This window comes from Ursus americanus, chromosome 26 (genome assembly GCF_024610735.1).
Source record: "Ursus americanus isolate L20-20 chromosome 26, mUrsAme1.1.p, whole genome shotgun sequence".
Lineage (NCBI taxonomy): Eukaryota > Metazoa > Chordata > Mammalia > Carnivora > Ursidae > Ursus > Ursus americanus.
In genome coordinates, this window is record NC_142152.1 from 547,794 (window position 1) to 1,120,438 (window position 572,645).

General features: G+C 39.8%; 8 protein-coding genes, 2 long non-coding RNA genes, 1 other non-coding gene and 2 pseudogenes across 36 annotated transcripts; 5 read left to right on the top strand and 8 right to left on the bottom strand.

Annotated features, from left to right (window-relative positions):
* Positions 1–18,875: 18,875 nt before the first annotated feature.
* Positions 18,876–135,350, bottom strand: KIAA0586 (KIAA0586 ortholog). 5 transcript variants are annotated; one of them, XM_045810360.2, is made up of 31 exons: positions 135,214–135,350; positions 134,479–134,771; positions 133,548–133,618; positions 131,660–131,729; positions 130,502–130,571; positions 125,040–125,214; positions 124,073–124,294; positions 121,457–121,610; positions 119,216–119,383; positions 117,648–117,771; positions 109,923–110,031; positions 108,963–109,180; positions 108,251–108,323; positions 106,742–106,969; positions 105,616–105,790; positions 100,581–100,778; positions 98,948–99,135; positions 96,706–96,813; positions 95,658–95,738; positions 94,918–95,111; positions 93,220–93,338; positions 89,564–89,763; positions 86,466–86,625; positions 85,272–85,491; positions 84,489–84,745; positions 83,455–83,531; positions 78,622–78,756; positions 76,170–76,347; positions 67,284–67,438; positions 65,049–65,157; positions 18,876–21,470 (listed from the first exon to the last, which is right to left on the bottom strand). In XM_045810360.2, exons 2-31 carry the CDS (start codon positions 134,675–134,677, stop codon positions 21,319–21,321), a joined length of 4,587 nt encoding a protein of 1,528 aa, XP_045666316.2. In that variant the 5' UTR covers positions 134,678–134,771; positions 135,214–135,350; the 3' UTR covers positions 18,876–21,318. The 5 variants fall into 5 exon arrangements, with proteins under 5 accessions (XP_045666316.2, XP_045666317.2, XP_045666314.2 ...); XM_045810361.2 differs by having other exon boundaries at positions 18,877–21,470; positions 109,923–110,055; positions 134,587–134,771; XM_045810358.2 differs by having other exon boundaries at positions 18,877–21,470; positions 109,923–110,055.
* Positions 135,351–135,868: 518 nt separating this feature from the next.
* TIMM9 (translocase of inner mitochondrial membrane 9) lies at positions 135,869–149,900 on the top strand. The gene is made up of 5 exons (XM_045810469.2): positions 135,869–135,996; positions 138,309–138,393; positions 147,452–147,516; positions 147,897–147,992; positions 148,952–149,900. The coding sequence occupies exons 3-5, from the start codon at positions 147,478–147,480 to the stop codon at positions 149,084–149,086; spliced, it is 270 nt and encodes an 89-aa protein (XP_045666425.1). The 5' UTR covers positions 135,869–135,996; positions 138,309–138,393; positions 147,452–147,477; the 3' UTR covers positions 149,087–149,900.
* Positions 149,542–156,696, bottom strand: TOMM20L (translocase of outer mitochondrial membrane 20 like). The gene is made up of 5 exons (XM_045810468.1): positions 156,561–156,696; positions 156,387–156,430; positions 155,450–155,531; positions 150,528–150,670; positions 149,542–149,595 (listed from the first exon to the last, which is right to left on the bottom strand). The coding sequence occupies exons 1-5, from the start codon at positions 156,694–156,696 to the stop codon at positions 149,542–149,544; spliced, it is 459 nt and encodes a 152-aa protein (XP_045666424.1).
* A 4,325-nt stretch (positions 156,697–161,021) lies between these two features.
* On the bottom strand, positions 161,022–161,726 carry LOC148107665 (elongation factor 1-alpha 1 pseudogene; annotated as a pseudogene).
* An 8,712-nt stretch (positions 161,727–170,438) lies between these two features.
* On the bottom strand, positions 170,439–233,441 carry ARID4A (AT-rich interaction domain 4A). Of its 3 annotated transcripts, none has more exons than XM_045810348.2 (24): positions 233,285–233,441; positions 232,146–232,202; positions 230,060–230,170; positions 228,045–228,110; positions 226,969–227,059; positions 219,741–219,820; positions 219,557–219,651; positions 217,694–217,826; positions 213,534–213,613; positions 212,553–212,629; positions 212,002–212,168; positions 199,172–199,244; positions 197,943–198,037; positions 197,692–197,789; positions 196,934–197,165; positions 192,889–193,139; positions 190,238–190,435; positions 186,428–186,512; positions 185,474–185,615; positions 182,389–183,516; positions 181,358–181,462; positions 176,933–177,139; positions 176,180–176,326; positions 170,439–172,299 (listed from the first exon to the last, which is right to left on the bottom strand). In XM_045810348.2, exons 2-24 carry the CDS (start codon positions 232,149–232,151, stop codon positions 172,196–172,198), a joined length of 3,771 nt encoding a protein of 1,256 aa, XP_045666304.2. In that variant the 5' UTR covers positions 232,152–232,202; positions 233,285–233,441; the 3' UTR covers positions 170,439–172,195. The 3 variants fall into 3 exon arrangements, with proteins under 3 accessions (XP_045666304.2, XP_045666302.2, XP_045666303.2); XM_045810346.2 differs by having other exon boundaries at positions 185,414–185,615; XM_045810347.2 differs by lacking the exon at positions 233,285–233,441 and adding an exon at positions 232,310–232,539 and having other exon boundaries at positions 185,414–185,615.
* Positions 181,469–182,381, bottom strand: LOC148107666 (10 kDa heat shock protein, mitochondrial pseudogene; annotated as a pseudogene).
* Positions 233,442–233,852: 411 nt separating the features above from the next.
* On the top strand, positions 233,853–254,484 carry LOC148107667 (uncharacterized). Of its 16 annotated transcripts, none has more exons than XR_015721740.1 (7): positions 233,853–234,127; positions 235,010–235,060; positions 237,368–237,450; positions 239,956–240,004; positions 246,154–246,316; positions 247,525–249,895; positions 250,413–254,484. XR_015721740.1 is itself a non-coding variant. In XM_087855953.1 (5 exons), the coding sequence occupies exons 1-5, from the start codon at positions 234,120–234,122 to the stop codon at positions 247,567–247,569; spliced, it is 348 nt and encodes a 115-aa protein (XP_087712079.1). In that variant the 5' UTR covers positions 233,853–234,119; the 3' UTR covers positions 247,570–250,411. The 16 variants fall into 16 exon arrangements, 2 of the variants coding, with proteins under 2 accessions (XP_087712079.1, XP_087712078.1); XR_015721735.1 differs by lacking the exon at positions 235,010–235,060 and having other exon boundaries at positions 247,525–247,632; positions 249,723–249,895; XR_015721736.1 differs by lacking the exon at positions 235,010–235,060 and having other exon boundaries at positions 247,525–247,632; positions 249,864–249,895.
* PSMA3 (proteasome 20S subunit alpha 3) lies at positions 251,451–271,222 on the bottom strand. Its single transcript, XM_045810305.2, has 11 exons — positions 271,067–271,222; positions 266,944–267,026; positions 263,105–263,228; positions 260,317–260,418; positions 260,162–260,235; positions 257,779–257,851; positions 256,927–256,992; positions 255,568–255,614; positions 253,241–253,308; positions 252,035–252,099; positions 251,451–251,615 (listed from the first exon to the last, which is right to left on the bottom strand). The coding sequence occupies exons 1-11, from the start codon at positions 271,085–271,087 to the stop codon at positions 251,571–251,573; spliced, it is 768 nt and encodes a 255-aa protein (XP_045666261.1). The 5' UTR covers positions 271,088–271,222; the 3' UTR covers positions 251,451–251,570.
* A 3,683-nt stretch (positions 271,223–274,905) lies between these two features.
* On the top strand, positions 274,906–274,978 carry TRNAK-CUU (transfer RNA lysine (anticodon CUU)). Its single transcript has one exon. It is a non-coding gene; the product is annotated as a tRNA-Lys (tRNA).
* Positions 274,979–279,618: 4,640 nt separating this feature from the next.
* Positions 279,619–301,681, bottom strand: ACTR10 (actin related protein 10). The gene is made up of 13 exons (XM_045810458.2): positions 301,512–301,681; positions 299,098–299,170; positions 298,184–298,266; positions 297,257–297,365; positions 295,409–295,516; positions 293,318–293,385; positions 292,956–293,035; positions 289,460–289,495; positions 287,344–287,423; positions 287,192–287,265; positions 283,070–283,151; positions 281,391–281,592; positions 279,619–280,216 (listed from the first exon to the last, which is right to left on the bottom strand). Exons 1-13 carry the CDS (start codon positions 301,586–301,588, stop codon positions 280,035–280,037), a joined length of 1,254 nt encoding a protein of 417 aa, XP_045666414.1. The 5' UTR covers positions 301,589–301,681; the 3' UTR covers positions 279,619–280,034.
* A 244-nt stretch (positions 301,682–301,925) lies between these two features.
* Positions 301,926–459,503, top strand: ARMH4 (armadillo like helical domain containing 4). 2 transcript variants are annotated; one of them, XM_045810473.2, is made up of 8 exons: positions 301,926–302,015; positions 345,333–346,764; positions 350,051–350,305; positions 352,214–352,426; positions 373,815–374,072; positions 441,366–441,397; positions 448,184–448,318; positions 448,568–459,503. In XM_045810473.2, the coding sequence occupies exons 2-8, from the start codon at positions 345,390–345,392 to the stop codon at positions 448,634–448,636; spliced, it is 2,337 nt and encodes a 778-aa protein (XP_045666429.2). In that variant the 5' UTR covers positions 301,926–302,015; positions 345,333–345,389; the 3' UTR covers positions 448,637–459,503. The 2 variants fall into 2 exon arrangements, with proteins under 2 accessions (XP_045666429.2, XP_045666428.2); XM_045810472.2 differs by lacking the exon at positions 301,926–302,015 and adding an exon at positions 337,271–337,414.
* A 23,853-nt stretch (positions 459,504–483,356) lies between these two features.
* Positions 483,357–489,532, bottom strand: LOC123800617 (uncharacterized). 2 transcript variants are annotated; one of them, XR_006781957.2, is made up of 3 exons: positions 489,468–489,532; positions 484,985–485,500; positions 483,357–483,986 (listed from the first exon to the last, which is right to left on the bottom strand). It is a non-coding gene; the product is annotated as an uncharacterized LOC123800617 (long non-coding RNA). The 2 variants fall into 2 exon arrangements; XR_015721748.1 differs by having other exon boundaries at positions 483,357–485,500.
* LOC123800618 (uncharacterized) lies at positions 487,868–526,035 on the top strand. Of its 3 annotated transcripts, XR_006781959.2 has the most exons (4): positions 487,868–488,040; positions 489,516–489,649; positions 490,019–490,381; positions 499,286–503,087. It is a non-coding gene; the product is annotated as an uncharacterized LOC123800618 (long non-coding RNA). The 3 variants fall into 3 exon arrangements; XR_015721749.1 differs by lacking the exons at positions 487,868–488,040; positions 489,516–489,649 and adding an exon at positions 524,660–526,035 and having other exon boundaries at positions 489,656–490,381; positions 499,286–499,366; XR_015721750.1 differs by lacking the exons at positions 487,868–488,040; positions 489,516–489,649 and having other exon boundaries at positions 489,656–490,381; positions 499,286–499,366; positions 501,270–503,087.
* Positions 526,036–572,645: the final 46,610 nt, after the last annotated feature.

Genomic DNA, 572,645 nt, shown 5'->3' on the forward strand with positions numbered 1-572,645 from the left:
ATTCCTGGCCTCACCAAAGATGCCCACATTCCAAGCACGGCCCAGAAGTAGAGACCCTGGACATAAAGCATAGAGGGCGTCCTGCTGGTGATCAAACAGAAGTCTTGTCTCCCAATCCCTGACTGTTCCACTCACTGGTAACTCAAACCCCACAAAAACTACAGTGAAAAAAAAATCCCCTTCACGTCTCAGGTTACAAGTGTAGGAAGAATTTATTCATATCACCCTTGAGAGTGAACCAGTTAACATTTGCAGAGCAGGCCAAAGATGAAAGATATATTAATAGCAGTACCAGGCATGCACCGAGCGCTGCTCCTTCCTCTGGGCACTTAGTAATCACAAACCAGTGTTTGCCAAGTATTATCTGTCCACTTCCAGTGCAAACAACGTCCATGTTATAAGGGAATTCTAATCCCAAACTATCTAGTCATTGAAAACATTGCTTCTCAAGACATGGCATTATGCTGAGTTGTCCTTCTGAAGGATTAATGAGACGCTCAGAATTTGAGAAAACTGAATGCAAGGACCACTTATAATATGTATTATGTACAGGATTTTTTTCTTCTTAGAAAAAATATCTTAATTGTAAAAGTAACACAGTAGTGTAGACTCAACGTAAAGAAAAATGCAAATAATACATTTAAAGTAAAAGTCTTCCTGGCCCTCTGCTCACCTAAATTCCCTCCTCAGAGGTGATGAGGATATCAATTTGTGGTGCATCCTTCCTTCCCTTTCACTCTACATTAATCATGGTTTGAAGTACTTCTTTTAGCTCTCAGTAAAATCATTACCGTGTATGTTTTAGTTAGTTTGGGCAGCTATAACACAAGGCCATAGACAAGGTGTCTTAAATAACGGAAATACAGTTCTCACAGTTCTGGAGGCCGGAAGTTCAAGATCAGGATGCCACCACGGTTGGGTTGGGCGAGGGCCCTCTTCCAGGTTATGTCCTCACATGGCCTTCCATGGAGTGAGCACAGAGAAAGAGAGCACAAGAGACAGGTCTCTTGTCACCTCCTCTTTCTATGAGGGCTCTAATCCCATCATAAGGGCCCCACTCTCATGGCGTAATCTAACCCTAATTACCTCCCAAAGACCCTACCTTTTCCTAATACCTTCCTCTTGGGGTTAGGATTTCAACATATGAATTCTGGGGGACACACACATGCAGTCCAAAATGATGTGCATTCCATATTTCTTTAGAAACCATTAGATATACAGAGAACCCTCTAGAAAGTTTATCATCCCCCTTCTGCCATAGTAGGACACAAGGAGAAGTCTGCAACCAGGAGAGGGCCTTCCACTGCCAGTGCTGGCACCCTGATCTTGGGTTCCCAGCCTCCAGAATTAAGAAGTAAATTTCTGCTGTTTATTAAAAAAAAGAAAAGAAAAGAGAAAAAAAAGAAAGGAAAAGAAAAAAAAAAAGAAAGCTATCATCAGGAAATGTTACTAGCTTCAAAATTAGCTACACACGTTAGAGGAACTTAACAGGAGATGTCCACGGTATAGGCAAGGAACAGGATCCAGTAGCTTCGCTCTATAAACATTCTCCGCATCCCTGAGCAGTCCCAGCAGCCCCAGGAACCTCCTGTCACAAGTCTGAAGAGAGCTGGCATTTCCAAGCCAAGCCGGTCAAGCTCCCGAGTGTGGAGAAAAATGTATTCGGCTGAGTAGACGCTGCTGCACCATGCCTCGTGCCTCAGACAGGACCGCCCTCACCCCGCTCCCGCCCCGAAGTTTCCATTACCCACCAGGCTTTGATCTGGTAAACAAATCTGATTCCAATCCCGTGGCAGAGGTTGCTGTTCTTTCACTCTCCTCTCTGTGTGCAGGAGAATTGAACAATTAGCAAATAGAAAGTGTTCTGTGACAGTCCATTATTTTGTACCTGATTTGGGGAGACTGAAAAATGGCCCTTTCAAACAATCTTCTTTGGCCAATTTCCTTCCTTCCCTTCCCCCAGAACCTAAACCCTGGGATTCCCTCAGGGATTTTATAGAAACCAGTCCATCTGGAATATTCTGCTGACAGAAAGTCAGTAATTGATGCCAGCCGGAGAAAGCACAACTTCTGCAACTGCTTTAATTCCAGAAAGGTCTTGCTTCTCTTGCAGCACTCACCACAGCCAGGCCTCGCCTCCTACGGCCGGCACTGTGGCCTCAGCACCTCAACTAAATCTCCAGAATCTGGTGCCCCGTAGATGTTTGTCAAACTGAATTAATTGCATTGAAGTCACTTGATCTCTCTGAATCTCCCCTGCCAATGGGAGTAATCATACATACTTCACAGTGTGGTTGGAAAGATTGTTATTTGATCATATTGCTTGGCTCCGCCCCCCCCCCCCAAATTCACTGGGTTCCTGTTCCCTAAAAGATAAACGGAGTGCAGCTTTTTGAAGTGAAGCATCCAAGAGGCTTTGCGCTTTACCGGATAGGGGGTATTGAGTGGGTTACTTCATCTCCTTGAGTTTCAGGTCCTTCATCTGTAAAGGTAAGAAAATAATGTCTACTTTCGAGGGTTATTGTGAAAGGAAATGAGAAGACGAGGAAAGCTCATGGCATCGGTGCTGTACACAGTCAGCATTCCATAAATGTGAACTGCTACTATTGTGTGCGTAGTCTGTACGTTGCAGGCACATGATTAAAACTCAATGTTTGGTGAGTGAATAAACAAATGAGTGAACATAGCTGTATCAGGTAGGAGTATGTTTGCTTGCAAGCGGTAGAAACCCTACTTCTGTAGTGACTAAACCAAACAGATCGTTATTCCTCTCAGAGGCAGGCAACCCAGGGCTGAAACAATTGTTCAAGGAAGTCACTGGGGACGCAGGCCCCTTCTTAGCATGGGGTCCTCATCCTCAGACTTGCAAGATGCCCTACATCTCCTGTTCCACTCAGGAAGAGGTAGGGAAGGGCTTCAGTCGCCCGTCTGTAAAATGGGAATGGGCTGGCTCTCTTTCCATCGAACTGTTCTATGATTCACCAGCCAACTGAGGGTCAGATGAGCACTGCCCATCTGAGATAATATGCCTTTTGTAGGTAGCTGGTTTTGTGTCCCAGAAATAAGCCATGTGGGGTCTCAATTCCACTCACGACCTATTGTGCAAAATGATAATTCTGAAGATAACTGGAAACACGAAGAAACATTTGTAAAAACATTAAGTGAAAAATGGGAGGCTATACCAGTTGGTGTACCTATTGGCATGCAGTTTTCCCTAAAATATATAAGTGAATAAAAAGAAGCCACAGACAACACTTGCAGATGATTTCATTAAAAAATTATGATAAAACAACAAACTGGTTGGAGTGAGGTAATGGAGACTTTCACTATTAGCACTACAGACTTCTGTTTTTATATAGCATGTATATATTCATATACTATTTATCTAATAAAATTATCTAAATTATTATATCTATGAAATAATATCATTATATAAAATTATGTATGCACAGAGTAAAGCTTGGAAAGGATTCTAAAAAAATGAAAACAGTAGATGTTTCAGGCTGGTAAGATTGTAGAAAAATTCCTTATTTGTGTTGTTATTATTACATTCCATATGTGATAAATATTATTTCTTCCCACAAGTTGTTCACAGGAGGCACAGGTAGATTTCTATAAAACCCAAGTGGGGAAATGTTTAAAAGGTAACCATAGCTTTTGCTGATGAAGAGATTAGACCGGTACAGAGCCTCAGCTGGGACCAGTTTGGCCGATATTATCTGGAATGGTGAAATGAAATTATTTTAGCTAACCTCGGTGATACAATCTCTCTCTAGTTTTATTTTTTTTCTTTCACCTCCAGCACCAAGCACCAAAAAACAAAGGACAGGAACTAGGATGGTCAGTACTTTCTCTGTCCCTGAGATCCTGGCCACATGCAGTTCAGGGTGTTTTGTGCTCAAATAGCATAACTAAGCTGATCATTACTTGACAGGTGAGGAGGCCCGCCTAAGGAGGACAGAGCCTCCTGGACCAGCTACTTAGCACTGCCCTGCAACGCTCCCACATGATTTCCAAATGGGCTGACATTACCTGGATCATTAATCTCGACTCCCATATAAACCCAGCCACTCAAAGCAGCTCAAAACACAGCAATTGTTACGGGAAGATTCCAAGTTGGACACAGAAATGCTGGTCAAGAGGTCCCTGCTAGAACATTCATAATTAGGAACCACTTCTTGACTCATGAGGTGCCAAGCACTGGGCTATCCACTTTACATGCATGATCTCAGCTCATTCTATGACCCTACAAGATAGATTTACACACACACACACACACACACACACTCCCAATTTTACAGGAAGTCTAAATGACTTACTTGTTCAAGACCACATAGCCCATCAAATGAGAGAGCTGAAATTCAAACCCACCAATTTTGATGATTCCAAAATCCATACTTTTAACCTGTGTCCAACATTTTTCACATGCATTTCCATTTGAACAGAGTTTTGGTCCTTTGGAGCAGAGGAATCATGTAGATTTGGGGAGTATTTCTTTGGTGTTGGGGAAAGAACCAAAAGTTCTCTGAACACTCTCAATGCTGCAAACAGATTCCATGGAAAAGTAACCAGGCTTAATTCTACCCAAGCGTGCACAACACGGCCTTTGGTTGTTTTTCCCCCAAGCGATATATCACCTGAGCCACAGTAGCCTGTAATGTATGGCTTTAATATATTACCAAGGGAGAATGTTCTAATGATTTAGTGCAGTACACATCATTGGTATTATGAGGCAGCATTAATCAAAGTATGGAGTTGGATTCTGAAAACCATTAGGTAAATCCCAAGCTCTATGCTTAATGTATTCACCTTGGACCACAGTCTGGAAGGAATGAAAAGTTCTCGTTGCCTTGCTTTTAAGCTGCCTTCCCATTAGTAAAATTAATGTGCGTGTGTGTGCATGTGTGTGTGTGTGTGCACACGCATATTACTTGAAATTTTTAAAGTGCATTTTAAGATGAACGATTGTTAAAAGGTCTCTTTGCCTTCCTTCTCTAAAAGAAGAAAGGCCAGTCCCCTAGTTATACCTTCTGAGGAGGAAGGCTTGCCCTGGATTTCTAGTTTAGTTGCCAACCACAAGAACTAAAATATAAAATCAGAAATAATTCACTTAAAAAAAAAAGATTTTAGGGGCTCCTGGGTGGCTCAGTCGTTAAGCGTCTGCCTTCGGCTCAGGGTGTGATCCCGGCGTTCTGGGATCGAGCCCCACATCAGGCTCCTCCGCTATGAGCCTGCTTCTTCCTCTCCCACTCCCCCTGCTTGTGTTCCCTCTCTCGCTGGCTGTCTCTGTCAAATAAATAAATAAAATCTTAAAAAATAAAAAAGATTTTATTTATTTATTTTTAGAGCGAGAGAAAGCGAGCAGGAGGAGGGTTTGAGGGAGAGGGAGAGGGAGAGAGAGAGAAGCAGACTCCCCGCTGAGCATAGAGCATGATGCAGGGCTTGATCTCACAACCCTGAGAGCATGACCTGAGCTGAAGTCAAAAGTTGGGCACTTAACTGACTGAGCCACCCAGGTGCCCTGAAATCATTCACTTTTTAAAAGCAGTTTGCGACCCCTTGTTGGAGGGATAGTTGATGAATACAAGGATGCCAAGAATCAAAGTGATGAAGGCAGTTTTAGAATCAGAACCCACGGACACAAGATTAGGAACGGGAGCGAGGGTGCGTGCTCTGTCTCTTCCCTGCGATACTGTCTCCTTATTGACTATCCCCTACAACACACACACACACACACACACACACACACACGCACGCATGCACAGTCTGGTTTTCTTGTTTTTGTTTTTAAATGGAGAGTAGCCTGGCGGAGTTGGCAATGCTGAAAAGAAAGAGCAGAGGCCCCAGTATAAAGACAGGCTGGCACTCATTTTCTGCGTTTTATTTTCTCAGACGTACCAGTCAGCTGTGGTCCAATGTAAGAAGACATTTCTTTGCAATTTGAAATACACTCTTACCAGCACAAATTGATCAACCAAAATGAAAAAGACATCCCATAGAGCAGAGCTCCCACTTCTAGATTTGCTCAGGGGCCTTCGGGTTCCATGTGCTTGAGGAGACAAGAGGCCGGACCTTCAAAGCTCAAGGGGCCAATATTTCCCAATGTTGTTCATGCTGCTGCATGCCTGTCATCACCCCCTATGCCCTGGGGCAGAGAAGGCAATGTGGGGAGTGGGTGACCAAGTCAGGGGAGCTGTTGATGAGAGAGACAGTAGATGATATCCTTTCCATATGAAGGATAACCTTTCCAAATGAAGAAAAAAGCAAGAAAAGAGGTCAAATGTGATCGTGGGCCTGGGCTGCATTTAAATCTGATAGATAGATAAATTTATCTGATCTGATAAATAGATAGATAAACCTGCTCTCATGAAACTAAGTGGATGAGCAGACATTAATCAAAGAAAAACATAAATAAAATGGTAATTGTCAGATAGCCTGCAGCCTTTGTACTAATCACCATTTCCTTCAAAGGCCTCCCTCGACCGCGTGGGGAAATGACACTTTTCAGGAGCTTTGCAGAGTTTGCTAGTCTCCTTCCTCCTCTTGCACAAACAACCTTATCTTTATTTACAACTTATTTTACCAGTTTACATTCTTCAAGCGCAGATGTTCCACCTGACCTCAGATAGCTCCCTCGCCGGGAGAGTGTGGCTATTCTGAACCCACTACCTTGTCGTGCGCTCAGGGGACCTACTTCAGAAACAGGGTAGCAACTGACTATTTTAGAATTTAACACATCGTTAAAAAAAAAAGAAAACTCCAAGTGATCTCAGAAAGTGTTGGTGGATGTTCACCATGAGACTTTAATAAAGTGGCAGGGTGCCTACCATCAATGGCTCTACACGTCATGTCTTTCCCACCGTATAAAAATAGTCCCATTAATTTTTACTCCTAGACTCCTACCCCCTGGTAGGATGACCACTAAGAAACATATCTGCATCCTGGACAAAGTAACATTTGACATACAGTCTGTGAAACTTGAATAGTCTGCATAGTTTCCCTTCGTTTTCCTGTATACCACATTCTCTAATGACATTTTCAGCTGCTCCAGAAATCATTGATTTGATTGTTTATTTACCCAAATGCACTTCAGGAGCAGAAAACACCTCTGTCTGGTGGGGGAAGAAGGGTGTTTAACATCTTCTTTTACAAAGCAATTTCCCAGCAGAACTGACTTGTAGGCGGTAAATCAGAAAAAAACCCCTATGTTCTTATTGAAGCACCATTCAAGCCCATTGTCTGAAGCTAATAGTTTCTTGACCCCTGGATAAAATCTCATGCTTCTTTTTTTTTTTTTCTAAATATTTTATTTATTTCTTTGACAGAGAGACAGCCAGCGACGGAACACAGTGGGAGGAGTGGGAGAGGAAGGAGCAGGCTCTCCCAGCAGAGCAGGGAGCAGGGAGCCTGATGTGGGGCTTGATCCCAGGACCCTGGGATCATGCCCTGAGCCAAAGGCAGACGCTTAATGACTGAGCCACCCAAGTGCCCCACTTTTTTTTTTTTAAATCATAGTTTATCCACTCTTTGATGGTAACTAATATGATCACATTGTTAATTAATGTATTATTATTAATGCTTAGATGATAAGTAAAATCATGAGTCATATAGGCAGGCCCCACAGCTATGCACTCATTCCTAGTTAACAAAAAGTCCTCTGATCACTTACAATCACAAAGAAATCACAAAAATGGAAATGCTCGGTCTTACCTTGAGAATTCTGAGCTGCACTGAAAGTTGAAACTTCTCCCTTCTCACAGATCAGAGCTCTGCAGCAGGAAGACTGGGGAGAGTGGGGAGAGTCTTCTGTTTCTTTCCTTCTCCTTCTTCTGCTCTCCACACTAGGCTTCCCTTCCGCAAAGGTTGGAAGGTGGGAAGGTTAAGAGGAAAGAAGCATAAAAGATCTCAGTCGACTGACACCAGTCTCACCCAGGGTCGGTTTCCTCTGGCTAGATTACAGCTATCTTAAGCTGATGCTCCTGAAATTGGATGATTGGTTAAAGCTGAACCCCCTTCTTGTGGTGCATTTCTGGGTTCTTCAGAGCTCATAGAGGCAATATTAGACTGTAACTCTCTTAACATATCTAATGCATTTCCCTCTGGCTGGCAGCCCCAGGGAATTTAGTGGTCCAACCCCTGCTGGAGGTCATCACCCCTTTAGGTAAACCCCTCTGGAGGATGTAAAAAGTCTTCAGTATGGCTCTCTCCCACACTGCCCAAATCAGGTCCAAGAAAAAACACCTTCCCCTCCACCCCAGTGGGCTGCATAGTGAGTTCCCACCTTCCCATTGCAGGACAGGTGTTCTTGTCCTCTCTTCCCTGCTGCCTCAGGGTAAATGCCACGGCTTCTCACCTCGAGATCCCTGAGACAACCGTTCAATGGGTTTCTCAAATTCCCCAGACACAACAAGTTCTCCAAGTGACCTCCTTGCAGCTTTTTGCACCAGGACCCACCAAACTGCCACCATCCCCAAACAGTCCTCTCCTAAGGAATTCTAATATCCAACATCAGCCTTTTATATCAATGAGGTAGGTGTTGGGCTCCAGGTTATCACTACCCTCTTGGCAGGTGCTCTGTTAGTGGGCTAGCACCTCACTTTAGAATGGAGGCATGCATAGCACTTATTATCTAGCCATAGACTCTGAAAGAGTTCCTTCTATCTACTTGTTACAGAAGGATTCTTTTCTTCCACATAAGCAACTCAGCCCTCCTAGACATTGTCAGTGTAGCTGCCGGACCAAACCTGAGTCCCAGAGTGCCTTGCTACGCTGTCTGCACCCTACGGGTTGAGTGTTGGGAACCACATAAACCAAAGGAAACATGGTAAAATCATAGCATCACCCATTTTCTTTGGGAACAAGATCCACTTTCTTGGCCTGTCTCAAACAGACGTCAAAACCAACATTCGCACCAGCAGACCCCTATGCGTAGGGCTCACCCCTGAAATAGACACAGAACGAGGCTACTCCTGCAGCTCTTCTCCTAGGCTTCCTCCCGACGGTTTCATGCCTCTGCTTTTGGCAGAACAGCTCCGTACCAGTTTAAAGTACCAGCCAATATCCTGGGCCAATTTTGGTCACTGAGCACCAGTCATTAGAGTTTAACTTTTATGGAAAGAAGACCTCTGAGGCCAGGTGAGCTTTAATTGCACCTCTTTTGTGAGTTCAGAGCTTCATGTTATGCCAAGAAAGCATTAGCCTCATACCTTGTTTATACTAGAGAAGAATGAATGGAACAAAATTGCTCCTTTCCCCCTATTGCTAAATCACCCTTTTCTTAATAGGTTAGAGCTAACTTCTTATAAAGCCTTAACAATGAAACATCATGCTTGAAAGAAAGTCTCAGGTTCTTGGCACCAAGCACCACCAACACTTCACGGGTAGATTTTCCCTCTCAGCTAGCTGTTCTTCTCCTTCCAGCAGGAATGCTTTCTGGTTTTTATAGCCAAACGGGATGAGAAAAGCAAAACAGCGAGAGGTATTCATGTAGTCATGTTACATTAAATTTCTCTAACATGCAGTTCCATTAGAGTTTCCCTTCTTCCTTAAAGAATACCATTGTGTATACATTAGGATTTCAGTCCTCTCAAGCAGGCCTGCTCGCAAGAAATAGCAGATTAAAGAACCAATGTCTCTATAGAAAGAGAAATAACATGTCAATTGTGTTTATTTGTTGGGTTACATGATTTATGCTTTCTCATGTGAAGACGGAACAGAAGGAAGAGGGCACGTGACATTGTTTAGATAATCCCAAAGAAAGTTGGAGTTCCTCCTTCAGGAAAAGGGTTGCCTTTCATTGAACATGTAAATGGTACTGACAGCTCATGGGGAAGAGAAAGATTTCTTATGTTCTAAGAAATGAATTCAAGATGCACCTAATTTAGTCTCCAGAGAAGGAGGATATTTAGTATTCTAAGGAAGAGAGAAAAATAAGTTGGGGGGGAGGAATTAAGGAAGAAGCCCATAAAAACAGGGAATATAAGGACCCTTTCACGAAACTTTATATTTACATAGATGTGAGAAGAATCAATGCAATTTGAGTTTCAAGTACATATTTAAAATTCTTTAGTTGCCCCAAACACATTTCAACCTCACTTCGCTTCTCTTCCTAATTAATTCTCCATTTTATCTGGATGACTCAGTCAAATAAAGCAATAATGCTGTGTGAAAACTTCAGAAAACTCTAAGAAGAAAAAGAAAATATGTTGATAAAGTTTCTAAGTAGATATTCTTTTTTTACCTAGTTGTCCTTCTATTGGAAAAATAGGTGGCAGAGAAGTGCCAGTTTGAGCTCTGCTCGTATAATCCACAATTTCACAAGGTTCCAACCTGGTGCATATGATTATCATTAATAAGTATCAGAAAACTTGCGTGTATTGAAAGACTATGGTCTTGTGCTAGACGTTACATTCATTTCTTCCCGACGATCATGACCGCTGCTTTCGAGGAAGTTCCACTCTAAAAGAGAAAATCCAGATGTGAATGTGTAGCAAAAAAAGGAGACCCAGCTAAAAACAAAACTACGGTGTACTGATCGCACACGTTCAGAGGAGAGAAGTCACAACACATATGCATACGCTTCTCGTCACTGTTAGTGTCACCGTGGTAATACATGCAGTGAAAGAGAAGGTACAGTGATGCACCTTCCAGAAACCTATTAGGGGACAAGGAACGCCATCTTCAGCACTTGAAGAATGGTCTCCCTGTTCTAAACCAAAGTCCTCGAAAGCAGTCATGGGCTGAGGCTATCGATTCACTGTGAAGCACACGTACCTTTTCGTATTGGGAAGTTTAAAGTCCCCGAACCTTGACGTATGCTCATCTTACAAGCAAGAGTTTTGTTTACCACACTGAATAGCAAAGGGGTCTTAGGTGAATGCCAAGAACCTGATTATTACCTCTTAAAAAATTGTCCTCCCAAAGGAAAAAGATTCTTATTAAAAGTGGAGGATTTCAAAGCTGCTTTAGAACTGTACCTCTAGGTGTCATCTTTCAGGCATCAGAAAGCATTTGTATTCAGCTGCTCCCTGATCCAAGTAAAACACTTCTAAAGATAAGTGAAGTTTATTTCCTCGGTTAAGGATATCTTTCAGTGACAGATGCAGGACAATAAAAGGCCTTTTTCAGGAGCATATAAACTGGAACAAGGACAAACAAATTTCAAGGCTGTTGAGAGACTGAGAAACCTAACAGGACAACTCACATTTAACACATTCTCAATGGACTTCAGACTTCCTGGCTGTTCCTGAACTATTTCCCATGAAGCAAGGCATCATATATCAGTGTCAAAACACACTCCGGCTGATACTTTCCATAGCACTCGGACAAGTCCTCAACAATTTGGGATACATGAGAGCCAGCCTGTGGAACAGGAGGCAATTTTAACTTGTGTGAATGATCTCACCATGGCCAGTTGTGCATATGCATTCATTCACTTGTTCCTTCAAGAAACATTTGAGGTCTCTGTCCCGGAGTAATGGCTCCCAATCTTGGCTAACCATCGGAATCACCTGGGCTCTTCCCCAGCTACTGATTGGATGAGTGTGGAGGGGGCCGGTGCATTTTAGTCTTTTAATGGTCCAAAGCCAGATTTTGAAGGATTCCTTTAGTATTTTAGGATATCATTGATGAGAGGAGGCTTAACTGCAGTGGGAGATCATCTTTCTTCTCCAAATTCTTGAGCCACCCTTTCATCCCAACCTCCTACTCTGTTCCTTTCTCCTCACTGAGTTCTAGGGCATTTCTGCACTACAGCCAGGGGTGGAAAGCTTGAGGGCAGAGGAGAGAGAAGGAAGGAGAAGGCTCAACGAGGAGGGTGTGGCTACCTTTCCCTCAGCACTTTACTGCTGCTCCTATTCTAACTTCCAGTGATGTTAAAGTGTCTTACAACTGACTAACCCTCTGGCCAGTGACAGTTATAAAATCTGGACAAAATATAAAACCAATCATTGGAAGGCACTGAAGAGTGATCAAAAGCAGGCAGGAGCTGGAGAACATTCATACCTTGAAAGAAAGAAAACACACTTGTTGAGATCCACATTTATAGGACCACTTCCCTGTGCCCATGACCATGGAGGATACACTCAAGCAAAGGGGGCAGTCATGCTGGGCTTGAAAGTCAGAGTCAGAGTTCAGGGCTCTCAGAAAAGCTGAAAACAGACCAGGGAAAATTCCATAAGAGGGGAGTAGATGTGGAGGAGATATGGAGAAGCCCCCATATTTGCATACAAACTCTGAAATCCTTGGCTGACTCCTGAAGTGCACATGTGCTGGGTGAAAATCCAAGGAACACAGTGGAAAGCAACGGCTGGAAACCTGAAAGAGCTGAGTAGAGATGTCAACAGTTGCCTGATACTCGAAAGAAGGAGTTTAGGATTCAACTTAGAGGGGCTTGGTAAACAATTTGAGCATTCCACTGAAACCCTAGAAGGGTCATAGTTTAAGAATAAGAACCCCATCCAAAGGTTAAGGGCTATGCTTATTAATGCTGACCCTATAAAGATTCAAATAGATCCTTATGAACTCCTGCCTAAATTGCCCAAGACTCACTTAAACCTGAAGAGATCTCTGGTTTAATCCCTTTTTGCTTTTGTTATGTTTTAGAACATGGGCTACTTCCACTTGTACCAGTCCTTTCATGCTCACATTGCTAAGAGATAAACCTAATAGGAAATGATATTGATTTATTTGAGACCTCAGATTCTTGGATTCATTATATTCCTACAAATACTATCTTGTCCTCCATTCCCTCCGTGAGTAAATATTTGATAGCTGTGGATATATACGTAGCCTTCTTTAGTAACCAGGAGTTAAGGAGAACTGGTACTTGCTTGCTTCATGTGCAAAAATCATGGGACTTGAAGACTTAGAGAATTACCCTCATAGTTTTCTCAATGTCCAAATAAATCATCTTAATGATTAGAGTTTTCCATGAGGACCCATTCTATACAACTGGGAGATATGAATTGCTGTGTTCTCCTGATCTAAGGTGTTCACAGGATGACTTCAAATATCTCTTAATAAAACCAGCAGAAAAGGGACATAAAGTATCTAAAGAAAAGTTATCGCTAGACATCATTTTGGTCTACATAACTGGAAATTTGTAACTACATAATTATGCAATAACTACAAAATTTGAAACGAAATAATTTTGGTCATGATCTGTTCATAGGTAGACATTCTCTGTCTTCCAAAATAAAAACTATTTTGTTATATTCAAAGCCCCAACTCAAAGACAACCGAGAGACTTTTCAGGATCGCCCTTACAAGAGCTTACGAAGACATGAGTCCTTACGAAGACATGAGCACTCCCAAGGAATGTTAAAGTAGACCTCTATACTTTGCATATCCCTAACCGTGCCCCTTCCTCTCCAGTGCTCAGGAAAGACAAGACTGCCGATATGGAGTGTTAATTGAGCAGAGAGGTCCACACCAGAAGTTTATTACCCATCTGAACAAATATCTTGATTTGGTAGCTACGACATACCCACCCTGCCTGCGTATGGGCGCAGCAGTGGCTAACTGATCAAAACTTCTAGGGGCGCCTGGCGGGCTCAGTCAGCTGGGCGTCTGAGTCTGGGTTTGGGCTCAGGTCATGATCTCAGGGTGTGGAACTGAGCCCCGCATCCAGCTCTGGCTTGAGAGTCTCTCTCTCCCTCTCCCTCTGCCTCCACCCTTCCCCCTGCTCGCACGTGCTCTCTCTCTCTCTCAAAAGGATAAATAAGTCTATAAAACAAACAAACTTCTGCACTTGGCTGATTACTGTCTACTTCTGCACTAATTTCGCATTTCACATGTCAAACAATCCCTGATACTTCCAGGCAACACTCAGCTTTTCTCTGTCAGCTGATCAGGTCATATTGATTTTGAAATCCTTCTACTGTTCATTTTGCACACTTCAATTTGACATCGTTCACATTTTAATCCCACCATTACCACCCCTTCTAGATGAGTACAAATTCATCACTTTTAGTGGTACCTGTGGCATAAAGAGTGCCTAGGTCCTTCTAAAGCTAAACATATACCTACCCTATTACCCAGAAATATAGCCCAAAGAAATTAGTACATCTGCCCACCAGAATAAATATACAATAATATTCAAAGCAGCTTTATTCATAGCAAAGAGTGGCAACAACCCAAATGTCCATCAACAGTAGAATGAATAGATTTGGAATATTTATACGATAGAATGTCACATGGCGATAAAATTTTGAACAAACTATTGATACATGCAAAAATGTGCCTGAATCTCCGAGACATTATACTGCACAAAAGAAGCCGATAAGAAATGAAAATATATCCTGTATGATTCCACTTATATTCAAGAACAAGCAAAGCTAACTGATGGTGATGAAAGTCAGAATGGTGGTTATGTCTGGATGTGGAGGGGTGTGTTTTGACTGGGAAGGGGGCAGAAAGGAATCTTCTGAGGTTCTGGGAAATGTTCTGTCTCTATGCAGAGGTAGTTGCGTAGGGATATACACAGACATGAAAATTAACTGAGCTCTCACAACTAGCTCTCCCTTGCTTACTGCTCAATCTGCCCAAGGAGATGAACTGATGACTCGGACTGATTGTGCGCTCTGGCAAAAGAAGAAATGGTAAACATTACAGATTAGTAAATATGAATTTTGAATTACTGATAACTTCGAGATGTTATGGAAACGAAGTGTATTTTTTACTTCTTAAGCTACCCTGATCAAAAATGGTAAAGATATTAAAGATTCATTAAAATCTACTCAATATTAAAAAATGCACTGTTAAGGTAGACACTCATAGACAACCTATTACCCCAGGAACTAACAAATGCCCTTGTTAATTCTCATGCTAAAGAAGCAGCTTTTATTACCCCAACTATAAGTTCCACCAAACTGGTATCTACCCCCACCAAACTTGGAAAGAAAACTGGCTCATTTTAGACTGGGTCTAACTAGCTCATAACAATCAACCCAACCTTCTGAAAAGCAATGTTGGCAATTACGAAGACATATTCTCCATAAGGCCAGGTTCTGACACTCTGCAGACAGCTGCTCAGGAGTACCACAATCCATCCCATGGATGCTAATTAAATTGCCCCCATGACTGTTTGCATAATGAAAGAATCTAATGAAGTTCCATAGTAAATAACTAACAAAATGTATTTTTCAAAATTTAACCAGGGAATTGGTAAAATCATGTCTTACCTGTAACTAATATAACCCAGGTGAGCCTGAAAAGACAAAACAAAATACAGAAACTCCTTCTCAAGACCTGTGAGCATTTATAAATGGATTTTATACAACTACCCTGGTCTTTAGGCTATAAATAGAGATCATCGATAGTCTGTACGTTTTCAGGGTGGATAAAACCCATTCCTTGAAAAGCTACTGATGTGACAGAAGGAAAACATTGCTAGACTTTGTGTTCCCAACCCAGGGAATTCCCACTTTCCTATCCAGTGAGTGAGGAACTCATTTCACTGTAACAGTTATATAAGAACTCTGCAGGATTTCTCTCCTAACACAAAAACTTCACTCTCCATTCAGGAATGATAGAAAGAACAAAGGAGATATTGAAGCTAAGACTTGTCCCAATATAGGATTGGCAAACTACAAACCATGGGATAAATCTGGCCTGCGTACTATTTTCATATGGTCCACGAGGGGGAAAAAAAAGTTCTTGCATATTTTAAAAGTTTATTAAAAAAACAAAGAAGAAACTGGAACACGGACTATTTGAGAGAGACCACATGTGGCCCGTAAAGCCTATATAACGCTCACTGTCTGGCCCATTACCGAGTCACTTTGCTAATGCCAGTTCTAAACTATCCAAAATCCTTAACCTGCCTTACACTGCTGTTTTGTCACTAGTGTTAATGGCCACACAATCACCTCCACAGAACTCAAATTTTCTCCCTAGGACAAGATGCCCTCAGTCATCGAGAAGAACTCTACCAGTTACTGTACTTGGTTGTATGCAGACCTAGCTAAATATTGTCAGAAGCTTATCTAGAATATTATCGTCAACATATTCAAGTCACTTTTTTGAAAGGGACATCACCCAAATCTTTATATGACTTCTAGCATAGTGGCCAGGTCTGCTAGAAAAGATACAGGTGTGTGTTAAGTTACAAAAATGGCCACAAATTCTTCCATCCCATATACATGTTCCTTTACATGTGACTGTGCTGATTTTCCTATTGAGAGAGAGACAGTCCATTTCTCTACCCTCTGAATCTGGGCTCGGACACATGATTTGCTTTGGCCAACGAGGCATTAACAACCTGATACAAACAGAGGCTTGAAAACTGCTGGTACAGCAGAGCTTGCCCTCTCTTGCTGCTCTTCGGAACCCTCACACCAGCATCATGTGAATGAGCTCAGGCTGGCCTGCTATACGCTGAGACACATGGCCCAGATCCCTGTGTGGCCCTGCCAACAGCTGGCAACTACCAGACGCGAGAGTGAGGCCCTCTGCTCCTAACCGACTGGAAAAGCATGTGGAAGGCCGGACAGCATCAAGACAAGCAGGACCAATCTGTCCCAGCTGGGCTCAACCAAATCCTCACCCACAGAATTGTGAATAAATACACAGTTGTTTTAAGCCACCTAGTTTTGCGGCGGTTTGTTGGGCAAACACAGTGATACGGATGCAAAACTGCTTTAGAACGTTATCAGAAGGAAGCTCTTCAGGTCCTGCAGTTACAACAGTCCACCCAGGGTTTAATATGTCATAATGAAAATGAACTTCCAAGTCAGATCGATGGATTTCCACCACTCCCATGAGTGACTGCGAGTTGAGGCTAACCAAAAACCTTGCCAAAGCAGATGGCTTCAGGCACCAACAGCTTACCTGGGAACTTCAGCTCCAGCAGGCAACTTTGGAAGTGCCAACTCCACCCAAGACAATGAAACCTAAGAGACCTTTTCGTTCTGTCCACTCAAACTGACTTCATTGTAAGATTGTTAATGTGTAACTATAGGCTACTGCTTTCCTTTTCTGTGTTCTCCAGGACTCTACTTTCCTTCATTTGCCCCCTCCCTTTTCTGAAACATTTCCTTTTCCTTGTTTGGAAGAATGATCAGACCATGACCTCCTCTGCTAAACTGATCTCTTGCTGAAACTGTTACCCATATGGAACTCCAAAGGTCACTCAAATCATGGGAATACCTCTGCTTAGTGCTAGCAAACAACCCCATCGAAGATATGATCTGAACATGTCCTCTATACTTTAGAACATATAGCAAATATTTCTAGACCCAGACACTCAGATGGTTGTTACATAGAATTACACACAGCCAGTATTTTATCCAAAGTGCAGAATCAACCCAATCACCTCTTAAAATAATCCTGGGTGTCTATGGTACTTTCAGAACCCATGCAACTATTTGGAGAAAACGGCCAAAGGAAATAAAAATACACAGCAAGCTTACTGAGAAATCCCCCACAACTATCCCAACAGTAGAAATAAATACCTCCTACATTACGACTTACACACTTACTCCTAAGGTAACACCTTGTGAAAAATAGAAAAGAAAAACATCCTTGTTCAGGAAAAGTGCGCCACAACATGTCAACTGAAATAGTTACCACCACTGTCTTAATAATTCAGGGAAAAAGACATACGCTTTCAATTCTATGTATAGATCTTATCAATTATGTAGCACCAGGCCTGTTCTCTATGTGGGACTTCCGTGTATACCAAGACTGTTCTTGGGATTTCTTACTAGCTACCAGTGAAGATTTTAAATCCTGTTTAGTCCCCACCATCTGGGTCTCTTCAGAGGTCTCAGAGGAGTGACCTCCCAGAAGTTAGAGGAGTCTATTGATTTCTTGAGGGGCTTTTAGCTTGGTTAGGTGTCCCTGAATTCAAGAGATGTATCAGGAACTCATCCCTCACTATGACTGAAATTATAAATGAGACCATTCATATCATAGAGATGCAGCAAAAGAGCTTTGATTTGCTTGCTCCCTTGGCAATTAATGGACCATCACATAATTTTACAATATTGGCCTCACAAGCGGGCATGTGTACTCTGGCTAATATCTCCTATTGTTTCTAGGTAAACACTTCAGGACAAGGAGAAAAAAATGTCTTAAAAAAATACAGACAAAGGCTGATTATTCTCAAAGGTTTGACAATCTGAGACTTGGAATCTATTCTCCGAGCATGGGCTAGGTCAAATAAAAACTGGTGTTCTGAACTTTTCTAAACTATAATGATGGGATTTCTCATGACAATAATCCTGTTTTTCTCCAAAGCATTTTTAAGACAGTCTTTAAAACTACTGTGCAACTGATGTTTGATGACCAAATGATGATTCTATAGTAGGAAGAGACAGAATTCCTTGTGTTTACCCTTCATACCCCAGGAGAGGCAGATGACCAAAGGGAGGGATGCGGGATGACATATCCTGACATGGCTACCCAGCCTGGCCCATAAGTATCTTCACCACACCGCATGCGCAATGTCCTTCACAGTTAATTTTTGCTAAACAGGTACACATACGGACATATGGTAAAAAGGGTACCTCAGTGGGATTTCTCAGCAACATTACAGAAATACTAAGGATTCGGCTATCCACTATTGTTCGTTACTCACCTATAAGGAAATGCCATAGCATCAGGGCATTTTTTAAAAGATAAAAATGGTTCAACTACAGAATTATTCTTGGATTAGAGGTGGTAATCCACCATGAACTATTTTATTTATTTTACAGAAAAATGTTTTGAGTTTTTAAATAGAAAAGCAATAAAACTGATCTAAATATATGTTTAGCATTTCAAAAGCAAAATCAAGAGCCCAGGAATAGGCAAGGGATAAGAAATACACTGACCCAATCATCTTTTGAAAATGAAAACATTCATGAAAGATTCTATTAATGTGCATAAAAAGCAAATTTACTTTAGGATTTATACCAAGGGAACATTTTGAATGCCTGCTATCCTGGTGTTAAGGCATTGTAAGCCTAGCAATATTCACAGCCTTGATCTTGACAGAGCCTGCCTCTTAGTAGCATGTTTCCTAAATAGTTCATTCTAGAAGTTGGAAATTATAAAATGAAATTTTTTAAAGCCTGTAACATCAACAATGCCATTTAATTTACTTTACACATACAGTTTATTCCAAAAGGATTTAAGGTGGTTGGCAGGGGAATATATATAGGAGAAACCCCTGGCCAGAAATCACATAAAACAAAATACTGATGAGCAGACACAAAACACTTTTTTTTCCTCCAGAAAAGTTCAAGTAAATGAGAAGTGAAATAAATCAAAGATTATACTTCTACCCTAAAATTAGCAAAAGTGAGTTTCTACAGTTGGGGAGAAACTACCAACACCTTTAAAAAATGCCTTTGCTAAAATTAAGAAACATCCTTCTCAGAAAGAAGCAGCTGTGAAAATCAGAAACCAAGGGGTCATGTTTCAAATGAAGCCGCATTCACCCTATCTAGAGATTTATAGATGGACAGCAAATACCAAGTATGATACAGAGAATAGCATTTTTCTTGTACTTGTTTAATGGGAACTATTACAAGCAGAATTGTCCAAAAGGCAATACCAAAGAAAAACAGGTTCTAAAGTGAAACCTATAGCATTTCAGCAACGGAATATCTGAGAAGCTGGAGGAGCTGACATAGACAAAATGTGTGTGGAAGCCTGACACATTTCCATAGGTTTTTGCAGCTTCTGTCTTCAGTGAGAAGAAATCCTCAGACTCTTCCTAAATTCCCCAGGCAGAGGGCCCTGCTAGAAGCTAAAAGAATTCTACATTGCTCTTGAGTAATTCTTAACTTCAAATGTACATTTTAACCACCTGGGAAGGTCTTTTTTCTTTTTTAATACCAATGCCCAGACGCTACCCCATATTGATGAGGTCAGCATCTCTGAGAATGGAACATAGGCATTTGTTGTTTCTTTTCTTTTCTTTCTTTTTTTTTTTTTTTTTTTTAAGATTTTATTTATTCATTCGACAGAGACAGCCAGCGAGAGAGGGAACACAGGCAGGGGCATTTTTAAAGCTCCCAGAGGCTTTAATGTGCAGCCAGGATTGAGACCCACAAAGTAACCCAGGCAACCCAGGAAAATGCTGAGAAAAGTCCAGGATGACTGTAGTGACTGTGTATTTGAACTTCAGTTGTGACAGGAAAATATGTTCACGGAGATGAGGCGTTTTTGTTTGTATTTTTTGTTTTTTGCTAATACTAGGCTATCCTGCGTCTCACGGTGCTTACCCTCTAGTGCAAGATGCTTCAATGCCTCAGGATAATGACACCCACCATTTACTGAGCTCTTATCTGGTGCCAGGCATTGTGCTGAGCGTCACCCCCAACATTATTGATAATCCCCATTATCCTGCAAAACAAGTATTAAACCCATTTGCCCAGGCAGCCCTGAAGAAGGGGCTTATCTGCCCCCATCACAGAGCAAGGAGGTGAAGAAAATGGAACTAGAATTTCAAAGCTACACTTCTGTTTTCTTTCAATTTTATGTGTTTATGCTTTGAAAGGTAATCTAGTCACATTTCACAGGTTTGTAAAGTATAAAGGTTTATAAGGCATATATGTAAGGTATAAAAAAAATTAACCTCACTCATAATTCTTTCCTGTTACAACTGAAGTTCAAACACACAGTGGCTCCAGTCATCCTTCACTCCTATCACCTAGCCACTCGGTCCCCCTCCCTGGAGACAAGTTAGCAGTTTCGGGTTTATCCTTCCAAAGATAGTTAATGTGTCCATAAGCACATACGTGCATGTAAGTGTGTGTGTGCACACCACATATCTGGATTCCTCCCGCTACTGTAAACGATGGCAGCTATTTTGCACATGGTTTTTTCACTTTAACGACATTTCTGAGGCAATTCCACACCGACACATAAACATTTTACAATTCTTTTTTGTACTACATAGTACTCCACTGTACAGATATACCACCACTTTTTTAGTCGGTCCCTATTCACAGGCGGTGGATTGCTGCCAATTATTTGCTGTTACAAAAAAAATTGGAATCAATAGCCTTGAGCAACATCATTTCACAACTACAGACAATTAGATCCATAGAATACATTCTTAGATGTCACAAGTCATGCCCTTTCCACTACTTCATGCTGCCTCAGGATTCTAAGAAATAATTCAGACTCACGATGATCCGTATTAAATTATTTTATTTAAAAGTTTTACCTAAATACCCAAATTACGCTTTTTACTATAATAAAAAATTAGAAATTGGTTTTCAGAATGTGCTCAAAACCCCAAATAGTTTGAGATATGGTTTTATGCTTGAGAAAAATGACTTCAAAACCAATGGCACAAATGTTCAGCTGGCTCCTACTTCCCTTTCAGAAGGTATCTGGTCCTGAGGACTCCGTGTCCCCCAGGACAGTGCTAATGCTCAGAGACTGAGAACAGTCCTCCAGGTTCACTGAGGGCAGCGTCACAGACATCCTGGTGGGCGATGTCTGAGAAGGGAAGAGTGGTACCGCTGTACTACCTGCAAAAAAGGAGAAACGCATTCAGCTAAACAAGCATATTCTGAGTATTTGTATGCTTTAAACTTCCTTGAATAACATGGGGGGAGGAATTGAAACAAGGATTGCATAGGAGACCATTTCTTTTCTCAATGAGCTCGGAGCTCAGAACTTGTCGGAGATAAAATACACCTTTCTTCTTTCCACTCCCACCCCCAGACAACTATGCACAACATTTTAAAAGTATGTTATGATCTGAACATTTACGTTGCCCTCCCCAAGATTCATATGTTGAAATCTTAATGCCTGATGTAATAGTATTAGGAAGTGGCGCCTTCGGGAGATGCTTAGGTCGTCAGAGCAGAGCCCTCACGAACGGGATTTATCAAGGAGGCCCCTTGGAGAGCTTGCTGGCCCCTTCCACCATTTGAAGACACAGTGAGAAGGCGATGGCTGTGAACCAGGAAGAGGCGGTTTGATTTGATTTCTCCGGAACTGTGAGAAATAAAATTTCTGTTGTTTATAAGCCACCCCGTCGGCAGTATTTTGTTAGGGTAGCCCGAATGGACTAAGAGGATAAACAAATGCCAGCAGGGGTGGTACAAATCCAAATGCCGGGTAAGGGCATGTGGGGGTCAGAGCCTAGTCTGCAACCCAGACTTACCCTCTTACTGACTGTGCGACCTCGGGAAATTGTCTCACCACTCAAAATTTCAGTCCTTCCATGTTCAATGGGTTACTAGTACCTACCTTGCAGAATGTAATGAGGATACAATAGTACTGGTAAAGAGTTTGACAAGAGAGCTTAGCAGTTAGTAAGTGCTTGAAAACTCAGAGTTACCAGAACCACTAAATGGTACTATTTAATGCAGTACTAGCACTACTATCATTACCATTACCATCAAGTAAATAGCTAAGTCCGATTAAAAAACACACTGGAACAGCCCTAAAATAAGGGTTTGCTATTAAGTTACAAAAAGAACATGATTTTTTTTTTCTTTTTTTCAAAGATTTTATTTATTTATTTGACAGAGATAGAGACAGCCAGCGAGAGAGGGAACACAGGCAGGGGGAGTGGGAGAGGAAGAAGCAGGCTCATAGCGGAGGAGCCCGATGTGGGGCTCGATCCCATAACGCCGGGATCACGCCCTGAGCCGAAGGCAGACGCTTAACCGCTGTGCCACCCAGGCGCCCCGTGATTTTTTTTTTTTAAAGTGATATGAACCATGTGAAAACCATCTGAGGTCAAAGGTTGCCAAGGCACTTTGCCCTTTTTCCTACTTCTACAAAATGGACACTCAACTCAGGATCATGTCATTAATGCTCATTTCTGAGTGCCTAAGAGTGCTGTGCTATTAGTTAACAGAACTGATAGAAGGGAAGCAATATTAAAAGAAAAAAAAATACAGTGATCATTCAAATATCATTGACAATTGACTTTGGAAAGTATTTTTCTCTGTAAAACAGACTTTTCTTCATGATTGCTACATTTAACCAAATACAGAAAAAAATCTCCACTCCATGATTGAGAGTAGTGGGAGGCAATAAAGAAGCCAGCCTGTGGCAGAGGAGACACAGGACAAAGTCTGGGATGAAGAATTCATTAATATGTTAAAAAGAAAAAGTTGACCATAACTGCAATCTATCTGCCTATACCCTAATTCACTTCTTTAGAAAGTTTAAAGCACACCACCTAAGAATACGAAGAATGCCAACTCGGTATTATTTAAGACTACACAAATTCCTGTTTCGGTTTTTATGGCTTTACTCTAAATACATAAGAATAATAGGCATCTTAAAAACAAATTATCTTTAACAATCTTTAAGAGATCTCTGAGTCAAGAGCCATAGTAATTTTTCTAAAACTCCTTTATACTTTTCAAGTAGTTTTCACAGTAGTAAAGTGGAAGTCTCCACTGCATTTTTACAGGGACTTCAGGAAAAGTAGATACTTTCGGAGATTTCAATGATGACTCAATCACAGCTGTCCAAGATGATTGGATATTTGTAAAAGCCAAATTCCTTTCATATTAGGAAGTCTTATGAAGACTTAATATTATACCATTCATTTCATTACTTGTATCAATTTCATTTTCTTAATAAAAGAGGGACAGCTAATAAGATTTGGCAACATTATAGCAACATCACAAACTATAATACCACAGTATAATCTTAAGAAGAAAACAAGTCTTAGGATAATTTGAGAATAAACATCTTAAATAAGAAAAGACTTTTTGAAATTTAGCCCTGTCAGGGTATGATAAAAATTAAAATTAAGACACAGTAAGAACAGCTTTAAAAAAAGATCTTTATAGGACGTAAGCATTACTTAAATATCCTGTCACTTTGCAAAGTCATGATGCAGAGTGCACACAAAATAACCAAGAAAAGTATCCAAGATCAGAGCTTACTTCATCAACACTAACATAGGGTATAACTAAGGCCAAGATCAAAATTAATTTTCAACCCATAAAAGTTCAATGTTACCTCCCCCTAATTATTAAGAAAAATTCCATTCCTTTAGTTAGTTGCCTGTCAAAAACCACACTGACACCAGATATTCTTCTTTTCTCTGTTATCTCATGTCACAAAACTGCTTTACATGTACCTTCATTTTCTATGATGTGCACTAAATTACTGATTAAATTACTCAATGATGTAAAACAAGAGCTCTAACTTTTTTTTTTTGGATTTCAAAGAAATTTACAAGTCTCAGAGAACATATTAAATTCAATCACTGCAAAGTTATGCTAGTTCTCATAGTTAACGCCTTATATTTATATAGCAATTCATAATTTTGCAAAAATCTTTTCCCCATCATCTTACCTCATCCTGACAGTAATTCTGGGAGACAGACAAGGCGACTGAGGTTCAGAGACATTAAAGTGGGCTTTTCCAAAGCATACTCTCACTAGCTAAACATCCCTACAAGCCTACTGTAAGTTTGGAGCTAAGATGGTGCTAAGAGATTCACAGATGAAGAAACAGTCCTCATCCTCAAGCAGCTCATAACCTAGGAGTGGAGATAGATGTGTATAGCAATACTTAGTTGAAATGACATGGAAGTAGCAGTTGAAGTAGGATTTCAAAGGTATGGAAGGTGATAAAGGAAAAGAACAACAAAATAAAGTCAATGTAAAGTCAGTATCTTTGGGTTGTTTTTTTCTAAGTCAGTATGTTAAGGGAACTCTATTCTGATATCAAAGTACTGATTGGATTGAAGGAATGGTGAGAGAGAAGGCTGTAAAGGAAGGTCAGGGTCAAGTTCTGTAAATGATGATGAGTCACAAGAGATTCTGAACAGAGGAGTAGGATGACCAAATACATTTAAGAAGAGAGAATTCCAATAGCTGTGTACAAAATAAGGAGAGAGGAGAGAGACCTATGGAAATTGTCTGTGTAAGAACTGATGATCCTTGCCAGTGGAAACAGATTCATGGTATTCTGGGGGGAGACTCAAAACTTATAAAGAATTGAGTATGGCTCAAAATAACTGGGTTAGCTGACTGATTAGGCAGTAATAAGAATACAAACAAGCCTGAGGCTACGAGGGTATGAAGAGGTATGGAGATACTGGGATCAGTTATATACCTGATGAACGTGAAAGCCTACAAGATGTATGAATGGACTTTTCCAGCAGGTAACTGGAATCAGCTGTCAGAGACCACCAGGCAGTTTTAGAGACAAAATCAGCAGTCATCTATATAGATACAATAATTAGAGTAATGCGAACAGTGATCACCTAGGGAGAGAAAATAGGCTGAGAAGAGAAATGATGACAAAAATATGAGGAAGGACAAAGAAAGGTGAATGAAGAGAAAATAAAGAAAAACCAAAGGGAAATGTCAGAGAGATAAGTAGGAAGAGCCCCAAGAGTAAAGAGTCACACAAGGTAACAGACGGTTTTCAAAAAAAAAAAAAAAAGACTAGTGTAATTCATCTAATTAATTCAAAACTGGTAGTTCTGAGACAACTCACTGCTTTCTGCACTATAGCAAGTACCTCCGTCACTCAAAATAAAAAAAAAACATTGCTTTTAAAGGTGGGTAAGATAAAATCCATTCATGTAATATGCAGTGGTAGGGGCACGTAAGGAGAGGGGCAGTAATGACATTTCGAGCTCAAGTCCCTTTATGATAGGTCAAGTCTAGGGTCCAAATGAGATCTGCTGTCCAGTCACTTGGGAACAGTCCCCCCCCCCAAATTGTCAAAGTAAGACTTCTGGAGTTGGGCAGAGCTGGCCTCATCCATCTATCCACTCAGCAAATATCAACTGAGCACCTACTATGTGCCAGGCACTATTCCAGACTCTGGAGATATCAGCAGTAACGAAAACAAAGGCTCTGATCCCACAGCCATATATTCCAGCTGAGTGAAGGGCAAATGACAAGTAAGGAAACAAACATATAATACGTCAGGAGGCAATAACTGCTATAAAGAAAAATAGATAAGGGGTAAAAAGGATAAGAGTGATAAGAGACTTTAGGAAAGTTATGTAACTTCTGCAAACCCTAGTTTCCTCATCCTTAAAATAAAGATAAGAGTACCTTCCTCGGGGGGTTTTTTGAGGATTAATGGCATAATGCAAATGCAGCGTTCCGTCTAATGCCAGCACACAGAAAGCACTCACAACAGATGAGCGCTTCCTTTTAGGTAACTGGAAAGGAACTATCCCAAGAGGCAATGACCCTCAGGATGGGCTGCAAAAGGTAGTCTGTGTTAGAGAGGGAAAGAATGTTTCACTGAAATATACTAAGAAAAAAAAAACCCACAGCTCTAGAAGGCCTCCAAATAGTTATGCTATTTTAACTCAAGTAATTATGTTTTAGTCAACAAGTTAAGCCAATAAAACGCACCATTTTATCTAAAGATGTTTGTAAATGTGCATCTGGGGAAGGCTTTTTGAAGTGCTCATGTACTTTATTTTGAACAGTCATTTTGAACTTTAAACGAGGACTTTTTAGACTGGGAACATTTTTAAAAAATCTGGCAAATGAGTGTTACCAGGCAAAAAGAGTCACCTTCATATCCAGTTATGGTCCTCACAGAGTTTAATTTTTTTTTTAAAGGAAAAAGACATATCTTAATAAATCATCATCAAAGCAAATATAAATTTTCTGCCTATATTAAATGTAGTTTGATGCTTTTAAAGTTTGACTTTTTAAATTTCCACAGTCATGTCATTACTCTATGATGTAATTGTTTCAACAGCTGTTTTCAGAGTTGTTTTTTAAAAAAAGAGACCACTCCTTGATTCCATGGGTTTGCGGTACGTCATTTAACTTGGCTATGTTTAAGCCAGGATGCCACTGAGTCAGACCATGTATTTCAAACATCCTAAGACATATTTTAATATCTTTTTGGGTGTTTGAAATTCAGGTTTTTTTTTTTTTGCTTCAAAGATATTTAAAATTCATAAAGAAATTTTACATTTGATGTTAGATTTATATTACGTTTGACGTTGGATTTATGAGGTTAAGGAACAGAAAAGTTAAACTAATTTATTCTAGGGAACACAAGTAATAATATAGGATTTTTAATGTCCATTTAGATTTTGCCCGTACATTGCATGTATGTTTCTAAAAATACACATAACTTTGTAAAAGTTTTTTGGGTTTAGATCATGCATTTCATCAGCAGGTTTCAGATTGTGACTCTAACCCTCAAACACTTGGTAACTCATTATTCTATCTCTGTTATTTGTAAACTGAGAGGAATCCAAACAAAGCATTCTCTCCTCAAACAACATGAGACAAGCAGAGAAAAGAAGAAAAAGTTTCCTCAATAGCTTCGTAAAAGAGTACATTATCTCAAACTCTTCATTCAGATTAAGTAAAACGTGAGGCACACGTGATACTTACGAATTTATGGCATTCTTCTATGAGTGGATGAAAAGATAGCTGAATGACTTGAAATTGCCTGGATTTGGCATGAAATAAAAGATTGGTTTCTTATAAACTACAAATTTAAAAATGAAATCGAAAAGGAAACAAATGTAATCATCTTGAATTCACGTACATGAAGGATCTTAACCCAGGGCACATGGATGAATGGTCAGGGACCTGTGAATGCCCTGGAAAAGTATGCACATTATTTTCATGCGAGTACAGTTCGGGAGGGAGACAGATGGTCACAGCTTTCAGTGCTCTGAAGGGATCTGCGGCCCCTAAATACTTCAGAATCACTGACTTAAAAGGATAGCCCAGCCCCACGTGCAAGTGAGTCACATTCTCTGAGCTGTGCTTCCAGCAGCAGTGGTGAAACAGGAATTCCTGTCCTGTCAAGTGCGGATGCCTTGTTCTCGAAGATGATTTGGTCATTTGCACTTACCAAACTGCATTGTAATTATTTGTTTATGTGTCTGTCACTTGCTCTAACCAAGATACTCTGTAAGAGCATGGACTGGGACTTAGAGTCTTTGCTGTCTGACCAGGACAGTAGGTACACAGGAAGCCACTGTGACCTTATCATCTCAATCGTTATTTGCTTGTGGGTCTGTTCCTATTAACTACGTGCTGCAGGAGGACAGTGACTTTGTCTTATTTACCTCTGCATTCTGCAAGGTTTTAGCACAATGGTAAGCACACAGTGGGCCTTGAAATGGCTGCTGAACCGAACTGATCTGCTTGCACCTCCAGGGTCTGTGGTTTTTCACAGCTAACAGCCTGCTTAGAGTCTCGTTGACCAGATCCTGTCTTTAAAATCAGCCCTGAGTTCCAGCCACGCAGTTGTTTCCCAGCTGTCTGTGAAACTGTTACAGTACTTCAGCTGTATTTTATTGAGTTCTTGAAGCATTTTTCCTGTCCACCCTGGGCTCATCTACTCTTGCTTTAATTCCTTGTTTAAGCAGCTGCTAAACTATCCTGCTGTAGTCAATTCTCCTCACATACTTAACCCAGCCCTGCAGATTTTGCAACATCAGAGCTTCAGTGTTTGAGGACAAATACAAGTCTTGATGAAGAAGATGCCTAGTCATTTGATGTCAAGTACAGTATGCAATACTTTATTTACCTCTGCTTTCCAGATTAGTCACTACTAAATGTTTCTTTCCTTACTTTCATGTTTAAGAGGGTGATTTAAAATGTTACTATAGTCTCATTCCAAAATATGTTTTAGACCTACAAATCCTATTGCATTTTTTAAGTTTACTATTGCTTCTGTTTTTAAAATGAGTTGACAAGTGCTTATTTTGAAATGTGTAATTTAGGATAAAAATAAAGCAGTTCCTATAGGAAGAATAAATGTATTGGCACCTGTAAAAACAACTCCAATTCTTTCTCCTCTAAAAGGCAATAGTTAATGTGAAAGGTTTGTTTCTTCTTATGCCAGGTTCCAGCTGCTTCACTTTGTTTAAAACTGACTTCAAAGTTTAAACACTGTCCTGTCCCAACAAATAACCTCCCCAGATGGAATTATCTTGAGTACTATCCTCATTGCTCTGAATACCACACCTGCAGCCTTTTAATTCAACATTTTATAAACTTTCCAAAAGGAAATGAAACATTTTTTTCTGTCCCCTAACTTATGCTTTATGGAGAGCTGGAGTTTACTGTATGGAGTTCCATTACTTGGGTGAGTTTATAGATATTTTAGAAGAACTTAAAAAGTATAATTAGTATCTCTACTGTGCTGATCATTATCAGAGAAATTACAAGAAAATGAAAAATCTGAATAGTTGCAAGTTCAACAACTTTTTTTTTTTTATTTTAAGTAGGCTCCATGCCCAGTGTGGGGCTTGAATTCATGACCCTGAGATCAAGAGCCGCATGCTCTACCGGATGAGCCAGCCAGGCACCCCTCAACAACTTTAAAAGTAAAAATCTTACCTATAAATACAGACTCGAGCTACAGCTTGGGCTCGGTTTGTGTTCGATCCATATCACCTGATGAAGCTACGTTGAGATTTTTTTTTCCATGAGAAAATCAGTTAAGCCTAGAAATACCCATGATTCATTCCTATTCACTAAAAAGAACACAAACTACATGCACTCCCACAGTTACTCTCATAAAACCAAGTAAACAGAAGCCTGATCTAATGGCCTTAATAAAAAGGAAGTCAAACAGCTGAATTTTAATGACTACCCATAGGAAAATACTTTACTCAATGGATTATTATCTTTAGGCATCAAAAATTAAGGAAAGGGGGAAACAAAGAATCATCAGATAATTTGCAATTTGTGTTAAATAAAAGAAACTCACGGACCATTTCTTTCAAGGTTAAAAGTTTTCACAGATTCCCTTACTTAAGGATTTAATCATTACAAGAAGTGTAGAATCTCCCTTCACCCTGGGTCAGACGGGGGCATATTACCCAACACCATCTACATGAAGCAACCAATAAAGTTGTCAGAGAACCACAAAAAAGCACTATACTGTCAAACCAAAGCCCATCTTAATATTAAGATGAAACAGACTGGGGAAAACCTCTCTGGCTAGGGAATGACGAAGTAGAGAAAAGTTAACTGAAGAGAGAAACTTATAGCACATGTGGTTCTCCAGCCAACAGGACACCCCACGGAGCAGAGGCGTGTGCCCACGTTAATGGTGCACTCTTACTCTGTGCTCCGAAATGCAGTCAGTCACTGACTGTCAATATCTGTCGTTTTAAACAAATTCTTCGGGCAGAACAATTTGGAAAAAAATGTAAAGGATGGTAGAATCGGTATTTTCTGATGTTCTCTAAGATAAAAATCAGGCTTCTCTCAAGTTTCCCTTATTTCACAAAAATTTCAGGTGGCTGTGGAAGAAGATATGTAAATGAACATAATTTGAAGCATTACATCATTCACTTAACTGAGCAATGGGTTCTCACTGGTGACAAAGGCTCATGTTAAGCTATTATCATTATACTGTTGGAAACCTAAAAATGAAATATGTTAAAGAATTAAATGCAATCTAAATTAAGAAAAAAGCTTAAAAAGAATAGTTTTAGAAGAAAATACAGTTTTCTAAAGGTAAGCTTGGAGGCAAATATAAGTTACTTATTATATACTGAGTCTGCAAATAGACCAAAATTAAACATCTAACCTTGATACTGTTTTTAAAAAGCCTTTAAATGCATTCAAAGTGCTTACTATCATGTTACTATATGAGACACTATCTATGTTCACTTCCTACTCTGCCTCTAAGTTTCTTAGAGTTAGAGAGGAAAAGGGTACCGCTTGCCTCTCTACAGCCACCTTTCCAGTTCTACACAGCACCTATAGTACAAAGGTGGACACGACAGTATCAGTCAGTCCCACCACAGAGGCCCCTTCCAATGAAGAACCTTTTCTACGGGGGGCGGGGGCGGCTAGGGAAGCAATTAAAATTAAGTGGCAGCCCAGTCTGAAGTGATTGCTTCAAAGCCCAGAATTTAAACGTATCTACTGTGTTACAGTAAGAAATAAGCAACGTCATCCCCTTTCATATTAAACAAAACTGGGTGGAAACTAAGAAAAGAAAAAGAAAACCTACCTTAGGTCTAGCTAGGATTCAGTTAAAATTTTTCATGTGTCCATCATTACTAGATGAGGTGTTGTGAAGACCACAAAGAATAAGACACTGTCTTAATCCTCTGTGAAGATAAAGCTAACCCAGAGCAGACTGACAGCAGTGAGCAAATCTTCCAATTAATGCGCCTGTTCCGCCTCAAACATAAGAGAGTTTGAAGACTAACAATTCATTGAGCTCTCTGCCTTTTAGCATCATACCACTTCTAGATGTTAATGTTTCCTTCCTGGAACTCACATTCTTCTTCTATTCTTGGTAACTTCTCTTTGCCTCTTCTTGTTCTATTGCCTTCTTTTTTTTATCCTCTTTAGAAGGTGCTGTATATTATACCTGGCTGGCTTCGGAGAAAGGAGCTGTGAAACCTTTTCTAAACCAGTGATTTTCAACAGAAGGTTGGAGTAGGGAGAGGGGAGAGTCTGAATCACTTCTGGGGTTTTTTTCAAACTAACAAGGGCTCCCCCTTCCATTCTGATAGGCCCACATTCTAAAGGGGGTGTATCCCCCAGTGGGACCTGCTGCTATAATGAAACACTCTTCTAAATTCATAACAACCTAAACGTGAATTTTAAACACTGCATTTTCTTTGGAATAAAAAAGGAGCATGTTTTCTCTAATATTCAGATTTTTTGCTTAATAAAGGTATTTTCTTAAAACTTTCAAAAATGATGGCTTTAAAAAAACACAACGGCTTATTTCTGCTTTATTAAAACAATGAATTTTAACTCAAAAAATGACAACGATTTTATTACTCCAAAGCATACTTTAGTCATCTCTTTATATCTAACAAAGCTGCATTATCAGTAAAAACATCTAAATTGAAATAATGTGCTAAATCTGTTATTATTTTAAGATGTGCCTTCGATAAGCCATTTTCATAGGCTGAAGTGATTTACTGCAATGCTGGATTTTCACAAAGGACAAGAAAATGGGGGCACCCGGCTAGCTTAGTTGGTAGAACATATGACTCTTAATCTCAGGGTTGTGAGTTCGAGCCCCATGTTGGGTGTAGAGATTACTCAAAAATAAAATCTAAAAACAAAAGGTTTCCCTCCACCATCCTTCCTTATTTTCCCTAAGATGCCTAATTCAGTTCTTTATGTATGCTTGCTCAAGAAATATCCAGCTGACCAATGTTTCTGAACCTTTATATCAAACGGATATACTACTCTGTGATCTTTTACAGGTCCTTTTCTGGAAAAAACACCCACTTTTTTCTATTCCATTCTACACTGTAGTATGTAAGATTAAAAAAAAGTTGCAAGTAACTGACAACCAGACACTCCTTTAGAATCATCTGGAAGCTCACAGTTAAGAGCACAGACTTGGAAGCTAAACTGCCTAATGCAAATCACAGTGCCGACAGAAATGAGCTGTGAGACCTAGGAGAAACACCACCACTTTGTGGAATGTCACCATTTTGTGCTCCAATTTCCTCTTCTACCTCATAGTTTCTTATGATCACTAACAGAGACAATATATGTAAATAACTCTAAGTTATTTACATATACATTTATTACTCAATATATGGTAGTTTTATTCTTTTGTAGCTTGTGATTATTTTCTAACTTTTCCCAACTTACAAAAAATTCTTCTTGTTAGGCAAAATTTTCAAAATATTTTTGTACAGGGAGACCTTTTGTTGAGGAGAAAAATACTGCTCACATGTTACCAAAGGAGAGCTACAAGGGATCTCAGAGATCATCTTTTCCTTACTAATAAGGAAGTCAAGATTCAGAAAGGTTCACTGACAAATCAATGTGACATATTAATAATATTAATAGTAGGGACTAAAGCCCATAGCAAACAGTTCTTTCCCCACCTCCTAACTTTTTCAGACTCTTCTACTCTAGGATATGTCTTCAGATACAGAGACCTGTAGGAACAATCAGAAATTATCTGTTCTACTTTTTAAAAAATTATCAAGGAAGGAAATACAGTATAATGTTTAAGAGTACAGCCTCTGCTTTCAGAGTTGGGCTACATTTGATTCCCAGCTCTGTCAAGAACTAGCTCCATATCCTTGGGCAAAGTACATAACCTCACCAAGCCTCATGTTTCTCAAATGGAAAATGAGAATATTGTCATCTACCTAGTTGGGTTAATTATGGATCTTAGCGAAGTATATCACATACAGGAAATATACAGAGACGGCAGCTATTACGTGTTGATGTTATTATAAACATAAACAAAACTCTACCAAAACTGGGAGAGAGTCTAGATTTCTGTAATAATTTCTCCCAACAGTAAAAAAAAAAAAAAAAAAAGCCACTATCTCAATATTAGAGTTGTCTATTGTCATTTATTCCTGTAACTAGTGGCTGGCTCATAATCACACTTGCTGGGTGAGGGGGTTTACTGAAAGGGTGAGTACTATACTCTGCAGGTGAGGATTAAAGCAGCAAACACAACCTATACCCTGGCCAACAGGATTTGAAAACTGCTTATCAAGCTTGTTGACTCGTATTTCCTCATCCTACTGCTCAAAATGAAGAGAAACAATACTTACTGGATTTAAGTCAAAGGATGAGAAGAAAAAATTTCCAAACATTTGATCCATGAATTTCTATGGAAATTAGGAATGGGTAACAATGGCTAAAAATTCATTCATTCATTCATTCATTCATTTATAATTTATTTATTGAGTCATAAATTACCTACAACTATAACCTATCCTTTTACCTTTACCACAAAAGACAAAAGTGTTATCTTTTATTTAAATGTTTAAAGATATCACAAAATCAAAACAAGTGATCTGAGATTTGGAAATGGAATCCAAGGCTGGGAAAGCAGGGATACTGCTGAAAAAGCATTAAATGAGGGCACACGAGGTTGCTGGGATTGTACTATTTGTACACCATGCTTCTTCCAAACACTTACCTTATTTTAATACTTCAGCTTTTTATTTTAAATGGTCATTCAAAATCTTGTAGCTATATGGTGCCAATATGAAAGGAGGCTATGTTGTAGGATCTCAAAAAGTGGTATTTAAAAGGATAGCAACCTGGGCTTTACAATGTTTGTCCTCTTGTTTAAAAAATTTTTTGTATCAGCTTCAAAGTTTATCTTTTGGTTTTTAATACTATCCTTGGTAAGAATCACCAGAATAGCAATACTAAAATCTATAAATTGTTATATTATTATTTTAAACCAATTCTCTACGGATTATTTAAGAAAACTGCACAGTACTATAGGGCTGTTAACTGTAAAACAAGGATATAAAGATGAAGGCTCCTAATAATACATTTTTTTAGCCCACAAAATAAGAGTTTTTAAATGGTTTCCATTCAGAATATGAAACAAAAGTTAATAAGGAGAAATAAAAAACTAGTAACACTTAGAATACCTGGATCTTTTATACCAATTTGAGTTCGCTGGGGAAAAAAGGAACATTATTAGAGTAGTTAAAAATATATAAAAATAAATTAACACCTTTGAAATAAATAATCTGGCCAGATTAAGAAATTACTCTTCGGCTGCATATCTAATAGGTATACAAGTTTCTCCAATAATAGCATTTTAGAAATAGTATCTTGGCAGGATAAAAGCTTACACTCAACTGCCAAGAAGCTGATTGGTAATTCAGAAAATGGATGACCCACCTACCCTGAATGCAGACCAAGCTTTAATTGACTAACGTACATTTAATTACTGAAGCTCATTACAAACCATTTAAGTACTTGAATGTATTGCTGTGTGGTGTTATGACAAAGAGTCCCTGCCTTTTCGGGGCAGGAATGTCTAGAGGAACATTCCAGTATTACAGTTTGTTTGAGAACTGAGAGAGTTGATGTTTTAGTAGACAACTTTATCTACAACGCACTTCCTGTTGGTTGACTAGCCTGTGATACAGCTACTAAAACAGATTCCTCTCAGACAATTCTTTATAAAAGCATGTCATAACGGTTTGAAAACTAAAGGAATCTTAAAAATCACACCAGGTTTGCCTCGTGAAAGAAGCCATACATTCTGTATGATTTCACTTATTTACAGTAAAAACAAAAACAAAAACAAGAGAACTAATCACAGAGCAGTGGTGATGGCTGCAGGGTGGAGGCTGTAACAAAGGCAGCACAAGGGGGCTTGGGGCGCTGGCTCTTTCTCGAGCTGGCCATGGGATAGACCAGTGAGCTCAGTTTGCGAAAATTCTTTCAGCTGTACACCCATGATATGTGTACTCATCTATATGTATATTATTACACTTCCGTAGAAAGTTGAAATTGAAAAAAAACAACAGATGAGTTTCAGCAATTGCAAGGTGCTTCCTTTACAGTTTTGAACTGTTTTCCGATGACTGAAACAGCCAAATAACTAACTTTACTAGCCTTTAACATCAAGTGAATAGTTGCTAGGTCACAGGCCATACTGCTAACGACAAAGACAAATTCCTTTCTATTTCTTTCCTTAAAATCTTCAAATACCAGAGAGCTGAAATTATTCAAAAGCAGAAAGTGAGTTGTTGTTGTTGTTGTTGTTGCTTTACTTTGACTCTACAGGACTTCTTACTTAGAGGATACTTGATGCTCTGTGACAAGCAGCCACTCAATTTCTTTGAAATCACAAACTAATATCATTTTACCTAACCTTGAAAGCATTTCTAAAATATTAATACATTCTACAAAAGTCACTTAATTCTTTTTGGTGCCAAAAAGTTTTGCTGTTTCACGTTACGAAGCAATGACATCAGAGCTATATTTAAACTCCACTCTCCTTCAACAGTAACTCGTACAACTTTAATTACATAAGGCCACAGCACAGACTGCTGCAGAAGGTCACCACTATCACATTCTCACAAGTGACGCTTGGCGGCTAACAAAGCGGAAGGCAAAGGAACTCCCTAATAGTTACTAAGCAGTTTGAACCCAGGCGCTTCTATAGTTCACGTACAGAAGATCCATCTTCCCAGATGGAAATCATTCCTAAATATGAAAACTCTCAAATTACACCCTGTGACTACCACTACAATCACACTGTATTATTTGTGTGGCTTTCATAGTGGATTTTGCCATATCTAGCCATTCCTAACTAAATTTGGAAACAAAAATTAAATGTGACATTGGGACCAGTTTACTTCCCCAAGGCCTGGTAACTTTTGAAAGAGAGTGAAAGAATGAAAAATGAGCTTTCAAATCCAGGAAGCCACTAGAAAACAAGAACACCACCATTCCATATCCTAAAATTAGAGCTCTAAAGATTTTCTGTTGACTAGTAAGTTTTGGGTGTGAGGGGGTTGGGGGTAGACTTCTGCTCACTGTACACACGACACCAATGGGAATAAGGGCCAGTCCAAGTTCTCTGTTACCATTACTCTGGGTAATAGTTCCAAGCTGTGAGACACAGCTGTATAGGCCTGCCAGCAAGGCCATCGCAGCCGTGTGCTTTGATAGCGTGGGGCCCTGAAGTGTCAGGATATAGAGAAGGCAGCAGTTGTTGGCTGTGAAAACAGTCTGATACAAACCAGATGGGAACTTACTAGATGGGCAACACAAAGGAAAACAATTGGCTCATTCAACAAAGTCAGATCCCTGCCCAGAGAATTCAGGGAAGACAATAACAGTCACCCAGAGTTGATGCAAACAAGAAACAGCCATGTGGTTACAGTTTCAAGAATTGTTTTTCCTCAGACTAAACAAAGTTTTGATTTCTAATTCTTGCATTCATTAATTGTAGTTTGGTGGACGAGCCCTTCTGTCAAATATTTCATTTATATAACATATACTTTTGTGACACCTGGAGAAATATAGTGGGACCTAGAAACTAATTTTGTGCTGTTTCCCATAAAGTGTTATGAACATAGGCTATGCTCTTCCAAGAAACTGGAAAACTTAGAAAATGATCGATCATGCTGACGCAGTAATTAGAAAACACCCCACATAATATTTCCAGGACTTCCTAAGTCTGATCTGTTGCAATGTAGGCAGAATGACACAAAAGGCAAGAATCACAAGGCTCTCGGAACTACATTTCTACTTAAATTATGTTTTCTGACTTCACTACATGGGAAGTATTATGGCAATTATATTCATCGGAAAAAAGTGCCAGCATTTTCCCTAACTAAAAAACTCTCACACGCTAAAAAGTTCCCGTCCATTTGGAGTTGACAAGTACAACCAAGATTAACAATTAGGTTTTAGGATACTTTTTGGCAATAATTCCTTATCAAGGAAACTGAAAATAATAGCATTTTCATGTATACATTTGAACATATTTTATGATTAAGTAATCCTATTTTGTTTTGTGCATTTATCATAATAAAAATAATAATGAGGTTTCTTAAAAGAGAAGAGATGTAGCTGCAGAATTGTGAAGATTATTGTGGCACTTGAGACACAGCTCAGGTTTCGCAGTTTGCACTGCTGCGTTGGCCAGATGATCTTCATGACTCCTCCCCCCTAAAACTGAGGTCCAACACTTAGAGACAGCTTTCCTGTTGCATTAGACCTTTCATCCCTTGCAAGGTAATTCTGAAATAACCCAGAGAATCAAAAGTAGAGTAACAACTCTGGTGTGTGGATTGATTCAGTCATAAGCATTTCCAGCCCTAAGCGGTTCCCTCTGCACTCTGCGGCACATCCGCACACACTCAGACACCCTTTTTTTTTTTCCAAAGTCTAAATTAGTGTGCAGCAACAGTGCTGGATAATTGACTGTTTTGACTAAATTTAATCATCAAATCCAAGAAATCAGTCTGTGCTTATATTATAAGCTACACTTCCCTGTAAAAAGTAGGAAGGGAAAAACTTAAAAAGTGTTATTTATTGAAATTAAGAATAAATGTGTCACTCATCAAGGAATCAATTCTGTTAAGTCTGTTAAAAGTTTTTCTCAGCACATGGAATCAACTCTTACAAAACAATTAACAAAGGCAGTTTGTCTTGGATTTATCAGTAAGTGTATTTGTTAGACTTTGGGTTAACTTATGAAAAAAAGAGTTGGTATCATTTCTATTATTAGGCATACTGATAATTATTTACATACTTCTTCAGAAACTGCCCATTTCTACCTTGGTGGGATATATATATACATATATATATATATATGTATATATATATCATCTCTATCTATCTATCTATCTATCTAAATATCAATCTAATGAACTGGAATAAATTTTATAAGAAAAAAACAACTAAATGCATATAATAAGTTTTATCTCATAAACAGATCTTGATATGATTTCAGAGAATAAGACAAAGGACAAATCACACAGAACCTTTTAGGTCACAGTGAGCAGTCTGGACCTTATTCTGATGCAAAAAGAAGTCTTAGAGGTGTTTTGAGCAGGGAGTCATGTGATCTGATTCATAGTTTTAAAAGATCACTCTTGCTCTGGCTAGATAGTATACAAGAGGGGGAGCAAAAATGTATATAGGAGAGACCAGTTGAGAAACTTCTCAAGATAATATTAAGTTTGAAAAATATTATGCTTAAAAAATCAACTGCACACCTACAGAAGGTAGGAAACTTAGCTTGATATCAAGTCACTGAAAAATACTTTGGTCAGTTTCATTAGAACACTGAAAACCACAGTATCGAGCGATAGTGTTTAATAACTTCTATAAACATCGGGATAATCTAAGAGTAGTGAGACTACTTAACCTCTCTGAGCCTCTGTTTTCCCATCTGTATAATAAAACCAACAACAACAGCAATAAAAACATCTGTACATACTCACAAGTTTGCTGTGAAAATGAAAGTTACACTACATGAGAGTTCTTTGTAAGCTGTAAAGCATTTGGCAAGTGTTGGTTTCATTGTTTTATGTTTGGGGAGAAACGGATCTACCATACTCGGTAACAACTCTGTTCTGTCCTAGAGTACCTAACTCTATGCAAGATATACTGACTGGGGTATGGACAAACTAGTAAAGAGCTTGGAAACAATATAATATAAGGAAGAGTAAAAGGAACATAACATGCAGACTTTGGGTTATGATTGCTGCCATCAAATATTTGAAACACTGTCCCATTGAGAGACCTGTTTCTAACACCCAGCAGGGAAGAACTAGAACCAACAATGAGAAGTTATGCAGAGGCAGATGTTAACATAGAAAGAATGATTAGTGCTTTCCAGCCATAAGATGTATAGCCAACTAGCATGTTCCTTAAACTGTGGGGTGATCATCTATTGGGTCTAATTTCCCTTTTGCTGGCTCCCTCTCCTTTCTCTAGCCTTAAATCTTGACAGTGTCCGGGATCTTAAACCTGGGATGTTTCTCTTCCCTTTCTATACTCAGTCCTAAGGTGATCTCATCCATACCCACAGCTTAAAATAGCATCCACACTGTCAACTCTCAGATTTATATCCCTGGTCCCATCCTCTTCCCTGAGCTTTGAATAACAGACTGTCTGATTCTTCGCTTGAAAATCTATTAGGCTTCTCAAACTTCACGTGCCCTACACAGAATGACTGATTTCCCCTTCCGTCTTTCCAGTAAATGGCACCATCCTTCACCCAGTAACTTTCAGAAACTTAGGAGTAATTAATCCTTGCCTGTGCTTTCTATTACATGCCACATCTAATTCACTTTAATAATTTTTGAAGTGAACTCATTCTTTAGCAACTCTATCAGGTATACCATCAACATATAGCCTGAACCTGACCACTGTGACACCTCCACCAGGGCCCACGCCACTATCATCTCTCATCTGGAATACTGCAACAGTGTTCCAGTTGATCTCCCTGCTCCCAGTATTGTCTCCCTATAGTCTGTTTTCCGGCCAGCTGCCAGGAGGATGTTTTTAAAAATGTAAATTAGAATTTGCCATTCCCTTGTTCAAACCTTCCACAGGAATCTCATCATACTCAGAAAAAAATCCAAATTCCTTCCCAGAGATACAGGGCTCTACGTGATCTGCTGTCTACATCTCATTTCTCAGTTCCTACCACTGCCCCCCTGGCACACGCCCCTCCAACCATACTGGCCTTCTTTGCTGGTCTTGGGTACAACAAGCTCATTCCCACCTCAAAACCTTCATTCTTCCTACTCCTTCTAGATGGAAGAACTTCACCCCAGATGTTTGCAAGATTTCCTCCTTCCCTTCATTCTCTGCAAATGCCACTCCTTCAGAAAAAACTTCCCCAACCAAATGATTTAAAGTAGCAAACCACTCACCTTGCTTCCTTCATTATTCATGACCCTGCTTTATGATTTTTTAAATGATACTAGTAGAACTGCAAATTGATATCGACATAATTTTTGAAATGAAGCAATACCTTTTTGAAATGTTTTGCTTTTTATTTGGAAATAATTTCAAACTTGGAGAAAAATTGCAAGAATAGTATAAAGAACACCCATATATCACTTACCCAGATTCACAATTGTTACCCTCTTCCCTTGTGTTTTAGGTTGGTGCGATTCTTCCCAATGGCTACATGCACTCTTGGGTAGAATATTACATAGGAAATGTTGTACCCTGTTCAAATATCCTATCTGGAAGCACACAGTGTTTATCTGCCCCCTATGGTGATATTAATTTTGATTGCCCAATCAACACACTATCTTTGGTTTTCCCTTTCAATCTGTGAGGAGATACTTTAAGACCATGCAAATATCCTTCTCCTCATTAAAATTTCCCTCTAGCAGAAGAGAGAATTAGTGATATAGAAGACAAAATGATGGAGAATAAAGAAGCTGAGAAAAAGAGAGATAAACAAGGGGAGAATTTGAGAGATAAGTAATACCATAAAGCAAAACAATATTAGAATATTTGGGATCCCAGAAGAAGGGGAAAGGCAGACAGCGGTGGGGCAGAAGGTATATTGGAGCAAACTGTAGCAGAGAACTTCTCTATCTGGGGAAGGGAACAGGCATCAAAGTCCAGGAGGCACAGAGAACCCCCCTCAAAATCAATAAAAATAGGTCAATACCCCAGCACATAATAGTGAAACCTGCAAATCTCAGAGACAAAGAGAAAATCCTGGAAGCAGCTTGGGACAAGAGGTCTGTAACCTACAAGGGTGGAAACATTAGACTGACAGAAGACCTATCCACAGAGACCTGGCAGGCCAGAAAGGACTGGCATGATATATTCAGGGTGCTAAATGAGAAAGACATGCAGTCAAGAATACTTTATCCAGCTAGGATGTCATTCAAAATAGAAGGAGAGATAAAAAGCTTCCAGTACAAAGAGAAACTAAAAGAATTTGTGATCACTAAACCAGTCCTGCAAGAACTTTTAAAAGGGATCCTTTAAGCTAAGAGAGAGCCCAAAAGTACCACGGACCAGAAAGAAACAGAGACAATATACAGAAACAGTGACTTAACAGGTAATACAATGGCACTAAATTCATATCTTTCAATAGTTATTCTGAATGTAAATGGGCTAAATGCCCCAATCAAAAGACACAGGGTATCAAAGCAAGACCCATAGACATGCAGTCTGCAAAAGACTCATTTTAGACCCAAAGACACCTCCAGATTTAAAGTGAGGGGGTGGAAAACCATTTATCATGCTAATGGACATCAAAAGAAAGCTGGGGTGGCAATCCTTATATCCGACAAATTAGATTAAACGAAAGACTATAATAAGAGATGAGGAAGGACACTATATCATACTTAAAGGGTCTAACCAACAAGAAGATCTAACAATTGTAAATATTCATGCCCCTAACATGAGAGCAGCCAATTATATAAACCAAGTAATAACAAAATTAAAGAAACACATCAATAATAAAACAGTAATAGTAGGGGACTTTAACACCCCACTCACTGCAATGGACAGATCTTCTAAGCAGAAGATAAACAAGGAAACAAGGGCTTTGAATGACATACTGAACCAGATGGATTTCACAAATATATTCGGAGCATTCCATCCTAAAGCAACAGAATACACGTTCTTCTTAAGTGCACATGGAACATTCTCCAGAATAGATCACATACTCGGTCACAAATCAGGTCTCAACTGGTACCAAAAGATAGGGATCATTCCCTGCATATTTTTGGACCACAATGCTTTGAAACTGGAACTCAATCACAAGAGGAAATTTGGAAAGAACTCTAATACATGGAGGCTAATGAGCATTCCACTACAGAAGGAATGGGTCAACCAGGAAATTAAAGAAGAATTAAAAAAAAAATTCATGAAAACGAAAAAACAACCATTCAAAACCTTTGGGATGCAGCAAAGGTAGTCCTAAGAGGGAAGTATATAGCAATACAAGACTTTCTCAAGAAACAAGAAAGGTCTTAAATACACACCCTAATCTTACACATAAAGGAGCTGGAGAAAGAACAGCAAATAAAGCCTAAACCCAGCAGGAGAAGAGAATTAATAAAGATTAGACCAGAAATCAATGAAATAGAAACCGAAAGAACAGTAGAACAGATCAATGAAACTAAGAGCTGGTTCTTTGAAAGAATTAATAAGACTGATAAACCCCTGGCCAGATTTATCAAAAAGAAAAGAAAAAGGACCCAAATAAATAAAATCATGAATGAAAGAGGAGAGATTACAACCAATACCGAAGAAATACAAGTAATTATAAGAACATATTATGAGGAATTATACACCAACAAATTAGGCATCTGGAAGAAATGGATGCATTCCTAGAGACATACACACTACCAAGACTGAAATAGGAAGAAATAGAAAACCTGAACAGACCAATAACCAACAAGGACATTGACGCAGTAATCAAAAATCTCCCAACAAACAAGAGTCTGGGGCCAGATGGCTTCCCAGGGGAATTCTACCAAGCATTTAAGAAGAATTAATACCCATTTTCTTCTGAAGCTGTTCCAAAAAATAGAAATGGAAGGAAAACTTCCGAACTCATTCTATGAGGCCAGCATTACCTTGATCCCAAAACCAGAAAAAGACCCCACCATATGATCCTCTCAATAGATGCAGAAAAGCATTTGACAAAGTACAGCATCCTTTCTTGATTAAAACTCTTCACAGTATAGGGATAGAGGGTACATACCTCAATATCATAAAAGCCATATATGAAAAGCCCACGGTGAATATCATTCTCAATGTGGAAAAACTGAGAGCTTTTCCCCTAAGGTCAGGAACATGACAGGGATGCCCACTAACACCACTGCTATTCAACATAGTACTAGAAGTCCTACCCTTAGCAATCAGACAACAAAAAGAAGTAAAAGGCATCCAAATCAGCAAAGAAGTCAAACTCTTACTCTTTGCAAATGACATGATACTCTATGTGGAAAATCCAAAAGACTTCAGCCCAAAATTGTTAGAACTCATACAGGAATTCAGCAAAGTGGGAGGATATAAAATCAATCCAAAGAAATCAGTTGCAATTCTATACACTAACAATGAGACAGAACAGAAATTAAGGAGTCGATCCCAATTGCACCAAAAAACCATAAGATACCTAGGAATAAACCTAACACAAGAGGTAAAGGATCTGTACTCCAAAAACTACCAGAACACTTATGAAAGAAATTGAGGAAGACACAAAGAAACGGACAAACATTCCATGCTCATGGATTGGAAAAATAAACATTGTTAAAATGCCTATGCTACCTAGAATAATCTATACATTAAATGCAATCCCTATAAAATGCCATCAATATTTTTCACAGAGCTGGAACAAATAATCCTAAAATTTATGTGGAAACAGAAAAGACCCTGAATTGACAGAGGAATGTTGAAAAAGAAAAGCAAAGCTGGTGGCATCACAATGCCAGACTTCAAGCTCTACTGCAAAGCTGTAATCATCAAGACAGCATGGTACTGGCACAAAAACAGACACATAGATCAAGGGACAGAACAGTGAACTTAGAAATGGACCCTCAACTCTAGGGTCAACAATCTTTGACAAAGCAGGAAAGAATATCCAATGGAAAGAAGACAGTCTCTTCAACAAATGGTGTTGGGAAAATTGGACAGCCACATGCAGAAGAATGAAACGGGACCATTTCCTTGCACCATACATAAAAATAGACTCAAAATGGATGAAAGACCTAAATGTGAGACAGGAATCCATCAAAATCCTTGAGGAGAACACAGGCAGCAACCTCTTTGACCTCAACTGGAATAACTTCTTGCTGGACACATCTCCAAAGACAAGGGAAACAAAGGCAAAAATGAACTACTGGAACTTCATCAAGATAAAAAGCTTTTGCACAACAAAGGAAACAGTCGACAAAACCAAAAGACGACCAAAAGTGTGGGAGAAGATATTTGCAAATGACATATCAGATAAAGGGCTAGTATCCTAAATCTATAAAGCATTTATCAAACTTAACACCAACAAATAATCCAATCAAGAAATGGGCAGAAGAATAGCACCAAAAACCATACGTTACCTTGGAATTAACTTAACCAGAGACGCAAAGGACCTATATTCTAGAAACTATAAATCACTCTTGAAAGACATTGAGGAAGACATAAAAAGATGGAAAAATATTCCATGCTCATGGACTGGAAGAATTAACATAGTTAAAATGTCCATGCTACCCAGAGCAATCTACACTTTCAATGCTATCCCGATCAAAATACCGAGGACATTTTTCAAAGAACTGGAACAAATAGTCCTTAAATTTGTATGGAACCAGAAAAGGCCTCGAATCGCCAAGGAATTGTTGAAAAGGAAAAACAAAGCTGGGGGCATCACAATGCCGGATTTCGAGCATGGTCCTGGCACAAAAACAGACACACAGACCAATGGAACAGAATAGAGAACCCAGAAATGGACCCTCGGCTCTTTGGGCAACTAATCTTTGATAAAGCAGGAAAAAACATCCGGTGGAAAAAAGACAGTCTCTTCAATAAATGGTGCTGGGAAAATTAGACAGCTACATACAAAAGAATGAAACTTGACCAATCTCTCACACCATACACAAAAATAAACTCCAAATGGATGAAAGACCTCGATGTGAGACAGGAATCCATCAAAATTCTAGAGAAGAACATAGGCAGCAACCTCTATGACATCGGCCAAAGCAACCTTTTTCATGACACATATCCAAAGGCAAGAGAAACAAAAGAAAAAATGAACTTATGGAACTTCATCAAGATAAAAAGCTTCTGCACAGCCAAGGAAACAATCAAAAAAACTAAGAGGCAGCGCACGGAATGGGAGAATATATTTGCAAATGACACTATAGATAAAAGACTGGTATCCAAGATCTACAAAGAACTTCTCAAACTCAATACACGAGAAACAAATAAACAAATCAAAAAATGGGCAGAAGATATGAACAGACACTTTTCCAATGAAGACATACAAATGGCTAACAGACACATGAAAAAATGTTCAAAATCATTAGCCATCAGGGAAATTCAAATCAAAACCACACTGAGATACTACCTTACGCCAGTTAGAATGGCAAAAATAGACAAGGCAAGAAACAATTGTTGGAGAGGATGTGGAGAAAGGGGATCCCTCCTACATTGTTGGTGGGAATGCAAGTTGGTACAGCCACTCTGGAAAACAGTGTGGAGGTCCCTTAAAAAGTTAAAAATTGAGCTACCCTATGACCCAGACATTGCACTACTGGGTGTTTACCCCAAAGATACAGACGTAGTGAAGAGAAGGGCCATATGCACCCCAATGTGCATGGCAGCATTGTCCACAATAGCTAAATCGTGGAAGGAGCAAAGATGCCCTTCAACAGATGACTGGATTAAGAAGATGTGGTCCATATATACAATGGAATATTACTCAGCTATCAGAAAGAATGAATTCTCAACATTTGCTGCAACATGGACGGCACTGGAGGAGATAATGCTAAGTGAAATAAGTCAAGCAGAGAAAGACAAATATCATATGATTTCTCTCATCTATGGAACATAAGAAATAGGATGATCGGTAGGGGAAGAAAGGGATAAAGAAAGGGGAGATAATCAGAAGGGGGAATGAAACATGAGAGACTATGGACTATGAGAAACAAACTGAGGGCCTCATAGGGGAGGGGGGTGAGGGAATGGGATAGACCGGTGATGGGTAGTAAGGAGGGCATGTATTGCATGGTGCACTGGGTGTTATACGCAACTAATGAGTCATCGAACTTTATATCGGAAACCGGGGATGTACTGTATGGTGACTAACATAATAAAAAAATCATTAAAAAAAAAAAAGAAATGGGCAGAAGACATGAACAGACATTTCTGCAAAGACGACATCCAAATGGCCAACAGACACATGAAAAGTGCTCAACATCACTTGGCATCAAGGAAATACAAATCAAAACCACAATGAGATACCACCTCACACGAGTCAGAATGGCTAAAATTAACAAGTCAGGAAATGACAGATGTTGGCAAGGATGCGGAGAAAGGGGAACCCTCCTATACTGTTGGTGGGAATGTAAGCTTGTGCAGCCACTCTGGGTAACAGTATGGATGTTCCTCAGAAAGTTGAAAATAGAGCTACCCTATGACCCAGCAATTGCACTACTGGGTATTTATCCCAAAGATACAGAGAGAGTGATACAAAAGGGCACCTGCACCCCAATGTTTATAAAGCAATGTCCACAATAGCCAAACTATGGAAAGAGCCCAGATGTCCATCCACAGATGAATGGATAAAGAAGATATAGTACAGATATATACAATGGAATACTACGCAGCCATCAAAAAATGAAATCTTTCCATTCGCATGGAAATTTACTTCCAACAGAAGGAGAAAGGCTGTAAGAAAATACTCCTACAAAGTATGATACTAATGAGGGCTAAAAGTGAAGTATATGGCAAATGGTATGGACCTTCAAGGACACAGAGTGGATCAAGAACGTCTGTGGGGGACAGGGAAGTTGTGTCAGAGTGCAGGGTAGGGGATAGTTCTAAGTTAAGACATTGAAAAAGGCATGGAGGTGGGGGTGAGGGTGGGGCGGGAGTCCTTAATAGGGTGTTGAGTTTGATAAGTTCTTTATAGGAAGTATATGTAATAGGAGGATGAGAGAAAGAATAGAATTATGAAGTGTGTATGGCTACAAGTGACTTGTAGGATTGTCAAGCCATCCCTCATTCCGTAGATGAATATAAGTGATCCTGCTAATTCTATACACATTCCCTATCCTCTTATTTGTCTTTCTCCCCTTTTCTCACTTGAATGCCATCCTTAACTTTCTGTTCTTTCCTCTCCTCCCCTTTCCCTCTCCACTATCTCATTTAACACCCTTTCCCTTCTTTCTTTTCCCTCCCTTCCTTTATCCAAACTCTTTTCTTCTCTCAGGACTGTATCTTTCTCCCACTCCCTTTGTCAAGAGTAGAATGAGATGGGATTAAGGCTGACGGTGGAAAAGTTACCTTTATAGAGGCAAAAAAAAGCACAGCTCCTTCTTCAACCCAAAAGGAAAAAATAAAAAATAAAAGGACTAAAGTAGAGCTGTAAGAAGCTGGGGCTAGAGTTGTTATAAATGTTCACATTTGAAAGAGGCGGCCTTCGAAAAGCCAAAGCATGTATCAAAAGAGAATTGAGGCATAAATGTGAGATTAAGGATTTGAGAAGAAGGGAGGGCTGGAATAGGTGCCATCTGGGGCTAAGGTCAATATGAAATTAATAAAAGAATTACCGGGGAATGGCAAAAGTCCAGTTCAAGCCCCACAGCACAATTTGCTAACAGGCTGTAATTGCACAAATAGCATCATCATCCAGCAGGACCTCGTGACCAGCGAACAGAATCAGACACCCTTGAAAAGTAGGAGGAATGCAGAGTGGGGATTAGCACAGATCAAAGAGACATGGAAGTCTGGGACGGTGATAAGACAGAACCGAAATGGGTCAACCATATAGGTCAGGCAAGATACAGGGCCCCAGGAATAGTCAGCCAAGAGAAATAAGACCGAGTAATTGGAGGTCCCATTACAGGTGGGAGAAAGAATACATGAGTGAAGCGGCTCTGTTTAATTGATGCACTAGCTACTTCACAATATCCGCTTCCTTGTCCCATTACCCAAACCAGCCAGGTTAGTTAGGGGAGGAAGGAGCAAAGAAGCATTAAGCTATATAATGAATAAGACAATTATCCCTACACAGTTCATGGAGCACAGCTGCTCATTATTCCAAACATACAGGTTCTTCTAAAAATTGAAGTTTCAAGGAGAAAAGAAAAGCTAGAGAGGATGAAAGGCAGAAAAAAAATCTATCTTAGAAAACTTAGTTCCAGCTAATTAGTACCCTATTGCTTCTGAACAACATCATGTAAGTCTAGTTCCTTCTCTCTTCTATACCTTAAAGGGGATGATACTATGTAGGAAAGGAAATAGAAGAGAAAGTAATTTGAATTCTCCCTAGACCAGATACTGTTGGCAATAAGAACTGTGTTTAAAGACAGGCCTCTTCAGCCCACGGAATGGGAGAATATATTTGCAAATGACACTACAGATAAAGGACTGGTATCCAAGATCTACAAAGAACTTCTCAAACTCAATACACGAGAAACAAATAAACAAATCAAAAAATGGGCAGAAGATATGAACAGACACTTTTCCAATGAAGACATACAAATGGCTAACAGACACATGAAAAAATGTTCAAAATCATTAGCCATCAAGGAAATTCAAATCAAAACCACACTGAGATACCACCTTACGCCAGTTAGAATGGCAAAAATAGACAAGGCAAGAAACAACAATTGTTGGAGAGGATGTGGAGAAAGGGGATCCCTCCTACATTGTTGGTGGGAATGCAAGTTGGTACAGCCACTCTGGAAAACAGTGTGGAGGTCCCTTAAAATGTTAAAAATTGAGCTACCCTATGATCCAGCCATTGCACTACTGGGTGTTTACCCCAAAGATACAGACGTAGTGAAGAGAAGGGCCATATGCACCCCAATGTTCATAGCAGCAATGTCCACAATAGCTAAATTGTGGAAGGAGCCGAGATGCCCTTCAACAGATGACTGGATTAAGAAATTGTGGTCCATATATACAATGGAATATTACTCAGCTATCAGAAAGAATGAGTTCTCAACATTTGCTACAACATGGACAGCACTGGAGGAGATAATGCTAAGTGAAATAAGTCAAGCAGAGAAAGACAAATATCATATGATTTCTCTCATCTATGGAACATAAGAACTAGGATGATCGGTAGGGGAAGAAAGGGATAAAGAAAGGGGGGGTAATCAGAAGGGGGAATGAAACATGAGAGACTATGGACTATGAGAAACAAACTGAGGACTTCAGAGGGGAGGGGGGTGGGGGAATGGGATAGACTGGTGATGGGTAGTAAGGAGGGCACGTATTGCATGGTGCACTGGGTGTTATACACAACTAATGAATCATCGAGCCTTACATCGGAAACCGGGGATGTACTGTATGGTGACTAACATAATATAATAAAAAATCATTAAAAAATAAAAATAAAAAAATAAAGACAGGCCTCTTAGAATTTCTTCTTTTTAAACAGATGTCATAAATACTGTTAAAAAGTCAATAAAATCTGGGGGGCGCCTGGGTGGCACAGTGGTTAAGCGTCTGCCTTCGGCTCAGGGCGTGATCCCGGCGTTATGGGATCGAGCCCCACATCAGGCTCCTCCGCTGTGAGCCTGCTTCTTCCTCTCCCACTCCCCCTGCTTGTGTTCCCTCTCTCGCTGGCTGTCTCTATCTCTGTCACATAAATAAATAAAATCTTAAAAAAAAAAAAGTCAATAAAATCTGTCTTGAAGACTCCATGTTCCCAAGCTCCTTATTTTTAATTTGTCCCTCTCACCCTCAGTGTCTATCACTCTCATTACTTTTTATTCCATCACAGGTTTGCTGTGGTGAGATGTGTCTTCTAAGAGCTGCCATTAGGCCTGAGTTACATGTTTATACATGAATTATACACAGCATTTACTTCATCGGTGTTATTTTCTGTAGCAAAAAACAGTCTTGGGAGATTTTTCCCACTTCAAAAATGTTTAATGATATTTTATAAGGCTAGCTGTGTTAAGCCTACCTAGATGATATCAGACCTTTGTTTGGAGTGAGATGGGGAAAAAGCTAGGGCAAAGGTAAAAACTTGGGAGCATTTTACATAAATAAAATCTTATTCTATGTAACATCAATAGTAATAGTAGTAAAAAGCAAAATTATGGATAAGAAACTTTATTAACTTTTCTACATAATAAGATAAAATATGTCAGCATAATAAAAAGGACAAATGTGTTTGCAAGAGTAAAGAAAGTTTACTAGGGGTGGCAAATTATGTTGCCTTTTGCCATTAGAGATGTATGGGGGGGAGGATTTCCTAAGAAATTTAATTATTTTTAATACTTCAATACTGCCCCTAATCTTAAGCCTTACTTTTAATCAGGATACCACAGTTCACATGTAATTGTTGGGCTCTTGAGTTATTAGTTTCACTCTTGGATTTAAAGATGTGAGAACTGCTCATGGAATGAATTTACTAAAACACTCACTCGCCAATAGATAGGATTACAGATTGGAAATCACCCTGGTTTAGTAAGTTTCATTATATTTAGTTGCCCAACATGCAAATCAATGGAAAATTCTGTAAAATAATCCAAGGTTTTATAGATATCTTCAATATATTCACTGAAGAGTAAAAAACTTTCGTTGAAAGTCAATTCATCTCCCTAACACTATACAGAACATGTACCATCCACAGCGTTTGCTCGCAAACATCCTTAAAGCCCAGGACCGATATAGGTTCCATTCCTAGCTGTTAAAGGACAGCTGATTACAAGATGAGTATTCAAAAAGGAGAAGTGTCCTAGAGACAATCATGCTAACCACAGCTAATATTTTCCTGGCTGCTAATACATGTCAGGTCCCGTTCTAAGTGCATTACATGTCTTTATGGTATCAATACATACACAGAGGTTAAGGTCACCAGCTAATGAATAGTGGAGCTAGGATTTGAACACAAGGAAGTCTGACTCCAGAGTACAAGCACTATGCTGTCGTGCTGCTAATTCTACAGAAGTCACAAGAACATATGGAGTCATTAAGCAATATTTCACGAACGGTGGTCCTCCTCCTCCTGCATCAATCACCAGGGGTCCCAGTTAACATTCTGATTCCCAGGCCCCATCTTAGGAAAACAACCAGATTCTCAGGGTGAGGCAGGGATTTATATTTTAAAGTAGTAGTGCCAAAGACTCTTACGTCTGTTAAAGTTCAAGAAACAACTGTATTAGAGACTAACACAGAAGCAATCGAATAGTAGTTCATCCTATGAGTATAGAAAGTCTAAATTACTTCTCTGTTCTAATTCATTCTGAATTGAAATAACCACGCTTCTTCTTTTATTTAGGGTAGGTCTGGGTTAGTAGAATAATCTACTGTTATTCTAGCTGAAAGTCTATCCAATTTTTGTTTTATTTATATAAAACTAAAATTGCTAAAAAATTAAATGATTATTATGTTGATCAGAAGAATAGCATTTGTAATACATTAACTTATAATTGCAATTAGTTTCCTTTGAACAATGACAGTGCAGTATAATGGAAATATTACTGAATGAGGAGTAAGAAGATCAGATGCTATCACTAATCAGAATTATGACCTTTGGTTCTATTGAACTAGGATGGTCCCTCTGCTTTCAAGACTTAGGAACCCACCTCTTTGATCATCTACACTTACCTCTACAATTATTATTTTGGAAGGTTAAATAATTCTTTAGTGGCTGTTGAATAAAAAGGGTACTAAGTTTATCTATTAGTTTAAATTATATTTTACATCAATTTGATTTCTATTAAAAATCATGAAACCTTTAAAGTCAGGTTTCAGGAAGTCTGGCTAAGAACAATGAAAGGGTTACAGAGGTTTTTGGAATGTTGGCGAGTCTTCAAAACAGCGCTGGTGTATGCTTTTGGTGAGACGTGTTTAACGTCAAACACAAGAAAAATTGAAGGTCTCCATACACAGTGTACGATTAATTCTACAATAAGAAAATTAAATAATTTCTACAATTAAAATACTTCAATATAGAAAAGGAAATTACTTTTAGCATCAACAAGTGAAAATAGTTATGGAAATCCTTGAACAGTTTTCTGTGTCTTATTTAACAGATTTTCCATATCAATCCTTTGTGCATTTTGCTCATTCTGAGGGAATATCCTTAGTTATGCACGTTTATCTCCATGGTGATATATATATATATATATATATATATATATATATATATATATATATATATATATAAAGAACTATATATGTAATATATATATTCTTTAAATCAAAGGTATAAATCGTTTCTTGTAGGAATAAAGTTGAAACTATCATCCATGTTAAAACCCGTTAATATGAGCCTGGGAGGCTCAGTTGTTAAGCATCTGCCTTTGGCTCAGGTCGTGTTCCCAGGGTCCTGGGATCGAGCCCCCAGTCAGGCTCCCTGCCTTGCAAGGAGCCTGCTTCTCCCTCTCCCACTCCCCCTGCTTGTGTTCCCTCTCTCGCTGTCTCTCTCCCTGTCAAATAAATAAATGAAATAAAATTAAAAACCCATTAATGTGCCATGGGGCACCTGGGTGGCGCAGTCAGTTAAGCATCGAACTCTTGGATTCAGCTCAGGTCGTGATCTCAGGGTTGTGGGATCCAGCCCGCTGTCGGCCTCCGAGCTCAGGATAGAAACTGCTTGGGAGACTCTCTCCCTCTCCCTCTGCCCCTGCCCACTCTCTTTCTGTCTCTCAAATAAATAAATCTTCTTAAAGAATGCATTAATGTGCCAGGAGAGTCTTTTCTCATACAGATTATGCCCTCACCTCCCTCCAAACATCCTCACATAAAATGTAAGGAATGTGTGTATATATATATAAAGACAATCAGCGGTGGACCTAACACACTTGCTGCCACGTGTTTTGTTCAGGACTGTGAGAAAAAAATGACAATTTGACAGAATGATTACATAAAGATGCTTGTATTTTGTATTTAATAACATTCTAACAAATTATTTCTGAGATGCAGTGTTTTCAAAAATTATTCTTCTTAACCGCCCCTTTCTTCTCATTATTTCCTAAGAGCAGTTACTTTGTCATATTCCTCTCTCTAGATCCAAGGCATCTTCTACAGTCCTTTACACAAAAAGCATGCTAGAAAAGGTTGACTGAAGAATGAATATAGGCTGGAATATTATTCAGACATAAAGAGGAGTGAAGTAATGACATCTGCTACAATATGAATGAACCTGGAAAACATGTTAAGTGAAAGACGCCAGACACAAAAGCCATATATTGTATGATTCCATTTATATAAAATGGACAGAGTAGGTCAATCCACAGAGACAGAAAGTAGGTTGGTAGTTTCCTGGGACTGGGGGAGAGGAGAAAAGAGAAGGAATGCCAATGGGTATGGGGTTTCTTTTTAGGACAAAGGAGAGAGACTGGAATTAGATAATGGTCATGGTCCCATAACTTTTAAAAAATACTAAAAACCACTAAATTGTACATTTTTAAAAGGAGAATTTTACAGCATGAATTACATCTCAATTAAAAAAAAAAAGAATAAGTGAATGAATGCCATATTATTCTCCCCTCCTCTAGAATTCAAAAAGACTGCCTACCGACTAACATGTAACCTGATTTAACTTTTCCTATCCTTGGGCAAATTCTTGGCTGTCCCTACCCACTGCTCAACTAATATACCCTCAAAGAATTAAAACAACGTTAATACTACAAAGAAATCACACAGTGTTTTAGAAGAGCAAGTAAAAATGACTTTAGATTATTTCACTGTGGCTATTTGCATCACGGTCTACATTAAAAAGTGTCAGTAATTAATAAACAACTGGAATGAAATACTCTCTTTTCTTCTTCCTTCCGCCTCTTTACTAAATAACAGAATTAAATGTTTGTGGCAAATAGCAAATGATATTCAAATTCAATTCAGTGAATACTTACTGATCACTGCATATTAAGCACAGCACTATATTGGGAAACATGGTCTCTTACACAACAAACAAGACAACCTACCTTAGCAAACAAACCACAAAACTATCCCATATGCCAGTTTCTCTGACATTTGGAATAATCCGTGTAAGCAATGTAGAGATGATTAAGGCAGCTTTTGCCAACAAGCTGTTAAGTCACATGATAATTATTTATTAAATGCTTAATCAATAAAATCGCATAAAATAAGGAAAAGAGCATCAGCTTTGCACTGGGTAGATATGAGCTGGAATTCTAGATCTTCATTTTCTAAAACCATGTGCTTTGGGAAAATTAGTTATCCTTCATGAACTTTATCCTTTCATTTTTTTAAAAAGATTTTATTTATTTATTTGAGAGAAAGACTGTGAGACAGAGATCACGGATGGGGGCGGTGGTAAGGGCAGAGGGAGAGGGAGAAGCAGACTCCCTGCTGAGCAGGGAGCCTGATGCGGGATTCAGTCCCAGGATCCTGGTATCACAACCTGAGCCAAAGGCAGATGCTTAACCCACTGAGCCACTGAGATGCCCCTATCCTTTTCTTTTATAAAACAAGAATGAAACTACCTGCAGGGCATGGTATTGTGAGGAATAAATGAGACAAAACATAGAGCACCCCGCAGGACTTAAATGACGGTAACTATGGTAAGATTATGATTGTCTTCAGGGCACAAAAGGGAGGGGGTGAAGGTGGAGTTAAAGATGAATAAGCCACTTTAACTAAACTCCATTTTCAACTGGTGGTACAGTAAGGACTCAGAAAAATGGGGCTAAATGTTGAAAAAGAAGTTTGTAAACATGCAAAAGTGGGGAAAGAAGAAAACTCCAGGTAGAAGGAAGATAAACGTATAAAGGCATCAAACCTTAGAAGTGCAGTGTGTGGAGAAAACTCCGTATTTATTGAAATGAACTGGGTTAGTGATACATTTCATTGGATGTGCCAGTAAAAAATTTTGAGCTGACAGTTCTTTCTTTTCTGAAATCTAAAAATCTATTTGTTTGCTTTTATTTCATTTATTTGAGAGAGAATGAGAGACAGAAAGCACAAGGAGGAGCAAGGGGCAGAGGGAGAAGGAGAAGCAGAAGCAGACCCCCTGCTGAGCAGGGTCACCCCTCCCCCCACACCACCCCCCCACCCACCCCGGCCCCAAGACGGCCCCAAGACGTGGAGCTCCATCCCAGGACCCTGGGATCATGATCTGGGCTGAAAGCAGACACTTAACCAACTTAGCCACCCAGGTGCCCTTAAAATTTTATTTTTAAAACGAGTATTTCCACTGAGCACTTTCGATTAGCACACACAATATTTTCTCTTCTGTTTCTAGTTAGCTGCCATCAATTACAAAAAGCATAAATGTTCTGGACTTCTAGCTTGAATGAAATGCATCCTCAAATAAACACCTAGAAATCCAATTTATACTATATTGAAGTCAACGATCTCCTCCTGAAGTATTAAATACAGAAAAAAGATATGAGTAAGCGGGGGGGGGGGGGCTGAGTAGCTCAGTTGGTTAAGCATCTGACTTGATCTCAGCTCAGGTCATGATCTCAGGGTCCTGGGATAGAGCCCCACATTGGGCTCTATGCTCTGTGGGGAGTCTGCTTGGGATTCTCTCTCCCTCTCTCTCTGCCCCCCATCTACCCCACTTACTCACTTGCACGCAAACTCTGTCAAATAAATAAATAAATCTTTAAAAAAAAGATGTGAGTAAATATATGTAATATACTCAGTGTCACATTTAAATACTTTTTAACAATAAAATTTTTTTTTAAAGATTTTATTTATTTATTTTGGGGGAAAGAGAGAGTGAGTCAGTGTGAGCACACACATCAGCAGGGGAGGGGCAGAGGCAGAGGGAGAGAGAGAATCCTAAGCAGACTCCATGCTGAGCACAGAGCCTGACGCAGGGCCCCAAGGCCCAATCCTATGACCCCGAGATCATGACCCCAATGGAAATCAAGAGTCAGACGCTTAACTAACTGAACCACCCAGGCACCCCAACAACAAAACCTTTTTTAAATACATTCACAAACTCTTAATACAATTAAGGACATTCATAATGAGAAAAAGTGTCATAAAATCAGTAAGATTTAAGTTAGCTTTATTGAAGTGTAATTTATACCCAGTAAGATTCACCCTTGACAAACACATATGGTTACATAACTGCCACCACAATCAAGATCTAGAACATCTACATCATGACCAAAGTTCCTCCTGCCACTTGTAGTCAAACCCTCCTCTTGCTCCTTGGAAGCCATTGATCTGTTCTCCATATAAACACTTTTGCTTTTTCCAAAATGTCGTATAGCTGTATTTGTCACATAAATACAGTATGTGGTCTTCTGAAGTTGGCTTCTTTCACTTTATATAAAGCAGTGAGATTCATCCATGCAGTTATGTCTATCAGTATTCCATTCCTTTTCATTGCTGAGTGGTATTCCTTTGTATGGATGCATCATACCTTGCTTACCCATTTACCTATTGGAGCACATCTTGGTTGATTTCAGTTTTTGATAATCATAAATGAAACTGCTAAAAAATATTCAAGTACAGGGGCACCTGGGTGGCTCAGTTGGTTAAGCATCTACCTTCTGCTCGGGTCGTGATCCCAGGATCCTGGGATCCAACCTCGCATGGACTCCCTTCTCAGCAGGGTGCCTGCTTCTTCCTCTGCCCCTTCCCCCTTACTCATGCTTGCTCTCTCTCTCTCTCTGAAATAAAATCTTTAAAAAAATACTCAAGTACAGGTTTCATGTGACCATAAATTTTCAGTTCTCCTGCATAAATACCTAGGAAATAGACTGCTGGTTGTATGGTAAATTTATTTTTAATTTTATAAGAAACTGCCAAACTGTTTTCCAAGGTGGCTGTAGCATTTTGCATTCCCGCCAGCAATGTACAAGAATTAGAATTGTTCTGCAGTCTCATCAATGCACGGTATTACCAGTTTCTTTGATTTCAGCCAACCTAATGGGTATTTATTTGGTGGCATCTAATTTTTAATTTGCATCTCCCCAGTAACTAATGATGTTTAACATCTTTCTGTGTGCTTATTTGCTGTCCATATAACTTTTGTGGTGAGATACAATTCTTATATCTCATTTTTCATGCTATCATTATTATTTTATTTTTATAGTCACTAAAAATAAACAATATTTTTGCATTTGACAGTTAATGATCTTTCATAGTGACCAAAAAAATAAGAAACCTTGTATTTATACTTCACTTTAACCAACTCAGAAGCTCTTCATTTCTTTGTATAAATTCAAGTTTCTGTCTGATACCATTTAATTTCTAAAAATTTCCTTTAAGGTTTTTTGTTTATTTGTTTGTTTTAGTACATGCCTGTCTCTCAGGTTTTGTTTACCCGGAAAAAAAGTATTTATTTTGCCTTCATTTTTGGAAAGTATTTTTGCTGGATATAGAATTCTGGGTCGACTGGGTTTTGTTTTGTTTTGTTTTTTCCCTATCAGCACTTTAAAATGTCACTGTATTGTCTTCCGGACTGCATGTCTTGTAATAAGAAAAGTTAATGTATTTCTTATATTTGTTCTTCTGTTAGTAGTCTACCTTTTTTCTCTGGCTTCGTTCAATATTTTCTTTCATCTCTGGTTTTTAGCAGTTTGAATACAATGTGTATAAGTATCTTTTCTTTTAATCTTGCTTGAAGATCCCCCTGAGATTCCTAGATTTGTAGTTTAATGTTCTTTGTTTTTCTTATAAAATTACTGATCATTATCTTGTCAAATGTTCTTCCTGTTCTGTTTGCTTTCTCTTTTCTTACTGGTATTCCAATTACATGTGTTCTTGGATATTTGACACTGCTCTTGAATGCTCAGATTTTTTTCACACTTCTTTCTTTTTCTGTTTCAATTTCTACTGACTATTGCCAAGTTACTGATTCCTTGGCCATGTTGAATCTACTGATAAGCCTACTTAACTCATTCTTCATCTTTATTACTGTTTTACTACAACATTTCTATTTGAACCTTATAATTTCCATCTCTCTGCTCAAATTCCCATCTGTTCATACATGTTTTTTTTTTAATCTTTTCTACTAGGGCCTTTAACACATTGATTATGGTTAATTTTAAGTTCCAACATCTGAGTCTTCTATGAGTCTTATTGTATTGACTGCTTTGTCTCTTAAGAGTGAATTATATTCTTACTTTTTTTTTTTTAATTTTTATTTATTTAAGTAATCTCCACACCCAACATGGGGCTCAAACTCACAACTCTGAGATCAAGAGTCACACACTCCTCTGCCTGGGCCAGCCAGACACTCCTTTTCTTGCTGTTTTTATGCTTGTGCTTTTGACTGAATGCCAGACATTTTGTTTAAGACAAGAGACTGAGGTATGTAGTATTTAAAATGGAAATGGGAACACGTTTTCTTCAGTTAGGCTATTAGTATGAGAAGTTGAGTAAATCAAGTCAGGAGTTAAGTTGGCTTTGAGTTGTGTTGCTGCTGTTAACTTTGGTTTACCACCAGCTTCAAAATGCTGTAGTGTCACTTTGTGTTTAGCATGGGCCTATGATGCCAGACTGTTTTTCTTAATGTTCCTGTTCCACCTTCACCTTTCAGCCTTCACTGTGCATCTGCTCCAGAGAGAGAGTGTCTCTCTACACTCTTGTGCCTTAACTATAACACACTGCTGCTGCTTGTTACTCCTACTTGTTGCTCACATGGTGAAAGATATAGAAGAGATAGTTCTCTGTTGTCCTGGTCCAGCCTCAGTCCTAGCCAGATCCCACATACTGGGTCTTGTGGTGGGGCTTTCTCAGTGATCCTGTCTCTCCCCACTGTGGCAGCCAAATTCTGCCTTGTCCCTTTAGCAAGTTTTATGTAGGGGAGTTTCCTAGCCCTCTGCCAGCAATAAGAGACTTTTAATGGTACTGATAAAGATTTTGGGCCCAAGACTATTTCCTTCCTCTTCACCAAGAGTAGATGGTTTTTTCTTTACCCTTCTGGCAGCCACAGTGAGTTTTCACCTGTGCTCCAGAGGTGACGGATATGCTGCACTCTCACAGTGACTTAAGAATTTTGTTCTTACAGGAAAAGGGTCCAAATGGGGCATCTGGTCTTTCTGTAAGTCATAGTCACTCTCTTCTTCCAGGCCTGTACCAGTGAAGAATAATCTCTCTAGTCTTCTACGCTGCCTCCCAAACTCTCTTTTTCTGGAGGCCTGTAGAGAAGAGACCATGAGTGAGAGTGAACGCCCCTTGCACCTGTAGCTATGATGGTTCTACACTTGCCCTTTAGCAACCCATTAAAAAAATCTGGCCAGATACATGGTATCCACTTGCACGGTGCCTGGTGTGTCTTCCTGTGACTATGCTCTGGCACAGTGAGATAGTGCTTGTGTCCCATCTCTTTGGAGGAGTCTGTATTTCTTGGACTTTATGCTACTTAGCTACTCTGCATCACAAGTTCTTTGATAGGTTCAAGAAATGTTGGAGTTTGTAGTTTATCTGACATTTTATGATAGTTGGGGTGGAAGTGACACTCTTTCTACTTCCCTCATCCGAAATAGAAACATAACTCCCCAATTCAGCAACATTTTAAAGTGAAATCTGTTTTATTAATCAATAATAGCATGAATTTGTAGAAGACACATTTACTCAGACAATGCTTATTACACATTTGGATTTGTGGATTTTGGCAAATGTCTGTGTCCCAACCCCTCCCTAACAGAGATCCACACACACATGATTTTGATATCACTGTCATACCTGAAGAGAAAAAAATGAACTCAAACTTTTAATTGTGATTTTGAAATAACTGAGATCAATTGTAATTTTGATAGCTATCTTAATTTAGCTATATTTCAAATACAAAGAGAAAAACTTACCACTTTACTAAAGAACAAAAATGATTTTATTAGCACATGTGGACAGAAATAGCTTCTAAATATACATAAGCTTTGACTTTCCTAATTCTTACATGTTTAAATCATCATCACTGTATGTGAGATATAAAGGGTGCTAAAATGGCAGGATTAAACTCAGGACATAATGTCAAAAATATCTGTGATACTTTAAGTATATTTCCCACAAAAATGTAACCTGCTTCTGATAAATTATTATAATTACATTTATTATTTTTAGCACTTTGATACATATTTACTGATCAATATATATAACCTACAAATATAAAACCTGAAGAATGCTGTGATTTTCTTTTTTCCTTTGAACTATCAGTTGACCTTTAATATGAGTCTTAACTCTGACTAGAGTTTAAAGTCTCTGTATCAGCACAGTATATTTTCTAATGCCTCTTTGCTCCCTTCCCCCCTTTTTTTATATTTTAATCAGAAAATAAAGATTGTTAAATACTAAGATATTAGATTCTTTCCTCTTCTTTGCACAAAATGCAAAGGAGCCTGTCTCTACAAGAGTGGAAGCCCCATTAACTGCACAACCACAAGGAAGACCGAGGACCCACAGGGAGCCTCACAGCAGCCATTGGCAAGGTTTGGGGCAGAACTCTGTTAAGGCACATTCTTCCCTTGTCAATGCTGATAATAACAGGGAATACTGTGCAGTACACGTTTTAAGTCCTCCGATAAACTCTCTTTATTTTAGAGAAAGAGTACATGGTGGGGAAGGGCAGAAGGAGAGAGAGTCTTAAGCAGACTGCGCAGAGTACAACTTGGGGCTCAATCTCATGACCCTGAGATCACGACCTGAGCCAAAACCAAGAGTTAGATGCTTAACCAACCGCACCACCCAGGTGCCCCAAGAATGCTGTGATTTTCAAGCAAATTGACAACTAATCTGCTTAACATTTAAGCACAAAACATACATCTAATTTTCCCCTTTGATTAGAGTATGTAAAGCATGTTTGACTTTCTAATTATTATTTATTAGGATGGTCTTAAAATTTTAAGAAAAAAACTAAAGAAGAAAATATTTTTTAAGATTATTTATTTGAGAAAAAGAGAGAGAGAGAAAGACAGAGTACACGAGCAGGAGGAAGGAGCAGAGGAAGAGGGAGAAGAAGACTCCCTGCTAAGCAGGGAGCGTGATGTGGGCTCGATCCTAGGATCCCGAGATTATGACCTGCACTGAAGGCAGATGCTTAACTAACTGAGCCATCCAGGTGCCCCAGGAAGAAAATATTTTTTTAAAGTGAACTATTTTGTGTTGGGAAAACTTAATAGCTACATGTAAAAGAACGAAACTGGCCCACTTTCTAATGCTGTACTCAAAATTAATTCAAAATGGGTTAAAGACCTAAGTGTGAGGCTGAAACCATAAAAATCCTAGAACACAGGCAGTAATTTCTCTGACATCAGCCATAGCAACATTTCTCTAGACATGTTTCCTAAGGTAAGAGAAACAAAAGCAAAAGTAAATTATTGGGACCACATCAAAATAAAAAGTTTTACACAGTGAAGGAAACTACCAACAAAACAAAAAGGTGACCTACTAAATGGGAGAAGGTATTTGCAAATGTCATATCCAATTAAGGGGTTAATATCTAAAATATATAGAGAACTTCTATAATTCAACATAAGAAACAATCAGATTAAAAAATGAGCAGATGGGGCGCCTGGGTAGCATAGCGGTTAAGCGTCTGCCTCCGGCTCAGGGCGTGATCCCGGCGTTATGGGATCGAGCCCCACATCAGGCTCCTCCGCTATGAGCCTGCTTCTTCCTCTCCCACTCCCCCTGCTTGTGTTCCCTCTCTCGCTGGCTGTCTCTATCTCTGTCAAATAAATAAATAAAATCTTTAAAAAAAAAAAAAATAAAAAAAATAAAAAAAAAATAAAAAATGAGCAGAGGACCTAAATAGACATTTTTCAAAAAAAGACATACAAGTGCTCTACAGAGACATGAAAAGATGCTCAACATCACTAATCGTCAGGGAAATGCAAATCAAAACCACAGTGAGATATGACTTCACATCTGTCAGAATGACTAAAATTAAAAAGACAAGAAATAACAAGTGTTGGCAAGGATGTGGAGAAAAAGGGACCCTTGTACACTGTTGGTGGGAATGTATATTGGTATAGCCACTATGGAAAATACAGAGGTCCTCAAAAAATTAAAAACAAAAATACTGTATGATCCAACAATTCTACTACTGGGTACTTTACCCAAAGAAAATAAAAATACTAATTCAAAAAGATACATACACCTCTATGTTTATTGCAGCATTATTTACAATAGCCGAGACGTAGAAGCAACTTAAGTGTCCCTCGATAGATAAATGGATAAGAAAGATATGATACGCAGGTGCACACACACAGATACACACCCAACAGGAATACACAGTCATAAAAAGGGATAAGATTGTGCTATCTGAAACAACATGGATGGCCACAGAAGGTATTATGTGCTAAGTGAAGTAAGTCAGACTAAGAAAGACAAGTAAGATTTCACTCTTACATGTAATCTAAAAAATAAAGCAAATTAAGAAACAAACAAAAACAGAATCAGACCTATAAATACAGAGAATAAATGGGATGGTTGCCAGAGGAAGGGTTGGGGGGCTATAGGCAAAACAGATTAAGGGAAGTAGAAGATACAGGCTTCCAGTTATGGAGTGAATAAGTCACAGGAATAAAAAGCACAACATAAGGAATATAGTCAGTGATACTGTAATGTTGACAGATAGTAGCTACCCTTGTGATGAGCACAGCATAATGTATAAACTTGTTAAATCACTATGTTGTACCCAGAAAACTAATGTAACACTGTGTGTCAACTATACCGATAGAAAATAAAAAGATACTGACAGAATGTAAAAAATAAAAAAATAAAGTGAACTATTTTAATACATTAAAGAATTAAATCGTTCCTGGGTTTGTAACAAATAAGTGGATTTAAAACTAGTCTCTCATTAAATGGAGGAAAGTTAACTTGCACAGTAAAAGATGCAGTAAAAGTTAACTTACATAGTAAAAAGGAAAAAAAATTAAATGACTCATTAAAATCACTTAAATGGTTGCTTTCACTATAAAACCATTAATCAGGACATAGAATCAGATAAGTGGTATTATGTGGCTGAAAATATACCAAATGAATTCAATACCAAATGAAAAAGTTTCACTCTTATATTTCAAAGATAGTCAGTCATCTGTCAGATCAATGTAATTTCTCTCTTTTATATCAAAAGCTGAAAGTCACAATCGAAGGGGGAGAAAAAACAAGGATGTTACAGATTTCTTAGAAGCACAGTGCTAGAACCCATGTTCTACCAAATCTTTGGTCAGTTTTTAATGATCTTTGAAAGAGCTGCTACTGCTAGTAAGCTTCTTGATTCTTTATATACACATATTAAACTGCTACATATTTCAAAGTGAAATACATGATACTTGCCCCTGAAACAGTCATAATTTGGGGTTCAAGTATTCTTAAAAGCATTTACCTGTCAGAAAAGACATGGTTTTGATGCCCTTGTGATAAGGCGAATTTCCTTCATTATCTTCAAGGCCTCTGTATGAGAGAGAGGATTGAATTCCTTCAAGGTCACCCAAAGTCCTGAGAGCCCTAGGGGATGATTTTGGCACTCTGACTCTCCTATTCTCTGAAACATTTGGCAATGTCTTAGAGTTTCATCAGAGAAAAAAAATAAAGCCCACAAAATTTATGGGAAAAAAGTCATAACTGACCAAATTTGCCAAGGCAATCATATTCATTCAAAAGATACTCAGTATGGAGATATGTATCAATTATAGAGTGAAACACTTGGCTTCCATTTTAAAATGTTCTATTTATAGCTCACTGGGTATTTATTCGTCTCAGTCAAAGCTGATACAGGTCTGCTCTCCTAACTTCTGTATTACATATAAAATTAAATGAAAAAAAATTACATATATTAAGTCCAACTGTTCTAAATTCTTTCTAAATAAAACCTCCTTTAAAGGCTAACATCTTGGTTTCTTTTATTCTCCTCATGATTTTTATTGACTTATTAAATGTGAATTAGACATTATTTAATGGCATTGTACTTAATGAGTTTGTTATTAGTCCATAAGAATTTAACTATTGCCATCTTGTGGTCAGGCGTTCATAAATGTGACACAGAAAACAATGTCACTTTCCTAGAGAGAAACTTTAAAATCTTACCAAACAAATTTTCCTATCAATTGAGAAAAAAAAGATCATTTTATTACATACAATATCTCCCAAGGAGACAAAATATATTAATAATTTTAAGAAATTATAATTTTAAAAAACCTAACTTAAATGTATAGTATTTGACCACGAATGGTAACAGTACTCAGTAGAAGACATCAAGTCAGTCCTGATACTATCTTAGAAGCATTCGTTTGCTCATATCTATATACTGTCACAATTAAGTTTTAAATACTCTAGGAGTTTTACAGGCAAGTTTTCATGGGATTCTAAAATACAATATTAACACTACTGTACCATGGTGAGGTTGAAAGGTGGTCAGGAAGTCAAAGTTCTGAGAAGTTGGAGCAAGAGAGGAACAGAAAACAGAAAAGTAAAAACCTAAAACCTATATAGCATAATTTCAATAATTACGTTGAGTACTTCCTGATTTAAGTCTTCCCTATAACACTAACTGCTGAGTTACATTTGCAATTATATTGGCATTCAATAAATGAGACAAAAACACAATCATAAAAGCAAAGAAACACATTCTACAGCTCAAAATATTCCTAATACTTCTTCCTAGATTGTGGAAATAAAGTTTTAAAACAGAAGATATCTTAATTTCTACTGCCAAATTTCCGAATTTAGGTTAGACTAAATTTAAATGACGAAGAAGCAAGAAAGTAAATAAAGCACAAAGCCAACAGTCTTTCAGAAACATAAAGGCAACATCAGACTGCTGTGATGCTGATTTTAGAGATGAAGTTCAACCATACAACTTAGAGCAGTACCAAAAAGGTCATTCATATTAATAGCATTTAACGTGAGACTCCTTCATTTTCTTTCATTGTAGTTATTGGTCAACATCACCCACAACACTAACTAGCCTTTACAAAGCACCTTTACAGCCATAGCCCCTGCCTTTATCATATTGTAATTTAAAATAGACAACTATGACACAGACGTAGGACTATATATATAGATAAAAAAGCGTTCAATTGTATAAGAACCAAAGGGTAAGATTAAAGGAAAAACACTACCTAAGAGTTTTAAAAATCCATTAGAAATAGTGTTTATTGGTAAAAAGAATACACATACAGTCAAATATGATACCAGATTCTTTATCCCAATGGACCAAGAGAAAACAAAAAACCTACAGACAAGAATGAGATGTCTATAAAAATAAATAATTCTCATTATACACTTATTCAATATCAGGACAAGTATCAAATTATTATATTACAAGAAAATGAATTTTACCTTGTTGCTGTGACAGTGAAGTATCAGATTTATTTCTTACATGTATTAAACGACTTTGTGCTGGCTTATGTTCAACTTGCTTAATATCTTGGTCATGCTTTTGTTGGTACTAAAGAATTTAAGACATGAAGTCATAATATTGTTTTTAAAAGTTAAAAATTTTTGAGCAATAAAATTATTTAGATGTTTCTTATATAAAATTTGAATATTATGCAAGCTTTCTAATTGCTAAATGGGTGACAGAGTACATATCACGAACAAAAAGATATTGGAAATAAAATCTTTAAAAATTTTTGGATAATATACACAGATTTCAAATATTCAAATCATTTCTATTTTTACTAGAGAATTCAGAGCTCCTTAAAAATCAGACTATTCTAGATATATATATACACATGACGGATTTAGACAGGATAAAAACTTAATTTGCTTATAAGCTCTACCATATAACCACTTTTACATAAAATGAAAATCTGCATAATGCACTGCAATTTTCAAAGATCTTTTATATATAGTAACATCATTTAATTCTCACAAGCATAAGTAGGTATTGTTACCCTCCTTCACCATTCAAGAAATGTATATTCCACCATAAGCCCCATTGTCTCTCTTCCTTACTTATAACCTAACCGAATTTGAAACTGACAGTAGTCACACATCCTTTCACAATCACACATCATGAATTGTGAAGCCATTTTCTTTCTTCCTTTTCTTGCTTTTGGGCCTAATTATGAATGAGTTCCTGAAAACAGCTAGCAGATACACTTTGACAAGAATTTAAAAAGCTATCTCTGGATTCTTATCAATGACCAGTTGACCCACAAGCTGAACCCAGGCAATCAGAGGCTCCTTACTCCTTGCCTGTCTTTGGAATATACATCCTACCTACCATTTCCATACTAGCAGTTGTTTCAAGGACATAGCCTTGAGAGAGTAAGGCGTTATGAGACCATCTGGACTGAACACCTGACTGAACCAAATTAAGGCTCCATATAAACTTTTCAGATTCTGGTGGGTGGGTGCAGAGATCTACTTGTCTTACAGCTGCCCAAGACAAGCCTCATAAGTAAGTTCCCTTACTTACTGAACCTGCCACCTACCAATCTGAAGTGGTCTGCGTCTTTATTTGGTCTCTCCTTGCTTTCCATGCATAGGATGCTCTCCATGCATAGGAAGCCAGTTTCAAATTTCACCCAGGAAACTCCTGAGGTTGCAACCAGTAATACCAATACCATGCAATGCTATACAACACCATGCAATAAATACTTAGTGAATAAACTAATCTACAGTGAGAAATGCATTGCTATTACACAGATACAAAACTGTTTTTTTTTTTTAAGATTTTATTTATTTATTTGACAGAGATAGAGACAGCCAGAGAGAGAGGGAACACAAGCAGGGGGAGTGGGAGAGGAAGAAGCAGGCTCATAGCAGAGGAGCCTGATGTGGGGCTCAATCCCATAACGCCGGGATCACGCCCTGAGCCGAAGGCAGACGCTTAACCGCTGTGCCACCCAGGCGCCCCCAAAACTGTTTTTAATAACGTGAACATTTCTTTACATGTTGAAGAGTAATTAATCTATTTTTTCAGTACTTAAGATTATACGGGCCATTGGCCTAACTCAATACGAAATTTCTTACGCTTTCATGTTAACAACTTTTGCAAATTTTAATACAATAAATAATTCTTGAGTACCTACTACAGCAAATTACTGAGTTCGATATTGCATGGGGATACAAAGTATAAATGATAATAGCTACCTAATAGGTGACAGGCACTTTATATATATTACTTTTAATCTTTAACATATAGATGAGGAAACTGAGGCTTAGAAAAAGGCTATGTGGGACGCCTGGGTGACTCAGTCGGTTAAGCATCTGCCTTCAGCTCAGGTCATGATCCCAGAGTGGTGGGATCGAGTCCCACCTTCGGCTCCTTGCTCAGCAGGAAGCCTGCTTCTTCCTCTGCCTGCCACTCCCCCTGCTTGTGCTCTCTCTCTCTCTCTGACAAATCAATAAAATCTTAAAAAAAAAAAAAAAGAGAGAAAGAAAGAAAAAGGCTATGTATTCAAGGTCACAGCTAGAATCCTAAGAGCTAAGATTTGCATCCAGGCGTGAATTAGTAAATAAAGGAAGCATGACTCCAAAGACTATGCTCCTGACATTATACCATACTAAGACAATATTGTTACCATTCTCATTTTAAGTAAAGTACAAGGGTTATTAATTGGGTACCTGATGAATATCTTCAGCAGCTCCTGATAATTTAACATCATTTTCTTGTGCTGTCAGAAGTGTTGTGGGAAGGGCAGGGTTAGAATTTGGCTGCAACTCCAATTCTCCCAAACTCATTGGACCATGACTAGCACATGAATCTTCATAACCACCACCTGTTATCAAATATATAAACAAAAAGTTAAAATTAATTGTTTCATTTATCTTAGAAAAAGAACAAGTAATTGACTCAAATTACCAATATTTCTCATTGCTGAATAAGTAGTAGTAGTGTACTTTAACCAAAATAATCTGGTACCAAGTCTTCATTGCAATTAAAATCAAAGCTTGCAGAGAATGCAAAAAGTACCTATGTTCAGACAAGTCTATGGACTATTCTAAGGTTCCAATCAACAAGTTGCTCATGCAGTCTACACCCAACCCCACCCCTCACATCAACTCCTAACATTCCAGCTTACCTTTTCTATCAGTAGACTAGAATACTTTCTTTCTAAAATGTAGTATGAAAGCAAGGGTAATTTCCTAGCTAGAAAATGTTAATATTGCTTAACTCTGTTCTGTAGACATTTTTCTTCAAATGATCAAGTTCTTTTCCTCATCCAAATGGCATCTCAATCAAATCAATAAAAAGAAGGCAATAGGAGCAGAGCTATCAATTTATCTAATAATATCATGGTACATTTATATTGCACCTTATACTCCAAGCACTTTCACATACATTATCATTTAATTTGAATATTACAATCATTCTGTAAGGTAGGCAGGTCTGATAGTTTTATAACTATCATTTACTGACAAAGCTAAGGCTCAGAGAAGTTAACGGACTATCCAAAAAAGCAGAGAGCTAGTAAGAGGAATTAAAATCCTCATTTTCCAACTCCCAGTCATTGTTCTTTATTTGACATTCTTGCTGAAGTATTTCTAAGAAAATTCTGTTTTTGCTAATTAATGGCCACCTTTTAAATTTTTAGCACAGTATAGTATATCTCATTGTAGTCAACAGAAATAGATCTATATCTGAAGCATTATACACAAATTGTTTTAAATGAAATAATATTTTAAAGACATCATAAATATTTTCCATTTAAAGTCAGTGTATTAAAAGAGAAGTCAGTGTAGCGGGTGCCTGGGTGGCTGAGTTGGTTAAGCATATGCCTTTTGATCTCAACTCAAGTCATAATCTCAGGGTTGTGAGATGGAGCCCTGTGTTGGGCTCCATGCTGGGTGTGGAGCCTGCTTAAGAGTCTCTCTCTGATCCTCCCCCCCCCCCCGGCCCGAACTCTCCCTCTCTAAAAAAAAAATGTCAGTGTATTGACAATTTCTTAGGTATAGCAAATAAATTACCCTCTGATCTTTTATGTTAATCTCCATTTTTAGGTGAGTTTTACATAAAGCAAAATATATACCTTGAGCTTTAATTTTTACCTTTCCAGATTCAATCTATACAAAGCAATTTCTCACAATTATCACTTATTTTATTGTCATTTAATTATCTAGCATGATATGATTAATTTAGTAATGGTAATAATATCCATCTTTCAGATTAACTATTGTTCCAGGCCTTATATATTGGCTTCCTTATATTCTGATATGTCTTATTCTATTCATGTCACTTTTCTAAGATTTTCCTAAGACTGGCAAATGAATTATGATAAAAGAATTAGCACATATAATGTTAAAAGAGAAGATATTAAAAACTCTGTGCTGAAATATGGTTATATATCTAGAAAAACGAAAGACTCTAGTGAGGAAAAAGAACTCTATTAGAATTAAGAAGAGAATTCAGTGATGTGACTGAATACTAGATAAATATACAAAAATCACTGGTTTTTCTCTATATTATACCAGTATGCACCTAAAAATGGAAAAATGATCCTTTACTATAGTGACCAAAACTTTAAAATAATTAAAAATAAGATTATTAAGAAAAGCATATAATCCATATGATGAAAATTATTACATCTTATTGATGAGAACAAAACAAGATCTGAATAGTAAGATATACCATAAAATATTAATTCTTCCAATATTAATACATAACTTAGTACAATTCCAATTAGGGTGATTTTTACCAGAAAAAAAAAAGTTTTAGAGTTTATATGGAATAAATGCCTGAGACCTGCGAACAAAAGTATGAAAAAATTTTTGAAGTGGAAACCTGCCCTATCAGATAACAGAATGTGCCATAAAGACACAATAGTCTAATATGTTTTAGATTATAAAGAATCCAGAATAGTTATAATAAAGAATCCAGAAAAATATTCCTACATCTAGGAGAATACTATACAAACTGGTTGATATTTTAATTCAGTAGAAAGGAAAACAGTTTATATATTAGTTGATACCGGCCCAACTAGCTATTTATGTGGAAGAAAATCATATTAGACTTCTACCTTACACCATTTCCAAAGTAAATTCCAGACAGACTTAAATACAAATTACTAAATAATGAAAACTTTGCAAGACAATCTAGGAGACTACAGGTATAAACTTGTGTTAGGAGAAACCTAATCAAGCCATAAAACACATAAAGCATAAAAGAAATAACTATATAAAAAATTATGTTAGCTATATGACAAAGAAAGACCATAAATAACGTCAACGAATTCAGTATAAGTTTGGAAAAAGATATTTGCAATACAGATGATAGAAAACATCTAAAATATAGAAATAGTTCTTACAAAGTTGTAAGAAAAATTTAGAACCTAACAGATGGGGAAAGAACTTAAGTAGGTAATTGACAAAAAAGCAAATCCGAATGTCCAACAAACATGAAAAGACATAGAAACTCATAGGCAATCAGAGACTTGTGAATAATTTCCATAGGATTTACTGTGTAAAAACAAATGCAGGCAAGTGGGCATGATATGATCTCAACTTGTAAAATAACAGCACACACACACATCATATGTATCTATCATGTATATTATACACGTGAGTGTGTCTATGGACAAAAACAGGAAGATTACGTGCCAGAATCTTAACATGAGTTAGCGGGGGAAAGGCAAAATATGGAATAGGAGAAAATGTGAGGCTGCGGAATGGATGAAAGGCACTCCCAAAAAATAGTCTATACTTTAATGTATGATACAATCACATTTTGTTTTATATAAAATTTATATGGTTATGTATCGTATAAAGAAAAAATTCATTAAAAAGACACAAGGTAAATTTTGATAAAAGACCTAAATGTACAAATATATAATCAAATATCTCCCCAAAGCATTCAAAGTGTGTAATAGCTTTCAACTCATAGAACACCCTACCTTTTAACATATATTTACTGACTATGTCCTGGGTGCTAGAGACTCTGCTAGATGACAGGGATAGGACAGTAAACAAGATAAAGTCCCTACCCTCAAGTGAGATTACAGATCGGTGTGACAAAAGCCACATTAGGCAGGCAACAGTACAGGACTATACAGAGAGCACATATGACAGGTATCTAACCCAGGGATAAAGGGTCAGGAAAGAATTCCATGACAGCCATCATAACAATGCTAAATTTGCTCAACAACACAACGGTGTCACCTCTAAAAAGTATGCTCATTGAATGTGGGTGTCTTGTCTGTACAATGTAACTTAGCTCTTTGTAACTATTATATCATTCACGTAAAATTTATCATAACTTAAAATCCCTGATTTTATTCTTCTAGAATCTTACTGCAATGAAAAAGCAACCTTAGATTAAGAAACTTAGACTTTTATGGGGCGCCTGGGTGGCGCAGTCGTTAAGCGTCTGCCTTCGGCTCAGGGTGTGATCCCGGCGTTATGGGATCGAGCCCCACATCAGGCTCCTCCGCTATGAGCCTGCTTCTTCCTCTCCCACTCCCCCTGCTTGTGTTCCCTCTCTCGCTGGCTGTCTCTATCTCTGTTGAATAAATAAATAAAAATCTTAAAAAAAAAAAAAAAAAAAGAAACTTAGACTTTCAGAGAAGACTAAGTCCACCCAAAATTGCCAGTGCCAGCAGCAGCTTTGGGTTTGTCACATCTAATATATTTTTCCATTTGTATGAAACCCAAAGGTGCCTCAAATTCCACATGCTTAAAACCCCATTCATTCTTATTTCCTCCTAATTCTATCCTTTCTCAATATTCCCTCTCTCTTAGTGAATGGAAATTCCGTCTATCCAACCACATGGACAGATTTTCCTTCTTTTGCTCCTCTCATATTTGAACTAAGTCTTGTCCATTCTCCTTCTTGTCTCTCAAATCTCCCTTTTTACAATTCCTCACTGTTGAATAATGTTTTCACCAGCTTTACTGTAACAGCTGTCCAGTCAGGCTCCTTGCCTCCAGTCTTAATCCTTTCCAGTCTCTTTATCACACTGTACCTTAGATGATCATGCTAAATAAAAGACAAAGATCATCATCTCAGTAGTTTACTTATAATCCTTAATGGATCTGTCAATAACACAAAACATCAGAATTGATAGAAATTCAAGACTGAATTTTCCATGGGCATAAATATAAAATAAGATCGGCATTATTTTCTATTTGGAACAGCTTATTTTCTGAATAAGTAAATGAACCACCTGGAACATGCTTATTATACTCCACATTAAGATTCAATTTCATATCGACTTGTGGAAAACCTTCTCTGAGCCTGCATGTGTGGGTAGAGTCCTCCCCTGCACCCCCAGAGTGGTCTGTGTTGTTGTACTAATCACATGGTACTATATAATCTTTCTTGTATTTCTTCTACAGTAAGACTTTGTAAACCTCCTTGAGGGCAGATTGCCTATCACCTCTGTATCTCAAGTGCTTAACACCATACTGATGTAATATGGTACAAGTAGGTATTCAATATAAGTTTTCTGAATAAATGAGGGCTATAACTGGTAGCATATTCCAGAGTTCTCACAATTCATTCAAAAATACCAGTTTAGATATTAGGGTTCTTAAGGCAATTCTTCAAAACTAATTTTGTATCTTTTTGTTACTCAACCCAAACTGAGAGCCTCAGGATTAGGAAGAGTGGTAAGGGAAAAAAGGTTGCAAATAGGATACTTTCTGAAAATGAACAGAGCTGGAGAGATGCGGGGTAAGAATTAATGACCCTCCATAGGTAAAGGTATTTTAAAAATCAATATAGGAGCACCTGGTTGGCTCGGTTGGTTAAGCATCCAACTCTTGATTTTGGCTCAGGTCATGATCAGGTCAGGGTTGTGGGATCGAGCCCTGAGTCGGGCTCTGTACTGGGAATGAAGCCTGCTTAAGATTCTCTCTCTCCCTCTGCCCCTCCCCACCTCTCTCTCTCTCTAATAAAAAAAAAAATATATATATATATAAAAGGCATGAGATTAGCCACCAGCAGAAATACGACACATGGTATTCATTCTTCTATAGTAACTATTATATAACAAAATACTTAAAACAAGAGGAACAAATCAGTTCTCTAAGGGCATAGTCCTTTTAGGCAACTGCAGATAGTTTCTGTTTCTACTGAATACATGTAAGAAGGTATTTTTACATACTCCAAGTATTATTAAAGAGAACACCACTTACCACATGCTAACCACTGTGCTGACTACTTAATATGCATTGTCATTCACCATTCCTAATAAACTTAAAGGGTGGACACCGTTTGTGGTAACCAGCCTCCAAGATGGCTCCCTGAATCCTGTCTCCTGGTATTCACACCTTTCTGTAGTCCCATACTATATTATTCCAGGATTGCTCTGTGTTATTGATAGAATGTGGCAGAAACGATGGCGTGTCACTTCTGAGATGAGGTTATAAAAGACTTCATGGTTTCCATCTTGATTGCTTACTTTCTCTCAGATTATCTTGGTGGGAAGCCAGCTGCTATACCATCAGTGGTTCTAAAAAAGGTTCTTGTAGTGAGGAACTGAGGCCTCCTGCCAGCAGCCATGTGAGTGAGCTTGGAAAAAAGATCCTCCAACCCTAGTAGAAGCCTTCAGATAACCTCAGCCCCAGGAAACAGCTTGCGTGCAACCCCATGGGAGATCCTGAGAACTACCTAGCTAAGCCACAACCAGATTCAAGACTTTCAGAATTGTGTGAGATAATAAATGTTTGCTGTCTTCGGCTGCTAAATTCTGGGGTAATTTGTTAAATGGCGATAGATAATTAAGACACTAATATCCGTACTTGATAGATGAAGGAACTTGGGCTCAGAGATTTTTTTTTTTAATTATACTTTTTTATTATTTGGAAACTTCTAAAGCAGACATTCTTCCTCATACTAATTTTAAAAAGAGAGATTCTCAGTTAACAAATGGGATACACAACCCATAGATAAAATAAATGAGAAGGGCTTTTTTTATGAAATAAGAATTATAGCTTCAACATCTAAACCACTATCAACACTTTTTTAATCTGCAAAATGCACATTTTCAATAGCTTCCAACTGCAGCTAACAGTGCAGTATAACTGAAACACACTCTGGGTGGCCCATAATAAATTCTGAACATTTCCTTATTTGGTTTTTGTAAATTAAGCAGATAAATTCTATTCCCAACCATACAGGAAGCAGACAAATGAATTAACTCAAAAGGTCATTGATAGATTGCTTCATAAAACATTGCTGTTTTGAAAAGAATTATTGTGATCCATTCATTTGTTTACTCCATTATAGATTCCTAAAACAAATAATACTGTAATTTACTAATATATTCTACTTGTATAAATCTAATAGAAATACAGTCCCAACAAAATTATTGGGCTCAGAGATATTAAGTTACTTGCCTCAAAGACACAGAGCAGGAACTCAAATTGATATCTGAAACTCCAAAAGCCCAAATGCTTAGCCACATTCTGGTATATTGCCTCATCTATATGCTTGATCTTAACGTTATGCCATATAATTTACTGTTTTTTCCTATTAAGCAAATACCTACAGCGTACCTACTGTTATAAATACACTTGACGGTAGATAATATGCTAGGTGCTACCAGAGGGATAAGCAGGGACTAAACAGGATATATCCTCATGTATTTATTCCATAATAATTTAACAAGTACCTAGTTTTTCTCAAGTACCTAGCAGCTCTCAAGTGATCTGTGAGAGCCACCTGGTGTCAACTCTGTTTAACTGCAATCTGCAGTTAGCTGGCTACAAATAACAACGAGCAAAGGGAGGGAAAAGGAGCAAACCAAGAAACAGATTCTTAACTGCAGAGAACAAACTGATAGCTACCAGAAGGAAGGTGAAGTTGGGGGTAGGGGGGCGGGTGAAACAGGTGATGGGGATTAAGGAGAACACTTGTGATGAGCATCCTGGTGATGTATGAAAGTGCTGAATCACTATATTGTACACCTGAAACTAATATTACATTATATGTTAACTGGAATTTAAAAACTTGAAAAAGTCACATTTTATGCCATTTTAAAATCCCACTCATTTAAAAGAATGCAAAACATTTAATGCTCTCACTATGTGCACAAAATGAGAAATAACTCCAATCTTTACATTAATTCTCCTGGAAAATGTAGTCGTGAATTTCTCTCAGTTCTGAATGACATAAGGTGCTCACTCAATATAAAATGGAGATTTTAAATACTCTATACCAATGTTTTTCTAATTTCATGCACTTCCTTTTCTGATTTTTGGAAAATCTGCATACCTCCAGAAGTTCTTTTCACTTAAGATAATACAGCAATGGGCATGGAAAAATCAGCAAATGAGAATATATTTGCTCCTCTTTAATTGGCTGCAAATTCACCTACTCAATAAAATTTATTTCTAACCCCAAAATCAACAGTAGCAGGGATTTTGTGGTCATTCACAGACACATGTAGACCAGTAAAAAAACTTCTGCATCACCTTACATACACTTTACCAGCTGAGGCTGAACCAAGGTGATGCTCTGTTTTCTTATTTCAGCTCTTATACTGTAAACAAAGGTCCTTTTTGCTGTTTATTTACTGTCTGTTCACATTTTTGTGCTTTTTGTTGGTGATCTGTGGTTTCAAGTGGCCCCCACGCATAGTGCTGAAGTCTATCTGGTATCCTAAGTGCACAAAGGAATGCCGGGCCTCAGGGAGAAAATACATGGATTCCATAAGCTTTGTTCAGGCCTGAGCTACAGTGTTGTGGACACTGAGCTCAATGTTAATGCACCAACAATATATATTACAATAAATTTCTTTAAATAGAAACACACATAACACAGGATATATATTGATCAGCTGACAGAGATGTTATGATCAGAGGCTTGCAGGAATCCAGGCCTGTATTTTCCCCAAGGAGCAATGGGTCAGTATATACTAATTCAGTGTTCCTGGTGACTCCATTGAATATAACTAGCACAGATAATGAGAATCAACTGTATATGCTAGTGATCGATATTCTCTCTTCTATTCTTATTTCCAAAGTGTTATAGCAGAAAGTCTGGCTAATGAGGTTCCAAAATAGTCATGAGTGCACTGAGCACTGTGTCAGAAATTTATACAATGTAAAGAGTGAATTTCTACAATATTATCTAATTTAACCTTGTCCTAAATAAGAGATGTTCTGTCATAGTTTGGTGTTCTAAATTATATTTTTCTAGTATACAGTAAAATAAATATATCACTATTAAAAAATTTTAAGTATATGTATGCATATTACCAAAATTATTCCATGCACCACCCAGTGGCTCACATACTCACACTGATACCTGAATCACATTTGGGAAAATATTGGTATATAGACCACAAAAAGTCATTACTAAACTTTTCAATAATGAAGACCCTTTTTAATAAAGAAATTTTGCCCCCACCTAAAAATAGCTATTTTCTTAATTCAGATTAGGATCACTACTGTAATTATAACAAAAAACAGAATATAGCATTCAGCATGGAAACAGTACAAAGAAAGTGTGATGGGATTCAAGTACAGTCTAATAAATGATACGTCAAGAAGCAATATTTTGGTGTATACCTGTAACTGTGTCAAATTGCTGAGATAATGGCTTAGGACCACATTTTTGATCCAAAGCCTCTGCATTAGTGGCAGGTGGCTGCATAGAGACAGAATGTCCCAGTAAGATGTTCTCTGCTGCTGCTGTCAGCCTGGGTCTTTGTCCTTCACTAAGTTCACCTGCACTGTTTTCCAAGTCCTATAAAAGGTAGAAACAATTGTTAAAAACACTATATTAAAATCAAGTCAAAACAGGAAAAATTTATCAAATACCATGAACCAATGCACTTGACTGCTTGAAAGGTATTTTAGAAAGTGCTTATTATCACACACACACACACACACACACACACACACACACACACACATACACACACACACACACAAACACACTACTGAAAGCCAGGCTTAAAAAGTTAGTTCAATCAGGCATCTAGCAATAGGCCTTGTTGCTAATATCTCCTTTATTATGAAGTTAAATAACCATTATCTGCTTTTCAAAATCCAAATAAGATAGCAAAACACATAAGAAAAATTTTATGATTTAAACTAAATAATGGCACACATTACATATTGTTCACACAGCTTCAAATTAAAATAATAGAAAACTTATCTTTTATTCTTCATTAATGAAAAGTGCCTGTTAGGGTGAACCTTACAGTTAAGTGACATAAACATTACCCCCACCCAAATAATTACATTTTTTATAAGTACCTAAGTTGAAGAAGACTACTTTCATCATATTTAATAAAATTCTTCCCCCCTCAGAAAGTATACAAGTACAAATTCATTTCTTTATCAAATCTATAAAATAAATTTAAAAACTAAAAAAAATTACGACTTCTATTTTCTGATCACTATCACATTTTGTGACTTCGAAATATTCTAACTATGAGTTTACTAATCAAGAACTGAATAAAAACTCCAATATCTGAAAGCTTTCCTGTTTCTCATATAAATGGGGTTTAACTTCAACCAAGTGTTTTTCTAGAATATATGAAGAAATCACTGCTGAAACATCTTCGATGGCTCTGTTGACTATAAAGTAAAATCTAACTTCTTAGCTCAACACTCAAGATTTTCTACATTTTCCCAAATTCCTGTGTATTTCTATCTCCTCTAAGTCCCTAATCTGACTTTTCTTTAGGAACATCAATTACCTCAACAACATCTAAATAGAAAAGGATTGTTTTGCAATTAATATAAAACCTTTGGAGACTCTTAGGCAAAGTTTAGAACCACAGCAGATACACTTTCCCTAGAAATTCATTAAGAATGTTTCTCAGTATCTCTATTAGTCTGCCACTACCATATAAAATGTTGTGCAATAAATCGTACCTTCTCTACTGTGAATCAACTTTCTAGGGTACTTGTATTGCTGAGCTATTTAACACCTTAATACTCTATGACTCTACTGAAGCTTTAGCTTGCCTACTCACCAAGTGCTCTCATACTCATAAGTATCATTGATCTTGGCAACAACCCAGACTGCAGACACTGGCGCCCCAGAGTAAGAGTAACATTAGGGAGCTTTCATCTGGGATGAAAAGTTGCAGGTGAAACCGGATCAGGATTCATTCCTTCGCCTTCCCCTCCAAACACCTGGACTGGATTATAAAACCTCCATATTCCTTCCTAAGTATCTTACCTTGTGACCTCCTCGCCCAAAATAGCTTAATAGCCTCGACAGTGCCTAATCCTTTCCATGGCTTAAAAGGTTCCTTATGATCATCTAGTTCCACCGACTTCTCCAGACTTTTCTTTTTATTTAAAGTGCTATTCACACTGAGATAATATCCAACACTTTCTAAATATTTTGATCAGTTATCAACTACAGAGTAATTGTTAAGCCCTTTTTTCCCTACAGAACTGTAAGCTTCCTAAGGGTAGCGTCCTGTCTCCTTCATCTTTTTACCTTTTCTAAGACTCTGTCTGGCATGTAGTATTCAGTAATGGAGAAAGACAAAGAAAAGAAAAGAAAAGGAAAGGAAAGGAAAGAAAAGAAAAGAAAAGAAAAGAAAAGAAAAGAAAAGAAAAGAAAAGAAAAGAAAAGAAAAGAAAAAGAAAGAAAGAAAGAAAGAAAGAAAGAAAGAAAGAAAGGAAGGAAGAAAGAAGGGAGGAAGAAAGAAGGGAGGTAGGGAGGGAAGGAGGGAGGGAGGGAGGGAGGGAGGGAGGGAGGGAGGGAAGGAAGGAAGGAAGGAAGGAAGGAAGGAAGGAAGGGAGAGCCTCACAAATCATTTAAAAGGGCTTCAGTTTTTTCAGCTGTAGAACAAGAAGACTGAACAGATGGCCTAAATTCCTTTCAGCTGTAAAACTCTAGCACTCTGATTTCAGGTTAAAATTACTATAAGGTTGACCCCTGAATAAGTTGAAGAATTAGCATGCTTTCACTAAAAGTAGGAATATTTTTGTTATTTTTCCTGTATTTAGACCAAACCAAAAGAAAACAAAAATCATTAAGGTTAATAAGTACCTCTGAATAATAGACTGCTTGCTGTGAAACCAAGGAGTCCTGGTTTTGTTTAGCAAGAAGAGAAAGAATTGCATCTGCATGAATTTTTTTATGGGGCATCCTAATCACTTGTCCTTCGCTGGGAGGATCATCTTCCTGAATGAAATATAAAGACAATTAACATAACAAAAAGTTCTATGAAACACTTGCATTTTTCTTGATTTATGATTAATGAAGCATACTGGCCATCATGAAAATGGTCATATTAGTGCTTTATGGAAAGAAGGTGGACTCTTATTTTCATCTAGTTCTCATTTCCATTTGACTACACTAACAACTCTTTAGTTTGCCTCAAATAGAAACAATAGTATAAAATAATTTGGTTACAATGAAACTGGACATTTATTATAATACACGTGAAAACTGGACCCTCTCTCCCAAGTGACTGAGCTATAATGATTCATAAATGTTTTGTGGAGGGCCATCAAGTTTGTGGCTCACACAGTTTCCTGCCTCATATTTATGCAGCACCCAAAGCAACACCACAGTGTGGTGATGGGGGCAGAGCACTGCAGGGATGCTGAAACCTGGACCACAGGGAAAAATGAAAAACTGCAGAAATCTGTTAAGGCACCTATAGACCTTTGATTGTCCCTTTGCCTCTGGGCTGACCTTTGGTCCTTGGCTAGGGAGCAGGTACTGCAGCCCTCCTTGGAGGACCCAGACTAGGCTTCCTGGTACTTCAACTAAGACCTACCCCAAAGACGAAGGACAGTGTGGGCCTCAGAGTCAGAGAAACTGGATTCCCTTGTAAATACAACTATTAACAAGATTATTAATTCCATCAGTAGTATGTTTTACTTAGTATTTTACTAGTAATGAAACCAAGTTTATTAACTCTAGATTACTGTACGTCTTTATCTTCCAACTGTATAGAGATAAATGCCTATTGGTGACAGGACTTCAAGTTGTTCTTGGATTTTCAAGACTGTACTACCATACTTGACTTCATTATGAATTTGTAGCATATCTGGGGCACCTGGGTGGTGCAGTCGGTTAGGCCTCTGCCTTCAGCTCAGGTCATGAGCCCAGGACATCGGTCTCCATGCTCAGTGGGGAGTCTGCTTCTCCCTCTCCCCACCCCCCACCCCTGCTCTTGGTCTCTCCTTTCTCTCTCTCTCTCTCAAATGAATAAATTTTTTTTAAAAAATGAACTTGTAGAATATTCGATTTAGGCTTAGCAAAAACATTAAATTAGAGTTCAATTTCAAATGAAGAAAAAAAAAGATGTTATCATTTAGTCCCATTTTGGTTTAGCTATTACTTTAAACAAACTTACAAAAAACTTACCATAAACTTAAACACCATGATAAAGTTCTAAGAATGGGTATAAATGCCATAATGACATATTAAGCCAAATGTTAGTTTAATGCTTCTCTGAAAATAAAGACATCTCATTTATGCGTTCCCCACATATTATTTCATAAAAGTGACTTCCACTCTCTTCATAATGGACTCAATTACTTTCAATAAACAATTATTGTTACAGAAGTAATTGTTCCATTAAAACCTTACAAAAAATCTCCTTAATGCATTATTTTATACCCCTGTATACAGTAAAGCAAATTGTTTTTAACAGTTTTTGTTACTTGGCTATATTAATTTCCAGACTCAGCATCTTTATACGATTAACAATATTAAGTATCCTTAATAATATAAAGATGCTACCTAGCCTTCAAAGGGGCTCGTGGACATATACCCAACCCCTTGTAACTTAAGCTTTAGGATTCAGATAGCCCCAATAAGAACTCAAAATTTACAGTTATTAGCTTAAAATGAAAAGAAAAGGTATCGTGTATCTATGAAAAGAGTTGTGTATCTGTCACTGAATAGCTATGTGACATGGACAATCTTGTAACCTCACTCAACTTCATCTGTAAAATGAGATGTCACATATAACAAAGGACACACATGAGAACACTGGGAACTTTTTCAAAATACACAGGTCTAGGCTTCTCACTGCCTACACAGTACACACCATACGACTGTATGGACACCATACAGTTCTCAGGACCTACTGAATCTGCGTATCAGAGGATGGACCCAGCATGCATACTTTTTAAAACCTCCCCCAGTGAATTTAATATACAGTCCAGTTTACATCCCTGTAAGTGGTCACTCTACAGGAACTTCTAGTGTTATGATTATAAAGGGACAGAAGGACATGACTTTTCAAAAATACACCACTCTCTCTGTTTTCATCATGATCATGTATAATGATACAAGTGGAAAGATAATAATGCCACCAGACTTTACTTTCAGATTTACCTAACCCCTTGAAACTACTAAAACATGGACAAAGTATATGAAAAAATTGCATTTCAAGACATGGGACATTAGGTAACAAAAGATGGTGATCCCTGAGAGATGGAAACGAATCAGGAGAGCCCCGTGACTGCCCCACCTCACTGCCTGTGGGAGTTTCCAGGCTGCGGCATAGGAGGGAGAAGGCAGGCAGAGCTCAGTGGCCCCTTGAGCTGAGAAGATGGGACTGAAACTCCAAGGAAGTCAAGACAGCTAGAGTGTAAGACAGGCTCCTGGAAAAGTGAAAGCTGCACAGGGAGAGAACTCTGGAGATCTGCAGAGGGTCCCCTTTGAGCACTGAATACTGATCAGCACACGCATGTGAGGTAACCACATAAGGCTCGACAAAGCACTGGCTCCAACAGTGCCCAAGGCGTGTAAACGGGCTGGAGCAATAGCTCTTCCTACCAGGTGGGCTGGAAAACCACGTTTAATGAGGCATTGGCTAGAGTGCCTAGAAGGGTCTTGCCTCCACAGTAGGAAACAAATAGCCCTAGAGTGAGTACTGCTCTGGTGTTGCCTCACGAATCTTTAAAGCAAGACTCAAAATGGTAAAACTGTCTTTAGGTAATTTAACCACATGCCTGAGCAAAGCCCAAAACTCTTTGCAGATTCCTGTAATTCCTGTAAAATGTAATTCATATAAAACATAGATGCAAAGGCCAACATGAAATTTTAGCAGATCAAATTAAACAGCTTTTCTTAAAAAGTTTACCATATACCTATCACATACCTATCCATTCCACTCCTAGGTATTTGCCCAAGAGAAATGAAAGCATATGTCCATATAAAACTTATACACAAATTTTCATAGTTGCTTTATTTGTGATAGCCAAAACTGGAAAAAACCCTAAATGTCCAGGTGAATAGACAAACTGTGGTACAACACATTACTACTCAGCAATAAAAAGGAACAAACTATGATACACACTACAACACAGATGAATCTTAAAATAATTATGCTGAGTTAAAGCAACCTGGAAAAAAAAGAATATACACCAGGTGATTCCATTTCTGTTATTTTAGAAAATGCAAACTAATTATAGCTACAGAAAGTAGGCCAGCAGTTGTGGCAGACGTGTGGGGGATGTGAAGACTGGTAAGAAATGAGGAGGAGAGATTACAAAAAGGGCACAAGGAAACCCTGAGGAGTGATGGATGGTGATATGTTCATTATCTTGATTGTGGTAATGGCTTTACAGATATATACATATGTCAAAAATTATCAAACTTTTTAAAAAAGAGCAACAATAATAGCAATGCTTAGTAAAGGCTATAGATAAATGTAGATAAAAGTTGAGTACAACTACATTCCCTTGCTTAGGTGGTTAAAAATATATATAAAAAGTAAAGATCTCTATTCCTCCATAGTATTTCAAAAGAAAATTCCTATCATCATTTCTGTATGATACTTCTATGTGGATATGTAATAATTGATATTACATATATTATAATACTAATTGATATTACACATATTGCAATAATTATATATAATTTAAATATAATCTCATATATATGTGTGTGTATGTATATATATATTTTTTTCTTTTTTTTAAGTTGGTTCCATGCCTAGCATGGACTCAATGTGGGGCTTGAACTTATGACCCAGAGATCAAGACCTGAGCTGAGATCAAGAGTTGGCCGCTTAACCAACTGAGCCACCCAGGCACCCTTGTAATAATATATATATATATATATATATATATATATATATATTCTTAGAGATTTATTTATTTATTTGAGAGAGCAAGCGAGAGAGAGAGAGTGAGGGGAGGGGCACAGGGGGAGAAAGGGAGAGGGGGAGAGAGAGAGAGAGAGAGAGAGAGAGAGAGAGAGAACATCTTCAAGCAGACTCCCCGCTGAGTGCAGAGCCCAATACAGGGCTCTATCCCAGGACCCTGAGATCATGACCTGAGCCAAAGTCAAGAGTCAGGAGCTTAACCAATGGAGCCACCCAGGAGACCCTGTAATAATGTTTTTAAATGCCAACTTTTTCTTCCATAGAGCTAGGTAATAACTAGGAAGTGCTGGTACTACTGTGTCCTATTTCAGTTTCTTTTTCTTATGCCAATGAATTCAATTATTTTTAGCGCAAAGAATTATAATCCTGATAAGGGAAAAATAACAAATGCATCATAAGAGAGCAGGTTTAAACAGATAAAGCCCTGTTTGAAATATTATAAAGGCACTCTACCCATATGACAATTTGCACTGAGCTAGATTTTCATTATATAATTACATTAACTGTGTATTTTTCAACTACTGGAGCCATAGAAGTTAATAATTTTCTTTTCATTCTCACAATTATGATAATGAAATGTGCAAATATGATAATGAAATGTGCAAGAAGCCTTAAATTCCTTCATGGATATTTTATTAAATTTTATACCTATAACTCAAATATCTGAGGAAAAAACCCTGATCAATAGCAACAAATTCATCAAAATATTCTTTGTGTCAGAATTCAATACAGAGCCAATAATTTCTTACCATTTCAAGGGCATCATGCAGAGTACTGGATAAGCTATCATTTAGGTTCATCAGATACAGTCCCTCATCTCCTAAAACTAGAAGTTACATTGTAAAAATTTAGAAAACAGAACATAAACCTAGTAAATAATCTGACCATAAAGCCATAGAACATTACATTCAAATGAATACAATAAAAACACTGTTCATAAATAATAATTCACAAGCTACTCAATCTCATCAGTTTTTTTTTAAGTACATTTTATAACAAAGATGAGATTTTCGTTTTACCTACTAGCTTGTCGGAAATTAAAAAGAACTATAGATATTAATGGTAACTATGAAATTGAGAAAGAGGCACTCCTAAATACTACTGATGTAATTAAAAACTGATTAAAATTAAAAACCGGTTAACCTTTCTAAAGAGTATGTTGGCAACGTATCACTATTTTAAAGGTGCATATTCTGATCCAGCAATTCCACTTCTAGACATGTATTCTAATGAATTTAACAGATAGGTGCACAAAGTGTGTGTGTAAGAATGGTTGCCGGAGAGTTATGTATAGTATGGAAATACAGAAAGCAATTTACATGCTGACCATTATGGCATGTTTTAATAGACTACACACAACTAAAAAAATGAGGTACAGCTATATGTATTGATATAGAAAGATGTCCACAATATATTATTAGGTAAAAAATTCAGGCTTCAAACAATATATATAGTATGATCCTATATTTAAAGGTAAAAATACACACACACACAAATACACAAGTATGCGTATTTAGGTATCTACATCTGTATAGAAAACACCAGACTGGAAGAGTATACCCCAAACTATTAAAAGTGATATTATTTCTGGAAGGTGAGATTTATGAGCAAGATTTTACTTTCTGAAATTAAGGCACAGAAAAGTTAACTTGCAGAGTCCATATTCTTTCTATTATACCATGTTTAATCCTGAAAATTAAGTAAAAACACTTGACATAGGAAAGTATTACTTAGGAATTATAATAATCTAACCAGTGAAATCAATTGATACAAGGTAACTTACTCTTGGGAGCCACTCTTCGACCACAGTTGAATAAAATCTCTCCTTCAGAGATAGGTCTATCTAAAGTCTCAGTGTCAGTGACGGTAACACTCAAGGTGCTCTCCATTGCTGATGAATCGGAACCCGGCATCTGTGTGGGGGAAGGGGCCTTGGTGCCAGTAGGAAGTGGTGTAAACGGAATTGGAAGTTCTGGAGGTGCCGGCTGAGCAGGGAAATCCACACTCTCAGGTTCTTCTTCCTTGGCCACAGACATTACACTAAGAAGAAAAAGACATATTTTGAACTTAATACGTCACTGAAGGCCTATATTAATTTTTATATTAAAAAAAAACAGATTCAAAGGCCTCCTTTAGAAAGTATTTCTATAATCTGCACTACTATAATTACCAAGATTCATTTTTCCAAAATTGTTTTCATACTTTAATCATAGACCATCTTGAAAGTTCTACCATCTCTAAAATAAATCTGTACGGTAATATAAAAGTTAACTGATCAGCGTAAATGAAGATTCACTCTGGGGAGAAATAGCTTTCTATTTTACTCACAATATTATAACAATATATATTTTAATCAGTTTCACAAAAAATGTTTTAAAAAAGAACTGAAGGCATAAATAAATCTGGTGAAAATTTTAAAAACTTGAAGTTTATGAAACTTCTTTCTACTAAAGGATAAAGTAGCTTGTGGTTTATAAAGCTTCATCATTTCTGATGTTTTCAATGGATCATCTACGCCAACTTAAGATGAAATGCAGTTACTGAAAGTGAATATATTATCATTTACATAGCTCTCGGGTGAAGTTCTTCTTGAAGAGAGTTAGGATTCTCTTCTTCCAGTGGCAGGTCTCCATCGCTCCACGGCTTAGGAAGCTCTGGGCTGGAGAGCTTCAATTTCTCCATGGAAATCTCTGACAAAGTTGGGGAAAAAGCTGCTGCAGGAGGAGGGGTAGTAGCAGGGGTAACCGCTGGGGTATTAACAAGGGTGATGGCAGGTGTATCATTTCCTAAAGATTTTTTGTTTAAAAAGAAATTAAAAGATAAAAGTCAGTAAACAACTCCATAGGAAGGCGAAATATGTTGTTTCAGGAATTTCTTAACATTTTGGTGTACAAATAATAGCAATAATTAATAATAATAATAATGGCCATTAATGGGAAAATTCCGAAATTTAGTAAAGTCTAAAAATAATCTTTAAAAGACCTATCACTTTTACACTGCCATGAACTTAAAAGTAGTCTTTTTAAAAAAAGATTTTATTTATTTATTTGAGAGAGAGAGAGAGCACGAGTGGGGTGAGGGGCAGAGGGAGAATCAGATTCCCCGCTGAGCAGGGAGCCCGATGCAGGATTCCGGGATCATGACCTTAGCTGAAGGCAGATGTTTAACCGACTGAGCTACCCAGGCGCTCCTGAACTTAAAAGTAGTCTAGGTGTGTATTAGATCCTATACATTTTTTTAACAGTTTTTTTTTTTTTTAAGACGCTTTATTTTTTTAAGTAATCTCTAAGCCCAGTGTGGGGCTTGAACTTATAACCTTAAGATCAAGAGTCGCATGCTCTCCTGACTAAGGCAGCCAGGTGCCCCTAGATCATATACTTTAAAAAGTGGCAACCAATTTCTCAGTTTCCTTACAAGAAAAAATGATTTACTAAAACCTAATAAGCAGGGGCGCCTGGGTGGCACAGCGGTTAGGCGTCTGCCTTCGGCTCAGGGCGTGATCCCGGCGTTATGGGATCGAGCCCCACATCAGGCTCCTCTGCTATGAGCCTGCTTCTTCCTCTCCCACTCCCCCTGCTTGTGTTCCTTCTCTCGCTGGCTGTCTCTATATCTGTCGAATAAATAAATAAAATCTTAAAAAAAAAAAAAACCTAATAAGCAAAAGGTATGTGGATACTAATCTATAAAACATAAAATAAATCATGTAATCCTAGGTAATAGTTATTAGATGAAAACTGACGTACAGAAATAAGGTTTCTACCTTTCTCAGCAAATATTTCTTTCGCAGGAATAGCTAAATCATGATCTGAACCACAGGGAGAAGAATCTGGAGTTTTTACTAACACACGCTCCTTAGGAAGTGATGAAGGTGAGAGAGGAGGAGTTGGCTGTGGGGTAGCCACTGGGGTACATACTCTTGCCTAAAATAAATAAAATAAGATATCAATATCACCCAAATAAAGATAATGTAAAACAATGAAATGAGCTCATTCAGAGATTACAGAGAATTTAAATGAATGGGGAAGAAATGGAGCCCTACCTTGAACTTCTAGCTGTTAGTTTCAAGACTAGCCTGCAGAGAGCCTCAGGCTATTGAAATAGCTCTGCCTCTGAAGTAGGCCCCAAAGAAATCTAAGGCTCCCTCTTCTAATACAGAGAGGAAAATACAGTGAATATGCAGCTGAAGATCAAATGCAAACACAAGCTGGGTAGGCCATGTAATAGAAAGGAAGTATTTTAACTGACAAGGTATCAAAGAACAGCCTTTAAGCACAAAAGCACAGAGCTTGTAAAAAGCAATGGAAGGATAAGAAAAAGCAGGGGGGTGGCTAAAATGAAGATAATATGGAGATGGAAAATACTGAGAAAGGTAAAAGTAAACACTTTAAAATGGATTTGTTAAATAGGTAATTATTCAATTTAAAAAGCTACAAAAGAAAGTGCGAATTAAGTCTCCGTTCCTAGCCGTATCCTGTCTACCTAATTCCCTTCCCCAGAGTCATCAAATGTAATTTTGACTGAAGACATTTCATATGTGTATAGATTATCTGTGGGATAACTTCCTAAAACTGGGACTGCTTGGTTAAAGGGTTAATTGCATTTATAATTTAAATACATATTGCCAAATTTCCCTCTGCAGGGTTATACTATTGTACACTAACCACAAGAAGGTGTGAGAACTCCCATTTCTCCAAAGTTTTCTACACAATGTCATTATCAAACTTCTAGCATTTTACCAATCTAATAAGTAAAAATGAGGTTTCAGTGATTTTTTTCTTATTATCAGTGATATTGACCATTTTTTATATATGTATATGGGCCATTTGTATTTCTTTTGTGTGCATGAACTGTCTAGACATGTCTTTTACCTATTTTCAAATACATTGTCTTTTTTCTCCTCATTCTAAAACATGGGTACACAGGAGGATAATTAGTCTTTACTCTGATTCTACGTTGAAAATTGATATGTACTTTTATTTAATCTTTTTTAAAAGATTTTAATTTATTTATTTGTCAGAGAGAGAGACAGCAAGCGAGCACAAGCCAGGGGAGCGGCAGGCAGAGGGAGAAGCAGGATCCCCACTGAGCAAGGAGCCTGATGCGGGACTCAATCCCAGAACCTTGGGATCATGACCTGAGCCGAAGACAGATGCTTAACCAACTGGGCCACTCAGGCGCTTGATACGCAATTTTAAAATCGTGAAGCATATTAGAAATTCTACGGCACTGCTTAATAATTAGCATATTCTCAGCCTTTCTTTCTTTCCTCTTGACTACACAAACTACAGAATTAGAGCACTGTTTTCAAATATAATGCTACTGACCATCACCATGAGAGAATTTGAAGGTATTCTAATTAGTATTGGTAATGGATAATGATGATAGACAATTAGTTATTGAGTACTAAATTCCAGACACTAGATTAAGCTCTTTTCATTCATCATCTCACTATATCTTCCACAAAATCTTGGCTAAGATGGTAACAGTATCATAAAGGTGTCAATTCTCTCCAAATTAAACCAATCAAAATCAGATCAATTCCCATAAAAACCCCAAAAAAATCTTTCATGGCACCTGAAAACTAAATTTTAATGTATATTTGGAAGATCAAAGGGCCCAGAAAAGTCATGACAATTCTGAAGATAATGAACAATATGGCAGTGGGGGAAGGGAGCTTGCCTTCCTAGCTACTCCGTAAGCAGATTTTGGTAAAGTCTTGGTTATTTAAACTCTATGTATTTTCTCTATTATATATATCAAACTAAAGCAACAGAGCTGAGGGTTCAAATTCAGATCTCCCCAACTCCTAAGTCCATGCTCTTAACAATTGTATATACTGCCTATTCAAACTGATTTTTCTACATTTTCTCATTCAATCACCCTCATGACAGTATATGCAGTATACAGGCAGAAAATATACCAACGTAAAGCCATAACCCTGACAACATTGCACTGAATACATGACCAATGAGCTAAAAAAGACCAAAACCATGTACCAAATCACATCACGCTGATTACATTATACCAATCTCTATAAAATTCAAATATGTAACTTTATGTTTATACCTCAAATGAGGTAGTTTAAATATTTCACCTACATAAACTGATGTCCTCGTGATCTACAGAATCAGAAGTGACTACAAAGTTTTAAACAGCTGGCAGTAGTAGAGAGTCTATTTTGGTTTTGTATAATTCCATGCTCCTATAATAGATCAGAAACTATTTAGCATAGTAAGGCTGATGAAACAAACAACAAAAGTCCCTAAAAATATATTTACTTTTAAAGATTAAAAAGAGCAGTTGATATAATAACCAAAAGTAATGTGTGAACATTAGCTATATTTTGAATTTTTAAAAAATCCATAAAGGATATTTGTTGAACAACAGGGAAATTTGAATACAGACTCTGTATAACATAATATTAATGTTTCAATGTTAAATTTCTTCAGGAGTATGATGATGGCATTTTGATTATGTAATAAAGTACCTCGTTCTTAGGAGATACTACTGACGCTTTCAGAAGTGAAATGTCATGATATCTGCAACTTTCAAATGATTTTTAAATATACAACATACAAAGACAGATAAAATATGTCAAAAAGTTATCAATTGGTAAATATTAGATAAAGGGTACATAAACATTCATTGTATTATACTTTCAACTTTTCTATAGATTTAAAATTTTTTAAAGTAAAATGCTGGGGAAAATATTACTATATCATAGCAACAAAAAATCGATGTCCACCACAAACTATGATATTATGATACCTAATTTAAAATTTGTCCATCTTACTGTTTTTTAATAAATGTATCAAAAATTCCCAGGACTCCAAGTCATGAAAGGAGAGTCACTCCTACCGGCAAGTATGTGTTGCTTGCTGAAACATCCCCAGAAACACTTGTAGCCACAGGACCTTGCTTCTTGGCTTCTCTGTCACCCAGCATGATAGCAATGGTCTCACCAAGAGCCTCATTCACAAAATGGCTAATCATGTCTGAATTCACAGGAACCCCAGCATCAACAAAAAGCTGGAGGGCACCACTGCTTGTTCCTTCCACTAAAAAAAAAAAAAAGAAAGAATTTCAGTATAAGTGTGCAAGAAACATGCCTGCAATCCAAATCTTAATTCTTAAAATTTTAGAGATACAAACATATTTGTATAAAGGGGAAGGAGGAAGAATAAAAATACAAAATTACTTATTATAAAAGAGAATAAGATGATAACTCACATAATGAACACCCTCTTTAACAAACCAAAAAGGGGAGGAAAACACCCAGCTGAAAACTTTACTTACATGGCCTCTTCCTTACCACTTCAGAATTTAGTGATAAAAAGGACTTGCATACACATTAAATGTTCTCATCTGAAAACAACCCACATTTCCAAGAACAGGGCAATAGGAAACCCTACGACAAATCTTGGTCAAAACACAAAGACACAGGGGCACCTGGGTGGCTCAGTCAGTTGAGTGTCTACCTTTGGCTCAGGTCATGGCCCCAGGGTCCCGGGATCGAGCCCAGAGATGTGCTCCCTGCCCAGTGGAGAGCTTGTTTCTCCCTCTCCCTCTGCCCCTCCCCTCCACTCCTGCTCTCTCTCTCGCACTCTCTCTCTCAAATAAATCTTTAAAATAAATAAATAAATAAATACATGAATAAATAAAAAATAAGACACAAAGATCCAATGACTGTGGGGGATTTTAGAGAAATAGTAGCTGCTTCATAAATATGAAGACAAACCTTCCTTCCTTCTAGTTTCAGGTACATCAGCAAGTGTCTGATTTTGGCTCAGGTCATGATCTCAGGGTCCTGAGATAGAACCCCTCATCGAGCCCTGTGTCAGGCCCCAGGGTGGGCTCTGCACTTAGTGGGAAGTCTGCCCCTCCCCCCGGTCATGCTCATGAGCATGCTCTTTCTTTCTCTCTCAAATAAATAACATCTTTAAAAAAAGAACAAATTCGAAGAACTCACACAATCCAATTTCAAGACTTATTTTTAAATTACAATAATGTGTGGTATTGACATAAAAATAGACTTATAGATCAAGGGACAGAACAGAAAGCCCAGAAACAGATCCATACATAGTCAACTGATTTTCAACAATAGTGTCAAGGCAATTCATTGGTAGAAAGGATAACCTTTTCAACAAATAATGCTAAAACAATTGGATATCCTTATACTGAAAAAAAATTTTCGTGTATGGTCTAAAGTAGGGATCAAAATTAACTCAAGATGTACCATAAACCTAAATGCATAGTCTGAAGCTATACATCTTCTAGAAGAAAACATAGGAGAAAAGATTAATGATCTTTAGAAAAATTCATAAATAATATGTCAAAAACCACAAACTATAAAAGGAAAATTGATAAATTAAAATTCATCAAAATTAACCTTTTGGTTTTCTTTTTCTTTCCTTTTTTTTTTTTTTTAAGATTTTATTTATTTATTTGAGAGAGACCAAGAGTGAGAGAGCACAAGCAGGGGGAGCCACAGAGGGAGAGGCTGAGGGAGAGGGAGAAGCAGGCTCCTCACCCAGCAGAGAGCCCAATGCAGGGTTCAATCCCAGGACCCCAGGATCATGACCTGAGCTGAAGGCAGATGCTTAACTGGCTGAGCCACCCAGGTGCCCCAACCTTTTGTTTTTCAAAAGATAATGCTGAGGGGGCACCTGGGTGGCTCAGATGGTTAAGCGTCTGCCTTCAGCTCAGGTCACCATCTCCGGGTCCCCCCCACATTAGGCTCCCAGCTCAGTGGGGAGTCTGCTTCTCCTTCTCCCTCTGCCTCTCGCCCTGCTTGTGCTCTGTCTCTCTCAAATGAATAAAATAAAACCTTTAAAAATAAAAAAAGATAATGCTGAGAAAACAAAAAGGCACGATACAAATTAGGAAAACATATTTGCAGAACGTATCCAATAAAGGACTTGCATCCAGAATAAATAAAGAACTCTTACAACTAAGTAATAGGAAGACATAAACCTCAACTTAAAAATGGGCAAAAGATTTAAAAGGACATTTTGCCAAAGTAAGTGTACAGGTGGCAAACAAGCACATTAAAAAAACGCACATCATTAGTCATTAGGAAAATGCAAATAAATGAGGTATCTCTACATGCTTACAGAATGTCTACAATCAAAACACTGACAACACCGAGTGCTGGTGAGAATGTAGAGCAACTGGAGTGCTCATGCACTGCTGGCTGGGAATACAAAATAGAGCAGCAGCTCTAAAAACATTGAGCAGTTTCTTATAAAGTGAAACATCTATTTACCATATGACCAAGAGAAATTAAAAGATGTGTCTAAAAGATTTGCTTGGAAATATCCATCTCATAGCTTTATTTATAATAGCCCCAAACTAAAAGACTACAAATTTCCACCAACTGGTAAATGGGTTAACAAATGATAGATCCATACAATGTAATAATACTACAGGCATAAAACATGATTGTCAAAGCCTTATGCTAAATAAAGGCAGGCACAAAGGCTACATATTATACGACTACATATATATAAAATTCTAGTAAAGGCAAAAATCTGCTAGAAAGCAGATCAGTGGCTGTTATGGCCCAGTAGGTGTGGGAGGGGTGAGGAACTGACTACAAAGTGGCATGAATGAACTTTTTGGAATGATGGAAGTGTTTTTCTCTATCATGATTGTGTGGCTAATACACAGTCGTGTTTATTTATCAAAACTCATCAAACTACACACTTAGAATTGGTGAATGTTATGGCAAGTCAACTATACCTCAAAAAAGCTGATGAAAAAGGAAGGGGGTAAAGAGGAAAGAAGGGGGAAGAAAAGGAAGAAGAAGGAAGGAAAGAAGACAGAAGAAGAACAGGAGGAAGGATAAAAAGAAGAGAATGATTGGGTTCCGTAAAGAGGCTCAATCGTCCATTCAGCGGATACCTAAAGTCTTACTAGGTGTCAAAGGCTAGACGCTAAAGGAGAAACATCCGTAATCCTGAGTAATTTATAGTCTAGTGAAACAGATATGTAAGCCAATCGTAATCCAATCTGATAGTTCCCATACCAAAGATATATACAAAATGCTATGGGAAGTAATAGATTTGGGGCGGGAGGGATGGAAGGATAGAATAATCTGAATGCTGCAGTATGAAATGCGGTATGAAATACGGAGGTGAGAGAAAACTTACCTCCACTATAGAGAACAGGGAAACGATATTGGAAGTAAGACCCTATCTTTTGTCAGCCAAGGAATACCTGACCCCTAAAATATATAAACCCATGACTTGAAGGTTTTATCTTTTTTTTTAAAGATTTATTTATTTATTTGTGAGAGAGAGCACACGTGTGCAGGGAGGGGCAGAGGGAAAGAGAATCTCAAGCAGACTCCCCACTGAGCACAAAGCCCAATGTGGGGCTCTATCCTACAACTCATGAGATCATGACCTGAGCCGAAATCAAGAGCTCAGTTGCTCAACCAACTGAGCCATGCAAGTGCCCCAAGGTTTTATCTTTCAATACCAAAAAAAAGTAAAAGTTTCCATTTCACTTACCGATGCCAGAAGTCAATGGTTCACTTGCCTCACTGACTGAAGCGCTGACATTGGGTATGGCTTGTTGTTGGATTGGAAAGAGCCCAGAGATAATTCTTGACATTATTTCTTGTTCTACCCTGGGGAATAAAAGTTGAGAATTCCTAAATTTGATTGAATGTATAAGGTGTTAGAAATAACACCCTTAAAAATAAACTTTACCCATGGACACAAACATTTACATGTGGAAGTAGTAATTCTGAAAGTTGACTCTGGAAAGAAAAAATAAATGTAACTCCCAGTGAAATAAGCCACATGAAACAGAATCTCCCTTTGGGAGACAAATTTAAATTTGATTCAATAAACTTGCTGATTAGTCTAATGAAAAGTTTAACAGACCTCTTAAATTCATAATAAAGTTTAGGTCTAGGATTATCTGACATATCATGCACCTAAAATGTTGGGTTCCCTGCTCTGAAAGCACCCACACAAAAGCACACAAGAGCAGAGTTAGAAAAAAAGTCCAACTGCCCTCTCTTCAAAGAAATAAATATATAGACTGCAATACAGGTAGTTTCCCTCTTAAAAAGGAAAGACAATTTATTTCCAAGGTCATTTTTAGGAAATTAAAGAGGAAGGAGAGGTGGAAGGAAAAGGGGAACACAATCGGAGACCACTTCTGTACATTTCTTTAGAGCATCTAAGAGGCTGATGAAAAATTATTATACACGTAATAGATACTACTTGTAGAGAAATTAGAAAATATATGTTAAAAAAATAGATAAGGCTCATACGTAATCCCAGATTCAGAGATAAACACAACTAACAATTTGGTATATGTTTTTCAAATTTCTTCCTATGCACATTTATTTCTGTTGTTATTGTTGTTGTTGTGTTTGTTTCGGTTTTTTTTTTGAGAGAGAGAGTGCACAAGCGAGCGGGGGTGGGCAGTCAGGGGTGGAAAGGGGCAGAGGGAGAGGGGGAGAGAGAATCTTAAGCTGACTTCACACCCAGCACAGAGCCCAAAGTGGGGCTCGATCTCACGACCCTGAGATCATGACCTGAGCTGAAATCCAGAGTTGGACACTTAACCAACTGAGCCACCCAGGTGCCCCTGCACATTTATTTTTGAGTAAGTTCTTGTAATTATTATTTTTCAACATCATTAATTATTATTAATATCGTTCAACATCATTAAATATTCTTCTAAGTTTAATCTTGATAACTATTACTATTCAGTTTAGTTTATTCCATAACTTAAAGTTTCTCACAGGTAAAAACAGGGATAAAAACAGAGTTCATAAGTTTATAGAAGTAACAAGCAGAACGCCTTGTTATGGTAAGTACTGCATGTGCTAAGTAGTCTGTGGCTGAGTAGCAGAACCATAATTATTTCCTTAGGAATTTCTGGAAGTGAATCACTGGATTAAAGAAAATGTACATTAAAAAAAAAAAGAACATGTACATTTTTAAAGCTTTTGTTACTTAACAACAGCCTCTTTTGCTATAATAGCCTACATACAAATATGCAAGAAAAGAAACAATGCCTTCAACAACGAGTTAAACCCTCACATTACATCAAATAGTTCCCAGTAACTGTAGCAAAGGAAAAGTTTAATAAACAAAAAGAGAGAAGGAAGATTTTCAACTAAAACTTAGTATTTTCTATTTATATCTGCTACTATGATTCTGTTCACACCAACATCACTATAAACTCACCACTGAATTAAGCCATTTTCCAATGTTTCTTTTCTCTGAATTACTTTATCCAGAACATCAGTAGTGGGCTGAAGTGTAGAAGCAACTGGCGGAAATGGTGGACCATTGTATTCTGTAGAAACAACTTTAACACTTCTGTTAAACTCCAGAATTGGTTCAGAGTGTTCTGGAATTTCATCACGAGTTTCCTCTTGCTGGTAATATAAAAACAAACCTATCATGTTCCTGTATCTGTTTAGCATTTACTGAGTGACCAGTGTAGACAGAAACTCAGGTCGGTAAATTAACCAACACATCTCTATTAATCAAGAGCCTTTCTAATTAGGTGGCATCGTGTTATTTATAATATACACATTTGTCATACAAATTGCCTTGAAGAAACCTTAATTATACAATTATTTTGTCTGTTTAAAACCCAATGTTGATTTTAAGCAGTCATAAAACAAACTAGATAACTTAGTTTTCCTGCATAAAACATTAACATTTCCCTCTAGAAGTTTATTATCTTAATTTATTATCATAATAAAACTGATGCTTCCAAATATCACTGCTTCCGCTTTCTGCACTTATAAGAAGGTATATGGGAAATCTCTGTACTTTCATCTCATTTTTGTTCATTTTAGAACCTGAAACTGCTCTAAAAATATTATTATATATACATATAATAAAGTCTTTAAAGATAATCACATGGAAGAATATTGCTAGAAAAGTAATTTCTCATGATTTCTAAGCTTTGTTACCTGTATGATATCGATTACTTCATCAAAGTTCGTTCCTGGAAACTTCACCTCTTCTTCATCTACGTTTTTAAGTTCTGGGGTCTAAAAAAGCATTTTCAAAAAGATTTTGTTGTGCTTAATATCTTCTTAATTTATACATAATTTATCATAACACCCATAACATAAGCTTGTAATTACATGGCCTTACTTTTTTATTTTAATATCCTGTTTAGAACTGATTTCATTAAATAAATGAAATCCAAGATAGTACCCAAGCCATCACATTTCATTTCGATAGCTATCAAAAATTAAATATAAGTTTTTGTTAATGACTCCATCAGCAATGCAACTTAAGTCAATTGATCAGGTTGATCAGAAACAGGCTCCTCACTGAGCAGGGAGCCCAACGTGGGGCTCGATCCCAGGACCCCAAGATCATGACCTGAGCCAAAGGCAGATGCTTAACCGACTGATTCACCCAGGTGCTCCTTTTTTACTATTTCTGATCATGAAAAATTGTTGGTGTTCTCCCTCTCCTTAAAACTGTGTCCTCGAGGACCATGTTTGCTTATAACAGATGAAAACTGAGGAAAGCTGCAGTGTTATTTGAGTGTGTAGTAAAGTCAGAGCTTCGTTATTTAATAGCATATAAATACTAGAGAGAAATGCCTATTTCTGCATCATGTCAATACTATATTGACAAAGTAACATCCCAAAACATGAACTCCAAACATAACTATGAAGTTCATATTCAAGAAAACTATAATTTGATTCCTGTTTAAATCAGGTTTCTTCTCCAAAGAGATAGAAATCCTCTCTTCACATATAAGACAATTTAAATTACCAAAAAGCTACACTAGGGATTATCACTTTCACAATGTTTATAAATGTAAGGATCTTAAACAAACTTTCTTTTTCAAGTTCATCAGCAATACTAGATTTATTCTGAATCTTTTCCTTAAAACTTAAATTATAATAGATTATATAATGGAAGACTTTAGATGGAATAATATTAGTTAAACTTCATATTCAAACATTACTCAAAACTATCTGATAAATTTCTGAATACCTGTATCCAGGTTTTCAGAGGAGGACAAGCTTCTTTGGGACTAGGCAGAGAGAGATCGACTTCAGCACTACCATTCGAAATGCTATCAATATCCACATTTGGTAATACCTAAAACAAAACACAACATCCAGCTTTCTGTTCATCATTTTGACTCAAATATTTGTCAGTCTACACATCAATAACATATATTTAACTTTTTATTGAGAAGTCAATGGATAACAATTTGTTTAAGGTATGAAAGCATATTCTACAAAATTTAGAAAATAAAGGGGAACACATAAAATTCTATTAAGATAACTTTATTTTGAATCCTCCCTTTTCTTTTTACTATCCACTTTTTACTATTTATTTCTGATTTTTCATTTTAATCAGGTTATAAGCACCTTTCATGCTCCCATAGAAACTTAATAATTATATTTTAAATAACTACATAATATTTCAACAATATTCATGCCTTAATTATTTAACTATTTTCCTGTTGGTAAACATTTATGATATTGCTAATATTTCCGCTGTTATACATATCACCACAAAAAACTTTTTCATATATATAGGGGGTTTTTTTCCTCTAAAATTCGAATTATTTCATTATGCTAGATAACCAGATATTAGGTTAACTTCCTGAGTCACAGAGCATGAATACTTAAAATTCTTGATAATTAATGCCAAAATGCAGTCCAAATGAGTTCTATTTATGTCATCAAAAAACATAATTAACTCAGCAATAAGTTTTTAAATGGAGTATATTATTATTTTAATTTGCATTATCTAAGTAACTTGAAAGATTTTAATTATTCATTTTCTTGCTCATAAACTGTATTTCCTCTTCTGTAGGGTCCTATTCAGGGTCTTTGAATATTCCTGGATTTGCATCTGCTTTCTTATTAATTTATGGAAGTTTTCAGATTTAAAAATTAATCCTTTCGTATATTCTAATTGTATGTTTTCATTTTTATATAGGAATTTTTTACATTAGCTTCAGTATTAGATTTTATAGATTCAAATCTATTCTTTTATTATATGTAGGTTTTCTTCTCTCATATCCAGACTTAGCTTCAGCTTTGATAAATTATCTTCTAATTCTGCTATTTTTACATTTTACAGCTGTACTTTTTACCTGTTGACTATTTAGAATTCATGTGCCATACAGTGGGAGGTTAGAGTCTAAAACTGATCTATGTTTCATATTATTAAGCAATTACAACATATATTACTTCACTTACAAGACTCCTATTTTCTACTGATACATGAAGTAACTACTAAACATTACATTCTTTTTTTTTTTTTTTTTTAGAGAGAGCACTCAAGTCGGGAGGGGGCAGAGGGAGACAGAAATTTTTTTTTTTTTTAAGATTTTATTTATTTGACAGAGAGAGAGACAGCCAGCGAGAGAGGGAACACAAGCAGGGGGAGTGGGAGAGGAAGAAGCAGGCTCCCAGCGGAGGAGCCTGATGCAGAGCTCGATCCCATAACGCTGGGATCACGCCCTGAGCTGAGGCAGACGCTTAACGACTGAGCCACCCAGGAGCCCCCTGAGCCACCCAGGAGCCCCGGAGAGAGAAAATCCTAAGCAGACTCCATGCCCAGCTCAGAACCCAATGTGTGGCTCAATCTCACAACGCTGAGATCATGACATGAGCTGAAATTAAGAGCTGGACGCTTAACTGACTGAGCCACCCAGGTGCCCCATATTACATTCTTTTTTTAAATAACCAAGGCTATTTCTGAAATACTTCATTGTACAGGTCCAGTACCAAAAAACCTTTTGCTCTTTCAAATATCAAAATGATCCTTAAGTTAAAGAAAACAAACAAAAAATTAAACACATGGTTTGTGTGGGTGGGGGGCTTAAATTACAATTTGACTTAAATTATATATTAACTTAGAAGAATTGACAACTTGAATATTTAATCTTCACATATAAGTTCTCTTTCCATTCATTCAAATCACAGATATATTTTAAGTCACAGTCTTTCTTTTAAAATTAATTATAATATACTGTTCAATTGTTCCCTTTGGAATATCATCATGTCACCTGGATATGAGCCACTGGTTTAGAAAAAGTAGCTTAAATCATACAGAACAAGGATGGAGACATCACGTTAATATCACAGTTTTAAAGAACAGAAGACCCATGATGAAAGCAAAGTTCTCATGAAGCAACATAATAAATTTTAAGTGCTAAAGTTAAGGCAAAGATTTTTTTTTCCTTAAAATTTTCTACTCATGCACCCTGACATACCTGTACAGTAAGCTGAGGAGGATCCTTTTTTCCTGACTTCATTTCTATAACTGCGATGTTAGGTTTCTTTATTTCAGTTTCCATTTTTCGAGATGATGGAGGAATAGAAGTAGTCACTGTTATAGGGTGTGGCTTGTTCACAATTACTCCAGCAGGTGGCATGGAATCACTATTACTTTGGGTTTGTCCTAAAAAGTTTGGGGAAGAGATGAGTCATCTATTTCAGAAATAAAGGGAAAAATCAAATACACAGTTTAGATCTTTATGGCTGAATTCTCTCTCGTCTGGAAAGGAAGTGCCATCCGCAATCACCTTTCCTTCTATTAACACTGCTGTCAACATACTCACCACGTTATCCTTTCAGCAGCGACTCACACTTATCAGGCACTCATATGTGGCAGACACTTCACATACACTATCTAATTTAACCCTCAAAATAAGCCTATGAGGTATTAAGATTATCCACATTTCACAGTTGAGAAAACAGGCTTAGAAACAACATAATTTGCCAAAGGTCATAACTGTAAGTGGCAAAGCCAAGAATAAAGTGTAGTGTGTTATACTGGGTTATTTTTATTCTCAACTCTTATAGAGCAAAAATGGACAGAAATAAAACCAATAACAAAATACTAGTGATTGACTACCAATAAATAGCATGTACTCCCACTATTTGGTAATTATCATAGCTGTCAGCAACTTAGCTTTCACTTCAAAAGTTCCAATTATCTCCTATATTTCAAAATAATGAGGGACAGAACAGTGCACTCTTTAAAAGCATAGACTCTAAAGCCAAACTGACTGGGTTTGGCTCGAATTACACGGCCTTTGACAAATTACTTCATTCCTCTGTGCCTCGGTTTCTTCATCTATAAAACTGGTACATTACCATATGTTTTACAGGGTAGATTAAATAAATTCATATATGTAAAGTGCTTAGATCTGTACCTGGCACACAGCAGGGACTTTATAAGTATTACCTACCACATTAACGGGAGGCATGTTTGAGCAGACACAGCTACCAAGGTGACATGCCATTAAGCCATAAAATAAAAAATGAAAAATTTCCTCTTCTGTTGGAAAATATTCATATTTAAGTCATTCATTAAAATTAAGAAAGAATAGCAAAGACACTAAAAGAAAAAAAAAGCTAACTAGATTTGAAGAACTAGCGTGGAAGCAAAAATAATTTGTTAAATTTTTACATTAATGAGTCTAAGAGACCTCAAATAAGTAAATAACCAACTACTGCTTTAGAATACACAACCTAGCACAGCCTAGTTCCAAAGTACACAAAACAACTTCAAAGTACTTCGCCTAAGACATGATATTAAACCACTTAAAATTTTTGAATTCTTTAATTAGTATGCATATCTATAACATATCTAAACTTTTTTTACTTTGTTTCATCTACAGCAACATATTATAAAATACCAAAGGAATGTTTCCTGTGAGTGAAACTATAGCAGGAACCCGTTATTTCAGAGACTACTCCACGGAGGAAGCCACATTCTGAGGCCCTACCCACAAACACAACACACAGAGGAAAAGGAAGGAGATGATCACGTCATTTGGAAAGTTCTGCCACTGCCAGTAAGAACTGACAATTTACCCTGTGTATTTTGTTGGGACTTACCTAAAAGAATGGCCATAGGAATCAGATGACCTTCCAGTGTACCTGAGAGGGTAGGCATTTCTCTGCTTGGGCTGAACAAGTACTGCTGATCACCGGGCGGCAGCACAGCAGTCACAGAATGTGGTGGTTTGGAATCCCTTTTCACAGCTTTTGTGGCGTAAAAGTCAGTTTGTGTCCTTATTGACTTGACTTTAGTGCCTGTAATAATTACCAGTGGCAGCGATTTTAAAATCTTGTTTGAACATCTATCCAGCTGGAAATACAGTAACTCTTCTTCACAGAAAGATCTCGTTCTATCTAATAAGGTGTAATCACAAGGCCTCAAAATAGAAGTGACACATAAACCAGGGGCTGGCAAAAACTTTCCCTTAAAAGGTCAGAGAGTGAACATATTGGTCTCATGGGCCATGTGGTCCCAGTGACAACATCCCAATTCTGCCACTTACACATGAAAGTAGTCACGCTACAGTCACAGAAAAATGAGAGCTGCTAGGTTCCAATAGTACTTCTAAGAACAGGCAGCTGACTTGTAGGCCATGGTTTCTGAACCCCTGAACAGATGTAGCAACTTGCACAACTACTATGACAAGACCGATTCAATGATTTAATGATAAGGGAAAAAATGTTGAATAAAAGATTGAGAAGAATATTCAGACTGTATTGTTTATTTAACTGCTTACACTTCTTTCCCTGTGGGTACAAAAAGTTAATGATCATATTTGGAATTGGATTTCTTTTCATCCTCTCATTACACCTTTACTCATGACATAATTCTTTTTTTTTTTTTTTAAGATTTTATTTATTTGACAGAGAGAGAGAGACAGTGAGAGAGGGAACACAAGCAGGGGGAGAGGGGGAGGAAGAAGCAGGCTCCTAGAGGAGGAGGACTCCGGGATCACGCCCTGAGCAGAAGGCAGACGCTTAATGACTGAGCCACCCAGGCGCCCCTACTCATGACATAATTCTGAATAACTAGCCTTTATCCTTTGAAATTATGTACAGATGGTCAAATTCTACACCTATTAAAACCTTACAGGAGTTAGTATCATTGTATTTTTTTCTATTCCTATGAATAGAATTACATTACATCCTGAATTCTTTTTTTTTTTTAAGTTCATTTATTTATTTATTTATTTTAGTAATCTCTGCACTTAATGTGGGGCTCAAACTCACAACCATGAGATCAAGAGTCGGGTGCTCTTCCAACTGAGCCAGGCAGGTACCCCTGAATCCTGAATTCTTAAAAACTCAGAAATTTGTCTGATTTCTATGGAACCTGAGGAAAGTGAACAAAAGTATAAAGGAGAAGAAACTATTTTGTAAATAAATTCCTGACATTACTACATTTTTACTTTTAATATGGGAGTAATTTTATGAATCTAGACTTTTATTTTTTTTTATTATTTTTTTTTAAAGATTTTATTTATTTATTCGACAGAGATAGAGACAGCCAGTGAGAGAGAGAACACAAGCAGGGGGAGTGGGAGAGGAAGAAGCAGGCTCATGTGGGGCTCGATCCCATAATGCCAGGATCACGCCCTGAGCCGAAGGCAGACGCTTAACCGCTGTGCCACCCAGGTGCCCCTGAATCTAGACTTCGTGATTCCAGGAAGAAACATTTTAGTACCACATCTATATTTTTTCATTCTGTTGTCTTGTATTCATTCATTCAGTTAAATGAATTTTTTTCCTTGAATGTTCATTTAAAATATATGTTTTCAGCATTTCATAGGCATTGCTCCAGACACAGGAAATACAGTACTGAATAAACCAACTGTGCTCATAGAGTTTACAGTCTAGTAAGGAAAACAATCAATAAACAAAAATATAACATCAGACCTTTTTCCAAAGAAGGCATACATGGCCAATAGACATATGAAAAGTTGCTAATATCACCCATCATCAGGGAAATGCAAGTCAAAACTACAGTGAGATTACCACCTTACTCCTGTTAGAATGGCTAAAATAAAAAACACAAGAAATAAGTGAATGTGGAGAAAAAGAAATCCTCATGCACTGTTAGCAGGAATGTAAATTGGTATAGCCACTGTGGAAAACAGTATGAAGTTTCCTCAAAAATTAAAAATAGAAATACCATATGATCCAATAATTCTATTATTTACCAAAGAAAATGAAAACACTAATTTGAAAAGATATATGTATCCTATGTTTACTGTAGCATTATTTAGAATAGCCAAGATATGGAAGCAACTTAAATGTCCATCGATAAACAAGTGGATAAAGATGTGGTGTATACATGCAGTGGAATATTATGCAGCCATAGAAAAGGAGATTGTGCTATTTGAGAAAACATGGATGGACCTACGGGGTATTGTTCTAAGTGAAATAACTCAGACTGAGAAAGAGAAATACCATATGATTCCACTTAAAAGAGGAATCTAAAAGCAAACAAAGGGGCGCCTGGGTGGCACAGCGGTTAAAGCGTCTGCCTTCGGCTCAGGGCGTGATCCCGGCGTTATGGGATCGAGCCCCACATCAGGCTCCTCCACTATGAGCCTGCTTCTTCCTCTCCCACTCCCCCTGCTTGTGTTCCCTCTCTCGCTGGCTGTCTCTATATCTGTCAAATAAATAAATAAAATCTTAAAAAAAATAAATAAATAAATAAATAAAATAAAAGCAAACAAAAAGCAGAATCAAGTCAGTCAGAGAAAGACAAATACCCATATAACTTCATATGTGGAATTTATTTTTTGTATGTGGAATTTAAGAATCAAAACAGATGAACACGGGGAAAGGGAAGGGAAAATAAAATAAGATGAAAACAGAGAGGGAGACAACCGTAAGACACTCTTAACTCTAGGAAACAAACCGAGGGTTGCTGGAGGGGCGGTGGGTGGGGGGCTGGGAAAACTGGGTAATGGGTGTTAAGGAAGGCACTTGATGTAATGAGCACTGAGTGTTATATAAGACTGATGAATCACTGACCTCTACCTCTGAAATTAATAATGCGGTATAGGTTAACTAAACTGACTTAAAAAACAAACAAGTAAACACAGAAGAAAATACCAGAAATTTACCAAATTTGGTAGACAGATTACAGAGGATATATTTTCTTATAAAGTTTTCTGTATTTTCTATATTTTTGAAATTTAAAATAATAAATAAAATATAAAATTATTAATCTTCTGTTACAAGAGGAAATGTCTATAGCAAGGATAGACAATTATTCTACTGAGGCCTCAATCCCATAGAAAAATTTTTATTTTTGCTTTGAATGCTCAATAAAGTTTTCTTTATTAAAAAAACCCACAGAATCAGACCTATACATACAGATAATAAACATAGTTGCCAGAGGGGAAGTGGGTAGGGGGTGAATAAAATAGGTGAAGGGGAGTGAGAGATCCAGTCTTCTAGTAATGGAATGAATAACTTATGGGAATAAAAGGCAGAGCATAAGGAATATAATATGTACAGGACAGATGGTTGCTACACTTCTGGTAAATGAAGCATAACGTAAAACCTTGTCAAATCACTAAGTTGTACACCTGAAACTAACATAATGTTGTGTGTCAACTATACTCAATATTTTTTAAAAAGAAAAGCATATAAAAAATTTAAAAACATATATATAACATCAGATTGTGAAAAGCGCTATGAAGAACAATAAGGCAGGGCAAGAGAATAAGAGAGGTGTAGGAGATCATTTTTTGGATAGGATGGTCAGGGTAGACCTCTTTGAGGAGCTAACATTTAAGAGCAGGGATCCAAAGAGCTGAGAGAGGAAGCCATGCAAAAGTCTGAGGGAAAAGCTCTCCAGGAACAGAAAACAACAGGCACCAAGGGCCAAGAATAAGCACGTTTCCACAGGTCTCAGTCACTTCCACCATTAAAAGGGTCACTTAAAATCATTTTTGGATTTTTAAGTATCTTAAGGCCTCAAGTTATTTTTTGCAAAGGCTTTCAAAAGCCCAAATATAAGTTAATAGCAAAGCACCAGAAAAAGTGGAAAAGGCAAATATCATCTGAAAGCTATATACTTAATAATACCAGCAGGATTTCTAGATAAACTGACACTCTATATGATTACCTAACTTTTAGAAATGAAAGGAACAGGAAACTAAAGCAATGCCACAGCTCCAACTTCCAGAAAGGATAAGAAACAAAAATGAGTTGGTATCCACTAGTTACTGCATACTGTTGAAGCTTACTGGCTGCTAGAGTGCAAGCAGAGTAATTTCAAAATGTAACCACATTCAACAGACTCCATATTTAATGAAGAGTTACATTTACACATACTAGAGAGGAGCGCCTGGATGGCTCAGTCGGTTAAGTGTCTGACTCTTGAATTCAGCTCTGATCATGATCTCCGGTCGTGGGATCAAGCCCCACAGCGGGCTCTGTACTCAGCCGGGAGCCTGCTTGAGGATTCTCTCTCTTTCTTGCTCTCTCTCTCTCTCCCTCCACCCCTCCCCCCCACTCACGCAGGCACATGCACGTGTGCTCTCTCTCTCCATCTAGAATAAATAAATCTTTAATAAATAAATACACTATACTAGCGAAATGGTAGATGTGAGTCAAAACATATAGTAATAAATGAAGTTTTTAGTGGTGTACGAGAGTGCCAAAAAATTTTTTTCACCTTTACTACATAAGCCCTTTTATGATAATATACAGCATAAGGCTGATCTTCATTCTTTCATAAACAACATGATAGAGCAATGTCTTCAAGGAAATGTCCACTTTCTCTAGATTATAATTTAAATCGTTCAAGATATCATCTCATAAATGCAAATTTTATCATGCTTTATGTGAAGATACCACCTAATCCTATCTTTCCCCCCACTTATTCCTATTTTGTGCCTTGAATCTGGTCTATATTTTTTCCCCACTTATTCCCATTTTATGCCTTGAAATAGTCTATTTCTTCCTACTCTTAGAAGGATTCTTTCCCATGCCTAAGCATTATATAATTTGAACAGTATTTATGAGTCATAAAAAAAGAAAAAATTAAACATTACATATTACACTGATAGCATAAAAATGAGGTTTACCACAGAAAAATGAGGTTCCTTACCTTTAACTCGTTCTATTACTTTTGGTCTCTGTGGTTTAGACTTCGGAGATGGAGAATTAAATCGGAGATATGGTCCTTTTTTAAGAGTGCTGCGATGGCCTTGATAAATTGGTTTTCCATAAATTTGTAACAAATAATCCTCATCTTGTACCACTGTGGTTGCTTTTAAAAATCCCTAGGTACACAAAGTTATTCAACTCACCAAAGAAATAGTCATCGAACACACCTCAATTTTCTAAAGCCTTCTTTTGCCAGCTTAAGTAATATAATAAGAATTATCAGGTCAGAAAAGTCCTCTATTTTAAATGACTCTTAAATTCTAGATATAATTTTCAAACCGTAGCTTTAATGTTTTATGGTTTTCAAAAACATGAAAGATAAATGCAAAAATCATCCACTCAAAAAACATAAAGGTTCTTATACTACTAAGCATATTTTCAGCACCAAAAAGTAAGGCTTAAACACATTTTATATACCTATTATATTCAATCACAGTAATATAACATAAATCAAGTCTTTAAATGATTTTCTACATTCCTGATCTCACCTTCAATCATAGTCTAAATGCTACAATAAGGTAGCGTTTATTGACAATTACTAAGTGCTCAGCACTGAATTAGATACTTTATTAATGTGCCCAACAATCCATGCTTGTTATTAAGAAAGTTACAGCCTAATTATGGCACCCAAAAACATACCCTCCACAGCATCTAGTACCAAACCTCACAATCACTAGGCACTAGATGTATTTGTTAAACAGAAAAATAAACAAAAAATATGTATATTCACATATATACATACAAAGATGAAATACAATTTGAGTAGCACAAACTAGAGAATCTAATTTTTGGACTAGACGATCTCTAGATATACCTACTATAACTAAAATATTATAATTCTAAGTGTAGAGATCTCAGAAGAAAGAAATTATGTATTTTGTGCACTGCTTTCCACATTATGAATTCCCAAAACTCTAAATATCAATAGTTTAAAGATAGTTTACATTTATATAGTCCTTCATATTTTAAAACATTTTCATATTCACTTCATTATTTATAGCTTAAAGGAAATGAAATAATTAATTATAATGCAACCTTCATGTCACAAAACCACAGTAGGCTCTTACTTCTTTTCTCTCTTTCTGTAGGTTTGAAGTAGGCATGCTCCTCATGGGTGGATTTCTAAAATGCTCCTCTTTTTGTTTTTGAGAATGTTTTCTTTGAATTACTGAATTATTGACTGTTTTGTCTTGCATGTTAGTTTTAATATCTTTACTCATATTCTGAGCTTTCTTGGTCCTTTGATTCTTTTGATCAAATCTCTTTTGTTCGTAATCTTTTCTTGCCAGTTCATCCTTAACATAATCAAAATTTAAATTACTTAAAACATATCCAAGTAATGCTTTCATATCTAAAGTATTAGAATTTATTTTCTGCTATTATAGAAATATACTTTAGCAGTCTTAAATGCTTTGTAAATAAATTATATTGGCTTACATATGAATAAAAACTCCCTGGAAGAATAAACCATAACTAAAAAGATTAGTGCCTTATGGAACAGGGTGAATAAGAAATAGTTGACGAGGTACAAGAGTAGGGGGGCAATTTTTCATTATAAATCCTACATTTTTTGAATGTTTGAATCATAGGACTAGAGTAAATATTCAAAAAGTTAAATTAAAAAAATAAATTTCAAAAAGTAAACAATTTTGTAATAAAACTCTGTAATAAATATTTATAAATTAAAACAGCTTGAAGATTTAAACAAACATACTTTGTAATGAATTCACAGTAATAGAGTAACACAGAGTGCCAGTTGTCTGCAGAGGCAAAACTAATCTCCAAGTCTTCTGACTATTTAATTTTTTTTTTTTTTTGGTGCATCACATTGTAGATAATAACATTTCTTCATAACATTAGAGCTATATATTCTTAAACAACAAAGTTTAAAAATACATTTTAGTGTTTATTGCTGTGGAAAGCGAACTGACACACTGTCTTGCTACCATTGTGAGGAAGCACATACACACAACTTATAGTCAGAAAAAATTGGTTTTCATCTTTGCACCCAAAGATGAAAATACCAGGCTTACTTTGTCAAGTTCTACTCCCACAAATGTATACATTTTAAGAATTTCTTTAAACTACTGACCCTCGAATAACAACTCTCCTAGATTTTTGCAATGCTAATTTCTGAAGATCCACCATGAGCTTTGGGATGTGAGAAAGTGGTACTTTTTCCATCTGGATCTATAAACTTAGTAACCTTAGAAATCCTGTGGGGTATTTTCCCCTTTAAATAACTTTGGTGTTTTTACTTTGGCAAGCCAATGCTTCTAAAGCTGCAGTCTTGAAATGTTTTTTAGGTATATTTTTTTCTTCTCTAAATGCTTTGGCTAAATTTTCTTTCAAATTACTCATATTTTAGTTATTGTCCAACAATTTGCCACATAAGACCATGATTATGAGAAGAAGCACTTGCTACGTAGAATGAAACCCATTACTAAGTAAAGAGTAACAAAATAAAATGAAAAATTCTAAGTAGACTTATACATAAGGGATATTTTAAGAGTAAGTATGACACTTAGAAATTATCTCTTGAGAATTCTCTTAATTCTGTTTTTTCCAACACCTACCTGAATTTCTGCAGAAATAGTTTTAATCCACTCATCCACTGTCTTTCTGATCCGGATCTTCTCTGACATCTCTCTACAAAAGAGAGAAAAAGAATTGTCTTGAATTAGTATTTAATGTTCTGAGAATAGGACCTAGATCAGGACTCTTATCTAGTTTTGAACCTACTGTGTAACCCAACGGCCTTCATCTGAAAAGGAAAAACCAATATTACTAGTTTTCATCAAATGCTTGAAGGATGTTTGAATAGATCCCAGAAGATATATACCAAAGAGAGAAAAAAAATTTTTTTAAATTTAAACCCGTAAAAAGTAACAGCAACATATATATATTTAAATTCTAACTTTATAGTGAGTTCACATTGTCATAGGAAATAAACTTTTCAAAACACTGAAGCACATTAAGCAAAATGAAGCATACAGAAAAACAATTAAGAAAGCGTATCCTGTGGCACCTGGGTGGCACAGTTGTTAAGCGTCTGCCTTCGGCTCAGGGCATGATCCCAGTGTTCTGGGATCGAGCCCCGCATCAGGCTCCCCTGCTGGGAGCCTGCTTCTTCCTCTCCCACTCCCCCTGCTTGTGTTCCCTCTCTCATTGGCTGTCTCTCTCTGTGTCAAATAAACAAATAAAATCTTTTAAAAAAAAAAAAAGAAAGAAAGCCTATCCAACTGGCAGTTTCATAAATAACCGTGGGATGCCAACATCCTCTCTTACCTGTTAGTAGACAGAGCATTGATAAACGAATACATGGCAGCTCCATCTTTTGCACGAATAATAGCTTCCAAGTTTTCTTCAAGGACTTTTTTATTGTTTTGTACTCCTCTCAAAATCTTCTCAGCATCTTTTAAGATGGATCTTTTATTAGTTGTTTGAAGCTTAATGGAATTCTGTGGAAGATCAGCAAGCCTTGACATAATCAGAGATTCTTTTGGCTTAAAAGAAAAAAAGGCAAGAACGTTACCATGTACAGTTCATACTAATTATTTTAATGCAAACAAGAGCTATTACTATAGTTGGGGCCATATACTATGCCAGTATGTTCTAAAGACTCAATTTGTCAAATTGAAGAGCTATAAAACAGTACTTGGCTGATGGTAACTACACTTATTATGGTCAGCATTTCATAATGTGTATTTGTTGAACCTATGTTGTACACCTGAAACTAATATAATATTGTATGTCAACTATACTTCAATTAAAAATTAAAATTAAAAAATAAAGTTGGCAATTAAGGTTTCTTCCCATTTAGAAGTACTAATGTGAATGTTAAGTGAAATAGGGCTGGGAAGTCCATAGAAGTGCTGGGCAGTCCAGTGGCCAATAAAAGTTATTATCTGGGAAAGAAAGCTAAAACAATATAAGAGCAAGTTGGCTCTAGGTAGGCATGACAGACATTTTGGACAGATAAACAGGGTCATTCATAGTTCTCTTTCCCCTTTTTCTCCTCTCCAATAGAAACTGGAGAGCTAACAGTGACCAAGGAGCCATGAGTAGAGATCACTTAGTGAGGGCTTCTGGAAAAGTTTTGTAAAGAGAACAGACTAGGTTGACATGTCTTTTTTAGTATTTTGTCTTCATCCTTCTGCTTGCTTTCTGTCCTGATAACTCCATATTTCTTCATAATTTTTACCTTTACTAATCATCATCAATTTTAATATCCTATTTCCACTTTACCTGGAGTATGCCATTTGTTTCTTTCCTCTTTTGGCCAGGGTCATGAAGAAAATCATCAGATCTCTGTACAGTAAGTTTAGCTGCTCCTAGTTCTTCACAGGAAGGAAATCTTTGAGAGGATAAAGTGTCAATGCTATGAAAGATTTAAAAATAAAGTTTCTTAAATTGTCATAAATTCAGTAAACATTTCAATACATAAATCTGATACCTTCTTAGTTATACAGTACTAAATGGTGTATTATTAAACTGTACAATGAAATTAATCAGTTAACATAGTACTAGAAGTACTAGCCTCAGCAATCAGACAACAAAAAGAAACATGCGAATTGGCAAAGAAGAAGTCAAATTCTCACTCTTTGCAGATGCTATGATACTTTATGTGGAAAATCCAAAAGACTCCACCCCAAAACTGCTAGAACTCCTACATGAATTGAGCAAAGTGGCAGGATATAAAATCAATGCACAGAAATCAGTTGCATTTCTATACACAAACAACAAGACAGAAAAAAGAGAAATTAAGGAGTCAATCCCATTTACAATTGCCCCCAAACCATAAGATACCTAGGAATAAACCAACCAAAGAGGCAAATGATCTGTACTCAGAAAACTATAGAATGCTCATGAAAGAAATTGAGGAAGACACAAAGAAATGGAAAAACGTTCCATGTTCACAGACTGGAAGAACAAATACTGTTAAAATGCCTATGCTACCTAGAGCAACCTACACATTTAATGCAATCCCTACCAAAATACCATCAACTTTTTTCACAGAAATGGAACAAAAAATCCTAAAATTTGTATGGAACCAAAAAAGACCCCGAATAGCCAAAGGAATGTTAGAAACGAAAACCAAAGCTGGTGGCATCACAGTGCTGGACTTCAAGCTCTATTACAAAGCTGTAATCATTAAGACAGTATGGTACTGGCATAAAAACAGACACATAGATAAATGGAACAGAACAGAGAACCCAGAAATGGACCCTCAACTGTATGGTCAACTAATCTTCGACAAAGCAGGAAAGAATATCTAATGGAAAAAAGACAGTCTCTTCAACAAATGGTGCTGGGAAAATTGGACAGACACATGCAGAAGAATGAAACTGAACCATTTCCTTACACCATACACCTGAAAGACCTAAATGTTAGACAGAAATCCATCAAAATCCTGGAGGAGAACACATGCAGCAATCTTTTTGACCTCGGCCACAGCAACTTTTTCCTAGACACATTGCCAAAGTCAAGGGAAGCTAGGACAAAAATGAACTATTGGGACTTCATCAAGATAAAAAGCTTTTGCACAGCAAAGGAAACAGTGAACAAAACCAAAAGACAATCAACAGAATGGGAGAAGATATTTGCAAATGACATATCAGATAAAGGGCTAGTATTCAAAATCTATAAAGAACGTATTAAACTCAACACCCAAGGAACAAATAATCCAATCAAGAAATGGGCAGAAGATGTGAACAGACATTTCGGCAAAGAAGACATCCAAATGGCCAAGAGACACATGAAAGAGTGCTCAACAACACTTGGCATCAGGGAAATACAAATCAAAACCACAATGAGATACCACCTCACACCAGTCAGAATGGCTAAAATTAACAAATCAGGAAATGAAAGCTGTTGGTGAGGATGCAGAGAGGGGGAACCCTCCTACACTGCTGGTGGGATTGCAAGTTGGTGCAGCCACTCTGGAAAGCAGTATGGAGGTTCTTCAAAAAGTTGAAAATAGAGCTACCCCATGGCCCAGCAATTGCACTACTGGGTATTTACCCCAAAGATACAAACAGAGTGATCCGAAGGGGCAACTGCACCCTAATGTTTATAGCAGCAATGTCCACAATAGCCAAACTATGGAAATAGCCCAGCTGTCCATTGACAGATTAATGGACAAAGAAGATGTGGTACATATATACAATGGAATATTATGCAGCCATCAAAAAATTGAAATCTTGCCATTTGCAACGACGTGGATGGAACTAGAGGGTATTATGCTAAGCGAAATAAGTCAATCAGAGAAAGACAACTATCATATGACCTCACTGATATGTGGAATTTGAGAAACAGGGCAGAGGATGATAGAGAGAGGAAAAATGAAGCAAGATGAAACCAGAGAGGGAGACAAACCATAAGAAACTCTTAATCTCAGGAAACAAACTGAGGGTTGCTGGAGTGGAGGGGCGGTGTGAGGGATGGGGTGACTGGGTGATGGACATTGGGGAGGGTATGTGTTGTCGTGAGCACTGTGTATTGTTTAAGACTGAAGAATCACAGATCTGTACCCCTGAAACAATACATTTACATGTTAATTTAAAAAATAAAAAATAAAAAAATTAAATAAACAATGGAAGAAAAAATTGAGTGTAGGAAAAAAAAGAAATTAATCAGGTAAGTGATTAAATACATCTAACACAGAAAATTACAAGATACAAAATTATTCTAACCAGACTAGGTTAGGCATAGTAGGAAAAGAGCAGAAAAAGGTTTTGTTTTCAAGAAGAGAACACCCAGAAGCTCTTCTAGAAGAGTGGAGTAAGAACCTCTAAAAATCCACTCCTCCATAAAAGCAAAGAGAACACTAGCAAAAATGGTCAAAATCAGCTTTTTCAGAACTCTGGAAATGAAAGGCTTCCAACAACTCAAGGGATATCAAATCAAGAAAATGACTGACTTTCAGTAAGAACAGCATGCTTTATGGCATTTTTAATTTGCCTCACTCCAAGAACCCTTTTCCCAACTCCGTGGCAACCTTGAAAATTACCACCTTCACAACCCTTGTAGCTATGAAAACCAAGAGCCTGACAACTGCTCGAAAGGGCAGAACAGGTTTGGAGCTCCTCAAAAAGTCCCATTCACAGGGTCTCTCTTCATTTGACCTGACTCAGAGCTAGCTCAGTGAGAAACCCTAACCACTGGTCAATTTTTGTAAATAGCAGCAAGTGTTTAACATCGCAGTTGCCTATAGCAGTTGAGGCAAACAAGAGGGATGCCAATAAACTAAAACTCGGGGGAATGAGATGTCCATGGTGGAGCTTTGAAAAGCCCTAACACATTAGTGGGGATCTAGAATGCCATGTGCATGTACAGGGTTCTGTGAATGCCCAAGCAAGATCTGAGAAAAGCCTAATCTCTCATGTCTGGCTGACATTGAGGCTCTGTGCAAGTTGGAAGTTAAGATTAAGACAGACGTATAGGGGCACCTGGGTGGCTCAGTCGTTAAGCGTCTGCCTTCGGCTCAGGGCGTGATCCCGGCATTCTGGGATCGAGCCCCACATCAGGCTCCTCCGCTGGAAGCCTGCTTCTTCCTCTCCCACTCCCCCTGCTTGTGTTCCCTCTCTCGCTGGCTGTCTCTACCTCTGTCAAATAAATAAAAACTCTTTAAAAAAAAAAAAAAGAGAGACTTATAAAGTGCCAGAGCACTGAAGGTGTGCCCCAATACCATACATCCATTCATGCACACGCGTGTGCTCACACACACGAGCACACACACACACACAGCCCCTTGACACTCAGAGAGAGACTTACAGGTTCAAGGTAGTTAAGCTCTTTCTAATCATTAGCAGACTTAGCTCACCAAATAGAGACCTACCACACATGACAAAGAACACACACTTTACAGAACTCGTCCAGGGAAGTCACTAAACAAACAGCAACAACACATCCTAGGGGATAGAAGAATCTGATTTCCAGAGTTGCTCAGCAGGGAGTCTGCTTCTCCCTCTTTCTCTGCCCTTCCCCCTGCTCATGTTCTCTCTCTTGCTCACCCTCTTTCTCTCTGAATAAATAAAATCTTTAAAAAAAAAAAGAATGACAAGCAAAAAAAAAAATTATATATTTGAGAGAGAGAAGCAGAGGAAGAGGAATCTCCAACAGTCCATACTGAGTGCAGAGCCTGACATGAGGCTTGATCTCACAACCCTGAGATCATGACATGAGCAGAAACCAAGAGCCAGATGCTCAACAAACTAAGCCACCCAGATGCCCCTCAAAAATTCTATATCCAGCAAAACTACCCTTTAAAAGTAGAAATAGACACATAGATCAATAAAATAGAGAGTCCAGAAATAAGCCCACACTTATATAGTCAATTAATCTATGATAAAAGAGGGCACTTGGGTGGCTCAGTTGGTTAAAGGTCTTCCTTCAGCTCAGGTTGTGATCTCAGGGTCCTGGGATCAAGCCCTACATCCAGCTCCCTGCTCAGCAGGGAGCCTGCTTCTCCTTCTGCCCCTCCCCCTGCTCATGCTTTCCCTCTCTCTCTCTCAACTAAATAAACAAATTTTTTTTAAAAAGCATAAGAATATTCAATGGGGAAAAGACAGTCTTCAACAAATAGTGCTGGGAAAATTGGACAGCTACATGCAAAAAAACTAAACTGCACCACTTCTTATACCATACACAAAAATAAACTCAAGATGGATTAAAGACCTAAATATGAGACCTAAAACCATAAAGCCCCTAAAAGAAAACATAGGCAGTAATCTGTCTGATATTGGCTTTAGCAACGTCTTTCTAGATATGTCTCCTGAAGCGAGGGAAACAACAGCAAAAAAATACTACTGGGACTATACTAAAATAAAAAGCTTTTGCACAGTGAAGGAAACCATCAACAAAATGAAAAGGCAACCTACTGAACGGGAGAAGATATTTGCAAATGATATATAAGTGGTTAATAGCCAAAATGTAAGAATTTATACAACTGTCAAAAGAAAAAGAAAAAAAGAACTTATGCAACTCAACACTTTAAAAAATGGGCAGAGGACCTAAACAGACATTTTTCCAAGGAAGACATACAGATGGCCAACAGACACATGAAAAGATGCTCAACATGACTAATCATTAGGGAAATGCAAACTAAAACCACAATGAGATTATCATGTTACACCAGTCAAAATGGCTTGTATCAAAAAGAGAGGAAATAACAAAAGTTGGTGAGGACATGGAGAAAAAGGGACTCTTATACACCGTTGCTAGCAAAGTAAACTGGTGCAGTCACTGTGGAAAACAGTATGAAAGTTCTTCAAAAACTTAAAAGTAGAAATACCATACAATCCAAATTTACTCAAAGGGGAAAAAACCTCTAATTTGAAGATATGTGCACCCCTATGTTTACTGCAGCATTATTTACAATAGCCAAGATGTGGAAGCAACCTAAGAGTCCATCAATAGATGAATGGATAAAGAAGATGTGAGATACATACACACACACACACACACAATGGAATACTGCTGAGCCATAAAAGAGAATGAAATCTTGCCATTTGCAACAACATGGATGGACCTACAGGGTACTCTGCTAAGTGAAATGAGTCAGACAGAGAAAAACAAATACCATACGATTTCACTTATATGTGGAATCTAAAAAACAAAACAAATCAGCAAATCAACAAAGCAGAAACAGACCCATCAATACAGGGAACAAACTGGTGATTGCCAGAGGGGAGGGAAGCAGGGGGATGGGCAAAAAGGGGTGAATGGGAGAGAAAGGTACAGGTTTCCAATTACGGAATGAATAAATCATGGGGATGAAAGGTATAGCTCAAGGATGGAGTCAATAGTATTGTAGCAGCATAGTATGGTGACAGACTATAGTTACACTTGTGCTTAGGAGAATATAACACATAGAACTGCTGAATCACTACGCTGTACACCTAAAACTCATATAACACTGTGTTTCCACATTACTTAAAAATTTAAAAAAAAAGTAAAGGATGAATTAAAACAGTCCTCGGTAAACAAAATAGAGAATTCATCACTAGCAGAAATACCCTGAAGGAAATACCAAAGGGAATCCCTGGGTGGGGGGGGTTGATGGAGGAAGGTGGCTGGGGGATGGGCTAAATCGGTGATGGGGATTAAGGAGGCCACTTGTTATGATGAGCACTGGGTGTTATATGTAAGGGATGAATTCTGAATTCTACTCCTGAAACCAATATTACACTGTATGTTAACAGCTAGAATTTAAATAAAAATTTGGGGGGGGAGGGAGGAGTCCTTCAAGGTTAAATAAAAGGATACTAGAAGTTAACTTGAATACATATGAAAAAATAAAGAGTACTGGTAAAGGTTAACTATATATAGGTCAATATAAAAACAGTCTAAAATGTATTTTTGTTTATAACTCTTTTCTTCTCCTATCTGATTTAAAAGACAACTGCATATAGCGATAATTACCAAGCTGTATAGATGGGCTTATAATATATAACAATAGAATATGTATTATAATAACAGAAAGAAAGGGGAAGGGAAGAAGCTATATCGGAACAAAGTTTGTGAATCTTATTGAAATTAAATTGGTATCAATCCAAACTAGATTATTTTAAATTAAGATATTAATTATAATCCCTAGGGAATCACTCAGAAAACAACTCAAAAAGTATAGTAAAAGAAACAAGAAGATTAATGTCTATTTAATATAAAAGAAAACAAAATGGAGAAATAGTGGAATAAAAAAATACCTAAGACATATAGAAAACATATAGCAACAAGGCAGACATAAATCTTTTATCAGTAATTAAAGTCAAATGGCCTGAAACTGTAGTCTTCACATGAAAATACTAAAAATGTGGCTTACTTTTAGTTTTTATTGTCAAACTTTCCATGCCATTCAAGACAGATAAAAGTATTATGACCTAGATGTACTTGATTTTTTAAAAACTATGAATGTAAAATTTCAGGCATACACAAAAGTAGAAAGAATCGTATGATGAGCTCCATATACTCCTATTTACATTAATCATTAACTTGTGGCTATCCTCATTCCATCCCTACTCTCAACACAGTTTCCTCTATCCTGCATTGGATTATTTTTGAAGCAAATCTCAAATATCATTTCAGCAGAAATAAATAATCCGGGAGCGCCTGGATGGCTCAGTTGGTTAAGCGTCCAACTCTTAATTTTGGCTCAGGTCAGGATCTCAGGGGCATGAGATGGAGCCCCTCTGTGGGATCCATGCGGGGGTGGAGCCTGCTTAAGATTTTCTCTCTCCCTCTGTCCATCCCCTCCCCCCACCTCACACACACCTTCTCTCTCTCTAAAAAAATAAATAAAAATAAAAATAATCTGCATTCATGAGAAATAATCTGCATTTTGAAAAATTAAGATACAGTCATTCTATAATTACAGTAAAGGGGTAGATATATTAGCAGCAGAAAATAGTAAATCTAGGATAACTTTTTTTTTTAAAGATTTTATTTATTTATTTGAGAGTGACAGAGAGCAAGAGAGAGAGAGAGTGTGTGTGCACACAAGTGGCGGTGAGGGGCAGAGGGAGAGGGAGAAGCAAACTCCCTCTGAGCAGGCAGCTGGATGCGGGGCTTGATCCCAGGACTCTGAGATCATGACCTGAGCAGAAGATGCCTAACCGACTAAGCCACGCAGGCGCCCTCTAAGATAACTTTTAAAAGCAATGCTATACATTTATCAAAATTCCTAAAGATATTTTAGAAATGTAAAACAAAGCTCTTTCTTTTTTTTTTTTTTTTTTTTAAGATTTATTTGAGAGAGAGAGAGAGAGGGAGTGAGAGAGACAGCATGAGTTCGGGGGGAGGCAGGGAGAAAAAGGCTCCTGGCTGAGCAGGGAGCCAGAAACAGAACTCCATCCCAGGACCCCGGGATCATGACCTGAGCAGAAGGCAGACGCTTAACTGACTGAGGCACTCAGGCGGCCCTAAACAAAGCTCTTTTCAATATAGCTTTTATTCCAATCTCTTGTTTTTTACCTGTCTCTCTCCTCAGGATTCCATCCTACTTTTGACCAACTTAGTAAGGTTTTATCTGAAGATTCACTTTTTCTTGTCAAAGATTCATGGTTATTCAAAATCTGTTCCAATAGTCTTACATTTCCTGCAATAAAAGAAATATAGTACCATTTTTCAAGCACTAATTCATTTCTTTTTTATATAATAGCTCACATATATTAGTCGATTAGCTTCCTGGGATAATTATCTATCTACTCAATTCAATCTGTAATGTAAGTTTTAAATACACTCACCAAATAAAACCAGATATTTATAACTCATGAAAACTATACTAGTAAAATTTTAGGCCTGAATTTATTTCCATCACGTAAAAAAGGAATTTGATGAGACATGTCATCATCACAAAGCCCAGTAAATTGCATGATTTTTATCAATAGTTAAAGGGAAGTTTGTTTCTTTACAGCAACTGTTAGTTAAATCTCCCCTTTAACGTCGTCTTTAACGAGGTTACATAATAACCTTTATCTTTAGGTGAGGTTGGTTTGTTTATTAAAGATTTTAGTATCCTTAAAACTCTTTAAATGCATACAAAATAAGACTCAAATGCATTTAAGTGATTCCAAGAATAAAAGCTTATATTAGGGGCGCCTGGGTAGTGCAGTCGTTAAGCATCTGCCTTCGGCTCAGGGCGTGATCCTGGTGATCTGGGATCGAGTCCCACATCAGGCTCCTCCGCTGGGAGCCTGTTTCTTCCTCTCCCACTCCCCCTGCTGTGTTCCCTCTCTCGCTGGCTGTCTCTCTGTCACATAAATAAATAAAAAAAATCTTTAAAAAAAAGAAAGCTTATATTTAACACTTTCACTTACTTTTACTAGAAGGGCTTTAAGGGTCTGTAACAAATTATTACTTCAGGTCACTTATAAAAATTCTTGTTCCCTATTAAACAGCTAATACTGTAACACTTTTTTCCAACTGAACACAATAATAAATGTTAAATTTCTCTGAGTTTTACTACTGAAATTCATACCTAAAAACAATATAAGGAAACATGCTCTAAAATGATCAGTCTTGGGGCGCCTGGGTGGCACAGCGGTTAAGCGTCTGCCTTAGGCTCAGGGCGTGATCCTGGCGTTATGGGATCGAGCCCCACATCAGGCTCCTCCGCTAGGAGCCTGCTTCTTCCTCTCCCACTCCCCCTGCTTGTGTTCCCTCTCTCGCTGGCTGTCTCTATCTCTGTCGAATAAATAAATAAAATCTTTAAAAAAAAATAAATAAAATGATCAGTCTTACCTTTAGCAAAGCATTATTTTTTATTAATAACAAAACTTGTTCATTAAAGGCTTAAGTAATAACCTATAGAAAATAATCAGAATAATTATATCTATACCTCCACCTCTTTCTGCAAAGAACCTAAACAAGCTTGATTTGCCCAGTAAGTATCATTTAAAGAAAAATACTAAAAACAGAGATCCTACGTTAGTTACTACTAGGCACAGAAGAGAATAATAAATCAGGAGTATGGAAATCTGTTCCTAATTTGAGGTAGTCCTAATAAAAGTAGTAGATGCTAGTTATGATTGCTCTATTACCTGTATGACCTGACATCTCCATATTTTCTTTTTCTTCTTTAGGATTTTCCCTCTTTGATATTTTATCATCCTTTGAAACAGGTATAGGAGCAAACCTGCGAGGTGCTGGTGTCTCCAACGGAGATTTCTGTTTATCAAAACCCGTATCTTCAACCTCTCTAGAAGGTGCTTTAACAGAAAACAAAAAAAAAAATAAATTCAATTTATTTAAAAAAAAAAAAACTAATTTGTAGAGTGTTACTCTTCCCTATATTTTAGAAATAAAACTAAAATTATATAGGATATACAAATTAACAAGTACATAGAAATAACTCTACCCTCACCAGAAATCAAAATATAGGCTATAAAAATTTTACACTTACAGCTAATAAACAAGAAAGAAAATCAACATGACAATATTCAGTGCTATTTAAGCTGTGGTGAAAATGGTATAGCCAGACACTACTCATGGCAATGAAAACCAATAAAACCATTTGGCACTAAGTATAGGAAGTCTTAAAATCTTTATATATTTTGATCTAGTAATCTTACTCTTGGGAATTTATCCTAAGGAAATAACCTAGAAGAAAGAAAACATTAACTATATGATGATTTTATCACAGTATTATTTATAAAGAAAAAACCCTAAAATCTGCCTAAATGCCCAACACTAGGATAAATGCCTAACAAGTAAATTGTGACTATCCTTTCATCATTAAAAATTAATATTATGGGGGCACCTGGGTGGCTCAGTCAGTTAAGCGTCTGCCTTCAGCTCAGGTCATGATCCCAGAGTCCTGGGATCAAGCACTGCATCTGCTTGGAGGGGAGTCTGCTTGTCTGCCTCTCCCCTCTCCCCTCACTTATGCTTTCTTGCTCACTCTCTCTCAAATAAATAAATAAAATCTTTTAAAAATTGATATTATGAAGATAATTATGTAGAACATGGGAAATACTTTTGATATGCTAGTAAATAAGCAGTACAAAATTATATTTATGCTAAATTGCAGTACATAAAAATAATATATGCCCAAGAAAAAGTATTCAAAAATAAAAAGTTTAACTGGTGGAAGTTTAAATTTACTCATTTTTCCCTTTTATTTCTTTTACTGTCACTAAGACATACAAGGAAACCAATTCAGTATACAACCAATAAAACATACATTTTTTTCCCTTAAAATTCAAATCTAAAAAACAAAATTATGAGCAAATAAGTCTTCGGAACTGAGTATGAAATAAGTGTCCACTTCTATTGAAAGCATATGGCTGGGTCATACTGAACCCTGAGTTGTGGCTGCAGCTCTGACAAACTCATCCTCAAGTCAGGTAACCCAGAGCAGACAAGTCATAACTTTCCTGTGCTTCATCTTCCTCCCTTTTCAACTTAAAAATTGATTCATGCCACTTTCACAGCAGTTTTGTAAGTACCACTCATTTGTGGAAAGACATAAAGCAACTTACAAGTATAAGGACGCTTCAATATGTCTATAATACAACAATGGTCTAACAAATCAAACGTTGGAGATATTGTACCACATGGATCTGGATATCATTAAAGGGATAGCCCTTGATTTTCATTAATTCATTCAATAATTTGGAAACACATTTATTCATTTGGGTTTTTTGCTTTTTTTTTTTTTTAAGTAGGCTCCACACCCAGCGTGGAGCCCAGTGTGGGGCTTGAACTTACAACCCTGAGATCAAGACCTGAGCTGAGGTCAAGAGTTGGACACTCAACTGACTGAGTCACCAGGTGCTCCATTTATTCATTCATTTTAAATTCCGGAGGTTTAATACAAATACATTACGCATTCCTTTGTTACTATAAACAAAGATTTTAAGAATTCTATTAAAATAGGTAAACTTACATTACTAACTAAAAATAATTAAGAAGTTTATTACTGTACTCAGGCCATTTCTCTCCTCACAGAATCAAGAAGAGTGGAAAATACACAGTTTGTCAGAGAATTGGAAAATTGATTACAAGCATTGATACTAAGATGAGTAAAATTTTTCTAAACTTGTAAGTGCTTCTGACAATTTATGAAGGTTATTTATTAAAACCATAAAGTGGGACATGATCCCTAACTAGACTTCACAAGTCTTGAAACGACCTAAAAATTACTTAACCCAAAAGAAGAACTAATTTTATAAAAACAAAGACTTAGTCTTCTACTACCTAGTAAATAACTTTTGGCTGACATACTGTAAAGACAATTCATAGCTAACATTTTTCATTCACAGAGAACTACATATTTTTACCTTGTTTGGAAGCAAATGTGTTCTGTGAAGATAGATTACTGCTACCAAGATTAGAGAAGTCTGGTTTTACAGAATACTTTTCCATCGCTCTAGAAGGGGGTGGAGGAACAGGCTGAAAACCACTGGTCTTGAGCGCAGCACTAATGAAATGAGTCTGGAAGACATACAATTATTTTATTAATTTCAAATAACATTTAAAAGAGTTAGATGACAAACTACATTGAAATTTATTAGAAGACTTGAAAACAACGTATTAGATTTAATACATACATACATTACATGTAATTATCCACTGTACCAGTGATGCCACTGGGTTAAGCCTGGCTTAGTGGTGTGCCCTTGATCATTTTATTTAGCCATTCTAAACCTTGGTTTTTTCCTTTCTACTTCAGAGATGGCTTGGGGACTAGTGAGGCATGCTAGGAGATGACCAAAAAGAAGGGGTCCTACTCCTAGACCTCTACTTCAACCAGAGAACTTCAAACCAAAACTTCTCCTCTTTTACATCCTGGATGATTTTGTTTGAAGGAAAGCATTAAAAAACATTGCTAAGAGGCACTCAACTTTGTAGCAGCAATAATATATATGCATTTAGATACAAATGAGAGCTAAAATGACAACAATTTTCAGCACCATTTATTAAAGTATCTGGAATGTATATGTATCTTACCTAATAAAACTGATTTCAAAAGAGAATCTTATACGAGGTTAAAGGAAAACCTAAAAATATTCACAGTTTTACAGAAGTTTTAAAAATGTGTAGAGATCTCTCTACATAAAACAGATGGGACAGACTCAAACAAATTTCATTTCATTAATCATTTATTGAACTTTTTTTTTTGTTTTGTTTTGTTTTTGTTTTTTTTTTGTTTTTTTTTTTTTAAAGATTTTATTTATTTATGTGACAGAGAGACAGCCAGCGAGAGAGGGAACACAGCAGTGGAGAGGGAGAGGAAGAAGCAGGCTCCCAGCCCAGGAGCCTGATGTGGGACTCGATCCCGGAACGCCAGGATCACGCCCTGAGCCGAAGGCAGACGCTTAACGACTGTGCTACCCAGGCGCCCCCATTTATTGAACTTCTAATATACCTAATATGTCACTAAAATTTCAACTTTCCCTGTAATCATAAGCTTTATAAGATGTCTACATTAGAAAAGATTCCGTTCTTCCAAACTCAGAAAGACAATGAATAATGGGTTTATTTATGAAAAAAAATGGATAAATGGCAGGCAGGCATATAGGACAAATAGGATCCTCTCCTGAAGAAATCAATGTGCTTTTCAAATGTGTCATCTCCTTTTACCCTGAAGAAAAAATAAATAAAATGTTTTCTAGATAAAGAAATCAAGGCTTAGGGGCGCCTGGGTGGCACAGCGGTTAAGCGTCTGCCTTCGGCTCAGGGCGTGATACCGGCGTTGTGGGAGCGAGCCCCACATCAGGATCTTCCGCTGTGGGCCTGCTTCTTCCTCTCCCACTCCCCCTGCTTGTGTTCCCTCTCTCGCTGGCTGTCTCTATCTCTGTCGAATAAATAAATAAAATCTTTAAAAAAAAAAAAAAAATCAAGGCTCAGAAAAGCGTAGTTATTTGTAGACTGGGGACCGGCACTCTGACAGACCCACTTCTAGCTTCTCACGAGATACCATTCTGCACGCTGTATTTCAGTTGTGCATGGAGTACCTACTAAAACCTTACTTTGTGTGGCCATAACCATTCCAATAAAAATACTAACTTCAACCACATGGAAAGCTCAAGCCAAGCTCTATTAAGAGAGTTTTGAGAATTACAGAATATTAGTGTTCGCTCTGTGATAACATACTGAGCTATAATAAGCTCATTTTTATGTATTCTTCTGAACGTTATATTTTAATTTTTTAAAGTTTTAAAGTTGCACATTAATTAGAAAAAAAATAAAAGCAAATTAAAATCTATGCATTTATAATGCTGGTCACTCACTCATTCCAAAAAAAGAAAAAAAAAAAGTATATGGAGTACCTGAGTGCTGGCTACTCTCCCAGGACTTGGAAATTCCAAAATAAGTAAGAAACTGTACTACCAGTTCCTTCTAAAGGTAACTTTTCTTTTTATAATAGCCCAGTGCCTCATATTCAAAAGGCAATTAAAAGTGTTTATGCTTCTAATTAACTAAATGCAGAAGCACTATGTATGCCAAATGGTTCTCATCTCATCAGAATCATTAGAGCTTTCTATTCCCAGGCCGCATCTCAGACCTGCTGTCTGAATCTCTGAGAGGTACAAGCGTGTGTATTTTTATAAGGCTCTTCATGTGATTGTGATGCACGTTCTCAGGCTAACAACCACTGATATAAACAAGTCACTACAATGCAATATTAGCCCTTTCAAAATGGTATGAACAGAAATACCACAAAGAAGGAAAAGCTAACTCCATGGAAATGGCTTATAGAACTAATGGTATGTGAACTAGAATGTGCAGGGAGCGGTCTCCACATGCAGAGGAAGAATAATGAACTCAAAAATCATTATTTAAGGACAAAAACTGTTACAATGTAATGAGCTACTGCAATTGTCAACGAATATTAGCTTAGGGATTCAAGTGATAAAAGACCATGGGATGTGTCCTGGCTTTATTATAGATACCTGAATATCTATTTGTTGCTGTTGTAATTTTTCAAGATGCCTAATGTGCTGCTCCATAAACACATTCATTTGCTTTTCATGATCATGACAGTGTAGTTTCTCATGTTTATTCTGAATGCTTGTTTGCTGCTCTGTAACACGTTGTAACTGTTTATCAGCCTCCTGTAACTTATTGAGTAATTCTGTAACAGAATTAACTTTTGCTTCCAAATCACTCTGCACCTAAAACAATAAAATACCAAAAGACATAAAAAATATGCTTAATTACTACAAAGGTTGTTTAAAATGAATGATGATAAAAATGATCAAATTAGATTTTTATCCTCTAAATCTCTGATGATTTTATACTTTTTAGAATCACAGAAATAAAAAGCAGAAGATAGTTATCCTTAGATTTGCTTCTCTCATTAATAACACATTTGCAACAAAGAATTGTTATAATGCAGAAACATAAGACTTCATTGGTAATTAAAAAGAAGTAAATAACAAAACAAATTAGCTTTTGATACTCCATTAATCTCAGACTGAATTAGATCAGCAGCCTGGAGTCCCAGTCTTAGGTTGGCCACTTATTAGCTCTGGGACCTGTGCCTACTTTGAACCTGTTTCTCAGTTTTCCAACTGCAAACTGAGGGGTGGCACAGACGATCTCTGAGTTCCTTTCTAGTTCTAAAATAAAGACGACCCGTTGTCCCAGGTTGCCCAGGACTCAGGGTTCCCTGGATGCAATATTTTCAGGGCTGAAACCAGGCAGTCCTAGGTTCTCTAGCATTATCACAGCAAGAAGGGGGTACATCTCAACTCCTGAGAGGTAATATACAAGCACGAACAGGAAAACTCTTTCAAATTGAGAGCAACTAGAATGACCCTAGTCTACAGTTGGATACAACCATTTATAGACTCAGTTCCTAATAAGTATTTTTACATTTTACAAAGAAACTGCAAATCTCTGGGGAGAAAATTGTACTTTTATCAGCGGGGCTGCCGTAGCGATGGCAGCTGCAGTTGCTGCAGCCACAGTTGTAGCTGAATCAACTCCACTGGGTGAAATTCTCGTCTCCTCCGTAGCAGCGTCCTTTTCTGGGCCTGCATCTTCTAAAAGCTGTACCTTTACTTCCTTAAAAACAGGCATGTTTTGAGCTCTGTAAATAAAAAAGGAACACAAATACATTCAGTAAGCCACACTGAGCCATTTCAAGAAGCACCTGCAGTGATAATCTGCTGATGGTGGGTTTTCTTGATTTTTTAAAATATTAAATCACTTGGTTTTCCATATCAGGATCTAATCAGTCATTTGGTTAATGAAATCTATGAAAGGTCACTAGCCACTACAGAAATAAGAAGATAATTCCTGGAAGGCTGTGACATTTCAGAAAGTAAGACTCGCACATATGAAAAAGACGTGGGCACAATTACAAAGACATATAATCAAGAAGTACAAATGTAAAACTTGCAGAAAATGTTCTAAGAACGCAAGTACCAAGTTTCACTTCCAAAGGAAGACAACCTAAGAGAAATTGTTAAAACTGCTAAAACATTATGTGTTTTTAAATTCTAGCTCATTTAGATTTAATAAATGTCACAGAGTTTGTTAAAACAGGGCATAAAACACAGGTTGAAGCAGCCTGGATTAAAAATGAGAGCAAATGCATACATACTTACAATGAGGAGTTTAAGTAAATACTAAGAAAAAAGGGGAAAATAGATTCAGTTTTGTTATATATTTGCCCTAAAACAAAACAGAACAACAACAACAAAAAAAAACCACCACTAACAAAAACAATGAAAGGAAGCAGATAAAACTGCAGAGTCCCTAGGTAAGTCTAAGTAAGATCTGATGGAATACCCTCCATGTCTAGCTGCTGGATTTCTAAGACCCAGAGCAGCTCTTAAACTTACTCCTCTTTGATATTTCCTCATTTCTACTAAGAGCATCATTTTTCTCTGTCTCAAAATTTTGAAGTTATCTTGAATGACTTTTCCATTCTCCACTTCTCACACCTAACTGAGTCACCAGGTTTTGTCAATTATTTCATCACAATTGCAGGAATGGTGTCACAGAACTACAGAGGCAAGGGGAACCCAAGAGGCCACCTATCCTAACTTCCTAATTTGATGGATGAAGACACTGAGGTCCACAGAGATAACAGGATTTTTACTTGACCAAAGTCACAGACCCAGTAAGGCACAGTTGGCTTATGATTCCTAGAGATCGTCCCACAACACCTAGCTCTCTCAGAATAGTACTTTTCCCTTCATGCTTCTGCCTCGAAAGGAAAGGAAAGGAAAGGAAAGGAAAGGAAAGGAAAGGAAAGGAAAGGAAAGGAAAGGAAGAAGGAAGGAAGGAAGGAAAGAAAGAAAAAGAAAGAAAAGAAGGAAAAGAAAGAAAGAAAATTTCACCATCTCTCTCTTTTTTTTTAAGATTTTATTTATTTATTTGATAGAGACACAGTGAAAGAGGGAACACAAGCAGGGGTAGTGGGAGAGGAAGAAGCAAGCTCGACACAGCGAGAGAGGGAACACAAGCAGGGGTAGTGGGAGAGGAAGAAGCAACCTCCCAGCAGAGGAGCCTGATGCGGGACTCGATCCCAGGGATCCAGGATCACACCCTGAGCCGAAGGCAGACGCTTAACGACTGAGCCACCCAGGCACCCCAAACTTCACCATCACTTGCCAACTATTTCATTCTTGCAGATTTTACTCGTTCAGAAACTTTCCAAACACATTTCTCCACCATTCAAAAATCTAAAATTGTTCCTTCGAGACAACTGAGTAAGCTAAGTTCTTGTTTGACCGTGCACACACACCGTCCTCTGTCCTTGCCCTAGCTTCCTATGTACACCGATTACTTCACAGACAGGTTCTCAGGAGTCACACTCCTACTCACTGGCTACACCACACCCTTCCAACAGCTGACTCCAGGCTTTTTCTCATTGTTCTCTCAACCTTCTTCCACTCAACTTACTATATATCCTTCTTCTTTAAGATCCAACACAAGCCTTTTTCAATAAATCTATCTTTAAACACTTCCAATTGATCTCTCCCTTCAATGACTCCTTTTGCTTTTACTGCCTATAATACACAACTGAGGTTTAGAAGCAGCCCCCTCCCATGGTTTAAATGTCTGTACAGAACAGCTTCATAATATACTAAATGCAATGTTGCTTCCTATCACAGTTCTAATCACTCATTCTTCCATATATGTCCATATTCTCTCCCCAACTAAGCTCTAAGCAACCTGGGTTGGTGGGTAAGGGGCAGGGAAGGGGGATTTCTTTTATGCCAAACAGCAACTAAGGAAGAATTAAGCACAGCAGGCACTCATTATATATCTAACTGATTAAGTGGCATATTAAGAAAATATAATTCAGATATTCCTATCTTGCAGTATTCCTCTCCAAAGTCTGAATGTGAGTTACCCTCTAAGATCGATCATTCTACATTAATACACTAAGTTGACCAACAAGAGAAATAACATTGTAAGACTAGACATCAACTTAATAGGCTTTAAAATTTTTTTTTCCAATTATCAAATTAAATGCTCAATGTAACAAATATTATATATATAAATGCTCAATATAACAAATATACACTTAGAAGTGTAAAGAACTGGGAAAATATGCAACTCTCTCATTCAGAAAAATTATTTCTTCTATTTTTTTTTTTTTAGAATTGTTTCTTATTCTTAAATCCTCTGAAACTGGCAATTAGACCAACACTATGCAGAAACTGCCCTCACCAAGGCCAGTAATAATTTTTGCTTAATTCAATGGATATTTTTCAGTCCTTATCTTTCTTTACCTCTGAGCAGCCTATCAAACTTAGAACTTCATTCCCCTTGGCTTTGTTAACACGAAACCTCTCCATCTCCGGATAAACTGAGTAGCATTTAGAAGCTTGCTTGCTTTTCTGCATAGTTCTTAAAGGTTTGGTTTTCTTAATGTCCTACTCTATGCCATCTTTCTTTTCACTCTCACTGAGTCACTTCAACTGTTCCCAGAGGTCAGACTACCATTTATATACTACTTCTAAACATCTAGATTCCTAGCTTAGACTTTTTGTGAATTTGACCTTTACATTCAATTTCCTACTGGACATTTTTTACCTTGATATCTCATAGATACCTCAAACCCCTGTATATGTCCAAAATGAAATTTATTCCAAGAATTCTTTCCCAAGGATTTCCTTTCTCAGCGAATACTACAACTGACCATGCATTTATACAAGCCAAAAATCTGGGATTCATCTTTAGCTCCTTCTTCTCTCAGACCAAATCACCAGTTCTGTCAATTCTATCTCTATCTTCCAAAACCGTCTACTCCTCTCCAAACCAGCATGTTTCCCACCCTCATTCCACCACCCTCCAATGTACTGAGGACCAACTGAATTCCTCTCAAAGAGATCACCCCCAAACTTGTAGCCAGTTGGTTTCCTGGACTACAGGCCAGTCCTCTTCCAATTCGTCTTTTGAGATTGCTATCTGAATGAGCCCTTTAAGAAATATATATCATACTTTAACATTTTAAGATGATTTGCCCTTTCTCTCCTTTAAAGAAGTTTGTAACCTAGCCCCTTGCTTCCTCTCCATCCACATGTAAGGATATCCTACCCTCTTTTAGACACTCTGGCCAGATTCTTCATTACTCAGACTCTGGTCTATTACTTTTTATTACTATAGCTTTAGAGCATATTATATCAAATAGGACAAATTCTCCATCATTCTAGTTTTTCCCCAAAAATTAGCTATTCTGTGTGTATTCTCTAAGTATGTATTCTTAACATTATATATATATATCCCCCCCCCCCAACTGTATGTCCTTCCAGGTGAATTTTAGAATCACTTTGCCAAATTCCATCTACCATTCTCTAAAACCAATAAATTCAAGTGACACTGACTACAGCAAAATCTCTTGAGACATAGACTGTCTTTTAACCCAACATGAGAGTCATTTTCACGTTTCTGATTCAATTATTCTCTACACTGCAATCACCTTCTCAAGACCCTTCCTAGTTTGTTTTTAATTCTGTTCATTCATGCTGAAATGGGGAAAGAGGGGTAGTTTCACAGTTACCTCTCACTGTCCATTTGTTTATGAACAACTTCTCCCTCCCTGATCTGAGAGTTCTGAGAGGTCTTGAAGGCAAGTTGGTAAGCAGGTCACCTGCATGGAAGTGGTACTCATTTTCGGTCCAAATGAGTCAGATGTAATCTGCAATTTTTGGTTCAACTGCAGAATTTGAGAGACTGCGCCACTCCTCATGTCATTACTTTTGCTTTCTTTTATATATTTATAAAACCCAGCATACAATTTACCATCCAAATTCCTCTCCTAACTGCCATATCACATATTGGGAATTGTAGGCTGAACAAAGGTAAAAAAGAAAAATATGATGAGGCCAAACAACCAGCTCTTAAACTCTAGCTGGCTCAGATCACACCCTTGTGATTTAGAGACAGTATTTATTTTTGTTAGTCCAATGCTTCCCAGAGTGTAATATGTTTGTCACAGACAATTGTACGTGGAAAAATAATTTTTGTATTTTAATAGCTGTATATTATTTTAATTGTTTTATTTACAAAATGATTTTCCATTTACTGAAGTAATATAAAATTTCCTTTTTGAATATAATGAGAGTTCAAGATTAAGTAAAAATTTTACTTATTTTCTAAGGGGCCTTCCAGACTGCTCAAGTTTGGGAGCAGAATACATTTAGTCTAAGAATGATCTCATCCCATCTCTGCTAATGATAAAAATAATAAAAATTGCCTCCAGAGTAGTGGAGACACATGCTTATCATAGTGCTGTTGTTAGGGTTTTGTATTTCATTGGTACTTAAGATAAACTTGGGAGGGACAATTTAGATAGAGCAGTAGCCATGGTCTCCCTTCATTACACCCAGATGCTAATCTTGTCCCTTTCTTAAATCTCGACCAGGAAAAGTCAAAATGTCCTTAGATAGTAAATAATAAGTATTATGTATTTGGAACTACTTGACCATTGTTACAGGTAGCATAGTGAAGTGATTAAGAGAGGAAACTCTAAAGGCAAACTGCCTAGGTCTGAATCCCAGCCCAGTGAATACTTGCTAAATGACCTTGGGAAAATCAATCTCTGTGTGCCTCAATTTCCTCATCTATAAAATGGGGATTCTATAAAATTGGGATGTGATGGAATCTACTTCATTGGATTTTATGAGTATTAAATGAGTTAATACATATGAAATCCTGAGAACAGTACCTCTTCTATAATAATTGTTCACAGCTATTGAGTATTTTATACATATCCAGCACTATGAAAAATGCTTTACACATATTTCACACATTGAAAAGAAGGTTTTTCCTATGTCCAAAGTGTAAGTGAAGCTAATTTTAGAGAACCATATAAAAACATAAGCAATGGCCCCCTATTTTCTGTAAATGAAACTTACTTTTGCTTTAAAACTGCTCTTAGAGCATCCTTCTGTCCCATGGTGTACCGAGAAATAAAGATGTCATTTGCTGCAAAATTAAGACACAAAATATGTATCAGATTCCTAAAAATTTTGTTAAATTTTAATAAGCTATCCCAAAACAGCTTTTTAAACTAAGAGAATGTTTAGGAATTCAGCAATAAGATTTCTCAATTTAAAAAAAAATGCAAGGAACTGGGGCACTAGGGTGGCTCAGTGAGTTAAGCATCCAACTCTTGATTTCAGCTCAGGTCATGATCTCAGGGTTGTGAGATCGAGTCTTGTGACACGCTCTGCACTGGGCATAGAGCCTGCTTTAAGTTCTCTCTCTCCCTCTCCCTCTGCCCTTCCCCCTCCTCCCTCTCTTTAAAAAAAAAGTGCAAGGAACAAATTAAATGATCAAATAATTGTCATAACCCTAGACCCTAGGGGGAAAAATGTATCAAAAACACCTGGGGCTAAATTGGAGACATTCTGCTCAAACTCAAAAGAGAAAATTGCTTAGATAAAAATAAAACTACATTAAAAAGTCACTAAGTAAATTTCCTCAAAGCATATTTTTAATCTATTATCTTACCAAAGACCACTCAAAACTTGAATTCAGAGTTTATGAATTTTTTTATAAATATTTAACACCAAACTTATGGAACAGGTTAGTAATAATAAAATTACATTTATGATTGCAAATCTTTTTCTGGATTTTAAAGATTCCATTAATAGCTTAATTTGGAAGGAAAAACTAATTAAAATAAAATAATCAAAATAATAAGAAAAAAACTATGTCTGTTTAATAAATGTCTTTTAAAAAAATCAGTGAATGTCTTAAAATGTAAAAATCTAAAATCCTATCCTTACAAAGAAAACCGTGACACATAAAACATAAATGAACCACGAAGACATGTTAAGTGAAATAAGTCAATCATAAAACTAGACTTGGGGGGAAATGGAGAGTTAGTATTTAATGAGTATAGAGTTCCGACTGGGGAAGATAAAAAAGGTCTGGAAATGGATGGTGGTGATACCTGCATAATGTGAATATACTAATACCACAGAACTATGCACTTAAAGTGGTAAATTTCCTTATGTATATTTTACCACAGTAAAAAAAAACAAAAAAAAACAAAACTATTCTTTTACCTTTTTTTCTGTTGCTATCTTCCAGTTTATCCAAAGGCAATCCTTGCACTGCAACATCTTTAGAAAAATCCTTTGGGATATGAAAGGAAAAATGAAAGGCTAAAAAACCTTTATGATTTATTACTTACCAAGTACCATTTACTACCTATGTGACTGTTGTGTTCCACGAGGGCAGTACTGTGTGCTTTTACATCCTTAATTCCCAGAACCACTACAATGCTTAGGTATCTTGAAGGTACTCAAAGATTTGTTGAATGAGTGAGTAAATGAACAAGCAAACAATTGTGGCCCTAAATTCAAACTCAAATCTCAATTTGCCACTTCTAGCACAACAAGTCATATAACAGAGTCATGTAACAATACAGTTGCTACAGTTTAGTGTGAAAATGTGATTCATTTTGAATCAAGTGGAGTGCATAAGGATGGTCAACACATGGCACAACAACACAAACAGAGCATTCTTTATTCCTGAGCTCAAAATATAGTCTCAGATGGCTTCTCTATAGGCAAACAGCTTTCTGCTCACATGTGTAACCCTAGATTTCATTTCTAAGATTCTATTCAGTGCTAAGACACTATGATGTTTTAAGTACTAGGTTCATTCAACACTGCTCTTCACCTTCCTTAGACACATCTCTTTTTTTTTTCCCCTAAATCAGAAAAGGGTAAAGAGAAAATCATAAAAGGAAGGTGATCAGGCTATCCCCTGACAAACAAGTGTTAACTTCCTAAAAACAGTCCATGAGACTAACAATACAATAAAATGCATTTGGGACATTAATACAAAGACTTCCTACAAATGAGTAAGAAAAAATACAGCATATAAATATGTAACTCACAAAAGAATAAAGATGGCAATATACATGGAAAAAATGTTCCCCTCAGTAATAATACAATACAAAATAAAACAAGATGCTTTCTTTACCTATCAAAATGGCAAAGTGGTTTTTTTGTTGTTGTTGTTGTTGTTTTGTCTAATTCTAATGTCTTGTATTGGTAAAGTTAGGAGAAAATAATACCACTAATTCTGCTCATGATCTTGCTGAAGAATGTATACTGAAATAGTCTTTCCAGAAGTAATCATATAATAGCATAACCATCTGGGAAATTATTTAGATAGTGGAATCCAAATACCATTAATTATTAAATAAGGCATACCCAAAAAAGAAACAAAAACACCAACCCAAAGGCTAAGCATTTACGCAAGGACCAAGTACAGCATGTAATTACAAATTTTTATTGTGAATTTTTTGCAAAGTTGGTAAGTGAACAGTTTTCATTCTTAGTTTACCAGCTTCAATTTTCAAGATATTATATTATGAAACTCTCTTAAGACTTGTTAAGTTGACAATCTATAGTCAACATTACGATTAGTGGTCAAAATCTAATTAGACTGCATGAACGAAATGTATTTTTTCATCAAATATTTTCAGCATTATAAAGATCTAGATGAGAATTTCATGTTACTATTTCTTAAAGACCCCTCAAAAAAACCACACAAAAGACCTTACAATAGCTTGAATGACATATAATCACACCTCACTTTTTAAAAATGATGTTGTTACTGTTTCTTTACCTTTCCCTAACAGTATGTTAAGTCTCTGGTCTAGAACACCATTTCCTTAGGCAACAGCAGAGTTTCTTTTCCATAACAATATTTCTCTCAGTGTTCAACATCTTAGTAATAAGTATTTTTGATTCTACAGAAGACTTTTTATTTAGTGTCTCAAATACTGTTCACGTCACAATTGTATGTAAAATATTTCTCTTGAAAAGTGAAATTTAAGCAAAAATAAGGCCTGTCGTTCATCAAACATAATTTAAGAACATATTACTCAACAATACTGAAAAGTTTAACATGAACATAATTAAGAATTCTTTTGCTTACACTTTCTGACACAACAGAATTTTCCAGTGGAGGCTGCCGATAGTTTCTAGCAGAAGTCAAGTCTGATGAACCTAACAAAACAAAGGCATCAATTTTAGTGATTTTAAAATCAGAACCGTATTTTTGGAAACTGTACAGGCATGACTCAAGAACTATAAACTCCATATTAATGCAAAACCTAACCTAAACTAGAAGCCACTTTTCATGCAAAAAACTTAAACTGTAATTAAAATTTATCCTGATGAAGGTTTTACAGCTGGTATTTTGGAAAATAAGGATCAACACTGACAAGCGAGATAAATGTTTTAAAGTAAATCATTAAAATGTTGGATTTGGACAAACTACGGACAGAATCATTTGCCAGGAATAAAATATGTACATGATATAAAAGCAGGCCTTTACTATGCCGCACCCCCCCCCAAAAGCAGTGTTATATACTCATTTTTTTGCTTTTGCACATATATTCATTAATTTGATGCTTCTGATCATTAACGAAATGGGCAAAGCATATGTTTTCTTCATTTTTACTGGAGAGACAGGTTAAGTGAATTGGAACATACTATGCCAAACTGAATAACACTATCCGAACAGAAGGTAGAGCGTTTGGTAAAAAGCCCTACTGATGTACTATAAACACATCATACTAGTTAAGTGCATCCATCACAGATGTGAACAAGAACAATGTGCAAAAACCACACAAAGAAAAAGCACAGAAGTGTTTCATTCATTCCACCTATTCGATATGATTCGATTAGACTGTGCTAGCCATTTTCCCAGGGAAAAGTGTCAGCTTTCAAACATCTATACAAACTAGATGTATCTTATGTTTGAGAATTTAAACATTAAAAATCCTCTAAATTTTGAAACGCAAAAACCGAAATGAAAATAAAGACTAAAGATTTACAAGTGAAAGCTATTCAGAGTCACATACCACGTAACTTTCCATTCAAGCTAGCCTCGGTTCTAACAGGAAGACGTTTATTTGCAGACAACGCTGAAGGAACACAGGGCAACTCATCTTTCAGCAAAGTCAAATTACCTCCCTGATTTGGAGAAACTACCTCACGAAGTCTCCTCGCTGGTATTTTAACCCTTTTTTTCTTCTCCGGGCTAAACTCAGAGCCTTTCATATTATTGGTAACAAAATTAGTCCCACAGTTCTGAATAGAAGAATTTCTTCTGGGTCCATTAAACTTCAGAACAAAATTTTCACCGCTTTGAGGACTTGAGGGAGAAAGAACGAGGGAGTACAATAAAGAAAATGTGAATTTCAAGTGATTTTAAAACATACAGTCATCAACCTTTAAATAAAACAATGTCTAAACAGACTATCCACAAAGCTAGAAATTTCAATTTGGTATTTAATCCAAAACTAGAGACAACTTGAACATCATATTTACCCATTAATCCCACTCAGTCCATTAACGCACACGCCAATGAATCTGAGAATGGGGATGACAAAAGAATGGCCGCATGAGCAATAATAACCTTAACACAGGGCACCCCCAAAGCCAAGAGCTGGCAGTGCAAAACCAAACAGATGTGGAGGCGGGGTTAAGATCTGTTGAGAAGCAGGAGTCAAGCACGTAAAACTGAAATGCTTTTTTTTTTAAATCACCCATATAAGAAGCTTAATAGCTTTCTTCAGCCAAAGAGTCTTACACACCCCTCCAGACGCAACCATCGGACACCTAAATTCACCCCTCTGCGTCTCCCGAACGCTCGGCAACCCCGCAATCACAGGTATAACCTGACAACAGCTTCGGTTGCCCGCGGGTCAACACCCACTTCTCTTTAAGTCGGCCCTTGAGACACAACACGCATGCGCGCCGAGAAAATCATCCAAAACAACCAACCACACAGCTGAACGCCCTCTGGTGTTCTTCCATTCCTCTCCGGGTGGAAACAAACTCCCAATGTAAAACGTTTAAAACGTGCGAATCTGGTTTTATTTTTTTTAAGTAGTACATTGCCCCACAAGACCTCAACATTGAATGAAACTGGAAATTCTCATCGGAGGCCCGCATAGGTCCCGACCTAACTGGCAATACCACTCCTGTTGACTAGGGACTGTTTACAGTGTAGCTCCTGAAGACCGTTAGGGACCTGGGATTAAGTAAATTAGTTTTAGAAAAACTCTCGACAGATTCGGGTGGATGGTAGTGTAGAAGTCAAGAATAGAGACGACTAAGCATGCAATTACAAAACTTAATCCTTAGAGAATTTTAGAATTCACTGAAGATAGCGGTTTTTCCCCCAGAGTTCCTTGCGTTGTAACGAATCCGCGTCTTAAAGTCTAAGGGCTATGTGACATAGCCTCTCCCACGTGTTCTCTCCCATCCAGCGGCTGCGGCGCCCGCCCTGACCCAGACCCTCCGCCCCTAGGCTCGACTGGCAGCGCAGCCCCCCCAGCCTCGCACTGGTGTCGGATGCGAGAGCCTGTGTTTAAGTATGGTTTCTTTTCTCTGCCCTTAGAATCCCGGGTTCCCAGGCGGGGGGCAACAGGTTACGCTCCGGGAAGGTGGCGGGATCTCTGGAGGAGGCCGCCGCGTGTACGTGGGACCGGGGGGGGGGGGGGGGTTGCGGAGACCGGCAGCGCGTCCCAGAGAGGGTTTGGGAGCTGCCCAGGGACCGCATCACTGGGGCGAGGGTCGGAATTTGAACCTCTGAGCCATCCCCAATCCGGGTTTGGGGAGTCGGGGTCTTGTTTTGGGAAACTGAGTTAAATGTAAAGCATCCACGCGGTGACCTTGAGCTGACAGGAGACCCGCCTTTAACTGAAAAATCTTTAGACAATACCATGACCCCACACCCCTTATCTGATTTGCTGATTTTTGAGGACGCACTATTTAAACGTTTCCCTTCACGCATTACTAACGGTTTTTTTTTTAATTAATCAAAACAAAAAAATGTAATCTGCTGTTAAAGTTAAATAACAGTTTATTTCTGCATCTCATCTGTCTACTTTCATAGAAAAATTTTAAAAGGGACCTTAGGGGCTTAGCTTTGGAGAACCTTTTAATTATTCTTGATAACATTTCTGTCATTATTTCTTATGTCAGTTACATTTCTCTCTTCATTATTGGGCTCCTAGGTACCTGTTTGTTCACAATTTGTTTTATAATGTAGGTGAATTAAAAGATAAAACAATGTCAGAGACTTTGAAGATAGCTTAACTCCCTTATTTTCTAGCTGAAACTTAAATATGAAAGAAAAGTGACCTTCCGTCTGTAGTCTGTAAGGTGTGAGGGTAGGCATAGAAACTTATTAAAATGACTTAAATAAATGATTTGATTTGGATCTTACAAACCCCTTTCATATCAGACCTGGGGTTAAAACCCAAGTAGTCTTGCCCCCATCTAGTCCAGTGCTCAGAGGCTCACTCTTCAGGCCTGGAAGCCATGCTTTAAAACCAAAAGCAGTAATCTTTCACAAATATTTTTTGCCCTGATTAGTAGTAAGCTGAGTTGGGGTTGCCAGTTAATCAGACATAATTCATTAAACCTGCTGCAGATAATCTAAAGCAAAGGGACATGTGCCAGAGCCCTATTTTGTATCAGACAAGTTCAGATCAATTTAGACATCTGACCTATCAAAGACAATGATAGCCCTGAAACAAAAAATATGGCTCACAAAATTTTCTTACATTTCTTTTGTGTTGCTGTTAACATCTTATTTACTTCCTCTTTCCCACTCTCATATCTCCATATATACATATATAAATAGATACTTTTTTTGCTGACTGGTTTGCAAGTAAGTTTCAGACATGACCTTTAACCCTAATTTCTTCAGCATGTATCTTCTTAAGAACAATCTATTACATAGCCACAGTAAGATTATCATACCTAATAAGGTAACATTCAGATTTCTCCAATTATCCCAAAAATGTCTTTATTTTTAACTCAGAAAAATTTTTTTTGATTCAAGGTCCAGAGTTCACACATTGTTTAGTTGTCATGACTCTTAGTCACTTAATCCAGAACAGCCTTTCTATCCCTTTTCTTTATGACTAACTTTTTAAAAAGACTAGTCTAGTTGTCTTACCAATTGTTCCACATTGTGGATTTTCCTAGTTATTCCTCATGATCAGAATCAGATCAGACACTTTTGGCAAGAATACTACATAGTTGATACTGTGTCTCTATTGGTTATGGTGATGATTGCCTATCTTTTCAATGTAAAGGGACTGTTTTCCTTTGGTGGTAACCTATGGAGATACTTTAAGACCATGGATATATCCTAATCCCCAACTACCTTTCACCCCGTAGTTTTATCATTCATTCATGATCCTTGCCTGAATCACAAGATTACCAATTACCAGTACCAGTCATGCAGAGACTAGGGTCGATTACTGTGATAATGGCCAAGGACATCAGAAAAATCACTTATTGTAAACTAAGTTTGAACAGTATTAGAAATTTGGCTCCAGACCTGGTACAAATCTGCATGTGATTCCAAAAAAGAAATGGAGGGCATCTCCCTTGTCACATCCTAGTCCTTTGGTTGTTTTGTTTTCAGAAATTTCTGGGAATTGTTTGTCCTTGTGTGTTTACCTAAACATACTACCTGGAAAGATTAGGATGTTAAGTACTTCTTAATACATATAACACATATGCTAAGGAATTGTAACCTCAGAATAGATTGAGGAAACTAATTTCATTTATTGAAAACAATTTAGCCAACAAGTTTAGATTTCATCAAATAGACTTAGAGCTTGAAGAGGCCTCTCAGTAGTTATATTGTAATCCCCTCATTTTTCAGGTAAGAAATCAGTCATTGGAGACATTGAAGCAAAGGTCGGACAACTAATTTTCCAGAACAAAAGGAAACTCATGCATCAGAAAAGGTTTGAATTGATGACTGATAAGATTTCTCTTTACTCTTAAGTTCACTAGTTTTATTATATATTTTGTTTGACACAAAAATAACTTAGCATTGTTATGATCATTCCCAAGACCTAAGCCAAAGATTCTAGAACTTTCTTACCCTTTCCTTCCCTCTGCAGGTTTCAGGGATATAACCATAAGATAACCTCTGATAGGATATTTGCTTCTACAATAACAAACATTTGCTGTAATAGCTGAAAACTAGGACTAAATCAAAGGGCAGCCACATTGCTTCTACCTGTTTTCACCATCAGGTGGTTTGTGTGGCTATTGGACTTTGTCAGTCAGCACAATTTAGTATTAAATAACTGTAAAATACAATGCCCCAAGACTTAAAAGACCCCAAACTAGCAACTAAATATGAAAATCATTCACTCAGTTATCTCCAATATTTTCTAGAAACAAGTGCTTATAATTAAGTATACCATAATCTTGATATTGGTGACTACAGAGAAGAGCTTTGGAGACTTAGACGGACTTGAGAAAACGAATCAGTTGTAGGTCTGGGAAGATATTTGAAAAAAAAAAAACATATATATATATATATATATATATATAATTGAATGACTAGAGAAAATCATAATGTTAACATAGGGGTATGGAATAGAACTATTTTTTTTCCAATTCTTAAATAGATTAGTCATAATATGATAAACTTTAAAGGAAGAGATATATACTATTAATGACTGTATATTAAAAATACCAAGAAAATATATATATATATTTTTTAGAGATTTTATTTATCCATTTATTTGAGAGAGAGAGAGAGAGCATGCACACAAGTGGGGGTAGGGGCAGAGGGAGGGAGAATCTGAAGCAGACTCCACACTCAGCACAGAGCCAGATACGGGGCTTGATCTCACAACCCTGAGATCATGACCTGAGCCAAAACCAAGAGTCTTAACACTCAACTGACTGAGCCACCCAGGCGCCCCCCCCCAAGAAAATAATTTTTAAATAGAATTCATACCAAGAACATTTGGGGCACTTCTCATTTATTTGTTGTCAAAGACTTCCCAATAACAACCGTCATTTGTCACCATGAGTTGTATACTAAGGGGCAGGTGGGGTAGAGTCAGTACAGCGTTACCAGTCTCTGAAACTTAACATTTAAAGATTTCATACCTTCTGCCTTTCTGAACTCTAGTTAAAAAGTGATTATATATGAATTTTAACCTGAAGAAATAAAAGGATAGGAATAGGAAAAAGAACAGGATTTTGACACCACAATCAGTGAACATGCAAATTTCTAAGGTTTTTATAAGTAAGAAAATCAGATCTGTTTTCGTTTTTGGTGTAAGGTGTACAAACACCAGTATCCTGAAGTACAGTGAATGTACTATACAATTCAATAATTCAGAAGGCTCATGATCTTATGGATGAACTTTTGTCATTTCAGCTAGAGGCCTATTGTTCCGTAATATAGGTTTTATTGCCCTTGTATTTTTTTAATTTTACTTATTGTTACTTACTTAAATTCAGTTAATTAACATATAATAGTATTATTTGTTTCAGGGGTAGGGACTGTGATTCATCAATCTTACATAATACCCAATGCTCATTACAACACATACCCTCCCCAATGTCTATTACACAGTTACCCTATCCCTGGGCCCCCCCTCCTCTCCAGTAACCCTCAGTTTGTTTCCTATGATAAGAGTCTCCTATGGTTTGTCTCCCTCTCTGGTTTCTTTTTTTTTTTTAATGTTTCTGGAGGACATCCTGAAATTTATTTTTATTAACATATAATGTATTGTTTCAGGGGTACAGGTCTGTAATTCATCAGTCTTTCACAATACACAGCACTCACCACAACACATACCCTCCCCACTGTCCATCACCTAGCCACCCCATCCCTCCAAACCCCCCTCCACTCCAGCAACCCTCAGTTTGTTTCCTGAGGTTAAGAGTCTCCTTATGGTTTGTCTCTCTCTCTGGTTTCTTCTTGTTTCCTTTTTTTCCTGTGTTCCCCTATGATCCTTTGCCTTGTTTATTAAATTCCACATACCAGTGAGATCATATGATAATTCTTTCTCTAATTGACTTATTTCACTTAGCATAATACCCTTTACTTCCATCTACATCATTGCAGATGGCAGTATTTCATTTTTTGATGGCTGCATAATATTCCATTGTATATATATATACACCACATCTAATTTATCCATTAATCTGTCTTTGGACATCTGGGCTCTTTCCATAGTTTGGCTATTGTCAACATTGCTGCTATAAACATTGGGGTGTGGGTGCCCCTTCAGATCGCTACATTTGTATCTTCAGGGTAACTGCCCTTGTATTTTTTAAGTTCCCACAAAACAGTGTTTCATTTAACACCTATTTTCACAAGTATTTGACCAGTTCTTGGATCTTTTCAGGCTGTTTTTTGAATGAGAAGCCAAAAGAACTCTAGTTCTGAGCGTTTGCTAACACTTAACTATACTGCCCACTGCATCTTGTTATTCAGCAGGGATTAGACAGCTGGACAACTTCATTTTTTTTATATTAAACTTTTTATTTTGAAATTGTTATAGATTCACATTCAGTTGTAGGAAAAAATGTAGACATACCTTGTGCCTTTACCGAGTTTTCCACAGTGGTAACGTATTACAAAACATCATACTATCACAATCCGGATATTAATGATACAGTCAAGATACAGAACATTTCCATTACAGAAGTCTTTCATTTTGCCTTTTTATAGCAATACTCACTTCCCTCCTACCTATATCCCCTCCTTAACCCCTGACAATCACTAATATTCTCCATTTCTTTAATTTTGTCATTTCATGAATGTAATATAAATTATATAGTGTATAACATTTTGGAATTGCCTTTTTTTCACTCAGCATAATTCTCTAGAGATTTATCCAATTTTCATGCATCAATAACTCCTTCCTTTTTTATGGCTGAGTAGTATTCCATGGTACTGGTGTACCAGTTTCCATTCACCTACTGAAGAACATTTGGGTGGTTTCCAGTTTTTGACTGTTACAAAGAAAGCTTCCACATACATTCACGTACAGGTTTTTGTGTGACTATAAGTTTTCATTTCTCTGATAAATGCCAAGGAATACAATTACCGGGTCATATGGTAGTTACATATTTAACTTTCTAAGACACTGCCCAACTGTTTACTGGAGTAGCTATACGATTTTACATTACTACTAGGAATATCTGAGTGATCCAGTTTTTCCACATACTCACCAGCATTTGGTGTTGTCACTATAAATTGTAGTATTTTATGTTTACATTTAAGTTCCTGATCCATTTTGAGTTAATTTTTATATAAGTCATACATAAATGAGAGACTCAGTTTGAGGTTAAATTTTTTCTTTTGGATATACAATTGTTCTAGTACCATTTGATGAAAAGGCTATCCTTCATTTCATTGCTTTTGTCCCTTTACTAAAAATCAGTTGGGCATATTTGAATTCTGGGTTCTCTGTTCTTTTCCATTGATCTATGTGTCTGCTACTCCACCCATAGCACACAATACTGATTACTGTAGCTCTGTAATAAGTCTTTAAATCAGGTAGACTGATTTCCCTCATTTTATTATTCTTTTTTTAAAATTTGTTTTAGCTATTTTAGTCCCTTTGCTTTCTAATATAAATTTTAAAATAATCTCATCTATATTTACAAGAAGTCTTCCTGGGACCTTGATAGGAATTGCATTAAGCAATTAATTTTTTGTTAATTTTGAGAAACTGGACATCCTTTCTATGTTGAATTTTTCTGTCCATGAACACAGTAAGTCTCTCCGTTTATTTAGGTCTTTGATTTTTTTCATCAGCATTTTGTAGTTTTCAGCAGATAAGTCTTGTACATGCTTTGTTTGATTTATCCCTAAATTTTTTTTGAGTGATTAATGGTACTGTACTTTTCAGTGTCTTCAGTGTTCACTGCAAGTATATAGAGATAGAATTGATTTTTTGCATGCTTATCTTGTATCCTGTGACTTTCCTGAACTTACTAGTTCTAAGAGTTTCTTTGTAGATCCCTTGGGATTTTCTATGTTCACAATTATGTCATCTGCAAAGAGATACAATTTTATTTTCTTCCTTTACAGTCTGTATGTCTTATTTCCTTTTCTTGCTTTACTGCACTGGGTAGAACTTCCAGCAGTATATTAAGAGTGGTAAGAGCAGATACCCTGCCTTGCTCATAATCTTAGGGGAAAATAGTGTTTCACCATTAACTACAGTTTTTTGTAGATGCTCATTATCAAGTTGAAGTTCTCTTTTCCTTATTTTCAGAGAGTTTTTATCATGAATGGGTGTTGAATTTGTCAAATGCTGTTTCCGTATCAATTGACATGATCTCATGATTTTTCTCCAAATACTTCACCAGTCCTCCATCTCTGGAGTAAACTCCACTTATTCAAGGTGTATAATTATTTTTATATATTGCTGAATTACATTTGCTATTATTTTGTCCAGGATTTTTATGTCTAATTTATGAGGATATTTTCTATAATTTTCTTCTGTGTACTGTGGTTTTGAGATTTAGATAATACTAAATTCATAAATAAGTTGTTATATTTCTATATATTGGAGTTGTTGTGCTATTATCCTTTTGATGTCTGCAGGGTCTATGGTGATATGTCGTGTTTCATTCCTTTAAATGATAATGTGATTTTTTTTTATTACTCTTGCTAGAGGTTTGTCTGTTATAATCTTTTCAAAGAACCAGCTCGTTGTTTTATTGACTTTTGTTGCACTTGTTTTCATTTTCATTAACTTCTGCTCTTTATAATTTCCTTCCTTCTACATGCTTTGGGTTTATTCTGTTCTTTTTCTAGGTGCTTGAAGTGAAAGTTTAGATTGTGAATTTGAGACCTTTATTTTTCTCTATTATATGCATTTAGTTGTCAGTTTTCCTCTTCACTCTGATTTAGCTGTGTCCCACCAATTTTGATGTGTTGTATTTGCAGTTTCATTCAGTTCAATAATTTTTTTTTCTTTGAGACTTCCTCTTTGACCCATGGATTACTTAGAAGTAGTTTATTTCCCAAATATTTGGAGATTTTCCTGTTATCTTTCTGTTAGGAGTTCCAGTTTGATTTTATTGTGGCCAGAGAACACATTCTGTATAATTTCAGTTCTTTTAAATTTGTTGAGGCTAGTTTTATGGCCCAGGATATATGGTTTATCCTGGTCTGTGTTCCATGGGCACTTGATAAAAATGTGTAATCTGTGCTGTTGGGTTAAATGTGGATTGTGGGTTGATAGTGGTTTTTTTTCTGTATCCTTGTAAATTTTCTTTCTAGTTCTATTGATTGTTGAGAGAAGAATGTTGAAGTCCTCAACTATATCTGTCTCTTTCTGCTTTCAGTTCTGCTCTGTGTATTTTGCAACTCTCTTGTGTTTGGTGCATATCCATTTAGGATTGCTATGTTTTCTTGGTAGATTAATCCTTAAAGTCCCTTTCTGTCTTGTAATTTCCTTTGCTCTGACATCTACTTTGTCTGGTATTAATATATCCACTATTTTCTTTTGATTGTTTGCATGATAGATCTTTTTCTCTCATTTTCAACCTGTCTGTATCATTATATTTGAAGTAAATTTCCTAGAGACATCATATAGTTGGTAATGTTTTTTAACCCATTCCACCAGTCTTTTTTAATTGATTATTGAGACCACTTATATTTAATGTAATTATTTATTAGGTCTTAAATTTGATATTTTTTATTTTCTGTTCTGTTTTTCTCTTTTTCTTGCCTCTCCATGGATTTCATGAATATATTTTGGAATTTCGATTTATCTATAGTATTTTTGAGTATGTTTCCTTATGTATCCTTTTTAGTGATTGTTCTAGGTACTATATGATACTTAAATACCTTATCACAGTCTAAAGGTGTCAACACCAGTTTCAGTGAAGTGTAGAAACCTTACCTCCTTGTACCTTCACCATATTTATTAATATACATTTAAAACAACATTAGACAGTTTTATTTTATAATTTTTGCTTCAACTGTCAAACAGGACACTTAAGAAGAGAAGGAAAGTGTATTGTACTTACTCATATTTGTTATTACTCTGTTTTTCCTCCTTCTTGATGTTCCAAGTCTCGTATTATCATTTCCTTTCTGTTTAGAACTTGAATTCTTCTTTTAGGGTAGGTCAGCTGGCAGCAAATTCTAGTTTCCTTCATTTGAGAATGTCTTGATTTCCCCTTCATTCCTGAAGTGTATTTTTTCTAGATACAGGTACTGGCTTGACTGACGTCATCCTAATTGTCTTCCCCCTGTAGGTAAGATGTCACTTTTTCACTTGCTACTTTCAAAACTTTTTGTCTTTAGTTTTTAGATGCTTGGCTGTGCTTTATCTTGATGTAGATTTCTTTGTGTTTATGCTCTTTGGCATTCATTCAGCTTCTCTTGGATCTATAAATTTATCTCTTTTGCCAAATTTGGGGAGTTTTCAGCCATTATTTCTTCAGTACTTTTACAGCCCTGCTCTTTTCTCCTCTTCTTCCAGGACTCTGTTGGAACAAATATTTGATCTTTTGTTACATTCATATAGGTTCCTGGTACTCTGTTCATTTTTTTCATTATATTTTTCTGTTACTCAATTCTATTTTCTATCTTCTGGTTTGTGGATTGCTTCCTCTGTCCCCCATTCTGCTATTGATGCTATCTGTTCAGTTTATTTTGGTTATTTAATTTTTCAGTTCTTAAGCTTTCCATTTGGTTCTTCTAATATCTTGTTTGTTTCAGGCATATTCGTAACTGCTCCTTGGGGTATTTTTTATAATAGCCGTTTTAAAATCTTTGTCAGATAATTCTGAATCTGTCATCTCAGTATTGGGTATATATTGTCTTTTTTCATTCAGTTTAAGATTTTCTTAGTCTTTGGTATGATGATTGATTTTTTTATTGGAACTTGGACATTTTGTGTATTGTGTTATGAGGCTCTAGATCTTGTTTAAATCTTCTTTTCTAGCTGACGCCTTTTGCCACTGCTTCATTAGCAGAAGTAGCGGAGGGGGCATGCTACCTCATTACTACTAGGTGTAGGATAGAAGTCCAGGTGCCTCACCCTGTCACTTAAGGTGTATGGGAGGTGGTGTGCTCCTCATACTGCTGGGCAGGAGTAGGAATTACGGCTCTCTAGCAGGCCTCCATTAGTATCACCCTGGCTGAGAGGGACTGGAGTGCCTCATTACTGCTCCCCACGTGGTCTCCATTGACACCAGAAGAAGGTAGGTGAACTAATTACCATGGAACAGTAATGCAAGCCTTGAATCTCAAAGAGGCCTCTTTTGATACCACCCAGAGGGGAGAAAGAAAGGTACCTCATTACTGCCAATTGAGGTAGAAGTCCAGGCTCCTCATGCTGTTCCCACTGATGGTTGTTGGGGTGGGGGAGCCCTCATGAATGCCCACTAAGGATGAAAAGTCCCTGCTTCCTAATCTCCCTTCTCTGAATTGTGGGGGACTGAAAGTCTAGGCTCCTAACTTGGCTTATGTTGATGTGGGTGGATGGGGGGTGCAGGTCGCAGTGTTTTTGTTTGCCTGAAGTACACAGTCACTGTTTGAAAGTTTTCTATCTTATAGGCTTCCCTTTCCTGGCCCTTTGGCTAAAGAGGGCCAGCTTTGGGGAGATGGGGGGTTTTGACTGTGCCCATTGGCAACTGCAGATTGCTGGCTTCCTCAGCTCCAACTCTGTGATATAGAAGACAAAAAAGAGAGAAAAAGAGAAATTCCCCACTGTTTTGTTTCTCAGGTCCCAAGGGCCCTGGCCAATACACTTCCTTCTCTCCACCTTTTAGAGTCTTACAGGTATTTTATGTGTCATGTCCAGGGTTTTTAGTTGTACTTAGTTTGAAGAACAGGGAAAAACACATCTCTTGTTCCATCTTTCCAGAAGCACAAGTCCTAAAGTGCACTGTATAATATAGAATCTTCTGTCTCTTTGGTTAGTGGTATTTTTTTTTAAAGATTTTATTTATTCATTTGACAGAGAGAGAAACAGCCAGTGAGAGAGGGAACACAAGCAGGGGGAGTGGGAGCGGAAGAAGCAGGCTCCCAGCAAGGAGCCTGATGTGGGGCTCGATCCCAGAATGCCGGGATCACGCCCTGAGCCGAAGGCAGACGCTTAAGGACTGCGCCACCCAGGTACCCCTGGTTAGTGGTATTTTATAACAGCACAGCAATACTTGAAAAATTGAGAGCTTCAGTTAATTGTTGGTATTTTTCAGGTAGTTTGTATGGTAAAAACATATGCAGTTGACCCTTAAACAACAACACAGGTTTGAACTATACCGGTCTACTTAAATGCAGATTTTTTACAGTACTGTACTAATGTCTTTTTCTTATGTGTATTTTTTTGTTTTTTTTGAGAGAGAGCGCATTATGGGGGGGGCAGAGGGAGGGAGAATCTTAAGGAGACTCCCCACTGAGCATGGAGCTCCATGTGGGGCTCGATCCCACAGCCCATGAGATCATGACCTGAGCCGAAATCACAAGTCTGAGCTTAACCGACTGAGCCACCCAGGCGCCCCACATCAATGGTGTTTATTAACAATTAATAGAAACTTTGTATTTATGTAGAGATAGTAAAAGAATCATTATTATCACAGGTCAAAGTTACATTAGCAACCAGTGGAATAGTTAAACTTAAGTACTTGCAGGAAGACACCAGAGATCTCTTGGTTTCCCTTAGAACTCCACTAGGAATGAGGCTTTAGCAAGTAACCTTACAAGATAACAGAGCAAGCTGTCTTAAAACTGGAGACTTAGAGGGGGCCTTTGGGGCCCATAGCCAGCATTAAAAAATCTAATTCTGTAAACTGTAGGGTTCTTCGATGCCATTAATGACCCTGGGGGATTGTGAGGGGAGGGGGGAATATAATTACATACTCTGTTAGAAATTTATAAAAGAAGAACAGTAATTTCAGGTAAACTTTGTTTCATTTCTTTTCATGAACTATTCTTGTTTTAATTACCTAACTCTTTACCTAGCCTAAAAATATTTGTTCATGGACTGACAAACTTTTTCTTAATTTTTAAATCAGGTGACTAATAAACATACCAATAGAATATGGCTGCACAAATACCAGAATCTGATCAGATAAAACAGGTAAGGTATTACAATTAACAAAAAAGAATTTTGCAAAAAATTTAAGGCATAACTGGGTGCAACCATGTCAGTCATTGATCTCACAAAATAACTTCATATTTCATTTCTAAAAATGAGCTTTAAATGATATGAAACATATTTATTTTTCAGATAATTTGACAGATACCCAGGAACGAATAAATATTCAGCTAGAAAACTGGACTATATTTTGTAGATCATACCATACAGGTCATATTATGCCCAACTGAGTCAGTGAAAGAACTGTTGATTTCAAGTATTACAGGGTATTTTCCCCAAATATAAAACATCAGTAATTAAAGTCTCAAAACATCTTTGTTTTAAAAAACCAAATATTAAAGTATGTTCTGATTTGTTCATAGTTTAAGGAATTTCTTGGAACCTACAATAAACTTACAGAAACCTGCTTTTTGGATTGCGTTAAAGACTTCACAACAAGAGAAGTGAAACCTGAAGAGGTATGAAAAGCGTTGCCCACTAAAAATTCTCTAAGCTTGTGGTAAACAATAGAAATGGGATGCCTCTAACCATTTTCCTTGTTCCTAGTTATTACAGGAGTTTGGGTTACTTAGTATGTTCCATTGCTCAGAGGAACTGAAGCAGTCAGGGACCCATGGGATTGAATTTAATGATCCCAAATTTAATAAGACAGTCATTTTTACTGTAACATGGCAGATTTTATTTTTATTTTATTTTTATTTTTTTGATCAGATGCCTAGGGCTTGCTGAATTACCATTCCGTAGCAAGGATTCTTGCTAAGTAGCTTTCAGTCAAGATGGCCTGGCTAGAGAAACTTGATATGGCTCTTCTATCTGATGCTGACAACTCAAGTTAATTTTGGAAAAAGCAGAGCTTGAATATAGGTGGACTCTGAAAACTCAATCCTATGAGAAATCTTAACTTTCAGTAGCCTCATCAAAACATCTATATATTGGCTAAAAGTGACATAAACTTCCTCCATTGTAAGATGTTGATCAACATTCATGCCAAGAACATATAACCAGCAATCAACAAGTCCTTGTTAAATAAATGACAAAGCTTGAAAAATGCTAAGTATAATATTGTTAAAAAGAAATGTTGAAAGTTAAGAATGTGTGGAATGGAGTTTCTCATAAAAAGGAACAAACTTACTCCTGGGCCTCTGTTTTAACAATCAGAATGAGGGCTGGAAAAGGCAGGGACATACCATTGTTTTTAGTGCTTACAAACTGGTAGGCATTCAGTATATATTAATTCTTATAAGTGGATAAAACTAAGAATTGAAAGCTATGGTCACTTGCTACTCATTCATACCATTTAGTTCTCATGTATGCAAAGAAAAGAAAAATACCCGTTGGTTGTTCATTTAGAATACGTGCACTTTTTAAAAATTAATAGTTCTTTGTTGCCTCTTGGATCTTCTCTTTTTATTTCTAGACCACCTGTTCCGAACATTGCTTACAGAAGTATTTAAAAATGACACAAAGAATATCCATGAGATTTCAGGAATATCATATTCAGCAGAATGAAGCCCTGGCAGCCAAAGCAGGACTTCTTGGACAACCACGATAGAGAAGTCCTGATGGATGGACTTTTGATGAAAGATTGCCAGCAGCTGTTGTGATGGAAATGAGGATTCGTCTGATAGAATCCCCTGAAAGCAGTAGCCACCACATTAAACTGTCTGTCATGATTTTGGCAAATGGAAACAACTGGAGAAACAAAATTGCTATTTACCGAGAATAATCAAAATAGGAGGTCTTATTGTTCAATGAAAATAATAAGATGCAACATTTGTTGAGGCCTTAAGATTCAGCAGCTTGGTAATTTCATTAGAAAAATAAACCATTGTTTCTTCAATTGTGACTGTTAATTTTAAAGCAAAATATGTGTCAATCATGTATGAGATAGAAACAATTTTTTATTACTAAAAGTTAAATAAATGGAAATACCACTGAGCAGTTGTTTATATTATATATAAAGTACCATAGTGTTCTGACTGGACTGTGGATACGTTGAAATGTTTTTCAATCACGATCATCCTCCAAGTATTCCTGTTCATTCATGTCTGCCTCAAATTGCTGGTAAATACATAAAATAGTTACTTGCTAATCATTTCAACGCACGATAGTTTCTTGCCTCCCTTCTTGTGTCAGGGTGGGCATTATACATTTGTGTCCTAGCCATATTTTTCATATGTCTACAGGAAACATCCCATCTGAGACTACCTGGGGAATGTGTAAGAGTTGACTATTATGCTCTAGTGGAGACTGTTTTGTTCAAAAGCTGAGTCCAATATGAATGACTCTGAGCCAGTCCAACATTATACAGTGTATTCTCAGCCGTGACATGTGATCAGTGCAATAAAAAGTGAACCGAAGTTAAAGTAGTGTCTTATGGCTAAATGAATCCTAAACAAATCCAAGCATCTGCAGGAAATTCTAGTTGATATAAAAATATACCAAGAAATTGGTAAATGTTAAGTAGACTAACACCCACTAGTAAATTGGCTTATGAGTGGATTTCATTTGGTATCAATCTAAACTTGCACTTAAGAGAACACTAATTTAAATTAGCCTATGTTTCCATTACCAAAGTGATTTCTATGTTTTGTCATATTTGAAGCCAAAAGAATTATTCTGCTTTGATAAATTATAGTTTTCTGTATTACATCTAATTTTTAAGGTATTACATCATTTAACTAACAATATCATTTAACTTACAGGCCTCTGTTTACATTGCAGTCAGTAATCATTATGTCTTAGAAGGTACAAAAACAAAATATTAACAATTAACAACTTTAAAGTTGAAATGTTGAAACATCTATAAGACTCAACAAAATATACAATTCACTGTACTTGTTTCATCACAAGGCAAGAAAAGCAACCAAAAATTCAGAAATTGTACTCCTTTAACTCCCAACCGTACACAAACTTGGCTATTTTTATGTAATCAAGCCTAACATCGCTATTTACTGTGTTCAGTTAGCAAAGACAATTAAGTATGTGCTCACCTGGCAAATAAGGGGAATTTTGTGCAACAGCATCTCAAATACCTGTGGAGGGAGTGTGTGTTTGAAAACCTTCAGAAGTTCCTGTGGTTGTCCACACACTAAAAGGGCATTGCTGAGGTGTTCAACCCCCAGCTGATGCTCTCCTGAAACAGATTGATAAGGTTTAAAGCAAAATGTTAATGTCCTTCCAAATAAACATTCCACAAATTACCAAGAAAGCACCAAGTATTAAAATGAAAAAAAAGCATATCAAACTAGAGACTCCGTAAACAAGTCTTAACAAGAGTAAAGACTATAAAATGTTGAACTGCCCATTAGATTCACTGTGATCAACCTGCAAGATGAATAATTTTATGACCCAAATTACTATTAAAAAGTGCACTCTTGCTTTAGAAATGTTTGTGTTCTACAATGTGGGTTCACAAGAGGGGGTTATTAAGTGTTTTTTAAAGGTTGTCTTCTGCTGTTACCGATAGGAGATAAGTTATCTGTAACTCTACATGTGTAATTGAAGAAATATAAAGGAAACACCTGATGTTCTGGCTAAATGAGACTTAAGAAATAGATTGTATTATCAAAGTTTGAAACGGTTTAGTGTAACAAATTACATACGTAGGGGAAGAAAAGATTTATGAACTTTGATTTCTAAGTAGTTTTAAGATGAATTTTAGGATGATGGGCTATGAAGAATGAAAATTTATGTAGTATGGAACTTAATCACAGAATTTCTGTTTATAACATGGAATCACTTAGTCTCACTACTTCATTCCAGGCAAAGGTCAGTGAAATGATTTAAATATTCAGAACTAATTAATGCCAAAATTAGTAATTGAACCTAATTTTCTGAACCTTGAGACCACAGTGTGCTGCCTCTCTTCAGCTGTTACATAATTTCCCATTTATTGGTTGAAATACATGGTCATCTGAAAAGTGCATGGTGGACAGAAAATATTGCTTCCCAGATCTGTATTAAGTTTAAACTGAAAAACCATGAGAAGGACATTTCTTAGATGAAATGCTGTGCTAGCGTTTCACTAAAAGTTTTATTTTATTAAAGATTATTTTAGGGGCGCCTGGGTGGCTCAGTTGGTTCAGCATCTGCCTTCGGCTTGGGTCATGATCTCAGGGTCCTGGGACCGGGCCCTGCATTGGGCTCCCTGCTCAGTGGGGAGCCCGCTTCTCCCTCTCCCCTCTGCCCCTCCCCTGCTTGTGTTCTTTCTCCGTCAAATAAATAAATAAAATCTTAAAAAAAAAATATTTATTTTAGAGCACGCAAGCCGGGGGATAGGGGGCAGAGGGAGAGAGAGTCTCAAGCAGACTCCCTGCTGAGCACAGAGTCTGATGCAGGGCTCCAACTCACTACCCTGAGATCATGACCTGAGCTGAAACCAAGAGTCAGACACAACCGACTGAGCCACCCGGGTGGCCCTAAAAGGTTTATTTTAAATTATAAAATTACAGCTTTGTGGAGATGACACAGGTCAAAATACTCGGTTGTATTAAACCTTTTAAAGAAAGATAAGATAGTGCCTCCTGTTGGGGCACCTGGGTGGCTCAGTCAGTTAAGTGTCTGCCCTCGGCTCAGGTCATGATCTCAGGGTCCTGGTCCCGAGCCCTCCATCGGGCTCCCTGCTCAGTGGCAGGGGGTCTCCTTCTCCTTCTTCTGACCCTCCCCACTGCTCATGCTCTCCCGTTCTCTCTCAAATTTTTTTTAAAAATTAAAAAAAAATAGTGCCTCCTCTCAAGTTGATAGAGCTAATGTGACACAAAAACAATATTCAATTTGATCAAGTAAGTCAAACAACTAATAAATTCAATCAAATCAGCTAATCAGAAATTTCAATCAAAATTATTGGCTCTATGGTCCTATGTAGACATAACGACATGAGATGGCTATAGGACTAAACTACTTGACAGCAAAGTAATGAAAATTGGGGGTGTGCAGAGAGGAGTGGAGAAAATTGAAGGGATTACAGAAAACTAGATGAAAAATTACTGCATTAGAACACTAGTTCTCAAACAGTGTATTTTAATAACCTAGAGAGTTTTAAAAAATACTAACACCTGGGTTCCATCCCCAAGATTCTGATTTAACTGGTTTGGGGTTTGGTGGGGATTTAAACAAGCAACCAAGATGAGAACTCCATTAGAAGTAAAATATGGACATACATAACCCTTAAAGAGCTAATTCATCGATTTAGGGTTCCACAGAAATAGTGTTATCACCGTTAAGAGGTAAAAGTTCTATTTTTTTGAAAGATTTTATTTATTTGAGAGACAGAACACAAGCAGGGAGGAGGGGCAGAGAGACAGGGAGAAGAAGACACACACACACACACACCCACCCACCAGGGAGCCGGATTCAGGCCTCGATCCCAGGACCCTGGGATCATGACCTGAGCCGAAGACAGACCCTTAACCAACTGGGCCACCCAGGCGCTCCAGAGAGAAAAATTTTAAAAACCAATTTTTGTTTTAATTGTCTCAATATTTGTAACATCTTCACCTCTAAGTCTAACCGAACTATTACATGAAAGCTTTTAAACATAAAGTGAATAAGAATATATCATATAAGTTTTTTTATTTATAATTCCTACTCTTTCTCTCCAAATATTTTACTATCCCAATTCAAAAAATGTTAAAGGCGAAAGGGTTTAACTATTTTAATTGCCTGTATGTCCAAGCAGTATTCACAGTTAGGAATTAATCCAGAGGAATTAATTCTGTGAGGCCCCCAGTTTTTTTTTTTCAAGATTTGATTGATTGATTGATTGCGAGAGAGAGAGAGAGAGAGAGAGAGAGAGAGCACACACACAAGCAGGAGAGAGAGAATCTGAAGCTGACTCTGTGCTGAGAGATGCTGAGATCATGACCTGAGGGGAAACCAACAGTCAGACCTCAATCAATGAGCTACCCAGGTGCCCTGTGAGGTGTCTAGTTTATATAATTGGGGAGGGCACTTTTTTTTTTTTAAGATTTTATTTTTTTTCAGTAATCTCTACCCCCAATGTGGGTTCAAATTTACAACCCCGAGATCAAGAGTCACATGCTCTACTGACTGAGACAGTCATTCTGTCTCATTCAAAAAAAAAAAGACATTTCTTTTTTTAAGAAAAAGAATATAAAATTATGAATACAAAATTGCTAGGACTCTTCCCAGAAACTTCAAGAAGCTTGTGCAAATGAAGGTCCTTGAAGTTTATGCTTTACTATCTTGTATAAAATCACTGTTTATATCATTTAAGTCATTTCTAACTATTCATTTGTCATTTTTAAGATATTTTTAGCCTTGGGGCGCCTGGGTGGCTCAGTTGTTAAGCATCGGCCTTCGGCTCAGGGCGTGATCCTGGAGTTCTGGGATCGAGCCCCACGTCGGGCTCTTCTGCTGGGAGCCTGCTTCTTCCTCTCCCACTCCCCCTGCTTCTGTTCCCTCTCTCACTGGCTGTCTCTCTCTGTCAAATGAATAAATAAAATCTTTAAAAAAAAAAAAAAGATATTTTTAGCCTGTTTATAAAACTTCCCAGAAGAAAAGATTAGTACTGAATAAAATACTAAAACATCCAATTATAATGATTAATGTGCAAGGACTTATTTTTTTCATTTCTCAAAACCTTTATTATGGTATTAAGTCACTGAATTAAAGTAAAAATCTTGGGTATTGCTATGAGTTGTCCAGGATTTTGACTTTGTTTTCATAAATTCTGGAGGACGCTACCTCTTAAATGCAGGGCGAAAAAATCTTTTCAAAAAAGACAAAAGAGCAAAAACAGCTAAGGCACTGTGATGAGAGGAGATTTGCAACACTTGAAAAAAAGATACAAAAATGAGTGTCATGCTGATTTATCCAGCAACATCATTCATCCCTTACAAAAGAAGCCTGAAAACAAATTATTGTTCTTTCCAGGATTTATTTATTTTTTTTTTTAAAGATTTTATTTATTTATTCGACAGAGATAGAGACAGCCAGCGAGAGAGGGAACACAAGCAGGGGGAGTGGGAGAGGAAGAAGCAGGCTCATAGCGGAAGAGCCCGATGTGGGGCTCGATCCCGGATCACCAGGATCACGCCCTGAGCCGAAGGCAGACGCCCAACCGCTGTGCCACCCAGGCGCCCCTCTTTCCAGGATTTAACACCAGAACAAAGGTATGATTATTACATACAGCATTTACAAAATATTTATATTATCTACCATCATTTTACCTAACAATATTGGGAAGCCTTCTCAAAACTGTGTGGAATTAGGTGGCAATAAATTATAACCCGAAATACAGTTTATGGCCATTTAAGTCCAAGGTAGCCCCTACATACATCACTACATTAAACGCAGTACAAGAATGGTCATCTATAATGATTTCATCATCAAAAATAAGTAATCGTGTTAAGTATACTCTAAGAATGCAGGAAAATTTTTATAAAACAGTTCAAAATTTTTTAAGTTTTAATTCATAAAACATTTGGTCATTTGTAAAAGTCATTTACTTAGAATTTTACCTGACAATAAATGTAGTGTTACTGTATTTGGCTTTTGCTTCTCCATCTGCCCATTTCCAAGACTGCCACATAAACCTGAATGTTATGTATAATATAGTGAGATGAACAATGTGACCAAGTGAAAATCTCCCTACCTAAAGCAAGTTGGTTAACACATCTAGTTTTTTTTTTTTTCCTTTGAGAGAGAGAGAGAGAGCAGGGGTGAGTAGGGGCAGAGGGAGAGAATTTTAAGCAGGCTCCACACTCAGCTCGGAGCCTGACATGAGGCTCAATCTCACAACTCTGAGATCATATCTGAGCCGAAATCAAGAGTGGGCTTAACTGACTGAGCCACCCAGGTGCCCCAAGTTTTTTGACATACAAATATCAAATATTTTTTCAACATATATTATCGTAAGTAACCGCTTACAAAAGAATATTTACATTCTCACCTCTGGATAACCAAAGTTGTCCCATTTGTACCTCTTGCAGAAAAAGTTCTTGCAATTTTTCATTCTTTGCTGGATCCCACAACTAAAAGATTCACAAAATTTTTAACAATGAATAAAGAATGTAAGGTATAGGGGGTTACTGATCAAAATTATTTAATTTTTATTTAAAAAGCATATCTTGAACCTAATCTCTTAAGTCCGAGGTATGATAAACACAGTTGTTCTTTATAATATTTAAAACAACTACTTAAGATGGAATTACAATTTTAGGCAATTAAAAAAAATCCGTGGCATACTGAAATTAGGTCGAGATGCTTGTAATAACTCTCATGTGCATTTTACCCAGCTTCCTAAGTACACATAGCAGAAATCCTTCTGTAATTAACTACAACACACCTAGTTCTGTAGGTTGCAAAACTGTTTTCTTGCCTAGGGTTGTAACAGTGTGTATCGATTTGGCAAAGGGCATGGCGAGGGGTTGGCAGGGCGGTTGGTGGTGTTCAGAAGCACGCTGTGGTTTGCTTCAGCCTGGCCCAGGACGGTGACCGGAGTCACAGGATGGTGTCACCACTGGTACCCTGCCCAGGGCTGGTCTTTAAACGTAGGTAAAGTGGACAACCCTTGACCCAAAATATCAACTCCCCTGCCAGTCACTTAAGCTTGTTTTGTGTTTGCTGTCCCCAAGAATTCTCTTTTTAAAATGGGATGAGCCATTTCATAAACTCAAAGGGTTCTTCCTTCCTCCTCTTTTGTAAGCACACAATCAAAAGGACACCTAAGCCGAATGTAAGCGGGGCGGGGTGGGGCGCGGGTGGGCAGAGAGGCGGCGGGAAATGCCTGCTCCCAGGCCAGCCCGGGACCCTGAGGCCCGGCCACAATCTGCACGGGCGGGAGCTTACTCTCTGTAACGCCACCTCGGCGTCGCTAAGCACTTCACCTGGGCGCCCCGTCTCTCAGCCTTCTGCTGCTGGGCTCTTCTTTCTGCAAACACAACGTGGCACGTGCTGCTCTGGAGCCATCCCGACGCCCGCGTGCGCTCCGCGGAGCCCTCGCCCCGTGGGCCGGCCCGCCGCCCGCCCGGCCACGCCGCCGCCGCCGCGGTCGCACTCACTGTCCCGCAGGCGGCGCCTGAACGCGGGATCCCCACGCCGCTTCCGGTCGAAGTAAACACAGTAGCCGAGGAAGGCGACGGCGCCGCAGGCCGCCAGAGCCGCCAGGAGGCCGAGGACGGTGCGGACGCAGGGCATCCGGCCGCGGGCGTCTAGGAGCCGAGCGTTGGGCGCGGGCGGGCGAGCGCGCGGAGCCAGCCGGCCGGCCGGCAGGGGGCGTCGGCGCGGCGCCCATGCGGGCCTCGGGGCTTCCCGTGCGCCCGGCCGCAGGCGTGCGGAGCGGCGCGTCGACGCCTAGTCCCGCGGCCGGCGGAGCTAGGAGGAAACCGCGGGTCCGAGAGGACGTGTGGACGAGGTCTCACGGCCACCGAGTAGCAGAGCTCTGTTCGAATCAGGTCTGTCGCACTCCAAGTTCTGAACCCTTTTCCCAAACGCGCTCCTCTCCCTGTGTCGGCGACACCCATTCTGGCAAATCACAGTGTGTCAGGAATCTGGTTAGCTGGAACCGGATCCTCCGTAAGCCCCTGTTCCCTCCTGCAAACTGAAGTCGACTCATAACTTCGGTCTTCTCCTAGCTCGCAGCACTGCCCACTGAGCACCCGAACACTGCTAGCCAGTGCTCCCCAACCTGGTCTGCCTTGTCACCTGAAAAGAACCCAGTCATCCAAAGTCCCCAACCACCTTAGCTCAATAGCGAGAGAAAACGGGAATTGGGAAGCAATAACATTAGCCCGGGGGGCGGGCGGGGTGTGAATTTGTTGGCCTGGGCCTGACAGCCAAAGGTCCCAGCGCAAAATCAACTCTGACAGACCCATGACGCTCACTAGTCTAGATGCGTTTCTTTCTAATATTTGCTTTATTCAGACACAGCAGGAAGAATGGGGGTAAGACTGACCCCAAATACAGAGTTTTGATTTTTCTACTAAGCCGTAGAGAAGGCATAAGCTGGGCAAGGACCTAAAGAACTAAATAATTTCTCTTTTATTGGGCTATTCAACTGGTCTTTACAATTTACCGATATTAGTGTGTGCTAGCAAGGTGCTCATTACTGCTTGATTGCCATCAGGGCCCAGAAGCAGCCCAGGCCCTCACAAGAGCTAACAGGTGTAAGTTACATATCATTGTTTTCTTGAGTACTGTATGTTCCTTCCCCAGTCTTCTATATGGCAACTGGGTCTAGGTCAAAACCCAGTTGTAATCATGAACAGAAGAGAGAACAGCATCAGCATCCAGTGTTACTGTGATCTGGGAATGGTTTTTGGTTCAGAATCTTAGTAATGGGTTTAGTCCAGCTCCAAATGATCTTTTTTAGGCTGGTTGCTCTTATTTTCTGATGAAACCTCTCTGCCAGCCCCCCTTCCCATCCTTCACTTCCACTGAACTCATAGTTAGTCCCTGAGGTACATGGGAAAGGTTGGGGCCAGGGAAACTGTGGAGATTGGCTGGGTGTTCAAGGACACAGTAAACAGCGACATATAAAGGTAGGAGAATTATTATAGCAGTTAGAAATAAACAGATTACTGTAGTTGAAATTATCACAGAAACCATATGGGAAAAAATTTAAAAATTTTCAAGCAAATTTCTGTGGTAAATGTAGATTTTTCTTAAATGTAGACACCATTCTTGCTATGGGGATCAGAATTCCTACAATGCTTTGGTCATTTTCCAAATTGAGATAGCATTAATAATTGTCCCCAAACCATGGTTCTATGCTAGGTGTTAGCTCTCTCTTCCAGACAGCTTTATTGAGGTATAATTGGGATACAATAAGTTGCATATATTTAAAGTGTACCATTTGATACATTTTGACACGTATACATCCATAAAACCATCGCCAAAAATCAAGATAGTAATAATATACATCATCCCCAAATTTCCTTGGGTCATATAGTAGGAGTATGTTTAATTTTTTAAGAAACAGCCAAACATTTTTCCAAAATGGTTATACATTTTGCATTCCCACCAATAGTATATGAGACTTCCAATTACTTCATATAGTCACCCACCCACATTTGGTTGGCCAGCCTTGTTACTTTTAGCATTCTAGTAGACATGTAGTAGATTTTCGCTGTAGTTTTATCTTGTATTTCCCTAATGTCTCATGATATCCAACACCTTTTAAAAAACAGTTTTTTAGAGAAGTTTTAGATTCGCAGCAAAATTGAGTGGAAAGTACCGAGGGTTCCTGTATACTCCCTGATCCAACATGTGCACAACCTCCCCCAGTATCAACCAGAGTGCCACATTTGTTACAATTGATGAACCTACATTCACACATCATTATCACTCCAAGTTTCTAGTTTACACGAGGGTATGGCTTGATGTACAAATGTATAGTGTTTTGACAAATGTATAATACCCATCATTAAAGTAACACGCAGAATAATTTCACACCCTAAAAATCCTGTGTTTTACCTATCCATCCTTCCCCTTACATCTCCAACCGGTGGCAACTACTGGATCTTTTTATGGTCTCTATGGTGTTACCTTTTCCAGAATGTCATATACTTGGAATCATACAATATGCAGCCTTTGACAGATTGATTTCTTTCACTTAGTAATACGCATTTAAAGTTCCTTCATGTCTCTTCGTGGCTTGATAGCTAATTTCAATTAGCGCTAAATAATTTCCCACTATCTGGATATACCACATTTACCCATTCACCCACTGAAGGGCATCTTGGTGGCTTCCAAGTTTTGGCAATTATGAATAAAGCTGCTATTAACATTTGTGTGCAGATTTCTGTGAAGACATAAGTTTTCAACTCATTTCAATGTATATACTAAGGAGCATGATTGCTGGATTATATGGTAAGACTATGTGTAGTTTTGTAAGAAACTAAAGGCAGCCAAACTGTCTTCCAAGGTGGCTGTACCATTTTGGCATTCCCACCAGCAACAAATGAGAGTTTTTGTTGTTTCGCATTCTTGCCAGCATTTGGTGGTGTTGGGGTTTTGAATTTTTGTATTCTAATAGAGCTGATTGTTGTTTTAATTTGTATTTCCCTGGTGACATGATGTGGAGCATCTTTTCATATGCTTATTAGCCACCTGTACATCTTTTTTGAAGTGTCTGTTAAGGTCTTTGTCCCACTTTTAAATCTGGTCGTTTGTTGTCTCATTGTTGAGTTTTAAAGAGTAGTTGTTTATTTTGGAAAATAGTCTGCTTTGATCTGAATGTGTACCACCAAAATTCATATTGCTGAAACCCTAATCTCTAATGATGGTATTGGGAGGTGAGGGTTTGGGGAGGTGACTAGTCATGAGAGAGAACCCTCACGATTGAGATTACTGCCCTTACAAAAGCGGCCCCCAGAGCTCCTTAGCCATGCTGGCACCTTTCTTGGACTCCCCAGCCTCCAGAACTGTGAGAAATTAATGTTTGTTTATAAGCCACCGAATTTATGGTGTTTTTATAATAGCCTGAATGTTCTAAAGCAGTCCTTTATCAGATACATCTTTTATAAGTATTTTCTAGCTTGTGGCTTGTCTCCTCATTCTCTTGATGAACACTATTTACATCTGCTTATTGGCCAGTCATGTATCTTCTCTGATGAAGTGTGTGTTCAAATCTTTAGTCTATTTCTTTGCATTGCATCTTTTGTAATTGTTGAGTTTGAGAGTTCTTTATATGTGCTCTGGATACCAGTCCTTTATCTGATATATGCTTTGCAAATATTTTCTCCCAGGTTGTTTCTTGTCTTTATTCTTTTAATAATAAGTTTTTTGTTTTGATGAAGTACAGTTTATCAATTTGTTCCTTTATGTACTGTGCTTTTGATATTGTATCTAAGAAATCTTTGCGGGGTCACCTGCCTGCCTAAGTCGGGTAAGCGTCTGCTTTCAGCTCAGGTCATGATCTCAGGGTCCTGGGATGGAGCCTCACATTGGGCTCCCTGCTCAGCGGAGGGTCTGCTTCTCCCTCACTCTTTGCCCCTTCTCCTGCTCGTGCTCGCTCTCTGTCTCTCAAATAAATAAAATCTTTTTTTTAAAAAAAAATCTTTGCCTCACCCAATTAGGCATAAGGTGACAAACATCTCCTATTTTCTTTTAAAAGTTTATGGTTTTAGGTTTTGTGATTGTTTTTAATTTTTGATGTGGTGTAAGGTATGGTTCCAAGTTCTTTTTTGTTGTTGTTTTGCATATGGTTGTCCAATTGTTCCAGCATCGTTTTTTTAGAAGGCTATCCTCTTTTCATTATATTGTCTTTGTGCCTTTATCAAAAACCAATTATCCACATATGTGGAGGCTTATTGCTGGACTCTGTTCTGTTTTATTGCTCTATTTGTACAAAATGCTGTATTTTTTCCCTCTCATTAAACTTTTGTTTTAATGGGTCTCAAAATTCTGTGACAGATTTTTGGTCAAGTTGTTTCCATTAAAAAGTACTGATTTTAAAAACTAATAACTTAAAACTGCGACACACAAAAAAGCAAATGGTCCACAAAACATTCTCCTTTCCTTCTGAAGTTTTTATGCCTTATTATCATTAACCAGTCTTTTACTATTAAACTTAATTGGCCAATTGACACAAACAGTTCTGAGACCGTTCTTCCACCACTGATTAAGACTGGGGCGGCAGGTATTGGGGATAATATTCATTTAGCCTTCTGAGCTTTCTGCGCAGACTTGGTGACCTCGGCAGCTCCAGCTGCCTTCTCGTCCACTGCTTTGATGACACCCACAGCAAGCGTCTGTCTCATGTCACAGCAGAACGGAGGAGGGTAGTCAGAAAAGCTCTCAACATACATAGGCTTGCCCAGATCCATATCAACAATGGCAGCATGAGCAGATTTCAAGAACTTGGGACCATCTTCCAGCTTTTTTCCAGAACGACAATCTGTCCTCTCCTTCAGCTCAGCTAACTTGCAAACAGTGTGAGCTGTGTGACAGTCCGGCACAAGGGTATATCCAGCACTGATCTGGCCTGGATGGTTCATGATAATCACCTGAGCTGTGAAGCCAGCTGCTTCCATTGGTGGGTCATTTTTGCCCTCATCAGCCACATTGCCACGACAAACATCTTTGACAGATACATTCTTGACATCGAAGACCACATTGTCCCCAGGCAGAGCCTCACTCAAAGCTTCATGGTGCATTTCAGCAGACTTTACTTCAGTTGTAACATTGGCTGGAGCAAAGGTGACCACCATGCCAGGCTTAAGAACACCGGTCTCCTCTCGGCCCGCAGGGACAGTACCAACACCACCAATTTTGTAGACGTCCCAGAGAGGCAGACGCAAGGGCTTGTCAGTTGGATGAGCTGGTGGCAGAATGCAATCCGGAGCTTCAGGCAGTGTGGTTCCACTGGCGTTCCCATCTTTACAGGTGACTCCATCCCTTGAACTGAGGCACGTTAGCACTTGACTCCAGCATGTTGTCACTTTCCCAGCCAGAAACTGGTACAAAATGCTACTGTGTCGGGGTTATAGTCAATTTTGTTGATGTAGGTGCTGACTTCCTTAATGATTTCCTCGTGTCTCTTCGTGCTGTATGGTGGCTCAGTGGAATCCATTTTGTTAATACCAACAATTAGTTGTTTTACACCCAGTGTGTAAGCAGAAGGGCATGCTCACGGGTCTGCCCTTTCCTGGAGACACCTGCTTCAAATTCACCAACACAGCAGCAACAATCAGGACAGCACAGTCAGCCAGAGACGTGCCTGGAATCATGTTTTTGATAAAGTCTCTGCGTCCTGGGGCATCAATGATGGTCATGTAACACTTGGGGGTCTCAAATTTCCACAGGGAGATATCAGTGGTGATACCACGTTCATGCTCAGCTTTCAGTCGATCCAAGACCCAGGTGCACTTGAAGTAGCCCTTTTCCCATCTCAGCAGCCTCCTTCTGAAATTTTTCAGTAGTTCTTTTGTCGATCCCACCACATTTATAGATCAGATCGGGTAGATTTGCCCGAATCAATGTGTCCAATGACAATGATGTTGACGGGAGTCTTTTCCTTTCCCATTTTGGTTTAGGTTGAGTGGTGGTTTTCGTGACAACTGTGTTCTGGCAGCAAACCTGTTGCGAAAAAGCCAAAATGCTGTTTTTATTGCTGTTAGCTTCATAATAATTCTTGAAACGAGGTAGAGTTAGGCCTCCAGCTTTGTTCTTATTCAGAGTTATTTGGGATATTCTGCATCCTTTACCTTTCCATTGGAATTTTATAATTAGTTTCTCAATTTCTACGAAAAATAAAACCACCTGGGATTTTATGATTGCATGAAATTTGAGATGCAAAGAAAATCTTAACAATGTTGAGTTTTATGATGCATGAACGAGGTGTATCTCCTTATTTGCTTAGACTGTCTTTATTTGGTCTTAGCAATATTTTGTAGTTTCTAGTGTTAGTGGTCTTTCCCATCCTTTGTTAGATTTATCCCAACATATTTCATATTTTTGATGCAATTGTAAATGGCATTTTTAAAATTTCAATTTCTCATTATGTATTGCTAGTACATAGAAATAGGATTGATTTTTGTATAATGATATGGAATCCTGCATTCTCTTTTTAAGATTTTATTTTTAAGCAATCTCTGTACCCAACATGGGACTTGAACTTACAACCCTGAGATCTAGAGTTGCCTGCTCTACAGACTGAGCCAACCAGGTATCCTTGAATCCTGCATTCTTGCTAAACTCACCAGTTTAGATGTCCATGATCTTTTGCTTTTTTTTTTTTTCTTTTGCCTGAATGCTATGGCTAGAACCTTCAAAAAAATGTTGAATAGAAGCAGTAAGAGTGGATATCCCTGTCTTAATCTTAGGGAATTCAGTTTTTCCTCTCTAAATATGATGTTAACTGATGCTTTTCCCGCATCAGGTTGAGGAACTGTCCTTCTGAAACACTGATGCTATTAAGTTGAAATTTTTACTGAAATGACATGTCCTTCTCTTTGCTGAGAGTGTTTTTCAGGAATGCACGTTTAATTTTGTCAGATGCTTTTTCTTTTTCAATCTGTTAATATGATTAATTACATTGATTTTTTAATATTAAACCAACCCAGCTTTCCTGGGATAAACCCCACGAGACCCATGTTGTGTTTCCCCTTTAATATGTTGTTGGATTTCAGTTGCTAAAATTTTGAGAATTTTTGGATATATCTTCATGAAGGATACTGGTCTGGTGTCAGAGTCCTGCTGGCTTCATTGCGTGGGTTGGAAGATTACCTCCTCTTCAATTTTTTGAGGAGTTTAAGTAGAATTAGTATTATTTCTTCCTTAAACATTTAGTAGTACTATGTCTTTCCTTAAACTTAAAAGTGAAGGTAGCTGGACCTGGAGTTTTCTTTGGGGGAAGTTCTATAACTACAATTCCATTTCTTTAATAGATACAGGGTTATTTGAGTTATATATTTTTTTCTTTAGTGAGCTTTGTTACTGTGTCTTTTAGTGCATTTTCCCATTTCACCTAAGTTGTTGAATTCACTGGCATAAAGATGTTTGTGATAGTCCCTTTATTATCCCTTTAATAGGTATAGATACAATCTGTAGTGACGTCACCTCTCTCATCCTGATATTGGTAATTTGTGTCTTTTCTATTTCTTAATCAGTCTGGCTAGAGGCTTGTCAATTTTATTGATCTTCTCAAAGAACTAGAGAGTTCTTTATTTTTGAAGACTCTTACTGTCAAATTGAATCTATTGTGCTAAAATCCTACTGCACTAGAGCCGTACATACCCTGGAAGCACTCTATTGATATCTGTTGAATGAACCAATGAATGAAAAAAAAAAGCAGCATTGATTTCAGCATGTAAGGTTATTGTAATATTACCACTATTTTAGATACCAGCCATTTCCTTATCTCTTATGTCAGTACTTTAGTACTGGTAAGATATAACTGAGCAGAATCTCCAGCAGCCAGATTAAATGCTTTGACCCAAGTGAAGGCTAATAAAGGGAGGTGAGGCAGGCAGCTAGCATCGAGAAGGGAGAGAATCTTGAGACAATAAGGAAAATAGATAGAGGCTGAAGACACAGTGGAAGTATAATAAAACTGTAAGTCAGGAATTTTGGGATACTAAACTAGCGATTTGGGATGAAAGAGTATAAATTCTGACAATAGGAAGTGAAGGTCAGATAAAGTGTAATCCAAGAATGATTACCCATGTCATTTCAGTAAAAATTTCAACTTAATAGCATCAGTGTTTCAGAAGGATATTTGAGAAATACTCAGATGTTAGAGGAAAAAAGACATATAAATCAACTTAGGTAAATTATGAAAAACAGTATTTCTATTTATACTCCCCACTTAAAAAATAATACATTGGACTTATTATATCTACATTAGCAGGAAGATCTTAAGATATCTGGTCAAAAGAACCACAGAAAGGTCATGACATACCTCAGTGGGAAAAAGCAGAAGTCTCTCATTGCTTTTACCAGGCTGCAAAAGCAACACTGACCTCACTAAACTTGAGTTCGTCTCTGTACTAGCTGGCCACCGTGACCTTGGGCTTGCATGATCCCTGTGCTTTTTTTGTTTTAGACGTTTTGGGGTTTTTTAATGTTCAAACTGCACACATTTAAAGTGCACACTTATATTTATATTTAATACACACATAAAACCATCACCACAACCAAATTAATGAACACGTCCATAACTGCCAAAAGTTTACTTGGGCTCCTTTGTAATCTCTCAGTCCCACCCTATCCCCTACATACTCCTCACCAAGTTTCCAGGGAACCGATTTGCTTTCTGTCACTATACATCGTATTTCCTAGAACTTTATATAAATGGAATCATAAAGTGTTTGTACTTTGCCTTGCTTCTTTCACTCAGCATAATTATTTTGAAATTCATCCGTTTTGTTGTCCGTATCATCACATGTTCTTCTTCTTGTTGGGCTGTCTTCCTTTCTGGGGATATGGGACAGTTTATCCATTCACCAGTTGATAGACATTTGTGTTGTTTGAAGTTTTTGCTGCTGCCATGTGTGGAACATTCTTTCACTTCTCTTGGCTAAGAATCAATGGGTGGAATGGCTGGGTCATATAAGTTTAACTTTTTAAGAAATTGCCAAAATTTGTCCAAAGTAGTTGTACCATTTTGTACTCTTACCAGTACGGTGTGAAAGTTCTAGTTCCACCACATTCTCTCCAACACTTTCATGGTGGACAATTTTGCAGTATCTATTGAGATTAAAAATGCACATATACTTTGATCCAGTAATTCCACTTCTAGGAATTTATCGTACAGGTATTCTCACACATGTGTGAAAGGACATATATGTATAAGGCTATTAGTTGCAGCATTGTTTGTAATAAAAATTAGAACTAACCAAAATGTCCCATCATTATGGGGCTAGATAAACAAATTGTGGTATATTGGTATAACAGAATACTATGTAGCTGCAAAAATAATCAGGAAGCAAAGATGTTTTTGGAAGGATAACCCTAACCCTAACACTGCTTTTCTCTGGGAAGGGGAAAGTAAGGCACAGAGGTGGGAGATTGTCATATAGTCTTGCGTCTTTTCTGTTTTGAACCATATGGATGTATTACCCACCGAAAAAATAGATTTAAAACTTTTTAAATGTCTCTGAAATTAAACCAGTCATTAAAAGCAGAATTTTAGAATCGGAAACCTTTCACTTTATAGGTAATAATAACTGACACTTAGGAAGGTCAAGTGCTTTGCCATGTTCAAATAGTTAGCTGGTATACAATGAGTGCTTATAAGTCTTATTAGGGAGAATCCCAGACCCGTAAGTTCTCCTTGTAGTCATTTAAAATGATGTCTTTGTTAAAAATGCAACCATTATTCTCAGGGAGCAGAAGCTTCATAAGACAGCACTAATGTAATGAAACAAATACTGGACTTGGAAGCCAGGAGAAATGGGCTGGTGTCCTAATTCTAATTCTGCTATTTATTATTACCTTGACCATTTGGAACTGGTTTCCTTATGTGTCAAAACAAAATAGCAATGCTTTTCTCATAGGGCTGAGATAATATGCATGGACCTTGACTCACTGATAACGGTACTGAGTTCCATCAGTTATCTTCACCTTACTGGGCAGTAGTTCATTAGCTGTTTTTTTCCAAATTATAAAATATGTCAAATATAGTAAAGGATTGAGAATAATATGATAAACACTGAGGTTATCAAATCTTAGCATTTTGTCATATTTGCTTTACATCTTTTTGGAGGAGGGAATAAACGCCCCTGTATACCCTCCCCTGTTCCTTTCCCTATTCTCCAGAGAAAACCATTCCTGAATTTGGGTATTCATCATTCACGTTCATGTTTTTATACTTACGGCTACATAAACAAAATCAATGTATTGTTTTGCATCCTTAAATTTTGTAAAGATGTATGTATTATTTGGCAACTTGCTTTTTTCACTCGTTTTTGAGATTTATTCATGTTGATATATTTAACTCAGTCCATCTATTTTAACCGCTCTGTAGTACTGCAGTTAATTAGTTAGCCGTAATTTATTTATCCATTGTTCTATTCATGGGCATTTAAGATGTTTGGTCAACACAAATCATGCTCCAAAGAATAGTCTAATACAGATCTCCTCGAGCATATGCAGATTTTCTCTAGGATATACGAACTGTTGGGTCAAAGGGGGTGTTCCCCTACATCTTTACTAGGTAATGTCAAATCCAAATAGACATATTAATTTACACTTGCATGCAGTACATGGGTGTTCCCATTTCTTTACATACTTTCTAATGCTTGGGATTGCTAGACAATAAAAAATCTGTGTGACATCATTAATCATTAAGGAAATGCAAATTAAAAGCACAATGAAATACCACTACGCACCTGTTAGAATGGTTAAAAAAAAAAAAAAAGGCCCAATATATCTAGTGCTGACAAGGATGTAGTACAACTTAATTCTTGTGTATCACTGCTGGGAATGCAAAAATCATACAGCATACAATTCCACAACCTTACTCCTAGGTGTTTACCCAAGGGAAATGAAAACATATGTCTACACAAAAGCCTTTATGTGTATATTTATAGTGGCTTTATTAATAATTATTAAATGCCTTAGAAAGCTTTTAATTTCAAGAGAGATTTAGTTTAGGTTTTGAGAGCAGGTCTGGATAGGGATCCAAGACCAAGAAAATTTCAGAGAGCAGTTACCACTTGGTGGGCAAAGTGCCCCATCAAAGGAAAACCACCAGTGAAGTCTGAGTGCATTCAAAACTGTTTTGTCAAAGCTTAGTTATTACAGGGCCGGTCTTGGAGATAATGACTACATCAAGGAAATGGTTAATTCTAAAAATCACTTATGGACAGCCAAGGCACATTCATCCTTGGAAACCAGGAGAAACTTCAGCAGTTTCTTATCCTCCATAAAAACATTTGGGGACCGAAAAAATCTTCTCTGGAGGGTAATAAATTCGTCTCGGAATATAGTGGAAGAGAAACTAGTTGTAAGATTTGCAGGCAAAGTACAGGATGCCTAGTTAAATTTCAATTTCAGGTAAATCATTTTTATATAGGACATACTTATACTAAAAAATTATCGGTCTGAAATTCAAATTTAGCTGGGTGTCCTGCATTTTTATTTGCTAAATCTGGCAACTTGAAGTGGTGAGACTCTTGAATCAGACTGTCTTGTTTAATATAACTTAGCCTTGAGAAGAAATCCAATTAACTGTGCAGAATAATCATTTATTATATTTACATGGAAGTTTTAAGTTTTTCACAATAGAACTTTTCAAAATGAATTTTAGTGATACAGGTTACAAAATGAAGATAGTTTCATAATTATGTTCACTGTAAATTCCAAAATTATAAACACTGCCCCTGTAATTGTTTAAAAAGATAAAATGGGTCTAACATGAATATATGAAAAGGATTTTTTGTGCTTAACAAGAAAAACATCATTTGGTTTTGTAATAAAATGTAAATAACTAAAAAAAAATTTCTGCGTGAAAACACTAAGCATATATTAGAAATTCTCCCATTAGCGCAGACCTCATCTGAAGAGTCCTTCAACCTTCACTAATGATGAATGCCATCACATTCTGTAGTCTTCCTGGAACAGGATAAAAAAATCTGTGTGTAACTACATGGAGTAATGGAAGAGTGAAGAAGAAATGAGGAGGGGAAAAAAACTCATCAGTTTAAGAATACTCTGAGTTAGGGATTAGACAGTTTAACAGGTCTACTTTACACTTTTTAAATGATATTTTACCGTTATCACCTTGTGAAAAGAACCACAAAGGTAATTTATAAAGTCTGGCTTATACATAAGAATCACTGGTAAAAAACAGAAACAATAGCATTTCAAAAGTAACTTAAACATAGTTTTGACCATCTTACTGTGTATTACTAGAGGCTGGATCAGGCACTTTGTGGGCTACAAGTATGACTAAGTACTTAAAGAGCTAACATCTAGTAAAGTAGAAAGACAATGCGTAAGTAAACATGATACAGGGTAAGTTGTCAAGTAAAATAATAGATTGAAAATGCTATGAGAGCATAAAAGGAGGAGGTGGTGGTGGTAAGTCTGCAAAAGCTTCATGGAAAGTGGCTCCGGAGATAGCTCTGGACAAGTAGAGATAGAGTGGTGGGGGAAACAGAGGAACAAGAGGCAGAGGTGGGCAGGTGCAGTGTTTGGGTTTAAGGAAGCGAAACTGCTTTGAATACATGATTTGGGAAGAATTATTTACAAAATGAATGGCTCTGCATGACCTGGCTCCTGCCTTTCCTACCTCAAGTCTATTCCTGCCCTGGCTCATTACCTCTTAGCCCCATGTGCCTGGAGCGCTTTACTCTCCCATCTCTCTTCTCCCATTTGCTTAGCCAATTCATTATGTTCACTGGGGCTCGGTTTTACTGCTGCTTTCTCTGCCAAGCCTTCATTGACCACCCTTGCCTTCCAAGTTCCTCGCTGGGCTCCTAGATCGTATGTCATGGCCCCTGTGCGTAATCTACCACATTAGATTATACATTGCTTAGAGACAGGGACCTTTTTCTGTCTTGTTCACTGTTGTAACTTCTGGGCCTTATTAGCACAGTGCCTGGCACTTAGCAGATAACCGATAAATTGCTGATGAATAAATTCTGGTAATAGTTTTTATATGTGTTTGAATATAGCTTCAAATGCTTTCACAGTGTTGACAGGTCAAATTACAGGGCTTATAAGAAAGGTATATTTTAGGACTTATAAGAAAGATATATAAACAAATTAATAGTTTAACCCATATGGATTTCCGTAATTTAAAGCAATTTTATGGAAGACATAATATGTATATGCTAAGTACAAACATGTTTCTTAGTGAAGGACAGGAAAACTAGAAACACAATAAACAATGAAAGCACACAGTGGAATAGTGAAACAAATCTCCATAATCTTCAAGAACTTAACTTTATAGATAGCACCTTCTACTTTAGATATTAAAGACTGTCTTTATACTTTCACTTTTTTAGTCACATGCAAGCACTATCCAAAATTTTAGCTAAACTCAAAATATGCCTAGTTTTGAATTTAATACTTAATATTCACTTACTTTCATAATCCTCTCCAGCTCCAAAATAAAAGGATTTTAACAGTGTCCATATACCCATTGAATGAATACATAATTTTGTTCTCTGGAGCAAGGTCCCAATACTTCATTACCAGATTTATACTGATTAGAAGGGATGGTATTCAAGCTGATAACTAGTTCTCTCACTTACTGAATTGCTACTCGAAGGAAATCATTAAAATATCTAACACATGAATCTAAGGTTGCCTCCTAGTTCCAACTGAAATGATTTGAATGACATTTTTCACTTTTATAATTAAGTACTAGAAATATTTTATTGTAAAGACTGACAAATATATCAAATATGCTCTGTTTTGCAAAGTCTGATTTTCCAACTGTTAAGTTACTGGCACTTGGGGAAAAAAACAATCACTTAAATGAAAACTAAAAATATAAAGCCTATGTTTAAAACATGGCGTTTATTAATACTGCCCACTGAGCTCCATTTTTATTTTACATTGAAATACTTCTGCTTTGCAAAGAAAAGACAGAAAAGTGCATTTTACAAGAGTACTTTTTTCTTTTTAATTCTCTGCGAAAATGGAAGGAATCTGAATCACAAGTTCACAATGTGGTAAAATGAAATAAAGAAACAATGATTTCGGTAATGCTATGCCATCACTAGTGTTTGGCTCTGGCTTGGTTCTCGTAAATCAGATCCTGATATACAGTCTAGAGCATCTAGGTTTTTACTCTACAGCATATTAAACACAGAAAAGGAGGTTTAAAAAAAACCCCTTTCAATGTACAAACATGAATTTAAAAACTGATTTTAAAAAATCACCTTTTTACATAATGTATATGGCAAAAATGCTTTAAATACATGATTTTGGAATTATTTACAAAATGTATCAGTCTGTGGAACAATTCACAGACAAAGCATACATAGTTGCTTTACTTAGTTGTTGCATCTCAACTTTGGGAGATAGAAATTTATTCGGCAGTATAGCAAACATAAAAACTATGACAAAGTATCTTAAGGGCAACCAAACATTTGATCCTCAAAACAGTTTAAATACTAGGACTGCCAAAGTTCCTAAACGAGGACATGCTTTAATGATCCAGATGCCCATGTATTGTTCTATACTGTTTGAAGGACTGAGACAGACGCCCTTCAATACAGGCAAAGCTACTGGATGCAACCTCCTGTAAAAGGGACAGCTGAGAGCTATTGTCATCCAAAGAGTGAATTAACCTAGAATTTTCTTTTTTTCAATTTTATTAATATTTTAAAAAATACATAAAAATACAACATCCAATGTCTGAATAAATATATTTAACAAGTTGCAAGATAATACCTTATTTTACACAAAATTTTCAGCTTTAGAAATCTTGTTAAATAACTTCATTGTTGTTATATATTTCATTTTTGTCTTTTTGTAACAAAATAAAAACTCTGAAATTACATAGAAAAAAGACAAAATATTTTTGTCAAGGGATAAGATAGTCCACTGAAAACTTATTCACAATTCCACTGTAAACATTAATAAACATTAAAATATTTGCATAATTGTGTGCTCAAAAATCCTATAAAAAGTGGAAGACTTATTACAACTGTAGTTTTCAGTCAACTACACTTCCTTTCACAATTTATTTTGTCCCATTTACACCTTTAAACCTGGGCACACTGCTGAACATATACTTTGGCAGTTCTAAATAGCAAGTGCTTCCACAAAAATAAAAAAACAACAATAAAAAAAAAAAACACAACATAAACCCCCTACTCACCAAGTGTTCAAATACATCTTAGTGAAAGTGCAGCAGTCACTATTCAGCTGGATAATATTTTGATGTTTATCATGTGCACTTGCTTGTCTATGATTTCTATAACATTTGAAAGCTTTATTATACAAATTGAATTTGCTAAGTGCCCTTTTTTTATCTTCACAAAAAATGAAAAAAATTAAAGAGGAAAAATTATGACAAATATGGCAGGCTGCCTAACCTTCAATTATTAATCAGCTTATTTTTTTGCAACAGAAAAAAAGAAAAGAGAGGGAATAGATACAATCCAGCCTGGAAAAGTATACAGGATATACTTAGCAATGTCAAACCAGTTGAGTGCTTTCTGTGGTTGTATTTCAGGATTTTGGGATTTATGTCCATGGCAGCAAACTGCTGGGAAGGCAGAGAAAACGTGTATCACCTGCATTCTACAGCGAGTACATTTTGTGGGGGAGATGAGGATGAGGGGCTCATTCCAGTGTCTGACGAAGCAGATGACATGGAGGCTCCTGCATGAGACACTGTGGAATCAAAATAACCACATTAGACCTAAAACCTATCACTCAAAGATACCTAGCCACTGGCAAGTTAGAAATACATTTCTTAGCATTCATTTCAATTACAGTCCTCTTAAATGGTCCCTGAATTTAGGAATAACAAACTGTCAGCAAAAATTGTTTGGCTCAATTGAGTGGAATCAGTCTCTGGTCAGTTAAATAACTCAGTTCCAAAAAGGCATCTTAAAATGTAAAGATTAAAGAGATAATAAACTCTTAAACCCTAACTTGAAAGATAGCTGGAAGGAACTCATCTTGCCCCAAAACCAAAAACAAGGTCAACCTGGGTTAAATTTTCAGTATAGAAAATTCTTCCTTAGTCTCCAGGTTCTAGGACCGTAAGAGAATTCACTCAACCAAGAATTTCCTACAGGCAGATAACCACTGGCATCGTACCTTTATCCTGCCCTGGTACACCTAATGGACACAGCACCCTATAAGCAACAGCAGTTATCTAGGTCAGGTATCAGAATCATGATGGAATCAGGATCAGGATGGAAGTGTGGGGGTATGATTAGAAAAATGTCCTCACGGGGTGCTCGCATGGCTCAGAGGGCAGATGTGCAACTCTTGATTTCGGGGTTTGTGAGTTCGAGCCCCACATTGGGTGTAGAGATTACTTAAAAAAAAAAAAAAACCCAGAATCTTAAAAAAAAAAAAAAAAAGAAAGAGTCCTTATATGACTTTAACAGAACTCTCTAGGAAGATATAACACAGATTAAGGATCTATGCATTTGGTACTTTGCCATTTTTTTGGGGGGGGGGTGTTTTTTTTTTTCTTTGCAAAGCTCCCTTGTCTCCTGCCAAACTTTGCCTAATTGTTCCTATTTAAATTTTTAATTTTTAAGTATATCTCTCTGAGTGTGTACGAGTGCTGTCAATGTGACATGTAACTCGTTACTACAAATTCTAATATTCCAGAAATCACTCAGGGTCTCACTTTAATAACTCCATGCTACAAAAAATTAAGAAAACAAAAAAGGGAAGACTGTAATAAAAGAATCTTTTTAGTTGTCTGAAACTCCCATCACCCTCAGGAAACTTAAAGCAGTTTAGGGTGCTCTGAAGAAATTTCAACTTGTTAATTTCCTCCTCTTTTCGTGTTTAAAAGTTCTGTAAAGACTTCTTATTCTTGCTATTTACAGTTGTTAAAGAAAAGGACAAACATGGAAAGCCTGATCTTCCATTTGCTCCATCTTCTGGGAATTAACACTGCTGGACTTGGACTAGAATGATTCAAGATCACATATGATACAGGTCATTTTATCAGAAATTAGTCCCCTAACTGCCACAGACAGAAAACTCCTCTCAATATAGGCAAGCCTATCATGTAATTTACCCGTTTTTTTAAGAGACAGACCTCCTGGAGCCCTCCCCTCCCACCCATCCTATTCCTGGAATAGTTGGCTCTCTAGGCCTGCTGTGCAGTGGTCAAATCCTATCGCTTTCATTCATCACCTTGACATTTTCTTTACTGTTTTCCTAAGTGGGATTCCTTGTTTGCTGAATCCTATGTTGTCTTAGCTTTCTAGTTCTGCTTCTGGTTTCTAGTGCACTGAGAAATCTGACATGAGAAATCTGATGCTATTCTGAGACCCATTTTTTAGATATACCTTTATGTGGTAAACCAAAGGGTTCTGAAATGTCACGGTGTGCTTTAGGTGTGATTTTTTCTCTTTTACAGATGTTACGGTGAGTCATTTCAATCTTCTAATTCATATCCTTTGGTTCTGGAAATTTTTCTTGTAATACTTCTTTGATGACAGCTTCCTCCTGTGTTTTATTCAGTGCTCTTTTTCTAGAAATTCTGTGATTCAGAAGTTGGATCTCTTGGCCAGAACCTTTACTTCTCTTAGTTCTTTTCTCCTATTGTCTGACCATCTACTAGGATTTCTTTAGCTTTGCTATCTATCTCTTCTATTACATTTTTTAAAGTCCTATCGTATTTTTAATTTTTGAGAGATCCGTCTTGGTCTCTGCATTGTATTAATACTATCATATTTTGGGGGTGCACTGGTGGCTTAGTCAGTTAAGTGTCTGCCTTCGGCTCAGGTCTTGATCCCAAAATCCTGGGATCAAGCCCTGTGTCAGGCTCTCTGCTTGGCAGGGAGCCTGCTTCTCCCTCTCTCATCTGCCGCTCCGCCTGCTTGTGCTCGCTCGCTCTCTGTCAAGTAAATAAATAAAATCTTAAAAAGAAAAATACTATCATATTCTTGTTTCAAGACTACAGTATCTATCCTGTATTTCTGTATAGGTTATAGTTTGGTGTTTTCTATGGTACATTGTTTTTTACAACTTCCTTTTATTCTCATTTTCTACTTTGGTTTCTACCTTTATGTAGAAGCTTTCCTATCTGGTCTTGTGGCTCCCATATTTAAGAGGGGGGCATTAAAAAACTAACTGGAAGCTGTGTGCGAGCAGGCGGAGCTTTTCAATGATGGGCAGTGCACATATAGTGATTGGCAAGGATCTTGCTTTTTGGTTCAGGAACCTCTAAATGTTGGTATCTGAGTTAGTTTGTTCCTCTTGGGTTGACCAGCTTCTCCAGAAGAATCCTTCAGTCTCCTCCCAAGATTGAGCATAAGCTTAGTTGCCAGCTTTCAGGAAGCCAAGAGGGAAAGAGTTTCAGTCGGAAAAGGGATGGGGTCTCATCATTCAGTATTGTAAACTTTTGCTCAGGCTCACTATTTCTGGTTTTGCACTTACCCCTCACCTTCAGCTATGGCTGGTGTCCCTGAGTCTACAGGCCATTTACCCTCCATACAATAAGTTAATTTCCTATTTTCTGCTACAGCTGCAGAAGAAGGTAGTTTGTATCACAGGATGGGACAAAAGGATCCAATTTCTCCTTCTATTTTCAACCAATCTCCATTTTTAGTCTCACCTATATCCCTGCTTTCAGACCTGGGGTGATGTGGTATGGACTGGCTTGTATCTTGTTTTGCCTCACCGCAAGGATAACAAGCTTTAGGTTTTGGCATTCTGCTAAAGCAGTCCATGTGCTTCACAGCTTCCAAGAGAGAAGTTGTTAACATTCCTTATCTACTGTGGTCTGCTATCCTATTATCTTGTTCTTGTGGGTACAGAGCTTTTCATTTTCTTTACTGTTATTTTAGTCGGGTTTGGGGATGGACAGATGTGAACCTATCAATATTTAGAAGTCAGTCCCACACAGTTTTACGGTCTAAGTCAGATAGTACTCTCTCTCCATGATTAATCCAAAGTAATCTCTCGTTCCACCAACTCCTATACTTGGTGATATCTCTCTTGGGGCCCTCATCACACACCCTTCCTGCCAGAAGTTAAGATCTCTGAGATCAAAGTCTGTATCTCATTCATCTCTGCACTTCCACCACCTGGAAGAGGGCCTGGCACACAGCGTGAACACATTAACATTGAGCTGAACGATTTCAACTAATGTTGTTGAGCTCCTCAGGAAATAACTTAGGATCGCAAAAAGATAATTTCTTTGAGGATCAGCCCTATGCCCACTACTTTTGGTGAACCTCATAATAACAAATATAGTGCCTATTTATAGGTAGCCAGTAAATATTTGTTGAGCAAAGTGTGAATTTCAGAATAACTACCTCTTCTTGAGAACCCACCACATTTAATAAAATCACACATTTTGTAAAATAGTTCATAGTCCTTTTCAAGAGTCTCGTCCTGATTAATTCAGTTGTTGACCCACTCATTTCAATAATATCACAAAGAAGATAAAACTAGGAGTCTAAAAACAACAATTAATAAATGTGTACTATATTCAAAGAGTAACTTATGTAAATCTTCTAAAATGACAGGATATATTTGAAAAACACAGGAAGAAAAATTATAATCAAATTACCTTCTCTGTCTTTCTTTTTTAATCTTTTCCTCCTCCTGTCTATGGTTGCAACTTCAGACTTCAAAGACATGTAGTATTTTCTGATTTCCTGTAATTTTTCTTGGAGAAAAGAGATTCGCTCTGTACTGTTCATATTATCTAATTCATCTAAAGGGGAAAAAAAGTTTAATTTGGTTTTTAAAATAATTATCTGAGAAAAGAAGATGGCAGTTCTATCAAAACTCAACTTCTAAATCATCAAAAGCTTTAGTTTATTAAAACTTTCCATAATAATAGCTAAATAAGGCTCTATAAACAGGGATGACAATTAAATTTATGAATAAGATTTCTGTATATATCCCAAATTTTTTATACCAAATATGTATTACTTGGTGATATATTACTTAAACGATCAGATAAACACAAGAAAACATAAACACGCAGCAACCCTGATGTATAATTGTTGTTATTCATCCAGTTTCTTTGTATTGATATTTTCATTCACTGCTTATTTCCAGTTGTCAGTACTAGAAAGGGTATTTCAGTTTCATCGATAAATACAAATCACACATCTTATTACTGGAGATCTTTCTCTAATATTTATCAGATTATTATTATGAAAAGGCATGGATTTGTATTTAAGATACATGGTGATTACTGATAAGACAATATTTGGAAACCTACATAAATGAATTTGGTAACCACTATTTCTTATTTTGACATTTTAAGATAAATACTTTACAAAATACATTCAGGTTTTCTAAAGCTTCTTACTGAGTTGAAAGCTCCATTTATATGTTCTAGGGGATGAATTCGGATGTTTTTCCCTGTGTTTATCTTTTTCTCCATCTTTGATGTGAGGGGAAATTCTTGCAGGAGATCGTGCAAGCTTCTGTGGCTTAGACACACTAAGATGCTTTACTGGTGTACATTTATTTGAATTGTCCAGGACAGGAAGATCTTCACTATCACTGCTTTGTCCTATAATAAGAAAAAATTGATTCAGAGATTATAAATGATGAAAATATCAAATCTCAAAATGCAGCAGACCCAGCAATCATAGTTTTTGGTGTCCTACAGAAATAAGTGTACAAATGCACAAATTCTTAACAGTAAAGAAATGGAAATCTACATGCCCACCGATAGGAAAAATGTTAAAAATTACATATACTTGATTCTTGAACAACTGGTTGGGGTTAGGGGGACTGACCCCCATGCAGTCAAAAATCTGCATTTACTTTTGATTCCCCAGAAACTTAATTAATAATAGCCTACTGTTGACCGGAAGCCTTACTGATACCATAAAGTTGATTAACACATATTGTGTACGTTATATGCAACATTATATAGTGTATTCTTACAAAAGTAAGCTACAGAAAATGTTAGAAAATCGTGAGGAGAAAATACATTTACAGTACTCTAAAAAATCTGTAGATCTGCACAATTAAAACCCATGTTGTTCAAGGGTCAAATATACTATTGAATACTTAAAGTTGTTAAAAAGAATGAGCTAAAGTTTATAAAAACAAAAATGGCAAAATATCCCATATATACTGTTAAATAAAAAAGCAAAGTTATAAAACAATATGTATAGTATTGCCCCATTTATGTTTAAAACAAGATATAAAACCACCGAAACTGCATAAATGAAAAAGCACAAAAAAATACTTGACGTATGCACATCCTTTAACATATGTATAATAAAATGTGAGCAGATACTTGTTTGCAAATCTGTCCCTCCTCACCAGACATGCTTTTGCTTTTCACTTCATAACAAATTAGAATACTCTCAGTTTTACCCTTTTCCCCCCCAATCTTATACCCTACTACTTCCACGCTACTCTCAAAAGCCAACTTTGCCTTCTACCAAAAAGGCAAAGTTGAATGTTACACACTCAATTTCCCAGCCCCTCCTCTACCTGTATCTGTCTTTATTAACTTTTGAGGGGAGCTCAGAAAGAGAAGAATGTTTTTGAAGACTAATCTCTTCAGCTATAATCTTAAAACCATCCACTCACAGCTCCTCTGGCATATCCCAACAGCAATTATCCATCTTCTTTTATCTTCAGCTTCTTTTCCCAGTCTACCAACATGCTTAAATCTTTCCCACCCTGCAAGAGGGAGGGAAAAGAAAACTTCCCCTTTTAGCTGGCACCTCTTTCCTTCTCCTTAAAGTCAAATTTCTTGAAAGAAATTCTTTGTTACCCTGATTTCCACACCTTCTAATCACATTCCCATGTTCTTGTTAGGGTCCCAACATTTACAATTCACCAAATTCAATGAATGTATTTTAATCCTATTGCATATCCTATAGCATTCAAAACGTCTTTCTTATTCAAACCCACTAGTGTTTAGTGATTTGCATTTGTCTCTGATCAGTGCCCATATAAAGAGATAGCCCACTGAATTCTATTCTTGGTTCTTTTTCTTTTCATTTTACAACTCTCCCGTAGCAATCTCATGATCTTGCAATCCTTCACACAACCATCTTCTAAAAACAGACTCTTTTTTTTTTTTTTAAAGATTTTATTTATTTATTTGACAGAGAGAGAGAGACAGCCAGCGAGAGAGGGAACACAAGCAGGGGGAGTGGGAGAGGAAGAAGCAGGCTCACAGCAGAGGAGCCTGACATGGGGCTCGATCCCAGAACGCCAGGATCATGCCCTGAGCCGAAGGCAGACGCTTAACAACTAAGCCACCCAGGCGCCCCTAAAAACAGACTCTTCTAAGCTCCAGACTCCTACACTTCCCGAATACTGGGTACCTCTAACTCAACATTCCCTAAATTACTCTTCCAAAAACCTGCTGCAACTTCTGTATTCCATATGTTCGTTAACCAGTCCCTCATATGTAACTAATAATAACTGAATCCTAATGATTTCACTTCCCATCTCTTTAATTCATTTCTTCCTGCCAAATATTAAGCTCCAAAAGTAAAACTGATGATCTCCTTTTTTTTAAATCTTTTTAACTTTTTAGACAATCTTCAAACTTACAACAAAATTATAAGAACAGTTACCAAAAAATGTTTTCCTGACCCATTTGAAGGTTAAGTTGCCCAGCCATACTTGAGTACTTCAGTGTTTTTTTTCTTACAAACAAGGACATTCTCCTTGTGTTAGTTATCTGCAAACTGGCCCTAAACTTAGCAGTTTAAAACTACAAATGGTTAATATCTCACAGTGTCTGAGAGCTGGAATCTGGAAGCAGCTTGGCTGTGTGGTATGGCTCAGGGAATCTTGTGATGTTGCAGTGAAGCTTTTAGCTGAAGCTGTGGTCTCTGAAGACTTGACTGGAGCTGAAGAGTATGTTTCCAAGATGGTTCACCCACGTGGCTTTTGGCAGGAGGCCTCAGTTCCTTACTTGATGTTGGCAGGATGTGCTCAGTTCACCATGTGGACCTCCCCATAGGCTGCTGTGTCCTCAGGACATGGCAACTAACTTTTCCCAGACCAAGTGATCCAAGGGAGAGCGAGGAGGAATCTGCAGTGCCTTTTATGACTTATTCTCTGAAGTCATACTCTATCACTTCATTCAGCCCACATTCAAGGGAAGGGAATTAGGCTTTGTCTCTTGAAGGGGAGAGTATCAACAGATTTGTAGATATGTTTTTAAAACCACCATACACTTAGAGAACCATAAAACAACAATCGAAATCAGGAAATGAACACAAACATATTATCACCTAATCCTCAGATCCCATACAAGTTTCTCTACTTGACCCAATAATGTCTTTTGTAGCAATAGGATCCAGGTGAGAATCATCCGCTGCTTTTAATTGTCATGTCTCATAAGAGTCCTTTAAATCTGCAACAGTTCCTCTTTCTTTGACTTTCATGACCTTTGCAATTTCTTAAATTACAGACCAGTTATTTTACAGAAGATCCTTCAGTTGGAATTTGGTGATGGTTCCTCATGATTATACTCAGGTTATGCATCTTTGACAGGAGTGTCACAGATGTGCTGCTGTGTTCCTGTCACATCCTGCCAGGTACTATGTGATTCCCATTTGTCCCGTTACTGGTGATGTTCACTTTGATCATTTGACAAGCGTATCTGCCAGGCACTAGGACATTATTCAGTTACCCTCTGTAATTCCTGCTGCCACTCTCTTCTCATTTCCCGTCACTCCTCCTCTCTACATCTGTATTGTCCAGCCACACGTGGCTCTGAGAACTTCAAATATGGTTCAAAAGTTTTCCTTTGAAATGCCTTTTATCTTGTATAAATTATATGCTCCCTCCATGGGATATGTATCTACTGTAACCTAGAATTTTCCTTTGAGACTTGTATGAAGGCATGTTTTGGACATAAAACTTTAATTTGTCAAAATCAACCATGTTTATTTCTACTATATTCTACAACTTAGTTTTATTCCATATTGTACAGAAGTCTTTCTCAAGTATTCTATTTATACTGATTTACTAATTTCCTTGTTTGTTTCCATAAGAATCTTATTATCTTCTTGTTTTAAAAATACCATGCTACTATTTAGAAATCAGCTTTTCTAGATTAAAGTAAACCATTCCATTCAGAAATGTAAACTTAATCTGCTTTTACCACTAGAGCAAATATTACTTTCCTATTATTTAAGATCCTCAAATACATTCAATATTAAACCACTTTACATAAGAAATACAAATGAAATAAGCATAAAAAATAATCACAGCTATCCCAGCTCTAAATAAAATTGTAAGCCCCTTCAGCTTAAAAATTAGTGGAGGGGCGCCTGGGTGGCACAGCGGTTAAGCGTCTGCCTTCGGCTCAGGGCGTGATCCCGGCGTTGTGGGATCGAGCCCCACATCGGGCTCCTCTGCTATGAGCCTGCTTCTTCCTCTCCCACTCCCCCTGCTTGTGTTCCCTCTCGCTGGCTGTCTCTATCTCTGTCAAATAAATAAATAAAATCTTTTAAAAAAAAAAAATAAATAAAAAAAATAAATAAATAAAAATTAGTGGAAAAATTGCTATTTCCAGAACATAATAAACCAAACATTAAAAACATTTTTTTTATTAAGTAAATTCTACCCCCAACATGGGGCTTGAACTCACAACTCTGAGATCAAGAGTCACGTCCTCTACCAAGTGAGCCAGCTAGCCACGCCTAAACCAAATTTATTTTTAAATTGACACAAATGATCAAACCAACAAAATGCTGGAAATATGAACACTGTGCTAAGGCCAGCACTGGAAAGCACCAACCTGTTCCATTCTTTTCACTTTTGGCTACAGCACTTGTTCGCTTTGGGGTACGCTTTTGCTTTTTTGCCAGTAATCCACTATTTCCATCACTTGGCCTTTTCTGACCTGAAATAAGGGGAAAGAGACAATTGAAAAAAATATGTATCTACTTGGGATACCATTAGTTTATTATAAAAGAGAGACGTGGAAATTATTTACATGATGAAAGATTTCACAACTTCAGTGGAATGGGCAGCTTCACATGATGCCATTTTCAATAATGATTTATTCAGTCTACAAGCTTTCCAAGAATGTCACCCTCTCTAAATAAAAAACAATCCTTGTCATCTAGAATGACTTTGGCGCCTCCATATTCTGGGAGAAGAACTTTATCTCCAACTTTCATGCTAACTGGTTGGATCTCTCCACCCTTTCCTTTAGAGCCCGATCCAACAGCTACTACTATTGCTTGCAGTACATCTCCATGAGATTTTTCTGGAAGCATAATGCCTCCTTTGGTTACAGTTTCAGCTGCACTCCTTTCAACTAAAAGTCAGAGAGGGGAAGAAACTTTCTAAATGCCTGTCCTGTCCTGCCGTGACTCTGGCTACCACAGTTCATGCCCCACTCTCTAGCCGCTGCCATGGCAAGAGCCGCTATAATTATTCACTTGTCTACTCCATGTAAATTTCTACATAAACTTTTTTTTTTTTTTAGGGGTGCCTGGGTGGCTCAGTCGTTAAGCGTCTGCCTTTGGTTGACCGCGTGATCCCAGGGTCCTGGGATCGAGCCCCGCACTGGGCTCCCTGCTCTGCTGGGAGCCTGCTTCTTCCTCTCCCACTCCCCCCTGCTCTTGTTCCCTCTCTCGCTGGCTGTCTGTCAAAAAACACATTTTTTTTTTAAAGGCAGGGGAAGGGAGAGGAGGAGGTAGGAGGGAGAGAATGAATAGGAGGGAGGAAGGGAACTTTACCGCTCAAGAGTTCCTAAAACTCTTAACTTACTAATGTGGGGGTTGAACATAAAGGCTGATATTCTCCCTAGAAATTCCTTACCTTTCTCTCTGTTTTCTCTTTCTTGAACAATTATACTACAGGTACCAGAGGCAACACTGGCTTCAAATCCATTTGCTGATTCCCTCTCACAGATACCTTCTTGAGATTCTTCAGCAATGCTATCAACTTCAATGGTTATGTCACTCTCGCTTTTTATACTTCGAGACTCATCCTGACTGAGAGTAAGTGGTGAAGCTACTGAAAAGTTATGCTGTACTACCGGAGGTAGGGCAGGTGGGATAGAAACAAGAGAGTTAGACTCAGAGCTTTCAACCACCACATCTTCAATACTGGTCTTATCTTTCTCATCCAAATCATCCAAATCGACTTCATGGCAAACCAAAGTCTCAGGCCCAATCAGAGGCATTGCATCCTCTTCTTCCTTCAGTGGAGTACTTACAGTTTCTTCAGCTGGACTGTCAAATTTTTCACTAGTTAACTCTTGAATGCGTTGGTTTGACTCTGCAATTAATGATGGCATTCCTTCATTTTCTATTTCAAAATGTTGTTCAAAATTTAAGTTTTTCATTCCCTCAGATGCAACACAGTCACTGGTCTTTTCTTGAGATACGCTATTTGTCATTTCCATTCCATTCTCAATTCTTATTTTTTTCTCTGGTGATGACTGTCCCAGTATTTTCCGTTTCAACTTTTTTTCTTTTGCACATTGGTCAGTTTCATCTTCGGTAGAAGAAAAGTTTTTACTGTCTAATGAAGAAAATTCCAGACTCTGAGCTTCTATATGAGGTTCACTTCCTGCTTCGTCCTGGCTAAATGATGAAATCTTTATAATTTCTAAAGAAAGATCTTTTGTCTTGCTTCGTCTTCCCTTTCCCTTAGGAGATTTTTCGGCCTCTTTCTTAACTTCTTCTACGTGTTCCACTTTATTTCCAAAAATCTGTACTATTTGTTCATTTTCTCCAACTTCTAACTTCAGTGTTTCTAAAGGCTGCATTTGAGTCCTTTCGTTTTCTTTTAATATATGTGCAGCAATCTTTGGATTTTCTTCATCTAGTTTATCATTTAAATTTTCATTTTTTTCTAGTTCTTTAATATCAGGAGAAAGTTCTTCATTCATCAAATTCTTTTCTAAAAGGTCTTCTGTTTCACTATCAGATGAACAAGAGTCTGTAAAAGGAAATATTATATTACAAAGGTTTCTATCTTAATTACCAATGTAACTTTAGAATAAAAATTCTACCAAAAAAACTCTTAATCATGTATCTCTGAATACCTCCCTGTAGAAATTTCTGATAAACCATACATTTGTGCCAAAAATGAGGGTATTTCCAGTTAAACTCCATGTAAAAAACACAATACATTGAAAATATTACTATCTCAATTCTATAAAAGAAATATTTTGCATTTTTCACTAGTATCATGTTTAGGCTGTGTTAATCCTTAGAAAAATCAAAGGACTAGGGGGTCCTGAATGGCTTAGTCGGTTGAGCATTCCAACCGATTGGATCATGATTTTGGGGTCGTAAGATTGAGCCCCACATCAGGCTCCACACTCAGCAGGGAGTCTGCTTGGGATTCTCTCTCTCCCTCTGCCCTTCCCCCCTGCACGCACTCTCTAAAATAAATAAATCTTAAAAAAAAAAAAATCAAAGGACTAGTACTGAGATTATATTAATACATTAAGTGGTTTGATCTGAAATCTAGTAGTGATTAATAATTATCTGATTAATAAATGTGACAGGGCATTTTGTATCCCTAGAATTATTTAAAATAACTCTGGAAAGAAGAGATGTACAAAATGAGCAATATGAATTCCCAAAACGTTAAATGTTCTTCTGATTAAGACATAAAAGTACAGGCAAACTACCTTTTTTTTTTTTAAAGATTTTATTTATTTATTTGACATAGAGAAGGAGAGAGAGAGCACAAGCAGGGGGATCGGCAGGCAGAGGAAGAAGCAGGCTCCCTGCTGAGCAGAGAGACCAACACAGGGCTGGATCCCAGGACTCTGGGATCATGACCTGAGCCAAAGACTCAGGTTAAGTGTCTACTTAACCAACTGAGCCACCCAGGTGCCTCTAGTCTAAGCGAACTTCTTGCAAAATAAATCATTCTCTTTAAGTTTAAAGAATTTTTAAAATAATAAAGTAGGGCTGTAAGATTGTACAGCAGCTATAAAATATAAAAATTCTTCCCTCGCGGCGATCATAATGTAAACAAGTTCAAAAAGGCAAACTTAAATGTATTTTTTTAAGCGAAAAGGTATATGGTTTTGTGGTTTTATCATATTCAAAATTTAGAATCCAGTTGTTCTCATGTTAAAAAAAGAACTTTTATCTGGAAGTTGAGTGAGACTAAGACTACTATGTATAGTTTTGTAGGCTGTACACTGCACAAGAACATGCTATCTAAGGACACCTTTCACTTTGTGGGCATCTTCCATTTGTGTATTATGACAACTTTCCAGCAGATGGCAGTAATGAGGTAGGAGCGTGCCCTTTTCTAATTTACACACAAAACACCATATGGACAAATGGCAGTCTTGTAGTTCAGAATAGGTTTTTTCTTGAAGTGAGGGAAAATTTTATATAAGACCACTATTTAACATTTAAAGGTAAAAAAAGTGGGGGGAAAGTTAAAAGCAACACAGTATATGTTAACCTATACTCATCACAAAATGCCTCTACCACATTAGTTTATGCTTTTGAACACTTTGGTCTCAGCTTTGTTGAAATATCCTAGGTGAACAGCACTGAATTACAAGAAACACTGGTGCATGCTTTGAAAGACAGGTGCAGCACACAGTAGGATGCATGACTTGCCAACCCATCTTCTTTTAAAATAGACTATTCCTACAATACTGACAAGAAAAGTATTCCCAAATTAAAGTAAAACATCACTAAATTTTAAGTAACATGTACTAAAATATTTTCTTCAAATCAAATTTTGTAGTTTATATGAGATTAAAAACTTAGATGACTTTCTATGACTATCTCACACAAGTGAAGTTTTATTATTTATATTATTGATTTTTAAAAAATCAACGATCCTCAAAATTGAGCACCTTCCAATCCATTTGACAGAGGTGAGCTGTCTGGCATATTGCTGCGAGCACTTCTGGTACCTGATTTTCCTTCACTGTTTGGAGTCTTAGACAAACCATATGGCATGTTTGATGAAAGTGTAGATTTTAAAGGAGGTCGTCCTCGTTTTGACTTTTGCCTCTCCTCATCCTTCTTTTCATCCTTTTCACTGTCTTCTTTATTCTGGGCAACAACAAGAAAATGTATGAGAAGGGCCAGTGCCTTAGAAAAAATAAACATTCTACTTCTCCAAGGAGAACCGTAACTCAAAAAGATATATATTTTATATGTCAACTCTTAATTTGTGCTTATAGAAACATTAAAAGCAAGTAGTTTTCTAACACAGTTTGTATGTATATGCATATGATAGTCTACAGTTTGCAACACTGCAATTACATTGTGAAAGCCAGAGTCCATGCATTAGAGAGATGTACAGCTACTCAGCACTCTCCCCTCATTCCTTATTACTCCCTGAGCACCAGAAAGATATCTACCATTAAACAGACAAAACACTAGGAGAATCTCTACAGCAAAAGCTGAAAATCAAGGGTGTGGATGTGAGTACAACTCGTCAGTAGGTATGTGTTTTAAAATCTAGTATTAGCTTTCAAGACAGTGGACTTAAAAAAAGCCTAAAATCTGGCAACGCTGAGTCTGCGTCCCACAGGAGACTGGTGAGTTCCACCCTCTCTTGATGAGGAATGTGTCCTCTTTTAGGTCACTATCAATCCCGCTTTACCCTTTTTCTGTATAGCCCCTATAGACATTTGAGTTTGAAGCCTATATCCTAAGGGGTCCCTGGATTTTATCTTTCCTGAAACAGTGTGATAATGTGTTTACATTTTTTACTTTTTTAGCTTCTGGTTTATAAGAGAAAATCACAACTACCTTTTTAATCAAGATGATTATTACAAAGAGAAAACGAGATTTATAAAAAACAGTACAATATAAATAATACCTATACTTATCATAAGGATATGACTCTATATACATACTTTTGCTTTTTTCTTCTGTTTTTTCTTTGGTCCACCTTTGTCCAAAGGCCAGATTATCCTGTCAGCCTTCACCCATTCATCATACCTTAAAACAAAGAAAAAAGTTTAAACTTCAGAATACCTTATTTGAATGTATGCACCAAATAAAACAACAGTGAGAAAACTAAAGAGTTTGGTTCTAGTGTTGGCAGAAACGTGAAGAGCACGGGGCTGGCTTGCTGATAACACGTGCCAGCTTGTACTAGGTGCTTTGTAGACCTGCCACCAACAGGAGAAGGCAAGAGAATTTCTTAGGTTAAACAAGGTTAGAGAAAGAGCTAGGTGGGAAAACTCTATGCAGACTCATGACTGAACTGCTTTTGTTTTCTACAACTGCACTTTTGTTTCCCCCAGATCTGAGCTTAATGAAATACGCTTATGCTACACCGCCGTTAACTCTATTGACCAAATAATACAAAGAGAAGTTAGGTGAATTCATATTTGTAATATAATCAGCTCCAGGTTTATTTACAAAGTCCTTGTCAACTCTCTTTTCCTCCCAGAACTCTGTAGCTTCCAGTATTTCTAGTAAAATTTTATTCTGAACTGTGTCACCTCTAAAACTCTGAAATTTTTTAGAGATATTTCATTTCCTTTATCCAAATTTATTCTGTTTAGCTCAAATTGAAAACTCATTTCCCCTATACCTTCTTCCAAAATATTAACATCACTTTAAAATTTCAACGCAGTCCAAGTTACTAATCAGGGGCAAATAAGAAATTAAACTTTCTAGAACTAAATACCAGTTCTTACATTATGTAAACATATAGGTATTTATAGAGCTCAATCAAAATCTAAAATCTGAACATTTAAGCAAAAAGCACTACAGGCAGTTCTTGTTTTGAACTGTACCATGTTAATGAAAAACACCCTCACACTTTGTACCCCAGTTACCATGGTGCTGTGCACGGTAAGGACATAGTTCCAATATCCACATTTTGGTTGACAAAGGACCATCACCATACTACGGTTTGAAAACCGTCTCTTCCTGGACTAACCCAATATTTTCATTTTGCCAGGCTTTTAAGTATCTGTACATTCTTATCTCATTTAGAAATATTCACTCATTTGGACATTTACTGAGGGCCTACTAGCATGCCAGGCACTATATGAGGAAGTATGTAGAGAATAATAGAGAAGAAGAGGAAGGTCCTTGCTCTCTGCAACTTGCAACGTGGTGTGAAAGACACAGTAAAATCAAGTATAGTCTGATAAACGCAATGAGAGGGTTACTTATGTATCTGGTCCAGGGCTAACAAAGGAGTACCTGCCCAATTCCAAAATTCCACAGGACATATCAAACAACCAGGAAGCACAGATCTAATCTAGAGTACACTCGGTCCAGGCCACACTGGCCTGGTCACCACAGCATGTCATGTAGGTATTACATTAATACTGCCAACCAAGGGTGGTACCAGAATTTCTCAACTCTAGACCAGAACTCCCCTCACAGTTGCACATGCTACCCTGTTGTACAAATCCAACTGGATTCTCTAGGAACTACAGTGATTGCTTCCATAAGCAGACCAGAATTACACTATCTTTTAAGAGTATGGAAAGACAATGAAAAACCACAAACCATGTGAGTAACTAGTTGGGAAGATAACCAACTAGGAAGAACATGAGCATATAATAAAATGACTGTTGAGAAAAGTCATTTGGTAAAACATTAAAAAGATGAGCACAAAGGATGATAGGAAGGGGACATTCTAGAAAGCAGAACAGAAGAATAGACTCACACAGAGGGTAACTAAGAGTGGACGGCAAGGAACTGAACAAAGCAGAGGAAAAATGAAGGTTATCATGTGCTACAACTGCAAAGGCAGTGACTGAGGGCTGACAAAATAGCCGCCCACCCACCCAATTCAACAATATGTGCATACAAAACAACAGAGCTCGGAGATGGACTGAAGAGTTTGCATAGAATTGTCAAATATGTTGTGTGCCTGAAACTAGTATGTCACTGTATGTCAACTATAAACATTCAATAATAAACACTGTTTTTTATTACAAAAGTTTCAGGGCGCCTGGGGGCTCAGTCGACTATGTCCAACTCTTGCTTTCGGCTCAGGTCGTGATCTCAGGGTCATGAGATCAAGGCCTCCTCCCCAGCCCCCACCAGACTCCAGGCTCAGTGGGAGTCTGCCTGAGATTCTCTCTTACCTCTGCCCTCCCCTCGCTCTTGTTCCCAACCTCTCTCTAAAATAAGTAAATAAACTCTTTTAAAAAATTTGAAAAGTTTGTTTCTAGTGTTGGCAGAACTATGAACGGCATAGGGACTGGTTTGAGAAATTTTAAAGTTTTATATGCTATTCATTAAACCCATACTCTTAAAATGATGCAAAATGAAAGAAACCTAACTCTCCCTCACTAACGAAAACAGTCAATGGGCGCCTGGGCGGCTCAGTTAGTTGAGCATCTATCTGCCTTCGGCTCAGGTCATGATCCCAGGGTCCTGGGATCAAGCCCCACGTTGGGCTCCCTGCTCAGCAGAGAGTCTGCTTCTCCTTCTCCCTCTGCTGCTCCCCCTGCTTGTGCTATCTCACGCTTTCTTTGTCAAATAAATAAATAAAATCTTTAAAAAAAAAAAAAAAAGGTCAACATTTATTGAGCACTTACTACGTGCCAGGCACTGTTCTAAACACTTTGTATATTAATACTGGTGTTAAGCACTATTTCTCACAACATCTCTATAAAGTAGGTACTTTATCTTCCCCAATTTGAAGGTGAAGGAATTGACACATAACAGAGCACACTTCCAGTATGTAGGGAAACCTCGAAGCACTTTGGCTCCAAGCAAATACAGGGCAAGCAGAGATAGTAAACACACAAGATTTTCCAAAAGAGAAAGAAGCAGTCCCTGACATTCAGGAACTGGCCTACTACTCTCAGCTACAGAGCTGATTCGGCTCTCATAGCTAGGTCCTGTTGTTCTCCTGTTGAACAACAACAACGTCACGGAACATCAACATCAGACAAGTCTGCTCCATGACCATGATGGATCAAGACAAAAACAAGACCACTTTGTAATAGTGTCTAAATACAGGGGAAAAAAGGAACATTAGCCAAACCACAAAAAGACCTACATCCTTTTTATCTTGAATGATTGCTGCTTCTTTACCAATTACAGCACTAATCTTGGTCTAGTCTTCTCTTCTTCTAGATAAGATTTATTAAGATAACCAAATCACAGAATTATCATCACTTCATGACCATGTCCAATCCAGAGCAAAGCCCACTTCCTTAAACCCCCAAATCACCTAACAAGCTCAAATCTGAGTCTTTTCTAATCTTTTTTAAATTAACCAATTCAGAATTATTACAATGCTTGATACAAGCTTGATTTTGAATAAATGTAATAAACAAACCACTTGCACTGCTGGGAGCTGCAGGCCTGCCTCCCTGCCCATGTCCTGCAGGATGTTTCCACAAAATCCTGGGCTATTGCTGTTCCCAAAGGAAGTGCCCTAGACTTTCATTAATTCATCTAATACCCTCTTAATGAGATGCCCCATTGTATCCCATACTGTGTGTTCTCCCTCCTGCAAATGAGTAATAAATCCAACCTATTCAACTATAGATAGGATCTTGGTGGGGTGGAAGTACTGACCTAGCTAGTAAAGCAGTGGGGATGTTGAAAGTTTTGGACAATTCAGATAAAAGGCATGCTTTGTAAATACCTATATATCATTTGCTTTAGTCGACATTAAACTGATCTTTTTGAACTATGTTAAGAAATTGCAATAGTAAGAAAATAAATTTCTTGCTTACCTGACATTCCATCCATAGTAATGTACCAAGTATAAAACTTCTCCATCATCAATTTCAGTGCTTTTAATACTAGCTTCATAGATTTTCTGCGTTTTCCCTCGACCATATTTTACTTTCACTTTGGTTCCTGTTAGGCAGGGTTCCATGTCTTCCTCATCTTCCTCCCCTTCAGAGTCACATTTGCTTTCAGTTTCTTCCCTGCGGCAAGTTATAACATTGATAATGCTACTAATAAGTTAATGGAGAACCAACTAATATATGCTAAAAGAATCCAACATGTAGAACAGTCAAAACCTAAGTATTACCTTAATAACATGTCAGTGGAGGAGGAGAAGAAGGAGGAGAAGGAGAAGATTTTTATGGACTACCTATTAAAGGAATTTATTATGTAAAGGTGCACTGTACCACAAGTAAATCTGTATTTCTTAAAGGCCAATCAATAATCACAGTTAATGATGATGTAGATTCCGATTAATCACTTTTGATAAAACAAAGTAAGATCCATATGCTTTGAAAAAGTCTTTAGGAGTCATACTAAAGTGCCACCTTATTATGTGAAAATTATCTAGCTTGTAACTTCTGCAACTAAACTGTCTTAAAATCTACGCTGCTCAATTTGGAATGGTTCTTCAAAACTGTATTGTGGGCAGAATAATGAAGAAGGCCTATCTACCTGAGTAACTATCTTTTAAACTAGTTTGTATTTTAAAGGTTACTCTACCCTAGCAAAGAAACAATAGATATTTGAATATTAGGTCACTTGCTGAAACTGTGAGATAGCACTAGAGCAAAGCTTTGTGTATCTTGTATTGATTTCTACGTGTTTTTACTTCTCTCCCATCAGCTTTCCTTTGTTTCAAATAATCAGGTACAAAAAAGATTGGCATAGGGAGGGCCAACAGTATTTTAAACATTTTCACAGACAAAACATTCTGTATTAACCCTGGCAAGGATTCAGAAGAGATTTGCACCAAAGATCATCCTAGTGTCATCAGAGTTTTAAATGCTTCAGAGGAGGCATTGTGCTCTAAAAAACATAGGGCATTAATTTGGGGACCACTAGGGGAACCAACATGAAGAAGCTTTTTCAACCCCATTTGCCCTGGGAATGTTTTACCTCGAAGTACACCTTCCAAATTATATCCTGATAAGGTAATTTCAAAATACTAAGAAACTACTTCAAACAGAAATCTCTACAGATTAAGAAAAATCTCGTTTCCATGATTCCTGTTATATAATGAGAATACAGACTATGTTTGTCTAAATATTCAATCTTTAATAAAAGGGAATAGTGTTCTTCATATTTAAGTCTATGAAACTTTCTCTAAAATAAGTATCTGTTCCATTTACATATCAACTATGAAGGCTTTTAAAACCACATATGTTACATATATAAATGTGTTATGTGTTTTATGTATTATGTACATATAACATATACTTCGATGTTTATTTTTAACAAAACTTCAAACTATGATTAAGCCCTACTTTAAGTGGTTCACCTTTGCTTAAATTTATTGTCCAAATGTTTGAAATACTACATTCACATCATTATATTCAACTCCAATGATCTCCTCCCAGGTTTCCTAATACTAATCCTACTTCACTACAGAACTTTCTTTATTCACTAATCTAATTCACATGTAATTATGATAGCTCTTGTACCTATTTGTACTGATTCATAAAATTACATCTTCCACTCACCAGTCATTCCTAATTTTCCAAATATTTTCTCAATGGTTAATTTTCAGATGGGTGTCAGCCACTAGTTGGATGCAGTAGGCTACTTTTCCCCAATTTTGCTTAACAACTCAAATTTCTAGAAAATTTATCATCATATAATGTAATAACTGAAAAGTAACTATGGAGAAGAGCTTATGTTACAAGAATGTGTTATGCTGTTGTTGCTGAATTAAAATTCATTTTTTAGTAGCATATAAAAATTAGTAAATCCATTTGACAACACAGAAATGGCCAACTAAACACAGTCGGACATTACTTTCATCTAGCTGGACTGCCTCATCTTTGGTTATTTTTAAGTCAGTTCAGTCCATAAATGTATAATACATGGAAAAAAAAAAATACCAACACTCAACAGCAAACAGGATGGACATTAAAAAAACTGAAATTTATTGGTGTGATGTGGGGCAAGAATGTATTGTCCAAACTAGAATCAGGGGTGCATGCCACTTATTCCAATACGATAACTTGAAAAAGAAAAATGTCTTAGATCAAGCTAACACACAGAAACATCTGCTAGTACTGTGCACCCATGTGTTTGTTAGCTTTCCCACATTGTACCTTTTTTAAAATGGAATTTTTGCTGTCGCTGTTTCCTCTTGTCCACTTCCTCCATTTTTCTCCAGCTCCCTTCCCTGCTGTCAACTGCAGGACCTTTCTTTTGACTGGGTGGCGCAGCCTTCTTTGAGGCCACTGTTTAGGGCACAAGTGCTATTAAAATGGTGCGACCAGTATATTCTCCAATTCCGAAAGGCGATACACATCATCTTCACAATGTGTCTCACCTTCACTAGACAAGAGGAACGGAAGTCCCAATAAGAAAACATTCCCTCAAACCTGAATCTCTAGGCAGGAACAGAGCACTGCTGTACCCCAGACAGGTGCTTCTGGAGAACAAATATAAGATAATGTACCTCTCTTGGCTTTTCTCTTCCTCTTCATCTGAGTCTTTATCAGAATCCTCCTGCTTTTTAATTTTCTTCTCCTTTTGCTTTGGTGTGTTTTTTCTCCCTAGTAGTAGCTCATTTTCTTTTTTCTCTGCAGTTTCATAGTCATCAACGACATCCTTATTTTCTGTATCATTGTCTTTTAATTTGTCTTCTGTTTTCTCTTCTTCAATTTCCTTTTTAATAGAATGTGCATCTCGAGCTATTCTCCTTCGTCCCTGGTAGAAGGGATAAAAGCTTTAAAATAGCTATCACTACAAACAAACGGGGAAAAAGGCAGAAAATGCTTCTTTTTCTTAAACCTTCACAGCAATGACTAGTTTGGCTTGAGACAGGACAATGACAGTCCATCGACCCTTGTGTACTTTTCTTTTCAACCCATGTAAATTACTTAATTATGTCCATGTCTACTATGATCCTTGGCTACAAACTACAGAAAAAATAAAAATTTCCTCCTTTGTTCACTATGTTATTTTATCTCACTTTTTTCTTGACTACAATAATTTTTTTTAATTGAAGTGTAGTTGACATGCAATCTTGATTTCAGGTGTACAAAACAGTGATTTGACAATTATATACATTATGCAGTGCTCACCATGGTAAAGTGTGGTTACCATGTGTCACCAGTCATCACAGTATTATTGACTATACTCCCTATGCTGTACTTGTCAACCCTGTGATTTATAACTGTTAGTTTGTGCCTCTTAATCCCCTTTACTTATTTTGCCTATCCCCACACTCCTTCCCCTCTGGCAACTACCAATTTGCTCTTTGTATTCATGAGTCTGTTTCTATTTGTTCATTTGTTTTTAGATTTCACATATATGTGAAATCATACAGTATTTATCTTTGTAGACTTATTTCACCTGGCATTATTTTATCCCACCTTTAATATTTCTTGACTATACTGAAAGTTCTAAAATAATTCACTAAATATCAATGACACAAGTTAGTAATTATTTAAAAAATAATAAATCAGCCCCCTAAATTATAGACTCTTTAATAGCTCTGTGATCTCTAATTCTATCATTTTTAAGATAAAATTTACACTATCATTTCCTGTGTGACTACATCTTAAAAGGACTGAACTGGGGCACCTGGATGGCTCAGTCAGTTGGGTGTCCAGCTCTTGATTTTGGCTCGGGTCATGATCTCAGGGTTGTGAGATTGAGCCCCTGCATCAGACTCTGCACTGGGTGTGCAGCCTGCTTGAGAGTCTCTCTCCCTTTCCCTCTGCCCACCCCCCAACCCCCGCACTCTTGCTCTCTAAAGAAAATAAAAATAAAATAAATTTTAAAAATAAAAAATGAAAGGACTAAATTGCATCAGTGGCCAACAAGTGAGCTGATTTCTTTGAATGAGTATCTGGAGAGCTCACTGGGCCGGCAGTAACTTGTTCTTCCCCCAGAAGCTTTCATCTAGCCTCCTGCATGCTCAACTGACCATGAAACTGGTGAGCCATTTCATTCTCTCCTAAAGTCTCCCTCAAGTCCACCTCCTCACACTGGCAGAGTTCCCCTGTACTTGGAATAAAGTGAGGATAGAAAAGGAACCAACAACTTAGGGAGCACTAGAACGCATTACAATTAATATCTCAGTATAACAAATGTTTTCCCTTGTTCCTGACTATGTGCTATTTAAACTTCAAAGTTAGAAAAAAACATGTATTTTTCTTTTTTTTTTTTTTTTAAATTTTATTTATTTATGTGACAGAGACAGCGAGAGAGGGAACACAGCACAGAGAGTGGGAGAGGAAGAAGCAGGCTCCCAGCAGAGGAGCCCGATGTGGGACTCGATCCCGGAACGCCGGGATCACGCCCTGAGCCGAAGGCAGACGCTTTAACGACTGCGCCACCCAGGAGCCCCTGAAAAAAACATGTATTTTTCTTATCATGAAGAACTAGAATGTAAGTTCCATAAGGGTAGAGACTCTCTTTCTTCTGTATCCCATGCGCAGAGCAGCTGTTCTTTAAATATTTGTAGATAAATGAATGAAAACAACTGCTATCTATCAGACTTTAGGCCTATATACCTTTGTCCCAGAAATCCCACTTTTACTTTATTTTTTTAAGTTTATTTATTTAAGTAATCTCAAAACGTGGGGACTGAACTCACAACCCCGAGATCAAGAGTTGTATTCTCTTCCGACTGAGACAGCCAGGCACCCTAGAAATTCCATTCTTAGAAGTCTGCCTTCTATATTCAGACAAATGAAGAGGAATTTTTACAAGGATATTTACCGCAGCACTTTTGTAATCGTAAAAAATTGGAGAAAATCTAAGGTAATAAATTTATGGCACATCCATACTATGCAGTATTCTGCAGATATTTTCCATAAGATGAGGAACATCTTTAATAACAAGAATGTATGTCCAAAATACACATAATGGGGGATATTATTCAGTCTTAAAAAGGAAGGAAATTGTGACACAGACATGGATTGAACCTGGAACACATTATACTAAGTGAAATAAGCCAGTCAAAAAAGGACGAAATTGTAAGATTCCACTTATCTGAGATACCTAGAGTAGTCAAATTCATAGAGACAGAAAGTAGAATGGTGGTTGTCACAAGCTGGGGTAGAGAGGAATGGGAAGTTACTGTTTAATGCCTAGTTGCAGTTTTGTAAGACGAGAAAGGTACTGGAGATGGACAGTGGTGATGAGAGCACAACACGTGAATGTAGTTAATGCCACTGAATTGAACATTTAAAAATGGTCAAGATGATACATAATATATTATGTGTATTTACAATTTTTTAAATTAAAAATAAAAATTAAAGACATGAAACAAACCAATTTGAATGTTTCATGAAATTCACTAAAAGATTCTACTTACTGGATATGGTTAAAATGGACAGTTTTAGAAAATAGTTTCTGAACAGCTAAAAGAGGTAATTTCATCTCCTCTTTCACTCAAAAATAAATGTAACAGTAACTGAACTCCTTTGGTAGTGTGATAATATTTTTCCTCCTAAAATTTGACAAATCCTACCATGTAGACACCATTCGACAATGATCAAAATAGTGGGTAACAATCTCTACAAAGGACTTATATACTAATGGAGAAGAAAAGCAGAGTTAGAAGATAAAAGCACGTGTGCACGTGACTAGAAAATAAGATGAAGCATAAAAAACTGCCACAAGAGGGGCGCCTGGGTGGCGCAGTCGTTAAGCGTCTGCTTTCGGCTCAGGGCGTGATCCCGGAGTTAAGGGATCGAGCCCCACATCAGGCTCCTCCGCTATGGGCCTGCTTCTTCCTCTCCCACTCCCCCTGCTTGTGTTCCCTCTCTCGCTGGCTGTCTCTGTCAAATAAATAAATAAATAAATAAAATCTTTAAAAAAAAAAAAAAAAAAAACTGCCACAAGAAATGTATGTGGAGTGTGCTGTAGGGTAACAGAGAGAAAAGATCCCACCCAGCTGGAGGCACAAGTATTACAAGAAGGAGATTCATTCACTCAACAACTATTTAGTAAGTCCTTACTTGTAGAAAAAGCACTGTACTCAATGCCTGGGATCTGTCAATGAACAGAATAAACATAAGCTCCTGCCCTTGTGGAGTGTGAGTCTAGTGCAGACCAGGGTAAAAGAAACAAATATAATAAAAAAATATAAAGTAAAATTACAGATAAAAAGAGCATCATTAGAGGGATTGCAAATAACAAAGAGAGGAGGTAGGTTACAATTTTAGATAAGGTGACCAGGATAAGCTTCAGTGAGGTGACTTTTTAGCAAGACTTGAAGGAAGTAAATACGTGGGAATGACCCCGGATGAGAATGACTTGAACAGACATAAATAGAAAACAATAGGAGGAATGGTTTTTCGGCTAGAAGAAATAATATGTGCTATATTTAGAAAAAAAAAGCCAGACTAGTCTGCCTAAAGCACAACTCAATACTGGAAAATAACCTAGGTTCACTGGACTATTTTTGTGTATATCTGAAAATGTCCGTAATAAAAAATTATAAGTAATGTTTAAAATAAAACAGATAACTACTATTAACCACTTACTCTTGGAGATTTTAATTCTATTTCTTCTCTTTCACTTTCACTGTTTGAATCAATATTTTCCTCAGGTTCACTCTTCACTTCTACTAAAGGCATTTCTTGATCTACTTTTAGAGCCTCTTCCATTGATTCTTCTAAGTCTTTTTTTTCCTCTTTTACTTTTGGTTCATGGTGGTGAACAGTTCTGAACTGAATATTTGCAGAACGGCAGTATTCCTCAAAACCATAGAGATACCTAAACAAACAATATTTCATTTTAGAAAATCTCAGTCTTTATATTTAACTTGAATACTATATTATTAAACACACAGATTTTTTAAAAGTAAAACTTTTTTTTTCCAAGTACTTTTTCTATGTTACTAATTTCTCAGTGTTTTATACAGGATTATCAACAGAAATATTCTAAAAGTTCTTCCTGAAAAATCTGCACCTGCGATAACTGAACATAGCTATCAGAGTTTTGATATGAAGGATATTCACCATAAGCGATATAGCTCTGTAACATGTATCATCATTTCAGACTATTAACACTGCTGCATCCCTGACTTTGAAAAGGAAATCAGGGCAACATGAAAAATGGAGTAAAGCAGACTTGGTGCAATGAAATAACGTTCAATCACACGTATCTATTAACCTAAACCTTTTTATACACTTTCTCTAACTTCAGTGTTCTTTGAGGTGTTCTTGTTAAATTGTTAACAAATTAAATGGAAAATATTCCTGTAATATGTGTTCTTTGATGAATAAACTATACTACTTACTTTCTATAAGCAGTTTTTACATTGTAGGAAGCAGCTGAATTCAAAATAGGAATGCCAAGGTCCATATAAACTTGCTTCCATACAGCACCACTATCAATCTGGAAAATTAAGTTGTTATTTGTTAACATTTACAAAGGGAAATAATCTTTACACTAATATTCTAGGTTCATTAAGAAAATGTGTTTATTACCTACAGTGCATATAACAGTGCAACATTAGATAATTTAACTTTTCATTACGTCCTTACTTACATTGTCACATCCGCCTTGATGATAAACCAGTCTAAACAGTTTGAAGAGATTGAGATCTTTATAGCCCAAAACAGGTGGTTTGTTGATTGGAGTACCTTTTTAACATGAAGGGAGAAATAAAATTTTTATTCAAATGGAAAATGCTGTTACAAGGCTATCAATACAAACCTTTCCAATTTCTAATTTCCCAAGTTTTATTAATTAGAAGCATATATTTAAACAACCTTAAATTTTGTAAGAGAACATAAAATATTCTCTATATTCTTTATACAGCATTGTGATGGTCTTTAGATTTATATCTATGACTAATAAAATCACGTCTCTCACAACTAAAAAAATCACCAGTCACTGAATTGGGCAGAACTAAAACCTACAACTGCAAGGCGTAGCCAACAATGTTGCTGGTTCAAGAAGCTTGGGCAAGAACACACACAATGGAAACAGTACAGTTTAGGGCACGGATTCATTTTCACTGCTTGAACACAAAGGTTAAGACTGTTAGCAGTAATCTGAAGGATGATTTCTCAAAGTCACAGAATTCCTGGGACCAATTTACTAGAGGATTTTCCAGGACTTATCTAAAGTCAAAATGTAGAATAATTTATAAAGGCTGTATTTCTTTTAACTCTATTGAAATCCTATTTTAGAAGCACCTGGGTGGCTCAGTTGGTTCAGCCTCTGCCTTCAGCTCAGGTCATGATCTGGGGTCCTGGGATGGAGCCCTGAGTTGGGCTCCCTGATCAGCAGGGAGTCTGCTCCTTCTCCCTGCTCCCTCTCCCTGCTCATTCTCTCTCTCAAATAAATAATCTTCAAAAAAAAAAAAAAGAAATCCTATTCTATTTAGATAGGAATTGATCTATTTTTTTTCATTTGTTGAGACCAAAGATCACGCTAGTTTACTTGCTGCTAAAATAGCATTAGTAACTAATGGGTATGTAGATTAATATTACAACTGTTCCCTTTCCATTACGGAAATATTATTATAACAGTTTTTGGTTTTGTAAGTCCCAAGTATAATTATACCCATACAATTTTCCTATATATTTCTGTTCAAAATAAATATTAATATTTGTTTTTATTCCAAATACTTATTTTCAACTGTCACTGATTCTTAGCCTTTCCTTAAAATCCAAATCCATATACCCATGATTCTAATAAAAATAATGCATAAACCTAGAATGTAAAATTGTAAAAGAAATGACTATTTTTAAACAATGAGCATGAAATACCTCTGTCTTCCATAAACTTATAAAGCTGTTGGAGGAAGTTGTCCCTCTCTTCAGGATCAAGTTCTTCCTCAGGCTGTAAAGGTAAAGTATATAAATACATAGAACAATGAATAGGGTGAGATATAGTCTTCTTTTTTAATTTGTCATTGTTGTTGTTTTATGAACCCAACACAGAGGAATTTTAATAAAGCCGAAAATATGAATTTCCTCCAAATTCTACAATGCTAGACTTTAAGTCATATTTTTACAGAGTTGATTTGATACAACTGTCAAAATACACAATCTCTACCCTTCACTCATCTATCACTCCAACCTACCCTTGAATATCAATATAGGGATTAGGACTAGCCATGAGGAAAAGGTTCAGGAATCAGGTAAGAATATTTTCACCTCATTTGGTTTAGTTTTTTTAAAAATCCATCAAAATAGCATGTGGCCACACAAATGTATTGACAGATAAGCACAATAATTACAAACATATTTATTATTTAAAAATAACCCACATACAAATGTTAAAAATTGTTATTGTTGAATGAATATAAACTAGAGGTTGCAAAGTCACATGGCAAAGATTTATTCATTTTGATAGCACAGTGGTTTAAAGAAATTTATATATATTTAAGTGATTCACAGAATTTCACTTTGTCTCAGGCCCCACCATCCCTTTTGTATTACATTAGCCTCCTTTCCTCAGTTGCTCTTCTTGCAGAGCCTCTGTAAATAAGACTTTGCAACCCCTGAAAAGAAAATGAAAACTATTTCTTAAGGAAGGAAACTAAATACATAACTACAAATTAGTTCCTGGGGGTGGGGAATCAATGGAAACATTCATTTAAAAAAAAAAAAAAAAAAACTCCTACAAGTACCTATTTAAGTGTTAATTTTACTAATTACATAAATCTCATAAATCTAACAATTTCTTCTTATAATGTCCAAGTCTTGGCTCTAGTCAAACAAATAATTATGGGTTTTAATAAAATATTCCCTTCCCTGATAGACTACTTATAAGCTAATACTTGGGAAAATTCTTATTTAAAATATAACAATACTATGGAGAAACAAAAAAACACTAGTATCTTTCGTCCACATAAATTATTACAATTTAATTTCAGAGTACTGTTTTTCTGCATTCTAAAAGAAGAATTTAGATTTTTGTGTTTCAAAGCCATAATCAAAGCAAAAGCAGCTATCAGCCAATAGAGTATTTACGGCCCAGAGGGCAAGAGGTCCTTTAAAACTATGTATTCATTAAGAATTTTAATCGCTAAAATGTAGCAGCCAGAATCAATGAACATGCAACTGATTAAAATATATAATAAAAAACCATGAGGCAATCAAGGGAAAGAGAATAAAATCTTTTAGTACATTCATGCAGAATGATTTACAGCACTGAAGTACTTCGAGTTTTAACAAATACGAAGAAACTAAGTCAAAGTTCTAAGCCTCATAAATTAGCAATACAGAGTTAACAATCAGTACAGAGTTAATAGGGGTCATTACTAAATGTTCCAATCAAAAGATGGCAGTTTTTTTCCCCATGTGAATTTAAAAACTCTTGCTTTTGCAAGGTAATTAGAACAACTACCAATGAGTTAACTCAAAAAAGAAAAAAAAAGTAATCCATTAGCCCAACAACCATTTCAAGTATTATTTTTAAAGACTTCTGGGTATGGGTGAAAAGAAAAAAACACCTTATGCCTAGACTGCCCCTATGCTTTGCTTCTCCCTCATAATCACAATATTTTCCCCTCAGACCAATACCTCATTTCCAGTAGTTACGATCTTGCAGAATTCAAATAAGACCACTGTATCCAATATACATAAAAAGTATTTTTTCAAAAGGCACTGACTCGAAATCAAAATTTTTTCCAAAAACAAGTAAAAAAAAAAAATGAACCCATCAACTGCAAATTAGGTATTTATTAAGGTTGTACCAAACATTTTATAAATTCTTACTAAGTTTTATAGATTAAAAATTTGTGTTTTAAATACATTTGATTTAAAAGTTAGTGCATGTCCAGGGCACCTGGGTGGCTCAGTTAGCTAAGCATCCAACTCCTGATTTCGGCTCAGGTTATGAACTCAGTGGAGAGTCTGCCTAAGATCCCCCGCCCCCCGCCGCCACTGCACACTTGTGCGCTCGTGGTCTCTAATAAATAATCTTTAAAAATAAAATAAAAGTTAGTGGATGTCCAAGACTGTATTAAGTTCCCTAAGAAATTATGGCTATAAAATTCTAAGTTCAGTTGCAGTTATCAGGTGTAAAAGCAAAACATAAATGAAGAATTCTGCCTATAAATAAATATCTGCTTAAAAAGAAATTTATTTTCCACAAGAAAAAAGATGAGGCTAGAAACACAGTTTAAAATTTACCTGATGGTCTTTGCAAAAATTAAAAATGTTTAATTTCTTACAATAAGTAATTCTTCACAATCTTTTTTTTTGGCAAACAGCTGTATTAGTCACCTTGGACTAAAACTGCGTATGCTAGAAAACACCTCCAACTAGAAGAATCTGCCTTTTTGGCTTTTGTATGGGGGCTAATATTTGCTCTCATGGTGTGCTTTCTCTGTTCATGGTATTTTTTAATGTGAAGTTCTTTTTTTTTTTAGCTTTATTTATTTAAGTAATCTCTATCCCCAATATGGGGCTCAAACTCACAATCCAAGATCAAGAGTTGCATGCTCTGCTGACTGAGCCAGCCAGGTGCCCCCCTGTTCATGGCACCTTCATATCTATAGTATCTCTCTCCTGGTCAATAACCAGAAGGTGTTGCATTCTTAAAGGGTTTTAGAGTAGAAGCTTGTAATAATGGGAGGTAAAGTCCACTAGACTGCTGATATGCCTTCTTCCCTTCATTCAGTCAAGCATGTGAAGAGGAATTATGTACCCAGTAAAATGTCAGAATGGAGAAAAGGGTTAAGGATATGGAAGAAGGATGAACATGATCATAATTTCAAGAAATGTATAATTTTATTTAGCATCAATATATACTACCTAGTATTATATATGTAGTTGTGCATCTATCTACATACACTAGTAAATCATGAATTTTCTCATTTTGGAAACTGTATCTTCAAATTCAGTTCAGACATTTATTGATGGCTACCATGAGTCAGAGAGGGATATGCAAAAGTACTGTGATTAAAATGAGAAGACATGGTACTTTCTACTTTTGACCCTGAGTCTAGCAGAGGGTGTAGCAATGAAAAACAAGCCAATGTACGTAATACAACATTAAAAATGTTGCAAAATACATAAAAGAATACAGAAGTGGGTCAGTGGTCCTGCTGGGGATGGAGTGATAGTGATTATACCAGGGAAAGCATCAAAATGTGAAGAGTGGAGAGCCCAGGAGCTAGAGCAAACAGCATAAACATGAGGCCGGCAAAGGCAGGCTGTGATTACGAAAGCACTTTTTAATGATATGCTAGAGAATAAGAACTGGAATCTGACAGAGCTGAAGAGGAATTATATCAGATTTGTGTTTTTAAAAGCTCTCTGCCAAGAATGAGTTTGATGGGGGCACCTGGGTGGCACAGCGGTTAAGCATCTGCCTTCGGCTCAGGGCGTGATCCCGGCATTATGGGATCGAGCCCCACATCAGGCTCCTCTGCTAGGAGCCTGCTTCTTCCTCTCCCACTCCCCCTGCTGTGTTCCCTCTCTCACTGGCTGTCTCTATCTCTGTCAAATAAATAAATAAAATCTTTAAAAAAAAAAAAAAGAATGAGTTTGATGGATTGGAAGGGAAAGGGAAGCTATTACAACAGTCCACAAGGAGGAGAATCAATGCTTGAATTAGTCTTGCTCTCTGATGATGGAAAGATGATCCCCTACTCCAGAAGGAGAAAGAGAGAGGGGTAAATGCCGAGATTCTTTTTAGTTTAAGTCTTAAGTTATTCATGTTTACAATCCTGAAGGTTCCCACACATTGTAAGGGCTCCAAAGGTTAAAGACATGCCTATTTTACCCACAATTTTATCACCAGGGATTGGCATTTAGCTAAGACACTCTGTTATTATGCGATTGAAAATAAACTGGGGAGATTTTCTTCGATTATTTCCCATTCGCTGAGCTTCAGAGCTAGCATTAATGATAATATAAATGCAACAGGAGTCAGATAAAAGAAAAAATAAGAATGGCTGAGGATGGGGGCACCTGGGTGGCTCAGCTGGTTAAGCGCCTGCCTTGGGCTCAGGTCATGATCTCAGGGTCCTGGGATGGAGCCCAGCAATGGGCTGCCTGCTCAGCGGGGAGCCTGTTGCTCCCTCTACTTCTGCCCCTCCCTCACTCATGCTCAGTCTCTCAAATAAGTAAAATAAAATCTTAAAAAAAAAAAAAAAGAATGGCTGAGGATGTTCTAAAGTCACAGGTCACTGTGGCACAATCACTTGTTAGCATTCACTTCATTCTTATCCTAAATACATGAATCAGAAAATGATTATTCATTCAGAAATGGTGTGAATTCTAGTAAAAGATGGACTTTCTGCATTTTCCTGGGATAAGAGATAAATAAAGGCCTGTTTTTGCTGAGCTATTAACTTACCTAGCTAGCAACTCTATTCCCCAGAACACAAATTAGGAAAATACACAGCAAGCATCCAAATTGTGAAAACATGTCAGTCAAAGATGATGCACTTTACACAAAGCCCCTCACACCCATGTAACTTATACACAGTTCTAAGGAGTTTCTTAGCACATAACAGATTAAAGCCACAAACACCGACATTTTGAGAGTGCGAAAGGGTGGAACTAAACTTGATTTTTGTGGTTTCACTGTACTGTACTGCATTGTATGGGAAGTACACCTCTTCATTTGATGGGTATCTCATTGCTCACGAAACCCTACCGGTATCCTTAATAAATTATTGATTATATAGCACCTTCTTCCTTTCTTAAAAAATATATTCCAGTATGCTGTGCTTATTATTCCATACCAAGATCTTGTTTTTGTGAGTTAATGTTATTTTGGACAGAAGCAGCTTCATTCAGCCTGCACGCTGCTGCTACAGCCCGTCCTCTGGCCCTCTTCACTGGCTCCCCTTCTCACCCCATCCCACCAGTACATGTCTTCTCAGCTCTTCAGTTCTTACAATCCCTTGACCTTCCATCCCCCACCCCACCTACTCCAAAACAAAGAGGCTGAACTTGAAAGTCCTCTGCAGCAGGCAGATTCTGTTGGAAAACGAGGTAATAAGACAGTGCCCTGGAAAGCTCCACTCTGGAGAACTAAGCACTGCAAGAAACACAACGGAAGTAGCAGCTCTGCAGCTGCCCCTGGGCTGGAGGACGGACATGAAAGAGCAGTGATACCAGTAGCCGCTTGTGCTTTTATTGTAGAAAATTTGAAGTTTGAAACATATCAAATAGCCACGCTGATTTTTAAAAACTGTGCAAAAAATGCCAGAACAATCTATTACTGGGGTGAATGCACAGAACATTTATAGGTCATACTCAACCTTAACTCAAGTAGAGCTGCTAGTTGTTCCTACACAGAAGTCTTGGATTCTATGTAGATTCTTGTTGGATTCTTTAAATCTCAGCTATTGTTTATCATTGTCTGAGTTTTTTCAACTTTCCTTTTATTTTCCCTACTATATTTAGTACTGATTAAAGCAAGGGGCAACAGAAAAAGTGATACTCCACGTAATATACCTGAAAACTCAACAAGCAGCTTCTGAGCAAAATTTAAATGTATGTATATGGAGACGCAGGGTATTAAAAAAAAGTTACGTATTGCTAGAGAATGGTGGCAGGGAGAATAGAAAAGTGGGCACAGGTCAAATTATGAAGGGCCAAACTTGTAAAGGGCTATGATAAAAGACCTAATCTTCATCCCACTGGTGCTGAGACCATTAAAGGGTTTCTAGCAGGAACCCTTTATATGTTAGAAAGAGGTCTATGAAGAATGGATTGGAGGGGAAAAGACCTATCAGAAGACACCTGAAATAAGTGGGACAAGATACAAAGGAAGAGGAGTATCAGTAGAACCTTTACTGCAAGTGGGAGAAAAGTATCCCGAACTAGCTTAAGCCAAAAAGAATTAATTTATAAACGCACAAAATTATGTAAGGAAATGAGATTGCCTACAGAGTGCACTGCCTAAAAAAAACAAAGCATATATTATGAAGGGAAGGTAGATACCTTTATCCCATGGTTTCTTCCAAAGTGAACTTTCTGGAACCTTACAACAAATCTTCCAACACTTTGTTTCAAATAGCGGTATGTTAGGATAATTGCATGGCCCACACTTGTTCATTTATTCAGAAACTATTTAATGAAGGTTTAATATTAGCCAAGTTCTGTGGTAGTTGATGGATACGCATATTGGTGGGAAAAGGAAAAAACTACAACAAAAAAACCTGACATCCACCACTGTTTCCATAGACCTTACGATGGAGAGAAGAGAAAAATTTTTTAAAAGTCTGTGAAAACTTCTGTAATGTCTCTACACCTCTGTTTCCTCACTCATATAAAATCCTGTTGTGAAGATTCAATAAACAATCTTTAAAAGTCACTAAGTCTCCAAAACTAAACTAAGAACATTATTCGGTGTGGGCATCTTTACCTGATTCTATCTCCTACAAAAGCTAAATATTTTAATTGTGGTATAAGGAAAGCTACATCTTACTGATGATGTATGCTGTGGTATAACAGATATATTTTGTTGTCATAACACCTCAGTGAAATATAACAAATGAAAACCTAAGTTTAAAAAGAAAACTTAGGGGTGCCTGGGTGGCCCAGTCAGTTAAGCGTCTGCCTTCAGCTGAGGTCATGATCCCAGGGTCCTGGGACTGAGCCCCATGTGGGGTTCCCTGTTCAGTGGGGAGTCTGCTTCTCCCTCCCTCTCCCCGTACTTCTTCTGCTCTCTCTCCACCTCTGTCAAATAAATTTTTAAAATTTTTAAAAAAAGAAAAAGAAAACTGAAAATTCAAATTAAAAAAAAAAAAAAAGAAAGAAAAAAACCCCCATAACATTAAGTCTGGTAACTCTGGTGATCCATTAGTCAAAATGACTTCCCCTAGGCTACCAGTAAAGCCCTGCGCCACAAGTAGAATTCTGAACTGTCCAGAAAGTTATCATATGTAAAAACTATCAGTTGACAATACAGATTTTATAGGAAAGGAAACAGAGAAAATTCACAATTTTAACAGGCATTGATCATTTAGGATAAGGGCTAAAAGCCATGATAGGACTGTATTAAAAGAATACAATAATTAAATCTTGAGTAAATATGAAGGTAAGTAATGTCCAGTATACTACTTTTAGAAAGAGGTGACATTATGTAATGTTTTAGAAGTATTTCAATGTAAAAGAATAAATACAACTATTTCTGTGCCCTAAAATCAATTTATACCAAGAGGAATCACACCGAGATTTCTCATTTTAAAAAATCTGCTTAAATTCAGTGCAGAGAATAGACTGGAGAAGGCCAGCAGGACATGGAAAGGTTACTACTGCATTCGTGTCGGTAAAGGAGAATACTGGCTTGGACTAGGGTGGCAGAGAGTAGAAACAGGGAAGTGGGCAAACCTGAAAGCCATCAAGTAGGCAGAAGAAAGAAGATTTGGTTCTCATTGGTTAGAGGGGCAAGAGTGGAAGGATTAAGGTGACTGCCATGTATCTGGTTTGCATAATTGGTGGGTCATGCTTGTATTCAAATAAATCAGGGACAACCATGAGAATGGCCAGTTTGGGGGGAAAAATGAAAACAGTTCTTGTACATATTGAGTTTGAGTACTTACAAAATAAGCCTCGATGGCAGTTTAATATAAATGTCTGGGGCTAAGAAGAGACATCTTTGATGTACATACAGATTTGGAGTCATTATATCATTTAGTTAGGAAGTAAACTAGAAAAAAAATGTAATGTCATGGATGTCAGGTGACTGAAAAAGGTAGGCATGTCAAAATGCTGAATGCTGCTAAGGAGTCAAATGAGATCATGACAAAAATTTTTTGGATTTAGTACAGAAAATTTGTTGAAGGTCACTGGTTGTTCTGGCTGTGGTGGGAGTACAAGACACACTACAACGAATTAAGAGTGAACAGGAGGTCAGGAAATAGAACACTGGATGTAACTGAGTAATCTGGTCATAAGGGTGAGGAGAGAGGACAGTATCTGGAGGGGGTGTCAGAAGGCTGGGAGAGATGGAAGCATGTTTTTAAAAACTGATGAGAAGGAAGCAACAGAACAGGTTATAAAGATCCTGGAAAGAAGTGATAGTTCATAATTTAAGATAAGAAAAAGGGGAATGAGATCCAGAGCATAAACTGAGGGACTCATCATATAGAAAGAGCAACATATTATCAATTGTACTTAAGGGAAAGAGAGCAGGCAAGTGAAGTGTAGTGTATGCTCCCAATCTGATATTCCTAGTTTCTTTCTGAAGTTGGAGTGGAGTGGGGCAGGGGTGGAAGACACAGTGATTTGATTATAAAACTGGGAATTGACTAATGGTATTGAAGGCCCAGCAAAAGTTGGTAGCCATAAAATTCAGAGTGGTATCATTCTTCCCTGTTGTGTACACTGAAACAGAAAATTTCAGGGAACACATAAGATGTCATGATATGTTCATTATGTGGTAAGACACTTTGATAATTTCAGAAAACAGTTCAACAACAATCTGCTTAAAACAAATTATTATAGGACTCTTGTATTATATCAGGCTTGACTGAGACTAATCATTTCTTCCCCCTACTTGAAAAGGTACACACTTTCTACTTTTAATCATCAAGCTGCGGTTTGGATACTATCACATCTAAGGCTTTATATTCCGTCAACCCTCTTTCATGCTACCACACTATGAAATAATTTGAGAAGTGACTTTTTGTAAATACATAAAAATGCAGTTATTTGTGTGTACAAATGTGCAATCCTCATTAATCTGATTAGGTGAACCTAATTTGGTTAGTCTTACACTAATTCTATGAGGAAAGGTCTTGCTAAACACATTAGGACATTTTGTTTGCTTGTTCAATAGGCTAAACTTCAAGACTTTTGCAAATAAGTTATTATATTTGAGTGCAATAAAGTCTCAATTATTCATTGAAAATTAATTTTATAGAATCTGCTTAGAAACACTTGATTGACACCTGGAGTTACTAGATATACCTAAAATGCTAATATTACCTGTAAATTTTTCTTTAAATTCTATTGACTTAGCATAATTTCCCTGTGTTATCAAGCATTTACTGTAGGTTTATACCCAAGTGATCCTGAAAGATTACTAACAAATGCCTTTACAAGACAACATAAATACAAATAACACTTAATTTACACATAAGAAAAAAATTCCACTTTCCATAAATAAAAAAACACAAGCACTTTGATTTTTATAATAGTGGAATATAATCCTAGGCAATAGATATAATAGTGATCCCTAGAAAATTCAAAGGCTGGAAAAATGGAGGTCAGTACTTGTAAACAAAAAAAGAGCATCTTTTAAAAATTCACTAAATTCTTATTTTCATTCCTAAATTTGAAATTAGAAGAGATTTTTGTAAGGGCCCAACACAAAGGCTACATATAGCAAACTAAAGGATAAAAGAGCTGCAACTAGTCAAATCCCCCTTGATGTCTTCACCTATTCACTTTATCCTTAGACAACTCTCCTACATTCATGCAAAGTGAATATATGGAATAAATGAATAACTTATGAATAAACACCATTACTTATGTTTACATGGACTTTTCAATCAATTTCAAAGCTCTAAAGGAAATCAGTGTATCTTTTCTAATATAAAATTTTCTTAACAAAAGACATTTAGGTAATACCTACAAAAATATTCTCCAGGACTTTTTTCAATATAATTACCAATAGGTTAAAATTTACAGTCATTAACATAGATTGGACCTACTTCCTGTCAGACTCTCAAGTCTTTTCCTACCCAGTAACAGTATGAAACATATTTCCTGTATTCCAATCCTGAACTACAAATGCTTAGGAATTCGAAATAATATTAAGTAAAAAAGATGCTCCTCCATGGTAAAGTCATGAATCTCAAATCTTATTTAGGCCACTTTAGGGTACTCAAAGCATCAAATATGAAAACAACGTCCACTGTCCATTAACACTGCAGGAGTATCTAACACTTGTATGATTCTACTGCATAAAATTTACAAACACCAAATGACAAGCTAAAGTACTGTTACAGTGGTTTATAGAATACTAAAGATCTTTTTTATCATTATAAAGCAACGTTAAATTTTCATGAAAAGCATAGCATTACTACGTTTCAGGAAGTATATGATTTACAATGTATTACAACAGCTTAGCCTCACCTATGTAGTAAAGGCCTGTAATGACTAAGCCAGGTAGGCCCTGGCTTATCAGACTTTAATTAATTTTATACCATACCCACTTTTTTTCCTTTGTTATATATAGACTAAACTGCTTTTCAGTTTATCAATACATTAAAATTTTAAAAATTACTATTCAAGACAAATTAGAATGATTCAGCAACTAAATCTTAAATCCAAGACAAGAAAAGCAGCTGATTTTTTTTTTCTAAAGCAACCAAAATCTCACTCAAGAAATCTACCTCTATGGCCAGAAAAAAAGAGGAATCAGTTCCTGTCAAGTAATTCCATAAAGTATATGCTATGAAATTGACCATCTGGAAAATAATTTAAATTAACAGACAACTCAGTGCCTAAATGTTGTAATTTTGCTTTTATTTTTCAGTAGATGAAAAGCATTCTTTTTCACTTAATTTTAATAGGTTCGTAATTTAAGTAACACATTTTAAGAAGATACTATCCCTTACAAAGGTCCTTACATTTTTAAATTTCTTTACTTATTACCTGCAAACAATAGGTAACAGAGCTTGCCTCTGCTCTTCATTCCTTTTTACTAACATTTACTAACAGCTTGAATAAAATGCTGTGATTTTTATGAAATTAACAGCTGTAATAAGAACACTATTTACTATTTACGATTTTATAGCCATCTTTTCCAACCTTACTACAAAGCTCTTTTTACTCTCTTTGTTTAAAATTTCAGGATTTGCTTTTTGGGGGGTGGGGAGTAAAGAAAATGCATTCTAAAAAGGACACCGATTAAAAGTATTAGCAAAAATAAACTAATCTTTTTTCAACATTTGGCAATATCAGATCCTAACTAATGCTAATTCTTAAAAAAAAAAAAAAGCAAAACCAGACTGCAACAGTTCACACCCTGAAAATGTGGCCTATTTACCCTGAAAACATATAATCTATAAATAAATACAGATAAAATACAAAAATCACATTTAATATTTAGACTTTAAATCCTGAATTTTGCCAAACTGTCTCATTATCATTTCCACTTCAAAATCTATCTTATGTTTCAGAAAAATAGCCTTCATCCTCTGATATTCTAAAAATAGACTCCTACTGTCTCTTTTACAAGAAACAATTACGCTTGGTTATGAGCCCTACCATTATTAGCCACATCATCAACACCTAAAATTCTTATTTAACCCCGTTTTTGGCAATCAAAATGGTAACTAAATACGTTTTAGAAAAAAAATCTTACCTATATGCTGCATTTTCTTTCAAATGCAAAATGGTTAGATTCCCCTTCTACTTAATCAGTACAGTGTCTGAACATTTTTCAGTCTGACTTGCAAATATTTGCTTTCCCTCTTAGGGCACAGCATCCGCAGGGTTATACAGCACTACTTACATTCTCTTCCACATAAAAATCAGACATTACATGAAAGGAAAAGAAAGACAGCCCATTTCAAAGCATCTGGCAAACCTCCATTGGCAACCTGCCAAGCCTCTGCTAAACCTTCCTGTCTTTCCGAGCATGCTCACTTAAAACCAACAGCACGTTACTATGGCAACTCTGTAGGCAGCCTGTAAGTATGAACCGCCATTCTGATTTCAGAGTGCAAAAAACCAAATACTGCAGGGGAAGTAAAAGGAAAGAAATATCACATGCCCTTCATCACATACAAGTATACTCATTTTATTTCATAAATTCATATTTGTATATGTAAAATAGAAACAAGCATTCCACGTTTTCCAAGGAAATATTTTTCATGCTCAAATAGATCTTCTTTTTGGTAAACTCATTCTCTTTGTCTGCCCCTAGGTCTCTTTACCTCATATCAACCAAAAATATACTACCAGTTTATCCCACTTGACAAAACATTGCTGAATAAGTAGACAACAACATTCGTATAAGCTATTATGTGGTAGTCCATGAGTAATTTCCTACATTTATAGATATATATCCTAAATGACATAATATTACCAAAAAAACCCATTAGCACTTATAAAAACAATCTCTTTTCTACGATTTATCAAACTGCCAAATGAAATATTCTTTTAGTTTGGATAGGTTTTTTAATTCCCACTATTCTTGAGACACTGAAATATCTGAAAGAGGTAAAGTTTCTAAATTCAGACAGATCAGATCTGGGTTCAAATCCCTAATCTCCACATTCAAACTGTGTAACCTTGGGAAAGTTACTTAACCTTTGTGACCCTCACTTTCCCCACCTTTAAAGTAGGATAATACTAGTTATTCCACATGGTAACAATTTAAATGAGTTAACACATGTAATATACCTAAAAGTTACATTTCTCTTCTCCATGGTTGTTTGGAAAGTTTGTACTTGATTATTTCACCTGAAAAGTTCTCTGTATGCTAGAAAAAATTAGTTCTGATTTACCCACTGTGTTAGAATCCAAAAAATCACCAAACTGATTTAACCTAGAAAAAGGCAGAAACAAATAATATAGCACATCTAAATGAGGGAAAGTATAGAAAGGCAGCAATTTTTACTTTAAAGTATTAAAATGTCTTTAAGTTACAAACATAAAATTTCACCTACCACCTCTTCTTCTTCCTTTTTGGCCTCCTTTTCCTTCTCTTCATCATTTTCTTCGGCTGGACCATCTTCATCATCACTACTGGATGATTCAAGGATTTCACTTATATCCATTTTCCAATTATCAGGAACAATTCTAGTTTTTAAGAAGATGCTTGCTTTCTGTAGCCCTAAGAATAAACAGTTGTTATGGAATTAGCAACATAGAATAATAGAATAAAATTCAGAGTCAGAAGATTTGGACTCTTATTTAGCTGTCCCTTATAAAATGATACAGCAGACTTCAATATATCTAAGTCATAATGTTATATTAATGTTTATTATTACTCTAAAAAATACTGTTAAATATATTAATGGCAAAACATGAAAAGTTAAATTTACTTAAAAATTACAAATAAAATATTTTATCTAGCCATTAAAAAAATAGCCATCAAATAAGAGTAGATATTAACCCTAAACAATCAAAATGGCACCAGAGAATATTCAGTCTTGGTTTAGTCACTATTTGCCATTTAGAGACACATGATGAAATGATGGATTCATTCGTATTTTACCTGGTTTAGCAGAGAGCTCAGATTCAGGTAGACTGAGAATATCTACTTCCTTGATATCCTTTCTTGCTATAGAATAACTAATTATAGAGAAGAATAAAGGGAAGGGAAACCATTATTAAATAAAAATTATCACTTAAATAATATTAACACAAAGAAAAATATAAACCTCAAAATCAAAATTATTTTGCCTATGTTTTAAAAAGACCATGTATGTCCTAATCCTTAATAAAGGGCAAGAGGTAATATAGGCAGAGCTAGTACCTTAATTTTTAAGATTCACACACTCAAAATACACTAATCTGAAAGCCTCACGTTTGTAACAGTTTAATCTATGCAATCTTTCCTACACACGGTATGGGGTAGTTTATATCAGCATGATATTTTCCTTATAGAAGACACAATGTCTATTTTGATCTTTATTATTTCTTAAATTTACTATTCAGTTTAGTAAAAAAAAAAATAAGGTAATATTAAAATATTTTTATCACTGTAAGATATACTAAACTTTCCACAGAGAATTCCATCTCTACACACACACACACACACACACACACATGCATATAATTTTTTTACATCCTTTTTTGAAAACAAAGCAAAGCTGAGATTAAAGTTTCTAAAAATGTGACTTAATCAGAAAAAAAAGTCAAAATAATTACTTTAGTAATATTCTAAGAAAATTCTATGAAAAGTAAATTTCATAGTTCATAATATGAAATAGTACACATAATAAAAATACCAAATGTTTACGATTGAAGAGAAAACCAATACCATGCTTTATAAAACTTTTTATTATTCTCACATACTGTTCAGTTTTTATATAAACTTCTTAGAAAAAATACATTACAAAAAGTAAAGCATATTATGTAATGACTTCTCAGTTCATGAAATGATAAGACTTTTAAAAATAAAGCCCGGACTGTGGAAGAGTATCACTGTTATTTCATTTTCTTTCTCCCAATGTAACACTATTAAGTGACTCACAATTTAGAATCGAGAAATGATCGAACTAAACACTGGTCTTTTTTCACCGTGATGTCATCATTACAGCTGGGAGATATTACCTGAAATATAAAAAAAGAACAGATTGGTTCCTAATTCCCTTGCTCAAAAAACATACAATTTTTTGTAAAGAATAATTCTGGAAAAAAAAAAAAAAAAGAATAATTCTGGATCCCCCTCACTTCTCAAATGGATTATATTTTGTAAGAAATAGTTTCAGGGTCAGTAATTTCCATTATTAATTCATTTATAATATAAATATAAATATATAATATAAAAAAGAAGGCTGCCTTGTAATTTTTATTTAGCACATCGATTTTCTAGGTGTTAAATTTATTTAGTCATTAGATTATACAATGAGTAGTTAATACAATATAAATTACAATGTGACCACCACTTCAAAAAATTAGGATATATTCTAAGCTACAAATTTACTGTCCAAAAAGTAAAACATATGATCCGTGATGAAAATTTGGCGTATTATAATTTTTTTAAAGATTTTATTTATTTATTTAGAGAGAGTGTGTGTGTGAATTGGGGCAGGGCCACAGGGAGAGAGGGAGACAGAATCTCAGGCAGACTCCACACTGAGCACAAAGCCCAACTCGAGGCTCGATCTCAGGACCCTGAGATCATGACCTGAGCCAAAACCAAGAGTCTGACTGAGCCACCCAGGCACTCCAACATATTAAAATTTTTTAAAAATACACTTCAATCAAGATCTATTTTGAAATCCGCTGTTTGTTCAGAATAAACACCTAGGTTCTAAAATAAACACCTAAGTTCCCTTTCTTACCAGACATTTCAAGTTTTAGTAATGAAAACAAATCAAAGAAAATATGAGTAAGAACTTTTTAATTTAACTTCTAAAAATAACAAATGTCTTAACATTAGTAAATAATCTCTATACATTCTTTATAGCACTTAATATTTAAAAAAAATTAAAGTCTACTAATAAACTGCTGAAATCTATCTGCTCATTATCATCCCTAACACCAGCCCCTCTGCTACAACCTAGCACCACCCCCAGTACTTTATGCCATGATGGAAATGTTCTGTAGCTGCACTGCTAAGCACTTGAAATGTGGCTAGTGCAACTGAGAGACTGAATTTTTAATTCTATTCAATTTTAATTAAGTTACACTTAAATGTAAACAGTCACTGAGGACTCTGGCTATCGTATTAAACAGTATATATCCAGATAATTAAAAATTCTTGGCAGTCATATCAGCTGTCTTAACATCAGATGGCAGTAATGTTTGTCTGTTTGTTAGGTGCTGGTCATTATTAGACTACTAATAGAGTTTTGTCTGTCCTCAAGGAGCTAACAGCATAATGGAGAGGTAAACACAAAAAGAACACCAGGGAGGGTAAGGATGGAGATATGAAAACACCTAGGAGGAAGACTTAACCGAACTGGGGGAAGGAAAAGGTATGGCAGCAAAGGCTTAAGGTTAAGTCTTAAAAGATGAGTAGGCACAGCCCAGGGCTTAATTACCTCACCTGTGAACCACTAAATTGGCCTCCAAATTGATTCCTGCCATTTCTAGTCTTTCCAACAATCTACTCACCATACTACTGCCTCATTAATATTCCAAAATATGCAGCTCAAATAATGTTACTCTTCGGCAAAATTCTACGCAGAATTATGGCCACCCTTCTGCCCTAGATCCAAATTATCTTCCCAGTCTTACTTCCTATGATTCCCTTGTGTCTAATATTTAGCCAAAATGGATTCCCAGAGCAAACAGTACCGTGAACAAACCCCTTGCTTCTCTGCTTTTACTTGTTTCCCTAAGAAAGTCCTCTAGAGAAGCTTTGTTTAACTAACTTTAAATCCATCAAGGCTCGGTTCAAAAGCAACAGCCTCATGAAGGCTTTCTGGATCTCCTTTATATAAATGTAATCTCAGAACAAGAAGTCCTAATGTTGAACATATACTATTGTATATATACTTACTTGAATTATTCTCTGCATTAAATTATAAAATTATCAAACGTGAGATTGGTGTCTTACTTATCTTTTACTTTATACATCACCTGGCAAACAATAAGTCTGTTAAGTAAATGAAGGAATTAAAAAATCTCTTGACACATTATGACCTAAATATTCTGAATCCAAACCCACTTACCTTCCTGTACAACTGAAAGGCTCAAAGGATGTTCAGACTTTTCTGATGTAAAGTAAATCTATTATATATAGCAATTAAATAATGTATTTACATGCACATAAAAACCTTGGCACAAAAAAAAATGGCCTTGGTTCTTTAAAGGATCTAATTTGGGACATGTTTTGTGCCAACATTGTTGTTGGAGATATGTGTGATATCAAAATCCAAAATTCAAAAAATAAAATTCAGAGAAGGGGCAGAGTTATGTTAGAGTGGTTAGGGGAGACTCTATAAAAAAGGTAGGACTTGAGCTAAACCTTAAGACATTTCAGAAGAGAGGAGTAGAAAAAGGAGAAAATGGAGACAGGTGTTACCAAGTATTATTGATTCCTCTCATGAAATAATGCTCTTGCGCATCCTTTCTTCTCATTCCTTTCCCAAGTAAGCAAAGATTAGATTTCCCTGCCAACCCATCAAGACTCGCCATTTCCAAAGCCTCAGTGTACCCTTCCTTTCCCCAATACTTCCTGTCCTACTCCAGTGTCTGTACCAAGTTTTAAAAATGATGATAGAGTGGGATGCCTGGGTGGCTCAGTCGGTTAAGCATCTGCGTCCAGCTCAGGTCATGATCCCAGGTTCCTGGGATGGAGTCCTGCATCGGGCTCCTTGCTCAGCTGGGAGCCTGCTTCTCCTTCTGCCTGCCACTCCCCCTGCTTGTGCTCTTTCTCTCTCTCCCTCTCTCTCTCTGGCAAATAAATAAATAAAATCTTAAAAAAAAAAACAAACTGATGATGATAGAGGGGCTCCTGGGTGGCTCAGTCTGTTAAGTGTCCAACTCTTAAGCCCAGGTCAGGTCTTGATCTTAGGATCGTGAGTTCAAGCCCTGCATTAGGCTACATGCTCATCATGGAGCCTACTTAAAAAAAAAAAAAAAAAAAAAAAAAAAAAAAAAAAAAAAAAGGACTATTTAGTCTTTAATTGCTATGTAATCTTCTTAGATGTATATAAGATTCTTGAGAGCAATGTGTTACAAGATTCATATCTCTCTCTTTTCTAAGGAATTTAGAGCTGAACTCACTGCATATCCTCAGTAAATACTCATTAATTTAAGGCAAGGGTAAAGTTTTAGAAGAGTGAAGTTAAGAAGAGGGAGCAGTTAAGAAAGAACCCAAGTACAGAGCTTACGCTGAAAATGGGAAACAAACTAAGAGCTGGATGGCCTCAGATATCCATCTAAAGAATGCAGAATTGATCCATTAGGCAGTCAGTGAAAGTTCTGTGGGGTTTTTTGGAGAATGGGACTATCATGATTAAATCAGTATTTTAAAACTATTTCTCTATAAAAATTGCTTCTAGAAAAATAGTCTGAATTTAGCAAAAAGCTCAGGAATCAAGTTAAGGGAACTTGGAGGTAAATACCACAAATTGAGTGTAAAATGGTAATAGGAATAAAAAGAGACCACTGGACATATTTTGAAAGAAGAGCTGAAAAATCCCAAAAAATGACTGATTATAGAAAATTAAAGAAAGAAAATAACAAGAGAAGACACTGAAATATGTGGGACCTAAGTAGGATTGCTCAACTCTGCAATAAAGTCCAAATTAAATTTGTGCAATACTTTCAAAATATTGTAAATGCTTTTTAAAAATCCATGTTAAACATTTGTTTACTTATTTAAATTTTCATCATCTCCACACCCAACGTGGGGCTTGAACTCACAACCCTGAGATCAAGAAGTGCATACTCTACCTACTGAGCCAGCCACGCACACCCTTAAACAAATTTTTTTTTTTTTAAAGATTTTATTTATTTATGTGACAGAGAGACAGCCAGCGAGAGAGGGAACACAGCAGGGGGAGTGGGAGAGGAAGAAGCAGGCTCACAGCGGAGGAGCCTGATGTGGGACTCGATCCAGGAACGCCAGGATCACGCCCTGAGCCGAAGGCAGACGCTTTAACGACTGCGCCACCCAGGCGCCCCTAAACAAATATTTTAAATGGCTGATTAATTCTGCAAATAAATCTGACTTACCAACGCAGGATACCAATCAGTCTTCTCAGATGTAGATGCCACAGTTACAACTTTTCCTAATAATTCATCATTGAGACGTCGCTTATCTTCATCTTCTTCCTCACTACTTTCTTCTTCCTTTTCATCTTCATTACTAAAAGTCAGAATAACTTCATCAGGATCTTCACATAAGCCATTGTTGAGACAGTCAGAGTGGTGTGAATTTAACATGTACAATTCAATTTCTAATGTGGATTACTCCAGAGTAGTAGTTTCTTCACTCTTATTGAAATTGAAGAGATAGATACTTCCCTAGTCCCAAAGCAGTCCTGAGCTATCCATGGTAACTCTGAGTCCATGTCACTAGATGAATGAGGATTTGGATTTAGCTCTTATGCCAACCACCAGCTGGGACAGAAAAGCCTAATTATGTCACCACGAAGTATTTACTGTGCCAGTTACATTTTTTTAAAAAAGGCTGTCCTTCTACTTTTTATGTATGCCAGATGCCAGATAATGTAACTCTAATTTCCTAACAGGTTATGAAAAGATCTCATTAAGAAACATGTGAAGGTTTAAGTTAACTTACCTAGAGAATAAAATAATCAGACAAACCCATAGTGAGGAAAAGTCTACAAAATTGGCCTGTACTCTTCAAAAATGTCAAGGTCATGAAAAGACCAAAAAAAAAAAAAAAAAAAAGCTGAAGAATTTTTCCAGATTAAAGGAGATTTAAGAACCATATAAACTAGGGATGCCGGGGTGGCTCAGTCGGTTAAGCATCTGCCTTTGGCTCAGGTCATGATCTCAGGGTCCTGGGATCAAGCCCCATGTCAGGCTCCCTGCTCAGCAAGGAGTCTGCTTTTCCCTCTCCCTCTGCCTCTCACCCCTGCTTATGCTCACTCACTCTTACTCTGCCTCTCTCTCTCAAATAAATAAATAAAATCTTAAAAAAAAAATAAAAAGAAGAACCATATAAACTAAATGTAATGCATGGTTTTGGATTAGATCCTGGATTCAGGGGATGCTTATAAAAGCTTTTATTGGCCAAGTGGCAAAATCTGAAATATGGATTATATATTATTAGACAATAGCATTCTACTAATGTTAAATTTTCTGAATTTGATAATCATACTTTGACTATGTTGGAGAATTTCCTTATTCTTGAAGTGTTTAAAGGTGGGTCTGATGCTTGCAATATTCTCTCAGATGGTCTGACCAAGTAAACTTATCATTAAATAAAAAATAATTACAATATTCACCTACAGAGTGAATGATAAAGCAAATGTGCCAACAAATTTTAATTTAGTGAATCTAGATGATGAGTATATGAAAGTTTACTGTAGCTTTTTTGTAAAGATTTATTTATTTTTAGACAGTGAAAGGGAGAGAGAGAGAGAGTGAACAAATGGGGGGAGGGGAAGAGGAGAGGAAGAGAATCTCAAGGAGACACCCTGCTGAGTGCAGAGCTCAATCTCATGGAGCTAATCTCACAACCCTGAGATCCTGACATGAGCTGAAACCAAGAGTCACTCAACTGACTGAGCTGCCCAGGAGCCCTGAAAGTTTATGTGTAATTTTTAAGTTTGAAATGTTTTTGATATAAAAAGACTAAAAAACACATATACTCACTTAAAATAGAAAAAAAATTATATCAATTAAGGAATTTGGCAAAGTAACTCAAGACAAAATTAGCCTTTTTAAAAAAGGTGTTGTGATAAATCTTGGACAAAATAATGAGAATAATTAAGAACAAGATCTGCTCAAGGTAAAATGTAAGGATATGAGATACTATGGGAAAGTTACCTGAACAATTTTAGCCATCCTAGAAAATCATTTGTTTAATGTAATAATTCTAACGTTACTGTACATAAAAACACTCACACAGGAAGAGAGGACCTCCTTCCTCTGTTTGTCTTTTTCGCAATTACTGGAGTTCCAAAATGCTCTGGATTTGTTAAGGGCAGCTGGTCAAGTGTCTAGGTAAGAAACAACAGACAAATTAAATCATATTTTGCCTTGATGTTAGAAGTTATAGAACCCAAAAAGCCCATCCATAGCACCCTACCTCACTCTCAGCAAAATGCCTCTCTCCTTTTAGGCAAAGTGAAGTACGTCTCAGTGTTCTCTCATCACCATCATCAAACACTACAGTAAGCAAGAGATATCGGAGAATTTATGCACACTAAATAAAAATTTCACTGCAGAGAATGCTATTATTGCTATTTATCTAAGGCTTAATATTTGTAAAAACCATTATTTGTTATTTATTTTTCAGAACCTTTAAAAATATACATTATACATTTTTCATTCTGTAGCTGCCAAACAGACATAGGTTAAATGGTTGCCCCCAACTGCTTAGGTGTCTCCATTCACTTGTTCAATTTCTATCACTACAGAACCACCTTCTTGAAACCATTAGCAACCCAGTCAAAGCACAGATTATTAAATTATCTTTAATCCTAGAAGAAATGAGCAAAAACCTGGTTTAAAAAAAAAGTATTATGGGTTTGCTCCCAACAGTTATCCATGAAGTATCTCTAACTTCCAGAAACTGTTTGCCTTGTGGTAATGCTCTTGGATTACTGGACTCTTCTTCTTATTTGCATGATAACTTAGTATAGTAGAAGTACTGGCTGCCAAATTCTAAAGTCATAAGATCCAACATTTTTCTTTTGCTAGAGGAGGATGTAAGAAGTTTGGAAATAGGGTGCCCAGGTGGTTCAGTGGGTTAAGCATCTGCCTTCAGCTCAGGTCATGATCCCAGGGTCCTGGGATAGAGCCCTACATCGGGCTCCCTCTCTCAAGTAAATAAATAAAACCTTTAAAAAAAAAAAGTTTAGAAATAAAAGTTGAAAGAAGGAAATATCAGAAAGATGGAAAGTTTTTTTTTAATTCAAAAAAGTCAGTCATAATCGCACAGAAGCTTCCTTAAAAGCTTTTACTACATTTTTAAAAAATCATACTACATGGAAACTATGTTTAAATATTTTAGGGAAATGAGGGTAAGGAATTTAACACTTTATCACTTTTATTCTCCATATAACTAGCTATATTATTTTTATAGGTTTAATTTTTCAGAAATGCACTCTTATTTTAACATCTAACATTTACAAAGTTTATTAAAAAGAAAATGCTCTCAGAAAACACCTGGACTGCCCAGCATTATGAAGAAATAAAATATAAAAGGATGGAATCCTCATCTCAGATACTTATAATGCAAACATCAATAAATGTTTGTATATCTTATGAAAATAACATACACAGAAGAAGGCATATATACACAAAAATAATTACTTTTAAGATTTAATCCTAATATAATTCTAGAGGTTTTTCCATTCTAACAGAATAAATTAGTGTTAATAAAGGAAAATTCTACATTACTTTGCTTTAATAATATTTAATCATAAACTTATTTTTTTCATGCTAAGAACTTATGTAAGAGCACTCAACTTCTTCAGTATTTATTTACCTCAGTCAGTTCTTCTCTTAGACTAAAGACATCTAGTTTAAATTCTCTTACATGCAGGAGACAATGCAGAGAAAATGAAAAGTTCCTGAAGCACATACTCAAAGAACCATAATGTTTCCACAAAAGGAGCTGTGTTATACACTGTCAACGATGCAGAAATTAATGACCACCTGCAGACACAATGACAGGATAAAACACAACATCCTCCAACAATCACATTACTAATCTACACCTGATTAACAGTGCTCTAAACACTTGTAACAAAACTATGATTCATATGGTGTCAAGTCTAATAAATAAACCACTATTCCTTTAAAAATTCAAGATCATAAAATTATTGTACCAAACTTAAAATAATTCATGTTAGTATTAATATCCCTAAATATATTAAAGAATAAAACCTTAAAAGTTCCAACTTTCCTTAATGCCTACGATGCGAAAGATGGTGACAATGGAAACACACATACATACTCATATGCACTCACGTTTAAGTGGAGGTACGAGGAAGAAAAATGAGACTATAAGACTAATCAATAATATCAAATTTATGCAACAGAATGTTTTCCACAGTGTTTCATCATTAATCAATGGCAGCCCCAAATCAAATGTTCTGATGAAAAATTTCCAAATTTTTTTAAAGATTTTATTTATTTGAGAGTGAGAGAGAGCAGGAGCAGAGGGAGAGGGAGAAGCAGACTCCTCACTGAGCAGGGAGCCCAACATGGGACTTGAGCCCAGGGTCCTGGGATCATGACCTGAGCCAAAGGCAGACGCTTAACCAACTGAGCCACCCAGGCGCCCCTCTGATGAAAAATTTCAATAATATCTTTCGTTCTTGCTTTTTTAAAATAACCACTTCGAAATAAATCAGATTTTGAAGGAACACATGCATTTCACTTCAACATACTTTATCATGGGTAGAAATAATGTAAGAACAAAAAGAACTTCTCTAAAGGGAACTGTGGTACCAATAACAATTCTACAGTTTTACGCAGGAACACTTACAGCTTTGAATGAACAAAGAGAAACAGTTTAAATTTATTTTTAACTCCTAAAACTATACAAAGGCATGTACTTAAGTACTCATCAAAGTTTGAAAAGCTACATAACCATTCAAGATTTTCTGAAAGACAGAAAAACCAAACAACGCGGTGAACCTATTAGTCATGGCATCCCTGATTATCAAAATCATGAGGAAGTTCCATCTATAAAAAGCTTCCTCTATAACTTTCATGTTAGAAGTATCCTCTAAAGAACACCAAATTTGTAGGCATTAAAGAGTGACTCTGGCATTTTGGTTAAGAGTGAAATAATTAACTGGCATAGATAGTAAATTTAGCTCTTTTTAGTTCAAGATGTATACTACAGTATGCCAAGAGGAAAAAGTCAGACTATAAGGACTTAGTAATTCTGTTAAATGTTTTATACTTGCCCAAACTGGCATCTGAATAGACTGCTGAGCACAGAAGAGTATAAAAGCGGTATCTCTGGGGGCACCTGGGTGGCCCAGTCAGTTAGGTGTCTGCCTTCAGCTCAGGTCATGATCTCGGGGTCCTGGGATTGTCCCAAGTCAGGCCTCCTGCTCAGCAGGGAATCTCCTTCTCCCTCTTCCTCTGCCCCTCCCTACCACTCATGCTAATTTTTTTTAAGGTGATAGCTCTATTACTATATTACATATAAATACTAAAACATAATTTGAGGAAAATGACAAAGCTAAGTCTCTCTCAATAATGTTGATCATACTAGACAAAACAATGCCTATGCAAACAAATATACAAAGCCTAACTCTAAACTGTTAAAATTAAAAGAAACAAAAGCAACAGGGATCTATCTACTAACTACGAAAGCTCTACCTGTGATCATAGCACTGTTAGATGCTGGAGGATAGTAAGATAACAATAGTAAATTAACTTTCTCTCCCCAAAGATATAATTAGCTATCACTTATTAAGCTTCTATCATGTACTAATGCTCACAACAGCCTCTGCAAGGTAGAAATCACTATTCTCCTTTCATAAAGAAATTGAGAATCACAAAGCTAGTTTTGTTAAGGGGGGTCAAAATGAGTAATAAATAGGTATGAAGCAGAGGCATAAAATGAACACAGGAGAGAAAGTCAAGAATTCTGACTTTACAAAAATAAAATATTATTCTTATATTGTGTATAGCAGTTACAATTAATAAAATATATATATATACATTTATATATTAAAATATTTCACATAATGGAATAAAAACTTTAAAATTATATACCTTAGGTATAACCAATAGTTCTGTTACAAAAACTCATCTGTGATACAGAAGTCCCTCTGCCAGCCAAGGTCAAAAACTTCAGAAATCAAGAAACTTAAGAAATTAGCACTCAAATGTATAATGAAATTGACAAAACATCATGGGAATGTTAATTCTTGTGGAAGACCATTTAAATAATAGGTTAAAGCGTATCACAAGAATGCACAGATTTCTTTTGGCTTAGTACTTTTTTTCTTAATGATTTTCTAGTCAGTGGAATAACCACCTGGTTTTGAAAACATCTGTGGTCGATTTTGGTTATAGAAAAACGTGTCCTAAGAGGTTTTAACTAAATTAAAAACCCTTATAACCTGCAGCACATTCTACAACAGTCCATTCACCAGCTTAATCTAAACCTCCTCTCCTCCATCAACTAGAACGTCCATGAGATCTGACCCAACTGCTGCGCAAAATAGTAATTATAAGGCATGAAAAAATCCTGAGTCTTAAAAACCATTTGTCACAAAAATATATAAATAAGCAAATAGATTTCGGGGTTTTTTTTTTAAAGATTTTATTTATTTTAGAGAGCGCGCGCACGCAAGAGCATGAAGGGGGAGGAAGGGAGAGAATCTCAAGCAGGCTCCATGCTGAGTGCAGAGCCTGATATGGAACTCGATCTCAGGACCCTGAGAGCATGACCTGAGCTGAAACCAAGAGTGAGATGCTTAACCGAGTGACCCACCCAGGCGCCCAATAATCAAATAGATTTTAGTGTAAAATTTGATAGATTATGTAATGTGTGTATATGCATTTTATATGTAAATTACTAAAATTAATAACAATTCTGTCCATTACATTTTCCTATTTTTCAAGTACAATATGTTATTTTTACATTCCAAAAAGGTGAAAGAATAGTTTTAGAATGTCTTATTGCCAGCTGCATTTACCAGGAGTTAATGGCAACATTCAAGTGAAGATACAAATTCCAATCCTAATTTTGATACCTTTTCAGTGACGAGACGGATAACAATATATTTCCATATATTACACACTCCTTACCTTCCATGCAAAGATAAGAACTGCCAAATGAATAAATTATGCTAGGAAGCATTATTTTATGATAGGAGGAAGGAACTATTTCTGAAGCTCAAAGAAACAAAAAAATCCATAAACTGGACCTACTTATTATTCAAGATCAGAGGGCAAGGTATTATTAGATTTGTAAAAATTAGGTTATATTAGATCTGTAATCTTTCAAAATTGGTTATTCAGCTATCACAGAAAAAAATACCTATATTATATAAGTTATTATCAGATTCATTAAATAATTTTTGATCACCGATGATCATAACTTTTATTTGATCCAAATCAGTAGTATGGTATCCTCTTTTCTTTCGTTTTTAATAATCAAATTTTGAGACCACTTGAAATAAAGAAATGATATGGAGATCATTAATACTTTCTGTAACTTTCTGATTCTACTTATAGAATACTTCACTAAGAATTAGAAATCAAGAAAAACTCAGAAAAAAAGGAATTAAACCCAACAGGTAATAGTCACTCAATTAAAGAAAAATATAGAACATGCATGACCTGTGAGAGAGGACACATTTTATTTTGCCATCTTTTAGGCTCATTATACTCTAATCATTCTTTATATGGGCTACATCCTTCAATACCTAAATATTCTTTATAGCAGAGTGCTATATTAAACATACTTAAGTCAATAGTGCTTTTTAACATCTTAAATTTTTTAGGTCACTTGCTGTCATTACACGGATACAAAAAACTTAAATATTTTGAATTTTTCTCCTGAATAAGTCTCTTGTGTCTCCAAGTATTCACTATTTTACTAAATGTATACTACCTGCATTAAGTTCACCCAATGTAATTATAAAAAGAAAGATTCTTGGGTTGCCATCCCCAGACCTAGTAAATTGAAGAGATTTGAAGTCCTCAAATCCTCATTTTTTTAAAACAAGCACCAAGTGATTCTTATGTACACTAACGCTTGATACACGAATTACATGCAATTAAGATTCGAAGCTTTTTCAGAACAAGAATTATACAATTTCTTCTGTAATTACCCATCACAGAAAATCACCATAGAGAATGCTCAGTAGCAAATAGCTTTTAGAAATGCTAAAATGCCATTCATATAGAGGATAAAGATCTGCTATTCTGGAGGGCAGAAGCCCAAAATGTGAAAACCTGAAAAGTATCGCTTCTGCAGAAGCGTAAGAATCATATCAGTAAAACTTCACAAGTACTGTCAATGCAACCTTGATATTAAGTACCAAATAGGATGCAATATTGGTATTTGAATATGCATCATATAATCTTGCATAATTTTGCATATATGAATGCCTATAATTTTTACCACTGGTTTAAAATAGCAAAATTGTATTAATTTGACCTCTAAGAGTTAACATTAAACTTAGTTTTTAAATCCCTAACAACTATCAACAGCCACAACCAAGCTTCCTAAAAATATGTAGTTCAGAATAACACCACTATTGTGAACCAACACCAATTTCTAGAAGGTCCAAGAAGAATAAAAATGGTTAGAAAACAGTTACATAGAACAATCTGGTATTACTAATAGAAGCCTCAGAGTTAAGACACAGGAAGTACAATTTTTAACCAAAGCATACTCTTCATAGCTTTGAGCATCACCTGAAGATGAATATTTTTACCTAAAGCAATAAACCAAGTAAACTAAAAGTAAACCTATAAGATCATTTCTTTTTCTTCTTTAAGGAAACCACACCATAATTACATCACTTAAACCAAGACATAAATGTAAAAACCAAACAGTATAGATGTTCAGTGTAAAACAAAAGATTGGATGTTATCCACAGGACTGTGTAGTGTGAATGTACTGAGAAAAGATTTGGAAATGTTAATCATTGCTATTCTCATCAACATAATGACAGCAACTACGTAACTACTACATTTAGGTTTTAGTTTACATGTACTGAGACACTTGTTGCTACTCAGGACAATAAAGTTTTTTAAAGCCAGTACAAGCTTATGCATGGAACGTTAGTATGCATTCACATCAGTAGCACATGTATCTTTACTGAAAAGTGTTACGGAGATCAAAAAATCAAAAATTAAGCTATGATCATCTAGACTTGAATCTACTCTGGTCAAAATTTTTTTAGCCTTTAAATTCTGTGGTAACATCTGTATTACCCTTATGTAAAACAGGCAGCAATATAATAAAAGATTGCAACTGCACAATCTTAATTGTAATTACAGGAAAAGTAAAAAAAGTCTGATTACTTACAATACTAACTTGTATCAACTTTCTAATGGAAGAAAATAACCATATAATTTAACTTTCTTGAAAAGAAATAATCTAGGTGGCTTAAAAAAGAAGTACATTCTTGGATGAAATAGCCACAAGTGACCAAAAAGGTAATTATTTTTGTTACCAGCAGGTGTCATTAAAATTTTAGCCAATTATATCAAGTAAATTGACAGTACAGTATACATATTTCCCTGCCAACACAATTCAGTGTATTTACAAAATAGAGGTATATGCAACCCCAAATTAAATCCTATGTATTAAATTAACTACTCACCCACAGTATACCAACTAGCATCTGTCAACTTGCTGATAATAGCCTCCTGAAAGGATCCATCAGATGTCCTTGTTTCAACAATAGCTCCAACCTAAAACCCAGTATCAAAATTTCATTACCAAATTTAAACAAACCAAATCACTCCCACCAACTATATGACCTGGGTTAAAAAGAAAAAATACCTATGATAATGCTACTTTACACTGACTTAGATCTTTATCATTTATAGTGCTCACATATTTATCATGCAATTTGAACCCCAAAATGCTCTGGCACAAGTAAGGTTATTATTACCCTTATTTTACACATTGAATATTATGGCTCAGATGAGACGATGAGAACCCAGTCTCTTAAGTCTTACTTCAGAGCTTTTGTACTACATCACACTGCCTTCAAGGAAACTGTGGAATCTAAGAACCAGAAAACCATAAGATAGCAAAAGTAGCTTCAATTTTCTTTCATAGAAATATTGAATATTGGATTCAGCATTCATATTTAAGGGACCTTTTAGATAAAGGTTCACCTGGAGAGAGAGGGATGGACCAGTTGACCTTCTTTCAGCTTCCAGACCTTTGTATATCAGATATTAACTGAAGTGGTACTCTGACATAACAAAGATTCATTACATAAACAAATGGCCAGAAACGGATGGAAAACACAATATAGGTACCCACTAAATTGAATTATGAAGTCAACATACTTTACTTGGTAAGTTAGAACAACAACAGATTCAAATTTATGATAGTAATATACTACTTAGCAGGTTAAATATCTCTGACAACAATGTAAAAAAAAAAAAAATGAGGTATTCAATCCAAGAGTTGAAAACAAAAAGTGTCTGAAAACTCATGTTTATATATACTAAATTACCTCTGTAAGATGATTTATCTTTCTAAACTAAGGATACAGCCAGTGTAATATAATTTATACTAACTCGGTAACACTTCATTTGTATTTTTGTTTTCTGATTAACATTCTTATAAATTTTAAAACTATCTACAAACGTAAAATGCAATAATTTACCATATGTATTTGTGATTTATCATTACAGATTTTAAACTGCAGAACATACGTACTCTTAAAGGACCCTTTACTTGGTCATCTTGCACCAACTGTGTAGTATTATCCTGTTTCAGGAGTACCTGGAAAATATTTTTTGCACAATAATTTGCACATTACTTTTAAAACAACATGTTTATGAAGTCTTTAATCTATGTGTTCTTAGCATCCTGTGCTTACTTCTGTTTTAATACTTATTACATTGTCTTATATTTATGTTTATTGTCTCTCTTTTTAACTGTGAACTCCTTGAGGGCTAGAATCCTCCTTCATCATTATATCCCCAGCAGTTAGCAAATGTCAAGGCATATTACAGCCACTTCATAAATGTTTGCTGAATTAATGAACTATACAAGATTTATAATTTGTAGTGATTATTGTAAAAGTTTAAAACTGCCTTGTTTTTTATCAACAAGTTATAAAAGGTTCTGTCACAAAGTATATAAAAAAGTATCAAATTTTTATTGCCCACATATAAGGTAAACAAATTAAAACCAGAACACTGTTGGTCCTTTATAAAGTAAACCTAAATATTCAGGATATGGAGTTCAGTTACAAATAAGTACTCCTTTTTGCTACAAATCCTCTCAAATATACAGTGTAATCATTCACACAGAACAAGTACCCAAATATGAAAATTGAAATTCTATATAATTTATAAGACCTCCCCAATCACTGTACTGATTTTAAATAAATATATCAAGAGCCACAATATTAACAAGAAGTTTAAGTTCTCAAAGAAATCCAGGTAAATATTTAATAATCAAATCCCATATAGCTGATATGGTAAAAAGGGCAAATGAAACAAAGAAATAAATGTCAAATGATATTGTAACAATACCTGAAGAAAAATTTCATCAGCAGATCAAAATTTAAATAGAAATCTTATAATTATCACAGACAAATCTATTTATCTACCACACAAATCATACTCTTCTAGTTCAGTGATTCTCAAACTTCAACATGCAGCAGAAACGCTTGAAGGGCTTGTTAAATTATAATCACTGGACCCTACTCACAGAGTCTCTGACTCAGTAGGTCTGCGGTCTGGGCCTGAAAATTTGCACTTCCAATAAGTTCCCAGATAAGGCTGATGCTGTGGTCCAGGGCCACACTTTGAGAAAAACTACTCCAAGTCATTTACTCATTCAACATATTTGGAGTGCCTACTATGTATCGAGTACCACTCTAGGTGCTGGGGATAGAACAATTCTAACATTTCCTCCTTTTATGGTGCTTAATTCTTGGAGGAAAAGATCAGATATGGAAGTGAAAAGCAAACTGCAAAACTGAAAGTCCAACATGATCCAATAACAACAACAACAACAATACTGTTATGGCAGGCACTGCACAGTATCAGACAGACCATATCAAATCTCTCTGGTGTAGTATCAAAGAGGACATTCATGAACTTTATTATATAGCTCTGTAATGTTACAGATGTTTATAACAAACATGGATTACACTTATAATTTAAGATTATTAAAAACATTTACATAGGAAAACTACCAGACAGAAACACAAAAAACTTAATAGTAGTTTCTAAGAGGTAAGCTATGGGTATTATGCCTTTGGTACTTTTCTGTATTTCTACATATTGTACAGGAATAATGTGGTGGCTTTTTTTCTGGTCATAAAAGCATCTTAAAAATAAAATCATTTTTTAACACTGTCTTGAAGAAGACAATTTCCACTATATTATTTTTCCTAATCACTTGAAATCATCTCCACCTAATTTGTGAAAGGGAAGAAAACAGATCACAGCCTAAGTAAGCATGGCACAACAGCAGAAAGCCATATAAAAGGAAGTCTCATAAATGCGGTATTTTCAGAGAAGCACTTTGGAATAACTTCTCATTCTAAGTTATTTCTTAACTCTTAATGTGCTTTTCCTACAGTTTTGTATATAACAGTGCTTTCACGTAATAACAATTCAGTAAGTCAAGTAATGATTCAATAAAATGTTGATTTGCAGTGTCCCTCTCCCCAATTCTTTTCAATCCAGGTTGCATTAAAAAAAAAAAAAAATTACCTTAACTTTTACCAGCCTTTTCACAGTCTTAATTTTTGCCTCACAGAAGGCACCTCGGTACTTGGCACTGACATCAGTTCCCACTGTCAGATAGGCAGGCTCATCCGCCGCCTGATGAAAGAACATAAAATGTGAATGTCACTACTATTCTCCCTATTCCAACCTCAAGCCTCATTAAAAGGTTCTATAGTTAAAGTAGTAAGAACATTAATATTGTTTACTAATGTCATTAATAATTTGGAAAATACCCCTAAAGCAAGCAATTACATTCCTTTACTACATAAACTATATCTTGACAACAGAAAACATTTTAAGTTTTAACTGAGAAGTATCAGTAAGGACATAGGATAATGTTTTTTCCTCCAGACACAAAACGTTTCAACAATTCAATAATTTGTTTAAAAGTGAACACATTAAAAAAATAAAAAAGAAAGAAAGAAAGAAAGGAAGAAAGAAACAAAAAGCAGGGGCGCCTGGATAGCTCAGTCGGTAGAGCATGAGACTCTTGATTTCTGGGTGGTGAGTTCAAGCCCCATGGTGGGCCTAGAGCCTACTTTAATAAATACAATAATAATAAAATACAAAAACAAAAAACAAAACAAAAAAACAAAAACCCTCCAAAACCAGAAAAGGTATATTCATGGTAGGTGTCTCATAACACTTTAAGTTATTTAATTATGGCCTGAAAATTTTGTTTTCAAATTAGAAGAAATATTGCTATTAAGATTAATGCTAACAATATGTAGTTAAATGTTTATTAATGTAACTACAGTAAAGCAATATCTTTTTTGGATACAGTATAACTGCAATAGACAAAAAATGAAGCCAATCCTTTCGATAAGGAGACCATTATTTGGGGGAAACACTGCCTAAAAGCTACATTTAGGAAAAAATCTAAGTCTAAATTCAGCTGATGAATGCAGATATGAACTAATGGCTCAAAACTTGGTGCTGTACCTAGTTTATCACACTAATCTTCCTGGTATATTAAAAAAATAAGCTTTACTTTAAAAAGTCTACTTTTAGCAAATAGCCATGATCAGAATGATACACTGAAAGATGTGGGAAATTTCATTCTATCATTCATTTTAATCTCGATAGGAACAGAATGCTTGTTATTCTAAGTCTGTCATTTTACCTATTTCTTTTCAAAAGTTAAATGTATTCATAGAGGCTCGATTTAACATTGCTAAGTGCAAAGGTAACAGTGTACACTTCAGAAATAACACTTTTAAGTAGAAAATGGTTTTTCCTTTTCCAGTAAGTTTTCCCAAGTAACATTAAAGAAGTTAATGTGTCATTTCTAGGAGATAGGAAGAGAAAGTTTGGGGAAATGCTATATTTCAGATTTTAATACACTGAAACAGTATATGAGTGAGGAATCAAATACATTTTAAAGTTAGTGCATTTACAAATAATGCAAATTGAAAAGGAACACTTTGGCAAATAAATATCTGACCTCAAGTATTCAATGCCACTGCACTACACAATGCTATAACTTCCTCTCCCTTTAAATATCACATACGCTGTGTGCACTATTAGCTATCTTAAGAAGAATATGTTTTTTTAGGTTGTATGTATGTTTTAAAATATTTACTACAATGCCTGAACTGAAACAAAACATTAGTTTCAGTTCACCTTCGAGTATTTTAGCTACAGAATTTTTCGAAGAAATGATCTCTCCCTTACACAATGCACATATCCCTTCCTTAGAAAATCATACTGGCACTGAGGAAGAAAAAACATTTCAAAAAATCCCCCAAAGAACCAAAACAGGACAAAAGCTTTACTTCTGCAAAGGTTGCTGCCAACACAGGAAGTGTTTAAAAATACTAGCCCAATGGACAACAATGGAAAGGCTGCAGCAGCCTTTCCAAAGTGCTAACTGCTTCAGAGAGGGGCCGGACTGACTGCATTAGACACAATGATCATTTCTCACCCTTTCAACACGTCCTCATTTTCAGAAAGCGCTGCTTAGCAGAGGAATCAATTTTGAGTAGGAAAAAAAAATGACATTCCACAGCACCAGCCTCACGACAAGCAGTGTCCAGGGCACGAGGCTCAGAGCAGCGCTGACTCCACTTACCTTCATTTTTACTGGTGATCTGTGGGGTTCCAGCTCAACGAGCTATCTTCTCCTTCGCTAAAACCATGGGGAGGGGAAAGACAGGCACAGAATCAGTCAACAGAGGGGAGCGACCCAAGGAAAGAAAGTAAACAAACGCCAGCGGGGAGGGGCAGAACCCTCACCAGCGAAGGGATAAGATCCCCCGGAGGGCAGCCAGGACGCAGGAGCTGAGGAAGCAGCGAGAACCCCTCGGGCGCCAAAGGGCAGCCTTTTTCTCCCCGGAGTTCGCCAGCGGCCCACCGCGCCCCCGCCTCGCTCGTCACTTTGACCCGAAATGCTCAACTCGGAGCCCCAGGACCGAGGGCTCCGGAAAAGGGCAGGGCGCAGTTTGGGCTCCCCCAGGTCCCCCCCGAGGCGGGGTCGCCGAGCTTTCGCTCAGCCGCCCCCCAGATACCCCGACTTCGGCCCGCGCCCCGCCTCCACCGCTCGGCCCCCTCGGCCCGCCCCGGGCCCGCGGTGGCGGCAGCGGAGTGTCACGGCGCCATTGCTCTCCTTCCTCCGCTCTGCACCATGTCAGAAAGGAGAAGCGCTTCTTCACCGATGGGGCAGGGGCCGCGGCCTTCAGCCCGGAGCCGCGAGAGTGAGGGGAGACCCGCGCGAGGGAGGGGGCTGAGGGGGGGCGGAGAGGAGGAGGGGAGGTGGCCGGGAGAGGGTGTGGGAGGGGAGGGGAGCCGCACAGCGGCAGCCGCCGCCTCCTCCCCGCGCCCGCCTCAACTTTTTGTACAGCCCAGAGAGGTACCTGCCCCCGGCCCCTCGGTCCTGCCACGGACTCCACAGGGGAGGACGCGCCGCGGAGTTAGGGACCGGCTCCCCCAAGCAGCCCGCTCCTCACCGCGCGGAAGCAAACTTAGCGGCGCGGCCAGCCCCACAGCCATTTTCCCGGGGAAGCTGCCGAGGAGGCGGCTGCGGCGGCGGTTCCTGCAGTTGCTGCCGCTGCTCCACGACTTGTCCCTTAGCCTGCGCTCGCCGCACCGCCTGCCCAGCACCCCCTCCCCACCCCCGAAGCTTCCAACTGCACCGGGACCCCGGGCAGCAGCATGAGCTGCTACTGCCGCTTCGTCCACTCAGTATCCCCCACTCCACTTCTCCCCACCTACCAACTGCGGGTGAAGTGCGCGCTGTCAGCTCCCGAGTCCTCCGCCCCACTGACCCCCGTGGGCCCCCGTCCGGGCAGCACCACTCCCGGCCGCGGCGGCAGTTCCTGCGCCCGGTTCCCCACTCGCCCGATTTACTGCCACAATCCACCAAATAACAAGCTGTTGAGCAGACTCGCTTCTACACGAACTCCTATTGGCTGCTCATGACGCCGAAGAGCTTCGGATTGGAGCTCGCTACCTGCCGTCCTCATTGGATGTAGCTATGAAACTTCACGGATTGGTGCGAAAAACAGCAGGTAGGACATCTTCTACTTATGATTGGCTGTCTCCGAAGGCTAACGTTACTGGAGAATCGGGTATTGAGTAAGCAGGTCCTGAAAAATGATTGGTCGAAGAGACTCCGGATGTGCTTGACTGAGCACTGATTGGTAAATTGAGGGGTCAGGAAGAGCAGTTCGGCACGAGGATTGGCGGCGAAGTGTCCCATGGAAACCGAACCCGGAGCTGCGGCCAGGATTTGCACGGGGGCGGGGCAGGGTCTTTCCAAAGCGCCTGCGCTAAACCGGCTTCTCGGCGCCATTTTGTCTGAGCGGTGGTGGTCGCAGCTCTATCGCATTTTATGTTTCTGTCGAGAGGAGAGCCGAGGCTTTATCTCGTAGATTCATTTTAGTGCGGCACCTGTCTGCTGTTCACTCTAGGACAGCACGTAGTGAAGGTCGGAGGAGTCGCGGACCTGTCAAAAAGGTCGGTTAGAAGCTGTGGTTGTCCTAGTGACTGGGGGATGGCGCAGCTTTAGCGGCACCGGCACCGGAAGTGGACGGGCCGCGCGGCGGCCATGGCAAAGTAAGGTTTCCCTGCGGCGGGGGGGGGGGGGGGTGGCGGGTTGAAAGGGGGTGAGGCTTTCTCTCCCGCCGCGAGAGAGAAAGGGGCGGAGGAGAGGTGCAGGTCTCTTTCTCCGGGCGGGTCCTTTGCATGCCTCTCCAGAGATTCTGGCGTCTCCTCTCTGATTAGTTCTTCCTCCCTTTGGAAGTGCGTTTCGGGAACTTGTCATATCTTCCAGCCAAGTGCCACCTGCTGTGGGCGTCTCCTTAATTAATACGGGGAAAGGCAAAGTGCTTAGACCCATCTGCGTGGGGAGAGAGTTTTCCGCGTGTTCCTCACACGATTAAGCGTTGAGGAAGCTGCAGAAAGCTGTGGGGTGTGGAATTCACTAGCTAGCCCAGACTCTGCTACTCTAACTTTAGATAGGTGGCTGTGCCATTCGGCACGAGGCTGATACTACTCTTAAAGGAAATAGTGGTGGTTTTGTAGGGACTGAACACAGCTTAAAGAAGAGGACCTCCCCGATAGGAATTTTGTTCAGGGCAGCCGGCGATTTTGTTCTTTTAGCAGACACATTTGAAATGGTGGAAATGGAGTTTGAATTGGCAAGTTGTTTTAAAGAATGAATTTTAATAATGTGAAATATCGTCGAAAATCCACGTTGACTAAATTTACTCAAAAAGAATAACCACCTAATTAAAGTTTTCATTCATAGCAGTGATTTTTCTCAAAATTACTTAAGAAATTGGAATGTAGGTATTTTTGAGAGACCTAGGCACACTGGTCCGGATTGCTGTTTATTCTCCTAATACCTCTCTTTTGAATCCTATTGCTGTATTGATGGGTCTCCAGACTAGAAACGGTTGTGTGATTTAATAATTTATTGGGGGGTTTTTTTGGCAGTTGGTCTGAAGAAAACAAGACCTTCAGTGACATATCCTAAGTACTACTGAGGTGAGTTATAATTTCTGTAAAAATCTTTAGAATTGGGCAGACTGTGGAAAAGTTATGGACCAGTGCTGTGTACCGATAGAGTCATAAATAGCAAAAATGGAAGAACAGTGGTTGAAAGGACCTAGGTTTGGCTAGTGGTTCCATTGGGTCTGTGTAAGTAGCTTCCTGATGTGATCATGTAGATTAAAATCTCAAATTTCATACATATTTATGAATTTTTTCATTCATGTAGTTCCCATTTCTGAGTTTTTAAAATATTTAATATTTTTATCACAGAATAACATGAACATTTTCAGGATTTCTTCCTAATTAAAAAGTTTGGCATGTAGAAAAGATACGGCAGTAAAAGTTTAAAGGAGAAATGATATATTTTTCTTAATAAAATAGTAAAACAGTATAATAATGCTGAACTGCCCAGGGGGTAATCACCTATAATTCCACTGCCCAACTTAAAACTTACTATTTGATCCAAATAATGCATGTCAGTGGGCATTGGGAAATTACTGAAAAGCCCAAAGAATAAAACAAAAATCTCTTGTATTCCTTACACCAAAAGGTAATTATAGTTTATACTGTGGTTATATATAATGCAGAGGGGCTTCTCTTTTTCATCAGCTTTGTTTTATAAAATAAAGGTCATTCTAGTCATGCTTATTTTGTCACTCATTTTTTTTCTTTATGGAAAATACTGGGAACATGGGAAACATTTTGCCCATAAAGCATTTTTCATGGTTGCATAGTGTGGATAGATGTACCATGCTTTATATAATCTGATACCTTAATTTTTCTATAATGGCAATGTAATGTTGGTATCCTTGTGCATTTTTACAAAAGATTTTGCCTGAGAACTATCGTCTGTGGCTAAAATATCTAGGCATCTAGATCTTCCTGTACATTCCTGATTATTTGGAGTAAATTCCTAGAAATAGAAATATAAGGCCAAAAGGATTACACATTTAAGGCATTTGTCTTTGTACAACTTCCATCAGAAAGCTTTGTTCTATTGCACTTAAATTTTTTGTTTTTTTTCCTCTTTCCTCCTATTTTTTGTTTTTTTTCTTTACCTTTATTTTTTAATTCTGTCTCCTGGGTCTCTTTTTTTCAAGTAGAATTACAATTTTTAAGTCACACATACAGTAAAATAATTCTGAGAATTTTTATTGGGCCTTTCAAGTGATTTCTTAAATATAATGTATTTTTCATTCTAGTTCGGCATTTGTCCAATGGAATATTTTGTTACACAGAAGTGACATTAGAGGATACTAAAAACAAATATTGTTTTTATGGTATAGTTAGTGAGTTTATTTTATGTTTCCTTGTAGTCTTCCTTAAAGTCTTCCATCTTTATGTGCATTCTCTTGGTGCTTTTGTACCCTCACAGGACGCTTTATGTTGTCTCTCATCACGTTTGCTTTGCAGTTGTTAGGCTCTTCCCCAGTTTGAGACTCCACTCCCAGAGGTTTTAATCAACTGAGGTTTTAATCACTGTTGTTTCCCTACCTGATACATGATAAGTGCTTTGTCAGTGTTTGTTATGAACCTGTATGCGCTTTTGTAAAACATGTGAAAGAAACCAACTTAATGTTTTCTTTAACAGTAATACTTTTTTAAGAACTTGTAATGTTCCACAGATGATGCTATTTTAGCCTTCAAAATTTTTTTAATGATTCAAATACTCGTTTTAATATTGAATTGATTTGTAATTGCTAATGTAATACAGATTTAGAGCACCCATTGAGAATTCTTAAGGATTTTATGATATATTAATGGAAGGTGACTGTAGATGAATATTAACCGAACAGTCACTAGACCATCTCTTAGGTATTAATGAGAGAAAATTCATCATAATAGATTTGTTTTTTGTAACCTATTTCAATGAGCCCAAGCTAATAGAATAATGTTCCTTACAAAATCAAAATCACCAAAATTTCTAATGGTGTTTCAATGATGAAAAGCTGTTTTGAAAGCAGAATGCTTTATTTATTTGGTCAAGGCTTCAAATGAAGCTATGTAATTAGCTTCTTAAGGTAGTTATTTTACACTGAAATCTCAAAATTAGAACATTCCTGTGGATTTGTTATCCATTCATGTGGTTCCCATTTCTGGATTTTTATAATCACAGAACGCTGAACATTTTCCTGATTTATTTTGAGCCCATGTTAAAATAGTTGACATATAGGGATCTCATTAGCGATAGTATTTAGAAGTGACATTTTTGTTTCTTTGTTTTTTAAAGGAGATTATAAAATAGTCTGTGTTCTGAGGACTGTGGCATACTCAAAACTAAAGGAAGTCTTTGTTTTTTAGAATAAACCTCGTTTTACGGGAAAATGAAGGAACGTGTTCCAGTTTTAGAAGACCTGGATCTGCTGTTGAAAATTCTGTTTCTGGTATGCAGTTTTACTTACCTTTTATTTAGTAATTAAGATTGGTTATTGCTATTTTATATATGTATGTCACGTATATATGTATCTTGAAGAACGATGGAATTTGTTCCACCATACAGTTTCTGTAAATGTTTATGGTCAGAACTTGACAGATTGCTGTGTTGAATATACCTTCTTTTCTAATGGTTTTGTTATGTTTTGGAAAGTTACATAACTTGCGTATTTGTTAACAAAGCAATCTTTGCAATCCCTGATAGTCTTTTTGCCCTGTTAGGTGTCACTGATGATTTTTATGGTCATATGTTGGCATAGATGACTGAGGTTTTTCCACATATAATTCAAACTAGAGTGACATCGTATGTTAGGATTTAGATTCAAGCAGATCTAGATACCTGGTGATGTTTCTACATGGCAAGGATCTATGCTCAAAGGGCTTACTGTTAATTAAAGAAAACATAATTAAGCATGGAAAGCTAATATAGTTGTTTCAAAAGATTTAGTCTGTTCAGGTAAGTTTTTAAAGATTTAAATCATGGCTTATGAGAATAACAGATTTATCAAAGTTCAGTATACAATCAGACCTAATTGTTTTTTAAAAGCCAAATTGTGCTTTTAGTGTATTTTTGTTTGTTTGGGGTTTTTTTAGAGGGAGGGGCAGAGGGAGAGGAAGAGAGAATCTTAAGCAGGCAAGCAGGCGCCATGCCCAGTGCAGAGCCCAACATAGGTCTGTATCTCACAACCCTGAGATGTTGACCTGAACCGAAATAAGAGTCAGACAATTAACTGAGCCACCCAGGCGCCCCAAGCCAAATTGTTTTATAATGCAGAACAAAAAGAAATTTACTTAGTGATTGTTGAAGGCTTTTCAAGGTTAGTGAGATATAATTTGTAAAATTAGAAGGGAAGATCTTACACTTTCTTAGTGGATGGAAAGTTGTGATCAAGACTTCAGTTATATAAAGAAAGCTATGTTCGGGGTAGTGAGTGACTAAAGATTACTTTGGGAAAATTGTGTGAGGCCAACTTGTCAATATTTCTAGAATTAGCTGCACATCAGAATTATATGGGGTGCTTGTCCTCTATATAGGTTTGGGAACCTCGAGAGGGCCTTGAAAGCTGGGATTGAGAAGGAAATGAAAATTATTTTTTATTCTCAAATTTTACAGATCAAAATGGAACTAAACAATCCACTGTAACTTGAGATTTTTTAAATTTCTTTCTTCCTTGTCCATATGCATATTTTTTCTTTATTATTAGATTAACTTTTATTTTTCTTTGTTCCTTTAACTTTGTAATAAGCATTCAGTGTGACCGCACAGTCCCTGTTATAATTTTAATGTCTGAAGATACTCCATCAAACTGTTTGACTTTCAACTTCATTCTTTTATTGCTTGACCTTTTGGGTTTCTGGTTTTTCAGTATTTTGTTATAATTATCATCTTTGTGCATACAGTATTTTCTGTCTTTTGGAACATTCTTTGTCTCCCTCAAGTTTAGCTATCAGCATTGGGTAGCCTATAATTATAATCATTTGTGCTAATTTAATAGGTGCAAAATATGTTGAGCTCTTCTTTTCCTTGCAAGATTTTTGTTGTTAACTAGTGTAGGACTTTTTAATTTCACTTACTGATTCATAGTAATAGACATATTCTGTCTTCAAGATCTCTGTCCATTTATGTAGGAGTCTTGATATTTTATTTCTTAATTCTTTGAGCTTATTATATATTTAGTATCATTTGCTACAGATATGTTTCCATACAGACGTCCTTTTTAATTTTAGTTATTTTTGTTGAGGATTTTTGAATAGACACAGAGGGGTACAATGTACCCAAGATGTACTATTGGAAAATCATTTGGAAACAGTGTCCAGTATGACTGAAGAAATGACAGTGGAATTGGAGGTAGGGAGACAGTTAAGATACTGTTGCAGTGGGAGCACCGCAGTTGATTAAGTGCAGTTAAGTGTTCTGTGTGGAGTCCTCTTGGGTTTCTCTCTTTCTCTCTCCCTCTCACCCTCCTGCTAGTGAGCTCTCTCTAAATCTTAAAAAAAAAAAAAAAAAAAAAAGATACTGTTGCAGTGCATCAGCATGCTTGAAACTAAAGTAGGACCTGGAGAGAGAGGAAGGAATAGGTGAGCAAGAGTTGGGGGGGGGGGGGCGGGGAGAAAAAGAGTTCGCAGCATTTGATCTCTACTTGATTACAGAGGTAAAGAAGAAAACAAAACATTCTAGATTTTAAAGAGGAAGGAGTAGCTCATACCATTAACAAATTTGGAAGGTCAGGAAAGGCCACAGATTTAGAAAGGAAAATGAAATCAGTTTTAAACATGCTAGTTAGAACTTGAAATGTCTGGTAAGCATTTATTCTTTGTCAAGTGCCTATGAGGTCCCTAATTGGGACAAAAGCAAATGCTCTGCCTTACAGTGTTTTCTGTTTTTTGAATTCTGATTCTTCTTCCATTAGATTTTAGTGTTTTTATCAAGGCTTTCTTATTTCTGATTTTTAAAGTGCAAACCTGGCTGGCTCAGAAGAGCGTGCGGCTTTTGATCTCAGTATGGTGAGTTTGAGCCCCACGTTGGGTTTAGAGATTACTTAAATTAATAAATGAACTTAAAAAAAAATAAAGTACAACTTGAATTGAAAAGAAAAGTTAAAGTGGATTAGTAAGTAAAATAAGTGCAGAGAAGCCAGATGATTCTCAAACTAAAGGAGAGGTCAGTTCTTCATTATGAAAAAAAATAGTTTTAAAATAACATCTTAGAAAATACATGTAAGCTTTTAAATTGTTCAGATATATGGGGTGAAATATCTTTCCCTCTTTCTCAGTGGATTAAATTTTATGTGTTTTCTTTTAATTTTCTTTTAACAAAATAGAGGTAACAGATGTGTGTGGAACATGAATGTTTAGCTAAGAGTCTTTATCTAAAATGTAAGTAAAGATGTTAATTGTCTTGTTTTTGGAAACCACTTTTATTCTATCACTTATACTGATGAGGAAGGGCTTTAACAATTAGAAGTATTTTTAAAAAACAATAGAAATAACAAAACATGGATTAGGCTAATTTTTGAGTGTTTTTAAAGAGGAAGAGCTTACTTTTTTACCTATTACTCTCTTGGTCCCTTTTTTCTTAGGGCTTTAGAAGATCTTATGTTTTTTGCTGTTAAGGGAAGAGTTATGATTTTGTCTTAGAAAAACAGCTTTTTAAATATCAGTTTATCAATCACAATATTAATTTTTCCCCTTTTTCTTTTTGATTTGCCTTTTTAATCCATTTTTATAAAACCTAACCCATTTGGGATATGAGCTTATGAAATTTGAGCCACTTTGTTACATATATCAAAATTGTCTTTGATCTCATTTAAATAATTAAGTATTTAAACTTTTTCCCGTCACAGTACTGGCTCTGGGTTACAAAACAATCTATTTACAGATTGAGGAAAAATTAATTAGTACATTCGGAAACATTTATGCATTATGACATTTTCAGCATTTTTAGCTTGCAGTGAGTATGTGGTTATGTGTATGTTTTCATTGCTTTCGTTTTATTAATCCCTTAACTTTGGTATGTTTTATTTTTCAAAGATTAAGTGAGTGGAGCTACTTACAGGATTTAGGTCTTCTCCATGCCCCCATTTGAATGATAGCTTTTAAAAATAGTTCAGGGATAGCAAAGAAGATACTTCCAGCTTTAGAATATGTAGGTGTGGCCAGGCTTTTTCTGAGAAGGGTGGTTTACAGCAAATTTCTTAACTTCTCTGCTCCGTCTGTAAAATGGGAATAATATATGTAGAACTGGCAATGTTGGGATTAGTATTAAATGAGTTAATACATGTAAAGTGCTTAGAATGATGCCAAGTGTTTAGGAAGCAATCATACTAGGTGGTGTTAGTGTGTCTGCTGTTACATACTGTCTGTCCCTCCACCAGCTTTTAACAAAATACGTTATATTTATATACAGAAATAAAGCTTCTAGACTCTGCCTCCCATTCTAGACCTCAGTCTAGACCTTCCATTCTGGACCTCTCTCTCCAAACTAATTTGCAGTCACACTAAAACTGTCATGGCTCCCCTATACAAACTCTCTGTTTTTCCTGGTCTTTGTTTTTATTAATACTTTTCCCACAATCAAGAATGTTCCTCTGTCACCACATATTCAAACACTGCTTTTTAAGTGAAACTTTTGTTGATAACCCCTACAGCTATAGGTAATCTGTCCATATGAATTTCATATATTTCCTCTTAATGTGATTCCTGTCACTTTCTATCTTACATTGTAGCTTTTTATTCACTTAGATATCCTTCACTAAGTTAGGCCATCCTTATGGACAGAGAACTGTACCTTATCCAGCTTTGTAAGTTTAGAACCTGTCACAGACCTTGGCACTTAGTAGGCACTCACTTGTGGAGTGAAAGCTTATAAAATGTATAGCAATCTAAAAGGTGATATTTAATAGACAAATACATGCCAGTAAAAATATGCTTTGTCAGTATTTATACACTAGGAACATCTTGCCTGATCAGTTACTTTAGATGAGATCAGTTACTTAAAGTGAGATCACTTGAAGTTTTAGAATTAAGTCAGATTCAAGAACATTTAGGGAGTAGAGCACTAGGGGGACTATCACAGGTCTGGAGTTTTCATTTGAGTGTTTTCATGCTGTTTTTTAAAAGATAGTATATCTGATTAACCACCAGAGGGATTGGGGGTTTGGTTTGGTTTGGTTTTTTTAAGTAACTGATGTTTCACAGATCTGCCCACCCACCAATCTTCCTTATCACCAGTGGTCCAAATTTGTGAAAAGTTTGGCCAGGACTTAGAGTACATCTGCTGCCAGTGACAGAACATATAAGCCACCTAGCTCAATCAGTAATCTCACTTTACAAGTAACATTTTTCTTATCACTGTAATGCCTCTAGACTTGGAAAGTAGCGGTAATCAGAAGAGGAACTGGGTGGGATATTTCATGAGGACAGTTACTTGATCCTCCATTACTGAAATGTTGAGAGGGTCTTGGCCTCTAGATTTAGAAGAAATGGGAACAGTGGGAAATGAGGTAAGTTAAAATATCAGGCTCATATTAGGCATTCATAAAGCTAAAGTGGGAAGTATGTACTGTTTGCTCAAAAATTCTCAGAATTTCTACAATAGTTCAATGTGATGTTGAACTGAATAAGCATCTTAATATAGGAGCACTGGATTTGAAAACCGTATGTTCAGTGTTCTAATCCTAAGCCTGTTCTCCTTTGTGGTGAGCTGGGATATATTACTCAGCTTGAGTGCTTGTAGAGATAAAGGACATGGGGCTAGATACATAGCGCTTTTAATATACTGGATAGTTCCAGTCCAGCACCATATTTCAAATAAGAATTACTGAACATGCTTCTAATATCTCTGTGTCCCTGAAAGGTTAACTGATATTTAACAACCTGTGAGAATCTGAATCAGATGTATCAGGCATTGACCCAGTAATTTTATCACTTAAGGAAGTTGCTGCTATTCCTATCCCAGGGAATTCCTATCACATAGGATCAAATTCTGACAGAAGCTTTAATGTCCTACCTATCTCACTGTTTTAGTTAATAGGCATTCTGATTGCTTTCATTGTTTGGTAAAACAGCTGAAATAATAGCTAAGGAAGATCACTAATTTCATTATAGTGAAGTTTCTATTTTGTGTGTGTGTGTGTGTGTGTACTGCCCACACACAACAAATGAAAGTACAGTGTTTTCCAATATTTTCTGTGGTAGTTCACTTTTTTTAAAGCCTATTATGACTGACAGAATTGATTTCATGACTTATTGTGGATCTCAACCTGCTCTTTGGTGGGAAAATGGACTAGATAATAATGCCTTTCATTATTTGTTCGTCTAACATTTATGAGGCACTTTGATATATACTGTTATACTCATAAGTGTGATAGCTGAAAAGTTAAGATACTATGTAAGATAGACATTGTTACCTGGAAATAATTCTAGTTTCAGTAGCAGTGGAATTGAGCCATGGGGGTTGGGGGAGGATGAAGGGAGCAGCCGAAAGACATCGTGGAGGGGGGATTCATTTTCTTTTTTTCTTTTCATTGGCTTATGGTATGTTTTGTAGTGTGTTACTGAGTCTGCTCATCCTAATGGCCCACTTAGGGATTTATATTTATCTGTATTTAGGGCTACCCAATCCTGTAGAAGCACAAACAAAAATCTTTTCTCCCAAGTTGATTCCCTCAAACCAAACCAAAAATCTTATTTTTTTCTTTTTAATATTTGAGTTACTTAGTTTTATGTGCAGTCCTAAAACTGCCTCCAGTGTTTGTATAATTTTGGTGGCTTAGATCTTGGTCAGACAGGATGGGGGGGTGGATTTGAAAGAATATAACAAAAATAAAAGCCGTCTTCCCATTTCTTATTCCTCGTTGTACTGTGTAATGTCCTAAAGACCTTTAAATTGCCAAGGGAACCTTGGTAACCAAGGCAGATTTTTTTGTTTTCCTCTTATATGTGAAGTTCTGCATTTTATTACACAGTCACGAAAAACTAGTCTGTTACCAGTAAATACATAAGCTACAGAACTTGCTCCTATATGCTGCCAAGTACTTCTTCCTGTTTTGTCAGATTTCCATTTAGGGGAAAGAATGGATTTAGAGTAGACGAGCCTGAGTTTAATGTTTAAAGCATCTCTCCTGAATTTCAGTTTGGAAGCTGTCCAGCTATTTGGATGGGGTGGGGATGAGGGGATGGCACATCGTGTTTACAAGTGAAGTCATTTGTCAGAAAGCTTCATTTGGCTTTACATCCTGGAAGAAAGGGTTGCCAGGAAGGAAAAGAAACTTTTTGTTGTCAGAAATAATTAGTGCATGACTTGCCAACTTTGTGGCTTGCCTTTAGGCTTTCCATGTCAAATGTATTTCGGTTAGTGAATGAATCATTATATTGCCTGTGAAGGAAGGATCTATGTTCATTTCTAGGAGACTTTTCCTCTAGAAATACGGAAAAACTTCCATTCAGCCACACATTTACTCCTTTTTCAGTAGGGACAGGTGAAAGGTCAAATGGTGACTCAAATAGAAATTGGCTACATTGTGAGTATTGAATATCTTTGGAGGAAGAGTTTGCAGTAAAATGATTTTAAGAATTCTCTTGCAACTGAAGTAGTGAGTAAATAGAACATTTAGTTATACAGGATGAATTATCTGTTAAATTTAGTTATTTAAGTAATCCCTACACCCAATATGGGGCTGGAACTCACGATCCTGAGATCAAAAGTCACGTGCTCCTCCAGCCAAGCCAGCCAGGGGCCTCTGTTACTTTTTTCTTCTGTGAAATGAACTTCTAATTAGGTGTTACTAGAATGTGTCAGTGGAACATACTTTCAGTGTAAACCGGAATCCCCTCATACTGCTGGTTAGGGAATCCTGTATTAAGGTTCTTTTGCAGTGTGGAACCAAGTCCTATAAAAATTTTTTTGGCCAAATTGACCCAGTCTTCCTTAAGTCAGAGCTATGTTTCTCTTTCTTGACCTGTCAGTAAAATAAAGATGCGGTTTAATCCCTGTGTATTTATGTTCTTTGTCCACCCTTGTGTTGGAAATGTTCAGGAAAGTGATGCCAAATCATATTTGAAGCCATCTACTATAAAGTTTCTATGAGAAACTTTCCTTTTCATCATATAGATTCATGTTGCTATCTCTAAGACCTGTGCTCTTTAAAATCCAGTGGGAAAGTTTTCATCAAGGACCATCTTGCCTTACAGCTTCATTTTCCATTTTGCTTTGTAACAGAAACTCTCATCTCTTAAAACCCTTTAACTGTCTCTGTTATGTTCTCCTTTTACTAAATCCAAATCAGTGATTCTCGAATTTTAGTGTATTCACAAGCATCACACCAGATATTCAAAATACAGATCCTGGGCCTCACTTCAGACCTTGTAAATTCAGATCTCTGGAGAATTCTTAGTTCTTTGAATTGGATGGAAAAACCGTTATGCATTCCCACTGTCATCTAGATTCTCTTCCTCATAATCTTGTATAGATTAGCCTTTTTACTTTGTTTCAATTATTCAATTATCTCAGAAGTTTTTTCCTGCTAATTATTGACATCCATAGTTTTTCTCCTAAACTCACTGATTGGAGATCTCATCCACCAGATCTCTAGAAAACTGTCCCAGATTCCCTTCCTTGTTTGTCTGAATTTATCTTCCTCCTCCTTCCCAAAACACACATTTGTAGTTCAGTAAATATATATGTACGGTCTATGAATTCATACTAAAACATGCACCCACGGGGCACCCGACTGGCTCAGTTGGTAGAACATGCACCTCTTGATCTCAGGGTTGTAAGTTTGAGCCCCACGTTGGGTGTAGAGATTACTTAAAAATAAAATCTAAAAACAAGCCCCACAAAAGTTTGCATTATGGCACTTTTTTTTTTTTTTTTTTAAGATTTTATTGAGCCTGAGAAGGGGGGTTGGGGGGGCGCAGAGGGAGAGGGAGAATCAGGCTCTCTCCTCCCAACATTGGCCAATCTCAGGACCCCAGTATCATGACCTGAGCCAAAGGCAGACCCTTAACCAGTTGAGCTACCCATGCACCCCTGCACTTTTTTTACTGAAAGACCTACATTGGTACCTGTTAATGCTACCAAAAGAAGCCTGAAGAAGATTTTTACTTTTACCAAAAAAAGGCAAAAAGCAAAAATTGTTCATTGTGTTTTGCAGCAAGCCGTTAGCATGTACCCAAGGAGGGAGTGTGGCAGTGCAAGGCTCCTTCCCTGAGAACTGCGCTCTGCATCAAGCCACCATACCTTTGAACCGCTTCTGTGAGCATCTGCCTTTTATCCCAGTAATATTTTGTGCATCTGTTAGCAAGATGCATGCTAAGGTATCAGGACGAATAAAAAAGGTTATTTTGGGGGTCTGGGAATGCTCAAAAATTTTTCAATATAAATTGTAATTTCTTCACTGTATGCCATTTTGGCTTATGAAAGGTTTCATAGGAACCTTCTACTTTCTACTTTTCTAGATGGCAGGGGAAATCTGTAACTTGCTAATGATTTTTAAATGTTTTTCCTACTGGGTAAAGAATTGTATCTTATTTAACTTGTTTATATTTAATCTTTCCTGGCAATATGATACATTTTAGGCATCCATATGTTTGCATTCAATCTTGTTATCACTTGGTTGCTACTAACTCAAGTCAGCCAATCTACTACAGGTGATAGGTTATCGTCTTTATACCTCCAGTTCTTGTATACCATTTCACTTTCTCTAAATTACTAGTATTTCCTTGATGCTGTCTTGTTTTTCTTTTAAGATTTTATTTATTTGAGAGGGAGGGAGAATCTGAAGCAGACTCTGTGCCCTTGAGCACAGAGCCCTGGGGCTCCACCTCACGACCACAAGATCATGACATGAGCCAAGATCATGACGTGAGCTGAGACCAAGAGTGGGACTGAGCCATCCAAGCGCCTGTTCTTGGTTATGTCTTAAGAATAATTCTCAGCATACATTGGTCTTGAAGCCTTGTCAGCTTTTCCTGGTTAAAAGTTTTTAATAATTCTCTTTCCCATATGGATTATATAGTTGAACTCCCTATTTAAATGAATTTTCCTAAAATTCTGTTTCCACATAAAATCAAAGTTCAAATCATACACTTCAAACACAAACTCAAGATGTGTAAGGACCCTTGCTCTTCAACAACCTTAACGTATTAACCACAGTACACCAGCATTTACTTTTTAAGAGTTGATGTTTGGAGCACCTGGGTGGCTCAGACGGTTAAGCATCTGCCTTCGGCTCAGGTCATGATCCCAAGGTCCTGGGGTCGAATCCTGCATCGGGCTCCCTGCTCCTCGAGGAGCCTGCTTCTCCCTCTCCTTCTACTGTTCCACCTGCTTGTTCTCTCACTCTCTCTGTAAAATAAATAAAATCTTTTAAAAAAACATAAATAAATAAAAGTTTGTGTTTATGGAGTGGAACGATACATATAAATATGGTGGTTACCTCTTGAAAGGGGTGGTATAGTTTAAGAACATAATTTTATTTGAATTGTCTCTTCAAATATTTGCCCATTTTTATTATTTTTTTTAGAGGGAAGAGGAGACTCTTAAGTGCTGGAGCCCACACAGGGCTTGATCTCACAACCCCAAGATCATGACCTGATCTGAAATCGAGAGTGGAACACTTTGAGCCACCCAGGTGCCCCCATATTTGCCCACTTTTGGGTTGTTTTCTGCTTGTTGGAATTTTGAGAGTTCTTTATACATTCTGGACACATGTCCTGTGTCAGGTGATGTGCAGATATTTTCCCCTTACAGTTTTTTGTTTTTTTCATTCTATCAGTGTTTCTAGGAGAGTAGAAACTTTTAATTTTGGTGAAATTAAGTTTGTCAGTTTTTATTTTTACATCATGCTTTTGGTATGGTATGTGAGAACTCTTTTTTAAACCAGTCTCAGAGATCTTCTGTTTTCTTCCTAGAAAGTTCCACGTGAGGTACATTTTGGTGTCCAATCACTTTGACTTATGTATTTGGTACAAGTTACGATTTGGTTTTTGGTTTTGCATGTGGATGTCCAGTTGTCCCAACACCGCTTGTGAAAAAGCACTATCCTTCTCCACGATTTACCTTTTCACTTTTGTCAATTGACTTTTTTGTGAGTCTCTTTTTAGACTTCCTCTGTTCCACTAATAATGTTTATTACATGAACTTTATGTTTATAATAAGTCTTCAGACCAGGTGGTGTAGGCCTTGTCTTTTATTCAAAATTGTTTGGGCTATTCTAATTTTTTTCCCATATAAATTTTAGAAACAGCTTGTTGATTTCATATCTCCCCCCCCCCCCCCCACCAAAGAGCCTCTTGCAAACTGATTGGGTTTTACATATCTAGAGATCAGGTTAGGGAGAATTGACAATACTGCGTCTTCTAGTAAGTTTATGTAGTTCATTGTTGATATCACCAGTATTTTTTAATTTTCAACATGAAGCCTTATACAAATTTAAATTTCTACTTAAGTATTCCTGTGTATGCCGTTTTAAATGGTACATAATCCTTATTTTATAGATGAGGAAATTAACTTGCCCAAGGTGACAAAATTATTTTATGGCACAGCTCCTTTGAAATCTACATGGGCTTTGAACTGCTATCCTGGTTTTAACTAGGATGTTAGTTTTCTTATTCTGAAGCTGTTGTGATTAGTTGTAGCAGAGAAGCAGCCCTTCTGTTATTAAAAAAAAATCCTATTACAGTGCTTCTATTTTAAAAAGTTAATCTCCCAGAGTTTATATATTTTCTGAGTTTGGGATTTCCAGATCTGTTGAAATGATAAACTATGTTCATCTTTAGAAGCCCCTAGTGGATACTGTTGTGATCCACTGTTTGAGGACAGAGAGAGTGAGAGAGAGAAGGGCAGGGGGCAGAAAGAGGATCTTAAAACAAGCTTCACCCTCAGGAGCAGGGAGCCCAGCGCAGGGCTTGATCTCACGACCCTGAGGATCATGACCTAAGCTGAAATCAAGAGTTGGTGCTTAACTGACTGAGCCCCCCCAGGCTCCCCTCAGTGTTTTAGTATGCCTTATCCTCCAGTTAACTAGGATTATTTCAATTTCAGTTATTATGAATTCAGTTTTTTAAAAATGTGTACCTTTAAGCATTTGAATGAATACTATGTGGCTTCTCACACCCAGTGGTGATACAAAGACATGATTTCTCAAACAACTCCCATGGGCCAGGGAGGGGGATTACACTTTATTATAGTGAACACCTAATAGATGCATACACACGACAATGGTAGAACAAAGGCTTTACTTGGTTGGGATTAAGTATAGCTGTACTCATACACACTTCATGTTTTGGAGTTCCCTTTTTAAAAAGAAAATAGTTTGACAATTTTTATGGGAAACACATAAAGGACTGAGAGGGAGAAATCTGACAATCATTTTAGAAAGCTTTCTTTGGCAGGTAGTGGAAATCCTTAGGGAAAACCACTTAATAAATAGGCATTGCAAATACAATATGGATAATGGTAGAGTGCAGGAAAGTACAATAAAGTAGAGATCAAGTCTGCCTTCCATTTCCAAAGGTCAGGAATTCAATAGAGAAATAATATCTGATTGAGTGTTCTACATTAAGACTTGATTTTCATTTGTGGATTTTCTCTAGTTTCTTAATAGCATTTGGGTAAGGGGGTGTTTTTACAAAATGAGAAGAAAATGTTAATCGTAATCTTAATTTGAAGAGCAAAACCTATTGATGACCTACAACTTGATTTTTGTCATTTATTTTTCAGGTCCCTTTATGAATGATGGAAATAGAAGCAAATGGATAGGCTTATCAGATTAAGTGCTTTAATAATCTAAATATATTTTATTATTTGTAATCTCTAAACCAAAACTTTATTCTTCAAAATATTTTTAATTTTTCTTTTTAGGTACCAATATCAAGAAGGTTTACAGTAATAAGGTACTGGATTTTTTTTTTAAGATTTTATTTACTTATTTGAGAGAGAGTTAGCAAGAGAGAGCATGAGCAGGGAGGAGAGGGAGAAGCAGGCTCCCCATTGAACAAGGAGCCCAGTGCAGGACTCGATCCTAGGACGCTGGGATCCTGACCTGAGCCTAAGGCAGATGTTTGACTGACTGAACCACCCAGGTGTCCCTGTAGTCTTATCAAAGTAAAATGTACCAGCTCCACCCCCCCCCAGAGGCTTATTGTATTTCTACAGTGCAGTTACAAAGTGCCCCCACTAGTGAGCCTAGATTATTAATCCTACATAGAATATGTATAAAAGTTAACTGCTTCATAATAGCTGAAGAACCACGTGTATCTGGTTATACAATTTCAGATTTATCTAATGTTATGGCATCTATAGTTTTAGGTGGCTTAGCTGCTCAAATTTAGGTTTCTTTAGAATCAGTGTCTATTCTTTTAAAGGGTTATAAACTATATTATTGTGATTTTTTTTTTTTTTTTTTTTTAGTAAGCTATGCCCAACTTGGGGTTTGAACTCACAACCCGGAGATCAAGAGTCACATGCTCTACCACGTGAGCCAACCAGGTGCCCCTATACTGATGTGAATTTAAAAACAGATATACTCACAGCACAATAGAATATTTATGTGCCATTCATATTTTGGAAATGTATAGAATGGCCATTAGATTGGCTTAGGGATAGTCAGCTTATTGATTAGGTGTATAGATAGATCCAATTTAATATTGCTTAGGTGTTTGCCATTCTTAGTTAAATGTGTAAGTTGTAAAATGTAGCATGTAATTTTACATAAAAGTCATGATAATAGTTTTGAGTTGTTGGTGTAATAGTTAGCTATTCATGTATAATGATTTGCTATTTAAACTTCACAGATGTTCAAAGTCCAGCAGTATCCTGCTGCCAAACTCCGTGAGTAGAGATTACCTTCTTAGGAAAGTGACAGTTCGAGTGATTCTGGCATGAGCCAGGTAAAGGGTGTGTATACCTGCCCATAGTTGGCCTGAGTTACAGACGATTTCTTCCTTCTCTGAGTACTACTGTTCAGGTTATGACAGTTCTTGTAGGCCCCAGTACTGATTATATTCTAACTTCTTGTTTAATATAAAATATGGGTATTTTAATTGAACTTTACAGATGAGGAAATTTTTTAAGTGACAAAATACGGAACTTGTGGATCCTTAAATCCACTCCTCTCCACAAATAAAGGGAGGAAAAATTCTTCCTCTCCAAACTAAAACATCTTTCTTGTGTGTCACACTTAAAAATTAACAGTGGCTGATGACCAACAATCATTTCACTAAATACAAAACTGGGTAATGGCATCAAGTAATACCTACTGAATTGGTAGGGACTTACTGCGCAAAACCCAGGGATAAATGATCTTTAGAGTCTAGCTGAGTAATGAAGGAGCTTTGAATTAATTAATGATTCCAAAGCTGCTTTTTGCAGTATCTTAAGGAATTTTTCAATAAGCATAAACCTTCATTTTAATACCAAGTAAATATGTACTCAATTATTCCCGCCAACTTCAATCGTTACAAGACAAAAATTTAATGAAAATTGGTCAGTGGGTAGATAATAATCCACGGGGCTAAAGAATTACACGGGGACTGTATTAGAAATTTAAAATAGATGCTGAAGTAAATGTTACATATTATCATCATCTGATTCATCTTCTTCCTTCAGTGATTCCTGTTAAGAGAAAAATAGTGTTTAAAATCAATTTTTAATACTGTTTATAACAACCTGGATCTCACTAAGTATTTATAACTGAAAAATCTTTACAACTGAAGATAACACTGACTTAGAATAACATACCCAAACAAAGAAAAGGATAATTAAGTGTATCTTGTTCTAACAATCAGCTGACTATATTCTTGATAGAACACACAGTATGAAAGCATTAAATGCCCTGGAAAACCCTTACCATTTTCACATACAAAATTTTTGGAACCAGGGCAACCCTATCCCCACTGAGGATAACCTAGAAAATTTCTAACCTTAGTTCAGTTCAACTCTTAAGTGTTATTTAATAGAAATCAACCAAGTTCCTTTATTATTCAGCGCTTACTTTCATACCTTTAGGGAGTTTTTTACATTCTGCAGCTTACCTTAGCATATTTCTCTGCCTCTTCCCTTATATCTTTTGGAACAATTTCATGTCTTCCTTTAGTTACTGAAAATTAAGCCATATATTTAAATGAATTAGAAATGAGGACTGTATTGCAACTCTTTTCCAATATAATCTACCCAATCCATAGGTATAACCCATCTAATATTAAAAATTATACTATGAGTAATACCAGATGCTCTGAACTCTTTTTTGTGTTTTCTCCACGTAAGATTAAATCTGTCCAAATTTAGCTCTTACACAAACATTAATTATACAGTGATTTATCCTGATGCTATGATAAATTGAGCATTTATTAACGTGCAGCATGATTAATTCTTAAAAAGCTAGCCTCGTAGCCCCATCCATGGTTACCATTGCAAGTAAGAAAAAAATTGATGATTTCTCAGAAAATGGATGCTTCAAAAAAGTAAACCATTCACAACATTAGTCAATTAAGCAGAACTTCCCCTTCAAAAATACTACCTTGTAAATTTGTTATGGCTTTCTTTGTAATAGAAAGGCACTAAGTGGTAGAACACACTTTGGCACTACCTACTGCACTTGAACTTACACATGTTTTCATGACTCAGCAATTCCACCCTTACGTATATTTTCAACAGAAATGCTACATATGTGTATCAAAATTATTACACAAGACATCCACAGCTGTACTATTCATTATAGTTTTTTTAAAAAGCCCACTGGAAAGAGCCCAGCTAACCAGCAGCAAAAGAGGAAATGAATAAATTGTGTGATTATCTGGACAACAGAATCCTACACAGCAAGGCAAATGAACAAATCCTGTACACAACACACATGATTTATACAACGCTGAAGTAAAGAAATCAGGGATAAAAGAATACACACTGTGTAATTCACTTACATAAAACTGAACAACAGGCAAAACTATGAGTTAGAATTCAAGGTAGTGGTTACCTTTAGGGAGAAGGTAGAGAACTATAAATTCAAAGAGGCCTTAAGGGGTTATCAGGGGAACTAGTCTATTTGTTGACCAGAGAGAGCACAGTGGTTACATGAGTATATCCATATTATGATAATTCATCAGTTCATCTGTTATTTGCATACTTTAATATATGTATGTCATTACCAAATTATTTTTAAGATAAAAAGGGAAAGGCCCCCAATTTTAAATTAGGTTTCGTACAGATGACTCAGAGCAAATAAATGTACAAAAATAACTTACTTTCACCAACCCAGCTGAGCTCTAGTTCAAAAGCTTTATCCTTAACTTCATCATGTACTATGTAAATTCTAGAACACAAACGAGAAAATTAACATTTACTTGGTCATCTATAAACATGTACCCAGTCAGCACAAATTAGAACACCCATCCCTAATACAAATATTTACATTAGTCTGTATTTATGAACAGTTCTAGAAAAGACAATAGGCTGGGTGGCTCAATAAGTTGAGCATCAGACTTTTGATTTTGGGTTAGGTCATAATCGTCAGGGTCGTAGGATAGATGGGCTCCATACTCAGTGCTGGGACCCTGCTCGAGATTCTCTCCCTTTGCCTCTACCCCTGCTCTCCCTCTCACTCTGTTTCTAAATTAAATAAATCTTTAAAAAGAAGAGACAGTAAATCACACAAGGATGGATATAAAATTAAATACTACAAAGGAGTGTTTACAACCCAAGTTGTTTGGTACTGTTACATTGTAGACCCACAACTCAAAAAGATACCTTAAAAAGAGCACAGATTCAAAAGGGAAAAGGCCATTATTACAATTGTACCTTTTCAGGATATTTGTTTATTCCTTTCATTAAATGATGATTTTTAAAACAAATGTATTAGTTTGCAATTATTACTGGTCTCTTCAATCTGAAGCTTCTTGGCAGGGTCTTTTTAAACCCCTTATCCATTTTATAAGAACTATATGTCCCTTAACCTGGCTTTCAAACTGTAATACATGGCAAATTGCAATAAACAAGGAGGCACTGTCACACAACATTAAATTTAGTAAAAGTATCAGAGCAAAGCTTTCTTATTTTACCTTTTCTAGCATCTTCACACACTTTACTTTGGAGGATATTTTTAAAGCCTTGCTATAGTATGAGAAAGCATCTTAATTTTCTAGACTAAGTAAAAGATACATAGTGCTCATTTTATTAAATGGTAAGGGGATGGCTTTCCCTACATGAACTAATTAGTTTATGCTGTTACACCTAAACATAAAAAGGTGTAGTAAGGGCTGATTTCCAGAAGCACTTCTCAATTGAAAGAAATGGAGTTTATCACATTTAAACTGTTGCACAAGGCACCTGGGTAGCTCAGTTGGTTGAGTATCCGACTTGATTTCCACTCAGGTCATGATCTCAGGGTTGTGAGACTGAGCCCCAACTTGTGCTCTGCATGGGGCATGGAGCCTTGCCTGGGATACTCTCTGTCCCTCTGCCCTTCCCCCTCCCTCTTTTATATAAAATAGGAACAACAATAATCTGTTGTACAATTCGGTGAGGATTCTTTATCTTCCAAGTGGTTCTACTGTAAGGTGACTCCCAGAGCTCCTCATGTGATTAACTGACAATCATAAAGTGGGTTCTGTTGCTTCACAACCACAAGAGAAGAGGGGGTCTCTTGGTAAAAGGGGGAGGGAGGAAGATAACATGGCAGTGTCGAGTGGTGACAATTAAGACAAAATCATAGAACACTTCAATATCTTACTACAACTAGCAGTTTAGAAGAGATTACGGGTACCATTTAAATATATACGGAGCCTCTAGGACTTTTATTTTTCTCACATGTACTAATTGTAAAACCTGAGACATTTGCACAAACTGCTGACTAGACCATGTTGATGTTAGTTATAATGTGGAGTAGATAATATGTTGATTACTTTTCCTGCAAAACTAGCATTTTATTGGATTTTTTTGAAATACCACGTGCCTACATTCTTTGATCTGGAAGAATCATGAATTTTGAAGCATTCCACTCAGGTTTATGGACTTAGTTGTTACTTATTGTAGTCACATATGCATTCTACTGTGTGTACCTGGTAATATGAACCACTTCAGACTTTCTTAAAGCTGTTTTTAAATGTATTGAAATACTGCTCTTATCTTCTCAGAAAAGCATTTATGACTAACGTATCTTACCGTCCAAGAAAAACAGATAATATAAAGAACCCAGCTTCATGGTTCATGTGTAGAAATAACTAGCTGTAAACCAAAAATAAAGTTTGTAAACCAAATTCCTATTACTGGGACTTCTGAGATTTGAGAGAGTAGGAGCTATCAAATGAAGCTCCTAGAGGTCCACACTATATCCTCCGACTCTTGAATTCTTTCACCTAAATAGTTTTAGTTTGTCAAAACTTCATATTCCATTCACTATCACTTGGAATATGGATAGTCCCCTTAATGAGACTTTCTAGAATGTTAAATTGACATTCTAAAAATTAGGCATGAAGTTATTTTAAAACAAAACAACCAAAACAGACCTTTAGAATTAATGTATAAGGTAAGGTCAAATGAAATATTTTTGTCAATGATAAAAATTCCAACTTACATTTTTGCAACTTCTTTAACAACATCACGGCAGGTCATTTCTTTCATCTATAGAAAATATTGAGTCATGAGTCAAAAGAAGACCTTTATACTTATATAACTATTTTCAGATTCTTTTCTCAGATTTGTCAATAACCCATGCTTTTAACATAAGTCTCAGACATAAAATCAAAACCATGATACTGAATTTAAGAATACCAGTCTTGATAGGAAATACATTATGTGGAACTAACTACAAAATCAACGGGCATGGGCTTCAAAAAATTACTACTAGAGAGTGCCTGGTGGCTCAGGTCCAACTCTTGATTTCAGCTCAGGTCGTGATCTCAAGTTGTGAAATCGAGCCCTGCATCGGGCTTTGTACTCTGTGGAGCCTGCTTGAGATTCGCTCCCCCTCTGCCCCTCCCTCCCCCTAAAAAAAAATTGGTACTGGGAGAAGGGTAAGACTTATTTATTTTTGAGAGAGAGTGGGAGGGAGAACGTGAGTGCAAAGTGGGGAGACTCCCTGCTGAGCAGGGAGCCCCATGCATGACTTGCTCAGTCCCAGGACCCTGGGATCATGACCTGAGCCAAGGGCAGATGCTTAACCAACTGAGCCACCCAGGTGCCCCGCCCCCTTTTTAGGGTAAGACTTAAAATAGAAGAGATATAATTGAAATTCAAAGTGTGAGCCTTAATTATATCACAGTTTGAAAAAGTTACAAAATGACACTTGAGAGAATACTGAGGCAGTTTGATTATAGACTAAATATTTGATTATATCTTAGGTGTGATAATGATATTCTACAGAGCTGAACTCAAGCATTTAGAGATAGTGTCATTGTAATTGTTTCAAATAGTTCAAGAAAAAACAAATGGATAAAACACTGAAAAATAACTGTTCAATCTAGATGGACATAGTTGTGCTGTTATCTTTTCTGATGTTTAAATTTTTTCATGTTAATTTGGGGGTGAAGTGAAAAAAAAGAATACCTATCTCATTTTTCCCCTTACAGGTTAAGTTCTATGGTGAGTGAATTTTATCATAATAAAGGTAACTTTAAGCAAACTTGAAAAAGCACATTTTTTCTTTAGATTTATTTTTTTGAGAGACAGCATGAGAGCACAGGAGTGGGGGGAAGGGCAGAGAAGAGAATCTTCAAGCAGACTGAGTATACACACACACACACACACACACACACACACACACACACACACACGACCAGCTTTCTTAATCAGTCTCTCATATTCAGAAAGCTCTGCTCAAAACAGCAAACCACACTCTATGTATACTTAAACTAAAAAGTTTCACTTGTGGTGATAAAACTTCACTACATGAGGATAATGTTACAGGAAAACACAAGCATTAAGTATGTATTACCTGAAGTTTTTCTATTTCTGTCTTTGCAGCTTGTCTGGCTTTGCCAATGGCACAACCCCAATAACCCTATTTAAAAAGAACACACACCAAAAAATACAGATATTATTCAATTAAACTGATATACTATCCTAAAATCATTAGTGGCTGTGACTGTCGATTTAAAGGTTAACAAAACGATGTTAAATGACTTTCAAAATTAAGTATGGAGAAATACAAACACATGTCTAATGAACACCAGGGGGCTCAAAAAAAAAATTCTAGAAAAACATGGATTATTTTTAATAGAGGTGCCATACAAGAAAAACAAATTAACGTCATTATATATACTTCATGAACTAGAGATGTTTTTGAGGTTAGGAATGGAAAAATTTTTAGCATTATGACAAAAAGAAATTGAGATAATTGCTCAGTTCAATACTCTAAACCATTTTTTATTATACTGAAAATTTTTTAAATGAAAGGATTCCCATTTATACTTGTGTTTAATGACAAAATATAAAGTCTTTTTTGTAATTAGTAAAAACCATAAATATCTCAGAAGAGAAAAAAAGGTAAGTAAAGCAAAAAATCCCATTTAAAATCCTTTTTTTAAAGGGAAGGTTTTTAGTTTTAAGACACTTAATATTTATCACAATAAAGGAAATACCACATATTGCAATTTTGATGTTCACTATGCAGTTTCTGTAAACATACTAAAAGCGATAAATCTTTCCTCTGCCTCATATCCACAAAAAATTGTTACTTTCCTTGAATTAATTTTAAAGAAACTTCGTGTAATCCAAATATATGGTTTACATGCTAATGAGATACCATTAAACTAGAAATAGAAATTCATGATTCAGAATTACTCACATAGGAAACTCCTGATGGGTCGATCATGTAGAGCTGTGCACCATCATTCACACTGTAAGACCCTAACATGAAACTGCATGAAAGTAAAGTAATAATTTAAACCATGGTTCTTAATACCATAAAAATATTAAAAATTCAGTAAATACACAATTATATTTTCTAAGATGAACTGATACACATAACTCATATTAAACACTTTGATGAGATAATTTCAATAAAAATTAGTATACACTTGAAATTGTTGAAAATTTGTATGGCTTTGTTTAGTATTAAACTTGCTGATATAACTTTTCTGGGAAGACAGCAGTGTAGACAAAGGAGTGATGACCGATGGAAAACTAATGAGAAGGCCCAACAGGTAAAGGCATACACATGAAAAAGCCAAGATAACAAAACTAACAGGAATACATTCAGTCTGCCTCAAGCTCTTGTTACACCCCGTCATTCTTTCTTGGCTATTCCCCAATATTCCTCCAGTTATTCTTCTACAATAATCCAAACTGCTTTTAATGTATTTTTATATGCTCAACAAATTAAAATTAGGCTGTTAAACAATCATACGAATTAGTGATTTTCTGAAATTGTCGTTTAGTTTACCCCAGAAGTAGAAAAGAAACCAGCCTCATCTTATGTATCAGTTCACGTACAGACTACTGTAACACCAACTGTCCAGTTCTCACCCATACAATCATTTCCGTCCATATTAATGAAACTTATCTTTCAGAATATATAACTGGTTATAATTTTAAAACCTTTCCACGTTTCCTTAGTACGGAACACAGACTTCTGTATGATCTTGCCCCTTCCTACATCTTCAGTACCCCTCCTACGCACCAAGAATACCTGACCACCTCTGCATTACCTGAAATGCCCATGTAGTTTCTTAGCAGTCCCTTTGCATGAATACTCTTACCATTCCACCTACATCTCACATTCTTTTCCTTGCCATCTCTCCAAGAAAGCAGCCATTCCCTGACTGGTGCTGGGCCCACTAGTCTGTGTATATCCTATCACCTATAAAACTGTATCAGTGAAAACTTACTCATCTTTGTGTCCTGCCCTCTCTCACATATCTGTGACTAAGTCATAGTATATGTTCACTATTTACTGAAAAAGTTCTCCACTATTCTTATTCCCTTAGAAATAGAGAAATGATGAATTCAAAGTGTTCAAAGATTTAAAAAAGTTGAAAGGTATTCTATGAAGTCTGAAAGCAAAATGTTTCAATGTAATTTACGTGAGAACCTTAAGAACAACTAATATAAAAAATGTCCAAAGGCCTAACTTATTGGTGGTAGAATAAAACTCAGATTTTCTTTAACATCTGTCCTCAGTAATTTAAATATGACTGATTAGGAACAACTGAAAGGCAGGACTATAGCTAATAAACTTTCTACAGCCCTTTAACAGTGGCAAGCAATCAGATGTTAGTAAATGTTCTACTTCAATCAAACAGGACTTTATTTCTTTAAAGTTAAAACTAAACATGTCTTTTTAGGAAAATCTAGAGTGATGACAGGTCTCTGAGCCCTATTTAAATATTTACATGTATTCCAAGTCCTGATGGAGCTGAATCTCCGCTTTCCCCCACAAAAATACCGGCACTTCATCTTAACAACAGAAATAGGAAACTGACTAAGGAGAACTATATGAAATGCAATTTTGTGTGGATTCACTATGGACTGCTAAAAAAAACTCCCAATTAAGAGCATTGCACCTAACTGCTTTAAGTAAGTATAGCCAATGGAAATTAATGAGAAACTGAAGTGTCCCTTTAGTCGGCTACCTATAATGTCAAAGAAAATACATTTAAAATCAATTTGTTGTTTCCTGAGAATGCTGGGGTCTGACACCAGAGAATTTTTTTCTAGTTTTATTGAGAAATAATTGACATGCATCACTGTACAGTGTACAGCATGATGGTTTGATTTACATGTGTTGTGAAATGCTTACAATAGGTTTAGTAACAACCATTATCTCACAAAGATACAATAAAAAGAAAAAAACTTTCCTCCTTGTGAAGAAAATTCTTAGAATGTATTCAGCAACTTCCCATATATCACACAGCAGTGCTAACTACAGTCATCATACTGTACATTACATCTCTAGCACTTACTTATCTTAGAACCTTTATACCTTTTGACCACCTTCCTCCAGAGAATGTATTATAATCAGATTAAAGTTATTACTAGGAGTTCTGTGTTTTATTACCACTTCAAATTTGTAGTCTTTTTCACTATTCAAAGTTTTTGTTTTGATATAGTTTTATTTAATCATTGCCCTAATACTTTTTGGTCATAGTTCATACCTCTAAGAGTATAAAAGGCTAAGATACCGGGGAAAACAGTACAGGTCTGACTGAATATCCCACAAAATTTCATACCTGCAGCCAAAAGGTCGAACAGCACTGTAGAGTGTGTATGCATGTACATACATGGCCACTCTGTCTGCAAGATGCTATGAGAGGGACAAACAGAAGAGCTTATCAGCAAATTTCTATGACTGTTCAAAAGGCTCCTCAACATATTATCAACTTACTTTTAATGGAATGTTATAGCCAAAATTAGATCTAAAGTTGGAAGCTTCTTCTCTTGCAATGTCTGCTAAAGAACGAGCATCTGCCAACAAACCCGCTACTGCCTGAAAGAAAGGAAGTACCAATTTAGTATATAAATACGTTCCTATCACAAATCAAGGGAAGTGTGTAATTACTGTAGGCTTACTCAATATTTTAACAAGCATCACATTTAGAAATAATTTGGCTTAAAGGTCTTTACAAGGCATTCTGGCATTTTGATTGGGTGGGATCAAAATAAAAGTATGGAATTACAATTCAGAAATTTACCAGGTGTGACTTCACTGTTGAATAATGACATTCAAAAGGAATATTTCTATAATTAATCTTCCATGTCTCCCAGTTTACCAGTTCACTATAAATAAGCAACAACCAGAGTACTACTAGTCTTGATCAGGATTGATCTCTATTTAAAGCAGTTCTGTGTTCAAATTACTTAAAGTTTTGGTCTAAGAGGCACAACCTCAAATCTTTTTCAGCTTATTGACTATTAAACTTCAATGACAAACCACACATCTTCCAAGACTGGTAGCTTACAACTGCAGTTACCAAACCATGTGCTGAGAGATGCTAGGGCACTGTAGTGAACTCAATTATGCAACATTTGGAATTTGGGGGATACAGCTGAAGTAGTTCACAGTTTCAACATTAGATCATTCAGTATTCCTTTTAATGCCATCATATTGTTGAGCACCTGGGTTGCTGTGATAAGTAAGTACCATACAAAAATCCATGTGGAACAGGAAATGGGGGGGGGGCACGCGTAATCTGATTCCAAAGTTTAGGAAGTGCGGTGCACGTTAGTAATTGTGATTGTTTAAAAATAAAAATACTTTTAACTCTGTGTATTTTTTTTCTCTTATAGCTACTAAGTTTTTAGTACATAAACAGTAAGTTGTTTGGACCTAAATGCATAATCGGAACCACTGGGTACTTCTTTTGGAGTAGGGAAGCCATGGGAAAAAAAAAAATCACTGAAATTTCAACTTAGTACTGGGAACCAAGAAAGTCCAGAACCACCAGCTTAGGAGATTTATAAAATTTGGAAGTAAGTGAGATCAGAATAACAGCCCTTTTTCTACTGCTACCTATTAATAGTAGATGAAAATTTCTAAAACATAGCACTTATTACATGCTAAGCATTTTGCATGATTTTTAACCTTTAACAACTGTTAGGAGGTAGGTCCTGTTTTGCAGGTGAGGCAGCTGTGTTTAGAACAACTTCCCCAAAGTTACCCAGCCAGTAAGTTTCATCATTTAAAGAATCTTCTATTGCTTTGGAGAAAGCTTACTGTGAAGTCCAATAATTTTCAAACCACTTGAAGAAGACAACTGTGGAGACAGAATATTAACCCTTCATTATCTCCAACCCTCCTCAACATGGGATGTTTTGCCATTCCAGCTATAAGGAATGCCATCAGTTTCCTGGCTTTAAAGAACAAATGGAACAAATTTTAAAGTTCTAAGACAAAGTCTTCCCATCACTAAAGTACCTTTAAGCATACATGATTTTTTTCAAAATATACCTACCTAAAGTTTGTTTTGTTTTACTAAGTGAAAGAATGTGTAATTCACTAGTTCCCTCCTATCAGCTGGGTTACAATCTGGCAAGTTTCATGAAAACATACCAGTTTCACATTGTGTGTCAACTCTACTCAAATTTTAAAAATAAATATAGAGGTCCAAAATGACAGAAGAAAAGTCATATCAGTATCACTGGCAATAATAAATTTGTTCAGGAGAGAAAATAAGTTCAGAAAAAATAATCACTGAAGAAGCAAAAAGAAAAATCATCTACAGCTTTATACTTCATTGCTTACATTTTATTGGTCCTTTTTGTGTGTAACACATCTCATTTAGAAATATCAAAGATAACAGCAGAATGAGTGGGTCCTATAAGATCTCACCCCGCAGAATGGACTCTGAAATAACATGCAGACCCAAGTCTGAATCCCATTTTATTTCTTTACCAGCTGTGAGTCCGTCTGTTTTCTTATCTGTAAAAATGGGATTAATATTACTTTCACTGGGATGTCAGACTTAAACGAGATAATTAATGTAAAGTGGTCCTAGCACATGTTTTCTTTTCTTCCTTGCCTTTTCAGTAAACAGGGTTAGAATCACTCCTTGTTTTGCTTATTCCTCTGACTAAACAAAGTGTGACATCTATATAGAATGACTTCAGTATATACCAGTAACGTATTTATGCCTTCACTTGCAGTTATGCAAAAGCAGTCACAAGACACCAGCTGCATAAAATAAATACAGTGATGTCCATGATGCTATTAAAAAGGATGTGTTCACTTTTCCTTGTATTAAACATCCTTTCTTGGTGCTCCCCTTACTAAAAAGGTATTCTCTATCTGATAACATCTTCAATATGACAGTGATCCCCACAAAAGACATGAAAAGCTAAAGATTCTATGTCTCTCAAGCATACCCCTCACCTACACTGCCAAGATCTCTTTTCTACACATACTTCCCACCCGTCACCCCTCCTCCCTTTTCTTAAGGCAATTTGATTTTTTCATACATGTCTCCAATCAGGTTATAAGAACACTACCTTTCTCAGATAGTGAGCTGTTCACAAGCCAGTAACTCTCTGGATTACTTCTATGGCTGCTCTCTAATCTGTTTCTGCCTCAATGATGAAGTAATAAACGGGTTCTTACAATCACATTTTAATATATTCTAAACAGTTCACAAGAAATTGGACGAGGCAAAATGGAACATTTTTTAAATGTGACCTACCATTCCAACATGCCGATCAACATTAAAAAGTCGTTTGTTGGAACCTTCTTCATAAAGTTTAGAAAGGACTAACTTTTCTACCCCAAAGACAACGCCATCTTTACATCTGATTCCAATAGCTGTACTGGAACAAGTAGAAGAAAATCAATGTTTTTAACTGAAAATAAAAGAAATTAAGTTTAAAAAACAAAAATAGGTAACATTTAGTTTTTTACAGCATGCTAGTACTTTAAAACAAATATATCTGAAAACTAGAAAGAGGACAACCTAAAATGTGATAAATTAGGTCCATATAAATAAACACCAGGTGACCAAAAAAAAATCTAGCACATCATGACATAAAAAGATAATACGTAAGCAAGAAAAGATGCCAACAAAATGTACAAAATGGCAGAGTGTCTGGCATATGTTATCCATATTATAACAAATGTTGATTTATTCATGTTCATTAAAAATGGTACATAAAATGCATAGACAAGACAGGTTATATACAAAATTAAAACATTAACAGTGACTAATCTAGGTGGAAAGCTTAGAATTCTTTTGCTAGGGGCGCCTGGGTGGCACAGCGGTTAAGCGTCTGCCTTCGGCTCAGGGCGTGATCCCGGGGTTATGGGATCGAGCCCCACATCAGGCTCTTCCACTATGAGCCTGCTTCTTCCTCTCCCACTCCCCCTGCTTGTGTTCCCTCTCTCACTGGCAGTCTCTCTCTGTCAAATAAATAAAATAAAATCTTTAAAAAAAAAAAAAAGAATTCTTTTGCTAATTTTCTTTTTCTGCAACGACCACTGCCTATAAGTATATAAAAGAACATAATACACATTTTGTACAACTGCTTAAAACAAAATGGATCTTAATCTCTTAAAATATGGAGAAATTATATTCTGTTTCAAGATAAAAATACATCATTAACTTTATTCTTCTAATCCTTTTAATAAAAAGGAATTCTGATGAGAAAAATGAACAGAGCCACACATAAATTCCACAAAAAATTTCAGACACTCCTTCCCTCACATTTCAGGTATTTTCAATGACTTCCCAATTCCAGTTTAAACTCCTTGGCCCAACTTTCAAAAATTCCTGAGAATCTACAAATTAAATTTGTAGCTTATTAAATTTCCAATTATAAATCCCACACACTACTGAATTCAACCTCACTATCATTCCCCAAACACCTTATATTCATTTTTGCTTTTATGTCTTTATTGAGGTTATCCTGGGTTCTAGAATACACTTCCTCCTAACCACTCCGTATTTAAATAATTCTCCACAGACTTTTGCAAACTCACTTGAATTTAAACTCTACAGCCTCAGCTGGCCTTTCCTAATTATTCCAAGTCATCATCATTCTCACTTATTTAAATCTAAAATGTTCCTTATTCCAAACTACAAGTTCTCAAAGTATGGTCTGTGAAACCCCCTGAGCATCCCTGAAAAACCCTTCAAGGGGGTATGGGAAGTCATAATTATTTTCATAAGAACACAAAGACACCATTTGTTTTTTCCCACTATATGGACATTTGCACTGCTGGTACAGCAGAGAAGCATTAGTAGGTAAAACTGCTGGCACTTTAACACAAACCAAGGCAGTGAAACAAGTGGTAGTAATAAACTACTAATCACTGTATTCTTCATTGCTATGCTCTCACATTTAAACAAACAAAAAAAAAAAAACAAACTCTCACAGTTAAAAAATTTTGTTAAGAATGTCCTTAAGAAGGGACGCCTGAGTGGCTCAGTTAAGCGTCTGCCTTCGGCTCGGGGGCTCGGGTCACGATCCTAGGACCTAGGATCGAGCCCTGCGTTGGGCTCCCTGCTCCGCGGGGAGCCTGCTCCTCCCTCTGCCTGCCGCTCCCCGTTTGCGGTGCACTCTCTCTCTGATAAATAAATAAAATCTTTAAAAACCAAAAAAAAATAAGTCCTTAAGAAAGCAGTAATTTTTAAAAGCCGTTTTTTTTTTTTTTTTAAAGATTTTATTTATTTGACAGAGAGAGAGACAGCCAGCAAGAGAGGGAACACAAGCAGGGGGAGTGGGAGAGGGACAAGCAGGCTCCCAGGGGAGCAGGGAGCCCGATGCGGGGCTCGATCCCAGGACCCTGGGATCACGCCCTGAGCCGAAGGCAGACACTTAATAACTGAGCCACACAGGCGCCCCTAAAAGCTGTTTTAATGTTTAAAAAAAGCAATAATTTTATTAGATGACAACCCTTGAGTACCTGTCTTATTATTATTATCATAATGAAATGGAAGGTACTCAAACATCAAAATACAGTTGCCTAAAGGGAAAAAGTACTGGTAAAACTGTTTGAGTTGTGAACTTTTTCACGGAATACCTGTTTTTACCATCAAACAATGTCAGACAAACTACAATTATTTACAGTTGGTATGTAAATATACTTGATATGGCAGACTTCCCCCCTAAAATGAACAAAATAAGCCCGTCAACTTCAAGAAAAATGGACAGTATTTTGTTGCCTGTGATAAGACTCAAGTTTTCAAGCATAAATTGGAATTTTAGGAAGCATATTCATCACCGTGAGCTTGTCTGTTTTCCAAAACTTACAAATTTTTATAATCAGATCAGTGGTGGTATTAACAAGTGTGATGTTTCCCATTATTTCAATATATAGATGAAAAATATCAAGTTTGGAAGATCTGTTATAGCACAGTGAACCAATATTTTCCCAATGACCAACTTACATGCATGGGTAAAACATGTGAAGCGCAAGACAGTCCAACAGATTTTAATGTAACACTATAAAAAGTTCATCATTAAGTTTTCAGATGCCACACTGCAACTAGCCTTTAAAAAACTACCATTTGTCCATTTTGGTATAGCATCAAAAAATAACATCCATAATTATCTGAAAAGGATATTAAAATATGCCTCACTTTTCCAACTACTTATCTGTATAAAGCCTGATTTGCTTCCCAGGCTTCAACCAAAGTAACGACATACTGAAGCAGATACGAGAATGTCTTACACTAGGCTTCAATTAACTACTGAGATTTACAAAAATGTAAAACCATGCCAGTCTTCTCACTACATTCGTTTTATATTGCAGAAAAGTTACTTTTCATTAAAAATGTTATTAATATTAGTTTAATGTTAATTTAAATTATTACTTACATTAACATGCAACTATGATTATTTAAATGAATTAAATTTTTTTATTTTCTCAGTTTTAACTTCTAATATGGTAAATATTGCCAGATCCAATAACATGCATAAACAAAAGTTCACTGGTCATGGTAAAGATTGATGGAACTAAAGCCTAATAAATAAATGCTCTTTGAAGTCCTCAATGTTTTGGGTTTTGGTGTTTTTGTTTTTTTTTAACAAGTAAAAGGGGGTCCTGAGATCAAAATGTTGTATAATTTTTGTTCCAAACAATCTAGCCCTCATTGTTACATTGCACAATCCTCCTTTAATACCTGGTCTCCTCAATGAAGCTAACGGGGAAAATTATAATTTGTAACTTAACCTTTCCCTTTTTTTCTTGTGTATATTACCTATGAGGGGCGTACTCTGATAAAATAGTTATGATCATGGTATATATACTTTAATAAAGTGCTTTGAAGTATTCACTTATATGTCATTGATTATTTGTTTTAGTAGTTCTTTCCTATGCTTAATACAAAAGGTAGTCAGGGGCGCCTAGGGGGTTCAGTAGGTTGAGGTCCCATTCTTGGTTTCAGCTCGGGTCATGATCTCGGGGTCCTGGATCTAGCCCTGTGTCGGGCTCCAAACATAAGTCTAATTACCAAAAATATAGAAAAGGAGATATTTAATACCTGGTTAAAACATGCTACATTCCAAGTAAAACAATGTTTCTTACCTACTATTTTCTACAGCCTTCATAGCATATTCAACTTGAAAAACTCTTCCATCAGGAGAGAATGTAGAGGCTGACAGGTCATACTAGGAGGAAAAAGGCAACGATGAGCTTAAATTATGTATCTTTGGCAGTAATAACCTCACCATCTTTTTTTCTACACGGCTTACACATCAGAAATGCGTGTTAAGGGGTGCCTGGATAGCTCAGTTGGTAGAGCGTGCAGCTCTTGGTCTCAGGCTTGTGAGTTCGAGCCCTACCTTTGGGTGTAGAGATTACAGCAGGAAGGCAGCAGAAAGAAGGAAGAAATATATGTGTGTTAAATCTCAAAAGATGTTGCTTTGAAGAGGAAAAGGAAGCATGTCAGAGCAGCAACAGCAGCTAAGAGAAAAGCTACTTTAGATTTCTGCTATTGAAAAGCAATAGACAAGTGCCTAGCTGTCTTAGTAGAGCATGCAACTCTTGATCTTGGGGTTGTAAATTCAGGCCCCACACTGCATGCAGAGATAACTTTAAAATCTAAAAAGAAAAGCAATAGATACAAATCTTAGGTAAAGTCAGAATTTTTTTCACACAGAACACAAAGTTCATTTTTGTATAAATGGAGATATTCTGGGTTCCAGACCACCACAATAAAGTGAATAAAATGAGTTTTCTGGATTCCCAGTGCATATTAAAGTTATGTTTGGGGGGTTGTTTGTTTGTTTGTTTGTTTGTTTGTTTTTGAGAGAGAAAGAAAACGTGGGGGGATCTCAAGCGGGCTCCACACACAATACGTAGCTTGACAAGGGACTCGATCTCAGGACCCTGAGATCATGAGCTGAGGCAAAATCAGGAGGTGGACGCTTAAGGGACACCTGGGTGGCTCAGTTGGTTAAGCATCTGCCTTCAGCTAGGGTCAAGATCCCAGCATCCTGGGATCGAGTCCCACACTGGGCTCCTCGCTCAGCGGGAGCCTGCTTCTCCCTCGCCTGCCACTCCCCTGGTTTGTGCTCTCTGATAGATAAATAAAAGCTTCAAAAAAAAAAGGAGTTGGACGCTTAACCAACTGAGCCACCCAGGTACCCCTAAAGTTATGTTTACACTATACTGTAGTCTACTCGGTATGCAGTAGCATTATGACTAAAAACAAAAACAAAAACCAATGTGCATACCTTAATTTAAAAAATACTTTTTTTGCTAAAAAATGCTTAACCATCATCTGAGCTTTCGGTGAGTGGTAACCAATCATCAATCACAAATCACCATAACAAACTTAATAATAATGAAAAAATCTGAAATATTGTTGAGAATTACCAAAATGTGACACAGACACAAGGTGAACAAATGCTGTTGGAAAAATGGCACCAACGGACTTGCTTGATGCACAGTTGCTATAAACCTTCAACTTGTAAAAATAAAAAAAAATAAAAATAAAAAAGGCAGTATCTAGTGAAGTGCAATAGAACAAGGTATACCTGCAGTATGGTATGGCAGAAACAGAACCAGAGTCAGAACATGTTAAATCATTGCTGTAGCACTAACAAACTGAAGGACCTTAGAAAAAAAATATAACATTCAAACATTTAATAAGCATCTACTACTTGTAGTCACTATAAGGGAATATAAAGAATACTCGTTCTTGAAGTCTTTCATTTTCAAATGAGACCAGGCAGAAATCTAGGAGCTGGAAATACAGCAGTAAACTAGAAAAAGGATTATGATGAAAATAAGATGGGTGAAGTGACAGTCTGAGAGCCTAGTACAGACTATCTGATGAGGGAAGGCCTTGCTAGAGCAGTTATGTTTAATCACTTAGGCTGAGCCAGGCCTAAACAAATAACTAGTCATTTAGGATATGTAGGTAGAAATAAGCCTAGCCCAATGAGGGAAAAGAAATAGGCCGCTGTGTCTTGAGCACTAAGTGGTAGAGAGAAGAGTAAATCATATCAGAGGCATGTAAAGACCAAACTACTTTGAGTCTCCTAGGCTGAAGTAGGACGTTTATATCTTTTTCTAAATGCAACTGCAAGTCATTGGGGCTTAAGCAGGGATGGGGGAGGGGGCTCAGGGGGTGATACAATCTAATTTTTTTTTAAACTTCATCTAGAAAATGAACTGTAGAGGGAACAAGGATGGAAGCAGAAATCAAGTATCTCAAGGTGGTGGTTTAGACCAGGAAAAGAGATAAAGACAATAGTTTTGAGGATAGAGTGTAAAAAAAAAAAAAAAAAAAAAACACACCTTGCTAAAGGACTGGCTCTAGGAGTAAAGAAATTAAACGTGAACCATTGACCTTTTTCACTTGAGCAATTAGAACTGGACCATTCACTGAGCTGAAAACTCTAGGAGATGCAAAATGGCAAGGGGAGGGGGAAACCCATAGGTCTACTTTGGACTTGTAGTTTGAAATGCCTATTAAACAATCAAGTGGAGGGGTGTCTGGGTGGCTCAGTCCCTTAAGCATCTGCCTTCTGCTCAAGTCATGATCCCGGGGTCCTGGGACAGAGCCCCACACTGGGCTCCCTGCTCAGCGGGGAGTCTGTTTCTCCCCCGCCTCTGCTCCTTCTTGTGCTCTCTCTCACTCTCTCTCAATAAATAAATATATATAAAATCTTAAAAAAAAAAACAATCAAACGGAGAGAAATGTCAAGTAGGCAGGTCTTCATACCTGGAGTTCTTGGGAAAAGTGAAGACCAAAGATATGCCTTCAACAGTGGTGCTTCCTGAGTCTCAATTCCCTGATTTACTAAATGAAGATTCTTAATTCTACTACTGTAATACCAAAATACCTCACCTGTTTATATTTATCAAGTACTTTTAAAGGGTTTTCAGAAACACTATTAATTGAAGGTCATATTAATATAGTTGCAAAATCAATTTGCTACAATATGCATAACTGACCATCTACTAATTTTAAAATATTATGACATAACCTTAGCATCTCATAACCAAATGAATTAAACATTCGAAACATAAATTGCCTATTATCAAACTCGGAAAACCAATATCTGGGCTTAATGCTGAGTATCAAAATCTTGTTTAAAGTGGATTGATACGGGTGCCTGAGTGGCGCAGTCGTTAAGCGTCTGCCTTCGGCTCAGGGCGTGATCCCAGCACTCTAGGATCGAGTCCCACATCAGGCTCCTCCGCTAGGAGCCTGCTTCTTCCTCTCCCACTCCCCCTGCTTGTATTCCCTCTCCCGGGGGCTGTCTCTGTCAAATAAGTAAGTAAAATCTTTAAAAATAATAATAAAAAAATAAAGTGGATTGATGAATTTAGAAACCCATTATTCAATGCCTCCAGGGCACACAACCAATAAATTCTAAACAAAAACTAGATTTTCTATATGGTAAAATACATAAAAGGAATAAGCAAAAGAGTGCATATGTACAGTACGTTTAACACAGGAAAGTAGTAAACTGAGTAAGTTAACAAGTCCAACTCCAAACCTGGAGTCTATTAACAGATGCGATTAAGTCCCTAGCTAATGATTTAAATGTTTACGGTACTGATGTTAAGTGATGTTAAGTAATTTGTACAGGAAAAACTGGGTCAAAAGAAAAATGTAAAGGACTCTTCAGATTTCACTTTTCAGACAATTTTTCTATTAGCTCTGCCCCGACAGGGGTTCCAGGGACTCCTACGAAGCGGACGGTCAGTATACTCGAAGGCAAGATGGGGAAGGCCCAGTGAGTCAGCAGCACCCCGGGACCTGCAAAGACGGTCCACGAAAGCTCCGTCTCAGACCTCGGAATCTCAAGCCGCCTTGGCTCAGTGGTTCTCAGGAAGCTAACTGTCGCCCAAACCCTTCACACGCTATCTCAGGCTCCACGAGTTTGCACTTTCGGTTTCCCTAAGCCACTCAAGAAAGTGACTCAGCGATCCAAAGCGTCTCCCAATCTCACTGCTGCGCCGCCAAGCCCGCTACACCTGCGCTGACGAGCTTCAGGCCAAGATCACCGCAAACGAGGGCCTACAAATTAGCGCAGGAAAGACTGCCGGTCACCAGACAACTGGAAGCGGCCCACCTGGCCGAAGGCAGTCCCGGCGCACCCCGCGGCGGCGCACCCCGCGCGGTCTGTCCGAGTTCCCTTCAACGCTACTCCGTAGGTTAGTCCATTACGCCAAAACACAGCAAACTCACCCCAGTCCCGATGGAGCTCATCGTGCTGAAATTCACCTCCCGGACACCAAAGCCTTCAAGGCCTCAAGCGCTCCCCCGATACCACAGCCCGCAGACTAGTAACAGGCTCTCTCATTGGCCGCTCTTCCAACCAATAGCCTTCTCCTCTGTGGCTCGTTCCTCCAAGTCGGCCCGAGGAACAGAGAATTGTGGGGGCAGGGGGGAAATTGAACGTGGCGGGCGATGCGCTTGTGCAGAAACGAAAGACTTGGGGTAAGGGGAAGGTAGCCAGGGTTCCTTCCTAGTCAGTTTCTGTCAACGAGCCACTCAGAGTCATCGAGTTGTTTGAGGAGGTGCTCCATTCCATTTCCTAGAAATTAATATTTACCTTTTATATTATCCCCTTCTTTCGCTACTTTATTCTTTCTTAAAGCAAAACGGAGAGATGTTCTTACACTCCTACAAAGACCAGAGAAAGTGATAGGGGAGAGGTCTCCCCTCAGCCTTGGAGTCCTGGTTCCAACCCAATATCTTGAGGGTATCCCCTTCACCCACCTGTTCTCACAAGAAGAAAGGAAGTTTCACTCTAAAGTGCGAGTGTGAGCTCAGGTCAGAATTTTACAGAAGCATTAGTACCTTTTCTATTGAGTATAACTCTGTTTAGTAGACTTAAGGATAAGACTGATTATTTATTCAGCTCCAATATGTCCCAAGTACTGTGTTGAACACTACTGATAAAACGGTGAAGGAGACATCACCCTATCCCTCATGGAGTTTACATTCAATGGAAGGAAATGGACAAAAAAAAAAAAAAAAGTAAATAGGCAAAATAGTTGCACTTTGTAATTAGAAGGGAGAAGAGACAATGTAAGTTTGAACTTTAGGCCTGGTACTTAGGGAATGACTTTCTGATTGGCTAATATTTAAATTGATTGTTACAGGAATATAAACTTGTTACAGGAACTGTCAGGTCAGTCTGGCCTGTCACGGTGATTAAGTGGTGGAGGTGTCAGGAGGTGAAATCAGAAAGCTGGACATGAGACCGGATCTGGTGATTTGGATTTTAATCTGGTTGTAAATGGAAGGTCATCAGCACTTTTTTTTAAACTGTTAAATACTTCAGTGTATATTTCCCCTGAAACAAGAACATTTTTACGTATCCACAATACAATTAATTAGAAAATGAACAATACTATTTTCTAATCTATACACTTTACTTAGATTTTGGCAATTCTCTCAATTCCTTTCATAGCCAAAGAAAATCCAAGATCACCTGTTGCATTCAGTTGTCATGACTCTAGCCTCCTTTAAGCTGGAAAACAGTTGCTTTATATTTCTTTAGGTTTCATGGCATTAACATTTTTGAAGACTACAAACCATTTATGGGATATTCCTCATTTAGGTTTGTATGATATTTTTTCATGGTAGGATTCAGGTGATACATTTTTGGCAGGAATGCCACAAAAGTAACCTTGCATTCATGTTAGAACATTATATTAGGAGGCACATGATGTCAGTTTGTTCCATTACTGATGATGTTAACTTAAGATTTATCCACCATAAAGTTTCTATTTTGCCCTTCATAATTAATAAATATCTTGTGAAAAAATACTTTGACACTATCCTTGTAAATATCCTGCTACTCCTCAATCTTTCACCCACTGATTATAGTATCTGATGATTCCTATTTGAATATTATTATGATGATGCTTCCCAAATGGTGATTTTCTAATTCCATCATTCCTTCCACAGATATTATTGGCTTTCTACTGTCAGGTCATCAGCAGCTTTTTAAGCAGGGGAATTATATGATCTAATTTAAGTTATTAAGTGATCTCTCTTGCTTCAGTGTGAAGACTGATAGATAAAGGAAAGTAGAAGCATGGAGACTAGTTGGAAAGCTATTGCAGTCCTGTGGGCAAGAAGTAACAAGAATGATTTGGACTAGAATGGTGGTGGTAGTGGCGGTGGAAGTGGAAATGTGTAGATGGATTTTAGATATGTAGGGCTTGCTGAAATATTGGATGTAGAAAAAAAAGAGAGAAGGAGGAATTTCAGTTGTTTCTCCCTGCTAATGAAGCATTATAATTAATGGTTAGTTTTTATTCTTGAACAAATGGATAAAAGATTTGAATTTACTTGGAAGATGAGCCGTTTAATTTACCTAACCCTCATTGAAATATTCTAGTTGCAATTTTTTCAAGAGGAGTTTTAACAAGAGTATTTTGAGCAGGATAGGCCAATAAAGTGCTGAAGAAAACTAAAGAGTATAGTCTTAGGTGGATTCATCTTGAAGGTAAACTATAAATATTCCAAACTTGGTTAGGGGTTCAGTTAAACTTTTAACTAACTTCACTACTTGTGTATGATAAATGTTATTTGAGTGCCTTGTGCCTACTATATATTCATTAATTAAGAATTTGGAGCTCTTTCTGGACTTATCAGATGAATTGCCTATTTGGGAGCAGGACTGTTGATGTATTTTGTATCTTGGAAGAATGCATTGAATTGTGGTCTCAAGTTCTTGATTATTTGCCTGATTCATTGGGAAACTTAAAAGGTGTGGGTATGGATTCGTTTGTTTTAATTATGTTACTCCAAATTACTTTTGGAAGTAGTGCATATAAAATTGGTATGTAATTGGCAGGTATCTTTCTTCTAGGACAGTAAGCTTTTTAAGGTTATCAGAATCTGTTTTATATTTCTGTCTATCAGAATACATAACACAGTGCTTTATATTTGGTAAGTACTTAATAAAGGTATTGAAAATACAAATAAATACAAATTAATTTCCCAGGTACATTTGGCCAACTTATAAAAATAAACCAGAGTTTGCAATTGCAAGAAAAAACTGTTAATGAATAATTGTATTTTAATATTTTAATAAATCTTGAATTTTTAAATATTCTACTTAAATCCTAGGCATACCTTGAGTAATTTAAATGTAAAATATTATTTTATGCCATACCTTAATATTTTTTCACTTAAGTAGCTTAGAAAATGTGATGGTCAATGTGTTTAATTTCTAAATACTGAACTTTAAGAATTCTTTGTTATTCTTTGTTATATACAATTAGGCTTTAGATTGCCCCCATTACAGAGGATTTGCAGAATTCCTTGTCTAAAGAAGTTCACTAGTATCTCAGAATATGTATATTTCCATAGGAGATTATACCATTGTCTCAGCTTGCCAAAATTTGATCAAAATCAGTTCTTTCTCTTTTCCTCTTAGAATTAATATTCTTCACCGTAGGAGTCAGTGACTCTATAATCCTTTCATCCTAACTTCTGTCATTTGAGGTGGGTGGTAATAACAACCTCTGAGAGTTCTGTCTTCGTTGTCAGGCAGTTGCTGGAAAGAGACCTTATTTTAACTGAACGAGAATCCGCTTCCTCAATTTAACTCTCCTTGGCTAGGTCTTCTTACAGGAAAAATAGCTAAGCGTTACTGTTCTTCAGTGAAACTAACGTCATAAAGGTTGGATTTTGTTTTCAAATGTTGCCCCCAAATTGTAGGAATCAATTTGCCTTTTGATAGAAAGTCGATAGCCTTAATAAGTGTTTCTGTAAAGAAGATAACACATTGGGCAGTAAATATTTTAAAACGCTTAAAAGATTCATTGACTCTGTAATAATATAGTAAGTTTTCAGTGGTCTTGAGATACACACACAATAAAAATTATTAAATCTAAGAACAACTAAAGAAATGTTTTAAAAATTTCTTAAAAATAATTTGGAAGTGCCTATTTAATAATGTTACAAAATTCTTCTATAAGTAAAAAATAGTGGAGAAAAAAAAAAAAACACAAATGTAGTTGAATACTCATCAAGAGACAGAAAAACAGGAGGGTTTCTCGACTGCCCGGCTAGCTCAGTCGGTAGAGCATGGGACTCTTAATCCCAGGGTCGTGGGTTCGAGCCCCACGTTGGGCGAGTGGTTGTTCTTTTCCTTTGATAATTTTTATTTTCCCTTAAATATATTAGGGTTTCTCCAGAGCATTATAACTAAGGAGACTTCTTTAAACCAAATTTATGCAAATAGTTTCAACATTAACCAAATCTATGGAAAAAAGACTTCATTTTGCAAACGAAACAGGTCTCACGCTTGCGCTCTTGAAAGCAAACGTTTCTCTTCCGCGAGGTGTCCTCAACCACCGCCTTAAAGCAGAGGACACTGAAAGGTTTCAAGTTGAGACAGGTTTTCTGTGTTACTGTGCATACTTGCATAGTTGTTGGTAGAGGGCTATTTTTCCTTTTGTCTGAACAAAATTATGAGCCCCAATTTTGGCAGCTTTTCAAGAACTAAGAGATCCTATGCAAAAGCTGTGTTCCTTTCCTGTGTATTTTACTTTTTCCTCTCAGTATAGCGCGCGTCCTGAGGAAAGGGGCTGGAGGCGGGCGAGGAATACCCCCTGAAGAAATAAATATACCGTGAGAAACGTTTCTTTCTGTGGTCGGCTCTACGCAGACGGTGCATACATCAGGTGTTCTTCCATTGTTCCTGGGGCTGTACTTGGGATCCAGCCATCCAACTGGGTGGAAATTGGGGGGTTAGTATTCTGTTAAGGTGAGGCTCTTTGACACAGAAGCACAGGAGAACGGAGATGTGAAAATTCGGAGAGGCAATTATGTATTTTGGGGAGGCAGGACTTCCGCCTTCTTGTCTCCGCGCCGAGAACTTTGAAGTCATCAGAAAGAGACAGCTCGCCGCGGGAAGGCGCGTGCCGGGAGCTCGCGGACCCCGCCTGTAGGGGGACGACCCCCGCGCCTCAGCGAAGCCCACCGCACCCAAAGCACCAGCACCTGTACCTCCGCATGCTATCCACCCGCTTTCCTGCTACTAAACGACCGTTTTTTCCTCTCCGTTCCTCCAACAAAGAAACATGCTGTTATTTCTTTATCTTAGAACACAAACTTTGACCTCATTTTCCCGCAGGCGGTTAGCATTCTATTTCTCTGCAGTCATCTACGCTCACCATTCGTCTCCCATCGCCTTCAAAAAAGACCAAAAAACCACACCTGTAGTTGAACCAGTTTGGTTTATTACATATCGCATAGAGGGATGTGGGGTGTCTGTCTGTTAAGAAGGTGTTAGAAAAAACCTGTTGTAGGATCTGGGCTCTACTTGGGTAATTTTGCAGGGGTGGGGAGCCCTAAAAAGTGAGGGCCCCTTCTGGATTGGGTGTCTCAAAAGCAAGGGCAATCCTACGATCTCAATAAAACCTATTAATAAAGAGAGTAGACTGAAGGAGGGTTAAAGCTGAGATTCATAAAGTCAGTCATTTAGGAAGAGAAGGATGCTTGCTGTTTCCAGTTGGATAGTGACCAATTTGTCTGAAGTGGATTTTCTGTGAGTCTGCAACCGCAGTCCCAGGCCTCCTGCACTTCTGACCAATTGGCTATAAATCAGGGATTCCCAGAATCATCTCCTCCAGGTTGATAATTTCCTAGAATGGCTCGCAGAACTCAGAAAAAGTTTACTTATTCCTGGTTTATTATGGATAGAACTCAGAACAGCCGTATGGAAGAGGTGCATAAGGCAAGGTATGGGGAAGCACAGACCTTCCATGCCGTCTTCTGGCACATCATCCTCCCAGTGCCTGGGATGTGTTCAGCATCCTGGGAGCTCGCGGAACCCTGCAGGTTAGAGGTTTTTAATGGAGGCTTCATCAGGTAGACATGATCAGTAACTCAGTTTCCTAGCCCTCTCCTCTCCCTAGAAGACAGGGTGTGTGTGCATGTGCAAAAGTTCTAAGCTTGTAACTGTGGCTTGGGTCTTTCTGGTCAACAGCCCTCATCGTGAAGTGATCCAGGAGCCCATCAAGAATTGTCTCTTTTGAAAAAAACAAAACAAAACACTCCTATTACCCAAGAAATTCCAAGAGATTTAGGATTTCTATGTAAGATGCTCTTAACGCCCCCATCACACAGGAAATTACAAGGGTTTTAGAAGCTCTGTGTCAGGAACTAGGGGCAGAGACCAAATATGTATGTAAGTCACAATTGCTTAACTTCTCTTTGTTCAAGTCATAAATGAGTCCAACCCTAACCACTATAGTAATCAGCAATCTGATTAGACTACCCCACCACCTACTCTACCCTACAGCTTTTCCCATAAGTTATTTTCTAACTTAATGTTACTGTTTCTTCACTTTCTCCACCCCTTGGAATAGCAGATTTTTCTTTGCTCATTAATGTATCTCAAGCACCTAAGTTAGTATCTGGCAGATGGATAAATATGCTGAACTGGTGAACTAAGTAGGGTGTATTAGTTCCCTCGGGCTTCTCTAACAAAGTACCACAAACTGGGTGACTTAAAACAATGCAAATTTATTGTCTCACAGTTATGGAGGCTAGAAGCTTGAAATTAAGGTGTACGCAGTCATGCTCTCAAAGGCTCTCTTGCAGAACGTTTTATGCTTGTTTCTGGAGTCACCAGCAATCCTTGGTGTTCCCTGAACACCCATTTCTGCCTTGGTTATTACCTGTGTTCTTCCTGTGTACCTGTCTCACATGGCATTCCCCCCACCTTATAAAGATACTGGTCACATCGGGTTAGGGTCTACCATAATGACCTCATCTTAATTTGATTATATCTGCAAAGACTCTATTTCCAGATAAGGCCATATTCACAGGTCCTGGAGGTTAGGACTTCAACGTATCTTTCTGCAGTACACAATTCACCCCTAACAGAGAGCTCCATTCCTGAACCTCAGCCAACAGGTATCTGTCACTTTATAGCTACCTACCTATGAAGCTCTATTTCAGTCAGAGATCTCTTTCATATTTTTCAGTGATGAAAAACTCCTCATAATTCAACAGAATTTTAAAAATCACATTTACTACAAAAAGATAACGCTACTAGTGAATCCATACTATTGACAGCTAATGGTACACCTACTCCTGGCAATCCCACTGAGAGCTTTCGAAGAAACAAAGGGGCTTTGTTCTTATGGAGCTTATATTCCAGAAAAGAAGGTAAAACCTGTATAGAAACAATTCCAAGGTGAAAGTTTAAGTGCATCAGTTATAAATATGTGTTTATGGGAAAGATGACTACTTTGGGGGAAAGGGAGCTGTGGAAGAGTGGCAGGTCCAAAGGATAAAAGAACCTCACTTTTCACAATGAGTATGTTAGGAAACTGGATGGCAAAAGTGATCTTTCATAGTTTTATTCACTGCTTTTAATATAGTTTTCAAGTTCTTTGTGACCTAATCCTAAATTATAATTTGCAATGCTTCATCCCAATGCCAAACGTTTTAAGATTCTGTATAGAGAATTCAGTTCATATAGACTGAAATAACTCCAATTACTAAAATTCTACTCATCCTTTCAGGAACAAGGGTAAAAACCTTCTCTATACAACTCTATGCAACTCCCTGATCAGAATTAACTACATCAGGAGGTAGGTGGGGGGATGGGGTAACTGGGTGATAGGCATTAAGGCAGGCACGTGATGTGCTCGGCACTAGGAGTTACACACAACTCCTGAATTACTGAACTCTACATCTGAAACTAATGAGGTACTGTATGTTGGCTAATTGAATTTAAATAAAAAACATTATTTACATGAAAAAAAAAAAGAACTACATCAATAACAAGCAATTGATATCCTTATGGCTGCTACCACATTCTGTCTGTATCATCAGCTGTGTACTAGCCACTTCTATTAATCCGAAAACCTCCTAAGGGTAAATGTCCATGTCTTAACTGTTGTAGCATTTACAGTGTCTGAAACTACACTATAGACACAGCAGACAGTAAATACTGAGTGAATCTTAGTCTTGTGCTAATGAAGTCGTAGTACATGGTGACAAAGTACAGCTAGAAGTATTTTTACACACACACACACACACACACACACACACACACACACACACACACAAGCTCTTTCCTTTTTTTTTTTCTTAAATTCTTTCCTATTCTTAATGCCAGGAACCAGGTCTTTCAAGTGTTAATTGGTGCTAGTATCTTCACACATAAAGTATATGGCAAAACTAGGAAGGACCCAGAAAAGGACAACCAAAATGCTTAAACTATGAGTAAGAATGGACATGGATTACACAGTCCAAAAAATGCATCAATTCCTGCTCTGTCTTCACGAGTATGAGTACATTCTTCAGGAATAGGTGTACATATTTTCACAGGCACCTGGAAAGAATAAAACCAGCAAAATTTCAGTAAGAGGTAGTTTGTTAAAAACAAATGAAGAACAAACAAAAATAAAACAGTGACTGCATACGTATTTCCAAGAACCCCTATCCTGAGAAGATAAAAAGCACAAAAGAGATTAAAAACATTATGAATACATGTTTATAAAGCAGTTTCATAAAAATACATAAAATGGAATTTCTTCACATAAAAATGAAATATTTCTTCTTAGAAATGTAGAATTGTTCATAAAGAAACTGTAGAGTTAAAAAGTGAACATTTCCATACTTTGCTTAACAGATGTTTAACTATGCTACTAAACATTCTCAATTCAAAGAGTCAAATATATTCCCGGAAAAGTAGCATTCTCACATGGACACATAAATAGCAGAACAAAAGGATTTGAAGAAAGAGACCCATGTTAATATTTGAAATACCTGGTTAATGGTAACATTATTTATTCTTTAAATGAAATAACTGCTGAAAATAATGAAACTGATGGATTTTCCAATGCTCAGGGCAGATTATGTGAATCGTGGAGGGACAATGTTATTATTCTTTTTGGAAACTAAACTATGTAACAAACTTCCAAAATTAAACTTCTTTACTATATTTTATTGATATAAATACAACAAATTCCATAAGCATCAGCTACTATTTTACTATTACACAAGAGAAACAACAGTCAAAAGAATTAAATATTAATGCAAAGAGTAACTACAGAAATGCTTTCACTTCCATAAAGTCATCTCTAAGAGCATCCTATATACTTTGTACAATTTGCTTGTAATTGACTAGATACTTGATACAAAGCAAAGTTGAATTTCAATCAAATTTTTATTTCTCAGTGGAAAATGCTCTCTTCATCAGCGGTGGCTGAGCTTTGCCGACATCAAACATCATTTCCAAAGGTGGGTTATTAAGAGAACACCAATCGGGTATACGGCCAGTCTGATTATAATACTCCTTTGAGACTGAACGGCTCCCAAGTATGTCCTGCAGTGCCCCAAAAATAGCTCCTGTGTGGTAAAAAATATTTTTATAGTTAAGATGAAAACTTTTACCAGAAAATTTTCTGTACATATGCAACCACTTCATTGTATGACAAGAGAACACATGAAATTCAGCAATGCATATTCACATTCTTCAAAGTAACTGCAGTTCTTTTATATCCTATATTTTGAATAACAGGGTAAACCACAACTCCTACGTTGAAAGTAACTTAAATGGCCGATAGCAGATTATAGTGAAAATGCTAACAAGCATTACTGTGTCTAAAAACAGGTGAGGTAGAGAGGGGTGGAAACTATTTTCAATTCTGTGTAAATACAGTAAATAGTATCTTCAGTTTTCTTTGCCACAACTCTAAGATTGTATGTCAATAAATAAAACAGCACTGTAAAACCCAATAAGCATCATTATAATGCCACCCAAGTCTATGCTGAAGACTTTATAAAGACTCACAAGGCAAGTCTTTAAAAAATAATTTGGTAACTAAATCCATTTGTCCTAGATCAAAATTACATTTTGACCAAATTCTACAAGAAATATAATATTCACTTAAAATCTCAATACTTTTTCTAATGATCAAAGTACCTATTAGCTGCAAATGCATTATAAAACATGTATCAGAACATATATAAATATACACATCCATGACTGTTTTTCCCTTCAAAGTAGTTTCTCTCTCTATATATATATAGTCTCTCTCTATATATGTAAGTCTCTTTATGTATATAGGCTATTTCCTTATTTCAATGAAACTATCATTTCCTATGAACTATCATGCAATGAACTCAGTCACAAAGTAAAGTATAATTATAAAATAAAGAGATCAATTCTCACATACGGCTCACAAATTCGCTTTAGAAGGAATTAAAACAAATGTTATGAGCAACGGTAGTATCAATGGAATAAATGCACAGCTACCAATCACTATTATGAGAAATGACTTTAATTGGATGAATTTTACTTAAAAAATTAAAGAGCAAATGCCAAGATAAATAGGGACATAATTCTGACAATAGTTTAAGGAAAAGTCAGTGTTCAAAGAAAATTATTTAATAGTTCTATTAGTTTGTTAAATGAGCAATTTTTAAGACTGTGAATCATCTATTCTAATATATCCACCAATAATACCATTCAGGAACTAATTACTATATAATCATTATATTTTAAAAACTAAATTCTTACCTCCCAACCAGGCCACACAATTAGCCTTTGCAGGTGGAGTATGAATTCGGAATGTCTTGGTGCCAAGTGTCTTTTTATATTTTGGTCTTTCTACCAAACACCTTATTTCTGCAAGCAGTCTGTGCGGAAATCCTGGCAACATACATGTGCCACCTATGACTACCAAATTCTCTGCCAGCTGCTTTCTGGTGTCTATTGGGCACTGTTATTAAAGAGAAAGAAAAAAAAGAATTTATTCTTAACTGTATAAATAACGCTTGATTGGACTCAAGAAAATATACAGATTATGTATTACAAATTAAATAGGTGATCATTACTATTACAAAAAAAAAGGTACAGCAAGGTTTCTTTAAACAAGGGAGTTTTTCATGTGGCAAATATAATCATGATAATACTGCCATATACTTCATATAGAACTCTAAAGATTTTAAAATCTAACAGTATAGAATTCAAAATTCCACAGGGTGTATGGTAGTTATATGTGAGTATTCTCATTTTCAGGGTAGAATGACTCAGTTGAGCAAAGAAACCGAGAAGAAATAAAATAACTTTATTTCTTTTTTAGTAAGGAAAGAATGTAGCAACTTAATTTCTCTAAGGTGATAACCTCACATTATTATGTCCAGAGCAGGTTGTCAAGTGGGAAGGTAACATTCTTAGAAAAGTTATGCTTCTACATCAGTTCTAAACATTAGAATGTTAAAGTCTTTCATTGATGCTATGTTTTTCATAAAAGTCTGAGTAGAGCTGCCAGAGGTAGACAATATCTTCCAAAGCGATGGCATTTCACATGGAGTTCTGTGATTCCACAGTCATTAAACAAAAGAGATATACTATCATATACCCTGCGGAATTTTCAATACTACACAAACCTGCATTTAAAGAAACTACAAGCTGTACTAGGTACAAAATAAAAATCAGATATTGTTGCTACAGAAATAATACATGATAGCACTTATTATCCCTGAATCTAAAATGTTGTAGGTACCCTATCTTAGTGCCAAAGTAAAACTCAATTATTGTAAAATTAACATAAAAGCTAAAAATTGTGACCAGTGGCTAAAATACAAATACAGGGGCACCTGGGTGGCTCCGCTGGTTAAGTGTCTGCCTTTGGCTCAAGTCATGACCCCAGGGTCCTGGGTTCGAGCCCCATATTGGGCTCCCTATTCAGCAGGGAGCCTGCTTCTCCCTCTCCCTCTGCCTGCCGCTCCCCGTGCTTGCGCTTTCTTTCTCTCTTTCTCTCTGTGCCAAATAAATAAAATCTTTTAAAAAAATAAAATATAAATACAGAAAATAACATTTAAAAATTTTCTCAGGTTGCCTGACTGGCTCAATCAGTAGAGCATGCGACTCTTGATTATGGGGTTGTGACTTTGCCCCACGTAGGGTGTGGAAATTACTGAAAAAATTTTTTTTCTCAGGGCACCTAGATGGCACATCAGTTAAGCATCCAACTCTTGGTTTTAACTCAGGTTGTGATATCAGAGTTGTGAGACTGGGCCTGGCGTCAGGCTCCCCAGTCAGAGTGGAGGCTGCTTAAGACTCTCTCCCTTTCCTTCTGCCCTTCCCCATGCGCGCGCGCGCTCTCTCTTAAATAAATAAATAAATCCTTAAAGATTTTTTTTTCTCTAAAGGGCTGTAGTCATAAATTGAAACTTTTTATGAAATCAAAATACCTGTATAAGGGAATCCAGTATTAAAGTGGCAACTGATTTCTCTTCATTATCTTGTTCAAAAAGAATCTCCACAACTGAATCTCTAATGAGATTAAAAACAGAGAGTGCTTTGTTGGCATCATATAGTATGATACAAAATACACCATTAGTTCTATTTTTTTAAGTAACAGTACTATGTTAACACAGAATAATTATTACAACACAAGGTGTCTGCATTTGTGAACGAGGAGAATAATAGCACCTGCCTCACAGGTGTTGAAGGTGAGGATTCGATGAGTCAACAGAACACTGCCTGGTACAAAGGAGGCACTCCCTAAGTATCAGCTACAACTATTATTATGTAGATTAACATTTTGTCCAGTTATGCTTCCTTAAGCCTAATAACAGAAAAGCAGTGAAGTTTTATAAAAGATTCAAGAAGCAGATCCATAGTGATACTAAAGATTTAAAAAACAATCCTCTCCCAAAGCATTTCTTTGTTTTTAAAAATAACATATGGCAAAGATGGTTAGTTGCCTAATAAAATATCCCTTTTCCATTTTCCTGTTCATTTTCAAACTAAAAGAACCCTATTTTGGGATAGCACAGGAGGATCTTTGTGGTGATGGAATAGTTCTATATCTTGATTGTGGTGGTGATTACAAAAATCTATGTGTGATAAAATTACACGGAACTATACATACACATTACACTGATGCCAATTTACTGGTTTTACTATTGTACTACAGTTAAGTAAGATGCAACCACTGGAAGAAACTGGGTGAAGAGTACACGGAGCCTCCCTATGTTTGCAATTTCCTGTGAATCTGTAATTATTCGGAAAAAAACCAAAAGATAGAACTCCATTTTTAAACTGGATACAATGCCCCTTCCCAGTTGAAACACTGTATTTACCTGCCTCCCTTGTACCTAGATGTGTAGCTAAGTAAGAGACAACGAGATGGAGGCAGAAGTGGTATGTGGGACCTCTAGAATGTCTCCTTAAAAAGGAGAGGAGGCAGGGGCACCTGGGTAGCACAGCTGGTTAAGTGGCCAAATCTTGGTTTCAGCTCAGGTTGTGACCTCAGGGTCCTGGGATCAAGGCCCAAGTGGGGCTCTGCACTCAGCACAGAGCCTGCTCGAGACTCTCTCTCCCTCTCCTTCTGCCCCTCCCCACTACATGAACTCAATCTCTCTCTCTCTCTCAAAATTAATTAATTAATTTTAAGAAAAGGAAAGGAAGCACTTTTTTCTTTCCCTTCCTAGGGCTCCTCGCTTAAACACAGATATAGTACTTGTAACTCCAGCAACCACCTGGTCCCTAAGGACAGGGCTACCCCCCAAAGGATGAGAGATGGAAGGATGTTTACATCCCAATGGGAGTTGTCATACCATCCCTATCTACCTGTGAACTTTTTTTTAAATGAGAGACAAACTTCTTTGTTTAAAGATTATTTATTAATTTATTTGAGAGAGAGAGAGCACGAACAGGGGGAGGGGAAGAGGGAGAGGGGTAAGCGGACACCCTGCTGAGTGGGGAGCCCGATGCGGGGCTTGACCTGAGGGATCATGACCTGAGCCGAAGGCAGATACTAAACTGACTGAGCCACCCAGATGCCCCAAGAGAGACAAACTTCTATCTTGGTGAAGCCACTACTGTCAGGTTTGTGTAACTGGTGACCAAACTGAATCCTAAGTGATGCAATACAAAACTATGTGCATATATAAACACTATTTCTTACAAATAAAATTTAGATCATACTATACATAGAATTTTGAAGCTTTCTTGAATCTTTTTCAAAACATACAATTCTCTTTATGAGACTTAACCTACTTGCTAACTCTCCATTTCATCAGTAAAGTACACTGAGGCCTGCAGTATGCTCAACACTCAGTCGGCCACTTGCTGCTATGCCTGCATACTTCCACTTCTACCAGTTGAGAGGAATGCTTACAGAGCATCAGTTTTCTTTTTCCAAATCTTTTGTCAATAGATTTGATATTGAAATTACATAATTTTACAATTATTACCTAACCAAAAGATACTGGGGTAGAAAATAAGTTGTTTTTCTATGTGAACTATGCTTAATGCTTTGAAAAGACAGTAATCTTTAAAATCTTTTTTTAAAGGATTTTATTTATTCATTAGAGAGAGAGAGAGCATGCAGGGAGGGGTAGAGGGACAGGGAGACAGAATTTCAAGCAGATGCCACAGTGAGCACGGAGCCCAATGGAGGGCTTGATCCCAGGACCCCGAGATCATGACCTGAGCCAAAATCAAGAGTTAGATGCTCAACCAACTGAGCCACCCAGTGCCCCTAAAATCCTTCTAATATGGGTCGTACAACTGTGAAAGTCTAGAAGAGAGTGTCAATAAGAATTCTGTGTCAAGACTGATTCACAAATGTTACGTTCTCACTGCACTTAGGAAAAAAAAAAGCCACACTTGGAAATAATAAACCATGAATTTACCAGTTTACACTTAATTCCACTTAACTCCAAACTCTAGAAGCAGACTTACCCTCAAAAAAAAAGGTCCTAGAAAAAAGTTTGGCAAATAACTACATATTCATATCTTTTAATATGAAATGTTTAGTATATGGCTTTTTAAAATGATCTTTTACTTTAAATGACCCTTCTGATTTACCAACAAACTACTGGTCTGAACTATGTCTATTAGGTCTCAATGCAACTAGATTTTCACTAGGAAAAACATGTTAGCAAGCAATCATAAATTAATTGGGTTTGAAATGTGAGACATGGTGTCTTTTTTATTCCCAATCTATTTTCCTACTATCATGTAACCAAAAGGCTCCATACTAATTTCCTTCAACATCTATTTTCTCCTCTTATTTTGGGCTCCACTCAACAACGTGGAGAAAATTTAAAATAGTAATTTAATGAATACAACTTAAAAAAGAGGTAAAATGATTAAAGTTACTGTGAAAAAGTATTCTCACTTTTTTTTGGTTCTCCTACCCTACCATCTTTAACATCTGCGTATTTATGTTCATCCCTATGTTTGTAATCTCAGAGTCCAAAAGGCTATTCAATGTTTATATACTCTTTTCTGTGCATCTTCTGATCATTTTACAAATGAAACTTTCATAAATACAAATACTATAAAGCTTGTGTAAACATAAATGCTATTGTTACCAATATAATTATGTAAGTCCTAACAACTTATACTGCATCATTGGATAGAATAATATAATGAATAATGAAAAAGTGAATTACTAACTGGTCCTTAAGATTTAGCATATTGGGGGCACTTGGGTGGCTCAGTCTGTTAAGTGTCTGCCTTTGGCTCAGGTTATGATCTCAGGGTCCTGGGATCAAGACCCACTGTGGCTCCCTGCTCAGCAGGGAGTCTGCTTCTGCCCTTCCCCCTGCACCTTCTGTCTCTCTTGCTCACTCTCTCTCTCAAATAAATAAAATCTTAAAAAAAAAAAAAGATTTAGCATATTTGGAAGAATGCATTCTTTCTAATATGAAAACATTTTAAAGCAGGAGCCAGCAAACTGTGGCCTGCAAGCCAAATCCAACCCATCTATTTTTATAAATAAAGTTTTATTGGAACATAGCCATGCTCATTCATTTACATACTGTCTATGGCTGATTTTGCACTCCAACTGTAGAGGTAAGTAGCTGAAACACAGATCACATGGCTCACAAAGCCTAAGCTATTTACCACTTGGCTCTTTACAAAAAAGGTTTGCTGAACCCTGTTTTAAAGTTAGGGGCACCTGGGTGGCTCAGTCAGTTGAGCATCTAACTCTTAGATTTTGGCTCAGGTCATGACTTTCCTGAGATCAGCCCTGCATCAGGCTCTGCACTCAGCATGGAGTCTGCCTGAGATTCTTTCTCTTTCCCTCCTTCCCTCCTCCCAGCACATGCATGTACGCTCTCTAAATAAATAAAATCTTAAAAAAAATAATAAAGCATTGTATTTTATTCTCTCCCATGGTTCTGAATTACTTAAATTTTTTTAAATTAAAAAGTTGAATAATATAATTAATCACGAATGAGGAGGCCTACTGAAAAACACGTAATTGTTAAATAGCAATGTTAAAGGCTTATATATTTTTAAAGGCCACAAATTCATTTTAGTGCACTATTTTGCTCATAACAATTAAGGTCTACCTGATTGATCCAAGAACATGTAAAATCTTCTCTCCATCTAATGGGTAGTCAACATTTGGGGGTGGTGAGGGACGCTGAAATATAAATATCATAAGCATAAATATATAGCTTATAACCTCTGGAAAAAGAATATATATTTATTTTTAACCTACCTCGGTATTCCCATCAATATTAAATTTTGCTGCTTGGATTTTTAATCCACGTTTCAGATCACTTACAAAGCAAGTGCGCACTTAGGAAAAAGAAAAGGAGACTTTGTTATGGTTTGTGATTGAATCAATCTATGTCCAGTTAAAGCAATTCTATTCAAGTGTACATGCTAGTTATCCATTCTTTCGGATTTTATAAACTATCCCTGCCTTTACTTTGGTTATGACAATTTATTCACAAATAAAAAAACCTTTTCATTCACTGAGGAATCATAAGACATATTAGGTGTTCATCTTTCACAAGATCACATAAAAAAAACACCTTTGAGGAAACGATTATATTTTTTTATATTCCCTGTATAAAGAATACCATAATAAAAGTAAATTTTTGCATCATGAAATTGTAGCATGATTCTTTGAACCAGATTGATTTCTGTCTTTGTATCTAATCTTATGTATCTATCTGATTCTTTTTAAAAATCTTGGTCAGAACACAAAGCTCAATTTGGCTCTTAGCTGCAGTAATACTCCTTAGTTTAGTGTTTTTCGACATGACTATTTTCTCCCTCTTGGCATAGCCAAACACTACCATTTTCCTTCTACTAGATCACCTTTTTTGGGTTTTTTTTTTGTACTTCGAACATTTATTCTTTCAAAGGTTCTTTTCTTTTTTTTTTTTAAGATTTTATTTATTTGACAGAAAGAGAAAGAGCACGTGAGAGAGCATGAGCTGCGGGGAGGAGAAGCAGGCTCCCAATGTGGGACTCCATCCCCTGGGATCATGACCTGAGCCAAAGGCAGACACTTAACGACTGAGCCACCATCCCAGGAATAAAACATTTTTAAGTAGAAACAAAACTGATGTTGAATGCAAGAAATCTAATGACTCAATTACTTGTAAAACATGTTAGTTAACATTTTATATAAAATTCTTCTCATTTACTGATTCAAAATATATTAAAAATCTCCCATATGCTAACATGCTAGATAGTAAGCCAGGTGCTCAAGCTACTTACATATTTTTTATTTTATTCAAGTTCTCATAGCTATCTTTGTTATTTAAGACAAATACCTAGCCCTTAAGATCTTATATACTTGGCAGAAAAAGCTACTGCAATAAGCATGTACAAATGACTCAGGTTTTACAGTAACTGAAGAAATTTTAGGTAATTATACCACATAAGTAAACAATAAAATGAAGAACAAGATTCATTTTTCAGCCCTAGCTCCAACCCTATCTAAAGTGAGACTCGGAACAAATCACTATTTCAGGGCTCCAATTGTACCAGATTATCTCCAGGTCTCATTTAATTCTAAAATCCATTATTATTTGATTGTCTTTTATTAATTTTACATCGACATTCTCAGTACTGAAAAATATTAAATTAGATTTTAAGGTTTTTCCTTTCAGTGAATCAAAATGCCAGAAAACTGGGGCGCCTGGGTGGCTCAGTCAGTTAAGTGTCTGCCTTTAGCTCAGGTCTTGGGATTGAGCCCTGCCTCAGGCTCCCTAGTCAGCAGGGAGTCTGCTTCTCCCTCTCCCTCTGCCCCTCCCCCTGCTTGTGCTCATGCATGCTCTCTCTCAAATAAATAAATAAATCTTAACAACAAAAAAATCCCAGAAAACTCAATTTAAAACTTATCATAAAAATACACTCTAATAGAGAAGAGATAATGTATTTTATTAAAGTGAATCCAATATACTTTGGCCCCAAATTAGAACTTCCAAAGTTAGTAAAATGACCTTACAAGTATGTATTTAGAAACTAGAGTAAAAAAACAAACAAACCTCTATACAACATAAAACCAGTGTTTTTCTTAAGCAATTTATCTGTTAATTCATACTGTGCAAACTGTTAATTCCCTAGTAATCCTGTATACTCTACAATTGAGAATCTTCTTCAGTAAGACATCATAAATAATGCCAAAAGCTTCCATAAATCTAGAGAAAAATCAAAATTTTATTTACATTATTCCACAGCCTATCCTGTATATTAAATATTTTTAGGATATTATATTATGTATTTAACGAATTTTGTACCTCTGTAAGCATTTAGAAACACATGCCCTCTAAACTAATAGTTACAGTAAAAGGGACAAAAAAGGGAATTTAGTTTACCTTTAATGTCCTCTAAGACACCTTCTGGAATTGAACCTGAAACAGAAATTTTATTTGGAACTACAGAAGTTTAATAATAAGCAGAAACAGGCTGTTAAATTGCACTCACATTACCACTTTCCATTTCAGCAAACTTTTAAAAATGTAAGTACTATAACTTTTTAAAAGCCAAACAGAAAAATTAACTTTCTTTCTAGGGAAGAAACTTCATCAAAGTCACTCCATACACATACGCACACAGTGGAATCTTACTCAGCCATTAAAACGAATGAAATCTTGCCATTTGCAATGATGTGGATGGAGCTAGAGTGTTATTTTGTGAAGTGAAATAAGTCAGAGAAAGACAAAAACCATATGATTTCACTCATATGTGAAGTTAAGGAAACAAAATAGATGAACATATGGGAAGGAAAAAAAAAGAAAAAAAGAAAGAGGAAGCAAACCATAAGAGATGCTTAAAGATAGAGAACAACTGAGGGTTGATGGAGGGAAGCAGGGCAGGGGGGATGGGTTAAATGGATGATGGGTATTAAGAATGGCACTTGTGATGAGCCCTGGGTGTTGTATATAAGTGATGAATGACTAAATCCTACTGATGAATCAGTAAATTCTACTCCTGAAACCAGTATTATACTACATGTTAATTAACTAGAATTTAAATAAAAATTTGGAGAAAAAAAAAAGGAGAATGTATCTATTCAAAGAAATCTATACAATATAGGGAGCCTTTAGAAGGTGGATATTTGGATATATTACCATTTCTATGTGATTCTGTTGCTAAAAATCTACTTATCCAAGTCAGACTAAGGAACATTTTCTAACCTAATTTTAAAACCTTCTGAACTCTTTTTAACTCATTATTAAATACATAAAAATATTCTGATTTATAAGCATAAGTTATTTACATCAAGGAAGACAGAACTTTATAGCTGAAAATGGAATCATGATTTCATAAGGGTACTCATGTCCTTCTTCCATCTCAATTTACATATCTTGTTAACTGTATCTTTAAGCTATGACAGCCACTAATATAAAAGTCACACCTTCAAAATGTTAAGCCATAACCTTTAAAAAAATAATAAATAATACTTAATCACATCACTTTTTTGAGGAGCAAAAAACTTTCAGCATTTGTAAGTATAACTTTAGAATTATTTTTTATCATTATCATTATCTCATCCTTTCCAAATTCCTGCTTCAAAATATAGTAATAATAGTACACATATAATTTATAAATAAACATACATACGTATTGAAGGTATATGCTCCAAGGTTTTTTACTGATATGGCTAGTGTGCGATCAAAAAGTTCGAAGACTTCTATCCTTATGTGTTGAAATTCGCCTCACAAAAGGATAGAGGTTTCCAAAAAATTTTTATTTCGGCTATAAAGGGATGAGAGAAATGTAACTAGATTACAGAAACCTATAATTTAAGAATAAGGGCTAAAGACTATAGCATTTTGCAACTGCTATATACTCTTTAGGAATATTCAGACGAATTCCAACACGTAACGAAGAAATTTGGTAATATGAAAAACAGTTTTCTTCAGGAAACATGTAAAGCAGGCTTGAAAATAAAGGGTTTATTTTAGCTGGGGGTAGATGCTGCTTTGGGAAGTGGTTCCTTAATCTTACTGAATAATAACAACTATTTAAACTTCTCAAATAAGGGACAGAAATGAGGATAGTCTCTGGCTCTGAAAAATCGTATCTAAATTTCAGTTAATTTAGGAGAATAAGGAGCATAATATTTTTATATATAATTTATTTTAAAACTGTACACTTTTCAATTCAATGTACTTAGGTTAACTTTTATAAGTTACTTTAGTATATTTATTCTTTTTGAACTAGGTTCCAAATACTAAATGAAAAAAGTTAATTCAAAGTTTATTTAAGGATTCCCAAGTAGACATAAAATATGCATGTAATCCTTGCTAAAGACCTTGACAAGAGATACTTTAAATGTATTTGCATTTCTGATGCTCCTAAGCATGGCGTTCAGCAAACGATGATATGGCTTAACTCCTTAATTAGTAGGACTACAATGCTATCACAGACTCAGATTTGGGGGATTATGTGAGGGAAAGATGCAATCAGAGTCCACGCTGGTTGACTGAAAAAAGGGTGTCCAAGAATGTATAGTTCAGAATTTTAAGGAAATGTTATAATCAGTTTTAAAGAAAACCTTTATTAAAAATATCTTTGGATGCTATGCAAACCCATTAATTGGATACTTTCTATAAATTAACTGTCTTCATGACATACTAGAAGAGTAACAAAGTTTATCTGGAAAAGAGAAATTATAATCTAATCTATAGACTAGAGAATGCTACTATCTTAACTACCAAAAGAAAAATAGGAAAACAATATATACAAGGATAAATGTCCTAAAAACCTGCCTTTCTCTTTCCAACATTTATTCAGTGCCCAGGTAGTAAACCAATTGCTACTGACTGAAAATCAAGACTGGGATCCTCAAAAGTCTAGGAAGGGAAACAGGTGAGTGAACAGGTAAATGAGGATGTGTCATATGTGCTATAATAAATACTCCCTAGGACTTAACAGAGAGGGGAGAAAAAAAGTCAGACTGGGAAGAAACATGTATATCAAACAAATAATTTGGATTTTAAGCTGTGGAGCCAGCAAAATTCCTTAAGCCAAATAGTGGTGTAATCAGACTTGTATTGTTTAAGTTATTTCTGGCAACAGTATGAAATAGACTGAATTGGTCCAGAGTCTCCTATAATAATCCAAGCAAGAAATAATGAAGGTCTACTTCACAATGTCTTTGTTTTCAGATGTTCAGTAGTATAGATGATAGAGAAAAAGAGATGAAATTTAAAAGGGAATTCTGGGGGAGAGCTGAAAGGATTTTTAACTCCAGTTTTCTAAAATGGGAGATAAGGAAGTTATCATCATTATCTGAGAATGGTTTGTTGAAATGAATTTGGAGGAAGAGATTATGTATTCACTTTTTGAAGGTCTTAAGTGTGAGGTACCTAAACATGCCTAGTTTACACTTAATAATCAGGTGGAAATATGAATATTAAGATTAGAAGGGTCAGGCCCAATGATACATTTGAGAATCAACTGCATGTTGACGTAGCTGAAGTTATAAAAATAAACGAGATCACTTTTAAAAAGCCAGTGGGAAGAAAAAATTAAAAACAGATGCAGTAGAAAAAATAAGAGCAGAGGAAACCAAGGAACATCATATAATAGAACATCATAAAAGGAAGAGAGTCCTGAAAGCCAAGGGAAGAGATAATATCAAAAGTATATGATAATCTGCAATGCCAAATGTTCTAGAAAGGATGGCCAAAATTAAGTTACTGGATTTGGTAGTTAAGAGGTCAATAATGACCTTATAATTGGAGCAATGACATCAGTGATGTGAGGGAAAAGAGAGTAACTATACAATGGAGTAAAAAACAAATGCGTTGAAGAATGACAAGGGAATATAAACCACTCTTAAATAGTATAAAATAGTTTTACCCATCACAGAGGGAAGGCTCTGTTCTTTAGCAGCACCTGTGTCAACAGTACATTGCTCTAGTAGTTGAGTTTCCAACTCCCTGAAATTTAAAAAAAAAAAAAAAAAAAGGAAAAAAAACAAGTTACTGGCGTTAAAATATTGCACTTGATATCCTTTACTGATTTAATACTTTTACTACATAAGAGGTTAAAATGCTTTAAACAAAAGTGGTTTTATCCTTAAAAGACTAATACATTCAAGGCTAATAGAGAATGGACTGAATACATTAAATGTCCATATTACCCTCTATTGATCGCTGTCAAAAAATTAACATGTTTTATGGCACAGGTGGAGTAAATGTGCTACATCCCAAGACACTTACTTGTGAAGAGCTTTTCCTCCTAGGGGGAGTGCTCCCCAACAGTTTAGTACTGGGATTCCTTCATATATCTATAGGGTAGTCAAGGATGTAACTATTTTAGGAGATAAACTGTGGCTTCCTTCATACTTTCCTCACCTTCTGCAGTATTAAGTCAGCTTTGATAACAAATTCTTCATATTTTTAAAAGAGTTACAGAAAAATCAGAATCTTTTTTCATATTCTTCTTTAAAGAAAAAGGTTAAACACACACAAAAAAAACGCACACAGAATTCGTTAGAACTAGGGTGTCTAATAAAGTAGCTACTGGCTACATGTGGCTACTGAGCACTTAAAACGTGGCCAGTCTGAATTTGAGATGTGCTATAAGAACAAATTTGATACCAAATTTAGAAGACTTAATACACACATACAAAAAACCCTATAAAATATCTTATTGTAATTTTTATAGCGTTTCTATGTTGAGATAAAAATATTTTGGATATATTGGGTTAAATAAAATATAGTAACTTCATCTTTCACTTGCACTTTTAAAAATGTAGCTCTTAGAAAAATTTTAAATTACATATATGTCTCATGTTGTATTCCTATTAGACAGAGGTGAGATATATTATATATATATATATATATATTATACTGTGGATTTACTACCTTACTTTCCATATTGTTCTTGCTGATGTCTGTAAGTACAAAATTTATAAAAAAAGAAAAGAATATATTGGCAAGAACATTGGCTTTGAAAATAAACATGGGTTATACATCTTGGCTATATGCTTATGTGACCTTGGGTCACCATCTATCTCAACTTTCAATCTTCTCATTTATATAACAAGGAAAATAATACTTATGTTGCAGGATTGTTAGGAGATTTTTTTTTTTTTAAGATTTATTTATTTATTTGAAGTGGGGAGGGGCAGAGGGAGAGAGAGTCTTAAGTGGACTCTGAGCAGAGAGCTCAAGGTGGGGCTCAATCTCACAACGCTGAGATCACAACCTGAGCTGAAACCAAGAGCTGGATGCTCAGCTGACTGCACCACCGAGGCGCCCTGGCTGTTAGGAGATTTAAACACAAAATACTTTATATTTAAAAAACTATTACCTAATTTAGTTCTTTAGGAGCTAACGATTCTTCACTCCCCCAAGTATTTCTTCTAATAAATACATATGAAGATCTCAAAACTGCCCAAGAGTCATGCATTTATGTACTTCAATGTCCTTTTCAATGGAGCAATGTCCACTGTTAACATTTCTAAGAGCCTTTAACTAAATTCTTACATGCTTCTAATGACAAGGAACGCACCAGTGTATAGTCACTAATTCCATTTTGGGACAGCTTGAATTACTAGGAAGTTCTTCCCAGTGGTGAATGATACAAAAACTAGAGCACTGTTGAGGAAGTTATTACATGCCAGGTCATATGCCAAATACTTTACATACATTGTCTCACTCAAGTCACACAATACCCCCTCCATGAGGTGGAATTACTGCAATTCCCATTTCACAGATGAGAGAACTGAGGCCCAAAAGAGTACTTGACTAACATCACACAACTAGTAAGAAGCATAGCCAAGATTTACCACTTAGGTGTGTATTTGATTCCAAAACAAAAATCATAAACCCTATGCCTTACTGCCTCCACGACAGCCTCTGGAAAAGAGACAAAAAGAAAAAAATATACTCACTTTTCCACAGGAAGCCCTTCAGCTATTTGAAGGCAGATTTCATGTTTTAATTTTTCTTGATTTAACTTTCTCATTTCAGTTTCGCCAATTACTCTTTGTATGATCTTTTCTTAGAACTTGACTAGTCAACTACTATGACAGATCCTAATTAGCTAATGTTCCTCTTAAAAGCTGGACATAATATTCATGAGGTCTGACCCCTGGAGTATGTACTGGGATCAAGTCATAATGGTAATTCTACAAAATTTAAGTCTCATAATTCTGTGAATTTTTTCCACATGGGTATTCATATTTATACACTATAACTATCTATACAAATAGTTTCATTCCATGAAAACCACTTATAATAAGCTTAATTATGTTAAAGTAGAGTAAAAACTGAAAAATTAGCTGCTTGACAAAAAAAAGATACAGGTAACGCCAGGCTCTCCCTATATCCGCAATCCAGGACCATGGCAGAGTTTATCCCAAGCGTCAGAAGAGCCATTAAATGACTTGGAGCAAGCAGGACAGATGGAACCTAGAAAACAACAAAGCCAAAATAACAATAACAACAACAAAACCAGGAGTATTAGTAGTTGAAGGTGTTTCCCTTATATTTCAAATATACTCGAAAAAATTCACAGTAATATTTATGATATCTTTTCAACCATTTTATGGTGCTAAGAACTAGTTTGTTGATTTATCTGAATTTATACTATCATGGAAATATACCATAATAAATAAAAACACTCTTTAAAATCTCAAAGTTGTTTTATTCCAAAACGACAATTATGAAACATTTTTATTAATTTTGTTCTCTTTTTTAAAAATATTTTATTTATTTATTTGAAAGAGAGAGAGAGAGAGAGAGAGAATGCACAAACAGGCAGAGCGGCAGGCAGAGGGAGACAGAGAAGCAGACTCCTTGCCAAGCAGAGAGCCTGATGCTGGGCTCGATCCCAGGACCCTAGGATCATGACCTGAGCTGGAGATATTTTAACCTGAGCCACCCAGGCGCCCCTGTTCTCTCTTTTGGAGGGAAAAATGAAAGGGATGAAAAAAGAGGTACAGAAACATAAATTCAAAGGAAGATGCTAAATTAAAAAAAAATAAAGAGATGTCTTTGCCATCAAAATGAAAATTAAGAAAGAGATTCTTAATTGTCTTAATTTGCAAAGTTTGTAATATGAACTCTATTTTTAAAACATAATGTAGTTAAAATTAAATTGAAGAGCTATAAAAATCCTAACCTCTGTGTGACATTTTCTAGCAAGAATTTGCCAGACCTGTTGATAGCTCAAATATCAGATAAATATTCAATCAAAATATGAAAGTCCTCATAATCAAATGCCAAAATATAATGGCCATATTTCCCTTACCTAAAGGTTGTGTCAGAGGGCAGGGAAGGGGATAGTTCTAAGTAAAGACATTGTAAAAGGCATGAAGGGGGCACCTGGGTGGTTCAGTCGGTTAAATGTCTGACTTCGGCTCAGGTTATGATCTCAGGGTCCCGGGATCAAGCCCTGCACTGGGCTCCCAGCTCTGTGGGCAGTCTCTTTGTCCCTCTGCCCCTCCCCCTGCTCATGCTCGCTCACACTCTCTCTTTCAAATAAATAAATAAAATCTTAAAAAAAATAAAAGAAAATAAAAAAAAATAAAGCCTAAAATGAAGGAACTAAAGAATTTAGAACAGTAAGTATAACTAAACAATGGAAACTAGAAAGACCTGGGAAAAAAACACATCATACTCCATAGCAAAGAATATACATTGTAATTCTAAAAAAGTCCTCAAACATAAAAACCTATGTTAAAAATAAATAAATAACAGAAATATTAATAAGAAATCTCCAGTTATCTAAGTATTGGATGAAATGCTGATTATACATGAAATAATCAGACAAAAAAAAGAAAATGAATGGTTAATTTAAAATGTCTTGAGTTTACTCTCATCTGGTTTCTCAAATGCACTGTGTAATATACATAATGAAGGAAATTAAATGAGGACCTTTTATTTTTAAAAAATATTTTATTTATTTAGTCGACAGATGGAGAGCGAGAGCAAGAGAGAACAAGCAGGGGAGAGGGGCAGAGGCAGAGGGAGAAGCAGACCCTCCACTGAGTGGGGAGTCCGACTCAGGACTCGATCCCAGGACCCTGGGGATCATGACCTGAGCCAAAGGCAGACACTTAACCAACTGAGCCACCCAGGCGCCCAAATGAGGACTTTCTAGTTTAAGTTTCAGTACCTATAAAAAACAACAACATAAAAAACAGGTACCTCAAAATATTTGAAAAGAACCCGAGTGAGTGTCTCTCTGAAGTGGGAAGGACATAGCACCGACTCGATAACCACAACTCGGCGGTCTCTAGGATTCACCAACAGATGCCTGGAAAGTGATAGTTTTTATTTATGAAAGTAAATAAAAGTTGGTATTTATTTTGGCACATAATACAATTTTGTTAAGAAGAGAGAAATTATACTACATTAGCTCAAGATGTTTTATGACAAAAAGACATTTTCATTTAATTACCCAGGAAAAGTACCATTCCTGAACTCCTATTATGTGCCATGTACTGTGTCAGGATCTTTATATCTATTAATTCATTTACCTCAAGAAGCAAAAGCTACACCCTAGTATGCATACACACTCGAGCCATTAAAAAGAGTTTTTCTTTAAGTTATAAAAGTAATATATGCTCATTAAACTCCAAATATAACAGAAGTGTATAACTTGGAAAGCACAAAAACACCTTGCACTTCTACTACCCAGAAACTACCACTTATAGCAGTTTGTATATTGTCATTATTGTCCGTGTGTATGAATGTATTTTAACAGAAGTATTTGATGCTCTGCAACTTGCTTTTTTCAATTATCAATATATCTAAGACACCTTTTGTATTACTACATGATACAGAACTCTTTTTTAATGGCCGTAAAGTGTTCTACTATATGGATATATAATAATTTAATTACCCAACACCCTTTATTAATGAACATTTAATTTGTTCAGCACTTCCTTATGCTTGCCAGTTATTTACTCTTCAAATACATTTTGGAAAAGGCTGAAAATAAGCAAGTGAAAATGCGGTGGAAGGCAACTTTTTTTGCATCAGATGTAACACAACCAAACATTACTATGACTGGCATTAGGAAAATCTAATTACAAAAGCTGGGGGAAAAGAACAAACACAACTGCATCTTACCTGAAATACAGTATGTGGATGAATTCCTTTAGGTAGGAATACAATTCCTCTGTATTGATATTATATTGAACAACTTTGATAGGCTACAAAAAATTAAAATTATTTATTAATATATAACGAAATAATCTCAAATTAAAATATGCTTATTTACTGTACTAATGCATTTTCTGGTAATAAACCAAAAGTAATTTTTATTGAGAATAAATGCAAACATTAAATATAAATTAATCACTTCAATTAGGAATCTTTAAGAACTGGCCTAAGATGACAGAACCTTTTGGTTTGTGGGGATAAAAGTATGTGTCCACCAGTAGAGAGCTATGCTCATTTGCATTTTTCTTCCATCTGGACTTACCATTTTGGCAGGACTGATCAAAATCACTGATTAAAAAGTATTAAATCCTTCCTCAAACCCTTCAGACTGGGTCCTGTCCCCATAAGTCACTCCCAAAGCAATGACACTTCCCTTTTATAAGATCGCTCCACTTAATTACCTGTAAAATGTCTACCTTCCCATTAGACTACATACTCTAAGGTGCAAGAACTGTTTCCAGTTTGCTTATGACATATCCACCTTCAACTGACACAGTACCAGGCACAAAGCACATGCTCATAAACGTGTGGTAAAAATCAGCACTAAACAGTATATGCAAACACTACAGAAGCATCTGTATTTGATTTTAACATGTGAATTCTATGGAATGCAAAATTATTCTTCCTATTGTTCTATAATTCCCGATCTGTCACATTAGCTTTGGCAGGAAACTTAAAATGAAATAAAGATTTAAAAATTTCTCTTGGTATACAGTCATAAGTTACATATTTAGCACTGTTCTAATCAATCTTACTTGAAGTCACATTAAAAAATATTTTATAGTACAGCACTAGTGCTAAATTGTTAAAAAAGTAAATACCTTAGGCAGACCAGCTTTTTTAATCACACTAGGAATTATGCATCTTGGACCAGTTTCTCCAGCAAATCCACACCTGCAAATAAATAGAAAATTGAAACATTCAACTTATTATAACATTCTTTCTATTTATTTGTCACAGAAACAAGTTTTTCTGCATTTGTTTCAAAGCAGTGGTCACAAAAACACATGGAAACATCTCTGATGTATTCAAAGGGACAAAGAAACTAAGAAAAAATTAATGCCATTTATATTCATAATTGTGTATTACAGGCAAAAAAATTGTTTCAATCAGTGATATCAAAATAAACCAGTATATTATTTCAGCTCAGCATGTACTTTTTTCAGTTTTTTAAAAAAGATTTTATTTAGTCATCAGAGAGAGAAACAGAGTGCGCACAAGAGGAGTGGCAGGCAGAGGGAGAAGCAGGCTCCCTGTTGAGCAAGGAGCCCAATGTGGGACTCGATCCCAACACCATGGAATCAGCACCTAAATCGGAGGCAGACGCTTACCTGACTGAGCCACCCAGGCATTCCTCAGTTTTAAATTATACCTGAATTTTAAGCAACACATCTCTATAACCCTGGATTATCTGACTACGTTATACGACTTCATATATGTAATTCATGAGTTACTCATAATTCCATGAAATATCAATTTCCGTATTTATGTGCTTCCTTTCGGTCTGTTTTTTTTTACACTACGCATATCTGACGTAATCACACCGTTCATATGTCATGAACTTCATACAATAAGCTTCTGTCCATATTATTACAGTCTTCATAGTTATTTTAAAAACTACATAATATTTCATCCTTTAAAAAAATGATTCTCCTGAGTATTTAGGTATTTGCATGTATGTTTCATATTAGTAAAACAAAACTTTTCTAAAAATGCTGCTAAAAATGATCACCATGTTAAGTTTAGCCTTAACATGATCTCTTCTTGTCCTGCTTAGTTTCCAGTACTGCTCTCCTTTTCCCAAATAGCTTTCCATCTTCTACTAGTCACATCTCCATGTTTACCTGCACCAATGCTCCTCAGATTCCCCAGGATGCAACCCACTGGTTGACTTCAATTCCTTTCTTTTACTTCATAAATTCATCTTATCACCCTCTTCTTCATTTGTCAATAATCATCTTCCTGTATAGTAACTTTCTGCTTCTAATTTCCTCATAGCTAGAGTAATTATCTTGGGTGTCAGCATCAAGGTATTTATTATGCTATTAAAATAAACATTTAGGGGCGCCTGGGTGGCACAGCGGTTAAGCATCTGCCTTCGGCTCAGGGCGTGGTCCCGGCGTTCTGGGATCAAGCCCCACATCAGGCTCCTCCGCTATGAGCCTGCTTCTTCCTCTCCCACTCCCCCTGCTTGTGTTCCCTCTCTCGCTGGCTGTCTCTATCTCTGTCAAATAAATAAATAAAATCTTTAAAAAAATAATAAAATAAACATTTAAAATAAGAAAACATAAATAAAGGAGGATCTTGCATAAAACAGTAAGAGAATGTCATGAACCAAGAACTACGTATAATCCAATTCTGGAGCACCTGAGGTCCAATACTTACATAGGCGGTTTTCACAACTTTTTCAATAAATAAGTATTAAATACCTACTATTTACTAGGCAATGTTCAGATATATAAAGATTTTCAGATGTTTCTATTTCAAATATCTATATGAGAGGCAATTCTGGCTGTTACTTTCCTCTTGAGCCCAGTACAAGGGCTCGCAAGACCTACGTCCAAGGACCACTGTGATCGTCCACCAACCTCTGAAACCGTGTGCAAATATTTTAAGGTTTGTGTATCTGCGGCTTTCTTCCGGTCGTCAGAGGGATCTATGCCATCCAAAAGATTGAAAACCTCTAGTCTGGTGTTTACAAATTGCCTTTTAAACCATGTCAAATTTCCTAAGCTAAGAGTTTGGGGCTGGGGGCAACAAAGGATCTCGAGTCTTACCTACAGGGCTTCACCTCTTTGTTTTATGTGTTCCGTCTAATTGGGCTTCCTACTCTTGGGGAGCAATAGCCCTGTCTTACATTTTAATTTCCAGTACCAACAGACCTCCACTCAATAAATGTTTACGTTACAGTTCGGTTGCTACCTTCCTAAACAAACAAATCCAGGATAAAGGTCTAAGCCACCGCTGTCATCCCCTGCATGGATCAAACCAAAAGGTCCGTTCGATCTGGGGTGACAACCCGGGGCGGCGGCTCTCCAGGAGTCAGAATCGGATCCTCGGGATTCGTATCGCTCACGTTGAAAAGAAATAACAAGGGCCATAATTTGCGGAGGTGCTGGAGGAAAAAGTGGAGATGTGGCAACCTGCCCCGCGAGCCTGGGAAGAGGAGCCCGGCCGGGCCTCGACCACCCGCCCTCCCCTCAAAACGACCGCACTCAGCGCCGTCGCCACTCACTTGGTAAAAGCCTCTCCCAGGTCTATCACAACTGCCGTTTTCTCCCCGCCGCTCCCTAGGCCTTCATACAGCGGCATGGTAGTAAAGACCACCGTAAGGAGACCTCGGACGCAGGCCCACAAGTTTCTGCTCTCGGAGGGGCGGGGCCGGGGCGACGGCGCGCGGGCGTGGCGACGGCGGGGGCCTCGAGTGGCTGCGGCGCGCCGGGCCCGGGCTGTCCCTGGCTGTGCCTCACTCCACGTCGGATCCAAATCCTTGCAGGCGTCCCAGTCTCCGGTACGAAGGAAGAAGAGACACAGGCGGCCGCGGATCGGGGTGCGGGGAATAAAGGGCAGAAGCGATCAGGCACTCCGGGCGCCCCGAGTGGGGCGGAGCCAACCGGGTCCTTCCCACTGGCCATGCCCTTATGTAGCGCCGGGGGCGGAGACTTTCACTGCGCGTCTACTGATTAGTCTCTGGTCTTCAGGCGGAGGCCAGTGAGCACAGAAAAAAGCCTCAAAACTGGTATGTGTAGTTTTGGGGCGAAATTTGTTGTGCCAGGTGTTTTGCTTGTCGTTAATGCTTCACAGGAAATACTGATAATAAGTGTTATTTTCTTACCTGTGCGAACTGAATCTCGGAGAATTTAAGTAACTTTTTTTTTGTTTCATTCCGCTGAAAATTTTAATTTTAATCCAAAACAAAGCAGTGAAAGTGGTATCTATGAATCTTTCTATCTATGGAGGAACAGACAGGGTGTTTTAAGGAAGGAACATTGAACTAGGGGTTTCTGTTTACTGTAAAACTTAGGACCTGTGTAATCCGAGAAAAGTTAGTAAATCTTTTTGTGCCAGTGTGGGCACACAATGGGAATTATATAACATGGACTGTTTACAAGTTTATTATTTCACTGCTCTACTTTTCTTCTGCTGAAGTTGCCCATGGAAACGGGAGTTAATGGGCTAGGTTGCTGCCTTGTCTCTAAAACTATAGGAAGAGGAATGACCTGTTTATCCCCAGTATGTCTTCCTTACTTGCGTGGATAAAGTCTTTCCACAATAAGAGTTAAGGCTGTACAATGCAAGAGGTTAGACAATGTAATTCACTGTAGAATTTACTGATCAGTGATCTTCCTGAAAGCAAATCGCCAGAAGAGGATGAAGTTAGAATTGTGATAAGGAATGAAGCTTCAAAAAGAGTGGAAAAAGGATGAAGCATTTTTGCTTAACAGGGTTAGAGTGAATAGGACCCTTCACTCGAGTTCCAATTCTGTTTCTTCTGCCACCTTCTGTGAAGTTTCTAATACTTCTGCTTATCCATTTTCTTTTCCGTAAACGTCACTGCTACTTCACAAGGTATTTGTAAGGATCAGTTGAGATTATGAAACAATTTTGAAATAGGAAGCATTATCACCCATCCTGTGTTTTCCATGACTGCTCACTGTCTTAGTTTCCTAGGGATGCCATAATAGAGTACTATAAACTGGGTGACTTAAAACAGGAGACATTTTTTCTCACAATTCTGAGAGCTGGAAGTCCTGGATTAAGGTGTTGGCAGGTCATGCTCTCTCTGAAAGCTCTTGGAGAGGATCCTTCCTTGGCTCTTATTAGCTTCTGGTGGTTGCTTACAGCCTTGGTGTTTCTTGGTTCATAGATATATCACAGCAATCTCCGTCTTTGTGGCCATCTGGCCTCCTTCCCTGCATTTCTGTGTCTTCATGTAATGGTCTCTTCCCTGTGTTTTCATATCATTTTCCTTCTCTGTGTCCAAATTTCCCTCTTATAGGAATACCAGTCATTGGATTAGAGCCTTAACCCTAGCCCAATTTAATTTGGTTATATCTGAAAAGACCTGAATTCCAAATAAGGTTTCCAGTTGACAAGATTTTTGGGGGGATACCATTCAGCCCAGCACACCAGCTAAATGTTGGTGTTCTCCGTGGTTCTGCCCTTACACCTCTTCTTACCATATACCCTTTCCTTTGACAATCTCTTCCACTCCCATACATACAGTTAGACTCATGTTTGTTGAGTTCTGTTTGCGAGCTCTTTGCCCTCACAGTAACTTTATGTGTTAAGTATTATTATCTTCATTTTACAAACGAGGATACCAAGGACAAGAGAGGTTAAATAATGTGCCAAAGGGCTCTCAGCCGGCAAGTGGCAGAGCAGGAATTCAAACTCAGTCTGACTCCAGAGCCAAAACTACACTGCCTAATTACAAAGTAGTTATGCATTAATTCAAATAATTATATTTTATCATAGAATTTTGAAATCTTAGTATACGAAGTAACCTAAGAGGTTTTCAAATCTAAAGTCTAACCTAATTAATACAAGACTTTCCTGTCCATCTGTGATGAGAGTTTTCTCCCGAAATGTTTCCATTGATGAGCAGAGGGCTTGTGACTTGCTGGGATCTACAAGGTACTGAAAATGCATTTGGTAATACAACTAGGGGTTTAAAAAAGAGGAACATGCTAGCAGGATAATCATTTTAAAGAAGCCCAACTTGGGGTGCCTGTGTGGTGCAGTCGGTTAAGCATTCAACTCTTGGCTTTACCTCAGGTCCTGATCTCAGGGTTGTGAGATCCTGCTTAGAGTCCATGCTTAGCATGGAGTCTGCTTAAGACTCCCTCTCCCTCTGCCCCACTTCTAAAATAAAAATAAATGAATAAGTCTTTAAAAAGAAAGAAAGAAAGAAGCTGAACTCTTCCAGCAGCTTGGTATAATGGACCAGAGTCAAGTCCTAGTTCTGTTAGCTGAGTGACCTCAGGAAACTCCATTAACCTCTGGGCCTCAGTTTCCTCATTTGTAAAGTGAGGAAGATGTACAAGCACTAATAATCAAAGCTAGGTTGAACTGGGATCTGCATCCCTTGAGCTAACACTCCATAGTCTCCCCTGCTCTCCCTGCTCCTTTTTCCCAAGGCAGGCATTCCTATTCTTCTGACTGTTCCTCATTTTTGTAGTTTTCAGGCCACTTATGAGCCCATTTACCCACTTTGGAATTTTCCTATTTTGTTAATGTGCCCCATAAATTATACAACACCCAAGATACGTCTGAAGAGTTCATAGTATGACAGGGCTCAATTCTCTTGCTCCAGCTGCTGTGCTTTATTAGTTTGTAACAGTGGGTTTCTGTGTTTTTTTTTTTAAGATTTTATTTATTTATTCGACAAAGATAGAGACAGCCAGCGAGAGAGGGAGCACAAGCAGGGGGAGTGGGAGAGGAAGAAGCAGGCTCATAGCAGAGGAGCCCGATGTGGGGCTCGATCCCAGAACGCCGGGATCACACCCTGAGCCGAAGGCAGACGCTTAACCGCTGCGCCACCCAGGCACCCCGGGTTTCTGTGTTTTATTTCCAGTCACATTGTACTATTGATTCAGTTCTCTCTCACCTTGGAAACAAAAACCTAATGTGTACCGAAGTTTGGAGCTTTATACCTCTTTATGTTAAATTTAATTTGGCTAGTTTGGGTCCATCTTTCCAGTCTTTCCATATCATTAAAAAACAAAAATCCAGATCTTTTTGAATCAAGAGTTGGGCATTAGACATATTAAATATAGTGTCACCCCCAAGTTTGAGAAGCATGCTTTGAAGTTTTCCATTCCCTTATTTTTTGAGGGCATATTGTATGCTAGATCCAGAAACTACAAGAATAGGAAAGAATGGTCTCTACTCACAGACCATACTGGGAAGTAATAAGCGCTAGTCTGGAAATATATAGGAAGTATTAAAGGAGAACGGAGGAAGGGAACCAATCAATTGCCTATGGGATGGTTGGAACAGCTTCAGGGAGGTATGCATTCATCCATTCTTGAATTCAAGCTGACGCTCCGTTAGGCACTGGAAGTACAAACATAAAACAAAATTCCTAGCTTCAGGAACTTAAAGTCACATTTACAGACAAACTTTTAAAACTATTGATAAAAGCTAATGCTTGGATGAACATGGTGCTTTAAAGGCAGAGACCAAGGAACAATTTGAAATTTTTCCAGGGAAGGTCGGTCACAATACATGAACTCTCAAGAAGCCTAGTGGCGGTTTTCCAGTTGAGCTACAGAAGGGTGTTCCAGGTTGAGACAACTGTATGTGGCAAGAGTTTATAAGAAATTTGGTAAGGCTAGAGGGGTAGCTGTCAGTTGGCAAGAAGTGGTGGGTCCAAATCATTAAGCCTCTTACTGATATGCTGGGGAGTTTGGATCTTATGCTATAATTATTAGTCACCATTCAAAATATGCTAAGCAAGAGAAAGACAATATATTTGTGTTCATTTTGATCAATTTGTGTTCACTTCTCCCCCACCCAAGGTGGGGGCAGATGGAGAGGGAGAATCCTCAAGCAGACTGCCTGCTGAATGGGGAGTCTGATGATGTGGGGCTGGAACCCAGGACCCTGAGATCATGACCTGAGCCAAAATCATGAGTCTGACGCTCAATGAACTGAGCCACCCAGGTGCCCCTGTGTTCACTTCTTTTAAACTGGGATAGACAAGGGTGAAATGGAGGGGATTGAAATTGGTGGTGAGAAACCAATCTGCAAGCTATTGCGAGTCCATGAGAGAAATGATGACCACTAATTAGCCAATAGTAATATATATGCAACAAATTACCTTTAAAGTGTTCCCCACATGGGAGAAGACAAAATTTTGTATTTAACAACAATAAAATTGCAATAAGGCATTGATCAGAATTTAGAGCTTTTTTTTTCAGACAACGTGTTTGAAAAACATGGTCAGAAGGGCTTTATAGTTCCAATTATATTGGTGCCTCTAAATAAATTAGTTTTTTCTAATCTACAAGACTTAATAGAATTGCAGCTGTCACAAGGCAACTTTATTTTTCAATTCCTTCCACAGGTTATGTCACCAAAATGAAGATAATAACTAGCTCTTGGCCCCATATTGATAAACTGTTCACTCTTAGTCATCAGAGTCCTCCTCAAAGCTAACAATTACTTAGTTTCTGGAATAACTCACCTCCTTTAACTCAAAGACCAATGTTGGGTCCAGAGTAGCCGGGAAGGTGACCTAATCTTAGGTTTTTTAATGCACCATAAAAGCTCTTCATTAGCTCTTTGGCTGATGAAGAAGTTTTCATTAGAATAAAAATACTCAAGTAGTTGCCTTTATAGCTAGAAATCTGGAAGTCTCCTAGCACCCTCTCATTCAGTCTTTTCCTATCCTAATCAGTTGCAAAGTCCTATAGTATAGTATAAACCTTATCTATTCCATTCCTAGTTTGTGATCAGGATTATAACAATACCTGCTTAATTGGTCTCTCTGTCCTCTCCACAGTCCGTTGTTTATACCGCAGCTGGAGTAAGCACTCTAAAATGCAAATACATGGGGGCACCTGGATGGCTCAGTCGTGAAACGTCTGCCTTCAACTCAGGTCTTGATCCCAGGGTCCTGGGAATGAGCTCAGCGGGGAGTCTGCTTCTCCCTCTCCCTCTGCCCCTCCCCCATGCTCGTGCACTCAAGCCCGCATGCACTCTCTCTCTCTTTGGTTTCTCTCCCTCTCTCAAATAAATAAATAAAATCTTTAAAAAAAATAAAATGCTAATACAATCATAACACTCTTTGCCTCAAATCTTTCAATGACATTCTGCAGTTTTCAGATAAAGCAGTAGCTATGTCACCCTACCAGTAGGTTCCCAAATACATCCTGCTGCTTCACACTTACCATATTGTGCCTAGAATGCCTTCCTTACCTAGCTTCTTTGTTCTTCGTCTTTCCAAGCTTTGCTCAAGTACCACCTCCCCTGAAAAGTCTTCCCCGACCCCTGGTCTCTCAGTCTATTTAGATCTTCTTTATCTGGGCCTCCATGGCATTCTGTGCACACTATAGCACATGAAAATATTTTTGTCTGTTTAGTTGAACTAGTGACCCTCCCTTTTGGTCTTCTCCACTTTAGGAAAAGGTGGCCCCAAACTTCCAATTGCCAGGCATAAACCATGGCATCATCCTTGATGCCTCTTTTTCTCTCTCACTTCATTAGTAATCCTCAACAAATCCTGTCTACCATCAAACTGTTGTATCCCTAGTGCCTAACAGAGCATCTGGTGTACAGTAAGTTCTGGATAAATAATAATTAACTAACACTTATTACTGTAATCTCTTATTTGCTGTGCCTTCACCCTGAGAGCGGGGATTTTGTAGACCAGCACCTAGTTAGAACTGAGTATGGAGTAGGCTCTGGTAGTTTGGGTGGGTTGGTTGGTTTGTTTGTTTTTTTAGAGAGGGAGAGAAAGAGAGGGTGGGGGAGGGGCAGAGGGAGAGAGAGAATCTGGAGCAGACTCCATGCTGAGTGCAGAGCCCGACAAAGGGCTCGATTTCAGGACCCTGAAATCATGACCTGAGCCAAAATCAAGAGTTGGACACTTAACTGACTGAGGCACCCAGGCATCCCCACTTTGGTAGTTTTTTTAATGGATGACAATGGTATGGAAAGATGGCCAGCCAAACTGCTCCCAGCTCACCTTGTAGCCAGTTGGCAAGGCACACATGAAATTGCTTTAGACTTTGTATGTAGCTTTCCCTCTGTGTGATTGGCCACAATAGTGCTTTTGAAGCTAACCTCTCAACGAATATTTCATGCCATGTTTCATGAATGCTCATTCAAAAAATGAACCAGAGCTCACAATGAGCTGGAATTATGGTGGTGTGTCCCCTTTGGGGAAAGACAAGTAATTCACTAGAGAAGAGTATCAGGAACTGTGTTAAGGTCAGGACATATTTGGGCTGATTCATCACACTCTTCATTTTTGTAGAGCAACATAATGAAAATTTATTGCTAACTATAAGGTATGGCAAGATCTTGAACTATCAATCACAGAATCCATTACTCACAGAATATTTAAACTTGTAAAGGCAGAGAAAATGGACTAAAATATTTCATAAAGATTTTAATAAACCATACATTGAGCATAAATATATTTGTTTGAACTAGCATCCTATTTCATTAATATGTTTCTACAACATTATTTCAATTATTTCATGCTGAGCCTATACATGGTAGAACAAAAATGGAAGTTTTCTAGTTTCCTTATATTCTTACCTCAAGCCAAGGTCAGGGTTGGAATAGAGCCTAATGGCTTGGAGTTTTTTGTACTGTTGTTAAAATGAGAGAATGAAGCTTTTTTGTTTTTTCAGTATTTTTTTCTGTTCGTTTCAAACAGAAAAGTTTGATATTTTATTCTGAGAAGATAGAATACATAGAAATGGTTGGATAAAGACCTGATTTTTATTTTATTTTATTTTATTTTTATTTTTTTAAAGATTTTATTTATTTATTCGACAGAGATAGAGACAGCCAGCGAGAGAGGAAACACAAGCAGGGGGAGTGGGAGAGGAAGAAGCAGGCTCATAGCGGAGGAGCCTGATGTGGGGCTCGATCCCATAACGCCAGGATCACGCCCCGAGCCAAAGGCAGACGCCCAACCGTTGTGCCACCCAGGCGCCCCAAGACCTGATTTTTAAAAAATAGGTTTACAATAGAATGACTTAAGAGTGTCTATCTGTAACAGTTATGTTACTCCAAGTACTTGTTTATATTCAAGGCAGGACGGAAGGAACATTATTCCTTAGGTAACTGATCCATGGACAATAGTATTATGGTTTTGTTGAGGCATCAGAAAGAAATAATAATGCTGATGAAAAAAGCTATTTGTGGGGAGGAACTGTTGATAAATTATACATTTTTATTATACAAAATTCCTCTTTTATTAACAATAGCTATGATTTTTTGATTATCTGCTACAGGCAGGCACAGTGCTAAATCTATTATCTCATTTGATCCTCACAAATCTTCATTAGTCAACAAATGAAAAATAATTCTTGCTCAGAGAGGTTAAGTAACTTGTATACGTTCATACCACTTGTATGTGACAAAACCTGGAATAGCTTTTTCTATTGCCCCCCACCCCCCACTGCATTTGAGAAAGATGACAGCTAAATTATAAATGTGGACATCAGGCACGCCAAAGGGAAAAAAATCCAGAGCCAAAACATTTAAATAAATGTGACAAGATGCCTCTAAAATTAAACAGTGCATTGAAGGGTGTGATTTGTTCAGCTACAGAGAAACTATTCTCAGACAGTCTAGATGATGTCTCTATCCAATATGCTCGGTGAGCGAAAGATATTCCATTTTTTGAAAAAGAGCCCACACATTTTAGCTGAAAATAGTTAGTCATTTCATAACCCAAGGGGGAGAGTAATCCTTTAACGTCCATATGGCATACGTTTTGTGAGCTTATTTTTGCATTCCCTTCAGTTTCTGAAGCCCCAGCCCGACAGGATCACTTGGCAATGAGAAGAAACCCTACCATGTGTGTTGCATGAGGACACGCGCTGAGCCCCTCTTCTCCAGGTCCTTATCTGACAGAGCTTGTTTTGCCATCTGGGCTTATTGCTTGAAGTTATAAATTCAAATAACAGGAGCCATGACTGGAAATTTTATGTGAAGCAAGTATTGTTAAAATATTCGAGATGCGATCGTGCTATGGTGGTTATGTTAACAAAAGAATTCTCTTGTAGCGTCGCGTGATGAAATATTTACAGATAAAATTATATGATGCCTGAAGTTTCCTACAAAATAATATGAGGAGGGGCAGAGTTAATTTATGGATGGGGCAGAGAGGCCATGGGTTGATGGTTTTGAGGCCTGTGTAATGGCTATTTGGGTTTCTTTTTTTTTTTTTTTTTAAAGATTTTATTTATTTATTCGACAGAGATAGAGACAGCCAGCGAGAGAGGGAACACAAGCAGGGGGAGTGGGAGAGGAAGAAGCAGGCTCCTAGCAGAAGAGCCTGATGTGAGGCTCGATCCCATAACGCCAGGATCACGCCCTGAGCCGAAGGCAGACGCTTAACCGCTGTGCCACCCAGGCGCCCCTATTTGGGTTTCTTTTTAACACTGCTTTGTCTACTTTTGCATATTAAAACATCAAAGTTTTTTTTAAAAACCTAAACAGTACAAGATTAAATCATCTCTTGGGACATATATTCATTTGATGATAGTTCTTACCTTCAGGTACACCATTTAGGCTGTACATACAGTTCTCCGAGTATGTTCTGAGACGGTTGCTGATTGTCCATAGGCATCAGTGCCAATGGACAATATTTACATCAGGATCTCATTTGTATTCTCATTTTGGCGTTTGATACTTTGATGTAATTTTTCTCATTGGGTGTCCCCCAAAATAGCATCATTCTTCTCATAATTTCCCGGGAGGTTTGTTGTAGTGGTCATCCTTGTCATTGCCATTATTTTGTGGTACTGTGGTTTTGTCGTGGCAAAAATTTGGAAGTATGTGAGTACATTCTTTGTGGCATGTGGCAGGCATGTGTCCTGTCAAAGTTGTCAATGGTTTGGAAATATTTATGATGCACTGGTCTAGGGATTGGGTCTAATTATAATGCCTTTGTCCTCACTAATCACCAAGAAATCACTTTATACTTCACCAAAAAAATTGGCAAAACCTAGCTTCACACCCCTAGGGAAAACGATATGTCAAACTGTCTCAAGTTGTCAGTAGGCATATTGATGGCACAGAGAGAAAATTGTCAGTCTGTGCTCTGTCATTCAGGGGCAAAGAGGGAAGCAAAAGCAAAGTGGCATGTCAACTATCCTTAAATTAAAAAAAAAAAAAGTAAAACCAAACCAAACAAAGGCAAAGTGACATATATCCATCAACCGGTGAGTAGATAAACAAAGTGTGGTATAGTGATACAGTGGAGTATATTCAGCAATAAAAAGGAATAAACATGCTACAACATGGATGAACCCAAGAGTCATTATGCTGAGTGAAAGAAGCCATCCCAAAACCCCCATATATTGTATGATTTATTTTATATAAAATGTCCAGAAAAGACGAATCTATATAAGTAAAATTGATTATTTATTTCCTAGGGCTAGTGTGGAACCAGGAATTAATTATAAATGGGCATTAGGGGTTTTATTGGTGTGATGAAGGTATTCTAAAACTGGACTATGGTGATGATTGCACAATTGATAAACTTAATAAATTTACTAAAAATCATGTAAATGTATACTTAGAACTGGGGAATTTTAGGGTATGTAAATTATACCTCTACAAAGCAGTACTGAGGACTTGGTTTTCACTGTGGATTTGACATGCTGAACCTGTGAGATGTGGTAGTTATCAAAGCTGTTGAGTGGGATGGCCTCTAGAGAAGGCTTGCTTGCCACATCTTACAACGTTACAAATGCCTATTCTCCATCTGATTTGGAACTCCAGCACCAAGAAGTTTTGTACCAGAGATTGTGGGTGGGTGGTCAGTGTCTCTTAGGAGTAACATCTGTGCCTGGGTGGCTCAGTCGGTTAAGCGTCTGCCTTCTGCTTAGGTCATGATCCGAGGGTCCTGGGATGGAGCTCCGCTTAGGGCTCCCTGCTCAGTGGGGAATCTGCTTCTCCTTCTCCCTCTCCACCCCCACTATCCCACTTGTTCACTCTCTCTCTTCTCTCAAATAAATAAAGTCTTAAAAAAAAAGAAAAAAATACATCTGCATGGTTTTCTTCTTATCACAGGGGGAAAGGCTTCCCTTTTTTTATGCCAAGCTAACCCCTCCTGTTAGACTCTGGACCTCATTCCCTGCTCCTCCTCAGGGGGTCTTGTTTTCTCAATTACCTGCCTCCTTTCCTTTGCCATCAGCATCTTTCCAGAAAGGTAAATCTTCCCTCAACCTATCTTTTCCTCTAGCAATTACCCTATCTCTTTCCTTTCCTTTCCTTCTCAAACAACCTTATTGAAAAGACTTGTCTATTTTTGTTTCATCTTCCCTACTTTCCGTCATTCCTTAACCCATTATAGTCTAGATTTTGCTGCTTGACCAAAATCGCTCTTGCCTGACACATCAGTAATTTCTTTGGTTGCTAAATCCATTGGATACATCTCAGTTTTAACCTAATCTCGGTTTTGGACCTCTCTGTACATTTTCAAACTGTTTGATTCCTCTCACCTTGAAACTTTATTTTCCCTTAGCTTCTACAATAATACCCTGTTTTAGTTTATAGTAGTTTATGAATATGTCTCTGGAGTATTCTACTATTCTATCTGTCCCTTAATATGTATTATCCATCATTTTCTCCTTGGCTCACTTCTCTTCCCACTTCTCATCTCCTAGAGTTATCTCATTCTCTTCTGTGGCTTCGTTTACCATCCCACCCACTCTCTAACACCCACCCACCCACTCTCTAACAATCTGTACCTCCAGCTCAGATCTATTCCCTGAGTTTAAAACCTCCATTATCCAACCACCTGCTGATCAATTCTTTGTAGCGGTCTCAAAACTGTTTTAAATTCAACATGTCCAAATCTTAGCTACTTACAATCCATTGAAAAGTGGCCCTATGGCCTACATTTCTTATCATTCTGAAAGACCTCCCTCCGGGAGCCCAAACCAGAAACGTAAATGGTCATTCTCAACTCCTCCCTCCCTTTTACTTCCCATATTGAACCAGTCATGAGGTTCTGTGATTTCTTTTCTTGTATATCTCAGGTCTGTTACCTCCTCTCCATCCTTGCTACTATATTTGGTCAGCCCTTCATCTTCCTCTTTTACTGTATAATTTTGCTTGTACTATAACACAGCATGGTAGCCACAGAAGGATTCTGTGGGTTCGGTGCCCTTTCACTCGGGACTTCATGATCAGTAAATCCCTGAGAGGGAAATTTAGTGAATTCTTTTTTTTTTTTTTTTTGGTTGAATTTTTTAAAAAATATTTTATTTTATTTATTTGAGACAGAGAGAGAGGGAGAGTGGGGGAAAAGGGGTAGAGGGAGAGGAAGGGAGAGAAGCAGTGAGCAGGGAGCCCAATTTGGGGCTCAGTCCTAGGACCCTGGGATCATGATCTGAGCTGAAGGCAGACGCTTAACTGACAGAGCCACCTGGGTGCCCCAGAATTTAGTGAATTCTATCTTCCCAGAGTTCAGGGCTCAGACAGATGCAGGACTTGGAGACAGCATCAAAGATGGCTTTAGCTAAGTTGCCCCAGTGTCAGTGCAGCTCGTAGCAGAAGTATAGCAGGTATCCACATCAGTCATCAGCAGCAGTGTCTTAGGCATAAGAACAGAGAGAGAATGTCAGTTCATTTAAGGACAAGAGGAAGATGCACCCTAGTGAGACCCAGCACCCTATCACCTTGCAAAGAGAGTATCACCTGGCAAGAATGAAGTGCTTATTGATCTTGTTCTTCTGATAGTAGCCTCATCTCACAAAAATTGAGGTAGTTTGGTCAGAATGATAGCACCATGAAGGGCAGTTTGAATTTCTTGGGGTATTTGGACTACCACATCAACCCAGTGGCCACAAACAACTTCAGCCTGGGTCTTTGACTGCCCTGGGTCTCTTTCAGAATGGACAAGATCTTCGGGGCCTAGAGGGATTGCCCTAGAAAGAGTAAAAAACTCTCAGACTCCTTGGTGGACAGGGAAAAGAGATCTCCAGGGAATTAACGTCCATGTCTTGAGCAGCTCGAATACCAGTACTACTCCTGTCTTAGGCATCCAGAGGCCTGGTTATCACTGCCAAAGTAAATTGCTCCAGCCCCCAGAGTCCTTTCCAGAACCTCAGGGCCCAACCAAAGGCCCAGTGTCCTCATCTGCCATTTGGTGTGTTCTCTAAAAATCCAAATCACTCATCATTTCTTTCCTATGTTATTGGAACTGCTTCTTCCCTAATTTTCCTGTCTTAAATATCGTCCTTCTTGTTTCTCACTTAGTTTTATTCCTTCACACTGCTGCCCAAGAGATCTTTCTAAACCCCAACCCTAATCATATCTTCTTCCTGCTTAAAACCCATAACCATTAGGATGAATTCCAGATTAGTATGGCAGACAAAATCCCTCAGGACCTGATCCCTGCTCATATCTCCCTGGCTTTGTTTTCCCACCATTTCTGTCTTAGAACTATGCCAACCATGCTGAACTATGAGTAGTTCCCTAAATGTGCTGTGTGTTTTCAGTTCGCTGCTATGACTTTGTACACTGCTCCCTCTCCCTATCTGGACTGCCTTCATCCTTCAGGATTCAGTTCAGACATTCCCTTTGCCAGAAGTCTTCCCTGGCCTTTCAGGTTATACTGGTACCCCTTCTCTGGGTTTCTTTAGTCTTCAGTACTAACCTTTTATTACACTGTCTTGTAATTTTCCCTTTTTCTTGTTTATCTGCCTTTGGATTGCAAAATCTTTGGTTCTAAGGATGGTGTTTTAACTTTGTATTCCCAGAGCCGAACATACAAAGTATTCACTAAATGATTTTTAAAAAATGAATCAATGATGCATAGAATAATGAAGGAAGGATATAATGCAGGAATAAAATAGAGCCTGTAATTTTTTCCCTTGATTTTGAACAGATCAGGAAGGCAAGCCAACTTACTTTCAGAGGAGAGGTCCAGACGTGTTGCTCTAAATGACTACTGTGTAGTACATGAAATGTCTGCACAGAAGGAAATTACGTGAAGGGCTAACCTAGTAAACTCAAAGAGAGCAAATTCCCTTGATCCTTTATTTGTTCTGACCTTTAATGTGACTTTATTGTTTCTAAAAGCAATTAGCATCTAGTATCAGACTTCCCAGACATAAATACTTTGATTTGGGGATTATTACTTCCTCTTGCATATGAGAAAAGGAAATCAGTAAGAAAACAAACAAGAAGTGGGTCATTTCAGGGATGCTTGACTGGCTTAGTTGGTGGAGCATATAACTCTTGATCTCCAGGGTCATAAGTTTGAGCCCCATGTTGGACATAGAGATTATTTAAAGATAAATTAATCAATTAATTTAAAAAAAGAAGTGGATTATTTCAATGGGTATCATGTTGATGAATTCACTTCTTTCTTTCTTTCTTTCTTTCTTTCTTTCTTTCTTTCTTTCTTTCTTTCCTTCCTTCCTTCCTTCCTTCCTTCCCTCTTTCTTTCTTTCTTTCTTTCTTTCTTTCTTTCTTTCTTCCTTCCTTCCTTCCTTCCTTCCTTCCTTCCCTCTTTCTTTCTTTCTTCCTTCCTTCCTTCCTTCCTTCCCTCTTTCTTTCTTTCTTTCTTTCTTTCTTTCTTTCTTTCTTTCTTTCTTTTCTTTCTTCCTTTCTTTCTTTCTTCCTTTCTTTCTTTCTTTCTTCCTTTCTTTCTTCCTTCCTTCCTTTCTTTCTTTCTTCCTTCCTTCCTTCCTTCCTTCCTTCCTTCCTTTCTTTCTTTCTTTCTTTCTTTCTTTTTCTTTCTTTCTTTTTCTTTCTTTCTTTCTTTCTTTCTTTCTTTCTTTCTTTCTTTCTTTTCTTTTCTTTTCTTTTCTTTTCTTTTCTTTTCTTTTCTTTTCTTTTCTTTTCTTTTCTTTTCTTTTCTTTCTTTCTCCCTCCCACTTCTTCCTGGCTGCAGTCTTTTGCATTTACCCATCAATGTACACCACTGTGCAAATATATCATTAAGCATATCATCCTGGGGTGGCACTTCTTTCCAATTATATCAGTTAATTATGATTCAGTGTTTGTTTCTAGTTTGATAAACAGGACATGAAAAAATGTGAAACTGAAGTTGGCTGATGTTTTGCTTTTGACATAAAAAACAATCCCCCCCAAGTATAATTTAATTTTTCTGGAAAACTTCCAACATGTTTTGTAGTTTTAAACAATATTCAAGCATTTTAAGTACATAGGATAAAAACACTTCTTATCAAGTTTTTTTTCTTGGTGAAATATTCATATTGTATAGAAGTATATCATTTAAAATGTGCCCTCTTCCCACACACACACACACACATTATTTTACACAAATGTGATCATTGGCCCTAAAAGTTTTTTTTCACTTAATATACTCTTGATGTCTAAGTAGGCCTGTATATATACTCTCACCTCGCTTTACTAGCTACAGTTTTAACAGTTTTCCATGGATGTATTTTTTTTTTTTTTGGAAGAGTCTTTTGGTGACCTTTAGGTTATTTTTAGTTTTCCACTATTATCCAAAGCTACGGTGAACATCCTTGAAAAAATATATACAATCTTGGGTACTTGGGCAAGTGTACCTATAAAATCAATTCTTAGAAGTGGAATTGCTAGGTCAAAGAATATAAATATATGCATATATCCTTTATATATTTTTAATGCAGCTCCCAAATTTGTACTGATTTACATTCCCACCAATAGTAAATGCGAATACCCATTTCTTCACTTCCTCAAGCACAGGGTATATCATCTATCTTTCTATTCTTTGCTCATTTGATAGATGGAAAAGGTATTGCATTATTATTTTAATGTAACTTTCTGTAACTATAAGTGGGGTTAAGTACCTTTTCATGTGGTTATTTTAGATTGCCTACTTATGTTCTTTATCCATTATTCCATAGACTTGATTGCCTTCTCATTAGTGGCAACACCAGAATTCCTGTATAGGGAAAAGCTTAAGATAAGCAACTTTGTTGGAAAGGTTAAAGCTAAGGACCTTGCCTAGAAATTGTGATTGCACAGTACTTCACCTAAGGTTGTGACAAGTCAATTGTCCTTATCAAAGAATGGAGGGCAAGTAATGGAAAGTGCCTCCCCATCTCCCTGTCCCTGCTTGATTTCATCACTGCTTTTATTTTTATAAGAGCTCTTTATTTATTAAATAAATAAGTCTTTTATGTTATGTTTGTTGGGAATATTTTTCCTGGTTCTTCTTTCAACTCTATTTAGAGTAATGTTTATCCTTTAGAATTTAAATTTTTTATAAGAAATATTTTATCATTTATTTATGGCATCTGAAATAACTCTCATATTTAGAAAATACTTCCAAGATGCAAGACTATAAAAAAGTTTACCCATTTTTTTCTGGTACATACATGGTGTCATATATTTATGTTTAAATTTCTGATCTACCTGGGATATATTTTTGGCAAGAAAGAATACAGAGATCCAGCTTTAAAAAAGTAATTAGCTGGGGCGCCTGGGTGGCACAGCCCTTAAGCGTCTGCCTTCGGCTCAGGGCGTGATCCCGGCGTTATGGGATCGAGCCCCACATCAGGCTCCTCCGCTATGAGCCTGCTTCTTCCTCTCCCACTCCCCCTGCTTGTGTTCCCTCTCTCGCTGGCTGTCTCTATCTCTGTCGAATAAATAAAAATCTTTAAAAAAAAAAAGTAATTAGCTGTTTGTCTCATATAGTTATGATTTTTAAAAATGTTACTTCTAAAACTCAGTCCAGATGTAACTAGAGGAAAAGAAACACACGGGCTTCCTTTTGTTGTCACTTCTCAGAGTTCGTTCCTATTGCTTTGCAATATTTCAGTGAAGACACTCTTTTCCCAGTGTTTATTCTGGTTCGAAATACATCTTAATGTAAATTAAATGCTGTTAGAGTAAAGTGATCTCAGGAGAGAACAAAATATAAATGGCTAGATAAATACATACAATTAATTCGACATAAAGTTGACTTTATTGTCATCAATACAAGACAATTCTTTGAGAGTAATTTCTACTATTTTTTGTGTGCCACTCAGCAAACTTGTCCCAGAGAATATATTATCTAGCTGTTAAGGTAATATCCTATATTCAGGTGATTTCTTATTGCTCTCTGTTTAAAAATTTAAAAGAGTGTTTATTAAAGCATACTGTTCCTAAAGGCGGAGAATATGTTTTATTCAACATCACACTGATAGAGAATAAGTAATTTTTTAATAAATAGGTGCAAGTAATAAAAGGTATACTGATGATCATTAAAATTTGAGATTAAGACTTTTTAAAAAGGGAAGTAGATTTCATCCTGTGACTGGGGATTTTCTTCTATAGGCTTTTTCCTTCTTATATTAAGGAAGAAAAAGAAACCTAAGTCATATTCTTGTCCAGAGTTTATATACTGAGCATATTTTAATTCCAAATATAACAGGAGTCAAAAGATAATATTGTATTTGGTTACAAAAGAACTCAACTGGAAGAATATTCTCATTTATTAAAAGGATCACAAGTAAAATAGATTAGCCAAGCCAACCCCTCCTCTGCTAAATCTTGGGAGTTAACCACCCAGGACATTAACAGATAAGGCCCTGCTTCTGTAGCTCTGTCCTCCAGGGAGAGAGACTGTGACGAGGGTGTGTTAGAGTAGGAGGAATGAGTTGGAAGACAACAGTATAAAACAGTATAAAAGGTCTGAGCCCCGATCACCTGAAGCTTCTGAGTGTGGCATTAGATAGTCCCTCACAGAACGAGGTCCTACAATTTTACCCAACTCCTCTGGCCCCCTCCCAAACTGGAAAGAGGGGGCAAATCCATGACTTGGTTTAGGATGCTTTATTCACACCACTTGCATTTTAAGTCACATCCAACCCTGGGGAAAGCATGACCTGGTGATCTTCTATTCTGGGACTTGGGGCAAGAAATTGGTTGAAGAATGTCATTTTTATATTTCCTTTTTCATCCCCAAGACGATAAATGGAACTCCTTTTTTCTCTTTTTTTAAGTGCATGAATTCAATAAGTGCTTAATTTAGTTTGATCATGCTGGCAGGCTTGGGAAACTACAACAGGCTGTAATTTTTTGGTATGTCGGCCTACAGAAGTCATTCTGAACAAAAACAACCTTAGTTTCAGCAAAATGTAGGCAGTAAGTAAGGTGAAGATGGGAGATTTTTTCTTAAATGATCAAGAGAGTTTCTGGGATTTTTCTTACCATTGCAGCACTGGACTGGAGAACAATGTGAGATTTTCAAGCTCTCAGTTCCTGGAAAGAAAAAAAAAAGTTTCTCAAGGACATAAAAAAGAAATCATTCTCGTTTAGTGCCAAAAATTATTTATATATTGACATGTATTTGTTGATTGTTATGTACATATGTAAAATATGTATTTTTCTTAATTTAAAAAATGTCTTTTCTTACCACTCCCTATTATCATACAATAAAAATTCGTTCTTCTGTTGGTAATTATCACCTCTCCAGGTTTTTTCTTTTTAATGTATTTTGTGTTTTTATTTTTAATTACAAAATTAATACATGCTTGCTTTTCTTTTCTTTTTTTTTTAAGGTTTTATTTATTTGTTAGAGAGAGAGAGAGAGAGAGCACACATTAGTGAGGGGATTGGGGCAGAGGGAGAGGGAGAAGCAGACTTCCCACTGAGCAGGGAGCCCAATGTGGGGCTCAAACCCAGGACCCTGAGATTATGACCTGAGCAAAGGCAGATGCTTAACCAACTGAGCCACCCAGCGTGCCAATACATGCTTTCAATAAAATATTCAAACAATACAGAAATGCACAAAGCAAAATTTTAAATCCTTCTTTTCTCCACCTAGTTTATTCTTTAGAAGTAGTCACTGATAAGTAGTGGGGTGTCCTTTCAGATATTTTTCTGTGTGTAAAAAATTTTTTTCAGGACCCAGTTTGTATTGTAGAGAAGCAACAACATTACTTTCTGGGGGGATAGTTTTTATTTTGAATTCCAAATTTGTAAGAAAGTTGCAAAAATAGTACAAAAACTTTTCTTCACTCAAATTCTCCAATTATTAGCCTTTTACCACTTTTATTATTTTCTTTATGATTTTCTATCTGTGTGTATACATACTTATTATTTTTTCTGAGCCATTTGGAAGTTGCACTCATGCTCCCTGTCCCCTAAATACTTCAATGTGTATTTTCTAAGGACATACTCTTTCACAACCATAGTGCAAGTATCAAAATCAGGAAATTAACATTGATAAAATATACTATTATCCACTCCAGAGCCTTTTTTTAAAAAAGATTTTTTTAAAGATTTTATGTGACAGAGATAGAGACAGCCAGCGAGAGAGGGAACACAAGCAGGGGGAGTGGGAGAGGAAGAAGCAGGCTCATAGCGGAGGAGCCTGATGTGGGGCCCGATCCCATAACGCTGGGATCACGCCCTGAGCCGAAGGCAGACACTTAACCGCTGTGCCACCCAGGCGCCCCTAAAAAAGATTTTATTTATTTATTTGAGAGAGAGAGAGAAGCAGACCCCTCCCCCCCAGCAGGGAGCCAGATGTGGGACTCGAATCCAGGACCTGGAGATCATGACCTGAGCTGAAGGCAGACACTCAACCGACTGAGCCACCCAGGCGCCCCCACTCCATGGCCTTTATTCTATTTCACCCATTGTCCCACGAGTATTACTTTTTAAATGCATCATATTTTTCAAAAGGAATATATCAACAGATATGCGCCTTAAAATTTTTCTATAATTGTTCAAATGAATGAACTGGTTGACTGACTAGAGATGATTAAGGCACTTCTACCTTATCTCCACACTTCCCCCCACCACAAGCACACACATGCCCTTCTCCTTCTTCCCCTTTCTGACTGGAGAAATCCCATTCTATCGTCATATCGTCAAAGCCCCCTATTTGACATTTTTACAAACCCAACCACCATTTTGTGCCCTTAGTTTTGCTTCATTTGTGCACCCTTAGCCTTTCTGCACAAGGCTGCTTTGTAGCATTTCCCATTATACCATCACTGTTCAAATTTCTACCTGGTAGTTAACTGTTTTAAGCTCATGGAAATCAGGGGCCCATCCAGCACCTGGTCTAGAACTCAGAACAGAAAGCATTTTCAACGAATGCTGGTTTAATTCTATGTCATCTATAAGTCTTTTCTTCTCCTGGGTGGGTGCCAACAAAATGAATGGAATACTAATTGCCTTCTTGTAAGTTGCACTCCTTTTTATTTGATCTAAAATGTGTCATATTGAAGAAAGGGAAAAAAATGTTATAACATAAGCACCTACCTAAACTGAAACCTGCAAAACATTGCTGACAGAAAGAGCACCTGGATAAATGCAAAGACATTCTGTATTCATGTCATGAAAGAGTTAAGATGGCAATGCTACCCAAAGCTAACTGCAGACTCAACCCAATCTCACCCACAGTTCAGCAGTGCTGTTTTAGGGGGCCCCTGGGTGGCACAGAGCTTAAGCAGTGCTGTTTTGTTTTGTTTTGTTTTGTTTTGTTTTTTGTTTTTCTTTGTTTTATTTTGTTTTGGTTTTTTGCAGAAATGGAAAAGATAGTCCTCAAATCCTTATAGAATTGCAAGGGGCCCTGACTAGCCAAAACAATTCTGAAAAAGAACAAAGTTGGAGTATTCCTGATTTCAAAACTTATTACAAAGTTACAATAATCAAAACAGTTATATTGGCATAAGGATAGACATATAGACCAATGCGATAGAAATGATTGGTTGGAAATAAACCCATTCATGGGGGGCGCCTGGGTGGCTCAGTTAAACATCTGCCTTCAGCTCAGGTCATGATCTCCGGGTCCTGGGATCTCATCCCACTCTCCTCTCAGCAGCGAGTCTCCTTCTTCTTCTCCCTCTGTATTCTGTCTCGCTTTTGCTCTCTCTCAAATAAATAAAAATCTTAAAAAAAAAAAAACCATTCATGTATGGCCAATTATTTTTTTTTAATTGTAGTAAAATACACATAAAATGTATCATGTTAGCCATTTTTAAGTGTACAGTTCAGTAACATTAAGTCATCCACATTGTGCAACCATCACCACCCATCTTCAGAACTCTTTTTGTCTTGCAAATTTGAAACTCTGTACCCATTAAACAGTAATATGCCAATTGATTTTTGACAAAGGTGCCACGTCTGTTCAATGGGGAAAGAATAGACTCTTGAACAAATGGTTCTGGGACAAGTGGATTTCTACATAGGAAAGAATGAGGTTAGGCTATCCTACCTCACACCATATAAAAAAATTAACTCAACATGGATCATAAAACCTAAATATAAAGGCAAAACCCAAAAAACTGTTAGAAGACTACATTGAGGTAAATCTTCATAACCTTAGATTTGGCAATAGATTCGTAATATGACACCAAAAGCACAAGCAACAACAAAAAAATCAGATAAATTGGACTTCATCAAAATTAAAAACTTCCATGCATCAAAAGACATTATCAAGAAAAAGAAAAGACAACCTACAGAATGTGAGAAAATATTTGCAAATCACCTATCTCATGACAGTTTAATATCCAGAAGATATACAGAACTCCTAAAACTGAACAAAATGGTGAACAACCTAAGTTAAAATTGGACAAAGGGGGCCCTTGGCTGGCTCAGTCAGTGGAGCGTGCGACTCTTGATCTCAGGGTTGTGAGTTCAAGCCCCATGTTGGGTGTAGAGATTTCTTTAAAAAATAAAAAATCTTGAAAAAATAAATAAAATTGGGCAAAGGAATTGAATAGACTTTTCTCCAAAGAAGGTTTACAAATGGCCGGTGAGCACGTGCAAAGTTGTCAACAGCATCGGTCATTAAGGAAATGCAAATCAAACCTACAATGACATGCCACACCATACCAACTACAGTGGTTATCATTTTAAAAACTGGAAAATAAAAAGTATTATTGAGGATTTGGGAAAATCGGAACAATCATGCATTGCTAGTGGGAATATAAAATGTTGCAGCCTCTGTGAAAAACAGTTTGGGAGTTCCTTGAAAAGTTAAACACAGAATTATCATATGACCCAGAAATTCCACTCTTAGGTATGTACTCAAAAGAATTGAAAAGTGTGACTCAGACAAATACTTAAATGCCAATGTTTATTGCAGCATTATTCAGTGTAGCCCAAAGGTGGAAATTACCCATGTGTCTATCAAGAGATGAATGGGTAAACAAAATGTGATATATACATACAATGGAAATTTATTCAGCCATAAAAAGATATTAAGTTCTGATACATGCTGCAACATGGATGAAGCTTGAAAACATGCTCAGTGAAGGAAACCAGTCACAAAAGGACAAACACTGTATGATTCCACTTACATGAAATATCTAGAATAGGTAGAAAGTACCTTAGAGGTTCCTGGGACAGGGGGGAGGGGAGAATGAAGAGTTGCTGCTTATAATGGTTATAGAGTCTCTGTTAGGAGTGATAAAAAAGAAAAAAAACAGTGGTGGTGGTGGTCGCACAACTTTGATTTTTATAGTTAAAATGTTAACTATATTAACATTTATATGTTAACACCAATGATTTTTATACTTAAAATGGTTAAAATGGCATAGTTTATGTTATATATATTTTATCACAGCAAGAAAGAAACTATTTGAACCCACCTCGGTCTGAGCCCCATATGGTTATTAGAGGCTAGTAACTTTCTAGAGAGAGTGAGGGGGAGAGACATAAATACATAAATTCAGAACCAAGATGAGGAAGAATGTCTTTATAAAGTTTGGAATCTAAACCTCTGGGTTTTCAATTTTAGTTTGCACCGGATTTACCAGAACTCGATGCTTTGTTCTTACCCATAGAGAGTCTCATTCCTTAAGTGTGAGGTGGGCTGGAACACTGATATTATTAATAAGCTCCCACGAGACGAGTATGAGGCAAAAACTGCAAAGAATTTGGCTCCTGCTACTGCCTGGAGAGGCCCTGACTGCAAGATTCCATCAGATCTTTGCCCTTTTAATGCCAACACGTTAGGTTTCTGCTCTCAGTCTCTCCCGGCTCACAGTGAGGGCTCTGGACTTCTGGGACCAATCAGAGGGTCAGTGTTCTACTGACTAAGCACCAGGTCACAGTGACTCAGCACCAGGTCTCAGCCATTCCTCCGGATCTGATCTTGTCTCCCAGCTCCAACCTTGCTCCCATTTTCTATCCCAGTTTTGATAATTGGGTCTTTGTTTTGTCACCAAACCCCTGTCCTTTTCTCACTAGTTTTGTCAGGGGAGACTGTCCCTGAATCTTGGTCTTACGGTAAAGGTTTTCCTGTCTTGGCTCAGTTTTGTTTTGTTTTGTTTTTTAAATTATTGAAAGCTCTCACTTTCAGCTCTTTGTGAGCCCCAGTCCATTCTCCAACCCCTCCCTGTTCCCAAACCTTCCAACCTGCATGCTTCCCATTTTTTTTTTAAAGATTTTATTTGTTTATGTGACAGAGATAGAGACAGCCAGCGAGAGAGGGAACACAAGCAGGGGGAGTGGGAGAGGAAGAAGCAGGCTCATAGCGGAGGAGCCTGATGTGGGGCCGGATCCCATAACGCTGGGATCACGCCCTGAGCCGAAGGCAGATGCTTAACTGCTGTGCCACCCAGGCGCCCCCATGCTTCCCATTTAAATTCCCTTTCTTCTCCACTTGATCTCCAGGGTTTTGGTGCCATCTTTAAGGTCCCCACTTCTGACTCCATTTATCTTTCCATGAATATTCCATCCTGCAGGTCTATCCCAGCAAGCTGCAGTACCACTGCGGAGGCATGTCTGCAAATGCACTGGCCCCCAGCCCCCCCCCCCCCTTCTTCTCCAGGTCTTGACTTCTCACGAGTCCCTGGTCCTGGGCCCTTCCCAGATGCCTGTTGGAATACCTCATTCCCTCCACTGCTTCCTGCTGCCCACTGGGGAGAAGGGAAAGGGAACAGTTATGGGCCTCTTCAATGTTTTGGGTGCTGCCCTAGCAACTTGGTAGATGGCATTTAATGCAATAGATCATTTAAACTTCTTTGGGGGCGGGGATTAGAGTATATATGGCACCGAGAGGTAAGGTAACTTGCCCAAGGTGAATGCAGCTGGCAGATGGCAAGCCTAGGAAGTGAATCTCACTGGCTTTATCATGCCGGTCTGGACCTCCGTGGGTGGGGCTGGGGTACAGGTGGGAGTAGATGCGGCAGGTTTCAGGTCTCCACTGCTCCCTTTCTCAGCTCACCCTTCCATGCCAGGCAGTGTTGGAGGGCACCAGCCACCTCTCCTGGTTTGTTGAATATTTGCAGTGTGTTCCAGTGCAGGCATGAAGGATTTTTCCTATGCTCTTTATGGTCTTGTTTATTACTAATTCCCTCTGCGGATGAAAAAAAATAAGAATATGCCTTTTAGGTGGCGTATTCATAGTAACTAAACTCCTAAAAACACTGAAGCACCTAAAAAATGCTGGGGAGTATACAGTGATAACCTACAATCTATAACTATTGACCAGCACATTTTTTAAAAATATCTTCAGCAAATCACACCTGTTTTGATCTCATTGTCAACAGAAACCCACTTCTCACCTGCTCGATATATGTATAGAGCAAGAAAGTAACCCCAAAATTGAACTCCTCAGTTGTCTTATTAAGGGGGTACACCTTGGGGGTGTACCCCGAAGGTAACTAGCTCATTGTCAAAATGCCCAAAGCATAGCTGACCTTTTGGAAATTTTCTGTAGGGAAAGGAGCCTCTCTAGAATTCTGATGATCCTTTTAACTATACAAGTTTTTCCTGGATTGCTTTATGGAAAGGGCAAATGTAATTTCCATTCCAGCAGAATTTAAAGACTTATATGTGACTATTTAAGGAGGCAGATTTCAGTTCCAAATGTAATTTAGTCAATTTCTATTATTGAAACTCAAATCATTCTAGATACCTAAGCACTAGACCTGGGAATAATTTTTTAATGCTTCCTTTGATCTCCCAAGGCCAGGCAGTTACCATATTCAGCTGCCCCTTCCCTTTCTCCAACCACTTGCGCAGAATCCTTCCCTCTTGCCTGGTAAGCAAGGCTAACTCCCCTGGCGTGGCATTCACAGCAGCTACAGTCTGGTCTCCACTCACTTCTCTAGCCTTATTTCCCATGACTCTCCTCTACAAATTACGGTGTCAGAACATTCATGTTCTCGCTCTTATGCCTAGTTTTTTCCATTCCCCCAACCTGAATGCCCCACCCCTGTAGCTCTGAGTCCTAAGTGTCCTGTAGTGCTAGCTGATCAATTTCCTCATCTGTGAAATAAGGGCAATAACTTTACCTCATAGGATTGCTATATATAAAGTTATTTATCCTTTAATGAAGATATTCTATCTTTTTTACCTAATGTTTGCTTTTCGAAGGTAAGTATTGGCTACCTACGCCGTTCATCCCAGCTGCCTCAGAGTGTTCTGATTCAGGTACAAAGATACACTATGGAGGAATACCTGAGTGAGGAAAGCACCATCTTGCAAATGTAAGTTGTAGGATAGCGCAGGTGGAAAAAAGCCTAGAAGGAGAGAAAACAACGCTTGGCTCTGGGGGCCGGGGGGGGGGGGAAGTGTCAGCATTACTTCTGGAGGAAAGAAATTTTTGGATCCTTAGGGAGGGGAGACGAGAGGATTTTGGCCAGTGGATTGGAGGCCCAGTTCATTTCCTTTGGAAAAGAAGTGCCTTCGGCCATCTGGAGGAGCCCTCTGATTCTAGAGTGCTGGAGAAGCTAGTGCAGCACTCAGAGTCTAGGAAGTAGGGCTGACCGGCTGCTCTGCGCCCAGTTGGCTTGAGGCTCAAGGGAGCAGAGAGGAGACTACCATTTTCCTTTTGGGATGCCCAGTCCTGCTCACCTGTCTTGGAAAGGAGACAAAATTTCCATCTGGTAATGCACACTGTGCATTTGACTGGTGTGTTCCTTGGGCTGAATCACTTAGGCTGCTGTACCGTGCAGCATAGTGATGGTGTTAGTGGTGTTAGTGGTGTGTGTGTGTGTGTGTGTGTGTGTGTGTGTGTGTGTGTGATTGGATTGATGCGGGGTTATTTGTGACAAGCTGTGTGTTTGTGGAAGGCATTCAGGCTGGGGAATGGTACAAGCGGGGCGGAATGCAGGCTGGGGGTCCATACTGGGGTAGGCGAATGGCTTAGGCTACAGAATAGCTCCAGCTGGGAAGGTGCGTCCTGGGGGGATTCAGTCGGAGGGAGATAGACTGAGGGATACGACCTGGGAAGGTACAGGCTGGGTGAGGTTGTGTCAGTTTTCTAGTGCTGTGTAACAAATTATCACAAATTTAGTGGCTTAAAACAACACTCGTTCATTATTCTCAGTTCTGTAGGTCAGAAGTCCAGGCTCAGGGTGGCTGAGTTCTCCACGCAGGCTCTCAGAAAGCTAAAATCAAGATGTCAGCTGGGCCGTGTTCCATTTTGGAGCTCATATTCTCTTTCAAGCTCCCATAATTGTTGGGAGAATTCAGTTCCTTTTGTTTGTAGAACTGGGACCCCCATTTTCTTTCTTGTTTTTTTTTTTTTTAAGATTTTTATTTATTTGTCAGAGAGAGCACGAGCAGGGGGAGCAGCAGGCAGAGGGAGGGGGAAGCAAGCTCCCCACCAAGCAGGGAGCCCAACGTGGGGATCCCCGTTTTCTTGCTGGCTGTTGACAGGGGCCACTCTCAGCAACTAGAGGGCACCCTAGTCCCTTGCCACGTGCCCCCTCCATCTGTCCTGTCACGCTTCACATTGCTGACTTCCCTGTCTTAAGTTCTTGACCCAGATTTAAAGGGCTCATGTGATTAGATCGGGCTCACCCAATTTTAACATCAGCTGATTTGGGGTCTTAATTACATTTGCAAAATCACTTTATAGGAGCACCCAGGTTAGAGTTTGATTGAGTAGCTGGGAGAAGGTATGTGCCTCTCAGGGGCCAAGAATCTTTGAGGCTGTCTTAGAATTCTTCCTTTCACAGAGGGATGTAGGCTGGAGGGATGTATGCAGGAAGATAGAGCCTGGTGGGGAGAGGTGCAAGCGAGGGTGCCTTCAGGCAGAGAGGGATTCAGGCTGGGGTGACGACAGCTGGGGAGCGATATGGGTAGGTGGGGGGAATATGTCAGGGGTATGTAGGTTGGGGAGGATACAGCCTGGAAAGTGACCGAGGCAGAATGGGATGCAGGAGGCAGGCTGGGCACCAGTGCAGGGACTGGGCACCTGAGACATGGCTATTCTGAATGTGAATGCTACGACATGGGTGTGCCCAGGTGTCACGGGGGCCTGAAAAAGGGCACTCGGCCCAGCCTAGGCCATCAGGAAAGTTTCCTTGAGGTGATGCTCAAGGTGAGTCCTGAAGGTGAGTAAGCATCCTTAGCCAGCCAGAGAAAGGTGAGACAAGTGTTCGAGTCAGATAGAAGAACATGAGCCCAGGCACAGAGGCTTCAATGTAGCTTATGATGCTTAGCTGTAAAGCCAAATCTTTGATGGAGTCATTAAATATGTTCTTCTTTGATGAAGCCATTAAATATCCTTTGAAATCGGATAATGTCACTGAGGACAGCCCTGTGCAGAAGGGGGAGAGCCCTGGACTACAAATTCAGAGGTGTGGGTTCCCGCGTGGGCTTTTCAATCTCTTGCAGTTTCAGTGTCTCATTTGATGAATAAGGAAATTGGGGCAGAGATACACCTCCATAGCTATAAAGTGTTTCGAGATGCCTAAATAAGATAAATATATTCAGTGTCTGTAATAGGCCAGACACTATTACAGTTTGAACCTACTTTCAGCTATGTAAGCGATGTCATTGGTTCTAGGTAAGTGAGTTTTCATAAAATGCTAAATCAGTGAAATAATAGCATAATGTCAGCAAATTAAAAAATGTTTTCTGCCTACTTAAGAACGTTTCTGTTTGCGGGAAAAAAATTGGTGTTAATGGGAAGCCCCTGGTGAACATTATCCAAATTACTTAGTTAAACTTGAGAGCCTTCTTGATTAAATTTCTTTGGTGAGATTCTAAGAAAATTCTACAGAATGATGCCAAAACTATCACTCTAGAATCTAGCCCCAGAAAATTATTCTTTCCATCATAAACTTGAAATTTAAATAGGGGGATATCAATAGGTTTGCTTCTGCTCTCAGAAAGTTCCTCAAGGAGGGAAAAATCCATTAGCCAGCAACTCAGGAAATACCTGCTTTTATACCTGAAAATCAATACCTCATCAATGGAGTCTGCACTGTGTTTCATAGAATAGTATTTATTGACCGTGTGATGGCTGTTAAGGACGCTGTGCTAAGTATTTTCCGTATTATCTCATTTAATCCTCCCAACCAGCCTATGATATCAAAACTATCACTGTCTTGTGAAGCTGAAGCACAGTCCTAAGCGCTTAGATTCTAAACACTTGTTTGCTCTCTTATCCTAGAAGGGTGAAGAATCTTTAGGCCACCTATGCAGTAAGTTCCCTTCCCTTCTGCAAGGCACAGGCTCGGAGGGACAAAGTCTACTATTAGGGAGAGCCACTTTGTGAAAGAGTACCACCTGTGACTCTTTGGCCTGAAATGGGCTTTTTTTGGGGAGAAGGTCTATCTCATATTCCCTCCCTAAATATGTCACTGTTCTCCTTCAACAAGGGATGCTATTAAAAATACTTAGAATGGGGGCGCCTGGCTGCTCGGTCGGTAGGGCATGCGACTCTGGGTCTCGGGGTTGTGCGTTGGAGCCCCACATTGGGTGTAGAGATTACTGAAAAATAAAATCTTAAAAAATCATACTTAGAATGGCGTGAGCACGACACTGGCTAATCGCAAGAGACCTCCGACTGTGCCAGACATTAGCGGGCCCCCCTTTCCTTGGGATGATGGGGAGCTGGTGAGGGAATTGAGGCTGGGAAGAAGAAGAGGGGATTGGGAGGACTTGGAGCAAGAGCGCGAGGTAATGGATTTACACCAACGGATATGGGAATGCCTCCTTATTTTAACAACCAGTGTGTCTGAAGTAAAGCTCCACCCTGGCCCAACCCCACTGAGTTTTCCAGAAGGAAGGGCTCTTCTCAGACGTATCATCCCCAGTTCTCAAAGTTTCTACCTTCAAGGCCGTTCCTGAAGAAGGCTAGAAGAGGGAAAGAAGGAATTTGAGTCTCCTCTCCATCCCTTAACGCAAGTGCTTTGTCCCTCATTTCTCCAGTCAAAAGTCCACCTCTGGGCCTGGAGGCCGAAGTGGAGAAAGAGGAAGAGGGCGGAGGTAACCATATTTGTCTCTGGTTCTTTCCCTGTGATAGCAAAAATGTTTCTAGCCTCTAATATCTTTATGTCTTCCATATCTTTATCATCTGCTTATGACGCCCTTCATGTCTGCCACATTTCCTGTGAAATCCCTCTCCAGGGGGAGAGGGAGAAGAGGTGAAGCTTATTGCTTATATTTGTGCCTTGGGCAAAAGAATGGGCCTATAAAAGTGCTCATGAATAATAATGCATTGCACCACGTGGGACTGGGTTATAGTCCTCAAGGCTGCCTCAAACACAGCAACACGCTGGAATTCAAGACTCTGAAATCAGAAAGGATTGGGCCAAAATGTTCAGGCTTGCATCTTTGACACAGGGAACAATGTACACGATGGAGAAGACATTAAATTTCAAAAGCGGCAGTATAGAATCTGGGAAGCAAGAAGTATGAGGAAAGAAAGCCAGAGAAATAGAATTTACAGGAGAATTGGAGTCTGACAGGGGAAAAAAAAGTTTTGTGTTTTTGGTGAACCCAGCAGAATCTGATCTGAGTGAAAAGTGCTCATCGACGTAAGAGGACTGTTGAGAACAATGTCATAAAATGAACATCAGCTGGCCATGGTAAGTGCCTTAAAATGGCTTTTACAAAGAGAGAGATGGAAAGAAAACAAAACATGCCACTGTGCCTGAAAGCCACTTATAGAAAGCTCCTCAGAGCAAAAAAGAGAATAGAAAGAACATTACGTGATCATCCCATTTATCTTTACTGGGAACTTTTTGGAGACAAAGTCATTTCTTCTTTTGTGGCAATGCCTCACACTTTGGACCAGTCCAAAACTAAATCATTTTCTCCGTATGAGACATATTTTCAATCATTCTGATTCTGAAGGAAGTTTTTTCGCCTTTGGCGATTTCTGTAAACAAGTTACGGAGGAATTGCTTTGAACTGATTCTGCAAAATGCATCTTTTACGTCTACTTTATATTGTAGGTCTTGACAAAGAATAAATAAAACAAAACACATTGCTCGCGCTATTTCAGAGATCTGAGCCCAGATGGAATAGGAGTACTGGATTCAGCTTGAAGCAGTTTTTTCTTTTTAAAAATCTCACACGCAGGGTATTTCTTGCTCACGAGCAACTCCTTCTTAAATAAATGTGAACTTTACCAATTACAAATATTGCAGACTTGTGGTTAGAAGGGGACTTGAAATATCAGTTGGCTCAGTTCTCTGGCTTCAGACAGGACATTTGCATACATAGGTTAACCCCTTCTCACAGGGTTAAAAAATAATGAAATCCTGAGTCTCAAAGCCATTCACATTGGACTGTATCTTCCCAACTTGTATGAGATTAATATACAAATTCTGAAGCTCATCAAACTTCCTTTTTATGTTAGTAGTATTCAGTTTGTGCCTCCTAGTTGTGAAATGGTGAACATTACTGTGTTTATTTTGGTAATAAGCTTATGGCCATAATTAAATAGTCAACAGATACTTTCTTGAACAGCTGTTATGTCAAGGCACTGCCGTAGTCGTTGTGGGAGATGTGAGACTATATTAAACACACTGTCTGAATTCAGAGAGCTTATAGTTTTGGGGGAGAGGAAGATGGTTACATAACACGTGTACTAACTATATTAAGATGCAGACTTTCCACATACGCTTTATCAGATAGTTCCTCTCTGTAGTAGTATAATGAAAAAAGATGATAAAAAATGGGTACTACGTTTAGACCATTGAAGAAGCAGATGAGAAAATTGTATATTATGTATTGTTAGTAATATTTCTGTGTGTATCACCTTTGCCTCTCAACTAAATTCAAGGTGTGTGAAGAGAATTGAGTTCAACTGCATATCTCCACATATACCACATACTATGCACAAAACAAAAACACTTGTGATTGATTAGCCATGGAGATAAAGCCAATACCCCAATAAATGCATAGCTCATATTAAATGATTCACTGCTCATTGCTTCATGACTATGAAACACCCACTAATTCTGCTGTCCTCTAAGACAGTTGGCCAGAAGAATCAGCGAAAATGTACCGAGACAGGGAATTTAGCAGGGGGTTGAGTACTACAGCGAAGGAAAGTCTTTTTTTATTTTTTGGGCAATGATGTCCAGGCCACATTTAAACTTTATTAAACCGTTGTTCGGATAGTCGGTATTAGTCTGGTTATGAGCTTCCAGGACATCTTCATCGGAATGGCGTTGACATTCCGTTGACATTATCCTGTTCTCTGCTTTTGCTCCCAGGTGCTGTAGATTGAATATACTCTCGTGTATTCTGAGTATGATGTTAATACCTGCATCGTATTTTTAGGAAGTAAAATAAGCAACATGCATTGGAAGGCAGATAATTAACAATAACGCAGTTAGCTGCAGTAAATATATTTGGTAGTTTCCCCACATTTACAGCTATTTCCATAATTTCCTTGTTGAGTGAGCTAACGGTGTTTCATCAGGAACCCCAGCCAGAATGAAATGAATCCTTTTTAGAAACCTAGAACTGAAGAGAATATATAACCTCTTTCACTAATCTATTCCAGTCTTTAAGAACTTTCTCTGATTAAGAGGGCTTTTTTTTTTTTTTTTAAGATTTTATTTATTTGACAGAGACACAGCGAGAGAGGGAACACAAGCAGGGGGAGTGGGAGAGGGAGAAGCAGGCTTCCTGCCTAGCAGGGAGCCCGATGCAAGGCTCGGTGCGGGGCTCCTTCCCAGGACCCTGGGATCATGACCCCAGCTGAAGGCAGACGCTTAACGCTTAACGACTGAGCCACCCAGGCGTCCCCAGGAGTCTTTCTTGAGCCGGAGCTTTGTCCTGCCTGGTAAAGCCCTTCTCTTTAATTCTGTCCTTAGTAGAGGCGGAGAAGAGTAAACAATCTTTCTTTGCATCACAGGCTGTAGGTAATGTATACCATTAAGTCAGTAATAAATATCTCATGCCCATTATTTAAGATAAGGAATCTATTAAAATCATCGGTTTATTTACCATTAGGCATATGAAAAAAGAGACAAGGATGGAGATGACTCTTTTGTCTGACAGAGTGAAAGGCAATTCATAGCTTTTCTAGAGTTATAAATGTCATTTTGAATGCAGTTATTCACAATGACTGATTCATTTAGGATTAAAGGGTATATTAGACCTTTGATGTTTGAATATCTTAAAAAGAATTTTTACAGGGCACTTGGGTGGGTCAGTTGGTTAAGCATCTGCCTTCAGCTCAGGTCATGATCCCAGGGTTCTGGGATCCAGGCCCACATCGGGGTCCTTGGTCAGTGGGGGAGCCTGCTTCTCTCTCTCCCTCTGCCTGCTGCTCCCCCTGCTTATGCTATCTCTCTGTGAAATAATAAATAAAATCATTTTTTTTTAAAGAATTTTTACAGTCTTACAAGGACATTATTTATGGCTGGAAAAAAATGGGATGAGATTTCTTTCTTGTAAATGTTTTCATCCTTGACTTTATCTAAAAAGTTTCTGTTTCAATGGCCTGTACTGTTAGAAATTTTGTTTTTGTACCCACATTAGTAGTCCTTTCCTCTCTTATTGTGCTTTTTCAAGGCAACAGACAAAATTCCATTTGTTAGAATTGAATCAGAAAGTTCAGGGCCTGAAGAAATCTAACACTTAATAAGAGAATATAGAAAATATCGGATTTTATTTTATTTATCATTATTTTGGAAAATAACAGATTTTAAAAAGAAGGGAATGTAAAGCATATAAAATTCTGCTTCTATAATGACAAGGCTTCTTGGGGAGAATAGAGAAACAAGAGGATTCATTTGGGTGTTTTGCATAATAAGAGTTAAAGATAGATAAATATAGTGGGCTGTTAACAGTTAAAAGCAACTACAGTGTCTATAAACTTGCTGTTCCAAAGCTTTCTTTAAGGAAAACCATTTTCTTACCGGATTTATTCTACTTACCCATCTTTCCAATAAAGGGCATACTAAAGACATAATTTAGCAAGAAGTAAAAATCTAAGCTCATTAACACCGAAGTAGGTCATGTTGAATATTCTGAAAAGCTCTATCAGAACGAATAAAGCAGATCCTACCATCATCACCATTATTTACCTCATCATCACCATAACCATCAAATATTTATTGAATACCCAGAGTGAGCGGAGTATTCTTAGCAAGACTATTTCACACCGAAGTCTACTCCTGGGAATTTCAACTTAAAAAATTAAAAGCGACTGGGAAGTCTCCAACACAATTAGGGTTAGAGAGTAACTGGGCAGAGAACATTGGGAAATGCTGACAAGCTTGTGCTCATAAACTTTTAGGAAGGTCAGAAAGGAAAGACTGTCTTTTGTGGTGAAGACTTAAATATGCAATTGGCAAATGACTCCTACTCTATCTAGCAGCTCCTGTCCTCCTTCCATGGCCAGACCTCTTTGCTGGGTGCCCTGGGAATCTATAAGGACAACACATCCAAGAAAGGAGTTTTAGAGAGTTCAGAAATAAAGGGAGGGAAAACCACAGGGAAAGACAGCAACAGTTGTGAAGAGATTTCCAGGTAAACTCAGCCTTCTAGGAAAATTTTTCCTCAGATGCTACTTTCATTTCATTTTGTTCTATTGCCTCAAGTGCTTGTTGCTGGTGTAATTTCAAATGAAAATAAAACAAAGCAAATAAAACTAAAAACATCCTCAGGAAACAGTAGTGCAGTCTGGGAAGTCCTGCCAGCTGGTTTTCAAGGGCCCTTATGTGAGCCTTTAAGTGGTACTTATCTTGGTGACGTCAGCCCTACTCGGGGTCTCCTGGCTTTTGCAAGACCAAAAACCCAATTTTTGTGGGCATGGAAAGTAGATTTGTTATAAACAGACACACATTATCCAGCTCACATATATTTATTTCAGCAGTGTCTTAAGGGCGTTATCCATGGGAAATCAAGCTGTCAGATAGTTACTTGGTACATGGGAATCAGGGTAAAGAGAATTAGTTGGTATATTGTGAAGCATTTCTACCCAATTTACTGATAGCCTTACCAAGGACACCATAATGCTCAAGTCTGCATTGCCAAGACCCTCCTTTCTGGATGGTATTTGAATGGACATTGTCCACTCCTGGCTCTTGGGGTTGGTTATCCAGTTGTTTGTTACATGTGACCAATTTCTCTCTGACACGAAGGCTTTTACCAACCAGGATGAAGTAATTATCGAATACTGCAAAGTTTATCAGGTAAATACAGGATGGTCCGTGAAACCTGAATTTCAGATAAATAATATTTTTAGCATAAATATGTCCCAAATACTGCGTGGACATTCTCCATTTTTAGTTACTAAATCTGGGAACCCCAAACTTCATTCCTGGATTTATTGATTTGACTTTTAGATACAACTGTCTCTGATTTACAATTTGTGTGTGTGCTGGGGTGGAAGAGTGGGTCTTATTATCACTGCCACGTACCAATAGCAGCTGTTGAGATAAATTGCACGAATCAGAGTTGTTTAAAGCAATACAAACCATTTGGGAAAGGATAAAGGATTAGTATAAATGAGTTCCAATAAGATCATTTTTACTGTGTAGCTGAATGACTGTATTGAGGAAAAGGAAAATAAGAATTCTACTATGGGAGAAGGGTAACTTTTGAGAATGGAAAACTTTGAGTGTAAGGCAGATCTAGGGAGTGGAGCTTTGTCATTGGGACTTCGAGTATTGTGGGTTTCAAAGGACAAAACTAGGGATGCAGAGTGGGAGGCAGGTAGATTCCAGAGAAACTTTGGATATCTCAAATATGTATATAAGACTGGCCTTAGATGCCTCGGGAGCTGGAGTCCCTTTCTCCTGTTGTCTTCTCCTATTCTGTTTGGTCCTCTGGTTCAACCCGATTGGTCAGGTTGTTATTTATTAGTACTATTATTTACATGCATTTGGGTGAAGTAGACCCAATTTTGTGGTCTAGCTGGGAATCTTACCATACTACATAACATTGTTTTTATGAGATGTGGTGTAAATTTCAAACACCTGACGTAAAAATAAAATGTTGAAACACAGCTTGGTCAGGTTGAGTATGGCTTATCCACCTGGTGGGTATTGAATTTGGGTAGAAGGCCTGGTCACAGTATGATGTATTATATTGTATTACATTGAATATACATAAAAAAACAGATCTTATGTATTCAAATCAATTCAATCACATTCCATTCAACAACTATTTGTTGACAACCTTTCTGGAAATACAAAGATAATCTCTTCTAAAGAGAGGTAGAATGGGTAAGATAACAGTGGGTATTGAGATTGTGTTAAGTGTGTGGGGTCAAAGGTAAACAAGACCTTGCTCTGTCTTGAAGATGTTTACAAATTATTATGAAACGGGAGTAAGACAGCTATTATAAAGAAGGGAATGAGTAAGTACAAGAGATAACGTATGTGAAAAGTGCTTTGCAAATGTCTGGTTCTGTGGGGGTTGTTCTAGAAAGGGCCTTTGGATTCCTGACATCTCTTTTTACCTACAATGAGAGTTAATAGAAAAAGTAAACTGAATCATTGACAAACTCAAGGATGGAGGTCATGAATTCCTGGTGACCACCTAGTTGTAAGATCTCGGGCAACTTACACAGCCTTCAGCCTCAACTTCGTTCCCTGTTAAATGGGGATTACCATGATTTCTTTCAGGGTTATCGAGTAGATGGAGCCGGCACTGAATAAAGCACGTAGCATTGCTCCTGGAAGGCGTAAGGGCTCAATAAACCATACTTAGTAGTTAGCACTTATTTTTAACTTCTCTGAAAAGGGAATACTTTGTTTAGGGCTACTTTACACCATCCTACTTAGGGGCACGCCTAAACCGAACCGTTTCCACAAGGAATCTCCTGCAGCTTCCGACGTGCGTCCTTTGCCTTAATCAAAGACCAGAGAAATTCGGGCTCTTCCAGCGAAAACAGTGCCCCGGCCGTAGGCACCGAGGGAGTGCTGCCGCAGAAGCCCAGGCTTCGAAGAAGGACAGCTGGGCAGGGGGTCTCCGGCGAGGTTCCAGGAGCCGGGATCGGAGCCGGACGACCCCCCCCCCCGCCCCACCCCGACTCGCCCCCGGCTCCGGAGCGGAGGCGGGGAAGTGGGCGTCGAGGGGCGTGAGGCGACGGCATCGGGTGTCAGTGCCAGCGGAGGCGGGGCGGGCACATCTTCCCGCCGCCCAATCCCCAGCTCTCGTCGTGGCCTCATGAATAAGCAACAAAGCGAAGCGTCCTCCTCCTGGCGTCCCAGACGGCTGAGGGAGCCGCCGCCGCCGCAGGGGCCGCGCCGGGGATGCCCAGCGCGGGCGCCGCCGCTCTCCTCCGCGCGCTGCTCGGCTGAAGGCGCACAGGTGAGCACGGGCCCGGCTGCTGCCACTCGGGCGGCCGCGCCTGCAGACGGGGCTCGGGGCAGAGACGGTGCCGGAGTCCCGGGCGGCGCGGGGTCGCCCCGGGAGCGCCGCGGTCCGGGGAGCGCGGCAGCCCGGAGCGCGTCGGGCGTGCGTCCCGAGCCCCCACCGGAACGCTGTGCCCCGGCGCGGGGTGCGCGAGGGCAGCTCGGGGCGCGCTGGGCGCGGCGCGCAGGCCTCGAAGGACCCGCCGCACTCCTCGCTCCAGCCCAGCCTCCCGGCTCCGCACCAGCGCGCGGGCCTTTGTGCTGGCGGGGCTTGCAGGGCTGGCTGCTTTTGTGTGGGCTTTTCTTTCTTCTCTCCCTCCCCTCCCTGCCTCGCACGGCTGTGGTAGAGAAGTTCCTGAAGACTCCGATTTGCTCCTTTCACAGCATCCATCGTGATGTCCCCGATACCAATCAGTGTCCGGCAGCCGAGGAGCAAATGGGGGCTGCGGTGGCCACCGAAATGTGTTCTGCTACTTTGCAGAAAACCAACAGTTGAGTGTTTAGCGCAGAGATGTCACGGAACCTCCTTGCTCAGACCCTGACCGGTCCCCCAGGACACGGCAGGAGGATGCTGCTTGGAAAGGTCTCTTAATTGGAAAGAGGGCCTGTGGGCTAGACACGGAGGAGGTCAGGCTCTGCCTGAGACTGCAGAATGGTTGGTAGATGTTGCCCGGAGATGCCCAGATACCGCACGTGCGTCCTGGTCACTGACAGAACCTGACCTTTGAGGTAACAAACATGGAAGCCCTGGCTGGTGAGCTGGCTGAAGGTAGCCGGGGTGAACAAAATATAGGACTCTCAAGAGTTTGGAGTTCTCAAAGATGAGAAATCTTTGCCTTCCCAAGCCGAGCTCAGGGATCTGCCAGGATCTTGGCACCTAATTTCAGTGCAGAGCTGATGTGGAGGAGAGGAGAGAGGATGCTTTAAAGTGTCTGCATTCTTTCTTTGGAAGTTTTAGTTAGAAACTTAAGGGGGAGCAGGAGTGGTTCACAAAACCATTCATAGAGCTCCGAAGGGCTTCTATAGGAAGCAAACTGTGTGGTCAAAATTTGCATGCCTCCCTTTCTTTTTGTGTATTTCCTTGATCACACCGTTGGACTCCAAGGAGTATTGTTGAAGCCAACCGTGTTTAAAGTCATTGACTGATTTCTTTTCACTTGCTGGCAGAAGCCCTCTGTAGCATCTATTGAAAGAAACTCAAAACCGGGGTGAGATTTCACAGTTTCAGAGCATCGTTGCTTTTACACACAGTAGAGATTTAAGGGTGGTCTGATTTACTCTTATGACTAAGGTAGAGCTATTATATTTGTCTTAATAATGAGACAGACACTTATGCAGCAGACTTGATATTGATTGTGTTTATTCACAAAACTCCCAAGACTCACCAAGTCTAAGGGTAGCTACAGCAACAGAGCCAATTAGGAAGACATGGATTTGTCTTTGTTTTCACTGGAGGCTTCTTACTATTACATTCTGGTGTTTCTTGCTAGACTTTTCAATTTCATAATTTGTTATTACAGAAATGGTTTAAGGCAAGGATAGAATCAAAATGAGGAAGAAGGGCTTACCTGCTGTAGAAAATTTCCATTCTTTCAACTAAAGGTGTACTTCACTCTTTCTATTTAGCAGACGTTTGCCTGAAAAGTCGTGCATGGAATTGCATTTTTGTTCATTGAATTTTTTTTTTTCACATAGGGAAGCTGGGTTTAATTTCTGTAGAATGAAAACTCATTCCCTAATTAAGATGTGTGGTCAATTCTGCTTTTCCATATTGTGTTTACTGGGTGATTATAAGAAAAGTATCTGAATCAAGTTTCAGCTTGAAATGTTAGATATTGTGTTTATTCCTTGAAATGTCTACCTGGCGATTACTTTCTCTTTAAATGCAAGCTAGTACTTAGAGATCTTGTCAAGCAAATGAGGTTTGTGAACCACAAAGAACAGAAATGCAGTGTCAAATTGGGTCATTGAAAATAACTGTATGATGGATGGAGAAGAGCTTGTTGACCAAGATGGATTAGGACGGGATTCTGCAAACAGCAGGTCATTTTGTCCACAGGAGGAGCTGAAAGAGGAAGCTCCGTGGTAATATCTAGGGGGAAAAGGATGTTACGGATGATTAGAATTGCTCACATTTCTGTAGTTGGAGGGCAATGTATGTTAGTATCACACTAATATGTCTTAAATCGAATGATACCTAAAACTTTTTCATCAGACTGTTTTCATGTCTGTTATCACGTATTGTCTGTTTTCCACCCTTTGAAGAAAACAGAATGAGCATTGTCACCTCCACTTTACAACAAGGCACCTGAGTTTCAGTGATTTGCCCTGGGTAGAGCTGGAACCTGAAGTCAATATTTAAATCTTCAGTTCAGGGGCACCTGGGTGGGTCAGTCAGTTAAGTGTCTGCCTTGGGCTCAGGTCATGATCCTGGGGTCCTGGGATGGAGCCCTGCATTGGGTTCGCTGCTCAGCGGGGAATCTGCTTCTCTCTCTCCCTTTGCCCCTCTCCCTGCTCAAGCTCTCTCTCTCTCTTTCTCAAATAAATAAAATCTTAAAAAAAAAAAAAAAGAAACTTCCGTTCATTTTCTTTTCCCAGGGATAGGCTGATGCACTAGGGGCTATAAGTGCAGACATCTTCATTTGTCTACATCGCTAAATTGTGGCGAACAAAGCTCTTGGGCTCAGAGCCTGTCGAGCTTTGTTGTGGTCTGCAGGGATGGTAGAGCACTTTGCTGGTAGTTGCCGGTGTAACCTTCTTGACCCCAGCCCACTTACCCTCTTCTCTGTCAGCACTGATGCTGCTTTCCTCCTGGGGAACTATGCTTTTCTTTGTGGTTACTCCGTTCTCACCCCTTCCACTGTGGCCAAACATGCTCCTGAAAGGATCATCTGTCATTCCAGCTACTTAATTTATAGTGAAGAATGATGGGGGCCAGACGATCTTAGAGCCAATATATTCGGCCAATGACAGTTGTCAGTAGTGCAGTGAATCCGAAATGGGGTGCCGCAATGCTGTGTGCCACAGTTGGGTTGATAGGGTCAGAGTCTTGATAAACTCAGCTTTAGACAAATGAAATAGCATTAGCAAGACAACTGTTAGGATTAAAAAAAAAGGAAAGGTAAGACAATGACTGTTGAGGATCAGGAAAAGTACTAAATGGAAAGATTATTAAGATATAAACAAAGAAGGGAAAGAGTTTCCTTTCCCCCTCATCAAGCATAGAATCCTTAATTGGTTTTTAAGAGGTGCAATGGTCATTGGGAGGCAAGTTGACCTGAGGCTCTGAGATGTGTCACTTGTAACTGTTGATCTATTTTTTTAAGGAAATAAATTCTGAAAACCTAAAATATAGCAGAAATGAGAATACAGGTAGTTATTACTGTTATTAAAACGATACATTGAATGAGTAGCCAAAATTGGCCAGGTGATGAACAAAACATAACATAGTTATGGAGATGGAGAGACCATGGCATGTCATTGAAAATCTCCAGAAAGTGGAGAATCTGAACATCCTTTTTCACATTTGTAAATGGTTATTTATATTCACTTCACTCCAGCAAATATGTATTGAACACCTCCCCTATGTGCCTACCATTATTAGTAATTATATGGCAAACAAAGGAAGATAGAACACCAGTGTTTGCATGCAAAGGACATACTCTTGTTTGAGGTGGCAAGACTTACAGATCTGATGATTTGTGCTGGAGAAGTTGGGAGAAGGGTGGGAAGAGATTGGGCCAGGCTTTTTTTGTGACAGCAGTTAGTAAACAGGACGTGACGGGGGGGGGGGGGGGGCAGGGCTGGATACCCAGGGGAGGGAAGGAGGGAGTGCTCTGGCTACTGCAGTCTTGTGAGCGAAACTTGGGAACCTGAGATGAGTACGGCACACGTAAGGGCAATCTACTCAGCTTGTGATGGTTTGTACAGGGGCTAGTGGTATGGGGTTGCATTACAGATATGGAGCTCGGCATTTGGAAATTTGGTGACATTCAATGATGTGTTTGGCAAAGGGAGGGAACTTGAAGTCTGACAGAATTCACAAGTTCAAAAACAGACACGATCACATAGGCAAGTTAGTTGTTTTCTATAAGCTTGTAGCTTTCTCTAAAAAAATGGAGATTATGGTAGTGCCTATCTCATTAGGTGGTTGTTAAGAATAAATAAGGTAGGGGCGCCTGGGTGGCTCAGTCGTTAAGCGTCTGCCTTTGGCTCAGGCCCTGATCCCAGGGTCCTGGGATCGAGCCCCGCATCAGGCTCCCTGCTCAGCAGGAAGCCTGCTTGTGTTCCCTCTCTCTCTGTCTCTCTCTCTGTCAAATAAATAAATAAAATCTTAAAAAAAAAAAGAATAAATAAGGTAGTTTACATACAGCACTCAACACCTGGCACATAGCATCCTCCAAATGGTGGCCATCTTTGACTGGTTATTGTCATTTTTATTCTTAAGAATAAACCGTCTGGATTATATAAAATGGACTGTAGAGTAGAGAGTCTGAACAGGATCATCAGTCGAGAGGCCATTAAAGTAATAACCACTGGTGAGGTGACGAATATCAGGAGATATTATGAGGGAGGGATCCACAGAGGTTGTGAATCTAGAATGTAGAGAAGAGTTCAGGGTGATACCAAAGTTTAGGTGAAGAAGATGGTGTGTCTGAGGTGGCATCCAAGTATCTTCCAGGAGACAGTGAAAATCTAAGATTAGGCACCTTTCCTCCCAAAACCCTGTGCCTGCTATTTATGGTATTTGTGTTTATCCCAAGAAGAGGAAAATACCAGGCAGTTTGTCACCAGTGTTTTGGCATACTCTATAGGCCTCCTGTGTCTTGAGTACTCTTAGGGCAATGCTCATGTTCCTTCTATATCATAGATGGAATTCAATTTCCTTTGAAAAAAAATAGCTTTGTCACGGATGAGAATGTTTTCACATGTTGGTTCCCCTAGTGTCTACATTTTGGTAACACACTGAGCAATAGTATACATTTTAGTTGGAAAAAATGTTGACCAAGTGTTTTAAAAAAACCATTGATTATTAAATCTAACAAGATGACTAAGTCTGTATTTTTTATGTTGTCTTTCATTTGTCTTTGTAACTTGAGTATGCCTCCACTTGACAAGGAAACAGATTCTGGACTGTATCTATTTAAGATTGTCAAAGATAATGGGTGACAGAACAGCTTATCTGCCCACTGGTGGGAGAAATGCAGCACGTTGTTCAGAGGACCGAGGAGCCATTAGGATACCTTGATAGCAAGTGATAGACAAAGTGCTACTGACTTGGTCCGAAAGGGATGCTTTTTAAGCTATTAGAAGCCAATACCCACTATCAGTCAGCAATTTGGTTAGAGTTTATTTACCTGAATTAATTTGCACTGATGAATTATAGTGGAAAGAAAGTAGCATTGCCATGGTGTGAAAGAAAAGTTAGAGAAATATTCTTTTGTTTGTTCAATATTCTTATGACTGAGTTAATTTAAGATAATTAAGACACAGTACTAATTAGCAATGAAATTTCCCCACCCTCCCCTTCCCCTACAAAGCAGGCTGTAGACATTCCTCTGTTTGTTCAGCCAATATTTACTGAGCATTTCCTCTGTGCCAGGCTCTCTGCCAGGGAAGGGATACAATGTTGAGGGGAAAAAAAAGAAAAGGCATATAGCCTTTAAAATATGCTTGCAGATGATTCTTTAGTTTTAGACATATGGCCGTTGAATTGACAATGGTCAGCCTTTTCTTATTTATTCTCTAATGTCATGTAGCTCTCTCTGGGGGACACCAAACTCTTGGGAGTGGCTGTGTGAACTTGTACTGTGCTTTGAAAGATGGAGAAAGACCTAGAACTTGAAGGTCATTTGCCAATTTATCTGAGTTGCAGACACGCTCCCTGCTGTCATTCTTATAGGCTGTCTTTTCTGCCTCTTTTAAAGTTCAGGCATTGCTTTGAATAGTGGGGAGAAGGAACATATGGCCGCAGTACACAGACATAGAATAGGCTTGCAGTTCACCCCCACTTTCTCTGTAGTTGGATTTAGAAAGCAGGTGGCTGACACTTAATTACAGAAGGAAGGTCTTCTAGAGCAATGGCAGAATTGCCTTCACACAAAAATTCTAAAGCTCAAGATCTAGCTGAAAATAAAACCTTGAGGGAAAATTCTGTTTGGGAAAGGCAGTTGAGGTGATATTAAATCTTTATGGTTTACCCCCCCCTACTCTGATTTGTTTATAGGATTCTCTTCTCAGTCCACGTGACTCCAGAACATATAAATAAGATGTGAAACATCCATTCAGTCATTTGAGTGCCTTGCCTACTTGATGGCATGATTGTTGGAATGTGAAAACATTTGTATTTTAATTTTATGACCTGTAGATAAAATATGAAAATGGAATCATAGAGGTAGAAAAGATTTACAGTACTTTTGCTTAACTCCTCATTTTGGCAACGGAAAGACTGAGGCCATTTGCACAGTATCCCATAGCAAGTTTTAACCACAATAAAGCTAGGATTCAGGAATTGCTTTTCTGATTCCAGTCCATGACCCTCTAAATTCTATTGTTATTCACAATGGCCTGTTTTTTTCAGGTTTTTATCCAGAAGCATGGGATCCTGTAGACCAAGGTTTTAGGCCACACACTACATTGTCTGGGATGTTTAATAAGATTTCACTGAATGGGAAAAATATTTGTTCAGGAAAGAATAGATCGGAGGGTTCTAGAGCTTTTCCACATGTTTGACTATATCCACTTTCATAGTTCAGCATGTCCATACGAAGATATAGTTTCATCAGCTGTGAACATTTACAGCCCTTCTATGTTTTTGTTTTGAGGAGAGCAATTAGAGGCAAGCAAGCCAAATACTCTTACTAAACCTGTTACCTGGCTATCAAGTGGGATTGTTTATGGATCATTTAAAGTATGGTGATAACTAATGTTCAGAATGTTGACATGCCTTGACACATGCTATTCCCTCTTTTCCAAGTATCTTTCCCATATTCTCTCCTTTTTAAACAATGCTAGCTGCTGGTATGTAATTTAATATTTAAATAAAATTGCTACAGACTCTCCTCCCACATGTGGGGAAACTTGCCATCCCTCTCACTATCTCTGAGGATCCTTGCGGGAGTGTGGTGGCTTTCTTCTAGTCACCTCTGGCTTCAGTTTTCCTCTGCTGCTAAATTTATGGTCCCTGATGTGTGCTGTTCCTTTTCTGCACATCATCTTATTCCTATCTTCTCCCAAAGTACCGTGGATTCAAGATTTCTGTGTAACAAATTATCCCTAACTCAGTGGCAATAAATGTTTATTATTTCATCCCATTTCTGTGCATTAGGAATTTGGGAGTAACCACCTTACTAGGTGGTTCTGGTTCAAGGTCTCTCAAGAAGTTGCAGTCATGATGTCAGCTGCAGCTACAGTCATCTGAAGGTTTGACTGGGGCCGGAGGATGCCTTCCAAGATGACTCATTCATGTGGTTCTGATAGTTTGGCAGGAGGCCTCAGCTCTGAATCCAGGGGGATTCCTCTTTCCTTGTGTAGAGAAACTCAGCCTTCTTTTTCTCTTCAGCTGTCTCAGAATATTGCAAATGTGACTTCAAGGGTAATTTTTTTCAAATAGATATTTAAGAAACAATGAACTTAGTCCTCGAACTATGCGTACCTTTTCTAGAGAGCTTCCAGTTAAATCAGCTGCAAAATTCAGCAGGGAAAAATGAACTGGGTTATCCGTGTCTCAAAGGTACCAAAGAAATAGAACAACCATCTCTTCCATACCATCTCTGAGCACGAAGTCAAGATTATTTTACTTATGGTTTAAATTAAAGGGGCTTATTTACAAAATACGTTTATGTGACAGCTTGATCTGCTTTATTTTTCTGCAGGACTCAATTACTGGAATTGTCAACTCTGCTGATTTATGTGCACATTTCTCTTCCACTATGAGCAGACCAATTGTATTGCACATTTGTCTGACATTCTGTAGCCTTGTACTTCTCCACTTTGCCACACAATGTGTGGCCTTCCCCAAAATGGAAAGGAGGGAGATAGCACACATTCATGCAGAAACAGGGCGGCCTGAGAGAATGAACACAGATGACCTAGAAAATGACTCGGTGACTTCAAGGTGCAGTCCCCAGTTGGTGGTCTCTGAAGATCCAGTGATGGTGTTAGCAGGACCATCAGCAACGTCATTAAATAAAGTATTTCCTACTAACAAAGAAGCCCATCCAGTAGGAGCTGGGCTCATGCAGCCTAACAGCCCTGACATTTACACTGCTACTGAGACAGTGGTCCCTGCCAAGGAGGAGGTGTTTGTTTCCAGCCAGCCAGAGACGGTGTCTCCTGAAAGCCGACTTTCCGAGGCCATGCTAACCAATCCTATCCCTGCAACTGCTCCTCTGAATATCGACAAGAAGGAGGAACACTTCGGTAGTACCATCATTCAGCCCCTTGTAGAAGGGACCACAGGAACCACACAGGGTTTTCTGAAGTATGCAGATGATCGATTGTTTGCAAGTGAAAGTCAGGAAGGAGTTAGTCTGGGACATTTACCTTCATCCGATGTGAATACTAAAGAAATGCTAACTGCCAATCCCAGGACTGAGAAATCTGAAGCAGACACAGAACACAGGGCAGCTTTTTTCCCCAGAGCTGAGCCCATAGCGGGCACGGAGCCTGGAAGCCCCATGCCTGAGAGGGAGAAGCCTTCTCAGATGACAGCTGATGAAACCCAGACTACTGCCACCAAGCACTGGCTCACAACTTCTGAGTACACCCTGAGTGTTGAGCCAGAAACTGACAGGCTGCTGGGAGCCCCAGGGGTCCCAGTGAGTGTCAGCACAGCTGTTCCAGCTGCCCCTGTCTTGAGTGATGAGTGGGATGACACCAAATTAGAGCATGTAAGCCAGATAAAGACCCCAAAGCTTGGAGACAATATAGAGACTCAGGTGGGAACGGAAACGTCTCAGATAGCCCAAGAAACCGATAATGACCCTGTGGAAGGTATGGAAGAGGGCAAATCTGTGACCGAGGCTTCAGATGTGGCTCTGGGGCTGCTGGAAGGGGAAGCACCCATGGGGACAGCCCTGCTGATGGCACAGGGGGAGGTGCCATCATCTGCCTTCACCGATCAAAGTTCCTTTACTCCCACAAGTCCTGTGGAAGATAAGGTCTCTGTTGTCAGCCTCTTCCAAGATACTGCAGACTTCATGGAGTCTACTAGGGAAGATGATGCAATGGTTTTCCTAGAGACCACTGTTTCCATCTCAGAATATGAAGCTGAGGCACATCAACCATTGGGAAATCCATTGAAAGGTAAAAGAAAGAAAGAAAAAAACAAGTTTTGTTTAATTTGGAATGTTTCAATCTGATTATTTTTTTTTAATTGAGATGTAATTGACATATAACATTGTATTAGTTTTAGGTCTTGTTTTATGTTTTTTTAAAGTGATAATTTAGGAGTAAAGTTATCTAAGTTTTAATGAAAAGCAAAAGTAGACAAATAAAAATATGTTTTATATAAAAATTACACCCAAATATAATCTCTGTGTACAGGCCATGGTATTCAACTGGGAACAGTTTGTTCCCACCCCTATCATTTGGCAATTTTGGAGACATTTTTGGTTGTCATAACAGAGGGGTGCCCCTGGCATCTAGAGGGTAGGGGCCAAAGAGGTTGCTAAACATCCTAAAATCCCCATCCACAAAGATTTTTCTGAGCCAAAATGTCAGCAGTGCTGAGGAACCCTGATATAGACTGATAGTTTTCAAGCATGTTATTATGAAAATATATAACTATTCAGGAAAATGTTAAAGAATTAGCTATATATTTAAATGGTATAATAAACAGTATAGGAGACTTATTTACACAGGATACTTATGGTATAATAAACAATGTAGGATACTTATTTACAGTGTAGGATACTTTGTTTTCCCAAAAAGAAATTCATCTAGAAATAAGAAAAAGCCCCGAAACTGATAAATCCTCTCTGCTGGCTTGATTCAGCACTACTTCCTCTTGACCTTTGTATCTGTGAGTATTATGAGCTGACGAGCCTTACATTTGTTGCTGATGGATAATGTTTTTGGTGTATGTAGTTTGTCAGATAATAGCATGAGGGAAGGATAGACTCAGTATAATGTGCATATGCTCACTCCAAATTGTTTTGGAATGCGTACGTCTTGTTACTTCAGCTAAGTAGCCTAATTAGTGGAAATATCAAATTAGTAATGTGTTTTATAAAGTGTTGAGATTGAATTAAAATGATAAGACTGAATTTTACATGTCCTATTCATTTTTTAAAGACTGAAAGACTTAGTATACTATAAATTTTCATAGACGCTTCGAGAAACTGGGGGTCTCAGTCGATTCAGCGTCTGCCTTCAGCTAGGGTCTGGGATTGAGTCCTGCATCGGGTTCCCTGCTCAGTGGGGAGCCTGCTTCTTCTTCTGCCTGCCACTCCTCCTGCTTGTGCTCTCTCTCTGACAAAGAAATAAATAAAATCTTAAAAAAAAAAAAAAAGAAGCTTCAAGAAATTATTTTGTACGTTGGTTTTTAAAATTCTATTAGGAGAGTTGGGTCTCCATGACCATGAAGTTATTGGATATGACTGAACAAGAAGTTTACTTTGATTTTCCATAACATTTTAAGATATTCCTGGAGCATTAAGTCATATAGCTCCAGATTATTTATCACATACTTGAATCTATGATTCTTATGTATTAGAATTGCATTAGCTTGTATAATACAGTCTAAAAAGTAAAATGAATTTGGTGATTGTCTGATTATTATTTTGATTATTGAATATACTCCTTACTTATAATTGCCTCACTCAACTATATTCTATCTTTTTAAGTTTATTTATTTTTTTAAGTAATTTTTACACCCAATGTGGGGCTTGAACTGACGAACCCTAAGATCAAGAGTCACGTGCTCCTCCGACTGAGCCAGCCAGTGCTCCTCAACTGCAGTCTCTTAATAGGTGACTTACTTTTATTCCCAGTACATAGCACGTATCTGGCACATATTAGGTGCTCCATAAATACCAAATCAGGGGATGAGTAAATGAAGATAGAGAACCATTCAGACTGAAATTATCCAATTTGACTGCCTGCATTGTTCATATTAATCAAAAAGTTTCTCAATGTTCTTTGTAGAGAGAAACAGTTAAATAATTCCTTTCACTTAAATTTTTTTGCTGTTGTTCAAGCCAAAAAGAATATGAAAAACTGAGATTACTGACAACAGTAGTTAGAGAATAGTCAAAAAGCTTTCTACCTGTTTTCTGGTGATTAAGTGTTTTTCAGAAGTGAACAAGTCAAATGCCAATCATTTAAGGGCCCAGGGACTACTTAGGACGTTTTGTTCTTCAGGATATGCGATGACTTCTTCATGTTTTTGGTTATTATGAACAGAGGAGTAACCTGAGATGGTCATCGGTTTCCCGATTCATCTTATTCCTCTGTGGGTTTGGTTGAAGATCAGGCTTTAAAAGTAATCTAGAACAATTATCATATTATTATTTTTTTCTCTATAGGAAGTAGGGAGAATACGAGATGTGCAGAAATTTTGAATGGTATTTTCAAAATTTCCATCACTGTTTCTAGTTCTTACTTTTTTTTTCAAAGTTGATATTTGTTGAGTACTTATATAAGTACCGGGGTGTGTGCTAAGTGTTTTACATGCATTATCTATTTTATTTATTTATTTATTTATTTATTTATTTATTTATTTATTTGAGAGCACACTTGAGAGAGAGCACATGTGAGAGCTCGAGCTGGGGTGGAGGGGCAGAGGGAGAGGAAGAGAATCTCAGGCAGGCTCCTCGTTGATTGCTGATCCCAGAGCCTGGGGAGTGGGGAGCGGCTCTATCTCACGACCCCGAGATCATGACGTGAGCTGAAACCAAGGGTCTGATGCTTAACCGACTGAATCACCCAGGTGCCCCTAAAGCCTGCATTCTTGACTGCTATGATAAATGGCTTCCATGGAATGATAATAGTACCTACCTCCCCTTAGTGCACATTGGGAGATAAAACAAGGTAATGCCCACCATACACTTAGCAGTGTGTGTATATAGCATGTAATAGAAACCCAGTAAACCTTAGTTACTGTAATAATTACTTCTTTATTCAAAATGCTGACTTTCCTTTCCCCTTTAGAAATGCAAATGTGAAAGTTAATATATATAAATGATGAGAATTTTTGAATGTCACTTAAACTGTATAATTTGTTTCTTTTTTTATTTTTTATTTATTTTTATTTTTTTACATTACCAACAGACCTACAGTTGATAATTTGTTTCTTAACAAACTGGTTATGTTGATATTCATAAAAGGGAGCTCGACTGTTGATCTATTTTGTTTTGTATTTTATGTTTTACATTTTAACTTCTTTATCTCGGTCTTAGAATGACTCATCGCTCCTGAAAGCAGCAACACTGAAAACATGTCTTTGCTGGCATTTTGTGTCTGAGTGATCCGTTTGCCTTCCCATACCCTGAAAGAGCTATCTTCTTTTTTTCCAATTTATTAATTACAGAGTGACATTTTAAGGTATAGGGAATTTGTCTATTTTAAATTGTTGTATCCCCCCTTTAAGACATCATCACTCAAGAGATGACAACAGCTGTTGAAGAAGCAGAAGCCACTTTATCATTGGAGATGCAAGAGCAGGAGGTTTCTACCCTCGAGGTTACTGGAGAAAATGGTAAGACCGAGGAAGGAAGAGGGTCTCCCTCTGCCACATCTGCAGATCCTGCTGTTACTCAGCTGTCGAGGAGATGGGAGCCCCGGCCCACTACGGTTTCAGCTACAGCCGTGCCTCTGTCTTTTGAAGTTACTTCTGCTCTGGAAGGTTTGTAAGGGGGGGGGGAACTTGGACTTAGAATTGTGGGGGTGTGTCTTTTCTAAGTTATAAGGAATAGAATAAGTGTGGCAACCTGGCTCTGTCCCCAGGGTGTACACACACATCTCACCTGGAGAATGTACCGGAAAGGCGGGTGAACTCTCTGTTGTTTGGAGAGACGTGGCAAAGCCTACCAGGATGAGGGGTTAGTTCCCAAGTAAAATCTGGTGGCTCGTCATTGGGGCCTGTGAAGGCCAGGCCTCCTGAGAACTCTTTCCCTATTTGACAGCTCCGGCTGCTAGGAGCCAGGGGGTGAAGTGAAAACAGTGAGGACCTCGGTTCAAATCCCAGCTTTGGCCCTCACTAGTATTGTGGTCTTAAGCAAGTCTCCTCATGTCTCCAAGTTTGGTTTGTGCATCTCTAAATAATGCCTACCTATCTTACAGGTTATTTTAAGGATTTGAAGTAATGGCTACAAAGTGCTTTCTGTATAGGAGGCTGTCAAATGCTCTGATATCTTAAGGACAGCAAAGTTTGTAAATCTTGGTGATATCAGAATCACCTGGAAATTACAAAAATTATTACTATTTAATTATTGTTTTTGGACCTCATGTCTCTGTCTCATTATTGGTCTAAGTAAAGCCTACTTTTATTTATTAACTGAGTTGTTTTTAACAAAGTAATAAATATCTCCTAATCCTAAGCCTCCAAAAAACCTCTATGGCCTGGTTAGTAACCTACATGTAACCCCATCACCCTGTCCATTCCACCCTCTTCCTCCTCTGATGTTAACTGTCATCCTGAATCTTCTGTTCCTCATTTCCTCGGTATCCTTTTATCTTAGTTTTATAGTGTCTGTATTTATGCCTAAAATCATGCATTTAAATATTTTAGTAGTTTTTAACTTTATAGAAACAGTATTGTGCTGCAGATAGCCTTTTTGGGACTTGCTTGTTTTACTCAATAGTCTATGTCTAAGATTTACTAACTGTGAATGTTTTGTTTTGACTGTTTATAATATTCCACTGTGAAAATAGATCACAGTTTATTCATCTCATCTTCATCCAGTCTCTTCTGGCAATTTGCATTTGGGTCATTTCCAGGTTTGGCTGTTGGGAACATTGCTTGCTGCCATGCATACTCTCCTACATATCCTCCCCTGGAGAAGTGCAGGAGTTTCTCTTGGTTGTATACCTAGAGCTGGGCTCTAGCTATGAATGTTTGACTCTAGGGGGCAATGCCGCACTGTTTTCCAGAGTGGTTGCACCAATGTATATTCCTAACAGCGATGTATATAAGAGTCTATGCATCCAGATCCTAGGAGCTTTAAAAAGTAGTTTTTCTGGCTTCATCGCAAAGGTGATTCTGATTTAGTAAGTTGGGATATCTGGAAAGCATGGAAATAGACTTCTAAAAAATTACCTCAGAGATTCTGATGATCTACCAGACGTGCAAAATACTACTATTCTAGAGTTTTTATATTTGGGAAAACCTGGGGCTAAATTTGACTGCGTTGAAATTGAGCATATTCTAGACACAGATACCCTTACCCTTTGACTTGACTTTTAAAAGTAGTCTTTGACATCTGTTTTAATACTTTTTTGTTAAATTTCCTATCTTTGGCAGTAAATCGTATAAAATTGTGTGAAATCCCTAAAATTGTCAGTAGAATAAATGGGAAATCAAAATTTTAAAAATTAACTTCTGATTTGAGACAGTACATTTTCCCAGATGATAAAGTACCTTGCATAGCTGGATTGATGCACTGTGGGAAGGGGGAGCTGGTCTAAGTGCCAGACTTGCTGCATATAAGATACTGGTTTCATTGATCATTTCTTGCTTAAAAAGCAGAAAGACGTGTATATATTTCCCCTGATGATCATCTTTGGGTCAAGGGCTATCTCTTGTGTTTGACAGACCTAATGGACACTCTCACGGGGCCAAACGAGGAATTGTTCACACCAGTGTGGGGCTCTCCAGTGACTCCCCCTGGAATAATGGAGGAAGCCCCCAGCCTTTTCCCAGTGCTTCCTGATGCTGAGGCCTCCTCGGAGAGAAGAACCGTTGTCCCATCCGTTAGCCATGTTAATACGGCTGCCTCATATGGCCTGGACCAACTTGAATCTGAAGGTACCCATGCTTTGAAGGGGATCTTTTCTAGGACTGACTGACAGAGTCACTGAGCAAATGTTGTTGTTGTTGGTTTATTTTATTTTATTTTATTTTATTTTATTTTATTTTATTTTATTTACTTATTTGACAGAGAGAGAGAGAGAGAGGGAACACAAGCAGGGTGAGTGGGAGAGGGAGAAGCAGGCTTCCTGCTGAGCAGGGAGCCCAGTGTGGGGCTCGATCCCAGGACCCTGGGATCATGACCTGAGCCAAAGGCAGACGCGTAACCCACTGAGCCACCCAGGCGCCCTGCAAATGATGTTTTTGTGAAAAGATTGAGAGGTATGTATTCCATCTGCTGTGTAGATCAGGGGTCAATAAACTGTGCTCTGGCCAAATCTGGCCTGCCATCTATTTTCGTATGACCTGCAAGTTAAGAATGATCTTTACATTTTCAAATGATTGAAAAAAAATTAGAAGCAGCACACTATTTTGTGACATGTAAAGTTAAATAAAATTCAAATTTCAGTGTTCCTCAATAAAGCTGGATTGGGACCCAGCTGCACTTGCTCATTTCCATCTTCTCTGTGGCTACTTTAGCGCCAGATGATCAGAGTCGAGTCGTGACAGAGACTGCGCACAAAGCCTCGATCATTTACGGTACGGCCCTTTACTGAAAAAGCTTGCCGGCCTCTGGTCTAGGTCAGTAGTTCTTAACTCCAGGTGAACATTAGGGTCACGTACACAAATCAGTGGAGCTTTAAAAAAATCCAACCGCCTGATCCCTCCCAGGGATTCTGATTCAGTTGGTGTAGGGTGTGATCTGGCGTCCACATTTTTAAAGAGTGCTTTAGATGATTTAGATCTGCAGGCTTTATTGAGGATGCTGGTTTAAATGGAAAATTCGAGTTTCCCCACCAGATTTTCTTTTTTTAAAGATTTTATTTATTTATGTGACAGAGATAGAGACAGCCAGCGAGAGAGGGAACACAAGCAGGGGGAGTGGGAGAGGAAGAAGCAGGCTCACAGCAGAGGAGCCTGATGTGGGGCTCGATCCCACAACGCCGGGATCACGCCCTGAGCCGAAGGCAGACGCTTAACCGCTGTGCCACCCAGGCGCCCCTCCCCACCAGATTTTCTTAGGTGGACATTTTATAGTGGATTGTGTTTTCACAGCACTGCTCTCGTTGTTAGTGCTGGGGTTTTTCTTTCCTTCTTTCTTTTTTTTTTTCTTTATGAACATCTCCGGGTTAGGATGTTGTACTGTTTGGCGGGGGGCAGTCTCTTCACCTGTGAAGACTGAGAAATGCATGCCAAATTATACTTTCCAAGACATTGGCTGTGAGCATGAAAAAGATGCCTGGAGCCCAGCCTCACAACCACAAACAAGAAGACTGGAAATACGATGAAAGGTCATTTAATTCATCAGCATTTTGGCAGGTGAACGGCTTCTGGCCGGAGGTCCAGAGATTTGTAATGCTGAGTTTCTAGAACTAATCTAGGGGACAGGTAAGCTTTGGGGCACTAAATTAGCCATGGGCTTGATGCCGTAAAGACATAGGACGTGCTGTTATTTGATATTTCATCTCCTGTAGAGCAGGGAGGGTGGTTCAGCCAGGTTTGCTGCAGAGTCTATCACACTCTCAGGGTAACAATGGCAGTTTTCTGGCAGAGAAACATGACATTTTGGGAATATTCTGGAGAATCCATAGTAGGATGCTGGTTTAAGAGATGGATCAAAGCAAGCTCTGAGGCTAACAGCTCTTGCACTCCACATCGAGATAAAAAACGTGTGACTTTGAGATTAATCTCATATTAGCTGTCTGCTCTCCTTGACGCCATCTGGGAAAAGCAGGTTCCCCCAAATTAACCTGAGTTAGAGATGACAGCTTTACCCGGCAGGGCTCATTAAATCAGAGGAAAAAAAATATATTTGTGAGTAATCCATACTTGCAAAACTGCAATAATTTTCTAAATTTAGTAGATGATGGCAGTTGCATTGAAATATGTGAGAATTTTCTTGACTTGCCTAAGATGTCCTGGAGTTTTAGTGCTTTTCTTCTACACAGTTCAATTCTGGCTTCTTTTTGACAATACATTTTGTCAGTTTTTGATCGAAATCACGATCCTCATCAAGGCTTATGAAAGACGTTTTTGGTTTAAAAATGTTCTTTCTGCTACACTGTTGGGCTGAAGATCAGATTTTGAATGAGCACGCCTTTTCTCCTAGATCCCGGGAAGTGCCATTTCTATTTAATCAGTGTACGTTAATAATGTCACAACGAATTTTATGCTGATGCCTCTACTCCTCTGGGCTACACTTATTTAGACAGAGAAGGCTGCTAGACTCCTGAATGTGTTGGGGGCCTCCCCAGTGCGGGTTTCCACCTTGCCCAGGAATGTAAGCATACCTTGAGAGCTTTGGGGGAAGGACTTTAATTTTATTGTAGGATTATATATACCCAGAGGCAGATCATTTATTCTTACCCAGAACAGTAGGTCGTGCTATGTCAAGTTACCTACCTTTCAAGTTTTAATCTCTGTGACGGGTTGACAAATGACATACAGTTCTCCGACTTAAGATGTGTGTTTATTTAATATTATTAAACTCCTTAGATGTTATTTTAGTATCTTCTTTCCCACTAGGGGACAGAAGCACTTCTCCAGAGAATGGAATATTTTTCCCAATGGTAGATGGGCAAGACCTGCCCTTACTAGACAGCAGACAACCCAGAAGCAAGAACCTTGGTAGAAATTTCTGAATGTTTATCCTTTAAGGGATAATTAATGGCTCGAATGAAACTCAAATTTGTATCTAATTGGCACCCTGTGGTCTTTGTCTCCTTCTTCACGTCTCTACAACATAAGAGACTGAGTGTCTTAGTTTTCTAGGGCTACTGTAACAAAATACCACAAACCGATGGATTAAAACAACAGAAATTTATTCTCTTGTAGTTTTGGAGCCTGGAAGTCTGAAATCAAGGTGTAGGCAGGGCCATGCTCCGTCCCCTGCCTCGAGAGGGGGGGATCATCCCTCGTTTCTTCCAGCTTCCGGTGGCCTCATGAGTTTCTTCGTTTGCGGCAACTTAATTGCAACCCCTGCCTCCATGTTCACATGGCTGTGGTCCCTGAGTATGTCTCTCTGCCCAGATTTCCCTGGTCTTACAAGAACACAAGCCACTGGATTAGGACTCACCCCAGTAAGTTCATCACCACTTGGTTATATCCGCCAATACCCTATTTTCGAAGGAGGTCACATTCACAAGTGCGGCAGGTTATATATTTTTTTGTGGGGATGCAGTTCAGCGCTTAACAAGGGTCTGCTTCTGAGAAGTGTGTCAGTGGTCTCTGAAGGCAGATGGGCTCTGGTTCCGCAACATGCTCTTGAGAGATGTGCGTTGGTAGTGCAGGGGAAGTTTCAGTGTGCTTTACATTTCTCCACTACTGAAGACAGCCTGCCCCGATAAGTGAGCAGGGCCTTGTGCCTATTTCAGTAGGTCTTTTACCTTGTCAGCAAAAATACGGTGTGATTTTTGAAGGGATAACGGTTTCTCTGTCACCTTGCCTGATACACTTTACTTCTCTCTCCCTTTTTTTTTTTTTTTTTTAGGAAATAAATGTTTTCAGGGTGATAAAAAATGCATTATACTTAGGCATAACTCCACTAGGTCTGCATTCATCATCTTTGAAATATAAACATGAGAAAAGTGTTCTAATTTTTTATTCAAAATAGGAGAATGGCAAGTTAGTTGCATGTATATAACTTTATAAATGAATTTTTGGACATGATCTCCATGGGTTGATATCCTTTTTTTGGTGAATATTAATGTCTTTCTCTGTTCCGTAATGGGAACTTAACAATTTCTGATTACTTACGAAAATTTGCTTGGATTTTTTTTTTAAATCTGGGTTAATGTTCTTTAGAATATTTTAACCCTAATAGCAAATGGACTAGGTCTTTCAATATTTCTTACTTAAAGAAGTTCTGTTTTCTTTCTTTTCTTTTTTTTTAATTTGAAGATCCATTTATTTGAGAGAGCGTGTGCGTGTGTGCGTGCACAGGTCAGGGGAGGGGCAGAGGGTGAGAATCTTTAAGCAGACTCCCTGCTGAGTGTGGAGCTCCTGGGAGGTTCCATCTCACGACCCATGAGATGACCTGAGCCGAAATCAAGAGTCAGTTGCGCAACGGACTGAGCCACCCAGGCGTCCCTCTGCTTTCTGTATTTTAGAAATCCAACTGAGAATATCCACTTACTCTAAAAAATCAAACTTATTTTAGCCTTTCCTGTATTCCTACAGAGGGTGGAAATTTATCTGTGCTGTACTAGGCTTCTCAGTACATGTGAGAGGTAAGAGTACAAAAACAAAAGATTTCTTGTGATTAGATTTTGGTAATCCTTTCTCACACCCCCAGACTTCCTCCCTTAACGTTTAGAAGGCAATGTCTGGGCCTTCTAGCTAGTGGGAAAGGGGAAACCACTTGGTGCTCTTCTTGGTGCTGACCAGGCAGACTTGGGAACATGGTGAATTGGCTTGGATTCTCTCAAGATTGCTCTGGGGGTTAGCTTATTGCTCTTCTGTAAGAGAAGAAGAAATACCAGTGTCCCTGGGCTGGAGAAGGTGAATTCTTGATCTGACTGATCCCATTTAATGTCTTTCTGTAGGCATAATAGGCTGAGTGTTGGGGCTGTCTAATCCAGTGACGTTATCCCAGACAGTTCCCGTTTCCTCGTGTTTCCAAAGGCCCATTTATTATGGGCTTTATCGAACAAACTCACACTAATTGACATGCTGGAGAATTACCTTTTTTTTTTTTAAACTTATGATGTACATTATATGTAGACATATAACAGGTTACCTTTTTTTAACACATAAAGAGATTTTTTAATTCTTAGTATCCAACAGGAAAGTCATGTTAAACCTTTCTTTAACATCCTGGTTTTTAAAAAATAAGACCAAATATATCATTTAACTGTAGTTTTTTCTTTCCCGATGGTTTTTTTCCCCTTGTTTTTTGAAGACCATTTTGGTTGTCCTTAATATTTAGGTTTTCAAAAATTGCATTTTTGACATCTTTTCCCAGCCAGGCAGAACACATGGGGCAGAAAGCTGTCATTGTTGTGTTATCTGTTGTTTTATCTTTTCTGGTGACATCCATTTTCCTGCCTTTGTGAGCGTGTCTCTGTGTGTGTGTGTGTGTGTGTGTGTGTGTGTGTGTGTGTCTTTAATTTCATGGATATTTTCTACTGTCCTCTGAGAGCATTTCCATGATGTATTCACAGCACCTTTTCCTTTCTTCTGCTGAAGCAATAGTGTTCTCTCTCCTTTCTTATTTGGAATTCTCAGTTCTATCTGTCCTAGTTCTCTCTTCTGATAACAGGAATTTCAGAAGAAAGCCATGTTGGAAAAGTGTGCCTTCATTCGGATGACTGAGTGAGACTTCCATCGTGTGGCGGCCTCATCATCGCTACTGAAGTCAAGGTTTTGACTTCATATTTATTTGGTTCATCTTTGTATTGGTCAATCCGAAATGGATTGGGAAATGCGTTCTCTAGGTGGCGTCGTGGAAAAGTCTGAGTCAGAGATGGTTCCTTTAATAGCTCCACTGAGGATACTTAAAAATATGTGCAGTGTCTATGAGAGAAGTGTTCGCTCTTTACTTGCACTTTATTCACAAAATCGATGTTTTTGGTCTTCTCAGGTTGCACTCCTTTTCAGAGAGTATTTTCTTATTATTTTCTCAATTCTCATGTAACTTTTCAACTCAGAAGGCAGCTAGGATGGATGAATGAGACAGAGTATTCAAAATCTCATCTTGAGGCCGTATTTATGAACCCCAGTTTATGTGATTTACCTTTGGGTCCTGCTCAGTGGATATAATAGGAAAGATCAAGCAAGGAGTAAATTCGAACTGTCGCCCACTGTTACTTTTAATACTGCAGTATGAGGTTACGGGTGTTCACTCTGTGTTACGAAGGGTACAAGGTTTGGCCTTAGTTCTTGGAAATGCTTCGGACTTCATTTTGCCTCAGTACCAGAGCCACTTAACTAATATACAAATGGGGAAGATAAGGAAAAGAGTATTTGATGGAATATGCCCTTTGTTTGACTGTTAGAGATGAATTGATTTCCTGAATTAAATGCTGAGTTCTCCCCTCCATGCTTGTTCTGGCAAAAGCAATGGGAATTTAATAAAAATTAATAATTTTATAACTATTAACATGAGCACAGGAAACATCTAATACCATTGCCAAGTACATTAGGGAAGGATTTTTTTTTTCTCTCTTTGCATCATCTTCACATATATTACATGACACAGAATTGCTGGTGATTTCAGTTATCGATTGCCTCTGATAGTAAGTCATTTTGTTGTCTTGTCCTGAAATCATCATACTTCCTCTGGCATTTATGATAGATCTTTGTTCTTAAGTACCAGCATGTTAGTACAGTAAATTCCTTAGCACTCAGAATGGTCATCCCATGTTTGCTACTAATGCTCACATTGCCAGTCGTATTTCAGAAATATTTAAAATCAATATTATGATGTATTATCCTAAAGCTTTGCTTACAAATTCTGCTGTTGAAGAAAGAACTGACATTCACTCTTAAGTTTTCTAGTATGCTTATCATAAGATTCATTTATTGGCATAATCACAACTAAGCAAAAATTATTCTAGAGCTGACTTTTTCCTTTTTTTTGGAGTGTTTGCTGCCCAGCACTAGGAAGTAGAAATTTAGTACTGCTTAGTAAGGCTCACCCTTAGACACACATGAAATTTTACATAATGGCTCAGGATGATAAAAGGATTTAGGCTTCTGTATATGCACAGGTTTTGTTCATTCATTTCGGTGCACATTCAGCAAGTGTTTGGTGATTCAGATAATAAAAAAGAATAAACGGGAGTGGATCTTGCATAAATGTTAGTAGAATAATTAAAATAGATACATAAATAACAGAAATACAAGGGTAGAAGGTGGGAAAGTATCACACAACTAATTACAGAAAAAAAGGACTCTGAGAATTAGGAACGAGAGCTTAGCCCCAGTTTGTAGAAATAAGGAAATGATATTTATGCTTGTGAGTTTCTTGGGGGGGGGGTGTGCGTGCAGGTGTATAGATTTGTGTACATATATTTACTCATTGTTCTATTGATATTTATTAAAAAAATAAGTGATGACAAATCCAAAAATGTGGAAAACATTCTAAGGGATGGTGAATAGATACCATATGCACCACATTAGCCATCAGCTTATAGACATGTAATCAAGTATATTTTTCTAATTTAGCTTATTGGTTAGATGAATTATTTCTTTTTTTTTTTTTAAGAATTTATTTATTTATTTGACAGAGATAGAGACAGCCAGCGAGAGAGGGAACACAAGCAGGGGGAGTGGGAGAGGAAGAAGCAGGCTCCTAGCGAAGGAGCCTGATGTGGGGCTCGATCCCATAACGCCAGGATCACGCCCTGAGCCGAAGGCAGACGCTTAACCGCTGTGCCACCCAGGCGCCCCTAGATGAATTGTTTCTTAAGAATAGGGTTTTTTATAATTTTTTAAAAAGATTCATTTATTTATTTTAGAGAGAGAGAGCACACAAGCAGGGGGAGGGGCAGCTGGAGAGGGAGAGAAGCAGAGTCCCCGCTGAGCCCGACAACCCTGAGATGATGCTGAGTCAAAATCTAGAGTCCGATGCTTAACCGACTGAGCCACTCAGGCGCCCCAAGAATAGTTTTTCATAAACAGAAGCAACTGCCTTTCAATGTAGAGGAGGCAGCCAGGGGCTCAGTCTCAGGCTACCAAATACTTGATTTATAGGGAACTGCAGCACGTCTCTCTCTCAAGGATGTTCAGAACCCAGGCAAAAGGCTTGGTTCCGAGGGATTCATCTGGGCCCGTGCTCCAGTGTTGAGAATCCTTGTGAGGACTGGTCCATATGGGGCTTTCCGTGTGTGGTGGTTTTGTGCAGTTGTGGAAGCAAACACGTAGCTTATAACCACATAATAGGCTGTGATTTCAAGGGTGTTTTAGGTATTTGCAGAAAATGAAGGCATTTTAAAAAGGCATGCTTTTTCAGTGTGAAGCTAGACATAACTATCCTTTAGTGGTATAAACTTGATAATTTTATTGCATTGGAATACAGACAATCACAAACCTTAACATTGTATAAAATAACGTAAGTATATTATCAATTGCAATTTTTCTGGCTATATTCATAATCATGAAGTTAAATGCATACATAACCCCAAAGGGAAAGACTAGAATAAAAACATAATTTGAATGGCCTTACAAGATTTTTTTTTTTTTAAAGATTTTATTTATTTATTTGACAGAGAGACAGCCAGTGAGAGAGGGAACATAGGCAGGGGGAGTGGGAAAGGAAGAAGCAGGCTCCCAGCAGAGGAGCCTGATGTGGGGCTCGATCCCAGGACTCCAGGATCACGAGCCGAAGGCAGAGGCTTAACGACTGAGCCACCCAGGCGCCCCGGCCTTACAAGATTTTAAGAATGTTCACACTTGGAAACATGGCATTTGTCGTGAAAGCTTTGCATTGAATCTGTCTAAATTTACCGGTGCCTTTTCTTCTTCAGCCATTCTGCCTCCTTCTGCATTGTTCTGCAAACAAAATATTCTGTGGAAATTTCTTCTATTAAAAACGTGTCAAGAATTTCCAGTGTTTTATTATGAGAAAGAAATTCTGCAGGTGGGCAGAGGGCCCGACACTGCTCCCTCAATTTTCTCAGGGTATCTGCTTCACGTGGATATAGCGTCCTATATCCTATTGAAACTCTAGCTAGAGCATAAGCAAAAACCCTCTCTCTTGTTCCAGGTGAAATTAGTAGAAATTCAAAAACATACTTGGCTCAAACCTAAGGGAACACCCAGCAAATAAACCAAGAAAATAAAAGAAACACAAAGTGAATTAGGCTCACGACATACAGGTTTCTCTGATCTTACCTTAGCTAATAAGCTCTCAGAGCTTCCAGACCCTGACCCCTTCCACTGAGAATATTTTTTATATTCTATGCCCAAAGCATTAGAACAGTTTTCAAGCACCTTGCTAGGTTTTCTGGCTGCTCAGCTCTTGCCTTGTTTCCTATACATAATGTAACTTCTTTTTTTGTCTTCCTCATCTCTGCCCCCACACGGAAGAGCCAAGACCAAGACATAAATTTACTCTAGGGCCCACCATCAAGCAGGGAATCCCCAATCCCACATATTATTGGCCCTGCTTTGCACGTTCAAGGACACACCTTTAATCCCTAGGCAGCTGACAGCCAGTCAAACATCAAGAGTGACACCATCCCACCCTTAAGAGAAAATCCCATCTCGGTTAAAAGCACAGCATGATTCACGTCTAGGCAGTATAACACTTCTCGCTACCCAAGAAATGTACCTGTATCCTAACAGGCTCACTATCGCATTGTGTAATTAATAATAATTAGTGCTGTGCTACTCTATAAACAGAAGGCTATAAAGTTGAAAGAGGACAGGAAGGGGACATATAAACAGTTCAGCTCAGACTCATCCTCCTTTATGAAGCCTCTCAGACCACCCAGCCCACAATGAGGAGCTGTATAGACTCAGCAAAAATAGCTCTGGTTCTGGGCTTACATGGACATATCTCTGTTTAAGTCTTAGCCCCGTCATGAACCAGCACTGTGATCTTGACTAAATTGTTTAATTTCTTTAGACTTCAGTTTTTTTTCTCTGTGTCAAGCAGGGCCACGGATGTTCCTATCTCTTCTTGTAAGAATAAAATGAGATCTTTCATGTAGTGAATGATTGCATGGCCTGGAGTAAATGCAAAATAAATATGAACATTTTACATCATTTATCAATTAAAATTAGGTCTCATTTATCATTTACTACTGTGTATGAATTGTTATAACGAAATAGTCACATCTTCTCCGTGCAACCATGGGTCAGGGGCCAGGTGGACAACGTAAGTGAGCAAAGAGGAAGGTGCCTAAGACGGTAGGGAGTGGTGAGTTTGATGCAGGAGGGAGCACATACCCCCTCTGATCCAGACAGAGCTCGTTCATATTCCTGTGGGGGCAGGGATGAGGAAGACAAAAGAAGAAGTTACACTGTGTATAGGAAACAGGGTAAGAGCTGAGCAGCCAGAAGCTCCTCGTTGCCAGGAGGAGTATGTGAGCTCAGTGATGCCAGATCTTGGAATTGTTTCAGGATAAGCTGAAAATTTTGATTTTTATGTGGAGCACTCGGATATTTTAAGTGTTGGCACTCAATCCACAAGTTTACCTATCCCATTTCATTTTTATTAGTATGTACTCCCAAAAAGAGTTTATCTTCCCAGCAATAGATCATCAGTTTGTGCTCTTAAATGAGTTCTCCAGACCTCCTGAAGGGCAGGTGGGCAGAGTCAGATCTTTCTGTCTTGTATCCAGACAGTGGTTGTGGTCTGTGGTTACCAAGCATTGGGTAAGTGATGAATGATGGAGTGTATGGTTTTAGGACCATTACCTTCTTTAATTGATGTGCTTCCTGCTTGACTTGTCCTGCTTGTTGTTATCACTTGAAATCCAGTGCTTATGTTGGACCTGAAGTTAAACACTTTTTATGTGAACGAAGAAGTGGTTGCCATTCTGCTAGCAACTCAGTGGGAGTTTGCCTAGATTTCTTGCATCCCATTGTGGGGTTGAACATTATTTCATTCCTTTCATTGGAATGCATACCAACATCTGCAGGTAACAGGGAGCTCAATAAACTTAAGTGATTCTTTACATCCATTTTGGGAAGCCAGAGCTGGAATATTCCAGTTCTTAAATTCTCTGGAATTCAGTTCATTACATGTATATTCTATTGTATATATCCAGTATTACATGATAAAATGTGAAAGCATTTGGTTGGCAGGAAGAGTTAAGATTTTAGAAATATAAGAGAATTCTATAAATTTTGAGTCAGCTTAACATTGTGAGCTGCTGAATTTGGTGGACATTATTTCAGAAGCTTCTGGGGTGCCTCAACCCCTTATGATACCAGAGAGCCATCTGCTGGAGAATTGTTTCATATCCTCAAAACAAGTTTAAATATTTTTCTTTTCTGGCTTTCCAGTTTTGTACCCAGTTGGATGCCCAAGTTAAAAAAAAGTCTGGAAAATAAAAGCAGCGCCATCCCCAGTGCTTCAGTCCCTCTTTAAGTGTGGAAATCATTTGGCTACCGTGGCTTTTGTTTATATTTGTATAGAGATTGGCAGGAAAACACTTGCCAATGAATGTTTCCTCTTGATTTTATTTATTTTTTATCTTTTTAAAGATTTTATTTATTTATTTATTTGAGAGAGTGCCAGTGGTGGGGGGAGGGCGAGGGGCAGAGAGAGAAGGAAAGAGAATCTGAAACAGACTCCCCGCTGAGCGCAGAGCCCATTGTGGGGCTCCATTCCACAACTGGAAGATCACCACCTGAGTCGGAACCAGGAGTCTGACACCCCACTGACTGAGCCATCCAGTCGCCCCGAAATGTTTCTTCTTTTAGAAATCTGCCACTGGGATGTGTCTGAGCTACTCCATTTAAGGGGGAAGTGGGAGAAAGACTAATACGTACTCAGCATCTGCCCAGGCAAGCCACCCTGTTTTTTTCTTTATGGTATTCTTTCTCTTTTTCATGTGCCCTAATTTGTTCACCTTAGATTTAATTTTAAACTTCATAAAGGAAAGAAAAGGGCCACTAAAAAGAGAAGTTTGACACTTAAAAGATGATGATTCAGATTGATGGTTGCTCTTCCAAAGAGACAGAACGTGCAGGTGAGATCCTCTTCTTCCTGTAAATCAAAGAGAGGTTGCTGGGGCGCTTGGATGGCTCAGTTGGTGAAGCGTCTGCCTTTGGCTCAGGTCGTGGTCCCGGGGTCCTGGGATCGAGCCCCGCATCGGGCTCCCTGCTCAGCGGGGAGTCTGCTTCTCCCTTTCCCTCTGCTGTTCTCTCTCTCTGTCAGATAAAGAAGATCTTAAAAAACAACAACAAAGAGAGACAGGTTATGTTGGGTACGAGTATTACCATTGGAATTCTTCCTACCTCCACTTTTGGGACAATGTATTCTCAACCAAGCTTCCCCTCATTAGTAATACTCCGGGAGTGCTGGCTACATCTCTGGCTTCTGGAAATCTAAAAATGTCTAAACTGTGATAAAAATGGAATGAGAGAAACTGAGGACCTTGGGTGGGAGCTGCTTGTTAAATTGATGGCAATTGGACTTTATAGCAGAGTCAGGTGACTTAGGCCACGACCATGGGGTAAATTTTCTCCCGTCCGTCCTATTTTGATTTTGTTGGGAGTTAACCCACGGTTCTGATCCTGAACAAAATTCAAACTCTTGGTTTTGGTGACCTTAGGCAGAAATGTTTGCAACAAATAAAACAGGCCTCGCCTAGAGAGCTGAAGATTCTGGGTTTAATAAGCCTGTCTGAGGCTCTGCTATTATGTTCAAGTATTCAAGGCAGTTCTGTCACGAGCTATGTAGGCTATAGGCAAAACAAAGTTTATCAGACTTGCTTTCTGTTTCGCCGACCGTGTAAGCTTTGAGGATAATGCCTGCAAAGCATTTTGAGTTCCTCCGAAGAAAAGCCCCATGTAAGTTCCAAGTATTGTTATGGGTTATAAAACAGCTGTTGAGGGAATCTGTCGGAGAGCGGCCAGACAGGTGAAACTGGCTTAGAGAGGATACTGTCCAGACAGATATTTTTTCCTCCCTGCCACCTGCAACAGGACATTTCTCCGTGGAAGCTGTGGACACACTGCTTGATATCACCAAGCATGTCTTCACCGTGTGGCACTTGCCTGACGTCTCTGTTTAATGTTTGCAGTTTTCATGGTACAGTTTCAGTGCCCCTCAAGCCCAGCAATGAGACATTGAACCCGTCCGCGTCCCCATTGCCTGCTGAGCCATCGACTCTCCAAACACCTGTGGTCGGTTTTTTGGCTGACACCTGTCAGGTTTTCACTGTTGTTAGGTGTCAGAATTCTTGGCAGTGGACGTGCCAGCAAGTGACTTGATCTTAGTAAGAATACCATGAAAAAATCTGTCAGGTCCATGGCAAGGAACCGCAGTCAGTGCCGGACCGTGCATCCTGAATTCCGTGGGACACCCTGAGCAGGTGCTGGTTCAGCAAGAGCGACAGGGAGTTTATGTAATGTGTGCCACGTTCTCGGGCGTGGGAACAGTGTGAGGCGGTGGGAGGATTTTGTCTGTCACTAGAGGTGGTAACTCAGAAACCGTCATGACTGCCCCCTTGATCGCTGTTAGTGTCACTGTGATTGCTTGGTATCATGAGGTAATCAGTGTCAAATCATCCTGGGAATAAGGAAGCGTCAGGTGCGAGAGTGCTCTTTCCATTTCACAACCAGAACAAATTTTCAGGCTCGACTCTCTGAACCTTCCGTACCTGGACTGTAGTGTTTTTTTTCGGGGATTCTCAGGACAAATAGAACTTTTAAGTCTTTGATCACTATTACTTGTTATCTGTTATATCCGATAAACCAAGAGCAATTGCTACTTTTTAGAGGTTCATTTTTTAAATTCTTTTCCTGTGTTATTTTAATATGGAATAATTGTGTGGGTGTATGTGTGTTTTACATTGATCCACAAGCTTATTTAGGATTCAAATACATGAAAATGAAATTTGGGTTTTAACAGAGTCACCAAATTCAGAAAGCATTATCCTATAACCTTTAAATACAACCCGATAGTGTTATAGAGCGAGTTCTTCCCTTTTAGTTCTTTGGATCAGAGATCCTGTTACTGTTTTTGGCACAGTTTTATTTGTTGAACGTTCATTTCATGTCATTACCTTTTGTGTTCAGAGCTGTTCATGACATCATTGTTGCTCTTGGGTGTGACTGGTTGAAAGACTTGTTGAAATAGAGATGACTTTCTCTTTAGTTTTTGTAAGTGGAAAATCTATGCATACAACTCTGGTTTGTTTTGCACCTATTCCTTTTTTAAAAAAATTGTATTTGATTTCGATTTAGTTAACATCTAATGTATTATTAGTTTCAGGGCTAGAGTTTAGTGATTCGTTGGTTGGATGTAACACCCAGTGCTCATTCCATCAAGTGCCTTCCGCACCTGTTGTTCTTGTATGTTGCCTTTGCGCTGGCTGCAAGATTATTTAGAGGAATTGTTTACTAATTGTTACTCTGTTTCTTTAGGTCTAGGCATTTGTTAAAAACCTGGATCTTGCTCGTTGTTTATGCATTCATTCATCTGTCCATCCATTCAACAAACACTTCTTGAGCACTGTTGATGGCCAACCACTGCACTCGTCACTGGTGATACAACAGAAAAGAGCATCCTTCCTTTATCCAGTAGTTTTCCACCTTTTTGGGTAAAACTGCAATCAAATCCATTATTTTGGTAATATTTGGAAGGGTGATCATACCTTTTTTAGTTACTGATCTGTAAGAGCAGTCAGTATTCCACAGAAAATTGCAGCAGGGTACCTGTGACATTCTACTAAAGATGTTTAACAGCTACAGAATGATGGTAGGCTCTTACAAAATAAGAAAATTTGCTGGTTGACAAAGATAATGAGGAAATAAGGCTATAAAGGGAAATCTCACTCCAGTAAGGCTTGTTTTCCTCCTGTCTTCTCTGCAAGGTTCCTGAAACTTCCTTTTTTCTAGAGCTATCTCCTCGGGCTTGCAATATAATTCCTCAAGTACTAAAAGTGACAAAATAGTAAACCTTTTAAGTTCCTTTGTGCTGAAGGGCGGGGTTGGTGGTAGCAGGGGAAGGCTTTCCTCTCTTATTCCCCAAGACAATCAGGGCCCTTCTTTCCTTTCCAGTATAAATTGTATACTCTGGAGAGAGTATTCTGCCAAGAGAATACCCTGACATGGAGTAAACATCTGATGTTAGGCATTTCAGGACAGGGAGGAGGAGAAAGAAGGCTCTATCAGGACCGGTGGGCATAGGAGAGATTAAGAGACATGTTGTCCTAAGCAGTGTCATTAGAATCACATCATGAAGGTAGTGACCCTTTTGTTGGCCCAGGCTTGCTTGCATGCAGCCTGACTTTTTGAGGTCCTTTTCATTATTTTTGTAGCTCTATGCCTTATTTTTTCTGACTTTATTGAGATATAATTGACAAATAAAATTATAAGAGTGTACTTTATGGTGATTTGATAATATATGCATAACATTGTAAAAGGATTCCCACCATTGGATTAATTAACACAACTATCACCTCACAGAATTACTTTTTTTTGTGTGAGGACATTTGAGTTTTCTCTCTTAGCAAATTTCAGTGATACAATACAGTGTTATCAACTATAGTCACCATTTTGTATGTTAGACCTTTAGACCTTATTCATCTTAGAGCTGACAGTTTTTATCCTTTTACCAATCTTTCCCTGTTTTCCCCACCCTCTAGCCCCTGGCAAGACTTTTCTACTTTCTGTTTTTATGAGTTAGACTTAAAAAAATTTTTTTAAGATCCCACCTGTAAGTCATATACCGTGTAGTATTTGTCTCTAACTTCTTTCACTCAGCATAATGTCCTTTGGTTTCATCCGTGTGGCAAATGGTAGGATTTCCTTCTTTTTAGAGGTTGAATAATATTTTATTACACATATGTCGCATCTTCTTAAAGATTTTATTTATTTATTTATTCGATAGAGATAGAGACAGCCAGCGAGAGAGGGAACACAAGCAGGGGGAGTGGGAGAGGAAGAAGCAGGCTCATAGCGGAAGAGCCTGATGTGGGGCTCGATCCCATAATGCCGGGATCACGCCCTGAGCCGAAGGCAGACGCTTAACCGCTGTGCCGTCCAGGCGCCCCGCATCTTCTTTATCCATTCATCTGTCAATGGACGTGTAGGTTGTCTCCATACCTTACATATCGTGAATTATGTGCCTGTGAACACTGGATCACAGATACCTCTTTGGGATAATGATATTGTTTCCTTTAGGTATATACCCAGAAGTGGGACTGCTGGGTCATATAGCTCAATACTTTAGGGAGGAGGAATTCACTGAACTTATTGAGGGTCAAGTAGAAGTTGTCCTTGGTGTCCTTGGTAGTGGTCATTGGTTAACGGTTCAGTGATGACAGCTGGAAACTCAGGGCTTTGCCTTCGTGTTCCTAGGGGATCAGTATCATATTGTCACAATTATTCCATCAAGTGCAACCCTTGTTGGTCTGTGGAAAGAAAAGGCAGCTAAAAGTGATTTTATAATACTTTAAAAATAAAGAAATGTCCTTTTTAGCCTATGGCCAATTTCTGTCTACAGGAGGAAGGTCAGCAAAGCCATCAAATAGTTGTGAAGATCCCTGACAATTTTCTCCAAATTCCAATGACCCCATACTTTTTCTTTGTCCAACTTCTTCCTCAGCTTCTCTTTAATTAGAGTCCCTGGTCAATCTTTATTTCCCCTCCAACTTTACTGAGATATTGTTGACACATAACATATGTAAGTTGAAGGTGCACAATGTAATGATTGATACACTTATATATTGCAAAAGGGTTACCCCAATAAGGTTAGTTAATATTTCTATCCCTGCACATAAATACTATTTTTTGTGTGTGTTGGTAATATTTAAGATCTACTCTCATAATAACTTTCAAGTATACAATATAGTGTTGTTAATTATAGTCACCATACTGTACATTAGATCCCCAGGACTTATTTATGTTACTGTTGGGAGTTTGTATGCTTTGCCTGGTCCATCTTCAATCACTTCCTTCACACACAATCAACCTTACCTCCCTTCCCCACCCCTCCACCACTGAGCTCTTCTAGCAAAATTTGCTGCTGGTCCTCTCTCTCTGCCTACTCCACCCTTCCACCCATGCCTGCACCCAAGCAGCTGAATGTGGCTGGAGAAAAACACAACCCCCTTCACATGTCTCACTTTGAATTTATGATGTCATATCTCAAGTGGGCCCATGGGGCTGCCTGCCAGTCCTCCCACATTTTCCTGGGGAATTCACTTGCGCATTCTCCAAGATGACTATTTCACACTTTCTCCTCTCGCCTCAAACCACCATTTATTTTTTCCTTCTTAGTTTCTTATTTGACTGAGAAAATAAAAGAAACATATTCCCACCACCGAATCTATCCTCGTGCCTGCATCTATGCCCACTGCAGTGGAGGCTGGCTCTGAGGGAGCCTGTGGCCTGGATGCCAGCCCTTCTCAGTAATCGCAAAGAAACCAACCTCACAGAGTGGCCGCTATGGGCCAGGCTTAGTCCTAAGTACCTAATATACTCACTAATGTAATCCTACAGCAGCCCTGTGAGGTAGGAATCACCCCAGATTTACAGGTGAGGAAGGTGAGGCACCGTTACTTGTCCGCAGTCACACAGTCTCAGTACATTTGTGTGGCTCGAGTCCACGTGGGCCACCACTCGGCCAAACCTCATCTCCAGACATTCCTCCGGCAGCCTTCTCCCCTCTCTCCTGAGTCATCAGTTTCCCCCTCTCTACCAGATCTTACCCATCAACTTCCAAGCAAATTCTAGTATTCTAGTATTTCCTTCCAGCTACCCTCTTCTGTTCTTTTTTTTTTTTTTAACATTTTTTAAAATTTTAATTCAATTAATTAACATTTAATGTATTATTGGTTTCAGAGGTAGAGTTCAGTGATTCATCAGTCTTATATAATACCCAATGCTCATTAGCCCTCCTTAATGTCCATCACCCAGTTACCCTACCCCCTGACCCCCCTGCCCTCCAGCAACCTTCAGTTTGTTTCCGATGATTAAGAGTCTCCTATGGTTTGTCTCCCTCCCTGATTTTGTCTTGTTTTATTTTTCCCTCCCTTCCCCTGTGATCCTCTGGTTTGTTTCTTAAATTCCACATGAGTGAAATTTCATATGATAGTTGTCTTTCTCTGATTGACTTATTTCGCTTAGCATAACACCCTCTAGTTCCATCCACATCATTGCAAATGGCAAGATTTCAATTTTTTGATGGCTGCGTAATTTTCCATTGTGTGTATATATATACCACATCTTCTTCATTCATTCATCTGTTGATGGACATCTGGGCTCTTTTCATAGTTTGGCTATTGTTGTCCTGTTCTTCTTTCCAAAGAGTTTTGTAAGGTTTTTTTTTTTTTTCCTTCAATATTTACTTCCTTTTTTTCTAATTTTCTTTTCAACTACTCCAGTCTGGCTCTTATCCGCCCCATTCCACGGAACAACTTAGGGCAAGTCACTAATCACTTCTAAAGTGTCAAAGCCACAGGTAATGTCAACATCGGACGGACATTCTCAGTTTCCTTACTCAGGCCTTCAGAAATGTTTTATTCCCTTGACTCCCTTCACACCACACTCGTCTTGGTTTTTCTACCACCTCAGTGGTCACTTCTCGGTGTCCTTTGCTGAATCTTCCTCTGCTGGCCGACTTCTAAATGTTCGATTGCCCAGGATTTAGACTGGACCACTTTTCCTTCTACCCACACTCATTCTTTTGGTGATCTCAGCCAGTCTCAAGGCTGTAAATATTATTTCTAAATTGATGAGTTCTAAATTTTTATCTCTAGCTTTGATCTTCCCTAAGTTTCCAGCATTTCCATTTGGAAGCCACGGGCATAGCAATCTCACGATTAATGTGTCTCAAATACAATTCTTTTTTTTTTTTTTTTAAAGATTTTATTTATTTATTTGACACAGAGACAGCCAGTGAGAGAGAGATAAGCAGGGGGAGTGGGAGAGGAAGAAGCAGGCTCCCAGCAGAGGAGCCCGATGTGGGGCTCGATCTCAGAACACCGGGATCATGCCCTGAGCTGAAGGCAGATGCTTAACGACTGAGCCACCCAGGCGCCCCTCAAATGCAATTCTTGATTTTGCTCTTTACCCTTTAGTTTCCATCTTTAATAAAGTGGGATCTTCCTTCCACACCCCACATCGTAATTATCAGTAGGGCTCTGCCTTCAAATTACCTTCACATTACATCCCAGACCTGATGACCTCTTCCTGCTTCCAGAACTACATCCCCGTCCACAAGCACCATCATCTTATTTCCTGGCTTTTGAAGTAGCCTCGTAATGGGTCTCTCTGCTCTGTCTCTTGCTCTGATAGAGCCTGTTTTTCACCCCGAAGCCTTAGAAATATATTCCTTAGAAATATATGTTAGCTCTGACCCCTGCCTACCCCTCCCACCTCATTTCTTGTCCCTTCTTGCTTCCAGGCCAGTTTTTTCTATTCTTTGAACACAGTGCATATATGCCTCAAGGCTTTTGTTTTTGCTGACCTAAATGAAACAAGAGAATTCATTATTTTGATATAATCTCTGTTCAGACTTCACCTTACCAGAAAAGCTTTCCTTGATCTCCCCATCCAAAAAAGCAGAGTCTGCCATTTTCCTTCTTCTTTTCAGGGTGAATCGATGGTGAGGGTGGAGCCTCTAAGTATTCCTAGAAAATTAAAATTGGTGAAACAAAGTAAAATTGGGGATCTTAGGTTTCCTACAGCTACTCCGCTTGAAGCATCAAATGTGACGAGTTGTAAATTTAACTCTTATGATGATGGTAATGATAATTATTTTTTTCAAGGGTGCTTTTCTGACTGTCTTTGATCAATATCCTATTTCCTAACCTCTTTTAGAGTGGCACTGAGAATGTTGATGTAATTGTTTCCACTTTCTTGGGTCAATCTTCCAACAGGAGCTGGGAGTGGATATATGTACCTCTCACCTAACATGTTTTGACTTCTACTCACTGATATGGAAGAAGAGGAAAAGGAAAATTGTGCCCAAATGATGAATTTTCTTGTTTCTAGTATTATAAGATACAAAAGGATTGGGACACTCCCTTTAAGTTCTGTTAGTATTTTAGTGTGCTTTCTAATGGGCAAATCTTTTTTTTTTTTTTAATTGAAGTATAGTTGACACACAATGTTACATTAGTTTCAGCTGTACAACGTAGTGTTTGGACAATTCTGTACATTATACTATGTTCATCACGAGTGTAGCTGCCATCTGTCACCATACAATGATACGCCAATACCGTTGACTATGTTCCCTATCCTGTACCTTTTATCGCTGTGACTTATTCATCCCATAATTGGAAGCCTGTATCTCCCACTCCCCTCACCCATTTTGCCCATCTCCCATCCTTTCTTCCCTCTGGCAACCATCAGTTTGTTGTCCATATTTATGGGTCTGTTTTCTGCTTTTTGTTTGTTTATTCATTTGTCTTGGTTTTTAAATCCCACATGTAAGTGAAATCATATGGTATTTGTTTTTATCTGCCTGACTTATTTCGTTTAACATAATACCCTCTAGGTCCATTCATGTTGTTGCAAATGGCAAGATCTCACTCCTTTTATGGCTGAGTCACATTCCATGGTATTTGTATATGCCACTTCTTCTTTATGCATTCATCTATCCATGGATACTTGGGTTGCTTCCATATTTTGACTATTGTAAATAATGCCACAATAAACATAGGGGTGCACATATCTTTTAGAATTAATGTTTTCATTTTCTTTGGGGGGACTTACTGGATCATGTGGGATTTCTATTTAATTTTTTGAGGAATCTCCATACCGTCTTAAATAGTAGCTGTACCATTTTGCATTCCCACCAACAGTGCACGAGGGTTCCTTTTTCTCCACATTTTCATTCACCAATGCTTGTTTTTCTTGTCTTTTTGTTTCTAGCTATCCTGACAGGTGTAAGGAGCTATCTCATTGTGGTTTTGATTTGTATTTCCTTGATGATTAGAGATGTTGAGCATCTTTTTATGTGTTTGTTGGCAATGTGTTTATCTTCTCTGGAAAACTGTCTATTCAGGTCTTCTGCCCATTTTTTTTAACAGGATTATTTGTTTTTCTGGTGTTGCATTGTATAAGTTCTTTATATATTTTGGATATTAACCTAGTGGGTCCATCTTTTTTTTTCTTTTTTTTTTTTTAAGATTTGATTTATTTATTTAACAGAGAGAGACAGCCAGTGAGAGAGGGAACACAAGCAGGGGGAGTGGGAGAGGAAGAAGCAGGCTCCTAGCGGAGGAGCCTGATGTGGGGCTCGGTCCCAGAACCCTGGGATCACGCTCTGAGCCCAAGGCAGACGCTTAACGACTGCGCCACCCAGGCGCCCCTAGTGGGTTCATCTTTAATGACCTTCAGAAAACAGGGAAGGGATGTTTTCTACCTTTGTCGATATAAATTTGACTAATAAAAATTTGTATTACCTGAGCTTTGACTCCAAATAATAAGCTGCGTACTAATAAGCTGAAATGACTGTGATCTTGAAGGTTTAAAACATAGATATATGGTGAGCACATAATCCTGCAAGGCCCACATCACCCAACTTTGGCTATAAAATTTGTTTTCAGAGATCAAGCACAATTGTTTTGTAGTGTTTGGGTCATTTCAAAAGATTCATCGGTAGGCACTTACCGTATTCCTTTGTGTTTCTTGTTGATTTCTTTTTTCCTAGAGGGAGAAGAAGACGAAGATGAAGAGGATGAAGAGGAGGAAGATGAAGAAGAGGAAGCTGAGGAGGAAGATGAAGAAGATCACGATGCAGAGTCCCTGGATGAGAGCTTGGACGGTGACGCTGAGCTGCCCGGGTTTACTCTCCCTGGCATCACGTCTCAAGAACCTGGCTCCGAGCAGGGAAACCTGGGCCCTTTGGATGGAGCCACGTACCAGGTGCCAGACGCCATCGAGTGGGAACAGCAGAATCAGGGCCTGGGTAAGAGTCATGTGTGTTTCTTTCTTCCTCCTCCCTCTCCTCCTCTTCTTTTTCTAAGGTGACAGCTTTCTTTCTTGGCATTGATTATGGAGCAAAGTGGGTTTTCTGGTTGTGTTTATGGAGGGTTCATTTCAGAAAAAGTTATCCGTTTTTTCTTATATGTTTATATTTAGTGCTCTTAAATAGCCAGGCTCCCAACAGTCTCCAGCTGCCCACCAAGAGCACAGTTACCTAGTTTTTGGAAGGAATTCCATCTTTCCTTACCAGCTGGAAGACAAGTCGAGGTTTTGGGAGGACTTCCAAATGGGGAGAAGCCATGAGTAACCAGTGTGCTGAACACACCGCGTGCGTGGTCTGAAGTCAGAAAACAAATACATGTGTTACCTTCTGTCCCTGTGAAATGTGCTCCCTGGGAGGAATTCTTCCCCCACTCCTGAGCGAACGCTCGGCAGACTTGTCACTTTTCCGTTTCTTCTTAATGCTACATTTGGTCGTCAGATACCATCTCAGTTTGGCAGTCCGTGTCCAGACACCCACGTACTTGCTCTCTTGGGCATGGCCTGAATTAAATGATCTGGGAGAGGCTCTGTGGATGCAGGCTGACCTCACCTCAGACACTCTCTCCCCGGTCAGCAGGGAAGCTCCCCTGTCTGTCTCTGCTTGGCTTTTTCTGGAGAGGTACTGTAAGCTCTGGGTGATTCTTTGAGGCCTTACTCTTCTCCAGAGAAATCCCCTCTCTGAAAGTCCCTTAGTCTGTGACAGCTAGCCACATTTCTAACCTTCAGTGCAACAGAGGTTATGTTTACAAGTCATAGAACCAGTGTTTGGCGATTTCATTGAAAATTTGGATCTAGGTCTGGAACTTGGCTCTGGAATATCATACTCATGTATCGTCGTGCTTCGGTTGAAATGTCCAATTTTGAATCCCATTGCATATGATTTCTTAAAGATCATTCTTCTCTCTCATGAAAACTCTCTTTTAGATCTGTGGTGAGAAAGCGTGAGTGCGTTAATACGAGTGCAGAGCTGGAAAATTGCTGTGTCAGGTTATTGCATGATTGTGTAATTTAAAATAAGCTCTTAAAAAAAAGATTTTATCTATCATTCCATCTGTCTATCTATCTGAGAGAGAGAGAGAGAGAACACGTGAGTGCATATGAGTGATGCGGGCAGAGAGGGGCAGAGGGAGAGGGAGAAGCAGGCTCCCCGCTGCAGAGGGAGCCCCACAGGGCTCAATCCTAGGACCCCAAAATCATGACCTGAGCTGAAGGCAGACACTTAACCAACTGAGCCACCCAGAAACTTCAGCTCTTTTTTTTTTTTTGAAGGTGAAATTGGACTTCGCAAAACTTTTAAAGGTTTATGATCTAAGGAGGAATGCTTTTCTTTGATGAACTGTCGTTTTTATTTGGTTAATTAATTCGTCCAACAGACCTAACTGAGGACCTACACTGTTCCTGGCACTTTGCATGGTCTTGGGGACAGAGAGAAAAGTAAGAGTGGTACCTTTCTTTGATGAGAGCGGAACCCACTTCATAAAGGTTTGTGAGGAGGATGAGTTGTATAATAAGTGTAGGTTATAAGAGGGCAAAGCAGAAATGTGGAAGCCAGCCCTGTTGTCCTCTGTGCTGCCTCCTGGTTCCAGCTCCCATGCACAGCTAAGTATCCTTAAGTTAGAGATACCAATTTAGTGATTTGTGATGCTTTTAAAAGTGATTCCCACAAGTCCTGAGGTTTTTTTTTTTTAATAATGAGAGTTTCTGTTATTATAATAATTTACCATTTCCCCAGATGTCCCTTACCTTTTACTGTCACTTCCTTTCCTGATAAATTCATTTTATCAACATGTTTTTAGCACGAGTTTCCTGGGAACCAAAACAAGGAACAAATCTTCCAAGCTGGATTTTTTTTTTCCTTCCCACTGTGGGAAGACTGTGTTTGAAAAGTAGTGTCTGGGATTAGAATTTTATTTGTTCATCAGCATTTTCTTGGAGTGACAGGAGTATCTCCTACTCACTCACAACCAGTGATAACTTCTGGATCAACAGTAATTGATACAGTTTTCTAAATATTCTCAGGTCAGATGAGACAGAGGAAAACCGCTCCTATTTGTGATGGATTTTGTGGTAGGTAGAATACTGGCTCCCCAAAACTGTCTACGTCCTAATCTCTGGAGCTTGTGGATGTGTTACCTTACCTGGCAGAAAGGACTTTAGCGAGGTGGTTAAGTTAAGGGTCTTGAGATGGGGAGGCTATTCTGGGCCATCTGGGGGGGCCCAATAGAGTCAGTCACAAGTGTCCTTATAAGGGGGATGTGGGAGAGTCAGAGTCAGAGAAAGAGATGTGATGAGACAGGCAGAGGTCACAGTGATGTGGCCACGAGCCATGGAATGGGAGCAGCTTCCAGAAGCTGAAAAAGGCAAGGAAATAGATTTCCCCCTCGAATCTTGAACCTCTTGAACGCAACCTGCTGACACCTTGATTTTGGCCTCTCAAGACCCATTTCAGACTTTTGACCTGCAGAACTGTAAGGTGATAAATCTGTGTTGTTTTGAGCCGCTAGGTTTGTGGTAATCTGTTACAGCGGAAATAGGAAACCAATACAGATTTCAGTAAGTATTTCCTGGGAAGCATCATTTTAGGAAGTAGAGCTGCATGGCAGCTGTAGTCAGAGTGTGAACATTGTAAAGTTAAGTGTAGTTTTTTTCTTTTTCAAAGATTTATGTATTCATTTTAGAGAGAGTGAGAGAGAGAATGAGTGTGAGAATGGGCAGAGGGGCAGAGAGAGAGGGAGAGAGAATGCTGGAGCAGGCTCCCTGCTGAGTGCAGAGCCCAAGGCGGGGCTCAATCCCAGGACCCTGAGATCACGACCTAAGCCAAAATCAAGAGCCAGACACCCAACCTACTGAGCCCCCCGGGTGCCCTAAGTGTAGTTCTTCATGAATCATTAAAAGTGCAAAAATTAAGACCTTTTAAAAAGTAATTCTGTTTCATATAATACCACTCTAATTGACCTTCATTCTTGTTTTCAGTTGAGTAATTTATAGGTTATCACGTCCTGTTTTATAATATGAATGATATTCCAAAGCAAATGTTAAAACCCATATAAACCCTTAAAAATGAACAGATTGAAGTGGGTAGCTGGGATTGGCTAAAAATAACACAGACTCTTGGGGCGCCTGGGTGGCACAGCAGTTAAGCGTCTGCCTTCGGCTCAGGGCGTGATCCCGGCGTTATGGGATCGAGCCCCACGTCAGGCTCCTCCGCTATGAGCCTGCTTCTTCCTCTCCCACTCCCCCTGCTTGTGTTCCCTCTCTCGCTGGCTGTCTCTGTCTCTGTCGAATAAATAAATAAAATCTTAAAAAATAACACCGACTCTTTGAACAGATTATAGTTTCATTTCCTGTGAAGTAACATGAGCAGACAACTTAGACGACTTTCTAAGCAAAGCAGTAGATTCAGGGCCTCACATTCTCTGAACTTCTCTTTTCTGCTTGTCACATACACGTCGCCTCTGAAGCTTTGGAGGGAAAGCTCTCAGCTGCTTGATCTCCCTGTTGAGAGGTGTGAATGGCATGAACCGTATGTCATCGGGACAGAGAGAATTAGCCGCGAAGTCCCGTTATGGCCGAGGTGGATCAATCGATTGGTAAAATGCTAATAGCATACAGGAAGTTTTTTCTCCAAATGCGCGGAATCAATTTCTTCTCTTATCTAACAAGTTCATTTTCAAATATATTGACAAATTTCATGTTCAAATACAAATATATTGTACAGAGAGCAGACGTGGCAACTCACCCCACACAACTATGCTTTTTAATGTATAAAGTCAATATGACCAAAGTTACGTCAACATATCCATTTTAATGCCAGAGCATTCCAACATAATTAATACCTGGGGATTTTTTCCGTTTTGTATTCTATCTCTTTCAGGATGTCTCTAGCTATATAGGTAGCAGGAACCTTATCTTAAATTGGTTTAAAGAGTAAAAAGATCTATGTCCTTTGAGAACAAGAAGTCCAGAGACAGAGCTCTTGGGTCGATTGACTCAGTAGCTCCACAGTCATCAGTGACCCAAGTTTTCCCATCTTGCTGCACTGTCCCCCTGGGTGTGTGACTTTGCCCCTGGACTGGCCTCCTTATGGTTTCAATGGCTGCAGCCGCTTCAGGTGTCCCACCCAGAGAAGACATTGCCCAGAGAAAGGAGGCTGTCTTTTCACTGTGTTTCTTTCTAGAGAGAGAGCCTTTCCTAGAATCCCCCAGTAGAATTCTTCCTGCCTCTAATCAGCTGGGATTAGGCCACATGCCCATTTCTAAACAGTCATTGGAAGGGGACTGTGGTCACGTGGCTGGTGGGATGGGTGGGGGTGGGTGCCGATCACCAGGCGGTCACTCGTGATTCCTGTGTGTTTCTGCTCTCTTCCTTGTAGCTGATACTGTCCATGTCTCTTCTGTCCTCTAAGAATCCTATGGTTAATCCTATTAAATTAGTAACCTTATTTTCAACCTGTTTTGAGTTCATAAGTTCTGGATGAGAGTCAAAGGGTGGCATTGTTCCATTTTCTTCCTCAGGAGACCATTTTGACCACTTTTCCATTTGGTTGATGTTCTGGGTGGACAAGTCCCTCAGCCAAAACTCCAAAAGCCATCAAGTCGTTGAATGCAGAATTATGACAGCTGTCTTCACTTTTTTTCAAAGCCTACATCTAACATTAGAATGGGCTTTTGATTTAGGAAGAGACTATTTTTCTCTGGAGGTCTTTGAAACACATGATAAGTATTCAGTTAACAGACTAGGGATGTTTGTGGAAAGCAGAAGAATGAAGAGCTCTATGTATCTATCTTTCCATCAGATGTTCAGGGAGCACCTACTATGTGTGTGCTGTATGCTGTGCAAATGTTGACGGGCTAACACATGAGGAGACAAATTACCATGGGGTGGAGCGTGGTCCCAGAGATGTGAGGTCAGGGCTGAGCAATTCCACAGTGAGGAACTGAATCATCACTTACAACCAGAGGTTGATTCGAGTGGCAGCCATCTGCAAGGTGTGACTTCACTGGTCTCCTAATTTATATCACCCTTTCTGCCTTAACATGGTGCCTGCTTTTCAATATTAGAGCCTTCCTTTGGATTGAGATGGAAGGCCTTGAGAAGGCCTTCAAAAAATGCAAATCTGCTATCTGGACAGGATAACTCATTAAGATATTATCCTGTATTTATTGTTATTAACTTATCAGGCTCATTAGCTCATGATTTAGGATGATTTTAAGGTAAAAGGGAGAGGAACACAAGACAAATGCGTTTTGAATTGGCAGGAAGGTAGAGTGAACTGTAGGCGAAGGGCGTGGGGGTTGTACTCTATAGAAATTGGCCCTCAACTGTGGGAAAGTCAGGCTTTTAGCCCTAAAACATGTCAGCTCTGCTCCTTCGGCCCCTTGTGCTCCTTCTTCTTATTCTTTTAAAACACTTAACATGTAGCTGAGACTGAACACTTAAATATAGTCCAAATTGGGCTGCGGCTGCAAGGAGAAGATGCTCCGTGACATTTCAAACAACTCTCCACTGCAAGAGATGGCAGTGTATTTTGATGTATAACATGTGAAGCTATGGATTAAGAGGTTACTCAGGAGGCTTCCGGGGCTACCATAAGTAAATGTGTGTATGAAAGAAGAGGCAGGAGTGGAGCCTTAATCCAACATAACCAGCCCTAAGTGAGTGGCAGATTGGCTAAAGCCTCCAGACCAGTGGTTCTCAATCTTGGCTGCCCTTTGGCATCACCTAGAGAGCGACACAATATACGGAGCCTGGCTCTTACCCCAGAGGACAGCCGTCCTAGATCAATCCACTGTTGTCCCCTTGGGGTAAGGCAGCTTCTGTTTATGCAGAGGGATGGAGAAAGAGGATTTTAAGAAGGGTTTGTATATTCTGTGAATGGATTCCCACTAGTAGAGATTTACATGGCTTTTAGGGATTTTTTGTATATTGTATTAGTGTGTCTTAAGGAACCCCCCCCCCCTCAAGCTTTATACAGTTACATGGAGATCAAACTTAAAGTCAGTTCTGTGTGTTAGTTTCCCCAGAAAGCCAATGGTCACATTACGGACTCCTAAATCTGGACCAGGGAGGTTTGTCCCCAGACTCCTGCATCTGGGACGACTGAGCAGCTTTTGGTGTGAGTGTCCTCGGTGGGCATCTGCCAGTTGCCTGGGGTTTCTTCCTGTCCCAAGTTGGTACCCAGGATTTCTGGGTTTGAGGGTAATGCCATTCGCCCTTCCTTTGGAAGGGACTGAATTATTTTTCCTAGTCAGAAGGAGCAGGCAATGTAGGGGCAGACCTCCTTTTTCACATAGGCAAGGCACCCTGATGCCAGAGCTTAAAATAGAGGTTGTGATCCCTCCCTCTCTGCCTCACGAGGATGAGCCCGTACGAGAAATGAGGTCTGCAGGGGAGGACACGTTCCAAGGCCAAGATATTATTTCTTCATAGAGCTTTCCATTTGAGCTGTTGATTACTTGCAGGTTAGTCCTAGTTGGAGATTCCAGGGGAGAAAAATCTGTCCATATGCCTGTGGTGAAAGATTCAACGAGCTCAGGATTTCCGTAGGTTTTAAAAGCACTTATTTCCTGAATTTTCCATTTACTTATTTTTATCCTGTCGTATTGTAGGTATTTTTGTCAGAAGCCTTAAATCCTCTTTTTAGCACGAGGTAGGTTATAAATAGGTTAAATTCTTAAAAACGAATAGACTTCCTTCCCGCTGACCGTTTCCAACTGTGGTCACAAGTGTCTACCGAGGACCACGAAACAGAAATTCATATGAACCAAAAGTCAAAAGGGGAGCTGGCCAAGCCTACAGAAAACCAGGTGCTGGCCTAAAAACAATTTAACGTACTCTTGTTCCTTCCTTTCATTTTGATGTTCATGACACTTCTGATGAGCTGTTATGTATATTGGCTACAGTGAAACTTTTGTGTTCCTTTAACATAGGAGACGTTAAGCTGTTTGGAAAGAGGAAAAGATTGATGGCGCGGCAAATTTTGTGGATTGTGCTTAATTTTTTTTAAGACTGACACCTAATGACTTTTCAGAGCTGTTTTATAAGACTTTTACACCAACGATCTCAGGCTGCACTGAGGCTTCAGGAATTCATTAATTCCAAGAGTCACAGGCAGAACTCAGATCATTAACACATACACACACACACACACTCACCGTTCTCTTTGCCCAAGTTAGCTGTGGGACCCTGCAAGTTCCCTTCTCCTCCCAAATTTTCTTTTGAGAAAACGAGTGAGGGAAACCCACAAAACAGAGTTAGTAGAGAGTGTCTCTACAGCACAGTGGCAGCCACAACTATGCATGTGTGCGATTTTGTGTGTTCAGAGCGGTTAGCTCCCTCAGACATAAAACCTCTCTGGGGATAGTCCTGTGTTGAGGAAGGGAAATCAGCACTGGTTGTTAAAATAAAAATCTTTGCACCAGCTGGGTCTCTCCAGTCCTGTAGTAGTAGATTCTGCCTGATCTAAAAGAACTGCCAACCTCTCAAGCTGGCCTCAGGAAGCCAAAGCTATTTTCGAAATTCAAGGGATTAGTGGTGCGAAGCAAAAATACAGCACAGCAAAAGGGAAGGAGGGACCAACTGTTAAAACAAGGAATCAGACATTTAGATCAGGTCACTTGGAGATTCAACAGTTCATGGATAGGAAGCATTTCTTAAAATGTATGTCTCTTTTATATTATCACCGGTGTATTTCAGGACCTCCATGGTCCATCTGGGGTCTACTTTCCTACTTTACTTTTCCTGGCTTCTCTGGTCCAGACCTCTGCCTTCATCAGGCTGTCATCACTACCACCAGAGCATGCATTTCTGCAGACGTGCATCCGTCCACGTGCAGCTCTTGCCGAAGCCTTTCCTGGAACCCCTGACACACTGAGCCCTCCTTTGTGAAACTTGCCCAGCAGTTGTTGTCAGGATCGCTCAATTTCCATTCATCACACTATCTCATTTTGCTTATTATTTTTTGGGAGCCTCACAACACGTAGCACTCAGCGTTGAGTACTGTGGATTGCTTAAAAGGGGGGTTCTCTTCCAGCTGGTAACCATTTTGGGCCTGAAACTTTCCATCACCATTGGGAGGAGGGATCGGTATGCTTTATGGCACTCTGCCAGTTAAACAGTAATCCCTTATATAACTAGCCTGAGTCGCAGTATGGGGCCAAGGTGAGGTGTTTAAATGCAATTCTGTTTGATTAACAGAAGGAGCATTAGCTTGATTCATGGATGAAATGTTAACTGATCAGCTACTGAAGGCTTTCCGTAATGTTTATAACTGACATTGAGCTTAAATATCAGGTGGCAGGTAGAACTTCATCTGATAATAACTTTCTCTGGTTCTCTCTACTTATCCCAAAGTAGTTTTTACATCTACAAAGCCTTTAGTAATGAACTAATTATAACATGCCTTTGGGTCGTAAACCATAGATAGCATGTTGAAGGCCAGGTTTTCTGGAACATAATCTAGCATTTTAGTTTATTTTTCCAGCTTTATTGAATGTCATTGACATATAACATTGTGTAAGTTTAAGGTGTACAGTGTGTTGATTTGATATACTTATATGTTGCAAAATGATTACCAATGTAACGTTGGTTAACACCTCCATCCCATCACGTAACTACCATTTCTTTTTTTGGTGAGTAATCTAACATTTTAGAGTATTTTTTTTTTCAGAATGAACTTTGAGTGATTCTGCACTGTAGAACTGATCAGACCTTGGAAATGTTGTGCCACTTACCTGCATTGTCTTAGCATCTGAATCACATAGAATCAGATGATTGCATTCCCATAGTGATCTATCATTTAAAAAATTTCCAAATAGTGAATTGGGTGGCATAATGGAGATAAGGCCTATATAGCTTCTACCAAAGAATATAAACAGCCATAGTATCAGCTAGGTGGAAGTGAGAAATTTATTGAACCTGATTGTCTTTGCTACTGGATCAGAGCTTCTCCAAGCCAGAGAATCCAGTTGTCTTTTTATATCTCACTTCTGAATGCAGGAGAACTGTAATTATAATAATAGTATTTTAAATACTTTAGGGTCCCACTTTGAAAAAAAATATCTCTTTTCATGTCTTTAATGACCTAGAGGAGGTCCTAGGTACTGGGTTCTTTTGTTGGAGATTCACTTAAAATAAATTTGGGCTGTTGATTATGGAGATCCTTCTGGAAACCTACACTCAAATATCCCAGCTCCAAATTACTTATCTTTATTTATTCAATGATCTGTGTGAGATAATAGACTTAATGCATTACAGAAGCTGAAGCCGTTATCTGTATTTTCATAATTAAATTTCATTGAATTAGGGAATTGGGGAAAAATCACATTTCTTTCATTAGGAATGGATTTCTTATATGAAAATTCAGCAGTCACTTTTCCTTTGGAGAGCTAGAGAAGGAGCCTTGGAAGTAAGCCAGAAAATAATCTCTTCATCAGCTACAGTTAATAAAAACATTAATAAGGCACATTACATCTGAGGAGAATGCTGTGAACAAATTCCTTCGTAATCAGAATGCACTTGTAGGGCTCAGTTGGAGAATTATTGTGAAGTAATCTAGTAGGCTCTCCTGAGAATTAAACAAGAAGAAATACTGAGAGAACTGGGAAAATTTTCAGAAAGGAAGAAATTAAGTGTAAATCGCCCTCTTTGAAAAATACAGAAGGAGGGGCGCCTGGGTGGCACAGCGGTTGAGCGTCTGCCTTCGGCTCAGGGCGTGATCCCGGCGTTATGGGATCGAGCCCCACATCAGGCTCTTCCGCTATGAGCCTGCTTCTTCCTCTCCCACTCCCCCTGCTTGTGTTCCCTCTCTCGCTGGCTGTCTCTATCTCTATTGAATAAATAAATAAAATCTTAAAAAAAAAAAAAGAAAAATACAGAAGGAAGTAAACAAAGGTGATGTTAAAAAGCTTCCCATTGTGTTAAAACAAAATTGAGAAAATAGTGGAAACAGTGTCCTTATCTCTTGACTTGAAGTTAGATGCTGCTAAATTAAGGTGAATTACTTAATCAAATGTTATTAGTGTGCCGTACTAAGAATCTGGATATTTGGAGTCTCTCACACATTATTTGATCACCAAAGAATGCACTTGACTTTTGCATTTCAGAAAATAGAGCAATTCAGTAGTTCTTCCCTGTCTCCAACTGAGACCATAAAAGAAGGGTGCTAAAGCCTCAAAGCCAAGCTTAGTGATCAGGGGTGGTTGAAGTCAGCCCATGAACTTGTTCATTTCATTTCAGCACTTGAGAATTAATAACCACAGGGTTTTGCTTTTCCAACTCAGAACTGTTCTGCTTTTTTGTTGGACAAAAAGATTCTTTCACAGAACCTGGCACAAAATACAGATATATGGTCAACAAGGGGTCCCAGTTTCAATTCATGTGGAGCGTCTTTAAAATAAACTTCACAAACATACAGATTATCGAGATCCAGGGAAGGAATTTCAAGTGGAGGAGTGCTCACAGCTGAGGGAATTTTGATTTACATCTTCCATCTCTAAGTTTTCCTGCAGGGCTGAACTATTTCTGAAGTAATGGGATTTGATTTTTAAGCTGCTCCCTTTGAAAGAGGACAGCAACTGTTTGGAACAGGATGGATTTGATGAATCCTTGGGGATAAATACCGAAAGTAGTGTTGGCGACTTCCAACTGCATAAGGTCTTTTATGAAATCAGCCATAGTCAGCAGGTGAATGACTACCTGGGTTTGTTTATCACAAGCCTGATAAAGTGTTGCACATCCCGCAGGGCCAAGACCTTGGGCTTCCAAGCCCTGCCATGCGGGAAGCAGATGGCTCAGGAAGGCCATGCACAGAGAGGTAAGGTGAAGAGTTGTTGCCAGATAGCTCTTACTATTCAGGGCTGAGCCACTGAAACCATAGAGACAACTCATTGACTTAACCCACTAATAAAAATGGGGTGGGGGTAAACCATGGGAAAAGTACGATGCCGGGAAATTTGTTTTCAGGGGAATCTTGCAGCCTTTTCTTCCTCCCTCTCCCTGGTCACCATCCTCCTCATCCTCACTTTGCCCTCTTCCTTTGAGCTCGGGTGGCACCCCTGCAGGACCTCCCTGGCATCCAGAGGGGCCTCGGTCTTCTCTTAACTCCTTTTTCTATATTGAAAGAGTCTTTCTCAAAAAACCTTGGTTTGGGGACTTTTTTGAGGGTTCATCAATAATTCATAGTTATTAAAAGATACATTTTAAAATTAGAATTAATCATGATTCTCATTCAACTATAAAATGAAAATGTGTCAGAGATTTTGAAAAACTCATTAATTAATAAAGGAACCAGGCAGATGCTACAATCAGTTCAAAGCAGAGATCAAAGTATCATCAATTTATATGGACTCAAGGACTGTTAAAATGAATTTAGAAATGGACGCAGGGTGACTTTTTCCAATTGTTTTGTCTAGAGAAGAATTATTTGTATTGCTATAAGTTATCTACAATTTAAAAAGTTGTGAAATAGTCCATAGGCAGTGCAGAGCCCTAATGGAATCATGTGATTTTCATAGGCTTCAGCACGCCAATACAAGGATAGTCAGTAGTTTCTCCCTTCGTCTAAAGTTTACATTTTTTTCTAACATCCTAAAGGAAGAATATCTTGTATATAACCCTAATTTGTTTGGAAACGCTTCTATCATGAAAGAATCCTTGTTCGCTCAGAGAACTCAATGGTGGACATTGGAGAAGTGGGAATGTATCTGCTAGGGAAGACCAGCTGCTGTAACAAACAGCTCCCAGCTCAGTGGCTAAACACAATGGATTTCTTACTTGCCCTTTCAGTTCCCACTCACTCAGTTATACTGCCATCAGGTGTCTCCACATCTTTTCGGGCCTAGGCAGCCTGCCTGGATTCGCTGCATCCAGCCAGAAGGCAGGAAAGAGAGAGAACTTAGGAAAGCCTGCTGGGAACTCTTCAGCTGGGAATAGACCTATTTTGCTTCCACTCGGATTCTGTTGGTGAGAACTAGTCACGTGCCCCCACGGGCCAGGTGGTCACGGTGGTAGTAAATGAGCCGTAGTGGAAGCAAAAGCAGCTCGGCGAACACTTTGCATTTTCAGGAGTCTGCCTCGAGGGGCAAGGCCCTTAAAAGGAAAACCCCAGAAAACTGATTGCTGTTTATAAATTATTGCTCGGTCATTAGTGATGAGTGTCTGCACAGGGAAGAAAAATCTGTATTGTGAGGCAGGATAGGACATATGCTGTGCACCAAAAAAAAAAAAAAGCTCTGAAGGTACCAAAGTCAGGAAGAGTAATTTCAACCAGGAGAAACCGTGGGAAGCATTAGAACAACATACAGGTTGGCAGTTGAGAGCCTAGAATTGGGACTCAGGAAATCCCGAATTCAAGCCTTTGCCTTACCACCATTGACCCTGGACGAATTTTTAACTTTTCTGAGCCTGGTTTTCCTAAGTCTAAAAAGGGCATAATGACTCTTAGTGCGTAGGATTTTTGTAACATTACATGAAGAAATATACATGTACAAAATGAAGCAAAAGTGCATTTATATGAACCCTTAGAGGTTAGGTTGTTTTCAACAGGCAGCGAAGGGCAAGGGGTCTGCTAAAAAAAGGCCCTTGAGTCCCATTCCTTCCCTGCCTCCCTCCTCAGGAGCGTTTATATATTGGGAGTTCCTAATCAGACTGTATTTGAGAAAAGGGAGTCCACTACCAACCATGCATTTGAAAACCTAGATATTTCTGAGAGCATAATAGTCGAACTGTTTAAAAACCCGACAAAGATTTCTAGCAGCCTTTGCTGACTTATTCTTTCCTTTCCAACGGTGGTTGTCTGCACAACGCTCAATTAACTGTTTAGTTTAAGCACTGTAGTGCGAAGTGATTGCCTGCCTTAGAGACAACATAAACGATTAGTTTTTCACTTTTCAGGTATTATTTCTTCAAGCTATAGGTATCTGTTTCTTATTCTACATTTTTGCCTGTAAAGTTTTTTTTTTTTCCAGGTTCATTATATATTTTAGTTTTGGGAGCATGTAGCATAATTACAGAATGCTGTTAGGAAAGAAAAAAAATCACAACATGACTGCCTTCAGAACATTTAGCATAAAGGCAGTAGCATTAAGATATGAACTTGAAAATTGAGAATGTTCTATACTACTTAGTTTCCTTATATAAGTTCATAGTCCAACTTCTCTGCGTGAATGTGTTAATATTTTTATATAGCTGAGCATAATCCTTAGGAAAAAGCAAGTGCAGCGAACATTAATAGGCATACAGATTACCTGGGGATCCTGATAAAATGCAGGGTCTGATTCAGTTAGTTCTGGGGTGGGACTCAAGATGCTGCATTTGTATGAAGCTCCCAGGAGAGGTCAGTGCTGCTGGTCTGTTGACCACACGGCGAGAGCGGCAAGGGCCAGTGGACATAACTTTTTATCTGGGAAGTTGAGGACGCCTCACTCGGGAGATTAAGGGGTCCAGAAGTTCTTTTTATTTTTTATTTTTAAATTTTTATTATTTATTTATTTTTTTAAAGATTTTATTTATTTATTTATTTGACAGAGAGAGAGAGAGACAGCCAGCGAGAGAGGGAACACAAGCAGGGGGAGTGGGAGAGGAAGAAGCAGGCTCGTAGCGGAGGAGCCCGATGTGGGGCTTGATCCCAGGACCCCGGGATCACGCCCTGAGCTGAAGGCAGACACTTAATGACTGAGCCACCCAGGCGCCCCCCAGAAGTTATTTTTAAAAAGGAGTTAGACTTTCATGGTATCTGCTTTTATTAAAGCTGCAGTTGATTGGTCTTCCCATCTGTTCAAGACAGAATTCATTAGATCCTTAGACTAGCTCGTTTTGGCCCTCTTGTAAATTTTAATATAATTTCATGTAATTGTGTTGTTTTGTTTACTCTTAACAATAGTGACAAGGGCATTTCTTGACTAGCATGTCTAATCTTAGTGACCACGAACCCAGCTACTCAGATCATTTCCATGGTTCTTATTTTTGCTTATCAGGACTTCCCTGTGGCTGGTTAGAGTGTAGTGCCAAGGAAGCCAACCCCCAGCTCCGTTCAGGTAAGGATCATAGGCTGAATCCTAAAAAGAAGCCCTGTGAATCACAGGAGAGTCCCAGTCAGAGCAGATTGGAACAGGGCAAGTCCAACCTTGCTTTTGGGAGAAAAATATCCAAGTACATCTTCAAAGTTTCTGTTGAGCACCTACCTATTTCATAGCATTTTTTTTTTAAAGAGAGAGAAAAAAAAAAGGGAGGGAGAGAGCATGAGCAGGGGGTGGAGAGGGGTAGAGGGAGAGGGAGAAGCAGACTCCCCACTGAGCAGGGAACCCCATGCGGGGGCTTGATCCCAGGACCCTGGGATCATGACCTGAGCTGAAGGCAGACACTTAACTGACTGGGCCACCCAGGTGCCCCTTATATAGCATTTTTATGGGCACATAAATATAGAGTAGAATTAGCTGTAGCAGCTCTCATTAACAGGATGCTTGCTCTATATCCATACTGCTAAGCACTTGACTTACTTTACATTGTTTGAGTTTCATAGGTAGGTGTTATTATTCTCCATTTACAATTAAGGAAACCTCAGGGTGTGCTTCAGATCAAAATGGCTCCCGAATTCCCATGATCTCAAAATAGCTGTGTCATTTCCAGGCATCACATCCCAGTGTGATGATATCCAGCAGAAAAGAGACATCATCTCTTTCTCACAATCTTTTTAAGGAAGAAAGACTCCTAGGAGCTGCTCACAGGTCTTTTTTTGTTTTTGTTTTTTTTAAATCTTGTATTGGCCATGGTTTATCATATGCCATGTCTAAACCAATCACTAGCAAAATAAATGGAACTACGTGGGTCCCATTGAATTAGGTCTGGGGTCAACAGAGTACAGTCTTTGGGCCAAATCCAGCCTGCTGTCTGTTTCTGTAAATAAAGTTTTATTGGAACACAGCCATGCTGTTTGAGTGGTTGCAAAAGAGACCTTACAGCCTGCAAAGTAAAAAATATTTGTTATCTGGCCCTTTACAGAAAATGTTTGCTGACTACTGGCATAGGAGGCCAGTCAGGAGCCATTTCTTGCACCAAGGAAGGGGCTACCTAGACAGAATAAGGGTTCTGTCAAGAAGGAAGGAGTAAGTGGCTGTTGGATAGGCAAACCTCAGTGACTGCTCTAGAAGGGGAATCTTTCTTCCAGTGAAGCAGATGTGCTTTGAAGGACATCGGTGTGGGAAGGTAAGAGTGACGGGATAGTATCTTAGGCTGAAGTCAAGTGAAACGTATTAAGCGAAAGTTAAAGTAGAAACAAGGAGAAGTGATGACTCCTAGGTTTTGGCATGTGAGGAATTATGAACAGTTCTTCCAAATTCAGGTTGCTCAGCGAGTGCGGGGTGCCATGTAGTTCCCAGGGTCACATGTGACAGGGAGCATCAACAGTGGAGCGGGGTCGCTCCTAAACTTTTGCCTTGCCCTGATGAGAGTTTGATTTCTGAAGACAAAGGAAACAGGAGGAACTGCGAATATGATCGAGGCAGCACTGGTAGCCGAAATGTGAGAGGCCATGGCTAGTTCATTTCTGAGTAGGAGACAATGCTGGGCTTACTTAACCATACCTCTGGACTCCAGCAAAGCAAAAAAAAAAAAAAAAAAAAAAAAAAGCTGAGAGAAAAGTATTATCCCTATCCATTAACTCCGAAGAAGTACATAACTCATGATTGGTAGTAGTTTCTAAAAATTTCTGTTCTGATAGTACAACTAAAAATGAACCTGATGAGGAAGCAAAGGGTGGAATTTAAAAAACCAATGTGGTTTCAGGAGGAATTTGGATTTCAGAAGAAGAAAACAGGGTGTGTGGGGGAAGAGTGGACTCAGAAAGATGTAGATTATATCCCTTGTTAGCTCTGGCAACTTCAGAACATTAGTTAACCTCTCTGAGCCTCAGTTTCCCTATTTGTAAGTTAGGAGAATAATATTTAACCCTACAGAGTATTCTTGGAGACCAATGCATCCACTCTCACTCTTGACCTCATTTTTTTTCACTTAGAGATATTGTTATATCTATCAGTTCTTACTCTTTAAAACCTTCTGATCTTACTAAACCTTTTGTAACTGGTATGTCTTTAAGGACTAAATGTGGTTTAGCTCAGGGCTCTTTAGCTTGTTTCCTTTGGCCTCCCCTGTCCCACCAGCGCACCAAATACATACCACCGCCAAGTCTATGGCCCCCTCACTGGGCTTATGAATGGTCTGGGGCATTGGCCGTGATGTGGACGGCCCACTGGGGTATTCCAAAGGGACGAAGCAAGATTACAGCATGGCCAGATGGCACTGCTGCTGGCCAGGCAGAGAGTCAGGCTTTGGTGCACACAAAACTAAGTCGTGGTAGATGGCCTCCGACGGGAGGAGCGAGTGGCTCAAGCCTGGCTTCAGCAGGGATCCTTGGCAAGGCAGATGGTCTGCAGGTGGTCAGTAGACACTCTCAGGTGAGTCCTGGGCACTCAGGTGATGCTCTTTCAAGTTCCCCCTTGCCAGGCCTGCTCCTTATTCCCTTCTTGGTCAGCTTCTGTGGGACCACCTTTCAAACCTCCAGGGTCCCATTTGTTAACTCTCTTCCTTTCTAGCCCTTCTTGCTTCCGGTTCCAGTACCCACTTTTATCCCTCCTCCATTTTCCAAAGATTTGTTCTCTTTTCTTTAAAAAAAAAAAAAGATTTTATGAATTTATTTGAGAGAGAGAGATAAAGAAAGCTGGAGGGAGAGGCAGAGGGAGAAGCAGACTCCCTCTCGAGCAGGGAGCCTGACACAGGGCTCGATCCCAGGACCCTGAGATCATGACCCAAGCTGAGGGCAGACGGTTAACCCACTGAGTCACCCAGGTGCCCCTTTTCTTTTTTTTTTAAACAACCTTATTGAAATAAAATTTACAGATCATAAAATTCACTTGTTAAAAACGTACAATTCAGTGTGCTTGAGTGTATTTAGAGTTGTGCAAGGATCACCATAATCTCAGTTTTGAACCTGTTCATCACTCCAAAATCACCTTGCACCCATTAGTAGTCACTCTCCCTCAGCGCCCCCTGCCTCCAGCCCTACACAACCAGTATCTACCTTCTGTCTATCGATTTGCTTAGTCTGGACATTTCTTACGATGTGAGGTCGTTTGTGACCGGCTTCTCTCACTTAGCATAACATTTTTGAGGCTCATCTACGTTGTACTTGTATTACTACTTCATTCTTTTTACTGTTGAATGATACTCCGTTGTGTTGCTCTACCATATCTCGTTTGTCCCTTCTCCCGTTCAGGAACATTTATGTTGTATCTGCTTTTTGGCAGTGATGAGTGATGCTGTTAAGAACGTTCATGCACAAGGTTTTCTGTGGACGTATTTTGTCATTTCTCTTTTGTAGATCCCTCAGGGTGAAATGGCTGGGTCAGGTGTAACTGTGTTTAACATGTTGAGGAACTGCTGAACCCTTTTCTGAAACGGCTGCACCGTTTTCTCCTCCAGCCAACAGCGTACGAGGGTTCCAGTTGCTCCGTGTCTTTACCAGTACTTGTTGTAGTCTTTCTGATCGTAGCCGTTCTCACAGGTATGAAGTGACATCATTGAGTGTTTTATTTTATTTTGTATAATTCACTCATTTAAAATATACAATTGAATTTTTTTTAGTAAATTACAGATATGTGCAAGCATCACCGCACTCAACTTTAGAACATGTTTATCATTTCAAAAAGAAACTGCGCAAATTGTAGCTTTGATTTGGACTTCCCCAATGACTGACGATGGTGGACATTTTTTCATGTGCTTATTGGTCATTTATATATCTTCTTTGGAGAAATGTCTTTTCAAATCTTCTGCCCATTTTACAATTGGGTTGTCTTTTCATTACTGAGTTGTAAGTTCTCTGTATATTCTGGACTGATAGACCCATACCTAGACCCATATCATAGACCTATTCTGGACCCATATGAGATACATGATTTGCAAATGTGTTCTCTCATTCTGTGGGTTGCCTTTTTTCTTTTTTAGAAAGATTTTATTTATTTATTTGAGAGAGAGAGGGAGAGCACACACGAGTGGCAGGGAGGCGGAGAGAGAGGGAGAAGCAGACTCCCTGCTCAGCTCTGGGTCCAATGCGTACGCATGCGGACCTGGGCCTGACACCTGGCACTGGCCCTACAGGGGGCTCCTAGTGAGGCTGGGGGGACGAGGGGGTTGCTAGGCGGGGTAGGGGAGAGTTTGCGGTGGGGGGAGTGTTGCTCAAGGCAGGGCTGGATCCCAGGATTCCAGGACCATGATCTGAGCCAGCCAAGTCAGACGCTTAACTGACTGCTAACCAGGTGCTCTGCCTTTTTACTTTCTTGATAGTGTCATTTGAAACACTGAAGTTGTTAATTTGAGGAAGTCCAATTTATCTTTTTTTTTTTTTAATTTGTGCATGTGGTTTTGTATCTAGAAAATCATTATCAAGGTCGTGATGATTTACTCCCATTATAGTTTTCACTCAAAAAAATCCATTTTAGTTCAAATTTGGGTAAGATGTGAGATAGTCCAAATACATTTTTTTTATATGTAGATATCCAGTTGTCCCAACACCATTTGTTGAGGACTTACTTTCTTTTTCTTAAACCCATTTTTAAGAGCGGATTAGCATAATGTTAGCAAATGGCAAAGAGAAAGCAGAACCTTACAATGCTATTTTGCTTTTGTCTTTTTACCAGTGAACATGGTGTTCACACAATGAGGAACAGCAGATATTTAAAACCCTAAATATTAGGTGAAGAGATTGTAAGACATTAACTATTTTAAGTGGATTGTAAATATTGTGGATAAATTGTATCCCAGGGTAGTATTAAAGGTAGGGTTGTGGCTACTTAACTTCTAGCCTTAGTGTTTGTGGAATAAGAGTAAATGGGGGAGGCACTTATAGGCCAGAGGGAGTCAAACAATCGTAATTTGCATCAGCGGAGAATGCTAAGCTCCAGAAAGTACACATAGGAAAGCTTGGGATTAATCCCAACAAAATTGTCTCAAGTAAGAGGAAGTAGATGTCTCCCGTGTCCTTAGAAAGGAGTGTTTGCTAGAAGCCTGGGTAGGTTCACTCTGAGTAAGTAACACCAAACTAGCCTCACTTGTTTGTTTCACAGGACTAATAGACAATAGTTCAGACACAGTGTACTTAAACTAGAGCAAAGTATCGCATAGCTCACGGTACCCCTAGAGACCAAATGGGGACATATACTCTGCGTAACAGTGAGGTTAGCTGGCTTTGGTGATGGTAGGCCAGGTAACAAAGGAAGGAATGTCACTTGGAGGAAGCCATGAGCCTCACTGACCCCTTTGGACCTCTTATTAATATCTTGGATGAAAATACAGAATGCATGATAAAAAGCTAGGAAGTATACACTGGATGACAAGGGTCAAGACTAACAACTCAGAAGACTGGCTAAATCTAGTAAGATGAAAGTTAAGGGAAACAAATGTGAAGTCCCATACTTAGGTTCAAATAGTTGACTACTCAAGCTCCGAATAGAGGAGACTTCATTTAATCCGAAGTATTTCAAGTGGAAAAAAAATCCTAAGTGTTAGAGTTGACAGTGATCTCCTACCGCATTAACAATGTGAGTTGCCTTCAAAGAGGATGCATCATTTACTGAAGTTAACATTTGGAAAAAAGAAAGTAATGCTCTAACTTCATAGTGCCCTTCATTGCCTGTCTTCAGGTGTCAGACTCTGGGGGGGCTGGAGAGTCAGTAAAGCCTGTCAGTTTGTGGAAGTTTTTTTCTCTCGGTTCTGAAAACAGTGATGCAAATTGGAGTTTCATGTTGAAATTAAAGATACCCAGTTCTTATGTTATGTAAAAAATTATTAAAAAATAAAATAAAATACAAAAAAGTCTGTGTGGAAGCCCCCCTAAAAAAAAAATAAAGACACCCAGTACTTTTCTGTCATTGAGCAATGAAGGGAGAAAGAGTTGGTTAGATTCCTTTCCTTTCTTCCCTTTTTTCTTTCTCCCCGCCCCCATTCCTTTAAATAACACTGGATAGCAGTATTCTTAGGAAAAGAAAGGATAATGACTCAAAGATCTAAGGGGTCATTCATCCCTGGCTTCATTCCCAAGTGCTTTCCATGCATATGGGCATGTCTTCCGTTTCCATAAGCTTTGAGACCTGGAAACTCATTACACTGCTGAATGATGAGGGAATTCTTCGACAACAAAATGATAGCGTACACTTCTTCTTGCATGTTTTGTGTGTGCCATGTATTGGCTATGATGGTAACGTAGAAAACCTGGTTTAATCCTCACAATAACCCTAAGAGGTAGACAGTAATATTTTCTCCATTTTACCTATGAAGAAACTGAAGATCAAGGCCATATATCCATCCAGCAAGTGGCCGAGCCAAGAATTAAACCCACATCCATTTGGTTGTGAAAATGCTGCTCTTAATATACAGATCCAGATTTCCCTCATGGTTTTGTGAGCCCTTTCCAGTACCATGCTGGAGCTAGCTCGTACTGAGTTGCAAGAGTCAATTGTTAAAAGTTTTGGGAATTTTGTAAGCCAGTTGTTAAACCCAGCCATTATTAAAAACCAAATTGTATAAATGTAAATAAATTGTACTAAAACGTAGGTAAACACACTCAAAACTCTTCACTTCCTAATTATTTTACTACATTTCACTTCTGTCTGTGTTCTCGAGGTTATTTACATCTGTATGGTAGAAACACTACATAATCGTGTGCTACTGTGCCACTCTGCCCAAGTCTACATTCAGTGATGTCCTGCTGGTAGCTTAAAATTGGCTACGGTGAGAATATTTACACCACAGAAATGGGTGTTACAAATCGGGGCTTGAGTTACCTTTTTGTTGGTTGTCTAGAATTAAAGTGATGGAGAAAATGTTAATAATGCAGATTAAATTTTAAAGAGTATGTCAAGCCTAGTGCCAAAGCTGAAGGCAGCTTCAGTTTTCGTGAATATAGTCTGTGTCAGGGTGAGGAGCGGCCGAACGGTAGATCACGCAGCAGATTTAATAGCAGTGAATTTATTGGGAAAAGAGTTAGTGGAAGGGGATGCAGCTGCACGTGTCAAACCAAAGATGGGTTGCAGCCGTAGGCTAGTTACAGGTAGAAGACTTTGGCAACAAGCAATGAAAGCATTCTGTGAGAATCACTTGGCTGTATAGCATTTACGCTAAAGAACTTTCCTGTCTGTTTTTATTTGTGCATTGTGTGTCGTGCATTCTTTATATCAGGAAAATTTGTAATAAACACACACACACGCCTTTTCTCAGGAGAGCTGGTTGTAAGCATTTACCAGGATATCACCGCCATCTCCCCATGTTTGGTCTTCAGTGGAAATGAAGAACTTTTACAAACAGGCTACTATGGCGTTCTTCCATAATTTTCTCTTCTCTAGCCAGAATAATCTGTGGTTCATTGATCTTTTCCTGTAGGTTTTATTTTCCATGTTTTCTCTCGGCAGCCTGCAATCAGGCAGAAATCTCTTTACCTGAGGTGTGCAAAATGAGGCACATGACAGTATTCCAGAAAGGAGATTACCCATGCTGGGTGGGAGACCTGCCTCCCTGGGGACCCGGATAGTGCCTGGGATGAGCGTCACCTGGCAGTCCCAGGACCTGGCTTCCTGCCCTGCAGGAGGTTGTCCCCATGAGTTATCTTAAGCAAAGTTATTTCATTCTTTTTTTTAAAAAATAAAATTTATTTATTTATTTGAGAGAGAGAGAATGAGTGTGAGTGGGGTGTGGGGCAGAGGGAGAGGGAGAGGGAGAGATGCACACTCCCCACTCAGCGTGGAGCCCCATGTGGGGCTTGATCTCACGACCCTGAGATCATAACCTGAGCTGAAATCGAGAGTCAGATGCTTAACTGACTGGGCCACCCAGGCGCCCCAAGTTATTTCATTCTTAAGCAAATTTTGAATTAAGATGAAGTTGAGAGTTCTCTGTAAGCAAAAACTGTACATTTCAATGGCTGCTTCTTGAATTAGGCTACTAAGTATTGGGCCTCTTGGTTTATCAAGAGAAATGTGACTATAATAGACTCTCTTCAATGATTCTATTTGGAGATTTAAGAAGTAATACTTTCATAAATTTGTATGATCCTCTCACAGTTCACTAAATATTTTAACACATATTACCTTCTTGTCCAAACAGTGAGATAAACGGGGAGCTATTCATAACCCCATTTTACTGCTGGGAAAACAGGGACTCAGGGGAGTTCGTAACTTCTCCTAAGTGCAGAGCTGGTTGGCAGAGAAGCTACGTGGGGACTGCCAGGTTGTTTTCTCCATCTCCAATGCCCTTTCCCTTCAATCTGCTTAAACAGAAAATCCCAGTGAACTTGTCATCATCTATCTTCTAAGCACAAGTTGAAAAAAAAGAGTCTGTCAAAGGTAAATTGTAGCTTTAACTTTTTTTTCTGAAAAGTAAATAAATCCATCCTTTCTGAGATCAAGCGAGGAGGTGAAGAGGAGGTAACAGTGGGTTGCTTGCTAGGATAATTGCTTTAGAGCTCAAAGGCACTGAGCATGCCTGTGCACGTACCAGAGTGGGCGTCAACTGACAGAATGACCTGATGGGGGGACGGCAGCTCAGGGTGGGTGGTTTGACTTTTTACTTTACTTCAGGCGATAAACGTAGTCCTCTGTAAACTCTGGAGTTCAGTAAGCATTTGAGTGTGTGACTTGGGATATGTTTGGCTATAATCACAGGCAATACTTGCCTCTAGTATTTTTTTTTTTTTTACACTTTTAGTGACAGCCTTTTTTTTTGGCTTTAGTGACGAAGCTAACAGAATGACTTCTTAAGTGAACAAAGGGCACTAGAAAAATAACAGGGTTACATTCTTTTTGCAAAACGACATAAGCATGTTTTCTTATACTCTTCCAGGTTTCCTGATTTTTTTTTTCCCTCACCACTCATTTAGTTTGGAGTTGCCGTATTTTCATGGGCCAAATTCCCAAAGAGGTAGCAATTTCCCAAAGCCAAATGTAGACATGGAGGGGGTATTCAGATAAAGAGGAGCTTACACTAGCAAGACATTTCTTCTAGCAAGACATTTCTTCTTTCATTTTTTGAGAGGAGGGAGGGGCAGAGAGAGAATCTAAAGCAGACTCCATGCCCATCCTGACACGGGGCTCGATCTCACGACCCTGAGATCATGACCCTGAGATCATGACTTGAGCCAAAGTCAGAGTTGGATGCTTAGCCAACTGAGCCACCCCAGGCGCCCCTAGTGAGGCATTTCTGCAGTAATCATCCCTCCTCCTCACTCAGCAAGACTCTAATGAGAGGCAGTGGAGCCAGGAGTTGGTATTGAGCCTTGGGTCGCTCATTTGCTGTGGGATATATTAATGAATATACACCCAAGCGTCCTATTTGTAACGTGGAGATAAGTCTGTAGGAGGCATTTTGCAGGATGATGGGGTGATGCCCGAATGCCCTGGCATCTTGTGTCAGGCACCACCTGCAGTCTGCAAGTGGAAAGGCGACTCTTCCTCCATCTCAGCAGTAGATGTCGCTGCAGTCAACTAAAACTACAGGAAAGCTCTGGCCAAGGGGAATCTAGTAGAGGAAAAAGGAAAGGAGCACTAATAGCTGTTAAAATGAACAGAGCATCTAGCATTCTCCCCACCCCGAACTCAGATCTTTTACAATATCCTACTGTTTATTATTTTTAATAACCCATGTCCGATAATGGACAAGTCTTCAGAAAAAAAAAAGTTGACTCAGAAAACCATTTCATTCCATCTTTCACTTATTTAGCAATTCATTCATTCATTCAAGAAATTCTTACTAGGCACCTGCAATGTGTGAGGCGCTTGCCGGGCTCTGGGCTTACAATGATGAGTAGTACAGACAGTCTGACTTTACGGAGCTTCCTGCCAGGTGGGAAAGACAGGCAATTAAAGAGGTAAGACCAAAAAAAGAAGTAATTACAGTACAGAGAGATTAGCATAATCACAGGGCATGTGCTAGATGAAAAGAAGCAGACGACAAGGGGACCTGGCTGAGTGGAGGGGTCAGGGATGGTCTCTGGGATAAAACAGTGTTTCAGAAGGTGCCCGTATCGTGCATCAAGGCACAAATTAGAAAGCCAGCATCTGCATTCCTTTACTCCGTTTAAAATTCCCATGGGTTCTTGTTGTGATTCAATTTACCTCCTTTGTCACCAGCACCATCTGAGATGCATAAAAATTGCCTTCCATCCTAATGTTACTTAGGTAATTTGAAAGGTTAAAAAATTAACCATGATTTGTATTACCTCCATGACCTCTCCACTGAGATATTAAAAACTGCTTAGTGTCTTTTATATGTCAGGCACTTTGACAGATAGTCCTGATTATTTTATTAGTGTATGATATATGGAAGTTAAAATTGAATGTTGAAGTCTGTCTTCCCTTGTTTCTATATTAATTCTTCACTGGGGTGTTTGGATTAAAGAAAAGCTTCGTGTTCCATCAGGATGTTGAAGTTAGCCTAAAACACATGGGGAGCCACTTGGGTGACACGTATGTGACCTGGCTGGAGGGAAGGACTGGTCATGCATTAGAACTTGGACATTTTAAGCAGATAGCAAAGAAAGAAATACTGATAAGAGACATGAAGTTCTTCTGATCAATATTTGCTGTATCTCTAGCGCCTCCCGAATTGTATTTTGAAACCCTGAATTCAATCTATTGCATCCCAAATGTTGATTTTTGGATGAATAAAAACAAGTTATTAAATCTGAACCCCTTATTTTTAGGAGACTCAGTGTAAAGACAGCAGAAATGTATTCTGATGAATCAGCAGCTTTTCTTGCCTCCTTTTCAATTAGTATATGCAAAACTAAGTTTGTTTTTTTGAAAACTTAACTCTGAGGTCTGCACTCACCTGCATTTAATTCATTCAAAAAACCTTTATTTGTCACATTACAAAAACCATGGCCTCAGGGTCAGTATAACTGTATCTGTTGATCTTTCCCACTATTTTCCTTAGAATAAAGAAAAGAAATGTTCCAACATACCAGGTTACAAAATGAATCGCCAAGAGCTGGACATTCAGAATAGCAGAAGGCATAGCTGTATACAATTTCTCTTAATTTACTAACATGTTATGTCTTCTCTTCTATTTCCATGCTCAGGAAGCTAAAGCATTTGGTGTTGTCTTAACGTACAAGAGGACACATTGTAGTAGCATAGGAGGAGCCCTGGGGAAGCGTCTTGTGTTGCTCTGGCTAAGCCCCTGCAGTAATGTGTGGTCTTCTGCAGCTCCCTTCATTGCCCTGAGCTGTAGTTTTCTCATATATTAAGGGGCTTCGGATGGATCTGAGGTCACTATGTGGAAGCCCCTTTAATTTTTCTTTGTGCTTGACTTCTTTTTGACTCAAAAAAGAAAAAGAGGCAGCCTACCCCCTGTCCAGGTCTACCCCTTCCAGCTGTGATCTGGATCCTATCAACTTCTGCCTCCCCTTCGAGCTGCTAGCCGGACCGAGCCATTTGGGAACACTCATTGTTAAGTTAGAAATCTGGTGTCATCTCGAATTCGTGTCTGTTTGCCTCAGTTCCCACAGCCAGTCAGGAGCAGAGTGCCATTCATTCTCTCTCCCGAGGGCCTGGTCAACTCACCCTTGCCCTAGCGCCATCCTTCGGCCAGCATCAGCTCCTGCCCAAACTATTGCAGGAGCCTCTTTACCCACCCTTGTTGCAGTGTCTCCCACCTTCCAGTCCATTCTCTACACCGTTCTCAGTGATATCTGTCTGAAACACAAATCTGATTGTCTGTTGAGCAGCAACTACCCCCCCTGCACAAATATTTATATTGTGAGACAGGCTGTTATGCCAGGTTCTGAGAGACAATCTATTTGAATAAGACATCACAGTGCCATTTAAATTCCAAGCTTGTGTTGGCTACTTCATTTACCTATGGGATAAATTGAGTTTCCTTTGCATGGCCTTTGAGGCTGTGCACATTTTGGCTTTCAATCTGCCTTCCTATCAGCTTCCCTTCTGCCACCTCGCTTCTTGATCTGTGTACGTCCCATCCCTGCTCATCCTGAGCATGCGTGTTCTAAGATCTTGCACACCAAGGTCTCTGTCTGGAATTCCTTTTCCTGCTTCTCCTGTGTGTCTGGCTGTGGAATACCTACTCAGTCTGTAATACCCAATGCATCTTACTCAGGGAGAATTCTCATGAATTGATTACTCTCTGATTTCTACTTCTGCAGGCCTTTGCTGACAGTGTTACATTGTGTTTGTTAATGCCTCTCTTTATAAGATTGTGAGCTACTTGGGGCACCTGGGTGGCACAGCGGTTGAGCGTCTGCCTTCGGCTCAGGGCGTGATCCCGGCGTTACGGGATCGAGCCCCACATCAGGCTCCTCCGCTGGGAGCCTGCTTCTTCCTCTCCCACTCCCCCTGCTTGTGTTCTCTCTCTCGCTGGTCTCTATCTCTGTCAAATAAATAAATAAAATCTTAAAAAAAAAAAAAAAGATTGTGAGCTACTTGAAGGCAGGGAATCATGCTTTATTCACCTTTATGCTCCCCGTGACCTATCTTAGCATACAGCACGTTTCGGCGGCTCCATAAGCAGTTATTGGTTGACTAAAAGAATTGAGTGCAAAGGGGGTGGGGATGGGGTAATAGGGTAATAGGATGATGGACATGAAGGAGGCACGTAATGTGATGAGCACTGGGTGTTACGTGCAACCGATGAATCACTGAACTCTACCTCTGAAACTAATAATACTTTATGTGGTAATTAATTGAATTTAAATAAATAAAAAAAAAGAATTGAGTGCATGCCTGTGCATACATGCATAGGTAAGAGTGGTTGCTGCAAGCATTTCTCATCTGAGTGGAAACATCAGGAACTGTGGAAAGAAGAAGCTTGGAAGTTGCAACTGGCTTGTTGATCTAGGTAAGGTTCTGATGTCTGCAGGTAGATCCGGAGCCAATGGCCAAGGAATCTTTGGACTACATCTTCGGAGTTCTCTTTAAGCTGTAAGAGTTGATAACTTCATTTTGGCTGTATCACTTCAAATCCAAGAGTTGAAGACTTTCCTTGTCAACACTTTTGCCTGCTGGCTAAGAAACAAAGGTAGTTTGCTTAACATAACTTGTCACTGTCTCTTTTCTTAGATCTCTGAAAGGTACTTTGTGTCCTTCAGTGACAAAACATTAGGCTCATTCCCGAATGAATTGGTTGTCAGGTAGGCATCATTAAAGCTAGTGAAATAGGGGGCGCCTGGGTGGCGCAGTCGTTAAGCGTCTGCCTTCAGCTCAGGGCGTGATCCTGGCGTTCTGGGATCGAGCCCCACATCAGGCTTCTGCACCAGGAGCCTGCTTGTGTTCCCTGTCTTGCTGGCTGTCTCTCTCTGTCAAATAAATAAATAAAATCTTAAAAAAAAAAAAAAAAAAAAAGCTAGTGAAATGTCTCCGTTTCAGCTGAGCAAGGCAAATACGATACTGTCTAATCATGACAGGCATGATGATGTGACGCCCCAAGAAGCGAAGACCATCTCTCAAGGCTGCAGCATCCTTCGTGTGCAGGCCATTACTCTAGTCAGTGAGTAGTAATCATTATGTAAAGCTTAAGGTGGGAACATTAATACTTCCTTCAATGCAAAAACATCAGCAACTAAAGGTATTTTGGGAGGCAGGGGAAGGGAGTGAACTGATATCTACTACATCATTTCCAAATGTGGAAAGTTGATTTTTATAATCAATTTGCAGACATATCCATTCAAGGATGTGAATAATAAAAAGAACTAAAAGCTTTTTACAAGATCTCTTTTCAGTATCTGCTTGCCTCATATTTTTGCTTCCTATTCGTCCTCCAGCACCTATGTCACATCCATTATCATCCTGAGAAGAAGAATCATTCAGGCCACTTAAATGTTTCAATGACATATAGTCCATTAGAATTCAGAAAAAGCCAGCACTTTCCAAAGAGAAATGTGACACTCTCTTTCACTTATTCTTTCTTTTTTCTTTACTTGAAGTGAAATTTCAGCTTCTCTTGGGAATTCTTATTTTATATATTCATAAGGTGATGATTTAGCAGAAAATGACCTTTCACCTCCTAAAAAAAAAAACCCCCGCTGGGTTGGCTAATGGGAGTAAGGCAAGGGTTAATATTAGTCCATTTCCCCATTTTTGTTTGTTTATTCCGGCTATGAGGCAGTATATGCTCAAAGCAAAAATTTTGGATAAAATATATAACCCTGGCATTATGCCCAGAAACAGCTGGGTAGGCTTCTGGCTCTGTCTACCACCCGAAAGAACCTTTATTTACAGCAGACCACAAAATCACTCAGAGGCCAGGGAATGGTGCAAACATTCTGCTGCCATTTCCCTTGGGTGGTCTTTCAGGCTGTGCTGGCTCTCCATACACATTGGTCGGAAGTCCCTCTTTCTTAGGCTCCTTCAATTCTTCTTTATCACTCTCCTGCTGGGGTTCCATCTTCCCCCTATGCTCTTGAGTTGGAAGCTCCGTAATCAGAGACTTTTTGTATTCGCAGTTGCTCTCTGGTGTCTAGAACAATGCCTACCACATAATAGACCCTCGATCAAATTTGTTGAATAAATGAAGTTTTCAGAGGGAAGTGTTGACCCAGAAAAACAAACATCTCTGTTGCCATCACTTTCCCTCTTACTGCATTGTGGTGATGGTGCCTGCGGCCGGAAGGCCCTCTTCCTACAGGCAGGAGATGGGAAGACACGAAGATGAAAGGCACGGGACGCTTCTCATGCCACTTTTCAAAAGCGTCTGAAGAAGTTGGGAAAACTCATCCATGATTCCACTGTTCAGAGGTGACAAATGACCTGTCATCTTCCAGTCTGTGCATTTTTTCCATAGTTGACATTGGAGTTTTCCCACTTTATATCAGTGCATTCTGATTTTTTTTTTTTAAGATTTTGTGTATTTATTCTACAGAGATAGAGACAGCCAGCGAGAGAGGGAACACAAGCAGGGGGAGTGGGAGAGGAAGAAGCAGGCTCATAGCGGAGGAGCCTGATGTGGGGCTCGGCTCGATCCCATAATGCCGGGATCACACGCTGAGCCGAAGGCAGGCGCTTAACCGCTGTGCCACCCAGGCGCCCCTATATCAGTGCATTCTAAGTTACATTGTAGATTCGTTAAGTAAAATGTATCTGCTTAAACTAGTAGTAACCATGTTTATTTTATTTGTGATAGTATTTACCTTTGATTCTAGTGATTTTTGCATTTTAGTGCTTCTACAATCACAGATAAGTCTTACAGTTGATGTGTATCTTTAATGTCAATGGTAAGTCTTATCATCATTGACATTTTAGGATCCCTGAATATAGCATCTGGAAGTATGTATAATAAGTTGCTTTTGATTTTTTCCTCTTGGAAAAGTGACCAGACTGACCTTCCTTTATGATTCAAAAATTATTTCTCCGAAACCTACAAAGCCTTCTTGGTCCCTACTTACCTCTAGTTACTTTTTTCTTTACGTTTAAAAAATGTGTTTGATTGTGGTAAAATTCACATAACATAAAATAACCATTTTAAAGTGTACAATTCAGTGGCGTTTAATACGTCCACAGTGTTGCAAAGGCGTCACCTCTTACTAGTTCCAAGACATTTTCATCAACCCAGAAGGAAACCCTGTACCCATTAAGCACCTCCTCCCTCATTCCTCTCTTCTCCTAGCCCTGGCAATCGCTAGGTTGCTTTCTATCTCTATGGATTTGCCTATTTTGGATTCCCTGTTCACTCCAGAAGGTAACTATGAAGAACAGGACTGGCTTTCTTCCCCGGCACGGGACGCACAGGCATGGCTGTGGCACATTCCAGCATGTTTATATATACCGAGATACCAGTAATCTGGATTGACCATGAAACATGCCTGCTGTTGGCAGTTGTAGAATTATCCTGGAGTTCCTGACAATTAGTGGGCATTTTATGTGAAGTAAATAACCAAGCAAAGCTACTAACAAGCACGGCTGTGGAGATGAAATGTTAGGAGCAAGGCACAGCTCGGCTAGGTCCTCTGCTGTAAGATCTCAGCCTTGAGGTAGCAGCTGAGACTGTGGTCTTCTCTCAGGGTTTGAGAAGAGAGAAGGTCTTCTTTCAGGAGAAGGATCTGCCTCTAAGCTCACATGGTTGTTGACAGAATTCAATTTCTTGTGGGTGGTAGGACTGAGGACTTCAGGTTTTGGTTGGCTGGAGGCTACCCTCAGTCCCTTGCCACCTGGGCCTCCCTCTAGGGCAGCGCTCAACATTGTGGTTTGCTTTAAGAAAGCTCACAAGAAAACTTGCTAGTGAGGCAGACATTACAGTCTTATGCAACATAATCATCGATGTGACATCCCATCACCTTTACCATATTCTGTTGGTTAGAAGCAAATCACAGTTTCTGCCCACACTCAGATGGAGTAAGAAGACACTCAAGGACATGAGTATTAGGAAGTGGGAATAACACGGAGTCATACTGCTGTATAAATGGGTCAGCCAGTTACTCACGTCTGTCTGCAGCGCTGGCTTACACTTACCCTCCCTTGAAGAGTAAATTAGGGAGAGAAATGGGCTTCCTCTAAAGGACAATGTAGGCACGAGGGGAAGCTCTGTAAGAGTATGCTCTATGTTTGTAGTGATGCATAGAGATCACAATGACTCACCATTTGTTTAGATCTTTCAAGGGAAATTGGAAAAAGAATGAGTCTCTGGAGAAGATACGAAATGATGGTGATGCCTGGTGGGCTCAGTCTGAATGTCTGATTCGAGTCTTGAGGCTTGAGGGGCAGAATGGCTGCAATCACACAATAAGGCAACGCAGATAGATTTTCTGAAATCAATGGCATTGTTTGCTAAAAATTTATCCTCCGAGGTCCAGCGTCAGCCAGACGTATTCTGAAGAAATTCTGAAACCATCTGGAGGGCTCTATTTGATGCAGAATGAGTGAACTATACTTTGCCTGGCAGCTTGCTTTCTGTGAAACACTTTTTTTGATCTAAATGGTGTTACCCTGGGGCACCTGCGTGGTGCGGCTGGTTGAGCATCTGACTCTTGGTTTCGGCGCAGGTCGTGATCTCAGGGTCCTGAGACTGAGTCCTGCAATGGGCTCCGTGCTCAGCAGGGAGTCCGCTTGAGATTTTCTCCCTCTCCCTCTGCCCCTCCCCCCGCTCTCTCTCCAGCAAATAAATAAATACTTTTTAAAAATGGCATTACCGTGCTTGAGTAACAATACCGTGTGTCTGATTTTGCTCTGAATTACTCTTGAATCTTTTAAAAAATCATGGGTACCTGGTACAATATCACATACGTGGCAGGCACTAAATAAGAATTTGCTAAATTAATAAAAGAATTAAAAAGAATATTTTATACACTCTGGCGGTAATTATAGGAAAAGTATTTCAAAAGTTTTGGGTAATAATTGACATTATTGGAATAAAATATTGTGTTTGTTTTAAGGGCACTCTTGTCCCTTGATAATGTTGATGTCTTCTGCCCCAGTTGGGAGGTGTCATTTTTTTCTTTCAATATTGTGAATACAGTGGTTATGAATTTCAAGCACAAAGATAGTGTGAATCACACGTCTCACAACATTAGATACCCTTTGACAGCTACTACCCGTTCATTTTTTATTGGTGTTTTTAATTAGAGTTTTTGCTAAATTTCCATGCTTATGATACTATGTCAAACTAATCAGGAAAGAGCAGATGATAATTAAACATTTTGGGGAAAAGTAATGAATGCATAAATGTTTTAAGTGGTAGTTTCTTTAATATCATAACTAATACTATGCTGGAATTATTTAAAGTAAAATTTTAGTGCCAACGCCTTAGGTGTTGGATAACCTATTATTGATATTGTAAGTCTAGTTAATTCTTACTTAGAAGTGTGTGGATTATCTGCACTGATCATTTACTCCCAGATTTTATTTTGTTGCTAACCTAGCTATTTCTAGGCTACTTCCTTGGACTGATTCTTCCATTTGATATAAACTGAGGGATTACTGGGGTGCCTGCGTGGCTCAGTCGGTTAAGCGTCTGCCTTCTACTCAGGTCATGATCCTGGGGTCCTGGGATCAAGTTCTGCATTGGGCTCCCTGCTCAGTGGGGAATCTGCTTCTCCCTCTGCCCCTCCCCACCACTCATGCTCTCTTTCTCCTCGCTCTCAAAAATAAATAAATAAATAAAATATTTAAAAAAATAAGCCGAGGTATTACAAACTATTTTTTAAAAATTGTCTAGGAAAGTATCAATAGAAAAACCAACCAGATTCTAGCCAGGTGGAAAGTTTTTGTTCATTTTAGTGTTTACACAACTGCTTGCCTCTGTCAGTCTGTGTGATTGAGAGTTAACCATGCAGCTTGACATGGGCATCGATTCTGCTTTCTTATTGATCAGGGGAGACATGAGCTGGGGAGGTTGTGATAGATGGATAGTACCAGAATGTTCCTGGCAAAAGCTCTGAGACTGTGTCCTTCTCCGACTCATTAAATCAAAGCAGAATACTGAAAATGATATGCCAGGCATGGCAAGCCTTTCTTAGGATGCAGATAATCAGATTTTCTGCTCATTTGGAAAGAACCATGACTTGACTACTGATCTTTAATAAAATGTTATTTTAAAAGAGCATGTAGATCATCCTTCCCATTTTTTAATTTTTTAAAAAAATTTTTTTAAAGATTTTATTTATTTATTCGACAGGGTAGAGACAGCCAGCTAGAGAGGGAACACAAGCAGGGGGAGTGGGAGGGGAAGAAGCAGGCTCATAGTGGAGGAGCCTGATGTGGGGCTCGATCCCATAACGCCGGGATCACGCCCTGAGCCGAAGGCAGACGCTTAACCGCTGTGCCACCCAGGCGCCCCTATCCTTCCCATTTTTATCTTAAAAACTTTCCCTTGGACCGTGTCTCCTGTCATGGGTTGAATTGTATCCTCCTCCCCCCAAAAGATATGTTGAAGTCCTAACCCCTAGGACCTATGAATGCAACATTTGGAAATAGGGTCTTTGCAGATTTCATCAAGGTGAGGTCATTAGGAAGGACCTTAGTCCAATGTGACTGATGTCCCATTAGAAGAGGGAAATTTGGACACAGACACACAAGTAGAATGCCACGTGGAGACACAGCGGCACAGAGACACAGGGAAGGAGCCCTGTGAAGACTGAGGCAGAGACTGCAGTGATGCTGCCGCAAGCTAAGGAGCACCTGGGTCTACCAGAAACTGGAAGAGTCAAGGAAGGATTCTTCCTTAGAGTCTCTGGAGGAAGCATGGCCCTTTCAACATCTTTTGTTTGTTTATGTATGTATGTACGTATGTTTGTATTTATTTATTTAAATTCCGGGGTAGTGAACATGCAGTGTTATATTAGTTTCAGGTGTACAACACACAATATAGTGATTCAGCAGTTGCAAATGTTACTCAGTGTTCATCAAGATTAAGTGTACTTTTTTTAAAAAAAGATTTTATTTATTTGAGAGAGAGAGAGGGAGGGAGAAGGAGCATGAGCAGGGGGGAGGGGCAGAGGGAGAAGCAGACTCCCCACTAAGCAGGGAGCCTGATGAGAGACTCGATCCCAGGACTTTGGGATCATGACCTGAGCCGGAGGCAGATGCTAAACCAACCGAGCCACCTAGGCGCCTCAAGGTTAAGTGTACTTTTAATCCTCATCAACTATTTCACCCAATCCTCCCTGCTCCTTCCCTCTGGTAACCATCTGTTTGTTCTCTACAGTTAAGAGTTAAGGCTCTCTTTTTTTCCCTTTATTTTTTTGTTTCTTAAATTCCACATATGAGTGGAATCGTTTGGTATTTGTCTTTCTCTGACTGACTTATTTCCCTTAGCATTATACTCTCTAGATCCACCTGTGTTGTTGCAAATGGCAAAATTTCATCCTTTTTGTGGATGAGTAATACTCCATTGTATATCTATGCCACATCTTCTTTAGGTTGCTACGACCAATGTCAGAGAAGTTACTGCCTCTGCTCTCTTCTAAGATTTTTATGGTTTCAGGTCTCATATTTAGGTCCTTAACCCATTTTGAGATTATTTTTGGGTATGGTATAAGACAGTGGTCCAGTTTCATTCTTTTGCATGTAGCTGACCAATTTTCCCAGTACCATTTATTGAAGAGACTTTTTCCCATTGTATATTCTTTCCTCCTTTGTTGAGGATTAATTGACTGTATAATTGTGGGTTTATTTCTGGACTTTCTATTCTCTTCCATTGATCTATGTACCTATTTTTGTGCCAATACCATACTGTTTTTATTAGTACAGCTTTGTAATATAACTTGAAGTCTGGAATTGTGATACTTCCAGTGTTTTGTTTTTCTTTTTTAAGATTGCTTTGGCTATTTGAGGTCTTTTGTGGTTCCATACAAATTTTAGGATTATTTATTATAGTTTTGTGAAAAATACTGTTGGTATGTTGATAGGGATAGCATTAAATCTATAGATTGCTTTGGGTAGTATAAACATTTCAATAATATTTATTCTTCCACTCCATGAGCATGGACTATCTCTCCATTTCTTTGTGTCTTCTTTAATTTCTTTCATCAATGTTTTATAATTTTTAGAGTAGAGTTTTTAGAGTTTCACTTTTTTGGTTAAGTTTATTCCTAGGTATTTTATTATTTTTGGTGCAATTGAAAATGGGATCCTTTTCTTAATTTCTCTTTCTGCTGTTTCATTATTATTGTATAGAAATGCAGTGGATTTCTGTATATTGATTTTGTATCCTGAAACTTACTGAAGTCATTTATCAATTCTAGTAGTTTTTTGGTAGAGTTTAGAGTTTTCTATATATAGTATCAGGTCATATGCAAATAGTGAAAATTTTACTTTTTCCTTACTAATTTGGATGCCTTCCATTTCTTTTTCTTGTCTGATTGCTATGGCTAGGACTTCCAGTACTATGTTGAATAAAAGTGGTGAGAGTGGTACATCCTTTTCTTATTCCTGACCTTAGGGGAAAAGCCCTCAGTTTTTCCCCATTGAGTATGATGTAAGCTCTGGGTTTTTCATATAAGGCCTTTATTATGTTGAGATATGTTAACCTTGTAACCTTCTAACCTTCTAAAACTATTTTATTGATGGTTTTTATCATGAATGGATGTTGTACTTTATCAAATGCTTTTTCGGCATCTATTGAAATGATCATATGATTTTTATCTTTTCTCTTATTGATGTGATGTATCACATTGATTGATTTGAATATATTGAACCACCCTTGTATCCTGGGAGTAAATCCAACTTGGTTGTGCTGAATGATTTTTTTAATGTATTGCTGGGTTCAGTTTGCTAATGTTTTGTTGAGGATTTTTACATCTATGTTCACCAAAGATAATGGCCTATAGCTCTCTTTTTTTGTGGTGTCTTTATTTGATTTTGGTATCAGGGTAATGTTGGCCTCATAGAATGAACTAAGAAGTTTTCCTCCTTCTTCTGTTTTTTGGAATAGTTTAAGAAGAATAGGTATAGGGGCGCCTGGGTGGCACAGCGGTTAAGCGCCTGCCTTCGGCTCAGGGCGTGATCCCGGTGTTATGGGATCGAGCCCCACATCAGGCTCCTCCGCTATGAGCCTGCTTCTTCCTCTCCCACTCCCCCTGCTTGTGTTCCCTCTCTCGCTGGCTGTCTCTATCTCTGTCGAATAAATAAATAAAATCTTAAAAAAAAAAAAAAAAAAGAAGAATAGGTATTAACTCTTCTTTAGATGTTTGGTAGAATTTGCCTGTGAAGCTGTCTGGTCCTGGACTTTTGTTTGTTGGGAGTTTTTTGATTACTGATTCAATTTCATTCCTGGTTACTGGTCTGTTCAAGTTTTCTATTTCTTCCTGCTTCAGTTCTGGTAGTTTATATGATTCTAGAAATTTATCCCTTTCTTCTAGGTTGTCCAATTTATTGGTATATAATTTTTCATAATATCCTCTTATAGTCATTTGTATTTCTGTGTTGTTTGTTGTTATTTCTCCTCTTTCATTTATAATTTTGTTTATTTGAGTTCTCTCTCTCTTTTTGATGATTCTGGCTAAGTTTATCAATTTTGCTGCTATTTTCAAAGAACCAGCTCCACCTGGTCTCATCGATCTGTTCTATTGGTTTTTTGTTTGTTTCTATATCATTTATTTTTGTTCTAATCTTTATTATTTCCTTCCTTCTGCTGGTTTTGGGTTTTGTTTGTTCTTCCTTTTCTAGCTCCTTAGGTGTAAGGTTAGGCTGTTTTTTTGAGAATTTTTTCTTGCTTTTTGAAGTAGGCCTGTATTGCATAAACTTCTCTCTTAGAACTGCTTTTCCTTCGACTTAGAGATTTTGGACTGTTGTGTTTTTATTTTCATTTCTCTCTATGTAATTTTTGATTTCTTCTCTGATTTCTTGGTTGACCCATTTGCTGTTTAGTAACATGTTATTTAACCTCATATATTTGTGCTCTTTCCAGATTTTTTCTTGTGGTTGATTTCTACCTTTCAACATCTTGATTTTGGATTTGTAACCTCTAGAACTGAGAGAATACATTTCTGTTGTTTTAAACCACTTAGTTGGTGGTACTTGTTAATGGCAGCCCTAGGAAACTAACACGTCCCTCCCCTTGAACTCCTGCTTTCTTCTTCTCCTTCCTTTCATAGCCAAGCTGCAAGTTGGCTAGATTGCACCACTCCACCAAAACTGTTCTTGTTGAGAGACCTCCCAGGAGGACTAAGCCTGCAGAGCCTGGAGCCCACTTGCTAGGATTCAAATCCAGGCTCCACTCCCTGCTAGCTCTCTGAACTTAGGCAAATTATTTAACCTTCCTGTGTCTTATTTTGTGTTTATCAATACAATGAGCCTATCTCTGGGGACCATTTTAAGGTTTAAAAGAATTAATACAGCTAAAGCATTTAGCATAGTTCCTGGCACATAGCTAACAATGTGCACTTATTTCTATAAATACAATTTGCCACATACATTATCCCTTTCAGTTCTTACATTGCCTGACTCTCTGCAGCACTGGACTCTACTGGCCACTTTCTCCTCCATGGCTCCTATGGTCCATTGCCTTCTGGTTGTCTTCCCTGCCTCTGGCTGCTCCTTTTGTAAGCTTCTCCTAGGAAGGCATTGTAGCTTATGGATAGAGTTAAAGTGTTAGAATCTAACACATCTAGGCTCAGTTCTTAGCTTCACAATTATTAAAGTGAGTGACTCTGAGCAAGTTAACCTTTACGAACCCCAGTGTTTTCTGGATTAAATGGGGGATAATCTTACCTCCTTGGGTTTGTGTGAGGAGTAAATGGGATAATATAAACAGAGGGCTCATCGTAAGCTGGATTCTGACTTTCACCTTCACCTCTGGCTCATCCTCTGACCCCTTGTTGAAAGCTGTAGTGTAAGGCTCTGCACTTGGTGTCATCCACAGCTCCAGGGGGAGTCATTCACTGAAAGTGAAATGTGATACAGCAGCCTCTCTCCTCTCCCAACTTTTGTTGTACAGATAGATCTCTGGAATATACTTAGGGTGCTGAGAAAAGTCTTACCAGATTGAAACTTTGGTCATATTTCATGTTTTAATCTCATAGCCTCTATGTTCAGTGGTTACCAGTTCCTGTGGTTTTGATTTCTCCTACAGCCCTTAGAAATATCTTCCTTCTGAAGAAACCAGACTGTAGCTTTGGAGGGGATAGCAGGGGAACCAGGCATGATGTCTGACGGAAATCAACAGTTTCAGTCCTGATTTCAGAAAAGATGGATTCTAAGACAGCCAGTGAGTTTGGCTGAGCAGGGCAGAAACCCAGAAGTGGTTCATGTGTAGTGTTAGACAGGGAAGGTTGTCACCATAGGAGGTGGGCTAGAAGTATAAGAATTGGATTCTGGCAGGTAGGGTGCCAGGGTGAACCCTTAGAGGAGGGACTGGTTTAAACCAGGCATGACTTCAAGGACTGCTCATTAGTGAGCTGGAGCTCAGGGAAGGTCTCTGGTCTTAGACTGACCAACTGATAAGAATTGAGAATTTGGATCCTTTGGACTGAGCCTGTTCAGGGCTAAGGAGTAGGGCTGCAAGGGACTGTGGGCCAAGATACTCATGGAGGAACCTCACCAGGTTGGAGTGCAACATGGCATCTGGAAGCCCCACTAGTGCAGCCCAGAGGCTCAAGCAGGGCCTGTTTGTGCAGGCTTCTTCTGTCATCCTTACCTTGGAAACCAAGGAAGGCCAAGGCTGTGTCTGTGGTCCCAGATGGGAAGACCTGGAGAGGGAGAGAGACAGGGAAAATAAAGCTAATAGATAATATAGTTCATCATTGTTTGTGACCATTAGGAAAACACACAGAAGAAGTTTGGGAGTCTGGGAACTCTGAAAATATCTTCCCTTTGTGAATTTGCTGTACGTATTCTGTGCAAACCCCATGGCAGCCCAAACACCTTAGGGATACCGTTCTCCCTGGTATTGATTGCTTTGAAGAAGCAGTGGCTCTTGCAGCTAGAGAAGCATTTGTAAATAATATTCTGACTTGGAAATGCTGTATGTGGTTGGCTTAGTGCACATCTCTTAATACAGATTCACTGGGCATGGATCTATAGGGATAGCCTACAAGATCAGTGCCATAGTTTTCCAGTTATTCCTTGCTAACAATATCTGGATCTAAGACTCACACATGCTGCAGCATCCAGTGATCAAACCACGGCTTTGGACGTCAGCTGTGAAGGGGTAAAGATAGTTTCAAAATCTTTATATCCCTACCAGGCCTTCACCAGTGTTTGCTGATGGTGGTCGATTTATCTGTTCGAATTAGGACCAAATTGCCTTCCACAAGCTCCACGGAGTTAGAATAAAGAGGCAGGTTGGTGTAGTGAGAGGACAAAGCCAAGAACAAGCTATTCCGTTAGTGACAGTTATGAGGAGACAACAGCAAAGCTGACTCATTAATGCTGCTTTTACTACCTTGTTTAGGAGACTCCAGAGATGAATTACTCAGTCTTTTCAGTGTAGGCAGACAAGTGAAGGAGTGAACAAAATATAGCTCAGGAAAAGTCAAAGTAAACTTGAAACTGTGATATTAAATAAGATTAAAAAACTAATCCAATATTGATTAAAATGGACAATAGTCCGATGGACTTAATATAAAGACATTGAAAGCATTTTTCCTTTTCGCAGATTCTAGGACAGTTTTATGTTGTAGTTTGTCTGAATCTCACTTTGTTATCTGTGTATTGACAACATGGCTTAAAACCGTAGTCTCTTGACAGATCCTGTTACTTACCTTATCAGTTGCTTGAAATCTGGAGCCGTGGTCACAAGGGAGTCAATCGGGCTCTTCAGATATACCAGGGAACTCTCACATAACGCAGCATCCAGGGTTTTATATTCTGCGCACACTGAAGGATGTTGCCTTTGGAAAAAACGAACCAGAGTATAAAATTTGTCCTATGCATTAATAACTGCTGGCTCTGGTCAAAGCCCATAGACTGCAGCTGGTCATTAATTCCCTGTAAACGCCATAGGCAGAGAGAGTTATTGCTTCCGAGGGTTTTCAGTGGCATATTTTGGTGAGTGATGTGGTGTAAATTGGTATTTACAGGGTACTTTTGAGATGATTAGTGTCCAAAGCATTAGTTGAGTCATTTCCAGTAGTCCATTTGGAACCCTCTCTGTAGGCGGCAGCTGAAGAGACCTGTGTAATCGACATTCCCTAGACCTTGGGAATGCGTGCTTAATGGAAGAGGCTGGCCATAAATGTTGACTTTAAAATTAGAGCTCACTCTGTGATGAGATTTAGCATTTGCCAGGGCTCTTCTGAAATCTTGCCCCCTGTCTAGGGTCTGGCAAAGGGTTTGGCAAAGGGGCCTGGCATCTGGCATTCGGCAGGGGCACCTCCAGCATGACCTCCCAGATGAATATGTACCCTGGGAGACAGGAAACACCGGAAAGGCCATTAAGGTATTTTATGCAGCTTTCTCGTGTCCCTGAAGACTCTCAGCCTTAAACTGTGCTAATGCATCTCTCTTCTGATAATCATTTGTGTCCCGCAGACCCTTCTCTTTGTGTCTCTAGGATGCATTACATGCCCATTTCAAACTCTGTGCTCGTTCTGCCTCTCTCCCCGACATTACTCAGCATTTAAAGATTTCTGCTATAGGAATCGGTCCCTTCCTTCATATGTCCTTAGGGCTTGTCCCAAAGACTGTCCCCAGGTCTCTTTCTGTATGGCCAAGGATATAGTATTCCTGTGCTTGCTTCTTTCATTTGCTCTAATATAATTTGTGAGCAAGGCTGCAGTGAAAAACAGTGGTGGAAAAGAACTGACTTTCTTATCTTCCCTTCTGGAACCAGTATTAGTACTGTCTCACTTTGTTGAAGAAGAATAAAGAAGCAGATTTGAATAGGAGAAAGGATGATAACTTACGACACTCTGAAGCTCCATGTGTTTGAGTTTGTGGGTGTACTGTGGCTGTTGTACGTTGCTTGTTTAAACTTTCACATTATGCTGTTCCTTCAGAGCAATACAACCCGTATTTCTCCATCAAGCTCTTCTGTTGGGTCCACATTTGAGAGGAGAAGAATGGTCACATAGGTGGTAGTGCATGAGTGACAACTGGGCTTGTGTACGTTTGCTGCAGACTGTGAGAGCTGTGTCTTTAAAGATCATCTGGTTCAGGTAACATAGTTTACCCCTGAGGACACTTAGGCCCCGAGAAGCTAAATAGCTTGGCCAGAGTTATAAACTGTGAAAATCCCAGATCTCTCGTCACTCATCCGTGTTTCCGGTCATCACATCGAACTGCCACGTTTAATTCATTCCCTTGATCCCTGTCCATCAACACACATACACGCCTGTGCACACACAGGATATAGCATTAAAAAAAAATTTATTTATTTATTTTAGAAAGAGACAGTGTGGGGGAAGGGGTAGAGGAAGAGTGAGAGTGAACCCTCAAGCAAATTCTCCACTGAGCACGGAGCCTGATGTGGGGCTTGATCCCACTGCCCTGAGACCATGACCTGAGCCAAAATCAAGAGTCCAGTGCTTAACCAACTGAGCCATCCAGGCGCCCTGGATATAGCATTTTAGAAAAGACCACTGGCTTTAGAATCACTCATACTTAGGTTTGAATTCTACTCAACAATAACTACTTATAGACTTGGTTAGTTCGTCCTTCTAAGTGTCTTTTTTTTCGCATGTGTAAATCAAAGATAATAAGATTTCCAAGCTCGTAGGGTTGTTGTGAGGACTAATTAATTTAATGTGTATGTAAGCTGTTTAACAAATTGGTACCTGATAAGTACCCACTAACATGTCTGTCTGTCTGCTCAATAAAATCTTTAGCTATAGCTCCATCCGTGTATACCAGGAACTGAGAGCTGAGTCAAGGAATTAATGCAAAATGATATTTCTTATTAAAGTAGAAAAGCATAAGACTTCTTATTATAGCTCTTCTACAATTTCATTTAACCTCATTTTGGTTACATTTTATTGGTTATATACTAAGATTGGCTGGGGTGAGGCTGGGTGGTTATAACAAAGAGACCCAAAAATAATTCAGTGGTTTAACAAAGAGATTTTTTTTTTTCCTTTCTCACATAAAAATCTAAGGGAAGCATTCCAGGTTGGAGGGTGGCTCTGCTGCATGGGTGATCCAGGGATGCAGGTTATTTCTTAAGTTGGGGAAGGGAAGTGTGAAGAAGACTTGTCTGGACCCCAAAGTCACATGTCACTTCCACTGACATTTCATTGGCAACAACGTAGTCCCGAGGCCACTTCTAACAGCAAAAGAACAGAAAACTAGGGCAGCGGGGCAGGTTATGCCCAGCTATGGTTCTGTCGCTATAGAGGGAGGGGAGAATGGACTTTGGTGGGCAATTAGCAGACTTTTCCTTAGAGCCCAATTCCAGAAAGCCAGTACTGGTGAGGGGGGTGTGGCATGGTAGGAGGAGTTAGCAGGAGCCTGGTTTCTCTAGTTCTTCCAGGGACTTGCACTGTGACCTTGGCCAAGGAACCTATCTCCTTGCACCTCTGTTTCCTGGGACCATTGAGCTCCAAGATTCCCTGTAGCCATGTAAAGCCCTCTCTGACCACCCTGCCTCAAGCATTCTCTCTCTTCCTAAGCCTTCTGTCTTCATTGTGCCTCTCATGGCACATAACTCATATAACTTTGTTATAATAAAGCCCTTCACAGGGGCACCTGGGTGGTACAGTTGGATAAGCGTCCAACCCTTGATTTCGGCTCAGGTCATGATCTCAGGATGGTGAGATTGAGCTCTGCGTTAGGCTCCACGCTCAGCACAGAGTCTGCTTGAGACTGTCTCTCCCTCTCCCTCTGTCCCCGCTCCTTTCATGCTCTCTCTCTCTCCCTGTAAAATAAATAAACAAATCTTAAAAAAAAAACCAAAAACCCAAAACCCTCACAGCACTTTGCAGGTATCAGAAGATCAAAAAAATCTATGGGTTGATTGGTTGGTTGATAAATACAAATCATTTGGAGCTCATTGGAAAAAGAAACTATGGATATGAAGGTACTGCAGAATGATTTTCTTTGGGAATAAAGCAGAGCTGAGAGAACCACCTCTAAGGTCTTTTCTGGGCTCACGTTTTATGATTCTATGACTCAGCAGCTCTTAAGTTGGGAGGAATCCCATCTTAGTTCCCTCTAGTGACATTCCCTCTAAAAGATTTTTATCATCAAGTTGAACTTGATGAGAGTTTCCATCCCCTCCAGTGGCTTCGCAAGGTCAATTTAATACATATTAAGCTTTAGAAGAAAATACTCTTACCTGTATGAATAGAGCTACATTTTAAAATTCTTTAGCATTCAATGGTAAGGGTCTGAGTACTCACAGGATATTAACGTGCAGGGACATAGAGTTTGCTGAGCTTTTAAATCACATTTTGTACATTTGACTCCTAAAACAAATCCCTCAGAGGTTCACTTTAAACACAGTATGTTAAAGCATTTATTCTATAAAAATCCGAGTCTCTGCTTTGAGGTCGTCTTCCATAACTTCGTCACTGGTGGGCAGTGACTGAGTGTCAAATAACGTAAAGCAGTACTTCTCTAAATTTCATCGAGCATTTGAGTCATCTGAGGATCTGATCAAAATGCGGATTCTGAGTCAGTGGTTGTGTGATCTCACCTGAGATTGTGCAACAAGCTCCCAGGTGATGTCCTGATGCTGCTGGTCCGTGGGCCAAGCTTTGAGCAAGGAAGTAGGGACTATTACCTGTTAACATGGCACTTTAAAGACGCTCTGACACTGGTGAATTAAATAGGAGGTAATTATGTTGCCCCACATTGAAGGTATTTGCATATATGGTCCCTTTAAGGCTATAAGATTCTGGGGGCGCCTGGGTGGCTCAGGCATCAAACTTTTGATTTTGGCTCAGGTTGTGGTCTAAGTGTCCTGAGATCCAGAACCGCCTTGGGCTCTGTGTTCAGCATGGAGTCTGCTTGTCCTTCTTCCTCTGCTCCTCCCCCCACTTACTTGCTCTCTCTCTTTCTCAAATAAATAAATAAATAAATAAATAAATAAATATCTTAAAAAAAAAGACTATAAGATTCTGAAACCCAGAAAATAGCCCTGTTTATTTCACCTCACATTCTCCTATGAATTTAGCACACTCTCATGTACTTCGTAAGCCTTTACAACTATCTGGGTTCTTGTTTGTTTGTTTGTTTTTAAAGATTTTGTTTATTTATTTGAGAGAGAGAGTGAGCATGAACAGGGAGGGGAGAGGCAGAGGGAGACTCCCCACTGAGCAGGGAGCCTGATGCAGGGCTTGATCCCAGGACCCATGGATCATGACCTGAGTCGAAGGTAGCTGCTTAACCGACTGGGCCACTCAGGTGCCCCTACAACTATTTGTTTAATGAATGATTGAAAAATTTAATCGAATGCTAATTTTGCTCCAAGTAGCGAATAAAGGATACATATACCTGCTTGACCTGGGATGTATTTTGTTGCTTTCTCTATCAGAATTCATAAATGAGAGGAAGCATGGCCCCATGGAAAGTCAAACTGGAAATATTATTTCTTATGCTTTATTTCCTCTCTGCGGTGAAGACCACTGATACATACAGTAGCACATGGCTTGGGCGGTCCTCAGGACTCCTGGAAGCCACAGCAACCATTCAGATTGGAAGCACACAGCCTTCCTTTGCTTTTCCCATTTTGCCATCACAGCACAGTCTGTGCCTTTCTTGAAATCCAGGTCCAAGGGAAAGGGTGCCTCTGCGGTCTGACCCAGGACGTGTGGGAAATAATGAGTGTTTTTGGTTGTCCTGGACCAAACTAGATGAAATGAAAGGACTTAAATGGTGAGGCATGAAAATTATATTCTAATCTAAATTTTCAATGTGGTATTTTTGTGCACAAACCATCACAAAAATTTCTATGTAATACTGCAGGCCGTGGTAGTCTTACTGGCAAATGAAGTTCCCACATAATTGCTTTACGAAAAAAAAAAAAAGAATGTCTTTGCGTTTTATGTGTAGCCTTGTAGGTAGCTGACTCTTCATTGCACATTTCAAGATGGTTTCAAAGCTTTTCCTACCACTCAGTTGGTCAACATAGAAACGGGGAGGCGTGGACAGAGGCCTTGATGATGCCGTAGAATCTGTGTGCCCCTCACCTCCCTGTGAGAAGTGAAATGGCTTACGTGACCATGCCAAACTTACTTAGCTCCGTCCTCCCCCTCACAGGTAGAGCCGCAGCGTGGCGTTGTCATCGTTCACGTTCTTTCCCAGAGCCTGAGTCCTGGGCCGACAGAGTCTGTGTCTCACTTTTCTTACTGTAAAATGAGAATAGGAGAATAAATACTCCTTGAGAGGCACTAAGTCGCAGTCTTAATTTCTCAGCATCCCAACTCTAAGAAGCCAAATCTTTGCGGCTCTTTAGAGCTTACAGTCTAGCATACGATAACATATGCTCAATTGATAAATCCTGAATGGCACAGGAAAGTGAAAGTCATGACATAAAGACACATGCATGATTGTCACAAGAGGACGGTGATGTGACTAATGTGACCTGCAGCACACACGTAGACAGTCTTTCCCAACCAAAGTGATAGAAACTTCGGTGAGAATCCTGCAGTGCTAAAGATACCCTAGCAAGCTCCCAGACACTGTGACTGTCCTCATGACACCTACATTTTAGTAGGGGGAAGGGGACAGACATCAATCAAGCCTTTAAATTACAATTATGATAAATACCGTGAAGGAGAGGAGTAGGTGGTGACTAGAGATCTTCTAGTAGGGGCAATGACCTGACGGGGTCAGAGAACGCTTTCCCGGGCAATGTGTTTGTGAACTTAGAATGTAGGCAAAGATGGAATACTACCCAGCCATCAAAAAACCCCAAAATCTTGCCATTTGCAACGATGTGGATGGAACTAGAGGGTATTATGCTAAGCGAAATAAGTCAATCAGAGAAAGACAATTATCACATGATCTCACTGATATGTGGAATTTAAGGAACAAAACACAGGATCACAGGGGAAGAGAGGACAAAATAAAACAAGATGAAACCTGAGAGGGAGACAAACCATAAGAGACTCTTAATCATAGGAAACAAACTAAGGGTTGCTGGAGGGGAGGGGAGTGGAGAGATGGGGTAACTGGGTGGTGGATATTAAGGAGGGCATGTGATGTAATGAGCACTGGGTATTATATAAGCCTGATGAATCACTGACCTCTACCTCTGAAACCAATAATACCTGAAATGTTAATTATTTGAATTTAAATTAAAAAACGGAAAAAAAAGAATGTAGGCAAAGAGGAATGGAGGCTAAGAAAGAAGGATTTTAGGCAAAGGAAATGGATTCATGAAGGCTGGAGGCAAGAGAAAGTATTTGAGGACTGGAATAAAGGCCAGTGTGCCTGGGATTAAGAGGAAGCATGTGGTGGCTGATGAATCAAACAGGGACCAAGTCCTGCAAGACCTTGCTGCCAGGACGAGGATTCAGGATTTTATGCTGTGGGGCCTAGGAAGCCATAGAAAGGTTCGAATGTGCTATCTGAATTTTAAAGGCATCACTCTGGCTATAGGATGTCTTGTAAGGAAGGCTATACAAGGAGTGGCAATGGAGTAGAGGAGGAGCAAGAACAGGTGCAAGGACAGTTGTCACGATAGACTGGGCAAGAGGAGCAGTGGCTTTTATTGAAACAGGGAGAAAGTGGATTGACTCAAGATCAGCTGAAGAGGTGGAATCAAAAGGTCTTTGTTATTGGATCTTGGAATGGAGGGAGGGAAAGTGTTAAAGGGGACTCACAGGTTTTTGGCTGATGCAGTTGGGTGGGTAGTGGTGTCGTTACCAAGACGGGAAGACCAGGGGAGAACCCAAGTTAGGGGTACAGTAGGGGTGGAAGGGGAAGAGATCATGAATTATTTTTTGGGTGCATGAGAGACACTTGAAGGAGAGAGATGTTTGGAGCTTAAAGGAGAGACTGAATTCGAGCTACATATTTTATAGTCATCCACATTGAATGGCAACTGATGCCATACGAGTAGATGGCAATGCCTAGGGAGCAAGCTTGGAGGGAGAAGCGTAATGGCCTGGAACAGGACCCCGGAACAGAGAAACTCTAATAATTCAAAGGTGAGGTAGAGTAGGTCAAATGCCCAAAGGAGGCTGAGGAGGAGTAAAGAGATAGGTGAGAAGCGTGGTGTCACAGAAGGTAAGGAAAGGACTGTTTCAAGATGGAGGGAATGGCCGACGAGGGGATACAGGAAGTCGGAAGGGCCGACTACAGCAGAGTAGTAGACAGACAGGCACACAAACAACAGTCTGAAAACACTTTGCTAAAAAGCCCCGAGGTCAAGAGGCAGTTCAAATCAAGTACCTGGAGAATGTCCCCATGAGCCTAGCTTTTTTTGGCTTCCTCCTTTATGAAATGGGGATGGTACTAGAGTTGTTTTGAAAACTGCATGAGATGTGTGCAAAGTATTGAACACAGAGCTGGCGCCCGTAGGTGTACCGTGGATGTTAGCCGAAGTAATAATGAGCGAGGGAATATGGTCTTCCTTGGATTGAACCCAGTTTGAGTAAAGCAGCCAAGAGCTCTACGCCGGCCTCTGCAGCCCTTGGAGGAGGGTCTGTTTGTGCCTTCCTCTTTGCACATTACTGCATCTGCAGGGTTAGATGGTGTCGTGCTGACAGCATTGGCTTTGCCAGCTGGAAAATCCAAGCACAGAGGTTAAGGCCATCTGGAAAGTGCTCCACTGGAAGCCAACAAGTTAGTAGGTGAATGCCATGCTGTGGGACCTGGGACGTGCACCACAGACAAATTCCTGAGAAATCCGGGTTTGAGTCCGTTGTTTTTGTTTATCTATATGAGAAATAAGATGGATACAAAAGCTTTTTTAATCGAAAATGCTTCTGGGTAGAATCATTCACTCTCTGGACCAGAGGGGAACATTGACCTCATAAGGGGGACTTAACTCAGCTTCAGGGTCAGGATTCAATAGCTGAGACTTTAAAAAGATATTCTGAGCTCTAGCCGTTCGAAGGGTGAGCTTGCTATGTGATACCTCAGGTCACCGAGCCATTTGCTTTGAAAACCCTCAGAGTGACGGGAGACCCCCTCCCCCACCCTGAGTTTCTGTAGTAGTAAAAATACTCCCTAATGAATGCCTTCATTCAGTATTTGTGACCGTCTTTGCCACCATGGGGACTTCAGTGCTTGTCATATTAATTCTCACTAGGACTTCCCTGTGCGATCGTAAACTCCTTGAAGGCAGGAACTGGGTCCCGATCTTCTCTGTACCTGCCGTCCAGCAAGCACCTGGTCACAGAAGAAGCCCAATAACTTGGTGAAATGAGTCAACACAGAGACTTTGTGTAGGCTTATCGGGTTCAAAACATTTGGTTTGTCTGGGCCTACATCTTTCCTTCTACTCTGTAACCCAAAATAGATGCTTTTGGTGCAGAAACCATCAAATATAAAACTTAGTGCTGACACAGACGGAGAGAGAGGCTCTTTGAAAAAAATGTGAAATGTGAGTGTCTATGATTATGACTTTTTTATAGCTCAGAAACAAGTCTATCTTGCAGCCGGGAAAGAGCATCTATTCTCTAGGGCACGGTGTTTGGTTTTGCGTAAGTATCTTGCTCTCTCACCAGTGAGGTTTAAGGGTCTTTTGATCCTAAGTCCAGTGGGTTGGTTTTCTTATTTATGAAGTAAAAGCTTTAATTATGGGCACAAAGCATTTCCAAGTTGCATTTGAATGGCTTTTTCTTTTCTTATTCCATGTCAGTCAGTCACTTAAAAAGATTATTTTCCTCTTCACTCCCTTCTCTATCTTGGGAATGTCATAGGTCTCCTGCATCTTTTTCCTCTTGCTTATATGCTTACGTTCTTTTTATTTGCCTTTAATTCTTCTCATTCCCAGCATTTTCTTTCTGATTTGTTCTTGTTCCCTTCAAAAAAAAAATTGCCCTTCACATTAGAAAAAGTGCCAAGATCTTTCCAGAAGCAGACAGGCACAAAGTGCTGACTGCCACGGTGATCGAATATTCGTATACTTTGAAGGGCAGAAGAAAACCATATTGGTCAGTATATGAGGATATAGTTTATCATTACGACACAAACCCAGTTTTAGACAGCCTCCCATTCATTATGTCCAAATACAGTTTTTGAAAAGCTAGACCATTCCTCGGAGTAGTGCAATCCTTTAATCTTCGTGCTTCACCTGTGACGGAGTCTAGGGCAACTTGATGTCTTTATATTTTTAGAATGTGAGAAGTAATTATTAGTTAGCAAAATTCATTTAAATACCTGGCAGATGACAAGGTAAAGGTGCAATTGTGGTTGAGGAAGAAGCCTTGGGTTTTCCCTATTGTGAGCTTTTGTGACTTTCAATCTCCAGAGAGTGTCCCTTTGACCTCTCTTGTGAGGAGTCCCCTTGGGCACCATGTATAAGTTTGTACTCAGCTGACTGGCGTTCCTTTTTGCAGGATTCTACTGGATCGAAACAGGTGACTGTTACAGCTTCCTCCCCAGCACACCCAAGGCTGCAGATGTTTTCCTTTTCGGCTTAGAGAATATTTCTAAGTTCCGCCTGACTGCTTCAGACCTGCTCACTCCTCCGGTTTCCTTGGTGTCTGTCGTTTTGGTAGCCACCCAGATTTTCTACTTTACCTCTCTTTTTCTGGATGGATGCCTATTTAGGTGGTTTCCTGGCTTTTTGGTTTGGTGAGTCCCTAAGGCCCCCTTTCTCTGTCTCTGTGCAGTGCAACTTCCCACCCCTCACTCAAGCTCCTAATGACTGCAGCTCTTGCCAGCCTGGATCCATTGACTTGGCCTCCTACTTACTTTTTGGGAAGAGAGAGAAATCTTGGAATGCAAATACCTCACTTGAAAAGTGTATACGGTGTAGTGGTGAAGAACACAGGCTCTGGATCCAGACTTTCTGGGTTCAATCCTGGGTCTGCCCCTTATGAGCTGTGTGATCTTGGGCAAATTGCGTACCATCTCTTGCCCAGTTCTGTTGACTGCACTATGGCAATAATGGTTGTATCTCCTGTACCTGGTTACTATGAAGAGTCAACAAGTTAGTCTTTGTCATGGGCTTAGAACAGTGTGTCTGCTAGGTAGTAAGCACGATATAGTGGTAATTATTACCAAGAGTTCGAAGTCAACACTCGCTGAATTCTGACCCTGCCAGGAAGAAGGCAAATGGATTAGATCAATGTTTATCAAAGGGAGGTCCACAAGTTCCCTATGAGAAATTTTAAATCTCGTGTTCACATTTGGATAAGAACGTGAACACCTCAGGATAAGCATATTTTAGGTGATTTAGATGACTCCTTATAGCTGAGTGTGCGTGTGATTGGAAAGTTGCCTTTGCATTGTGTCTGTGATCACGTTCTCGTGCAATGAAGGCCGTGACATTGAGGCAGGCTGCAGGAAGGCAGGCCTGGTCGTGCCTCTTGGAGAAAACGGCAGAGGGGACTAGAGTCTCCTACCACACATGTGGCCTGAGCATGCCACACCGTCAGGGACCGGTTCTGCGGCAGTCAGTGACTGGTGGTGTCGTCGTGGATTTTATTGGGATTCTCATTTAATTTGTGAACTTGTTTTAGTTTTATAGGCATACAAAAGAGCTATCAGGATTAGGGGTTTATATCTAGACTTGGGTTTTTATTTAAGTAACATTCTAATAAAAACAGCTTGCTAGCGCCGGATGATTATAAGCCTTTTTATCCTGTAAAAAGGGTCTGCCCATACAGTCCTCAAACTTGAGCAAGATTAGGCTCTCTGTGGTTCCCAAATGTCAGTTCATAAACCGTGCTGGTCAGGTTACAAAAAAAAAAAATTTTTTTTTTTTTTGAAGGGAGATGTGTGGGAGAACTTGTTAGAGATACAGACTCTTGGGCTGTGTCCTGGAGCAGCTGGGCCGGGCCTGTGAATCTGAATTTTTGCTGAGTTACCAGGTCATTCTGCTGAGCAACAGGTTAGAGCCTTCTTGGAGCTGATGACCTCTCAATGCGCTTCATGATCCTAGGATCTTAGAATGCAGGGTCTTCGTCTTCAAAATTGAGATCATCATACATGTCCCTGTCTTGCTGCACAAGGGAGTAGTGAGAATTAATGAGGTAATTTTCATAAGTGTTCTTGGAAGAAAAGTACCATTAAAGCATAATATATCGAGGCCAGAATTGAGCTAGATCATCTCGGCACACAAATTGTTCCATAAGAATGAAGAGGTGACTCAGGGCCTTTAGCATCATCAGCAGGCTGATTTTTGCTACCCGGGATCCAGTTTCTAAAAGTGTTGGTCCATTTCCGGCATGGAATCAAGCCCCGTGAAACCTGGTGCCTTAATGTGAGATTTATAAACCAGTAACAAGGTGGCAGCAGAGGCGGGAAGGCTGGAGGGGCAGGTCTGGGGTAAGAAGCCCTATGCTTATTATATTAGTTTCTTGGGCTGGGTGGCCAAAAACAAGAGAAACTTACTCTTTCACCTTTCCTGCAGCTCGAAATCAAAATCAAGGTGTTGGTAGGGTTGGTCTCTTCTTGAGGCTCCGCGGAGAGTCTGTTCCATGCTCTCTCCTAGGTTCTGGTGCTACGGGGAGTCCTTGGTGTTCCTTGCCCTGTAGCTGCACCATTCCAATCTCTGTCCATCACCACACGGCCATCTGCTTCTTCTTGCGGGCCTGTGTTTTCACTTGGCCCTCTCCTCTCTGTGTGCCTCTCTCCTCTTCTTATGAGGACACAACTCATATTGGATTAAGGGCCCATCCCACTCCAGGGTGACCTCATTTTAATTTAACTAATGACTTCTGCAAGCACCCTTTTTCCAATTAGGTTACAATCTGAGGTACTGGTGGTTAGGGCACCAGCATATCTGACGTCTTTTTGGAGGACACAATTCAACCCATATCATTGTGTTTCTGTCTGCAAAAGGAAGCGCAAGATGTTTTACATTTCAGAGTGAATTCTTTTCCCAAAAGTGACGTGAAACGCAGAGGGCATTATCCCGTAAGAAACCATGCTATATGTCATGGGGAGAGCCCCAGGGTGGCCCATAATAACCGATTTAGCTCACAAGGTACCAGAAGTAGGGTTTCTTCTGAGGGTCCTGTAGAAACTAACCAACACACCAGAAGAGGTCCCAGTCAGGAGATGCGTTCCAAATTTCAACTTGGGGTGCTAGGAGCCCATTTCTCTCCATCAGGTCATAGAAGCTTCATACTTGGGTTTATGTCTCCCATTTCAAATCTTCTGTGCTTATTTACACTTCCCTCTCTCTCTTTTTTTTTTAGTGTGTTCCTGTTCCCTATTTTGGCTCTAATATTACCTTTTGTGTTGTTATTGTACCTGAAATCCCTTGTGACGGGGTGGAGCACGGCTGCTCTGTGCTGTACATGGTCTTTTTCCCTCTTCCGCGTTAAGATTTACATGTCACGATCCTGTTCCAGCAGCGTCTTCTCTGCAATTCTAACTTCTAGCTAGCCACGCAGTGTATTAGCGTCTCTATTGTGAGTGTGGAGTTCCTGCGTATTCACTTCGTATCCCATAGTATTTTGTCAGAGGGGGTCTCAGGAATGACAGGAGGATATTCTAATGGGTTGATATTATATAATCCTCAAATCATATTATTGAAATAAAGTCTTTGTGTTGGCTGTAGGTTTCAGTTGTCTTCTTCCCATTCCAGGTTCCTTAATGGGCCACTGTCACCTGTTCAGGGAGTCCTTGGCCTTAACCCGATATGAGCCTTCCTTTGGATAACAAAGACTTTATGGGAAAGATCTTTTAAAAAATTCCCTGAAAAGCCCTTTTATGCAATCAGGTGTTAGGTATTGGTAAAGCGTTGTAAATGTAGTGTGTCCAAATATCTTCAGAATAATCAGGTCTGAACAAACTCAGTTGAATAGGCTTTTCTTTTTTCTTGATTCAAAGGTATTGTGTTCGTTCATGTCCTCTGGGAAGCAGAGTCAAGATGGGATTGTGTGTGCAGGGGATTTAGCACAAGGACACCTGGGAAGGATGAAGGGAGGGGCTAAGGAGTAGGCTGGGAGAGCTTTCAGATGAACTTTTTGGCGCTGGTCTGACTTTTGTGAAAGGACAGGTGGAAGAAAGGAGGACTGGGGAGGAAAGGACTCAGCTGACAGCTCAGTTCTGAGACTGTTTTGGCCAGGCTGATTGTGAGTTCTTGAGGCAAAGTTGCCCACTGGGGGGCCCCTCTGTCCCACAGGAATGGGCCTGCATGCGTAACCCACCATGCTCAGCCAATGTCTGCGAGCTGTCCAGGGGAGACATGGACACTAAACGAATGTGGTTGCGGACCCAGGTGTGGGGGGCGGGTAACCTATAATCCCCCACAGCAGGAGAGCCAAGCAGTGCAATTCTCTGGTTTTCACGGGGATCTCCTGAGGGTCCCATGAATTTGCATGGTAAAAATTACATTCTTATTTTCACTAACTTCTGACTGAATTGTAGTGTTCTCTCTAATTGTGAGTGAAGCCAGTGGCCATACTAGTATCAGCAGTAAGTGTGTCTTTCTCACCAATAAATACTACAGGTATTTTTATATCAACATTATAGTTGTCACAGGTAATCTCAATATGTCATTTATGCTCATCATTACTTGGAATTATGGTAGTTGTTAGACCTGCTGCTAGTTCTCCTTATATAATGATGGTTTATATCAGAAATTTAAAAAATAATTTGATAATGAGGTATAAATGTAATTGTTTCTTTAGAGCTCAATATATCTTCTTTTATGCAATTTATAAACATTATTCCAAAAGGGGATCCATAGAGGTGCCTGGGTGGCTCAGTTGTCAAGCGTCTGCCTTCGGCTCAGGGCGTGGTCCCAGTGTTCTGGGATCAAGCCCCGCATTGGGCTCCCTGCTCCACCAGGAGCCTGCTTCTTCCTCTCCCACTCCCCCTGCTGGTGTTCCCTCTCTTGCTGGCTCTCTCTCTCTCTCTCTGTCAAATAAATAAATAAAATCTTAAAAACAAAAACAAAAATAAAAACAAAAACACCAAAAGGGATCCATAGTTTTCATCTGACAGAGGGGTCCATTGCTCAAAAATGGTTAAGAACCTCTCATGCAGATAGTACTCAGTAGAATCATATTAATTATATTAGCTCAGCTATCTTTTGTCTGGCTCCAAATGTATGAGAACAATAACCTCAGTCCTTAAGAGAATATATTATTGTAGAAGATGATTCATTAATTCAACAAAGAGTGTCTCCCACATGCCAGGCGCTATGTGGTGCTGGAACCACACCAATGAGCAAGACAGACACAATCACTACCTCAGAGTTTCATCAACTGACAGGAAAGGCTGTCATCTAACAAGAACAATTATGGTTGTATTACCATGTTAACAATATGGGAATGACAGGATGCTCTGGGTGTCTGAGGAGAGGGACCTCATGTAGGGGCCAGAACAGACCTCCCTGAAAAGCACTCTCTCAGCTGAGCCTGAAGTGAGTAGAGATGAGTTGGGAGAAGAGGAGGTGAAGACCGAGGTTAGAGCAAGTGTGAAGATTTGGAGGTGAGGCACACTTAACTCGTAAGAACTGAAATCATGCAGACCTTGTAAGCCCCGTGAAGTTTAGACTGCTTCCCGAAGGCATAGGAAGCTTTGAAGGGGTTTTAAGCAGGGAGTGATGTGATCAGATTGCCTTTCAAAAAGCTTGCTTGGAAAAAACCAGTGAAGCCTCTCTAGGTGAGAGTGAAGGCAGCCTTCCGCGCAGTGCATGGTGGGAGAAAGCAGCATCGAGGAGGACTAGTCCCCTTATTCTTGTTTGACTTCTTTTTGGCCTTGTGTGAATGACCGGGTCTTGAATTTCAATTTGTTTGCCTGTCGTAAACCACGTTAAAATCCTGGGAGCATTTTTCTTAGAGTTAAGATGTTCATAGTAGCCGCAGTTCTGCCTGAAGTCTATTGCAGATGCCCCGGTGTGAACAAGAAACCTCACACGAATCTCGGAAAAATATTTCTTGATCGTGCCGGGCCACGGAGAAAGTGGGTGTTGTTTGGTTAGTTTCTTAGTGTACATTTGTTACTTGCTGCAGTGTCAGTAGCCTTTAGACTTCTACGTTAAGAGGAAAGTAAACTTATCATTCACAATGTAGGTGGTTATATTGCCAATTAAATGAAAGATCTCTGGCTGCTTCTTCATAAGAAACTTATAATGGGATAATGGGTTCAAGGTTTGTTTGTTACTGGGTAAAAACAAGTCCATTTTGGTTGATGGCTAATTCAGGGCTATGTGCAGTTAGGCAACTCATAAAAGTGTTTGTATGGAAATGAGTCTCTGGGATAATCAGATTTTATTTCTAGTGTCTAATCGATGCCCAGAGCTTTGGGGTTTAATTATGTCTGCTGAAAAGATACAATTCAATTTCTCTTCCTCCCTCTTAAATGTAACTGCAGCCTCTATTTTAATTCGTGAATATGCAAGGCTTTATAGGTATTTTCTGACACAGTACCTGGTATTATTTAGATACTTAATATATATTGCATTCTTCTTCAAATGGATTAAAAACGTATCCAATAGGAAACCTAGGTAAGAGTTTCTTTATGGCTTCTCTGCTTCTGGTCTGGCAGTTGACTTGCTCGTTTTATGGTTACTCCAGAGAAATAAATACTTTAAGTGGGAAATTGTTTTAATAAGAGGAGACTCCTATTTTCTAGTCCTCTGGGCAGGCTGACTTGAATGTAATGCTGGGCATTTATTCTAGTAGGGAGTGTGGCAGGTGGGGATTATGCAGGACCTGAGGAAGCATGAGCTGACTATGTGTGGCTGGAATATGACTTCTACCCTTTCACCTCTCTGTGGTTTCCACCCAGCTTCCAGGAGGGCCCACATAGCTTCTTTACCTCATCTTCTATCACCACTTAGTGTGCCCATCTTTTTTCACTTAGCATAATGTTCTCAAGGTCCATCCACGTTGTAGCATGTATCAGTACCTCATTCCTTTTTACGGTTGAGTAATACTCCATCGTATGGCTGTACCACGTTTTGTTACATTTTGCTTACCCATTCGTCAGTTGATGGGCACTTGGATTGTTTCCACCTTTTGGCTGTTGTGAATAGGGCTGTTATGTATATTCATGGATCAATATTTGTTGGTTTGGTTTTAATTCTTTGGGGCATATACCTAAGAGTGGAATTGCTGAGTCATATGATAATTTTATGTTTAAGTGTTTGAGGAACTGCCAAATTATTTTCCACAGTGGCTGCACATTTTACATTTCTACCAGCAAAGGATGAGGGTTCTGATTTCTCCACATCCTTGCCAACACTGTTATTCCCCCTTTTTTTTTCATTATGGCTCTCCTAGTGGGTATGAAGTGGTGTTCCACTGTGGTTTTGATCTGCATTTCCCTAATGACTGATGGTCGGCATCCGCTCATGTGCTCGGTAGCCGTGTGCATACATGCTGCAATATGGATGAACCGAAAGAACATTATGCTAAGCGAAAGAAGCCAGACCCAAAAGGTCGCCCATTATATGATTCCACTTATATGAGATGTCCAGAATAGGTAAATCCATAGACACAGAAAGCAGCTTAGTCATCGCCGGGGGCTAGCAGAAGGGGAGAATGGGGAGTGGCTGCTTAATGAGTACAGGGTTTCCTGACACAAAACATTTCGGAACGAGGTAGAGGTGATGGTTCTAAGACACTGTGAATGCACTAAACGCACTGAAGTGTACCCTTTAAAATGGTCAATTTTAGGTGATGTGAATTTCCCTCAATAAATAAAAAACCAAAAACACCTGTTTAGAAGTTGGTCTGCATTTCCAGTTCCAGCAGCATAAGGCAGAGAAATTCTGCATAAATTAAAACGAAAATTTTAAATATGGACCTGAGCTCAAAAGGAAAGCCATTGTCGCCATAGGCAGCACCTTGAAGCCCGAGCAGTAGCCTTCGGAGCTGAAGCTGTGAGACCTTAGGGGAACCGGGGACCACATATAGAAGCTGGGATTAGGGGTGAAGTTCAACACCAATGTGGGTCCAATAGACACGACCTTGGGCTGGTGTAGGGGAGGAAGCAGGAATTCAAACCCTTGCATAAGAAAGCAATCTGGATACACGCAGCTAATGAATCATTGAACACTACATCAAAAACTAATGATGTATTCTGTAGTGGCTACCTGAACATAATAAAAAAAATAAAAAATTTAAAAATTAAAAAAAAAGAAAGCATTCTGGAAAAAATGCCTCCCTGGTGAAAAGGGGTCTAGAAAAATACCCTACATGGGCCAGGGGAACAGCAAGGGACTAGCTGTCTTCCCCGGGGCTCTGAGGGGGAGAGAAAAATGACACCGAAGCCCCAGGGCTGCTTTCATCATGCAAGAACCTATAACTGAGAAATTAACGTGCAACTCTGTTCCGGTGGGTGGGTGAAACCCCTGGTGTTGTTGGCACAAGCAAACAAGAAACTGCTCCTCTCTAGTGACACTTCCGGGATGCAGGGTGGACAAGATTCCTAGGGAAAAACAACCCCCAGTGAAAAATAAGTTCACGTGAAAAATCGCAGATCACGCGAGGAAATATTCCAGCATGAGGGAAAGGAAGTACGGGTGATGGACGGGAGGGTTAGAATCTCAAGAGCCTGGCAAAACAGAAGTAGGACTGAAATGATTAAAGAATAAGGACTTCAAGATTGGCTCTACTGCCTTAATAAAAAGTTTGCGCATATAGTTGAACAGCTGCTCCCCGGAGCATGTGCAAAGTTTGCTCACGGGATTTAGAAGGAGGAAAGGTAGAGACTGGGGTTGTTCACCTGCTGTCTGTCCCATGGTGGTTCTGGCGAGACCGTTTGGTTTTTTCCTAAGGATCAAGAGCTCAGGGAAACTTTCTCTCCAAGTAATCCATTTAGATGGAAGAAAAGTTCTGCCTTTCCGTGTATTCACTACGGTGCTCAGGTGCCCTTAACCAAAGATTTGCCTTCATTTCCCTCGAGGGGGCAGCTTGGTATTTGCCCGTTATTGTGAGGAGTGACACGTTATGAACTGGTAAGTGGAACTTTTGGAAACAAACCTTGAAGCTGCCTTGAAAACCACTTTAGTGCTTGTTCAGCCCTCCACGTCTAATCGACTCCGCCTGTTGGCGGAGCCCCGGCACCGGCACCGGGGAGCGGGAGCTTCTTGTGGACTAGGCAGAACCACGCCTGCAAGTTTAGATAAGGGTCGTCTGCAAATGGGAGACTTAGGTTCACCTGCTCACTAACCGGGCTTCTCCTTGCCTTGCTGCACAATCAAGCCATGGTTTTCATGAGTGGAAGTCCCAAAATTTATGTAAAGGAGACGAGGGTGGGGACCTTGTCATGAGGCTGAAGTGGGCTATCCCATTCTGTGAAATTTAGAATATGGGACTGCAGGCAGGGCTGATGGGACCTTATGGTGACTAATGCCTCACGTCTGTCTTGAGATGGGAAATTTTAGATTCAGTGGATCTGGCAAGCAGCACACACACAAACTTGACTTTGCCCTGGGAGCCTGATGAAACTGCGCTTCCGAAAGCAGTATGCTTTCTATTAGAAGTTAAGTATGAAGATGAAACTGTTGTTTTCTTTTTTCACCAGTGGCATGAAAATCGGATAGTGCACATGTGAAGAGAGAAGTCGAAGAGTGAGTTGGGGAGAATGTCAGGTGCCCTGAGCATGGACTCGATGCTGTGGAGTGTAGATCAGAAGCCTCCACGCTCAGCAGAACTTTCAAGGGAGTCTTGCACAAGGCACAGTGATTTTCTTGCTCCCTCTCAATCAGGGGTAGAGGAGGGGCATAGACAAGTTGTTTTCTCCCTTGTGAGCAATTTGTATATCATGCTTCTCTTTTTAGGAAAAAATAGCGGCACACGTGGAAGGATGCTTTCTTCTTCATTTATCCGTCATGTGTTTCCATATGTATTTCCATATGGCTGACGTTCATACCAGGCTTCTCCTCGCTGGAGCTGGTAACCATACGGTTTAGAGTTTATCGGTACGGTTAGTATTCCTGAATGACCCCAGCAAGATGTGTAGATTATAAGACGTTCTCTTTGCATCCTCCTACTGGGTATCTAGTATCGTTCCTCTGCTTGCAGTTAACTAAAGGCATGCTTAATGTTACTTGAAAGTAGAGATTAGGGTCTTTGGGCTCTTTGTACCCTCGTCTCTAAATCTCAGCGTAGAGCCTGCAGAATTAATTGCTTCTTGGCTGCACGATTGCTGCTCACTTAACCCTATGCAAGCAAAGAAGTACGTCATTCTATTCATTGCAATCTGGCTGTTCTGTAATTATGTGAAGAGCAAATGATTACAGGTAGAGTTTCTCTGTGATGTTTAAAACAGGTAAATTTAGCATAATTAGAGAATAATTTGGTGCTGGAAAAACTTAAGATTTTTCAGAAAAACATGCAGCCAATATTGAAAACTTGGTAAGTTTTATTATTCTTAATGGTGTTATGTAAGTTGGAAAAAAGCTTTGCTGCTTCTTAGGCTAGAAGAGGCACTTAGGGTTGAATAACAAGGAAGAAAGAGAGCTGGTCTCCACTTATTTCTTGACACTGTAGAAACACTATAATTGAAATTTAGGTACATATGCTTTGAGCAAAGCACAACGTACTGACATTGCATTTTTTTCTTAGGTGGAACATACATTTCTCTTTTCATTGATTAGCATAAAAATAAAGTTTCCCACCTTATTGAAAGATGTAAATGATATTGAAAATTTCATTCTCGAAGAGACTGTATAACCCTTTCAGAGTCGAATGTGATCTCAGTGGAACTAGCTGTGTGAAGTACGTCTCACACAATGCTTTAGGGAATGGATATATCTCATATATCTGGGTAGCCTGAAGCCCTTCATTTAGACTTAGTTTAGATCAATGGGATGGCATCTGCCTTGAACTTGGCCAGCTTGCCTTTCTTCCTTGCACCTTACTTCTGTTCATTCTAAGAGTTTGGTTTCATGTACAAAATAAATAAAGTTGGTGTGGCATAGGGTGGGCCTACCTATGTGGTGGCAGAATAGACCAGTGTCTTGGTGTGAGTTCTCCATAAAGGCAGACCCTGAGTCTGGATTGGGGTGCGAGAAGTTTATTTGAGAAGGAACCCCATGAAGCATGGCAGGGGAGTGAGGGAGTGAGACAGGGTAGGCGGAGAGCCAGCAAAGGGGGTGTGAATGAGGGGATTATTGCTGGGGCTCCTTGCTCTTGAGGAATCTCTGAGAAGCTGTGTGCAACACACCTCAGGGGTGAGGGAATCTGGGGAATTTACCCAGTGTGGGAGGCAGAATAATGCTCCCTCCCAAGATGTCCACATCCTAAAACCCAGAACCTGCAAATATGTCACCTTACAAAGGGTATTTTGCAGATGTGATTGAGTTAAGGACCTAGAGATGGGGAGATTATCACAAGAGTCCTCGTAAGAGAGAAGTAGGAGGGTCAGAGTCAGAGAAGAAAATATGATGAAGGAAGCAGAGTTTAGAGAGGAGATTTGAAGTGTTGTGCTTTTGGCTTTGAAGAGGGAGGGAGAGGCCACAAAGCAAGGACCGCAGACAGCCTCTAGAGATTGTCAAAAGTAAGGAAACGTGTCAGCTGATATCTTGACTTTAGCCGTTGAGACTGATTTTGGACTTCTGACCTCCAGAAATATAAGATAACAAATTGATATTCTTTTAAGCCATTGAATTTATGCTAGCTGCAACTGGGGACTGATACGCCCACCGACTCGTGGCCCTCGTTGATTGGGGATGACTTCTCGAGCACTGTTTCCCCAGTGGGATATATATACGAACAGCAACAGAATCGTTAGACACACCGAGTCTGAGAGAAAGAGGAAAAGGGGGATGAGGAGAGAGACAAATCACAGAGCGAGGGGCGGAGTTGGAGAGAGATCCACACGGAGGCAGAGAGAGGAGGACATTGTCAGAGAGAGGAGACGGGGAGGAGAAAACAGAGAAGGAAGGAGCCAGAACAACAGATAGGTGAGCTGATCCATGCCTCACCCCAGTTTGGGTCTGCGCTTATCTCCAGAAGTTGAATAGCCCCATTGTGTGCTGTGACACGGCCACCCTGGCCCACCCACCCACCCACACCCCTCCCCAAAGCGACTCACTGGCATACTGAAAAAGCACATACTTTAGCTGTAAGGGCCCGGGTTCGAATTCCAGCTCCGCCACTTTTTAGCTGTGTGGCTTCATTTTCTTTATCTGTAGAATGGGGGATGATAATACCTACCTTGCAAGCTTTTAGTGAGGTGTCCAAAAAAATCTTAATTGTTAACTCAGACAAATCCTGAGTCTCCTCTGGCTCGTATCCCTTTCTTCTTTAGTGAAGGAGGATTTAGGGTTATATCTAGGATATATGTAGCCACTAAAATTTTGTTGTTGGAAATAAAGGAAATTAAATATACCCTTTTAAATAAACAGTTGAATACTTTTCAGCCACGGCCTATTAAAAACCAACCATACTTACATTTGATAGGACACATGGAAATGTCATTTTATCTGCAGTTTCTTCTTTACTCTCTCCGTCTTCCCTTTTTTCCGGTGGATTAACTAGAAGACGGCCAGTTGCTCAGCCTGGGAGCCTATACACAAGAGGGCGCTAGTGAGCAGGAGCGAGAAACTGCCTGTTTTGTTTTTTTTTCCCCCAACTGAAGGAAGTATAGTTGACTCACAATGTTACATTCGTTTCAGGTGTAGGTGACTCAACAAGTCTATTCTAGGCTCACCACACGTGTAGAGGTCATCTGTCACCACAAAATACAAGCTATTCTAATAACATTGACTGTATTCCCTATGCTGTACCTTCTGCCCCCATGACTTACTCGTTCCAGAACTTGAGGCCTGTATTTCCCACTCTCTTTCACCCATTTTGCCCACCCCCTCACCCCTTTCCTCTCTGGCAACCATCAGAACCCGTTTGTTCTGTGTGTTTATAAGTGCTTTTGCTGTTTGTTTGTTTATTCATTTGTTTTGTTTTTTAGATTCCACAAATAGGTGAGTTGATACAGTATTTATCTGTCTGACTTGTTTCACTTAGCATACTACCCCTTAGGTCCATCCATGTTGTTGCAAATGACAACCCTCATCCTTTTTTATAGTTGATTAATATTCCATTTTATATATATATATATATATATATATATATATATATATATATATATATATATATATATGCACGTGGGCTGCTTCCATAGCTTGGCTATTGTAAGTAATGCGGCTGTAAACATAGGGGTGCATGTATCTTTTCAAATTAGTGTTTTTGTTTTCTTTGGGTAAATAACCAGTAGTGGTATTACTGGAGCATATGGGATTTCTGTTTTTAATTTTTCGAGGAGACTCCATACTGTTTTCCATAGTTGTTGTGCCAGTTTACATTCCCACCAACAGTGCACAAAGGTTCCTTTTTCTCCACATCCTTGCCAACACTTGTTATTTCTTGTCTTTTTGATTCTAGCCATTCTGACAGGTGGGAGGTGATATCTCACTGTGGTTTTGACTTGCATTTCCCTGATGATGAGTGATGTTAAGCATCTTTTCATGTGTCTGTTGGCCACTTGTATGTCTTTTTTTGGAAAAATGGCTACTCGGGTCTTCTGCGCCCTTTTAATTGGATTATTTGGGTTTTTGTGGTGTTGAGTTCTGTAAGTTCTTTATATATTTTGGATATTAATCCCTTGTTGGATATATCATTTCCAAATATCCTCAGGGAGAACCTGCTTTTAACAATCCATGTTCTCTTGTTTTCTTTGTACCTTTCTGCATGCTAGAAGGAGACCAGAGGCCTCATTATATTTCTGTGCTTTCAGACTTGCATTAAATAAAATTTCAAGAAAGGAAACAAACCAGAATTAGTGGGATTAGAATGAATCGATAGCTGCGGGCTAAGGAATTATGGAAGTAAAAAGGCCCAACCTTTCGTGTTCCTCGCTGTCAGCGATCCACCATTAATCTCCATTTGCAAAAATCTACAGAATGTTCTAGGGTTCTTTAAAAGGAGTAAGAAATTATAAATAATTTGGAAGATTCTAAAAATACAGGGAATAAGTGAAAATCACCCATAATTTTACAACCTATTGATGAATTCAGTTAACACTTAGATATATGTTATCCCAATTGTATACGTAATTTTTTTATCCACAAACTTGAGCTCATGTTATATATACCCTATTTTTTCATTTGTAACATATTATTTTTCTTGAAATAATTTAAATTTTTGTATAATATACTCTGTAGATATAACCTAAGGTATAGTTTTCCCTTGAGTATTTAAACCAGTCCTCTATGGTTGGATATTGATGTTGTTTACGTGTTCTTTTCCATTACAAATAACGTTACAGTAAACAGCATTTAACAAAAATTTTTGTGCATATCCATGATTAATTAAGATACATTTCTTGGGGCGCCTGGGTGGCACAGCGGTTAAGCGTCTGCCTTCGGCTCAGGGCGTGATCCCGGCATTCTGGGATCGAGCCCCACATCAGGCTCCTCTGCCGTGAGCCTGCTTCTTCCTCTCCCACTCCTCCTGCTTGTGTTCCCTCTCTCGCTGGCTGTCTCTATCTCTGTTGAATAAATAAATAAAATCTTAAAAAAAAAAAGATACATTTCTCTTATGACTAGACCTTTGGATTTAAAAAAATTAAACCTTTAAAAAACTTTTAAGGTAGATTGCAAATCCCTCCTTACTTTCCAAAAAGTTGTATCAGTTCATACCCTTCTCGTCAGTGTGATGTCTGTTTTTAAAAAATTACAGTGCTGATTCTCCTCTTCACAATCATCTTTTCTTTTTTTTTCTGATTTTTTTCTTGTCTTGCTTTTGCATTCCTTTATCAATTTTTATTCCTTCCATTTTAAAATATCATTGTGTAAAGTTTATTTTGACAGTGCCTCGAATATTTTGTTGAAAACAGTTTATAGAATCCTCATGAAAAAAGAATCATACTTACTCAAAAATTATGAACTCACTGAAAAGCAATATATATTCACTGAAAGAAGGAAGAAGTATTTATTAAGCACCTGAGTGTCCAACAGCAGGTGAAGGACTCCAGCAGATGCCTGAGAAGCACAAGGCATAGTAACCCTCAGGGTCCTCATGATCTTATTTGGAGAAATACAACCAAGCTTGCCTGTTTCAAGGAACAGCGCTTTCTCAACCTTTCTAGACCCATGCCCCCCCAGTACTGTCTCATTATCTTCTGTGTATCACCAGCCTCACTCACAGAGAAGATTTTTGCCCAGCTTTCTTCTTGCAGTTTGTATTATCAGCTAAAGAATCAGACCCGTTGAATGTGCTCCTTCAAACTCCCTGTATGCAGACGCACATCCTGTTCTGATGAGCATTGCCTCCCCCAGTGGAGAAGTACTGCCTTCGAGAATCATCCAAAGCAGGACTTGGTGAAATTTACTCCAAGATAGAGACAGTTTGCTAGTGACACCTGGCTGGATAAGTCCCATGTTAAACTGTTTCACTTTTTTTTGTTTTTTAAAGATTTATTTATTTGAGAGAGAGCGTGCACTAGTGTGCATACACGTAAGCTGGAGGAGGGGCAGTGGGAGAGGGAGAAGAAGGAGGAAGCAGACTCCCTGCTGGGTGTGGAGCCCCATGCAAGGCTCTATCCCCTGACCCTAAGTTCATGACCCCGAGTCGAAATCAAGAGTCTGACACCCAACTGACTGAGCCACCCAGGCGCCCCTAAACAATTTCTCTTGACAGTGAACTTCCTATAGTTCAAAAGCCTGTTGGTGCCTCAGACCCTGGCTGGACCTGTGGCTCCTTTCCCTCCTCTCTGAGCTGCCCTTACCCTGCCACCCACAGGTAGTCATCTGGCCCTTTTCACCCCTTCCACAAAGTGCCCACCTTTTCCTGTTTCCACCTTGATTTTGTTTTGCTCCTTATATAATATCCATCCTATTTCCTGATTCCAAGCATCTTGCTTCACGGGTTGGCATTCTGCTTTGGGCCCAGTAATTGGCTTTCTTGCTCTGTCCCTCACTGTCTGTCCCTGTACTGCTGCTTGTTATTCACTTCTCATAGACCTGATGGCCTCTTCCTTTCTTCACTGGAATTAGGCCCCATACCTTCTGCTGACCCCAGTGTAGAGCACAGTGCCTGGCCAACACAATGTGCATAATAAATATTTGTTGAATGAATCAATGAATTGGAAACGTTCTCTTGCTTGAATTTCAGTGTATGTCTTGGACTTAGTTGAGACATGTTGAAATATTCATGACTCACTCGTCTTTGTTTCTCTCCTCCTGTCCCAGGTTTCTTATTTTTGTTTTCTTATTTCTCTACACCAAGGACTGTCCTAGACACATGGCACGTGTTAGTTCCAATCTTCACAACAGTCTTGCAAGACAGGTGTTACCACGGTCATTTTACATAGGAGGAAACTGAGGGTCCCGGAGGTTCATTAATTTCTCCAAAGTCACTCAGCAAATCAGTGGTTGACTTCACTTCTCCATGGAGCCACTAACCCCTAGCCTCATTTCTAAGATTTCTGTGTATTCTTTTGGCCTTCCCATGACTAATCATATCCTGATTGTACACCACTACTTTACCTGAATCCCAGTGGAGACGGAATGAGTGATGAGCGAAGGAGAAAGGTGAGAGGTCTTGCCAAGATCTTGGCATGAGAGATTGAAGCCAGGGACTGAAGGAGATAGAAGAGCCCAAGGAAGGTAGCTCCACATTTTCAACCTGAGAGAGCAAGAGAGTGGGGCTATCACCAAAAGAAATGGGTAGTTACAAAGTCTTATTCCTGTAGGCTGTTAAATCTGGTAGTGGTTGGAATTCCAGTGACTCTTTACTCCTGATTAACAATGGGCAAGTCTCTTAGCTTCTCTGAGCCTCAGTTTCCCCATCTTTTCCCAGAACATAATCTTCCCTCACTCTCATGTTTGTTTTTGGTTTGCTGATCAAGGGATGCAGTAGATTCGAACCTGCTCTGTTAGGGGTCAAGCCGTGTGCACATTTGGGCTGGAATCACTCCTCTCAGATATGTTATTACTGCAGTCAGACTGTAAATCTCCATTTACACCAACTTCTTGGGCAAAATGTGTCTGTGCCAGGGGTCAGTACCCTGTGACCCGTTGACCAGTCTGGCCCGCTAACCGTTTTTGTATGGCCCATGAGCAAAGAAATGTCTTTTACATTTCAATATGGTTAAAAAAAATAAAAAAGAAAGATATTTGTGACCTATGAAAATTACATGAAATTCAAAGGTCAATGTCCATAAGTAACATTTATTGGAATATGGCCAAACCAATTGATTTGTGTACTATGAGTGCTTCACACCGCAGCAGCAGAGTTGAGTGTTGTGACAGAGATTGCATGGCCTGCAAAGCTTAAAATGTTTACTGTTTGGCTCTTCACAAGAAAAGTTTGCCAATCCCTTGTCTACACTTTTGGGGAGCTGTTTCTAGGTTGGCCACTCTGTGTCCTTCCTTCCTATCTGTTGAAGCTCCTGGATGGGAAAGGAAATTTAAGGAAATCTTGAAAGGTTTTTATTGGCTTACTAATTTCTTTGGTAATATTTGTCTTCTTTTCTCCTTTTCCATGATTTTCAAAATAGAATTTTTATTCAATGCTGAATCATTATTATAACTTTAAAAGGCAATTAAGGATGAAGAATCCCATTACTAACTTCAAACTATCCTTAATATGGCCATACAAACCATAAGAGACTTTTTGTTTTTTTAGAGTGGGAGGGGCAGAGCCAACTCAGGGCTTGATCTCATGACCCTAAGACCATGGCCTGAGCCAAAATCAAGAGTTGGACACTTAACTGACTGAGCCACCCAGGTGCCCCAAACCATAAGAGACTCTTAGTGATACAGAACAAACTGAGGGTTGATGGAGGGAGGTGGGGGGGGGGATGGGCTAGATGGGGGATGGGTATTACAGAGGGCACTTGTTGTGATGTGCATAGAGTGATGTATGTAAGTGATGAACCACTGAATTCTACTTCTGAAACCAATATTGCATTATATGTTAACTAACCAAAATTTAAATGAAAAAAAAAGAAGAAAAGAAAGAAACCCATGGCCATTCTAACACGTTTTCATTTTGCAGGATACTTTTTCTGTTCTCAGCATTGTACTTCCAAATGGTTGTAATAATGGTTTACTTAACACTCATGGTTGATGTAGTCTTTTTCAGTGGCTTTTTAAACTGTTACTTGATTATTGCCTTTATTTTTTTTTATAGTGGTTGTATTGTGATGGAATGGTACAGTTTGTAAGCTTTATGTATTTCAGAAATACTTTCTCTTTTTGCCTTTGGTCAAAATGTGGAAGCAAATGCTTCTCTTTGGAGCCAGTGCTGAGCAGTGCTGGCCTGCCCATTGCCCCTTCCTACCTTACTTTGCTGGGATATTGATTCAAGTGCAGAATACCCACTGAGCTTAAAAACTGAGAAAGAAGAGTAACATTAAGGAGAAAATGTCAGTTAAGAAATGAACTTGATAATTAATTAACTGATTATTTATTTATTTATTGGTGCATGGGTTGGGAGTGAACTTGATACTTTAAAGGCGATTTTCTGTCTCTTTTCCCAGACCTCCTCCCAAAGCATTCAATAGTCTTACAAATACGTTTAACAAATAAAAATATTCTCCGTTCACCTAATGATGATGTGAGGGATATGTTTGTGCTTTCTGTTGCATTTTTAAACAAATGAGAATCAAAACAAGACTATTACTGTCATGTTAATACTGTTGAACCTTGCACTGTATTTCATACAATAAAACCAGTGCATCAAATTAACTTAATACCATGAAATGTAAGTTACTGAATTAACTTAACTCAATGAAGTGTAAGTAAAAAGGTGGATATTTACATTTTATTCTTTTATTTTCCCTAGTGAGAAGCTGGATGGAAAAACTAAAAGACAAGGTAAGAGAAGTATTTTCTTCCTTTGGATTTATCTTAAAGGGCATGGCTTTGTCAAATAAAATATCTTCAGAGTGATGGAGCCTTAATTCATCATTCTGCTTCTGGTCATCTGTGCAAAGATGCAAGGCCACTTCCAGGTGCCCAACAAGAAGGAAGACTTTCCCTTTAAGTTCCTTCTTGTATAACACAAGGGACACCCTTGAGCACCATTCCTTCTTATGAAGGTATCATCTATTCTGCTCAGCTGAAAAAATATCCTTGACATATCAAGGTGGAGTTTCTTCTAGGGGTCAGCAGTGTAATCCCAATTTATTTGGCATTTCTTGTCCCAATGCCCAATAACCCAATGCCAGGTGCTTGTAAGCCTAATCCTTCTGTATGAGGAAGAAATACCTTGATTTGGGAAGGCATTGATCCTTCTGACCCAAAGGCAAAAATGGATGGACTTGAGTTAAGAATAAAAGTTTGGGATGGAAAGAGCATCCTTAAACCATAGTGGGGGTGATTTGGAGTAAAAACACCTGCTGCCTGAGCATTCTCCTTAGATCAGCTTTCAAGGAGTCCTTCGTAGTGTTCCTACATACTGGGTGATGAAGGGCTGACTTGCCTGGAATGGCCAACTATGAAAAATATTTCTCTCTCGCATTAATTCTGCCAGCCACGTCTGTGATTGACAATATTAACTTCCTTCCAGGTTCTTATTTTTCATTTTCTTTTGATTTTCAACACTCTCCAAGTTTACATTTTTTGGTTACTTTAGAATTTTAAATTGAAACTACTCATAAAAATATTGATGGAATCCTGAATTCCTTGCTGTAGCCTGTGCCAGATCTCATTATTATAATCCAGCTCAGATTTAACTGGGGGTTTAGTGAATGGAAATCTTTTCAATTGCCACATATTGAGTTGTGTCTAAATCACCGGTCCCAACATATACTTCTGTTGATAGTATCCCATGTCGTTTTTTATTATTTGGAGTCAATTCTCCCCATATTTGGATGATTAATATTTATTTTGCTGCAGCTTAATGTTAAAGAATAAATGACAATGAACATTATATGATTGTATTAATTCTCCTCATTACTATCTTTGTGATTCTCAGTAAAATTTAGCATAGATGGCTTTTGAGAATGAGACTGTTTTGAGGTCATACTTCTTTTTTTCTTAATAATTATTTTTTATTATGTTATGTTAGTCACCATACAGTATATCCTTAGTTTTTGATGTGTGGTCATACTTCTTTATTAAAAGTGATGTTGAAAAATTGTAAGCATGTTGAGGTTAGTGGAGGCCATTTGGGTATCTGTCACAGGTCCGGTTATCTTAGGGAGGTGTGATTGGATGGACTGAGCAGGATTTGGGGGAAATAAAGCTCAAAAGTTAAGAACTGAACACACTTACATTAATAGTGCTTCTTGTTATTTTTCAGGAGAAAATAGGATGCAATGAAAAGGAAATAGGATTTGGTAGATGAATTTAGGAACCCGTATATCATTGTTTCTATAGGAAATATCCTCTGAGTAAAAAAGTGCACCAGAAAACCCATAAGAGAATAAATTTTTGCATGTAGCCAGTTTTGAAGTTGAATATCGTGAAATTTCTTACCTGTATCTATAGATAGCTTTGCCACAATTTAAAAAAAAATCTGTGCAGCTTTATAGAAAGGCTGTGTTTTCTATTTCTGTAGACCCTTCTTATCTTGTCTCAAAGGCTTGGCACCTTCTCGCTATCGTTTTCACCAAGAGAAGTAATTTTATGTGTGACCCTTAGTTTCCTGGATTATTTTAAGTTTTTCCAGCCCTCTCTTATATTTTCTTCTGGAGTATTTTTTTCAGTATGTCTTAATTTTAAAAAAATAGAAGAAAAGTAGTTGGGATTCTAACTGTGTTTGGCTTATTTGGTGCCTTATTTCTTCATATTTTGACTCTTTCTTGGAGGGACTCACTATAATCTTTTCCATATCCCCCCCCTTCCCCTGTGAGTAAAATACTCTACACATACCTGCAACATGCCTTCTTATATACATACATACGTGTGTATATATATATATTTATCTTCCCCTCTCTCTTGCTCTCTCGCTTCCCCCTTCATGTACCTAGCTAGCTAGCTAGTTGGCTCTCATCTATAAAAGTCTTGTCGGTCATTATCTTCAGAAACTGCTTGAGAGCCAAACTATTGCCTCTTTGATGAAAGTCACAGAATCCCTTAGAACTGGAAACTAAATATTTATTTAACTGGCTCTTCGGCCAACCGGGACATCTTCTCAGTTTAGCATTATTCAATTGTACCTGATATTGGTATTTCTGTTAGTTAATTGGGCTCTAGAAAGAATAGTGTTCTAAAAAGATCTGGGGGCACCTGGGTGGCTCAGTTGGTTAAGTGTCTGCCTTGGGCTCAGGTCATGAATTCAGGGTCCTGGGATTGAGGTCCCATGTCCAGCTCCCTGCTCAGTGGGGAGTCTGCTTCTCCCTCTCCCCCTCCCCCTGCTTGTGCATGCACGCTCTTTCTCTCAAATAAATAAATAAAATCTTTTAAAATCAAAAAGTACTGAATTATTCTTTTTGCTATTGTTTAGTCTTTCTGTATTAGCTAGGATTAAGATCAGCTATGAGTGACAGAGAACCCCAGTGACAATGGCTTAACCAAGATAGAAGTTTGTCTCTCATTTATGAATCTGGAGGTAGCAGTCAAGGGTTCATGGGGAGCAACACTGTGATGGGAGTTCAGGAGCAACAAGTCCTTGTATCTGATGCACCATCATTTGTGACCTTCATTCCCAAGGTCATCTCAAGGTCCTGGATGGCAGTTCCAACTTAGCTAGGTCCATATTCTAGCCAGGGGAAGGAGGAGAGGGGAAGTCTAAGACACCTCTTCCCTCTTAAAAGGGAAGATAAAGGTGCTCTCATTCTCAAAACATGAGGGATAAAGGCTGTGCTCCCCCCTTGAGGAGCATGTCGTGGAAGCTGCACCTGCCACTAATGTATTCTCTTCTTAGTGAGATTAGTCACACGGTCACAGCCAGCTGCACAGAAGGCAGGGAGCTGTGATTGTTACTCTGTGCCCAGCTGAAATGGGAGGTTCTGCTGCTCTGGCAGAAGAGGTGAATGGCCATTGAGGGAAAGTCCCTGTACTCAGTCCATCATTACTCTTCTTTCTGGCTTAATGTCCCAGATTGTGATGCTTGTTAGGCAAATCCTAACTTTTTACCTATGGCTATGTCTTTTCAACGTCTAAAATGCTTCTCAAAATTGATTTGTCTTTTCAACATCTAAAATGCTTTTAAAGAGGCACAGCAACTTTATTGTGTAGTAAAGACCAACCCTGTCGTTATGTCACCAAGATCATTCTGTTTCTTCTAGCTGTAGGAAATAACCCAGAAAATGGATGATCCAGACTCTATTGCATGGCACCAATTCTCAGGTGTGGTCTGGACCAGCAGCATCAGCATCACCTGGGAACTTGCTAGAAGTGCAAGTCTTGGGCCCCACCCTATACCTACTGAGTCAGAAGCTCTAGGCTCGGGGCCCGGCAATCTGTTTTAACAAGTCTTGCAGGCGATTTTGATAGATGCTCAAGTTCGAGAGCCATTGTTGCAAAGCAACATAAGGGCGCTGTCTTCACTCAGCAGACTTTAGACAGTACAGCATATCATTTGGTTTCCTTATGCCTTTCCTGAAAACAGATGTTTCTGGACGAATACATTATCCTAAGAAGGAAGGATACCTTTCTCATGAATGTAATACAAAGCCAGCAAAAACCCAACACAAACACAAACTAAAAACAACTATATCTAGTCATATTTTGACTTGCAATCTATTTTAAAAATGCGGAACTTTTAATTTGGAACTATTTTCAAGTTTACAAAAAAGAGACACAACAATAAGTACAAAGAATGCCCATATACCTTTTACCCAGATGCAATTGTTTTTAACATTTTACCCCATTTGGTTTCTCATTTGCTGGTCTATCTGCCCATCTCCACCTCTTTTTTTTCTGAATCATTTGAGGAAAGGTTGCGTATACCATGGTGATTTTCCTCCAAATGCTTTAGTGTGTATTTCCTACAGATGGAAATATTCCATTAGCAAGCATAGTACAGTTATCAGCTTGAGTACATTTAACATCGATACAGTACTTTTTAATCAAATCTGGCCTCCATATTTCAGTATTTCAACAGACTAAAAATACCTTTCTAAAAGCAGTATAGGGTCTAGTCTAGGGTCATGTAACACATTTTGTTGTCATGATTCGTTAGTTTCCTTTAATCTGGAACATTTTTATAGCCATCTTTTGTCTTTCATGACACTGACTTTAAAAGAAGATATAGTCCTTTAAAAAACAGAATAGTCTTCGTTTAGGTTTATTGGATGTTTCCTCATGACGAGATGGAAGTTACGCGTTCTCGCTTGGAGTATACGCAGGTGCAGCGGTGTCCTTCTCAGGGTGTTATCCGGGGAGGTGCATCCGGTGATCCTGAACAGAGAAGAGGTACTAGGCAGGGTTTGTAACGTAGAAAATATGTTCATGAGCCTTATTTGTTTTCATTTGTGTAGGAAATAAGTCCTAGGCAATTCTTGTTTTTTTTTTTTTTTAAAGATTTTATTTATTCGAGCGCGCGAGAGAGCGCACGCGCATACGAGTGGGGGGAGGGGCAGAGGGAGGGGGAGAAGCCGACTCCCCACTGAGCAGGGAGCCTGATGCGGGGCTTGATACCAGGACCTCAAGATTATGACCTGAGCTGAAGGTAGATGCTTAACCAACTGAGCCACCCAGGCGCCCCAAGGCATGGGGGATTCTAAAAGAAGAGCTTATTCTCCATTAGGCAGTGTTGAAAGAGGAATGGTTAAAATATATTGGAAGAGGAGAGGCTACTTGGATCCCATCTTTTAACTGTAATTTCAAAGCACAGGCTGATCACACACGCACATGCACACTCGAGGGGACAAAAGAGAGGAGAGAGAGAGATATTAATTGAATTTTGATGAAATCTATATGATTTAAAGGTCTAGAAATCAGAAATCTAAATGTGTAAATAAGAAGTATGGGAAAGAGTGCCACATTTTGGAATAGTCATGCTAGTGGGTGTGGGGTGAGGTTACGCAGCACGAGGAGACCCACGCAGAGACTGATCAAGCCAAACTTCCAACAGCTCAAGTATGGTCCTTTGAATGTATGGCTCTTTAGAGTCTCTTCTACGGGACTTAAAGTTGATCATATTTCAATATATATATTCATTTCCATGTACTGGGAATGATGGTTTTAAAGCAATATATTCACAGCTCTTATGAGAGTACCAAAACTTTGCTCTTGTCCAGTGTTTTCCCACATGGAAAATTACAGTTTTATAAGCCTTAAGTAGATCTGGAAGAACTTGAGATAAAGTTTGGGTTTCTGCAAAGCATATTAATTTGCTGAAAAGTGACTGCGCTTTGTTTCTTGGAGAAAAACACTTAGTGTGCTGATGAACAATGCTATTGTTCTCAAATTAATGGAAAAATTTCCATATTCTGCCCTAACACAAGACTCTGGAAGACAGAACCAGTGAGTGAGCTGTCTGTGTGCAAGAAGAGGGAGCTGCAGTTTTACAAGGGCTCGTGTATTCCTTTGATTTCCTTTTGGAAACGTTGGGAGAGCATCACAGTCTGCATGCGTCAGCACTTTTTAGAAAACTTTATTCTCTGTCCCTCTCTGATTTTGGCTCATTCTGAAAGGTACTAGAAATAGTTTGTGCTATATTAGAAATTTTAGAAATAGTCAAATAAATGAACAGACTCATGGGTTCCCCCCCACCCCCAAATAATGCCTATCTAAAGTCTAAAAATTTTAATTTTTGATGTATTTTGTCTGGGTAGGCTTCTAGAAGGGGCCTTCTTCAAAGGCAAACCAGTGTCATGCTCTTCTGTGAAAGGGCTCCAGGTAAGTCCATAATGCTCTTAGCCCTGAGGTGTCATATTGGCCAAGATGCAGGGAGCACCTTTAGTATGATGGCCTTACCCTGAGCTTGGGAAGATCCGGAGCTACTTACCCGAGCCCAGGGATGTGTGGACATCATGCTTCTCACTTGGAACCAATGTATCCATAGTGACACCTTGGGGACGTTGGAGACACACCAGATACCAGATACCTCCAGGTTCTTTCTGAGCTGCCACTGTTGTTCACAGTGATCTTTGCACCCTACTCTGCCACTTCTCTGGGGATGCTCAGAATTCCCTCCCCAGCCCCAACTTTGGTCTTGTCCACTGGGCAGATTTTTTCCTTTCATATAAATCCCACTTTATGTCTTTTCTGTCTGTGCCCCAGTATCTAGCATCCTTCCTCTTCCCTTTTTTACTGTAATGCAACTGAGATTGTGAGACAGCAGACCGCCAATGTCAAGGCCCTCCCCCTCAGCCCCCTTGGAGCTTGCCTCAGGCTGGTATTTCCGATTTATAGCGTTTTAATAGTTCTGGCATTCTCAGAAGCTTACTTCATCCATCTTTAATACAAGTTATATTTCTGCCACCAAAACCTGATGTTGACAAATGTGCATAAGCAAGTGGCTGGAGGTGCCACGAAGTCTGGGTGATTTATTTCAGTACTTCTTCTAAATACTTGAGCTTTCCAAAAATAGTCATACCTTTCTCTCTCTTGCCTTCTCCCTAAAATGTACCTCTGTTCTAGGTGCTAGTTTATGACAAAGCAAGTAGGAGAATTCCAGGTGTTTAACAACCTGCTGCCATCGGGCAAAAATGAGAAACCCAGGGCAGTGGTCTCTTTAGCATCCTAATGGGCTCCTTTTCCGCGCAGGCTGGCTACATGTCTGGGATGCTGGTTCCCGTAGGGGTCGGGATAGCGGGCGCCTTGTTCATCTTGGGAGCACTCTACAGCATTAAGGTTATGAATCGCCGAAGGAGAAACGGCTTCAAAAGGCATAAAAGAAAGGTATGGTGCCCACAACAGCAAAACCTCACCCGTTTCAGAACATGCTTCGCTTTCCCAATTTACTTAATAAAGCACATGGGGCTTAATGAGGCAGGAATGGTACTGACACGCCCCGGGGTTTGGACTAGCAGCTGCAGCGGCTGCCTGGGCTTCGGCTGCGTGTGTTGGGGCGCCTTTTAAAGGGGCCTGGTTCTCAGTTTTGCTCTGCAGCAGAAAGGGTTTAACGCTCTTCTGTTTTTCATTCTCCAGCAGAGAGAATTCAACAGCATGCAAGATCGAGTCATGCTCTTAGCCGACAGCTCTGAAGATGAGTTTTGAATCCGACGGGAGTTATACTGGGATATTCACCTGTGTGATTACTTCATTGTTTATTTTGGGGCAAAAAGACGACGAGCATCCTGCTGCATCACTGCCGTCAGGCCGTCGGGCTCATCGTCTGCTGGGCAGTGGATTTCTCTCGCACCGAGCAGAAGAGGCACGCCGTAGCCTTGCTGTAATAGGCCGTGTTTGTTTTTCTTCGGTAGTGAGTTTTCCACAACCACAGGCGACCGCTCCTCAGTGTGCAGCGCATGTGCTGTTCACTAGGAGTTGCTGGGTAAATATTTTGTATTTTTCCAAAGGGCCTGTTCCGTGGTTTACCTGCACTAAGCATAACGATTATTGCAGCCAAAGCACGTTGACTCTGACCTTGAAATCTTAACGGAGACTAGCTCATGATGACTGCGTTCGGCTCACTTGAGGCTCTAGGCTTCTGGGCCGCGGTACGTCCTACATTTGCGTCAAAACTAGCAGCAAGCTGGAATGAAATCTCCTTTGTCAAGAAGATCTCTCGGCGCATTAGGATTACGTGTAGATTTGTATCTATCTTGCATTCTATACTCCAGTCTCCCAGTTTTATTATTTTGCATCTTCTTATCCTCATTCTTGGCAGGAAAAAAAATGCACCAGAAATAACGCATTGAATGGACACTCAGTCTTTATGTATATTTGCTTTCTTAGTGTGATTGAGTCTGACAGACGTATCAATAGACGCTTACATGGTTATCACTAAGAGGTGTCCTTTTTGTGTATCATTTGACTTTGCAAGAAGAAATGAGGAAGAAATCTAGAAGAAAGTGAGGTAGGTAAGCTCTCCGAGCATTTCTGTCCGCCATTCACTAATGTGAATTATTCGGAACATTGCTGTGCTCCTGCTGGGGTCTTGGTCATGGAATGATGGGGCCACCATTGGTTCTTATTTGCCTTTATTAGAAAATAGACAGTCTGTGGTAGGTGCAGGCTTCGTAGCCAGAGTCCCAGCCTCTCTCAGGGCATCCCCTTCTGGGGATGTTGGCCGATGCTAGATCATTTCTCATTTCTTTTGGAATACAATTCCTTGCCCTAGCTTTTGAATCTGGGTATTTGAGTTGAATTTTTAGGTAAAGCCTTGACTCATTTGCATGGAAGAATAAAGGTTACTGGTGACAGTGTCCTTAGTGCTTGGCAACGTGGAGAACCTGTTCACATTTATTGGATCCTGCTGTGCTGTATTTGAGGCGAGCTGCACAGTTATTCCTCAGAGCTGCCGTAGGGGGTAGGACATATGTTTTTGTTCTCCCGTTTGACTGAAGACAGAACTGAAGCAGAGAGGGGAAATGATTATCTAAAATCATACCCAGGAACAATCAGGACAAGAACCCACTTGGACTCAAAACAGTGTATCCGTATCATCAATTCAGTGCCCTTCCACATAGTTTGCAGGAAGCAGCGACATTTCAGAGTCCTTCTTTAAAACCAAGATTCTAAGGAAATACAGGAGACCTTTGAACAACATGGGGCTGTGCTGCACAGATCCACTCATACGTGGATTTGTTTCAAGTCAGTACAGTCCTGTAAACGTGTTTTCTCTTCCTTCTGAGTTGCTTAACATTTTGTTTTCTCTAGCCGACTGATTGTAAGAACGCAGTATATAAAACATATTATATATGAAATATATGTTCATTGGCTGTTAGTAGAATTTTGGGGGAGTCAAACGTTATATGTGGGTTTTCAACTGTGCAGGGGGTTTGACACCCTGAACCCCTGTGTTCAGGGGTACAACTGTAGTTGATTGGCCAAGGACCATTTCACAGGAATTTCTGTCTTTGTTAAACGAACGATGCCTTACTAACTTCCCTTGTACACAAGTGCTTTTCCTCTCCCACCTCACGATTTCCTTCACAACCACATAAATTTAAGTATTACCTCTAGAAACCTTTCTAGAATCCGTTCTTGAGTGATAGCTGGCTTACAAGGATGTTTTCATCAAAAAAAATTTTTTTTTTTTTGCCAGGAGATGTAAGCAAATTGTGAAATTGGTCAAGAGAAATGAGAGGCTCTATACAGTCAAATAGAAGTTAACAATTGATAAATAAGCTCAAGGTCATGTTTTAAAAATAAAATTGAGAACCATGACGCTCAGAAGTAATTTGTAATTTCACAAGCAGAGACATCCTGCTGTTGCATAGGGCATGTTTGCCTTTTTGCAGAGCAGCCCCTGGCCGTGAGTGTTCCTAAGGTTAGGGGGAGGTGGGCAGGACGTGGTGTTACTGTTTCTGTATTCTTGACAAGCTATTTATAGCAAACACACACTAAGCCATTTCATCCAGCAACACATGGGTGATGCTAATGGCTATTAATGCCTCTTAATGCTTCGGGCTACTCATAGTGTGTAGTTTTAACTAGATCACGCCTAAGAGGTTAAACTTTCAAACTATGGAGTAACAAAGTCACAAATAATGGACACATATTTTCACGTATTCCAGAAGGCTATGGGGATGACGTATGTGCATTTAGGCCTCAGCAGAAATGTCTCTGCCCTTTTTGGGACAGGTGACTGTTAAAAGAGAAAGAGATGACTTAGACCCCAGCAGATTTCCATACAAACCTATTTCAACACTGGGTTGGGGGAAGGTTCTGTGGATGTGTTTATTTTGGCTGTTTTCTTCCCTGCCAGTGGTTGTAGAACAGTGATTTTCAGTGGTTGGCTGAAGTTATTCAGAGGATCAGAAAAGGTTGTCATGTTCTAAACAAAACCCGAGATTAGGGGTGCTGGCACCAGAGAAGGTTCTGGCTACTGGTTATACTGTCCAGATAAAAGGTAAGTCAGGCACCGGTAGGATTACCTAAAATAAGTGATTTATCTGCTTATATTTGCACATTAAAAATAAAAAGGCAACTCTTGATTCTAACAACTAAGCTAAAACCATTTAGCAGCGAAACAAGGAGAGCTATCTGGCAAGGGGTGCTGTTAGCTGAAGCTTCAGTTGCTAACACTTTCCCTTTTGAACCGTATTTATCCTCTCAGACCTGCACGTGTCCCAGCTGGGGGTCAGGAACTGTGTCTTATTCTCAGAGGAGGAGGCAGGGTTTCCCAAACTCTGGCTCCTAAGAATCATGCTTGTGCCACACACACATTCCAAGACCCTGCCCCAGACCCATTGAGTCAGAATCTCCAGGGGAGGAGTTTGGGATTCTTGTGCCCAGGAGTTAGAGAACAGAGCCCGGAGGGCATCGATCTAGAGAAGAGCTTTCTTATTAAAGAGACAAGGGAGAACAGGTCCCTTGGGGAAGAAGCCTTTTCCCTAGTCAGCTATCCAATAAATCACACCTGCCATTGTGGAGAAAGGAAAACAAAAGGAAAGAGAAAAGGATAGAAGCTTCTAGAAAGAAAACAGAATGCTGGGTCGGAGAGAAAAGGGTTCCTCTTGTGTCCCTGATGCCTTTTTCTCTAATCAGGAGATAGTACTTCAGATTTTCCTCTCCTGTAAGCTGCTTCTTTCTGTAGCTGCTGGCTTAATTTATATGCAGTATTTGGAGTTAATTAGTATCCCAGGGAAACAGATTCCCTTAGCAATGCCTTAGCCTTGGCTTCAGCTCATAAACTGCCTCAGATACAGTCTTCCAGAAACATTTCTTAAAGTACCTGCATCTCACATAGGTAACAGTGTTGTGGGGAAAATTTTAAAGCACCGTTTTAGAACATGTTTAAAGTAGTTTTAGCATGGTCAATCAAAGCTTATTCTTTATTTCGTTATTTTTTTTAAAGGCTAAGGCTTAAAAGTCAAACGTTACAGAGATATCAGAAAATAATGCCGAGTAACATAGAACATTCTGAATGCCTGGTGCTTCTTTCTTCCATGTTCCTCCAGATATCTCCTTCATGTGGAAGTCCAGTTGATGAAACCCCTTATTTGAATCATATCCACATCTTGGGAAAAAAAGCCTCAAATCATCCATAGGCATCGTGATTTCTGTGGATATGAATAATCAGTGTTTCTATCAGCTGCCAAAAAGCAGCTTTTGGGAGTAAGGTATATTGCCTGGCACAAGTTTTTAGCTGTGTGGCCTTTTGGCAAGATATGCTTTGCTAGGACTACAGGGAAATCTGTTGAAAAAGAAATCTCTACTTTTTAGGGTATGTGAAGGTATGGTTGCAAGGGAAGAAGTGTGGGTAGAAGAAGATGGAAGAAAAATCTTGATGCAAGGCAGATGTAAACATGGCACATTACACTGGCATATGCTAGAGGAGGCCAACGTTCTGAGTGGACTGATGCTTGGAAAAATGGAAAAGAGAAGCAAGGAGAAAAAAGCAAATGAGGTAGACCATTGGTGGGGGAATGGGTCCTAAATCTAAATTTGTTTTCATCCTCTCCCTCAAAGAAAAATCTTCTACACCAGGTAGAATGGACACGAGGGGGAGGGAATTGAAGCCCGAGATCAATAAGGAGACAAAAGGAGCTTGGTTGCTTTAAGTAAGCTTAAGCTCAGTTAAATATCTTTCTTAATTACACAGAGTTGAATAACTGAATATAAATCTCGTGGAACAGGAAATCATTTGAAAACAAAATAATAGTGTTGACCTCGTAAAAGTCCTTTATTTGTATGTTTAGCATCCCCCATAAAATGCAGACCTTTCTGGGGTCTGTTTGCTCTGCTAATGATCAATTTTGGCAGTCAGCAGAGCTGGAAACATAATTCTGTTGCTCACATGCGGCAAGAATAGTCAGCGTTTATTTTGTAAGCCACTGTTAGCATTTGTACAGTGAGCATACCCTATTTGGGTAATTGATACATCTAAATCCCTATTAATTAGCTTTAATTTCTACTATGTGTGTATAGGATAAAGGAAAGGAAAGAAGGGAGGAAGAAAGAAGAAAGAAATTTCCTCCAGGAAACAGCAGCAAAAGTACAAAGACACAAATCCTCTGCTCCTTTGTTCTAGTATGCTTAAAAACACAAAACAAAATTGGGGTTAAAAAAAAAATCCTCTCAAATCTTCCATTTATTAAAGCAAAGATCTTACTTTCCCTCCTCAAAAAGCAACAGGAGCAATAATACAAATAATAACCACTAATAATTTATAACAGCAGTATACATGTTCACCCTAAGACTGCCGCCTCCAGATCCGAAGTTCAAGACTGATTTTGTTGAGAGGGGGAACCTTTTTTGGGATGAGGATGAAGGAACTGAGAAGGAGTAGAAACAGAAGAATTAAGTACAGGGAGAAAAGTCCTTTTTTTTTCTTCTCAAAATTTCTAGGTGTGGGAACAGGGTGCAAGCAGAATGGAAGGCTAATGGAGTGCTCGCTTGGGTCTTTTATTACCCTTGAGGTGGAGAGGTCATTTGCTCTGGTCTTCAAAGACTGAACCTGGTAGCAGGTTAGGACCCTGGGGCTTAAGAGTCTACCGTGCATCTCCGTGCAGCTCCGTATTTTCTTCCTAATTCACAGTGAAATAAAGGAGGGGGACCAAAAGCATTTGAGACACTTCTCCAGTTTTATGCCTCACAGCATAGCCGTGGAGTTTGCATAGTTGCAGATGTCTTCATGATCAAACGGACCAAAATCTACGTGTAGGAAAGTATAAGTCCAGTCTTCCAAAAACAGAAAGATGTTTGGATACCAGATAATTCAAGCCTTTTATCTTCCAACCAGGAATTTTGGTACAAAATCTCCAATGATCAGTTTCCCTCATTTCCTTCTTTGTGTAAGAGATGAGGGAAAGGAGAAGAAACCTGAAATGGTTCTATAATTGGATGGATCAAATCCCAAAGGCCTGTGTCAAGGGGACAGAGGATGTTTAGAGATTCTATCCTTGGCAGGCCAAGAGCACTGTGATGTTATTGCTTCTTACTTAATCAGTATTTATTGAATGTCTTTTATGTGTCTGGCAGTGTCTTAAGAGCTGGGGAAGCAAGGTGAGCAGTCCATGACCAGAAAGAGCTAATGAACTAGTGAGGGAGGAGTAAACGGGCCATTTTATACAGGAGCAGGATGGGATCCAGAAAAGGGGCATCTAACCCTGCCAAGATTGGGGTTGTTTCTCTAGAGCCGGAAGCATCAACCTGAAGCCAGAGGGGTGAGTCAGGGTTAGTGAGGTAAAGAGGGGAACGGGATGGGTCCTCCAGCCAGGGAAGCCTCATGTGCAGAAGCCAGCAGCGAGAGATCAAGGAGTTAAGTATGCTGGAGTGCTGGGTCTACTAGGGATGTGAGGGTGGGGGTTGGGGGGACACACGCAGTGCAAAATACGAGGTGCTCCTAAGAGTCTGCTTGGTTATATCAAGGAATTAGGACTTTAGTTTGAGGACATTTAGAGGCATGGAAAGATCTTATGCTGGGAAGTGGTGCGATCAGGGCTGAGTTCACGGGAAGACTGGATTGGCAAGGTTAAAGAAGAGTCAGGGACACCCGTCAGGGGCTGGTGCAGCAATGCAGGTGAGAGGTGGCTGGGACCTGCACCAAGGCTGCAGGAGTGAACGGAGGGGGAGGGTGGCTCCCAGAGGCGTTCGGGACGGGAGCAGAAGGACTCGGGGGTTAATCAGATGTGGAGATGAGGGAAGAGACTGGGTAAAGCTGACTGTGGTCATGGCACTTTTGAGGCTCTCCAGATATCATGGAGTCTAGCGTCCCGGCTTCTGGAGGACTGACCCTATGTTACCCCAGCACAGCCAGCCTGAAAGAAATTCACTTACACTGCTGCCAAAAATGTGGGTAACTTTAACTTTCTACGTAGTGTGTGTAAGTACGTGGTCATTCTCTGTAACTTTTAATAGGAAGTTCCAAAGAAATAACTTTCAATTTAATAAAACTTAAATGAAACATTTGGGAAAACCCTCCAAATACCTTTAAGTGATTATATTACTCTGGTTGAGCCCTAGTATGAATTACGATCTAGGATCTGATTGGTTCTCTTGCTTCGAGAAGACTAGTAAGAGTTTCTTATTTATTGACATGAGAACGAAAGCTCTGGATCTTGGTGTGTGTGTGTTGTTATTATTATTCATAAGCACCAACTTTATGCATTTTATGCCTACGGAATTACTTTCTAATTTTTTTCAGTTTTATTGAGATAGAGTTGACATACAACCCTGTCGGAGTCTAAGATATATACGGAATAATGCAGGTGTTGGGACGTGATTACCACAGTAAGTTCAGTTAACAGCTGTCCCCTCACATAGTTACAAAAAATGTTTTTTCCTCGTGATGAGGACTTTTAGGATCTTCCCTTAGCAACATTCAAGTACATCACACAACAGTGGTAACTACAGCCATCGTGCGGTACACTACGTCCCTAGTACTTATTTATCTTACAACTGGAAGTTCGTACCTTTTGACCACCATCCTCCAATTTTCCCACCTACCCCACCCCACTCCCCCAGATCTTGTTTTTCTTGAAAACAAACCCAGGAGGCTTCTTTCAAGGCTGGTCTGTGTGAGGACACGTGGGGTTTGGGTGCAGTCATGGAGGGAAGCAGGCTCCCTCTCCCCGTGCCCAGCGGCCTCTGTGAACTTTTGACAGTTGTGAGGGGTGACCATCAAGTGGTTAATCTTCTTTAGTGTATGAAAAATAAAGCAAGGGGGCGCCTGGGTGGCACAGCGGTTAATCGTCTGCCTTCGGCTCAGGGCGTGATCCCGGCATTACGGGATCGAGCCCCACATCAGGCTCCTCCGCTGGGAGCCTGCTTCTTCCTCTCCCACTCCCCCTGCTTGTGTTCCCTCTCTCGCTGGCTGTCTCTCTCTGTCGAATAAATAAATAAAATCTTTAAAAAAAAAAAAAAGAAAAATAAAGCAAGTTTTCCATGGTTACCATGTCAACCCAAGGCCGGATTCTGGAGGGCTCAGGGCATTAACAATGTAGGCTTGAGGAAATGCAGGAAAGCCCGAGAAGAAAATAATGATCGCTTCAGTCCCACTCCCCAGAGACAACCATGGTGAACACTTTGGGCTATACATTTCTCATCTTTTTCTCTGTGTACTTATGGTATGTTCTGTATACATACTTGTATTTGTACACAAAAGCAGGATTATAATTTACATGCTATCTTGTTACCTCCCTATAGCTACAACTTTACATGGCTGTTTGAAAGAAAGAAAGAGGGGGCCACCTGGGTGGCTCAGTTGGCTAAGCGTCCGACTCTTGATCTCAGCTCAGGTCTTGATCACAGGGTGGGGAGTTCAAGCCCCGAGTGGAGCCTACTTAAAGAAAAGAAAGGAATAAAGGGAAGGGAAAGAGCTTGTGAAAATCCCAGGGTTGTATTTGAATAAATAAGCTGTCTTTTCCTCAGATTTATTCGGCATTTGATTGTCGGTGACTGCCCAGTTACCTCCAGACACTTCTGTATGATGTAGGTGAAACCAGGATTGACATCTCTGTAAACACAATGCATATGGGCTAATGTCACGTCCCTGCGCTCTGAGGGGTTGGAGAAGACCTTCCTCTCTTTGCCTTTGCTACCAAAGCAAAGGTTGTGAGCTTTTATAATTAGACAGTAAGACTGAATTACCATGAGTGTAGATACTAGGTGTGAGAAATAATGGGGAAGAATACACTTGCTGTAATGACCTAAATTGATTAAAGTGACCTGAATTGTTCAGTTCAATTTGAGTTTAATTATTTTTTTTGTCATTCATTATAGCACACACATACTTTCTATATTTGATTTCACTTGGCTAAGGTTAAATGTTCACTGTTATGTCCATTATGTTTTCTTTTCTCTGTCATTGTTACAAAGAGAAATCACAGCTTTTCACATTCCCCCTCCACGTCTTCCTAAAATTTTAGGTGTCTTTAAAAACAGTTAATGGAGGCTGGCGGTCCATTTGACCAAGACCTTTATAAATGTCTCCACTAGCCCATACCCTCCAAATTTCTTGCACAGAGTAGGATATGAAATTAAATAAGGCACACAGTAAGGCCCCATGAGCTTTACTCTAATAATATTTTCTTTGGTTGTGAAAGTGGATTCTTGTTCATTAGGTATCACTAGATTAAAGTTGAACGGCACAAGTCTTGGCAAACTTGGACTGAATCTTCACCAGGAAGACGATGCTCTTTGGGACACATTTCTGTTCACGCTCAAGGCCAGGAGTCAATCAAAAACAGCTGGGAAAAGTTTTTGCAAATAAATGAATTAAGGTCTTATTTATTTTCTATTCTAAACAACGAGGGTCTTTTTAAAATTCAGTTATGAGGAGTTATTGAATAGTTGAGTTTTATGCTATGTAAATAAAATGTGAACCCAAAAATGTTAGTGCAATTCACATTTCTATTTAGTGATAATAAAATCATGACCATTTATTGAGCTGTTGCTGTGGGGCGAACGTTGTGCTCAATGCTTTACAAGGGAAAACTCACTGAATTCAGACCAAAACTCAATGAGGTAGGCACCCTAGGTCACCAGTGACTCTCCTGATGACAGAAATCTCACTTGTAGCAAATAATTATCCTTGACATATAAAACATATAAAACAAGACCTCTAATAACAATTGTGTTGATTATTTTTTCATGTTGTGGAAACTATATAGCACTTAAGCCATAATTTTTCCTTAATTTTTAAAGGATTCAATTTCTATTGTATCAGCCCACAGTGAACATTGGCTTTGGGGTAGTGCCTGTCAGTTGGGGCTGCTGTTACAAAATACCCTAGACCGGTGGCTTAAGCCTCAGCATTTATTTCTCACAATTCTGGAGGCTGCAAAGTCCAAGGTGCCGATGCCAGCATGGTGGGTTCTGGTGAGAACCCTCTTTCTGGCTCACAAACAGTTGCCTTCTTGCTGTATCCTTTCATGATAGAGAGAGCTTTAGGGTCTCCTTGTCTTCTTATAGGGGGACTAATCCCATCATGGGAGCTCCACCCCTAATGACCTAATCAAAACCCAATTACTTCCTTAAGGCCCTACTTCCTAGTACCGTTACACTGGGAGTAAGACATTCAACAATGCATTTTCGGGCAGACGTTCAAACATTCAGTCTATACAAGGCCCATAATCCCTCTCCCTAGGGCTCCAAGGTGAGGAGCCCAGAGAGAAGAAGACTACATATTGAATTATATCCAGAAATTGTTGAATGAATACCTGTGGACATATAAACACCTTGCTTCAATAGGTAGTGTTCAATAGGCAATCCAGTTATTCAAAATTGTTTGGAGTTACCATCTATCATTTATTGGAGAAATAGTATGCAATTTTTAAGTAGTAAATTCAAATTTATCACAGTGATCTAAAATAATTTTATACTGGGGCACCTGGGTGGCGCAGTCGTTAAGCGTCTGCCTTCGGTTCAGGGCGTGATCCCAGCATTCTGGGATCGAACCCCACATCAGGCTCCTCTGCTAAGAGCCTGCTTCTTCCTCTCCCACTCTCCCTGCTTGTGTTCCCTCTCTTGCTGGCTGTCTCTCTCTGTCAAATAAATAAATAAATAAATAAAATCTTAAAAAAAAATTTATAGCTTACAAATACTTATGTTCGTTCTGAAAAACAAAAAGAGTATTTGTGACATGAGACTTATGTAATGTCATGAGAAAGTCTGTCCCATTGTAAACAGCTGCCATATTGTAAAAATTGAGAGTGTGCTATGTTCATATACTCTTGGTTTCTAGATCCACAAGGCTTTTGCCTATGTTTATGGTACTCAGCATTGCTTAACGTGATTTTTCCAACCCAAAAGAGAATTACTGTTCAGATTGCACTTGTGCAATGCACTACTTCATTAAATTAAGTATATTAAAATAAAATGGGGGTGCTTGGGTGGCTCAGATGGTTGAGCGTTTGCCTTCAGCTCAGGTCATGATCTCCAGGTCCTGGGATCGAGGGCCACATTGGGTTCCCTGCTCAGCGGGGAGTCTGCTTCTCCCTCTCCCTCTGCCTCTCCCCCTGCTTGTGTTCTCTCTCTCTCTCTCAAACGAATAAATAAAAAATCTTTAAAAAAAAGTCGGTGTGACATAGGATCTGTTCCTCGGCTAAAGAATTAATAGAAAGTGGTTTCTTTGGGTCCCTTCTTCATTTGCCCCAATAAAGACAAAGTGCATTCTATCCAGAGACATTGCTTCAGAGGGCAGTAGAAAAATATGAAAAAACAACAATGAAGAACAAAAAACAACTATGAAAATATAATTCTTTTTTTTTTAAGATTTTATTTATTTATTTGACAGAGACAGCCAGCGAGAGAGGGAACACAAGCAGGGGGAGTGGGAGAGGAAGAAGCAGGCTCCCAGCGGAAGAGCCTGATGTGGGGCTCGATCCCACAACGCTGGGATCACGCCCTGAGCCGAAGGCAGACGCTTAACGACTGAGCCACGCAGGTGCCCCTGAAAATATAATTCTGGTGGGAATTTGTGTGTGTGTGCCTCTCAAAGTGTGTGTGTGTGTGTGTGTGTGTGTGTGTGTGTGTGTGTGTGTGTGAGAGAGAGAGAGAGAGAGAGAGAGAGAGAGAGAGAGAGAGAGAAAGAGCAAAGTGACCATATTTTTGTGATTTGAACTGGGACACATTAAGAGCAATAGGGGACACTATTAATAATTACGATGAGCAATCATCACGGCAAAACGGAGATGCTCCTGGACAAATGGGAACCTAAGGCCATCTTGGAGGGACTGTATCAGACCCTCCTCGTGTCACTGCAAATCCTCGCTTTTATGTCAGCCCCTGCAGCAGCAATCAGTTCTGCACAGGCCTCCCCCGTTCATGAGGGTGCAGCCTGACAGTACCTCATTTCCTACCCCGGTTTGCTCCGATGTCATGGTATGGGTTGCTGTGGGGCCTGTACTCACACATGGACAGCCTGGAAACACAGGGGAGCTAATCCAGTGGACCTTAGCCAACGGGGATGGAGACTGATGGGGAAGTCTCCCACCATTTGTTACTCATGTGGCTGGTTCTCAGATTCATTCACGAGGGCTCCTCAGAATGTCTCTTAGGATGGAGCACAGGGTTGTCCATTGCAGTGTGCCTTGAGAACCCATCCTTGTATTCTCTTTCTTCTTTTCCTATTTCACTGCAACCGGCATGCAAGCCTTTGTCTCAGGCTCTGCTTTCAGGGAACCCAGGCTGCAATAGTTGGGATTGGAATTTTGGAGTGTGATCTCTTACTGGACAGAGATAATAAGTCCCTCTTACTGGTGGCGGGTGGAGTGGTGATACCCGGCCAGTCTCAATGACTAAGACTCTTACCTGTGGTGGGCTGGGCTGGGGAGCAAGCAGAAGGCAGACTATTGGGTTGTGTGGGAACTGTGGTCCTTAAGCACTATGGGAGCTACGGTGATTGTAAGAATTGAGTCAGCTGGTGTTTTTAGACTGCATTGGAAGCATTGAAAAAAGAAAATGAGGAAAACGATTGGGTCAGGTCAATCACCAACACAAGGAATCTTGTGAAAGCCAGACATGCCTCTTTGATAGTGTTTTAGGAGATTCATCTGTGTATTGTGCTGAAATTCTCATACTCAAGATCACCCTCCAAGCAAGCAACCGAGACCAGCCAGGATGCTGGCCAGGGGTGAGAAGAATCTATGTGGGAAATGGAGGAGGAAGATCTAAGAGCAGCACCATTTTTGCAGAGATCATGGCTGACTGCCAGCTTGAAGGGGTCTTAGAGAGAGTGAATTTAAAGAGAGACACAAACAAGCATGAGAATGGATTGTATCCAGACACCTTCTGTGCAATACTCCAGATCTTCCTGCCCATGCCTCTTTTGTGGTCACTGGGCCTGTGCCGGCTTTAATCAGCTTTGCATGGATGCAACTTGACAGGGACAAGCCTTGCGCTTGGCTTTCTCGTTTCTCAGATGCTGGAGTGTCCTGGCACCACACCTTGGGAACCAGGTCCATGTGCAGGTATGTGCGACTCATGCACGTGAGGGGGTTGGCGTCTGTAGAGCCACCTTTGGGCAGTGGGGATGAGGGTTGACAGATAAATGCAGTCTTTCGGAGTTGCAATTTTCAGGGCTCTTTCGGAGTTGCAATTTTCAGGGCTCTTTGGAGGTCTGGTGGGAGAGGCTTCTCGTCACCTGATCAATGGGCAACCTGTTAGCGCTCCTTGATAACCCTGGCCTCTCTCACTTTTCACTCCTCTGCCTTGTATTCCTATTACCTGAGATCATGTTTTCAAACCAACTGCTTTATTTAAGGCTTGGTCTCAGGCTCTGTTTTTGGGAGAGCCCAGATGAAGACAGTGAGAGGGAAAGTAGGGTTGTGGGTACAAAGTAAAGGAAGAAACCCTGATCTGCTCCTAAATTACAAGAATATTTCAGGACATCAGAGCCCATTTAGTACTATGATATCTCTAATAATGAAGATGACACATTTAGGCCACACGCTTCCTTGTGAGAAACTCTGTACCCAGAGGACACAGCACTTTTAGAGCTGAAAGCATCCCTGGATCTCATTTTTAGCTTCACTCCTTTATTTTCAAGAAAAGGAACTTTGGGCTGTGGATATATTCCAAGACACCTGATAAAGGGGATTTTACAGTATTTCCAACCACCCGGTACTAAGCAAAATAATGATAAATATTCCCCAAAATGTAAAAGTGATACCCGAGTCTTACAGATAAAGACACATGCAAAACAAGGTGAGGGTAAGTTTAGTTGAAGGCTGACTATGTTCAGAAAGTACAGAGGGTGGGAATATTTCAGAGAGAGAAAACAACCTTTCCAGCAGATAGATTTCTCTTGGGACTTGTTACATTTTTGGCCATGAAAGAAGAGACCGAAGGCATTCTGCACACCAAGAATGTGCATATTTAGCCGTTCGAGGGGGGCACTATTATCTCCATTTTATAGAGCAGGAAGTGCGGCTCAGAGAGGTTAAGTGACTTTCTAAGATGTGTTGTAATCCGAGTACTTTTGACTGTATTCTTTCCATCCCACCTTACCTTATCTCCTCTGCCAAAGGGGGACCTCGTTCCCTCTGCCCGCAGCAGTTCTGGAGTTCCTAGGCAGCCTTGCCAGGGTTGTAAGCAAGTGTCCATTAAAGGTAGAAAGAGATGTTGATCATTCCTTCTGGTCCCTCACCCCAAAACTCTTAGGAAAGGAATGACTCAATTTTACCTTCAAGACCAATTTAACATGCCTTCTTTCTACCTTTTTCCTCCCACTCCCCCCACAATGTTTCTACCAGATTGCTGGTGATAACTAGAAAATAATTTCATTGAAATAAAGAAGGCGGGTTTTTTTTTTTAAAGATTTTATTTATTTATTTGACAGAGAGAGACAGCGAGAGAGGGAACACAAGCAAGGGAAGTGGGAGAGGGAGAAGCAGGCTTCCTGCTAAGCAGGGAGCCCGATGCGGGACTCGATCCCAGGACCCTGGGATCGTGACCTGAGCTGAAGGCAGACGCTTAACGGCTGAGCCACCCAGGCGCCCCAGGAAGATAGTTTCTGCCTAAAATAGCACAGAACACAAATTTTGAGCAGGTAAGGTAGTCGTATGAATCAAAGTCCATGAAAGTATTTTTACAAATCAATGACAAGATTTTTAATGACATTCTCAGTGCTTTTGACAAGGGATTCATTCATCTGTTTGGTGTACTATTATTTTTTGAGAGCCTGGAGCTTCTCCCTGTGGGAGGGAGTAGCTGCACCCGGCTGTTGAAATCTAAAGGAATTAAAATGAAATTAAAAATTAAAATTCAGCTTCTCAGTCATACTAGCCTTATTCAAGTGCTTAAGTAGCCTCCGTGTGTCTAAGGGCCCCGTATTGGCCAGAGTGGATAGAGAACATTTCCATCATCGCAGAAAGTTCTGTTGGGCACTTCTGGCCATGCAGACGCACTGTTAAGTTCCGGGGATACGGCAAATAAGAAAGATATAGTCCCTGCTTCAGGAACTCACGTTTTTGGGGGGGGGCGGGAAGAAACACCAAAACTATGTAAATGAAATGATAACAGAAGATAATTGATGTTATAAAGGAAATCCATAGTGTTCTGGGGTAAAGACTATTAGGAGGCCCTTACTCTATACAGTGAGGTCACCCGAGGGAGGGGGAAGGGCATTCGACCCAGAGGGCAGAACACGTGCAGATGTCTTACGAAACTGCCATGTTTCCGGGAAGGGGAGTAAAGAGAGCCTGAGGGGTCTGGACTATCTGGGCTGGGGGAGAAATGGCCACCGAAGGGCACCATACAAGGAGGCTGAGAGAACAGCCTGAGCACTATATTTGAGAACAACAGTTCCTAAGCTTTAGTGTGCACTAGAACCGCCTGGAAGGCTGCTTAGACCACGGATGACTGAGTCCTACCCTCCGACTGTCTGGTCCAGTAGGTCTGGGTGGGGCCTGGGAACTTGCATTTCTAGCAAGTTCCCAGGTGGTGCTGACGCTGCTGGTCTTAGGACCCCTCTGTGAGGACCACCGATGCAGGCGATGCTTCTCCAGTCAGGCAGGAATGCAACCTTAGAAAGAGGACGTAGCGGGCCTGATTCCGCGGCGAGTTAGTGGAAGACACCGGCCCCAACAAGGTCTCTGGGCTGAATCCTGGGCTCTCGGCTTTCTACCGGCCTCCCTGGTGTTTTGCACCTTCCCGCGCCATCACAGTTCACTCTCTTTGCTCACGGTGAAATCGGGCACACCTTTCTCCAGATTCTGGTCTGTGCGTGCAGGGAAAGTGGCTCCCGATTGTACCACAGATGCGGCTGCCTACCTGGATGCATGACTACCAACGTGGCAGCTGCTCCCAGAATTTTTCTTATGGAGGGAGTTTTGTTAGAGCAAATGCATTGAAAACCGGCTCTGTGTGGAAGAAGGTGCAGGAGCCAAAGCAAGAAAGAAGACAGGGGCTCCGGGCTGGCTCCGTGGGTAGAGCGTGCAGCTCTTGACCTCAGGGTCATGAGTTCGAGCCCCCATTGGGCCTAGAGGTTAGTTAAAAAATAAATAAATTGTTGAAGAAAAAAGAGAAGACAATTAAACTGCCAACTTTGCTTGGACAGGCAGAGAAGGGGAAGAGAAAAGAGGGCAAGACAGTGGCCAGCTGGGGTGTGTGTGGGAGAAGCAGCTGGTGACAGATCCATGGCGCTAGAGTGTCTGAAGTTGCTTGAAAGAGAAGGGTGTTTAAGGCTTGATTGAAGTTGTTTGCATTGCTTCAGTGAAAAGTCTACTAAATATACACAGGCCCCGTGAAAAAGTGTGAAATCAGGCAGAAGTCTAAGTTCCACGTTGGTGTTAATGTGACCCAGCACACATTAGGGGATATGGGCAGAGAGGGTTGGCAGAAAGTGAGTCATTTCAGCGGAAGCAGGAGTTCAAAGACTGGGAGAGAAGGGGAACCCACTGAGGTGCTGCTGGTGATTTGGGCTTCCCCAGCGTGCGGAAGGGGAGGACAGCAGAGGGGCCGGCAGAGCGCGGTAGCCTCACCTCGATCCCACAGGGCCCTGAACTGTGCTGCCTGTTGGTGACTCGAGAGAGTGGGTTTGGCTTGGTTGAGAGAAAGGTTTCCCCTGCTAAGCTCCAGCCAGGTCATTCTCACAGTGGTCTTGACCATTCGGGGGAATGCGGGGGTGATTCTGACAGTCTGGGGAGAAAAATGGGGTCCAGGACATGGTCCTGACAAACCATGTTTGCCTAAGGGACAGTGTCTGGGAAAGGACCGAGGATCTGAAATCAGGAGCTGGACTCCCTTCCCTGTCATTGGTGGCCTTATCTGGTGTTTAACCAGAGGAGATAGTGGTTTGAAGTGTGCGTTTGGAGTCAGACTGCCAAGATTCCTAATCCCAGCTTTACCATATTTAGTTGTGCTAACTTGAGCAAGAAATTCAGTTTCTGCCTCAGCCAGGGTCCTGGCAGGAACAAGATGGCACACTCAAGGAATTTAATGGAGAGTTTAACAAGGATTATTTTCAGGGGTGTAGGAAGGTTAGGGTCACCCATGAGGTCTGCTAAGGCCCCCAGCGGCTAACCACAGGGGAAACTATTGTCACCTTTCTGCCTGAAGGGACAAGAGGAAGGAACAGATTTCCCTGAACCCTGGGAAGGGCTGTAGTGCAGCTGGGGGGTGGGGTGGGGGGTGGGGCACTGGACCAGAGCTGTGGCCCTGGGAGAGGAAAGCAGCCACCGCCAAAACTGGTTTTGGAAAGCAGGAGGTGGGGGAGGGGGGTGGAGAAAAGCCCATCCTTGTCTTCTCCTGACTTCCCATCTCAAGCCACTGCCTCCCATTGGCCCAACTCAGCTGGAACCATGGGAAAAAGGCCCCGCTGATACAGTCACAGAGGCCAGTGTCTTGGGGACACATGGCAGTGCAGGGAAGGGAACAGAACAGATATGGAGAGCCAAACTCAGGGTCACCAGCCGAGCCTCAATAAGCCTTAGTGTTCTCATCTGTGGAATGGGGATGCTAACAGTAATGGCAGTTACCTCACAGGGCCGGTGTAAATTTTAGGTAAGATGGCGCGTGCAAAGCTTGGAGCGCAGTGTGTGGCCTGCGGCACATGCTCAGTGCTGTTAGCTATCATTATTATGGCACTAAAGGTAACCACCTGGGCTGCGGGAGAGACACTTCTTTGTGGACCGTAATCCTGGTTCCGTGAGGCCCCACCGTCTAGGTTCTTGCTGCAGAATAACCCAGCAGGATGGTGCCCGGGGGCCCAGGCAGATGCCTAGTCACGGCTGCTGACTCACACTCCGAACCAGAGGGTTGGCGGCAGCTTTCCTCATGCTTCCTTTTTAGCCTTGTCATATTGAATATGTCCAGCTGGATGAGGCTTAGCTGTCTGATGGAGGTGACCAGCTCTATTTATAGACTCGGATTCTCTGGCGTGAGCCGTCCCAGGCGTGGGGATAGATAATCACTTTCCTTCCCCCGAGAAATAACAAATGGGTGTGTTCGTGGAGATTCGGGGACCGGCCTAAACCACAGATGCAAGCAGCCATGGCTCGCAGCTGCCCAGCACAGTTTTCACACATTTCCTTTGTGTTGACAAGGGACCCTCCCCCACCCCCACTGTCCCCTGGCTGAGCCTAGGGGCTGACCTGGCGAATCATAATACCTCATTCTTTCAGACCTGAATGGCTCCAAGGGTTCAGAGGTGACAGTTTCTTCTTTAAAGAAAAAAGTCATACAAAAATCAGCTCTTGGTCCCTTCCCATCTGGATCTAGAGTTTCTGGAGGTTAAAATAAACAACTAAGGGGCGCCTGGGTAGCACAGTCGTGAAGCGTCTGCCTTCGGCTCAGGGCGTGATTCTGGAGTCCTGGGATCAAGCCCCACATCAGGCTCCTCTGCTGGGAGCCTGCTTCTTCCTCTCCCACTCCCCTGCTGTGTTCCCTCTCTCGCTGGCTGTCTCTCTGTCACATAAATAAATAAAATCTTTAAAAAAAAAACAACTAAAAAAGAAAATCTTAGTCTAAACACTCCAATGATTGACCGCAGGTCTTTTATTTTACTCGAGGCACTAGAAGCATATTGCTGACGAGTGCAGGCTCTGGAGTCCACAGGCCTTGAGCCCAGTCCTGAATGTGAGTCCTGGGCAGGCTTCTTCATCCACCTTCCTCCGCGTAGTGGGGATATTTATTGTGCTTCCTGCCCCAGAGCTCAGCATTGGTGGGGTTGGAGTGGATGCAGGATGGAGGGCAGGGTGTCCTGGGCAAGAGTAAACGAGATCAGGTATGCAATTGCTGACTTAGTACCTGGCCCAGCTGTCATTTCTTATCGATATTTTTAAAGGACCTAAAAGCATAGATGTCTCTGGAAGTACAGAGAGCCTCTCCCAGCCCACAGAATTCTTGGTAGGTTTACATGGAAAAGGTCACAGAGGTTTCAGCTATTCATCTTCACCCCCAAATAAAGTCAAGGCCAGCGTTCAGAGAGTGACTACAGTTTGACCCAGGACATAGCATGAGTCAAGAGTTACACTTGTCAAGCTCAGTGGGATTCAGCCAGAGAAGGTTTTGACTGATTAAATGTTTCTTCAACGTAAGACAGTCACGGCTCTGCCTGGTGCCACAAGGAAATAGAGCAACAGGGGTTCAGTCCTTCCTTCCGGTGGGCCGGCCTCGAGAGAGACACGGAGACGCTGGTCTGGCTCTGGTGGGCACATACCTCTGCCTCGAGTAACACCTTGGGGAGGCTCTGGTAGCGTCACTGTCACACTGTCAGGATGTCTCTTTGAGACCCTGTCCTGCCCTGCGGCTCTGGCTTGTATGGGAGAGATGCTCCGAGCCCAGCTGAGCCACGGCCCAGGAGGAGCCATGAGCACCTGCTGTTGGGCCTACCCTTGCTGCGTAAACAGACTTCTTTTCTTTTTGAAGTGCCTAGTGTTGGAGAATGTTCCATTCCATTGAATTATTCGCCATGTTACAGCTGCTGTAATAGGAGTAAAGGAAATAGAGAAAGCCATCCTCGCCCTCCGCCACACCTATAATCTGAATATTTCATTTTTCTGTTCCCTTCAGGTCCTTGCTCATATAACTACATGGTATTTTGACAGCTGAAACCATAGCAGAAATTCTGTTTTGAATTTTTCCTTCATTAAGCCCTGGAAACAATGCTTGTAGACTTTGTATTCTCCTTGTTAAAAAACATCTACAAGTCCACCACTGGTCCCTGCACCTCCCCCCCCCACCCCCGTGCACTCGCTCAATTATGAAGAAATGTTAAAAGAAACCTGCATGGTTTCGGGGGCAGGTGCTTGGCTGATTGGCATGTCCATCATTTTAGAAATTGCTGTTTTGTTTCATGTGCAGAATTTGATTATACTCTCCTCCCCTAGTCTTCTTTGCCTTTCCCAGAAAGAGGGCCTGGAGACTTCTGATGTAAATATCAGATCCTGTCATCTCTGCAAGCGTCCAACTCACCCAGAAATGTGAACATCTGCAGTGTTATGTCCTAGCCTGAGTGTCCCACTGAGAAGAGACAAACCTCGCAGATGCATTCTGGATTCAGAAATCGGGGCCACCCTGCAGCTGAAGCAGTGGTTCCAGAGAGTTCCTGAGAAAGGAGAGGGGACCATGGGGGGTGACAGGCCCCCAGGCAGAGATCGACTCTTGGACAAGAACAGGAAAGCAAAGGCCTCTCATCCGCTGGAAGAGAGGGAGTTCTAGGAAGGTAAGGAACTCACCTGCCATCTGGCTGAACCACGCTAGGCTTCTGGACTCACAGTGAAGTTCGACAAAGTGGGTACCCCAAGGAGGAGCCCCTTAAATTGCCCCCATGAGTTGATGAGACACTTGCTTCCCCACAGAGACGGTCATAAACCTCAAAGCTCAGAGGGGCTGGTTTTTGAGAGAATGAACATATATCCCGTTTGTCTGAGGTTACGCCTGTTGTCTTGGCATGCTAATAATAGTGCCCCTTCATTCTCAAAAATGATATGGTCACCCTAGTTTTTGAGGACCCCGATATAATCCTAGGACATCTAAAATTGAGAGTTTTGTCACATTTACTGGGAAAAAATTTTGTTTGGGGTAAAAATATCTGAGTCTGAAGTTCAGGGGCAGTGACAGAGAGGCGGTAGCCCCTGGGTTGCCAAGGCAGGAAGACGGTGGCCCTCCCCCCAGGAGCAGCAGGAGCACCCCCCCCAACCCCGACTCAGAGGCGGAGTCACAACAATGCCGGAAACCCAGCTGTTGAGTGGGGCCAGCTGCAGCAGGGATGAGGGTTGCCATCCACCTATTTCCCATAAATGGAGACAGAAACAGGGCCAGTTGAGTTAGGGTTCCAAAAAGACTTGATGGGGCAAGGACCACACACCTCTGGGGTGGCATCCTTTGCTTTGACTTTTTCAGGAGCCAGTGTGGCCTCCAGACACCAGGGTATCATTCCGGTAAGAAAGCAGGCTACCTCTCCTGGGTCCTGGCATCATGTTCTTCCTACTACAAACCATTCTCTCCCTATCCGGCTAGCCCCCGGCCCTTTGCTTCTTTCTGCTCACAGCCCTCCCCTCGGATCCCACTGCCTTTTCTGAATCAGAGGCAACGTGGAACAATCCTTGCCCCAAACAAGAATAGGCTGGTTCATCAGGGAAGTTGGGAGGCTGAGCAGCTGTGGAGACAGCTGGTGCTTGGAAGCCCTTTCAGCAGTGTCTGGTGCTGGTTTTGCTGAGTAGTGATTTTCAGGAGGCAACACCTATAACTTTTCAGCACCACAAAATCATCAGAACAACATTTAGCTGCTGTTGGCCGGAGTGGGGCTCTGGACGCCATTTTGTCAGCACAGCAAGTTTCTACCAGCCTGCTTCCGACGACTCAGCATTCCCGAGGCTCACTCCATCCCCCCTACCTGTGCTTTAAAAACCTGCCTTTTAAAATATCTCCCCAAGAAGTAGCAAGTGCCTCTTTTGACCGAGTCTGCTGACATGGTTTTTAATTTGGGAAAGAGGGCGAGTAGCTGTGTGGAAGCATCACTCTCTGGGATGTCAGAGTCTCCTTGGAAGAGCCCTAATTAAGGACTCAGAATGATTGACAGGTGGTGGAAGCCCACGGAAAGCACAACTGACATGCAGCAGAAGTCAATGTCTCTCAGTTGCGAAAAAAGTTGGCAATCGGAGACCTTGAAAAGCCTTTGCAGGTAATGCTATAATTTTGTTCCTGAGTTATACCTGTATAAAGTCTCTGAAATGGCTGACAAATGAACCCAGCATGGACATGCTTTGACTTTCTTAAGCGGAATGTAATATGTTAGTAGCAAGTTTATTATTTCCAGTTGAATGGAATCTGTTTTCTAAACTGTGCAGTCTTGCTAAAGTACGGTCTTTGAATGTGTTCATTTGGGGTTAGGAATCTGTGAACAGGGGGTGTGATTTACTGCTGTGAATAACAGAAGTGTGATGAGAAGGCAGCCTCATAAGAGGTGAAAGGGTGGCCACAGAATATGAACACCTGCAACATTCCTCCAGTGCTCTGTGTTTGTACACGCCCTAGTGTATCCAACGGCACCATTTTGGAGCGGGGAAGGAGGTCCCGTTTCTTTGAATATTCAAATTACACACTATGACACCTGATCTACTAGCACCAGAACAGGCTTCTTCCCGCCTCCCTATTCATGAGCCTCAGTTGTCTTGAACCTCACTCTGGTGCTCTCTGAAACAGGGATAATACCAATAGTATCCCTCCCATAAGGTGGTCGTTCTGATTAGGTGAGAAAACACATTAGAAAAATTTAGCACAGTGCCTGCTTCATGGGAATTTGATGTTGTAATCTGCCTTAAGCACAGTGGGTGGGTTCTGGCTACTTGTGCTCAGAGGACAGGGGATGAGAAACGCAGCTCAGCTCTCAAACTAGAGGGGATGTTTAACTGTGGTTGCTCCGGCTACCACAAGGTGTCGCTGGTGGCCCCAAGGGCCCGCCCAGTTCTTGGCGTTTTTCAGAAGGGAGCTCAGCGGTTCCTCCACAACATTCCAGGTGTAGGGAGCAGAGGAGAGCCCTTCTCTGCCTAGTTATATTCAGCCATGGTTGTTCCATGACACACTGGACCTGCGATCCAAATGCTATAGCTCTTTCACAGCACTGTCTGTGAAATGGGAGAAGATTTTTGTATCTGTGTGATTCAATATGGTAGCCACTAGTCACAGGTGGTTATTGAGCAATTGGTTTCTTCCTTTTCCCCCTTCAGCTGATTGAGATGTAATTGACATATAACATTGTGTAAGTTTAAGGTGTGCAATGTGATGATCTGATACATGTATATATTGCAAAATGATTACTACAGTGAGGTTTGTTAACATACCCATTACCTCACATGATTGTGATTTGTGTGGGTGGTAAGAGTTTTAAGATCTCTTCTTTAGCAGCCTAAGAGTATGTTGTCACCATTCTGTATATTAGATCCCTAGAATTGATCTTGTACCTGAAAGTTTGTACCCTTGGACCAATATCTCCCCATTTCCACCCCCTCTGGTCCCTGGTAACCACCATTTTACTTTCTGTTTTTGTGACTTTGGTGTTTTTTTTTTTTTTAATCTTTCACAGGCAAGTGAGTTCATATTTTGCTTTTTCTGTCTGACTTACCTCCCCGAGCATAATGCCCTCGAGGTTCATCTGTGTTGTTACAAATGGCAGAGTTTCCTTCTTTTCTATGGCTGAATAATATTCCTTTCACATAATTTTCTTTATCCATTCTTCCGTCAATGGACACTTACGTTGTTCCCATGTCTTGCCTACTGTGAATAATGCTGCAATGAACATGGGGCTATAGCTACCTCATCGAGATCGTGATTTCCCTATTTCCTTTGGATACATTCCCAGAAGTGGAACTGCTGGATCAGATGGTAGCTCTATTTTTAATTTTTTAAGGAACCTCCCTATTGTTTTCCATAGTGACTGCATCAATTTACATTCCTACCAACAGTGTACAAGGGTCATATTTATGATGCATAATTAGGATAGTATTATTAATAGTTGGCAGGACTTTCACATGGATCCCCTGGCCTGTGGATTAAGAACCAGAGTAATAGGAAGAGTTCTACTGATGTCCTGAAACTATTCCTACACCTTGCCAAGGTAATGAACCAGAAGGACGTGCCTAACGTCAAACCTTCTCTCTTCCAGTAAGTGGGAGGAATTTTCTGCTTCTTAGAAAGTGAAATGTCTGGGTTCCATCATTAGGTTTTAAGGCCCCACAAACTCCCAAGTGCCTTGGCATCAGTGTTTATTTCTATAAAGAAAGACCACTGGTATGAAAAGCTCGTACAACGCTTTCATGTAACTCCGCGGATGCCAGTCTGGCAGGACACCTAAGGCTGATTCTAATACTCTCCTGGGCTGGTGCTTTGAAGCTGTGACATCAGGCTAGCCCCAGCTTTTGATGACTGGTGGAGAGGAGGCTACTTGTTTCTATGCGGTCAGCTTGTAGCAAGTCTCTCTGGAACTCTCTGGATTGTAAGAAAAGTGGTCAGTGGCACAAAATGGTCACTTTGATCACCCGCTCTTTGTGGAATATGATCGTTCCTGCGATTCACATAGGGACAGACAGCCCCACAGCTTTACACTGGCATTATTATTTTTATTAAATAACACATTGAAATGAAACTTATTTACTTTGAGAATCCCGAATGAATTCAACCTGGTAATTTGCATATAGATAAAGTGGTTGTAAACTGCATGTCTTCTTTCCTTTGCTTTCCAGTATAGTCCTGAAAAATCTGCTTCTGAGGAGTTAATTTTTGGTGCCTAGCTAAGCTTAGGAAGTGTTTTCGTGTGGTCTATTGAGGATGATGATGGTGAATAACGGGGCACTTACCATGCTCCGTGGGCTGTTGTAGGGGCTTTGCAGATAGAAAATTGATTCAGTCTTCGCAACCTTATGAGGGAGGTTTGATAGTCTCATCCACTTTGCGAATAATCCTTTCTTCATCATTTCTTGAAGCTACCACCCATTGGTGAAAGGAGAGGATTGATGGGGGCCAGTCTCCACCCGAGCCACCCAGAGAAGTCCCATCATGGCCCATCCTGAAGCTGTAGCCTCCAAGTCCCTGGAACCATTTGATCAGATGTTTGTTCCCATTTCTCATTTACCTTTCCCTTGGATCTAAGCGAGTGGGAAATATTTAGGCAGTGTCTAGCAACCTGTCTGTAGGAGGTTAAGAGGGCCACAAATTATTTCGTACCCCTATGAGAGGTAGAGTCTAATTCACCTCCCTTTGCATCTGAGCTGGCTTCGGTGACTTGTTTCATGTTCTGAGGTCCCTGAGGCTAGATCACAAGAAGGCTTGCAGCTTCCACCCGGGTTTCTGGGGAGCCCCAAGCTGCGATGGAAGAAATTTAATGACGCCAAGGCTGCCGCGCTGAGAGGCCATGGGTGGGTCCTCAGCTGACAGTCTCCGCTGAGCCCCGCCGCCCAGCCAGGGCCACCAAGGCGCCAGACCTGCAAGTGAAACCGTCCCGAGCCTCTACACGAGCCTGCCTCCCAGCTGGCTACCACCAAGTGACCTCCACGGCAACCATACGGAAAGGAAGAACTCCTGACCCATGAAATCATGAAATTCAATAAAATGATGGATATTTTAAGCTGCTAACTTTTGGGGTAGTTGTTACACAGCATTGGACAACCAGAGCACTGTCCAGTTTTGGAGAGTGGTGGTGTTGGGAGTGGGGGTTGGCGAGGGAGAGGATGTAGTGGGGAGCAGTGCGGGTTTTGGGGAGTGTGTACGCACATCTGTTAGAGAATTGCTATTATCACTGTAACTGTGTTCGCCACTGAGCTGATAACAAGTCAGGGGAGAGAGTGCGATAACTTGCAGTACCAGGCAGGAGTCTGGCTTGAGGCTTGCTTGAACTTCCTTTCTTGGGGCCGTGACAAACCCCGATCCCCTTTTGTACTTCAGGTGGCTCGAAGTGGGCACCCGTTACATGCCACCCGAAGAGCCTGAACTAAGACTCTGGAAGGTCCCTCTTGACCCCACGTCCTATGACTCAGAGGGCTGTGACTCGGCCATGACATTGATACCGCAGGAAACAGCATCTGCCTTCCGCTCCTGAAGAGAAGCTTCCAGCAGGGAAAAAGAACCCCAGGAAGCTGCCCCTTCGTCCTTCATCTTTCCCTAGAAAATCACTAGAGAAGCTGAGGTGTGTAGACCCAGTTGAAGTGATTTGTGGTTGAAATCCATTATTACCCCTGGAGACAATGAAACCTAGTGATTACGAGCAGCCTTCTGGGTTCTCTGGCCTGCAAGTTATGTCTTTCATATCCTGCAGGGCAGCACTCACATCAAGACTAATTATTCCCATATAATCACCCACAGAAAACCTCCTGGCCTGCAGCGAAAAAGGAAAATATCACCACCACACAACAGGTAATGTGAGAAGAGCAGAGCAGATGCTGTGGGAGCACAAAGGAGCCTGACCTGTCCCGGCTCAGAGCTGGATGTGGCAGCCGGACAGTCTGGCGACAATGCGTGGTTTGCACGGAGCTTGGCAAATGGCTCATTTAAGTTCTTTGTGCCTTCTCTTACTGGTCTGCAGGATGAGTTTAAAAACGGTACCCATCTCACGGAGTGGTTGTGAGGATTAAAGGAACAATGTACTGAGATGCTCCTTTCTTTCTTCTGTTTTTAAAGCTTTTTACTATTTAATTACAGCATGTTTTGTAGTTTGTCTCCAAAGTTCAGCTTGACCCCATGTACTTCCTTCCAGCTCTGCTGCCACGTCCTTGTCCAGGCGATCCTCGTCTCCCTGCTGGACCACTGCTCTAGGCTCCTCACTGAGCCCCTGATTCTGCTCCCTGCCAGACTCTTTCCAGATAGCCCCCAGAGCAGTCTGCTTAAAAAATGCCACTCTCCGGCTTAAAACCGTCAGTGTATTTTCTTTATATTTAGAATAAAATAAAATAACATTTTAGAATAAAACATGAATACCTTCTATGATCTACAAGGTGCTACATGACCTTGCTTCTGCCAACATCTCTCCATCTGATGCCACTCATCTCATCTTTCCCTCTATCATCCAACCCGGGCCTTCCACCAGTATCTGGAACACACTGAGCTCTTTTCCACCACACGCTGTTCCCTTTGCCTGCTGCATGCAGTTCCCTGTGCCTGGAATGTTCCTCGCTACTGTCCACAGAGCTGTGCCTTTGTAACCATCAGTTCTCAGCTTAACTTCTATTCCCTGTTGTAGCCGTCATAGCTAAGGTAGCTTCTCCCACGCTCTTCCATCATAGCTTCTCGTTTGTTTTCTTCTTAGCTCCTGATCACAGTTTCATTTCCTTGATTTGTTTACTTATTTTTGACTTGTTCCTTCACTAGAATACAGGCTCCGTGAACACAGAGCCTGTTTTTCTGTCTTGTTTTACTACCAGTGCCTAATGCAGGGTCTGACCCTTAGAAGATGTATGATAAATATTTATTGAATAAATGAATGGTTGTCCGTCACCCTGCAGATAAATTCCATATGTCCTTTAGCCTTTGTGAACGTCAACCTGAACCCAGGCCCTCCCTGGTTCTGGAAGATTCTATCTGAAGGAGGCCTGAACTCGGTCTAGGTCAACAGTTCAATTTGTATCACATTTTGGTTATTTGAAGAGCTAGCTCTTCCTCACCAGCTGGTCACGCTCACTTCCTGAGTCTGTGAGAACAGTCCAAGGGGTGGGGTCATCTTATATAATCTTGTTTTCCAGGATCCCTCCCCCACGAATGGGAAGAGGGAGACTAAAGAAGGTCACTACGGCCTGGGAAGACACCCCCGAAAGTGTTACTATCGTCCTGTATCAAGCACTCACTTGGCCAAGGTGAGCCCCCAAAGAGACACCAAGGAGATCTGAGCCTTCAGAAACACAGCCGCCCCCTGCCTTTCTGTCCCCACCTCTGTGTCTTTGCTTGTGCTGCTTCCCCTCCCTCAAACGTGAGCCTGTCCCTTCTTCAGTCTCAGCATGTCCCTTGGTCAGGAAGACTCTCCCATTGTACAATGACCTCAAGACCCTTAAGATCTTTCCTTTCTCTTAGCCCTTGTTTGAATTCTTATTTATGTTTAGAAAATTGTGAATTGGTCCCAAAGCTGGAAAGGATCTCATGTCCTCTTCTGATCAGGCTCCTTGTCTTCTGTTGGGAAGAAAACGGTGAGTTATGCGCAGTGGGGGCACTGGACGGTGGGGTGGTTGAGAAAAGGGTGTGAGCCTACAAAGTTAGTGGTGTGAAAGCTTGAGTTAGAACCCAAACCTCTGCTTGCAGATTCTGTGCATCTGTCTGTAGTCGGAATTTAAGTGCTACTAGGTCGTGTAGACTGTGATAGTAATAGTTTACATTCCAACAATTCCTTAGTGTTAACAACTCTGTGAGATAGGTGTGAAGACTTAGAGCTTCTCTTTGGTTAAGACAATTGTTTGAGACCATAGGACTAGAATGCTAGGAAAGGTCACTCAGTGGGATGATGGGAAAACAGAAGTGTGTATGTGATTTCTCCTTCCTGCCTCTTCCAGAAGAAGAGGAGTGGTGCAGGCCTGGGGAGGATAGAAGCTGTTGCCAGGGAGGACAGAAGCTTTACTCCCCAGGAGACTGTGTGCACAGGCGAGAAGCAGGAGGGTGCAGTGCTGGGAAGGGGGGAGGAGCCGTGTTGGGGGAGGGGAGGATTTTTCCAGAACTATTGGGAGTAGGGGCATGGGAGTAGCTGTGGCTTTTAGGAGTAGGAGCGATTCTTCAAGCCTAGTGTGTCTAGTGTGTGAGAACCCCAGAGAGGTTGAGGAGAAAAGTTGAAACCTCACCACTAGTGAGAGGGATGAGGAAGGAAAGGGAGTCTGGGTGGTGAGGAGTTACCTCTAAAATGTTTCTTCCAGTTTCTTTTTTGGGGAGAGGGGTGCTACCTTGAGGGAATAACAGGGTCAAATTAGAGAGCCTTAAGGATGGTGTCCAAAATTCTGATGCCACTGTGGGAAGTTGGGTTGGGCCTGGCTAGGGCATTGGGCTGGAGGTCAGGGACTTGGTTCAGGTCCTGGGGTGGGGCAGGCAGTGCTAATACAGAGAGTTAGTCCCACAAGAGGCAGCCTGGGGCAATGCCTGAGTATGGAGCGGGCTAGAGAGCGCTGAGGGCCAGGCAGGGTAGCTAAGCTCTCTAGCCATTCTAAGAGCGAGACTAGGCCCAAGAACCAAGACCAGACTGTGGTCCGGAGCAATGGAAACCAGCCGGGAGTGAAGTGAGGAGGGTCCTGGGGGATTGCTGGGCAGGGCATCGAAGGAAGTGTTTATAATAAGCTTCCCTAAAGTTACCAACAAAAAAAAAGTGCACCAGATTTTTAAAAATTGTGCCTTCAAGAAATTTGTTTACTTTTTGTAAAAACAATTTCTTTTTTTGATTGCAAGTTTCTTTGAACTCCAGACTTTTCCCACAATCATTAATTCAATAATTTGTTGAGAATATACTATGAGTCAGGGCTGCCTGGGTGGGTCAGTCAGTTAAGTATCTGCCTTCGGCTCAGGTCATGATCCTGGGGTTCTGGGATCGAGCCTCAGTTGGGCTCCCTGCTCAGTGGGGAGTCTGCTTCTCCCTCTCTCTCTGCTCCTCCCCCCTCTCCTGTGCCCTCCCCGCTGCCCCCCGCCATGTGCTCTCTCTCAAATAAATAAATAAAATCTTAAAAAATAAGAATATACTATGAGGCAGATGTTGTAAAGATATGATCTCTCTTTGCAAGTTTGGAGGAAACAGACCTACAAACAGATAAGCCAAGTTTTAAAAAATATTTTTCTATATATTTAAATTTCCTACATGTATTGCTTTTCAATCTAGGGGTAAAAACAAGGTGGTAATTTTTTAAAAATAAGTAATTCTGTTGCTTTCTTGTTACCTCTTCCAGATGAGAATAGTATTCGTGAGAGTTCAAGTTTTGTGCAGAAATTTTGTTTAGTGGCACCCATTGAATGCGCTGAGTTTCTACTTTTGGTTGAATTCTTGGAGACCTCGATAAATATTCATTTGTCCTGGAATCCAAGTTTCTAATTTTTTAAAGCTGAGTAATATATTCTAGAAATACTAGTTTGAACACCTCTCATTCCATAGTTTTTCAGTTACAACAGCTTGTGTCAAACAAATTGGATTTGTAATGATTAAAAGTAAATGGTATTTTTTTCAAATTTTTATTTAAATTCCAGTCAGTTAACATATAATGCAATATTGGTTTCAGGAGTAGAAGTCAGTGATTCATCACTTACATACATCACCCTGTGCTCGTCACAACAAGTGCCCTTTTTAATGCCCATCACCCATCTCGCCCATCCCCCACCCACCTTCCCTCCATCAACCCCCAATTTGTTTTCTATCATTGAGTCTTTTATGGTTTGATTAAAGTCCCTCAAAGTTGAAGAAACCATATTAATGGAGAACTTTTGTGTGCAAAGTTGGTAGGGACACTCAAGGACGGGAGGGGGATAGCGGCCAAGAACCCCTGCGGAGCCGACAACAACTTGGCTCCTTCACACTCTTTCCGACTAGAGGAGAGTGGGCTTGCATATGATGGCCCCTTCTTTGAATATGCAAAGTGAATCAGGTGGAACAGGTCTACACTCCACTTCAGTGAATAGATAGTGTAAGTAGGGAGTCCCTGGAGTCAGGGAAACTCTACCTGTGCCTACAGGTTTTTAAGAGTATCACCTCATACCTGTCAGAATGGCTAAAATCAACAACTGGAGAAATAACAGGAATTGGCGAGGATGTGGAGAAAGGCGAACCCTCTTGCACTGTTGGTGATGCGAACTGGTGCAGCTACTGTGGAAAACTGAATGGAGGTTCCTCAAAAAGTTAAAAATAGAACTCCCCTACCATCCAGCAATCACACTACGAGGTATTTACCCAAAGATACAAAAATACTAATTCAAAGGGACACGCGCACCCTGACGATTACAGCATCATTATCTACAGTAGCCAGAGTATGAAAACAGCCCAAACGTCCAGAAGATGTAGCATGCACCTACATTTACATACATATGCATTTATATACATATGTACAATGGAATATTACTCAGCCATAAAAAAGAACGAAATCTTCCCATTTGCAACAACATGGAGCTAGAGAGTATAATGCTAAGTGAAATAAGTCAGAGAAAGACAAATACCATATAATTTCACTCTTGTGGAATTTAAGAAACAAAAGAAATGAGCAGAGGGTTAAAAGAGGAAGAGAGGCTAACCAAGAAACAGACTCTTTCTTTTCTTTCTTTATTTTTTTTTTTAAGATTTTATTTCTTTGAGAGCGAGAGAGCACAAGTAGAGGGAGCGGCAGAGGGAGAGAGAGAAGCAGGCTCCCCACTGAGCAGGGAGCCCCATGTGGGGCTTGATCTCAGGGCCCTGGGATCATGACCCGAGCCGAAGACAGACACTTAACCGACTGAGCCACCCAGGCGCCCCGAGAAACAGACTCTTAACTACAGAGAACAAACTGATGGTTAGCAGAAAGGAGGGGAATGGGGGGTGGGCTAAATAGGTGATAGGGATTAAAGAGTGCACCTGTTGTGAGAGCATTGGGTGATGTATGTAAATGATGAATCACTATATCGTACACCTGAAACGAATATTACACTGTATGTTAACTAACTGGAATTTAAATAAAAACTTTAAAAAAAGAGTATTGAGGTCAGACACTAGGGAAGGCAGCATGCTGTGAACTCAGTAAAATGGCCCTGAGAGGTTCCCCACCCCCACACTTGCCCGATCACTTTTTGTGGCGTACCCACAGAGCTATCTGTGTGTGGCCAACTATCCTTACGTGACACCTGGGAGGAAGAAGACACTCTTGGCCCTGGATTCCCTTGCATACAGTTGGCTTTTCCCCCTGAATGGCTAGAAAACCAACACCCTTGTAACTGCTTTCAGAAACCTAGGCTATTTTAACTGTAAGTTTTATATTGCTTGAGGCCAAATGTTAGCTGCCCCCCCATACCACCACCTCTACTAATGCATTTCTGAGATCTTTATGTAAATGAGTGGAGGGAAGGTGATTCACTTTATACAAATTCAATTTATAGACTACCTTTTCAGAAATCTATTGCCTATTTCTTATTCATGTCTGTGCCCTGGAATGGATTGTTTTCCTCTGAAAGGATGGGCACCTTCCAGTGTTATAGGGATGGGCGGATCGTTCCGATGACCTCCCTAAGTTCTTGTCTTGAGCTGAACCATCAAAGCCTTAATATAATATATATCCTTGCCACTTGGAGAAGAGATTATAATATTTTCTCGTGATTTTCTAAGGGCTCAGGCAGCCTGATGGCTGTCACTCACCAGCTCCTCAGCAGACATGAGAAGGATTCCAGTCTCCTGCTGTGAATTTGGTTTCAACTTCATTCAATGCCTAAAATGTCTTTCAAATTAACACTGTTTGAACAATTCCCTCTCTTTATGCCTCTTGTAATTTTTGCCCATGGACAATGAATAATGTCTAAATACGGTATTCTAAGAAGACCATGTTGCTCTGAAATAATTTTTTTTTAATTGAGAGGGAGAGTTCACATACAATAGAATTCACCTTTTTAAATTGAGTTTTAGCCACAGTTCACTCTCTTTAGTATATATTCACCAGGTTGTGCAACTATCACCACTGTCTAATTTCAGAACATTTTCATTACCTCCAAAAGAAGCCTTACACCCATTAGCAGTCAGTCTCCGTTCTCCCCCCTCCCCAAGCCCTGTCAATCACAAATGTACTTTCTGTCTCTATGAAACTCTAGGTTAATTTTATATCTATAATTCTGAACAAAAAATAGCTGATAGATGGCTGAAGTCAGCTTTGGGTTAAGTTCCTATACATAGCAACATTTTAGATAAAGAAATAAGGTTATTAGCAAGTGCTAAAAGTAAAAGGAAAAACGGTGAGAATTGGATTATCAAACTCTACCAGGTGGAGTCACGATAGAATGCTGTGTTTGTGGCAGACGGGAAGAATCCACATTTACATCGTAATTCCTGCAATTTTTTTTTTCAGCTCATGGAATAATTCACTAGAAGTTCATCAGTTTGGATCCATTGAATTCAAGATCTTTATAATTTAACAGGATTGAGTTGAGCTAAAAATTATTTACAAACTTGGAAGATAAGTTTCGCCAAGTAAATTTATAGTTTAAACGAGATTGCAGGAATATAGGTTATCTTATTAAAGAGAACGAACTATTCTGGCATTTTTAGAAGAATCTGTGTACATTCTAGTAATGACTGTGCTCGTGTGAAATCTCCTCTCTCTCTCTTTTTCATTGAGGTGTAATTGACACACATCCTGTTAGTGTCAGGTGTACAACATAATATTCGATATCTGTATATATTGTGAGGTGATCACCACAGTAAGTCTAGTTACATCTGTCACTGGACATAGTTACAGCATTGTTTTTCTTGTGATGAGAACTTTTAAAGTTTACTCTCTTAGAAACCTTCAGATATTAATACAGTATTATTCACTGTGGTCACCATGCTGTACCATACAATCACATGACTTATGGATTTTGTAACTGGAAGTTTGTGCCTCTTAATTCCTTCACCCATTTTGCCTGTCCCCAGCCTCCTGCCTCTGGCAATCACCAGTCTGTTCTCTGTATCTGTGAGCTTGGTTTTCTTTTCTTTTCTTTTCTTTTCTTTTCTTTTCTTTTCTTTTCTTTTCTTTTCTTTTCTTTCCTTTCCTTTCCTTTCCTTTCCTTTCCTTTCCTTTCCTTTCCTTTCCTTTCCTTTTTGTTTTTGGTTTTGCGTTTTAGATTTCATATAAAAGAGATTATATGGCATTCATCTTCCTCTGTCTGACATTCCACATAGCATAATGTACTGTAAGTCTATCCATGCTGTTGCAAATGACAACATTTCATTCCTTTTTACGGTTGGCTAATATCCCTTTGTGTAGATATAGGACATTTTCTTTATTCAATCGTCTGCCGATGGACACTGAGGTTGCTTCCATATCCTGGCTGTTATAAATAATGCTGCAATGAACATGGGCGTCCATATAGCTTTTCAAGTTATTGTTTTCATTTTCTGTGGATAAATACCCGCAAGTTGAATTGCTGGATCATAAGGTAGTTCTATTTTTAATTTTATTAAGAGCCTCCATCCTGTTTTCCACAGTGGCTGCACCAGTTTGCATTCCCGCCAACAGTTCACAAGGGTTCCCTTTTCTCCACATCCTCACTAACATTTGTTATTTCTTGTCTTTTTGAGAATAACCCTTCCGACAGGTGCGAGGTGACAGCTCATCGTGGTTTTGATCTGCATTTTCCTGATGATGAGTGATGTTGAGTCGAGTGTCTTATCTCTTAATTCAAGAAGTCCCTAGCCTGGCAAGACTTGGCTCGACAACAAGCTGTGAGTTGTTAATTTTTGTATCTTTGTAACAATTCAGGTAATCCATTAATTTGTCAACCCATTAACCTGAGCCTGAGCCATCAATCAATGCATAAGAGAAGAGCAGAGGCAGGCAAAGTCATCTCTATTGAGATGGAATTGTTCCCAGATGACAAAACCTGACTGGAACTTGATTTAAGCTGTTAACATATCTGAAGGGAAAACCGTCCTTCAGAAGAAGGGATGGTTGGCCATGGAATCAAGCAAAAGGGAACTTCTCAGAGGCCATGCTTGGCGGTGTCATTCAAGCTCTGTCTGGAGGTTGCCCGAGTCCAAGGGCACAGCCTGTCGTGTCTTGGTGGAGGTGGGTGCAGCAGAGCCTGAAGCTGTCCAGTATCTGAGTCACGAGCCAACCCCCCAGGCTTACTTCCTCGCTTACCAAGCAGCCTTCCTCCTAATGATAATTTGGGTTTCTTTGCAGATTTTACCTATAGGGCAAGAAAGCCTGGCTGGATCACTCCAGTATCTTGGCAGATATATTGCTTGTTATAAATAATTGGTTTATGAACGATTTCATATTGTGGATAAATGTTAACACCTCTCTGTTGGGGTCACCGACTGTCCCAAGGCCCCTGGGGCTCTAGGCCTTGACGGTCACATGGACTTCCTGAGCGGACAGGACAAAGGGCCGGTCCCTGGACCCTGAGCATCCTCTTGTCACTGATAGCCTCTCCATGGCTTCCCTTTAGATTTAAATGGTTCTTAAAAGGGATCAGGCTGCCTTTTTCAAAAGTAAAAGTATTTACTGACCAGTCTTACCTCATTTTTATGTACAGTCTCTCTCCAAGTTGGGCAAATATGTTTATTCCCATTTGGCACGTAGAAAAGTTGAGAAATGAAGATTTTCTAGCACCAATGAATTAAATGTTGTGCTAATTTAAAGCTCTTGAAGTCCATTTTGTATTTAAATTTTCTCAAATTACCGAGAAGGATTATTGGTATTCAGCTCAACTAAAAGGTAAATAATTGAGAGTGTGAATTCAGGTTAGTGTTTTGGGTTAATTTTGGGTTATTTGAAGCTGGGTTTACTATTTATTTATTTATTTATTTATTAGAGGTGAAATACCTTTTTTTTTTTTAAGATTTTATTTATTTTTTTGACACAGAGAGAGACAGCCAGAGAGAGAGGGAACACAAGCAGGGGGAGTGGGAGAGGAAGAAGCAGGCTCCTAGTGGAAGAGCCTAATGTGGGGCTCGATCCCAGAACGCCGGGATCACACCCTGAGCCGAAGGCAGATGCTTAATGACTGAGCCACCCAGGTATTCCAAAGCCTGATTATTTTAGACTTGATGTAATTTTGGTTTTGTTTTCTTTCCACCTGGAATGAATACTTAGTGTAAAACTTTTTTTTTTTTAAAGATTTTATTTATTTATTCGACAGAGATAGAGACAGCCAGCGAGAGAGGGAACACAAGCAGGGGCAGTGGGAGAGGAAGAAGCAGGCTCATAGCAGAAGAACCTGATGTGGGTCTCGATCCCAGATCGCCGGGATCACGCCCTGAGCCGAAGGCAGACGCTTAGCCGCTGTGCCACCCAGGCGCCCCTAGTGTGAAACTTTGTTGGAGTTCCAGTGAAAATTCTGCTGGCACATTGAGGATTGGGTTTGGTATTCTTGGATCAAGGACCATACATAGAATCTTGCTCAGTGTCCCCATAGTCTGCTTGTTGAAATTCAACCAAAGGAAATAATTCAAAGGAGGAAAGGGAAAAAAGTATAAAAAGTTAATTGTAGCATTGTTGACAATATATAACAAATCTTAGATCATTTAGACTTTCAATAATATGGCCAAATAAATTGTGGCATATTCCATAGGTTATTGAAGTCAACTATGAGCATTGTATAGTGACATGGAAATATGGAAGCATGCTTACCAAACATTTTAAGATAAAACACGTAGAACACTTGTGTGCCTTAAGTCACAACTGGACAAAAATCCATATAAACGTATAGGGAATGTACAGATTGCACAGAAATATAAAGGCAAATATATTAGGGATGTAGGTACACTGAAAAAAATTTCCTTTCATGCTATATTATACGTAAAAATCATTTAATTTTGCAAAAAAATGTCAAAATTATAAAGCAGTGAGGGTGTCTTTGAGGCATTTCATGATGATCTCTTTCTGGATACTTTCGGCTGACATTTTCTCCACATTGGAATTATTTGGTTTTGACAACATTCTTCTAGAATAAACACCCAGTTCTTACTCCTTTCAAAATTATTTTCAGGATAATCTGTGCATTAAAATTTTTTAAGTCTGTGGTAAAAACTTTCTTAAGGGCTATCTTTGATTAGAGCATAATACCGTGTGGTGTAATGTCTGGCACACTGATCTAGACCCAGGCTCCAAGGTCCCTGTCATCAGTCTGCCAACCAACCAGCCCAGTGAGCTTGGGAAAGATACTTAGCATCTGTGGGCTTTGTGCCTCCCTGTGCTTGATGACCTTCTCAGACTATGATCTCTCAACCCCTCTTTCACATTATAGTAAGTAATCTTTGAATATAAATTTTAAGTTCAAATTTATGTTTCCAAAATCTGTGCTTGGTCAGATAGCATATTTGAATTCTGAAACTGTTCTTGATTTTTCTTGACAAGTTTAATGGAGTCCTAACTCTGAAAGACGTTCCTAAGAAAGTCAGACTAAAATCCTAACCTTTCTGACATTCGCCTTCACACTTGATCCTTGGGGAGGTTTCATTCTGGCGTTCAAAGCAAGGGTTTCTCATGTTCCGACTCTTGGACCCCTCTCCTCTCCAGTGAGATGGTTTTCAAGTTGAAGTGTACCTCGGCGTTCCCTGGAGGGCTGGTTAAGTACAGATTGTCAGGCCCCTGATTCAGTTTATGGTTCAGAAAGCTGGGGTCAGACTTGAGATCCTGCATTTCTAGTAAGTTCCAGGTGGTGCTAATTACACTGGACCAGGGAGCACACTCGGAGAACCACTGCTCTGGAGAGAGACTTGTGTAGAACACGAGGAGGCGTGTGGAAGAATGGGCACGCTGTCCTTGCAGGATCATGAGGAGCCGCCCATGTAGAGCTGTCAGCGGTGCACGGTCATGACTATTCAGCCTAGAGAGTATTATTCAGCAGGAAACAGAGTGAGGTAGATAGAGCTGTGCCCTCGGGGAGCAGCTAAGAGTGTTAGCTCCCGCATCAGACTGTGTGCTTCAGCTGTGAAGAGAATGGAGAATCTGCAGTATGATTTCAATTTAATATGTTAGAGTCATTTACTGGCAAAATCACTTTTTAAAGGGAAAAATGCCTTCGCCTATGCTCCTGATTTAGAGTGGATCTGCACTCGTTGATTTCACTGGAACCAGATCAACGAAGTCAGAGTCAGTGGCAAATCATCGTGAGGCCAGAGGTGACAGTTTGTACAACAAATACTCTGACAGATGTGTGTATTTTTTTTTTAAAACAAGCATTCATGATCTCAAGGTTATAAGTCAAAATCCTTGGCTCTATTAAAGTTCTTTTCCTTTCATAACAGACTAATAATTTAAAATGCATGCTGTCAAGATGCAAAGTAATTACAGATTTATTTGACCTTTATGATAACTGGTATTTAAATATTTACTCACTTTCTCTCTTACCTATCAAAACAAAGGCTAATTGTTAATTCACTGCATTTCATTCAGAAAGCTCTTTCATCTGAAGTCTCCTGACATAGAAGCTGATGCCTTCTTGTCTCAACTTAATTTTGGTCAAGGGTAATCTAAAATATTTGGTGTTATACAATTTTTAAAAAGATTTTGTTTATTTATTTGAGAGAGAGAGCATGAGTGGGGTGGGGTCAGAGGGGCAGAGGGAGAGGGAGAAGCAGACTCCCCGCTGAGCAGGGAGCCTGACGTGGGGCTCTGTCCCAGGACCCTGGGATCACGACCTGAGTTGAGGGCAACCCCCCTGAGCCACCCAGGAGCCCCAAGACTATAATTTTAACTCCACATGACCACAGGCTGTGCGATTGTGGAAGGATGTTTTTTTCCTTACTTCTCTGTGCTTCAGTTTCCCTCTCTGTGAAATAACAATAAGAATCCCCTCTTCCAAAAGATGCGGAAGATTAAATTAGATAATAGGTGCCCGTATTTGAAACAGTCTTTGGCACACAGCCTCTAAGGCATAGTGGGTGAAAAAAAATCAAATTGTAGAAGAATGTATACGGTATGACACCATATATGGAACCAATGCTTCAAACAATTCTGAATGCTTTTCACGGGTCCATGTACATGCGAGTAGATGCCAAGAACAAGGTCTAGAAGAATATATTGCAAACCGGTATCTGGAGAGAGGAGGAAGGCACTGGATTAATTTGGGACATGGTCAAAGAGCACTTCAGCTTTTTCAGTAGTGTTTTATTTATTTATTTATCTATCTATTTAGTTTATTTGAGAGAGAGCACGAGCATGAGAGAGAGCAAGCACAAATAGGGGGAGGGGCAGAGGCAGAGGGAGAAGCAGGCTCCTCACTGAGCAGGGAACCAGACGCAGGGCTCGATCCCGGGACCCTGAGATTATGACCGGAGCCGAAGGCAGATGCTTAACCTACTGAGGCACCCAGGTGTCCTGTGTTATTTTTATTTTTACATGATGGATATATTATAAGCATATAATGTAAAGGAGGTATTATAAACAGAAGTCATACTTATGCTTACTTACTATACTTACTAAGACCACCTATTTCTCAGAGAAATTCACCTCATGGGTTGATTAAAGATTACAAAGATAAAGAACATTTTAAGTCAAAAGTGAAAAAAGTGAAGAATTGTTACATATAAAAATATTCTTACCTTAATAAAACTGAAATTTTGTTCTTTTTTATTCTGGGCAATATTTCAGGCTTTCATTAACATTTAATTATTTATTTTAATTGTTAATGAGAAACACCAATCTGATCTTAACTTTGTTTTGACTTCTGCCTTTTTTTCTTCTTTAAAATTGTTTTTAATTTTTTTAGTTTCTAGAAAGTGCATTTTCCACTCCCCAGGTAGGTTGTTTGGCCGAAGTGGCAGCTTATTGTTTTCCTTTGGTACCGTGTTTATTCCCAGCCAGGATCGCGCTGCATACATCAACACTGTCTCTTTTACAACTTCTTAATAGTTTATGTCAATTTGTTGAATTATGAAAGGCACTTTTGGTCTACTATCTCCACTAATAAATTATGCATCAATCAGTTTTTGTCTTGTTGGTTAATATTTAAAGATATAGTAGAGAATTCTCAGTTGCAGACCATAGAGCTACAACTGAAATACTGTGCTCTCTCTTCTCTATCCAGGCAGGAGAACAAACCTGATGAAAAACCCCGTGTGTCTGAGAATCACAGTAGGGGTAGAACATGGATTAGGCAGATGGTTTACGGGGAGCAGCTAAGAGTGGGAGAGGCTACACACAGATTGGGGAACTTTAAAATAGTGGCCCCTCCCGCAGCTTTAATTTGTCTCAGAATCACCAAAGAACTCTTAGAATGCAGATTCTTGGATGCCACGCCCAGACAGTACGGGTCAGGGGCTCTGAGGCAGGTGCATTGTGGGCCATACACTGAGAAGCATTGCTGGGGCCTCACGGCTAGTTCCCTGCTGTCGGGAAATGCTGCCGAGAGCTGCCCTTGTCCTACGGGTATCCTTTTCTTCATCTGCCCAGAGATTAGGCGACAAAAGCATACGGTGCCCTGGGAAGGACATCTGGCTGACTAGTTACTAGGAGACTTTGGAACGGGTAGTTAAAATATCTCTGGGTTAAGAATCTTTGTGCATCCTTGAAAAATGAAATAAAGAACAGGGCAAATTGGCCGATAGACCCACTCTTTTGTTTTCTCACATCCTCACACTAAGCATGGGGTCCCCCTTAGGATCTGCAGCCTTTTATGTACTAAACATGGTGACCTTTTTTCAGACCCTCCTTTGCAGCAAAACGTACTCCTGAGGATCTCACCTTTATGCATTCTTCTGGGTGATAGCTCATTTATTTTATAAGTTAATTTACGACGATCTGTGCTGGGTATCAAATCTGCGTGTTAGGGGCGACTGTCAGACTAATGGCGCCCCCAAAGACATCCATGTCCTAATCGCTGGAACCTGTGAATATGTTAACTTTACACAGCAAGGGGGAATTAAGGGTGCTACCTGAATTGCAACTTTACGATAGGGAGATTTTCCTGGCTTATCCATGTGGGTCCAACGTAATCAGGAAGGTTCTTGAAAGTAGAAGAGGTCAGAGTGATGCAATGGGAGGAGCACTCACCTGACTGTTGCTGGCTTTGAGGACAGATGAAAGGGAGTACTAGCCAAGGTGTGTGGGCAGCTTCTAGAAGCCGAAAAAGGCAAGGAAATGGGATTTTCCCCTAGAGACTCTGCGCAGGAATGCAACCCTGCTGACATCTTGATTTTAACCCTCTGAGACCCTTATCAGACTCCTGCCCTGCAGACCTTTGTGTTGGTTTAAGCCATTAGGTTTGTGGGAATTTGTTACAGCAGCGATGGGATACCAAGACACTAGCTGAGGCCGCTTGGAATTATAGCGTCTTAATCCAAAACAATGTTTTTTTCCCATGGGAATATTAGTCCTTACTGAAGACAAGTTCAAAAGATTCCTGGAGGCATCCAGAAGCCTAGTGATGTCCCTGAATTCCCAACATAGATGCTAGGCGCGTCTGGACAAAGAACTCCCTCCAAGATGGTTGCCTTGACCTGCTCCCTGGGCTGTCATCTTCCTCCCCCTGCCAAGCGCTCACCAAGGCATCTTGCCCTTCACGTCTGGTCACCTGTGATTCTGATCCCCTCTGCCTCTACCTCAACAGCCTTCTGCACGCGCCCAGTGCAATGCTTCTGCACCAACATGAGGGATTCTGCACAACTCCTTCCTCCCATAGAGAATAAAGAAGACTCCTTCCCCCTAGGAACATTGGTAGGTTAGGTCTGGTGAGGTCATAGGAAGGAAACAACTTGAAAATCACCACGTTTAACCTTATTGACTCCCACGAGAAACTTCCAGGTTTGGTGTTTGCTTGATGCGGCTACTGAGAAAAGTAGGTTCCACATGGATAGAAGTATTGGTTTTAGTTTTTCTGTAAGAGCTTTGATTTTTTTAAAAATTCTAGAATCTCTTTCCTTGGGGGAAATATTCAAGCCATAATCAGGACATACCTTTTGCCCCCTCTGCTCACTTTGCTCTCTTCCTCCTTACTTCTGCAGAGAAGCTGGACACACTGGTGCGTGTGAGGAGTGAGTGGACTGCAGCAAGCCGGTGACCCTTGCCCCCTGCACCCTTAAGTTGCCAGCCACGTGAGCACCCTGTTTCCTCCCCACGGCTGCGTCTCCTGAGATCGGTGAGTCAGAGTCACATTTACCAAGGGGGTGATTTATCTCTCTGGAGTGAGAACACGATCTCCCTCAAAGCCTGCCTGTCCCAGTAAATACACAAGTACAATGGCTCTTGGACAGCCTTTCTGCGAGAATTGAAAATTCCGGGCATTGGATGGGCAGGCAGCTGACTCTCCTCAAAGATAGGCCATGCGTTGCCTGTCTTTTTCCCAGTACATAGGCAGTTGTGTGTCCACTGTGAGCCCTCTGTGGACGGTGACAATGGACAGGCTGACTCCCTCTACAAAAGTCAGATGGCTCACATCTATATGGTGACAGCTCGGTTGTGTGGTTTTTTGTATTTTTCGTTTTGTTTTTTTTGTTTTGCCTTCTAGGAAATGGCACAGATGGACCTGCTACAAAGCCTGTGTCCCTTCCCTTCCTTCCTTTTCTCCTATGAATCTCCAACCCCAGGGGCTGCTGTGAGGAAGGTGCCTCTGAGCCACGTGGCTGAGGAGCTGAGAGCAAGGAGCTCTGAGAAGGGCACGCCTCTGCCCTGCATGGTGCTGGGGGCCCCTTCTCTGCCCCTCTGTGCTGGCCTGTCTCGCCCCGGGGGAATCTGCTTCAGAGACCAGCAAGCCACATGCCAAGGGCATGAGAAAAGCTAAGCGCCTGACCAGCTGTAGCCTGGACTGGCTCCCTTGTCTACCGGCCATATGGAGGAGCTGGAAGAATCCATGTGACCTAAAGCGAACAAGGTTAGTTTATCCTGATTTTTAGCCTGGGAAGAGGTCAGAGCTTCTGTGGAACAGAAATCCCCCAAGCGAGAAGGCCGAGATGAAGGGACGGCCTTAGGACAATTACTTCCAGCTCTCCTTTCGGGATCCTTGCAGCCTGGGTTACCCTGCCAGCTTCGGGCAGCCCACACAGCTCTGCGAAGCAGCAGGGTTCTCTTTCCTGTTTCTCCTCCTCAGTGGAGAGAAAGACTGCCCTGCGCGTTTCTGTTCCTCGGCCTCCAGCACCCGGCCCAGCGCAGGAGCGGTGCAGGGCAAACATTTAGGGAACAGAAGAGCAAACAAACCCGAGGCTTTGTGCTGCGAGCTGCCCTGCCCGAGCTGCTCCCCCGGGAGGAGAGGGGAGGGGCGCATCCAAAGGGGTAGCAGGAGCTCTTCAGCAAGTTTCTTCTGGGCCACTCGCTAGCACGTTGGTTTCTTGTCACAAAGAAGCACTGCTAGGCAAGTCTCGGGTGACCTGGTGGTTTTCATCACTAGCAGACCGAATGAGTCTCTGGTCCGTTGAGGCTGCTGCGTAGAGCGGTGAACGCCTTGCTCCGCAAGACGCTGGGGCGCCCTGAACCCCAGAGGATCTAGGCGTTGGACAGGCTTCGCTTCCAGCAGGTAGCGGGGATGTCTTGAAGAAGGGAGTCCTTTGCCCGCTTTAGCCAGGGATCTGGGGCCAGGACACCCTGTCTTGACCAGAGCCACCCAGGGCCTCTTGCTGGACTGACCTGGGCTTAGCTTCATGCCTCCAGAGCAGTCAGTCAGGGTTGGGCCACATCCTCCAGAAGTCAAGCCCATTGGCTTCTTGTCCCTTCTCTGTCATCTCAACAGGTCACCCAGACCTCTAGCCTCTTGTAACCCTGGACTCTTGGCCACCTGACACTTCCTACCAACCATATAGATATAATTTTTTTTTCTCTTTGTAGAATCTTGAAACGTGAGGACATAAATTCAGACTTTTTATTTTATTTTATTTTGGGGGAAATTTTAAAATTTGAATTCAATTAATTAACATATAATGTATTATTGGTTTCAGAGGTAGAGGTCAGTGATTCGGCAGACTTATATAACACCCAGTGCTCATTACATCACGTGCCCTCCTTAATGTCCATCACCCAGTTACCCCATCCCTCCACTCCCCTCCCTTCCAGCAACCCTCAGTTTCTTTACTATGATTAAAAGTCTCTTATGGTTTGTCTCCCTTTCTGATTTCATCTTTTATTTTTTCCCCTCTTCCCTTATGATCTTCTGTTTTGTTTCTTAAATTCCACATATGAGTGAGACCATAGGATAATTGTCTTTCTCTGATTGACTTATTTCACTCAGCATAATACCCTTCAGTTCCAACCATGTCGTTGTAAATGGCAAGATTTCATTTTTGATGGCTGAGTAATATTCCATTGTATTTATATACCACATCTTCTTTATCCATTCATCTGTTGATGGACATCCGGGCTCTTTCCATAGTTTGGCTGTTGTGGACATTGTTCCTATAAACATTGGGGTGCAGGTGCCCCTTCAGATCACTACATTTGTATCTTTGGCGTAAATACCTAGTAGTGCAATTGCTGGGTCGTAGGGTAGCTCTATTTCCAACTTTTTGAAGAACCTCATACTGTTTTCCAGAGTGGCTGCACCAGCTGCACTCCCACCAACAGGGTTAAGAGGGTTCCCCTTTCTCCACGGCTTCACCGACATCTGTCATTTCCTGACTTGTTAATTTTAGCCGTTCTTACTGGTGTGAGGTGGTATCTCATTGCGGTTTTGATTTGTATTTCCCTGATGCTGAGTGATGTTGAGCACTTTTTCATGTGTCTGTTGGCCATTTGGATATCTTCTTTGCAGAAATGTCTATTCATGTCTTCTGCCCATTTCTAGATTGGATTGTTTGTTCTTTGGACGTTGAGTTTGATAAATTCTTTATAGATTTTGGATATTAGCCCTTTATCTGATAAGACATTTGCAAATATCTTCTCCCATTCTGTCGGTTGTCTTTTGGTTTTGTTGACTGTTTCCTTTGCTGTGCAAGAGCTTTTTATCTTATTTTTTAAAAAGCTTTTTTTTACTTGAGAGGGCAAGAGAGAGAGAGCACAAGTAGGCAGAGCAGCAGGCAGAGGAAGAGGGAGAAGCAGGCTCTCTGCTGAGCAGTGAGCTCCATGAGGGGCTCAATCCCAGGACCCTGAGATCATGACCTGAGCCGAAGGCAGACACTTAATTGACTGAGGCACCCAGGTGCCCCGAAAGCTTTTTATCTTGATGAATTCCCAATAGTTCACTTTTGCCCTCAAAGACTTTTTAAAGTGTAAGTAAAAATGTGATTTTTGAGAGCATGGGCTTTGACTGAGACAGGCTTGAGTCTGGATTCCAGCTATACAACCTTAAGCAAGTCCTGCGATCACTTTTGATGGACTGGCTAATCCTTTCATTCCTTTAATTAGTTATTCCCTCAAAATTTTATTGAGTACTTACTTACCCTGTGCTAGGCATTAGGTCGTTCTGGTCTCTGCCCTCATGGAACTTGCTAGTCCCCGGAGGAAGGTAGATACTAACTAGACACTGACACTGATAATTAGGCACAGCACTGGTCAGGACTCTGAAGGGAGCCTACAGGGAGCAACGGGCATGAACAGCAGGAGGGCTTGAGGAGCCCGGTAGGAGGGCTGAGCCTTGGAGAATGAAAAGGAATGAACCCAGCAAATACAAGGAAGCGTGCCAGCTGGAGAGGGCAGCCTGGGCCAAGATCCTGGGGCAGGACATTCTGTGACAGAAGACCAGAGTGGCTGGATATACAGTCCCGGGCAAGAGGAGCATGTCTGGAGACAAGGCTGGGGGGTGGGGGGTGGGCAATCAGGCCTGGTGATGAGGACTTTGCACTCTGACCTGAGAGTACGAAAGATTTTGAAGCAGGTAAGGGACATCATCCAACCTAGTTTTAATGTTTAATAAAGCTACGGCTCCGTCTAAGATGGAGAAGTTAAACTAGAATGGGGATAAGGATCAGTGGAGAGAGGAAAAGACCCAAGGGGTATTAGGTCGCCCTGCAGTTTCACAGAACAACCAGTTAATGTCAGAGCTCAATTCTCCCTCCTTGGTACATGTTTACTCTGTAGCTTCTGGCTTTTCTCTGCAGTGCAGCTTGCCAGGACTTTTCTCTCTCTCCTCTGGATGTCCTCGGTGTTCTACACCCCACACCTAAGCAGTGAATTATTAAAAGCAATTTCTTTTCCAAGAGATGGTGTTTGGTCTCAGTGCAGGTTTTTGTGGGGTACGACAAAGCCAGACCGATGGCCACAGCTTACTAACTATGGGGCCCAGGGCCCAGGCCAAGCAACAGCAGTCTGAAAAATCACGGCTCTGTGCCTCTGAATGGGAGGCTGAGGCAGCTGACTCACCTGCCCAGGGTCTCGTCATGCTGCCAGAGGCTGCGTCAGGACCCACTGCTAGGCCTGTGCTCCCACCCCTGCCCCCTGACAGCTGCCGGGGAAGCCCCACTCTTCACACCTGCCCGGGGTGGGGCAGAATAGGCAGCAGTGTTTTCCCCAGGGACCCGAGATCATTTATGCGCTTGTTCGTGGTGGGGACTGGGAGTGCCCAGAAGACACTGAGCTCGCCTCCAGAGCCAGGGGAAGGGGGGCCCAGCTACCTCCTTGGTGGGCAGCCTAATTCTCCCACTGCCCTCCGCCCCCACCCCAATGACTCCTTGATTTCTTCTGCTGTTACTTCTCTGCCTACCAACTAGGAGAACTGCTCATGACATTTAGAAAAGATAAATCTCCCAGTTCTCTCTAGGGATCAAGGCTACCCTGAATAAAGTTACCATCCTGCCAGTGTCTTTGATCCCTTTTTAACTTCCTGTTTAGGGTTGCTGGCAGGACTACCCAAGGTCTATTGATTTTCTTTGGGTTCATTGTTCCTCATAATTGGGCATTCTTAAGTATCCCTGGACAGAGTTCAGCTGAATAATAAAGGAGAGAGAGGGGGCGTGGAGAGAGAGACTTGGAGATATTAAGAAATATTTGGGGTCAAATGTTTTTTAAAAATGTGGGTCTCCTGAAAAGGGAAGGGAACCAAAGGGCATGTAAGAAATGTCCCACCGTGATGCTGGGCGCAGAGCCCTTTGTCATGTGGCCTCTGAGTGAGGCCCGAGGCTGCTGGCTGTTCTCAGGCAGTGTGTTTATGGCTCACCAGGGTCAGCTCTGCCCACAACGGATACCAAAGGGGCCTTAGGGCACTGAAATCTTGGTCCAGGGCCAGGGGCTTCTCCACAGACATCCCCGGCACAACTCCCACCTTCCTCCCAGAAAAAAGGGAGTCCAGTAAAAACAGCGAACACTGACATAGCTCCTACCAGGTGCCGTATATGAACTTTGAGTTAAGATACGTAATCTTACGAGGTAACTAGTGTTAATCCTTCCATTTCACAGATGAGGAGACTGAGGCACAGAGAAGTAACTCAGTCAGGCAGACTGGCTCTCGAGCCCTAGCCACACAGGCCTGCCTCAGGGTAGCGAGTGCCTGACGTTCTCCTGGTCGGGTCCTGCCTTTCCCAGGGCTCCCACCTGGAGTCCCTGAGGCCCTCCCCCATGGTGGAGGCTCAGCCCAGCTCTTTCCCCAAGCCTGGCCTGACAACAGCCTCGAGCTAAAAGCCTGGAAGAGTCTTATTCATATTAGTAACAATAGCAGTGCTAACTCACATTTACAGAGCTCTTCGTATGCACCAGGCTTTCTACCGGCTGCTCTTAACAGCAAATCCTCATTTCCCACGATGTACAAGGCAGGTTTCCTTATCATCCCTGTTTTCAGAGTAGGAAAGTGAGGTGTAGGGGAGAGAAGTGACTTGTCCTTGGCCATGGGACTGGCAGGTGGTGGGGCCTGACTCCGAAGCCCTGTGCTGCTTCTTAGGGCAGCGCTGCTCAGGGTTCTACCCCAGAGGCTGTCACCTCTGTTGCGTGGGGGGGGGGGGGGGGGAGTGTGTGTGCTCTTGGGTGGTGGGTCTCCTGAACAGGGCCAGACAGACCAGAGATCAAATTCTTACTGTATCTGTACTTGTATGACATGGAAACGCTACCTAAGCTCTTGGAAAATCAGTTTCTTCTGTAACCTGGGTCTAATTCCCCCTTCGTTCCGCTGGGTCATTTTGAGATCAAAAGAGGTAAGGCTGGATTTCCGAAATTTGAGGCCTTTATGATTTTTGCCATTATTTAAGATTTTCCATAAGTTGACTGAAAAAAATAAATATTAAAAAACTGTGTTACTACTTTAAATGAAAAGCTACACCATAGAAGAAAACTAAAAACCCATAATTCCTAAAGTAAAGAAAAATTTTGTGTGTGTACTTTAAAAACGATCGGTACAATCAGCGGTACATATGCCGTGGAAAACACCAGTACCGAGGTAGTGTTTATAAAGTGCGTAGTTCAGGGCACCGCGCACAGGACGTGGTCATTAAAAGGCAACCCCTCTCCTCCTGCCCTGCCACCTGGCCCCAGTCTGTACCACTGCACTTCTGTCCTTGCTGCTGGACTATGGGCGAGGAAGAAAGAAATCCAGGAGCTAGAAGAATCACAGATATCAAAGCAAGCGACATCAAGCCTCTGTACTTTTGGAAAATGTACAAACTTGTGTGCGGGAGAAATGTCCTTAATGAGAAGAGATTGGGGAATAGCAGGAAATTAAAAATTGCATCAGGAATAGGATAAGAATCCCACTGCTCTTTGCCAAAGCCTCCAGTAAACAGCAGCTGCATAGAAACAAAGGTGAATCATTTGAAAAAGAAACTCAGTTTCTACCCCTGGTGTCTTTAATATTGCCGATGGTATGCACAACCTGTGGGGGGCTACAGTGGGAACCGTGGGCCAGGCCGAGGGCAGAGCCTTGCGTTCCTGCAAGGCAAAAAGAAGCAAGAGAGGCCAGATTGCTTCAGCAGAAATCCTCCAGTTATTTTGGTGGCTTACCGATGTTTTGGCAGGACGGGATTAGAAGCATGGGCACGAAAGTGAGAGGACAGAGTTCTGGCTTTTAATAAACCAGATTCACGCCTGGTCTATGTTTTTACCAAGTATGTGATCTTAAGCCAACTCCTAAAACTAAAATCTCAGTTTTTGCATTTTTAAAGCAGAGGTAACAGTAACTGTCCCACTCATCTCATTGGTAGTTGGAAAAGTCAAATTAGATAAGGAATGTGAAATTTCTTGGTACACTGAAAAAATGCCATCTGCATTTTTATTTTAAGTGCTATAACCTTGGTTGACTTGGATGCCATGTTCTCAAGGACAAGTGTAAGCTGTGGCCTCTAAGAGCACAGTTATGTTCATTCTTAGTTCTATTTCTCATCAAAGCTCTTCTTCCAATAGCATATTTGGCTCTGGGAAGCTGAGTTGCATGAGTCGCCATTGATAAACTTGTGTTGAAATTCTGGACACGACACATCATGAAACAAAAGGAAAAATCTCCTTTGTAATCTTTTTTTTTTTTTTTAAAGATTTTTTATTTATTTATTTGACAGAGAGATAGAGACAGCCAACGAGAGAGGGAACACAGCAGGGGGAGTGGGAGAGGAAGAAGCAGGCTCCTAGTGGAGGAGCCCGATGTGGGGCTCGATCCCAGGACTCCGGGATCACGCCCTGAGCCGAAGGCAGATGCTTAACGACTGAGCCACCCAGGCGCCCCTCCTTTGTAATCTTTCATCCCATATCTGGCTCGAGGGAGATGGTAACAATTACTATAAAGGATATAAAACTCAGAAGGTGTCTTAAAGTCATCTCACCTCTAGACAGCATGGCGGTAAAGAAAGTAACAATGTCATGCATGAGACTTTAGGGCTTGGGATACTGAACGAGGGACACAATCAATTCAGTACAGAATCAGGGCCTGGAAATAAGATTCAACTTATTTCAGGAAATTCAACTCTGTTTTATGGTTTGTATGGGCCAGGCCCCTGTGTTAAGACAGAGTTATTCCTCCCTTGTAATTAGTTACAACCCTGCATTTTAAGGGGCTTACCATTAAACTGGAACATTCTTTGGAAGAACATGAAAGCTTTGCAGGGAAAAAATTCTGATAATGAGATGCTGACATCACCTGCTCTTGAGGCAAGATATTTCAGTCGGTGGCCTCTCTCTAACCAGGATAGCAAAATGTACAATTTTAAGTTGCGAAAAAGAATGGCACAGCTTCCTTACTAAGTCTCAAAGTATGGGGATATAGGAAAGGAGTTTCTAGCCCATAGATGCTTTTTAACTCCTAGATGGAATCATCCGCTGGGGAGATGCAGGGCTGGTGGCTGGCCTTGGGGATGGGGGCAGGGCTGATCGGATAAAGTATACTTTATACGCTGCTTGAAAGGCATTCTACAGGTACTCCAATGTCTATATACCTGCCATTTGGCTGGTCTCTATAGGGATTTACATTTTCACGAGATACTACCTGTTCTTGAGAAGTTAGAGGCCATGTAGTCTCACTCCCGGTTGCTTTCTAATGGTCTTAAGCAGACAAGCATCTTTTTAAAAATTTTTTAAAAAGATCTTATTTATTTATTTGAGAGAGGGAGCGAGAAAGAGAGAGAGAACAAGCAGGAGGAGCAGCAGAGGGAGAGGGAGAAGCAGACTCTCCCCTGAGCAGGGAGCCTGATGCGGGACTCCATCCCTGGACCCTGGGACCATGACCTGAGCCAAAGGCGGATGCTTGACTGACAGAGACACCCAGGAGCCCACATACAACTATTTTAAAGTTAAAAAAATCCAGGGGCATTTAATAAATACACAATATTGTGCAATCACTACCTCTATAAAATCCCCAAACATTTGCATGCTTCCAAAATAAAACCACACATCCATCAGCCATCACTCTCCAGTTCCTCCCTGCCTCTGCCCTAGGCAGCCTCTAGCCTCTTTCTGTCTCTGCGGATTTACCTGTTCCAAATGTTCATACAGTGGAATCGTGCACTATGTGACCTTCTGTGTCTGGCTGCTTAGGCTTAGCACAATGTTTTCAAGGTTCATCCATGTTGTCGTAGCCTGGATAGTACTTCACTCCTTTCTATGGCTAAGAAACATTCCGTTGTGTGTATATAACAATTTGTTTGTCCATCCATCTGTCAGTGAACATCGAGGTCTTTCTCCGTTTGGGCTGTTGTGAGCAGCGCTGCTGTAAACATTCTTGTACAAGTATTCGTTTGAGCGTTTGTTTTCAGTCCTTTTGGGCATATACCTAGGCGTGGAATTGCTGGGTCATGTTGTAACTCTGTTCGTCTCACTGAGGAGCGGCCGCACTGTTGCCCACAGCAGCTGCGCTATGTTATGTTCCCAGCAGCAATGTACGAGCCTTCCCGTTTCTCCACATCCTCACCAACACTTGCTAGTCTTGTTATTTTCCACATTTTTGATCATTGTTTTCGTAGTGGGTGGGAGGTGGTATCTCATTGTGGTTTTGATTTGCATTTCCTTAACGACTAAGGATGTTGTGCGTCTTTTCATGTGACATGAAGTATTTTTACAAGGTAAGGAAGATAGATGCCAGGTCATCTGAAAGGCATTATCACCTTTGTCCCTTGGAGGGAGTGGGGCCTGAGATCACCAAACAGAGAACTAGCAAAGGTTGACAGGAGGTAGAGGGTGAGGAACAGGAGGGAGTGAAGGGCAGGCCTGGGGCACAGCCTGAGTTTGGGGGAGGGGAGCAGTTGGGGAAGAACGTTTGGGAGAGCAGACATCTGGGCAACCAGGAGATGGATTGAGGGTTCTGTATATTGGTGAGGTGGGAAGGATGGCAAAATTAGGTTGTGTGATCTCAGAGAGAAAAGTGGGGATGGTCACGACCAGCCTCCCTATTTCATAATTTCTCTAAGAGCAGCTATTCCACTGATGAATGAATGATCTCACTGCTCAGGGAGAAGAAGCAGAGCTATACACTGGCCATTAGGAAAATTCTGAGCCTGGGAGCAGGAGAGAACAGAAACCCTCAACTAAGGTAAGAGAGGTGAAGTGCTTTAAGAAATTCAAGAGTCCTCTCCAGACTATGAGGTGGTGCAAACCTTGTCTTTAAAACCACAATTTGGAGGTGTGCAGAGTGACCTAATTTGTTTGGGACTGTTTTCAAATGTAGGAATCTTGGCTACAGCTTTGGGATTTATAATGTTTTTTCATATTCAACTGCCATCTCACACTTAGCAAAAACCCAGTCCATCAAAAGAATTGTTTTGGAGCCAATTTCCAGAAATAAAATTTAAACTTTCTTAAGGGATACTTCCACTCCATGGATGATAATAGTGAGCCTTGACCTGGGAGTGTTGGACTTCAGCTCTACCCTCTCCCGCCCCTCCCTGCCTCTGCATAAATGAGAGCTGCGCTGAGTGTGGAATCTCGTTCGATGGTGGCCATCATGGTTGGGATGCATATCTTTCATGGCGAGTTTCTATTCCTGTCACTCTGCTGAAACTGCCCTCCCAAAAGGGAATGATGTTCTCTTAATTGCCAGATCCAGTGGCTTTTTCATAGTCCTTACTTAACCTGTTTAACCTAGTTACAGTTTATCGATCACTTTCTATATAGCCGCATGTTGCTAAGCACTTTATATATTTGTCATGTGGTTGCAAATTTAACTCACTGTATAAGCTCGGATGTATAGAGAAAAATGTAATATCTTTATTTTGTCTCTAAGAAGTTTGGCCTTCTTCTCAAGCCCCAACCCACCAGGGAAAATTAACTGTCCAATCCAATCCCAAGCTTAGACCAATCCCATAAATTAACTTGCTCCCTTAGGTAGCATTGAATCTATATTGGATAAAAACACTCAGCTTCTCAGAAAGCCTCCCTCTCTCCCTGCTTTTTTTCTAAAATGTTTAGGTATATGCAGGGAGGGGGCGGCTTTCCATAACCCTAGGGCCACATGGAAGAACCAGGGTCCTTAGGGATGACATCCTTTTTCCGGTCTCTAGACCAATGTCCCTTGTCCTGGGTACTGCTTGCTCTGCTGACAAAGATGGCTAAAGTTGTGGCTGTTCTCTCTTGCCCTGGGCAGGCTGTGGTCCTGTTGCCTGGCTGACTTAGCTTCCGCTCCACTATAGCTGATGGAAGAACTCCTTTGAGATCTAGCTGTCACCCTCATTTGGCCCCAGCTCAGGTCATCTTTGGAGTCCTCCACCACTCCAATGGTCCATGGTGGTGAATAGCTGTCTAAATAGCTTCCGGGTCAGGATCTCAGCTATAATGGAAACCTACCAAGCCAACATGGAAACCCGGCAGCTGGGGAAAGCTAAATCTGTCCCTTAGGATTACCTCATTTATCTGATGTACCTCCCCACTCTCGGGAGAGAGGAGTGGTGTCGTTGCATCTCCACACTAGCTCTGCTACTTCCTGCTAGCTTCCTTTTCCCACAGTCCTCTGCGGCTGGACTGGAGTTGACTTTCTCCCCTTCTTCTTTGAATGTAGACATCACTTACATAAGATGTGGGGGTCTAGCCCCGAACCTGCTCACATGTCTACTCTGTTATTGCAGAATCCTACTTCTGAACTTCAGAAGTTGAACATTATCTCGGTCTTTCTTTTGCCGTCTCGCACAAATCCTCATCTGTAACAAATCCCAATCAGTTGAATGCCTTGGGCACACTAGGGTCTTGCCACTAAAAGTGTGGTCTACACAGCAGTGGCCACAGCTCCAGCAGAGCTTGTCAGGAGTGTAGACTCTAGCCTAGGCTAGCTTCTGCTCCGTTCTGCTGAACCAGAACTTGCATTTTAACAGAATCAGGTGGGAAGTGTGAACTTGAAGCAGCAGACTAAGACGAAGCTCGTGTCATCAAAGACAAAAAGAAAAACATCTTAATAAATTCACGACATCTTTCCTGTTGCATGTGTATCATTTAATCTCATTTAGTCACGAGAGTCCTGCGAAGTGGACACCATTCCGCCCGTTTATGACTCGGCAACCGGGCTCGGGAAAGTGAAAGAAGCACTGATGATCCCACAGCAGGCGGGCCAGAGAGTGGCTCTGAGCCTGGCCAGCCCCCTCGGAAGCGCCGGTTCTTCAACAGAATGAGCTCTCACGTGGGATTTTTGTCTACACTTCTCTTCATGCATTTTCCTTCCTTCTGACTAAACTCTACCTCATCTCTTACTCCCGTGCTTTTTCCTCTGTCTGCTTGAGAATTTCCTGGCTATTCATCTTTGGTGCCTAGGTTTTTTTTTTGTTTGTTTGTTTTTTAAAAGATTTTATTTATTTATTTGACAGAGAGCCAGCCAGCGAGAGAGAGAGCACAAGCAGGGGGAGTGGGAGAGGAAGAAGCAGGCTCCCAGTGGAGCAGGGAGCCCGATGTGGGGCTCGATCCCAGCACCCTGGGATCATGTCCTGAGCCGAAGGCAGACGCTTAACGATGGAGCCACCCAGGCGCCTCTGTTTGTTTGTTTTTTTAAATTGAACCATTTGCCTGGATTTCTGACCCAGGCCTGCCTGTGTTCTAGGCTGTATCTAATCTGTAAATATTCATGTCTCCTTGGGTTCATGTCTCTGTACCATTCTAGCTGGAATATCAGGCCATCTTCTGTGTTCTTGCTCTGCAATGGCAGGGAGAATATCAATAAGGAAGAGGTGTCTCTAGCCGGGCTTCCAAGGTGGGTCTTAGTTGCAAAGTGGAGAGAGTATTACAGATAGAAATCTAATGGGCGAAACATTCAGAAGTAAGATGTGCAGGCAATGTCGGGGAGACAGTTTCTTGCTTTTTGCTTAGCTGGTATCTGATGTGATAATGCATTGCTCTGGATTTGAGTCAGGGGCCCTTCTTTCTCCACCCCCTCGGGGATGCCGATGATTCTAACATTGGATCGTTTCGTTGAGTCAGTAATCTCCCGTAACCTACATTCGTGGGCGTGGATTTTTTTAAGACCATCTTCTATTTTCATTTTTTCCTCTATTAACCCATCCTCCAATTCACTAACCCGTTCCTCTGCTTCTGTGACCCTGGCCGTCAGAGCCTCTAGTTTTGCCTGCATTTGGCTCATAGAATTTTTAATTTCTGTCAGATTCGCTCTCATTTCTGTCCTTAGGGATTCTATATTCTCAGTAACCTTTTCGTTAATAGTTTTTTCAATTTTACTCATCATTTTGACCATCGTTACTCTGAATTCCATTTCTGATAATTTGGTTACATCCATATCCATTATTTCTGTGGCAGAGGCCACAGACTCACTGTCTTTTCTTTGCTAGGGGGGGCTTCTCCTTCTTGTCATTCTGATGAAGAGAGGTTGCGGGGGTTTCCAGAGCCCAAATTATTGACTGGGTCCCAGGCCGTGCCCCTTGTTTTATAGGGATCTTAGGGATGTGGGCTTCTTCTTTAAAGATTTTATTTATTTATTTATTTATGTGGCAGCCAACCAGCGAGAGAGGGAACAGAAGCAGGGGAGTGGGAGAGGAAGAAGCAGGCTCCCAGCGGAGGAGCCCGATGAGGGACTCCTTTCTGGAACGCCGGGATCACGCCCTAAGCCGGAGACAGGCGCTCAATGACTGCGCCACCCAGGCGCCCGGGTTGTGGGCTTCTTGATTTTTCAGCCTGCCTTCTGTGTTCTGGGGGAGGGGCCTGCCGCGCCGATACTCAGGCAGCCCTGTTTGGGTAGAGTCTCCGTGTCCCCTGCGAGGGGGGATGGGGATGGGCACTCCCTGAGCCGGTATTTCCAGGCTTTTGTTCTCTGGCGGCTTTCCCTGGCGGTTTGCTGTGCCTCTTCTGAGAGTCAGAGCAGCAGCGCCGAATTTCAGCCTCTGTCACGGAACAGAGGGATTGCGGCCCGTTCTCTACTAATGTTCTGGCCACTTTAACTCTGTTTCTGTTGGTGCTGCTCAACCCTGCAGCGTCCGGGATGTGCGCCCCACACCCGGCGTCCCAGCCCTCACTTCCAGGGCCGGCGCGTCTCTGTCCTTTGTGTTTCTAACGCCGCCAGCTGCCAGCCGCCCCGCGCGCGCTCCCGGATCTCCCGGTCTCAGTCTGGATCCAGTGAGCGCACCGGGATTCCGGGGTTCCGCGAGATGCCTGGTGGCGCGCGCACCCGGCTCACGGTCTCAGTCGGCTGTTTTGCGGGTGCCGACCGCGAGCCCCGCCTGCTCCCCCGTGCAAGTGGTTACCGCTTCCCGGCGCCCGAACGCGGCGGCTCCCTCCCCCTTCCGTTTATCTTCCGATATCTGTGCACAGTTTCATGGCTCCCCGCTTCGTACCTCAATACTCAGTACTCGGCGCTGGAGATGTTCATTTGTAGAGATCCAGATGCGTCTTCCTGCGTCTCAGGCTGGTTCCGTGGTTGTTTAGGCTGGTCTGGTACCTATCCAGCTCGACTCGGGGGACCGGCTGAAAACGGTGTCTCCTACTCCTCCGCCATCTTAACTCCTCAGGGGCCCTTCTTTACCCTTCATCACATGTCTGGCTGTTGACCCATGTCTGGCCCAGACCTTCAGCTTCAGTAAATTCCTGGTTCGCGGAGTCCCAACTTCTCACCTCTGAATTCCTTCAGTTACCCTCACCAAACTCCCAGAGGAAGAGCCAAACCTTTTGTTTTTTGTCATATCTTCTTTTCTCTTGTTCCTTTCTTTCAGTTCTATCACTACTGTAATTTGGATTCATATATTTGGTTATTTATGAGAATCTAGTGAGTGATCTCTCTGTCTCCTGACTTTTCATCTCTAATCTGAACTACACCCAGTGAGACCGCTGGGACTAGTTCAGAGCACCTACGTTTCAAAAGTGGGTAAAAATATATATTCATTTCCTGCTCTGAAGTTGTCAATTTTTCACTACCAACTATAAGGATAGAGCTCAATTCCTTAATGTAACACATGTACGGTCTTCCCAAAACTAGCTTCACTGCCTCATGTCTTATTGTACCCCAATTTGGGGTCTCCTTCTAAGGTAGACTGGCTTGAACATTGTCCCTTCAATGTTTTATGCACGTGTGCCTGCTTATGGACCCCCTTCGAATTCCATTGGAATTCTCTCCTGGATTGACCCTCCATTTATCCAAAGCATACCCAGCGTTTTAAGGCTCAACAGAAGACTTACTCTCCTAGTCATCGCACAGTGCAGATCCGGAAGATTGCTCAGTACTAAGAGGCTAGTGCAGAGTTTCCCAGTCGTGGTATTATTGACATGTTGGGATAAATAGTTCTCTGTTGTAGGGGACCGGCCTGTGCACTGTGGGATCTCAGCAGCATTCCCGACCTACTCAGTAGATTCCAGTAGCATGTCCTCCCTCCATCGTGACAACCCAAAATGTCCCAGACTGTGCCCAAGGTCCCCCGGGGAAGGAGAGACTCAAAATCGCTCCTGTTGAGAACTACCGGTCTGGTGTAATGAGAGATCTCAACCAATTGTGCTGTTGATGTTTAAAGAAAGGTTAGAGATGGGAGTTATTTTCTGGGACACAGAAATCATGTCGCCGATATCTTCCATCCTATTTAGAATATTGACTTGGGGACACCATTTTATGACTATGTTCGTATGAGCTCCAAAATTTATCTCTGTAGCCTTATCCCCTTTGTCTGGCTGTAACAGCCACTAGAAAGAAAAACACATTTGGTCTATGCCTAGTTGGTAGTTTCATTAGCACATTTTTTAAGCTTAAAAATGGCCCTTGGCTTATGAAATTACTAAAAGAAAAGGTAAAATGAAAATGCTCAGTATTCCTTGGAGAATATCTATTTAGTGTGGAATTTTAAAATAAGACAAATTAGAAGGCTTAAATTAAGGTCTGTGTTCAGTATGTCTGTGATTCAGAGATTCAGTAAAGAATAAAATTGAAACCTAACATATAGATCTCTTCAGAGATGCTTTCATAGTTCCCAACATTTATTCCTGAGAACTAGACCTAATCCAAGTTTATTTCTAAGTCTATTTTTGATATTAAGAATTGACTTTAATACCATTACTTTCAAAATCAAAATCCTTATTTTAAATTGGAAATTTTTTCTTCCTCAAGCTAGTGCAAAGCATTTGGAAAGTAGGAATGAATTAGCCATTATGTGGATTTTACAGAAACTTGTCCAGTTGGTTTGTGTCTCTGGAAGAAACAGGATATGTGGACATGGCAAAATATTGGCAAACAGTAAATAAGGCACTGCGTGAACTGTGGGGTACCCAGACTCTATAGCTGATGGTTGTATATACTGCTCTGCTAATACCTCTTCTTAGTCTTTGTTGTCTGGACTCGGAGAAGGAGTAGGTGTCATTTTGTAAATGAGAAAACTAGGGTCCAGGGGATTTATTAACTTGCTATCTTTTGCCTAATCCTAAAGTAGTACCCAGTGTAATGACTTGGGGTCCAATGAGTCACTCCCTATAGTCTGTCCAAGATCCCTCCATTTCTTGGATGTTTTGACTACACTTTTAAGCCACTAAGACACCCTTCAACAAGGGATAGACAATGCTGTTCTTTTATATCTAGTACTTTCAATTGAGCCAATGAATAGATAGTTGAGCTGAAGAAATAATTTCAAACAACTTCTTATAGTTAGGGAAAATCCCACTTTCTAGTTCTCATGTTTCTATTCATTCATTCTTCAGTGGATATTTATTGAGAGCTAGGGAGTCAGATTCAGCAGTGAACAAAATAGAGAAATCCTCAGGGATTTCAAGAAGGAACATCTGACTCCAAGGGGAAAATATAATGGGAAGGAAACTTTTACCCTTCCTTCTACCACCTCTACTGGCTCCTCCCCAAGCGAGGCTATCTGGTGGTTGAGACTGGGGAATGGGAGTGAACTGAGGGCCTTGGCTCCCTTCTCTCTTTCCAAAGCACCTCTTACTGCTCTTTTCCTGTGGAGTGCTCACCTGGGAGGTCGTGATTCTGTGGTTTGGGACTGGTAATTTAGTGCACAGGAGAAAGTGTTCAAAACCCAACTGTGACCACAGACCCAAGCCCTCTTCTCCATATCGGTAATCAAGCTGATAAGGGATAAAGCCGACACGTTGATCCTCCAGCATTTTTCTGCATCTTTTTTCTTACTTAGTTCAAAAGTCAGAGAAGAAAAAGGGGTGATTAATTATCAGCCTCAAACTTTCATCAACTCTCAGCCAATATTACAAATTCTATCAAGTAAGAGTAACGGCTCTGCTACTGGTTACGCATAAGGGAAACTTTAGGAAGGACCTGGATCCATTATGGGACAAAAACCCTTTTACTGCTGTGTATAAGCTGGTGACAAGTGCTAAGAATTGTTCATTCCATGCTGTCCTTCTGGTGAGGAGTTCTTGTCATGTACTTGCTGTGACGATGTCAGCCTGAACGACTAAATGCTCAAATCCAGGGGTGCCTGGGTGGCTCAGTCGGTTAAGTGTCTGCCTTTGGCTCAGGTCATGATCCTGGGATCCTGGGACTGAGCCCCAAGTTGGGCTCCCTGCTTAGCAGGGAGTCTGCTTCTCCCCCTGCTTGTTTTCTCTCTCTCTCTCTTGCTCACTCTTTCTCTCAAATAGATAAATAAAAACCTTAAAAAAAATAAATGTTCAAATCCAGACAGCCAGTAATCCCTCAGTTCAGGGAGCACGAACTACAAGGAACCTTTTATTATGTGCTTACTTCTGATGTGCGGGACGTAACATGTACAGTTGGCTCTTTTATGCAGTGTACGTCTTCATCCTCTGGAGGGGATTTTTGGCAACATCTGGGTTTTGCAGATGAGGAAGCTGAGCCCAGAGAGACTGATGTTTCAAAGTTTACTAAGCACCGTCCACCATCCCCATCACCTTTTCCCCTGCAACCTAGTTAACAGGGAGCAGAGGCTGGACTTGAGCCGGTCTCATGGTCTTTCCACAGCTTTGCAGACTGTCCTCATAAGAACAAACAGTGTTAGAATAGTCCTTGCAGATTATTTTGGCATTGTAAAAAAAAGTAATTTAAAAAATACCTTTCTCCCCTTATAAAAGTGATTTAGTTTACAAAATCTAGTTTAAATACGGTAAACTACAGTCTAGTTTAAAAAATACCTTTCTGCCCTTACAAAAGTAATCCACATTTCACTTTGAAAAGTTTAGAAAACGCAGACAACATAAAAGGAGGAAATAAAAAACCCCCATAATCTCTCCACCCTGAGGCAACCACTATAAATATTTTAATGTGCATCCTTTCAGTTTTTGTTAAACATATACAGATATAAATAGACACCTATAAAATACGTTAAATAGAGTGGTACTGCACGTACTGTTTTGCACACCACTGTTTTTTTTCCCTGTAACCATATATTTTAGAGCTCTTTTTATGTCATTAAGTAATATTTTCACATTATTTCTACCATTTCTATGGCATTCCATTGTGTATGATTAATTTCCCAGGGTTGAAGGTTTATGTTCTTTCCGATGATTAGCTGTAATAAACAACAGTGTGACAAACATCCTTAGAGATAAGTCTCTACACACTTGTCTTTACTACGCAGGTGAGAAAACAGAGGTCAAGGAGACGTAGGGACTTTACTTGCCTGAGTTCCCAGGACTATGAAAGCCAAGTTTACTGACTCCAGATCCTGTGCTCATTTCGCTCTGTCACAGTTGTCCTCTGCCTTCCAGGACAGGGTCCGAGGGCTAGCCCCTCCGCTGGGTCCTAGCGTATGAGCCTGGTTCATTCATTTATTCAACAAATATTTATTGAGCAGCCTCTGTGTCCAAGTACTGGTTCTAGCCCTGGTCGCGGGCAGTGAACAAGACAGTTGCATCTGTGCTATTACGCAGATATTATTTGAATTGGGAAGACGGACAAGACCTGAACACGTTTATAGACAAGACAATCTCAGATCCTGGTCAGTGCATTCAAGCAAATGAAACAAGAATGTGTCTTTGAGAATGATGGGCTGGAGGGTGAGTGGGTGTGGTGGGCACATTTACGGGCGTGTGCACCCATCCCCTGCTTCGGAGGGCATATGACGTCGCGCAGCCTGCACCTGTGACTCCCTTCAAACGTCTGCCTCCGGGTGCTGGAGCCACTGCGCGGGCGGGCACAAGAGCCGCATATACCTGGGGGTTCAGGCCCGCGTCCCTCCCCAGCCTGACCAAGCACTGACTGGGGCAGCAATGTGAAAGCCCAGGTGCAAGGAAGCCAGACTGACCCTCGGGCCTAATTTACACCAGAGCTCCTGTGGGATCAGGACAAGGCTGGTCTTTGCCTCAATTCATACCCTTTCATGGCTTCTTCTAATGTCCTTTTCTGTGTCCCCCCACTCCCTGCTGGTTTCCACTGGCAGCGTGCCCGTAAATAATCTGATTTGATTAGACTTATCTCTGATCAAATCACCTGCACACGCGTCCTCATCCCTTCTGGGAAACTCAAGCCAAGAAGCGGAGATCGTTCACTCAGACTGGTGAGCAGGGAAGGCCTCCCCGAGAAGACGCCGCGTGCGCGGAGACGCGCGTGACCAGGACACGCCGGTCGTGACAAGACCCGGGGGCAGGGCGTCCCAAAGGCCATGAGGTGGGAATGAGCTTTAGGTGTCGGAGGAACAGGAAAGCGGCCAATGGCACTTCAGAGTGACTGAGGGGGGGAGCACGAGGAGGGGGGGGAGGAGCACTCCTATCCACTGGGTTCAGAGCTGGAAGCCGGGCCTGCAGTGGCGCCAATCTTTCCCAGCGCCATTTGACAGAGGCAGGAGTTAGGGGAGGTTTTGCCGCCTTTCCTCCCCCAACACTCCAGCACAATCTATGGAGTGAGGCCTGAAGTTGAGAAAAGCCGATCTGAACGATTATTGACCCTAAGGAACGTTGACGGCAGCTTGTGCTCTCCTGGTGCTGTGCTCCCCCGAAAGGAGCTTGCAGGGATCAGCTGTATCCAACAAGGAGAGGGCAACAGGGATCCTGGGAGAACCTGGCTCGGTGTCTGGGTGTATTTGGTGCTTTAAGCAGAGAAAGGCCTCACTGCAGTGCCTGGTAACAGATTGATATAATAGTAATTTCCCTATCTCAGGAATCTGCTCATTTTCAGCATAATTGTGTGCCAAGATGCTTCCCGGAATATGTGCATGTGAGTCTGGCCCCAGGCAGGGAAAGAAAGCAGTTGAGAGTCTGGATGCCTCTGTTAGGAAAGCCTTGCTGGGGTGCATATTCACCTTCCCCTCGGATCCACCTGTAAAGTTGGGATCATGATAGCTCCTACCGCGTGTCTTGGGTGGGGAAGAGAACATGCCTTTCTAAATGAAAATTAGGAAGGAGGGAAGCTCTTTCCTTTTTTCTTCCAATTCACTGGGAATTGGTTAATAAGGACACCCAAAGCCTTCCTGCGTGGTGCCCAGTTCACTTGGGACATGGCGGTGAAGTTTCCCGCCCATTAAATTGATCTTCTTTGTTGATTTTTTCTTTTCTTCTTTTTTTTTTTTTGATCAGAATGAATCAGCGACCCTTCATCGTTCATGCAATTGGACTTCGATTTAAAATCTTAGATATAAAAAATGATATAAACGGAGACTGAGGGCAAACTCTAGTGGTGAGGACAAAATATCACGTTCTTTAAACAAATCTATCCTGCTAAAGGTGTTAAGGTGTTTTACTTACATTTTCATGCCAAGATTTTCTTTTGCTCCGGGTGCATTCAGTGAGAGATCATTGGTATGATCTCCTTCTGATTCGTGCTATGCTTTGTACTTAATGCAATTTTAAAAGGAAGGTTTTAATTGGTTATCGAAGCCTAAAATCCCCTGAGGTTTTTTTTTCCCCCATTTGGTTCTATTTCATTTTGTCAATATTTGTGTTAAGCAATCTGCATCGATCTCAATGAGGAGATGCTATCCAGCGACCTTTCACAAATAAATAGCGATGTGCCACAGAGCAGAAAGGAATCGTCTGCCAAACCCTCTTGGCTGACTTAGCCACTCAACAGACTGGCATCAGTGTTTTTCTCTTACTTTCAATAGGAGAAAAGGCAGCATACAAGAGGGACAGGGGCCTCACTGATTAAGCAGGGGACCAAGTAACTTGTGTTAGCCACTCTCTAGCTTAGGGGCTCTCTCTTGTAAGTAACGTGCTACCCAACAATTTGTGGGGTCTGCAGATGAGATACCAAATGTACTCCACTCAGCCCCAAAAGCAAACAGGAGAGAACTTTACTTATTGACTTTCTGAGGTTGACAGCGGCAGGAAGATGGCGCCTGACGTTTTCCCACGATAGAGGATGGAAGATGCAGTGGGTCACAGGTGCAGAGCCTCCCCTTAATTGACGACCATGATTTTCTAGTCAGTTGTGAGTTCTAAGCATTTTATTATGGGCTTTCCGTCATTGTAGGCAGAAAAAAAAATCAAGATGCATGTGTGTCTTGAGGGGAGAAATAGGCAAGAAGAGAAAGGGAAGTGAAGGCTAGGCATGGGGTCACCCCAGAGGCAGGTCACCCCAGAAACCAAGCTAATGTTTGCCACCCCAGAGCCTGGTTCAGGCTCACCCATGGCATCATTCTCTAGATTTACCAGTGAACTGTATTCGTCTTCCTTTATCTCCTTTATTTTTTCTCTCTTGCTCATGTAAGAGAAAGAAATGGAACACAAGATGGGGGGTTCTGAGTCATACATTTCATGGCACTGGCTGTCGCTGCTTACTTTTTGGTTGTCACCATTTTGAGCAGGTGAATAAGTTGAAAAAATAATCCCTGTGGCAGAGAAACCTTGGCAGCCCCTTTGCATCATGGGAATTCTAAACCTTCAGTCCTAAAGATCATTCTTTTATTATTAGCAAATAAATTCATGCTAATGGTAAACATATCAAATAGAAAGACAAAAAGTGAAAAAAAAATCCCTCTCACCACCCTCAACCCAAGACTCTTATTTCCTCCAAGGAACCATAGCCAGGTTTCTTTCCTAAGTTTTCTATATATATTTTTTCAGGCACATGTATTTGAATTTTTTAGATGAGTGAGATTGTACTTTACACACTACTTGGCAACTTGATTTTTCACAATTGTAGTACTGAGATCTTTCCATATCCATGCATACAACTATATAGGTAGGAGGGCCATGTACTTTGTTCTAACGAATACATTTGTTGAATGACAGAGGGTGCTATTAATAATTCGACGGGACAATGGCCATGAACTGGAAGTGTTCTGGGCAAATTAGAACATTTGGTGACACTACCTAGAAATCATTGTTTGAAATGGATATCTCTGTTAGTTCATCAAGAAATTGCAATGTTTTGAGAGGGGATAAAGCAGTGAAGGAGGAACCCAATAGAGAGAATAAGACTAGAGATATTCCCATAAAAACCATGGAAAGATTTGGCTAAGTCAACAGCTGGCACTGCCTAACTCCAGTAAGTTGTTAGTACAACTTTTGTCTTTTGAGTTATATGAATGGGAAACTGAGAGAGGGTGTCGTAAGGAGGACACATTCCCCATAAAAGATATGAATGATTTAACAATGTCAGACAGGCAGTAGCTGGACCAGAGAATGAACAAGATCTCCTTCGAGAACACAGGAGACCTGCAAAAGAAAATGAGTAGATTTGGGGCTTTTGCAGATCCGATTCCTATATAACTTGAAGTCTGTTCTGCAGATGATAGTTTGCTTCTCATACCTCATTAAAACATTTTGCATACATGGGCGGTGGTGTGGAGGGGTGATCGGGAAGATGAACACTGGCTGTGTTATTCTAACAATTTCCTTAGGGTGTTTTTGGTCCTCTACGGAGTTGTGTGCTTTGTGCTTCATTTAAAGACAGAGTGGGGCTTGGGGTGTTTTCTCTGATGAAGAAACAGCTGTGAGATAATTGGTGACCAGAGATCAGAGGAGCCACAGATCTCCAGCAACTGGAGCTCTTGTGGGCAGGACGGCACATGACCTAATGTTCAAAGGGGAGGATTTGGTGTCATCAATCTCTGTTTGATGCCGTGAGTTGTTCCCCCGCCCCCCCCCCCCGGTCACATGGGGAAGACTAATTTCATTTTTATGTGACTTGCACTCACAGTTTCTCAGTGCTAATGGGATATTATCCAATCTCACGTCACCAAGCCAGCTGGCTATCACATCCGCACGTGCTTTTTAGAGAATCTACCTAGCTTTGCACTTCTTCTTCCAGTTTGATCTTTGTCAGACAATAATTTTGTTGACATTGATTAGAAATCCTCCTTTAACTATAAATAGAAGGGGATGAGTTGAAATATAACAAATCCAAAATTCAATTATGATGATGTAAGAAGTATGGATAAGAACTTGGAAAAGTTATTTTTCTCATCTCTGGGTATCCAACCAGATACAGAAGTCAAGTTACTGTCCACGAAACTGGGCACGACCAACATGGTGGACTAGAAGGACTGCCCTGGGAATCAAGTAGACCCAAGTTCTGCTTCTGGCTCTGGCACCGATTCCCCGTAATCTTGGATCTCTTGGCTTCAGTGCCTTCTGGTATAAAATGAGGGCGGCGGAAACGTTTGGTTTCTAGGAGTCCCTTTATGTCTAACATGATCAGTGATTTCGTTACTTTGTTGTCTTACAAAGTGAAAAATCACGAAAATATTTTTCTTGACTTCATATTCATTTTTTCCCTATTTCTCCCCCCCCCCCCCAGTACCACCTCAGAGTTTCCCTAAAGGAGGCACTAGTTTGGGTCCATTGCTCTTCCTTTCTCCATGGCCTCGACAGGCCACGTTAGTCTTGAGGCATGAACAGATCAGGAGAATGCCTTTTAAGTGGCCCTTGAGGACTCCATCCACGTATTTCCCACCTTGGCCTGCCTCTGAAATCTGAAATTCCATCCTCAGAAGTTTGTTTCCTGCAGATAAGTCACCTGCACTCTATTAATACACATATGCCCTGGGAGAGGCAACACATTGAGCTTGTTTCAGCTTAATTAGAATGTATTTATCTGGGTTTTCCCAATGAGCTGGCTAACTGACCACAGTACCTTGGAGCGAGAGAGAGAGAGAGAGAGAGAGAGAGAGAGAGAGACAGTGCGAACATTTTTATAGGGCAGAGGAGTGAGTGATACATCAAAAATTGGGACAGTGCCTGGGGTGGCTACCTGGTGGGAGTCAGAGACAATGAGAAGCCAAGGAAAGAGGTGGATGGGAGGTTAATGGAACACCGGAATGAGGGAAGTTGTGGGCGGCTGCAAACAAGGAAGTCAGCAAGGAAGGGCCCCTAAGAACAAATTTGCCTCACGATTTTCCTCAGCCAGGGTCTGTCCACGTGAATCTGTATGAAACTAGCACAGTTCCTCCTTGCTCAATGAGCACTTGAGAGCAAAAAGGCAACCGGTGTGGGGAGGGGTGGGGGGGAAGTCACATTATATTAACTTGTGACACTTTCTTGAGGCTCCTCCAGAATCTTTGTTTTCGTTTTGCTTGAATTTCAGATCTATAATTAGAGTTGAGAAGAAAATGTTCCGCACAGGGAGTTTTGCTAACACCACTGCTTTTGGAGAGGAAGTTTTTTCGAGGTGAAGAATACGGGAAACCTTCCCCCATCCCTTTATAAAACACACTCTCTTGAGAATCTAAGAATGGTAGGTTGCTGCAGTTACTTTCTAAAAGAACTCGTGTCTGGTAAGAGGAAGAAAAAAAAAAGTCCCACTTAGACTCTCTGTCGGTGTGCTAGGCCCACCCTGAAGCTTCCGTCATAGCGCGGGGTTGGGGGCACGGGCCTGGAGGCTCCCTGTTCCTCAGAGCAGTGCTGGCTGACGGGAGGCTTCCTTTATTCGACGTGTGTCTTTGTTTCATGCTGCTCTGACATTTTAGAACATGTGGATTTCTTCTGGAAAATGTCCATTATTATACAATGTCTCTTCTCTCTTTAACAATTTCTGTTCTTCATCTTACAAGCAACTCTGGATGTCACAGCGATGGAGTGGTTAAGGAAGTTTGCTAAGAGTGGTAAATCCGTGTGTTTCCTAGAGTGGGAGCTGTGAGAGGACTTTGAAAAGGTTGGATGCAAAAGTGAGGAACACTCCTCAACATTTACAGAATTTAGAGACAATATCTCCCGAATGCCAATTCCTTCTTGGTGAACTTGATCCACCAAACCTAGATGCCGTCTTAAAGCTAAAATACTCTGTTTTCTCTCTATTTTACTTTGTTTACTCTCTTTCATTAGTTCTTTTATCTTGTCCACTGGACAAAGAGAGGCCAAGGGACTAAACCAATTTGTTTGGCCAACCAGTGAGGAGAACATAGCTGATGGGGAAATAGAAGGGCATGCCCACGGCCTTTACAGAACCTCTTAGGCCTTGAGACTGTGTATATTTCAGTCCTTCCTCCCCCGTAGATTTGGATCTGTTGATTTTTTGTTTTCCAGTCTATTTCCTCCCTATTGTTCAGGTTTGTTAATTTCTATCATTTTATCTTCCAGTTCACTGATTCTTTCCTTTGTCTCTTCCATTCTGCTGTTGAACCCATCCACTGTATATTTCATTTCAGTTACTTACATTCAGTTATTCAAGAACTGAAATAATGGAGGAAAACACAGGAAACAGAGGAAAGAAACAGCGAACTGGGAGAAAGAACAATAGAAATTTTCAGTTCTAAATTTCCATTTGGTTCTTCTATTTCTTTGCTAAGGTTTTTAATTTTTTTCATTTATTCTAAGGATATTCATAATTGCTTGTTGGAGCATTTTTACCATGGATGCTTCAAAATCTTTGTCAAATAATTCTAATATTTCTGTTGGCTTGGTGTTGGCATGTTTTATTTTATTTTTTGTTTAGTTTGAGATCTTCCTGGTTCTTGATATCACAAGTGATTTTCTATTGAAACTGGACATTTTAGATTATGTTATAACACCTTGGATCTTACTTAAACTTTCTGTTTTAACAGGCTTTATCTGATACCATTCTGGCAAGGAAGGAGGGCCTTACCTTACTGCCAGGTGGACGTAGAGGTCCAGGTCTCCCACTCAGCCTCAGCTGACACCTGAGGGAGGGGGCTGTCATTACTGCTGGATGGGAGTTCCAGGGGCCCTACATGGTCTCCAGTGATCTGTAGTAGGGATGACCTTATTACCAGTGGATAATGGTGAAAGTCCTGACTCTCCATTAGACCACCTTTGACGTCACATCACCGCAGAGGGGAAGAGGAGAGGTGCCACCTCCTGGCTGATGGGGGTAAATCTACAGGCTCCCTATTTGGTCCCCACTAACACAGTTGTGGTTGGTAGAAGACGAGAGAGGAAACATAACTGGCAAAGATAAAAATATTGGCTTCCTACTTGGCCTTCTCTGCTATGTGGAGAGGGTATTGGGGCACCTCATTAGATCCCGATGAGAATGGAAGTCTGAGCTCCCCACTGAGCTTTTGCTGATATGGGTGAGGGTGAGTCCGTAGTTCTTTTATTTTCATTTTTTATGGTGTTATAGTGGAGTAGACCAATTGTTGTCTAAAAGTTCTCTTAGATCATGGATTAAATGTAAAACCTAAAATTTAGAAAGCTTTTAGAAACAAATAGGAAAATATGGTAGGCATCTAGCGCTAGATAAGCAGTTCTTAGACTTGATGCGGAAAGCATGGTAAATTAGACTTCATTAAATTTAAAAACTGCAGTTCTGTGATTCTGTTAAGAAGATGAAAAGACAAGCTATAGACTAGGAGAATATATTTCAAATCACATATTCACCAAAGGAATTGTATCTAGAATACATAAAAAACAAAACAAAACACAAAAACCCTCCCTAAGTTCAACAGTGAAAATCCAGACAATTTAATGAGAAAATGGGCAAAAGACATGAAAAGACGTTTCACCAAAGAGAATATACAGATGGCAGATACACATATGCAAAGATGTTCAAAATCATTAGCCATTAAGGAAATGCAAGTTAAAACGTCAATGAGATACCATTAGGTATCTACAAGAATTGCTAAAATAAAGACTATCAGCAATACCGAATCCTGGTGAGGCTTTGGAGAAAATGGATCATTCATAAATTGCTGGTAGGAATATAAAATGATACAGCTACTCTGGAAAACAGTTTGATAGTTTCCTAGAAAACTAAGCATGTAACAATCCTACAAGCCAGCAATGGCATTCCTGGGCATTTATCCCAAATAACTGAAGAGTTATCTTCATGCTAACACCTGCACACAAATGTTTATAGCAGCTTTATTTATCATAGCTCCAAACCGGAAACAACCTACTCCTTCAGTGGGTGAATGATTAGAGAAACTGCTGTGTCCATACCACGGAATCCTACTCAGCCAAGTAACAATGATGACAACAACAAAAACATGCCCAAGCCCCAAACTATTGCTGTATACAACAACCTGGATAAATCTCCAGGAAATCATGCTGAGTGAAAAAAGCCAGTCTCAAAAGTTTACATACTGCATGATTCCATCTATATTACATTTTCGAGAGGACAAAATTGCAGAGATGAAAAACAGATTAGTGTTGTCAGGGGTTACGGAGGGCATGGAGGCGGGAAGGAAGAAGATGTGGTTATAAAAGGACAACAGTGAGAGACACTTGGTGACAGAATTGTTCCTCATCTTGACTGTATCAAGGTCAATAGCTTGGTTGTGATATCACACTACAGCTTAGCAAGATGTCAGGAAACCTGAGTAAAAGATACAGGAGATCTTTCAGTGTTGTTGTTTTTTTTTTACAACTGCATGTGAATCTATAGTTGTTTCAAAATAAAAACTTTAGTTAAAAAACAAAAATGCCTAATAAGTCAGATGAAGAGGGCAAAGGTTTTTCAGACAAAGGAGAAATTCAGGAGGTGAGATTGCATGAGATTCCCAACTTTGGGTCCTTCTGAACCATTAGGAGGAGCCTCTGGTTATGGCCCAAATCCTTTGAGAAGTAAGGAATTATACGTGACAGTCTTTGAAACTGCAGGAAAAATGATTTCAAGACATTGGATTTCATAATGTTAAAAATGCATCATTCCGTAGTTAAATCACTTTCCGAATAAATATGTAAAACCTGCTTATGATTTAAAAGTTATTTTCCCAATGTTCATATGGGAAATATTTAATACTTTATAGCTTTTTCAAGGTCATTTGGAAATCATTGTTGCATTAACCTCAGGTCACAGAATATATGAATATAATCCCATTTAAATCATAGAATGCTAACTCAGGTTTTAGGGGTAATGTAGTCTAAACCCTTCACTTGGCCAGACTTGAAGTCTGTGAAAGCATGGACTGTCTTCATTATGTTCAGAGTTCTGTCTCTAGTGTCTAGCAACTATTTGTCTTCTAATAGGCATTTAATAACTATTTGTTGTTAAATAAGGAAGTAGGCTCAGAAAGGTTAAGTAAATTCCCCAGTGTTACACAGTTATTTGTGGGACAGCTAATATTAGAAGCCAGATTTCCTAAACCCAATCCAATGATATTTCTTTTCTTATCTATTAAGCCAAACAGATTTGTGGACGTTGATTTCTGGAATCTCCCAAGAGACAGGAATTAAATAATAAGATTCAATCTGGAAATAGCTATGTAAGGAAAGTTGTTTCATAGGTTACTGTAAACACAGTATTTTCCCTCAGTTACACACAGAAATTTAGCTTGAAAGAAAAATAATCATTCTCTTTGTAAATACCAGATTGTGTTCCTTTAAGAACTTACTGAATAAGCTTTTGAAACATGAAAAAAAAAACAAAAACCACAACTCAAAACTGCAGGCTTACACCCAATGCAGACATTATTCTGATCAAGTGTTAATGGCTACTAGTCTTCTAGGGGGTTCATGTATTCCAACAGAAACTGGACAGCTTGCAGAATGGCAAAGCCCTGAACCACAGAAAGGGTTCGCCTAGCCAGACCTGCAGTTGTAGCGTTGGTGGGGTGGTGCTTGGAGGGGCCGTCTATGAGGCCAGTTACACCTGCTGCTCCTTTAGGGAACGTCGGAACTGACGGAACTGACGGTGGAGGATGCTGCCTTCATTCCCAATCTGGTCACTTGGTGGTGTTTCTTTTTATTCACTGGCATGTGGCTCATTTCAGCAATGCTTCTTCTCTACTCAGCAGGACAAAAGAGAGGCCGGGGGCAGCTGGGGGATTAAGCAGGTTTTAACCAGTCTCTGGGGAGGTGAGGGGAGGACTTGGCTTGAGCATATATTTTGGACACATGGGGAATCTCAAACCAGGCTCACTCACCTTTTTTTTTTTTTTTTTTTTAAGATTTACTTGGTTATTTGAGAGAGAGAGAGAGAGAGAGAGAGACAGAGTAAGAGCGGGAGAGGGCAAGAGGCAGAGGGAGAGGGAGAGGGAGAATTTCCAGCAGGCTCCCCACTGAGCGAGGAACTTGAGCAGGGCTCTATCCCAGGACCCTGAGACCATGACCTGAGCCAAAACCAAGAGTTGGATGCTTAACCGACTGAGCCACCCAGGCCCCCCGATCACTCACCTTCTTGCCCCTCTCTGAGGCAGCACTGTGCCTTTCGCTATGTCTATCCATCCTCCCCCAGCCCACTTCATCGTTATATTCCTTTTTTAAAAAAAGAAGTAATTAAAGATAGCTTCCCAACAGAAAGAAATCATATTAGTCATTTGTTAGGGATTTTCCCATCCCTCACTTCTGGTCTGCAAGCCCAGCGGGCAACAGTGGCAGATGTCCAGCCACAGAGCTGTTGTCCCATGTAGATTTTTTTCCTAACTTGCTTTCTAGCATCAGAATGCTTTTTCATCACTGCCTTAATCTTTGGAAAGTTGTTTCTCCCCTTAGTCAATGTACGTAAGTCTCACTAGCAGCAGTCGGAAGCGCAAGACTATGAATGTGGTTTTGTGACTGTGTAAATGATGGGAAAAAGAAGTTGCATGCAGTATCTGCTTGCAAATTTCCTTAGTGAAAGCATCAAAACTCCTGTCTAAAGAAACAGTGGAAATATCCCAACAGGTGGCAGCCAGAGCATCGCAACCACAAACGTTTGTAGTTAATGTGCCAAACACTGGGAGAAGGGCCAAGGGCATAAAGAGGTTAGTGACACAGGCCCTGCCATAAGGGCTTTATGGTTTGTTAGTAAAAATGGTAGCTGGCCTATTTTGAGTATCTGCTGTGTAACCGGCAGGGCGTTAGTGGCGCTAGCAAACGCCCTCACTCACTCTGCAAGGTAGTGAGACCTATTCCTACTTTCCACATAGGGAAACTGACACTCGTAGAGAGTAAAGAACTTGCTCGTGTTCACAGAACTAGTACATGGTGCTGTTCAGGTATGAACCTGACCTGCATATGCCATATTATCTCTAAAGAGAAAAGAGAGAGAGAAAAAGCTCAGTAAATGGGCAGTGCTCAGTAAATGCCCGGGAAGTGGCCAATGACAAAGTCCATGAGATGCCTAAGGAGGGAGAGATGGTTATGCCGAGGGAGGCTTTCATGAATATCAATTGTGCACTCTGTTTAATGTCTAAGCTAGAGGGTATTTTCGGTTTAATGTCTAAGCTAGAGGGTTGTTTTAATTGGATGTGAGCGCTGTAACAGCAAGCCAACTCAAGCATGTCTGTATACTTTGCAATGTGACAGAAATTATCCTGTTGACAAAACGTGAATAAATGCTATCCTTCCATTTATATTAAAAGGAAAAATTTCTTTCAAAACTTGGCTCAGAACTTTCCGCTTAAAAGAAGTGTTTCTTTATTCCCTTTTACTCCAGGACAGCCCTGCCTATCTTCTTCCTTCCTTCCCATTTCTAGGAGAATCTGTTCTTGCCAACTCTTGGTCTTGGAAGTCAACCAGTCCTCCAAGATGTAGAAAATGCAGAGTGAGTACTAAAATAAACTACTAACAAAAAGTCATTATTCAAAGGAATTCAAAGAAACTCTTCATTCTTTGGGACTCGGCATAGGCTCCATAGGAGAATGTATGAAAAAGACAACAAACCAACCTGAGATCTGTGTCATAGGCCAGAAGTTGCTAGCATGGGCTTGTTCAAACAACCCACCTCCTTCCAGCTCTCTAATAAGACTTTATTTATTTTTTTTACAAGATTTTTATTTACTTATTTGGAGAAAGAGAGAGCGAGAGATCTTGAGCAGGGGCAGGAAGAAGCAGACTCCCCGCCGAGCAAGGAGCCTGATGCAGGGCTCGGTCCCAGGACCCTGGGATCATGACCTGAGCCGAATGCAGACACTTAACCAACTGAGCCACCCAGGCGCCCCTCTAACAAGACTTCCATCACAAGTTCAAATCCTGTCCTTTTCTTCTAGCTGAAGAGGGAAGGTCCTTTCTTGCCTCCACAGAAGCTAAGTTGATCCACAATATGAAGGGATGGGGAGCAGAGGGGAGGGAAGATAAAAGCGTCCAGAGGGAGGCTTTGGAGCGGATATGGAAAGGCAGTGCAGTGCGCTTGGGTGGGACCAGGTATTTGAATCTCCTACACAGATTTCAAGTGAGTTGAGACAGGCCAGGTGTTTGAGCAATTTTGTGGTTACTCTAGAGTGGTTGTTGGTGCATAATTTTTGCGTTTCCAGTAGGCAGAGCCACTCTTGCCCTGCCAAGCTTACCGCATTCCAGGACTTAGAGACCAGCAGGGATGAGTTTACCTGGCCATCTGGCTGGTGGGAGGGAGGTGCGTGAGCAAAGTAAGTCAACTCGAGAACAGCCAGTGTGCAAGGATCACCTGTGAGGTTAAACTTGTGAAGCTGTCATCTTTAGTGGACACAAAAAAGTTGAATACTGGCAATTCTGTGTGACTCAATCTCATACATTCTCCTAAGTTTAAATCTATCTCTGCAATGTTTTAAAAGGATTTTGAAACTAAATATGTTGGAAAGAAAGGAGTTTGGTGTCAAAAGACATTTGAATTCTAGAGCTTTTTTTTTTTAATCGGATGTATGATCTTGGGCAAGTTAGTTCAACTCAGAGCCCCAGTTTTCTCTTCTGAAAAATTGATGTAACAACACCTCCATGCCTTATAGGGCAAGAGTAAGAGAAGGTAAGACAGGCAGAGCTTTTAGCCCCATTGTAGGCACTCAAATGTTAATTTTTCCACTGAATCCACTTCATTGAGGTCTCCAGCTTTAATTTGGTTGAAATGTTGGACAATGTAGTTCATCTCTCCGGATTCAAAATCAGTTGTGTTAATTGAAGAAAGGACACAATAGCTCATCGAGACTGATGCCACCTTTTACAAATGTGGAAATCAAAGCCCAGAGACATTTCCTTAGGCCACAAACTAGCCAGTGTCAAGATCCTGCTGCCCAGGTCCAAGCCACTGGCTCCAGGTGGTTGGCTAATTTGCCCAAAACGGTTGGTCTGACCTCATGTTTCAGTATTGTCTCATCCATCCAGCACAAACCCGGGGCAGGGAGGAGAGGGAGAAAGAGAAACCTGAATGTGCCCCAAGGTCGGCTTTTCTTTCAGGCACAGACAGGACAGACTCTTTTGTAGACCGCGTGCTCCTTCGCCCCAGGAGACCGAGAGCCGCTCTCAGGCTTAGGCGGGAATAGCAGATTGAGTTTATCTCACCTTCAATTATTGTTAGGTGCCTGGGGAGCTGTGTTGAGAAGATTCTGTGACCATTTCCAGGTTCAACAAGGCTGAGTTCTCTAATGGATGAACGATACCTGCCTGGGGTGTGGAAGCAGAAAGTAGGAGCATGAATTCCTGGGCCTTGTTCAGGTGGATTTGGCTGAATCACAATCTCCTGGGTGTGGCTCAGGCATCAGCCATTCTAATAAGCTCCCTGGGTGTATGAAGTTTGAGAACCGCTGACCTAGAAGACAAAATAAAAATTCCTTCAAGCATGCCGTAAATCCCCTGGGTCCTGGACCGGAGGGTTCCACTCTGCAGTGGGACCAGTTAACTAGACATGCATGACTCAGGAGAAACCATCTCACACAGCCATGGGGTCTAGAGGATGCCAGTTTGGCAGAGCCCTCCTCCGTCAGCCACCACGTAGCCGGAGCTGTCCTGGAGGCTGGCACCACACCCAAAGGCCCTGGGTCAAAACAGCAGTTACTTTTTTTTTTTTTTTTTTGCAAACTGGTTGTTATGGTTGAATTGTGTCACTCCCAAAATTTATATGTAGAAGTTCTAACCCCCAGTACCTCAGAGCGTGATCTCATTTGGAAAACAGGGTTTGTTGCAGATGTAATTAGTTAAGATGAGGTCATACCGGAGTAGGATGGGCCCCTAATCCAAGGTGACTGATGTCCTTGTAAAAAGGGAAATCGGACACAGAGATAGAAACGTGCAGAGGGAAGGTGAGGTGAAGGCACACAGGGAGAAGGCGGCCATCTGTAAGCCAAGGAGAGAGGCCTGGGACACAGCCTTCACTCACAGCTCTCAGAAGAAACTAACTGCCAACACATTGACTTCAGACTTCTTACTTTCTAACAGTTTCAGAACCGTGAGACAATAGATATTCTGTTGTTTAAGCCACCTGTGTGTGGCTCCCTGTTACGGCGGCCCTAGCCAACTAATATGCTGACTGGTCTAAGAACCTTAGGTATTATCATCACCCCAACTTGAGGGATGGGAAGGTTTTAAGTAACTGTTCCAGGGTCATACAGCTATCATGGGGTAGGAAGAGGATAAAACCAGGTAGTCTTCTCTGATCCTGGGGTTGTCTGAACCAATTGCCTCTCATGGAATGACTTCCAGCTTCTTTTTTTTTTTTTTTTAAAGATTTTATTTATTTATTCGACAGAGATAGAGACAGCCAGCGAGAGAGGGAACACAGGCAGGGGGAGTGGGAGAGGAAGAAGCAGGCTCCCAGCGGAGGAGCCTGATGTGGGGCTCGATCCCATAACGCTAGGATCACGCCCTGAGCCGAAGGCAGACGCTTAACCGCTGTACCACCCAGGCGCCTCGACTTCCAGCTTCTTGCTACTGCCCCTGCGTTGCCTTTTCCTGCCTCCCTGTCCCTGTGTGCTATGCTATGCTGACCTGGGTTCCAACGGCCAATAGCCAGCCCAGCTCTGGGTTTTGCCTCGTTTCTGTGCTGTCACTGCCATGGGTGCCAATGAGCTTACCCCTGCCTGAGCTTCTGCCATGTTGTTGTATGTCTGGTTCACGAGATGAGTAATCTCCTGAAACAAACATTATAGTAATTGAAGACAAGAATAAACTACAAAGTTATTACGAAGATGATCTGTGCCTAAAATATGACAACATGTAAAAATGAAATCACTTTTAGTTTTTCTTTCTTTAAGTTGGGAGGTTTACATCTGTGATATCATTTATATTGCTATAAAAAAAGAGCTTTGTAATCTATTCTTTGACTGTAAAAATGTTTCCAGAGGCTGAAGGTATTTTTTTTTTCTTTCTCAGCCTTCTTGATACTGAAGAGATCCTTTGAAGTTTCAAGCAGCTTCGACTAGAAAGTATCCCATAAGGGGTTAATAGCCCTGATTATAAAACTTCGCTATAGTCACTTCTATCGACCCACGAATTTTACAGTTGTTACATGACCTAAGAGCCAAGGCTGAGGGATATAGAAAGGGGGGGTAATCAGAAGGGGGAATGAAGCATGAGAGACTATGGACTCTGGGAAACAAACTGAGGGCTTCAGAGTGGGGGGGTTGGGGGAATGGGATAGGCTGGTGATGGGTAGTAAGGAGGGCACGTATTGCATGGTGCACTGGGTGTTATACGCAACTAATGAATCATCGAACTTTGCATCAGAAACCTGGGATGTACTGTATGGTGACTAACATAATATAATAAAAAAACATTAAAAAAAAAAAAGAGCCAAGGCTGCTCCTTGGAGAGGGGAAATGGTGACTAGATTAATCAAGCAGAGTTTTCCAAAGGCTTCCAATCCCATGAGAAATAATTGGCTTGTTTTTTTTACATGTGTTCATTAATATTTGATATCTGATCCAAGAAATGTAAAATCAGAGGAATTCATAACCAAAGGCAAATATAGAGCGAGCCTGTTGGTAGTGATTCAGTTGAGCTAGCATGGTTAAATAATGACACTGGCTTTTTGAAGACGTACACTTCATGCAGTAAGGAACGTGAGTTTTTAATCAAGAGATAAGGAAACAATGTGCAAGCATCATGTCTCTATCACAGATACGCGGCTGTTCCAACACGAGGCTCACCTCCCAGGGTTGTAAGCAAACACGAGAAGAGGTAAGGCTTGTGAAAATGATCAGGAAGTTGGTGGAGTGGTTTGTAGAGAATGATCTGTAAGAATCATCAAAGAATAACCATTTCCTAAAGAATCACTGTTTTCTTACTGGGCCTTTTTGCCCATGAAAGCCTTTGTCAAAATCATGCCCCTCCTCAGAATGACTCTCCAATGCCCTCCTGTCCTCTCCTCAGCCTTCCATGTCCTACAAGGGGCTGTGCCATCTTCCCCCTGGGAAGACATCCAGGCAGGCGCCTCACTCTGCCCGGCGTTATTTGGGAATGCTCTCGATCCGCTCTTCCTTCTTACTCTCACCCCCAGATCCTACAATCAAAACCTCCTTGATCCAGTGGCGTTAGTTACTGGCCCACCTGTCCTCTGATTAGCCTGCAGAAGGATCTGGCTTTCTCCTCCCTGCTTCTGGACCCCTCCCCACCTGCAGAAGTCAGGTAGGATGGGAAACCAAGGAAACTGAGAGTTAACCGTTTCCTGGAGACATTGAACTTGTTTCATGTTCACGCTGATGTGTGTTAACTATGTGTTCAAACTTTTTCCCCAACTACTGTTTCTTTCTCAGTGTTATGAATCAGAAAACTTCCAAATGCTTTTTCCCTATAGACAGAGTATAGGGAGTAGGTGCTTGCCCCTTATTCTGTAAGTTTAGATCCGTCCCTCTATGAGATAGAGTAAAATGAACTGCTATCATAAATAAACCTCAAACTTTCAGTGGCTTCCCACAAGAAAAGTTTATTTCTCCATCATTCTGTTACATGATGGAGAAACGTGTAGAATTCTGCTCAGCGGGGGGCTTTCTTACTTACAGTAATTCACACACCTGGCTTCCTTCCATCTTGTGGATCTGCGGTCTTCTGCCTCCAGGTGATGGAAAATCCTTAAAACGACACCTATCATTCTATTCACATTCCCCTGGTGAAACCTAGTCAGAAGGTCACACCTAGACACAGAGGGTGCTGGGAAATAAATCTGTGCTTGGACAGTCACGTGCTAGCAACAAGTTCCCACTCTAGAAGGAGCATACATTTCGGGAGGTAGTTAGCAGCCTCTGTCACACTAGGCTCAGTTGGTGTGGAGTAGAACAGTGTGTTAGCATCCTTAATCTCCCACCTACTCATCTCCGTCCAGTCCAGGAAGCAGAATTTTCAAAGCTGTCCTTGAGTTGTGCTGGACCCCAGTATATTTTATCTCCACCGTAAGAGCCCAGCCAAGCCTCTGGTGGCTTTGGCGATGCGTGGCCTGGGCCTTTGTGGAACGGTCAGTGGCAGGCTGTGGCTCAGGGTCCCCCTCCACGGTCTGCAGCTCTCTTATTCTGCAACGTGACTCTAGATAATTACAAGCGTGGAAAAGGATATGCTATTCTTTCCCCTGCTGGCTTTGCTAAAGTAAATATATTTTTAATAGACCGTGTCCTGGGCGTGCTTGTTTCTCTTTCAGGACATAGGACTGCTGCCACCATAGCCCCAAACCAGGGCCTGCCTCCTGCAGGCGCTCATAAATATGTGCTGGATAAATAGATGAACAGATGTTAACAGCTTAACGATGTTCAAGGGATGTTGTATATCAGGGTCTGGAATATTTTCTGTACCAACTAACCCATGCATCCCGAATAAGGAGAAGAGGGTTCAGTAGTACTAACATAAGATGGCGCCCATTCAACATAGGGAGCCACTCTGACCATGTTTTTTTTTTTTTTTATTAATAATGATTTTTTATTATATTATGTTAGTCACCATACAGTACATCCCCGGTTTTCGATGTAAGGCTCGATGATTCATTAGTTGTGTATAACACCCAGTGCACCATGCAATATGTGCCCTCCTTACTACCCATCACCGGTCTATCCCATTCCCCCACCCCCCTCCCCTCTGTAGCCCTCAGTTTGTTTCTCATAGTCCATAGTCTCTCATGTTTCATTCCCCCTTCTGATTACCCCCCCTTTCTTTATCCCTTTCTTCCCCTACTGATCATTCTAGTTCTTATGTTCCATAGATGAGAGAAATCATATGATAGTTGTCTTTCTCTGCTTGACTTATTTCACTAAGCATTATCTCCTCCAGTGCCGTCCATGTTGTAGCAAATGTTGAGAACTCATTCTTTCTGATTGCTGAGTAATATTCCATTGTATATATGGACCACAACTTCTTAATCCAGTCATCTGTTGCAGGGCATCTCGGCTCCTTCCACGATTTAGCTATTGTGGACATTGCTGCTATGAACATTGGGGTGCATATGGCCCTTCTCTTCACTACGTCTGTATCTTTGGGGTAAACACCCAGTAGTGCAATGGCTGGATCATAGGGTAGCTCAATTTTTAACTTTTTAAGGGACCTCCACACGGTTTTCCAGAGTGGCTGTACCAACTTGCATTCCCACCAACAATGTAGGAGGGATCCCCTTTCTCCACATCCTCTCCAACAATTGTTGTTTCTTGCCTTGTCTATTTTTGCCATTCTAACTGGCGTAAGGTGGTATCTCAGTGTGGTTTTGATTTGAATTTCCTTGATGGCTAATGATTTTGAACATTTTTTCATGTGTCTGTTAGCCATTTGTATGTCTTCATTGGAAAAGTGTCTGTTCATATCTTCTGCCCATTTTTTGATTTGTTTATTTGTTTCTCGTGTATTGAGTTTGAGAAGTTCTTTGTAGATCTTGGATACCAGTCCTTTATCTGTAGTGTCATTTGCAAATATATTCTCCCATTCCGTGGGCTGCCTCTTAGTTTTTCTGACTGTTTCCTTGGATGTGCAGAAACTTTTAATCTTGATGAAGTCCCATAAATTCATTTTATCTTTTGTTTCTCTTGCCTTTGGGGATGTGTCATGAAAAAGGTTGCTTTGGCTGATGTCGTAGAGGTTGCTGCCTATGTTCTCCTCTAGAATTTTGATGGATTCCTGTCTCACATCGAGGTCTTTCATCCATTTGGAGTTTATTTTTGTGTATGGTGTGAGATAGTGGTCAAGTTTCATTCTTTTGCATGTAGCTGTCCAATTTTCCCAGCACCATTTATTGAAGAGACTGTCTTTTTCCCACCGGATGTTTTTTCCTGCTTTATCAAATATTAGTTGCCCAAAGAGCTGAGGGTCCATTTCTGGGCTCTCTATTCTGTTCCATTGGTCTATGTGTCTGTTTTTGTGCGAGTACCATGCTGTCTTTGTGATCACAGCTTTGTAGTACAGCTCGAAATCCGGCATTGTGATGCCCCCAGCTTTGTTTTTCCTTTTCAACAGTTCCTTGGAGATTCGGGGTCTTTTCTGGTTCCATACAAATTTAAGGACTATTTGTTCCAGTTCTTTGAAAAACGTTCTCGGTATTTTGATCGGGATAGCATTGAAAGTGTAGATTGCTCTGGGTAGCATGGACATTTTAACTATGTTAATTCTTCCGATCCATGAGCATGGAATATCTTTCCATCTTTTTATGTCTTCCTCAATGTCTTTTAAGAGTGATTTATAGTTTCTAGAATAAAGGTCCTTTACGTCTCTGGTTAAGTTAATTCCAAGGTAACGTATGGTTTTTGGTGCTATTGTAAATGGGATGGATTCCCTGATTTCTCTTTCTTCGTTCTCGTTATTCGTGTACAGAAATGCAACTGATTTCTGAGCATTGATTTTGTATCCCGCCACGTTACTGAATTGCTCTATAACTTCTAATAGTTTGGGAGTGGCTTCTTTTGGGTTTTCCATATAGAGTATCATGTCGTCTGCGAAGAGAGACATTTTGACTTCTTCTTTGCCGATTTGAATACCTTTGATCCCTTTTTGTTGTCTGATTGCTGTTGCAAGGACTTCTAGTACTATGTTGAATAATAGTGGCGAGAGTGGGCATCCTTGTCGTGTTCCTGATCTTAAGGGAAAGGCTTCCAGCTTTTCCCCATTGAGAATAATATTTGCAGTAGGCTTTTCATAGATGGCTTTTATGAGATTGAGAAATGTACCTTCTATTCCTACACTCTGAAGGGTTTTAATCAGGAAAGGATGCTGTATTTTGTCAAATGCTTTTTCGGCATCGATTGACAGGATCATATGGTTCTTGAGTCTTTTCTTGTTGATATGATGTATCACGCTGATTGATTTGCGAATATTGAACCACGCTTGCATCCCAGGTATGAATCCCACTTGATCGTGGTGGATAATCCTTTTAATGAACTGTTGGATTCTATTAGCAAGTATCTTGTTGAGGATTTTGGCGTCCATATTCATTAGGGAAATCGGTCTGTAATTCTCCTTTTTGAGGGGGTCTTTGCCTGGTTTGGGGATCAAGGTAATATTGGCCTCATAGAATGAGTTTGGTAGCTTTCCTTCTGTTTCTATTTTTTGAAATAGCTTTAGGAGAATAGGTATTATTTCTTCTTTGAATGTTTGGTAGAATTCCCCAGGAAAACCGTCCGGGCCTGGAGTTTTGTTATTTGGAAGGTTGTTTATCACTGACTCAATTTCTTCATAATTAATTGGCCTGTTTAAGAAATCAATTTCTTCCTTTTTCAATCTTGGTAGTTTATAGGTTTCCAGGAAGGATTCCATCTCTTCCAGATTGCTTAGTTTATTGGCATATAGCTGTTGATAAAAATTTCTAATAATCCTTCCAATTTCAATGGTGTTCGTCGTGACCTCTCCTTTTTCATTCATAATTTTAATAATCTGGGTCCTTTCTCTTTTCTTTTGGATAAGTCTTGCCAGTGGTCTGTCAATTTTATTGATTCTCTCCAAGAACCAGCTTCTAGTCCTGTTGATCTGCTCTACTATACTTCTGGTTTCTGCTTGATTGATTTCAGCTTTAATTTTGGTCAACTGCTTCCTCGTGCGTGGATTAGGCCTGTCCCTCTGTTGCTGTTCCAGCTTCTTGAGGTGAGAATATCAAAACTGCATTTTAGATTTTTCTATTCTTTTGAGTGAGGCTTGGATGGCTATGTATTTCCCCCTTAGGACTGCCTTTGCAGTATCCCATAGGTTTTGGACTGTTGTATTTTCATTCTCATTGGTCTCCATAAATTGTTTAATTTGATTTTTGATTTCCTGGTTTATCGAGTCATTCCTGAGCAGGATGGTTCTTAGTCTCCAAGTGTTTGAGTTTCTTCCAAATTTTTCCTTGTGGTTGAGTTCCAATTTCAGAGCGTTGTGGTCTGAGAATATGCAGGGGATAATTTCAATCTTTTGGTATCGGCTGAGACCTGTTTTGTGTCCCAGAACATGGTCTATTCTTGAAAATGTTCCATGGGCATTAGAATAGAATGAGTATTCTTTGGTTCTGGGGTGTAGTGTTCTATATATATCTAAGAGGTCCAACTCGTCGAGTATGGCATTCAAAGCCTTTGATTCTTTGCTTAGTTTTTGCCAGGGTGTTCTGTCTATTTCTGAGAGTGGAGTGTTGAGGTCCCCTACTATTAATGTATTTTTATCTATATGTCTCTTTATTCTGGTTAAGAGTTGGCTTGTGTATCTTGCTGCTCCCCTGTTGGGGGCATATATATTTATAATTGTCATATCCACTTGTTGAATACTTCCTTTAAGAATAATATAGTGCCCTTCTGCATCTCTAACTATAGTCTGTAGTTTAAAATCCAATTTATCTGATATGAGAATTGCTACCCCAGCTTTCTTTTGAGGTCCATTTGCGTGAAAGATGGTACTCCATCCCCTTACTCTCAGTCTGAATGCATCTTTGGGTTCGAAATGAGTCTCTTGTAGACAGCAAATGGATGGGTCATTTCTTTTTATCCAATCTGCAACCCTGTGGCGTTTGAAACCAGAATTTAAACCATTAATGTTCAGGCTGAGTACTGAGAGATATGCTTTTAATTCTGCCATGTTGTCAGTAAAGTCTTTGTTTGTATTGGCTGTGACTTTCTGTTTTGTATCACTCTTGGGGCCTTTTAACTTTTATAGAACCCCCCGTAATACCTCCTGTAGGGCTGGTTTCGTGGTTACGAAATTGGCTAGTGACTGTCGATTCTGAAATGTCTTTATTTCTCCATCAATTCTGAATGACAGCCTTGCTGGATAAAGGATCCTTGGCTGCATGTTTTTCTCTGAAAGAGCTTTAAAAATGCTCCCCCAACCCTTTCTCTCATTCCAGGTCTGTGTAGACAGGTCTGATGTAATTCTGATGCCTTTGCCTTGGTACGTGAGAAATTTCTTTGCCCTGGCCGCTTTCAATACTGTTTCCTTGGATCTCATATTTGCGAAATGCACTATGACGTGACGTGGTGTAGGTCTGTCATGGTTGAGCTTGGGAGGGGTCCTCTCTGCCTCTTGGACACGAATTTTTGTTTCCCTTGCTAGATTAGGGAAGTTTTCAGCTACAATTTGTTCAAATATCTCTTCTAGACCTCTGTTTTTCTCCACCCCCTCGGGGATGCCGATGATTCTAACATTGGATCGTTTCGTTGAGTCAGTAATCTCCCGTAGCCAACATTCGTGGGCGTGGATTTTTTTAAGACCATCTTCTATTTTTATTTTTTCCTCTATTAACCCATCCTCCAATTCACTAACCCTTTCCTCCGCTTCCGTGACCCTGGCCGTCAGAGCCTCTAGTTTTGCCTGCATTTGGCTCATAGAATTTTTAATTTCTGTCAAATTCGCTCTCATTTCCGCCCTTAGGGATTGTATATTCTCAGTAATATTTTCCTGAATACTTTTTTCAAGTCTACTCATTATCTTGACCATTGTTACTCTGAATTCCATTTCTGATAATTTGGTTACATCCATATCCGTTACTTCTGTGGCAGAGGCCACTGACTCACTGTCTTTTCTTTGCTGGGGGGGGCTTCTCCTTCTTGTCATTCTGATGAAGAGAGGTTGCGGGGTTTCCAGAGCGCAAAATTATTGACTGGGTCCCAGGCCGTGCCCCTTGTTTTATAGGGATCTTAGAGATGTGGGCTTCTTCTTTAAAGATTTTATTTATTTACTTATCTGAGAGAGGGAGACAGACAGTCAGCAAGAACGGAACAGAAGCAGGGGAGTGGGAGAGGAAGAAGCAGGCTCCCAGCGGAGGAGCCCGATGAGGGAGTCCTTTCCGGAACGCCGGGATCACGCCCTAAGCCGGAGACAGGCGCTCAATGACTGCGCCACCCAGGCGCCTCCGGTTGTGGGCTTCTTGATTTTTCAGCCTGCCTTCTGTGTTCTGGGGGAGGGGCCTGCCGCGCCGATACTCAGGCAACCCTGTTTGGTTAGAGTCTCCGTGTCCCCTGTGAGGGGGGATGGGGATGGGCACTCTCTGAGCCGGTATTTCCAGGCTTTTGTTCTCTGGTGGCTTTCCCTGGCGGCCGGCTATGCCTCTTCTGAGGGTCAGAGCAGCAGAGGCTGCATTGTCACAGAACAGAGGGATTGCGGCCCGTTCTCCACTGATGTTCTGGCCACTTTAACTCTGTTACTGTTGGTGCTGCTCAACCCTGCAGCGTCCCGGGATGTGCGCACCAACTCGGTGACCCTGCCCTCACTTCCAGGGCCGGCGCGTCTCTGTCCTTTGTGTTTCTAATGCCGCCAGCCACCGGCCGCCCCGCACGCTCCCGGGTCTCCCATCTCAGTCTATGCCCGGTGAGCACACCTCGATTCCGGAGTTTCGTGAGAAGCCTGGTGGCGAGCGCACCCGGTTCAGGGTCTCAGTCTGCTGTTTCGCGGGTGCCGACCGTGAGTCCGCCCGCTCCCCCGTGCAGGTGGCCCGCCAGCCGCCAGCCGCCCCGCGCGCGCTCCGGGAGCTCCCGGTCTCAGTCTGGATCCCGTGAGCACACCGGGATTCCGGTGTTCTGGGAGATGCCTGGTGGCGCGTTCACGGCTCACCGGTCTCAGTCCGCTCCCTCGCGGGTGCCCTCTGTGTGTCCGCCCGCTCCCCCGTGCAGGTGGCTGCCGCTTCCCGGCGCCCAAACGCGGCGGCTCCCTCCCCCTTCCGTTTATCTTCCGATATCCGTGCACGGTTTACAGCTCCCCTCTTCGTACCTCAATACTCAGCGCTGGAGCTGTTCATTTGTAGAGATCCAGATGCATCATCCTGCGTCTCAGGCTGATTCCGTGGTTATTTAGGCTGGTCTGGTACCTATCCAGCTCGACTCAGGGGACCGGCTGAAAAAGGGGTCCCCTACTCCTCCGCCATCTTAACTCCTCCCCCTTCCATATTAAAATTCTTAACAACAGGGGCGCCTGGGCTGCTCAGTCTGTTAAGCTTGGACTCATGATTTTGGCTCAGGTCATGATCCCAGGTCCTGGGATCGAGTCCTGTGTCTGCCTCTCTCCCTCTCCCTCTGACCATGTTTTTTGATGTCGGTGCTCATGAACTAATGCTTGTGATGGGTCTTTTCATTCCTCGCGAAGAAGAGAACTTATGGAAGAGTTACTTAGAACCGTAAGTAAGGATACTGGTTTTCCAAATGGGGCTGGGGCAGCATGACTCACTCTACAAGAGTCTTCGTTATTCTGTCCCCGAACACCCTGCCAGCCAGGCCCCTCACGGAGCTGACCCGCAAGAGCTCGCTACTATCTCTCACTACTGAAGCGGGAGGAGTGGGAGACCGTGGTTGTCAGCCTGGGAGCTACTGGGCTGGAAAGGAGGGGAGGGAAATACGAAGTGACCATCTCCCTATGGGGGAGACAAATGATACCAAATACGTGTTTTCATGCCTACCTAGAACTCAGCTGACAAAATTTATGACCGGAGGGAGAGACGGGTAAGAAGGAGATACAAATGTGCTCATGAGAAGAAAATAATATTGTGAAAAGCATTCCCATTATCCTGAAGATTGGCCTAAATGAAACTTTAACCTATTCAAAGAATCCTCAGGTCTTAGTGAAATGGAGCTGCTTTTCATTTCCTTTCAGCCTTGAAGGCATCTGGGAGGTGATTTGTAGTCAAGTCCGGAGGGAGAGTGCTTGCCCTCAGAGGGCAGGCTTTCCAGGGACTCAGCAAGGGGGTGGGGGTCTCTTTTAGCTGTGCTCTTCTGCCTCTCCTGATTCCTGGCAAATGAGGTGGATGAAGGGGGCACAGGCGGGCAGGCAAAGGAGAAGGTTGGCTGGTGGCAACTATTTTAGGGATCGACCAAGGGAAATTGAGAATATTTACAAGTCGATGGCAGTCTACCAACCGGGACCACAGACTTATGCTACCAGATACACCTAAGCGTGGGCAGTGGCTCCTTCCATTCATTTCCTGGAAGGAGTTTTCTAGGCAACTGTGAGGTTATCGTTAGTGACTTTCACCTCCCCTTCTATTTGTTTAAATGCCCTTTAACACTTCAATCAGAAATAATACCATTAAAAATTAACTTCTCTGCACTGAGTTCTAAAATGCAAATACTCCTGAAAAGGGTCACAAATAAAGCCAACACACACTAAAATGAGCCTGGCTACTAGATGCTTTTTCTAGATAGAAGGAATTCCTGACAAATGTGGGGAATCTGAAAGTAGAGGGAAAATCAAGGAGACACTGTGGCTTCTGGACTGGAGCCATATGGTAGCTAAAAGCCTTTAATATATACCTTGAATCTGTGCAAATGCGGGCATAATTACTTGGGTAAGTGTAATGTTTTGTTCGTCTGACATATTTTACCCTACAATAGAACGATTCTTTCCAAGTGCATGGAGTTTTCACCATAACACACCAGGCTCAGGACGATTTGACAAAAACTTATTTAAATTATGAATATGCTTATAGTTGAGTTTGCTTGAAAGTTAAGTTAATCATACACATCGAATGTAAAATACATGCATGCAAATTGGTGCACCCTTCTGGGAAGGCAATATCTATTAACAATTTGAAGGTGCATACTCTTTGATCCGGCAATCTTACTTCTGGGAGTTTTTCCACAGAAATGCTCCCCACAATTATGCAAGGATATTACATAGGCTGTTTCCTTAAGTATTGTTTATAGCAGCGAGTAATGAGGAATAATTCAAATGTCTTTTCTTAGGCGATTGATTAAATAAGTCATGCAACAGTCATAAAGCAGAATATCAAGAGACTCAAAAAGAATGAGGCATTCCTGTTACTAACACAGAAAGAGAGCAAAGGTCTGTGTTTCTGTGAAAAAGCAATTACCGTAGAAGACACACAGGGGAGGGGCGCCTGGGTGGCACAGCGGTTAAGCGTCTGCCTTTGGCTCAGGGCGTGATCCCGGCGTTGTGGGATCGAGCCCCACATCAGGCTCCTCTGCTATGAGCCTGCTTCTTCCTCTCCCACTCCCCCTGCTTGTGTTCCCTCTCTCGCTGGCTGTCTCTATCTCTGTTAAATAAATAAATAAAATATTTAAAAAGAAAAAAAGAAGACACACAGGGCAATCTCTAGCTTTCTTGATCATGCTGCAGAGTCTCTGAAAAGGCACAGACTTACACCACATTGTAAATGTAGTCATCTTGAGGGAATGAGGGACTTCTGCTTTCTGTTTTTATTATTTCTGCACTTTGAGTTTTCAGCAACGTGGATTACTTTTGCATTTTTTTTTTTTTGCCACACCCTGTTGAGATGTGGGTTTCATTTTGGTCACAAGCCCTTTTCACCAGGCGAATGCTCTTTCCTCTCATGCCTGTGGTGGGGGTGTGTCCCGTTCGGTTTCTGTGTCCTTCCGCTGATCTCCTGTCCTCATGCTGGGTGGGGTGCTCTGGGTGCAAGGTCTCCTTCTTACAGACTCACTGTCAGTGCCTCAGTCTTCGGGGATTTGATGCCTTTACTTCAAATCCTTTTATGCTTGCTTTCCCTTTCTCACACACCTTTCCCTGTTCCTCCATTTTCATCGTGCTCTTTCCCCCTCTTGTAGTTTCCATGTTCTCTATGCCCCGCTCTCTTTTTCACGTTGACTTTCTTTCTCTCTGAAGATTCCATCTTCTGAAAGCCATCTTTTCCTCACTGCTGCTGTTTAGGGCCACCCACTCTGAACAGGGTAGAAAGTGCTCCCTCACCTGCTGTACCTAAAAATCTGAGCTCACCCACTTTCAGCTGCTGGCATTCATACTGCCAGCTAAGGATACTCTGAGATTCAGTGGTTTTGTGGTAGTTTTGTGACTTTCTAACTCTGGATGGCCAGAGAGGCCATTGAAACATGGTCATAGGCAGAAAGTAATCTGCTAATTGCCACAGGAATAGCAAGAGGACTGAGGTGACAAACCATCAACATGGCCCCCAGGGATCCTTACGACCTGGTATTCACACCCTTCTGTAGTCTCCTCTTCTATGGAGTCAGAGTTGACTTGTGTGACCAGTAGAATACTGTGGAAGTCACAGTGTACGTATGACTTCTGAGACTAGAGAATAAAGTATATTACGGCGTCTCACTTGGTTTCATGGAATCACTAGTTCTGGCTAAGGCAGCCATCATGCTGTGAGGACACTCAAGCAGCCCAGTGGAAAGGCCCACAGGTAGGGGAGTGGCGGCTTCCTGCCAAAAGCCAGCACCAACTTGACAGCCACCTGAGTAAGACACCTTGGAAGGAGATCCCCCAACTCCACTTACAGATTCAGATGGCTGAGGTCCCAGCGGACATCTAGGCTCGTGAGAGACCTGAGCCAGAACCCTCCAGCCAAGACACTGCCAAATTCTTGACCCACACGTATGAAGTTATGAGAAAATACATGATTCTTGTCGTTATACGCAACTAAGTTTTGGGGTGATTTGTCCTACAGCATTAGATGAATAATATCAGAACTATGTCCCAAAGACATGAAATAGCCCTTCTCTCTGTGGTCTTTTTCTGTTTACTTTTTGTAATTTTAAGGCTGTGGAGAGAAGTAACTAAGAGCATAAGCTTTGGCAATAGGCCTGGTTTAGATCCCAGCACCATAAATCCTACTTTTGTGACCTTGGAATAAATTGTTTAACTTCTCTGAGACTTATTTTTCTTATTTTTAAAATGTGGGAGCCTGAAACCGTAAAACCCCTAGAACAAAATATAGAGGGCAAGCTCCCTGGTGTTAGTCTTGGCAATGATTTTTTGGATTTGACACCAAAATCGAAGGCAACAGAAACAAAAATAAACAAGTGGGACTACATAAAATTAAAAAGCTTCTGCACAGCAAAGGAAACCATTAACAAAATGAAAAGGCAACTTAAGGAATGGGAGCAAATATTAGCAAATTATAAATTCGTTAAGAGGTTAATAACAGAAATATACAAAGAATCCATAGAACTCAATAGCAAAACCCCAAACAACCTAATTAGAAATGCACGGAGAAACTGTATAGACATTTTCCCGAAGAAGACATATAGATGGCCAGCAGACACACGAAAAGGTGCTCAACATCACTAGTCATCAGGAAAATGCAAATCAAAACCACGATGAGCTATCACTTCACATCTGTCTATCATCAAAAAGATAAGAAATAACAAGTGTTGGTGATGAGGATGTGGAAAAAAGGGAACCCTTGTGCACTCTTGGTGGGAATGTAAATTGGTGCAGCCACCATGGAAAATAGTATGGCAGTTCCTCAAAAAATTAAAAATAGAACTCCCATATGATCCAAGAATTCCACTTGGATATCCTTGGGTATCTATCCAAAAGAAACAAAATCACTATCTCAAAGAGGTATCTACACTCCCATGTTCATTGTTCATTGAAACGTTATTTATAGTAGCCAAGACATGGAAACAATCTGTCAGTTGACACGCGAATGGTTAAAGAAAATGTGATACCAACAGAGTATTATTCAGCCATAAAAAAGAAGGGACGCCTGCCATTGTGAGAATACAGATGGACCTTTGCGGAATTATGCTAAGTGAAATAAATCAAACAGATAGACAAATACTGCATGATCTCACATGTGGAATCTAAAAAAACCCAAACTCATAGACATGGAGAGCACATTAGTAGATGCTAGAGGCAGGGTTTGGGGGCTGGAGAAAGTGAGTGAAGGTGGTCAAAAGGTACAAACTTCCGGTTATAAGATAAATAAGTTCTGGAGATGTAATGTACAGCATGGTGATTATAATTAGCAATACTGTATCGTGTATCTGAAAGTTGCAAGAGCAGCTCTTCAAAGTTCTTATCACAAGAAAAGAAATGTGTAACCATGTGAAATGATAGATGTTAACTAGACTTATTGTGGTAATCATTTCACTGTACATTCATATATGAAGTCACTATGTCGCACACCTTAAACTAATTCAACGTTATGTATCAATTATATCTCAGTAAAATTTGAACAAAATGAAGTGGGGGAGAATGGTGGTACCCACTCAGCAGAGCTCATTTAAGATGATATATATAAACAAAATTATTCCAGATGCTGACATGGAATAAATGTTTAGTAAATGTTAGCTTGAAAAAGACAAAAAGATCCAACAGCAAAGGCAGAAAAATTCCCCTCAATGTTTCTTCCATTAATTATTTTCTGGTCAGATGTATATGAAGTTAACAACAATTTTAATCCAGTTCAACTTTGCTCTGCTATTAAATTCATTCCTCATTCAGTGTCTTGCTTTTGTGTGAATGAAAGTGTTCTAACCTTACAATGGAACACAGGAGTCCATGAGAACGCTTTGAGCGGTGCGTTAAATCAAGAGAAATTTGAGAACGGTGTCTGCCTTCCGTAATGGATAGAGCAACAATGCAGATTTTCATTATGAAAACGGGCCCTTCCTCAGTAGACCTAGCATTTTCTCTGATACAGAGCATGAGAGACACGGCTGCCATTGTTTCTCCTACCACTATAAGTGCGCATTAGTGAAGCTTAACCACCAACAGATACACCTTCCAGAGAGCCTGTACAGTTTTACGATGGGATAAATAATTCAGAGTATGTTTAGACCCAAACTCCAGGCTTAAATTGTTAATGAATTGATCACTGTGACAGATCAATGGAGAGTTGCATCAGAATAGAGAACTACTAAATATTTATAGTGATTCTTTATTCAATTACTGAGTGATTCGCTTTCCCAAGCTAATAACTTGAGCTGTAAAGGCAGCACATTTTTTTCTTTGCAGAGTATTCTTCACTCTCGCAACCAGTTAATTAAGTTGTTTAGGAATAGAAGTTGTAAAATTCATGTTTAATGGCAGAATGAAAAGATTTATTGAAATTGATGATATGCTTAAGAAAATCTATTGCTGGGTCAAAAGAAGGTTTGTGAGAATTAGTTTTAAACAACCCATTAGGGTAGATCTCCAGCATTACTGTTAAGAATTAATTTTATTCAGAGTAAATAATTTCAAGTTTTTACATAATTATTTTTCTTGTCAGGGATTTCCTGTAACTGCACTTTAGTCTTGCGTATAAACCTTGTCTTAGGGGAGTAGACTAATACTTAAAGTAGACATTAATAAAGTTACGTTGGGTTTTCATACTGTGCAGGTTTTTAATGTTTTTTGAGATAAAATCGACCCAATGGTGAACTTTGGTAGGCAAGATGAGTCTTCCACCCACGCGCACTTTGTATCAGTCGGGGTTCAAGGAGAGAAATAGAACCACTAGGAGATATAGATATATATTGATATCCCCATGATTTGTGTGTATATATGATTTTTAAAATAGGGATTTCACCTGATACAGTTGTGGAAGCTTGTTGAACAGTCTCTGTAAGGCTGTCATCTCATATCTGATGGGGTCCTGAAGTCTTCAGGGCAAGCAGATGGGAAAAGAAGATGGATAGAAAGAAGGTGAAGAGAACAAGGACCAGTTGGAATCCATGAGCATTGTTGGATGTCAATGCTTATTGTCTCCTACCTTGACGTCATGGGTGTCCTGCAGGAGAAGCCGATATCCTTTTTTTTTTTTTTAAGGTTTATCTATTTACTAGAGAGAGAATGCTCACATGCACACATTCGAATGGGGGGAGGGGCAGAGGGAGAGAATCTCAAGCAGATTCCCCGCTGAGCTTGGAACCCCATGCGGGGCTCAATCTCAGGACCCATGAGATCATCACCCAAGCCGAAATCAAGAGTCAGTCGCTTAATCCACTGAGTCACCCAGGCGTCGCAGAAGCTGATATCCTTTGTTGTGGAGCTAAACACACCTGACCCAGGAGTGGTAGAAGATGCAGCAGGATCCAGAACAAGGTGGAGACACCCTGGAGTTACCTCATCCAAGGGTAAGTTACAGGCCTGCTCACTGCTTCGTATCAATAAGGCGAGCCAGCAGTAAGCAACAACATGTGTGCGCTACCAAAAACGCCTGCCTCCACCTCCTGAGCACAAGAATAAAGATGGCCGCTGCTCCATTTTCTCATTCAAAATCTCGCACAAAGTTTATTTTTTGATCCTCCCTAACTGGAAACTTAGCTGGACGGGAATTCTGAGAAACGTAGTTCCGCTTAGCTACCTCACCATATCGTAAAGCCACCGCATCCTTGGAACCTTTATACCATTTGCGTTCTCCGTCCACTTTCCGTGCTGGGTTTGAGTGCGCCTGGGCCTCTCAGCCAGCACCTGCAGCTCTTCTCTTGGATGGATGAGCTTCAGCTACTGGGGTTTCTTCCCCTGCAAGTCCCTGGGGATTTCCTTCCTTCCAGGGCAGCTGTTGGCCTATGCCTGACCAGTGTGTTGGTCCTCAGTGTATCCCAGTAACCGGGACCTCTGCTTTGGATCTAAGTTTCTCAATAACAACATTCTTCTCTGGCATCTCATATGGCCCAGTGGCTGAAATATTTTCCCCAGAATCTTATTTTTCCCACGACAGGATACCTTAGGGAGGCTGTGCTTCTCTGAGATTGATTGACCATCTTTATTGATGGCCTGTATCAGATTTGATAGACCCTATGTCTTAGATCCCCCCCTCCTTTTCTTGTGAGCTGATTATCTTGGTCTGGACTCACCATGAGTCTTCCCTCTCACATGCCCTTACCATGAATGGCAAGTCCAGCCTGTGCTTATATATTCAGATCTTGGCCCTTTGGCCATCCTCCAGCCCTTCTGATCTGCATGTCAGAGTCTCCCCAGGCTGATCCACATTGCCTCTGCCTGAGCCATATTTCTGGCAAAAAAAGAAAAAGTTGGCAAAATAAAAATTTTTGATACTTGAAGAAATATGGAAGCCAAGGCTTTAAGAGTAAAGACAGAAATAATATTTATTCAACAGTGTTCCAGACAGTCTTTTAGATCTTGGACAAACCAAAGTCCCTGCCCAATGGAGCTTACCTTCTCACGGGGGAGAAAAAGGACAACAAAACCAGATAAGTATATCACGTAGGAGGCAGAAATAAGTGCTAAAGAAAACACAGCACAGCCGGAAGATGGAAAAGGACAGTGCGGATACGCTGTTCAGAGGGGTGGCTGGGAAAGTTCTCTTTGGTGGGGTCACATTTGGGCAGAGACCCGGATAAAAGGAAGGAGTGAGTCAAATGTACATGGGAGAAGAAAATTCCATGCAGATGGGACGCAGACGTGAAGTCCTGTTAGCACTGGAGAATAAGCAGGGAATTACTGCAACCTACATTAATTGGTCGTGACGCATCCTGCTAAGCACTTTACATATATTCTCTTTGAATTCAAAACGTTAATGTTATGATTAATGTTGCTATGAATGTTTTATACACATGAATTTTTCTTCACTTATTTCAATCATTTTTACAGGATAAATTTCCAGGAGTAGAATTTTAAGTCAAAGAACATGGGCATTTTTATAGCTCTTGGTATTTTATTACCAAATTTATTACCAAATTCCGAAAGGACGGGACCAAAAATGTACATTGCCACCAGGAATGTCGAATATAGTAAAGAAGTAAGTATTCGAATGGCATGTTTTGTTGCAAATGTCCACACTCAGAGGGACAGTTCATTATTTCCTCAAAGAATAGGGTGGAAAGATGTTGTTATCTGAACTTTGGTGCTTTGTGATGCTTTCTTTAAGGCAACTTTGCTTCCAGGGCACATTTAATCAAAATGCACAGTATTAACCCGACACGGCCTCCCCAGATTACTGAACTGGGGTCAGAAGTTGCCCAAGTCCTGGCTTTACCTCTTACCCGCTGTGTGGCTTTGGGTAAATCTCTGAGCTATGCAGAGAGATTCAGTTTGCTCGTCTGTAAAATGGTGATTTGTACTTGGTAAAGATCTAATGAGCATAGGGTGATATCGTGTATATGGAAGCCCTTTCTAACTTTAGAGAATCCTACATATACTAGGTAGCTAATAGTATTTGCTAGGCATTCTCTGTCATTGTCCTCCAAACAAATATGAAGCACAGCGTTGTTTATTATTACTATTATTTAAGTATAATTAAAATAGCATTATACTAGTTTCAGGTGTAATCATAATGATTGAACAGTTGTATATGTTTCGCAGTGCTCTTCAAGGTCAGTGTACACAGTGTTTGTTATTAACATACTTCAGTGGGTATTTTCCTGTGTGGCTTCCTCTTCTATTAAGAGAGCTCTCTGGGGCACCCGCATCCTCGCTCCCCACCCCCACCGCCATCCCCAATCCAGGTGCTTTGTGGGAAGTCGACTTTGCGCTAGGATCTTGAGGTGGGCAAATGACCCAGACTGAAACCAATCAGTACATCACCCCACCCCCGGATCCCAGTGATGGGTTCAAGGATGGGCATGTGACATAATGAGATGTGACCCTGGAATAGTAGCTGTGGCACCCAAGAGACCGTCCTCCTTTCCCCGCTGTGAGAATAGGTTGAGTATCTTGCCACCACGAGGAAGAGCCTGCACGGTGATGCAGCCAAGGCAGGAGAAGGGGGAGCCAAGAGAGGCGCAAGAAAACCCTGACAGGATCATCTGAGCCGTCCCCCAGCCCTGAGTCCAGCCTTGCTTGCCTTGGACTTGCCAGTTACACGAGCCAATACATGAGCCAATTTGAAGCCCAAAGATTTCAGAATTATACAAACACTGCACGTCCGCGTAGCACTTTTTGGTTTCCAAAGTGTTTCACCTATTATGTGTTTACCATTGGTTTCTCCCGGCATCCTTATGAGATAAGCGCAGATAGCCCTGTTATACAGTTTTCAAGGTGAAATGTCCAGAGCAGCATGTGTGGTAGTGACAAGCCAGTTCAACACTCAGGTGACACCTGCGTCTTCCTCCCTGTGGGGCTTGGAGCAAGTTACCACCTTCTCTGATTCTCAGACTTCTTGTCTGAAAAAGTGGGGAAATAATACTGTCCATAGAGATTTTCCAGTGCATTAGGTGAGCTGGAGGCTATGAAGTGCTTAGTACAGTACCTGGCCACAGGAAAGGAGTAACTAGTATCATAATTTCTGCCAAATCCCAGAGCTGGTGAAGATTAGTGCTGTGACCCAAACCAGGCCATAGCCCACTGTTTCTCACACCTCGCAGCACCGTTCCATCTATCATGCATCAGCAAACTTCTGTGGGGGCTTCGTTTGGGGGAACTTCGAAGTAGTAGAGAAACGCTCTGATGGCTCTTAGGCGCAAAAGAGGAACGACATTCACTGAGGAAGCATGGGGTCCTCCAATCCTTTTCCAAAGGGGGATTAAATCATGAATTCTGACTTACAGAAATATTGGAGGATATTCCTAGAAAACCTATTAAGAAAACATAACAAAGATGAACCGAATCCGTAAGGCGACATGGGGGAAATGTACCAAATAACTGGGTATTTATTTCCATATTGAATAAGCTGGCAGAAAGCAACAGGGCTCTTACCGAATTTGCTGACTTCATTTCTTTCCTTTAATATAATAGAAGTGTTGACACGCAAACTGAGTGGTGGAGCAACTGCCAGATGTTTTAAGTGCTGTTGCCTCACTTGAAATGGATGAATAATTGCATCTGATGCTGATGTATGAGCAGAGACAGGAGGTGTTTTTATGGGTCTGTTTCCTGTGTCTCTGTTTTCTTCTGGGTCTTGCCCAAGAAACTCATTAAGGTTTGTGTTTAATGATCTGATTGCAGCACCCACATATCTAACTGGTTAATGTAGTTATTAACTTTCCATTTCCAAGGCAATAAAATACCCCAATCCCCCATGTCTTAAGCCCAGAAGGAGAATCATTATATGTCCTGAACCTAAGGCACACAACGAATAGTGTTCAACTTGCCGCATTCAAGCATCTCCGTGCAGTGACTGACACAGCAGACGCGCAGAAAATGCAGAAGGTGCAACGTTATTATGAATCTGATATGCCTAGTTTTGTAATTGACACAATTGTCTTTTTACTCTGCCACCACTCATCTTGTTTTACTAGTTTTGGTTAAAGTGTCAGAAAAGTCCAAGATGACGTAAGTGCTAATTATCATTCAGTGTTTATAAAGTTTCTCTTCAGAAAAATCAGTCTCTGAGATGCTTCTGGAAACATTATACGCGTGGAGATTATTCATGATTTTGCTGCCACTTGTTCCTTTGCTACCTGGAGAAGCTCTATTCAAAGCCTTTTTAATCTCTTAGCACTTCAGTCGTCATCGGTTAGCATCCCATAGAGTCAATACTGCTTTTACTATTGGCGTGATTACCCGGCGACTCTAAATGAGATTCATTGGAACTTCATTCCCGAACCCAAATATCCAGAACCCTGATTACCTATGCTCTGTTTACAGGAGATGTCATTGGTGGAGGCTAAATTTAGAAGCAGGGCAGCGATGCACTGGGTGGCTGCTCTCTTGAGATAATTTGTAGTTGAAGAGCAGTAACTAAATGAGGTTCCATTGCAGAGTCGTTTATTTATTTATTTTTGTAAGCAAAAGGGATGCTCTGAGTAGCCAGCCACCTAAACACCATCTCCTCACACCCAGTGGACAAGGTGTGTTCCCAGTGAGCCCCGGGAGACCTGCTTGGCAACAGAGAAGGAAATGCTGGGGCGTGCACTGCTGATGGGTGACCGCACATCGGGGCTGAGCGCTGACAGATGGTCTTACTGCCTTCTGCTCGGACCTGGGAGTTACAGTTCAGTCTCTTTGTTCCCTCCTTGCAAGTGAAAATTTTATTATAAAGGATGGTTTGTGTACTTGCCCTAAATCCATTTTGGTTCTTCTTGTTTTCTGACCCCAGTGCTTCACTGTAGATTTTCTCCTGTTCCAATGCCTTGTCTCTGTCATTCATCATGCTGACGGTTTAATAGAATTGCAGGCTTGGCAGATGGTGCTGGAATGTCCTCTCCCACATGATGCTAAGGAGCTTTAACCCTAGCAGGGAGTTTCTTGATACACTGTTGCAGGAAATGGTGCTAACAATCCTGATATGACAAAGTGGCAACTAGAGGGAGAGTAAAAGTGTACAAGCATTGATTTCATGTGATTTTATTTTTAGTGCTTCTGGGGAAACCTCTGACGACGGATTCCTTAAGGTGCGTTGGGGGCCAGTACAGAGGCAGCTATGGTGGTGCACTTAGTTAAGTTAATAAAACTCCTAGGAGGGGATAGAATGAATTTTCTGGACATACCTTAGTAAGGTGTAGGTTACCTTCCAGATTAAGGCAAGAAGAGAGGGTCTAGCAAAGCAGAATAAATGTGAAAAGATGTTACAGCCTAATCAATTAAAAAAAAAAGTTACCACTCCTTGAGAATTTACCATGTCCCAGACCAGGATCTAAATACTTTACATACATTATTTAATTTAGTTTGCTCGCCAAACTTTTCAGGCAATGATTGTGACCAACATCGGTGAAGGTGTACTGTATGTCAGGCACGGTGCTAAACACTTTATAGGCATTAGCTCGTGTTTCTTCTCAATGACTTTGCCTCTCAACTATTTCATCTGTTCACTCTTGCTAGTCTCTACTGCCACCACCCAACCCAGGTCACCAACAGTATTTGAAAACTTTGTAAAACAAAATAAAAATCACAATACAACAAGGCGCCCGCGTTTCCGGTGTGCGTACATTCACATCCCCACAGGACCACCCTGATCAAGATAGGAAGCATTTCTAGCCATCTGCAGGGCTCCTCCCTGCCCTCTCCCAGTTGACACTCTCGGAAGGAAACCACTATTCTGATCCCTGTCACCATAGATTGGTTTTGCCTGCTCTTGAACTTCATGCAAAAGATTTGCCCTACGTATATCTTGGGTCTGGCTTCGTTTGTGTAACATTATGTTCCTGAACCTCATTCATGCTGTTGCATAGATCGATATTTTATTCTCTTTCTCTATTGTGTAGTTGTTCATCCTGTGAATACACAACAGTTATTTGTTCACCTACGATTGCTTCTTGCCTAAATTACCAATTAGCTTCTGATTGGTCTACTGGTATCTCTACTTGCCTTCCAAATCTTTTCTGCACTGCAGGGCCCGAATAATTTACTTCGACCTTCCTAAGGGAGATATGCACATAGACTCTGGCAAACACTAGAATTCTGACAAGTTGGGTTGCGTTTTGGGGTAGAGAGAGTCCCACTTAATCGTTTCATGGCAACATACATTTATTGTGCAGCTAAGCCATGGTTTCTGCTCTTTAGGAGTACATAGCAAGTTCGTAGAAAGACAATTATATAAATTAATGCATTCCATGCAGTGTGATTGATGGTACCGCAGTTGTAGAATACCGGGTACAAGGGGATCATAAAGAGGAAGAGATCCTCCTCCAGATTCCTGTCCTTGGCTTTGACTCCTCTCTCACCGAGAAATCTTCTAATTACGGATTGGCCTTCAAGATTCCTGGATATCTGGAAGTGGGTCCTAAATAGGAGGCAGACCCCGCTCAGTCAAAACATCGTTGTTAAAATAATAACCTGGGTGGCTCAGTCGGTTAAGATCTGCCTTCGCCTCGGGTTGTGATCCCTGGTCCTGGAATCGATTCCCCCATCCAGCTCCCTACTCAGCAGGGAGTCTACTCCCCCTCCTCCAGGCACTGCTCATGCACCCTCTCTCTCTCAAATAAATAAATAAAATCTTTAAAAAAAATAATAACCTTGGGCTTCTGGTTGGTTTTGTTCCATGTCATGTTCTTGGCTGGTATGATCCTGTCCCTGAGAAACCGGCCAATTCCGTGTATGTGGACAGAAATGTGTTTCAGGGGCACCTGGGTAGCGCAGTCATTAAGCATCTGCCTTCGGCTCAGGGCGTGATCCCGGCGTTCCGGGATCGAGTCCCACATCGGGCTCCTCGGCTGGGAGCCTGCTTCTTCCTCTCCCACTCCCCCTGCTTGTGTTCCTCTCTCGCTGGCTGTCTCTCTGTCACATAAATAAAATAAAATCTTAAAAAAAAAAAAAAGAAATGTGTTTCAGCTCTGAAATGCTGAGAAGCAGAGCCCACAAATGCCAGGTGACATGGTTTGGGGACCAGGTGGTCTCTTCTGACATCTGTAGTTCCATAGCTTCCAAATATGTTCAGTTGAGCGCATTGTACAAATTAGACACCTCAGGTATACTTTTCAGTCTGACCTGGCAATAAAGTATAATAAAAGGCTTATCTGCTTACTTAGAATAGGTGTAAAGATAAGACAGTCAGCTTTGTATTTACATAATAAGACAATTTTCTTTAGCTGACGGTGTCAGGTCAATCTGTCTACCCCCGAAACTCTCAAATAGTTCCTTACTTTTTTCCTAGTCCTTGTCAAGAAGATGAGACTCGACTTTATTAAGGAGATTAATTAATTTTTTAACTAATTAATTAAGTTTACCAAGTGGAACTATATAAAAATGTAAATTACTGGTTGTTTTTATTTGCCATTTGTTTCTGGTGAGTGAAAAGTGAATTTTTTATTTCCATGAACATAAATAGTTTTGTTCTGAATTTGGTAAAAATTCAGCAGTGGATTTTAGAAGTTTATCTATTGAAATAATCACCAAAAAGTACACAGATCACGTACAACTCAACAAATGATGCCCGTGCAAAGCTGAGCAGCTATACATATTTTATGGAGCTTTCCATTATTGTTTTTGTTCTGTTTTTTCCACTTATGGTTATTTTATCTATGTAGGTACGGATAGAGTCTAAATAACTCTCAAAGGTTATCATGTTTATATATATAATAGCTTGTGGAGTCATTTCTTCTCTTGTTAGGCACTTGCATTTTTATTTTTTGCTGTTTAGTGCTGCAAAGGGATTATTTGTACAACTGACTTCTTTCTTTCTTTTGAGCCATTTTCTTGCAATGTGAAATTACCGGTTCAAAAATTAGGAATTATTTTAAGGCTCTTTTTATTTAATTTCATATGGCTTGTCATAATGTCAATGCAGAGTACCTTGAGTGATACTCATGCATACTTGTACACTACTGCTAAAATTGGATTTTATAATTTTTTATTTTCTCTCGTTTCATAGGAGTCTAATTGGATAAGGGGTTTCATAGGGTCTGTGTGCATTCAGTCTCTTCCTAGGAGCTAGCTAATAAAACGTGGCAAGTTAATGCAAGGACATCGTCTAACTGTATTTACGGTTGCGGGTGGGCGATATAGTTAGTATTCAGTTACCTGAATTTAAAATTAAACTAAAATACTTCTGAATTTTCATGAAAAATAAAAAGAATCCCCATGATTATTTTGTTTTGGGAAGGGGTTTGAACTGTCACATACTTCAATTGAAAATTCACTCAACACCTTTCAGGGGTTGGTTTGTTTTGTTGACGTGGAGAAGTGGGTCTCATTAAACTCGAGAGCTTCATTTCTTTTTTTTTTTTTTTTTTTAGTTTACTGGTTTTTACTGACATATAACTGACCTATAACATTACATTAGCTTGAGGTGTACAATTTAATGATTTGATATTTGTATAGATTGACAAATGATCCCACAGTAAGTCTAGTTACCATCCATTACCGCACATAGTTACAATCTTTTTCCTGGTGCTGAGAACTTCTACTCTCTCATCAACTTTCAAATATACAATACAGTATTGTTAACTATAGTCACCATGGTGTGTATTGTATCCCTAGGACTTAATTTATGTTATAACCAGAAGTTTGTAATTTTCACCCCCTTCACCCATTTTGTGCCCCCACCCACCCCGCCCCCCTTCATCTGGCTCTTAAAGAGCAGAGACTAACAGGGCATCCAGGAAGCAACTTTGCTGGGACTGAAACCTGAAAGCTTGGCCTCCCTTGCTTACTGGTTGGCTCTTCGTGTTCTGGTCCAGGGAAAGCCTGTGTGGACATATTGGCTAAGAACAACATAGACTCCACCTTTTTGAAGGGAAAAAGCTACCAAGAGTGGAGGCCTCTAAAAACTGATGGAAAATGGGCATGGATTATGAGTTAGGCATTTGGACATAAAGAGCCGGAACTGAGTTGCCCACAAGTTATCTTGACTTGCTTCTCAAAAAAGATGAAGCTTCTGAGATAAGATAAATGACTTCTTGGGAGCGGGAGAGGGTGTGGTGTCATGGTAGAGAACGTGGGGTTGGATCCGACCTTTTCCACTTACTAGTTATGTGACCCTGGGGGCCTCTAAGCCTTAGTTTCACAGTCTGAAAAATGGGAATGAAATCTCCCTCAAAGAATAGTTTTCAGGTTAAAATGAGATAACATATGTAACACCTGACACACAATCCGTGTTCAGTGTACGTTGTTGTTTTTCTGTGGATGCGTGTGTGGACCCGAAGCTTCATGAAGGTGGCGAAGGCTGCCCCAAATGGGGCACCAGAAGAGAATTTGTTGTTTCTGTATCCTGCAAAGGTGGCTTCAGGACCGGAAATGAGCCTGAGAAACAAGTCCTTCTACAGAGCTTCTAGAAAGTTTCCATAAGCGGGTGACAGAAATCTAAGCTGGGATCCCTAACTGATAAGAAGCATTTAGAGCCCTGACTTCCTCCCCCCCCATCTTCAAAAAAGTCCAATTCTATCCTTTGAGTGGTTTTCTTTCCTTTAAGCAAGGAACAGAGTCATATAAACTAAATGTAACCTATAATAAAAACGATTCATAGATTTTTGGTTTTTTTAACAAGCCAAATTTTAGAAAGCCATGTTGTCTCACAGGTTTGCAGGCTGCTAGAACCTCAGAGCTGTGAGTGCACAGGGAGAACTTTTTTTATTTGTGGGCAAAGGAAGGTGACCTAGTGTTCCTGTGCTCTCTACGCTATTCATTGATAAATATGACTGCTTTCTTTCTTTTTTGCTTTTTCCTAAGACTGTATTTATTTATTTGAGAGACACAGGGAGAGAGCACAGAGGGGGAGGAGAAACAGGCTCCACGCTGAGCAGGGAGACTTACACGGGGCTCAATCCCAGGATCCCCAGAGCATGACCTAAGCTGAAGACAGACGCTTAACTGACTGAGGCACCCAGGTGCCCAGATATGACTGCTTGTGAAAAATACCAGTCTTGGGTACGACCTCGAGTACCAAGGCGCTAATGCAAGTCGTCATGAGCCACAGATGCAAAACAAAAATCCCTACTGAATCCCTCACTGGAGGCGGAGTATTGGGTATCGATCCCTATAACCGGCTTTGAAACTTCAAACGAGCTGTGTCTGCAACATCAGCCACCCGGGTTTCTCCCCTGCCAAGGGGCTCTGGGAGCTAAGGATCGAAGAGTGAAATTATTTTCGGCACAACTTTTAGCCCCCCCCTCCCCCGGTGAGGTCTTCGCGGACTTGGCAGGTAGGCAGCCACGCCCCCTGCGAGCTGTGCCGCCAGGGGGCGCTCCCGCGGGGAGTCTGCGGGGACCGGTGTGGCAAGGAGGCGAGGGAGCTTTTCTTCTCAAGAGACCAGAAGTGTCACCTGACTAATGTGTCTAGACACAGTCTTCACAAAACGGGAGCCCCAGGGTACATGTTTAACCTCAGACCCCCCTTCCCATGCGGCAGTGTGGAATTGCCGTTCAAGCCATATTTTCCTGGTGTCATTCTCACTGATGAGAAGTGAAAAGATGAAGGAAAAGGCACTTAGACAAGGACAGGAGACACCTCCAAAACTCACTTTCTCTTAAAAATTTAGGATGTCGTGAATAATAAACAAACACGTGGGTTTGGGGGAAAGGATCCCATAATCATGTTCTTGTTTTTCTTTCAAAACTCTGAGAGTTCTTTGTCTTTATTTTTTTTTTTTAAGATTTTATTTATTTATGTGACACAGAGACAGCCAGCGAGAGAGGGAACACAGCAGGGGAGTGGGAGAGGAAGAAGCAGCCTCATAGCAGAGGAGCCTGATGTGGGGCTCGATCCCATAACGCCGGGATCACGCCCTGAGCCGAAGGCATACGCTTTAATGACTGCGCTACCCAGGCGCCCTGTCTTTATTATAATATATATAAGGAGCCATAAATTCAGAGACCTTCTTCGCAATTATCTAAGAACTATAGAACCAGAAACAGTCATCAGCAGTTAGTCCACTTTACTGTAGTGATATAATTTCTACTCAAAGTTTCCACACTTATGATAGAAGGTCAACTCCATGAGGCCAGGCGATCTGCCTAGTTTAGAACAGTATTGAAACTGCAAAAAACCATGCCAGGCACACACGAGATGCCTAGTGAAATTTTGTTGAATGAATGAATGACTATCTATTTTTAAATAAAAGATATTATCTTAGTGGGCACCTCAATGGAAACTTCAGTTTTCCCACTAGGGCCACTGTTTCTTTAAAAACTGTTTTTGGGGGGTGCCTGGGTGCCTCAGTTGGTTAAGCACCTGACTCTTGGTTTTGGCTCAGGTCATGATCTCATGGGTTGTGAGATCAAGTCCCACGATGGGCTCCATGCTCAGTGGGGAGTCTGCTTGAGATTCTCTCCCTGTGCCCCCTCCCCACACCCTGGGACATGCTCTGTCTCTCAAATAAATAAAACTTTAAACACAAAAAACCTGTTTTGGGGCACCTGTGTGACTCAGTTAGTTAAGTGGCTGACTCTTGATTTGGGCTCAGGTCATGATCTCAGGGTGCTGGGATTGAGCCCCGTGTCGGGCTTCCAACTCAGCACAGAGTCTGCTTGCGATTCTCTCCTTCTCCCTCTGTCCCTCGCCCTGCTCCCAGGTACACACTCTCGTGCAGGTACTCCCTCTCTCTCTAAAATAAATAAATAAACAAACAAATATTTTTAAAAACCCAACAACTGTTTTTGATGCTTATGGGAGTCACTAGGGATATGGTCTGTGAGGTTTTCACAGTATCAAAGAGATCCACAATCTGGAAATACCCGGGAAACAGCGATGTGACACATTCCTCTGACTCTGACGAGCCCCCAACATCACCCGCTTTTGCTCATGTTAAGCGAGTTTATGAGGAGATGTCCAGCTTTCCCTAGAAACATATTTCAATTGATAGACTTTTCTCTGACATCTAACCTAAAACTATCCTGCTATAAAGGGCTCGCCTAGTTTTGTTTGCTCCTTCGTGCAGAGGAAGGAAGAATTTGTCAATATATTTTACGTTCATATTTTTGGGCAAACTGTTATCTCACTCCTCCAATTCTTTTCCTCTAACATCAATCAACAATATTTACAGAGTCTCTATTACGAGTGTAGCACTGTGCTTTCCCATGGCTTCATGCCTTATTTACGAGAACTTAGATAACATTCTCATTCTTTTCTAAATTTTCTCCAATTTGTTCACAGCTTTCTTCAAATATGAATCCACAAAATTAGGCATACAATGGTGAGTGCATTAGAAAAACACAGCCTGTGCGTAGGTTTTTCTGGGACACCTAGTTTCCTTTCATTCAAAAGCAGAAAAAGGGACCTTGATCAATGAAGCCCCTTTGCAGGTGTGGCACAGAGAGAGGGGGTTGCAAGCACTGAGACATGCTAAGGAACTTGATGTTTCCAAAATGTCTCTGCGGGGATATAATTTTTCTTTCATAGAAAATAAGTAGCACGTTATAATCAAACTTTCAAAATGTGGGAGATTTTCGTGCTTTGTTTGGCTCCGTATTAGAGTTATTGCCACAATTACACTGTGAAACAAACCATTTCCAAACTCAGAAGCTTACAAAAACAAGCATTTACTCTGATGCTAATGGGTCTGCAGGTCTACTGGGGTTCAGCGGATCCTGTCCGTCGCTCGGGGCTGGCGTTGAGGGGGCAGCTTTGCTTCACGTTGTTGGTCACCCGGGTTTGTCTCCTGGGTGTGGGAGGGTTCATGTCTGCTCCACATGTCCTCTCCTCCTCCTTGCACTAGTGGCGACACTGAGTTCTTGAGAAGAAGGGCAGGAGTGCAAAAGGCAAGCATGTTGAAGGCCTATTTCTGTCTTGTCTGCTAACATCCTTTGGGGGAAAGCAAGTTGCATATCCAAGTCCAATGTCAATGGGGGCAGAAGAGGATGCGCACCCACTGTGGGAGAAGTAACAGCGTTTCTCAAACAGTGGGAGTGTTTATTTGTTGAACAGTAATCTCAACGATCACCTGGCCCACTTAACCGTAAACTTACAAAGGCAAAACATTGGTCTGTTTTGCTTGGCTCTGTATTCCCGAGGCCCTGCACAGGTAGTGAGTGACTCAAGGAACATTTGTCAAATGAATGAATGAATGAATGCATGAATGAATGAATGAGTCAATGAATGAGAAAGCCAGTAACAGACCCAGCGATAGCAGACTAAGAATAGTATTAATGGCAACAGAGTAGGGTATCTTCTTTATAACAAAGGCATTAATTTTAATCAGATCTTTCTAAATGTATGACACAATTTGCCCTAAGATAACTGTAGTGTGCGTGCAAATAAAATCACGTGTCTATATTCTAATGTCCTTTGTATTTGTCGTCCCATGAACGTAGTTCAAGAGGGGCTCTTCTGGCCGGGAGGCCCTTCTACACCAGATAAACACGAGGGCGTCCTGTGACTTGCGGTGACTAGAGCCTGGCTCCGCACAAGCTGTTCTGCTCTGAGCCTCCCTGCAGGGCTGGGGCATGGGCTGTACCCGAGTCCCCCGGGGGAGATCGCTGCTGGGCAGCTTCCCCGGTTACTGTGGCCCTGACCAGCTGGATCCCGTGCCTTGAAGCTGTGCTGCAGGGAGCACTTCGAGTGTCTCTGCTGTCCACCCCACTCAGGGGCAGCGGAGACAGCTCCCACTTCCCAATCGTCCTGCTGTCGCTGATCCTGACGCCTGGACCGGACCCTGGGCTCGAGCAGCTGCTGTGGCACCTGGCGGTGTTGGCGATCCCGCCTGGCTGGCCTCGTGGACCACAGTGTCCGGGAGTCACTGACGAATTGCCTGGGGGAGCCAGACCGGTTATCTAGGGCAGATCCAAGTCTGGCTGCGAAATAAATGGTTGAACTATGTTAAATTTGGTCTGGACTGAAGCTTCATGCAGGAAAAAAGTGAGGCGATTGATCATGTCAAACATCTCGACAGAATGTAAATTTGAGGCAGGCAATTTATCTGCCTCATTCCCCATTACCGTCCCAGGGACTAGCACCGGGCCTGCTTTTTGGCGTATCTTCAGTTAGTAGTCTTTGAATGTATAAAAGAAAAGCATATGCATTCTCCAAACTATTTATATTTGGCTTTACAATCATTTTTTTCAATTTGCTATAATATGATGTTATCAAATTAGTGATACTTCAAAATTAAATGAAATTTGATTCAATAAGTTCTATGTTTAGAGCAGTAACTGGCACATAGTAAGCACTATGTAGGATTTGACAAAGTAAAATAAGTTCCAAACCAGAATGAAGTGACTTTCTTGTTTTGTTTTGTTTTGTTTTGTTTTTTCCTATTGGGAACAAAGTACAAATGGTCTGACTTCTCCGTCAGGGCTCTCTGTTCTCCCAGTGTCGTCTCCCCTCTGGTTATATCACTTCGAACAATGATAGGGATGAAGACAACGGTGTCACAATGACATCCAGTATTTATCGAGCATCAGGCATCGTGCGAAGTGTTTCGTGTGCATTATTTCCTTTGGTCCCTAACACAAGCGTATGAGTGGAGCATACATTTTGCCAAGGAACTGACAGCTCTCTTGGACAGGAAATGAGGAAGCCGGTCTTCTGACTCGAGTCTGTGTCTTTTCCAGCTCTGTTTCCGACATGGAAGGGGCTACAGGTGGCAGTCTTCACTTCCCTGTCGAAGACACGTGGATCTCAAGTGCTAACTGAAAGAGGTGTCCGGTTTTTATAAACTGCCTCTGAAAACTCGTCTTTGCTGTCTTGAGAGACAGTCGTTGAGAGTGGAGGCTGTCAGTGTGCGTCTGAGCAGCTGGGCCCGCGCTCCGGGAAGAACTCAAACCTCCTTCCCCTGAGCTCTTGCTCGGCTCAGACTCTGCCCTGAGCGCCTGTAAATGATGAGGATCATAAAGATAACGGATAAAAGGGATAAAAGCAGGTGATACGGGATGCGGGTGAAGCAGGGCGGGTCTTCTCGGATCGAGAATTCCCGGGGAGGGCTTTTCAGAGACTTGACCTGCGATGCCGGAGGCCGCTGTGTCTCCCGGGTGGAGGACTGCAGCTTTGGCCGCTCCGTGCGCCCCGGGAAGACAGACGCTTGCCACGCTTTACTGCAGGGACGATCGGGTGCAGCGCCGTCGGCAGACTTCCACGAGGCAGCCAACTGCAGACTTTGCAGAGTGAGCCGCGACTCTGTGTCCCTCTGGAGAAGGGCATGTGTTGGGTCTCCCTCTTGAGAATAGCGCCCAGAGGAGGCTGTGCCCAGGCTGACAGTAGCTCTTTCAGTCCTCGCCTTGGCTCTGACATTCTGGATGGAGTTTGCTGCTGGGGCTCTGTAAGCAGCCGTTCCCTTGGCAGCAAGAGAGTAAAGGGACCTGAGCTTGCAGCTTGCTGACCACCGCGTAACTCCTCACGGGGATGATGGGATGCTATCCTTCAAAGTGACGCCCGTGAGAGGCACGTTTGTCGCTCACAGCGAGGCCGCCCTTTCAGAGGGCAGTGAGGGGTTCCATTGTTCAGCTCTCAGTTTCAGCAGACGGCACAATTCCCAGGGTGATGTAATAGTGTTCTGCTTATCAGGTTCCGTGGGACAGCTGCAGAGAACAGTCCGCATTACCTGCAGGACAATAGGCCTGGCATGACGCTACCGTGTCAGGCGCGGGGAAAACATCCTGGGCCCAGAAAGCATGAAGGTAGCCCAACAGCCTCCCTCCCCCTCTTCAAGGGTCACCTTCTTCTGTCGTGCGTCATGAAAGCGGTGGTCAGTTCCCCTGGCTTGCTACCTGGCCCTTAACCATCTTTCTCAGCGCTGCCCTGGTTTCTGCTCAAAATGACAGGGTTGTGGGCCTCCTTCCACATAAAGCGGCTCGGGGTTGCTGGTCTGCAGGGAAATGATCATTTCCTTTACTGCTTCATCCCTAAACTGTCCAGAGTCCCTAACCCAAGGCTGCCGTGTGTATAGACTCTTAGCAACGTGCTTTGGGTAACAGAGGGAAGGTGGATCACAGCACGGAACAAGGTAACGTCAAAAATGTAAAACCAGGGAACTACTTAAGAACAAGATTATTCTTAAGTATCTTGTCCATTTGCCGCAGGACATTTTTTTCTGTTTCCCCTACCTTGTTAGGAGTCTTCTCTCTTTGCCTTTCCACACTTCCTACATGACCCTGCAACACCCAATTACCTCTTCCTTTTTGTACCTAGTGATTCAGCTTTTCATACCTCCCTTCTCCACCCAGACCAGTTCCTTGACCTGCTTTTGTGTGGCCAAAAGCTTAAGAAGGAACTTTGCTCACAGACAAGGCCTTCTGCACAGGCTTTGCCTGAGCTGTGCAAAGAACCAGTGGGCACTTTGGAATTGCATTTTCTCCCTTAATATGGTAAAGGTCAGGTTGTCTGGGGGGACTCTCACCAGTTTGGGTGGGGGACAGGAGAATGATGGAAAAATACATTAATTTTCTCTTTCTTCCTATGTCCTGCCTGCTATTTGGAAGAAGTCCCCAGGAATAAACATCCTGGGACTCAGAGTTACATAATGAAGCTGACTTTTGAAAATTCCTACTTAAGCTCAGGGCAGAGATAGGCCTTATTGAGGATGTTACCCACTCTAACCATTTCTGGAAATAAATTCTGCCCACACCCTGAGTGAACTTGGGAACAGGTTGCCCAAAGTGAGCCCCTCAATGAGAACCCAGCCCAGTTACCAATTGATGGCAGCCTGAGGGACCCTGAGCAGAGGACGAGGGCTAAGCTATATGGAGACCTCTGGCCACAAAAACTGTGAGATAAGAAATGTGTGTTGATTTAAGCCACTATGTTTGTGGTATCTTGTTACGCAGCAATACGTGACACATACAAGCCACTACCTCGTGGAGTTGTCAGAATTAAATGAATTAAAGCAGGTAAAGTCTTCAGAATACTGCCTGGCACCCAGGAAGCAGATGTGAGCTACTCAAATACTAAGGAGTTTTATAAGTTTCCTTTCATAGTTCCTGAGTCAGCAACTTGGGTGCTACGATGTGCCCACATAATCCCTTTTTTCAAACTTCTTATAGCTTAGTGGGAAAATAATTCATTAAAAATATTTATAACTATAAGGAGTATTCTGAAGGAAAAATCCAGAATGCTATGGGAGGATATAAAGGGACCTTGGACTCAGGCAGGGATTAATTGAGGAAGTGATGTTTAAGCAGCAAAATGAAGGCTGAGTAGCAGAAGGGGATAAACAGTGGGAGAGCAGTCTAGATCAGCGCTGTGCGGAAGAACTTTCTGAGATGATGGAAGGGTCCCCTGTCAGTTCTGTCCAACTCAGGAGCCCCTAGCCATATATGGCGATTGTGGCTTTCAGCATAGCCAGTGCAGCTGATGAATTGACTGCAAATTTCACTTACTTTTAATTCATCTGCATTTAAATATGCCCACATGTGGCTAGTGGCTACCATGTAAGAAGTGTAGGGAAAAAGAAGAACATGTTGAAGGATCCTAAGGCTTGAAAGAAATGTTTTCTTTAAACAACTGGAAGACGTCCAGTTTAAGCTGTTACAGGTTTATAGTTCTGTTATTTGGTCAAACATCAACAGTACTAGCGAATACTTGTACGTGTTTATTCTGTGCCAGCACTGTTCGAAGCCTATGCAAACTTATTTATACCTCAGAATGGCTTTTGTTACCTGCATTACAAAGGTACGGTGTGGTTCAGCTAACTTGCTTCCGGTGGAGTAGCTGGGGATTAACTGAGCTGTGCAGGCTGGGTCCAGAAGCAATACTTCACTGCATAATACTGACTTTCATACAAACTGAAAAGGATTGGAAGCTGTGTTTGGGAGCAGGGGATCCTTTTGTTCTCTGCTTAGGCCACTGTGCCTGCATATATTGTAGAAATGAAATATCTTCTGATGGAATAGAAATGTTGTAAAGTAATAAAAAGGAATGTGTGTATCTAATGAGCTCTTTCTGAGAACACACATGTTGTTATGTGCAATTGTATTTTTTGGAAAGTCTTTGGTATTTCTACTGTTTACAATGTCCTTATCAAAGCCTAGAGGGAGGACAGTTTTCCAACATGGAAGTTTATACCTCCTGTGTTTTGCGCTAACTTGATCCATCATTTAATAATTGTTTCCGTGGACCCGGGGAGTCAACGGCGTAGGGCGCAGTAATTATTTTTTGTTTTATACTACTCATAACAACCAAACTATCTTTGTGTAAAATCTTAAAACTTGAAGCACTGCATTTCTACTTGCAAAGGTAAACAATGGGTGCTTAGACCTGTTTCAGAGAAGTGTTCTCTGTATACATTGGTATAATGTACGTAAGATGTCAGGGAGTATGAAAAGAATGGCCGTTTCTTTGTCATGCGTCCTTATGAAACTCATAGCACTAAAATATCCCTCTGGAGGGATGGTTTAGTGTCAGCATGGCTCGGGTGAAAAGGAGACGGAGAGAAAAGGGCTGCTGATCTGTTCTGAACATTTTAAGCACATTGCGAACCCGGTGGATGTTAGGAGACTACACCACCAGAGGGAGTGGGATTACATTTTTAAATGTTTAATCCCATCACTAAACATATTCTACCGGTTGATTTAGGGCTACAGTTAAAGGTGATTTCATACATGATTAAAAGCCAAAATCTGTTGGGAAGAACAGATGCTCCAATTACCTTTGGCTTCATTTAATTGGATTCCTGAAAATAAGAAATGCCTAGAAGAATTACTGTCAGTGCTTTAATACAAAAGGACTCAGCATTTGTCAATATTATCAAAATACCAAGGAAGTGCTATAGTGGCTTCTAAACTCAGGATATTTAGAAAAGCAGCTTAAATAGTAAAAGCACCTGTGGTTATAACGTGGAAGTTACTCTTACCCACTACTGTGAGGAACTCTTATCACCTGACTTGTTAGTTGAAGTTTCCTTTCTCCTTGTATTTGTGATTTTAAACTTTGAAATTAATCAGAGCTTGTAAATAACACAGACATACCGGTTCAAACCTCCTCAGGAGCTTCCTGTAATCCGAGACTGCCCCCATACCCGGAGGGAAGGGAGAGACCGAAGAAAGAGGCAAACCACCCCAGGCTAAGAGCAAAGGAATTTACTAAGGCAACTCATCTCGGTGTGGGCAAGATGCTTAGATCTCCGCACCTGCCTGCTGAATCTTAAGTCTATACAGAGGCCTTCACTGGGTTTGGTCACGTATGCTTCCAGATGATCTCAACAGCACCCCACTAGCTCAGGTCTAGGTGTTTGGAGCAGCTTGTGGGAGTGGGGAAGGCATCTGGAGCCACATCCCAAGGATAGGGGTGGGGGTGAGGAGCCTCTGATCAACCGGGGCCAGCTCACGGGTTAACTGGCAGTCACGTCCTCTCCATGACCTCCCCCAACAAGAGAACCGAATACAGTTCTTTGTTTAAAGGAAAATGGTAGACATCAATATCCAGATTTTAAAATACAGTGGAATACTCTGGCATCAAGGAATCTCCAGATAGAAAGCTGTATTAACTTCAACCTGGAAATAATCACCTACGTGCCCATTTGAAGTGTGAATTCCTACGAAAAACAGCCCAGGTAACTCTGTGGCCCAGGCTGTGAATTCTCCTGGATGGCAGCTGGCACCTCCAGGATGTGCCCCTTAAAATGAATGGAACCCCTCAGTCCTTGTTCCCGTCAGGCATCATCTCTCATCCTACGATATAATAATGCTTTACATGTATTGTTCTCTAGCCCCATGCAGTCCTAAGTGCTTTAAGCACACCGTCCCATTCTATCCTCCGCATGACTCCAGAAAATAAATTATATTTTTATTCCCACTTGACCAATGAGAAAACTGTGAGGACTGCAAAGCCCTGAAAATATTTGAAAGGATCAATTGACCTTCCCTCTGTCTTTCCTTCCTCATTTACTCCATGTGAGATACCGTGTTTGGTGGTGGGGCTGGAAAGAGGAAAGCAGGCTGATCCGTGCTGCTTAGAAATTATTGACAGTAGGGAAGATAGCCATGGGATAGAGTGAGGAGGAGGTGCTGGCACAGAAGCGACACGAAGGACGTCCGTTTCAGTCCCACCGGGGACTCATGAAGGATTCCACTGGAGAACGTGCCTGAGGTGAAATATCCCGGAGACTCTCCTGGCCAGGAGGGATGGAGGGGTTGGGAGCAGTCAGGGCAGTGTGAGCCTCCCCGGCAAAGGGAGCACCAAGTCTCAAGGTGAGAAACAACCAGGAGTATCTGAGTGGTTTGGCTCAAGTGTAGGGTTGGAGGACAATCTCAGGAGATCTCCAAGTTTGGAGGGTAAGAGAGGGGTGGTCTGATGTGAACGGCATGGTACTTAAACTAGAAATTCATCTTAACCTTGTAGATGACAGGGAGCCAACGCAGTGTTTTTCACTAGGAGGATGATGAGATGAGAGTTGTGTTTTGGAACTATCCAGAATGGTGTGGGAGGCCAGTTGGAAGGCGATAAGACTTGAGGTGTGGAGCCGCGTTCACCTGGCTGAGAGCTGGGGAGGCCTGGATCGTAGCAGTTGGCAGTGGGGGTCTGAGGAGAGGGGCTCTCCTCACTCATCCCTTCTGCAGCTTACCCACCATCCCAGAGGGCACTGAGCATGCCCATGTGTTGGAGCTCTGCCCTGAGGCCTAGGGGGATTCGGTTCCGGTCCAGGCTCTGCCGTCACATAGCTGTGTGCCACTGGACATGTCACCGAAACTCTGGACCGCAGCGGCCTCATTTGCAAAATGTCAATCACACTAGATGATCTCCGAAGCTTCTTTCAAGGTGCTACCCTCAGTCTTCCCTGAGGACGGCAGCCTTTCTTTATACCCGTGTCAAACTGGATGCAGTGATATATCCAGAATAAATTACTACTTCTGGTGTGGAGTAGATAATCGAGTAGAAAAGAAACTGAAAAATCATTTGATCCATGAGTTTTCATATTTCTTATTAGCCGTAGCATATCTCGTTCCAATGAAATATTATGCAAAAGCTCAATAAACAAAACCGATGGAAGCGGACGACCTCGGGCTGGTGTAAAAGTAAGAGCAGGGAACCCCGCCTTGTCGGCTGGCAGCTTGGGGTGGGGGGCGCCCAGGGGTTAGGCGTCATTGTTCAGGGCCCCGGCAGAGCCAGGCTCAGAGTGGGGCGTTGAGTCGTTCAGCTCCAGGCAAGGAATGAGCCAGATCATGACCCCCATGATCATAGAGTTAGTGACAAAGTTAAGACAGGCTCTAAGTCTCCTGGTGTTTGTTTGTTTGTTTGTTTGTTTGTTTTTTACTGGTGCATGATAAGATAAGATCCTCAAAGGAATACTTTCTTGAAAAGTGCAATGTCAAATATCTTGTAAAACTTTTTGGAATGTAAGATTTGGCAACAGCACTTTCACATTTTTCTCACACTAAAGTTATGATAATGTTAGAAAGACATAAGACATCGGGGCCTCAATGACCCATATATCCTTGTTTAGGAGTGGGTGATGACTTGTTTTCTGAAGAAAACTTTGACCTTGCCCGGATGGAGGCGGCCGAGATGGTATGTTCTTTGACGTAGGCACAAACGCTGTTAACATTCATTACACATCCTCAAAAATATCTTTAAATTTGTTGTTGGCTTTTTTTTTTAAGATTTTATTTATTTACCTGAGAGAGGGCACTGAGGGAGAGGGAGAAGCAGACTCCCTGCTGAGCGCAGGGCTCCACGCGGGGCTCGATCCCAGGACCTGACCTGAGGGCAGATGCTTTAACCCACTGAGCCACCCAGGTGCTCCTAAACTTGTTGCTTGTTAAGAAGGTAAATGGATCTTCCTTTAAGTAGTGACACAGAATAATTAGCTCCAAGGACTTGCCTGTGATAATCAATATTAATTAATCAATCAACTAGCAACGCAAACATCAGTGAAACAACTGGTCCACACCTGACGCTGTGCGCGGCGTCGGGAATGCAGTGGTGAGCAACGACAGAGCCAGGAGCTGCCCTTGTGAGCTTCTAGTCCAGTGAGTGGGCTACACAGGTAAAGATGGCTTTCTGGAAGATGCAACTTCTAGCTTGAGACCTGGAGGAGAAGCCCCAGACAAAGCCAAAGGGTTGCAGGCGAGAGCTTTCCAGATGGAGGGAAGAGCACAGATCCAGAAGCAAGAGAGAGCATGACCTTTTCAGCAATGTCAAAGAGCTGGAATGAAGGGAACAGAGAGTTGAGGCTGGAGATGCGGAGGGGATAGTCTGTATTCAGTGGTGAGGGATGTGGAACTCGTGCTGGGTCCTGTTGGAGCCTTTGAGCTGTTTGAAAACAGAGCCTCGTTTTAGGGAAAGCAGCCTGGCTGTGGTTGGGAGAGTGGATTAGAATAGGACAGACCAGTTGGAAGGCTGCGGGGTAATCCAGGCTGAAAGGACGGTCGCCTGACCTTGGGTAGTGGCATTGAAAAAGCAGCGGAAAACCAACTGGGAACTACTCTTATGGGATTTGGTGATATTAACCAGTTTCTCATTTGAGAGATTCAGGATTTCCAGAGACCTCCTTGAAGGACAGAGAGCCTGGGAGTCTCTAACCTTTGGTTTGGGGTTGGTTGAGAGTTGTAAGAGGGCGCAGCGTTTGAAGTGTCTGGTCAGTGCGGTTTTACCGCAGAGTGCTTTCACACTGTGCATCGGGCTGTATGTTCTTACGTCTCCCTGCGGATTTCTTCAGGCTCTGCTTTAGAATATTACACGGGATCCTTTTGAGGAACATCTTGGAGAACCGACTCTCAGGGTGCACACCAGTATGATTTCTGCTTCTCCTGGCTTTCTTTTGAGCTTTGGCCATGAGAGGCAGTTTTGGGGACCACCGGTTTCTCTTTGGTTGGTGTCTAGGAAGCTCTAAGCCAAACTACTGCTGCTTCGAGCAAAATGTATTAGCCCTTGGGGCATTTATTGACCTTATTCTGGCTTCTATTTTTAATTTTACTTTCTCATTATTATTGATTTAAATCTCAAAATGTAGTATCTTTACAAGCCACTTCAATTCCTTTTTGGAAGGAGACTGACTATAAATAATTGTAATAACATGAAGAAAACTTCTTACATCTTTGTGCCACAGAACAGTTAGAAAGTTAATACTGCAGGGACGGCTAGTGGCTCAGTGGATTAAATGTCCGACTCTTGATTTTGGCTCAGGCCATGATCTCAGGGTGGTGAGTTCAAGCCCCGCCTGAGGCTCCTTGCTCAGTGGGGAGTCTGCTTGAGATTCTCTCTCCCCTCCCTCTGCCCCTCCCACTGTGTGTGCGCATGCTCTCTCTAATAAATAAATACTTTTTTTTTTTAAGATTTTATTTATCCATTTGACAGAGAAAGAGACAGCCAGCCAGAGAGGGAACACAAGCAGGGGGAGTGGGAGAGGAAGAAGCAGGCTCACAGCGGAGGAGCCTGATGTGGGGCTCGATCCCATAACGCCGGGATCACGCCCTGAGCCAAAGGCAGACGCTTAACGACTGAGCCACCCAGGCGCCCCATAAATACTTTTTTTAAAAAAAGAAAGTTAATATTATATATACACACTTTTTTTTTTTTTAAAGGAGGCTCCATGCCCAGTGTGGAGCCCAACTTGAGGCTTGAACTCAAGACCCTGAGATCAAGACCTGAACTGAGACCAAGAGTCAGATGCTCAACTGACTGAGCCACCCAGGTGCCCCTGCGTATATACTTTAAAGTGTTTAATTGTGAATTGAAAATTTAGATTCAAGTTCTTGAAAGTCTAAGGGTTTCTTTTGACTTATAAAGGAAAAACATGCATTTCTCCAACCTCCTACCTCTGGATTATAATTTGAATATCACCAACTTCTTCTGATTTAAGCTGAATAGTAGCATTTTCTGTTTTTGTAAGGAGTCACTTATCTTCACCAGTACTTCTATAATTTTTCATATGGGAGAATTTCTGAGTATTTGCAAGGATTCATTTAAAAATATAAATGTGGTTATATTGGGTTAGTCTTTTTCTGAGTCACAGAAATAACTCTCTCTCCTTTCCTTCAACAGTCAGGCTCTATATTACATACAGAAATATGGATTTAAAAGATTTATTCGAGTCCCAAGAAACCAGGAATCTAGTGGGGGAGGGAAGGTAACCCTATCTTTGCTGTATAGTGGGGTAAATGCCTCTGCAGGGACAAGCACAGTGAATGCCTTAACTTTCCAGGTCCCCACTTTTTGCCTTGGTTGTGGGAACAGCCTTGCTGAGTCAAACTCCCTGTACTTCTTTGTTCTGCGTCTGATTGTACCACCATTACACAGACCCAGACTGCGTGGGTGTCCGACTTCTGGCTCCCCATTTTTGAGTCAGAAGGTTTGGTGTCGCATGCCATGCAAAAGGCTGCGGCTCCTAATGAGACAAAATCTTATCATCGCAGGTAAACTTTAACGCCAGATTTTGCTTAATGAAGTCAATTCCACATTGCTTCTGTAACGATGAGTGGAAGATTGCTTTGCTGATCTGATCTGGGATCAAGGAATTCTATTAAAGGACACATTCTGCAGAAAGGACATTCTCGTCAAGTCTCTGATCAATACGCTTTGCAACACTGGCATTGAATTACACTGGCGGTTGTAGGAGAATCCAAAAATGGCCACAGTCTCTTTTTTCAGCAATCCCATCCAGAGGCAGAACCGGTTTCTCTACCTCTTGAATTTGGGCTACCCTTATAACTTGCTTTGGCCCACAGAATATGGCAGAAGCAATGTTGCGCAAGTTCTGAGTTGGGGCCACTAGAGGCCTTGCAAACTTGACGCTCACTCTTGGGACTTTACCGCTGTCTTGAGCAAGCCTGGTGAGCCTGTTGGATGACGAGCTACGTGGCCCACTCATCCCTGTTTCCCCACCCACTAGACATGTGCGAGGGCCATCCTAGGCTCTCCGGTCCACAGCTGACCCGCCTGCTGACCGCAGACGCATAAGTGAGCCCCGCTGAGATCAGAGAAGCCTGGACAGATCAGTAGAAATACCCAGCTGACCAATGGGTGGTGAGACGTAATAAGTGGTTGTTATTTTGAGCCATTAAGGTTTGGGGTGGTTTGGTGGGCAGTAAAAGCTAAACAGTGGGAGTGCAGTTTTGACATTACTGCAGTGGCATGCATATGCTAGTGGACTCTAGAGCCAGAGTGGAAGGAAGCAAGGGCATTAAAGAGAAAGGAAGAGTAACGTGCACTCGGCACCTTCTGTACGCTCAGCTGATGATTTTTTTTGACCTAAATCAATGAAGAAACAAATAAACAAGCCTTCTGAACATTGTGGTAGATTATACATAAAGGAGATTCAAACCTCCTAATTTATGACTCCCAAAAGATTTGTCAAAGCGAACCCATGTTATTTACAGCAGTGAATTTTAAAAATATCAACTCTCTCATAAGAGAATATATAATTTTATTCATATCTAAAGACAACACAAACCATTTATCCAACTCCACCCCCAGGACCCAAAAAACGAGGGGTAATATTCTAATTTGACTGGATGGCAAATTGTGTAAGTAACCAGGTACTGATTATACCAGAAGTATAATTCACAGAAGACTCTGGAAAATAGACATCTTAGGTTTCAATTTCATTTAACTGCCCTTGATGGGCATCCCTCTGTCTGCTGAGTTCAGGGTTTAACTAGGGGAAGATAGAAGGAAGAGGAGGACGAGTGTATGATCTGATTGGAAGGGTGAGGGGAGGGCTGGGGATGGTGGGCGCTGTCATAAAGCCATACAGGAGAAGGTGGCATTGTACCGTGTCAAGGAAAGATAATTCACTGAGAATGAAGGCTGTTGCCAGCTCACCAAGAGGCCTTTGGCCTGTTGGCTTAGGCTCTCTAGCTTTAGTTTCCTCATTTATAAACTTTGCACTGGGCAAGTTGTTCCATTTCTGGTCTTGAAACAAGTCAGCTTTTCCTGAGTGAGTGTGTGTGCCTTGCCCTTTCTTCCAGAAAGTGGTCCTAATGAAAGATTTTCTTGATTACAATGACTCTTTCAGTCCTGAACGTGTTTTGATTGTCTGGTGTGTGCCAGGCACTCTGAGAAGCTCTGGCCACACTGTGATGAACAAAATGGTGGCCCTGCCTTTAAGGAACTAAGTACACATTGTGGGAAAGACCACACAATGTGGGAAAAGCTCTGCTGGGGCAAATACCTGGGCCCTCTAGGAAGGGTGGTGCTCAGAGCAGGCTTCCCAGAGGAGAAACATCTTTGGAAACAGCTGAAGGAGGAGCAGCATTGGTCAGATGACGAAGCATTTGTAACTACCATCCAAGCCTAAGTGGTCTTACTCCATGAAACCAAGTGATTGTAACTCATCACTGAAGCCCAGGTAACTGGGTGCCTGCAGTACCTTGTTAGCTCAAGAATCTGAAGAGTTTAGGGCTGCTTTGAGATGTTACAAAACTTCTCATGTACTTGTTGTCATGGAGCCCTGTTTTATTATTTATGAGAACATGAAGAGCCGGAAGAATTAGAGACCTTTAGTCAGACTTCATCACATTCAGCAGGAAGGAGATAATTGCGATTACTGAGGGGATTAATGTGGAGGCAGGTGGCACTCTCCAGCCCAGTGCACGTAAAAACCCAACAACACTGCAGAATAGAGCTAGAGTGGGTTTTAGGGTTGGTTGTGTGTGTGTGTGTGTGTGTGTGTGTGTGTGTGTTCATTTTAAGAGCAGGAAAGCCATCTATCAGTTTGGAAAATGAGAAAATACTTTTTTTTTTGGAAAGATTTTATTTATTTGTTAGAGAGACAGAGCACAAGAGGGAGAGCGGCAGGCAGAGGGAGAGGGAGAAGCAGGCTCCCCGTTGAGCAGGGAGCCCCATGGAGGACCCGATCCCAGGACCCTGAGATCATGACCTAAGCCAAAGGCAGATGCTTATCCGACTGAGCCACCCAGGCATCCCAAGAAAATAGTCTTAGTTCTATTACTCTAACAATCACTTTTTGAATTTTGAATATCTTAGTATTTTTCCTAACGGTACATAAGCATGTTATTGAGCTGACCGTCCTTTGGCATCATGAGTGACTGACCTGACTGACTCCTCTATCTTGAGGGCACGAGGCTGCAGAAGTGCCAGCCTCTCGGTGCAGTCTATGTGGAACAGAATGGAGAATCTGTCACCCAGCTCCTCGCTCCCGCTATCACACGTCTGCCCCGCGTGTCTTGTGTCCCCTGCGCTTGCAAGCTGTAGGCGGGTTTGATCCAAGTGGATGCACTTTCATGTCTCAGCATCCACGGGGAAGCCCTGGGGCAGGAGGCGGGAGGTGCTCGGCATTGGCAGGAAGTGGGGGGCTGCCGGGCTGTGACCGTGTGAAGTTGGTGGGGATCCACACAGAGTTGGCTACTGCAAAGGTGAAGCAAGAACAAATGAATTGAAGCATGAAAGGTATTTGCTACAACCTTTTAGCTTTTTTCTTGAGAGGTGTACCTTTCTGGTAAGCGAGGAGCCTCCCCTGACATCAGGCAGGTAGCCAGAGAAATAAAAAAAGGGCAAATGTCCGCTTCAGTACTGATGGTCTGCGTTATCTCAGTGTATTCAAGGAGCAAATTTTTTATTTATTGATGGCTATCATTTTATTGATGGCTATCACTGACACTGAAAACGGATGAAATAAAACCTTGGGAACATGTTTCTTGCAAACGAATAGTTCTTGAAGCTAAAGGCAAAGTTATTCCGGAGATTGCTTTTGGCACTAATTACTCAAGATGTGGATGTATTGAATATATAGATATTCTGGGCTCTCTTTGCCTTGTTGATACATTCTAATGAGTTTTAAATGTTCTCTGATTTTCCATACCATTCACATTGCTTCTTTCCAACTCTTGTCTTCACTATTGTTTATCGATAATTGTTTCAGAAACTGGTGAACATACAAACATGCACAATATGCCGCTGGAAAACAAAGGATAAAGAGAAGATTTGAAAATTAAAGGAGGAGAGGCAATTCAAACTTGTTTTGATGTTAAGTTTTTAGTGACTTGACTTTTACGGGTCAAAGTCATCTTGAATGTTTATGCCTATCTTGCCAGAGGGAAGAGAGAACTCGCTGGGCTATGATCACTGTCCTTTTGGTTCCCTAGAATCAGTCGCATAGCCCCTGTACAACCACTAGGGGGCAGAAAGCGCAATTCTGCGGCATGCCTGAAATAAAGGAGAACCAGGGATATTTGGCAAATAGTACCAACGACTACCACAGCAGGTTTGACATTTTTAGCAGGTAATGTTACAGAAAGCCGTGTGAGATAACTAATATACGGTAGGTTTGAGGTTGTGGCATGCCTGGCATTTTTAGATATTGCGATTAAAGTCTTTTTTGTAAAATGAATGTGTAGCAAGTTTGAACGCATAAGCATCAACGCATCTGTTCAAAAAGGTTAAGTAAATCTTTATTAGCCAATAAGAACAGTGGAAAATGCAGTCACAGTGTCATTGGGGCTCCCCTGCTGCAGGATTATGCAGTCAGGGGGGATCTTTGGCTAAGCTCAAGCATCAGAGAGACACGCTGGTCTTCAGTCCTCTCGTCTCTGCTGAGATGTACACTAGCCAAGCCCACGTGCCATGACCCTGGGGCTGGCAGCTCTGCTGCCTTTGGTCTAAGCTTGGAGCACCAGAATCTCTACTGAGGCTGGGAAGCCCAGGGCTAATGGTCCAGCCTCCCTCAGGGGGCCACGCTGTGATCTCTCTGAGGCTGTCCCACTTCCCTGGGACACTGTGATCAAGCAGGACCAGAGTCCCTCCCATGCCTGGAACACCAACCTTTGTGCTCTTATCAGCCTGAAGCACATCCTCCAGGTCCTCCCGCCTTCTCAAAGGACAGGAAAACTGCTGACCCGGAGAATCTACTTTCTCAGCAAAGCACTTAAATTCTGCAGCCCACCTGTGCCATTGGTCTGCAATGTGAGTCCAAGATCTGCCTCATGTGATTGTTGTCATGGTTGAAGGGCTTCAAGGAGACTCCTGACAGCAACTGATAACAGAAACTCCTTAATAATGTGAATGGAATGTTCAAGTGAATTAACTTCAGTAATAAAAAATGGACAGGGCAGGGTGGGGCTGGGAGAAGGACATTGATTTTTATTGAGCACCTACTATGTACCAAGCCTTGGTAAGATATTTTCCTTTTTTTTTTTTTAAGGTTTTCTTTCCCTTTCTCTTCTTCTTTCTTTTCTCTCTTTCTCTCTTTCCTTATTTATTTAGAGAGATTACGAGCCAGGAGGGGCAGAGAGGGAGGAGAGAATCTTAAGCAGACTCCATATCCAGTGGGGAGCTGGACTTAGGGATCAAGCCCACGACCCTGAGATCATGACCTGAGCTCAAATCAAGAGTCAGAAGCTTAACTGACTAGCCACCCAGGTGCCCCCTTGGTGAGATATTTTCATATGTTATCTCACTTAACCATCACAACACTATTAAATAGAGAGTTTGAGCCCATTTTACAGATGAGAAAACTGAAGCTCAGAGTGTTCTATGTGTCCATAAAACAAATTAATAATGGTGGGTGCCATTTATGATGCTTTTATATGTCAACCACTGTTATAAGGTCTTTATGAATATCAAATCATTTAACCTTCACAATAATTCCACGAGGTAGATATGATTAAAAAACAAAATTCAACCGAGTAAATTTTAAAGATCTAATTGGTAGTGTTAAGCAGCATCTAGCATGTAGACGGGAGCTCCCAAGAGTTGTACAAAATGGGAAGGTTTTTATAGGAAGGAGAGTGAGGCAAGAAGTTAATAGCGAAGAAAAACAAAGGTTTCAGGCAAGGTCACCTTCCCTTAGGGGGAAGGCAGGGAGTCTCCTTAGGGGGATTACCTCATCTTCCTTTGGGGGATGGGGGGACCCGTGTGACAGAATCCTCATTGATGTTGATCAGAAAATTCCTGACTGAAGAAAAGTTAAGACTACATTTCTGGGGAAAGTTGAAACTGCAGTTAGGGTAGGTATTAAGTCCAGATTTAGTGACTTAGCTTAAGTGGCACCATTTTGGGCCTGTTGTTTCCTTTTTAATAGCACGATATTCTTATTTTGCAGATGCGAAAATTGAGTCATAAGAGTTTAAGAGACTCGCTCAAGGTCACACAGCTAGAAAATGGTGAGACCAGATTTGACCCCTGGCAGCCTGGATTCAAAGTCCGTGCTCTAAACTACTGTACTATGCGGCTGAGGGATGAGGTGAGGAAAAGGAGGCAGTGAGGAAGGGAAGGAGGGAAGGATGGAGGGAAAGAGAGACAGACAGACAGACACACACAAATACCCACGTCAGTGATAAATTCTAAAATTTGAGTGCATTTGTTGAAATGACTTCGAACTATCTCCAAAAGATTTCAATGCATTTCCAAGGAATTGAGTTTCAGAAATAGTCCTGTGATGGAGCCTGGTACCAGAGGTCAATGACGAGAGGACTCTGCCCTGATTTCTTAGACAGACACTGAGTGCTGGGCCCCCAACCCCTTTCAGTCCTACCATTGGCTGAAAGGTAAATTAGCAACGCCTAACACCGCCTAAGATTGGAATAGAAAGGCAGTATCAGGCTTCCAAACAGAGCAGCTGATGACTTGGTGGTTAAAGGCTCAAAACAGCTTTCCTGAAAATGGAATATGAAGACTATATTTTTTTTTCTTTCCAGATGTTAGTGCTTATTACCTGGTTGGCTAGATGCCAGATGCTTTTAAACACAAACATTGTGCAAGCTACCTGGGCTCAAGTCTGTAACTAGTGCCGATGGTTACCCAAGGCAACATTGGCCCATGAGTATTAAAACAAACATTCTTGGCTCTCCAAACAGCTGAGTTACTCTTAGCTCAAGGAGGTGGGTACACTCTAGTAGATTCCCTTCTTTCAGCATCCTTTCTTGGATGACCACTCCGAATAGGTGGTCAAAAAGATGAAGTGACTTGTTCCTGCCATGGAAAGGGGACTAAAACCCAGATTTCCTGGCCTTCAGCTGCTAATCATAGTAAAGAACACTAGATTCCATGGATTTTATTTTACTAACTCTTCCAAAGTATAAAGACTGATGTGGTATTTTAAAATGATTTTATGACAGACTATGTCTTTTAATAGAATTTATGCTTCGTGATCATACTTAGTTTTTAATGTTATTTCTTGGTATACGTATTTTAGCATTAGACACAAAGTTGTAAGCGGCTATCACATAAGCTATTTTACAAACGATATGGCATTTTTTCTTATCACACAAATGGTCAAGTTCTGTATATTCAATTAGTATAAATACCTAGTCTGCCTCGCCCCAAAATAAAGATGGTCCAGATATTAAAACTCACTTGGAATCACAGATGCCCTGTGCTAATGCATTAAAAATATTCCTGCACACAGACCAAATTTTTCTAAATTGAGTTATGATTTACCCGGAAAACTGATTTACTATTTAACTTAATAGGGAAATCGGCTATGTAAACTGGCTACTATGAGGAACCATTTTTTTTTTTTTAAAGATTTTATTTATTTATTTGACAGAGATAGAGACAGCCAGCGAGAGAGGGAACACAAGCAGGGGGAGTGGGAGAGGAAGAAGCAGGCTCATAGCGGAGGAGCCTGATGTGGGGCTCGATCCCAGAACGCCGGGATCACGCCCTGAGCCGAAGGCAGACGCTTAACGACTGTGCCACCCAGGCGCCCCTGAAGAACCATTTTTTAAATCAAACAATTACCTTCGGTCTTCATTTGTTTAATCGTACCTTTCCTCATTTTTTTTTTCCAGAATAGATTTGAGGCACACGGATATTTCCCATTTTGTAAATGTGAACTTTTATATTGGGGTTTGTGAAAACTGGTAGGCTGAGCGGGCAAACATATAAAAATGTTTTTAAAAATTCTCTTCCCCTCAAAAAAATTTCTATAAATTTTTAATGATCTGCAAAGTGACATTTGAAAGGTTAAAAAACTGTTATCATGTGAAACAAAGAGTGCTTATCATTGGCAGAAATTTACTTTTCATTGTTGATCAATATATAATTGTAAAATTTTAGTTCCATTAAAAAAAAAGCATGTTCAAGATGGCGGCATGAGCTTGCATTTACTGTTTTAGTCACCCTATTACAGATGATTACAGAGGCATTTGTTAATGCTCTGCTATTTTAAAAATTAATTTCCAGGTCAGGATGAGATTTTAAAAATAATTTCTTTTAGGCAACGTAGACTCTTGTGGGTATAATACTTACATTATTTAAATTTATGCTGAATTTGCTGTTTGTACGAATGATAGATTCAGTTAAGTACACTTCTAACCACTACTCTGGAAATTTCTGAAAACAAAGCAAAACTAGGAAGAAAGCACCAACTTCCACAATAAATGTAATTTAGAACTTAAATACATTATGGTAAAATAAGTTATAAGCATTAATAGGACAAAACCACTTGTCCTTCAAGTCTGTGCATGTTCGTATTACTATTACATTAGAAGGTTTTTGCTTGAGTAGTTTCTAAATTTCTTTCTCATTGAATCATTTATATATTAATATGCTATGGATTAGGATATTATTAAACACATATGATATAATATAGGCAAATTTGTTTTATAGAAACTTTAAACAAAAGGGACGTCTTAAATTAATGTGATCAACCCATTTTGACATGTACAATGCATACATTTTCTATAAGGTTTGCCACAGAAATAAAAAGAATACAAGTAACAAAAGTGTGCTGAAGATCACTTTCGGGGTGGGGTGGGCAGCAGAGTGTAAAGGCATAATCCTTCCATTTTGCTTTAAATGTTCGGCTCCTCACCACTGCACCAGAGTTGCTTTTTCCTTTAAGTTCATTTTGACCTTTTAGTTCCTTCCATCCTTCCATCTTTCCTCACCCAGAAAGCAGGTGTGGGAGGAAATTGGTTTCTTTATGAACCCTCCTCCCAGCCACAATCACTTCAGATCCACTCCACTCTCAGGATTCTGTGCTAGGCTTTAACCCTTAACACATTGTGAAATTTAATATTGCATTTTCATGTGCTTAAATCTCATTCATCTTTAAAAAAGTTTGCAACATTTCTTCCCTCTTAAGGACACACATAAAATGTGGAAAATGCTTGAAGGCAGAATGCTGTGTGACAGATTCTCTGGAGGTTTCTGAGGGGGGTCCAAAGTCAATCCCCCCCCCCCACATAAGTTTTAGAAATGTGAAATCTAGCAGGGACGTCTTCAGTTGGGTGGAAGGTGAACATAAATGACCTCTAAACTGATGAACTGACCCCCGACCCCCATCCTCACACACCCTTTAGTTACTGAGATGAATATTT

Bases quoted from the DNA above. Each gene is read 5' to 3' on its own strand.
- KIAA0586 (XM_045810358.2), bottom strand. From the start codon at position 134,677: ATGAAAGGCTCTGAGTTTAGCCCGGAGAAGAAAAAAAGGGTTAAAATA. The intron at 106,970-108,250 runs GTAGGTGTTGGA...GATTATGTTAAG, and splicing joins CTATTTCTGCAGAAATTCAG to GATGAACTGGCAAGAAAAGA. The intron at 85,492-86,465 runs GTAGAAACCTTA...AAAAATCTTTAG, and splicing joins AGAAATATTTGCTGAGAAAG to GAAATGATACACCTGCCATC.
- TIMM9 (XM_045810469.2), top strand. From the start codon at position 147,478: ATGGCTGCACAAATACCAGAATCTGATCAGATAAAACAG. The intron at 147,517-147,896 runs GTAAGGTATTAC...ATTTGTTCATAG, and splicing joins AATCTGATCAGATAAAACAG to TTTAAGGAATTTCTTGGAAC. The intron at 147,993-148,951 runs GTATGAAAAGCG...TTTTATTTCTAG, and splicing joins GAGAAGTGAAACCTGAAGAG to ACCACCTGTTCCGAACATTG.
- TOMM20L (XM_045810468.1), bottom strand. From the start codon at position 156,696: ATGCCCTGCGTCCGCACCGTCCTCGGCCTCCTGGCGGCTCTGGCGGCC. The intron at 155,532-156,386 runs GTGAAGTGCTTA...TGAATCTTTTAG, and splicing joins CTGAGAGACGGGGCGCCCAG to TTGTGGGATCCAGCAAAGAA. The intron at 150,671-155,449 runs GTGAGAATGTAA...AATCTGTTTCAG, and splicing joins ACAACTTTGGTTATCCAGAG to GAGAGCATCAGCTGGGGGTT.
- ARID4A (XM_045810346.2), bottom strand. The intron at 227,060-228,044 runs GTACGTATGTTC...ACTGGGTTTTAG, and splicing joins AAGTAAAGGGTCCTTTAAGA to GTTGGAGCTATTGTTGAAAC. The intron at 183,517-185,413 runs GTGCTCAATTTT...TTCCTTTTACAG, and splicing joins TCTGTCAAATGGATTGGAAG to ACTCTTGTTCATCTGATAGT.
- LOC148107667 (XM_087855952.1), top strand. The intron at 237,451-239,955 runs GTATGCAGTTTT...TGATTTTTAAAG, and splicing joins TGTTGAAAATTCTGTTTCTG to TGCAAACCTGGCTGGCTCAG. The intron at 240,005-246,153 runs GTGAGTTTGAGC...TGTGTTTTGCAG, and splicing joins CGGCTTTTGATCTCAGTATG to CAAGCCGTTAGCATGTACCC.
- PSMA3 (XM_045810305.2), bottom strand. From the start codon at position 271,087: ATGAGCTCCATCGGGACTGGG. The intron at 257,852-260,161 runs GTATGAAATTTT...ACTTTCATGCAG, and splicing joins GTTCGACCTTTTGGCTGCAG to TTTCATGTTAGGGTCTTACA. The intron at 251,616-252,034 runs GTAAGCTGCAGA...TTCTCTTAACAG, and splicing joins AGGCAGAGAAATATGCTAAG to GAATCACTGAAGGAAGAAGA.
- ACTR10 (XM_045810458.2), bottom strand. From the start codon at position 301,588: ATGCCGCTGTATGAAGGCCTAGGGAGCGGCGGGGAGAAAACGGCAGTT. The intron at 297,366-298,183 runs GTAAGATGCAGT...ATCACTTTCCAG, and splicing joins ATCCACATACTGTATTTCAG to GCATCTGTTGGTGAATCCTA. The intron at 287,424-289,459 runs GTAAACTAAATT...CTTTTTCCTAAG, and splicing joins TGTCTTAGAGGACATTAAAG to TGCGCACTTGCTTTGTAAGT.
- ARMH4 (XM_045810472.2), top strand. From the start codon at position 337,271: ATGAATAAGCAACAAAGCGAAGCGTCCTCCTCCTGGCGTCCCAGACGG. The intron at 346,765-350,050 runs GTAAAAGAAAGA...CCCCCCTTTAAG, and splicing joins ATTGGGAAATCCATTGAAAG to ACATCATCACTCAAGAGATG. The intron at 374,073-441,365 runs GTAAGAGTCATG...TATTTTCCCTAG, and splicing joins ACAGCAGAATCAGGGCCTGG to TGAGAAGCTGGATGGAAAAA.